At 40.4% G+C, this 546591-nt stretch overlaps 2 protein-coding genes and 1 long non-coding RNA gene across 5 annotated transcripts; 1 reads left to right on the top strand and 2 right to left on the bottom strand.

Annotated features, from left to right (window-relative positions):
* Window positions 1–7498: 7498 nt before the first annotated feature.
* On the bottom strand, window positions 7499–101127 carry gna12a (guanine nucleotide binding protein (G protein) alpha 12a). Of its 2 annotated transcripts, XM_059979477.1 has the most exons (4): window positions 100657–101127; window positions 67359–67574; window positions 23977–24027; window positions 7499–13644 (listed from the first exon to the last, which is right to left on the bottom strand). In XM_059979477.1, exons 1-4 carry the CDS (start codon window positions 100927–100929, stop codon window positions 13075–13077), a joined length of 1110 nt encoding a protein of 369 aa, XP_059835460.1. In that variant the 5' UTR covers window positions 100930–101127; the 3' UTR covers window positions 7499–13074. The 2 variants fall into 2 exon arrangements, with proteins under 2 accessions (XP_059835460.1, XP_059835461.1); XM_059979478.1 differs by lacking the exon at window positions 67359–67574.
* Window positions 55957–73212, top strand: LOC132399261 (uncharacterized). Its single transcript, XR_009513925.1, has 3 exons — window positions 55957–56176; window positions 64781–65877; window positions 71401–73212. It is a non-coding gene; the product is annotated as an uncharacterized LOC132399261 (long non-coding RNA).
* Window positions 101128–160694: 59567 nt separating the features above from the next.
* Window positions 160695–466658, bottom strand: card11 (caspase recruitment domain family, member 11). 2 transcript variants are annotated; one of them, XM_059979481.1, is made up of 24 exons: window positions 466325–466658; window positions 320156–320377; window positions 311149–311286; window positions 308473–308795; window positions 293834–294013; window positions 270977–271129; window positions 270382–270507; window positions 266103–266300; window positions 243370–243558; window positions 239052–239100; window positions 232350–232429; window positions 223975–224087; window positions 218220–218287; window positions 215143–215275; window positions 213500–213701; window positions 207933–208059; window positions 205845–206085; window positions 191004–191100; window positions 189755–189844; window positions 182714–182846; window positions 180905–181084; window positions 174753–174877; window positions 167145–167260; window positions 160695–164478 (listed from the first exon to the last, which is right to left on the bottom strand). In XM_059979481.1, the coding sequence occupies exons 1-24, from the start codon at window positions 466335–466337 to the stop codon at window positions 164271–164273; spliced, it is 3504 nt and encodes a 1167-aa protein (XP_059835464.1). In that variant the 5' UTR covers window positions 466338–466658; the 3' UTR covers window positions 160695–164270. The 2 variants fall into 2 exon arrangements, with proteins under 2 accessions (XP_059835464.1, XP_059835463.1); XM_059979480.1 differs by having other exon boundaries at window positions 308473–308798.
* Between the last annotated feature and the right edge of the window lie 79933 nt (window positions 466659–546591).

A 546591-nucleotide genomic window follows, 5' to 3' on the forward strand; every position in this document is an offset into this window, starting at 1 on the left:
TAGTACTGCAACGCTCGCCCAGTTGCACTCACAGCGACTGTGATGAAGTACTTTGAGAGGCTGATCACAGCCAGAATCAACTCATGCCCAAGCAAGAAGCTGCTGCAAATTTCCTATCGCCACAACAGATCTACAGTGGATGCAACGTCACTGGCTCTCCACTTGGCCTTGGATCACCTGGACAATAGTGATACCTACATCAGGTTGCTGTTTATTGATTACACCTCGGCATTCAACACCATCATACCCTCAGTTCCAATCAGCAAGTTCCAAACCCTGGGCTTCCATCTCCCTCTGCAACTGGATCTTTGACTTCCTCACCAGGAGAACGGTCAAATGGATGCGTGCTTAGCCCACTGCACTACTCTCTCTCTACACCCATGACCATGTGACTAGCAAAGCTTAAATGCCATCTATAAATTTGCCATGACACAACTATTGTTGCCAGATTTTCAGATGATGGGGTGGGGGGGGAAACATATAGGAGTGAGATAGTGTGGTGAACTATGTGCCTGTCTGGACACACCCCCTGCTGACTGCTCCTGTGGCTCCTCCCACAGGCCCCTGTATAAAGGCGATCTGAGGCCTGACGCTCGGCCTCAGTCTCCAGGTCATAGTATGATGGACACTCACTCCTGGTTCCTTCTTCCAGTCAATAAAATTGATGCACCATCAATAACTCACAGCCGATATCTCGCCTTACGTCTCAGTGTGAGTTATTGATGGTGCTTCAGATAGGTCAGCTGGTTGAGTAGTGTCACAACAACCACCTTGCACTCAATAGTAGTAAGACCATGGAATTGATTGTGGACAAGAGGGGGAAGTCATGGGGACATCAACCAGCCTTCATCAAGGGGATCAGAAGAGGAAAGGGTGTTAGCATCTTTGAGATCTTTCTTGGACCCAACATATTGATGCAATTACATAGGAGGCATGACAGCAGCTCTACTAGGAGTTTGAGGAGACCTGGTATACCACCAAAGGTGCTCGCAAATTTCTACAGATGTACTGTGGAGAAGTCCGGTATGGAGGGGCCACTGCACAGAATCAGCAAAACTTGCAGAAGGTTGTAAACTCATCCAGCTCCATCATGAACACGAGCCTTCCCAACATAGAGGTCACCTTCAAAAGGTGATGCCTCGAAAAGGTGCATCCATCATTAAGGAACTCCATCTCCCAGAACCTGCTACCATCAAGCAGGTGGGACACTAGTCTGAAGATACACACAATGTTTCAGGAACAGCTTCTCCACCATCATCAGATTTCTGAATGGACAATGAACCCATGAACACTACTCACTATTTCTTACACTTTGTGCACTGCTTATTTAACTTCTTATATATACAGTGGATTCCAGTTAATTGGGCCATTGTTTAAGTCACTTATTAACAGAGAAAATAGCTGGGATGCCCTTCATTTATTTGGGACACTGTGCAGCTTGGGGAAGGATATTATTGTCGAAGTTTCTAACTAGTGCCAGTCATGTACACTTGTGTGTCCATCAGACATTACACCATACTAAGAGCGATCAGTTTTTAAAATAGTGTCAGTTGTGTGTTTGTATTCAAAAAGCTGGGAATTTTGTCACCGAGTTGGCGAGAAATAAGCAGTATGACAATTTGAAACAGCACTGAGCAAAGTAGTTCTAAGCATTCAGGCTTCTGGTTGCCAGGAACAGCTGGGTGAAAATTAAATGATTTCACTACTTCAAGCTAATCACCTTGAACGTTACAATGAAAATGAAGATTTGGAATGTGCAATCATCTAAAGCATTATTTGAAGACAGTCCATTATCTGCACAAGGCATCAGCGCTGAATTTGTTCATTTACAGTCAATCAACATGGCAAATGAATTCCCCCATCGATGACCATTAGAAACTAACACATTTTTATTGTGGTGTAGTGGTAGTGGTAGTGTTCTAATTTATTCTGCATTTCATTTAAATACATAAATTGTAACTCAGCTAAATGGGGGTGTCTTTTTCAAACCTTTTAACTCTTTCCGTGAAACTTTGGCTAACTGGAGCAGCTGCTTATTCTGGCCAAAATGTGTTGGTATCAACATATCCCAATTAACTGAAATCCACAGTACTTATTGTAATTAAGCCTTTTATTATTATGAATTCTGCCGCAAAATAACACATTTCGTGACATATGCTTCTGATGTTAAACCTGATTCTGATTCCCGCAATGTCAGAGAAGAAAAACCAGTTGTGAAGAGTGAGTGGCATCAAGTTCATGGGTATTAACATTTCAGAGGATCTGTCCAGGCTCCAACACATCAATACAATCACAAAGGCAGCATGCCAGTGGCTCTACGTTGTGAGTTTGAGGAGATTTGGTATGTCTCTGAGATAAGTTTCTTGATGTATGGGTGAAGAGCATTTTAACTGGTTGTATCACAGCCTGGTGTGGAGCTTCCAAAGCACAGAATTGCAAGAGGCAGAGGGTTGTAGACACAGCCAACTCCATCACATATACTATCTTTCCTGCCATCAGGGACACCTTCAAGAGGTGGTGCTTCAGGAATGCAGTATCCGTCATTAATGGACCCTCACCTTCTGGACACACCCTCTTCTAGTTACAACCATCAGGGAGGATGCACAGGAGTCAAAAGATCCACACAATGATTTAGGAACAGTTTCCACCAGATTTCTGCACAGTCCATGAACACTAGGCAAGGTAAGGTCATGTGTAGAGCACTTCTGAAACGCAAGGCAGTTCTAAGTGCTTTATGTAAAACAAGATATAAAAATTAAACATCAAATTTAAGACAATCTAAAAAGAATAAAATCACAACTAAAAATAAAGAAATAAAAGTTACAGTGCAGGAGATTCTAATTAAAAGCTACATTGAAAAGTTTGAAGCCTAGATTGAAGTTGGGGCAGGCTTCAGATCATCTGCAAGGTTATTCCAGATACATGGAGCATAATAACTAAAAGGTGCTTCACCATATTTAGTTTTGACCCTGGGGATGGCAAACAGACCTACCCCAGACAATCTGAAAGCTCAGGAAGGTTCATAATGCAGCAAGAGTTCGGAGATGTATTTTGGCCCGAGATCATTCAGTGCTTTATATACCAGGAGTAGTATTTTGCAGTCAGTCCTCTGATAGACAGGAAGCCAGTGTGGTGATCTGAGAACTGGAGTGATGTGTTCTACTTTCTTGGTCTTAGTGAGGACTCTAGCAGCAGCATTCTGAATGAGCTCCAGCTGTCTGGGGGATTTTTTTAAAAAAAGAGACCTGTGAAAATTGAGTAGTCAAGACTACTAAAAATAAGTGCGTGGTTGTATTTTTCCAGATCTTGCTGAGACTCAAACACTTTAACACTGATTATATTTTTAAGATGGTAGCAGGCTGACTTTGTAATTGCCTTAATGTGGCAGTTAAAATTTAAGTTGGAGCCCATCACAACACCAAGGTTTCCTCACCTGGTTTGTGGACCGTAACGGCTGGGATTCTAAGTTTTCATCGACTTTTAATTGTTCTTTCTTGGCACCAAAAACAATTATTTGTTTTCTCTTTAACTGGAGGAATATTACTACCATATTATTCTTTTTAAAGTTTATTTTTATGTCTTTGCACTGTATTTCTGCTGCAAAGCAACAGATTTCATGCCAAACACGAAATGCTGGAGGAACTCAGGAGGATGCATCTATGGAAAAGAGTACAGTTGACGCTTTGGGCCAATACCTTTCGGCAGGACACAATTGCATGCTATATGCCAATGATGTTAAACCATGTAGTCACTATTTCAGTTTTGGAGAAACTCATCAGACATCCAACTCTATTACATAATCTCCCTCAAGGTCAGGCAACAGCTGATACTCTCCTGGATTTAATGGTTAGGGTAAAGACCAAACTCCCAGATGGTTCAAGGGTAATTAACACACTGGGTGTGGAAGAAAGAGTAAACTTATCAAACTCTATTTTTGTATTTATCTGAATTCTGCTTATGTTCATCCAACATAGAACATAGAATAGCACAGCACATTACAGGCCCTTCGACCCACAATGTTGTGCCGACCCTCAAACCCTGCCTCCCATATAACCCCCCCACCTTAAATTCCCCCATATACCTGTCTAGTAGTCTCTGAAACTTCACTAGTGTATCTGCCTCCACCACTGACTCAGGCAGTGCACTCCACACACCAACCACTCTCTGAGTGAAAAACCTTCCTCTAATATCCCCCTTGAACTTCCCTCCCCTTACTTTAAAGCCATGTCCTCTTGTACTGAGCAGTGGTGCCCTGGGGAAGAGGCACTGGCTGTCCACTCTGTCTATTCCTCTTAATCCATCTCTAAAATTTCACATCCTCAATTTTATCACCAGGACTACCTTTTGCATTGATTCAGTAGCTTCCGATTGTGTTTTTCATACGTGGTGATTAGAATCAGAAAGTCAGAATCGGAGTCAAACAGTACGGAAATAGTCCCTTCAACTCTCCACATCCAATAATCATCTATGTTGAACCCACTCACCAGCACCTTATCTAACTTGCTTGTCTAGATGGTTCTTAGATGTTGTGAGGTATCTACCTCCAGCTATCAGGCAATATAATTCAGGTTCCAACCATCATCTGGGTGGGAACATTCTTTCTCACGACACCTTTAAACTTATTGTTTAACCCTAAACTTGTGCTTTCTAGTTTTAGATAGATCTTCTACAGAGAGAAAAAATATGCAGTATTATGCAAACTATGCCTCTTATAATTTATATTTTTTAAAATCACATGCCATCTCAGCTAACTCCACTCCAATGTAAAAAAAAATGCATCCCAGCCAAAACCCTGGTGAGTCATTTCTGCACCTTCTCTTCATATCCCTCCTACAAGTATGATAACCAGAACTGTACAGTGCTAACCAACATTTTATCAAGTTGTACTATTAACCTCCCCATTCTAATAGAGCCAAAGTTATACAACAGTGAAACAGATCCTTCGGCCCAACTTGCTCATGCTGACCAAGTTGCCTGTTTGCCAGGGTTTGGCACACATACCTCACCTTTCCTATCCATGTACCCCTTTAAATGTCCTTTAAATTTTGTAAATGCATCTGCCTTCACTACTTCCTCCGGCAGCTGACTATTCTGTGCCTTATTAATGAAGGTAAATATCTTTGATGCCTTCATCACTTTACCTGTACTGACACACCACGGTCCCTCTGTTCGCAAATTCTGCCTGTAACACTTACTTACTAGTGATCTACCTATTTTTATTACTGATCAATATCATACTGTAGCCTGCAACTGTCCTCCTCACTCCCAATCTAGGCAATCTTCTATTCAAGCTTCAGTTTTTAAAATTCAAAACTATAAAGAGATTTTCATTTAATTGAACTTAAATGAGAGTGCTAAGAATGTACTTATATTTAGTCAACATTTGAAAGACTTTCTACATTTAATGCTACTACTGGCAGTCCCTAAGACATCAGGCTTTTGTTCTCTGAAATAAGCAAGAGGGGGGTAAAAAAGACAGATGAAAATGTGAAAACCGACCGTCATTTCCCCCTTCTGGCTTGAGATTGAGAGAAATATTCTGAAAGCAGGTGATACTCAGGACAGACCTGAAATCATCTGAAGAAGCTCATACAAGGTTGTCATTGTATCCCAACTTTTACCATCAAAACTTTGAGCCAGCTTTAAATCTACAGTGGGTACACATAAACTTTTTATTATACTGTATTTATACAAGAGTTTATACACTTTCAGAGTACAGATTAGACACTAGTTTCCAGGTTACACTGTACTTGCATAGCATCTTTTATTCAACTGTATAGTTATGATGCATCTTCCAAATCTATATACAAATCAATGTAAAATTCAGTTTTGGTTTTGGACAAAGGTCAGAGTAGGAGTGGAGAGGAGATGAAATAAGGAACTTGAAGGTATGTTACCAACATGAACTCACTGCATTTTATGTGGCAATAGCTTGGCAAATTTGCGTCCCATAACTCAGCACCTGAAAGTGCATAATTATACAAACAGAAGACATTAAATACAAGCAACTACAATTCACACAAAGTACACTTTAATATTTATAAAATCATATATACATAAACATAATAGAAACAATTTGAGTTAAAATACAGTTTGTACAATTAAAGGCAATGTTCATATGTTTTATCACTTCTTTACATTTCTAATTTAAACTCAGCAAGTTTAGTAGTGTAAGTATCAGCTGAGTCCATTACCAAGAATATGAGATGTTAAAAAAAAGTTTTAACTGCATTTATTATGTAGGTTTATTTTCTTCATAACAAAACAAAATTAAAAGATTCTAAAGGACATTAGGCAATAACTGTTAGCCCCATGACTTGGAATGCTTTTTGTTGGAAAACTAACAAATTTTGAGAATGCGGTCACTGAAGGAATCTATAAATCAGCCTCAATACCAAAATAAACAGTACCAAACATAGTCACTGTGTCATGAGACAACAGCAGTTTGCTTTATAATTTTTCCTACTAAACGATTGATGTGGGGTTATTTCAATGTTGCCCAAAATTTTACATTCAACTATGGCAAAGTGTTTTTCATTAGTTGTCATGGAAAAGAGCCTCAAAAACGAAAAGGGAGGAAGCTCTTAATGAGCAACTGCTATAAGCCTTTCAATTTTACTTTCATAGACATTGGCCTGCTATGTACGAGGCCAGAATTAAAGAGAACTTAAGGTTTTAAATTGAATTTCGCCTTGCAAGTGGGGGAAAATAAAAATACAATTAAATAGGAGTAATTGGATCAGTAAATGTTTTGACAAGTCAATATCCAGAAGTTACATTATAGTCATAATGCATAAGGAATCAGTTCATTTATCAGTGCAAGATTCCTTTGTTTTCTTCAGCATCAAAATTGCCTCAAATGGGGAATAACGAAAAATCCAACAAAACATTGCCTTGATTCAATTGGTATCACACTCAAATCAGTCGGCAAGTTCTTGTTTCACTTCAGTACAGCATCATTTAAGCTGCCATCTTTTGAGACCATTACATCTCTCCAGATGGATGCAATAAATCCTATAGCAACATTTGAAGAACAATGAGTTTCTTAAACCCCCCACCCCACCCAGTACGTGGTCAATTATTTCTCTAAAATAATCCTCATCAACAGATAGATTAAACTTCTTATTCATCATTCTGTTGCTTGAAGGACCAGATTGAACATAAAGCAACTGTCATGTTTAAGAACTTTACAACAGCTTAGAAGATGCTTCTTTAGTTGATATTTCAGGGAAATTGTATTATGTTCAGTTAATGACAGTATTTTCTTAATATGCAAATGAGTATTATTTTAAAATTCTGTTCATTTCATTAAAGAATTCTAGAAGTCAAGGCCACTGAATATTACAAGATTAATATTACCCTGAAACCAGAAAAACAGTTTAGACAACTCTATGATTACTTCCTGAGTGAGTACAGAACTTAACACTTGACAGAAGCAAATATACTACTCTTGGGCACATTTACACTACCAGACAGGACAGAACACATACAAAGCAAATCAGGTGCCACCCATTTAATAACAAAAATTGCCATACTTTCTAGATCCACAAACATTACAACATGACATCTGCCCTAGGGCTAATTTTTGTCCAACATACTGGTGTTAAATTGGACTGGATTTTTAAAATGCAGCTTCATCTATAATGCTGGTGTCATTTAATAATTATGCATTTAAAAGGGCTTGTGCAACAGTCTTTATTGCTCTAGGTACAAAGATGGTGAGAATACTTGCACCAAATAGTATTGCCCTAAATGTGACACAATGCACTCAAGCTTCCTAATAAAGGTGACTCTTTCAAAGCTGTTATTTTACCTCCCAACCTACTCTTTTGCTCAATATCCAAACCAAAACAAACACTGCAACACTGCAATCTATTGTACTCCACAAGCATCTTAAATATTCTGCACAAACACTGTAGATTTATCATATCAAAAACAAACGTCACAATAACTTCTAGTTTTGTTTAGTGATGGGAAAGTTCAAAGTAAATTTATTATCAAAGTACATATATGTCACCATATACACTCTGGAGATTCATTTTATTGCAGACAATCACAGTAAATACAACGTGTTGGATCAAATTCTGCAAAACAAGCACAAACTACAGGCCAATGCTCCAATTTCTGAAGTGATGCTCCAGACATTAATCGTTGTGGTTCTTGTCAGCACTTACACACAGAAGATCTCAGCTTTATTTTGGAAGATGAGTAACCAGGTCTTTCCTGTTTATCTGACAACTAAAAATCTCTCAATAACTAAGAACATCAGAGATTATTGTGTGAATTCTACAGTTGGTAGAATTTTGTTGTTGCAGATTATGTGAAAATTATATCCTCTGCTTGAACTATAGTTATTTTGCATGGGAAGATGGAAGGTCATATTCTTGGAGCACAAGCTTCATCTATAAAAACTATTTGTAAGATTGTCTGTAATTAAACTGTTCACCTACACATCAGGGCTTTGCAGGATTAAAAACCTCAAATCTGAACCAGTTTTCCTGGAGATGAAATGATTAATACAGCAAGCCACTATGTAGTTCAGACTTCCATGCATCACACAGCTGTCACATTTCTCTGAACATTCACTGGTAAATGAGATCCCCATGATATTTCAACCACTGTTTTACCAATCATCTTCAAGATACAACATAGCATTACTTTATCAGCACAATTGAATATCTTATTTAGATACTGCCAATCTGCTAAAAAAAAACCTTCTGTCTTGGTCAAAGAACTTGTTCCACTAACACATAAAACCAAGCATTGTGAATTAAAATAAAAATCACTAAAGCGGATACAAAAAGTGACCAATAAGTAGTGGATATGGCATCGTCCATCACAAGTAAAGCCCTTCCCAGCATTGAGCATATCTCCATGGAACGCTCTTGCAGGAAAGCAGCATTCATTATCCAGGCCAAGCTCTCTTCTCATTGCTGCCGTCAGGTGGTACAGGAGCCTCAGGACCTACACCAGCAGGTTCAGGAACAGGCTCTGGAACCAGAGGGAGCAACTTCACTCACCCCATCACTGAACTGAACGCAACCCCATGGATTCACTTTCAAAGTCTCTTCATCTCATGTTCTCGATAGTTATTATCATATTTTTCTTTGTATTTGTTTAGTTTGTCGTCTTTTGCACATTGGTTGTTTATCTATCTTGTCTTTCATTGATTATATTGTGTTTCGTTGTATTTACTGTGAATACCCAGCAGAAAATGAATCTCAGGGTTGTATATAGCACAGTATACAGTTACTTCAAACTTTATGTCCCATTCATTAAAATAATCATTTCTGGTTATTCATAGTGTCACTGTGTATTCAAATTTCAAGTTTAGATGATGTTGGTCTAACATGATAAAGTTTAAATGCAAAAAAACAGATCCTTAGAACTAACAGAGTATGCAACATATAAGTCTGCATTTAAATTTAAAAGTAGCAACTTATTCAAAAGTGTGGCATTAAACAGAACCTGGCAAATTATCGTATAATGCAAACACATTGTAGTTTTTGTGGTTTCAACCCTCGTTCTAACAAAATTACCCACTCTTAGAATCTATTGCTCAGAATGATCATGGAACATTTTACAAGACTGACACCTGAAAACTTACATACAATCTTATTTCCTGCTCTGAAACAGAATAGTTATTGTTCACTTGAAATGGATTTTTAAAGAAATAAAAGTGTTGGGGTGGGAAGGAGCTGAAGAGAAATTGCAAGGAGAACAAATTCCAGCCCCCACAAACCAGTACACACACACAAACACACGCAATGGCCATTTTAAAAACAGCAGAACTGCAAAATTACCTGCATAGGTAACTAATATACCAACTGTGCAACACAACTATTGCATTAGAAAAGGAAATTAGCTCAATTTATTATGGAATGAAAAAGATGATTTATGACAAAGTCCAGCTAAGAAATTTGAAGTTAATAATATCTATCAACCCATCAACTTTTATATTAAACACAAAATATCAAAAGTTTAAGGCATAAACTTCCCTCTCTTGACAGTTTTATGAAAATGCATTTTAAAAAAAACAACCACTACAGTGAAATGACTACAAAAAACACTCCTCTTGGAAATATTGTTCTTCTACCAACAAAGCTGGTCTTTCCGAACAGCTTATACCGAGATAAATTAGAACAGATAACAATTTTATGGTTAGCTAAAGCAATGACTGAGAGATGAGCCAAACAGCATTATTTTAATATTTCTTTCCCAGTATCATTAGATGGGAAGTGCACCTAAAAGAATATTACAAATTGTGTAAACCCGAAACAAAAGCATGCACACCTGGCTCTGTATTAATTCATTCCGGCACATATTAAAATATACTAGCCAAAAACAGTTAAATACAAAACTTATTTAGCACAATTTTGCATTAACTTGCAAGTAGGCCAAGGAGGAAAGTCACATAGGACTACAGAGTAATGGAACAGAAAAATGAAAACCTGGACTGGTGAACATTGCGGGTGTTTTATTAGAACATTCGACAAAGGGCTGGCCAAAGCCTCCACAGGATGGCCACAGTGCCTCTTAATCACATACATGGAGTAATCAATTACACATCAAGCTATCTTTGTATCGTGCTAAATATCTGTTCACTTTGCTTGTGTGCAATTTCCAAATTTTGAGGGTTAAGCAAAAAAACAAAACTCAACCTGAAAATGTCAAAGTGAATTTTGTAAGGTCAGACAATTGTGGAAAGAGTTTTTCAAATGGTTAAGTAATTTATGTGGTTCCCAGGAAAACTATTTGTAACAACTACATTTTAATACTTGTCCATAAAGAACATCCGAGGTGCAGATTAATTCTTCAAGGTAGAAGACAAAAGTAGAAAGGTGGAAAGCAGAACTAAAATGGAAGTTTTTGCCAAAAGTGTCAAAATACTCTAATTATCTTTCTTAATTTTTCCAGAGAATTAATTAATTGAACTTATGAATCTACAGTAAAATCCAAGGTTGGACAGTGAGGGGATGGTAGCTTGAAGCAGAAATTACCAGTAGAAATTCAAATATAACATTGTAAATACGTTTTGTTATCTTAAAATGGCTGGATTTCTCTACAACCATTCCTCTACACTTCACAGTGAAGAGATGAAATAAAATATTGACAACATTGATGTCAGCTGGAAAAAAAACATGCACCAACAAATTGAGAATCACATTGTTTAGGCTGGCAAACTTGCAATATCAAATTTGTTCACCAAAAATCAAAACTATCTACTTGTTTGTCTGTAGGTTAACCCAAATATTCAATAGGTCTCTATCTTTTTGCCAGAATTAAAATATTCCTTCTGAATTAATGCATTTAGGTTAATTTTGCATTCTAAAGGGATACAAAAAATAATGTTGCCCCAAATAAATTTTAATCTCAGGCAAAATCAGGCTGTTCAGGTTAGGAAGTTAACTATATAAATTTATCATTTCTAGTTTCCTTGTTGTGTTAATGCTACATACAACAACCATTGCATCAAAACTCAAAAGTTGTGTCTAAGTTTTGCTTCCATTTCATTGCTGAAGATATTTCTTACTAAATGTGTGAGGCAAATTGGTACAGAAATTAAGTGTAGGATTCAAAGACAATGATTCTTAAGTAGTTATAATGGCCAGAATTAAGATCTGAATTTTTAGAAAAACAGCAACACAGAAGTAGGATTATATCCAAAAGGTTAATTAAGATCTAACCTGCTAAACGTTATAGTGCCAGGGTAAACAAAAACAAAGAAAAGTGCTCAAAACTACAGGTAGGCCAAAAATTTATGAAAAAGAAAGAAACATTTAATACTTTTGAACTGCATTGTTTATCTTTTAAAGAGTGTGACATGATACTGAAATCAGCCCAAATTAGTACTCTGCCTACAGGCTTAGGAGGAAGCGTGTGTGTGCAACTTCCTGCTACATAAAAGGTGAGCTAAGATTTGGATTGTCCAGATCTATAATGAGACCTGAAAGCCTGCTGGGTTACATCTAGTCACCAGTGGTTATAATCAATTGTGCTATATCACTGATAGCATTACTGAAAATGCAACTGGAATCTGGATTGGTTATTTCTATTTTCAGAAGACTCCTGGTGTGTGCTAGGTGGCAGTATATTAGCTACTTCAAAACAGGAACTTGGGCCATTTCATATAAAAATACTTTCCAATACTGCTTTAAGACAGAGCACAGTTTATTTCTAGTAGTTCTTAGTTAAAAAAAATCTTTGATTTGCCAAGAATCTACACTCAAAAACCCTGAACTAAAAGATGGTATATTTCTAATCTGTCTTCTGGCACAAAACTATTAGATTTTAATAGCGGAGGTTTCTATCTGCTCATCAAGGTCAATTAACAATTCATGCAACTCATGAATGTTCAACATAAGTCTGCAAAGGAATTTTATAAAAAATAATAGTTGTAAATAACAAATACACATTCACAATGAAGTTGAATTCCATGCTGTACCAAACAGTAGTTGTACCTGGCTATGGAAGGGTTATAAACTGATTGAACCAAATGACAAGCTCAATCCATTTTACTACAGCTCCAGATATCCAAGTAGTATGGCTGTAATTTGAACCCATTTTTTAATGCAACCCAGTTTTCTCCTTAAAAACCAGCATTTACTTATGCCATTCACTCTGCCAAGAGACTTCATATCTCAGATAGTTTACATTCAGCAACAGTAAATAGCAGAACTCTAGAATGGGACAGAACCCACTGAGTAGCTTGGATAATAACCTACTATTATTGTCCATACAGACTTCCATGTAAAGCACCCTTGGTACAAGCCAATTTGGTACTTGAAACTCAGATTGATCATTGCCCACCTTTTCCATTCAGTACAAAACAGAAAAAGGGGCCCTAGTGCAATGAGTGTCTAGAACTACTGCTCACTATGCTTCTGAGAACTTGTACGGAACTTGAAAAAGGACATTTATAAGCACTTCCATGATGTCAGTATGCTTCCATGTAATATCACTGCAATCTCTCTACACATGGCCAGACTCCAGGCCAGTCTGAACTGAAAGTGCTAGTGGCACAGGGAATACCAAGGAGCAATGCCAAATAGAATTATCTCATTTCTTCACCCTTCACTGCAGCATTACATCTTTCAGATTCTCCTGCAGAATAGTGTCTTTCACAGCATGAAACACAAACCGAATGTTTTCTGTGTCAATGGCCGTTGTGAAGTGGTGAAACAGTGGCTTGCTGCGATCTCGCCGTTTGTTATTGAAGCACTGCACCAAGTATTTTTGTACATCCTCCAGTCTGTGAGGGTTCCATTGAAAGTCTGGGAAGTATTTCTTAATATTAACTGTTTTCACTTTCTCTACAAGCAAGTCCATTTTGTTGAGGAACAAAATAACAGAGACAGAAGTAAATAATTTGTTGTTTACAATAGTCTCAAAAATGTTCATCGATTCTACCAGACGGTTTGTCCGCCTGTCTTCCATGAGAACCTGGTCATATTCGCTGGAGGAAACCATGAACAGAATGGACGTAATCCCATCAAAGCACTGAAACCACTTCTGCCGTTGAGATCGTTGACCACCTACATCTATCATTTTGAAAGGAATGCCTTTTATGATAAAATCATGTTCCACAATTCCTTTGGTGGCCTTTCTTGCAAGGAGAACATCATGTCTGCTAGGAAGGTATCTCTGAAACAAAAGAAACCAAATAGGTATCACAAAATAGGTATCTAGATGAGCATATTTTTTCCTAAAAAGACACCACAGACACAGGAATATGTTATAGTAAATTATATTAATTTCATAATCTAATAGCCATAGATAGTTCAAACTCCAAAATTGAAAGGATACCAACCAGTCAAAACTGAACTGATCATTTGCATTTAGGAGAGGAAGGGAAGGAGAAAGTAAGTTATTTACCAGATGCGTTTATTTTAAGATATGCATGCAATTTTTTCCTGTAATAGCTCCCATGCTACGATGTTGGTGGCATGTTCTATATTTAAAAAGTGGTATGGTTTTGCTGTTTATTTCAAATGACTGAAATTAAATTTGTGAACATACAAAAATTCTCTCAAATTAATGGCTTTTGTTCAGTTCATTGGACACTGAACAATTACAATTTAAAGAAATCCCAAAATTTAACCTAAACAGCACCAGGCATAGACCTAACTTGAAGTTTACAAGCTTCAAACAGACATTTCACATCGCATAATTAGAAAGCATGGTTATCTCCAAGGAGATCAAAAGCCGAGGTTTTGGATTTGCAGAATGCACCAAGATTACTGTCGAGATCACAGCAACAAATTTAAAAAAAAAATTGTATTTGGCATTAATTACAGAAGGTAATATTTCCTCCACCCCACCACACTTACAATCTTAACTTTAAAATGGTGAGAATAGCTTTGCTCATCTTCACTGCTGGTATGATGTTGAATTAGTATAAATTCCACCTTATCTGTGCCCTTTTGGTTGCTCTCTGCTGACTCACTATAATAAATTAGGCAGCAAACTTGTTGCATTACAAGATATGTAAGCACATTATCTGACACTAGTAAGGTGAATAATGAATTTGTAAACTAGAGAATTAATCATATTCTGGATTAGTTCTATGTTTTTCGCAAAAGCTTCAAATTAACGAGCTGCCAATTTCTAAGACATTTATGAATTTCCATGGGATGTGTCAGGAATTTCCCTAATTTTCTTTAAAGGTAGCACCGGCAAGACGCTGTGAAGTTTTTGTGGGCAGATAACAAAACTACTAACTATTCTATTAAATATATTTTTTCTGGACCTTGATCATTGAAATCCACAGCTTGTAATATCCATGAGGATGGCGTGTTTTTGAACACGTCCAAGACCTGGCGCTTTTGCAGCATCTTGAAGGATTTGGAAAACCGGACTCTCAAGAATGTGGATACAGCTGCAGCAACCACTGCTGAAGTGGACTTCGGGCTGCACTGAAGTGGTAAACCCAGGCCCGAGAGTGAAAAGCAGATTGATATTTAGCTGATTTAAGTGCTGAGCCAGATTTAAAAGATTAAGGCATTGATGCCAGGGGAGAAGGACTAATCAGTGTTCAGCACACTACTCTGTAAGGCTTTACTCCCCTCAGCACTGAACTCATTCTGCAGATGTGGCCTGCAGCCACTGGGCTCCTGGACTGGGTGCAGTACTGATCTGGCTATGTGGCTGTGAACTCACTTTTAGGGATTTTGTTGTTCATGCTCTGAACAGATAAAGCATGAAGTGTTGGACACTGTTTTGAATGCGTTGGCATCCAAAATCGTGCATGGAGAGATGTCAGATACGCTGATCTATCCCAGGTCAGCGGACAAAGCTTCGAGCCAACACTTGACCATTCAACACTTTGACAATGCCCTGATGACCAGCATGCAGCTCCTCCAACACTTTCGCTCTCAACTTGCACGGTACAACAACTCTCAATCCCCACACAAGGCAAACTCTAAAGGGCAAATTCATCTTGGCCCAGGCAAAATGGTGGAACTGGAACTCTGTTACATATTCCAGCCATTTCTGCAGGCCATGTACACCTGAGACAGTGCAAGGTCTTTTCTGGTTTCCCTTTGGATCATTTCTGCTGTAATAGGGAGACTTAGAAACATAGAAAACCTAAAGCACAATACAGGCTCTTTGGCCCACAATGCTGTGCTGAACATGTCCCTACCTTAGAACTATCTAGGTTTTACCCATAGCTCTCTATGTTTCTAAGCTCCATGTACCTATCCAGGAGTTTCTTAAAAGATCTTATCGTTTCCACCTCCACCACCGTCGCCAGCAGCTCATTCCACACAATCACCACTCTCTGGTTAAAAAAAAAAATTACCCCCGACTTCTCCTCTGTACCTACTTCCAAGCACCTTAAAACTGTGCCCTCTCCTGTTAGCCACTTCAGTCCTGGGAAAAAGTCTCCGACTATTCACACAATCAATGCCTCCCATTATCTTGTACACCTCTATCAGGTCACCTCTCATCCTCAGTTGCTCCAAGTTCACTCAACCCATTCTCATAAGGCATGTTCCCCAATCCAGGCAACATCTTTGTAAATCTCCTCTGTACCCTTTCTATAGTTTTCACATCCTTCTTATAGTGAAGTGACCAGAACTGAGCACAGTACTCCAAGTGGGGTCTGAACAGGGTTGTGTATAGCTGTAACATTACCTCTCGGCTCCTAAACTCAATCCCATGATTGATGAAGGCCAATGCACCGTATGCCTTCTTAACCAGAGTCAACCTGCATAGGAGCTTTGAGTGTCCTATGGACTCGGACTCCAAGATCTCTGATCCTCCACACTGCCAAGCGTCTTACCATTAATACTGACCAGGTTCATTTATATATATATATAAATAGAAAAACACCTAGTAGAGTTATTGACCCCTTCCTGTTTCTAACTTCCGCGGACAATCCCTCCATGACTTCCTCCTTTTCTGCCGCCGTGACACTATCTCTGATCAACAGTGCCACGCCCCCACCTCTTTTGACTCCCTCCCTGTCCTTTCTGAAACACCTATAGCCTGGCACTCTAAGTAACCACTCCTGCCCCTGAACCTTCCAAGTCTCTGTAATGGCTACAACATTATAGCTCCAAGTTCTGACCCACACTCCGAGCTCATCCGCTTTGTTCATGATGCTTCTTGTATTAAAATAGACACATCTCAAACTATTATTCTGAGTGCATCCCTTCTCTATCACCTGTCGATCCTCTCACTCACAATGTCTCCAAGCTTTCTCCATTTGTGAGCCAACAGTCCCTTCCTCAGTCTCTTCAGTTTGGTTCCCCACCCCCCCCCCCCAGCAATTCTCGTTTAAACTCTCCCTCATAACCTTAGCAAACCTTCCTGCCAGCATACTGGTCCCCCTCAGATTCAAGTGCAACCTGTCCTTTTTGTACAGGTCATGCCTGCCCCAAAACAGGTCCCAATGATCCAGAAATCTGAATCTATCAGCCACACATTTATCCTCCACCTCACTCTATTCCTATACTCAGCAGACAGTAATCCCAAGATTACTACCTTTGAGGTCCTACTTCTCAACTTCCTTCCTAACTCCCTGTAGTCTGTTTTCAGGACCTCCTCCCTTTTCCTACCTATGTTGTTGGTACCAATATGTACCACGGCCTCTGGCTGTTCAGCTTCCCACTTCAGGATATTGTGGACATCCTGGACCCTGGCACCTGGGAGGCAAACTACTTGCATCCACAGAATCGCCTCTCGGACCCCCTAACTATATAGTCCCCTATTATTGCTGCCTTCTTCCTTACCCTACCCTTATGAGCCACAGGGCCAGACTCTATGCCAGAGGTGCAGCCATTGTTGCTTCCCCCATGTGGGCCATTCCCCCCCCCGCCCCAGCAGTACTCAAAAAGAGTACTTATTATTAAGGGGGACAGCCACAGGGGTACTCTCTAGTATCTGCCTCTTGCTCTTCCCTTTCCTGGTTGTTACCCTCTTATCTGTCTCCCGCGGCCCCGGTGTGACTACTTGCCTATAGCTCATGTCACCTCCTCACTTTCCCTGACCAGGGATCATTTGTATTCTGAAGAATATGTCAAGTGGAGTGCCCTCTTTTTAAAATTATTTTATTTTTTTTTAAAAGGTATTTCCTTTTCAAAGGGTAAACAGGACAATCAATCAGCAATTGTAACTATGTCCTTCAAGAAAGAACCCATCTCTTCATTTGTTTGTATATAATTTATGAACAAAGTACATGTGTCTCCACATTTTCTTGCAGGCATTCTCAATAAATGCATTATGGGAGAATTTGAGGCCTCCATCGGTCAGGGTCCACCACGTTGTCTCCCAACTGTCTGGATAAACAAGCCAGGACAGTTAGATTCGGAGAGCAAGCTGTTGCCCATGTAGCAAGCACCCCCTCTCCACGCATCTGTTGAACCCATAGGAACAGCACAGACTGAGACCATTTGGCACCAGCAGCGCTGCAGCAGTGTTGAAATAAATATATGGCTGCCTTAGGGATTCCAGCTTCAGGTTTTTCCTTAGGGTTTACTCCCGAAGCCTTTCCCATGAGTGGGTACAGGCATAAGGCAACGAGGTTTGATATCAGAGTTTTCCTTCTCCTAGATGAACTGCCAACCATGGCTGATGAGCCCCATCTGCCCGAAGCAACTAGTAACCCGCATTTGCCCCTTCTCCTATCTGTAGAAATGGTTCTGCTGGGCTTAGTAGAATAATCAGAATAAAATGAATGAAAGATCACACTACTGGGTGCTCAACCAGTGTGCAAAAGACATACTGTGAAAATACAAAAATTAATAATAATAATAATAAATAGAGCAATAAACAGAGAACATGAGATGAAGAGTCCTTTCAAGTGAGTTCATAGGTTGGGAGAACATTTCAATGATGAGGCAAATAAAGCCGAGTGAAGTCATCTCCTTTGGTTCAAGGCCCTGATGGTTGAGGGTAATAACTGTTGCAGAACTTGATGGTGAGAGTCTCAAGGCTCCTTTACCTTCTTCTTGATGGCAGCAGCTAAAAGAGAACAGGCTTGGTTGGGGGGTCCCTGATGATGGATGATGCTTTCCTGCAATAACACTCAATAAGTGTACTCAATGGTGGGGAGAGTTTTACCCATGATGGACTGGGCTGTATCCATTATTTCTTGTAGCAATTTCCATTCAAGGCATTGGTGTTTCCATACCAGGCTGTGATGCAACCAGACAATATACTCTTCACCACACATCCATAGAAGCTTGATAAAGTTTGGATGTCATGCCAGATCTTCACAAACACCTAAGTAGAGGTGCTACCGTGTTTTCTTTGTAATTGCACTTGCATGCAGAGCCCAGGCCAGACATTCTGAAATAATAATACCAAGGAATTTAAAGTTGTTGACCCTCTCCACCTCTGATCAAGACCAGCTCATAGACCTTTGGTTTCCTCCTACTGAACCAGCTCTTTCATCTTGCTGACACTGAGTAAGAGGTTGTGGCATCACTCAGCCATATTTTTCAACTTTCCTCCTATATGCTGACTCATTACCAACTTTGATTCAGCTTACAGCAGTGATGTTATCAGAAAACTTGAAAATGTCATTGAAGCTGCGCTTAGCCACACAATCACAAGTGTAAAGTGATTTAAGCAGGGGCTAAGCACACAGACTTGTGGTGCACCTGTGCTTATAGAGATTGTGGAGAAAAATTTTGTCAATCCAAACTGACTGGGGAAAATCGAGAATCCAATTGCACAAGGAGGTATTAAGCCAAGGTTTTGAAGCTTATTGATTGGTTTTAAGGGGATGATATCATTGACTACCAAGCTGTAGTCAGCGATGAAGAGCATCCTGATGTATACATCTTTGCTGTCTAGATGTTCCAGGGTGCTGCTGCTGTTAATAGCACAATCTTTTGTGGACTGAAAATGGACACGAATGGTTGATTACCAATAACAAGGGTAAACTATCTCCCATTCAAGTACTGGTTGAAACATTTTCATCCCAAACTGTATTCAAGGCCTCTCTGTCAATCTGTGTGTAATTTTTAAGGGAGTATGATGTAAAGGCAATGGGGTGCTCACTTTGATTACTCATAACATGTGACATGACTTCACCTAAACAATAAGGCAAGGCGTCACAGGAAAGCTTCACTGAACAATCTGAATCAAAGTGTGAATACAGTGTCTGACATTACCGCTCCCTTTGCCTTTTGGAAAGCCACCCCACACTGCTTTTTCCATTACTGTTTCTTCCTGATCAGTAGTAACAAGTTCCAGCAGTGAAGCACAGTAGCCATGTTTGGCAGGAACCTGTTACAGCCATTGACAAATCTTGAAAGGGACCACAAATGCGATGTTCTTTGGCTTTGGGGCATCCACCACTGCTTAAATTTTCTCAACACATATGAGTAAATCTTGTGTGTCAATGGTGTGACCCCAGCAAGTGATGCCTAATTTAAATAACTCAAGAGTTGTTGTGTCAGGCTTTGAGCCTATAATCTAATTATTTACTGCTGTCTTGAGATTTTGGAGAGGTTCCTCGTCATCCTCACCAGTAAGAGTGACGTCATTGAGGTAACGCTCAGTGCCTGGGCAGTCTTGCAGCACCTGATCTATAGCTTTCTGCCAGAGTGCAGGTGTAGATGCTAAAGCTACTCCAAAAATAAACATATATAGTGATAATACCTTTTGTGAGTGTTTATGGACTTTTTCCACCTGCATCGACAGATAGGCCTCAGCTATGTCCACTTTGCTGAAGAGCTTCCCTCCGGAAAGTTATCTTCCATCCTGGGCTGAGGGTATTGCCCTACTTTCATTACAGGATTGATAGTGACATTGAAATTACCACAGATCCCAAAAGACCCATCCTTCTTGGCTACTGGGACAACTGGCATTGCCCGTGGTCTCCACTCAATCTTCGAAAGAATTACTTCAGCCTCCATGTGACCTAGCTCACGTGTTTCTAGAATATTTATGAGATCCTCCCCTCACCCTGCCTCATTCTCCTGAACTCCAGGGAATACAGTCCAAGAGCAGCCAGACATTCCTCATACGGTAACCCTTTCATTCCTGGAATCAATCTCATAGAGTGTTCTCTGAACACTCTCCAATGTTATTATATCCTTTCTAAAATAAGGAGCCCAAAACTGCACACAATACTCCAAGTGTGGTCTCATGAGTCCCTTATAGAGCCTCAACATCACATCCCTGCTCTTATATTCTATACCTCTAGAAATAAATGCCAACATTGCATTCACCTTCTTCACCACTGACTCAATCTGGAGGTTAACCTTTAGGGTATCTCGCACAAGGACTCCCAAGTCCCTTTGCATCTCTGCATTTTGAATTCTCTCCCCATCTGCCCATTTAATTTTTCCAAAGTGCACAACCATACACTTTCCAACATTGTATTTCATTTGCCACTTCTTTGCCCATTCCTCTAAACTCTCTCTGCAGGCTCTCTGTTTCCTCAACACTACCCGCTCCTCCACTTATCTATTAATCCCAAAGTCCAAATCATTGGTATACATTGTAAAAAGCAGCAGTCCGAACACTGACCTCTGTGGAACTCCACTGGTAACTGGCAGCCAGCCAGAATAGGATCCCTTTATTCCCACTGTTTTCTGCCAATCAGCCAATGCTCCATCCACGCTAGTAACTACCCTGTAAATTCAAGTACACCACATCTACTGCATCTCCTTTGTCTACCCTGCTTGTAATTTCCTCAAAAAAATTGCAGCAGGTTAGTCAGGCAGGGTTTTCCTTTCAGGAAACCATGCTGGCTTTGGCCTATCTTGTCATGTGCCTCCAGCTATTCCATAATCTCATCCCGAACAATCAATTCCAACAACTTACCAACCACTGATGTCAGGCTTTCCTTTCTGCTGCCTCCCACCCTTCTTAAATAGTGGAGTATCATTTGCAATTTTCCAGTCATCCGGTACAATGCCAGAATCTATTGATTCTTGAAAGATCATTGTTAATGCCTCCGCAATCTCTCTAGCTACTTCATTCAGAACCTTAGGGTGCATTCTATCAGGTCCAGGAGATTTATCCACCCTCAGATTATTAAGTTTCCTGAGCACCTTTTCAGTCGTAATTTTAACTGCATATACTTCATTTCCCTGACACTCTTGAATGTCCGGTATACTGCAGATGTCTTCCACTGTGAAGACTGATGCAAAATATGCATTCAGTTCCTCTGCCATCTTTGCGTCTCTCATTACAATAACGCCTCCAGCATCATTTTCTAATGGTCCTATATCTACCCTCGACTCGCTTTTACCCTTTACGTCCTTAAAAAAGTCTTTTAGTATCTTCTTTGATATTAGTCACCAGCTTCCTTTCATAATTCACCTTTTCATTCCAAATGACCTTGGTTTCCTTCTGCAAATTTTTAAAAAAGCTTTCCAGTCCTTTATCTTCCCACTAGCTTTGGCTTCCTTGTATGCCCTCTCTTTTGCTTTTACTTTGGTTCTGACTTCACTTGTTATCCATGGCAGTCAGTGTCCTTCTTCCATTTGAAAAGTTCTTCTTATTTGGAATATACCCGTCTTACACTTCCTTCATTTTTCGCAGAAACTGGAGCCATTGCTGCTCTGCTGTCCTTCCTGCTAGTGTCACTTTCCAGCCAACTTTGGCCAGTTTCCCTCTCATGCCATTGTCATTTCCTTTATTCTACTGAAATACATTGGAATTTAGTTTCTCCTCCTCAAATTTCAAAGTGAACACGATCATATTGTGATCATTGTTTCTTAAGGGTTCCTTAACCTTAAGCTCTCTTATCACCTCCGGATAACTGCACATCACCCAATCCAGCACAGCCAATTCCCTAGTGGGCTCAACAACAAGCTGTTCCAAAAAGCCATCCCCTTAGATATTCTACTAATTCTCTCTTGAGGTCCAGTACTGGCCTGGTTTTCTCAATCCACTTTCATGTTAAAATCCTCAACGATTATCATGACATTACCCTTCTGACACACCTTTTCTACCTCCTGCTGTAACTTGTAATCCACATCCCGGCTGCTGTTTGGAGGCCTGTATACAACTGCTATTAGGGTCCTTTTACCCTTGCCATTTCTTAACTCAACCCACAGAGACTCTACACCTTCCGATCTCATATCATTTCTTATACACAGAGCCACACCACCCCCTCTGCTTACTACCCTATCTTTCCGATACACCGTATTTCCTTGGACGTTCAGCTCCCAATGGCAGCCATCCATTAGCCAAGTTTCAGCGATGCTCATAACATCATACTTGCCAATCTGCATCTGAATTTCAAGATCATCCATTTTATTTCTTATGCTGCATGCATTCAAATATAACACTTCCAGTCCAGTATTTGTTGCTTTTTATTGCTCTGACATCCACACAGATCTTGAAGTTGGTGACAACCATGGTGTATTCATTCAGATTTGACGATGAATCCCTGAATATTGTCCAGTCCTCCTTCTGAAAGCAGTCTTGTAAGCACTTCTCCACCTCCCTTGATCCTCACCATGGTGCTGTGGGTCTTTAGTCTCTGGCTATACACCTGGAGTAGAGGTATTAGGACTTTCTAAAGTGCAGGCATGGAATGGCATGTTAACGGTTCTTGAATGTGCTTAACAGTGGCCCAGTCCTGCCGAAGAGTCTTGGCCTAAAATGTTGGCTGTACTTTTTACCCCCATAGATGCTTCCTGGCCTGCTGAGTTCCTCCAGCATTTTGAGAGTTACTTGGATTTCTGGCATTTGTAATTTTTCTCTTGTTAGTGGTTAAGTGTGTCTGTTCCTTTGGGTCCACAGGTGATATATTGGTGGTAGTTGCTGAGAGACTTCATGCTGGCCTGGTTGTAATCTCCCGCAATGATAGGGAAGGCACTTGGATGTGCTATTTCATGACTGCTGATCATGGTGACTGCATGACTACTCAAGCGCTTGCCCGATGTTGGCCTGAGATAAAAAGTACAGAGCTACCAAAATGACGGGGGGGAAACTCACTCAGTAGATAAAATGGACGACACGACCACCAGATGTTCCTAGCAGTTAAGGGATGCCTCTTTCCAAAAATTCCAGGTACTATGTCACAAGGACTAGTTCAGATTCATTCCATGAAAACTTTCATCTATTACTAGAATATATTCATACCATTCTCCTTAAGAACACTTGAGTCTTCAGTAAAGATTCAAATACTAGCAACAAAACCTTACTATGAGCAATTTGGGTGTTAAGTACTCCATCAGAACATCACCGTATAACAAAACTAGTTCAGTGTGCAATGTTTCAGTGCTTTCAAGTGTGGTGCACTGTGGCACACAAGCAAGGCATTACGCATGCAAACAGACAAGAGGAGAGATAAATTTGGCCCAAATTTAGAATCTCATTTTGGCAACAATTAACATCCAGCAGATACATAGTTCATGATTTCCCTTCCACACACCTCCCCCCATCGGTTTTGTACTGTGAACAAAGAAATTATTAAATCCAAGATTAATCTACTTTCCCAATTAGCAAGGGTAAATATCCCAAATTCTAATGTTATAATAGAATAGGATTAACACTCACCAGTTGTCCAATTTGGTCAAGGTTGTCCAGAAAATATTTGACAGATTCACCCTGTGGGCAGGATAAAATAAAAAGAAATCAGTTTCCAATTCCATAAAATTTACTGCAGTTTATTAATAACTGGGCTAAAAGCTCCACTGGCAAAAAAATTTTCTGAGGAGACACTTTGCCCAGACATATGCAGTCTTTTAACTGCGCTTAGAAATCTTTTGCATTAGTGAATTAAAAGTAGCATTGCATCAATGGCTTTTGAAATTGAATGCAAACTAAAACACCATTAATTGTTCAAAGTAAAAGACCATTCTCAGATTTCATTCATTGTCTAAAAATCTCAACCTGCACATTCCCCCCCACCCCCAAATCACCTTTGGCTTTGATTTTACAGTTAAAAAAAACCAATAAGAATAACAGTTTATAGACATTCACCTGTTTCTCTGGTCACAAAGGACTTTAAAATACGGCTATAATGCTTTCTAAAACTGCACATTCTCCACACTCCACATTTTAAATAAACACCTCTATAATCTTTTCCATCATCTGTTTAATAACTTTTCTCCAAAATAATGCATTTCAGATTTAAATTAATATACAAATTAGGAGTGTACAAAAAGTATTTATTCATATAATTAAAAACATGTATACACATCCCATGGCTTCTTACTAAAATAAGATCCATTATCTTATATTCATGACTGTTCAGAAATTTAGAATGTAGGAGACTACTAACTAGCCCATCACGTATAGCACATTCCAAATAAAAATGGAGTTTGGGATAATCCCATTCCCCAGTTCTCAGTCAAAAAGACCAATAGTTTACGGTTCTTGAATTGTCAAAACGCTCTCTATACCCAAGGTTATGTTAAAGAGAATGGATCACTTCTTTTCAGACTATGTACGCATTTCAAATTGATACAATCTAACCAAATCTCCTCAAATGGCATGTATCCCAACAGAAAAATCTTCAAGTACATTAGCAAAGAATGTATAAATCATACAACTATGAGATTTGCTTGCTCAAAGCAAGAAACCCAAAAGAAACCAATCAAAGAAAAGGAATAAAAATAAAAGACCAACACTTGATGTGCAGGAGAAAGAAAAAAAATACAAATCATGCGAACAACAGCATTCCCAAACAAAAATTAGTCCTTGGATCTGAACCCCAGAGTAGTCCTAAAGCTTTGCTTATCATTTATCATATTAGCAGGCACAGAGCACAGCAGCCGAGGCAGTCTTCAGAGCCAGTATCAATTTGTAAGTCCTCAGCACTCAAACATCCAGAAGTCTCATCTGCATTCACACTAGTGCAATTGCGTTGTACTTCTGATAATGATAACTGGAATTGTTTTCTATTACTAGTTGTGACCTAGTGTTTCATAAATTGTATTAGAATTCCTCACTCTTTTATTCTGCACCTCAACCAATGAAAGACAACATCTTTCTTAAGCAACCTTAAACCTTGCTGTTGGCTCCTTTGCACTTCGAGAGTGAGAAGGGTGTAAACTAATCATTTAGCCAAGAGAATAAGAAACATGAGGAGGAACGGACTGGTCAGTGCCTTCAGGCTGCTTCATCATTTGGCAAGGTCACAGGTAACCTAACACTGAGCTCACGAGTTTCCCCCACATGCCCTTGTAGTTAAATAGTCTGTTAATACATTTAATGCACCTCCACAGTACCCGTAAATACATAATTCTGAAAATTCATTACACTAAAAAATTCTCCTTAGCAATATCTGAAATAGGAAATCCCTTATTCCGAACTTCTTACTACAAAGGACATCTCCACAAGGAGAAATATCCCCTCATTGAACTTGTCAATTCCAGTAGTCCCATCTTTCATTCCTCTAAACTTCAATGAGTATAGATCAAACCTATTTAATCTTTCTCATACATTGTGTTGAGGGGTGCAACTCTCTTCAATGTTCACATACCTATTAGAATTAGGTTTAACATCACCAGCATATGTTGTGAAATTTGTTAACTTAACGGCAGCACTACAATGCAATACAATACATGACAAATATAGAAAAATATCAAAGTATATATTTATATTAAATAGTTAAATTAAAAATAGTGCAAAAACAGAAAGTGGGGTGGTGTTCATGAGTTCAATGAACATTTATAAATATGCAATCCTAGTACTTTAGATATGATCTGACCAACACCCCCTAAATGTCACATCAAAACATTCATACTTTTATACGTCATCTCTTTCTGTATGCTAAATTCATGCATGTAGCAGGACCCAACAACCTCAATAGTATTACTTCACTATTTTAAATTATTTGTTTTTCATTCTTTCCAGGGTGTATAACCTCGTATTTCCTCCCCACCCCCAAAACAAGCCTGATGACATTATATGTATGAACAAGTCATCCCTCATTTTACAAAACTCAAAAGGAATCACATTCAAACTATTTTGTCTCATTTGACAGGACAACCTTCTCATCTCAAGAAATGGTCTGGTAAAATCTCCTTTGCACTGCTTCCAATGTTGCTACATCCTTTTGTTCAGGTAAGAGGACCAAAACTATACACAGTATTCAGCAAAACCTTAATGCCCTGTATAGCTATAACAAAAGCTCCCTACAGCCCCTTTGCAATACAGGCCAAAACACATTTTATCTTCTTAACCAGCTACTTGTTGGACCTGCTGCAGCTAGTTTGTTTTCTTTAAAAAAAGATTCAGACACCAGAACACTTGGATCTCTCTGTAATTCACTCATTCAAGTCTCTGGACCAGACCTTATGATTCACAGACTCAAATGGTGCTGACAGTCTCTAAATGCTCCATATTTCAACTCATAGAAAGCAACGTAGACCTCACAGACAACAATCAGATATCAGTGGAATGCTGATACAGAAGTCTAACATTTCAACCCAATTATGTGATGCATGTGCACATACGTAATTGAGACAATTAATTTGGGTGGGACAAAGAATTCAGTAATGACTATTATCAGTGGCAAGTCATGCAGACACACAATACCCAAATGCCTGCCAAACATGCATCTGTAGTTCAGGCTGAATCACAAAAAAAATTTCAAAATGCTTAAAGTCTAAATCAGTATTCTTCCTAAAATGCTGGCAAAACTGTCCGCTTTACCATTTAAACACATCACCACTAACAAAATTATAAAGACAAGAAAATCAGCAGATGCCGGAAATCCGAAGTAACACACAAACAAAATGCCGGAGGGAGTCAGTGGGCCAGGAAGCATCTATGGCAAAGAGTAAACAGTTTACATTTCGGACCGAGGCCCTTTATCAGGACTGGGGAAAAAGATGAGATGTTAGAGCAAGGTAGGGAGAGGGAAAGAAGTCGTACAAGGCAGTGGGTGATAGGTGAATCTGGGAGAGGGGGGGGGGTGAAGTAAATTGCTGGGAAGCTGTTAGGTTGAAGAGATAAAGAACTGGAGAAGGGGGAACCTGATAGGAGAGGGTAGAAGACCATGGAAGATTGGAAAGGGGAGGAGCACCAGAGGGAGGTGATGGGTAGGTAAGGAGAGGAGGTGAGAGAGGGAAACAGTAATGGAAATGGTGGGGGGGGGGGGGCAATTACCAGAGGTTCGAGAAATCGATGCTCATGCCATTGGGTTGGAGGCTACCCAGAGGGTATACGAGGTGTTGCTCCTTCAGCCTAAGTGTGGCCTTGTTGTGACAGTAGAGGCTGCCATGGACTGACATGTTGGAATGGGAATGGGAAGTAGAACTGAAGTGAGTGGCTGCCAGGAGATACCACTTTTTCTGGCAGGCAGAGAGTAGGTGATTGGCAAAACGGTCTCCCAATCTACATCAGGTCTCACCGATATACAAGAGGCCATATCAGGAGCTCCGGATACAGTAGATGACCACAACAGACTCACAGGTGAAGTGTCACCTCAACTGGAAGGACTGTTTGGGACCCTGAATGGTAGGGAGGGAGGTGGTGTCGGGGCAAGCATGGTACTTGTTCCACTTGCAAGGTTCCACCAGGAGGGAGATCAGTGGAGAGGGATGTACAGACATGGGAGTTGTGTAGCGACCACGGAAAGTTGTTTGTGGGGGGCAGGGAGGGAAAGATGCACTTGGTGGTGTGTTCCAGTTAGAGGTGGCAGAAGTAATGGAGAACTATGTTCTGGACGCAGAGGTTACTGGGGTGGTAGGGGAGGACAAGAGGAACCCTGGCGAGTTGCTGGGAGGAGGGCGAGGGCGGACGTGCAAAATGAAAGAGATGTGGGTGAGGGCAGCGTTGATGGTGGAGGGAGGAAAGCCTTTCTTTGAAGGAGAACGACAGCTTAGTTCTGGAACAAAATTACAAGGTGGTTTCAGAAGACCAGTGTTGTTCAAATTCTGGAAAGATTAATAGAAGTTCATCATTGGTCTAATAGTGCCACATTCAGCAAGATATAGTGAAAAACGTTTGCATGTCTTCAAGACATCATTCCATACACAAGTTCACTGCAGTAGAAAAAAAATGAAAATGGAATAGAGAATTTAGTGCTACATTTACAGATAAAATGCAGCGCAGGTAGATAAATAAAGTACAAGCCCATGATAGTGTACACTGAGATATCATTAGTTCATCTTTGTCTGTTCAAGAGTCCTATAAGAGTAGGGTAGAAACTGTCCTCGAGTTTGTTGGTACATGTTCTCAAGCTCTTGAATCTTCTGCTGGTGGGGAGGGGGAGGGAGTAGTGGGATAAAAGTGACAATGACTAGGGTGGGAAGGATCCACAAACAAGTTGGTTCTGACCCCTTTCATTACATCAGTGACTAGATAGTTTGTTCTGCTGATGTTGAGGGAGAGTTTTTTTTAAATCAACTCTAAGCCACTAGACCCTCACAAATAAAACATAATGGAAGAGTTCATGTGACACCATTGTATATCACTGAACGTATTACACACACATTTAAAACAAAACTTAGATTGCACTCTTTACAAAATAATCAATAGTATTTTTGTGTATTGTTTAAATATAATTTACCCTATCTTTTGAGGTCTTGATGCTTTGATTAGCTGCCATAATGCTAGAATAGTTATTTTTGCAGAAGCTCCCCATTACTTGTTTCTCTAACAGTTGTACTTTTCCATTTGTGGTTGGTACTAAAAGTAATCATTTTAATCTCTGTCCGCTGATTTAGTTCAGCTCCAGATCCAATTACTTACTCTTTTCTTTTATTAGCAATAATTAACTAATTCAACAATTGTTCAATAAAATGTTATATTTATTCACATTTACAATCTTAATACTTTACACTTGATCTGCAGCTATGTAAAGAGCACTGCAGTAATTCTTAAAAGGGATAATATCTCTATTTCTGCATGAGTCTACTTACAGGCTTGTCTACTTTAAAAAAATAATCACTTAACAATGAATTGTAATTACTTGAAGCATTTTAAGTACTTTACTGCAACAACTGCTTTTGGATAAAGTAGCTTTGCAGAACAAAATTCCTGTGCAGTAAAAACGTGAACATGTGGGTACTTTGCCATTCTTACTGTTGTTTCCCTCAAAATAAAAGCATTTCGAACAGTAGATCAATAAATCAACAGGCCAAAATCAAGCCAGAATGCTTAGGGTTACACTAGCTACAAGGGGAAATACATCCAGTGAGGCAGGCGTTCCTTAAAAACAGATACACTCGTATTTTACTTAGTACTCAGGGTGCCTTTCCAAGAATGACAGCACTAATGGAATTGGCAATAAAAGAGTTCATTATAATATTGTATAGAGCCAATATTACTGAATAGCAGCGCTGTGCTGGGAATCTGGCACAAACCACTGTGCTCCCATGCCTGTACTGGGAGCCTGGATGCTCAGAATCCAGCAGGACTCCATTCTCCACATGTGCTCATGATAGTGCAAAATGGGATTGAGCAGCAGAGCAGATCAAAGATGGACAGTTGCTACCAAAAAAAAAGAACTCTTCTGGCTGTGCAGCCTAACAAAACGGGGAGATTCATCCAATCAGGTGGCGATGAGACACAAAGGATTGGTACAATCTGACAACGGGTGGAGCAGCAGCAAGAGATCACAGTACTGGCCCACACTCCGCATACCAGTTAGGCTGCAACCCCAAACATCATCTTGGTGCTGAGATCCCCACAAGCAACCTCCCTTCCCCAGATCCAGGGCAATACTTTCCAGCATGCAGTAAAAGGGCAGGAATTTATACCGAGTCCCCAACATAGCAGCCGTAGGGAGGGTAGAAATCCAGTTCATGATTCAATACATTAGCACAATAGTTTGCACACACCATATTTCAGTTACAAATATGAGTATGTGGGACTTGTACATATCAGTGCTTACAATGGAGGACTGAGAGCACTTGAATGACTCCTCCACAGCGTAGCTTTAAGTTGGTTATCAGTGTACTCTTAACATTTTAAACACCAATAAAAGTATCAGGGAGGCTATTGTGATCTGATGCAATTCTACAACTCAACAAACAAATTCCAATGGTCAGTAATCATGTGCACGGAACTGGCTTGAAGGTACAAGCAACATTTACACAAACAAATAAAGGCCATTAACTCTAAAGTAGATATGATGGCATCTCAGAGGCATTTTATAGGCACATGAACAGACAAGGAATGGAGAGATAAAGACCAGGTGATGGCAGATGGGATTAGTTTAGATTAGCATCACGGTCAGTGCAGGCATGTGGGCCTAAGGGGCTATCCCTGTGCTCTACTGTTTTATGTTCACCCCCTCCAATCATTTACCTAGTACAGTACTTGGTCCTGGAGGGCTGAATGAAACAGATCACACAGATAAGATGCAACAATTAAGTCGCCCCAGGCTTACTTGATTGCCACAGGCAAAAATCTTAACTGAATCAAAGCAAGAACATTAGTTTCCAAGAGGGTTCATTTAGTGAACTGCCTTTCCCTTGAATGGGCTACATGCTTTTGTCTCACTACTGTACAAGACTGCTCTGGCCTAGAACATAAAACTCCAAAGCCCACGAACGGCAAAGACTACATAAATTGTTGGAGACAGAACAGTCAGTCCATCACAGTCAAAGACACTGAGCACTGCCACAAGAAAGCATCAAGAAAAATGGTTCCCGTTATGCTGCCACCATCAAGCAGGAAGTACAAAGGATTAAATGCCATACAACCAGGTTCAGGGACAGTTATTACCCTACAAACATCAAGCTCTTGAGTTGGCGTGGATCATTTCATTCACCACAACTGAATTGATTGCTATGACCTACGGATTCCCTTACAAAGACTCTTTACAACTCATGTTCTCAATATCATTTTCATCATCAGTTTTCCTTCTTTTGTACATTAGTTGTTGTCGGCCTTTGTCTGCTTATGTGTATCTTTTTTAAAAAATTCTATTATATTTTGTAAATGCCTGCAAGAAAAGGAATCTCAAGGTAGCTATGTATACATTTCGATAACAAATTTTGAACTTTGTTCTAGATAAATCACAATCAGGAAAGAAAAACTCTAGCCACCTTCCTACCTACCATTGTTCCTGCCACTGAATGGTTAAAATCTGAGCAAAGTTTCAAGTGGTTCCTCTTTATTACTGCTCATGGGCAAACATATCAACCAATCCTAAAGCGTGTTTTGTTTGGACAAAATACTCTCAGTAAACAGGCTGGCAAGGTGTATCAACCAGCAAGAGAAAAGCAGCCCAAATTTTTCCTGCTAGAGGGTTTCAGACCAAAACGCCAACTGTACTCCACCCCCCCCCACCACCCCCGCCAATACATGCTGCCGGGCCTTCCGAGTTCCTCCAACATATTTTGTGTTGCTCGGATTTCCAGCATCAGCAGATTTTCTCTTGTTCCAAATGTTTCCTCTCCATCACAAGGACTTTGGTTATATTTAACCTGCCAAGAGGATCAGGAAGTTATCACATCTCAATGGATTGTAGGGCTGTAGGAAAGATGGTATTTTATTTGATTTTAAGATGCGGACACAAACTTCTACATGATCAGTAAGAGTGACCGATTCTCATTTGCAAGCTTTAACCTCCAAATGACTTCCTGCTACAACACTCTCCCACTCTCAAATACTGGAAACCACCTTGACCAATAGCTGCAGACTGCCAAACTACACCACTGCATGAAAAAAAAACAATGATCCTCATAATCATAGATACCCTGGTTTTAAATACTTCACAAACATTTCCCATTGCTCTGACTACTGGCTCTCATTCAAAACCCTCTAAAATCATGAAGGGTAATGACACAGATAAAAATATACCACAGACACCATGTAGGTCTTTTCCTTTGTACCTAAAATACACATCAAAACAAATATGCCCCAGAGTATTTTTAAAGCATCAAAATGCATGATAATGATTATGTTTAAGTAAACAGGAAAAATATTATTTGTAAACAAACTTCCATTGAAACTTATAAGCAATGATTAGTTTTCAAGTTGCAAGATACAGCTATGTAAAAACCAAAAGGTTGCTCCCTAATAAAATAGTGCATAGCACTGACTCAAGTGCTGGGAACTGATCATTGTTATTTCTAGACTTTAATTGGTTGCTTGACACGCATGTTGATATACACTCAAGTGGCCTCTTTTAGGTAGGTACATTTACTCATTAATGGAAATATCTAATCTGCCAATCATGTGACAGCAAATCAATGCACAAAAGGCATGCAGACAATGTCAAGATGTTGTTCAGACCAAACATCAGAATGGGGAAGAAATGTGATCTAACTAGAATGATTGTTGGTGGCAGACAGAGTGGTTTGAGTATCTCAAAAACTACTGATTTCTGGAGTTTATAGGGAATTGTGCAAAAATAAAAATCCAGTGAGTGGCAGTTCTGTGGGTGAAAATCACCCACAGAGAGGACAAGGGCCAGGTTAGTTCAAGATGACAGGAAGGCGGCAGTAACTCAAATAACCATACATATAACACAGAGGAGGATAACTGAATGCACAACACAAAGAACCTTGAAATGGAAGGGCAACAGCAGCAGAAGATGACAAACATACACTCAGTGGCCACTTTATTAGGTACAGGAGGTAAGCAACTTAGATAACAGGGACAGTGTAATCCTTTACTTTCTCATATACCTCACATCCTCCAGATTCTTCTTCTAAACAGATTTCCAAACCATGTCCCAGCATTACTCAACTTGAGTATCAAACTTTGCAAGGCACGGAAAGACTACATCTTGTGCAGAAGGTCACTAATTTCCTTCATGGGTGCAAAAGCAAAACATATCGGCTCACTTGTTAACACACCTTTGAAATGGATAACAACATTCTGGATTTCTGCATGTACAGCCCCACACTGCAAAGGTTTCTGGAAAATATTGAGACATACCCAGTTCCTTACAAATGAGATCTTATCATGGACTGAGAAACATTGTGACGAGCACAAAAGAATTCATTGTTCAGACATGGATTTGCAAGCTTCTATCTGCTCTTGCAGGGAAAACTGTCTAGATGAAGCCACAATTTTTTCCAGAAATCTTGACTACTGAATTAAAAAAGGTCCAAGCCCCCAGAGAGCTTAACAGCAAGTTAATCATGTTTCTGCATACTAGTTTTTAAAAAAATATTTAGATGTAGGACAGTAAACATTTTAGCTTCCTGGTAAGAGAACAAAAAATAAATTTTCTGCAAATATTTAAATGGTTGACTGTTTTGCCACAAATTATATACAATTAAATATGTACAGCCTGAATTTCTAAGGCTTGTATTTGTAAGTTCTCTCTACTGCAAGTGTCTTGAATGCACCAGGTGAAGTGGGACAAACTGAAAATACTCTCTTGGTGGAGAACACATCAAGGCATGTGACCCGAATTCGACTACCCAGCCTGCTCTTAGTGGTTTCTGAACATCCACAATTTTCATCCACAGGGAGAATACTGGATACGCTGCATCTAAAAGACAGTAAATATCTCTGGCACTATATCCAAAGGCTGCACAACAGACTAACCCAATGGTACACCAGTGGACATAGTCTTTGCTTGGGTAATGAAGGATCTCAGCCTGTAGCATCAACTGTTTATTCCATTCCATAGATGCTGCCTGACTTTGAATTCCTCTATCATTTGTATGAGTCAGTCAGATCAAACCAACTCAAATTTTTGAATGATTTCACATTTATGTTTTTGTATATGTGATACATTACTGAAGGAGGGCTGTGACACCTCCAACTTCCTTTAACAGGTTCAGTGTTTATCATCGTGCATCATGACAGTGTCCTCCTTATTTTAAGTATACATTCCATAAAGGCAAATAAATTATTTGAACCAACGGTAAAGTAGCAGGTTGAATTTTTTTTTAAACTGAAGATTCAATGAAAAAAAAACTGAAATCATGGACTGATTTGGTTCAAGGTATTTCTGCTATATTATTTCAGAGAAGAGGTTTAGTTGAAGATTCCCAATTAACACCATGTTCCCACAGATACTGTTTGATGTGCTGATTTCAGCATTTTGCTATTGTTTCAGATTTCCAACATCTTGTGTTTTTTTTAAAAAAATAGAATTTCACATTCTGCTGCAGGTAACCAATGTTGGATTTCCTTTTGAAAACCAACAATCATGAAAACCATGCTCCTAGCTTAGTCAATTGACAGCAGAAGCTAGACATAGTAACATTTAGAAGATAGCATTGGTTTGGTGGGGGTGTGGGGTTGGTGGAGAAAGAATGATGGTTTTATGACCCCCATAATCTTTGGACATTATTCAGATAATAAACTGAAACCTTCAAATTGCAAGTTACAAAGAAATATAAAGGTGACTTGTATTACGGCTGTGTACGCAAAAGATATTAGCCCGAACAGTATTCACAAGTCACTACTCAGGAATTTTTGATACAGAATAAAATTCACCTTCACAGCATTTCCACCCCCCCCTCCCCCAAGTCACATCATGATGCAGAGGTTCCCTGCAACTTGATATTTTCGGGAAAAAAATATTCCCAATATTGCCACCTCACTCTTGCCAGGTCTGAGCCATAAAATAGTTCAAGCAACATTTTCAAGCTTCAACCAAAACCGACCAGACCACTTAATATTTATAGAACCTCACACTGAAGGTAGAAGTAAATCCAAAACTTTTTTTTTATTGTTTCCCATAATCTGTGTTTAAGTACCTGATTATTACTGTACCACATCAGAAAGAAACAACTGAAGTTTCTATAAAACAGAAAGGGGGATCAGCAATTGTTTCTAAATTCACGATTTAAAGTTTTTTTTACATCGTTGATAGTTGCAATATTTATACTATTACTTGCGAAGTTGTGGCAAATATCCAAAATAAAATGGCAGTACATTTTGTCAGCTCAAACGTGATACCTGGGGAAACGGTATTTTATGTGTTATGATCCCAGCCCCCCTCCTTTGTGAGAATCGCAAGAGCACTAGTTGAGGGGGGGTCAGTAGACCCAGGAAGTGGGAGAGAGAGAGACGTGCTGAATAGACACAGGAAGTGGGGGAGAGAGAGATGTGCAGAGTACTGCGTTCCAGCGGGATGCAAAATAAGGCGACATTGACTATTGTCTCATGGAGACCACGTGTAAAGCCCTCGGGCAAAGTGGGCTGGTTGAGAGAGAGATTGCATCATCCCAACCTGATTGACACCTGCGACCCCGTGAGGAAGTATAAAGGAGGGTCTGGGGGGGGGGGGGGGGAAGCCCCTTCAGACGCACCAAGAAGACACGAGAGTGATCCCACCGTAGCGGGAAGCCATTTTGAAGGAAGCCACGTGCGTTAGGTTCTGGGATTGGAACCTGTGGCTGGAATCATGGAAAACCGCTTTTAACAAACATCGGGGAGGGGGAGCCGCTCCCCTGATTCAACGGATGCTTCATAAAGACCCGGCAAGTTTTTCATTTTCTCACCAATCTCTCTCTCTCTGTCGCCACAAGTGAAACCCAGCGATTCCCAAAAGGCTGAAGCCTGCAGACTTCCGAGTGACTTTTATATTTCCAACGGACAATATATTATCCCCTAGACAACAGTAGAGCTCATTTCTTAATGATGATTATTACTATACCCGCGCTTTAGATTGAGTATTGACGACGTGCATTATCAGAATGTTTGTATTAACCTTACTTTTGTGCCCCTTTATAAATAAAAACGTTTGAAAATAGTGACATCAGACTTCAACGGACCTTTCCATCTTTGCTGGTAAGTTATCCAGTTACGGGATACGTAACATATGCAAGGGGTGAAATGTTACACCTGTTTAACCTAAAATCACATTGCTCCTAAGATTTAAGATTAACTATGCTTGATCACTTTCAGGACTGAGATTGCAGCAATTAAAATTCTAATCTTACTGGTATTCCAGTGCAGAAATTCTTCTGACAAATAGCCACCAATATCTGAATAGCAACATTGTAAACAATGTACAATATAAAACCCAATAGTTTGTTTTAAAAACTTAAACTTACTTTTCACTAAATATATTCCTCCAAATGTTTTATATCCTTCATGTATTAACTTTACTCATACAATCAATAAACTAAACATAGGGGATCATATTGGCCTTACTTTTGAAACCCAGAATATATATAGATTCTATAATTTGGCCCAAAGATAATTATTCTACAATTTATTTTTGAGAAATTCAATACCCCCCAGTTTAAAATGAATTTATATTGTATACTGAAACAGTAAATGATTTAATGAACCTTTATTGGTATTGTTGAATAAAATTATATAGAAACATAAAAAAGTGATACTTGGGACAGAATATTTTTCTAAAAAGTAGTAACCATTTTAGATCTTCTTGGCAGCTACTGAGAGTCATACCCCTCCCCACCCACTTTCCTTGCCCCTCACCTAGCTTCACCTATCAACTTCCAGCTTGCACTCCTTCCCCTTCACCCCCCCCCCCACTTTCTTTTGGCTTCTTGCCCCCTTCCTTTCCAGTCCTGTTAAAGGATCTTGGTCTGAAACAGCAACCATTTATTCCCCTCCATGGTTGCTGCCTGACCTACTGAGTTCCTCCAGCATTTTTTGTGCATTATGCTGGACTTCCACCATCTGCAGAATCTCTTGTGTTTATGATTTCCTGCCCTCTTGTGATAGTTTGCAGATTTCACAATGGCCTCCACAAAGCTCTTAGTGAAATCTGCTTGTTAATGCAAGTTTCTAATCAGCCAATCATGTGGCAGCAAATCAATGCATAAAAGTATGCAGACATGGTCAAGAGGTTCAGTTGCTGTTCTGACCAAACATCAGAATGGCGAAGAAATATGATCTAAGTGACTTTGACAGTGGAATGATTGTTGTTGCCGTATGACCATAAGATACAGAAGCAGAATTAGACCATTTGGCCCATCGAATCTGCTCTGCCAATTCATTGTGCCTGATCCAATTTTCCTCTCAGCCCCAATCTCCTGCCTTCTCTCTGTATCCCTTTATGCACTGACCAATCAAGAATCTATCAACTTCTGCCGGAAATATATCCAATGACTTGGTCTCCACAGATGCCTGTGGCAAAGAATTCCACTGGTTTACTACTTTCTGGCTAAAGAAATTCGTCCTCATCTCCATTCTAAAAGAACACTGCTCTATTCGAAGGCTGTGCTCTGTGGTCTTAGACTCTGCCATCATAGGAAACATCTTCTCCACATCCACTCTTGTGGGTGTTTTGTTTTTAATGAGGTCACTCCTCATTCTTTTGAATTCTAGTGAATACAGGTCCAGAGCCATCAAATGCTCCTCATATGACAAGCCATTCAATTGTGGAATCATTTTCATGAATCTCCTATCAATCCTTTCCAGTTGGGGTTGTTTAATTATCTTAGAAACTGCTGATCTCCTGGGATTTCCACAGAGTCTCTAGAGTTTACAGAGAATGGTATATTAAAAAAAAATTCCAGTGAGCTGCAGTTCTGTGGACTTGGTAATGAGGTCAGAGGACAATGATCAGCTGACAAGAAGACATCTAACTAATAACCATGCATTACAACATGTTGAACATGTTGGATGGACTACAGCTGCAGAAGACTACAAAGATACACACAGTGGGCACTTTATTAGGGACAGGAAGTATCTAATAAAGTAACCACTGAGTGTATGCCAGGAAGCATTAAGACCTTAGGACACAGGAGCAGAGTCTACTCTGCCATTCAATCAGGGCTGGCCTCCATAACTGCCTGTGGTAATATTAAGGTGCTACTCACATGCAGATCCTTATCTGCAACCAAACCTATTTAATAGACAGCAAAATTGCCCTTTACCAATCAATTTTATCCTGAACTGATTTAATAAGCAGCCTTCAACCAACCCTAGGAGATATTTAGTATACAGCACTATTGATCCAAAGCCAGATGAGATAAATTCCTTATAGTTACATCTCAGGAACACTACATTTACTGCTGGAAATTTTGTGCAGTTAAATAAAGTAAGTTGTTATTCCACTTGATAAATAAAACTACTAATATTTATACATTAAAAACCTTTCTATAATTATACACAATACAGAATTTCATATTCAATCTGAAACCAAATACAGGAATTTGTCATGCTATGAATGTTGAGTAGGATTATTCAGCTAACCAGAAGAAACTATATGAATTCTTAAATCTTCAAAACAAAACATTCACAATTGCAATATATCTCAGGAGGTGCCGTTTTAGAAAGGCTTATGCTCTGAATGCACACAAATCAAAAGTGATGTGCTTAGCATGCACAATCATTCCTGGACAAAATAAGGCAATTAAGATTCTGTAACTACCACTTCTGAAATTGGCATTTACACCGTTGCGGATTCATAATAGAATACAAATTACATCTTCACAAGGGATGTTCAGATGTTTGAGTCTAGGAAGATATATTACCTCATTTTCATATCTAGAGTCAAGAGTAGTATGCCTTAACATAGAATGGAACTTTTAAAATCCATCTAGGATAACATTTTGGTGCCAGTGGATAAATTACAGTATTAGGGATGGTCTTAATAGTTCTAATCCTAGGAAATGAAGCTAGACGTGTGTGAGGTGTCGCAATTTAGGAATGGTAACTATACCTCGCTAAGTTCAAGGTGTTTGTGGAAAAGAGGAATAGGCAGTGTGAGAAGGCCAATTTCAATATCAGTAAACGGATCTGGCAAGAGAGAAAGGGAGTAGCTTCTTGCAGGATAATGCATATTCATGTCCAACATTCTAAGAAACCCAATATTGAAGTCTTCCAAAAGAGAAGTAGTGAAAGTCCAAGGCCAACATATACTCGTAAGCATGAAGAGCAAGGAGGCAAGGTCAAGGAACCCTGAATATTAAGAGATATGGAGGATTTTAGTTATTAAAAACACATGGTAACTACAGAGGTATAGAACACTAAAAACAAGGGAAGACCTTCAGGAGTATATAGAATTAGGGAGCTGCTTAGAAAAAAAAATGGGAGAGCAAAGGAGGGCCAGAAAATACAACTGGTGGATTATAGTCAAGTCACTTTTTATTGTCATTTCAACCATAACTGCTGGTACAGTACATAGTAAAAATGAGACTTTTTTCAGGACCACAATGTTACATGACACAGTACGAAAACTAGACTGAACTACATAAAAAACAACACAGGAAAAAAAAACTAGACTACAGACCTACCCAGGACTGCATAAAGTGCACAAAATAGTGCAGGCATTACAATAAATAATAAACAAGACAATAGGGCAGTAAGGTGTCAGTCCAGGCTCTGGGTATTGAGGAGTCTGATAGCTTGGGGGAAGAAACTGTTACATAGTCTGGTAGTGAGAGCTCGAATGCTTCGGAGCCTTTTCCCAGACGGCAAGAGGGAGAAGAGTTTGTTGAAGGGGTGCATGGAGACCTTCATAATGCTGTTTGCTTTGCAGATGCAGTGTGTAATGTAAATGTCCGTAATGGCAGGAAAAGAGACCCCGATGATCTTCTCAGCTGACCTCACTATCTGCTGCAGGGTCTTGCGATCTGAGATGGTGCAATTTCCGAACCAGGCAGTGATGCAGCTGCTCAGGATGCTCTCAATACAACCCCTGTAGAATGCGATGAGGAAGGGGGGGTGGAAGATGGACTTTCCTCAGCCTTCGCGGAAAGTAGAGATGCTGCTGGGCTTTCTTTGCTATGGAGCTGGTATTGAAGGACCAGGTGAGATTCTCCGCCAGGTGAACACCAAGAAATTTGGTGCTCTTAATGATCTCTACCGAGGAGATGTCAATGTTCAGAGGGGAGTGGTCGCTCTGTGCCCTCCTGAAGTCAACAACCATCTCTTCTGTTTTGTTCTCATTCAGAGACAGGTTATTGGCTCTGCACCAGTCCTTTAGCCACTGCACCTCCTTTCTGTAAGCTGATTCGTCGTTTTTGCTGTGATATACCGTGAAATGCCTTGACATTCATCTTAAAAGCAAAAAGCAAGCAGGACAAGAGTGGATGGCCAATTAAGGACAAAGGAGTAATCTGAAAGTGAAGCCAGAGGACATGGGCAAGATCTTATAGGAATACTTTTCATTCATTTTTATTTACAGAAAGATATTATCATTGAAGATTTGAGTTATGTTAATATTAAAAAAAGAGCAATCTGAAGTCTTAGCAGGCATAAAGTTTGATGTATTTCCAGTGTCTGATGCAAGGGTCGGCAACCTGCGGCTCCGGAGCCGCATGCGACTCTTTGATCTCTGTGCTGCGGCTCCCCGTAGTTTGTTAGTTTTTGAAATGTAATTCGAAATTTGAAGATTATGGTGATCTTCTACAATCTAAAAACGTTGTGGCGACCCATTTCCTGGCACATCCGAACCGGCTCACAATTAGCCACCGTTCCGGCTAAGGGAGATAGCCTACGGGGGTTTGTGAGTACGTGTCTTTTGGAGCATTCGCGCCCACGGGAACGGGTTGAGGGAGGCTTTAAATCAAGGCTGTTTAGTTCGAATAAAGTTACCTTTGACTGCTGTGTCTTTATTTTAGCGCTGCGTGTAGCGCTACACCGCTACAACGTGTTTTTTTTAAATCACTATTAATATACATCACCACTGCCAATGCCTGACATCCGCCAGTGCACGCTTTCTTTTAATTCTTCGATCCAAGGTAGGCTACCTATGGAGTAACCTTCAACCCAACGTCTTTTTTTCGGAGTTAAAATGTTTTTGTTGCATGCAGAAATGTAATTTCGTTTTCTCTGCAGGAGTTCATCAATTTCATAAATGCAACACATTATAGTTTGTTTATACATAGCATAAAGGCAAAAAAAACCGTTGTATGCAGTGTTATTTCATTTTAAATGTCAAAAGGGTTTTGTGGCTCCCAGTGTTTTCTTTTCTGTGGGAAATGGGTCCATAATGGCTCTTTCAGTGGTAAACGTTGCTGACCCCTGGTCTGATGAAATGATTAAGGTTGCAATGAGAGGCAGTGGAGAAGATCACTTAAGCTTTCATTGGACACAGGCAAGGTACCATTTGACAAAAAGCCAGCCAATTTTGTATCTTTATTCAAGAAGGGCAACAGAAATTATAGATTAGTTGTTCTAATATCAATGACAGGAAAGCTATTGGAAAAAAATTCTGAGGATTGATCCATACTTGGAAGTACAGGGATTAATCACAAAATAGTTAACAGAGATTTGTTGGTAGGAAATCCTGACTGACTAATTTGATTGAGAATTTTTTTCTGAAAAAGTAAATATATCGAGGGCAACAAAGTTGATGCTGTTTTTATGGATCTGAGCAAGGCTTAACAGGATCCCACTTGGAAGGTGGTTCAAAAGGGACTCAACCCAAGTTGCGAAATTGGAACCAAACTTAGCAGGTAAGAGGGAGCTAGAAAGTGAAAGTGGAGGATTTTTTTTTGTTATTGGAAACCTCTGCACAGCTGTGTATGATAGCTTTCAACACCAAGACCCTTGCCATTTGTTACATACATTAATAGCTTTGGTACAACTGTAGGACACATGATTAATATGTATGCAGATGACAAAAAATGGTGGAGGTGTTCAGAAACACAGATTCTGCAGATACTGTAAATCCACAGCAATATACACAAAATGCTGCAGGAACTCAACAAGTCTCAGCAAGCATCTACAGAGGGGAATAAACATCTGATGTTTCAGTCCAAGATCTTTCATTGGTTGTTGATAGATAGAATGCAGAATGATATGGATCAGCTGGCAAGAATCATTTCACCTAAAAGGTGATTGCAGTTTGGAAGACACTGCCCGAGAAGGTATTTGAGTCAGGCACTCTCACACTTTTAAGTAGCGTCTGAGCCAGCACTTGAATAACCAAAATATAGAAGCTATGGGTCAAGTACATATATGTATGTATGTATATATATTGGATTAGTACAGAAAGGCGAAATGAGAGCTGACCAAAAGGGCCTGCTCCTTTGCTGTATAACTATGAAAATATGTCTTTGTCACAAGCCAACCAAGTTGCTTTGTTATTGAAATCCCCATTATTTGTTCAGAATCTTTTACATAATCTGTACACCACATCAAAATTTTCACAAAAATAGGAAAGTAACCACAAACCTTTGGCCCATCTTTGTAAGCAAACAGTCAAGGAAATTTAAAGAAAAATCCACTGGTCTTTTGGACCCCTGCAGCAAGGGGTCCAAAATGAAACAAAGTCTAACAAACAGAAGCTTCCATTATACTGATGAAATATAATGAACTACAGAATTATATTTTTAAAAAGCCACAAAAATCTATCATCTTTTCCAAATTATTTAGCAAAACTCAAAATCCTGAACAAGATACAACCAGAGTTCAAGAGAGTCTGTCTTTACTGTTGCCTTGCTCATGCTTGAGTGCTCAGTGGCGGGTGCAAAGCTTTTTTTTGCCAGTGGGGGGACAGGGGATCGTTGCTTGTTGCCGCTTATGCGTGGGAGGGAGGGGAGCTGGCGGGCACTTTGTGGTTCTAACACTTAACTGTCGTTCATTCTTTGGGGGTACTCCTCTGTTTTCGTGGATGTTTGCGAAGAAAAAGCATTTCAGGATGTATATTGCATACATTTCTCTGACATTAAATGTACCTTTGAAACCTTTGGAAAAAAAAAATCACTGGGTTGCAACACTTGGGAGTTTGAGCACAATGGCATGAAAATGGTGATCACAGTTGAAAGATATCAACTCAAACCATTCTATTTAATCTATTTTAAGAGCTACTGTTGTGATGGTCAAATGACACCAATTCTTAATATATGACATCTCAAGCAGTTGACAATAAACCTAAATATATTTTAAGATTTATTAGGACTTATAGATTTTAAACTACAGGACATCGCAACAGAATTAGATCATTCAACCCACTGAGTCTAGTCCACCACTCGAACATGGCAGATTTATTTTTCTTTCTTAACACCATTCTCCCATCTTCTCCCTGCAACTTTTGATATTCTTATTAATCAAGAACTTGATAACTATTGGATATTACTCCTAGCAAAAAACACAATACTTCTAGGTGCTGTAGGTGGTATAATACTCTCATGAATTCAGTAAATTTAAAGGGAACAGAGACAGGAGTTTGTGGGGGGGGGGGGGGAGGGAAGAGAATTGGAAATGGGGCTCAGGGAGCTTGGTGCTAAACCACAGTGAATTATTGTTAACTTCCGCTATGAAAGGTATGTTACTGCAAAAATAGTACTTTCCTGTCTACTCTCCACCTCAGTGTTAGCTAGTCAAGGTAAAAGACTTGGAGACATCACCTTAAAAATGGCAGAGGAAATGCTATTCTTGTGTTTAACAGCAGATACACTTACTCATGATGGGAAATGGCAACTCAAAAATAGTCCATAGTATGTTTTACAAAAACAAATTCATTTAACAATAGATAATTGCAAAACAACTATCACTGTAGAACAGGGACACTACAGTTCAAATGACTGAATTCTGTTTTAAGATTCCAAAGTAGAATATCTTCAACAAAAAAGAATCCGGGCCAAACAACAGATGTATGTGTAGGTATGTGTGTGCATATATAAGCACCACTTGATTACATCACATGAACTTGAAATTAATAAATTGAACTGGGAAGGGAAGCAGAATCACAGAAATGCAGCTCAATTGTGCTTGACCCAACTTGGGTGTGGTAACTGCCCTTCTCTACAATCCATACAGTACATTAAACTTTCACAGGTTTCATTCCACCCCACATGAGGCCACCAGGGAGGGAATGATAGCCAGATCTTGTGCAGTGGAAACAGAGGGATTGCTCCAGGATGCTTGGAGAAAAGTTTAAACTGCATTTGTAAATTGCAAACCAATTAATATAAAACAATGAGAACCAATCTTAATGTGAACATACCCTTTTTGAATGAAGCTTGTTGGTCCCTATCAAATTTAGTGTTGATGCAAGTACAAACAAGATGGCATAAAGTACAGGAACCCAAAGCTTGCAGTACAGAACTACTGGAACTATTGGGAGATCAGTGGTGTGGGGGGGGGGGGAGGTAGAGAAGGAATAGTATTTGGAGGGGCTACAGGAAGAACTGATTGAAGTTCACTTTGGAATCACAGTTCAAATGCCATCATTGCTGGAAGAGAGTTTAAACAAGCAATTAAATAAAAAGCCTCTGGTTCATTAAAGTACTTTAGATAAGAAAAATTGTTGCTGTTATCAAACTTCCAAAACGCACTTTCTAAAGTGGTGCAACAAGTTATATAGTTCATGCAGAGATACTTGAATCTTGTAAATTATAATTTTTACTAAAGGAATAGAGCACTGGCCTGTGTTTCTCAGAGAAACATGTAACATTTTGAGGGAACTCTGCAGGTCAAGCAGCATCTATCAAAGGGAGTAAAAAGTCAAAATTTCAGGCCGAGACCCTTCATCGGGACTGGAAGGAAGGGGGAAGAAACTGGAATAAGGTGTGGGGGGAGGGTGGGTTGGGGCGGAAAGGACTTCAATCTGCAAGCTGGAAAATGATAGGTGAAGTCAGGTGAGGGGGAAAGTAGGTGGGTGGGGGGGGAATAGGGGAAATAAAGCTGAGGAGGTGATAGATGGAAGAGTTAAAGGCTAAAGGAAGAAAGAATATGATATAGAGGCAAGCGGATCATGGGAGAAAAGGAATGAGGAGGGGCACCAGAGTGAGTTGATAGGTAGGTGAGAAAGGGCAAGTTGGAGAAACTGATGCTCATGCCATCAGATGGAGGCTACCCAGATGGAACACAAGGTGTTGTCCCTCCAACCCGAGAGTGGCCTTATTGTGATATGTCAGAATGGGAGTGGAATTAAAATGGTTGGCAACCCAGAATTCTCCCCGTTGTGGATGGAGCAAAGTTGATCAACAAAATGGTCCCCCAATCTATGTCAGGTCTCACCAATGTAGAGGAGGCCACACTGGGAGTGCTAAATACAAGAGGTGATCCCAACAAAGTTGAAGGTGAAATGTTGCCTCTCCTGGAAGGGCTGTTTAGAGCCCTGAATGATAGAGAGGGGGGAGGTGAATGTGTAGGCGTAGTACTTGTGCTTCTTGCAGGGATAAGTGCCAGGAGGGATGAATGGACGAAGGGAATCATGTAGGGAGCAGTTCCTGCAAAAAGCAGAGTGGAAGGGGAAAGGTAAAGATACGTTTGGTGGTAGGATCCTTTTGTGGAGAATGATGGTGCTGCTTGCAGAAACTCCTGGAGTGGTAGGGAAGGACAAGTGGAACTCTACCCTAGTTCTGGCAGTAGGAAGATAGGGTGAGGGCACAAGTCTGGGAAATGATAGCGATACGGATGAGGGAAGCATCTTATGGTAGACGAAGGAAAATCCATTATTTGAAGGCGGACATCTCAGATGTTCTGTGAACTGATGTGGTGAAGGCAGAGACAGTGACAAAAGGGAATGGCATTTTTACAAGTGACGGGATGGGAAGAGAGATGTGAGAGTTGTGTTTATATTTACCAAAACAAAAAAAAATCAGTAGATGGTCTGTTTCCAGAAAGGAGGAGTCGGAAAGAACAAGAAAGGGAGGTGTCGTGAATGGACCAAGTGAATTAAGGGCAGGGTAGAAGTTGGAGGCAAAATTGATGAGCTGAGGACAAGGGCATCATTTCTTTCTCAGGGATTGGAACATACTAATGATAGGTAATTTAAAAGGGCCAAACTTCTTATTTTTGTATTGTTTCAGAGACTCTAATTGATAGCAAAGATATTTCCTCTGTCCAATCAGTTCCTCATAATATCTTGAAAATTTCCTTACTCACCCCACTATAGACTACTGTTCACATCAGATCAACATTTGGCTTTGAACTTGTTCCCAACACAGCAGCAAATGATTATAATTGTGGTTATCTTATTTACTTCATTTTTGACCACAAGATTTAAAAAATTAATGTCAATACAAGCTCCTCCACTTCCATAACCTTGTACACAGAATCAAAAAACAAAATGGAATATGTAATATTAAAAGATTAATAATATGAGTAACAATTTTTAAAAAATCAACCAAATGCAGGATGCCTCTTCTCAAATATCTGCCTATTTACCACCACTGAAGTTAATGGTCAGATTCCTAGTACAAGTTGACAAACCCTTGAATTAAGCTGCTCATCAAACCCATAAGAAGTACAATTATGGAAAAGTCTCAGTGAATAACCCACAGAGTCTAGGCTGACTGTAAAAGGACAACAGCAATCTCAAAACAAATTAACGTGCCAAAAGCTGACTCAGACTTAGAATGAGGTTCATTTTAATGATCACAAACTTTGTAAGTGTCACTTGGTGCCTTGAAGAGATGTGTGCCTTTCTACTTCAAACCCCACTGAAAATACTTGAAATGGGAAAACAAGTTCAAAAATGTATTTAAAAGTTCAAACATCTGAAGAAATAGATGTGAGGCAGAGAGAATATTGACTGGCTGTATTACAGCCTGGTCCTACAAAAATCCTACAAAAAGTAGTGGATACAGCCCAGTCCTTCATGGGTCAAGCCCTCCCCATCAACAAGCACATCCACACGCAACATTGGTTCAGGAAAGCAGCATCCATCATCAGCAAACCCCCACCACCCAGATCATGCCCTCTCCTTGCTGCTGCAATCAGGAAACTGGTACAGGAGCCCCAAGACTCACTACCAGATTCAGGAACAGTTATTACCCCTCACCCATTAGGCTCCTGAACCAGAGGGAATAACTTCAATGATCTCATTACTGAACTGTTCCTAAAACATCGGAACTTTTTTTCCAAAGACTCTTCATCTCATGTTCACAATACTTATTGCTTCCCCCTCCCCCTTTTGTATTTAGTTTGTTGTCTGTTGCATGCTGTTTGTCCACCTTGCTGGGTGTGGCCTTCCATTGATTCTATTATGGCGTTTGGATTTACTGAGTATGCCCACAAGTAAACAAATTTCAGATGACATGTGTACTTTGTAACAAATGTGCTTTGAACATTAAGCATCAAATTGAAAACCAATGTAAAATACTTCCCTTGCCCGTCACTACTGTAATCTGCAAAATTTGGTTTCAGTAGTACAAAACCCATGCTGAAGAACATTTATACATAGTTGTACAAGTTTAACAAAAATACTATGCACTTGAAATACTGTTTCTCAAATACGTGATAGGACCCTTCAACCCTTTCAAAATCTGCAGTATGTATCTACCACCAAGTTATCACTCATCAAGAACAAAAATCCAATTACTTGATCTAGTTTACACAAGAACCCTTTGGGTAAAAATCAATTTTTATTTTTAAAAAAATGTTGTAGCCAAGGATTGCATAATATATCTAGGTTAACTGCTCATTTAAAAGTACAAATATGTACTAGATGCACCTGTAAACCTGCTTGATAATGCAAATATCTAATCAGTCAATCATCTGACAGCAAATCAATGTATAAAAGCATGCAGACATGGTCAAGGGTTCAGTTGTTGTTCAGGCCAAACATCAGAAAGGAGAAGAAATGTGACTAAGTGACACTGACCATGAAGTGATAGTTGGTGCCAGATGGGGTGGCTTGAGGATCTCAGAAATTGTTAATCTCCCAAGATGTTCACACACAACAATCTCTAGATTTTAGAGAGAATAGTGCGTGAAACAAAAGATATCCAGTGGGTGGGCAGCAGTTCTGTGGGTAAAAATGCCTTGTTAATGAGAGAGGTCAGATAAAAATTGCCAGATTGGCTCAAACTGATAGGAAGATGACCAACTCAAATAACTATGTGTTACAACAGCAGTGTGCAGAAGAGCATCTCTGAATATATAACATGTCAAATCTTGAAGTGGATGGGCTACCACAGAAGACCAAAAGCATACACTCAGAGGTCACTTTATTAAGTATAGTAGGTACCTAAATGTTACCAATTAATGTATGTGTGGTGAACTATGTGCCTGTCGGGACACGCCCCCTGCTGACTGCTCCTGTGGCTCCTCCCACAGGCCCCTATATAAAGGAGATCTGAGGCCTGACGCTCGGCCTCAGTCTCCAGGACATTGTATGATAGACACTCACTCCTGGTTCCTTCTTCCAGTCAATAAAAGCCGATATCTCGCCTTACGTCTCAGTGTGAGTTATTGATGGTGCATCAGTATGTTAACTTCAGATTACTCAAGTGATGATGCAAAAAAATCTAGTACTATAAGCACCATGTTTATTACTTTGTGAAAAATATTTAAAATGTACAGTACAGATCTGAATGATTAATACTGGTTAAAACCAATTTTTAAAAATTACCTTGAGAAAGCAAGACTGATCAATTTCAAGATTAGTAACTAACCTCATACAAAGCTGAGAACTTTAATGTTCAAAATTTTACTCAAGTTGGGTAACTTTATGAAGTAAACATATTTCAGCTCAACTGCTAGCTCATCTGTGGTGTGCTGGACAATGCTGTTATTAGAGTTGGAAGGTTGTGTGTACAGTTACATTCAACAGATGCTGAGAACGTTCTGCATTGCACACCTTACCATTTTATAACTTGGGCCCTCTGCAGTTCTCAGGTGAATTTAAATGATCTTATGACAACACTTCACTGAGACTGAGAATATCACTAATGTTGTGGCCACTATTTATCCCCATTTGTTTTGCTCCTCTCAAATAAATAAGGGCTGGTTATTTGTACTGCCATCCAACAAGATCTTGCCTGATTTGTAAGCAAAATGCTTAAACTCAATGTAAGAAAACAAAGTTAACATTTCAAATTGATGATCTTTTAAAACCAGAACTGAATATTTCCAGCATTTTCAAGTTTTAATTCAGATCTGCCAAAAAAAATTGCAGTTTGCTTTTCTATAGCTGTCCAGTATGAGCTAATCATAAAATTATCTACTCTTCTGACATGATTCTGTCCGCTCATTTTAAAAAGCTGTACCAGTTAAAATTCTTCATTGAAACACGGTTACTAAAACTCTGATTTAGACATTTTATAGCTGCTAGGGGTCTCCTGCAATCTAGTTTAAATATTCTTCTTTGACGAGTTCGCTTTCATTGTAATTGCCTTCTTAAAATCATTAAGACTACACCATCTTTTCCACCAATTTCTCCTCATTCCTCTAAATTATGACCTGACACATTTAGTTTCCAAATCAATTTGCAGCAATGCTTCAAAAGTGGTTACCAGCACTACACTTCATATTAATATGCAAATTCAATAAATTCACTTCATTTTGGCCATTCACCTCAACTAATATTTCTGTTATTTCTCCCACATGGTTTAATTTCATCTTATATTTTTAGCATTCTCTTTATTTGTAAAACAGAATTTCTGACTATCACATTGTTATAATTTTCGCAGACTCCAGTAATTCTATTTTGCCACTGGAGTCCTCACATACCCAGGACCCCAGGACCACCTTTTTTGCCAGGACTTTGATTTTAGCTTAGTTTTGGTAGATCCTGCACCAACACTGTAGCTCTTTCCTGTCTGTACACTGGTACCTGTGCCCCACTGAACATCCTCAACACTTTCAGCTTCTGTCACTCCTTTATCTGCCTTTCCTAATGCAGTAAGGGGGACTTATACACACATTTGGCACCTTAACCCTATGCAGTAAGTACTACACTGGCCCATGACAGCATGGTTAAAGGATTTAATCATCTACAGGATGAAGTCCTTCACATCAGAATACGTTTGCACTCATTTAATCCAAGCCACTGCAGAATCCGCCCTTACATAAAATAAGCCAACCTGCATATACATATTTCAATACCATCTGCAAAACAAACTTTGATCAGTGGTGAGTATAGGTGTTGCCTTAACAAAACCAGATAATTCAAAATGCTTTGGTCTTCCATAAGAGGTCTCTAGCAAGAAAGTGAACATATTTACATAACTGCAAAGTGATGACTGGCACAAACACTTCCATGTGCAATTTCTCTTAGCCTGGCATAGCTAATGACATTGTAAGTAGCATGGCACAGATTTCCTATACAGTTGGCCAAGACTGGTGGGTAGTTTTTTTTTAAAGTGAGTAGGCTAGGTTAAAGGGGAGTAAGCAGTGAAAATAGCATGGTTAACTTGAAAGGTAATCTAGGAACAGAGCACAATATTTATGAACTAAATGTCGAAGGATCACTACTCCACACATCATTCTTACAGCTCCTTTTTCAACAAGTAGCTTGATATTCAAGAATGCACTGGAAAACCCATACATGATTGGAATCTCTTCTTAAAAGGATTACAACCTGTAAGTTTCCAAGACGTAACCCTTCCCCATTGAACCCATCTTGCAGTGGTTTGGGGCCACTTATGACCAAGGACACAATCAGATAAGCCACAACCCTCTCCTTAAGGCATTTCCATAGTATGGAAACAGAATAGGCCAAGGATTATTTCACATATCATGCAGGCTGTTTCAACACAATTGATGTGCAAAATGTCATGACAACTTTATCATAACAAATTTTGAGATTCACCCCACCTCCAAGGTAGGCACTGAATTAGTGCAGATAAAATTCAGGTAAATTTAGTGTACAAACTCCAATTTCTTCATAATCCAGTGGAACTGAATGACAGCAATATTGCATTGCCTAAATTATACAACAGCTCTTACAAAAGCATACTTCTGAAGGGTCTCGGCCCGAAACGTCGACAGTGCTTCTCCCTATAGATGCTGCCTGGCCTGCTGCGTTCCACCACCATTTTGTGTGTGTTGTTCCTGCTTCATTCTATTCACATGACAACAGTGCAGAAAATGGCAAGCTTTTAGACTTTCATCAGCAGACAGGATCCTAAAGAATACTTCCTTATCAGCAAAATAAAATGTATGCATCATGTAGGAAACAATTTTCAACAAATCATAGACTTTTATATACCCATTAACTGTTCAGTGAAACACTTGCTCTTGTGTTCTCTTACTTGACTGTGCCAGTTTCAACATCAATTCAGTTCTTTATCTTGAAGTCTCAATCCAAAGGGACTTGATCATTTTTCCAAGATTTAAAATTTCTGTTTCAATAAATCCCGTGGACACAAACTATTCTCATAAGTTACTAGGTATTCAGTAAAACAAGTTTTAAAATTAAATTGCTATCAGCTGGCAAGTCACAGGATTTATTATTCAAGTCTTCCATGCACCGCCAACACAAGCTCAACAAGAGATTAATTCAGGAATTCCAGACCCAAGAAAAACAGCTTGAATTATACTGGCGGAAAAAAATTCCAAGTACAAGATCAATGAATACTGCATTGTAGATGCCAAAAAAAATTTACCCAGCAACAAAGAGTCCAAACTTTGAGACCATAAGATACAATCACTATTTGCATCTACTGCACATACATTAAAAGACAACCATTTCAAATCCAGCAGGCTTGAAATGTACTCCATTTTATTTTGGTCCAACTTTTTTATTTAATGTTAGAGACAGATTCAGAAAAATGTAATTCGCATAATGGCTTGCAAGGTATTTAATAATATGGGAGATCAGAATTACAAGGTGCAGAGGCAAGAGATAGAAAATACTGGAATATGTATTGCTGAGATTTTCTGCCTCTGATTATTATCAGATTATTATTTGATTATTATCTGCTTACTGGGGACTTGCTCATAGATGCTAACAAGAATTGTTGTAAAATATGCAAATAGACATCATAAATGGCTTTAAAATTGGGGTGCCAATCCATATTTCAAACAGTGTCCAGAGCCAAATTCTTTTCTACATTGATCTCTAATAAATTCCACATTTACATTATTTAAAAACTCATCTTAAATTATCACTATTCCTTTTCCTTCCAAAACGAAATTCAAGTGATTCTAGCACTTGTTTTAAGTTCCAAAAACATTTAAGCAATTTTAGTTTTGAGAACTGCCTTTTTCCATTTTCTTTTTATACCTCAATTAAGAATATATTTACTAATTTAAAAACTTACTGAGCTTATCAAATTTTACTTCACAATTTCTATAAGATCCTTTCTAATCTCATTAAACTCCACTCTGTCCTGCACAAATATTCTCATCTCCCCGATATCCTGCTACATTTTCCCCCACAATAAATTAAAATTCATTACACAACCACTGCTTTGCTCAGTTACTTATTTAATATTAATCTCCTATGAAGTTAACTGCTTTATTGTTAGACTTGAAACAGACATGAGAAAGGAATTCCCAACTTTAACCACACTCAACTTGATAGCATCTCACTACACCCTATATTTCAAGTTTCTTGTCTGCTAGCCTTTTGTTATATCAATTGGCTCATTAGAAAGCATTCACCACTGCCAGAGCAAGATCAACCACAATCTACCTCAGAGTCTGCTTGGATAAAATACTAACCTCATGGCATAAACAATTAATTCTCCAATGTCATTTAAACATACCCTCAGTTTCTTTCTCTCTCCTCTTGATCCACTCAGGCTCCCCCCCCCCCCCCCCCCCACATTCACATTTATATCCAAACTCCCCAACATTCTTCCCCTCTCCACCTGGTCCAGCCATCACCCACACACCCCATCCCCTATCCTATCCCATCCCTTCATAGTCCCCCTTTAGCCAAGGATCCCATACCACTGATTCCACACCACCTTCCTTTATCAGATACCATAACCCGCAACCCTCTGTCATCCTCACTATCTCCTTCACTCCATGTACCTGGCTCCGACTGCCCATCAACACCATTTCACCTAATGCTCACCAGATCCTGTCTCATCACTTTCTCTTCACCATTTTATGCTGTTGTCTCCACTTACGCTCCTCATTCTGATGCAAGGCCTCAACCTGAAATGTTAACCACTCCTTTCTCTCGACAGATCCGGTCTGACCCGCACAGTTCCTCCAGCACCAGGTCCCAGCATCTCGTGTTCCAATCTCTGACCATTACCTTCTAATTCCAACAGGGCTGTGCACTATTTCTCACTTTCCTACTCCATTCGCATTTCAAAGTAAAATCGAATAAGGCATCTGTTCACACTGGAGCTAGGAACACACCAGTTTATGTTTTGATACACAACACCATCTGTCTTAATGGCTTTTTATTGGCCAAGCACCAAATTACTTCATAATCAAAGCAACCTCCTTCAGGAGAGCCTTTGTAAGAGTCCAAAATATTAAGTTTCCTATCTTACCGAAAATGAAGCAAAACATTTTTTCCCTCCTCAAATGAATTTTTGAGTGCTTTCTGCTCACATGGATATCACTCAAAATTGACTCTGATTTAAATTAATTTTATCCATTCCTTTTTCCTCATATTTCAACATTTCAGCTTTGATGCCTTTAGGCCACTGCTGCTAGACAAGTTTATGGTCTTTGCTTAATTACTTTCCAGCACTCAGATGTCTTTAAAGTTAGTGGAGGTAACAAATCAACCTGGTCTCCAGTCAAAGCTAGAAAATAACTTGGTGATAGGGATACAGTAGTTCAGATAAAAGCCATTAGGCTCCAGCATTTTGCTCTGGTTTTATCACCACCACCTGCTGCATAATCATACAGTGCCATCATCTTCCAACAGCCTAGGACCAGATCGTCAGCAAAAGGTACAATAGATTTTTGAATCATCATCCATATCTTCCTTCTTGGAATTATATTAAACCTCCCTCATACCTCCTTTAGTAGAACCTGCATATTCCCACATCTGCAGCTCTCATAATTTTATTGTATGAATGAGTCTGAAAGATGCGTGTACAGTTGAGCAAAAAAAGTTTCATTGGTTCTGCTTACCATGTTGAAGGGAAGCACTGTTAATCATTTGTTTCTTGATTTTGATTCTTTATGACTCAAGTCTCTTTAGCAAATAAATGTACCCAGAGAGCACATATCATAGGTATCAAAGGAGGAAGTGAATGTTTATGCTGGCTGGAGTGACAATCGTGCAGGATGCAATATTGTATGGTATCAAGCTTTGTGTTTTTGACACTGTGTTCACCCAGTTATGCTCCCAGTGTGTGTTGTGGATAACTGCAAGGCTTTGGGATGGCAGATGGAGGCGAGTCATTTGCTAAACAATACCAAACCTTTGACCTGCTCTGAGAGCCACATTATTTATGCAGCTGACCCAACCAGGTTTCTAATCAACACTGACAAACAGGATGTTTAGCACAAGGATATTCTGCAAATGATAACATGAAATCAAGAAGATGATTATGAATTTAAATAGTAAAAACCTGATTCACTTCGACTTGCTAGTTAGAAACTTGCACCTTTTCTGTGTAACGGTCAAAAGGCAAATTGAAATTGCTGCCACAGAATGAATGACAATTGGGGAGGGGGTTGATGATGTAGTAGCGGTGGATGGAGTTAAGATAATTAGGAAATAGAAGCATTATTGAACCTCAAGATCTGTAAGAGAACAGATGAGAGCTTTCTGAAGGCGGCACAGACAAGACTCACCACTAGTGAAATAATGCTGGTACTGTAAGCCACCCACTCAAAATCAGAAAGTTCAATAGGAACAGGAACAAGGAGGGTTTTTTAAAAAAAACAGTACAACCTTACAGCAGAATAAAGCTGAATACTGATAGATCCCAGCAGTTGTGAAAGCTAGTGGTCCTCTTTGAGCATGTGTGACTGGAAAACAAACATGCATTTGACTAGCTTTACTTACACTAATATTGTTCACCAGTTTATTTAAAGGGTTCAGTTACATCTAGATTTCCTTGCTATTTCAGTCAAAGTAAAGGTTCAAACAAGATAGTACTTGAAATCAAAGAATAGGTCATTTAGGCGAGTGGCCAAGCTGGAAAATTAATTAGAAATCATACTGTAGATGCTGGAAATTCAACAAGGAACAGAAATACTTGGTTGGACAATTAGAGAAGTTAATAAATAGATGATAATACAAGATCACAAGAACCTATAGTGACTATAAATATATAATGATCAACCTGAAACAATTGAGGAATAGTGAAAAATCTGGAATAAAGTGTTAGAAATACTCATTGTATGCTATTGTGCCTGGAAGACTGCAAGATGCCTTGTTGGATGCAGTGTTCCTTAAGCCTGCTTTTAACTTTGTTGAATCTAAATGGAGAAACAAGATGGAGGAAATATTATAATCCACCAATTCACTTTTAAAAACCTTAAGTCAAGATGAAGAAAACCTTTAGTTTTAAGGCAATAATGATTCGTGCATCTAAAAAGATACAATCTCTCTCTACTGCAGCTTGCAGGCACAGTGGTATTTAATAAAAACCAGACCTATAGACCAATGCTTAGAATTGCAAAAGTTCGTGTGAAAATACAGGTACTGAGGAACCACAAGTGCAAAAATGTTGGTATTTTAAGGTTCCTCCATCAGATATGGTCATTCTTGAATATTTAAAATCTTAATCTTCCTTTGCATGCACTGAAAGTATAGCAATTCCTTGTTGTAGTAGATTTTTTTTTCTTAAATGTGCTGCAACATTAGGTCATGTTACAAGACACTTGAACAGAGTGAACTTGAACTGTTAGCAAGCATCATGTTCAGATATTACAGGTTGAGCACCTCTTGTCCAAAAATCCAAAATCAGAAAACCACTGAAATCCCAATGCCATAAATAGAAAATTCCACATGGAGCTGCGAAGGTTTGCAGGTGAGGTGCAGGTACTTGCACACCAGACAGTTCTGAGAAGTGACTTCACATACCCTGAGTGGGGCCCTGTTGGCACCAATTTGTTTAGAGTTATCAGAGTTAGCGCAATATTCAGTGATTACCATGAGTTTTGTGCTGATTCTCCGCTCGGTGTTAAAATATTGTTGTAAACGTCAAAGAGGCCTGCAGCCACCTCCATGGGCAGTAGTGAAAAGAAAATGAAGCACATGTTAATCTTTAACACAGTAAAGCTGTTGGGAAAACTTGACAGCAGTACAAGCATGAAGCACCTGACAGAGCAGTACGATGTTGGAAAAACTACCCTCTAAAAGTAATGAACAGAAGTTAATGAAAAATAGAAAAACACTGCATAAAGCAAGGTAATGTGCAAGCTGTATATGTAATGTAAATTGATTTTGTGTTTAGACTTGGGTCCTATCGCTAAAGTATCTCAATATAAGCTGCAAATATTCCAAAATCCAAAACACTTCCAGCCCCAGGCATTTTGGATATTTTACCCATCTAAAACACTGCTTACCACATTTATTGCTGTCCTTTAAATATTTTTAAGAAGGTATTGGTGAACTAACTGACCTAACTTCACGAACAACTTAGTGTCTCCACATGGAAGTATACTCAATGCATTTTCATAGAACATAGAGAACATACAGCACATTACAGGCCCTTCGGCCCACAATGTTGTGCCGACCCTCAAACCCTGTCTTCAATTCCTCCATAGTCCTGTCTCGTAGTCTCTTAAATTTCACTAGTGTATCTTCCTCCACCACTGACTCAGGCAGTGCATTTCACACACCAACCACTCTGAGTGTAAAACCTTCCTCTAATATCCCCCTTGAACTTCCCACCCTTACCTTAAAGCCATGTCCTCTTGTACTGAGCAGTGGTGCCCTGGGGAAGAGGCGCTGTCCACTCTACCTATTCCTCTTAATATCTTGTACACCTCTATCATGTCTCCTCTCATCCTCCTTCTCTCCAAAGAGAGAAGTCCTAGCTCCCTTAATCTCTGATTATAATCCATACTCTCTAAACCAAGCAGCATCCTGGTAAATCTCCTCTGTACCCTATCCAATGCTTCCACATCCTTCCTATAGTCAGGCGACCAGAACTGGATACAGTATTCCAAGTGTGGCCAGAGTTTTATACAGCTGCATCATTACATCGTGTCTCTTAAACTCTATCCCTCGACTTCTGTAAGCTAACACCCCATAAGCTTTCTTAACTACCCTATCTACCTGTGAGGCAACTTTCAGGGATCTGTGGACATGTACCCCCAGATCCCTCTGCTCCTCCACACTACCAAGTATCCTGCCATTTACTTTGTACTCTGCCTTGGAGTTTGTTCTTCCAAAGTGCACCACCTCACACTTCTCCGGGTTGAACTCCATCTGCCACTTCTCAGCTCACTTCTGCATCCTATCAATGTCTCTCTGCAATCTTCGACAATCCTCTACACTATCTACAACACCACCAACCTTTGTGTCATCGGCAAACTTGCCAACCCACCCTTCTACCCCCACATCCAGGTCATTAATAAAAATCATTAAAAGTAGAGGTCCCAGAACAGATCCTTGTGGGACACCACTAGTCACAACCCTCAAACCTGAATGTACTCCCTCCACCATGACCCTCTGCTGTTTGCAGGCAAGCCAATTCTGAATCCACCTGGCCAAACTTCCCTGGGTTTTCGGGAGTTCCAGGATTCAGAAACCGTCATATTTTGCTGCCTGGGTCTAATTCAGTAAAATGTGCAACTTGGACGATAGGAGAAACGTTCCCATGCATCATAAATTATTGCTGGTAGGGGCTGCAGGTTTTGGAAAAAGTAATGTTGGGATGGCCAGGGTGAGCAACTGCAGAGGATACGTAGAATAATCACTGTATTAGTTACGGAAATGCATGTTTGGCTGAACAAGTGAGGAACCAAATCAAGCAGGGCATCTTATACTGGTTGGCAGACCCTTCTATTTTGTTGAGGTGCGTGAAGAGCATTTCATATCAGGAGGTGAGTCACACAAGACACCAGGCCTCTGACCAGCTCTTGTAGCCGTTGTATACAACGTTGCTAATTCAGCTGAGTTCCTGGTCAATGGCCCTGTGCTATTGAATGCCAAGGTTAAAAAACTCAGACTCTATCATGCAAGAGTATCGCTCTGTGTTACTTTTGTGACACAAATGTAATTTGTTACCTATCGGCCCCTGTCTGGATGTTGTCTAGCTCATGGCATGTGAAGACATTGACTTAAATACCGTGCAGCCAGCACATATGCTCACTTCTAATCTGATGACAGAAGAAAGGTCATTGATGAAGCTGAAGATAACTAGGCTTGAGATTACACTCAAGAACTCCCTGCAGTGATGCTCCTGGTCTGGAATAATCGACTTTCAAATATTACAATCATCTTTATTTGAGATATGACTACAACTATAGAACATAGGACTGTACAGCACAGGTACAGGCCCTTTGGCCACAATGTTGTTTCAAACCAATTAAATTAGCAATCAAATGCCAACTAAACTAATCCTTTCTGCCTATACAATTCCCATTTCCTTTCATTTATCTCAATCAAGTGCCTATCCAAATATCTCTTAAAAAGTTCCTCATGTTTCTGCCTCTACCACCATCCCAGGCTGTGCAGTCCAGGCACCTATCATTCGGTGTGAAAAGAAAGCTTGCCCCTCACATCTCCTTTGAAATTACCCTCTTTTGCCTTAAGTGCACACCCTCTGGTATTAGCAATTTCAACATCAGGAAATGATACTGTCCGTCTACTCTGCCTCAGCCTCTCACAACCTTGTAAACCTCTATCAGATCTCGTCTCAGCTACCGCCACTTGAGAGAAAACCACCCAAGTTTGCTCAACCTCTCATTATAGCAAAATTCAAGATTTGTATCTTACAGGCCAACATAAGAAAAGTAAGCAGATTGTGACTGCAAAAACCCTTCCAGTCCCCTATTAGCAACTCAAGAAATCTACATCCTGGCTTGACTGTTAAAACAGTCAGTGAAAATGTGGATGGGCATATCAAGTACCAATAATTTGAAAAAATCAACCCAATAGCAATTGCTGAGTGAACATTCAGGTAGAGCTGAAGGAAAGCAGATGGAAATCCAAGGAAAAAAGAAAACGAACACCCATTTTATTAAAAGATCATGCTGAACTATTCCGAAGTTCAAATTACATTTAATATCAAAGTACGTATACAGAATACAACTGAGATTAGTCTTTCTGCAGGCAGCCACGAAACAAAGAAACACCACAGAACCAGTTCCTAGAAAAACAATGAATACCTAACACATGGGAAAAGAACAAACATTGGAAACAGCAAGAAGTGAATGAACAAGACATATATTATCATCAAACCAGGAGTATTCAGTTGAGTTCAGTTCAGTGCCATTAGCTGACTGTAACCTGCAGAGCAAGTCTTCAAGGCGCCCATCCTCACCACTCAAAAACAGCAAAAAGAGGGGGAAAAAAAGCAGAAACCAGAATGCACTAACACATGCACCATGAGCCTCAAAGTCCCTCAAAATGAGTCCATAGCCATGAGATTTGGCAATCAATCCTTGCAAAGTAGAACCCAAGACTCCCGCACTTTCCTCTGATAGCAACTCACGAGAAGGAGAGGAAGACCACTGAACACCCTTCTATCCTCCACTATTGTCATCGGCAAATTCAACCCTGCTCAATGCCCCAATTGGAGAGAAGCAACGGAGTCAATCTTGGGGTTGTGCCCTATCTCCATGCTTCCAGGCTGCACACTCTGCTCCTAACTTCAGTGAACTCCCTCAGAAACAGCCAAGTGCCAGATCGCACAATCAGCCCCAAAAATGCACCATCAAATTGCAAATCGTAGGTTCCAAACAGTTTAATAGTAGAATCATATTTGAAAGTAGTAATAAAAGTAGTTTGCGACTGTCTGCAGGATGTCACCATTGGCCATGATGTTCAATTACTCTTCCATGCAGTATTTATAAGCTGCAAGCAAAAGACCACAAGGTCCAAAAGGGATTCCCTCTTAATTTCCTTCATTCCAAAAAATAACCCAAATAAATTACCTAGGAGACAAGATAACATTCTTATTGTCCTTACCAGGTCCAAGAAATTAGTTTGAACTCTAAAGTCATGCAAACAGATTCCAGAGGATCAGTGACCCAGAGGCCAATCACCTGACTTTTGCATGCAATTATATCAGCATCAAGCAAAATCTGTTCAAATTCATCTTTGAGTGTTCAAAGTGTTTATACGTTTATAAGTGTTTATAGCAAAACCCATGCCAGCAAGAAGTTTCATACAATCCTGACAATAGTCTTCCCACAGGTAGCCACAAGACAAAGAAACACCATAGGTTAAAGGAAAACACAACAGAATGAAGACCATGAAACACCCAACGCACGAAAAAGGACAACTTGTGCAAATAGCAGAAAGCAAGCACATAAAAACACAGAACATTAAACATCAAACCACAAAGTCCCCAAAATAGTCCAGGAGCCACAACCACTAAGTTCATCAGTTCACCTCAATCAAATTATGCACGTAGTTAAAAAGAGAGAGTAAGTAAAAACACATGGAACATGAAACGCAGAGTCCCTAAACGTGAGTCCACAGCTGTGTTCAGTATAGAGGACATTAAGCATCAAATCATAATGTCCCCAAAAAAGAATCTACATCTATGGCCATTGAGCTGCCAAGACAATCAAACCTTGCAGCGTAGGACCCAAGGCTCCTGCACCTTCTGCGGGCAGCAGCAAGATGGTCAAACGCAGTCAGACAGCATTGAACACCCATTTGTTTTCTGCTCTCATCCTTGTCAGTTTTAAACTTGTTTGATATTTTAATCAGTACGGAGTAATAGAGCTGACCATGGGTTTGTATTCAGCCATCAAAAAAAACATATCCTTAAAATGGAAATTACAGGCTGCAAGTGATCACATTTCAGGAGAAGTATACTTAAAAGAAGAAGAGTATCATGAGCTGTCGGCAGGATGTTGCTGTTAGTCACTGGCGCCATCTTGTCCTTCACACCAAGAATTAACCTTCTGAAAGCAGCTAATAACCAACTTTGCTAATCAGATGCCAAGTCAATGTTCAGGGGGTGTTACAATAAGATTAGGATTCCCTAAGAATAGCTCTCAAATGACAAAGTTGCAGTGAAGAGACATACACAAATTTGGGTGCTGGATGATTTAAAGGGCTAATTTCAGTTTTGAGGTGATAAGGGAATACAAAAATCTTAGAGAACAGGGTTATAATTTTTAAGTTATAAATACCAGCAGTTACACATGGAATTGATAACATCTCCCTTTGTGGACATCAGGGAGCTCAAAGTTTCGTTCATGGGCAAAAGGAAATAAACAAGTTCCAAACTTCTTATTTACTGCAGCCTTGCTAATCATATTCCACTGCTATACTTCAGAGAATTAGCTGCCCAGGAGGCATACATCCAACAATTCCTCAGTAATTACAGTAGGAATCCGTCGAATGAACTTTAATCAAGTTAACTTGGTGCAGACCTAGTATTAATTCTGATGAAAAATGGATGCAAGAGAGAAAAGCAAATTCAAGTCCTTTGCATTAAGACTTCAATTTTAAAATATTGTTTTCTACTTTACAGCAATTTGTATTTTCAATTCAAAAATCAAACAGTTTTCATTTTAGAAACTTAACTATTTCTACATTTCTGATTGTTTTCATCAAATTTTGACAGTTTTGATCACCCACTGAGACAGAAGAGTGGCCCTTTCTGCATTAAGAGCACGTTCAGGGCCTACCATGCAACACCATGCCCCCCACCCTCCAAAGGGCCCATGCCTATGGAAGCCTCTCCACCAAGCTTGAGCAGTTTCAGTGAGAAAGCTTTTGTGAGATGATTCACTCAAGCCAAGTGCAGATGTCTTGCATGGATGAGTGATAAATGTCAGCTGCTTGGCTGAAACCTGGGTAAAGAGGCTAATAAACTTTTCCTCATTGCAGACACACTTACAAGAGTACATGCTTAAGGGGTTGAAGCTTTAGATGGGATCTGAAGAAGAATTTTTCTTTCCCCACCTCGTGTTTGTCTGGAATAAGCTGCCTCCAGACTGCCCACAGAAATGCACACCATCCTCTTTCTACTATTACCCATATTATATTGCTCTACAAATACTTGATATAATTTTTTTATTTAAATCACCCTTGCACCAGGCATAATTAAACCAATAGTATATACTGTATCCAATTATTAATACCACAGGACTTTAAAATTAATAACAGCTTGTAAAATGCTTCACAAAATTGAACAGGAAAATTTGCATCACATCGGATTTCTGCAAGTCAGATCATCCATAACTTTGTGAGCCTCTGTATATTATGGATGAGTACTTGAATTCCCAATGAACGTTAAACTACAGGCCAAGAACTGGGGAAAAAAAGGATTCATATAGATGGGTTGTTCTTGATAGTGGGTATAGAATCAGTGGCTGAATGGCCAGTTTCCAAGTTGTCTAGAACTCTGGATCTCTCAAGCAAGCCAGTTTTGAAGTATTTTTGTACATTCATATTGCAAAAGGATTGTTATAAGCACTCATGTTAATACAAGTACATCCATGGTACTGCACTTAAGATAACAACCATCAAGATGGGATTCTGTGAAAAATTATTTTCTTCTCATTTTTCAGTGGCGTTTCAGAGGTGAAAATTTCATGGTCTAAAGCTGTGTGCCACAAGAACTTATTCACATGTTGCTCATGTAGAAAACCATTACACTCTTGATTAAACAAAACTTTGTGTAAAGAAATGATTTTCTAAAGGAGAAATAGTTAAAGGTAGAGCACAAAAAACACCCCCCCCCCCAATAAAAGTTTAAACTGCAAAATTTCTCGTCATGTACTAGTAAGCCAAACGCAATCAGGAAAGTCCCAGATTGAAAACTTGATCTGTGCCAAGTTACAAACTAAGTCCCTTGCTTGCTGCAGCACAGCTGGCAAAAATCCTCATAGCTCATCAATGCTTCAACTTAGGACAAGCCACAAGGAGGCATCCTTGGTGTGTGGGAAGAAACTTAGTCTAGACAGTTTCCCTTCCCTCCAAATTTATTAATAGAAGAGACTTAGTGCAAGGATCAGTGAAGACTTGGAATCTAACTTTCGTTGCCAGTCCAGGATCCAACATTCTAGAAGACCACTGCACTTGGCATCATGTACTGCTACAGTCTATTATTCCTTCAATAGTGGCACTTCTGAATTCTAAAGGTTAAAAAAATGTTAACATAATCAAGAATAATACCGTATTAATCAATTGCTTAAATGTAAGCAGAGACCAATAGTATTTGGCAATACTTGGAACTATGAGAATATTCTCCTCTTAACCAAAATGCACGACCGAGTATAATGACAAAACATGACAATAACCAATTCCATCTTAAATTATCTACTAAACCTTCACTAAAAGCAGTTCACATGCAAACCCATCCACTTAACCATCTTTAGCTGCTTTGTAACTCCAAATAAAACTAATTGAAAAGGAAACAGGAGCTGGGAATGCAAGTATAACTTTGTTTTTATTTTCAGCAAGGTGCACACATTTGACGTGGTAGCATAATGATGCATGACATTTACATACCTTTACATATAAACCACAATGTATTATATCCGTGTAAAGAATGCTTAAACAATTTACAATATTACTGAAATATTAAATACACAACATAGCTCCCTGCTTTGGGCACCTTTCTTCTTTTCTCACTGGATCTACATCAATTCTTGATTTTCTCCAGGTCCCAGTTTTTTTTTTTCTAACACCTTTATCTCTCCCCCTCACATTTCTTTTTCTTCTTCTAGTTTCTTGAGCATCTCTAAAATTGCCAATTGAGAAATTAAGTCTTATTTATCCTCTTCCATTCCCATAGCACTTATATGTTATCCTCTTTCTTTTCCATTTTTCTAGGATGTGCATCTTGATCTTGAGGAGGTGTATTTAGTTCGCTGAAGTATTCTTTTATTAATCCTTCTATGGCTCCATTTACAATCTGATATTTCCTTTTGGTTTCATGATCCACGACATTTGACGAATCCCGTTGTCTTATCTCCTTTGGCTTTTTGGCTTTCCATTCATCCAGCTGGACTTTAGTCTTGGTGTCTACTTTTACAAGCAGCTTTTTGTCTCCCACATGCTGTTTAATACACACAGAATAGATTCTGGTTCTTAGATTCTCTCTTCCAGATTAACACCAAGCCTGATTAACATATCAAAAGCTTTCTCAGATATGTCGCCTACAAAAACCGTTGTAGGTAGACCACTGTTTTCATCACTTTTGCAATCCCTCTGATCGTCATGGCCCTATCTTGGTCCAATACGCTTTCCAATCAGAAGTATAGAGGTTGGCACCCACACTTGCTTGCCCTCTGTAGGGCAATGGATCATGGTGTAATGTAAAGGGATAGTTTACTTGCTGGCCGAAAGCCACTTCCACTGTGCCAGTCACTGGATAGTCCATTTGAAGGATGCAGTAGCTCTTTCCCATTGGTTGCATTGTGTGCCATGGTTCCTCAGGAGTACAAGAAAAGCACGTGCAAGAGACTGGCTGTCTTTCCTTTGTCTCCAAGGGCTCATCTTCACCCTGGGGCCACGATCCATGCTGAAGAATCATTGGGAAGGTATGCTGCAGATATAGGAGAGGCCACGTGCACACTTGGCCAAGTATCTATCTTTTGAATGTTTAATTTTGTAGTTGTATAACTTGGGGAGAATTAATGTAGTACCTGTTGAGTTTGAAGTATCACTGAATGTTTAGTGTTGTGGATCTCATGACTTAGTTGGCTTAGACATCTGGTTGAGTGTTTTACTGTTTGTCTCTAAATAAATGGTCAATGTCCTTATTTGTAATCTGTGTCTTCTGTCTCACTTCCAAAACCCATGAACCTGCTTCATAACAAGCAAGCTGATTATTCAATACCTTTCTTAATTCATTTTCTGTGACTTTTGTAGGGATGTGGCACGCAAACAGCAGGTGGATCTCCAATCAAGTTGTAACCGTCTCAGCCAAACGTACCACTACAATGCTGGCCCTCCTGATTTTACCACATACAAGCCCAATGTGGTTTGTTGGTTACTGTATTTCACTTTTAGGAATGTCATTCCCACAGAAATTAGCTTTTCTGCAGTATAATTTCTTAGTTGGAAATCCGCAGTGTTCTGTTCAGTATCTTAAAATTTCTATTCAAACTTATTTTGTGGAATGACTGAAACAGCCAAAACAGTGTTTAATTCCATTTTAATTAATTGGCCGTTCAGTTCTGGTGAGAATGTGAAGAGGGTAAGGGGTACGTGTAGAGGGGTGGGCAAGAGGTAAGTGTAGCAAAATATGTAGACAGGACAAGAGAGAGGTACGTCATTGGGGAAGTAAGTAGGGGTAGCTAAAATAAGGTGCCAGGCCAGACGTGGAGACCACAAGGAAAAGGGAACCTACAACCACAAGACAATGTGCTTGGCAAGATATTTTAAGGAAAACTATTTCAAGTGTCCTGAAGTACGTCAATATTAATTCTAGGTGTTACACTTTAACCTTTGCTAAATTCTGAGAATTTCGCATGCTTAGCTATGCAATAGCCAATCAATTGATGAATTTGAATCAGTAACCATATTTGCAAATGTAGTACCTTGCTTTTGGGTATAAGTATGACCTTTGTAAACCGACAAACTGGGAGTTGGCTACCTTACGCCTGAAGTGCATGGGGCTGCGAACTCCTCTCTGAATAAAAACTGTTTCAGAGGTAATTTCGTGTCTCTGGTGTTTTTCCTCAACTGAGCAGGTAACAGTTACAGGTTGACAATGGTATAAGACATATTGCTTGTTCATTGTTAGTTTTTACATTATAGATCTCAAAGCTACACTGTCCTGTGCAACTCTCACCATTATCAGATTTTCCCTTAATAGCATGCAAATTAGTGCTCTTTTTGAAACTGCATGTTGACTTTTTAATCTTTCTCTTCCCTGCACAGTCCATTTATTTTTGTCTGCCCGATGTGCCAGATTGGTCAAGTGTGAGACCCTGCCACAACAGTATCACAACTTATTTGGCCAGGTAGGCCTTCGTCTAAAAGCCTAGACGATGCAATTTTGCTCATGCTCACTTTTATTCCAGATTGCAACTCAACTATGTCTACCTATTTCCATTGATACGGCTATTACAACTGCCCTTTTAAAATTTGAGTTGTGCTTCAGCTAGGAGCCATTTAAAATGTTTTCTTGTAAGCTTGCAAAACTAAACAATCTCTCAGTGCATCATTAACCTCATTATTGAACTGTCAATGCTCAGATCATTTCTTCAATTCAGCCACACATGCTTAAATGGTCTCCCTTCCTCTTGATTCCACTTATGAAACCCAAAGCATTCTACAATGAACAACAGTTTTGATTCCAATGTTCTTGCATTTCTTTCACAATATCAGCAAAGATCATTTCAGCTGGGTTAGTTGAAGCAATTAAACTTTGAAGCAAACCGTGTGTCTTTAAACCCGATGCACTCAGCAATACTGGTACTTGTTTTTCCATCGGCTATTTCAACTCCTTTAAAATACAGCTCAATCCACTCCATATACAACATCCAGTTATCTTTTGTGTAATCAAACACATCAATCTTTCCAATGTGGTTCTATTTTAATGATTATTATCACCTGGAATTCACTGCTTATGAACCCATGAACTTGACCTGTTTCTTGACCATCCCTGCCTGTTACTGAAGATGCACGTGCCTTGCTGCTTATTTTACTCTAACATTTCTTGCTGCAGTTTAAAAAATTCAAATGTCCTCACTGTGCTTCAACAGGTAGACAGTCATCTCAGGTTTATATCCAAAACACAACTCTAAAACACAAAACTAACTGAAAGGAAAAATAAAAGGAGCTGGGAATGAGAGTCTAGCTTTGCTTTTACTTTAATTAAGGTGCACTTATGCGGCGGTGTAATGACACATGCTATTTATGTTCTTTTACATATAATCCACAATATATTATGTAAACAAAGAATGCTTAAAATCAAAAATAAATTGTATTTAATATTTCAGCATTTGAGTAATGTCGAAGTATTAGCAAACAGAATGTTCAGTTAAAGAAATTGACAAGCAATGAGGCAGAAAAAATTAATAAACAGAAACATAACTTTAATGAAGAAACTCTTTTGACTTTTACTTATTTAGAGATCCAATACGGAACAGGCCCTTCTGCCCAACAGGCCACACCACTCAGCAACCCAACCAATCTAACTCACAGGACAATTTACAATGAGCAATTACTCTTTGGACTATGGGAGGAAAGCAGAGCCTTGCATACAGTACTGGAATTGAACTCTGAAACATCCTGAACTGTAACGCATTGCACTAATTGCTATGCTACTGTGGCACCTGACTTATCTGTCAGTTGATGAACGTATTCTTTTTTTATAGTGAGGATACTGGAAAACCTTTAATCCAACACTAAATAGGAGAGTTTGGGTAAGGTCATTCAACTGATCTCTCTCCCAAATACTGATCTTCAATGCATTTAATCACATTAGGATCGGTCTTACCAGTTGAAATTCTCGCCTTCTGTTGTAAGCTTCCTGGATTCCAGAATCTTGCCAGAGGGCTCTCAGTGCTGGCACATATAACTGAAAAGTGGCTGGTTCCACTGGCATTCCACATTTGTTTTCAAATGCCATAACAAACATTCCGTGCTTTTCATTTTCACTATTTTCCCAAGGAATGCCCAGCTTGTTTCTTGCATCCACCAAGACCTTCATACCCTAAAAAGGACAGGAATAAAAAAAAAATCACCATTGCGCCACAATCAGATATTTTTACCTCCACATTGCTTTTTTAAATTCATGACTAGAATGTCAAATCCCAGGACTTAGTCTTCATTTAACTCTGTCGTTGAAAAGATCACTGAAAGGGACAATCCAATGCTATATTCAACTTCAACTCCCATGCTATACTGGCCCAAGTTCAAAGTTTACAAGTTAGAATACAAGTGCCAATCAATGCAAACATTGGCTTTAAGCACTCATGATTAGCTTCCTATTCTCCTCCCTCCATAACACACAGGCGATTTCAAATTCTGTTGCATATCCCAAATGTGCTCGAAGTCCTGCTTACCCTCACTTAAGCACAAACTCACGCAGCTGTTCACTTTAAAACTTCTGCATGGCCTCAAATTTATAATTTCCAGCCCAAACGCAAAGAATGTATTTATTTCTCTACAACACCACGCCTTCAGTGGTAGCTCAAGGCATCGTGTGAAGAAATATATTGACAAACATCAGATGGAGCCAAGCCTATCTACTCACAGCCCCACTTAACCCCTCTTCCAACCATCAGCTATTGTAAAAGTACTATTTTGTCCCATCATATGCGCACTGAAGAATACTGTTTTAGCAAATCATCCTTCTTCCAACAGGTTATTACATCAATCTTTATAAACCAACCTCACCAAATGTCCATTGAGACCATCTAAAACCTCCAGTAAAGCATCATTTTTCCAATGCCCTGCCCTTGAAAAACAGCTGGTTCCAAATTTGCAGTTTAGTGAACATTGGCGCTCAGTCCTCCAGCAGTGGCGGGATCTCCCGGTGGCCACACACTTCAATTCCACAGACCGCTCCCACTCCAACATGTCTGTCCATGGACTCCTCTACTGTCAAGATGAGGCCACACGCAGGTCGATGGAGCAATACCTTATCTCCCGCCTGGGTAGCCTCCTTCCTGCCGGCATGAACATCCAACTCACTGACCTCCGTTGATACCCCTGCCCCCACCCTTACCCCAATCCCTATCTATTATTTTAGTCTGGTTCTCTTTCTCTCCCTTTTTCTTTTTCCCCCTCACTATAATCTCTCCCCCCAGCCCTACCTTTCTTTCTCTTTTATTTCCCATAATTCTCCACCTTCCTCCAGCCCATCACTTCCCAGCTCTCTACTTTAACTCTCCCCCCTCTTCTTACCCCGCCCCCGACCATCCCATGTTACTTCACCCCTGATGAAGGGTTTCGGCCCGAAACGTCATCACTACCTCCTCCCATAGATGCTGTCTGGCCTGCTGAGTTCTGCCAGCATTTTGTGTTTTTTATTTATTTCCAGCAACTGCAGATTCACTGGTGTAAGTTTTTTTTTAAAACTTGTGTTCAAATCAGAATTCAAAATGAACAATATCTATTGGTATAGTTACAATGATAGGTTATGAGAAAGGGGAAGCATTCTCTGTTTGCAGGTCTTTGTAAGAAAATCTTAATTAAAGCTCCCTAATGAGATATGAGAATTCCATGATGGCACAGCAGCAAAATAACCCAGAGGCCTGGACTAACTATCCAAGGGCCAGTGTTTAAATCTCAGTTGCAAAATACAAATTCAACTCAATCTGAAATTTCAAAAAAAAATTGAAACAAGTGAACAAAAAAAGCAAGGACTGCTGCAATAAGCTCATTTATTCCAGGGCAGGGGAAGAATCTTATCTGGGTCTGCTAACTCAAACCAAGCAAAAATGGCCAATTCTTTAAAAAACACACTACTGCTTTTGAAATGGTCAATGAACACTGGCTTTGTCAGTGATGACATGACCGAGTTCAACAGGGGCCTTTTCTCAGGTTTGAGTTTGGATAGATGAGCCCAAGACTGATATATTAATGTCACAGAGCCTGTATTTTGCATTATCCTCTACTGGCCCAGTCCACACCTGACTATCAGCCATCCATTTACACTAAGCTAACATTTATCCCACAATCCAACATCTCGTTCCAAGTTCTACTGCTCACTTATGCACTCAGAACAATTTAGAGGCCAATTAACCTACCAACCTGAACATCTTTGCATTGTGGGAGGGAACCCAGTTGGCACTGGGAGAATGTGCAAATTCCAAATAGATAGCACCCAAGGTCAGGATTGAACTTGATCTCTAGCACTGTGTCATGAAATATGCTTTGAAACTTAATGGCACACACATACACAAATTATTTAATTAGTATGTATGGATTATTAAAGCAACAGGACCAATTATATTTGACTAATGCACAAATACTTAAAATATATAAAAACTAGCTGCATATTGCTAACAAGTTTTGTTCTAAATAATGGCCAACAATTTGAAAAGCTGGAATCTGAAGGCTATAGACACTTCCTGTATTGAGAAGATCCCCCACTGAATTAACATTTTTAAAATTTATTTTATTTCAATTAGACCAAGTACAAAGTTCAAAATATACTTTAATATTAAAGTGTGTATAGTTTACACAACCTTGAGATCAGTCTCCTTAGAGGCATCCACGAAACAAAGAACCACAACAGAACCCACTAAAAACAAGACTGTCGAAAGGGGTGGGGAATTCACAGAGACAGAATTGTGCAAACATTAAAAGCAAGGAAACAGCATTCAGAACTCAAGTTCACAATGCTAGGCATTACTGCAGCCAATCCAGAAGACTACTAGTTGAAGGCAATAGCCTCAGTCCAGCACAGATGAGCAAACCCCGCAGAGCAGTGAGCCAAACCAGCCCACTTATCACCCCAACCCCAACACTGCAGCTATTTCAATCTGACCCGGTGCTTAAATCACCCAAACCTCACGTGGCCGTTCCAATTCAGCTCGGCTTGTAAATTGAACAAAATCTCAGATCTTTCCTTGCCACTGCCCACTCAAATTGCCTCCAAATCCACTTCAGCCTCGACAGTCTGCAACTGTCTTGCCCCAGCAAGATTCCAGAATTCCAGCCGCACAGCAAAAGCCATATTGCACAGGCAATTAACCTCAACTCCGACAGGGAAACCACAGGCCACTGTCTGCAGCCATCTTAAACCAGATAAATTATTATTGCCCAAGCTGGCTATGAAAGCAACTACATCTTCTGTTGAATTTCCAAAACCAACAAGAACCATTGCAAGTTTCAGATGGTGGCTTGGATGGGTGGAGGGCGAGGAGGGTTACAAATATAGATATTGCTATATTTCACTTCACCATCCTCACCTGCTGCCCTTTAAAACAAAAAAACCCCACAAAAAGCAGCAGTTCTATGAAACTGATGAATGAGAGGAATGGCAATCAATGGGGCCTAATGTCACCTCCATTCTGCAAGATACAGCATTAACTAGGAATACCTCTATCTTATTGCACATGCTGTCTTGCTACAGATTATCAAAAAAGTTGTGTGTTTTTTTCTTTAAAAGTGCAAAGTGATTTATTTCTGCCGGCCAAACAAGGATGTGAATGCATTCATCTTCAATAGCACCAATGGCACCTTGAAAAAGGCTGAAGTAACCTGGGATGAAACTCATTACCAATCTCAAAATTGACTACCATTTGCCACTGTGCACTAGAAAATTTAAAATAGCTGACTCCCCTTATCTGCTTCCTCGTTTTCTCCAACACAGCCCATACAAAAAAAGTATGGAAAATAAATTTTCCTAGACTTGACAGTATGAATGACAGTAATACAGTACAATGGAATTCAACCTCCCAAGTCTTTCCTTTTACAGGAACTATCTTGGAGGCGGAGTTAAGATGCAATGAAATGGTGACTCCTTTGCTTGTATCTTTGGAAACAGCTCTACTTCCATCTTTAATATCTTTGTTTTTCCCATTCAGGGTTCTTTTGAAGACCCTGACCTGAAGTTACACGCAGACTTCGGCTCTTTGAGGGAATGGGACCCGTCCTCAGGGTTTCAGGACCGGCCGTTGTTGTTCAGCACACCAAGGGTTCGGCCTCAGAGTCTGACTCGAAATCGATAGCCTAAGACCTCGGGGCTCTGGAGATGGGTGAATTAGGCTCAGTGTCACGGCAGGAGACTTCTGTGTCGTCGGGGAGGCTGGAAAAAGCTTTCACTGTGCGCCCAAAGACCTGAGATCTTTGGGCACAGAGCTTGTAAAAAGTGATGAAATGGACTTTTTAAACATCATAAACCAGTGGGTTGTTGTTATGCCTCCCGCTCGCTGTGAAAATTGAGGACACCTCCCTCTCGCTTATTAGGGAGAGAGAAAACCTGTGGATTGTCGAATGCCGGATGAAATGCGATAGTCTTTGGGGTAACTGCAAAGTCTGTGTCTTTGCTATCACCTAGCACATGCTTGTACTCGGTAGCGGGTGCACTGTTTTTTTTGTTTGGGGGGGGGAATCATTGCTTGCTGCCGCTTAAGCACAGGAGGGTGAGCTTGGGTGGGGGGTACTTTGGGTTTCTCACATTTAACTGTCGTTCATTCGTTGGAGCACATCTGTTTTCGTGGATGTTTGCGAAGAAAAAGCAGTTGAAGATGTGTATTATATGCATTTTTCTGACATTAAATTGGACCTTTGAACCTTTCCCTCAACCCACATTCACTCTACCACCAAAACGGAATGAATAACGAAGGAGTTAAAAGTTTTTTCCCTCCTCCAGTTCTACTGAAGGGTCTCGGCTTGAAATTTCAACTGTACTCTTTTCTACAAATGCTGCCTGGCACGCAGAGCTCCTCCAGCATTTTGTGTGTTGCTTAGATTTCCAGCATCTGCAGATTTTCTCGTTTGTGATTGAACAATGCTGTGGTACTGCCATCTGCTAATAAATACCTCCCGCAACTGCAGAGAAAGTATGCATGGACTAGAGTTTAACGGAAAAACTGAAAATAAGTCTTGAACAGAATAAAGATACAGAAAATTCAAATGAATCAAGTTGTAAGTTAATATACAAATCAGAACTCATGGTAAGTGAAGCTGAATCAAGAGGTGATCTTGTCTGAGCTTAGAAAAAAAATTAGAAGTACTATTTTCGATTCATCAATTAAATTTGAAGAAACTTGGGGACCGTTCATTCGACACTTTCATATGAATTAATTTGGCCTCTTCCAGACCTTTTCTCTTTTTATTCTTGTTCTGGTATGGAGTTCCGGAGTTTTTGACACTATCATGTATATATAAACTATTATTATTGCCCATGTTAGTTTAGGTTTATTTTTTTTTTAAATATACATTTTTTCTTGCATTTTTATATATTTTTTTCTTTTGATGACTATTCTTATTCTTTTTCATGTATAATCAATATAGGTTTGATTGATTATTGTACGATTTTTTTTGCTGATATTTTAATAAGATATTGTTATCTTAGTACTAATTTAAATTCAAGTCTAGTGTATTTATAACCTATTTAATATAATATTATGTTATGTTTTTTTAATATATGAAATTTAATAAAAAGATTGGAAAAAGAAAGAAGAAGAGGTGAACGCCTGCACAATTCAGTTACCGACACCAACTGGCTCAGCAACTTGAGGCAGTGTCAAACATTTAGAACATCAAACACAAGGACCAAAAAAAAAAATAGATGTCATCCTGTCCACATAATAGTAACAAAAGTATTTAATAGGAAAAACTGATGTTCAGAATGTTCTACAGAACAACTTCTGCTCATTTTAACCAATATTGTTTTGAAGTAGATTTTAAGTCATGGAATTAATTTCCAAATGAAGCCCACTAAAACCAAACACACAAAAGATGATAATTACAACTTTTTTTTTGCAAATTTCTGCTGTAATTGAAGGTAAAGGGTTTTCTTAATCAGCTTTTCTGGATTGGGTGTTGTACAATAAACCAGTATTGATTAGAAAGCTTAAGGTAAAATAAAACCTTTAGGACCAAGTGATCATAATATGATCACATTCACCCTAAAACTCGATTAGCTAAAGTGTATCAGTATTACAATGGAGTAAAGGAAATTGCAGAGGCATGAAAGAGTAGCTGGCCAGAAAGGAATGGAAGAGAACACTGGCAGGGATGACAGTAGAACAGCAATGGTTGGAATTTCTGGAAGCAATTCAGAAGGCACAGGATATATAATCCTAAAAGGAACAATAACACAACCATGGCTAACAAGAGAAGTCAAAGCCAGCATAAAAGCTGGAGCAATTTTATTTATTCCACTGTAATACGATACATCTTACTTTTAGCTTTTCAAATTTCAGGGCAAATTCAATCATATATGATCACTTGCCCTCAAGGGTTCCTTTACCTTAAGCTCTCTGATCAATTCTGGTTTACTGCACACCACCAAAACACTGGTCCCCTATTGGGTTCAACCATGAGCTGCTCGATAAAGCTCTCTCATAGGCATTCTAGAAACTCCCCCTCTTGGGATGCAGCACCAACCGATTTTCTCCAATATTGGAACCTGCATATTGGAATCCCTCATGACTATTGTAACATTGCCCTTTTGGCACTTGTTTTCTATCCCCCATTTCTAATTTGTAGACCCTTACTACTGTTTTTGGGGGGGGGGGGTCTGTATAAGACTCTCATCTGGGTTTTTTTGTATCCTTGCAATTCCTTAGCTTTATCCAAAATGATTCAATGTCTTTTGAACCCATGTCATCGCTCACTAATGATTTGATTTCATTTTTTAAACTAACAGAGCAACTCCATCCCATCTGCCTTCATGCCTGTCCTGTTGATTCAATGTCTATCCTTGGACATTAAGCTCCCAGCTATCACCTTCTTTTAACCATGACTCAGTAATGACTACAACATTATACTTGCCAATCTGTGACTGAGCCACAAGTTCATCCACCTTATCCCTACTGTGCGCATTCAAATATGACACCTCCAGTCTTGTAGTCACCCCTTTCGATTTTGTCCACCTTTTACATTGCAACTCATCTTTTTGAACTGCATTTTTGCCCCATCACACCCCTCCCACCCTGGCTAAATTAGTTTAAACTTTCTCAAATAGCCAACCTGCCCGCAAGGATATAGGACCCTCTTGGGTTCAGGTATAACTTGTCCCTTTTGTAACAAGTTGTACCTTGCTGAGAAGAGATCGGAATGATCCATAAATCTGAACCCGTGTTCTTCAGCCACACATTCACCTGCCAAATCATCCTATTACTGAAATCCCTACGTTCAGTAATTTTCAGTCTGTTTCATCACTTTTGGAAGTTGGGTGACTGCGCTGAAACCGCATTCCACTAAATATGTTGGGAAGGTAATATAGAATACCTTGACCATTCTCCTCAGTGTAGGGTAGTGTCAGAGATTTCTTTCTATACCACCAGTCAAAATATGATTTTTTTGAGCCTCAGCTTCTACTCAATGTCATTCTGTACTAAAGTTCAGTTCTTCCTCTAGCCTTCCTGTTAATTCCTCAATACAATGCTCAAGAATGGATTTATTACCCAATCTGAGATTTAGATTAAAAGATCCTAAAGTCTCTCTGACATGTCTTTATGCAGCTCACCCAGACAGGGGCAGTATTCTTGAAGATAATCATCTGGTATTCTTTCTTCCTCTTCCAACTCAGAGGCTTGGAAATTGGAAAAGGTCGCAACAGCCAATGTTGCACTTAAATAACATTAACTTGAACAAAAACGTGAAGACAACTGATTTGACTTTGATAAGATTCACATTTCCTTACAATTGAAGACTGATTTCATTTAACTTGTGTGAATAATTCTGATCACTAAGCAATGCCATGTCTAATATACTCAAGATAATTACTGAATGAAGCTGTCGCTTCTTCAAAGAATTGTATCACTGTTTCAAAAAGTGCATAAAACCATCTCAGGTAGATTACTTTTGAGAGCCATCGGACATATGTGTGCAATAGCAAGCATTCAAACTGTTCATTACTCTCCATGCAAAGCTCTCGAAATAGTTGTGAATTGAGAGCATGGGACTTGATTCTATTTACCGCTGTGATAACAGTATTTAATGATTTGTGCAGCTGATAACTTTGGTTTTTTTTGAACAAGATGCTGTCTGTGAAATACACAGTGAATAGTAGATAAATTAGGTACAGCTTTTTTCAAGAAAATAATAACCCCACGGCCCAATCATTGATCGTGCCCCATCTGTTGCACAAGCAAGAATGTTGGGGAGTGGAATGCCCTTCTCTTTGAAAAATTGCTTAACAAACTGAAATACTGGCTGCCCCTTTGTATCTGTTTCTAGTCTCCTTGTAAACCACTCTTGAAAAATGGTTTCATCTTTTAAGAAGTGATTCATTGCCTGGCAACTTTGATTAATCCAACTGCAGAGCAAATTCTGTTGTCCTCAGTATACTACACAGTGCACGTTCCACATTCTCAGGTTAAACAACAGCATTAAGTAACGTTACAGAGAAGCCATTTCGTTGAAAAGAGTTGTTGAGCAGAATCGCTTTAATTGTTTGGTCTGGTAACTTATACAAAACCATACCCAGAACCTCCCTTACTGCTACCAGAATCAGTTCTTCTCCAATTGCATGGGGCTTTCCAAATTCCATAATGAACAATGAAATGTATGAAGCATGCAAGCCATCAGTGTTTTGTTCTGAGGTGCTGGAAACACATTTTGAAATGTTTTTCGTTTCTGGAAGTTTTCCCAGGGAAGGAGGGGAGGGGAGGGAATGTTGACTCAAGACCATGAGAGGCCTGCGTCGGGCATTTTCATGCCTTACAAGGCGCAGATTGGAAGTCTGTGTGGGGTGCCACTCCTCGCACAGACACTAGAGCAAAGTGTGATTAAGTGCCTTGCTCAAACACGCTGCCACAGCTGAGGCTCGAACTAGTGACTTTCAGATCACTAGTCAAAGGCCTTAACCACTTGGCCATGTGTCCAACAAGTTTTCACAAAGTGACTGAAAATAAGTCATGTTCTTGTTTGCTTTATGTTAAGTGCATTCTCTTCAAAATGTTCAAGAAGCCTGGCTGATTTCATTGCCTCATCTGAAAAAGTGTTTCACAGAATAGACTACTCTGTGATGGTATAAATCTACATTTCAGATACTCCACAATAAACCACACTTTTTCATTTGGTATATTTCTGCCATTTTTGATATGGATTAGTGAGCATGGCTGATCGCTTATTGTTTAAGTCCAAGCGTTACAATCAATAAAGGGGAAGTTACGACATCGTCATAGATCAGACAAAACCTGACTCTCTGCTTGAAGATACATAAAGTGGGGCTGCGATATCTTGGTTGGACTGTGGGCTAGAGAAATGCAGTCAAGACCACTCAGAAGGGCATATTCTGAATCATCCCACTGAATGCCATTATCCTAATTCAGGAATTATATAGAAGCATGATTAAGAGTATGGGAATCATATCAGCTGTGGACCGGGCCCAAAAATAACACAATTTCTTCAGTCCTGTGTTTGGCATATCATGAGAAATCTGAAGTGTCACGCTGCTTTTCAACAATGATACCGTGCTTCAAGCAAAGTCTAAAAGAGCAGTCAGTTAGCAAGAGAGGAGCTGATTACTTAATCATAGTAATCAATTATGAGGCACTGAGAATCAAATGCTTCTAAGTAGCTCCTCAAATCAAGCCTGTAATCCCCAAGCTGTCCCCTTGCTACCAAGCACTCCCTCACTGCTCCCCTTATCCTTATCACTCCTTCAGAAACTCCCACTGCCTCAGGGGGAGGGGATTATCTTGCCCACTTTAGAAACCACTGTATTAGATCACAAGGCATAGGAGTAGAATTAGGCTATTCGGTTTATTGAGTGGCAAAGTAGACTTAATCATGGCTAATTTATTCCCCCCACCCCCACTCTCCTGCCTTCTTCCCATAACACTTAATACCTTCACTAATTAAAAACCTATCAATGTCTGCTTTAAAGATTTCTCTTGCATCTATAAAATGGATTAAGTTATGCTTTCTATAAGGTGGTAAGTTCCACATTTTCACTCCTTCCTGGTAAAGCTATTTTAAAAATATTCTACCTAGACTTCCTGATGATAAATCTCATTTTCCCTCTTCCCACCCCACCCAAACATATGAGAAACAATCTTGTACTTCTTCAAAACATCTGAATTTTAAGTCTTTTCTACAAGGTTAATCCTCAACTCTCCTTTCTGTAAAACAGATGCTCGCTGGACATTTCATGATAAGATATGGCTATGCTGCTCCAGCTGCAATTCATCCTCCCACCCCCTTTTTTGTACATTTAATATTTCAAAAATACTTGAGTAACCTTGAATATAGTTTAATTAAGCATTCTTGTTTGTTTAGTTAGTTATGGGTTGGATACAAAAATGTTAATTGCACACATCACATGTTATGTACGTGCCTCACTGAAAGTAAGCTGAAAGTTACACCCATATCTTAGACTTCCCACATCTTCCTTGAAATTAGTTCAATGTTTTGAAGTTACAAAACACAACACCTTTCCCTGGTGCTTCTCTGCACGTTTCATAGTAAGCCTTCCAGAATCATTTTTACTCACTGAATTTTATTCCTCCACAAATAAAGCTATTTAAAAGAAAATCAACATTAATAACCACCACTATGGCCACATAATTTGTAATATTCATTCTCTAAATCTACTTTGATTTGTTCAGATTATTTCTCAGTACAATTATCATTTTCTTACACAAATGCTTAACCAACATGCTGAAGTACATATGGCAAATACACGGCTAGTGTGTAAGTATACAAACACTATGCATGTAACTTGCAATTTCTTGCTGTTCCCCCTCAGTTTTGCCTATATTTGGTGGCATTTGTACTTAAGATGTGTTTGGTTCCAAAAATCAAAATTGTCAACATAAATTGTAAACAGTGGTACAAGCATCTACAAATGAGTCTCACTTGCCACTATTCCAAACAGTTCCTTTTGCTCCTGGCCCGACTCTGCTTACAGCTATTTAATAATTTGTCTGACCGTAACTGTGAGCAAGCATTTCAAACTTATTAGCATATGGTGTGACATCTTACTGCAGGCTTTTTAGAACTTGAATAATTGCACGTATATCATTAGCTTGATGACTTGGAGCTCAACCATGTTGAAGTGCATATGCCAACTGCAAACTATTGGCTGAACTCACAGCTTTCAGGCCATTGCGATCAGATACAACATGGAGATGCATTTCTGCATGTAGCCAACATCTGAGGAGGATTCCCAAAGACTTTTTAAAGTGATAGAGCCAGAGACTTTAAAGATTCTTTTTTAAAATACTGCAGACCAAGGTCATTGTTGTTCCCTGCATTTCTAATCAAGTTGACGAATGAAGATCAAGTCTATTTTGTCTCCAGATTACAATTTAGGGAAAACACCAGGATGACAAGCAACTCATGAGAAAAGTACTGACCCAACAGATTCTACACTTAAGGTGCTCTATCAATGTGTCCCCACTAAACTCCTCTTAACAACAGAAGCCTTCAAGATCACGCAAAACATGGACATCATCCCACATCCGAGAGAGATGAATTTCACCCCCTTACTCATTTCAGGAGAAGTGTGTATTTGAAGATTAATACCTCAAGTACCACACGAAGTTCATGGTTTACCAAGCCGAAATGGACACAGTTCCTCCTCTAAACATACGAGACAAGGATAAACGACAGTAGGCACCCCTAAGCATCAAGAGAGGGTTACCCCTAATATCATCTCCCTTCATCCACAGGCCAGATAAGTAAAATAATGTTAGTACACAATCACAGGCCAACTCAGATGGGAAGGCCACATTACCAACACAAGACTCTTATAAAAGACAATTCCAAGATGGAGATTTGAGAATCGTTGAAATTCTGTCCCAGAAGCTGTTGAGGCGAAGATACTGAAATTTCAAAATTTCCGACAGACACTTTAGTTATAAAAGGGAGTTGTGGAAAATATGGGAGGAAGAAAAGGGAAAGGGGGGGAAAAAAAGCAAGAAAGTGGTGCTGAGGCCAGGATTAGAAAAGCTAAACCATTTTGAATGGTCATTTGCCTACTCTTGCTTCTTCGATTCACCACATAAACCATCTATTATCATCTTTGGAATATAACCAATCTCTATCCCCACCTAGGGGTACTGATGCCACACATCTAATTCAAAACTTCGGCAATGTCGTTAAAACAAACTCATCACTCGTCCACTACGCTCTTCAGGAAACTTTTCAAAGCAACATTTACTGGGACACAGCATGGGCTAGGCCTGTCTGGACCTTGGATCCACGTCTCTCCACAACCCCCAATTTAACCCTAGTCTAATCACAGGACAATTTACAAGGACTACTTGACCTACCAGCTGGTACATCCTTGGACCATGGGAGAAAACCAATATACCCAGGGTGTCACAAATAACCATGGGTCAACTGCCTAAACCAGATGGCTTGAGTCGCAAAAATAGATTGAGGTGCTTTTATTTACAAAAATAGTGGAAAAACAAAAACCTGGATGTCCACATCAAAACAAAAAAAAAATGAGAGAGACACCCCCCCCCCCCCCCACCTTGCAACTGTCACCTGTCCGGTTAACAGCCAGCCTCAGACTAAACAGAAAAAAGAAAATTCCAAAGCCTTGGTAACCCAAGGCTTATAACTGCTAAGCCCCTCCCCCTAGACCAGAGGTCGGCAACCTGCGGCTCCGAAGCCACGTGCGGCTCTTTGATCTCTGTGATGCGGCTCCCCGTGGTTTGTTAGCTTTTGAAATGTAATTCGAAATTTGAAGATTATGGGTGATCTTGTACAATCTGAAAACTTTGCGGAGACACCGTTTCCTGGCACATCCGAACCGGCTCACAATTAGCCACCGTTCCGGCTAAGGGAGATAGCCTACGGGGGTTTGTGAGTACGTGTCTTTTGGAGCATCCGCGCCCACGGGGACAGGTTGAGGGAGGCTTTAAAGCAAGGCTGTTTAGTTCGAATAAAGTTACCTTTGACTGCAGTCTTTATTTTAGCGCTGCGTGTAGCACACCGCTACAACGTGTTTTTTTATCGCTATTAATATACATCACCACTGCCAATGCCTGACACCCGCCAGTGCGCGCTTTCTTTTAATTCTTCGATCCAAGGTAGGCTACCTATGGAGTAACCTTCAACCCAACGTCTTTTTTTCGGAGTTCAAAATGTTTTTGTTGCATGCAGAAATGTAATTTCGTTTTCTCTGCAGGAGTTCATCAATTTCATAAATGCAACACATTATAGTTTGTTTATACATAGCATAAAGGCAAAAAAAAAACCCGTTGTATGCAGTGTTATTTCATTTTGTGGCTCCCAGTGTTTTCTTTTCTGTGGGAAATGGGTCCATATTGGCTCTTTCAGTGGTAAACGTTGCCGACCCCTGCCCTAGACCAACCAAAAGCTAATTAACTCAATTATTTTCCGTTTCACACAATCTAAAACTCTACTGCCAGTTCTCACAATAAACACATTACCTCATTATAGGAGTCATCATATTTCCCAGTTAAATGTCTTAAATAAACCCCAAAACCTTACCATAAGACAAGTAATTTGGTAACATAACCCTTGACCCAGTTAACGATGGTATCCTCCACCATCAGCACACCTGTGCAGGTTGCTGCTGCCTCGGTATTAGACAGCTCTCTGCAGCAACTCTGTTTCAGACCCAGTGACTGTGGAGGAGAGAAACGTCAGATTATCATGACACTTCGGCAAAACACTTATTGGAAAGATGAGTACGAATAAATTGACCTGAGATAATTAAACTGAGACAGTGTGTTTTTTTTCCCCCCATACCTATTAGTGCTGGGGAAAAGTAAATTGTAACTGTTTGTTTATTGTGATGCGTGCACTCACCACAATGACAGAGGGAAATAACGTGTGTGGGTGACCCTTTGAGTGTTTTACTGAATGTGCCATGTGCCGTCTGTAATCAGTGACGGGCCTTTGTCACACAGGAAAAACTACATGGTCACAAGGAGATGGAACAATCTCCTTACAGACAGTAGTGGGAATTGAACCCAGGTCACTGGTACTGTAAAGCACTGTGCTAACCACTACGCTAGTGTGCAAGATCTTGTAAAAACAGACAAAAAGCACAGTTAGTTGCTCATCCTAGTTACAACTTCATGCTCATTCAACCAATAAAAGAAACAAACAGTTACACTGTAAGTATAAATGAGGTAGCAATTTTTCCTCTTTTGACTTGTCCAATTAGCAGTACCAACCAGCACAGTTATTTTAGTTTCTAGTGACCATCTGTTGAGTTACCTCGATCAATAGCAGGATTGAGTAAAATCTAATAGCTGAAAGAATCATGTAGCTCAGAATTCTTAGAATTACTCATTTACGTATTCTGGTACTGCAGAATCTACTGTGTGACAGTGAAATTTCTTTAAATAGGTCGACAAATTAAATGCTGGATACCTATTTGCCCAGCTAGTACAGCCAATTGAAATTAAGTGTCTGCTGAGAGTTCTGAAGGGGCAAGTTTAACTCTGTTACATTGTGGCAAATAACTCTTGAGTATTGTAAAAGAAATGCTGGTAACATTAGCAAATACAAATATTTTAGATTCACGGTTAAAATCTGCTGCTTCCTATTCAGGATGCAAGCACATAAAATAGTAATGCATCAGGTAACACGTACAGTCGTCTGTGATCTACACTGCTTTCATGATTCATTCAAAGTGAAACTAGAGATCATGTCGCTGATTTTAAACCACAGGAAGTCTAACTATTAAGCTCCCATTGCTTCTGGTGAACAGCCAAGAGATTAAAACTGGACACCAACTTTAACTCCTCCAACAAGGTGTTCTTGCTAATGAACAAGCTTCCACAATGAACTGAAAAGCTCTTGATGGTAAAGGAACTTAAGTACTATGAATATTTACTGCAAAAACTGCTCTGACATGCCAAACTGAGACTTTCAGTAGTAGGGTGAAAAAACATAGTTGATGTCAATCATACATAAATACTGCTTTGCTTTCTGAAGTTTATATCTCTTGAAATTGTACAAGTTTTCTATTTTGATGTGTAGCAAGTTGAATAACTTGAGGCCCAGGCTGCAAGACTATAAAAAAAACCTGAACAGCAACTATTTTTTGCAACATACTGAAGTGACTCAGCAGTAAGGCATGGTCTGTGGAATAAACAGTTGACCTTTTGGGCCTGGACCCTTCTTCAGGACTTGAAAGGAAGATGCCAGAATAAAATGGTGGTGGGGGTGGGGTTAAAAGGGGAAGGAGGGCAAGCTAGGTGATAGGTGAAGCCAGGTGGATGGGGGAGGGAATGAAGCAAGAAGCTAGAAGGTGATTGGTGGAAAATGAAAAGGGCTGGAGAAGAAGGAATCTGATAGGAGAGAAGAGTGGACCACGGGAGCAACTGTATTTTCCTTTCTCATAACCTGAAAAAACAGCAGCATATTTACTGCTGTCCTGGATAAACTGTTATAACTCTCCTTCCACCAACAATTGAATATGGCATTTATATCACAGTAATCCTCCATGAAAACTTTTCCTATAATCTTTTTCTTTGCTCTTTTGGTAATGAGCTTAGGTGCCCAGCCTTACTCTGAAAGAAGACAGCACCAACAAACAACGTTACTTTGGGTGACATCCTCAAGATGGGTGACAGAAGAACTCAGTTTAGTTCTTTTACATCTTTTAATTTCAGATGTGGTTCTACTACTATTAGAGCCTGTTATCTACATTCTGGCAGTGTGTTCCAGCATTTGGGCAATCTGGTGTTTTGCTGTCTCTGAGTGTTTGATGACCAAAGCATGTGGCATGGAAGCCTGGAGATGGGGCCAGGGACCATTATCAAACTCCATTTCTCACTGATCTCACCAACTAAAGCGCCAAGGATTGGCACTGGCAGGTAAAGAAGTCTACCAGCCTCTTGCTTGCTGCTGCTGGAGGAGGGTGTCTGCATGTGATGATCTATTTCTGTTCACTGTTTTGAGAGGAAGGTCCCTGCATTCGAATGATCTCCTTTTCCCTTTATGCTGCTGGAGGATGGTACAGGAGCAAGGTTTAATCATTGCAGTTTGTGGATTCTAATATATTTTTAGGATGTTTTCTAGGTTTTTTTTCTGGTCACTCCTTTTTCATTGCCAGTTTGGACAATTTTGGATTGGGGCACCCTGCAGATAAAAAACTGAAATACCCAGTAGCTGAACTGAAATATGCCTTTTGATTATGTTTTATATCCTGTATTTCTTTTGTTGCCATTTTCATGATTTGTTTTTGTTTGCGTGTGGGGGAGGGGTTGATTTCTTTCCCCCTCTGAACGGGTACCATGGTTGTTCATTGTTTTGTCACTGTGGGGAAGATGAATCTCAGAAGCTGTACACAGCATGCATAATTTGACAATAAATATATTTTAAATCCTTTAAGTACTAGAATTATTTTTTATTTCATTAAGGATATGGAAGGTGGCGGTTCAATTTTGAAGAACTACTACTGCTTGATCTTGCTTTTTTCTCTATTGAAGGGCATCAATTGCCTTTGGCCTTGTTTCAAAACACTTGAATTCAATAACATTAATTAGCAAAATATTTTCAGAACATTTAGGAAGAGTGTCTAAGAACCATTGAAGACTATATTGTGATTGACTGGGGACAGCAAACTAGATCTAATGGTAAAATGAGGGTTAAAAACATTACCCAATTTCAAGATAATTCAAAACAACATCAATTGCAAATTTCCTTTCTATCAAAACATTGCAATTTAGGTTTAATCCATTGTTTTCTGAAACTATATCTTCAAGCTATGGCCAAAGTACACAATCTGACCCATTTTCAGACTCGCTGAGATATTCCTTCAGGTTAAGTAGAAGCCTCAAGATCCACTTTTCCCTGACATCCAATTTCTGTATTCAGCAGAATGAAAGAACTGAAAAGGGAAAAAAAGAAATGTCTTCATCCTGGCCAAAAATTTCTGCAAGCATTATGGTAAATTTAATTGTGGTAATCTGGTTTCTGTACTACTGGCCTGGCTTGCAAATTACTAGCAAACAAAGAGGTTATTCATTCATTAGTTTTAAAATCATTTGCACAGATTCAAAAATTAAACTGTAAATCAATGGGAAAGCTACTGCACAACTCAAGTTTTTGTATCATTGTCATACTAATCCTGCAACACATACAACGATAAAAAGCATCATGTATTCCTGCATGATCTGAAAGACCAGCTTTCTACAGATCTTGCATTATTTTGCAGCTGTAGACTTTACTCATGTCAATTACAGATTGACGTCAAGAAAGCTATTGTAAACAAGTAGGGTTAGCTCATCTGGTAGCAACCTCCCATTACAATTTGTAGTTTATTAACTGGTTAAGTACATTGTGAATGTCATCTGTTCTCAATTAAAAATAAATCAGTTCAATAGTGAAAAACAAGACATCATTGAAAAATTTAGGATAAACACTTAATACTTTCAAATAGAAATCTGCTTAAAATTTGCTCTGGAAAAAATGACACTGCAGTTTTGCACCAGGCTTTATAAATGCATTCTCCTCTCTCATGTCTCACAGTACAAATGTATCGTCCTGCAAGTCCCATTGTACATTTCACCTTACACAAGTAACTTTATTTTTACCCTGCTGTTCTCAATGAACATGGGTGTGCTGAGAGTCAAGGAGAAAAGCTAGGAGACATTATCTGGGAAGTAGTTTAGGTCAATTCCATTCCAAGCAAATATTAAACATCAGAGAAAAAAAAACTAATGGTAAGTTAATAAATATATAGAAACTACCTAATTGCATAAAATTGTTAACAGTTCAATAGAGAGCAGGAAGGCATGCCAGTAGCAGCACCAAGCAAACCTTCAAATGAGAGGTCAGTCTGGTGAAGCTATAAAACAGGCTTATTATATGCATGCCTAACACTACACACAGCATGCAATAAACAGAGCCAAGTGTTTACCTCATCCAAGCTCTACAGTCACGGAATCATACAGAATGGGAAAAGGCCCTTTGGCCCAATTCAATCCCACCACATGCTTGTCCCATCTGCGCCCCGCCCCACCCTGCCACATCCAGTGGTGAATAATTACACAATGCGCTGAGATGTTGGAGCTTCACAAATACCTTTGTGCTCAATAACGGGTGAGCCGAGCACATTTGTAACGGAAAAAAAACTGAATTGCAAGAATTTCCAGTCAGAGTGGCTGATCCATCTTGGCCTCCTCCAGTGGTACACAGCAAAATAGATATTGTTACTGATGCTGTATAGAATCAAAAAAAAAGACAAAGGCACTGGATACAGCAAAGTCCTGATAACATTCTAACAATGGTACTGAAAACATGCTCCAGAACTTACTGCACTATTTACCAAAGTGTTACATTTCAACTGCAAATTTGGCATCTATGTAATAAGCTGGAAAATTGTAGTTCTGTCCTATCCACAAGGATGACAATCCAACTCAGCCAATTACCACTCCATCTACTCTCAATCAACACAATGGAAGGGACAATCAAAAATGTAGTCAAGCTGAACTAACATAGCACCAACATGCACACAAAAGCCCAGTTCCACTAAAGCCACTCAACTGCTGACCATATAAACTTGACCCAATTATGAATGGAAGTACTAAACTCTACAGATGAGGTGATAGTAACTGCTCTGACATCAAGGCAGCACTTAATCACAGACAGTATCAAGGATCCCTGGATGTACAATGGGCAACAGGGAAAATCCTTTGCTGATGAGAAAGGAAGGTGGTAGGGTGGAGGCCAATCACCTCAGCCATGGGGCTTCCCTGTAGGAGTTCCTCAAGTTGGTGTTCTAGGCCCAAACAAATCACAGGGGCAGAAATACAGATGTGCAATGGTTATTGCAATGTTTACGATTCTGTTCAGGTAATGAAGCCCGCATGAAAATGCAGTGAAATCTGGACAATATTCAGACCGGGCTGATAAGTGGGAAATCACATCCGCAGGTTCATTTTATCATTATCAAAGCATGTATCCATATACAATTCTGAAATTTGTATCTCTCCAGATAGCCATGGAACAAAGAGCAAGCATTTAAGTCATTCAGAGAAACAGTACACCCACCGTCATTCCCCTCCCCAACCCGTACAAAAAACCCAGGAACATCGACCCCCCCCCCCAAAAAAAACCCTCCCTCAACATTAAAACAACAGAACATCAACCTCTGAACACTCTCCCATTGTACAGCAAAATGGAAAAGAAATGAGAGGATAAAAACAGGATATAAAAACCACAAGTCAGAAAGAGTCTCAACTAGAAGCTGCAAATGATCATGAGTACATTCAAGCCGGATATTGATTCATTCAATATCAGGGTATAGTAGATGCTGCTGACTTGAGGAACTGCCTTATGAATATCTCTTCTAATGGGGAGACTAGTGCTCATGATGGATTTGGCTGAGTACACAACCCAGCTTCTTCTGCAGTAGCCCCTCCATACCAGGTGGTGATGTAACCCGTCAGAATGCTCTTCATAGTACATCTGTAGAAATGTTCTGGGGCTCTTTGGTGACAAATCAAATCTCCTTGAGCTCCTAATGAAGCATAGCCTTCTGTGTGCTGCTTTTGCGATTGCATCCTACGTTGGACCCAGGATAGATCCTCTGAGATATTGACATGCAGAAATTTGTAGCTGCTCACTCTTTCCACTGCTGACCACTTGATGAGTGTTCTCCCAGTTCCCTTTCCTGAAGTGCACAATTCATTGGTCTCATTGCCATTGGGTGCATACCACTCAACCAGCTGATCGATTTCACACCTGATTAGAAAATTTGGGTCTATGCTCCTACACCTGTGACATTTGTGAAGGTGATTATTTTAACGTGAGCGAGTGTAACACTTTTGCCATACAATTCTTAGCCCCTCAAATTGTATGTTCTTACCTGTTCATGCTGCCCTTCAAATAAAAGGCGAAGCAGTCAGTTCATGGTGCATATTCCTGGCAAATATACTCTTGCGGAGCATTTCAGATAGCATTTTAGCAATTAAAGTGATGGAGCAGCAATAAATCTTGGCAGTTTACTCTCTGTATTGTGAATTACATTTGTGTTGGCCTAATTTTACCACCACGGATATTTCATATTTTATGGAAAATTTGTATGATACCCATGAGCTGCCTAAGGATGCTGGTATATTAAGTACATACTGTTTTTTAAACTCCCTTTGCTTGTCCCCGAATAACTATGTGATAATAGGCTGGTGCCACGGTAGTAAAATCAATTAGACATTGATAGCACCATGTAATGAATGTTACTGTGGCTTCTGAGATACTGAGAGTTCAGGTCCTAATGTCCAGCTGTTCTGAAGCACAGAGTGAAATGTCACAAACGTGGAAAGAACTGTACAGCCTGAGTTGAGCTCTACCAATTCAAAAAGGTCTTGGGTTGCTTTCTGACCACCATTAGAAGAGATCTTCATAAGGCAGTACCTCAAGGCAGCACATCTACCATGAAGGACCCTCACCATCCAGGACATGCCCTCTTCTCATACTACTTCAGGGAGAAAGCATAGAGCCTTAGACACAAACTGAACATTTCAGTAACAACTTCTTCCTCTCCGCCAGATTTCTGAACAGTCCATGAACACTACACTATTTCACTTTCTTTTTGCATTATTTATATAATTCTTATTGTAACCTGAAGTAACTTACATATTGCACTGTATGGCAAAACATTTCACACAGTATGTGAAAGTAAACCTAAATATGATTCCAAGCAGTCTAAAATAAAAGAAACACTGCAATTTACTAACAACACGTCTTCATGCCAAATATGTTGGCCAAGTTAAAAAACTTCAAAAGGAAATCTTCTTGAGCATTGCTCTGTAAAATTTCCTTGCAATAATTTGAATTTGTACTTTCTCTGCTCAAGTTTAGATGTAATCAAAACCACCAATAACACAAAAAAGTGGCACAATTATAAACTGTTATTTTGTACACAGTGATTTTGTTGATTTTAAGAAACAAATTGAGTTGCAATTTGAATATGTTAAAGAATCCAAGACCTGACCACGTTTTTTTTAAAAAAACTATATTGATTTGAGACAATTTTACAGTAGGAAGTGGCTACATCTGTAATTTATCAGCTGATGCAACAGATAGTAGTCAAAATTTTAATTCCCGTTTCACCTTTTATGAAAAAATGATCTTGTTATTTTAACTTCTTCAAAAGAAAAGCTTTGGTAGATGTTGCTCATGGACTATTAAGAAGGCAATCTTGGCTTGCCAACAGCAAGATTTGCATGCTCAGAATACTCAATTGTGCTGCACGTCAGGTTATTTTTACATGCTCTAAGCAAAACAGTATGCTGGAAATACTTGCCACCAATTGACTGATCATTCCCAGCCAGGAATATTGACTAAAGGACCCATGTAATTCCCAATCTGCATCTTTACTGGAGGTATAGTCCCACATTTGAAAGTACCATTATAGCCCATCACATTTCAGGATTTTTTTTTCAGATAAAGAAAATGTTTCCACATTAAGAATAGTGAAGCTGGGGCCAAAGAGTCTCGTATACTTTATGTAAACAAAGTTGTAGTGAAATGATGAAAATATGATTTACAATGTTGTAATTTTTCTTGAACTGTAAACAAACATGTCTAGAGAAGGCAAAAATATTAATTACTTGTGCCTACACACAGACAGGAAATCTAGACCAATCTAGTAATTGTTACTGTTAGTGTGAAGTAAAACGCACGAGTAACAGTCAAATCATGTTAGGCAATATGCTAATCAACATATTAAGATGTTAACCTAGATTAATGCACCACAAATAGTACCTCCAGAGCCATACCTCCCTTGTTTCAAAGAACAAAAACAATGATTTAGAACATAGTATCAGCAGATATCCAATCCATGTCACATTATGTTTACATATGTAAATACATGAATATATTTACATATTTTTGCTTATAGCTGAATAATTTCAAACTTTAATTACAGAGTTTCTACCCATTTGTGTAATTAAAGGGCCCAAAGTCTTCATATTTCTTCAACTTGTATTATTAAAGCAGTAAAATTAAAGTGTTAGTGATGTCCAACTTTGCCATCACCAATGCATATTCTTTTCTGAATTAGCAGTCTCCATCTGTTACTGATCAATACATGGGCCAACAGTCACAGGCTTCCAAACAACTTCAGATTTAATTAATAAAACTTCAATTGATGCGCTTGGGTTTTACCAAATGTCGAAAAAGAACTATCACTGGAGCATTTGAAATTATAATTTTCCCTAAAAAGGCACAGTAGTCATCGAAGTGTACACTTCAATTTCAAATAAAGAACAAATTTCCATTAGAAATCACCTGTGCCTCAACTGGTAAAAACATACCAGCCACCACATTTTAGTAATTTTGATACTATGATCCTTTCAATGCACATGACTAAAAAGAATGCTACTTTATTTGAATTAACATAGTTCAAATCTTATCAGAATATTTCCTTAATTAAAGTCCGATTACTCAATTACAAGCAAAACTGTGAACTGCAACAGGAAACAATGGTACAATTAGCTGAATATCTTACTTCAGAAAAAAAGAGTTTCCCTTAAAAATGCCAGTCTCATGCTTCATAACCCACTCCCTAAACTGCAATAGGAACATGCTCCCTAGAAAATAAGAACCTGTGATGAATTGGGAGGTTATGAAAATTCCCAAATTCTGGAATAAACATTATTCAAAAGGAAAAAGAATTAATCTTTTATTTTTACCAGATACATAATGTTTTCCAACAATGATGCAGATGGATACAGGAGCAAGTGCAAGAATTTTATTACTCAGGCAAAATAAAATTCCTTTCCTAAAAGAATTACAATTCCATCCCCACATTAATTCTGCTCTGCCTCCTCCAGATGATAAATAAAATTATGTAAAATCTAAACAAGATAAACAATTCTCTAACCCTACGGACATTTTTTTTTAAAAAGAGAAAATTCCAAATAAATAAATTCCTCTCAATATTGTTGAAGTGTATCAGCTACCAATGGTTATGGTGGTGGGACAAACAGTGTCAACTTAATTTGTAAACATAACATTACTTTGAGATGCTGAAGCTTGGACACAGTGGCAAATAATGCTAGCTGTCTTCTGCCTTTGGATCATTCCTGGAAACCAAAGGATCCAGGTCACATGATCTGGAAGCCCATTAATCCAAATGGGATGTTAGAGTCACAGGGACTAGACTGGATTGAAAACCACAGCAAAAAGGATTCTCCAATGCAACATCTTCAAAAGTTGCATCTTTTTGTAGAAAGTACATAACCTATTATACACAGGTTTTTGAAAACGCAAACACGAGGAAATCTGCAGATGCTGGAAATTTAAGCAACACACACAAAATGCTGGTGGAACGCAGCAGGCCAGGCAGCATCTATAGGAAGAAGCACAGTCGACATTTTGGGCCAAGATCCTTCGTCAGGCCGAAACGTTGACTGTGCTTCTTCCTATAGATGCTGCCTGGCCTGCTGCATTCCACCAGCATTTTGTGTGATATGCAGGTATCCATTGTTTCTCCAAGGGGATTATGTTGCGAGAAAATGTATAGTTACATGAAAAAACTGCACATCTTAAACAGTATTTTGTTTGTTTATATTGTTCTAGTTTCAGTGCAAGATGTCAGATTACATTCCATAGCTCACAAATTAGTCAATTTAACAATACATTAAAACAAGTACCTAAAGAGATAAAATATATTAAAACATACTTATCATAACCTTTAGGGCAATTACACTTCACTTTCCAACCCCTCCCTGAGCTTCTGTCTTCTGCCCATTCCCTCATTGTTTCTCTTCGCTTCAACACTCCCCACCAAATACACAGCTCGTTTCATCTCAGTCTCTCCATTTCCCCATCTCCAGAGATAGTCATCTCTTTTCCCCCGCTGAGAAAACTGCCATTTTATCTTCACCCCGATCAATACAAATGTTTGAACTTTTACAAGTGTGAATACTGCTAAGTCAGTGATTCTATTAATAAGGATGAGACAACATTCAAACCCTCCTAGAGAAAAACAAAAAAAAAATGAAATTCGCTGAGATGTATGAAGAAAGTTGGAGCTGAACTGCCTCAAATCACCAATTGCAAGACTTTATTTTTGATTACTGTGCATTTTGTTCGTTTGTGACCTTGTATCCCAAATTTTAAATATATGACATTGGTGAGACACACATGAAGTACCACGCACAGTATTGGCCTATTTAAAAGGATGGAAGCAGTTTCAAAAAGAAATTACACCAGAATGACTCAGCATAAAGGGACTCTTGATAGCAAAGAAACTTTCAGAAGAGTGCAAGAAAACAAGTGAGGTAGCAATTAGATCAGCCATATCTCACTAAAATGGTCTAATTTGTGATAGCTTTCTAATACCATGTGGTACTGTAGAGGGAGGAACTTAGCTGTGCTGATGAATTTGAGCTCGAAGGAGTTGCTATATTGAAGGCCTCTGAATGTTCCTGTACAGCTGTTAAATAAAGTTTAAGAAAAGAGTGTCAATGGACATCTGGATTGCTTTTTCTGAGCTGACTGCTCACTTTGCAGATCCTACTTTCCTGGGACTAGAAACGAGCCATCAGGACCACCAGAGAGGCTGCAGAGCAAGCCTCCAGATGGCTATGGATCAAGAGACCCAACGCTGCTGGGACACAAGCCGGTGCCTTTTCAATCCTGGCTGGGTTTTCTGTGAGAGACTGTCTAATGTTGAAAGATGCAAAACACCCAATGACCTTGGGTTACATCACTGATGGCATGTCCTACTGCATCCTAAGATGCAACCCAGCAAAAGAAAGCTCCTTCTAGCAAAGTATGACACATTCCATCATATGCAAATATCTAATGCTGTGCTTGTTTTCTTTGAAGAAGCCCATCCTCTTGGAAAGCCTCTGTGAAGAGTGTAAATATCAATACAATTCCGGAATAACCAATAGTCAAGTGAATGTCTGAAAATCCAATTATTGAATATTGTTGTCAAAAAAGGGATGTTTATTTTAGTGTTTGTAAAATCAAGAACACATAAGCATAAAAAGGGCAAGAGTTGAAAGGAACTACAGTGAATTCCAGTTAGTTGGGACACGTTATGGCTCAATCGATTAGCTGCTCTAATCAGCAGAAGTGTCAAGGAAATATTTAAAAATGTATTAAGACAAATGACCATTGAACTTAATTTTTAAAATTCTGCATTTAAATGAAATACAGAACAAATTAGAATACTACCAATACTACAGTACAATAAAACTGCATTACTTTCTAATTGTTATGAAAGGAATTCAGCGAGTGTACAGTGCTGTGTTGTTTAGATCACCTGAAAATGAACAAGATTAGCAGATAATGAACTGCCTTCATAGCCTTTCTGCGTCGTCAGTAGCTTAAGTTCAAATGTGCATTCTATTCCCCCCCCCCCCAGCTAGTGTCAAATCTTTTCATGGCATCTTGGCAAGCATCTGAATTTTTAAGTCAGAATACAAAACAAAATGATCAAATATCACCTTCTTTTTGAATCAGCATCCAATGGACCAAATTGATAACCTAACAAGCACACAATTATTTAAGAATGCTCACACTAAGCATGGTGCAGTGTCTAAAAGCCACATAAGTGCATGTGACTGATGCTAGTTAGAAACTGATTAGCAAGTTTTTGTCCCAATTAAACAGCATAGTATCCCAAATAGATGAAGTGAATCCTGGCTATTTTCTCAATGATTTTCTGTTCTTTAAGGGTTGCCCCAAATAAGCAGCTGGTTCAATTAACTGATGGCCCAATTAACTGGGATCCACTGTATGTGCAAGCCAAGAAATAAAAACCGGATATACATCTTGGAAGGAAGAAAGATGGATTTAATTACCCCAGGTGACTAAAATTTAATCCATCAAGACACCTGCTATTAAACCTCCAGCTACAAGATTAAAATTTAGAACCATCAGAATAAGGTTTATCCTTACTGACATTGTCAAACCTCTTTTGCAGCAGCTGTACAGTGCAATATGTAAACTACAAGCTAATATAAATTTACAAAAATAAATAAGTAATGCAAAAAGTGAGGTAATGCTCGTGGTGCCTTCAGAAATCTGATGGTGGGGGGGAAGGCACCATTCCCTATATCAGATGGTGATGCCACTGGTCAGAATGCCCTCCACAGTATATCTACAGAGATTTGCTAGCGTCTTTGCTGCGATACCAAATCTCCTCAAACACCCAATGGAATATCATAGCTGGCATACCTTCTTTGTAACTTTATCAATATGTTGTGATCAATGTAGAACTTCAGAGATGTTGACACCCTTTCTACTGCTGAGCTCTTGATGAGGACTGGTGTGCATTTTTCCAACTTCCTCTTCCTGAAGACACCAATCAATTCTTTGGTCTTACCGATGCGGAGGGCAAGGTGGCTGTCGCAGCACCATTCAAACAGAGAATCCCTCTAATGCTGTACGCCTCATCACCATCTGAGATTCTGTCAGCAACAGTTGTGTCATTGGCAAATTTATAGATGGCATTTGAGCAGTGCCTAGCCACATCGTCATGAATACAGAGATGGTAGAGCAGTGAGCTAAACACACATCCTTGATGTTTGCCAACACTGTTTGCTGCCGAGGAGGTGTTATTATTTCCAATCCACAGACTGCTCTGATGAGGAAGTCAAATATCAGGTTGCATAGGGAAGTACTAGGGCCAGATTTTGGATTGCACTGATTAGTACTGAGGGGATGATGGTGTTGAACGCTGATCTTTAATTAACAGCAGCCAGACACAAGTATTGTTAATGTCCAGGTGGCGCAAGGCTGAGTGGAAAACCGGTTAGAATGCACCTGCTGTAGACCTATTGTGGCAGTAGGCAAATTGCAGAAGGTCCAGGGCTAGGCCATTGCTTAGGCAGCAGTCAGTTCTAGTCATGACCAACCTCTGATGCACTTCATCACTGTAGATATGCATGCTATTGGCTGTAGTCACTGATCCAGGTCACCCCACTTTTCTTGGACACCAGTATGATTTGATGCCCATCTGAAGAATGCAGTAGTGAAAGATTCACAATCAGTTATTATCAGCAGCACATATCGTTAAATTTGTTAACTTAGTGGAGCTGACTAATTTTACAACTTTCTGTAACTTCTTTTGGTTCTGTGCAGTACCACCCCCTCCCCATACCAGACTGTGATGCAGCCTATCAGAATGCTCCCCATGATACATCTATAGAAATTGTCATGTTTTAGGTGACAAACCAGATCTTCTCAAACTCACAATGAAATATAGACACAGTCTTTCCTTCTTTATAGCTACATTGATATGTTTGGACCAGTTTAGGTCCTCAGAAATCTTGACGCCCAGAAACTTGAAATTGTTCACCTCTCTCCACTTCTGATCCCTCTATGAGGATTGGTTTGTGTTCCCTCATCTTAGCCTTCCTGAAGTCCACAAATCAGCTCTTTGGTCTTATTGACATTGAGTTGTTGCTGCAACACCTCTCAACTAGCTGATACATCTCATTCCTGTACACCTTCTGAGATTCTGCCAACAATAGTTGCATCATCATCAAATTTTTAGATGGCATTTGAGCTGCACCTAGTTGCTTGGTCATGGGTGTAGACAGAGTAGTGAGCTAAGCATACATCCCCGAGATGCACCAGGGTTGACTGTTAGCAAGGTGGAGATGTTATTTCAATCCGCACAGATAGTGCTCTTCTGGTTAGAAAGTCAAGGATCCAGTTGGAGACGGAGGTGGAGGCCCAGGCTCTGTAGCTTTTTGATCAGAAGTATAGGAATGGTGCCATTAATTGCTGTGCTATAAATAGTATCCTGCCGTAGATGTCTGAACGGTCCAGGTGATCCAAGACCTCATGGACAGCCAGAGAGAGATCACATCCACCACAGACATACAGTGGTGATAGGCAAATTACAGTGGGTCCTGGTTCTTGCTGAGGCAGGAGTTGATTCTAGCCATGAACAAACCTTCAAAGCACTTCACCATTGTATATGTGAGTGCTACTGGACAACAGTTGTTAAGGCAGCTCCCACTGCTCTTCTTGCCCTTTTGAAGCAGGTGGAAACTTCCGACTGTAGCAGTGAGAGATTGAAAATGAATTTGAATATATTTTTTGGTTTTCAGAGGCCTTATCAAGTATTTCAATGGGCCTGCCTTGCAAAGGCTCAACATCGTCCTGAAAGGCAGCCTAATATCCGCCTCCGAGACAGAGATCATAGGGTCACTGGGTGATGTGGGGATCCTGAGAGAATGTCTTGACATTACAGATGGGCTACCTGTGCCTTAGAATATATTTTGGGGTGCTGTATATTGCAGCACTCAAGTGGGGCACATACAAAAAGTGATATCTAAATCTCCACAAAGGAGTCAGTCCCTAATCTACATGAAACATATATGAAAAAGATTCCCAACTTGAAAATCTGTAGCATTCTACAACATGCCAAAACCCAGCAACTGCAAGCACTGAAATTAATCTGGTTGAAAATTACATGGGAAGCTTACAAAAGAGAATGACAAAAAAATCTAAACAAAGGGGGTTAAAGTGGTCAGAATGAGAGGGACCACATTATTTCATAATCCATTGTGGCAGAAACAATGCACATCATCTTCCTATAGTTGTTACTTTTCAAATAATGGAATAGTCAAGTTTCACACAAACACCTTCCAAATCTGTAAGTGATGAAGGCACCATCCAAGTCAAACAAGAATTGATCACCAGTTGCTTGCTTTGACCAGCACTGTTCAGCTAAGGGACAGGTCTGTATATTGAGCTGTTGCTTTGTAGCTCCAACAACTTTAGTTTAACCCTGACCTCTGGCACTTCTTGCATGCCTTTTCCCCTCCCTGTGAACGTACGGACTTCCCCCAGGTGCCAAATTACCCCTAGTGTACAGGAGTGGCAGGAGAGAATGGAATTTTTAGGATTGCTCCAAGAGCCAGTCTTGACTTGATAGACTGACTGCCTCCACCCACAATACAAAAAATGTGAGGCACATCAGACCACCGACATAACAACCATGGAGATACCAGCCAAGTGCCAGACCACATGTGAAAGCAGGCATTCTAGCAACAGGCTCATTTGGAAAAATAAATGTGGAATGAACAAAACACTGTAGAGCTTTTACAGTAGGGACTTTCCAAATTTTTATACCATGGACCAATACCATTGAGCAAGAGGCCCATGAACCCCAGGGTGGGATCCTCTGCAAACTTGAAGATATATCTTAAGTCATGGAAAATACTTATAATTATTGGAGACCATTAGTGTCCAGTATCAACCTAAGTAAGGTTCAGCTGTACAGACAAATCTTCTGATAATAAATGCAGTCTGCATCTACATCAAGTAATACCCATACTTGAGCAGGCAACAGACAACATGTGTCACACAAGCACCAAGAAACAGTCAGCTCAAACAACAAACCCCAACCATTTTATCATCAAGTTCCCCCAGATCAACAATTTTCTGGAGTTTAAGCTATTCAACTGAAGAGAATGTGACAGCTAAACTGAAGTGAGCCACTATCATCACCAAACGTATACATGCAGACTGGTTTCTGGCTGTTTTTTCACTCCTGAATGAAAGAATATTTGTGTCAAAAAAAAAAGTAAATCTATCCCTGTCCCTCACCTGGATTAGTCAACTCAGAACAGGTATTCAGCACAAGAAAGAACCTACCACGTGTCAATAATTGGCATTATGTCTTAATTGAAAGCGCCTCGGAACTAAATTTAACAAAGTGCCCCACTTGATATTAGATCAAATGCTGTAAGTTTTTGTCAACAAATATCTTAAAAAAGCATGAATAAAAGGTGCTGGTGGAGGGCAGAATTCCAGAACACAACACCAAGAAATATCCAATAATAAAGCAATTGAAAAGAGAGACAAAGACAGAAGCCAAAGATTGCAGAATAGAGATGTGTGAGGAATTTTCAACTGGAGGGAGTCAGAGGGAGGAAAAGATAGAAATAAGAGTTTATAAATGACAGATTTTTTGTAATGACTGTCAGATTTGGAACTAACATGGGTCAGCAAGTACAGATACAATGAAATTGGCATGATGCTAGTTTTTTTTCTTTTATTTAAAAAATGAACTTTGTTCATCATAAAAATATATAAAAACATTGCAAGATAGTCTTACATTTAGGTGATTTGGCCAATGCATTTAGTCATGTTAAACATTTTTTTCATATAAAAGCAGCAGCACCACTGCCACTCAGATAATACACCTTTTCAATGTTTGAGTGGCTTCCCAACCCGACTCAGCCCCTCCGTGATCAGTAGTGGAAGGAGGCCAGACTGTGGTCTCTCCACCATAGCTCTCAGTTTGGTTACACCATGTTTCAGTGCTCCTGCATCCTGGAATGTGCAAGTCAGAAGCAAGTCCTTGCAGACATCTCGCTGCACTGGAATACCATCAAGTTTCAGGCAGACACCTTTCACTGAGTTGATGACTTCCCCATCGCACTTGATGTCATGTCTCCAGAAACAGTCTACAGATCCTTTTGCTTAGTTGCTTGGGATTCACCGAGACAAGGACCCTTACATCCTTCTCCACACCCCCTGAACAAACAAGCATGTGACAATCTCCTCCCCACTGTAGCCATCCCATGGGGGCAGTGGGTGCTGTGGATAGTATGTGGACTATGATATGACTAGGTGGGTTCCGCTCTCCACCAACCAAAGTCTTGGAGCTTTTAGGTGAATGTTAGTTAGGCTACAGGCAACCCAGTTTAGGAGATGCTCGGTGGAGAACCCAAGGTCCGAGGCTAGCTCAAAGAGCATTCAAATAGTTATATCCAGAGGTTACAAAAGAAATGAGGTAATAAAATAGACAAAAAAATTGAAAGCAAGGTCTTTTAAAATAAACACAATGAACAAACTGTACTCCCTCTGGACTTCCTTCACTTTTTATGAGCTCAGCCTCAAGATACCTAGATATTTTGCCTTTGTTCTGGGTGCAGCTGTTTGGCACAGTTAACAATAGATTATTTTTATGTGGTGACATCTTTGCATAAACACAAGATATTGTCATTGAGCAAACCAAGGTTTCTACCCTTTATCTACTGTGTATGTACTTCACAAGTTACTGAAATATTTTGCTAGCCATTATGGCCTCATGTAAATGTTTGCCGAATAACCGCCACTAATACAAGACAAAGGTGCATTGCTTGAACTAACTTCACTCAGGTCACATTTCTACATTTTAGTCTCACCATTGAATTTGAACTAAAAAAGAACTTCCATTTTTACTTTCACAACAAATTCTCCTGCAAAATAAATTGTTCCCTTTCATTATTCTCGTCTTTTTAACAAATTGTCAGAGAGTTACACTACTACTTCATTCATGGAAGGTCTTCTTAAACCTTCTTGGCTAGATAAAAAAATACTAACCTCCAAAGATATACACCATAAGAATATCTTGGCCTTGAAGAAGCAGAGTCTAATAACAGGAATTAGGATCTCTCACCATGTGGTATCAGTACCGACAGTGAGCAGAGAAGAGTAAATAGATTAGCTCCAAAGGATATGCTCTAAGGATCTTGAAGAAACTGGTTGTCCAACTGTAGAAGGATCAGTAGCAATCAATGCAGAAAAGTCTCACTGTATCATTGTGAATAATAAATATATTTGCAAAGAGGCAGAAACCACTAAAATTTGGACTATACCACAAGCACAGCAGAAGCTGATCCGGAAACTTTCAAAAACTAGCCCCATAAAAAGCTGAAGATGTTCCCCCACCTCCCCAGGCTTCGGAGAAAGAGGATGAAAATGGAACCATTGCTGATGCTCTTTGGAGGGACAACAGGGGTACAAAAATAATCAGTGAAAACACTAAACTTCTGTGCTGAATCTTTGCACCAGGCTCATTCATTTATAACTTTCTAAAATTAATTACAATCTGTTAACACCAGTAAAGTCACAGAACCCCACATAGCTTGCACATATTCAATCATCTGACTACAAAAAGGTAACTTTAGTTACAGCATATCCTCTCCAGTTACTTGGTATACATCCTTCGCTGTAACTGAAAAGTTTTTATCACTAATACTAACAACATCACAACTTCACTTCCTTCTAAATCAAAACATACAGCCTTAACTTAATGTTTTTCCAATTTTCACTGTTTTCTTACTTTGTTCCTCCCTCAACACTGATGGTATCTACCTAATGGAGTACAATTTATCAGTAAAGTGCCTTAATTCAATAATAAAAATCTTGGCATTAAAAAGAGTCACTTTAACAAGCAAACAGCATTTTTAACAAGCATATTCAGAGGTCTTATTGATATCAAACACACTACAGGCTTTCAAAAAAACTGAAAATATCACCAAATCAGAGAAGTAATTCAGTTTTGGTCCTTCATGTTTCCAAATATTTTGATACCATAAAAAAAACTACTGAAAATATAAGCTGGAGATTTTCCTCACAATACTTTCATGGTGCGATTTTACTTGGGATTTACTGTTAATTAAATCAACAAAATTTCGAATAGGGATACAGTAGGAACATTCCTGATGTATTTAAAAGTACTTAGTCATCACAAAAGCAAAGGGTTTAAAATTCTAAATGAATCACTCCTTCCTTCAAAAAAAAGCACGACTTATAAAAAAATACTTTTGGCCAATCCTCCCAACATTCGAATATACCAGGCCTTTTGAGATGGAGATTTAATTGCGACCATATAGTATGTATCAAAGAGCACACACAAATAGTATTTTGTCTACAACGCGAAGTATTAACAAACCTGTTCTAGCAGCAACAGAAGCTTGCATTGAACGCATTCATTATAGTTTCAGTCGATATTGAGGCAACTTTGTTAAATAAGCACGGCAAGGAACAGTTTATGATTTTAACTCAGTACACACCCTCGGGAGTGGTATACTACTGACTGATCATCACAAAGAAAGCAAGAGTTAAGATTCCCTCCGGCCGATGACAAAGGAAAACACTGACAGAACCCGATACTGAGAAGATCTAAAAACATTGTGGATTTTAACGAGATACTTCCAATACAAATATTCCAGGAAAGAAAATATAGAGGCACAATATTATGTTTTATTTCGCCCAACTATCAATTAAACAGGTTTTTAATTGTAATATATTTGATGTTTTAAACAGCCTGCTAATAAAAATTAATAACTTAGACAAGCATCTTGTAAAACTCTTCTAAAGCGGGGTGTGAGAGGCATCTTTAAAAAAATCAGTGCTAGATGATAAGCAAGAAACCTGGGCATACAATTCCCACGCCCACTCCCAAGATATACCTTAATAACATTTTCGAAGATGGTGTCCCTGAACTCCTCCAGCGCCTTGCTGTCGAAGTCCTTGCCGTGAATAATCCTCATTTGTTTGAGGAAAGTGCTTTTGCCGCTCTCGCCGGCGCCCAGCAGCAGAATCTTGACCAGCCGCCGCACGTAGCGCCTCTCCCGGGCCAGTAAGGCGTCGATTTCCCGGCTCCTTCTGCGCTGAGCCCGGTCACTCTGACTCGACTGACAGGCCGGGAAACAAGCGCTCAGGCGCTGGACAAACTCAGCCATCGTCGTCACCGCAGCTATGCTTCTGCAACTAATCTTTATCGAATCTCGATGTGGAATAAATCCAGTCTCAAATTCAAAAAAAAAACTAATCTTGTAAGGATGGTTTTAAATGATTAGTCCACTTCACACAAAAACCCAACAACTCTCCATTCATTCACCAACTGACGGACGAAAACTTCACTTATCAAGAGGGCAGAATGTTTCTGGCGACTATCACCCCGTTCATCCCATTTCAATTATTGATTGGTTAATCCGTTTGTCAATCAACATAGATGTCAACACTCATTGAATAGCTGTAATATCCATCAAATAAATAGGTGGACCAATTTCCAGACAGCTAAACTTTTTATTGGCTATTTATGTTCTCAATCATGATTTCTTTTCAGAAAGGTAGGGCTTAAAGGGAGGGAATACCTCTGTAAGATTGGTCAACTCTACCGTCAACCAAGGCTGACTCAGTCAATAATTGGATAGCCTTCTGCCAATCTTCCAAATCTCATTGTACTTTTAAAATGTATCTATGATCATGGCCGTTAAATTTGCTTTTTGAACGTTACTTTATATATTTCAACAACGATAGTTTCTTGTAGGCGCTCACCGAGAATCTGAGTTAGATTTCAACGTGGGTAGCGCCACACCCTTCTTTGAGAGGAAGCACCACCTCAATCACGGCCAGTCTAGTCTGAAGCGATTATTTGTCAAACGTTCGGGATGGCGCAGCCAATAAACGAATCGCTTAATCCATCAATCAAACAGTAATTCTGCTTTCAAATAGAAGTAAGCACTCGCCGGGCATTCAATTTTCCTCCAGTGCTTGAGCAGAAGTTGTACCTGAAGTCGCCCAAACTATACAAAACATAGTGTTTGAGATTCTTGTCATTTCTCACGGAAGGACAAGTGGAGACCGTAAATGCCTATCCTAGATTTTATCTTTTTTTACATTCTGCTTCGTCGCCTTACCCGTGGGACTGGAGGTTTTATGTCCTTAAAAACTTGCATTTATATAACGTACATAATTTTAAAAAAATACAGGCACATCAGCGCATTAGAGGAGGGATGGAGAGTGTGAGGGGCAGATCTTCTGCTACTTTGAGACAATTGGCAGAGGTGCCCCTTTCCAGCATGGTTCAGGGGCATAGCCTTCAGCTGCTAACCCAGCTCCTGCGTTTCTGAGGTGCGTTCGGAGCAGGGGCACCCACAACACACCGTGGGTGGTGTTGGCAGAGGCGTCTTTCCACCTGCAGACTATTTGGTGGTGTTTTCATCAAGGCGAGTAAGAGGCGAGTTAGTGTTACCATTTTTAAAACATATGGAAGTCTCACAAACAAGAGAAAATCTGAAATGCTGTAAATCCAAAGCAACATACACATTGCAGGAGGAACTCAGCAGGCCGGGCAGCACTCATGGAAAAGAGTAAACTAGTCGACATTTCAAGCCGAGACCCTTCATCAAGATGAGAAAGAAACACGGGAAGACAGAGTAAGAGGTGGGGGAGGGGAGGAGGAAGTGCAAGGTGGTAGGTGAAACAGGGAGAGTGAGACGGAGTGAAATAAAGAGCTGGGAAGTTGATGGGTGAAAGATAAAGGGGTGGAGGAGGGGTATCTGATAGGAGAGGATTGAAGAAATGGAAGGGGGAGGAGTACCAGAAGGAGGTGATGGGCACATAGGAAGAGAAGGTGAGAGGGAAACAAGAATGGGGAATGGTAAAGTAGGGCTGAGGGGGCAATTACTGGAATTTCAAGTAATTGATGTTCATACCATCTGGTTGGAGGCTACCCAGACAGAATATATGCTGTTGCTCCTCCAACCTGAATGTGGCCCCATCATGGCAGTAAAGGAGGTCATGGACTGATGCGTTGGAAAGGGAATGGGAAGAAGAATTGAGATGGATGGCTACCGGGAGATGCCACTTTTTCTGGTGGATGGAGCATAGATGCTCGGCCAAGTGGTCTCCCAATCTATATCGAGTGGAGGCCACACTGGGAGCGCCGGATACAGTAGGTGACCCCCCCCCACCCCAACAGGCTCAAGGGACTGTATGAGGCCCTGAATGGTAGTGAGTGATGAGCTGTAGGGGCAGGTGAGCCACTTGTTCCATTTGCAAGGGTCAGTACTGGGAGGGAGGTCAGTGGGGAGGGACAAGTGGATGACGATCCCTGCGGGAAGTGGGGGTAGGGAAAGATGTGCTTGGTGGTGGGATCCCATTGGGTGGAAGTTACTGAGAATTAGATATTGGATGTGGAGCTTAATGGGGTAGTAGGTGAGGATAAGAGGAATCCTATCCCTAGAGTGATGGAGTGAGGGCAGATGTGTGCAAAATGGAAGTCTCAACTTAGACAACAGCAGTGGTTGGTACGACAATGTTTCAAGTCATTTCACATTTTAACCTAAGAGGTATATTAACATCTCTTCACTACATTTTTGTATTAACATAGTTACACTGCGTCCCTCTTGATTACAGTTTTTTGCTTATTGCTGTCATTTCCGTCTGTACAGTGACCACTCCAGGTATTGATACTTCTGTAGAAAGGCTTCATGTACAACTCAATTCACACCCTTTACCACAATTGTTACCTTAATGCAGCGATGTATCTCCATATGTATGCATTTCTACATATCCAGTACATTGTTAATAACAAACTTCACAGAGGCCAATTACACTTGCCAACATCTGCAGAGGTTACAATTATTTATTTCATACATTATTGGATACTATGAACGTAATTACTTTTTGTTGTAGAGGATGGAATTACTCAGCAGGTTTGGCTGTATCTGCAGCATGACAATGAGAGTTCTGATGAAGGATCAAGAGCACGCATTGTTAGTGTTATATTTTTCTTCATAAATGTGTGATCAGCTGGTTACTTCCAGCAATTTTTTTTTGATATGCTGTTTCACATTTTCATGATCTGCAGAATTTTGCTTTTCTGTCCCAATTTTTACATAATTTCATAAAGGTCTCTGTTTTCTTTTGTTGTTCCTTTGCTTTCAATAGTTATATTGCATCATGACTGTACACTCAGGGCCTTTCCTCTTTCCTGCAGACCCTTTAGATGTTATCTCCTATAACCCTCCCCTTCTAGAGTGTTTCCATTGCTCATAATTTAGCCATAACTGCTTTCAGTCAATTGTATCATCCTCTAGCAATATTGAATTGAACGAGTGACATTTCTCAATAGATCTTTGGAGCTTTTGAACAGTTTTCACATTGCAATGCAATGCTCTCTTAACACAACCAACTCAATCTGCTCTCGATCCTTACTGTTCAATAATCTTGTATGCAATAATCCCTCACTTTGGCACATGTAGGAAACAAGGACCCCTTTTCCAGAACGCGTTTTCTGGATTTCATTTTGGCATTCAACACTGTTGTCCCACTGCCCTCAGTGAACAAACTCCTACTCCTTGGTCTAAGTATGGCACTGTGCAATTGGGTGTTGGACTTCTTAACAAAGAGATAGACAGGATGCACAACTGTGCCTCCATCCCCATCATCCGCAATGTGATTGCTTCCTAGACCTGAGTGCTGAGCCATTGCTAGACACTCTGCTCCTACATGACTGCGTGACCAAACACCCAAGCAATCACACTGTCAAGTTCACCAATGACACAACTGTGGTGGGGCTTATCACCAACAATGATGAGATGGCCTACAGAAAGTAGTTCTTAAAATGGACTCAGCTTCTCTCTAGAAGGGGAGGCAACCCATTTTGAGAGTGTCTGTCCAAACTGGCGATAATCTTCTATAAAATTCTCTCATATGCCAAGGTGAATTTGAGCAGAGATTATTATTGATTAAAGAGTTAGTAAAAATAATTGGTGGTTGTCCATCATATCCAACAATGACAGGAGACATGTGTGGCAGAGTTTTTAAGCCAGAATCAGAATCAGGTTTATAATCACCAGTATGTGACGTGAAATTTGCACTGGGGTGGTTCCACTCTCTTCATCTCGGAAGTCTGGGTCTAGCGGTACGAATAGTTGTCAGAAATTGGGTTTTTCCCTGCTCGCTGAAGATAACTGTGATTTCTTCAATTCTTCTGTGTCTGGCCGTACTCTTCACTCTTCATGAGGCATTGCAGAACCATCCCCTTGGCCGTTAGGTCTCACTGTTGATCTCATCCACTCTGTCCACTAGAGCTGACTTTACATGCTGGGACTGTATGTCCCAATGTCAGCAGGGTTTGGGGCACCCGGCTACCTTCACCTGGTTTAGCCCACCTGTCAAAGCAGTGCACTGGGGTGTGGCCGTGGCTGGATACAAATCAGCCAATTGGAGCCACAGGTGAGAGCTGAGTGTCTGGTGAGCTAAGGAGAGTGAGCTGCCTCAGAATTAACACAACAAGCCCCTTCACCAGAGGTGCTATTCCTCCCTGTACTCCCCACACACCCCAGTAACAATAATTAATTGAAAATTATAACATTATTATATTGTAATATAATATTAAAATATAATAATAATTAAACAACAATCATTATGAACTTTTTAAAGAAAGATGAGCCCTGTTGCTTATTTACATGCATTTTTTGTTTACTATTAATAAAAGTATAACAGAAAAAGTTTGAAATAAATTAAGAATTTTATAGAATCAATTCAAAAATTATTAATAACAAATTAATATTAAGGGCTATTGAAAAATAACATAATTTCATCATATATATATAACTTAAGAAATGTGAATGTGAAGCTATAAACTTTAAGGTATGATTTCAGTATTTTATTGTACAAATTTTTATGTCTTGATCCCGTCACTAACTGATTTCTTTCAATATTTTCCAGTTCAGCTCTTATGTCAACAATTTTTTGCATCCAAATTGAGCTGCCTTGTAAATCAATCAATTTCATTTCAAAATTATCCAAATTACTCCACTGAAACATTTCCAAATTCAATTTCTCTGTGAGGGGTGATTGTTAAATTCGTGGCCTAAGGTAGAAAGAGTCAATTTTAGAAAACCTAGCACATTTATTTTTCAACATAGTCCCCTCCTACAGTTACACACTTAGTCCAGCGGTCGTGGAGCATAGGGCTCTTGGACCTCCTTAGACCACAGCAGGAGTGATTGGCAAGTTCATGGCCTAAGGTAGAAGGAGATGAGTTATACAGCTCTCGTTACATGCGCATGTAGTTCAACTCTGCGTGATTATGCAGAAGGTTTGAAGTTAATAACTCATCGGATAATAAATCATCAGGGGTGATTGTGGCCTAAGATAGAAGGAGATGAGTTATTCTCCACTATACATCTATAGAAGTTTGTCAAAATTTCAGATGTCATGCTGAATCTTCACAAACTTCTAAGGAAGTAGATGCTCTGCTATGCTTTCTTCATAATTGCACTGACGTGCTGGACCTAGAACAGGTCCTCCAAAATAATAACACCGAGGAATTTAAAGTTGCTGACCCTTTCCACCTTCCTCCTGAAATCAATAATCAGTTTTTTGGTTTTGCTGACATTGAATAAATGTTGTTGTGGCACCACTCAGCCAGATTTTCAATCTCCCCCTGTATATGCTGATTCATCACCACCTTTGATTTGGCTTATGACAGTGGTGTCATCAGCAAACTTGAACATGGCATTGAAGCTGTGCTCAGCCACACAGTCAAAAGTGTAAAGTGAGTAGAGCAGGGGGGCTAAGCACCCTGCTTAGTCTACACTTCCGTTTCAGAAAATAAGATACAGAATGCTTTATCACATTCACTCTACCTCTTGAAAATTTCTGCTGCTTCTCCCATCATTTGATCATTTTAGTTTCTTTGCTGCAATATCTGACACCCTGAACAAGCTGAAAAAGTTAAACACAACTTAAAAAAATATTTTACCAAAATACTTCAATAACATAGTTTTACTAATATAAATAAAATATGTTTATTATAAAACATAAATATTCAAGGCGGTACTAAGCTACATACTTATTTGCTATTATTATCACTGAATATCCAGTGTTCACTCACAAATGTCAGAAGAAAAAGATATAAGTAGAGAGAAGCCAAAGCCAACTGGCCAAATTAATTACTATCCAAATACTGATATGTACACTAGGTTTGTGAGGATCTCAAAAGGTGGCTCCTAAAGTAACGTGTTCTTACAATTGTCTAGCTGGCATTAAGCTGGTGCGAAACAGTCCCTGTAAAAACAACTCACTTTTCGCAGGTTGTAAAAATCATTCACAGCTTCATTCTACAGTAAAATTATCTTTTCTAGTATGGATGGGGTTTAAAGAGAATGGTTCCTTTAGTGGGGCAGTCTAGGGCCAGAGGGCACAGCTCAGAAAGGCATCCATTTAGAACAGAGATGAGAAGGAATTTCTTTAACCAGAGGGTGGGTGAATCTGTGAAATTTATTGCCACAGGTGGCTGTGGAGGCCAGGTCCCTGGGTGTATTTAAGGTGGAGGCTGATAGGTTCTTGATTAGTCACAGGGAGGTTACAGGGAGAAGGCAGGAAAATGGGGTTGAGAAGGAAAGTGGATCTGCCATGATGATATACCGGAGCAAACTCAATGGGCCAAAAAGCCTAATTCTTTTCCTATCTCTTACGATCTTAAGGAATTGAGGGGTGGCACTGAATGCTGCATGCCAACAAAATAGTTGCATGTGCCATAGGTTCATCACCACTGCCTGGATGTCTCTTCCCAGTCTTACTGCCTGGTTTGATTGTTACTTTGCATTGCATAGTAGTTGCTTAATCTTGTATAGCTTCAACAGATACTTCAGTAATGGGCCCATCCTGTCCTACTATCTTGCTGCAATCATTAACTTGTGGATCTGCAGCTAATTACAAGTCCCCAGCTCTTGCTGGCCATCACTAAACAGTCAGCATTACGTGTGTTTTCAAAATTCTTCTTATGTCATATGAAAGTATAGTCTTGTCAATATTACCAACTTACATTACAAACACACATTTTCTGGTAGTACATTCCATTCTTTCTTGCATTTTCATCCTAGTCTTTGGCTTCTATTATTCAAACTTTTATCTATCTCCTAACTGTATCTGCACCACCTCTAAAGAAAGTGTCATATTTAGCTGCCTAGCTTGCCTTTTTATTGTACTTACATTTCTCCATGTCTAATAGAGCCATAAAATCATCATAAAATATGCCTCATCATTGTATCTGTCCTTGCGCAGCATGCAGCCTATATTGATTGCACCTAATGCAAGGTTTTGACCTCTATATCTACAATTTATTTATTTTCCCTGCTTGACCTGCTGAGTCCTTCCAGCAGATTGTATGTTGCTCCACATTTGGACACTGCAGTCTTTAATGACTTGATGCAAAATGTTTTACCGTGTATAAATTGTACCATAATGCCATTTGAGACATTCTGAGCCTCCTCCCATTTTCACTAATGGAACTTATTGCATACCTGCCTTCTACACTTGCATAACCTACTGTTTCCCACAGAACCAACCTGTGGCATCCATGTGACTAGTTTAATGTAGAAGACCACACAGCTAGTGCTTGCTCTTTGGCTGGCTCCCTGCTTGTATTTCATGCCCGAATTTCACATTTTAAGTGCTATTTCCACACTGTTAGTTATTCTCCACACACTAAATAATTTCACAGCAAACAATCTTAAAAAAAAACTCTTGAAGATGTACCAGTCTTTTGCTTGACTACATATTTTCTATTTCCACTGGCAATTCAAAATTGCTTATGGTGCCGAATTAAAATCCCCATTCCTGGAGTTAATCTGCAGCTTGTAGTGCAAATGTTTCACATTTGTCCAACATTGCCAGCAACAGCAGGTCAGGCAGCACCTAATGAAAGGTTGTCAGCTTAAAATCTTACATCTGCTACACCATCTACAGATTTTACCTGACTGCTGATTATCTTAATGTTGTTTCATTTTTATTTCATAGTTACAGCTTTTGGTTTTTCATCATTTCACGTGTGGCTGCACTGCTCTGCTCTGATTCCTCCCACCAGATAGTCACTAATATATTTGTAACATTTATACTGTTTTTATATAGAGGCAATTACTGAGTCATATATTTCAAGCTCACCAACATACCCACCTTACTTGCCATTGTCAATGCTCTACTTGCACATCTTCACAATTGACTATTGCCTGACTCCTTCCTCATCAGCATCAGAATCGGAATCACGTTTATTATCAGTGACAAACTGTATGTGGTGAAATTTGTTGTTTTGTGGCAGAAGTTATTGTCTCTGCTTACTTTTTTAAATAAAAGTTGGCTCTATCAACAGAACATTCTTTGTTGAAGTCAGTGTGTTTAGTCGTAACAAATAGCCATAGCTTGTATGATGATGTATTAAAATCTAAACTACATTGTATATTCAATTCCTAAAGGTAAATAAACATACATTTACTACTCTGACTGTGAAGCACGTCAATGCTATTGATTATTTGTGAAACAAGGCAGACTCTGAGGACTCCTTCAGCGTGCAACATCGATACCTCAGGCTTAGTTAAAGGATTAGTATACATTCAGAAGTTGCTCACTTGTAGGCTTTTCCACGGAGAGATCTGGGCAGATCAGACTGATGCACCATCAATAACTCACTCTGAGACGTAAAGGCGAGATATCGGCTTTTATTGACTGGAAGAAGGAACAAGCAGTGAGTGACCACCATACTACATCCTGGAGACTGAGAGGCCGGGCTCAGGCCTTGATCGCCTTTATACAGGGGTCTGTGGGAAGAGCCACAGGAGCAGTCAGCAGAGGGGCGTGTCCAGACAGGTATATGTAGTTCACCACAGAGACCGTCACATTTTCTCAGTAAACGTATTAGATCCTATGACACTATTTTGAAGAGAAGTTGGAGAGTTATCTCTGATGTCTCATCCAAAATTAATCACTCAATCATTGCTGAAACAGATTATCAAATCATTATCATATTGAGAGAATGATATACACAAACTGAGTGCTGAGTTTCCTATGTTAAAGCAATGGTCACATTGCAAAAATAGTTTAATTGTAGAAAGCTGTTTCAAGACATTCTGAAGGGAATTTGGTAGGTAGTTGTGCAGAAATCAGAAGTGGACTTTTAAGTCTTTTCTGCCACTGTTCATAAGTTCGTAAGTCAATCAAACAGCATCAAAAGCTGACACTTCTTCACCTGAACTACAACATGTCCTTACTTTCTGAATTGAATTAAAGAAAATTACGTCACACATAGAAATTCCCATTGGAACATTACCATCTTAATTTATCAAGGGATGCGGAAGACAGTAAGATGAGTTTCAATCAGTTTAGATTAATATTGATGATCGTTTCTGCTATTCCAATTTTGAGATTGGGATTGGTCAAGTCAAGTCACTTTTTATTGTCATTTTGACCATAACTGCTGGAAGAGTACACGGTAAAAACGTTTTTCAGGACCATGGTGCTACAAGAAACAGTACAAAAACTACACTGAACTGCGTGAAAACAACATAGAAAAAAAAACTACACTAGACTACAGACCTACCCAGGACTGCATAAAGTGCACAAAACAGTGCTGGTATTATAATAAATAGTAACAAGACAATAGGCACAGTAGAGGGCAGTAAGTTGGTGTTAGTCCAGGCTCTGGGTATTGAGGAGTCTGATAGCTTGGGGTAAGAAACTGTTACATAGTCTGGTGGTGAGAGCCCAAATGCTCTGATGCCTTTTCCCAGATGGCAGGAGGGAGAAGAGTTTGTATGAGGGGTGCGTGGGGTCCTGCATAATGCTGTTTGTCTTGTGGATGCAGCGTGTGGTGTAAATGTCTGTAATGGCAGGAAGAGAGACCCCGATGATCTTCTCAGCTGACCTCACTATCTGCTGCAGGGTCTTGCGGTCCAAGATGGTGCAATTTCCGAAACAGGCAGCGATGCAGCTGCTCAGGATGCTCTCAATACAACCCCTGTAGAATGTGATGAGGATGGGGGGGGGGGGGGAGATGGGCTTTCCTCAGCCTTCACAGAAAGTAGAGACGCTGCTGGGCTTTCTTTGCTATGGAGCTGGTGTTGAGGGATCAGGTAGATTCTCTGTCAGGTGAACACCAAGAAATTTGGTGCTCTTTACGATCTCTACCAAGGAGCCGTCGACGTTCAGTGGGGAGCCAAGGCTAACCTTGAATAAATTACATGCTTATCTGAATGTAACTAAAATCAAGACAAACGAGGTTCCACTGAAAGAATATGAGCAGCTTGATTCAAATTTATAAAGCAGAACCATTAATATAATAATCTCTGGATTGCTATCTGAATCTGGAAAGGGTAAATAAAATTATAGGGTAGGACCATGACACTGAGCACTCCCAAACAGTAATGATCTAAATCAAGAAATTAGAGGTGCATGTAACATGGATAATACAAATCCTGGTCTCTTTATTCCGCATGTGCACTGATAACATTAAGGATGAATTAATTGAGTGTATATTTCTGGATCATCATGTTGGGGAACCAACACTGGACACGATATTTTAAATCTAATGTTGTATAATGTGAAATTGTAAATTGATGATCTAGTAGTTAAGGGGCTTCAAGAGAAAAGTAGTTTCAATATGATAAAGTATAAAAAAAATAATTGGAAGAGATTTAATTCAAACTGAATCAACAGATAATCCAAAATCTGTAGTCTCTTGTGTATTAGTTCAATTGGAAGTTTGAATTAAAGGGTATTGACTAGAAAATAAGCAAATGTCAAAGGTGTGAGGAATAAACTGGCCCTAGCTGATTGGGAATATACATTAAAAAGTGAAACAATGGCCAATGTTTAAAGCTAACATGTAAATTTCATCAACTTAGGGCAAAAAAAAATTCTTGAAAAATTCCCAAACCATGACCATCAAAAGGAATTGAAGGTATTGATCAAAGGGATAGGTACATAATGATTAGAGAAAAAGCAGTCAGTGTGATGATTGGGAAAAGGAGGACGAAAGCATTGGCATGAAAACAAATTGTAAGAGGTACCAAACGTATGTGTAAAGAAAATGCTTAGCTAAATTATTGTGTGTTTCTTGCACACTGAAACATGAGAGATTATATTGGGGAATAAAGATATATAAGAGAAATTAAATAAATGCTCTGTTCACGAAATAAGACACAATATATCTCCTGGAAATAGCAGAGAACTAAAGGTCTACGGTGATACTCTTTTATTTATTTTTCAGCCTCTGAGCATTGCTGGCCAGGTCAGCTTTATTTTCATATCTAATTGCCCTTGAGAAGCTGATGATAATCCACTTTCTTAAGCAATCCACCTTCAAGAGAAGGTACACCTAAGGTGCCCTTGAGTAAGGAGTTTACGGTTTCAACCCAGCGTTGATGAAGTGCCTGTGATATATTTAGCATATGAGATGGATGGGAGCCTGCAGTTGGCCGTGCTTCATTGATTTGCTGTCCTTGAGCTCCATGGTGGACAGGGTCAGTGATTTGGTTGATGCCACATGAGTGGCCTGAGTGTATAATAGGTGGTACAGCAGCCACTCTGTGGTAGTGGTGGAGTGAATGAATATTCAACGTGGTTGATGGGATGCTTTGCCTAGGATGGCATTGAGAGTTGTTGGAGCTCCAGGCAAGTGAAAAGTATTCCATTGTTCTGTGCCTTTTGGATGGTGGAAAAACCTTAGAGTGTGAAGAAGGCAAGTCATTCACTGCAGGATTCTCAGCCTCTGACCTGGTCTTACAGAAATAAGCAGTGTGTTATCATCCACTGGCACCTCTACTTCTGAATTTATGATGATAAGTAGATCATTGATGCAACAACTGAATATGGTGAGGTGTAGAACACTGTCTTGAAGAACTTCTGCAGTGATGTCCTGAGGATTGGATGGTTGATTATGGAATTCCAACAAAAAGCAACAAATAAAAGACAGAGGAGAGAAAGCATTGAACAGAATTGATTTTTTAAAAGAGCAGTGTTTCAAATACCATTAAATAATATATGATTTGGTAAGAACCATTTTTGAATGACAATAGAACAAATATGTGTATAAGTAACCTCTTTCGCTTTGTCAAGAAGTTTCAATATGTTTCCAAGTCAATAGTGTACGCTTGAAGTGCAAGCACTATAATAATGTTTCAATTTGAAGGAACAATGCTGTAAATTTGACTTTCAGCCACATCTTATAAGGGCCAAGTAGATGATTTATTTCAGTGATTTGTGATCACTGAAGAGTTCTTATCACAGAACTCGGCCTTCAGGAACACTTTATAAATCTTTATAAACTCATCTTACGATGCTCTTGTCTTGGTTCATCTACTGCTGAAGTCCTCATCCATAGCTTTGTCATCTACTGATCCAACTGTTTCAAAGAATGTCTAGCAAAACCTCCCATGGTCTACATGGCTGAAAAATAGAGGTATCCAAAATGTTTAATTATTAAGAAAATTAAAGGATATAACTTCAGTGTTGGGCAGTGGCACGGAGGTAAAAGATTGTTCCTGATTTCATTGAATGTTAGAGCAAGTTTGAGTGGTCAAGTAACTTACACTTGCTTCTATTTCTTAAGGTAATGTTATAACTCATAACTTTAACTTACCAAAGTGATAAATTTTGTCTTCTACTCAATGCACTATCTTTATCTTAAACCTCTCATATTCAATTTCACGTTCTCTCAAGGTTTCACCCATTAACTTTTTTTTTGGAATTTCCTCTTGCTCAATCACCCATTTCTAGCCTTTCAAGCATCTCTGTTTTTTGCTGCTCCACAATTCACAGTCAAGTATTCAGCTGCTGATATTCTAAGCTCTGGAATCTTTCTCCATCCTAAACTACTCCAGCTCTTTGACTCCATTTGAGAGATTTCTTCAAACTTACCTTGTTAGCCAAGCATTTGGCCAACTGTTCTCATATTCATAACACCATAAGACTATAAGATATAGGAGCAGAATTAGGTAATTTGGCTCATCGAGTCTGCTGCATCATTTCATCATGGCTGATTCCTTTCCCTCTCAGCCTCAATCTCCTGTCTTCTCCCAGTATCCCTTCATGCCCTGACTAATCAAGAAACTATCAACCTCTGCCTTAAAGATACCAAATGACGGCCTCCACAGCCACATGTGGCAATGAATTTCACAGAATCACCACTCTCTGGCTAAAGAATTTCCTTCTCATCTCTTTTCTAAATAGTCATGCCTCTATTCTGAAGCTGTGGTCTTAGATTCCCCTACCATGAGAAATATCCTCTCCACATCCATTCTTTCAAGGACTTTCAACATTCGATAGGTTTCAATGAGATCTCTCCCCCCCTCCCCCATTCTTCTGAACTCCAGTGAATACAGGCCCAGAGCCATCAAATACTCCTCATGTGATAAGCCATTCAATTCCAGAGTCATTTTCATGAATCACCTTTGAACCCTCTCTGATGTCAGCATATTCTTTCTTAAATGAGGGGCCCAAAACTGCACACAATACTCCTTGAGGCCTCACCAGTGCCTTATAAAGCCTTACCATTATATCCTTGTTTTTATATTCTAGTCCTCTCAAAGTGAATGCTAACATCACATTTGCCTTCCTCATTACAAGGTTCCATCTTTGTGACGTACTGTAAAACTTTGTTTGATGATACTTCTGAAAAGCTACAAGTGACCTTCACTACACAAAAGGTTCTTTGTGAGTTCAAGTTGTTTCTTCTCTGGAGAACTGCAGTTTTTAAACTTGTGTACCCAGTTGTCCATTCCTGCATTCTCCTGTTTATGACTCATTGATTAACAAAAGAAGACTCCTTAACTATATGGCATCGTCGCCAAATAATTTCTATCAGCATATTTTGATTACTAAGCCCCTTTCAGATAGTGGCTGCTTGTTTTTTAACCATTCCATTAAAACCCTTCTTGTTCCTTTAACAAATGAAGATATGCATTGCACAATATGTTTGCCCATTGAAATGAGGTCCCATTGACATTGGTGCAATCAATTTTTTTTAATAAAGTAGAACACCATTGATTCAAGAGATCAGCCTTTGATCTTAAGATCACAAACAAGAGGAAATCTGCAGATGCAGGAAATCCAAGCAACACACACAAAATGCTGGAGCAAAAGACTACAGTCCTGCTGAAGGGTCTCGGCCTGAAATATCAACTGCACTCTTTTCTATAGATGCTGCCTGGCTGCTGAGTTCCTCCAGCATTTTGAGTGTGTGTCTGCTTTGCACTTACTCTTCACCATTATCAGTATTTCACTGATCTTCAATGTTAATTGCATGATGAGGATCAATTTTTTTCCAAAAAAAAGATTGTTACAGTCTTCTGTTCCAAGTCCAGTAGCATTGAAGTTCAAAAGATCTTAATCACCCCTGTAGTGGAAGCTCCATCCCCCATTATGGTGGAAACTGGCTGTAATTTAGGGAACCCATATTTTGTCAGTAGTTCAACAATACTCTGCATTTATTTTTAATCTGAGTTCCAATGCGCTTCACTGGGGTAAAGAGCAAGCAGAATTTGAATGGCCCATTGGAGATATTACTATAGCAGATCAAAAGATTGCTCTAAATTGTAAGCTTCAAGAAGCTTCAAAGATGAATGAGAATGTTAATACATTTGGGAGTGTTGTATTTCCAAAGCTCAAAACCCCTGCCACCAGGGGTTTGATGTTGGGGTTATGGTCAGTGAGGATGTAACAGAGACACAGAGAGCTAAAGCCAAGAAGTATATGGAATAAAAAAAGTGGAGTTTTTAAAAAAAACTGATGTATTGTCAGACTGACAAACAATGCAGGGCAATGTCTTATCTTGGAAGTAAAGAGGTTATGAATAGCACACACAAAACGCTGGAGGAACTCAGCAGGCCAGGCAGCATCTATGGAAAAAGGTACAGTCGACATTTCGGGCATCTGCAGATTTTCTCTTGTTTGTGAGTTTATAAATAAGTGTAGTTGATTTCAATCTTTTCTCGGAGTCAGAGGGGGAGAGTCTGGTGTCAGAGGTCTGTGCTATGAGACTTCTTGTGCAACCTTTCCTCTGAGGGTAATTCGGAGGGAAAGCAGGTAATTAATGTTTATCCAAATTTCCAGATACTGAAGAGACCCAGTTATCCCATAAAAAATTGCTAGAAAATACCCAGTTATCTTAGATGACTAATCTATATGAGACAGACACATAATTTAGTAAATAATGATTAGTAGAACAATTCAGTTTGGGCATAATTTAGATCCTGATGATTATTTTGTTTAACCTTGTTTAAAATTTAGTAGATAATAAAACTGCTGTCCCAATTTACCAGGATATTTCAACATTTCAGACTCTGGTGCAACACACCAAAAATACTGGAGGAACTCAGCTGACCAGGCAGTATCTATGAAAATATATAAAGAGTCAATGTTTTGGGCTGAGACCCTTCTTCAGGACTGGAAAGGAAGAGGGAGTTTTTGTGACCAGCCAATAATGATCAGTGATACAATTGGATTGTTGGAGTTGGAGGGGGGAGGGGTGATGGTGGCAGTTGCCTTTGGATCAATTGAGGGCTGGGGTCAGTTGCTGTGTAGCCTGAAGGAAACTGGCATCAAGGGCTAGGGTTGGGGAAGAGTGGTAAGTTGTGTGCCAGAGTCCATGGGACCATACCTGAGAAGGTCAGTCAAATAGAACCATAGAATACTACAGCACAGTACAGGCCCTTCAGCCCTCCATGTTGTGCCAATCCATATGATCCTTTAAAAAAAGTACTAAACCCACACTACCCCATAACCTTCTCTTTTTCTTTCATCCATGTGCCTGTCCAAGAGGCTCTTAAATACCCCTAATGTTTTAGCCTCCACCACCATCCCTGACAAGTCATTCCAGTCACTCACAACCCTCTGTGTAAAAAATTTACCCCGATGTCTCCCCTAAACTTCCCTCCCTTAATTTTGTACATATGCCCTCTGGTGTTTGCTATTGGTGCCCTGGGAAATAGGTACTGACTATCCACCCTATCTCTGTCTCTCATAATCTTGTAGACCTCTATCAAGTCCCCTCTCATTCTTCTACTCTCCAAAGAGAAAAGACCCAGCTCTGCTAACCTTGCTTCATGTGACTTGTTCTCCAAACCAGACAACATCCTGGTAAATCTCCTCTGCACCCTCTCCATAGCTTCCACATCCTTCCTATAATGAGGTGACCAGAATTGAACACAATTCTCTAAATGAGGTCTCACCAGAGATTTGTAGAGTTGGAACATGACCTCTCTACTCTTGAACTCAATCCCCCTATTAATGAAGCCTAGCATCCCATAGGCCTTCTTAACTACCCTATCAACCTGCGCAGCGACTTTGAGGGATGTATAATTTGAACTCCAAGGTCCCTTTGTTCATCCACACTCTTAAGTAACTGACCATTAATCCTGTACTCAGTCTTCTGGTTTGTCCTTTTTCATTTAAACTGACAGTTTGCCTCCTAGTTTGCTTCAGAGCCAAGTTTAGTGTCCTGGCAAATTTTAATAATGATAATAAATTCAAACCAACAATTGTTGGGAATGTCAAGGCAGGGATATATGATTTCAATGTTGCAATGTAGTCTTGTCAGTGTATTCAGTTATGGATACATGAACTTTAATTTTGACTTGCCAACAATACTACTTGACAAGAACTTTTCTTGTTCTACATTTGGATGCACTAGAATTTTTTAATATTAATGTTCAGAGGAAATGTCTTCACCCCACAGATTTGCATCTCCCACTGTGGGCTTTTTTGTTAAATCAGCAAGTCAGTGATTAACATGCCACTCTTTCCGCTATTAACCATCTCAACAATGCCAGGACTCCATACAGACTGTAGGTAGGGAAAATCCTGTAAACAGTAGAGTCAGTATGCTGGCAAAGGAGGCCAAAACCCAAAATTACATCACATAAAATGTGATTGTTGTGTGGATTAATCAGAGCTTCTGTTGTAATGATTATGCAGCTGGCATTGGCTTGCTTTGATTTGCATCCCAGTTCCAGAATGTATTGGGTAGTGCTGGTGATAGTTGTTGAGCGAAAAGTCTCTTGAGATCTTGGAAAATACTATAATGCATTGAGTCTTTGGAGGACATAGATTGTGAAAAAACTGTAGGAAACTTTCAGATAAAGGAATAATCTTACAGTAAACTAGTCACTTTTTTTTTGCAGCAAGACATTTTACCTTCTCTTTCCCTTTCTTGTCAGTCTGCCGATATGAATCTGGAAAAGGTGATCTGCCTATGTAACATTGTTTCCTGAGAGCCATGGTCAGGTGCTGCTTTCCACCTGGTTTCCTGTGTCTGAAGGGTCTATCCTTGGGAAATCATTGTGTGGGAAGTTATGAATTCTCATTTTTGTCCTGACTCTTCTGCAAGATACTTTTAGACTTACTGGTTACTGCATAATTGTAGCAGCATTTGGAAATGTTAGTCCGATGTTTTTGACTGAAGACAGTCTTTAGAACTGAGTGGCTTTAAACCCAGAATGAGTTAATAAAGGGAGGTGGGGGGTGTGACAGCGGGAAATGGGACAGGAGGTTGTAGGTGGGTAAACACACTGACCATCTTCTTCAGCCACACGGAGGAGTGAACTGTTAATTCACTCACTTAGGTTGTGAATTTGTTTGCCAATAACCCCCTCAGCATCTATATTCTAAAATATGTCTGCATGACTTTCTTCGTGTAGTTTTTTATTTAAAGAAGCTTTGAATATTTCTCATGCTCAAATTATGTCAGTCAATAAATAACTTATGGCTAAACAATAGATCTAGTTTTGTTAAAACAATCCGTAAATCAACAAAAAAGGAATCGTAACCTTACTAAAATGAGCTTTCACATTACTTTGACCTTAGGTAATTAACTATCCAAACCTGCACATTGCTGACTAACTAATCAGCAGCAAGGGTATTTTTAGCTGTAGTCCATATTTATAAATAACTTCACATACAGCCTTCATACATGCTCCACTGGAAAGACTGATGCATGGCCTGGCTTCTTTCCACGAGAAGATAAATTGACATCAAAAGCTGTTCTTCTATTTTATGGAGATGGAATGTGCTGTAAATTTTTAAGCTACTTTGCTTTGTCTTAAAGGATGTTTATCAACTTTTTTTCAACATTTTGTTTGATCCATTGATTACTGATTCCTGGAGGTTTTGAGAACAGGCAAGGCATTATCTTTCTCACGGACATTAATCTGTGGCAGTCAGGAGCCAGTGACTGCACATTGAACGGCATTGTGTGTGTGCGTGCATGCACTGTTCACTTACATTGTTTGTTGGCATTCAACTTGCCCATCTTCTCCAAATTGCATCCAAATTTCAGAATCAGAGTCAGGTTTAATATCACTGGTATAGGTTGTGACATTTGTTGTTATGTGGCAACAGTACATTGCAATGCATAATAAAAACTGTGAATTACAGTATATATATATATTAGTTTAATTAAATAAGTAGTGCAAAAAGAAGTAGTGAGATAGTGTTCATTGGTTCAATGTCTATTCATTCATTGTGACTGACTTTCTAACTGCCAACTGGAAGTCAGTACTCAAAGACATCGCTGAATCATTGAGTGTGACAAGAGGCCTAGGTGAGAATGTAAGGACCCAAGTGCTGGAGTATCTGAGGCTAGAATCAAGGCATGATTTTGAGACTGAATCAAGAACAGTGTTCTTTACTAGATGCTAGACAACAGCCTGACAAGTCTATATGAGAATCCAACCCTAAACCCAATCACAGACTGAACCAGAATTGATCTGATGATTGAGTACCAAATCTGAATTCAGGGGCTCTTTAAATATCCAAACCTTGGCGCTAAAACATGGCCACCAATTAGTGGAGTGGGCCTGAATCTTAAAAGGGGCCATGCCAGTTGTCCATACTGTGAGAATGGGAGCATCTAAACCCCTGGATGCAGGCATGGTTGGGTGAGTACCCTAATAGTTGAGTGTGTGCCTTTTGGCTCCTAACCTCCTTCCTGGAAGTAATGAGAAGAGGGCATATCCTAGGTGATGGGTGTCTTTAATGATAGATGCCAGCTTTTTGAGGCATTGCTCATTGAAGCTGCGGAGGCTAGTGTCCATGATGGAGCTGACTGAGTTCACAACTTTCTGCAGCTTTTTCCGATCCTGTGCAACTTTAAGCATCTTTAATATCCTTTGGATTAGAGCATGACAAAAAGAATTGAAACAGATGGGAATCTGATTGACCTACTCTGAGCTCAAATTGCTAGCCTAGAAATTCAATTGCACAGCAATATTTTCTTTCAGTGTTATGTAATTGAAAATTGACTTTAGCCAGAGTGAACCCAGTTGCGACTTTTTTCAGGTTATTTGCACCACTCTGAAAATTTGACTGAATGCTTCATTGTGTAAGTCATATTTGTGTGCTTGATGAAATTTCAATATGTGGTACACACAGGATGACAGAGATATGACCTTGAGCTTTGCAGGAAAAAATAGTCCAAGTTTTCTGACAGTCTCTTTTCTTCTCTACTTTTCATCTTTGTTTTCCTCTGTATGGCACCAAACCCACAAAGATCATGGGAGAGAGGAAATCAACTTCTCTCTTAAAGGGACATGCAAGTACTAGTCAATTAGATCCATGCCAGGTCTGGAAACTTATAGTTTAAACTCTTTTCGTATGCTAACCATCTACCCTGATCTCTTAGAGTCACAAAATTGGGCAAAAATGCAATTAAAGTAATGCTACAGGATTCATATGTTCCTGTATGCAGACATCTCATCTGCTGTGTGACTGACTTTCTAACTGCTAACTGGAAGTCAGTGCTCAAAGAACTCTCTGCATGGCTGCCACAGTATATAACACTTGCATTCATTGCTCCACTCTGCCGTGATTGCTTCAAGGACAGTAAGGTTCATATTGGGCCTTCTGTCATAATTCCATTTCAGAGTTGGAAATGGAATTGGCTTGTTATTGTCACAGGTTCTGAGATACAGTTAAAAGCTTGTCTTGCATACTGTACAAAGATTCAAAAGATTCAAAGTACATTCATTATCCAAGTATGTATGCAGTATACAACCTGAGATTTGTCTTCCCACAGACAGCCACACAGAAACACCCTGCAGAAATAGCGCAGTGCAGGTAAACAGTAAGTACAAGAGTATATTGATCACAATTGGGCTCACTTTCAATATTTTGACTATATGTTTAAACTAATTTACATGGAAAAGACTGCCATGGAGGCGAGGGAAGATGAGGAGTGGGGCAACGTGATATTTTCCAGTTAGTCTAAGCACTGGACCAATTAGATGAACTTCCATTCAACTGCATCCTACGAGTGCCTCCAAGCCACTCTGAACAATGGGGGTTAGTGATCACTGTGGGCAGCTGAGCAAATTGTGAGATGGTGTGCTGCAACACACTTTAAGCTGTGGTATGTTCATGCTTTGAAGAGCTTAAGATGCTCTTTCTCCACTCCAAGTGGTTATGGTCGAAGTCAAGTTCATTGTTGTCTGTACAAGCACACATATATATATGTGCAATGAAAACACACTTGGAGCAGCATTACAGCCAAAAAGCATTAACATGAAAAACACAAAATAAATGTCAATTAATCACATTTTCCATGAGAGAGAACTCGTCAGTCAAAGTCCATTGTTCTGATAAGTGGCCAAAATGGACAAGGGTTCTCAGGGGTCAGTGTGGATGTTGCATTTCTCTAATGATCTTTGAGAAAATCCTTGAATTTTTTCTCTCTCTGACTAGTAACCATTTCCCTTGATAGAACTCAGAACAGAATGTCTGCTTTGGGGGTCAGATGTTGGAAATGGAGTGCTGGCAGTGGAATCTCTGCCAAGTCACACTCTGCAAGCTTATCTCAGCAGCCAAATGCTGGGGAAGGAAAAAAACAGTGCATTTTGGATGGTTTCCGTGTAGTTTTGGGCACTTCTGCATATATCTAGTCTGGGCTTCAGATGACAGAAGGGGTCAGTTTAAATGACAAGGATCACCACTAAAAAGCACAATGGTCCCCAACTCTACTGGGATTGTTCCATGATGGTGTGGTGTAGAGCTCTGAGCTCCAATCTGGATTGACTTAAATGTGCATAATGTGAGAAATTAAATTACTTGCTGCACACCTATTGCCACGCATGCTAATATAATTAGTAGAAAGAAGCATTCAATCCAATGTTGTGTCTCGTGAAATTTTCATCCAGAAAAGATCTCTAGTCTGTTCTGTGTCAGGCAGTTACAATGAGAAGATATGTAAGTAAAGCAGATACTGGAATTGGGACATACAAAAGTGTCCTTTTGCAGAGTTTCATCAATAATACCTTTCCCTCTCACAGATGCTGCTTCACTTGTAAATAAGGGAATCATGTTTCAGTTCCTGAAGAAGAGAGATGCGTTATAATGTGCCATTTCTCTGCTCCTGTCGAGGAATGACTGTTCATGCATGTTATCTTTCTGGTGACGTCCAGTAGTCCACTGCTCCAGAACTCCTAGCTGGTCATGTTCCTGGAGAACATTAAGCCTTTCTTGAGCACAAATGTCCTTAGTGGCATATCACTGTTCCTTTGAGCTTGAATCTTCTCCTGTGTGGCAGACACCAGATTTCTATACTATATTTAGGTTTACAAAATTATGAGGGGTATAAGACCATGTGATATAGGAACAGAATTAGGTCGTTTGGTCTATCGAGTCTGCTCCACCGTTTCATCATGGCTGATCCATTTTTCCTCTCATCCCAATCTCCTGCCTTCTCCCCATACCCTTCATGCTCTGACCAATCAAGAATCTATCACTCTCTGCCTTAAATATACATAAAGACTTGGCCTCCACAGCTGCCAGTGGGAAAGAATTCCACAGATTCACCACTCTCTGCCTCAAGAAATCCCTCTCATCTCCATTTTAAAATGATGGCCCTCTAATCTGAGGCTGGATCCTCTGGTTGTAGACTCTCCCACCATAGGAAATATCCTCTCCACGTCCACACTATCAAGGCCTTTCACCATTCAATAATTTTCAATGAGGTCACCCCTCATTCCTCTGAGTTCCAGTGAATACAGGACCAGACCAATCAAACGCTCTTCATATGAGAAGCCATACATTTCTGGAGTCATTTTCATGAACCTCCTTTGAATGCTGTCCAGTTTCAGCACATCCTTTCTAAAATAAGGGGCTAAAATCTGCTCACTATACTCCAAGTGAGGCCTCATTAGTGTTCTATAAAATCTCAACATTACATCTTTGCTTTTAATTTGCAACCTGCAAACTAACCTTTGGGGAATCCTGCACAAGGACTCTGAAGTCCTTTTGTGCCTCAGTTTTTTTGTATTTTACCTCCAATTAGAAAATAGTCAACCCATTCATTTCTTCTATGCAAGTGAATAACCATAAACTTCCTGAAACTGTATTCTATTCGCCACTTATTTGCTCATTCCCTTAGACTATCTATGTCCTTCTGTAGCCTCTTCACTTACTCAAAACTACCTGCCCCTCCACCTATCATCATATCATCTGCAAACTTGGCAACAAAGCCATCAATTCCATCATCCATATCATGCTGGTTCTTTCTTCAAAGAATTCCAACAGATTTGTCAAGTGAGATTTTCCCTTGAAGAAACCATGCTGAATATGGCCTATTTTATCATATGCCTCCAAATACACTGAAACCACATCCTTACAATTGACTCCAACATCCTCCCAGCCACTGAGGTCAGACTAATTGGCCTGTAGTTTTCTTTCTTCTGCCCCTCTTCCTTCTTGAAGAAGGGAATGACATTTGCGATTTTCCAGTCTTCCGGAACCATTCCAGAATCATTATCAATGCCTCCAGAATCTTTTCAGCCCCTTCTTTCATAACCCTGGGGTCTACACCATCTGGTACAGGTGAGTTATCTACCTTCAGACCAACACACAAACAGTGCTGGAGGAATTCAGCAGGCCAGAAAGCATCTGTGGAAAAGAGTACAGTTGGTGTTTCAGGCTGAGACCCTTCATCAGGACTGCCTGCTGAATTCCCCCAGCATTGTATGTGTGTTGCTGGGATTTCCAGCATCTAGAGATTTTTCACTGTACTGTTGGTGTCTTTCACAGTGTAGGCAGATGTAAGATACTTATTCAGTTTGTCTGCCATTTCTTTGTTCCCTCTCTTACTACCTCTCCAGCATCATTTTTCAGTGGCACAATATCCACTCTTGCCTCTCATTTACACTTTATGTATTTGAAGAAACTTTTGGTATCCTCTTTCATATTATTGGCTAGCTTGCTTTTGTATTCAATCTTTACCTTCTTAATGTCTTTTTAGTTGCATTCTGTTGGTTTTTAAAACTTCCCAATCCTTTAACTTCCCACTAATTTTTGCTCTATTATATACCCTCTCTTTGGCTTTTATGTTATCTTTGACTTCTCTGGTTAGCCACAGTTGTGTCATTTTGCCTTTAGAACTCTTCTTCCTCTTTAGAATGTATATATCTTCTGAATTGCTTCTGGAAATTCCAGCCATTGCTGCTCCGCTGTCATCTCTGCCAGTGTTCTTTTCCAATAAATTCTGGCCAACTCCTCCCTCAGTCTTCTGATAATTTCCTTAACTGTAATACTGATGCATCTGACTTCAGCTTCTTTCTCAAATTTCAGGGTGAATTCAATCACATTATGATCACTTGGTCCTAAGGGGTTCTTTTATCTTAAGCTCTCTGATCAATTCTGGTTCATTGCACAACACCCAATCCAGAATAGCTGATCTCCTAGTGGGCTCAAGCATGAATTATTCTAAAAATCTAACCCATAGGCATTCTAGAAATCCCCCTTCTTGGAATCCAGCTCCAAACTGATTTTCCCAATCTACCTACATATTGAAATATTTGTAGACCACATCCTTACTCCTGTTTTGGGGTCTGTATACAATTCCCATCAAGGTCTTTTTACCCTTGCAATTCATTAGCTTTATCAACAATGATTCAACACCTTCTGACCCTATGTCACCATCTTCTAATGATCTGATTTCATTTTTTACCAACAGAGAAATGTCACCCCCTCTGCCATTCTGCCTGTTCTTTTTAACAATGTGTGTATCCTTGGACATTAAGCTGATGGCTATAACCTTCTTTCAGCCTGATTCAGTAATGTCTACAACATTATACTTGCCAATCTGCAACTGTGCTGCAAGTTCATCAACCTTATTCAACAAACTGTGTGCATTCATATACAACACCTTCAGTTCTGTATTCACCCTTCTCGATTTTGTCTGCCTTTTGTGTTGCTGCTCTCCCATTGACTTAATTTTGCCCTATCAACAGCCTCTCCTCACTATATGTTGCCTGTTTGTAAGCCAGCTACCTTATCATCCACTTTCTTATGATACTTCTTACATTAACATTTAGGCATCTCTGGACACACCATGATCAACCTTATGATCCCTGACTTTGTCTGAGGTCTTACCAACTTCTGCCTCCACAGTATCTCCACTAATTGCTCTGGCATTCTAGTTCCCACCCCCCTGCAACTCTAGTTTAAACCCCACCATGCTGCATTAACATGCTTTCCCGCAAGGATATTACTCCCCCTGCTGTTTAGGTGCAAACTGTCCCTTCTGTACCGGTCCAACCTTCACTGGAAGAGAGCCCAAAGATCCAAAAATCTTATGTCCTCCCTCCTACACCAATTCCTCAGCTATGTATTAAACTATATAATCTACCTAGCTCTGGCCTCATTGGCACAAGGAACGGGTAGTAATCTTGAGCTCACAGCCCTGGAGGTCATGTCCTTTGAAGTAGCACCTGACTCACTGACCTCCCTATACAGAACCTCATCACTCGTCCTACCCATGTCATTGGTACCAACATGGATCATGACTTCTGACTGTTCACCATCCCAATTAAGAATACTGAGGACTCGATCCACGATATCCTGGACCCTGGCACCTGGGAGGCTACATACCATCTGTGAATCTCATTCTCGCCCACATAACCTCCTGTCTATTCCCCTAACTAATAAATCCCCTATCACCACAGTGTGCCTCTTCTCCCCTTCCCTTCTGAGCCACAGGGACAGACTCAATGCCAGAGACTCGACCACTATTATTTCCCTCTGTTAGGTCATTCCCCCCGACAGTATCCAAAGTAATATACTGTTGTTGAGGGGGATGGCTACAGTCGTACTCTGTACTGGCTCCTTTACCACTTTCCCCTTCCTTACTGTCATCCAGTTTCCTTTGTCCTGCACCTTGGGTGGAAGTACTCTCAATATGTCCTGTCAGTCACCGCCTCAGCCTCCCGAATTATCCTGAGTTCATCCAGATCCAGCCCTAACTCCTAAACGTGGATTGTTAGAAGCTGCAGCTGGATACATATCTCGCAGTTGAAGTCATCAGGGATACTGGGAGGTATCCCTGCCTTCCTACATCCTGCAAGAGGAGTGTTCAACAATCCTGCCTGGCATCTCTGCTGCCCTCGCTGAGCAAATATAAGAAAGGGAAGGAACAAATCTTGAGCTCTCTTTTTTTGCTTTCTCTGACTGAAGCCTCTTTTTGTTGAAACTTTGAAGAGCTAAACCCTCAAGATCACTACTCCAACTCTGTCCACTCAGACGACGGCTGCTGCAATGAGGCCACAGCGCTTGCCCTTGCCTTCCTTTAATTCGTTATTACTAATCAATCCCACACTAATTGGTCACTGGTCAAAGCTCTTCTTTTGTTGTAGCAACCTGCTGCTACCTTTTGTACTTGGGCAGTGGCCCTGATTGAACTCCCCTCTTCTCAAAACTTCTGATGTCCAGATTGGCCGCTGGTCAAAGCTCTATTTAGATAGGGAGCGACTAGAACTAGAGGTCAAGGGTTAAAGGTAAAAGGTGAAATGTTTAAGGGGTATATGAGGAGAAACTTCTTCACGTGAGAGTAATCAGAGAGTGGAATAGGCTGCCAGCAGAAGTGGTGCATGTGGGTTCAGTTTCAACATTTAAGAGAAATTTGGATAGGTACATGGATGCCTGGAGTATGTGGGGCTATTGTCCAGGTGCAGCTCGATGAGACTAGATAGAATAATAGTTTCCCATGGGCTCGATGGGTCAAACGGCCTATTTCTGAGCTGTATTGTCCTAGGACTCTATAAATCTAGCTGGATCAGGATAAGGCCACATCGAGACTGAAATCCTTTGTGTGCCTTCCTTCTATGCCTCCTAAGCAATTGTCACCGGCATCAGTCAGCTCTGTGTTATGAAATTGTTACCAAGCCATTGTAAATTACACATGACTTTTAGAGTGGACCTCATTGTCTCCTGCCTCCACACAGTCTTCGTTGAAGATGGACATGTCTAATTTCCTGATGCCTTTTGCACATGGCCAAGCAGTGGATTTTTCCCTTTCATTGTACGTCATCAACCTTATCACGAAACTATCCAAAAATGTCTTTTTAAAATCTGTGTCCTCTACAAAATTGTGCCTCATATATTTCCTTATTACCCTTATTTCTCCAACCTAATCTGCTCAGTTCTTATGGAGCCTGTCTCTGAGGTGTAACCTGATGACCGTTGAATATAATTATTTACTGTTAAAGTGCCATTATGTATTCACCTTGGTAATACTGAGGTAGCTACCTGTGCCCTTAAGAGAAAACCCTGACGTAATTTTGTACATGTCAAGTTAAAATAAGAGTTACAATGTTCGAGAGAGAACGACGTTCAAGTGCTTTTCCCAGGTCTGGCGAGGAACGGTGAATAATATGTCATAATATCCATGTAAATTCATTTATACTTGTTTGTGAACCTAGAATATTGGTAATTTAACATGTTTTGCATGTGGATGGTTTAGATTTTCACGAGTGAATTGATCAGCGCTGGATTGCGAGATTCGGTGAAGTTCCTTAATCGGCCTACTAGGTTAGTCTTTTTAGTAATTCAACTACAAGGCAATATATTGTAAAAGTTTATTTGTCTTTCTTTATTGTTTCTTGACCAAACGTGAATGTAACAGAGTAATATGAATGTGTTAAACTCTTTTCACATAGAGTGAGTGAGGAGAACTCATTTCACGGTCTAGCTGAAATATGTTTGAAAGTTAAGCACGTGTGTGCCAAATGTGAGTCTATCTCTTAGTTAAGATGAGATATATTTATTCATATTTTTGATGTTGTGTTTGGCAGGTCTCTAACATTGCATTTTGTTTTGAATTGCCACTAGTGTATTGGTTTTGTATATTTTAGTTATTTTCATACTGTATACCTAACAAGGGTGTGGTCTGAAGTTAAACTGAGATTGTAATAGCGGGAACTGTTTTTTAAAATGTATTTTGTTGTTTTTATTTTGATACCCTCTTCTTGCAATAAAACATAAAGGAATTTAAAACCTGGAAAAGTATCGGTTGTCCTGCGTGTGTGTTTTCCCCAGGCTACGAGAGAGGTGGTGCTGTAGGATCTCAATCATAGCACACACTCTGCTCTTTATCAACATCAAGGGCACTCTCTCTTCCTTCCCCACTTATTCTAGTATCTTCTTCTGCTCCTCTGCAAACAGTGATGGTGTTCTGGTGAGAGGGGGGGATGAAGTGATTATCCTTAAATAATGCAAAGCTAAAATAGAAGAGAGTTTCACCTAGAGGTTGTACGTGAAGTAGCTTTGCAGTATTCGGCAGCACAAATTCTAACGGGAAATCTAAAGGGGATATAGTCATTACAACTGAATATTGATATCTGGTAGTTTTCTATTCCTTCTGTTATGAAATAATTTGGGGCTCTTAGGCCTTTCTCCAGCCCAGTGAGGCACTGAGTTTGCAAAGTGCTCTCTCCAATGTGAGTAGCTTTTCACTATTCACTGCTGCCTGAGTCTGAATAGAAGAGAGGATGGATATCGATTCACTTTTTGTTGAATTCTAATGAAAGATCTTCACTAACTTTCTTTTTCCTATGGAGTGGCGAACTGTCTAGCTGAGTTATTCCACTGTATCTGAATTTGTTTCATTATCCTGCCTGTGGAGCTTGATATCATGTCAAATGTAAAATGGTTTTGCTCTCTGCTGAGTGGTGTTACTTTAAGAGCTAATGTCCTTTTATGATAGCTGCAGAACAACAGGTCCCCAGTTGTGCTGAGCAGGGGCCAGTCAGTCAGTAATCCCACTTTATTATTTGATGCTGCATGTCCATATCAGACTAGATTTTGGCCAATTATGTGATTACTTCTCGGGAACTCATTGGACAATAAGATGCGCACAGCCATTTTTTCCATTCTCAAAAAGCTGATGCAATCCAGATTCTAGGCACACAACTGGAAGGAAGGAATAAGAATGTCAAAAAAGAATAAGGTTATGAAATGTCGTAACTTGTGCTCACCTCCACAGAATAATGTCCTTTTTGTGACAACAGGTAAACTTGTCATCACCATAAACTTGGATACCTATTTCAAACAGACTCAGTTAATTTTTGCATACCAGAGCTGCAGGAACCAGTGTGCGGATTCCCCTATTTGACATCTGTATGCACTTACTCATGTTGGCACGTGGCCTAGTGGATAAGGCATTGGTCTAGTGATTTGAAGGTCACTGGTTCAAATGTCAGCTGAGGCGGCGTGTTGTGTCCTTGAGCAAGGCACTTAACAACTCATTGCTCTGCGATGACACTTGCAGCTTGGGAAACTGCCCGTCTCCCATACAACCCTGCCCAGGCCTGTGCCCTGGAAACCTTCCAAGGCGCAAATCCATGGTCTCACGAGACTAACAGATGCCTATTCAAGGCATTTACTCAATGCTGCACCCATCCACCAGAAAATGCATTGAAACTTTCCCTGTAAAATTAATAATTGCAGCATTTATTCAAACATTTAGGCTAATTAGTTCTGATGATAAAAACCTTGTGTTGATTTGAGTCTTTTAGGTAAGATCAATACTCATCCTTTTGACTTTTGTCAATATTCATTGATTATGGTTGCTGCTATCCAGTGATTATGATCATTGATCACACACCATTCTTGTATTCTTCCATGTTAAAAGCTAACTGATACACCCTGGCCAATGGGCCTTGTGTAACTTATAATTGTACCAGCTTTTGCTTGATCAATACTTAGAAATTTGACTGTATACAAACAGTCATCCTCCTCCACAGCGAAATACAAAACCCTACGAAAGAATAGCTAACCAAGATCTATTATCCAGTACCTCCTGCGCAGGACATTTTCCATTTATCTTCACCCTTCACTTTCTATTGTCAAGCTAATAATAAACAGATAGAAGTACACTGAGTTACAGCAGAAATTGAGCTGAAAGACATTTCTGACAAAGTCTCACATTTACATATCAAGCTTGTGCGTGACCTCGCTGTTTAAAGAGCAGCTTGTGAATGAAAAAACAATAGCTCAGTTCATGTCTTGTATGTCTAAGAACAGCCCTGTGTATGAACTCTGCAATCAATAAGCAAAGAACAGTGTTGTTTATGATCTGTCTGTTCTCCTCAACTGAGCAGTGAGTTAAATATATCTAAAGTCTGAGCCAGTCCTTTTGAAATTGTAATATTGAAACGATCATTCCTGTGACCCTTGTGAGAAAATGTGTGATGATTTATAATGCATTGTGATTGAGGTTTCCCATACTGAATGGATGTTTTGCTGGAGAATTTTATCTCCAGCCACTTCACTGTTAATTATCTCGTTCAGCTCTAATGTTAATAATTCAAAGAAAAGCTGCAGAAGGTTTTCCAGACATTGGTCAGTGCTTCTTAATATCCACTATTCAACTAATTTCCAGCAAACTGAAGAATCTTTTGATCATAATGCTGTTCAAAAGTTCTGTTTTTTGCAGAACAACCCAAGAGGTCACTGAATAAAGAGTACACACACAATGCTGGAGTACTTGAGTGGGTCAGGAAGCATCTATGGAGGGGAATAAACAGTTGACTTCTCAGTCTGAAATATTTATTTTATTTTATAAATGGTCAACAATGACTTTCATTTATCGTTGGCCATTTATTTCAACCATGGATCTAAAAATCCTTCAGCATTTTTTGTGTGAGTGTTGCTCAAGATTTCAAGCATCTGCAGAATCGTGTGCTGGTGAATAAAGTGGAACCAGCAGGATTTAGTCAACAAGGCCAGAGCACACAGAATTTGGGGATAACGTACTAGTATTGTTTGGGAATATGTTATCAGACAATAGGCAAAGAATAGAAATAAGTTATTTTTCAGTCTTTGACTAGTAAAATATTGCAGGTACTCTGATAATTCACAGTCTATATCAATGATTTGGCTGAGGGGGGGTTTAAATGTCCTGATTCCTGATTAGTTGGACACAATGTATTGTGAGTGCAAAGGAGGATATAAAGAAGCTTCAGAAAGAATTGGTCAAGTTGACAGAGGGGAAAAGAATGTAGCAATGCGATGTGAAAAAGTATGAACGTGGCATGATAGAGCAGTGGTTAGCACAATTAATTGTTTTACAGCACCATCATTCATCAACTGGGGTTAAATTCCAACTGTAATTTGTGAGGAGTTTGTACGTTCTCCCTGTGACCATGTGGGTTTCCTCTGGGTACACCGGCTTCTCTCCACATTCCAAAGGCACAAGATTAGGGTGAGTAGGTGGTGGGGCTGGAAGCTTGGCAACACTTCGTGGGCTGCGCAGCACAATCCTCACACTGTGTTGGTCAATGACACATCTCCCTGTATGTTTCAATATCTCTACACTAATCTTAACGTTATGCATTTTGGTGCAAAAGCAGGAGAGTTTTAAAAAATGTTGAGAAACTACTTGTGCTTTTATTCAAAGGGTTCTAGTTATAGTTCCACTGAAGTCACACTGAAATCCAATATGAAAATGTGAATAGGAAGACACATTTTAAATGACCTTTATCACAAGTGGAATTGACAAAATTACATCACCTTTGTATTAGACTTTGGAGAGGCCACACATGGAGTGTTATGTACTAGTCTCCTTACATTAGAAAGAATGTACTTATTATCATAGAGGGAGTACAATGAAAATTCAAACTGCATCCAGGCATGATTAGGTTGCCATTAGAGAATGGACTGAATAGGCATTGCCTGTGTTTTATAGAGTATAGAAGAATTTTTATTTTATTTTATTTTTTTTTTGAATCGGGAGCAAGTTACAGCTTGTGATTCAGCTGGGAGCTCAGAGAATTCGACCGTGTAGGTAGGATTTAAGCCTACACAGGTCGCACAGGTCAATACCTGTGGAGGAGGGGGAACTGCGCAGGCGCGAGTGACGTCAGCGTCGAGCGCGCACTTTAAAAGGCAGGACTTCTTGTCAGAGCGGGCAGCGGAGTCCATGGAAGCAGAGTCCTGGGCTTTAGCTAAGTGGGCTTCGGCGTAAGGGGACTTCGGTAAGCTTGTGTGATTGCTCACTGAGGGGAAGAAGGTAAGGTCGCTAGGTGCTTTTTAGACTTATTCTATTAATCCAGTTCAGGTATGGGGGAGACAGTCAGAGCAGTGGTGTGCTCTGTATGCAGTATGTGGGAAGTCAGGGTCAACACAGTTGTCCCTGATGACCACACCTGCAAAAGGTGCGTCCAGCTGCAGCTCCTATCAGACCGAGTTAGGGAGTTGGAGCAGGAGCTGGATGAACTACGGATCATTCGGGAGGTGGAGGCAGAGATAGATAGGAGTTATCAGGAGGTAGTCACACCAAAAAACCAAGAAGTAGGCAGATGGGTGACGGTCCAGAGAGGCAGGGGGAGCAGGCAGAGAGAGCAGAGCATCCCTGCGGCCATTCCCATTAACAATAAGTATACCGTACTGGATACTGTTGATGGGGATGACCTACCAGGAATGAGTTGTAGTGGTCCTGCCTCTGGCACAGAGGTTGAACCCTCAACTAGAAAGGGGAGGAGGGAAGAGAAGAGAGCGATAGTTTTAGGGGACTCTATAGTTAGGGGGGCAGATAGGAGATTTTGTGGGGCAGATCGGGAGTCTCGGATGGTATGTTGCCTCCCTGGTGCCAGGGTCCGGGTGCAGGCTATTCTTGAGAGTGAGGGCATGAACCCAGATGTAGTGGTCCATGTAGGGACCAATGATGTAGGTAAGGTGAGTGAGGAGGTCCTGCTTAGAGAGTTCAGGGAGTTAGGAGTGAAGCTGAAAGGCAGGACCTCCAGGGTGACAATCTCGGGATTGCTACCTGTGCCACGTGCGAGTGAGGCGAAGAATAGAATGATTATGCACATTAATACGAGGCTGAGAGCATGGTGCAGGAAGGAAGGGTTCAGGTTTTTGGATAATTGTTCTTTGTTCCAGGGACATTGGGATCTGTTTCGAAGGGATGGTCTACATCTGAACCGGAGGGGTACTAACATTCTTGCAGGAGTATTTGCCAGTGCTGCTCGGGGAATTTTAAACTAGATGTGCAGGGGGCAGGGATCCAGATCCAGAGGGTTGGTCAGAAGGTGCATGGGGTTAAATGTGCACAAGGTTTGGGTGATCTTGAGAAGGTCATCAAAATTCAGGGTGCAATTTGCCCGATGGAAGTTCAAGGAGCTGGGTTAGGTACAGTAGACAGTGTTTTCAGCAAAGAGAGGAGGAATGGGCTAAGAATTCTATACTTGAATGCGCATAGTGTCAGAAATAAGACAGATGAGCTTGAAGCTCAGATGAAAATGGGGAACTACGATATTGTTGGGATAACAGAGACATGGCTGCAAGGGGATCAGGCCTGGGAATTGAGTGTACCAGGGTATACGTGCTATCGTAGAGACAGAAATAAGGGAAGAGGGGGTGGGGTGGCCCTGTTGGTGAGGAATGAGATTCAGTCCTTAGCAAGAGGTGACTTGGGAACAGGGGAAGTAGAGTCTGTGTGGATTGAGCTGAGGAACAGTAAGGGTAAAAAGACCCTAATGGGTGTTGTGTACAGGCCCCCAAACAGTAGCGTGGATATTGGGTATAAGTTGATTAGGGAGTTAACATTGGCATGTGCTAAAGGTAATGCAGTCGTTATGGGAGATTTCAACATGCAGGTGGACTGGGAGAATCAGGTAGGTGCTGGACCCCAGGATAGGGAGTTTGTGGAGTGTCTAAGGGATGTATTTTTGGAACAGCTTGTGCTTGAGCCAACCAGGAACGAGGCTATTTTGGACTTGGTGATGTGTAATGCACAGGAATTGATAAGTGATCTTGAAGTAAAGGAGCCATTAGGAAGTAGTGATCATAACATGATAAGTTTTTATCTACAATTTGAGAGGGATAAGGGCAGATCAGAGGTGTCAGTGTTGCAATTAAATAAAGGAGACTACGGAGCCATGAGGGAAGAGCTGGCCAAAGTTAAGTGGGCGGATGCCCTGGCAGGAAAGACAGTGGATCAGCAGTGGCAGATATTCTTGGGCATAATACAAAAGATGCAAATGCAGTTCATTCCAATGAGAAGGAAGGATTCAAAGAGGGGGAAGGGGCCACAGTGGTTGACAAAGGAAATCAGAGATTGTATAGCATTAAAGAAAAAGAAGTATGACAGGGCTAAGATGAGTGGGAATACAGATGATTGGGAAAGTTTTAAGGAACAGCAGATCTTAACTAAAAGAGCAATACGGAGAGAAAAAAATCAGGTATGAGCTCAGTCTAGCCAGGAATATAAAAGGGGATAGCAAAAGCTTTTTTAGCTATGTGAAGAGAAAGAAGATAGTTAAGAACAATGTTGGCCCCTTGAAGAATGAATTGGGAGAAATTGTTATGGGAAACAGGGAAATGGCAACAGAATTTAATGCATACTTTAGATCTGTCTTCACCAGGGAGGACACAAGCAATCTCCCAGATGTATGGATGGGCCAGGGTCATAAGATATCAGAGGAATTGAGACAGATTGACATTAGGAAAGAAACTGTGATGAGTAGACTGGTAGGACTGAAGGCTAATAAATCCCCGGGGTCCAGATGGTCTGCATCCGAGGGTTCTAAAAGAGGTGGCTCAGGAAATTGTGGATGCATTGGTAATCATTTTCCAATGTTCCTTAGATTCAGGATCAGTTCCTGAAGATTGGAGAGTGGCTAATGTTGTCCCACTTTTCAAGAAGGGAGGGAAGGAGAAAACGGAGAACTATCGCCCTGTTAGCCTAACGTCAGTCGTGGGGAAGATGCTTGAGTCCATTATTAAGGACGAAATAGTGGCACATCTAGATGGCAGAAATAGGATTAGGCCGAGCCAGCATGGATTTACCAAGGGCAAATCATGCTTGACTAATCTGTTGGAGTTTTTTGAGGGTGTAACAAGGATGTTAGACGAGGGTAAGCCAGTAGATGTTGTGTACCTAGATTTTCAGAAGGCATTCGATAAGGTGCCACATAGGAGATTGGTGAGTAAAATCAGAGCTCATGGCATTGGGGGCAGGGTTTCAACATGGATAGAAAACTGGTTGGCAGATAGAAAGCAAAGGGTAGCAGTGAATGGGTGTTTCTTAGACTGGCTGGAGGTGACTAGTGGGGTACCACAGGGCTCTGTATTGGGACCACAGCTCTTTACGATTTATGTCAATGATTTAGATGAGGGCATTGAAAACTATATCAGCAAGTTTGCTGACGATACTAAACTGGGTGGCAGTGTGACATGCGAAGAGGACGTTAGGAGAATACAGGGAGACTTGGATAGGCTGAGTGAGTGGGCAGATACTTGGCAGATGTCATTCAATGTGAATAAATGTGAAGTTATCCACTTTGGAAGCTGGAACAAGAGGGCAGAGTATTGTCTGAACGGTGTCGAGTTAGGTAAGGGAGAAATGCAAAGAGACCTAGGAGTCCTAGTTCACCAGTCAATGAAGGTGAATGAGCAAGTGCAACAGGCAGTGAAGAGGGCAAATGGAATGTTGGCCTTTGTTACAAGGGGAATTGAATACAAGAGCAAGGATGTTCTTTTGCATATGTACAGGGCCCTGGTGAGACCACACCTGGAATATTGTGTTTTGGTCTCCAGGTTTAAGGAAGGACATTCTGGCAATTGAGGAAGTGCAGCGTAGATTCACTAGGTTGATTCCTGGGATGGCAGGGCTGTCTTACGCAGAGAGATTGGAGAGATTGGGCTTGTATACGCTGGAATTGAGGAGATTGAGAGGGGATCTGATTGAAACGTTTAAGATAATTAAAGGATTTGATAGGATTGAGGCAGGAAATATGTTCCAGATGTTGGGAGAGTCCAGTACCAGAGGGCATGGATTAAGAATAAGAGGTCAGTTATTTAAAACAGAGTTGAGGAAGAGCTTCTTCTCCCAGAGAGTTGTGGAGGTGTGGAATGCACTGCCTCGGAAGACGGTGGAGGCCAATTCTCTGGATGCTTTCAAGAAGGAGCTGGATAGATATCTGATGGATAGGGGAATCAAGGGATATGGGGACAAGGCAGGGACTGGGTATTGATAGTGAATGATCAGCCATGATCTCAGAATGGCGGTGCAGACTCGAGGGACCGAATGGTCTACTTCTGCACCTATTGTCTATTGTCTAATGAGGGGAGATCTCTTTGAAATTTACAATATTCTTGCATGGCTGGATGAAAACAGGACATGCCCTGTCTCTGATGTGATGAGAACCAGAGATCTGAATAAGGGGTAGGCTGTATGTCACTGAGATGAGGAGAAATTTCTGCACTCGAAGGGTGGTGAATCTAGAGTTCTGTCCAATGGAGGTTGGGGAGCAAACACCAACAGGTTTCTGGGATTCAAGGGATATGGAGATAATGCAGGAAGCTAATACTGAGTAGATCAGTCATGTTGATGCATGATGGAGCCGTTTTAAACCCACTTCACCTGGTTATCATGTTCTTATGGTCTAAGCCTTAGACTCTAAGGTACCAAGCATCACTGAACAAGGCCTTTCTTTCTTTCATTCCACTGTTGTAAAGGAAATCACCACAGTTCAAGTCAAATCCATACTCTTTACTCATGGTGGTGGTGGCAGAGGGTGGGGTGATTGAGGGGCAAAGGGAAGGGGTAAGAATTAGGACCAATCAGTAGGCAGCATCAATGAATAAAGATTCATTGGCTGCCGTTGCAGAGATAATATTGCTAGTTGGAGGATATTAGCAAGTCTTTTTTTGGGAAGATCTAGGATTGTAGACAATGCTACTCCTAGTGAGGACAACATGAGTTGGAGGAACTCAGCAGCTCGGCAAGGAGGCGATTTAAACAGTTGAGGTTTTGGGCTGAGACCCTTGCAGCATCTGCAGAAACTCTTGTGTTTATGATGTTACGAACCCCATAACTGGGTCACTTACCAGCAAAGATAGAGAGGTCCGTTGAAGTCTGATGGTACTATTTTTAACAGTATTTAAATAAGATCAATGCAAACATACAGATAATATACGTCATCAATACCAACTCTAAAAGTGCGGGTATAATAATAATCAATAAGAAATAAGCTCTATCATTGTCTAGGGGATAATGTATTGTCTGATGGAAATATCAAAGTCACTTAGTTCATTCGGGCTGCAGTCTTTGGTTGGAGTCAAGAGAGAGACTTTTAAACTTGCCAGCTTTTCCTTTTTATGATGTCGATCCTTCGAGAGTTCCGTTTTTGTAGTCGGTCCTTTAGCTAGGCCGTTCAGTGGAAGCCCGCCAATTCCTAGGCAAAGGAAAAGGATGCATGTGAGCCCCACCGGCTGTCGCTAGTAAACGCTGTCACGGGATTTCTTGCGTTTCTCCTGGTGCGTCTAAAGGGGTTGTTCCCCAGACCCTCTTCTATCCTTACTCACGGGGTCTCAGACGTCAATCAGGTTGGGGTGATGCAATCCCTCAACCAGCCCCCTCTGTTCATTCCCTGAGGGCTTCAATGAATAATACAGTACTTAATACACAATTCCGTCTCCAAGAGACAATGGCCGTTAACCACGGCTTTGTCTTTTGGAGGCCCAGGACACATTCCAAACCTTGAGGATTCTGTGTGTGTCTCTCTCATTTCCCGAATTAATAGCGATCTTGCAATTCTCAAAAAGGAGGGAGCTACTTTGTACCCTTCGGCCCCTCAGAGTTGTGGCACATTCGTAACAATGAGAAGACATAAGCTTGGTTGTTGAGTCTGGAGGTTTTTTTGGTAGTTGACGGTCAAGGTGTGATCATAGGGTACTATTTGTCAATTTCAGGGCATGCTGAAATATCAGTGAGAGTTGGTAATGATGGTTGGGAGAGGGTGTTGGCAGAGCTGGAGGTTGCTCCAGAGGTCGTGGGAAGGGCTTGCACCCATTTGAGAGCAGGTTACATATATTTTAAAGGGGGCTGGAATGAGTCAGATTCATTGTGTTGACCTGAAGTCTGCTCAGGTAGTTCCCATTTAGATCACACAGACAGGAGAACAATGCCATGAGTCTGTTTCATACAAATGGCCCACAGAACCCATGGTTATATGTGTAATTGAAAATTATGGAAGTAACGTCCAGACATTGCTCTTTTAGCAAGGTAGATAAGAAGTGACAATACAAAAGACTAAACAAGTGTCCCTTACCGAAGGCAGTCAACACTAAGCTAACAACAGTAGTTGGTACAGTGGTGCATCAAAAGTCATGCCACATGGTACACTTGAATATACAATACTATTTTCCATTTAAAGCAAGTTTGAGTGTATAATAACATTGTCATCAATTATTTACATACATCTGAAATTATATAAATTATTTATGAAAATACACAGTCAGCAACTATACATCTAACTAACCATAAATCTAAACAGTTTCATAACCTTTCAGCAAAAAATTAACACTTCAAATTTAACATCCCTAACAGTATCTCTGACCAGTACTGATACCTCAAAGGATCACTTCTCCAAAATATTTCATATATATCTCATCTTTCATCCACAATTGGTATTGTTATCATGTCTGCACATAATCATGTTTCATCATGTACAGTACATACATTTCCAAGTATCAGTTGTAATGTTTAGACAAACTAATGTATTCATTCACCATTGCAGTAAATAATATTGCATTTTATTTCTAATATACAGTATACCTGAGAGCCATAAAATTATGAATAGTATGTTCGGATTTGAATATCTTGTAAGATTCCTTACTTTCTTCCCTTGCAGACTCATATCTTGACTTTCCATGGGCACTGGACCATTGCAGTTGATTTATTGTAGTGAGAAAGTTATTACCTCTGACCTCACTCTTTGGATTGTTTCCAGAGCAGGCAACTCAGCCTTTATTGCTTTTAATGTCTCTTGCAACACTTTGTCCATGTTGTATTGAGTGAACATAAGTCAGCCTAGTGTGGTGAACTATGTGCCTGTCGGGACACGCCCCTGCTGACTGTTCCTGTGGCTCCTCCCACAGGCCCCTGTATAAAGGCGATCTGAGGCCTGATGCTCGGCCTCAGTCTCCAGGACGTAGTATGATGGTCACTCACTTCTGGTTCCTTCTTCCAGTCAATAAAAGCCGATATCTCGCCTTACGTCTCAGTGTGAGTTATTGATGGTGCATCACCTAGCCCATGTGTAACATTATTTATGGGATCTTTAAATCACCTTCACATCACAATACAAACTTCCCTCAAGACATCCAGTTCCATTTGAACCTGATTTAAAGTCCATGAAAAATAGGGGCTTTGTAAACACTATATTCAGGATTTGTATAATCTCATCCACCACAGCAGAATCATTTGACCTCCTTTCTGCAGAACTCTGTGCTGAAGTTCTCACATTCTACCTTCTCAGTGGATTTTCTCAATGGTATAGCTGTCCAGTGACTTTGCCGTCTTATCACTCAAACTGCACACAGATTCCTTTTTTGAGCTGTTTGTACTAAGAAATGCATATATTAGAAAATAGCAGATAGTTTTCTAATATTTTCTCAAAAGACAAAATGAGCTTGGGTGACTCAGACTGGACCCATCTGTGGAATATCTTGCCAACTGGCTTGATGCTGTGCTCCACTGATCTTTCCAGCTCATGGAGCAGCTTCCAGATGCTTCCACAATGGATATTCCATGCCAAATATCTCATGACTACTGTCCTGCTGTAGTTATTTTGTTTGCTGTCCTTTGGTGAGGTAAATGTGTGAGAGAGGCACTGCTGTAGGTTTGCTTATCCATGGTGAGACTTTTGGAGGATCTTGCAGGGCTTTTTTTGTGCCTATGCTGCTGATTATTCCAAAGGGATTCAAAACTATTCTTACAATTCTATAGATACCTCAAAATGTATCCTCTGTTAATATTTGACACTCACCCACTGGAATGATACACCATTTGATTTTACCACGATCTTTGGAAATTCATTCCTTTATCTTCTAGTAAGCTCTCCATTGCACAACGTTTACATGCAATGGACTCACTTCTGGGTTACCTGCTACGGGGAAACCCTTTCATTCATCTGTTTCTTTTGCTTTTGGATGCGAAGTTCACATCCCTCTTCAAATTAAATTCCATATGTCATGAAACAGGTGCATTGCTACATGCACCTTTGTCTTCTATTTCCAAGGAAGGATTGCTTACCATTGATGCACCATCAATAACTCACTCTGAGACGTAAGGCGAGATATCAGCTTTTATTGACTGGAAGAAGGAACCAGAAGTGAGTGACCATCATACTACGTCCTGGAGACTGAGGCCGAGCATCAGGCCTCAGATCGCCTTTATACAGGGGCCTGTGGGAGGAGCCACAGGAACAGTCAGCAGGGGGCGTGTCCAGACAGGCACACGTAGTTCACCACAACCTTCACCATATTCTCCTCCCACAGTATACCTTCTTCTTTATGATCAGTTTGCTGAAGCTGCAGCCAGTGCTACTGCGCTGTCATTATCTGTGAACTTCAGACTTCTTAATGATTCTCAACCACCTGACAATGGATTATTTGAGCAGGATTAGTACACACCCATCTGCCCAAGACGTTTACTGGAAACACACTATATCTCAATCCATCTAAATCAATCCAATTGATTGCTGCCACATAGTTCTGGACTGTAAATATGATACATAGCTGGACTCGCTTGTATCTTTTGGCAACTAAACATTTTACCTCCCACACAACTCAAATAATCTTCCATATTTGCCCACCATTAATTTAGTTTGCCTCTGAATAGGAAGTATTTGAGGCCTATTCAATGCAACTCTCAGCCTACAGGTGACCACCTTTTCTGGTATTATCAATACACACACTGATTATAGCATTTCCAATTGATGAAGTGATGACTCATCACATATATTGTCATTGTATTAATAACCTTATCAATTGAGAATGTTCAGCAAATTCTATTCTACCTTCATCTCTTTACTTCCTGATTCACGCCCATAGATGGTGTTTTGTTTCTTTGCATGTGAACAAAATGGACAAGTTTAACACATACATTTAGCCGCAAGTTTAGCCACAAGTTTAACACATACATTTTACATAAACAAGTTTCTTACTGGGTTGATTAGTAAATACTTACACTTGTGGCCATATGATGGAACTCATTCCCAATAGTACAACTATCTTCTCAAAAGAAGAAAAGACCCTTATCATTTTTCGACTTCTAATATGTCACCTCTTAGTCTTCTCACTTAGAGAGAAGACCTTCAGACTGTTCAAACTGTTGACTCTAGCAGGGGAAGGAATTGCTGGAATAATCTGAGCTGAAACGTTCTGTGCCACACAGTTCTTTTCTGAGAATGAACCAGGGAAGTGCTGACATTTATTTATTACTGAGCATGACCAAAAATCCACTGAAGTGATAGCATGCTGCATTTACAACAGAAGATCTAAGAGTTGTTTCTCTGTTACAAATGAGCATGTATAGGGTTAATGTTCTTCCCATGTGGTGGGTTTTTCATCTTAGTGAGAATTATTCTGTGGTTTGCTCAGAGCTTTTGACATTGGTTGATATGTAATTGAAAGGAATGTTTTAATGGAAATGGTTAATCACAATAGGTTGCCAACAGATCATTTCTCAACGTTTTAAAAGAACAATGAAATAAATAATTGGGTAGATTTCACAGTGTAAGAGGAAGCTCTTCAATCAAGAGGAGAAGGCAACTTATTTCACACCATTTTATGTTATGAATGATGTCTTTGCAGTGCTAGAACAATTAATAGCCACACAGAATGAAGTGGACTTTAGCTGAGTTGCCTTTAAGAAACTATAACATTTTAAAAATTAAGAAATAAGATAAAAATATATTGTTTTAAAGATTGGTTTTGGTTGTTTTGTGGAATGGTTACCTAAGATAATTCCACTTTTAAATTTCAGTTACCTCATGGTAAAGAATTTGAGGACCACGGAAGATTCTGGGTTTTCTGAATATTTTTTGCAGAAGCTTTAACATGGCAAAACATGTTGAAGGTGCATCATAGAAACATTATCAAACAAAAAAGTCCAAATAATTTATTAAGGAGAATTACTAAAATTGTAATTTTAAGGAGTATTTTAAAGCAGGAAAGATGGGCAGAGAACAGAGAAGTTTCAGAAGTGAATCCTAGAGCTTAGAGCCTTGATAGCTGAAGGCAGATTTGCTAAATACAGAGAGATTAATTAAGCTTTGAACGCCTCTGTAGATTTAGTTTCTTTCCTTGGTCTCTATAATTCCAATTATTTGATATTTTTTCCATTGAATTTCCCAAATAGTTCATCTAACTTATTTCAAGTACTGCAAATTCAGAAATAAAGTATTGGGGTATGTCTTTTTTTTCATAATTCTTAGTCCCTTTATCATTTTATTTTACACAGTGACCCTGTTTGCTTTTGTTAAAACCCACATTTCAATTTTATTTGCTCATCGTTTCAATGCTTATTGCTTATATTAAGTTGTGGGCAGGCAACTATTCAACTTTTACATTCTCAACTTTGTTTTCACCTGTTCTTTTTTTCATATACCATTCCCAAACTTTCTAATCTCCTCCAGTCTCTATACCCCTTTCTATCTCCACAATCTCCTCCAAATGCCATATCCCTCCTTTTCTCCTGAATCTCTTCCAGCTTGCCCACCAGCTTAACTTGGAAAGTTCTTTATTGTCATTTGGTCCAAATCCTGGAGTTCTGTACACAACACATGGGCAATTAGCCACAAGCAAAATGTAATGACCTTGCCAACAACACCCAACCCCAAACACAAGTGATAATCAAACACCGTAAATGCTGGAAAAACCCAGCAGACCGAGCAGTGTCTGTGGAAAGAGAAAGAGCACTGTGGATTAGTTAGCCTTTGTCAGAAGTGGGAAAAGGAGAAAGGAAAATCAGTTTTCAGTAGCAAAAAAAAGGTGCGGTAAGGATATGTCTGAGTGTCTGTTACAGGTTGAGTCAAAATGGCTTTGTAGGGACAGATATCAACATAGAAAGCTTCTCAGATGGTATAGAAAATTGTTATGATGAATTGTTATAGAAAACTGGTGGAATCTGCCTTTGGGCTAGAGTTCATGTATATAGAATAACAGAAATAGAAAATGGAAAATATGGGATAAACTAAGCAGTGGAAACAGCATCTATGGGACAATGAAATAGTTAATATTTGGATGTGGGATCACTCACCAGAACTGAGAAACCAGGAAACAGAGTAAGTTGGCCTGTGTAGTAGTGAATGCGGATGAATCCAAGGAAATTTCTCTAATAGAGTGAATACATGGCTGATTCAATAAGGTACGATGGCTGCAATTTGTTGCTGATGAGATTCTGGCGTACTGGATATATTCATCTGGCCAAACTATGCACTAAAAGGAAAAGGAAAATATGCAAAAGGTGAAAATGGTTCTTGCATGGACAAGAAGAAAGAGCATGTTATCTAAGGTTAGAAAAATTCAGTACTAAGCCAGAAGGCTGAGATGTGTCCAGACAGAAGTGTTGTTCGTCAAGGCTAAGCTGAGTGTCGTGTCCGAGTCCACAGAGGCAGAGAGATCAGACTGGGAGTGGTATGGTGAATTAGAATATCAGGCAACTGGAAGCTCTAGGTATTCCTGCACACTGAGCACTGGTGCTCCACATTATGGCCATTCAGTGTGTGTTTTGTGTCTTCAAAATTGAGGAAGCCTATTGTGAACACCTAATGCAAATTTTTTCCCCGTTTTGCTTCAGGTTTCTAACATCTGCAGTTTCATTTTACTTAAATGAAAACACTGTAGTGAATGGTACAATGGCATGAGAGTGAAGTAACATATTCGCAAGTTTTGTTGAAGTTCATACACCACAATGTTAGCCAATGTCTTCAGTATAACGGAAAATTCCCGATATATAATCTATTTTAATGTTCATAGACTCTTATTGGGCTTCCAGCTGAGTCCAGGTGTCGATTTTAACTGACTTTTTGAGGCCAAGCTCTGTCATCTTTATCAGAGATGATGCCTAGGCATGACTAGTCGGGCGGTATATATACTCAACTCCCGTCGTCCATCCCTCCTCATTGGTTTGTCCTCAATCAAACAGGATTTTACTGTGCCATCAAAGTCAATCCTGTGATCCTTGCATACGCAATTTCCTCCTACCATCTGTCTTCCCTGTATTTCCATGGTTTCTGGAAGGATCACCAGGATCCTGAAGAAATACTGGATAAATAGCATCCACAAACCTGTAAGGAAGCTCAAATCTCAGCTTATGCAGGTCAAAGATGGACTGGGACTCACGACAGCTGGGCTTACAGGATTCCCTGTGAATGCAGAGCAGCATATATCATGGGGAGCATAAGGAGCATAGGAAGTGTACCCGGAGAAATCGGGGGTTGCAGATACGCAATGATCACAGGATTGACTACTGTGCTACTGTGCGGAACTACTGTGCCGCACCAATGGCCTTTGGGACCACCTGGTGAAGGAAACCATTAAAATTAGACTGGAGAATAAGCATTTCAACAAAGACAAAGGAGTCCCTTTAAGTAAGAACTAGAATATGATTTTAAACACGAGACAGCGAAAATCTGATCGGTTGAGGATTAAGCAATCAAAAGGGAAGGATGACGTGAGTTGATACAGTCTACGTACCTAGGTATCATTCTTGATGAAGATGGTGGAGTTTGTCATCGAAACGTCGGTTAAAATCGACAGCTGGAAGCCTGAGAAGAGTTTGTGTGTAATATATGCTGGGAAAGCACTAGTATGTAAATTCATTTCCTCAATGGATTCATGGGATGCTCTGTGTAGTAACAAAGGCAGTGGAGAGGAATAAAGGTGTCCAGTTCAATTATGTTGTTTTAAAGATTGCACTGTTGCAGTCCCTTAAAAGGCATGAGCTGTGGCCAGCAGCTAACACTCTCACCTCCCATTAGTGTGAGTTCAAGTCCCAGTCTGAAATTAGTTTCTCTCTATCTCCCCTGATAAAATTCTTGTCAGCAGTGACAAACATTTGGTCTATAGTTCTTAATAGCATAAAGACTAATGCAATCAATCTACAATGGGGTTATAATAATGGATGCTTAAAACTGAGTGGATGTCAGTGACTGGTAAATGTATAATTTAACATAAAGTTTTATGTGACAGTTTATATAAAGAATTGCGACATAAGGAATCATTCAGAACTGGGTATTTAATCAAATACACATGGTATGGGAATATACCTGCCCAGATGAGTTTTTAAAAATTTATTGATGAAGACTGATCAATACAACAGTAAAATCAGGGAAGCTGAAAGTCAGTTATTAACTGAAATTAAGCCAACATTTTGGATATGTTTATTGCTCAATTAATTTCAAATAGCATGATAGTGAAAAGGAAAGGGAGGAAGGAATAACGAACTCATTGCCCCGATTTCTCTGCTGCTCTCATGGCTGCAGTGATGCAGCTTCCTGCACCCAAGTGGAACTCATCAATTTCAGCAGCTTCCCTGCCAACTTCCACCCACCTTCAAATTTACTTGGCCCTTCACTGATACCATTTTCCCCTTCCTTGATCTTCCATCTGCATCGCAGGAGACAAATTATCCTCCGACATCTTTTACAAACCTCCCACGGTCTCCTCAACTACACCTCTTCCTACTCTGTCTCTTGCAAGGATGCTATTTTGTTCCCTCAGATCCTCCGCTTCCACTGCATCTGTTCTCATGATGAGGCTTTTTAAATGAGATGTCCCCTTTTTTCAGAAAACAGGAATTCCTCCTCACTATCAATGTAGTCTTCGCCTGTGTCTCTTCTGTTTTCATGTCTGCTTTCACTCCTATTCCTGTTGTGTTTGTAAGTGCAGAAAAGAATTCTGCTTGTTCTCACCTACCACTCTGAGCCTCCACATCCAACATAGCATTCTCCAGAACTTCCGCCTGTCTCCAATGGAAACCCAGACTAGATACATTTTCCCCTCCTCTCCCCTCTCTGCTTTCAGCTCTTTCTGTGACTCCCTTATCTACTTGACCCTTTTCACCAATTACCTTCCAGATACTTGTCCCTCCAACTATGCTAAGTATTACTCCATCCACTGTAACAGCTAGGATCTCCTGGTGACCAACCAATTTCATTCCACTTCCTATTCCTACACCAGCTGGCTAGATGCAGATTAAAGGAGCAACAGCTCATATTTCACGTTGGTAGTCTCCAACCTGACAGCAGGAATGCCGATTTCTCTGACATCTAGTGCCCTCGATCCCCTGCTTGATTTTCCATCATCCCTCTTGCTCCATCTTCCCCTACCTTGCCCCTCCGATCAATAGTGTCTTTTTTAATTACAAGTGACTAAGTCTTCATTTTATGGTTAATGATTCATCATTCCTACATTCCTTCCTCTGGTTCCCCTCTTCAATTTCTTCCCTTCATTCCGTGGTACACTGCCCTGTCCTATCAGACTCCATCTTCTTCAACCCTTCATCACTTTCACCCATCACCTCCCAGCTTCTAGCATCATCTGCACTCTCCCTCGCCCCCATCTGCCCACCCCCCACCCGGATCTTGCATTACCCCATCCTCTACCCTTTTATACCTGTTCCACCGCTCTTTCCAGTCCTGATGAAGGGCCTTGACCTGGAAGACTAAATTTCTGTGCATCTCCATAGATGCTACCTGAGTTCCTCCAGCACTTTTTGTATTGCTACAAACTTGTTTATCTTGTGTTTTTCTCCACAGGGTGTCCTGAGATTCATTGCAGCTAATGAAGTATTGCTGTTGTAATTGAAAAAATTACAAGGTTCAATATAATATTTCAATTATTAGTCATTAACTATAAAATGAACATTGAGTTATTTGCAGTTAGAAAAGGCAATACTGATCTGATACATGCATGGTAGATTTTTAAGGAAATCATTAAAAGATATGATTTCATTGGTCAAGAGTGACAATCTAGAATTTATCTCACTGGAGATCAATACAGTATAGTCTGGTTGGATAAATTGAAAAAGTATTATCATTGCTCACAGAAATTGAGTTTGTGTATATAGTAACAGATATAGCCTTAAGAATGATCATACCCGCTGGTTCTCGCTACTCAATTCCTTAGTTCATTTTGAGTGAAATATTTGGGAAGTATTCCCACTGTAAACCATGTTTTTGAATTGGATGAAGCAGTCTCAAAGGTAATTTTCAAAAGGGAATTGTCTATATTGTTGTCATAGAATAATTTGCAGAATAAAAAAAAAGTCAGGGAAATGAGAATAATTTGACAGTTACTTCACAGTATGAGCCCAGGTCAAATATTCTCTTTCTGTGTCTCTGCTGCCTGTAGTGCTGCAGGTGTTTAGGGCAGCGTTGGAAGGTCCTCCAACTCTGGCAGTGTTCTGGGCTTTCTTCGTCGTCTCAGTAACTGGGTTTTCACTACTGTCAGTCATGCAAGTTCTGGATGGAGACTGTGGAACGCTGCTGCACACAAATGTAGAAGGGTTCTCCATTGCAGCTTCTGCAACAGTTTTGTTTTGCCATTCAGGGGTGCTAGCCTTGAGTTGAACCCTTGAACCTGTGGACCACTCTTAGTTTGGCCTCTACACTTTGACTTGTTTGTCATGGGTGATCCTACCAAGAGCCAAAGCACAAGGCCCTGACTCCAGCCAACACTGCTCTCTGGGTCACTGAGGCACGCAAGCCTCCAAACCACAACGAGGTTGTGGCCATCTTGGAGGCTCTTTCTGTGTAGATACAATCGAATGCCCGAACCAACACATCTGGGGGAGAAAAATGGAAAGAGGTATAAAGAAAAAGAAACACAACAAAAGAGATTGTGCTGGTAGTGTCAGCTACATGACTGATTTATCTGGTAAGCTTTCAGAGAATACAAAATAACATGTGAAATGCTAATTTCATTTAATGTACTTACTGGACAATTAACTGAAAACAACAAAATTGTCATTTAAAAATGATACAAAACTGAGAACAATGATTCAGTAATGAATTAAACAATAGCTATCAAATGGAAATAGGTTTTGGTTTACCTGTGCTTAAAAGACAGTTATTTTATTCCATTTAGACCTGAGGTGTTGGAACAGAATTCATCTTGAAATTTCATGATTTAACCAACAGAGGGCAATAAGTGCACATTCTAGGACCCTGGTGTGTACAGATCTGCAGCATAAAGGCTTTTAAGCTTGATAAACTGATTTATAATTGATTGTGGGCAATTGCAAATGAACTCCTCTTAAAGATATATATTTTAAAGCTAAATAGGGGATATTTTGTCTTTGTTATTCGATTATCTCCAACTATTTCATATCCCTTACAACATAAAGGTCATTGTGGTCATCGAGGCTAAGCCAGCTCACTGTGCAATTGCATTCCCTGCACTAATTTTTATTGTAACCTGTTCTCCCTCCACAGCCCCATGATTCACTTCCAGACCAAAGGCAAATTGCGGTTGCCAGCGTGGTGAACTATGTGCCTGTCTGGACACGCCCCCTGCTGACTGCTCCTGTGGCTCCTCCCACAGGCCCCTGTATAAAGGCGATCTGAGGCTTGACGCTCGGCCTCAGTCTCCAGGTCATAGTATGATGGACACTCACTCCTGGTTCCTTCTTCCAGTCAATAAAAGCCGATATCTCGCCTTAGTTCTCAGTGTGAGTTATTGATGGTGCATCAGCCAGTGAACTACGAATCCACCCATCTGGGAGGATAGCTGAGCACTGGAGGGAAACCCATGTAGTCACAAGAAAAGCGTGCAGACTCCTTACAGAAAAGGCCAAGATTGATTTAGGTCACTGGAGCAGTATAACAGTAGCTCTAGAATTTGCACCACGTTACCACCTGCACAACCAGTACTTGATGCGTCATACGATATTCTGTGTGAAATGTGAGGGAAGCATGGAGCAGATTGTCACTAAGAAAATTCTCTTCTCTATAATGGGACTTCCCTCAAACCACTACCACCCTGAGCAGAACAACAGAAAGCCTCTCTTTGCTTCCATTTGAACATGGCAGTAATCACAATGTGGGTCAACGTCAAGGGCTATTCTGATGAAGAATCTTTGACCTGAGGCATTAACTCTGTTCTCTTTCCCCAAGTACTGTCTGACCTATTGAATGTTCCTTGCATTTTCTGTTTTTTAGTAGATGACCAACTCCACTGATAGCAACTCCTTTGCATGGATAACCATGCCATGTCATGACATAATTTACCAAATTAACATTGTTGGTGAGTGTGCATGGTCTCAATACCCTTACGTAATGTAATGGCTGGTGATTCAGCAGTTGTAATGAAAGTGAGACTGAGAATGTTCATTGTGATACTTGAAGCAACTCCAGAAATACTGCTCATGTTTGAATTAAGCATGGCAGTGCAGAAGCTGCTGTAAATGGCACCCTCCTCTTTTGCATGAAGCATTATCGAATTCCTGGAAACCCTGTTAACTTTACTGAGTAAATATATATTTTACTTTTTAAGTACTATTGAGGAAGATGCTCCTAAAAACAAAACTCATTTTATATATTCCCTCAGAATAAACACTTCAAAATTATTTTATTTTTGAAGTAATTAATAACTGTTTTACTGGTAGTTTGTTCATGATATTTCAATTTCTATTTTAAACTCATGTTTGTCCCAACATTATAGGGAATGTCTTTATTGTATCCCAGCAATAAGGGACAGATTATAAGTTGAGTTCCGACATCTCTACTCTAGGCTCAATAGACATCCAAACAATAGACAAATGAGGTTGGCTTGGATAGATATCTTAGTCAGCACAGAGGAGTTGGGCCAGAGGTTCTGTTCCTATGGTGTAAAATTCATGCTCACTCCAGAAATCACAAACATTAGATGCAATGATCTCAAACAAGGGATAAAGGAAAAGGAAAATATAATCATGGAACTGTCAATTCGCCATTCCTGAAACCTGTTCACAACAAACTGCAAGATGTTTGCCAACATATTCAGATATATACTAAAGGCAACAGGGTGTTCAGAACATCAGCATAAAAGCTATATTAATTTTAAAGAAAGGTGTTCACAATTTACTCTGAGGGCAAAGATAACTCCAGAGTTTGATGGTGCCAGATTTGTTCTTATTGTGGTTAAACAGTACTGGAGCTGCCTCCAGCAGTATTGCAGCTCTGTGAGACGTTAACAGACTTGAACCCACCAATGCTGCACTAAAACGTTATGCAGTATCATAGTTTTATACATTGTAAGACCTGTGCCCACCAATTTGACAACTAGCTCAGACCCAACATGTTACATGTCTCTGGATGCTAGATCCAGTTTGGTCCCAAGGCACTGGGAACTAGGCCTGATATAAGATGGGCCCCAGGCATTGGGCCTGGCATCATCACCTACCTATATCCACAGGCTTCTGGTTACCCATACTAAGCTCCCACTGTAGGTGCTCCCTGGGACCTGAATTATGGAAATCTGATTTTATGCAAATTCTCCAATTAAAATTTTAAAGTCGTTTCAAAGATGGAATAGTTACAGAAATTCAAACATTTTGAAGAACTAACAGAATTAAGAGATTTACTTGGCAAACTGATAAAAAAAAATCTCTATTACCACTCATTTTTTAAAAAAAGTCAAAAATACTGTCCTTTGATACTTAAAGGTCATTGAAACTAGCCATTGAAAGCGAGATATCCTGATTCTTGACAATTGTAATTACATGGGGAAGGATAATAAATGTTCATGTGAATCGACCCTCTTTGAAATAGTGTATTTCAGACTAGCAGGTGAATCAGGTTAGGAACATTTCTCAGGAACTGAACTGCTGCTTAACCCGGGGACTGCCTATAAACTGTAATGATATCATCATCCAGCCATTTCTAAGCGTCTATGTGGAGATTCCTGGCAAATTCAATTTATATTTATGAAAAGTAATACAATAGATAAGCTATGGTAGACATTTAAGCAGATCTATCAAAATTCCCAACAACAGCTACATGGATGTGCAGAGGTGGAGGAATATGGATCAAAGTTCAAAGTAAATTTATTATCATACATGTCACCATGTACAACTAAGATTCGTTTTCTTCTAAGCATACTCAATAAAACCAATGGCCATAAAAGAATCAATGAAAGGCTGCTTAAAGGCTGGGTTTAGTTGAATTTGGGATCTTGGTCAGAAGAGACGTTATGGGCAGAAAGGCTATTCCTGTGCTGCGCTGTGCTGCTCTATGAACTATGTTCTGTATATATGTTATTGAGAAATAAAGATTGCACAAGAAGCCTGATCCATCTGTAACAAACTAAGGAGTTTTTGAGGTGTTAAGGGGTAGCACAGTAGTGTAGTGGTTAGCACAATACTTTACAGAACCAGTGACCCAGTTTCAATTCCCACCACTACCTGTAAGGAGTTTATATGTTTACCTGTGACAGCATGAGTTTTCTCCGGATGCTCTGGTTTCCTCCCACAGTCCAGAGTTGTACTGGTTGGTAGGTTAATTGGTCATTATGAGAATTAAACAGATATGTTTAATGATTGGGCTAAATTGGGAATGGCTGGGTGACATAGCTAGAAGGACTGGAAGGACCGATTCTCCACTTTATGTCAGTAAATAAATTCTATCACTTATGACTTATGGTGTATAAAACTAGTCATTTTTCTTAACGTTAGATGCATAAACAAGTCTTTACACGTCAACTGTACCAATCTCATTTATCTCCCATAAATATCTTTATCATCATCTCGTAGAATTTTATGTCTTACATTTGTACGTTTCAAGGCCTTATGGACCCCATTAATCAAAACCTTATGTTTTACTTAACTTTCTAACTAACGCACCTGCTCATTATGAGCACTCTGAGCAAACAACTCCATGAAAAGTAAAGAGATCTGTTTTTAACCCTCTCATTACAGGCACTATGGTTGTCAACTTTCTGTATCTGAAATGAAAATTGATTGTTCAATATTGCTTGACGTTGGGGAATCAACTTTTCTGAAAAACCAGCAGAAGCACACCACTAATTCAAAATAGGCGAATACAGCACAGGCCCTTTGCCCGACCGTGTCTACACCGACCATGAATTTGATCTAACTAAACCCTCTGACTACATTCTGTGTTCCTCTTTTCCACGTCTGTTCACATATCTGTTTAAATGTCACAGAAGCATTGTGACTGCATCTGATTCTGTCACTTCCCCGGCTACATATTCCAAACACCCACCACTCTGTGGGAGAAGAAAAGAAGATAGGCCTTGCACCTATCCTTAAATATAATCCTCTCTCCTTAAACCTATGCCCTCTAGTATTTAGCAATCATGCTCTAGGGGAAAAAAAAGAGTAGAATTAGGCCATTCAGCCCATCTAGTTTTAGAGTTATTGTTGACCGGTACTTGTAGATTAGCAAAGAAGTCAGACTCCTTGATTATACAAGAGCAAGCTGATCAGACTGCTTCTTGGACTGGGATCAGAATCAGTGCTGAGGACTTGAGATTCTGCAAGCCAGCCGTCATGAATCTGGTGTCCCCAACAAGCAGAGGATTGTGAGAATGTTATTTTATCGACTTCCCTACTGTATTTTCTACTTACTGTTTTATATCACTTATTATACTTCAGTGAAACGCCCTTTACAAGTCTGAAGTGTACTTTCTCCCTTGTTGATTTAAATCCTCAAAACTCTGCCCATTTTCCATTACAGTACCATTTTTTATTTCACTTTCTCAACAATGCTTACAAAATTGCTAATATAGCAATGCTTTTCACTTTCTTGTTTCTACCTAAATTCAACCTGTTGGTTGACATCATTGTTGCCAGCGGTCAGTGGTCAGTGGTCAGAATGAAAATAATATAAGGAAGTGGGAAACACACACACACACACACACACACACACACACAGACAGAGGAACTCAACAGGCCCGGCAGCACCTATGGGAAACATTACAATCAATGTTTCGGGCTGTCTGGCTTGTGGAGTTCCTCCAGCACTTTGTATGTGCTGCTCGGACTTCCAGCATTTCCAAATTTTCCCTTGTTTAGGAAGAGGGGAGCAACTCCACAGTGGTGGTTGGTTATTTGTTGACTAGTTCCATTTGCATGCACTTGGCCCATATCCTTACCTATGTACCTGTCCAAATGTTGTTAGCATTCCTCCTCTCTGGCAAATTGTTCCATAAATGCATCTCCTTCTGCATGAAAAAGTTACTCATCATGTCCCTTTTGCCCCTCTCAGCTTAAACCTATGCCCTCTGGTTTTTGATTCTCTTCCCCTGGGAAAAAGACTGTGTGAATTCACTGTCTTTGCCTCCCCTAATTTCATACAGCTAGATAAAGATTTCCCTTAGTTTTTTTAGACACTGACATAAGAGCATCCTTTAGGAGGGTGAACCTACAGAAAGCATCTGGCCCAGTTGGGGTACCCGGCCAAATATTAAAGACCTGTGCTAATCAACTGGCTAGTGTGTGAACCGATTTCTTTAACTTCTTGCTTTGGCAGTCTGAGGTACCCACTTGCTCCAAGCAGCCTTCAATTATACTCTTGCAATTATAATTTCAAGGAAATCTGCAGATGCTGGAAATTTAAGCAACACACACAAAATGCTGGTGGAACGCAGCAGGCCAGGCAGCATCTGTAGGAAGAAGTACAGTCGACGTTTCGGGCCGAGACCCTTCATCAGGACTAACTGAAAGAAAAGATAATAAGGGATTTGAGAGAGGGAGGGGGAAATCTGAAATGATAGGAGAAGACCGGAGGGGGTGGGATGAAGCTAAGAGCTGGAAAGGTGATTGGCGAAAGGGATACAGAGCTGGAGAAGGGAGAGGATCATGGGACGGGAGGCCTAGGGAGAAAGAAAGGGGGAGGGGACCACCAGAGGGAGATGGAAAACAGGCAAGGAGTGATTGTGAGAGGAGCAGAGAGAGAAAAAAAGAGAGAAGGGGGGAATAATAAGTAAATAAGGGATGGGGTAAGAAGGGAGGAGGGGCATTAACGGAAGTTAGAGAAATTAATGTTGATGGCATCAGGTTGGAGGCTACCCAGACGGAATATAAGGTGTCATTCCTCCAACCCGAGTGTGGCTTCATCTTAACAGTAGATAATCTCTCAGGCACATCTGCTCTCACCCGATCCTCCCACCATCTCACTCGGGATAGGGTTCCCCTTGTCCTCACCTACCACCCCACCAGGGTCCAACATATAGTTCTCCGTAACTTCCGCCTCCTGCAACTGGATCAACTACCAAGCACATCTTTCCCTCCCCCCTTTTCTGCTTTCCACAGGGATCGCGCCCTACACAACTCCCTTGTCCATTCATCCCCCCCATCCCTTCTCACAGATCTCCCTCCTGGCACTTATCCTTGTAAGCAGAACAAGTGCTACACCTGCCCTTAAACTTCCTCCCTCTCCACCATTCAGGGCCCCAGACAGTCCTTCCAGGTGAGGCGACACTTCACCTGTGAGTCGGCTGGTGTGGTATACTGCGTCCGGTGCTCCCTATGCGGCCTTCTATATATTGGTGAGACCCGACGCAGACTGGGAGACCGTTTCACTGAACACCTACGCTCTGTTTGCCAGAGGAAGCAGGATCTCCCAGTGGCCACACATTTTAATTCCACGTCCCATTCCCATTCCGATATGTCTATCCATGGCCTCCTTGTGGTGAACTACATATACCTGTCTGGACATGCCCCCTGACCCCAGCTGACTGCTCCTGTGGCCCCTCCCACTGACTGTGGCTCCTCCCACAGACCCCGGTATAAAGGCGATTGGGGTCTGAGCCCTGCCCTCAGTCTCCAGGATGCAGTGTGGTGGTCAATTGCTGCTTGATCTTTCTTCCAGCCAATAAAAGCCTTTATCTCGCCTCACGTCTCGGAGAGTTATTGATGGCGCATCACTCCTCTACTGTCAAGATGAAGCCACACTCAGGTTGGAGGAACAACACCTTATATTCCGTCTGGGTAGCCTCCAACCTGTTGGCATGAACATTGATTTCTCTAACTTTAGTAGATGCCCCTCCTCCCCTTCTTTCCCCATCCCTGATTTATTTATTTTCCGCCGTCCCTTTTTTTTCCTCTCTCTCTGCCCATCACTTTTTGCCTGTTCTCCATCTCCCTCTGGGGCTCCCCTCCCCCATTCTTTCTCCCTAGGCCTCCCGTCCCTGATCCTTTCCCTTCTCCAGCTCTGTATCCCTTTTGCCAATCATCTTTCCAGCTCTTAGCTTCATCCCTCCCCCTCGTCTTCTATCATTTTGGATTTCCCCCTTCCCCTCTCAAATCTCTATCTTTTCTTTCAGTTAGTCGTGACGAAGGGTCTCGTCCCAAAACGCCGACTGTACTTCTTCCTATAGATGTTGCCTGGCCTGCTGCGTTCCACCAGCATTTTGTGTGTGTTGCTTCAATTATACTCTGTGCCTAAGAGGAATGTGTTAAATGCCTCAGTGAATATCGTCCTGTTGCACTTACTTCAACTGTGATGAAGTGCTTTCAGCGGTCGGTGATGAAACATATCAACTCCTGCCTGAGAAGTGACCTGGATTGCTCCAATTTGCCTACCATCACAACAGGTTGTTATAAGGATCTACCCTTTAGTAACAATGATTAGTGACACAGAGAGAATTGGTAATTATCGACAATACCTTTATTGTCCCAACATAAGACTACGTGAATTTACACAACCAAATATTTGTGTGCATGTCTACTAAGTTTTCCTGAACCTCTGTGAGCAATCGAAGAATAGAAAAGGCAATACCAGTAGACAGAGTCAATGTTGGCCATGTATTCCTTATGGTCCCACTCTGATCTCCATGTGTCCATTGAGTCCTACACATCCTTAATGGTTGATCTCTGGAGAGTTACTGTTTTGTATTTGAAGTTTCTAACTCTTAATGTTTTCCTCAACAGTTTAAATTATGCATTTTCATCCTGTTGTGTCAAGGTCACCCGACTTGTCTGGGTCACTTTCTTATTGGCTCGAGTCCAGGGCTACAACAAATATTGTTCTATGGTCTCTGACCTCAGACTCATGCTTTTGTTCAACTCTAACTGGTTCAAACCAGGTGACTCAGATGCTGAGTCTAATGAGATTACAGATTGCTTCTCCTGCAAGCTGTCACATTACATAATAAATAGCTACTTGTCTGAGAATAATCTCGGGTTTAGCAGGTCATCAGATGAAACTCCTTGTGTCTACATTTAATTGCTCTTATTAGGTTATCCCAGACCAAGAATCAGTTCAAACACTTTACAAAATGGCAGATGCACCAACAGTCTCACAAAATGGCCACCTCCATTCCTACATTCTTTCTGACCAACATCTCCCTCTTCTTAGGATCATTATCCTCCTCTCCTTCTGTTGACTATCCATTGGACTGCCATGGACCCCAGTAGGGGTGCAGTACTTAAATTATACAAATAATGCTAACATTTACTTAGTAAATTCACACATTTTATACTGTCAATAATCTCTGCTGTTCATAAAAATGTCAGACTCTAACCTTTGCATTATTTCAGCCTTCCAACTTCTAAGTTGATAAACATTGAGCGATACAGTTATCAGGGTACATAAAGTTAGTATTACAGCAGCATGTGGTATTATTCTCATCCACAAATGTGCTGGAACATTTGTCCCCAATTCCAAAACTTGTTTCAAAAGTCTGAGTCACTCAGTGTTTCATTTGCGTGTGCTTTAGTTACTTTAGTGTGTTTAGTCCATTGATGGATTCTCTCCCTTGCCTCCTCCATAACAAATGTTCAGTCTGCAGTCAAGTGAGGAATTGGTGGCAACTCAGTATCATCGTAGTCCCCACAGATATTGATCCATATCAATGAGTTGGATCTGTCTCTGTCTCCTGCAGGCTGAGGCAAAGTTTGTCCTCCAGTGGCGAACTGTAAGTTCACATTTCCTCTGGCAAAATGGTATTTTTCCAAACAGCACTGTTTCCATCCCTTGGTATAACTAGTGTCTGCTGCTCCTATAATGTGCCTGTCCCACCAATTCATATTGTAAGAAAGATGGATTATTCATAGCAAAATGGACAACAAACAATTGTCATTAGTACTGAAACCACAATATGCAAGTTTCTGCTTTGTCATTTCTTCCAGACAAGACCAATAGTCTTCCTTTTGATGACATCTTGATAAATCTATCCCATTCCCTTTACTATTCATAGCAATATGTGTTGGTGGGTTACTTAAGGATATCCAAATATTCTCATGATACTTACCTGCATTGTGAACACTCCTCCCCCTTCCCCCAATACAATGTTCCGTGAACAGATAATGATCGAAGCATCCTTTGGAAAAAGCTTGCCAATAACCTCTCCAACAGATATCTTGTGCAAATCACTACCCCACTCACGTTCACAAGAGTGTGATCCCACAGAACTAACCTGGCCGTCATCACCCAAGGGCTGCACAGTAACTGGACCTAAAAACTGAATAGTATTTCCTCAGGGTACTTGATCTGAGCTTTCAGCATTGTGACTGTGTTCTGTGTCTGGAATAATGGTGCATAGATTTCCATTTCCTTAACCCAGAGTTCACATGGCCAGTGTAGAATCCAGCTCTGTCTAAAATCAATTGCATGAACACCAAATAAAGGAACACAAACAAGATTCACCCAGGGATGCCAATTCTATTACAAGGCTCTTCCTACTGATTTGAGAGACATAGAGAGAGTCTGTATTTGCCAACAAGTATCTTTATTGTCTCAACAGAAGAGCTTGTGAATTTACACAACCAAACACCTGTGTGCACACCTACTAACATTTCCTGACTGTCCATGAACAGTCAAAGAATACACAAGGCAAAACCAGTAAAAGGGGTGAATGCTGACCATGCGTACCTTTTAGTCCTGCTCTGATATCCATATGTCCTCCACATTCATGATGGCTGGTCTCCATGATGGAAGCTCTTGTAGTGAACTCTTATTTGAACTGTTCTCATGTTCCTCGTAAATTCAGATGATACATTCTCACCCTGTTGGCTCAAAGTCAACTGACCTACCTGGATAACCTTATTGGCTCTGTTCCAGGACTACAACCAGCATTGTTTTATGGTTTCTGTCCTCAGGCTCATGCTTTTGTTCTCTTCAACTCTTCCTGGTTCAAACCAGTCAAATCAGATGACCCAGACACTGAGTCTAATGAGATTACAGATTGCTTCTCCTGCAAGCCTGCCACTTTACATACTAAATAGCTACTTGTCTGAGAATGGTCTCAGGCTTAGCAAGTCATCAGCTGAAACTCCGCGTCCACATTCAATTGCTTTGATTAAATTATTCCAGAGCAGGAATCAGATCATCAAACACTTAAAAAAACCGCAAACAAATGGACAGTCTCACAAAATGGTCACCTCCATTCCTGCAGTCTTTCTGACCAAGGTCCACATCAGATGCCATATCTGGACAGCAAAGATACATATTTCAGGATGCTCTTTCTTGACTACAACTTGGCATTCAATACCATCACCCACTTAAAACTAATCGATCAGCTTCAAGATCTTCACCTCAATACCTCCTTGTGGAATTGGATCCTTGACTTCCTCACCTCAGTCAATTCAAATTGCCAACAACCTCTTGTCCACAATCACCAACAGCATGTCAGCATACTTATGTCTATGAGGCTCAGCATGAAGAAAGCAACACCCCTCAACAAGGACCCCACCATGCAGGCTATGCTCTCTTCTTGCTGCTTCCATCAGGGAGAAAGAACAGGAGTCTCAGGACCCACACCTCCAGGTGCAGGAACAGTTATTACCTCTCAGCCATCTGGCACTTAAACCAGTGGGGAGAACTTCACATGCTCCATGACTGAACTGTTCCCATGACCTATGAACTCACTTTCAAGAACTCCTCATCTTGTGTTTTGATATTTATTACTTATTTATTATTTCTTTTGCATTTGCAATTTGTTGTCTTTGGCACATTAGTTGTTTGTGCATCTTATCGGGTGCAGTCTGTCACTGATTCTACTGTTTCTTGGATTTATTGCATATGCCCACAAGAAAATGAATCTCAGGGCTGTATATGCTGACAAATATACTTTGATAATAAAGTTACTTTTGTTTGCAAAAATTTTTAAAGCTCTTTGAGGAGATAGATAGCAGGGTGAATTAAGGGGAAGGAATAGATATCACACATGTGCATGAACTATATGAAATGCATGGAGTTATTATGTACGTAGCAAGCCATTAGAATTTTTGCCCTTTATTGCAAAGCGAACTACATAGAAAAGCAGAAAGTCTTTTTATATTTGTGAGACTATCTGCAATACAGTGTGCAGATTATTTATCTCTTTAATGAAGGAGAGATAAATTTACATCAGATGCAGTTTCGAGGTTCATTAGGTTGATCCCTGTGATTTTAAGGTGTTTTCTTTGGGGAGTGATTCAGCAGGTTATGTCTCATTGGAGTTTATCAAATCAGAGATAATCTTCTTAAAAGGAGACCTGACAGGATAAACGCGGAGAGGATGCTATACCTCATGGAAGAATCTAGAACATAGAACGTAGAAGTCTACAGCACATTGCAAGCTCTTTGGCCGACAATGTTTGCTGATCGTGTAACCTACTCGAGAAACTACCTAGAATTTCCCTAGCACGGAGCCCTCTAGTCTTCTAAAGTCCATGTACCTATCCAAGAGGCTCTTAAACAATTTTATTGTATCCGCTTTCATCGGCAGTGCATTACTTACCCCCGACATCCCCTCAGTACCTATTTCAAGCATCTTAAAACTATGCTCCCTCGTGTTTGTCATTTCAGCTCCGGGAAAAAGCCTCTGGCTATCCACATGATCAACACCCCTCATCAGCTTATACACCTCTATCAGGTCACCTCTCATCCTCTGTTGCTCCAAGGAGAAAAGGCCAAGTTCACTCAACCTAGTCTCATAAGGTACGCCCTCCAATCCAGTCAACATCCTTGTAAATCTCCTCTGCACTCTCTTTATAGTATCCATATCCCTCCTGAAGAGAGGTGACCCGAACTGAACACAGTACTCCAAGTGGGGTCTGACTAAGGTCTTATATAGCTGTAACATTACTTCACGGCTCTTGAACTTAATCTCATGGTTGATGAATGCCAACACACCATACGCCTTCTTAACAATACTGCCAACCTGCGCAGCAGCTTTGAGTGTTCTACGTACACGGACCCCAAGATCTCTTAGATCCTCCACATTGCCAAGAGTCTTACCTGTAATATTATATTCTGGGGCATGATTCAAAAATAAAGTGTTGCCCATTTAAGACTCATATGGGAAAAGCATCTTCTCTCAGGAGGTTATGAATCTTTGAAGTTTACCCTAGAGAGGTGTGGAGGCGGTAATTAAATATATGTACCACTGAGATGTGGGAAAAACAACAGAAATGGACGGAGTAAGAGAGTGGAGCTAATGTCTAGGCCAGATTGCCTATTATGGAATGACAGAATATGTTTGAAGAGGCATGAGGCCTACTCATGCTTCTTTTACTTGTTAATTAATGACTAATGAATCATCAGAAGTGCTAATGATAAAATAAACAGCTAATATTGCTGCAATGAGCTCTGCCATTCTCTTTATTTCAGCGAATGGAAAAATCAATAAGTAAACTGAATTTGGGAGAGCTCTGAATAAATTGCTTTTGATTCGCCAAAGGAATGCGAAATACTTGGAGCTAGGTTTTCGAAGTGTTGTGTAGTTGTTTGAAGAATTCTACTTCCGAACCCAAATACTGATGAAAAAAGGAATTGTTCAACAACAGAAGAAAAACACACTGGTAAGTATTTTTGTAATTTTTGTAACCCAGAATTGTCTGCTAGGTCACGGGATGGAAGATTCTGAAAACATTTACTCCAATTGATATGTTCCTTTATCATTTTCTTTATTAACATTAAAGGCATCTCAGTACAGCAAGCATCACTATTAATTCAGACTGTAACTGGCTTCAGAAGATGATATGTAACATAACAGTAAGTTTCTTGGATCCTTTGAGAACTAAACTTTTTGTTAAATTTTTACTTTTTTTTCCAAAAAATGCCTATGAATTGTTAATTGCTTCTACTATATTATAATATTACTAAATATAACAATAGCAACTTGCATTTATATAGTGCCTTTAACACAAATGAATCATTCCAAGACATTTGACAAGAAGCATTATCAAAACAAAATTTGATACTGAGTTATGAATGATCACATCAGGGAAGTTCACTACACAGTCAGAGAGGTAGTTTTTAAGGAGCTTCTTAAAAGTAAAGAGTAGTTGTTAGATTGAAAGGTTTGGGAAAGAACCTCTAGATCTTAGGACGTGGGAAACTAAAAGGACATTTGCCAAAGGTGGATCAATGAAGTTAGGATTTGCAAGAGGCTAAAGTTGGAGGTGCACAGAAATCTTTGAGAGTTGTAAATGGTAGTAAGGATTGCACATCACACAAATTCAGATCTACATTTTTGCTTATTATTTAGCTACTCACAAAAGCAACCTTCAGTTAGAGTAGACTTGCACAGTGGATGCTGAAATCTTATGAACGAAATCCACAAACAATCAAATTGTTTAACATTACAAAGTATTTTCTGAAAATTCCCTCTGCATATTTTCACACTGTTAACACATTCATTTGTTGACATACACATGACAAATAATGCTACAGAAATTAATTGGAATGCGTGCTCTTGCTTACATTCATATTGAAGGGAAAGTTTCACATTGTGTTACACAAAGTATTCTGGGCATGATGGAAAACCAGAGAATTTTCAGCAATCATATTCTTATGATGAGGTGAGTTGTCTCCAAATTAATCATGTTTTCACATTTTCGTGTAAGAGCACTGCTACGAGCATAAAACAGATTTACGGCAATAAATGGAACATGTATGGAATTTTAATGCATTGTCTCATTTAGTATTTCTGTTTTAAAAAGGGCAAAAGAATCAAATCTAATGACACCAGCCAAATGAGAGCAAATGGTGTTGTTGCTAAAATAGCACCCTTGTGTTATGAAAAGCCCTTTATGGTTTCTTCTGAGACAGAATATGACCCATATTCACAGAATGGAGAATGGCGCTCACTGAAAATGGTGAAAATAGATGGTTTTGACAATTGCTGAAACTACATTCATTTTGATGCTGTCGCAACATTAAGATTTACCAAGGAACAGGCAATAATTAGTTATACACACTCTCAGGTCGTTTGTCGTATTGCATTACTTACATAGTACACCCCAAGCTGCACATTTTATACATTCTTCAGTTCATAATCTTAGAACCACTCATACCAAACACATAAAACAATGCTTTGAGTACATATCATTTCAGAAAAATTCATAGGAAGTTAATATCCATCCACAAACAAATTAGTAACTACAATACTTGGGAATTATTAACCAGCACTTAATTAACACACATAAGTTACAAGTACACAGGTTTAAAGTACAAAAGAACACTTACTTATTTGCAAGATACATTAAAAAAAACAATGTATATTATTATGCTTTATTTTAGCATCCCATCACATCAGTCTTTATTTGGCTGGAAGAGGACTTCTTGATATACAGTATATATATATACAGTTGGGTTGAACAAAACATGCATTCATATATATTTTCATAACATCATGCATTCATATTTAAGCAGCATCTGTAGAGAAGATTGCTGAGCTCTGAGAAAATGAATGACGTGTTCATATAGCACCCTTCATGTCCCCTTCAGAATATTCCAAAGTCATTTATAGTCAATGAACTACTTTTGATGTGAAGTTGCATTTGGAATATAAAGAGCTCAATAAATCTAGAGCCCATGAATAGCAAGCGAGAGCATTATCAATCTATTGTGAGAAATGTTGATTGAAGAGTAAACAATGGTCACAACATTGGGGGTTTCTTCCATGATCATCTTCACAATAGTGCTACTGGACTTTTTCCCATTCACTTCACTATAGCATCAGCCTACATTTTTGTACTCAAATTTCTGGAGTGGGATTCAAACCTAGAGCCCTCTAATGCAATTTAGAGAGCACCACCCCAATCCAGTGGCTGATTCATTTAATCTATAGATACCGCCTGATCTGCTAAGCAATTTCAGTGTTCTATGTTTCTACATTGTATTTTAATACCAATTTTGTCAGTATCAATACGGTGTCTTTAATATGTTGGGGCATCTAAAGGCACTTTACAGGAGTGCAATCAAATAAAAATTGTGTCTAAATCAATGAAGGTATTAGAAGAAATAACTGAACGCTTGGTTGTAGAGGTAGGTTTTCGAGAATGAAATGTAGAAAATAGCAGTGATTGAGTTTTAAAAGATCTGGAGTCCGAAACCCAGCTTCAATTCTTAAGGGTTTCTAATCTTACAAAAATTGACGTTGATCTGAGACAGTAGTTGTAGAGTAAGTAAAGTATTTAAGATAAGAAATTAGAGCATACAGTGGGTATTGAAAATGAAGTCTTAGATCTTTTCCGAATTTTATTAAACAATGGATGGATGTTGGACAAGTAGACAGACCATACAAAGGCAGGGAATGGGTCAAAAGAGCTACTTGAAAAGAAGACATTGATGTCCTCACCATACATGGAAGCAGATGTCCAAAGGCAACCTTGGAAAAGTAAGAAGGCAGAAATAATCCTGTGATTCTAGAATTAAAAGTAAATGGGGGTTGAATGAGATGGATATAGAGGGATGGCAAGACAAGCCACTTGTAGAGATACTTGACTATGAATGGACCAAGGGAAAAATCTAGCCAGGCTACTCCCATTCAGCTGATGACGGTTGTTGTTATAGAATGATATGATTAATTAAGTGAACACCACAGATGGGTCAGAAAGAACAAAATGAGAGAATCCACTGTGACAACATATTAATTTTCATAAACACAAGAGATTCTGCAGATGCTGAAAACCCGGAGCAACCTACACAAAATGCTGGAGGAACTCAGCAGGTCAGGCAGCGTCTATGGAAATCAGTAAACAGTCGACATTTTGGGCCCAGGCCCTTCATCAGGACTGGAAAGTGAGGGGAAAGATGCCAGAATAGGAAAATAAGGTGAGGAGGAGGAGGAGAAAAACATAGAATGTGATAGGTGAAGCCAGGTAGGTGCAGGAGGGGGAATAAAGTAAAAAGCTGGGAGGTGATAGGTGGAAAAGGCAAAGGGCTGGAGAAGAAAGAATCAGATAGGAAAGGAAAGTGGACCATGGGAGAAAGGGAAGGAGAAGGGGCACCAGGGGAGGTGACGGGCAGGTGAGGAGGCAACTTGTAAGTTAATATTGTTACGTACACAAGTCCCTGATCTACGTGACCACTGAGATGAATCAACCACTTATTTAAAAAAAGCATTATTTTGTGGCTGGCTGCCCACCTATCACCTCTCAAAGCTTTGATTTTCTGCTTGTAGATCCAGATGTGGTGGGTGCGTTATTACTCGGTCAAGGCCTAGTGGTAGCAGGCTTGTAGTAACTTCAGAGCTGATCCTGATCAATCCAAACTGTCTTCTTTTGCTCTTCAATGATTTTCTCCTTGATGATTTTAATGAGCTCTTTAATGTTGCTCCATGAATCAGTTTCCACTGTGGTGTACAAACAGGGCAGAGCCTCTAGCTCAGTCTCATTTGAACGACAGTTTTTCAATAATTCTTCCTCACCACTATCTGGTTTTGCTGGAAGCCTCCTGCAATGAGAGATATTCATTCCATTTGTGAATGCTTTATGTTTTGTTTTAGGATCAACAGTAAAATATGTCAACATTTCAAATAGAAATAGTATTCAGAGGACTAACTCTCTCCCACTTGGTCTATGCTGCCTCTGCGCAATACCCCACAACAGCCTCCTCCCTATGGACTCTCTATACTTCTCACTGCCTCAGTAAAGCAACCGTCAAATACCCCACCCACCCCAGAAATTTTCTCTTCACCCATCTCCCACCAGGCAGAAGATGCAACACGTACAACATGCTGGAGGAACTCAGCAGGTCGGGCAGCATCCGTAGAAACGAGCAGTCAACGTTTCGGGCCGAGTCCCTTTGTCAGGACTGAGGAGGGAGGGGGCAGGGGCCCTATAAAGAAGGTGGGGGGGGGGGGAAAGTCCACCTCTGGGGAGTTCCTCCGGCTTGTTGTACGTGTTGCTTTGACCCCAGCATCTGCAGTGTACTTTGTGTTCAGGCAGACGATGCAAAAGCCTGGAAGCTTGTACGACCAGGCTCAAGGACAAGTTCTATCCCACTATTATTAGACTCTTGAACTGACCTCTTGTATGACAAGATAGACCCTCGGCCTCACTATTTACCTCATTATGATCTTGCATTTTACTATTTAATTGCACTGCACGTTTTCAGTAGCTTTTGCACTTTATTCTACATTATCGTTTTACTTTATTCTAGCTTAATGCACTATGTAATGATTTGATCTGTCTAAACACTACGCAAGACAAATTTCTCACTGTTTCTTAGTACATGTGATAATAATAAAGCAATACAAATACTGTATGGATCTTATCTTCACCTTATGCTGGTGTATAATTATTAACCAGAAATGAAAAACATACCCTTGGTGGAGAGTTCTTCAAAATTATTCCCCTTTTTGGAGAGTACTTGGCCAAAACTTAATCTCCCAAGCATAAATAGGGCTTCATTCCATGATAGCTCTGAAAATGATCCCCCAGTTTCATTACACTGTCCTTTCCTTTAATACCTTTAAAAAAAATCTATTTAATATTTTGGGTTCTGCCTCCAATATTTACTCTGGTAGAGAATTCTTTTCTATATAACATTTTGCCTCATGAGAATTTCCTTTCTTAATATCATCCTTATTTCTGTGGCTGACATCCATAAATTTATGCCTTCAAGCCTTAGATCAGTGAAGTAGTTCTTATTTTTTTCATCAAAATCTTCTTCATTTTGAATCCTCGATCACTCTGTTCCGGTGAAATGGACCCAGCTTCCTAGGTTTTCCTTCATAGATGAAGCGTGGATATGCCAGCCTCAATTTGCACTCAAACCACACTTCCTAAATCAAAGGCTTGAGTGTTATAATTTATTAAACCCTGAACGCTGATCAATGAATTGGAAAAGTTTATCATTTCCTTTGTTTTTTGTCTCATTTTATGTCCAACTTTATAACATTTGCAATTCCATTACTGTAGACCTAAATCAATTACCAGCTATTTTCATAAATGGCAGCACTTCAACCATTATTACTTTCTGCTCCTTTAATCCTTTCACCATTTCATTATATTTTCTTTCAGTGGGGATCCTTCAGAAGGTTATTTATTCACATTTCATTGCATTAAATTTCATCCCATGCCTCTGCAGACAACCCACTAATCAGTAATACAGTTTTATACCCCTTGAAAATTGGGATACTGTTTTCCCACATGCAATCACTTCCTAAAAATTAAACTTAAAATTTGATAGAGGTATACAATTGTCAGGGGCATAGAGAGGGTAAATCCAAGCAGGTTTTTTCCACTGAGGTTGGGTGAAAAGTTTAGGTTAAGGATAAAAAGTTTAAGGGGAACATGAGGGGGAACTTCTTCACTCAGGGGGTGGTGAGAGTGCAGAATGAGCTGGTAGCAGAAGTGGTCAGTTTCAACATTTAAGAGAAATTTGGATAGAAAGGGTTGCAGATCAGTGGAACCAGGCTGAGTAATAGTTTGGCATGGACTAGATGGGCCAAAGGGCCAGTTTCTGTGTTGTTGTACTCCGTGACTCTATATGAGATGGCATAAGCCAAGTTGTCCAAATCAGAACATGTAAATCCACGCCAGTCTCATACCCAGCAGGAAAATGCCACGCTAGTGTAGCAGTTAGCGCGACTCTATTACAGCTTGGTGTGTCAGAGTTCAGAGTTCAATCTTGGTGTCCTCTGTAAAGAGTTAGTACATTCTCCCTGGAAGTCCATAGACGTACTAGTTAGTAGGTTAATTGGTTACTGTAAATTGTGCTGTGATTAGACTCGGGTTAAATTGGGGGCTTTGGGAGTTGCTGGGCCTGAAGGGCTGATTTTGCACTGTATCACTTTAAAAAAGCCTTGTAGGCCTAGTGATTCAGTGCTATAGAAAATGTTCATAACGTGACTGAGTGAATCACAGACCATGTTTTACTGACAGTGCTTCTGCTTTCCTGTCTGAAACCTGTTGTCAGAACTACTGAAATTGTTCAACTAACCATTGAAATTGAAAATTTAAAGTGAGAATCTCAACCTGGTGTTGTGAAGAACTTTTTTAATAACAGAAGCTCAGTTTCTTTGGATCCTCAGGCAAGTTTAATTCATGAACATTGATTCGAGGTGGCAACTTTAACTAATTAAAGGCAGCAGCATGAAAAGCATGAGACAATACCTGAATCGTTTGATGTTCTTCTCACAGACTTTAATGACAATTATAATTGGATAGATGTCTTTCTTAATTAAATCTCTTGTGCAGCTCAGTCCGGCTTCCAGTAAACAATGTTTATTCTATGTGCAGGAGGAAAGAAAATAAAAAATGAATGTCACACCAGCCTTTCCACAACTTTTCTTCATCAGAAAGTAATCCAAAGTGGGGAGAGGGAAAGGAGTGAGGTACATTCTAGTCACTATTTTAAGCAGCCTGCATGTGCCTGATAATACTGACTGATTGGATTATACTTTGAAGTGATAAACATAAAAGGTCCCTCAAGTACCATGCACTTTCCAATTTCATTCTTTCATGCCCATTTTCTTCTCAGAATTTCTGAAGATTATTGGAAATACTTCATTTGACAACCATCCAAATGGTTGTACGGAATGTATCCATCAAGACAGCAGATGTCACCAGGATATTTGGCAGGGGCCTGGGAGGTGGGACGATAAGACACCATTGTTGAGTGACTGCATCCTTATCCAACGGCCAATAGTAGCCTCATTTCTAATATAGTGTCTTGGAGGTGATCAGCCAACAACAAGGAACATTGAAGGAGACCGGAGTTTGAAACGAGATACTTCGATATGGCTAGATTGTTATCCCTATTATACTTCTTCGTACATAGTTCAGAAACACATTAAGAACTGCATTTGCCTTCCAGCTAAAGTAGATCTGCTAAACAGAAGTATTGTCAGACAGTAAAAGATTTATGATTATGCAATTACTCTCAACCATACTCCATATCTGATTAAAGTAAACAAAATATTTTTTTAATCATTCACCACCATTCCACCAGTTTTATATTTAGAATGCAATGACAGATATACATCTTTGAAATATGTAAACTGGAAATTGAACAGCCGTTCCAACTTGCAGTGTCCATTATGCAATCTAAACATTGGATTAAGGGCACTGCAGATGTTGGACATGCCATGGTTCATGCACTATCTGTATCCTGTGCCCATATTATCCAAAGAGAGAGAATAGCAATTGGAATAACTATGTGTGTAATTTGTTTGTTCAAAAGAGAGAACTAAAGGGACTGGAAATAAAAACAAGGGGTGAAAATTGTCTTTCATGGCAGCCACTCTGCATCCTGCACTAATCTTTTCCCTAAACATATAAATGAGGAAATATGAGAATGCTGAAGCGAGAAGAGATGAACAGAGGGAAAATATTCCATCCGTGGATTACATGGAATAAAACAGAATTTACAGCACTGAAATGCTTTTCTGATCCTGGACCATTGCCAAGGTTTATGCTCCGTATGAGCCCAAGGTAATTTCATCTGAGGCACCAGAGCTACAAGCCAGCATTGGAAAATGTCTGCATTATATTGCTGTAAGTCTGATTACCGTTAAAAGGAAGCACTTCTTTTAATTGAGTGTCTCTTCTTCTCAATGAACTCTGCCTGGTAGGTAAACTTATTTGAGTTTAATTTTCACTGCAACTTTAATGCATTATTTCTTATGGACAAAGACAGGATAATTTATAATGGGGAGATAAGGAGATGGCATTGGAACAAGAACTCTGTTCCTGTGTTGAAAGACAGAAACAAAGAATTTGCTCCAATTTCAGAAAACCCTCCAGAGATACTGGAAAACGAAGAATCCAGTGCAAATGTGGAAGTGAAGATAAACAATGGCATACTAGAGAAGTTTTCAAATCAATAAATCCAAGAACATGATGCTCCACACCCAGACTTTTTGAAAGAGGTTGTCATGGAGACAATACGTTTCAGTTTTCAACTTGCAAAATTCTGTAAATCTTGGAAAGGCATCTATGGATAGCAAACATGACTCTAACTTTAAGAGAAAGCAGTGGGAGAAAATGGGAAACTAGGCACTTGTAGCTGGGAAAATACTGGAATTTAGAACAAAGATTTAATTTCAAGCCAGTTAGAAACTTTTTGATGAAAATCAGTTCGGATTTATGGAAGGTTATGAATTTTAATTGAATCAACTGGAGTTCCTGTTGTGGCATCCTCGACAGACAGTAATCTGCTTTACAAGTTACTGCCTGTTACACTATTGGTGTTTAGGGCAGCAACTGCTTCCATAACTATTTTTTTTGACCAGTCAGGGTTGCTAGCCCTGAGCTGAACCCCAACCATGGAGGACTGATGGCCTCCATCCTTTGACCCATTTGGCATGGGTGGTCCTACTCAGAGTCAACGCACGAGGCCCTGACTCCAGCCAACATGGCTCTCCAGGCTACTGAGGCACGCAAGCCTCCTAACCCTACGACTAGGTTGTGGTCCTCTTGGAGACAGAGTTCCTTGAGCATTTCTTTAGATTAGTGAATGTAGGGTAAATGGATTTTCAGAATGCTTCTGATATGATCCCCACTGGAAGCTTGTTGAACGAGGTTGGAGAATGTGGAATTAAGGATAATATACTCGAATGCATGAAAGTTGTTTAACAGGCAGAAAATAAACAGCACAAATAATTGGGTCCCAGCGGGATATAGACAAGCTGAGAGAGTGGCAACAGTATGGCAGATGTCCTATAATGCAGAAAATTTGAACTTATCCACTTGGGTAGAGAAAACAGAAAAGACGTATTTTTAAATGGTAAGCAATCAAGAAATATTGATGTTGAAAAGACCTACTGCATCCTTAAACATAAGTCATTGAAAGCTAACATAATGGTACAAGCAAGCAATAAGAAAGACTATTTGAAGAATAAAGGTGTTTAACCACAATTACGCTGTATAGGGTCCTTGTGAAACAACATATGGAGTAAGGGCATATGATGTGTAACTTTGGTGTCCTTGCCTGATAACACATATGTTTGCTCGAGAGATAACAGCTACAAGTCACCAGAGTGGTCTCCTGGGGCGGTGGGTCACTCATAAGTAGAGACCAAGTTGGCGGAGCTACCATTAGATTGAGTTCAGAATAATAACAATAAAAGAGCTCAATGAAAGTAAACTTTAAGGGCTTTACAGGGTATATGTAGAGAGGATGTGTACCAGGCTGAGGAATCTAGAACTGGAACTCACAGAGGCAAAAACTGAACATGAAACTAATTTTAAAACTCAATTTCAGAAATGAAAAGATAGTGCTGATAAGACAGGCACCACTCCCCAAAATCTGTTGATTGAGAGTCACGGTAAAGGCAACTATTTTGATAGATATCAGATTGATGTGCTAGGAAATGAAGGCTTATGGCGGATAATGGCTGTTAATTGATTGAAACTGACAACTGATTAATGAGATAAAACCCTTGAGGCCATTTGCTTTGCCTGCTTCGGTTTTCTCATTGTGATCAGAACTGGCTGAAATAAATAGACATCGATTAAAGATTAGGGCAAGTTTGCACTGGCTCACTCCCAAAAGCCCATGGGCACAATGTAAACAACATCCCCAGATTGCTGGCATTACCAGGGAGTCAGTATCACTGTCACTGATCCTCAAAGGGTAAATAGGAAAATCTTGTTCTGTACATTCTGATGACCCAGGATTCTGTTGAATGATGGCATATTTAAACTCCATTAGAATGGAAGTAATGTGAAGCATAAAATTATTACATTCAATATTCTGACAAATTTTCAGCCAGTTCTGCCAAAAGAACAGTAGAACATTATTGCTACATATTATTAGAGCAGAGGGTGGTGGAGTGGGATGTCATGAAAGTAATTTGTGTTGTTACAGACCAATGCTTTCTTTGCACTTCTGTGAGATTTCCCTGTGCTATTTTAATATGTTGTTAATCCACCAGTAACATGTAATTACTGAAGCACATTATATACAATCAATCTCATAATGTAGGCAAATATAGTCATTATTGTGTGTCCAACAGCATCCCACTTAGAACGGTGCGTGAATGATCTATTCAACAGCACAATAGACAATAGGTGCAGAAGTAGACCATTCGGCCCCTCGAGTCTGCACCGCCATTCTGAGATCATGGCTGATCATTCACTATCAATACCCAGTCCCTTCCTTGTCCCCATATCCCTTGATTCCCCTATCCATCAGATATCTATCTAGCTCCTTCTTGAAAGCATCCAGAGAATTGGCCTCCACCGTCTTCCGAGGTAGTGCATTCCACACCTGCACAACTCTCTGGGAGAAGAAGCTCTTCCTCAACTCTGTTTTAAATAACTGACCTCTTATTCTCAATCCATGCCCTCTGGTACTGGACTCTCCCAACATCTGGAACATATTTCCTGCCTCAATCCTATCAAGGGGTGTGTTTTGGCCGAGAGACTAGGACGAATCCTTTCTGTTCTAGGGCACGCCCAAAAGGTACTTCACTCAGATGCAAGTCTTCATACTTTCATTAGCCTGCACCTCCCTATTTCCGTCATTTTCATCTACCCTTTTCTGCATACCCTTTTCCTTTATTAATTAACAAAAAATTGTCGTTTCAGCCCTGGCTCCATGCTCTTAATTCCCTATTTGCTTCTCTAGCAAAGGATATAGGAAGGTTTCGTAGAATGGGCGAGATAATGCAAGATAATATGGGAAAATGGGCACGATTAATTCTTTTGGGAAGAACAGATTTTTTTCAAGTGATGTGAAGCAGTGACACAAAGATTACAGGAATGTTTACTGGGATGTGAAGCTTGTTCTATGAGAAAAGATCGAGTATATCAGCTCTGCTGTTCAGAGTTCAGGGAACATACATTCCAAGAAATCTTGGCAATATAGTTAGCATACTGAACAGAAACAGAATTACAAGCCCTGGTTTCAGTGTAAAGAATAAGCAATTAAGTATTGAAATGAGGAGAAAATTCTTTACTCAGGAATTTGTGTATCTTTGTAATTTGCTCAGATGAAGGCAGAGGATGATTATTCACTTTGGTCTATTTAAATACAAGATCATTAAATTTTTGACTTGGTATGGAATGATCGTAAGAACTAAGATTAGGCACAGCCCTTTTGAGCCTGCTCTGCCTTTCATCAAGATATTGAGATATGCAACATTTGATACAGGGTCGTGGCCCAAAATATTGGCCAATCCTCTGCCTCCACAGATGCTGCTTGACACACTGATTACCTCCTGCAGTTTGTTTTGTCCTGCAATCAATCGATTTCTCTTTCAATGATTAAGTATCTACAGTCCCCTGGAGCAGAGGATTCCCAAGATTCACAACCCTTGACAGAAAAAAGTTCCTCACCTCAGATCTGAACATCCTGCACATTTCCTAAACACGTAAGCCCTACTTCTAGACTCAGTCAGAGGAAATATCCTTGCATCCAACATGTTGAGAACTGTAAGAATTTTTAAAGTTCTAATGAGATCTTTTCTCATTTTTCTAAACTCTGGAGAATATATGCTTGGGTCTTCTTAATCTCTCCTCATAAAGCAATTCACTACCTCTGCAACCAGAGACTTTGCTGCACTTCTGGTAGGGTAAATACATATATTCTGTACACAATTGTCTTGGCAGTATTACTGCATAATTACAGTAAGATGTCTTAGTGCCTGTTCTTAAGTTCTTCTGTATGTAATGTCAATTGCTATTTGCCTTTCTAATTACTTGCTGCACACCTGTATTGGCTTTCAACAAGAATGTCAAAGTCTCTTTAAACAACATTACTCAATGTTCATCATCTATAAAATACTGTGCCGTTTTGATTTATGCGTGTAATATTTCATCTTCTGTGATCTTGTTCACTCACTCAGTTTGTCATCAGTATATCCCCTTTAAGCTTTTTTACATATAAAAGGGCTGTTATGATAGCACCAAGCTCTACAATCAGCCACACTGTCATTGATTGGTAATATAGTTTGAAGCCATCCACAACTATTTTATACTTCTACTGTAAATTAATAAAACTTTTCATTACAAAACAATCAACATTTTAACCTACATTTTTGCCTGTAACCTTAAATTTCTGTCCAATGGTTATTGACTCCAGAATTTGCTTCTCTACATCTACATTATCAGAACTCCCTTAACATTTTTAATTTCTCTACTAAATCTCACCTTATCCTCTATATTCCAAGGAAAGCATTCCCAACTGAAAGTCTTCTTTGAGTTTCTGAGGATTAATGATTCATTCCACAATAATGTGATATTTATAACCTTATGTTCTTTCAAAGGTAGGATTTCCTGCTAACACGAATGCTTCAGTATTCACTGCGGAAAAGGATCTTGGTGATTGTACAGATGACTTAAAGTGGATTGAAAAGATTGAGCATATAGACATTAAGAAAGAGGATGTGCTGGAGCTGTTGGAAAGCATCAAGTTGGATAAGTCTCGGGGACCAGATGAGATGTACCCCAGGCTACTGTGGGAGGCGAGGGAGGAGATTGCTGAGCCTATGGCAATTTGTCTTTGCATCATCAATGAGGACAGGAGAGGTTCCGAAGAATTGGAGGGTTGTAGATGTTCCCTTATTCAAGCAAGGGAGTAGAGATAGCCCAGGAAACTATAGACCAGTGAATCTTTCTTCAGTGGTTGGTAAGTTGATGGAAAAGATTCTGAGAAGCAGAATTTATGAACATTTGGAGAGGCATAATATGATTAAGAATAGTCAGCATGGCTTTGTGAAAGGCAGGTCATGCCTTACAAACCTGATTGAATTTTCTGAGGATGTGACTGAACACATTGATGAAGGTAGAGCCGTAGATGTAGTGTATATGGATTTCCTCAAGGTATCTGATAAGGTACCCCATGCAAAGCTTATTGAGAAAGTAAAGAAGAATGGGATCCAATGGGACCTTGTTTTGTGGATCCAGAATTGGCTTGCTGACAGAAGGCAAAGAGTGGTTGTAGATAGGTCATATTCTGCATGGAGGTTGGTGGCCAGTGCTGTGACTCAGAGATGTGTTCTGGGACCCCTTCTCTTTGTGACTTTCATAAACAACCTGGATGAGGAAGTGGAGGGATGGGTTAGTAAATTTGCTGATGACACAAAGGTTGTGGGTGTTGTGGATAGTCTGGAGGGCTGTCAGAGGTTACAGTGGGACATGGATAGAATGCTAAACTGAGCTGAGAAGTGGCAGATGCAGTTCAACCCAGGTAAGTGTGTGGAATGGGCTGCCGGCAGTGGTGGTGGAGTCAAATACAATAGGGTCTTTTAAGAGACTCCTGGATAAATACATGGAGCTTAGAAAAATAGAGGGCTATTGGTAACCTTAGGTAATTTCTGAAGTAAGTACTATACATTTTCAGCACAGCATTATGGGCCAAAGGGCCTGTATTGAGCTGTAGGGTTTCTTTGCATGAATAATCACGTAGTGCCCATACCAGTAGAGCAATCATGCATTTCCCTGAATTAGAGGGAATTTGTGAAGCAAGATGAGTTTCATTTGATAGTTATTGTAAACACCAGGGGAGTGAAATTAGCACCAGCACATACTGAATAATAATAACTTGGTTGTTACGCAGTTTAACCCCTGCTGATTTCACTACAATGCCTACTGAATCGTTATTTCCCACTGCTCTATCACCTATTCGTACAGTGGAGTGTTGCTCCAAGGGGATCCCTTATTCCAGATATTTATCTTGGAAACATGCTTGGACATGGTGCAACCGAAGTAAAACAAATGCTTTGCAACCCACATTATGTAATAAACAAAACTAAAAGACAGAAAACTTTCCTTTACCTTGGTAGTTACTGCTTTGATGTTGGCAGGCAAGATGCATTCAAAGGCGTTTAAATGTTTTTCTCGGGAGAAAATGATTGGCTCAGATTTCTGTTTCTGTAAATATTCTTCTTTGTTTAAAATATCTGAAGGGCAAATACTGATGTTAATAAAATGGTTAAATATAACATTTTGATATTCTATCCTCCCTTCCCTACATTTTCTCCTTTGTTCTCTCTAGTTAATATTAAAGACTTTGTTAAATATTAGTGTCTTGGCCGTGTGTTGAACCTCTGTCATCAGGCTACTCAACTGTGCAGAAACATTAGAATCCAATCTTATCGCCATAAATATACAGTTCCCAGCAGAGGGCAATAACAGTGATCGGAAATGCAAACATTGGATGATTCGATTCACCAGCATTTACTTTAATAATAAAGATTCAAGGAGTAAATCTTGGCGAGTGCATTATTCTTCTATAGGATTCAGCAAAGTACGATATATATTCATTTCATTTAGAGATACACTGCAGAGTAGGCCCCTTCCAGCCTTTGAGCTACACCACCCCAGCAATCCCCCAACCCTGATTATCCTTAACCTAACCATGGGGCAATTTACAATAACCAATTACCCACCCAGCAGGTCTTTGGACTGTGGGAGGAAACCTGAGCACCCGGACAAAACCCATGCATCTCACAGAGGATCTACAGAGGCAACTGAACACCCTGAACATCGTGCTAACTGCTATGCTACATGACTCATGAAAGGTATTAGGAAGGATCATTTTCTTGTAAATCAATGTATATACTGTACTGACTCAAATTTCACCTATCACATAAAACTACAATTCAGCACAGGCCATTATTCAGGTCAACAATTCAAGCTTTATGCTCCACACACATATTTCCTCATCAGCAACACTTCTTATTCCTTTCTAAAGATTTCATTCGTTTCGCTTTAAAGTGCTAAATTCAAGACAATTATTCTTTATGCTGCATTCGAGATCATCCATATAAATAAATTTCCTTGTTATTTTAAATCATATTGGCATCATATTTTAGGCTTTTCTACAAAAGGAGAGATCCCCTCAATATCTACCATATAAAGTGAACCTTTATATCAGTATAGAAAGTTCAGCATCTGCACTCTCTCATGTCCCCAGCTTAGAAACTCTCCAGTCTGGTCATTCCTTAACTCTTTCTTTACTTGTGAAAAGGGCCTATTCAATTGATGATCAAAGGATTATTTCCATGAATTTGTAATTGTTTATCTAGCTTTTTGCTGTAACAGGATAGAAATTAGTCTTCTGTCACATGCTTAATGCACAATATGTTTGTGTAAGTGCTTTGAATGCTGGTTTTCAGAATAGATTTCATTCAATATAGAGGAGTAAAGTTTCAGATTTAGGATATATGATAGTGAATGGCTTTCTATCCCTATGTGTTTTGTATCTTAATCCAGTTCTGAAAAGTTGCAGTCATGTATCTGTCATACTTACAGAGAGCTGATTTACCACTTTTCTTGTTGACAGATCTGAACCTAATTGCTTCCAAAATCATGGAAACTTTATTCAAGCCGGTTTATATTTTAATCTAGAATTTGTTGACTGTGATATCAAAAAAGGTCTGAAGTTTTGTTTTAGTGCAAATTTTGAAATAACATCAGGCCGTAACATTTCCAGCCTATGTTGCGTGGTCAGAGCCCACCCCAGAATCTGTCACGAACGTGCAAGCTGCAACTCTGATTGAAATTCTCGATTTTTATCAGTTAGTCCAGAAGATCTCAGTCCATTTTGTTGCTTTGTCAAAAAGATCAATAAAACTCCTTCCACCAACAAAGGACAAAATGCAGCAAAGCCATTGTTGAGTCCTGTCACTTGATTCCAAAGTACAAAGTGTATATACAGTTAAAATTTCCATAATGGCCATGCACTTTATTGGGACTTGTATGATCCAACACAAATTCATGATAAAAATGTATTTCCACTGCTCTTCACCTAGCACTCTTGATCTCTTTCAAAGGAACTAAGGGGACAACTATGTTTCTTTCAGAATTCTGGTTGAGATCATAATCACCAAACCTGCTTTCCCAGAGCTGGTACTGATTCTGATGTTACCCTTGAGGTGCTATGGTAGTGTAGCAGTTAGCATAATGCGATTACTGCACTCGCTGTAAGATTGGTGTTCATTTCCTGTTCATTTCCAAACTTCTCCAAGATGGAGAAGTTTGGCTGCCCTAGCAGGTTCATCATGACTGTTCGGCAGTTCCACGATGGCAAGATGGTGAAAGTTTTAGATGATGGTGACGAGTCAGAAGCCTTCCCAGTGACAAACGGTGTGAAGCAAGGATGCGTTCTTGCCCCTACACTCTTTAGCATAGTCTTCTCTGCTATGCTGATTGATGCCTTCCACGATTGTCAGGATGGTATACACGTCAGATACAGGACTGGCGGTGGGCTATTCAACCTCCGGCGTCTTCAGGTGTTACAAAGGTAAAGGAGACTGTCGTCAGAGATCTCTTATTCGCTGATGATTGCGCCCTCAACGCCAGCACAGAGCAGAAGATGCAGCGAGAAATGGACTGCCTCTCACGAGCCTGTGACAACTTTGGACTTACAATCAGCACCAAAAAGACCGAAGTTATGTACCAGCCCGCACCCGGAAAGCCCTACCAGAAACCACACATCACAGTAAAGGGGCAGAAGCTACTGGCAGTCGACAACTTTACTTATCTGGGCTGTACTCTATCACGAGCGGTGAACATTGATGCAGAGATCAGCAACAGAATTGCCAAAGCCAGTGCCGCCTTTGGGAGACTCCGTGAGAATGTACGGGAGCGGAGAGGACTCAGCCTTACCACCAAGCTGAAGGTCTACCGAGCAGTGGTTCTCACCACCCTCCTCTATGTCAGCGAGACCTGGACTGTCTACAGCAGACACGCTAAACAGCTCAACCACTTCCACTTGAGCTGCCTCCGCAGACTTTTCCATGTACGATGGCAGGGCAAAGTCCCAGACATGAAGGTCCTGGAGCGGGCTAGCACCCACAGTGTCTACACCCTCCTACAGAAAGCCCAAGCCAGATGGGCTGGCCATGTCGTCAGGATGTCTGACAGTCGACTACCAAAACAGCTGCTGTATGGAGAGCTGAGCCAGGGCAAGCACTCAGTTGGAGGGCAGAAGAAATGTTTCAAAGTCTGCCTCAAAGTGTCCCTCAAAGACCTCAACATCAATCCCAGTAACTGGGAATCGCTTGCTCTGGACCACCCAACCTAGTGGAGCAGGACCACTAAAGGAGCGTATGCAGCAGAAATCAGACGTACCGCAGAGGCTCAGAGGAAACGCGCCGCGCGCAAGGCTCGAGCTACCTCCACTTCAGCACCTACCCTCATGTGTCCCACATGTGGGCGAGCTTTCAGGACCCGGATTGGCCTCACCAGTCACCTCCAGACCCACAGTCACAAACCTTCTGCCTGACAGAAGTCGTGGTCATCTTCGACTCCGAAGGATGAACAACAACTGATTCAGTTAGCATAATGTGATTACTGCACCCGCTATAAGATTGGTGTTCATTTCCTGTTGCTGTCTGTAAGGAGGTGTAGATTCTCCCCATAATGGTGTGGGTTTCCTTCTACATTCCAAAGACGTATGGTTACGGTTAGCAAATTGTGAGCGTGCTATGTTGGCACTGAAAGCATGGTGGCACGTCTGGGCTGCACAGAACAATTCCTACTGATTTGATTTGATACCAATGATGTCTTTTGTTGTACATGTGACAAATAAAATTAGCTTTTAAATCTACTCCATCCTTTCAGCGACCTACAATTGTTCCCCTTTCCCGCTCACCTTGCCCCACCTCATCTTTATCATTTGCCTGCACCTATCATTGTTAAATCTCTTGCTTCTGATCAAACAGAAAGCCTGCTCCTCTTCTCATGGATACAGTCTAACTCACTGAATATTTTGCAACATTTCTGCTTTCTTTAGTTTCAGATTTCCAGCAACTTGCATCTTTATTTTGCTTTTGTAAGACCAGGTAGACACATAACTTCAGCAGTGATAGGGCAAGAAGATGGAACTCTTGATTCACATCTGAACCCACATTCTGTTCCATTCATTATCCTTCTGAAAGCCGGAGCTGTGATTTGTACATGAAGGTGTATTTGAAGGGAAGGAGCAATCTAGGGAAAAAAAATCAATTAAACAATGCAAAAGCTAAATCTCAACAAGATGATCAAAGGACCATGTTCTTGCAACCTCATACCCATGTGTGACCCTCTAAAAGGCAGTATGGTGATAATGAATAATATATACATGGAAATAGAAGGCTGAAGTTTATTTTTTTGAAAAAAAAATCAGCGTGTCGCATTCTTTCAATTCAGCTACAATGAGTGCCCCTGAGAGAACTGAGAGACTGATGCCTCTAGGTCTGCTAAACAGCCTCCAGGCAATAAACCATCTAAATGGATTGGCTTCTGTCTTCAGGCATGGAAAAATATGAGCCTGCAGGCAATGAACATGGAGAGCGTAGATATTCCTGCCTATGTCACACTGAGTAGCCTCAGGGTACAAACCCCAGAGTAACTAAACTAGTATGCTACAACTAAACATCATGCAAATTGTACTTTGTTTGAGCAAAGAGGGCCAAAAACATGCATCTCTCATCATCGTAGGTCAAGATAAGTTCATTTCATTTCCACAGATGGGTAAATAAGTAAATTATAATCGTGAATGTGTTTCTCACATTTAATCACAGTGAAAATCTGAGTTTTTATAAGAAAGAATGATACACTATCATATACATAGAAACCTACAGCACATTACAGGCCCTTCGGCCCACAATGTAACCTACTCTAGAAGCTGCCCAGAATTTCCTTACTGCATGGAAACGAAGGGTTCCGATGAAGGGTCTCGGCCCGAAATGTTGGCTCCTCTTTTGTCACAGATGCTGCCTGATCTGCTGAGCTCTTCCAGCATTGTGTACGTATCCTCTGCATAGCCCTATATTTTTTCTAAGCTCCATGTACCTATTGAAGAGTCTCTTGAAAGATCTTATTGTATCCATCTCTACCACCGTCGCTGGCAGCGCATTCCACACACCGACCACTCTGTGTGAAAAACTTGCCTCTGACAACCCTTGTACCTACTTCCAAACACCTTAAAACTATGCCCCCTCGTGTCAGCCATTTCAGCGCTGGGAAAAAGCCTCTGGCTATCCACATGATCAATGAATGCCTCTCATCATCTTTTCACCTCTAATAGGGCACCTCTTATCCTCCATCAATCCAAGGAGAAAAGGCCAAGTTCACTCAACCTATCCTCATAAGGCATGCTCTCCAATCCAGACACCATCCTTGTAAATCTCCTCTGCACCCTTTCTAAAATATCCACATCATTCCTGTAGTGAGGTGACCAGAACTGAACACAGTATGGACTATTCTACAGTCAAAGAAACCAATGGATTGACCACTTCTTACAGGACCACACTTCTCCAAAACTCTATTAAACTGTTCCTACTCTATTTCATTCTTCCTCTAGGGAAAGCATTCCTCTTACATTTTACATTGTTCTCATTGAATGAGTAACACAAATCACAGCTACATCTAGACTGGTTGAAACCTTGCTTGGTTCTAAATGGATTTCTGTTGGGGTTTGAGGAAGTATGTTAAGAATATGGAATTCCTTCACCTCCTGGTATTGCAAAATGTTCCATTTCAAGTACATTTCCAATTTCTTTTGAAAAATCTGATTTTGCTATCCTTTCGATCTAGAGCTAGAGTCCACAACACACTATTTTCTTCCACACAAGAGATTCTGCAGATGCAGGGGCCCATGGTAACATACTTGATGTTTTGTGTTGAGAGCCCTCATCAGCAGTTTATTCCTCATGACAGATGTTGAGTGACCTGCTGAGTTCCTCCAGCATTGTGTGAATGTGTGCAAGACTATATTGTTTTTACCTCGTCTCAGATTCTTTCGCTAATTAGATTGACACTCTTCTCTTTAATTGATCTTCTGCCAGAGGAATTTTTTTCTCTTTTTTTTTAACAGTTTGGAACTAGTCAAGTAGAAATGGCCTATCTATAAAGAAAACTCTTAATAATATGATCGAATGAGCAAATTTCACCACCCTGTTTGCCTGAAATCTTTGTGACCAAGAGGTAACTTGCTTTACCTGGTTTGCAGATGTCAAATTCCATGGCTTCTCCGGAATTAAGTAACCTATGCACAAGCATTTTGGCTAGTGGAGTGGGTGAGAACAACACGGGGCGCTTCCGCTGGGTGTGATATGGATGAACCAGGCTGTATGGTACCAGGCTGAAATTCTTTTTGATGTCACTTTCTGCATCTACATCTTAGAAAATAAAAACAAAATTAAAAAGGGGAAGTAGTATTAATCTTAATTTACATACATGAATCTTGCAATTCAATATTTATTTTGCACAAAACAGACTACTTGTGCAATAACTCAATACTGTCTGTCCAGTTTTGTGATATGGACGTCGGCTGTTCCATTCACTACAACAATAGCAGGAATTCGGAAAAAATACACTATTACAATCACAGCACTGGAAATGAATGCCTGGAGTTGTGCATGATCTTTCTTGCGACCACCTATGAGAAGTACTGTCAGGAGCAGCTCCAGACCCTTGCAGTGGCCATGAGGAAATAGAACAGTTTCCTGTGGTGGGGAAGAGGAAAACTGAACCACTTGAAAGACTGCCAGTTAGGAGGTGACAAGATGACGTGAGACCTGAGAGAGCAGGGAGAAGCAACCCTTTTTGTCAGGTCAGTCTTTGGGAAACATCACTGTACTGTTCCGGATTTTGCCCAGATCAACTTTAAATTTCACTGATGGACAAAGATAATAATGATAAACAGATCATTTTAGGAATTACTGAGATCCTGAAATACTTCCCAATTTTTGAGAAAGTAGACATCAGTGAAGAATTTACCAGTGCCTTTACTGCACCAGCACAGTCTTTGGATATTTGAGGAAAAGGATATTTGAAGTTGAAATCCTCAGTATTGAGGCATGAAACTCATTGTCTAATGGACAGCAATGACCCCTGATTTTCTGTAAACTTCTGAGATGTGGAATACCTACAGAAGACACTCAAAGCACTGGGAAGATCCTACCATTGCTATGGAGAACATTACCCATTGAGTCTGCTCCAGTAATCAATTGTGACTGATCTGTTTTCCCTCTCAACCCTATTCTTCTGCCCTCTCCCTGTAACCTTTGAAGCTCTTGTAAAGAACCTATCAAGCTCTACTTAAAATACACCCAATGACTTAGCCTTCACAGCCATCTGTGGCAATGAAATCCACAGATTCACCATGCTCTGGCTAAAGAAATTCCTCCTCATTCTGTTCTGAAAGGACTCCCTTCTATTCTGAGGCTGTGCCCTCTGATCCTAGACTTTCCCAATATTGGAAACATTCTCTCCACATCCGCTCCATCTAGACCTTCAAAATCCTTCTAATTTACTAGAATGAAAAATGAACTAATTTCAGTGTCCTCTCCTGGATATTGAGGCTCTGGGTACACTCAGTGGTGGCATTAAAAAATACCCTACAGCAGGCTTCGTAAACAACCACCTATTCTGAGTTGTCATGGGAAGGGATTACAAGGTGAACAAAGGCAAAGATTCATGGGTGTGCTCAAAGCATTTGGTTAAATGCAACATCCCTAAACTGAGAACCTCTGGCCCATGACCAGACAAAATGGAGAAGCAGCATTCAAGAATGACATTAAGTTCACACAGAAGGAGCACACTGAAGCCCTGTGTGAACAGCAGGAGGAGCATATCACCTCATAAACTGACTCTCACTACTCAGTCTGGTGCTTCCTGCCATATTTGTGGAAGAGTCTGATTCCCACTTCAGCCTCATCAGCCACCCGAGTGGAATTAAGCCACTACTGATCTGAAGAGACTGCCAAAAAAAGAAAGAATTAATGCAATATGTTGCTTTCTTTTACCATCTTGCTTGTCGGCTGCGAATTTCAGAGTTTCAAAAGAGGCTTTCACTGGACCAGATGAGGAGCTGGTGACAATTCGCACACGCTCACTGCTGTTAAGTCTTTTGTACTTGTTATCAGACCTGCTGACAAACTATCAAAAGAAATGGACAAAGTAAGAACATAACTTACAAAGTGGTTACAAGAAAAGCACACCAACAGAACTGGCCCATTAATTTCAAAGAATAGACTGAGATCGTATTGTGCAGGAATGTCTTCAACGTACAGAACCATGCAAAGATTATATTATAGAAAGAACTCACTTCACACATTAAAATGGAAAATGGAATTATAGTTCAGAATCACAATCAGGTTTAATATCACTTACATATGTCAGGAAATTAGTTGTTTTGCGGCAGCATGACATCACCACACATAATAATACTAACTATAAATTACAATACGAAGTATATGTAAAAGATTAAAATAAATAAGTAATGCTAAGACAGAGGAGAGGAACACTGATGTAGTGTTCATGGGTTCATTGCTCATTCAGAAATCTGATGGCGGAGGGGAAGAAGCAGTTCCTGAAACATTGTGTATGCCTTCAGGCTCCTGTACCTCCTCCTTGTTGAGAAGAAAATGTATCCTGGGAGATAGGGGCTGTTAATGATGGATGCCACATTTTAGAGGCATCACCATTTGAAGGTGTCCTGGATGCTGGAGAGGTTAGTGCCCATGATGGATAAGATGACAACTTTCTGCAGCATTTCTGATCCTGTGCAGTGGCCTCTCCACATCAGACGATGATGCAACCAATTTGAATACACTCTACGGTACATCTGTAGAAAATTTCAAGAGTCTTTAGTGGAAGACCAACTCTCCTCAAAACTCCTAATGAAGTATAACTGCTGATGTGACCTCTTTATAATGGCATCAATATAGTGCCAAGGACAAGATTCTCAGAGATATTAACACCTAGGAACTTGAAACTGCTCACCCTTTCCAGATCTGATCTCTTGATGAGGACTGGCTCCCTTGACTTGCTCTTTCTGAAGTCCACAATCAATTCTGTGGTCTTACTGACATTGAGTGCAAGGTTGCTGCTGTGACACCACTTAACCAGCTGATCTATCTTGCTCCTGTATGTCTCCTCGTCACCATCCGAAACTTTGCGGTTAGTTGTGCCTTTGGTAAAGTTATAAATGCTGTTTGAGCTGTACCGAACCACACAGCCATGGGTGTAGAGAGAGTAGAGCAGTATCCCAAGCATGCATCACTGAGGTGTAGCAGTGCTGATTGTCAGTGAGGAGCAGATGCATGGACTGGTCTCCCGATCAAAAAGTCAAGGATCCAGTTGCAGAGGGAGGTACAGAGGCTCTGGTTTTGGAGCTTGTTGATTAGAACTGAGAATATGATTGTGTTGAATAGTGAGCTGCAGTCAAAAATCTGTTCACATTTCCTGCGTTTAGTCACCTGCACTAATTCTTAATCCAAAACAATAAAACCATCATTCTTATTTTTGTGTCCCTTAATGACATCTGTCCCAACCTTTCTAATCTCTCTGGTGTGCAGAGCTGTACCTACTTCAGTAAGTCCTTCACTAGCCTCCATTACTTCACTCTCCTCTTTTGAGAATTGCCTCAAGACCTACTACTTTTACAAAGTTTTGGTTTTATCCTTGTACCCCTCCTCCATCTTCTGTTTCAATATCTTCTGATATGAATCAGTGTAAAATTTTATAGATAAATGAATGAGGAGCAGGATTAGGCTATTCAGCTCTTCAGACCTGCACCTCATTTCATAGGACCATGGTTGAGCAGATTATAACCTTGTTATTTTGTCTGACATTACTCCCATGAGGTGCCTCAAGACTTTTTTTTATTACCTTTGTCGTTTAAATACAAATCATGTTTTTTTTTCCATTGACACTGTAATTATTTCTGGGGCAAAATCTGTAAAATCACATTAGACAGCAACATGGGAATAGGAATAGATTAAAGAGATTCTAGAAAATGGTTCAACATTGCATTCTTAACTGAACTAATTAATGCAACCTGTTCATGGATCTCCCCGCCACACACAGAATGCCAGCAAATGTCAAAACTCTGATGGCCAAACTTTACCATCAACCTGAAGTTCACATACGCACCAGCATGGTTTCACAAAGGAGTTATAAAGAATAGGGGGTGATGATATGAAGGTGGTACCTGCATGTTTATTTAATTACTTGCGGAGATACAGTGCGGAATACACCCTTATCTGCATTGCCCAGCAATCCCCCAATTTAATCTAGCTAATCATGAGACAATTTGCAATGACCAATTAAATGATTAACTGGTACACCTTTGGAATGCGGGAGGAAACTGGAGCACCTGGAGGAAACCCCCACGGTTACGGGGAGGACACACAAGCTCCTTACAGACAGCAGTGGGAATTGACCCAGGTTACTGGTACTGTAAAGCATTGTGCTAACCACTATGCCATTGTGCTGCCCCATCTTCAACATAAAACCAATAATGATGTCATGTTGGGGCATTAGAGCAGAGCTCTTACGCAGACAGTCAGGAAATCTCCCATTTGTGGGCTCTGAGTCAAGTCTGTGTTTAACAGATTCAAGACTCAAGGTTCATTTATTACCAAAGAATGTATAAATTACATAATCCTGAAATTTGCTTGCTCATAGGTAGCCACAGGACAAGAAACCCAAAAGAACTCAATTAAAGAAAAAAGAATAAAAATATAAATCAAAGGCCAACACTCAATGCCCAAGAGAAAGAAAAACAAATCATGCAAACAATTGAAGGGAACAACAATAGCATTCCGAACCAAAACCGAGTCCACAGATCAGAACCCTGGAGCAGCCTGGAGTAGGCCCAAAGCCTCACTTATCAGTTCATCATATTAGTGGGCACGAAGCACAACAGCTGGGGCTGTCTTCATAGCCTCAGCACCATGGAGATGACCAGTAGAGTGTATCTACTGAATTGGAGCAAAATAAATGTTTGGGGGGGGGGGGTCAGTGAGGAGCACAAATGCATCAAAGCCAAAATAGACAATAGACAGTAGGTGCAGGAATAGGCCATTCAGCCCTTCTAGCCAGCACCACCATTCACTGTGATCATGGCTGATCATACACAATCAGTACCCCGTTCCTGCCCTCTCCCCATATCCCTTGACCCCGCTATCTATAAGAGCTCTATCTAACTCTCTCTTGAATGCATCCAGAGACTTGGCCTCCACTGCCTTCTGGGGTAGAGCATTCCACATATCCACCACTCTGGGTGAAAAAGTTTTTCCGCATCTCTGTTCTAAATGGCCTACCCCTTATTCTTAAACTGTGGCCTCTAGTTCTGGACTCGCCCATCAGCGGAAACATGTTTCCTGCCTCCAGTGTGTCCAATCCCTTAATAATCTTATGTGTTTCAATCAGATCCCCTCTCATCCTTCTAAATTCCAGTGTATACAAGCCCAGTTCCTCCAATCTTTCAACATATGACAGTCCCGCCATTCCGGGAATTAACCTTGTGAACCTATGCGGCACTCCCTCAATAGCAAGAATGTCCTTCCTCAAATTTGCAGACCAAAACTGCACACAATACTCCAGGTGGGGTCTCACAAGGGCCCTATACAGCTGTAGAAGGACCTCTTTACTCCTATACTCAATTCCTCTTGTTATAAAAGCCAGCATGCCATTAGCTTTCTTCACTGCCTGCTGTACCTGCATGCTTGCTTTCATTGACTAATGTACAAGAACACCTAGATCTCATTGTACTTCCCCTTTTCCTAACTTGACTCCATTTAGATAGTAATCTGCCTTCCTGTTCTTGCCACCAAAGTGGATAACCTCACATTTATCCACACTAAACTGCATCTGTCATACATTTGCCCATTCACCCAACCTGTCCAAGTCACCCTGCATTCTCATCACATCCTCCTGACATTTCACACTGCCACCCAGCTTTGTGTCATCAGCAAATTTGCTAATGTTACTTTTAATCCCTTCATCTAAATCATTAATATATATTGTAAACAGCTGCGGTCCCAGCACCGGCCCTTGCGGTACCCCACTGGTCACAGCCTGCCATTCCGAAAGGGACCCGTTAATCACTACTCTGTTTCCTGTCAGCCAGCCAATTTTCAATACATGTCAGTACTCTGCCCCCAATACCATGTGCCCTAATTTTGCCCACTAATCTCCTATGTGGGACTTTATCAAAAGCTTTCTGGAAGTCCAGGTACACTACATCCACTGGCTCTCCCTTGTCCATTTTCATAGTTACATCCTCAAAAAACTCCAGAAGATTAGTTAAGCATGATTTTCCCTTCATAAATCCATGCGGACTCGGACTGATCCTTTTACTGTTATCCAAATGTGTCCTAATTTCCTCTTTTACAATTGACTCCAGCATCTTTCCCACCACTAACATCAGGCTAACCAGTCTATAATTCCCTCCTTTCTCTCTCCCTCCTTTCTTGAAAAGTGGGACAACATTAGCTACCCTCCAATCAGCAGGAAATGTTCCTGAATCTATAGAACATTGGAAAATGATTACCAATGCGTCCACGATTTCTAGAGCCACCTCTAAGTACCCTGGGTACTTATGCAGATCTTTTCTGGGTAACGTAGAGTTACCTGAAAAGAAGGCATCCAGCAGGATATACGTGTGTGCTAAAGCACTAAAATGAATCAAATGTTATTTGTTTCTGAAGTGTTTTTCTTCACATCCCTGGAAAGCTAGATTAAATCTCAGCTAATCATAGTTCTCTTGATTAGATATCTTTAGATGCTGGATAGAAATTTATTGAATGATGAGCAACGATCTCTGATGAAAGGAATGTAACATATTGGCCAATTTTCACATGAAAGGCAGAAAGGGAAAGGAAAGCTTTCCATTTTTAGCATCTTGCATAACACACAAGATGCTCCAATGCAATCTGAGGCCAATGAAGTACACTGTGAAGTGCTTTAGTAATATAGGACATAATGTAGACAATTTAAATATAGAAATCTCCCTTAAGCAGCAATAAAATAAATTTCCTTAACTGATTTTGGTCAGGGCATTGGGAGTTAAATAATTTTTCCAATAATAGTCATTTGAGTTTGACTAAGCTTAATCCAGTAGCGAGATATTTGGTAGTCTGTAGGGATCACGTGCTGTTTACAACAGATTAAAAACAATAATGAGGTTTTCTGTTCAACCTCCACATTACCAGATATTGTATTTATAAAAGTTTCTCAGAAGCAAGGGCTCACTAATAAAGGTGGGCTTTCAATGGAAGCAAAACGTGAGAAAAATCTAAACAGGTAATAATGAATAGTCTAATGTTCCTATAATCTGTCCCTGCTTTAGTGATTCTAATGAAAACATCTTTCAAAAACAATGGGCTGCTTTCCATATAAACTCTTTTATTAAATGTGATACAGAAAATCTATTTTCAGATATTCTGTAGGAAGTGACCTTCTTCAAGCAATTACCCATGATTTGATTTGACCTTTCAAATACGATTTACTATTCTGCTGTAATAATTCTTCAATGTAAATAAGCTGTCACTGTGAGACATGTAGCATTGATCTTTGTGATACTGTTCAGCCCTGCGTAGGAATATCTTGCAGGTGTTCAATAGTCGTGCCTTTCTCCATTACTTATGCACGGCTATGTCATATGCCAAAAGGGGAAAGGGCTTCTTTTTTTTAAAACATACTGTTCTGAGATATTATACAGTGAAGAATTAGTTGCTTTGCAATGCTCAATTCATTCATTTATTTATTGTGATACAGCACGGAAAAGGCCCCTCCAGAATTTTGCACTGCGCTGCCCAGCAAATCCCTAGATTTAATCCTCACCTAATCACAGGACAATTTACAATGACCAATTAACATACCAACCAGTTTGTCTTTGGACTGTAGGAGGAAGCCCACATGTCACGGGGAGAACGTACAAACTCCTTACAGGCAGTGGTAGGAAATGAACCCAAGTCGATTGTACTGTTAGGCGTCGTGCTAACCCCAACAGTAAATTTCAGTAATAGGGAACTTGTCAATAAATTGAATGCAGAACTCAGGAAAGGTCTATATGCAGAGAATATTTGAAATGTGAAACTCACAATCATATAGTGTGGCATAGGTGTATTTAAAGATGCATGAGAGAGAAAAACATGAGAAAGATATATCAGTTAACAAAAGAATGCTGAGTCAACCACATCCCTTGAATGAATAAAATGATGATACGTGAGTAAAAAACAGGAAATAGACCTGATCATAAACTAGTGTAAGAACAGTGAGAGGCATTCAAGGAGGAAATAGTAATGATTCAGCTCAAGCATATTCATGTTGATTAATGTTGCGACAACCAAAGTTGGACCTCCATGGATGTCAAAGAGCATGCAGTGTATAATAATGCATAAATATAGAGTTTTTGCCAGATGAAGATCTCAATATCACAGAATGGATGGATAAAATTCAGTCATTAAATTATCAAGGAAATTTGGAAGAAAAAAAGGGCATAAAATATTGGTGAGTAAATCTAGGGAAAGAAACAAAGATACAATATAGATGTGTGGAGAAGGTAGGCAATGGGATGATTTTCTATAGAACAGCAGAGAGAGTTAGTTGACATTGAACTATCTAAGGGGTGAAGAATTTCCCTCAGCAGAGATAATAATGTAGATTTAAGACAATAGGTGAGAGAGTTTAAGGGGGATTGAGGAAAATGTGAATGGGGCAGTCTGGAAGCACAGTGGTGGAGTGATGCATTAAGAACACATTCAAAAGTACATGGATGACAAATTGAGGATAGGTGGCATGAATTAAGAGGTAGGAAGTGGGAATACGCTTGAGCATTTCTTTCTTGGGTTGCACGTACACTTTCGATGGAATAGCTGCCTTCTTTCCTGTAAGCTTTTAATATGGTATGATCACAGCAAGAGAAAAACAATTTTACTTTGATAGGGTGGGAAAAAGTTTTTGTGGAACTGAATGGCCTGTAGTTGTGCTGAACATCACGACCCATAATGTAAAGATTACTATGGTGACCCTGACGCGTGATTTGAAATAATCACCTGTAAAATCTGACCGAGGAAGATACTCGCTCGTGAGAGACGGGGAGCCTTGGGGTCAATAGGAGGCTGTTCTTCAGGCTGGAAGACATTCTGGAAGAGAGAAAAGAAATCACAGGTGTCACTGCCTGGTATCACTACTTGGAACTTGTTAAATTACTACACGTAGTATCTGGCTATCTTCAGGGAGTTCAATGGTTACTCAAATACATTACTATCTCACTTCAGTGGGCAAGTTAAACTGATTTGGCTCTATGTCATTATTTCGATTGTTTGATTTCGTTAGTGCCTTGCAGTTCCCCCCACCAATTAATTATTTTGAATGTATCATTACATGTTTACAGCAGTTGTGAAAACCAATTTTAATTCTGATTTTTGTTTTGTAAAAATCCAATGTGTTCTTTAATCGATTATAGCAAAAATGTAAGTATGTATAGGAGATATAAATGCAGAAAACATCAAAATACAACACATTTGAATGAATCTCACAAAGTGGATACTTACATTAAGAAATCAAATACTGACAGTTATTTCCCATTTCACTTTCATGCTAGTCAGTAGAGTTAAGCAAAATGTTGGGATTATAGGCTTGCTCAGTCTTTCAGCACATCCTTCACTAGTGCCTCTCAGCTGGATCATTGTTCCTTAGTTGAACAAAATCTTACTTGGATTGTCATTGTCACGCTTACTTGTTATTGTCTCAATATCTTTTGCAAAACTTTCCATATCTTGGTGTGTCAGGAATTTATAGCATCAGACAAGTTTGCTTCCACTGGGGAAAATAAAAGATTTAAGGAGGAACTTGACAAATTGCTCTGTATGTCTAGGAACTCGACTGTTGGGGAATAGACAGAATATGTAAATTGAAAATGTTGGAGTTGGCTAGGTGACCAAAATGCTGGAGTAGGGTTATGGAGCTCTCAGTAGCTTTTATTTTCTTTTGACAGCTCACAGCTAAATAGATAACTTCTCAGCATAAGTACAACTGTAGTTTATTTCTGGAAACTGTTTGGATCCACATTCAGCAGTGTTCTTGCCCTTAGACTTAATATTTGGGCAGCAATTATACATTAAAAGATTTCAGTGTATTGCTGCTGTGCGGTCCAAAAGTATTGTACCAAAATATACACAGTTTCTGTAATGTCAACAATTTAGATAAATAGCAGAGTTTTAAGGCAAAATAGGTTATTCACTTAATAGAAATTGATTGTACAAAACAGTATAAATTATTCAGAGTGATAGGAAGACAGACCCATAATCCTCGGAGTGTGCTATATTGATTGTCTGTCTCATCTCTGCTGCCACGGTACATCAATCTCTGAATCTTCACCAAGAGCAGCTGCTGAGCTCTGTAACAGAAAGATGAAGGCCAAGGATTACACTTGTACGACCCTGGTTGAGTACAGGTGATCTCAGCATGTTTCACCTTTAATAATAATGCTGCTGGTTAGATCCCTGTGACAAAACATCATCCTCTTCATTTCTGACAAGCACAATCAAGTCTACAAACTCAGTGATCTCTATCTCCAGTGGCATTTTCTCAGATGTTGTTTTGTTGACCCCCATAGTCCATGAATCATCAGAAATGAAACACCCGCACACACAAAACTTTTTGATTCAGCATTTGCAGCCAGATATTCACCAGACTCTTTCCCAGAGATCAGAGGCTCAGCATTGTGAAGAAGTAGATGGAAATGTTACTCTTGGGACGACAGCAGCTGTTTGCTTGTGCTGCCGATTTTATCACAAAGCTGGCAAAATTCAGTTTGCAATTTATTTTAATGAAAAAACCATTTCAGCTTGATTATGTAGCAGGAGCCAACATTTTTAAGACCCAACCAGACCATGTAATCAATTTGAATGACTTGACTAGGTACCTTTCACCTGTATTTTACCTGAAATATACTGCAGAGCCCAGGATTGCCCTGGAGTCTCAAGAATTACACATTAATCTCCTGGGTACATTAGCAAGAAAATAGAGAGAAAAATCCTAGAGGAGTTCAGAAAAGAAGTGTGCTTTCTTTCCTATTCTTTTGAAAATATCGATCAGCTGAAAAAATATTGCAAATGTTTAAAAAAAGGTGCTTGACTGTCAACTATTGACTCAGGTGACTAACAATGATTTTCAGTCATATTAGGAAAGAGAAAGTGCATGTATATGCAAAACAGTGGGGGAAAAAGCAGTGGGTAAAGGAGTATCCATGGAGGCAAAAGTACAGTCAACGTTTCAGGCTGAGATGCTGACCAAGATGATTTGAGGTGGTTAAATAGAAAAGGCTATCAGAACCGATGGTTGAAGACCATATATTGAAAGTCAGGAATGTATCCAGAACTGGCAACCCTCCCACCACACTTCAGTTTTTCCAGAAACCAAGGTGAAAGAAGGGTAGTAACTACAATCTGTAGAAGCATCAGAGGCAAAGCTGCTCATGCAGCTTACCTGCACAGATTCCAGTGCCTTTCTATGGATAGTTATTTTAATTAGATATTTTAATATGAGGAAAGATTAACACTCTGGCAAATCCTACCTGACAGCATCGATATCAATTTCTCCAACTTCCAGTAATTTCTACCCCGTTCCCCTCTCCCCCTTTCCATTCCCCATTCTGGCTTCCCTTTAACCTCTCCTCCTTACTTGCCCATCACCTCCCTCTGCTGCCTCTCCTTTCCTTTTCTCCCATGGTCCACTCTTTTGTCCTATCAAATCCCTTCTTCTTCTTCTTCTTCTTCTTCTTCTTCTTCTTCAGCCTTTTACTTTTTCCACCTATCACCTTCCAGCTTCTCACTTCATTATCCCACCCCCACCAACCTACCTTCTCCCTTACCCCCCCCCCCCACCCCATTTTCTTGCTCTGGCTGCTTCCTGCTTTTTTCCAGTCATGCTGAAGGGTCTTGGCCCAAAATATTGACTTTTTATTGCTCTCTGAAGGTGCTGCTTCACTTTTGCTGAGTTTCTCCAGCATTTTGTGTGTGTTGCTCTAGACTGCCAGCATCTGCAGAATCTCTTGTGTTTCAAATTGATTGGGGTTCTCTTTGGAATACTGAGTATTAAATTTCTTGTGTTCGCAGGATAACACTGGAATTTTAACTAAAGACATCAATTGGGAATTCTCAGTGCCATCCATCCAAAATATCAATCTAGTGGCAAGGAGCAGGGCAAGAAGAAAATCAGACCATAACTATTATCACTCACATATGACAAGAAGTATGTTGTTTTGTGCAAACTTTAAAAAAGACTAATGAAATTGTTTTCATGCATTAGAAATCTGACAGCAGGAGGAAAAAGCTGTTCTTAAGTCATTGTAGGTGGGTCTTCAGGCTCCCAAACCTCCTCCCTGATGGTAGTAAGAAGAGGGCATGTTCCAGATGGTGGTGGTCCTTAATGATTGATGCCACCTTTCTGAGGCACCACCTCTTGAAGATGTCCATGATGCCACGGAGAGTCCCAGAGGAGGAGGGGGCTCATATTATGTTTTTTATCATTGTCTGAATTGCAGGAGATAGAGGTATACCTCAATAGACCCTGCAAGCAAAACCTGGCCCTCATCTTACTTGGAGTATCATGCCAACCCCATTCCTGCTACTGTGTGTTTTTCCTACTCATCTGATTAAAGGCTATTTATAACTTCCATATCACTTTTGAGTGGTGGGGTGGAGATACATCTCTACCAAAGGAGGTGCAAGGAGCTCCTTCCCTCCACTAGCCTGCAGGCCACCTTTGGGCAAGGTGTAGCACTTGTTTAGCACCTCCCCAATCAGGGTCATGTGAATGGGAGCAGGTGGTGGATGGTCACATGAGCAGCCGGTGCAGATCACAAGTCCTGGTTACGTGACCACTGATGCCAGGCAGACAATCTCTGAAGAGTATTGATAATGGCTGGTGTCACCTGTCTTATAATGACACTGCCCAGAAGAAGGCAAAGGCAAACTACTTATATTGAAAAATTTGCCAAGACCAATTATGGTCATAGACCATGACTACCCATGTTATACGACATGGCACATAACGAAAACAATGACCATTTTAAAGTGATCTTTTATCCTTACTACCCAGATGTTTCTAGTGTTTTAGCACTTTCCTCGTATTTATTAATTCTGATCCTTGGCATCCTGCTGCACTTTCTGATGTCACTTCCATAGTGTTGAAAATGTACAGACCATATTAACTGCCCTCAAACTTTAAACTTCTACCATATCTTCTTTACTGTTTTAGCCCAAGTTAATACTCAAGAGCTTTAAATTGATCATCCATTCACTATCACATTGCCAGCTGCAAGAAATGTTTACAAATGGACTGCTGCATCTTCCAAAGACACTTGCTGGGAACCAGATCATCTGAGATGATGGAAGATGCTATTTAAAGGCAAGATGAAACATTAAAAATGTTTTCTTTTGTGTGACTTCATCTCCCCATACCTGCATACTTCTTTATGGAAATTATGTCCATAAAACTTACACAACGTGCTCCTCTGTTTCTTTCCATTGAGTGTGCATGCATATCATGCTTTCCTCCCAAAAATACATCACCTGACAAATATTCACACAAAATTGAATCTGCCAGCTGTTTGACTAACTTGCCCATGCTGGCCTGAATTATTTAACAGCATTTTTCACAGTTTTTGCTTTAGTGCCATCAGCAAAGTTTGCGATTGCGTTCCCTATTCTTAAGTCCAATTCATCCATCTGTCGAGAACAAAATGGTCCGCGTATTAACCTCAGGATGTAGTCGACATTTCTTCTATCAAACAACATTCATTTGCTTCACTCTTTGTTTCATACTTTACATAGGTACTGCAATTTAGAGCAAATTCAGTGGCCATTAAAGCCCTCAGAACAACTTGAGACCATTAAAGCAGTAAAATAAATGTTTTTCCATTCTCTTCTGTTAAATCCCTTCCCTATCACATTCTCTCAGCAGTCTTAAGATACTGCACAGCATACCATACCCAAGGAAAATGAATTCATGAATGCATTTTCTGAAACTTACTTTAGATTCTTTTACGCTTGTACTTTAAATTGCAGTTTTCCAGTGAGTAGATGCAGGCTGTGAGGGCATTAAGTTGCTGGGAGGTTCTTGCTGTGCAAAGGTAACTGTCTCTCTGAAATATATTTAACTCTATTCAAGCTGACAGCTCAGTGAAGAGGCTGTACTTGCAATATCTCTCAAATATCTCCAGAAAGAAATCAACATATACACAAAACTCTTCACACTATATCCAACACAATAAATGATCTAAATAAAGGAGTTTAAAATAAACAGTGGCTTTCAAATACTACAACAGAGTACTATCTTAGATGTATCTATAAATCCAATTTAAATTTTTCAATAAATTAATGTTCTGACTGGCCACTGTTCAGCTAACTAGATATCAGAAGGCAAACTTGAATCAGTAATTATATGCCGAACCTGTAGATTCATAACACCTCTTTGAAAAGGCAAAATTGCCATATGAGAGAGGCAGAGGGGTTTGGGGAATGGGTATGGGAATGGCGGGGAAATGAAATTGAGAAACAAATAATATTTTTACATCTTTTTCACCTTGTACTTAACTGGAATTTACTTCCGAACCTGTGTTGAGTGTAGAAGTGGGAAGTCATGTTACAGCCACGTAAAGCTCTTGTTAGGCTGCATTAGAAATACTGCGTGCAGTTCTGCTCATCACATTACTGTGAGGACTTTGGACAGGGGGCAAGAGACATTCTCTAGGATGTTGCCTAGATTGGAGTGTATTACCTCTAAGGATAGGTTGGACCAATTGGGATTGTTTTTTTGTAGATATTGGAGGATGAATGGAGACCTGACAGACATACAGAGTATAGTCAGAGACTCTTTAACTTTTTACCCCAGGGTGAAAATGTTAAATACTAGAAAGTATTGGTGGGGGGGGGGAGTTTAAAAGAGATTTATAAGGCAAGCTTTATTCTTATACATAACAAACAGGGAATAGAGGAATATAGACCACATGCAGGCAGACGTGCAATTTAGGATGGCATTATGGTCAGAACAGAAACTATGGACCAAGGAGCCTATTCCTGCCCTATACTGTTCTTTGTTCTACGTTGAAAAATCAAAAATAATTTTCAAAAGTCGTAGTGTACAACCATCCCCAACAAGAAGTAGTCTAACCACATACCCTTGATATTCAAGGGTACCATTACCAAACACCATGCTTTCAACATTTTGAGAGTCACCTCCTAAAATGAATCGGCTAAAATGAATTTGGAAGGGTCTCGGACTGAAACGTCGACAGTGCTTCTCCCTATAGATGCTGCCTGGCCTGCTGTGTTCCACCAGCATTTTGTGTGTGTTGTTGTTTGAACTTTCAGCATCTGCAGATTTCCTCGTGTCGGCTACTATGTGTTGTATTTGCAAGAAGAAATGCAGGGTATCCGGTGGCAAGTGATTTATCTCTTGATATGTCTAAGTCCTTACATCAATTACATTGCACAGGTCAGGGCAATGATGCAACAGTCTCCTACATGTGTGAGTGCAGCTCCAACAATACTCACGCAGACCGACATCAACCAGGACAAGCTAGCCTTCTGGATGGAAACCCGTTTGTCTGCTCTCAGTAGCTGCACTGCGTTGCAAATTGGAATGCACTGCAGGTACTCATCTAAGCCACACCAACAATACCTCCCATGGTCTCCACCAGCAAGAACATGGGCTGCAGGTGTATGAAAGCACTCTATCTGTAGGTTGTGCTCCAAGTTGTACATCATCCTGATATGGAAATCTTTTGGGGTTTTTTCTAAAATTGTTATGGGTCTAAACCCAGATATTCCCTTCCCAACAAAACTCTAGGAACGCCTTCCCTAAATGGATAGCTGCAGTTCAATAAGACACATTACCACCACTCATCCAGGGTATTCAGGGTGATAATAAACGCTGCCCTTGTCAACAATGTCATGTCCAAAATAAGGAAATATGAATAATTGCATAAATACAAAGAAAAATGTAATTGTTGTGCTTTTGGGACAGAGGAGTGGCAGTGAAACCAATTTAAAAAGATCATTTAAAGACCAGCACGGTATATGATGGTCTCGACAGCTTTCTTCTGTGCTGTTTATTTCACTTACTCTGCTCCAAAAATTGTCTGAATGTACCGCATGATGAGATATGGCCACTAGTGCCAAGAAAAATGTTGCCATAAATATAAAACAGATTTCTTCATCTTGCAGGCATGCCAGTTCTGCTGCTAGCATTAGCAACTGGAACAAAATATTAATCTTTGTCCAAATATCAGTCACAGGTGGGGATGTGTGCATCTGCTTCACATGAGATGACAGATATCGAAAGCTCAGTTTTGACAAAGAGGCCTGGAAAAGTTTGTACATTATAGCAGTGTAGGGCATGTGCACCCTCCTCCCAGGGGGCCATGCCAGATTTCATAGGAACCCTTAATGAAATGAAAGGGAAAATATGCTATGCTAGATGATGCAAATAAGGTAGCAGCAACAGAGCTTAGCCTGTGGAGTGAGTGAGTGAGTGAGTGAGTGAGTGAGTGAGTGAGTGAGTGAGTGAGTGAGTGAGTGAGTGAGTGAGTGAGTGAGTGAGTGAGTGAGTGAGTGAGTGAGTGAGTGAGTGAGTGAGTGAGTGAGTGAGTGAGTGTGTGTGTGTGTGTGTGTGTGTGTGTGTGTGTGTGTGTGTGTGTGTGTGTGTGTGTGTGTGTGTGTGTGTGTGTGTGTGTGTGTGTGTGTGTGTGTGTGTGTGTGTGTGTGTGTGGTAGGAGGGTTTGCCACAACAATCGTTACCTCTACTCTTGCTTGACCACGCACAATTCACGGTTCACACCTTGCAGGGCGGTCTGCTGAGATCCACTCCACAGCCATCCCAAATCACAAACTGCAGATTGGGTGGGGCTGTCTGCAGCAAGGTGAACCAGCAAGTATGCAGCAAGAGACTGGTTCTGTTTGCCTTCTGCAGATATGTGCGTGGGATAATATTTATAAAACGTAACATGAAGGCTGCAGTTACTGCAGTGGGGTCATCTGCTAGAAACGGCAAAACTGCAGAGAGGCAAGAATGCTTCCATTAAATCCTTGATACATTATATTTTGAAAGAAAGTTCAATCACTTTTCTTGGTGACTGCATGCCCTTTATTGCCAATTAGAATTTGCATATATAATAGCATTTAAAATATTTGCCTAAAATACTTAAAAATACTGCCTAAAAGGCTAGTTTTATTTTTAGATTTATAACCAATACTGATACTTACTCGCATGAGATTATACTTATAATTATTCAGCACTTACGAATGTTCTGGAGAGCCCACTCACACAATTGTATTGTCGTTACTCTGTGCGTGTGCTTGTTGTTATTTTTTTTTAATATGTTTTGTATATCTGATTACCTATGTCTACTGCAGCATATCGTGCAATGAGCCTATTGCCACTTTCCTTGGGAAACTCAAACTTTTCAGCAGCAATATTGGCAATATTAGAAGTCACAGGTTTATACAATTACCTTGTGTTGGCGTGTGGCCTAGAGGATAAGGCATCGGTCTGGTTATCTGAAGGTCACTGGTTTGAGCCTCAGCTGACGCAGTGTGTTGTGACCTTGAGCAAGGCGCTTAACAACACATTGCTCTGCGACGACACCGGTGCCAAGCTGATTGGGTCGTAGTGCCCTTCCCTTGGACAACATCGGTGGGGTGGCGTGGAGAGGGGAGGGCTTGCAGCTTGGGCAACTGCCGGTCTCCCATACAACCCTTCCCAGGCCTGTGCCCTGGAAACCTTCCAAGGCGCAAATCCATGGTCTCACAAGACTAACGGATGCCTATGCCCATACAATTACCTTCACTGGCCACTCTTAAAATAGAATTGCAAGAGGATGATCTGATTGTGTATCTTGATCAATTGAAACAACTGCTCAACTAATATGGAATTTCAGTCAGAGACCTGCTGGAGATACATCTTCCAGATTGGGTGGTGGATCCATTTGGTGTGAATGTGAATGATGTTGACACGAGAATGTCTTATTGAGCTGCAGAGTGACATAACAGCTCAAAACAAAAATTCAAGCACAGGAAACAAAATTTCTGGATAATTGGTGATATTCAAAATAAATTTCCACAGCTCTGGGAAAAAGCAAAGCCGTTTTAAATTGGATTTCCCAGCTCTTTATCGAGTTGAATGTGGTTTTAGTCAAACTCTTCACCTGCTATCAAAAAGCTCATAATCATCTTTTGTTGTGAAAAGAAGTGATATTTGGTTATCTTTAACCGAGTTGCAACCAGATATTCAAAGAGTCACTAGGTTTCATCAGTTACGAGGATCTCACTAAATCCCCAAAGTAACAATATTGAGTTTTTTTTCTGTTACTGGTTGGAAGAATATTATATCTATTATAAATAACATAAACATATATAACATAAATAGCATATCCTATTCAGCATTTCGAAATTGTTTTCTTTTCATATACACTTGAAACATTATATTTAACATAAAATAATACCTACAGCCTTTTACAACATAAATATTGACTGAATATTAAAATGATTAGTACAGTGGAGACTTTGGAGGGTGGGGGCCACAGAGGTAAATGAAAGTCATAAATGGGCCACGAACAGAAAAAGTTTGAGAACTGCTGTGCTGCAGAACGTCCACTCTGGGTTGCTTTATAATTCTGGCTTCATCTACGAATTGCTGCAGTGTGAGACAGTCAACCCCACTGCAGCTCATGGTGTCTAGTAACAATGCACCAGAAAGGGAAGGTACTGGGACCTATCCATACTTCATCCCAATTCATCTTTCTTAAGTACAATAAACTCTGATGCACTGGAAATGTCCTATTCATTTGTGCTTCTCTGGTGCATGAAAATATTGGTGAGGAAGTTTGCTCTTGATAAGCGCAAAACAGGAAATAAAGAACACATGTTTATATAGTGTCCTGGCCCCAGAATATTCCAAGCAGTTCCACTCAAAGATGCATTTCAGGTGTATTCACTACTGTAACCTGTGGAATGCTGCAGCTGATTACACACTGCGAGGTCCCTCAATCCGACTTCAGATAATGCACATATAACCTGTTTCGAGAAAGCTTGATTAGAGATAAAGAATTGCATTAACATCAGAGATCGCTTTTCCTTGAGCAGGGACAAAGGATATTTTCAGATAAAATGAACTCCTCATTGGTTTAATACTCCATGTAAGAGCCACGCTTCTGTTTTCTATCGCATTGTGTTCTGTGTTTGTGTTTATTTTTTTTATTATGGTAGTTAGTCACGTGGGCGGGGGCATGGTAAAAGCAAAGGGAATAAGTTACATATTCATGCCTTATTCTGGGCAGCTTTAGAGCTGGGGACTGACGGATATCATATCTTTTGTTGACTACTTAACTTCGCTTAATTACATTTAACAGTGCTAAACTACTTAACTTTGATTAGGTACATTTAATATCGCTAGTTTAGCTTCATAAGTTATATTTCTTCAAGATTGTATGTCTTACATAAAGGATTGAATACATTCAATTGACTTTGAGGATCATTATTACTGGATTGGTCGGATGGCGCATTACACGAGGATTACTACCCCCAGTTGGTTGGTTTGGAATTGCCAGCTACACTCCATTTAGACAGCACCTCTGAGATAAAAATACTGTGATGTTTAGTCTAGAATACATGCTCAAGGCTCCAGAATAGGACAAAAATGCACAACTGACCAGATTAGAAGTCAAAATGTTTTCACTCAGCATAGACTGACACTGATACAAAGGGAAATCGAAGCATGCAACTAACTACCTGGAGCAGGGTCACTTGGAATACCTCCTGAAAGAATATTTTAGAAAAAAAGATGAAAGATTTTTATAAAGTGCCTTTCAATTGTTTTTCAAGTGCTTTACAGCCAATAAGTACCTTCAAAATAAAAACAGTAAATACTGGAAAAATACAGCAAAATGCAGAGAACCATGGAGAAAAGAAAAGGCTGCAAGACCCAGTGACGTGGCTTCAACAGTTGCCTGTGGCAATGATTTCCACAGCTTCATCCCCCTCTGGCGAAATAATTTTTTCCTCATCTCTGTTCTAAAGGGACGTCTTCTATTCTAAGGTTGCGTCCCTAGAATCTTGCACTATTGAAAATACCTGCTCCACGTCTACTCTGATCTAGGCATTTCAATATTCAGTAGGTTGCAATGAGATACCCTCCCTCTCATTCTTATAAACTCCAGCAAGTATAGGCCCAGAGCCATCAAACACACTTCATACTGTATGTTAACCCTTTCATTCCTGGGATCTTTCTCCTAAACCTACACTAGATTCTCTCCAATGCCAGCAGATCCTTTCCTAGATATAGGGCCCAAAACTGTTCACGATACTCCAAATGTGCTTTGTAAAAACTCAGCATTACATCCTTGCTTTTATATCCTAATCCTCTCGAAACTAATATTAACATTCTATTTGCTTTCCTTTCTATTGACTCAACCTGCAAGTTAACATTTAGGGAATCCTGCCCTAGGACCCCAATGTCCCTCTGCACTTTCAATTTCTGAATACACTCTCTGTTTAGAAAATATTCTGCACCTTTATTCCTTCTACCAGTGAGTATGACCAAACACTTAACCACACTGTTTCTTTTGCCCATTCTTCTAATGAGAACAAAACCATAGTACAGATTCCCTGTTTCCACAACAGTACCTGCCATTCCATCTACCTTTGTATCAACTGCAAAATGTAAGCCATCACTTCGGTCATACAAATCATTATCTTGTTAGACGGGAAGTAGCGGACTCAACACTGACCCTTGAAGAGCGCCACTAGTCATTAGCAGCTAACCAGAAAGGGCCCTGTTTACTCCCACTCTTTGTCTTCTGCCAGTTAGTCAATTTTCTCTCTACTTTAGTATCTTTCCCATAACACTGTGGACTCTTATCTTCTTTTTGCAGCCTCATTATGCCATCTTGACAAAGGCCTTCTGAAAATCCAAATAAACAACATCCACTGACTCTCCTTTGTCTATCCTGCCTATTATTTCCTCAAGGATTCTGACAGATCCGTCAAGCAAAGTTTCTTCTTAAGGAAACCCTGCTGACTTTGGCCTATTTTATTATGTACCTCTGGTTAGTCAATGTATCAAGTCAATCAAACTGAATTGAAACATTCTGATGAAGGGTCATCAGTTCTTTTAATTTTTCCAGAAATATTTTGCATCCCACTGAGCACTTCTAACATTTTCTACATTTATTTCAGGTTTCAAGCATCTTCAGTATCTTTTGAAACTTTTGAAATTTAGTTGTCAATGTACGGAGGGTAGTGACCATCAATGTGCACAGTACTAGTTCCTGCAATCAACAACATGATAATTATTTATTTGGCTGTTTTAGTGATATTGATTGAGGGATAAATATTGATCAGGGCATTGATGATAATTTCTCTGCTCTTTGTAAACAAACTGCCAAGGGATCTCTCAGATCCTCCTAATAAAACAGTTGGGAGTTTGGTTTCACATCTAATCCAAAGGACAGCCCTTCCAACAGCACAACAGTTGCTTAGTAATGGAAGGTGAGGGTCTGCTTGAATCAATAGCATAGCTCTGAACTGATCTGAAGTCATGTTGCACCCAAAGTCTCCCATCTCGGAGGCAAGGCTGCTACCAACCACTTGAGTGAGTTGGGCTTGGCCTTTTTTATGTCCCTTGGCTTTCAAGAAAAGGTTCAAAAGTAATAATTCAGAATTAAAATGTAGAATATTTTTCCTACTATATCCAGCATACATATATCTACAACCCACAATATTCTCAGCAAAACATAGGCTAAGATCCAAGCAGCAGAGGGATTCAACCTCAACGTTTATCTCACTTTCTTGTCAGAAATCCTATTAACTAGTATTGATTAATAAAAAGCTCTCAAGCCTAAATAATAATTCATTCGCTATGAAGCAGGCCATTTTCTGTGAGCACAGACTATTTTTGTTGTACTTCAAGAATTCTGAAGATAAATGTAAGGAAGGAAATATTTGACATAGCATTGAAGTCAGATTTGAACTGCTGCCCTGCACGTATTTATCCTCTGGGTGGCACTACCTTCCTTTTTAAATGCACAAGCACTTTTTAAACAAGGCAATAATTATATTCAGTACCTTTGAGAGATAACTATTTCTGTGTGGGTTTCATTTGCTTTATGGATAATTATATTTTCTTGACAGTCACCAATTATGTGTCCAATCGTAACTTTCAAAAGCGGATGCATCTGAAAAAATGCTGAAGTGCTCCAGGGAAAGAGAAGAGAGTAAGGGAAGAAACATGACACTTTTACAAAGGGCTAGCACAGGCATTTGTGAGCCAAATGGTCTCCTACTCTACGGCATGACTATAATGGTGCCTCCTTCTAATCTGCCCCCATAGGACGCAACAACTGAACTGTGTTTAAACCATTTTAAGTGGACTGTTGTTTTGATTACCCAATGTGTTCTGATTGGCTGATTCAGTGCTCTTTATCGACGGTCCTTACCCAGATGATGTATCATGCATATAGCAAACATTGGCAGATTGATTTCTTCCAGCTTAAAGGGGAATTAAATTGGCATCTTAGGACCATATGGCTTCTAAAACATTAAAAAAAATGAACTCTGAAGAATTTTCATTTACAATTGTATCCTAATATATGGTGCCCTGTAAAAATATTCATTCTCCAGCCCTTTATTCACATAAATGAGGGAACAAGGATTTTGATCAATTTAACTGAGAACTCTTATTTGTGAATCACATGCTCCTTTTCTTTTTACAGTAGGGCCCAAAAAAACAGGGAAAATTGTAAAGCATGAAAAAATTAAAATTCAAAGACTGAAATGGCAGCAGTTCAGAAGTATTCAACCCTCTTTGCTCAGTCGTTAGTTGAACCACCGGTCACAACCCTTACGGCCAGTAGTCTTTCTGGATAAGTCTCTTAGCTTTGTACAATGTGATGGAGGAAGAGAGATTGTGCCGTAATCTCCAGTCATAGCCATTGTGTTTTGGAGTTCACTCAGAGTGACTGTCGGCATTACATAACCTCTCTTAAAAGTGCCATTCTTCTCCGGCAACTATGCTTCGAAGGAAAGCCTGACCTAGGCAGTATGGCTGTTATTTCATACTTTTTTCCACTTTTTCACAATGGACTGCACTGCGCTCCAAGGTATGTTCGATGTATTTGAGATTGTCTTGTACCCTTTCCCAGATTTGTGCTTCTCTGTTAACATTTCCCTGACTTGCTTTGAATGCTCTTTTGTCTTAAATTTGGTTTGGTCTGTTGAACATCTACCATAAGTGTTGGGCCTTACGGGGTGGGGGGGGGGGTACTTATTCTTATGAATTCATTGAAAACAGGCAATCCTCCAATTTTCTACAGCAACAAATCAGGTGAGTTGGTAAGGTAATACACAGTATTACACTTGAGGAAAATTAGTAATTATGAAGCGGATGAATGCTCATTCAGCTTCACAATTTTAGTTTTTAATATTTAGTAGATTCTTGACAGGCTTTTCCTTTTGATTTGACATGATGCACTATGTTTTGCAGATAAGCTCAAAAATCCTACTTCAATATATTTTAAATTTAGAAAATGAGACAGTGAAATGTGAAACTAGTTGTGGGGGCTGAATACTTTTTCAAGGCACCGTACACCTTTCATTTTTATTATATGCTATTTCCAGGGGAAAATGAAAAAGATTACTTTGAAGTGTTAATCTTCGCTCAGGAATAACACTAACTTCAAAGATCAGATGTTCAGACCCTACTCAAAATACTTAAGCATACTGTTTTCGATTAATATTACAGTCCAGCCCTTTGGGATGCAATGGTACATTGAGGTTGTACCATTCCCTGGCCTAAAAGATCTCAAGGCACAGAAGAGTATGGAAGAGCTACAGTCTGGAGCATCCGAAGTCTGATAGACAGCATCTATTGATTGTAATGCAGGCAAGTGGCCAGCTTAGTGCTGCCAGATCAGCATGCAAAGATTCTTGATCTAGCCAGTGCTAACCATGCTGTTCATTGACAATAATCTCTCAAGATCAGTAAACACAATGTAGAGTGCCACAATTACACCACTAGCCTCAGATTCCAATTAATTCACCACAGCCCTGTCATTCACTTATTATCAGTGAAGACTCACACCTAACTCCATTGTTTCCTTGTTAATTTGGCACTCATATCTAAACTTAACAGCCTGCACAGTTATTTTTGTACAGGAGGTGCCATTTTAGGGCTCCCAAGGCACTCACCATGCCCAATTCCTTGCTGCGAAGCTGTCCAAGTGACATTAGCAGCACTTAACCCTCAGATTACTGTATGCAGATTAGCTGGCAAGTGTCCCTGAAAGGATTGTAAGATACATATTTGGCATCAGGTACTTCCACCGCTTCAACAGTTCCATTAATCACCCATCGGCAAAGGGGGGCCCTTTCAATGTTGTGTGACTGGTACAAATTTTAGCTTGTACGATGTACTGCTTTTGTACACTTAGCCATGCTGTTCAACACAAGGTCCACAAGCAGGCCAAGGATGACATTTCAACAGTTTAGCTCCATAAGGATCACGTCTACAATCTGCAAAGCATTCACCAGTTGAATCATAAACATGACCAAACATCCATGGAACCACATTGTTTTATGACATTAAACATCACTTAATCCCTTTTACACTTCAGTGGCCATTTAACAGGGTAGGAACGTTGCAGGAGCAAGATCTATAATGACCACAGATGACCAACTTCCTCACACAGCTGCTTGAAAATTGAACAAGTCTCATTACCTTCAGTTAAGAGCTTTTCATGAAGAACCATGGGAATCTCATATCTCAGTCATTGTTTATCTCATGTTTAACATGTATCAAAGACAATGTCTTATTATCATTATGTATCTATTATTATCTTAATATCCAAATTGCATCCAATTGAATCAACACTAGCTGATTTACTCTTGCGCAAGAAAGGGTACTTATTGGTTTCAATCATTCACATTCTGTGGATTTGACTTGACCTGAGTCCACTTCAGCTATTCTGTCCTCAAGTTACACAGTTCAAGACATTGACTTAACTGTCTGGCCAAGAATATCTCAGTAATCATGACATTTCAAATATCATTGTAAATCAGATGCATCGAATCAAGCCATAATTACCTGCAGTAACTAGGAATAGTGCCTTTTTCTAGGTCTTTGTCAGTGAACAGATCGACTCGAGCACACAGCCATTCGCATTTGCCCTGGTACATGGTGTCTAAAACATGAATAATCTCATCACATTTCACGCACATCGAGCAGCTGTCTGTCTGTCCAGAGATACTTAGATTGACTCGAACGTAGAAAGAATCACCAGACATGATGGAACCATCTTCCAGATCCTTTTGCAGGCTCTTGTACCCTTCAGAATCAAGCACAAATTTTTTTGTCAGCTTCCAACTGATCGGAATCACTATGACCAAGTGCCTTACACCTGATATTATTTAAACCTCACAAAGTCCAATATTGTTCCTGGTGATTGCTCCACTGATATTTTAATTGTTTCCACTGTCACATTGATGCCCAGCCTAAATGCCTGATGTGTCCCACTTAACAGTACTTCACAGCACCAATAAGTAACGAACCAGCTATTGTGGTACATGCAAGGGGACTACAGAATGGCGTCCCATCAACTCCTTTCAATGTTCTTCCCATTTAGTATTGCATTTGGCTTCCCTCCCTTCCAGTACAGGTAAAATATGATTATCATCTTCATGTGATAAATTGCAAGTGTGATGGGTCAATGTTTTGTGCTGTTGCACCCATCTTCAACTTTATTGCAAATCAATTCAGGTAGTCAATTAAATTCAAGAACCAGCTTTACTTCCATCACCACCTCAGAACTAGAGAATTCTGAAGATTTCCTCTGAATCTACAATTTAAATAGTTCATTTTGGTATCATTAAAGAGAAAGCAACTGAAATACAAAGTAATTCCTTTGGATTTCAAAGGAATACTCTCATTACAGCAACCTCTAATTGGAAATCATATAATTAACCCTCTCAAAGCCCAAAATGAATGTTATGAATTTGGTGTCTGCTGCTGTTTTTGATTTGTCAGATGTCTTTTCTCCACACAAAGCATGACCACAATTCACCGCTGAAAAAGATTTTCATGCTTCAGTGTATGTTATCAAATTCAATACATAGGCTTTAATAAGGAGTTTCACACCTCAGCTTATAACTAAAACTTCATCTATTGTGTTTTACAGGTTAAATTTAAAACTGTATCCATGCTTGAGTAAACAGACAAAACTTTCTGCAGCATTTTTGAAATACTCACGAATAACATTTTGTTTCTTTTGCATAGGTTCCAAGCACGCCATTAAAGAACTGGTGATCAGCAAGAAACATGCACAACAAGCCTTTCAAAACTGAATCAAATTGACTACCTAGTGCCATGATGACAGATACTGTGAGTTTATGTCCAACGTTATACTGACTCTGGGGTTCTGTCTTCTTATATAATCACATTTACATGTTATTGGCATCTTTTTTCAGATACAATATTTTTATCGAAGTTACACATTATCCTCCAAATATCCTTTTGGTTGCCAAGGATGCACTAGGAGTTTAGAAACCTTCTATTGCCTTAATCATACAAGAGCAGAACTTGCTACTTGGGGAAAAAATTCTACTGACAAATAGAAACTAGAAAGAGGATATAGCTAGCTATAAAAAGGCCTGGTGGTGTCCCTAATGGATACTCTCATTCTTGACCCTTCATTTTATGGAAGATGCCTTCTAGACTGCTGTTTCATTTCTTGATATCTTAGTGAAAGATGAAAGCAAGGTTCAACTTGCATCCCACTTTATAGCGCAATATTGTAGTTTACATCATGTTATTTCTCACACTTATTTCATGATCTTGGTCTAGTTCTGAGAAAAAACAGTTTACACGAATGATTTACTGAGTTGGAGACATATTGGTGACTTTCAGCATTTCCCAAGTTGTATTCAGCATTGAAACACTTTCAATAGAGTTGCAACAGTAATAAATGTTTTTTTTTCCCCAGCTTAAGTTTGAATACCCAACTACAGTATTGTGAAAGTTTTCTATCAGACCCTTCTCATGGAAATTAGGTTTTACTTTGGAAGGAAATTTTTGTGGTTAATTGTTATAAGGAGACTGCATGTTCACTCCATTTTTGGCCTTTGGATTTACATACTTTATCCATTAAATACTATAAACTAATTGCTTTAGGCTTACCCTCAAAGTTTGATTTAAAGTGCAGTGTCACTGGTCCGTTGCAACGTTGTAATGTCCAATGGGCTTCTTCTTTCGTAGAGGTCTCCAGTGCAACAGTTTGAATTTCTCCCCTGATGCATCCTTCTAGCTTTAACAAGAAAGTTCTCAATGAGGCCACACTAGAGTTAGCACTCTTGCAAATTTAACAAAAGTACAGTTGTCAAGAAAATACTGTATATTGGGTAGTGCTATGTTTTCATTCGCTACATGATTCAATTTTCATGAAAAAAATTTAACATTATGGAAAATGTTGATGAGTTTAAATGAATTGTACAAAATCTGGGATTTTCATTTTGAAGGTCTACTTCCACCATGCAGCATTGAAAGTCACTGAGCATCATTCCTCCCAATTCTGGATTCTGTGTTCTCATACAGTCACACATGAACAGTAGGTCACTGGCTGCTTTCTTCCAACACAATTTGTTTTTCATGTTATCCTCCACAGATCTTTCTGATTGCTAAGGACACAATTGGTGAATGATTTTCGCTCCAAATCCCCCGAACCTCTAACAGTTTAATGTATGGTGGACTTTCCACATGTTCAGCAGCACCCAGTGACAGATGCTTAGCTACTGTTTCCATAACTTTCTGTTATACCTGCATTGAGCAAAGTAAGCAGGTTTTCACCTTGTCTGTGAAGCATACTTCAATATAGATCTGAGATGACTTTCCTGAGTTGGACCAAGGCCACAGCTGGAACCCCAACTCGGCAAGGTCTCTTAATTATCTTTCATTTCCTCAAGTAACCCACATAGTCTATGCTATAATCTGCCCTCTCCCTACGTGCCCATCTACAGCTGCTTGCTATTTCCCAACCCTACTACAGTTGCTGGCAGTTGACTTTTGTTCCAACCTCACTAAATACTGTTCTAATCCGCAGCCTTTTCCGGGGTGTTTTCCCCACAAGAAAATAACACAACCACGGCCAATTCAGCAGCTAGCAAATTTTAAAACAATATCCCAGAAACAAAAAGAAACATCAGCCCGCACTGCACAATAATGCCTTTGGAATTATTTCTCCATAGATATCTCATTTGAACAATGCTAATGTTTTAAGCACCTTAATCAGATAACTTTGCAATTCTTTAAACTGCAATACAAGCAAGTTTACATTAGCTGATCTAATAACTAAAATGATGTACTCTTGAGCACGGAAGTTGCTTGTTAGTTTATTACAGTGGTCAGGCAGAATAAAGACTATGAATCATGATTTAAGAATACAACTGTAACCAAAATGATCAAAACTTGGATCACACTTAAGACAGAGTAAGATTATAATTACTTAGGGCTGTCATACTTAGTTATAATCCATTTATTTCCCACTTTGGATCTGGCCCTACCAAGGCTAGTATTTATTCATCAATGCCTGGAGAAGATGACGGTGTTGAATTGCTGCTGTCCTTGTGGTAAATGTACAACCCGGGTGTTCTTAAGGAAGGAGCTCCAGAATTTAGAACCAAGACAGGACTGTAACAAGGGGAGGTTGCCTGGCCGGGTTGAACTGAAGAAGTTATGGCAAAGTTCAGTTTTCATTAACCTGTGGACCACCAGGTGAGTCATAGACCAGGTAAACTCTAGCGCAGAGAAGACCAAAGATGAGGATGGGTTGAACAAAATAAAATCTTTACTACAAGATTGGCTTACAGGGAATTCAGACATCACTACACCCAGGACAGGTAAACTCAAGGCTAAGCAAAACAAAACAAACACCATGGGGGGAGCTTAAATAGAGAAAACAAGGCACACGTCCACTGGTAACTGAAACAAGTCACAGGTGGAAATAATTAACTAATTGTCAGGGGAGGAGGAATGTCTGAGCCTGGAAGACTTTGGCATCCTCTGATGATCATTCTGCTGAATTTCAAAGACTTGTGCAATTTGGAGGGGAACCTATAAATGGTGACATCCCCAGTGCTCACTGCCCTTTCTTTTTTGGTGATGGAGGTTGTGAGTTTGACAGGTGTCACCAAAGCTAACTATCTGAGTAACTGGTCAGTGATACACATGTCAGGATTGAATGTATAGGATGGTAGGGGTGGTACTAATCAACCAAAATGGTTTGACTTGTCAGGTGACAAGCTTCTTGAAAGTTACACAGGTTACACTACACTTACACAAGATTCTACGGTCTGGCATCAATGTCCTTCAGGATTTGAGGAGCTTGGCTATTGCTAGTGTTAGCAACCCTCTGTTGGATTGAAAGCCCAGGAAATATTTTGTTCTCTTTCCAGTTTCATGACTTTTTCCAACCCATGGAGGAACACAGGTTCATTGGCTGAGGAGGACAAATGTAGTAATCAGGAGGAGGTCTTCAACCTGAAACACTGTCTGTTTTCCTGCCCATAGATGTGATCTGATATCCTGAATAGTTCCAGCATTTTTTGTTTTTATTTCATTACTTTATGTTTCTTTGACCCTGTTTAACCTGATGCCAATGAGACTGCATGGGCTCTGATTTCAATGTAGAGGACTTCAAGGACCACTCCAAGCTATGTCCTATCTCCAGATGTTTTAAAAGAGGATTTTGCATTGCCAGCTAGGCTGGAAACAGCTTTGCAGGGACTTAATTTTGTGACTCAGTCTATCCTAATGATCTGTTTGGCTTTAAGGCTTTAATTATTCCTCTGCTCATAAGAGTATTGGCACAAGTAAGCAGCATGCTCGGCCATTTTGGCATTAACCACCTGGGAAATATCTGGAGCAGGGGTTCCCAACCATATTATGCCATGGGCTGAGGGGTCGGTCTGTGGACCCCAGGTTGGGAACCCCTGTCCAGAAGAGAATGGCAGAATTCCTCCATGAAGGACATTCGTGAATCAAGATCCTATTAACAAGAATCTAATAAAATGTTTAGGTCATCATTGTTAAGATTAATTGATGTTGCTTTTCCATATGCCGGATTATTCGCTGAATCTAAATTTCATAGTAGTGTACAATGGAATTTGAACTCCAATATTTAGATTGTTGGTCCAGGCCTCTGAAGTACTAATCTGGTAACTTAACTATGGAAAACAAACTGTAACAAACAGCCACAGACATGAAAACTGACATCTGATGGGAACACTGGGATCTTTATTTAACCATACTCAGTTTGTACTTTCCCTCACAAGATACTAAACATTAAACTTGCAACAGCTGTGGATCAGTATTTCTATCACTCCACGCAAAAGGTAAACCCAAGAGAAAGAGATCTGTGAGGAACTAACTCAATTCATTTCCATCATTATGTTTAAGAAAATCGACAGGTCTTTGCAAAGGCAATGTGATCTATTGTTGCTATGGCAATAAATATTAAGGTAGAGTTGCCTTAATTTCTCAAAGGGGCTTTCCCCAGGACTAGCAAACTGTGCAGAAGGATTGAACGGAAAATGAGTTTTAATTCCACAGATAAGACTTTCAGCCTCTTAGAAAAAGAGATATATCACCTACCCTATTTTGAATCCTGTCTTTCAAGATTAATTAAGGCCTCTTTGCAAATTCCTAAGCAATAAAAGTACCTTTGCTAAGAGTTAATTCCCATCTAATTAATAATTATAAAGTGAGCTAGAGATAAAATATTTATACTATTAACAATCTTTCTGAAATATACGTGTTTACTTGGAATGAAAAATGTCATAAATCTCATTGGCATGCACAGGATTTTTAGGGTATGAATGAACATACGACAACTAATTATAAACTCTACAATTAACAGTACAAACTCAAACTTAAAAGAGTGAAAGAGAATTGAAAGATTGTATTTAGCAATTTACGCAAAGGTGCGGGTGGACCAAAATTAGGACCTTAACTAAAATACAGCAGTTCCCAATTCCAATCTGAATTTTGGGAGAAATGTCTTTAATCTCAGTGCTTGGAAAAGTGATGCAGATGTCTTTTTATGGGGAAGGCCAGACTGACAAGCCAAATGAAATATGTATCACATGAATTGGGAATTCCCACCGTAATTAAGACCCAACTTTGAACTTTTCATAGAATACAATCTTTTGCAGTTTCCTACTACTCGTATTGAGACCAGTCGCATGTTCTGTGACTCCATTTAAGAACAGTTCTAAAGGAGAATGATACATTTGAAGTAATCTACTTTTTTTCCCAATTAGAGAGTGTATATAATTTTTTAAAGTGTTTATTGTCTAAAATTTTTACTTCCAATTTGCATTTTTAATATTATCAGGATGAATAATTTTAATTTTTTTTGTATTTTTTTTCCAATGTTTGTGAAGTTTTGACAACTGGTAAAATTAAAGGTGTGTTTAGCCAGCTGTCAAAGTATTTGTTGCCAAATACAGCAGGAGGAAAGGCCTCACCAATCAGGAGACATCTTCAAGGACATGTGTTACGGTTTTGGGCAGGTGCAGTAGTAGCTGTAGTCAGGACAGAAATACTCTTCAGTTTAGGAATGTCTCACGGACCTTACAGTTCACAACATTAAGTGAGAACGTAGAACATTCTACAATAGAGAGTACTTTAAATGAATAACATGGTTGCATTTAAAGAGAATGTAGATAGGAATAGGGGAGGAAGAAATGGAAAATTCTGCCAATGTATTTGGTTGAAAGGATTATTGGGCGATGTAGTGTTGTCATTATGGTTGAGATATTAAAGCCAGCATTGTTTCAGTGAAAGCACTGCAGGACGAAAGTGACTTTGCCATCTACCCATTTACCCAACAAGCTTTTCGTGTCATCAGGATGAACTAGTGCACTTCACATATAACGAATCACTTTAAAAGCATAATCACTGTTGTGAGGTGGGTACATACAGGTAGTGAATTTGTACACAGTAAGGTAAATGTAGCAATGAGATGGTCAATATTGAGGGATGAATATGGGTCATAAATTTCTGAGAGCGCCTGCTGTTCTTTAGAAATATAAGGGTACTCAAGTAGATTTAATCTCAAAAGACTGACCCTCTTGTGTTGTAAAATTCTTTTAGTACCATGTTGAAGAATCGGTCCTGTGTAGCTATTCAAGTAGTTCATTCCACAATGCTCTGACATACAGGAACAATGCGCAAACCTCTGAGCCAGGCAGACACCTCGAAGTTCCCAAAAGTGGGTGAGAATTTGTATTAGTTTTAGAAAAAGGATGATCACAGCTCATTTCAAGTGTTTTCTAGCTGAAATAGCTCGAGCCCACTTTATCCAACTCTCAGCTTTGACAGTTTGCTTGTAATATAAATGGTAGGTTTCAAATTACAGTTGTTTATGAACAGATTGGTATCTGGTACTGGATTATGAATAATATCATATATCCATCAGCAAAGATGTAACAGCACGAGAATAAATATTTCCTTATAGTCTCAGTGAACTCAAGAACATCCAGTCATCTGTATAGTTTTCAAAATGCAGTCATATTTTCCATTTCCAAAGCAATCATTGTTCTAAATACTGACACAGGTGTGAATTAGCATTTCCATTAATAAATTCCTCATGTCTCTGTTTCGGCCACAAGAGCACTGTTGGACTGTGTTAGCAGCACTAGGTTTCAAAGCCCGCCTCTTCTCCAATTGTTCAACATAATGATTCCTACCAAAATCATCTGGTGCCCTTCCTTCAATCCTGCCTTCTCGGCCGTGGAGGCTTGCTGTACAGTCTGGATGAAAAGACCTCTCTCATTTCCGCCAACAAAAGAGATTTCTGACACCAACTTGTCACCGTCGAGCGTTGCATGCAGCATTTGTTTCAGAGGGTTACTGATCTGGGAGGCAGAGGTCACAGATGGACGAAAAGGTCTACAGAGATATATTGTGAAAAAGAGAAAATAACCAATCACTCATTCTTATTAGATTATTTCAAATGTAGTTCATAGATCTGAAATTTCTCAGATCATCACCTCTGGGAACTGCTAAACAGAACACGATCTATTTTTATTAATATTAAATACAATTTCCATCTCTTCTACTGTTTTACATAACAAATTATGGCAGTGATGGCAGGAGCTGGAAAGTTACCTCAAGGCAAAAAATGGACAATGCAGATTGGTAGCCAATTGAACACCTTACCTGACATTTTCCATACTGGCATCTGACTAATTAGCAAGTTTACTGTCTCACTGGAATAATGGCATTTCCAAGAATACACTAACACTTTAAATGATACAACAGTCTTAATCATTTTGACATGGAGAGAGTAAAAGTATTGCCAAATGAGCCTGCCTTATTACATCACATTTGTAGCTTTCTTAGAAGAATTTCTCTGATATATTGGCAATGTGCAATAGCAGAGAATGGGTGAAAACAATTCATTTTGCATCTTCCCCTTCATATTTATGGTGAGCTCAATGTAAGTTAAAATTGAGAGAAACTTGGAAGAGGTTAAAAATTGCTGATTCATGATCATACACAATCACATATTATCCCTACTGTACAAGGTGAAAGTTATTTCTAGTGAATTTAATCAGTTCTCAACCAAGACACAAGGGAGATCTGAATTATTGAACTAGATCTTGCTGGAAAGATAATTATGAATAACTGTCAATCAAACTCTCTAGTTTAGAGGTTCAACAAATTTCCACCGATTTCAGATAATAAGTTATTGTCAGATGCGTTTTTAAAATGTAATTTTTAAATTTTGTTCTTACCTCTGTTGTTTTTCTCTTTCTCTTTCTTTATTTCTCTTTCCGTCCCTTATTTGACGCTAATTCACACTATTTCACTGACATAGGCCTACCCCTTCTCTGAGACTAATTTCTTGCCCGCAACAAAATGAATCTCAGGGTAGTATATGGTGACATACAAGTACATTGACAAGAAATTAACTTTGAACTTTGAACTCCTTTAATATTCTGTTTGGGTGAGGAGATGGACACATCAGCCTATTGCTCATCAAGGCTTGCTGTCTTTAATAACCCATTATCATCATGCAATTCCAGCAAATTATAGTGGAAAGATTTTTGAACTGAGAAGCGCGGAAACATTTCTAACTAATGATGTATGCTGCAAGATGCACTGCACCAGCTAAATCTGGCTGGGAATATATTAGTCTATTAAAGATTGACCAATAATTGGGAGATATTGCCAACAATTGCACAGTGTAAACAGAGCTGCTGCTCTTGCTAAACATGAAAATAAATGGAGAAAATGAAAATGGAAAAAATGTTTATGCCCGAGTGCTGCAGTGTGATGTAGATATGCTCAGATTACTTCTGCAAATATATTATTTGTTCACCCTTACCTTTCCAAGGAGAATTTTCTGAATATGGAGTTGACATGATCCAAATCACATGCATCTAATGCTTCAGACTGATAGGAAGATGATGATGAATGGACAGATGGTGGTCCATGGGAGATCCTCTCCTGATATTCATCTGGTTCACAACAAAAGACCAATTAGTTACTGAAAGCATATGGAAAGATGCTGAGGACATAGTGTAGTCGTCCTGTATTTATTCAAGATTGCTATTGCTACTCACACATATCTTCAGGGATACTGGAATCAGTTGAGGTTTCATTTCCTTGCTTTAAATATTCTGAAATTACTTTTCTTTTCAAGATGGTCCCAGAGCATGGCACCTCGTTGCAATCTGCTCCCTGCAGGTCTACTCATTACTTCTATTAAATAATTGTTCTACTATTTTTAATTTAAATTCTCTGCTGCATTGTTACTGTTTTACCTTATTCTGCCTCAATGCACCGTGTCATGATTTGATCCATATGAACAGTATGCAAGGTAAGTTTTCACAGTACCTTGTACATGTGATAATAACGAATCAAAACCGACACCAATGCATCACTGGAATGTATGTACAGAAGGAGTCATTTAACCTTGAGACCCTGTTTCACATTAAATTATATGATGGCTGATCTGTACTTTAACTCTATCAATGCTTATCCCTAGTTTATCATTCTCAGTTTTAACCTCTCAGATCCTTAACCTCCTGACCAATAGACCACAATCAGTAAAGGTAAGTGACAACACCACCTCCTTAGCACTTATACCCCAGAAGGCCATGTTCACGGATTCTCTACCATACACTCTATGCACTCTCAATTGCAGGACCAGTATTTGCTCCATTTATAGGTTTGCAGACAGTATCATTGTACTGGGCTGGATCTCAAACAACAGGAATGAGAACAGGGAGGAGATAGAAAATCTATTGGCACAGTATCAAGACAGCAACCCTTTCCTTGGTGTCTGCAAAACAAAGGAGCTGGTCAGTGACTTCAGGAAACAGGATGGAGTACACGCCCGTCTGTATCAATGGCGCTGAGATGGTGATGGCTGAGAGCTCCAGGTTTCCGGGTATCAATATCACCAGAATTTATCCTGGTCTAGCCACATTGTACCATGGCCAAAAAAACACATCAATGCCTGTACTTGTTTAGAAGACTAAAGAAATTGACTCTTATCAATTTGTACAGATGCACCAGAGAAAGCATTTTATCCGGACGGGTCACTGCCTGGCATGACAACTGCTCTGCTCAAGACTGTATGAAAGTGCAGTGGAGTGTGAACACAACCCAGTGCATCATCGAGACTCCACTGACTCCAAGCAACAAATACAAAATGCTGGAGGAACTCAGCAGGCCAGACAGCATCTATGGAAAAAAGGACAGTTGACATTTTAGCAGGATTATCGAAGGGTTTTGGCTTAAAACATTGACTGTACTCTTTCCCATAGATGCTGCCCGGCCTGCTGAGTTCATCCAGCATTTTGTGTGTGTTGCTCAGATTTACAGTATCTGCAGATTTTCTCTTGCTTGTGATTTGGTTACTCCACTGACTCCAACTACATTTCCCACTGCTTCGTGAAGTCAGCCAAAATAATCAGGGACCCTCTCCCACCCAGATCATTCTCTCTTCTCCCCTCTCCCTTTGGGAAGAACATATAAATTCTTGAACTCACGTACTCCCAGAGTCAGGGACAGCTTCTACCCGGCTATCAAAATCTTGAAAGGACCTCTCATTTGCTAAATTTGAATTCTTGATCTCCATTCTACCTTATTGTGATTCTTGTACTGTATCTGTTTACCTGAACTGCACTTTCCTCTGTAGCTGCTACACTACAGTCGATTTCTGCTTTCTTCCATGTATGGCATGACCAGCTTGGATGGCATGTAAACAAAGTTTTTCCACATTCTCAAGTCAAGTCAACTTTTATTGACATTTCGACCATAACTGCTGGTATAGTGCATAATAAAAATGAGACAACGTTTTTCAGGACCATGATGTTACATGACACAGTACAAAAACTAGACTGAACTACGTAATAAAACAACACAGAGAAAGCTACACTAGACTACATACCTACACTGGACTGCATAAAGTGCACAAAAACAGTGCAGCAATTACAATAAGTAATAAACAGGACAGTAGGGCAGGGTGTCAGTCCAGCCTTTGGATATTGAGGAGTCTGATAGTTTGGGGGAAGAAACTGTTACATAGTCTGGTCATGAGAGCCCAAATGCTTTGGAGCCTTTTCCCAGACAGCAGGGGGGAGAAGAGATTGTATGAGGGGTGCATGGGGTCCTTCATAATGCTGTTTGCTTTGCGGATGCAGTGTGTAGTGTAAATGCCCATGATGGCGGGAAGAGAGACCCCAATGATCTTCTCAGCTGACCTCACTATCAGCTAATTCTCTCAGTACACGTGACAATAGTAAACCAATGTGCCAGTAAACCTGCTTTGGAGGGAGAGGATCCCACAGTACTGTAATACTTTTTATTAAGAGGTGCTAGCTTCCTCCCACAGTCCAGAGACGTACCAGTTGTATTGTACAAGGTTAATTTATCATGGTAAATTGTCCCATGATTAGGCTCGAGTTAAATACGGGGGTTGCTAAGCAATGCGGTTCAAAGGGCTGAAAAGGCCTGTTCTGCGCTGTATCTCAATAAATAAATATTTTTTTCATATCACCGCTATATCCTGGCTCTAATTTTGAGGCTGCTCTGGACTTCACTATAAGACAAATTAATTTCCTTGTATCTATTTCATTATCTTCCTTAATTATAGTAAGTAACTACATTATATCATCTTTCGGAATTGAGGAAATACAAGATGATTTTATGCATTGGTCTGGGCTATTTTGAAGGCATTATACCTTTTCAGGTATCCAGTAACCATAAGTAAATTTAGCATTTCGTAGGATCTATATGAAGATTTATACAACTGCTACGTAACCTTTATTTAAGCGAAATCCCTCAGTGCATGTAGATCATGTATACTCTTTTCACCTTTAATCAATTAACAATGTTTGCCACTAACAGTCTGTACCTTACTAATCAGGATATTTGGAACCAAACTCAACTCACCATCTGTCTCTGTTTGGTTGGTATCAAAGTTGTAGCAGCAGATGCTATCGTCGTCCTCCTCTGTTATACTGTCAGAAACCCAAATATGGTGATGTGTGAGAAAATAGACAAAACTTAGTGGCATCATTGCTAATACAATATTGACAATATCACAAGAAAACTAAAGTCAAACTTATCAGTTCTCTAGAAATTAACTGGCAGAAACCATTCTTTCTTTAACCCCTCCCTGCATCACACTCCTTCCTCGATTACAAGTCAAATTTAAGGTATGTTACAACGTCTTGTTGGTCCTTTCATCATTAAAGCATTCCCGTCTGAAAGTGGTTTGGGCATCCTTGCCACATTGTGCATGTCAACAGTCGACATCTTGTTATTACACCAACATTAAAGATCTCCCTTACAGAAAATGATCAATCAACATGTCTAGACTGCAGAGACCATCAAGAAACCGAATGAAAGGCCAAATCAAAGATTTCCTTTGGTGTTTAATATTACATAGAATATCCTTGTTATTTCTTTTAGTTTGACCAAAATGCAACATTCCATTTGATTACTAGTTCTTACAGAAACATCTGCAAGAAATGATAAAAATACTAATTATTAAGATAGAGAACATTGGAGCACAGTTACTCAGATCAGATTATAAAATTCGTACATATCTATATCAGGATGACAACTCCTTGAATTTTGCTTTCACAGTTTATGAGATCAGCTAATGCTCTAAGCTGGGTCACTTCCTTACTCTTCTGATGACAGACATCCAGGAATGCATTTATAGCTACACAGCTGAAGCCACCCATTCATATTTTCCTGAGACAGCAGCATTTCAAAGCAGAGATGTCTGCAAAAAATGCCAGCAACGTTGCCTGACAGCTGATTTAATTAAACTATCACAATATTTTGCTAAATGCCTATTATGGAGTAAATGTAAAGAGAACATTGCATATTTACACATTTCTTCCCCAATGACAGTAGTTGTGATGGAGTGACAGACAGGCCATCAATCAGGTTACCATTGGTCAGAAGATGTGACATTTCCAATTATTGTGTTAATTAATGGTTGGGGAATGAGAAAAGCTGGAGGAATATCTTGCTGCCACTCACAGTCAGGGTTAACACATTACTAATGTACAGTGAGAGATACTAGAGTTTGTGCAATGACCATTAGGTTAAGCCTCAGTAAGGAAGGAAAGCAAATAAGGGACCAATAAACACTAGATAAAAACTATCTTTGATATTTTTAAACTGTAATTGAAATATTAAAGGTAGCACTTGTAGAAAATTATACAGCCACAAAACGTAGAATTCACAGCATTGTTTCCTCTATAAAAAATACTTTCATTGCTAAATAACAGTATGAATCAGAAATACAAAATGCATTCTGCTATGTTCCGAGTGTAACTCTCTCAGATAGCATGAGAACACGTGTCTAGTTATTAACCCTGGGGAAAGAACCACCAATTAGGTCTCACATTGTTCATATATTAAGTGGCAGAACCAGTGCTGAAAAATATGGTAATAAATTCAACAATCACCTTGTTAGTGAGCCCTTGAAGGCCATTCTCTACCTTGTCACCCATATTTGGCCTCGAGTTAAGTTATAATCTGCAATTCTGTCCAGTTGTCAGCTTGGCTTTTACATTGGTATGGCTCATTTCCTTCCTTAACACTAGAGATTATGCAGATGCTGAAAATTTTCAGCAATATACACAACATGCTAGAGAAACTCAGCGAGTCAGGCAGCGGAGGAGGAGAATAAACAGCTGATATTTTGGGCTGAAACCATTCAACTGGATGGAAAAGAAGGGGTTGTGGCGAGGCCAGAATAAGATGGTGGTGTGAGGGAAGGAGTGCAAGCTAGCAGGTGATAGGCAAGTCCTGATGAAGGGTCTCAGCCCAAAATATTGACTGTTCATTCACCTCCATAGATGCTGCCTGATTTGCTGAGTTCCTCCAGTATTTTTTGTGTCAGTTTCCTTCTTGCCATTGTTAATTTGTCATATTGTGCCAGACCCCTCTGCAGTCCCACCAATCATTCTCATTCCCCTTCCACCTATCCAAAAGCATGCCAAGCCTCAACTTTCTCACAGCTTAAGCTGCCTGACTAAGTTTACAGGATTTGATGGCCCGAGAGGAAGACTTTGAAATAAGACATGAAAAGCCTAAAGCACTAAGCATTCTTGGTTGGGAACATGGCATGAAAGCAGGAACCCTGCCTTTGGTTGCTAGAGCTAAGCACGTGTGTTATATGAAGAAATCCAGACATTCCACAGATAACAACAGTTCCCAATGACTGTTCAGAACCGGAATTTTTTTTTTGTGTTAAGTCAGAAGTAAACAAAAAATGGTGTGGGAGATGACCGCAGAAGCAGCTGTAATGAGAAAGCAAAAAGTCAAATCCATTCGCATACAATCCAGAAGACATCCAGCACAGTGCTCAATCCACCAATTCCTGCTGAAAGTATTGCCTCCACCTCAGAAACATATGGTCTGACCATTTCCAGATCTTTCAGCTGGCCTCATTCTCACCTCTGAAGCTCTGAAGTGAGGATAGCAAAATCCCCCCCCTTCCCCCTATTTGAGACATTTTTCAGGAGCGTTGTAGACAAAGGGCCTGAAACATTGTCGAGGATCCCTACCACCCATCCCACTAACTCTTTGACCCACTACCATCAGGAAGGAGGTACAGAAGCTTCAAGACTAGGACAACCAGACTGTATAACAGCTTCTCCCCTCAGGCTGTGAGACTAAAGATTACCCTGCTACCACTGAAGTCTCATCACTAGGACAGTGAGCTGTTTCCTGTTTACTGGTGCTGCACACTACATGCATTTTCAATTATATTTTATCAATTTATTTATGGTAATATTTTGGTTAATTAGCTGTGTGTGATATATGTTTTGTGGTCTTTAGGTATGATGTTTCATTTGGTTGTATGTATGTGCAGTCAGATAACAACAAACGTGAATCTGAACTTGAACGTTTATTCAAGGAGTTTGAGGTAACTCTATTAACTTCAAGGAAGTCAAATGTCATGATGTCGATACATCACAATACATTTACGTGCGTATAGTGCTAATGACTCAAAGACAAATTGCTCCCCAGGTGGTGCTTACAAACATTTGTATAGGCATTGCAGAGAACAAAAGCAGGAGAGTGACATGAAAAATTACCTGTCTTTCTTCAAATATGCACTAAGGAGAGCAGAAGGGGGTAAAACTAAAACAACAGATGACTTGATGTTCCCTAAGAATATACAGCATTGACCAGAAACAAAATATCACTGCTGTTTTAAAAGATACGAGGTGGCAGTGATTTGATATATTGTTCTTTTCACCCTGGGGATTTGCTGGCTAGATTCTGTTTGAACAAATTATGAATAGTTCCAGTTTAACTAGGTGCTATTAGGCCCACTAGATATAAGCTAGTATTATCAGACTTTTGCTGCACAAGGGGTGTTATACCACACCAGAGCAGGTAGTACATCTGAGTTTAGAGCTGTAGAGTAATAGAGCTGTAAAGTACACAAGCAGGCCCTTCAGCCCTTCTACCTGTGCCATTATATTATTATGACAAGTCCCATTGACTTGCTCCTGGACCACAGTCACCCATATTCCTCCCATCCATGTTCTTACCCAAATTTCTCTTAAATATGGAATCAAACTTGGATCCACCACTTCTGCTGGCAGCTCATTTCACACTCACACCATCCTCTGAGTGAAGAATTTTCCCCTCAGGTTCCCCTTAAATATTTCACCTTCCATCCTTAATCCATTACTTCCATTTCAAATGTCACTTAACCTCAGCGACAGCCTGTTTCCATTTACCCTATCTATACCCCTCATACTTTTGTATACCTTTATCAAATTTCTTCTGATTCTCTTATACTCCAGGGGGAAAAAAAAGTCCTAACCCAGTCAACCTTTTCCTTTAACTCAAGTCAAGTCCTGGCAATATCCATGTAAATTTTCTCTGTACTCTTTCAAACGTATTGATAACTTTCCCTATAAGTGGGTGACCAGAACTTCACACAATACCCCAAATTTGGACTTACCAATATCATATACAAACTCAACATAACATCCCAACTCCTGCACACAGTACACTGATTTATGAAGATCAATGTGCCAAAACTTCTTTTGACCCCCCCACTTGTGATGCCACTTTCAAAGAATTATAGAGCTGGATTCTCAGATGAAAAATAGATTGCTGGAGTTGAGTTCAGTGACTTTGCACAGTAAAGGTTAACATTTTCCATTTCCAATCACAATATTCATTAAAAAAATAAAGAATACATTGCATCATAAATGAGCAGAAATAACTAACAGATCTAACTATGTTTTTCAATATTATAGAGTTAGCAATCAAATAAACATAACATGGTTAAGAGGTGAGAACAAGACAAAAAATGCATTTAAAAACAGACTTTCCTGACACTGAAATCCAGTTTTCTACCAAGCTCCAGTGAAATGTCCTAGTGCATCAAATTTTAAACAACATCAAACGCCTGCAGTGAACAGGCATTTAGCAATAAGTAAAGAGGTCAATTAAAACACATTTCAAGTGATAAATCTGAGGAAAATGTTACTATTTCTTCTATGGCTTTTAGTTATGACACTTGGTTAATGAGAGTATGAAGCTGAGCCAGAATGAAGGGATGCCAATGCTCCCCTGAAGACCAGTCCTTTGGCAACAACTGCCTGTTAAATCCACTTAGACACTGCTCAAAGATGAGGAAAAATATTCCACACTGCAGGCCAACATTTGCACATTGACTAATACTGTCCAGCCATTTGAAAAGAAGTAATTGAATATGCTTGGATGAAGGATCTTTGTGAACAGTGCACAGCAAAGCTGCAATTAAGAAATTAGAACTAAAGGAATCAAGAAGTCAGCATTATTCTTGAAATTAAAATTCTGGGAAAGTAGGCAGAAAGATTAACAGATCTGAGGGAGTGGAGAGGTAGTTGTGGTGTAGAGGGGAGAGATCCACAATTTATAAAGGATTTCCTTTAGCCAGAGGCTGCGAATCTGTGGAATTCATTGCTACAGAAAGCTGTGGAGGCCAATTAAATAGGTATATTTGAAGCGGCAGTTGATAGGTTCTTGATCAGTAAGGGTGTCAAAGGTTACAGAGAGAAGGCAGGAGAATGAGATTGAGAGGGAAAGTAAATCAGCCATGATCAAATGGCAGAGCAAACTCGACGGACCAAAAGGCCTAATTCTACTCCTATGTCACTTGGTCTGATGGAAGTGGAAGTGTTGAATCTAGGAAGTTGAGAAATTAAATAGATTCAGGAGCCTTGAAAGAGAAAAAAATATGCCCAATGATGTAAGGAAAGAAACAACAGAGGAAAATGAAAGAGTACATAAAGAAAATGAAAACAATTTTAGAAAGAATTGAAAATTTCTTGGAACACCATTATTCCTTTAAGATTTGGCATCCTCTATACAGTGTGTTCATGGTCAGACTCATGTCAATACAAGATGATATAATGTTTTGTCAACATCTGCTTAATCTATATTTAGGAGGTTTTGGTGCATACTCAGTTTGTTCCTGACAGAGATATATGAAGCCCATCTTCGTTGTGTTAAATAGCTTTCCTTCTGAATATATACTAAGGGTTTGAACATGGACTGCAATGTAAATGCTATAGAACAAATGCTCATTTAACAGGGTCTACTTGTACAAAAGAACTATCAATATGTGTCAGTATATCACTTGCAATGTAATTAAACATGGCACATTTCGTACTTTCTGTGTGGCATCTCCCGATCTTCCTCCCTGGTCCTCCGTAGAATTGAATCATTACAAGGTGGTTCAGGGGTAGTTGACATCACACTAGGAAATCGAGGTCTCAAAGTTTGCTGTAACACAAAGGACAGAGTCAGGGAACTCTCAGAAATATTTAATCAAAACAAGGATTACTTCTGAAAATCTGAATTGCCTTATTTATATAAGAAATTGTTAGAGATTGCAGAAGTTAAAGAAAACTGGTTAAAGAGGCTTTTCTTTACAATAAGTGCTTAATTTTGGCCAGGGAGTTATCCAAGTATGACCAACAACAATAATTAGCATTTATTGAAATTCTTTAACATGGGAAAACATCTCTGCAAAAAAGATAGTTAAATTAAATAAACCAAGAAGATTTATGCTTTGATGTGCAGCTGGCTTTTTATCAATGCATTAGCTAACCTTAGACAGGTTACCATGTGAGCATGAAAAATGAACTGGTGTTTCCACAATACAGAGAATAAAAATAATTGGTCAACCCTTCCGGCTGAGGCTGTTATACGTTCACTCTTGAATCAAGGTGGTGTACGGACATCCAGTATGAACAGAATAAGGCTCAGCTCTGATGTTTGTGACTGCCAACACTCCCAAGTAGAGATAGTTAAGTAAGTTGAAATGGCTGAGGTGATGCCAGTGCAGTGAAAATATATTGCAGGGACCCAAAGGTAGAATGTAATCACTGGCTATACACACTGGTAGTTTCTTTAACTGTGATCGCTACTGTACAATCCCTATAAGACCATAGGATCAAAAGACACAGGAGAAGAATCAGGCCATTTGGCCAATTGAGTCTGCTCTATCATTCAATTATGGTCGACTTACTTTTCCTCTCAATTTCATTGTCCCCATAAACCTTTGACACTCTTATTAATCAAGAATCTATCAACCATTTTAATTATACCCAAAAACTTGGCCACCGCAAATTCACCACCCTCTGGCCAAAGAAATACATTTTCATCTCTGTTTTAAAGGGACATCCTTCAATTCTAAGGTTTGTCCTCTCATCCTAGAATCTCCCATTCCTCTCCACATCCACTCTATTCAAGCCTTTCAATATGCAGTAGGTTTTATTGAGATCCGCTCCTAGTCTTCTAAACTCCAGCAAGTACAGGCCCAGAGCTATTAATTGCTCCTCATATATTAACCCCTTCATTCCAGGGGTAATTCTCACATACTTCCTCTAGACCCCCTCCAATGCCAGCACATCCTTTCTTCTATTTGAAGCCCAAAACTGCTCACAATACAGCAAACATGGTCTGACCAATCTTTTATATCCTAGTCCTCTCAAAGTGAATACTAACATTACATTCACCTTCTGTACTACTGACTCAACCTGCAAGTTAACCTTTAGGAAGTCCTGGGCTAGGAATCTTAAAACTGTTTGCACCTCCAATTTCTGAATTCACTGCCCATTTAGAATGCTTTCATTTCTTCTACCTACACTATATTCCATCTGACACTTCTTTGCTCATTATTGTAATATGTCCAAGTTTTTCAGCATTCTCCCTGCATCCTCAACATTACCTGCCCTTCCACCTGTCTTCATATCATCTGCAAACTTGGCCACAAAGCCATCAATTTCATCATCCAAGTCATTAACATATAACTTTGACACTGACCCCTGCAGGACACCACTAATTGCCAACAGCCAACCAGAAAAGGCCCCTTTCGTTCTCACTTTTTGTCGTCTGCCAGTCAGTCAACCTTCTATCCATGCTAGCATCTTTCCCATAATACCAAGGGTTCTTATCTTGTTTTGCAGCCTCATGTGTGACACCTTGTCGAAGGCCATCTGCAAATCCAACAAAACAACATCCACTGACTCTACTTTATCCTGCCTGTTACTTCCTCAAAGAATTTCAACTAATTTGTCAGGCAAGATCCCTCCTTTAGAAAATGATGCTGACTTCGGCCTATTTTGCCGTGTGTTTCCAAATACCTGAAAACCTCACCCTTAATCTCAAGGAACGGTCAGCCCAAATGTGGAAAATGAATTAATGCTGAAATATAATTCTGATCACTTCAAATTCTTGAGAATGTGGGATGCCATCAGTAGGATGTCGAATCTTTCCATAACTATACTGGAACTAAACTATACTGCATTTTCTTACACTCAGTGTTGTGACTAATGATTTATGTGAGCAATAATCATCAGGCAAAGCAGCTGGCTTCCAGTTTAGCTTGCAATTCATGGCTTAGGTAATCAACTGAACAGGAAAAGTGTACTCACACATTTGCCTCTTCCATTCCCTGTACTCATTGAATTGTTTTTTCAACTAGTAGTGCCCCGTCTTTCAAATGATATTTAATATGAATAAAATCACCAGGTAAGACATAAGCATTCACCTCACCAATAAAAGAGGACGTGAGTAACAGCTGTGATTTAAATTTATACACACTGTATTCCTTGGAGTAAATAAAATTGCTTTATTTGCTTTGCTTTGGGTTTTACAAACACAAAATAGATGATCAGATTGGTTGCTGTGTGTTTGGTGAAGTCAGCACCATTTAGTTTTGGTCACCATGACAACAGAAGTGCTTGCATTTTGCCGCTTTTATACAGAAGCTCATCTCTTGATATACTGTCTGCTGATAAAACATCACACAGGTGGAAAGGGGAGTTTGACGACAAAACATAGATTGAACCATGCAAATGAAATATCACTGTGTAGGTGCTATTAATTGCTTGACAGGTTCCATTGTTGCTCGTTTTCATGGATTTCGTAGATGGAAGATGTTTTCTTCTAATTTACATAAAGTGGAACAGAAACTAATAGGTAAGTATTGAAAAAAGTCCCGGGCATGCTTGATTCTTCTGTAGTCTGACCGTGCTCACAGGCATTAGGAAAATAAGGCCAGTAATTTTTGAGTATGGAAAACCATTTTGAAAACATTTCTTTTCCTTTACATCTTAGCTGCTGAGAAACTATAGCACACTCTGGGTAGATGTTATATAAAAATGAATTCATCTATCACCTTTTATTTGCTCACTAGTTCTCTTATTTACAGTTAACAAAGTAACTTTTTGAACCGTGGTTACTGTTGTAAGGTGAAAACCTTTTTCTTATTGATTTCCAACTTCCCTCACTTTGAACATTAAATACCCTTTTCATAAGTGTAGACTGTTGTTATTCATTGTTTGTTCTTTTTGGTTCAATATTATGCTTCACTTATTGATGTTTAATCTGTAACACTTCAGAATGTCCAGTGTAAAAAAGGCTTTAACTTCTTAACTCATTTCAACTTCATCTTTGGCTCATTGAAATGAAACTTGCACAAACTTAGACATTTATTTTAGGAGGAGATTGCCTCAAAAATCTTCTTGATTGCTGGCATATGTTGAGTGAGAGATTGAAGGAAATGTTCCTTCATATGGTATCACTTACATTCTTGCTGTCACTCACGCCAAAATGGAAGGCAAAGCTGAGAATTCTCCCAAGAAAATTTCTGATAAATTAATTCTTTCTGTAGCTTAGAGAAATTTTATCTGATTTCTTGTGCTGCTTCCAGGCTTCCTGGAACACACTTGGTTGACTCTAAATAAGCTGCTGAGGCACAGTCCAAAGGCCTGGGCATTGTGAGAAGATGTGAGCTTATGAAAACACACCAATGACTTCTGGGTAAAAATGTGTATCCACCTTCAGTTCCCCTCCCAAAGTAAATGAGAAAATATTGGGTGGATTTTACTTTAGGGTGGGCAATTGCTTTCTCCTGAAGGCAAAGATAGGGACATCACATGGGATAGCCAAATTAACTTTGCCCATGCAATCAGGGAAAAAACAACTCTGACAATTCAGATTTTTTTAGAATACTACAGCACAGAAACAGAACCTTTGGTCCACCTAGTCTGTGCTGATCCATTAATCTGGCTAGTCCCATTGACCTGCACATGGACCATAACCCTCCATACATCTCCCATCTATGTATCTACACAACTTCTCTATTTCCTGAGGAGACTGAGATCCTTTAACATCTGCCGGACGATGCTGAGCATGTTCTGCGAAGCTGTGGTGGCCAGTGCTATCATGTTTGCAGTTGTGTGCTGGGGCAGCAGGCTGAGGGTAGCAGATACCAACAGAATCAACAAACTCATTCGTAAGGCCAGTGATGTTGTGGGGGTGGAACTGGACTGTCTGATATTGGTGTCTGAAAAGAGGATGATGTCCAAGTTGCATGCCATCTTGGACAATGTCTCCCATCCACTCCATAATGTACTGGTTAGGCACAGGAGTACATTCAACCAGAGACTCATTCCACTGAGATGTAACACTGAGCTTCATAGGAAGTCATTCCTACCTGTGGCCATCAAACTCTACAACTCCTCCCTCGGAGTGTCAGACAATAGGCTGGTCCTGGACTTATTTCCACCTGTCATGATTAACTTATATTATTTAATTATTTATGGTTTTATATTGCTTTATTTCTTCACTATTCTTGGTTGGTGTGGCTGTAACGAAACCCAATTTCCCTCGGGATCAATAAAGTATGTCTGTCTGTCCTGTCTAAATTTATCTTAAATGTTGAAATCGACCCTGGATCCACCGCTTGTGCACCTCATTCCAAACTCTCACCATGCTCTGAGTAAAAAAGCTGCCCCCTCATGTTCCCCTTAAATATTCCACCTTTCACCCTTAACCCTTGACCTAGTTCTAGTCTCATCCAACCTCAAAGGAAAAAGCCTGCTTGATTTACCTATCTATACCCCTCATAATTTTGTATACCCATATCAAAACTCCCTTCAATCTTTTACATTTTAGGAAATAAAGTCCTAACCTATAAAACTTTTCCTTACAACTCAGGTCCTCAAGTCCCAGCAACATCCTTGTGAATTTTCTCTGCACTCTTCGATTTTAATTACATCTTTCCTGTAGGTAGGTGACCAAAACTGCATTCTTATACTCCAAATTAGGCCTCACCTATGTCTTATGCAATTTCAACATTACATCCTAATTCCTTTACTCAGTACATTGCTTTATGAAGGCCAATGTGCCAAGAGCTTTCTTTACGACCCTACCTGGATGTGATGCCACTTTCAAAGAATTATGGATTTGTATTCCCAGACCCTTCTGATCTATCACGCTCCTCAGTGCTCTACTGCTCACTGTGCAAGACATACCCTGGTTGGTTCATGCCCAGCAACTGAATCTTCTTAACCAACCTTTCATGTGGGACCTTGTCAAAGACATTGCTAAAGTCCATGTAGACAACATTCACTCTCTTGCCTTCATCAATGTTCCTCATAATTTTCTCAACAATCTCTATAAGATTGGTTAGACATGATTTAGCAAGCACAAGGCCATGTTGATTATCCCTAGTCAGTCCCAGTCTATCCAAATATTTATATATCCAGTCCTTTAGAATACCTTCCAATAACTCTCCTACTACTGATGTCAGTCTCACTGGTCTATAATACACATGCTTATTCTGAGAGTCTTTCTTAAACAATGGAACAACGTTAGCTATCCTCCAATTCTCTGGGACCTTACCCCTGGGTAAGGATGTTTTAAATATCACTGCTAGGGCTCCTGCAATTACTGCCTTAGCCTCCCACAAGGCTCAAGCAACCCCTTAGGGTGGGGATTTGTCTACCCTAATTGTCCTCAAGGCAGCAAACACCTCCTCTGTAAATCTATATAGGGTCCATGATCTTGCTGCTGCATTGCCTCACATCTATAGACACTATGTCCTTCTCCTGAGTAAATACAGATGCAAGACAATCCATTTAAGATCTCCCTCATCTCTTTCATCTCCATGCATAGATGACCCCTTTGATATTTCAGCAGCCCAATTTTGTCTCTTGCTATCCTTTTGCCATTGATATATCTGTGGAATCACTTGGGATTCTCTTTCACCTTGTCTGCTAGGACAACCTCACGAGTTATTTTAGCCCTCCCGATTTCCTTCTTAAGCGTTCTCTTGCATTTCTTATACTTCAAAGTATCTCATTTGTTCCTGCCTGCCTATACCTGGTATGCAGCTCCATTTTTAACCAGGGCCTCAATATCTCTCAAAAAACCGAAACCTGTTAACACTCACTTTTTATTCTGACAGGAGCATACAGACTCTGTTCTCTCAAAATACTTTGAAGGCCTTCCACTTATCAAGTACCCCTTTGCCAGAAAGTAACCTGTCCCAATCCACACTTGCCAGATCCTTTCTAATACCATCAAAATTGGCCGCTCTCCAATTTAGAATCTCAAACCAAGTACCAGACTTTTCGTTTTCAATAATTACCTTGAAACTAATGGCACTATAATCACTTGGTAGAGTGAGAGAAACAGGCCTTTCAGCCCATCTAGTCCATGCCGAGCTATTTAAACTGCCTACTCCCAATGACCTGCACTGGGACCATCTATCCATCCATATACCTGTTCAAACTTCTCTTAGACATTGAAATTGAGCTCACATGCACCACTTGTGCTGGCAGCTTGTTCCACATTTTCACAACCATCTTATTGAAGAAGTTTCCCCTCATGTTCCCTTTAAACTTTTCATCTTTCACCCTTGACCCATAACCTCTGGCTGTAGTTCCACCCAACCTCAGTGGAAAAAGCCCTGCTTGCATTTATCCTATCTATACTACACTTACTTTTGTATAGCTTCATCAAATCTCCTCTCAGTCTTCTACGTTCCAAGGAATAAAGCTCTAACCTACTCAGTCTTTCATTATAACTCATGTCATTTAGACCTGGCATGGGCTGAATGCAAAATGTTCCCCTACACAAATCTCTGTCACCCTATTGCACTCTCTCAAGTTGGCCCTTCTATGTACTAATTTAGGAAACAATCCTGAACACATTTGTCAAACTCTTTCCTACCCAGCCTATTTACAGAATGGGAGTCCCAGTCAAGACGTGGAAAGTTCAAATCACCTACTATCACAACCATATGTTTCTTGCAATGGTGGTCAATAACATAATCGCATTAATGTGGTCATTCATTTTTCAGTTGTACCCTTAAAGCCTCACTAGTCAAGCTCTCCAGTCTGTCATGACTGCCATGACATTTTCTCTGCCTAGTAATGCCACTCCTCCCACTCTACCACATCTAAAACAACAGAACCCTGGATCATCAAGCTGCCAGAGCTAACCCTCCTGCAACCAAATCTTACTAGTGTTTACAATGTCATAATTCCACGTGCTGCTCCATGCCCTAAGTTCATCTGCCTTTCCTACAATATTCCTTGGATTGAATTATATGTAGCTCAGAACATTAGTCCCACCTTGCTTGACCTTTCAATTTTATATGTACAGTAGGCTTAACAACATCTTTCTCCACAACTACTCAACCATCTGCTCCAGTGCTCTGGCTCCCATTCCCCTGCAACTCTCGTTTAAACCCCTCTCTGCAGCACCTACTCGCTTTACTGTCATGCTTTCATATTTCTAGCTAATGTATATTAATTTTTATAGTACTTCTGAGATATTCAAAAGAAACATTCAAAAATGTGTGTGAACTAAAAGAACATTAAGAAAACTTACAATATTTACAAAGCAAAAGAACTCTTTAAAAAATTCTTAAGCACCAGTTTTTTTAAAAAAATCTTAACTAGCAAAAGATTATAAATTCAAAATATATCCTGGAGGCATTTTTAAAAAAATCTTTTTAAATTAACCAACTATTATTAAAGTCTTATTCAGTTGTTTTTTTCTATTAGAACCAATAGGGAAACACTGCTTGCACCTCCTCAAACCTGGCGCAGATCGTCACATAAAGTCTTAGTAAGTAAAGGGTTATTTACTCAGTTCTCCACTCCCCCATTTAGCACCGTGTTGAATTCAGTATTGAATCACAGCTCATAGACCTTTGGTGAATTACCGACAGCAGCTTTGGGATTTCTGCATTTGAACACACTTGCAAAGGACTCCCGAAGCTGCTCTCAGATTTGCAGCGTAGCAACAGCAAATATCAATCGTTTCACTGTCACTACTCTTCAAAAATCCAATCCCGTGTTTTGCCCTCAATTTTTTTTTGATTATTAAGATGGAAAATTTCTCAATTTATTTTACAGGACCAGAATAATTATGAATGCATTAACACACCAGATGTTAAAGTATGCTCAGAGTGGACATTAAAGAGTTGTGAAACAACAAACAATCTGTTAGAGGAACTCAGTGGTTTGAAGTGTATCTGTTGGAGAAGAAAAGGATTGTCAATGTTTCAGCATCACACAAAATTCAACAATTCCTCCCACCTCCCTCCCACCCCCCACGTAGATGCTGCCTGAATTGCTGAATTCTTCCAGAAGATGTTTTTTGATTCGGATTCTAGCTTCTTCAGTCTCTTGTGCCTTCAAATAGTTGTGAAAGTTGTGAATAGTTGTGCAAGTTGCTTACCACTGAACTCAGAGGATCACAGCCATTAATGGAATTAGGAGTTTCCATCTTGGTACTACTGACATCTGACAAATCTTCATCTAAAAAATATTGGAAGGGGAGGAGTTAATTCAAATATCAGTAAGGTGACTCAATATGTAATAAAGTCATCAGTTAGTTAATATGCAGAGAGCATAATGCATAACATGCTATCTTTCCTTTCATCCCAATGTTATCTCATCACTCTACCGATTTTACCAGATACAAAATAAAAATAAATCATGAGAGGCGTTATACAATTTGGGAAGATATCTTTGCAAGTTAAAGTGATTATCTTCATCTCTGTGGGCAGAACAGCTTTCAGTAAATGGGACTGTTTCCCTCAGGTTATGAAACAAAGCTCATCCACATTCTATTTTCTCTTAATAAAACATTGGAAAAAAAACAGCTTCCTAGAAAAGATGTCCTACATGCTTCAGTGGACTCTCCTTATATTTCAAATCAATTACCATAGGCTGAACAAGATGAAGTACAACCATAACATTATGTTTCCCATATTTTGTCACTGAAGTTTTGTAGAATCTCTAAAACAACGTAGGGAGATTACTATCCTTAAGTATATTTAGAAATGACAAAGGTGAAAGGGGCAGTCTATGATGCTTTAAGAGGGATTTTTCAAATACTTCTTTCAATATAATTAAAATATACTGTAGTATGTCAGCCTACAAATACTAAAAACTGTCTTTTTTCTTCTTGCCAAAACTAATGCCCTATTTCAACAGCCCACTCTATAACTAAAATTACCAGCACTTGCCATTTGTTGCATGGAGCTTCACTGAACAATTTGTACTCATTTATTTTCCCACTTGTCTCAAGGTTCTTTGGAAAAGATTCATCTATTTTGATGCTCTAATCTCTGGCTTGCATTGTTATGACTACCATTTAGAATCAGTATGTAAACATTGATAAATTCCAAAGTAGTACACAGCCATGACTGTTTCGAGATTAAATGTCAGTACTTTAGAAATCTGGGCAGAGGCTACAGCACCCAGCTCACTGAAACTTGGTATCTGTCCTTGCTCACTTCTGCCCCATGCTTCCAGGATCTGAGCGTGTCGCAGCCGGCAGGACTCAACATTGAGCTTTCCAATTTTACATAATGAGCTCTTTCTTTCCATTTGTATCAAGATTGGATATTTCTCCAGCCACCCCCCCCCCCCCCCAATACTCACGACCCTTCTCCATCACAAACTTCTGTCCTATTTTTTCAGTTTTATATTCTGTCTGCTGGGAGACCCCAATGGGCTAAATGTTACAACACTATTATACTATTTAACCAACCTATAAAAGCCACATTGTTTAATCCAATCAAAAAAAGTTCTTTTGTTCCACTTGCTCTCCTCCATCGTTTCTGATATATAGATAAGCTTGTTTTTTACTTTCTCAGTTGTGATGTAAGATTGAGGAAGGCTATTAAGGAATACAGCAGGAAATGTATGTAGGCCTACGTTAGTCTCGATAGACCACGGATTTGTGCCTTGGAATGTTTCCAGGGCGCAAGCAAGCCTGGGCAAGGTTTTTTTTATGGAAGACCGGCAGTTGCCCAAGCTGCAAGTCTCTCCATCTTAGAAGGTCAAATGTAAGAAGGAATACAGTCAATGACAAGATTCTGAGAAGCACTGATGTATAGAGAGATGTTGAGGTGCCACCGATGTTGTCCAAGGGAAGGGCATTAGGACCCTTCATTGCAGAGTCATTGCAGAGCAATGTGTGGTTAAGTACCTTGCTCAAGGACACACACACAGCCTCAGCCAAGGATCGAACAAGCGACCTTCAGATCACTAGACGAACGCCTTAACCACTTGGCCACGTGCCAACACTAGCAGGAATTACAGTCAAAGAAATAGCTGATGAGGTTTAATTTGCACAAGTCTGAGGTGTTGCACCTTAGAAGGTCAAATGTAAGATGGAATACAGTCAATGACAAGATCCTGAGAAGCACTGATGTATAGAGAGATGCTGAGGTGCAAGTACATAACTCTGTGAAAGAGGCAGCACAAGTAAGTAACTTAATAAAGGTGGTGCATGGTATATTTGTCTTCAGAGAGTCAAGAAGTCATGTTACAGTTGCATAAGACCATGGTTAGGCCACATATTGTGTGTAGCTCTTGTCACCATTTCACAGAGATGATGTGGAAGCTTTGGAGAGCATGCAGAAGATGTTCACCAGGAGGCTGCCTGTGTTCAAGAGTATTAGCATCAAGAAGAGGTTGGGCAAACTTGAATATTTCTCTCTGGAGGCTCTGTAGTTGAACGGCAACCTGATAGAAGTTCACAAAATTACAAGACACATAGATAAGATAGATAGTCAGAGTCTTTCTCTTTGGCTGGAAATGTCAAACATCAGAGGGCATAGGTTTACGGTGAGAGGGAAAAGTTCGAAGGAATTTTGCAAGTCAAGTTTATTACATGGAGAGTGTTTGTTGCCTGCAATGCACTGATTGAGGTGGTGGTGGATAACATCTTCTGAGACATAATTAAACAGGTGCACGAACAGATAGGGAATGAAGGGATTTAGATCACATGCAGCCAGATACGGTATGAAATTTAAATTAGCACGATGAACAGCACCAGCATCATGTGCTGAAGGCCTGCATCTGTGCTGTTCTATGTTCCATATTTCGGCCTTGAAACATTAACTATTTCCCTTTCTGCACACGCATCATCCACTGAGTTTTCCAAAAATATTCTGTTTTCACTGGTGTCCAACAGAATCTTTATCTTCAAATGTGTGGCTCACTCCATGTGCCCTGGAGAGGTGTTTGGCTGGCTGCAATAATCATGATGTGAAGATCCTTCCCTTTAACCTGGGTGACTCTCTGAGCCCAAGGCGGCCAGCCTCAAATTTCTCTAAATCTGGCTTTGAGCAACAAAGCAGAAGCACCTTCTTCATTGCTCACTCATTACGGTTTTGGGTGAATGGGTGAGTGTGGGGAGTACATTGCAGTGTATTGGCGTGTTTTGAAGTACGGGCATGTGCTTCAGTATTTGAGGTACTTGTTACAGTATTGCTCCATACTGCATGGAGTTTCATCCTGGTGAAATTGTAGAGAGGTACACTGTACCTTTCTCTCAGGCCAGATTTTAATCATCAGAAACCTTTCTACTGTAAAGTGGGATTTGCATCTTTCCCCGTCCTTCCTCTCTGATATCATGTTATGGTGTGTCAGCATGGAGAAAATCCCCTTAATTACCAAAGCCCTAACATGTAACTGTGCAGCTGAGTGCTAATAGCTGTGTGAAGTATTGTATTCTGTGGCTCCTTTTCATGGTACCTGTACTGTACAGTGATCATAATTTCAGACCACGTGATATACATGGATGAGTCAGTGTGGGAGAGCTGCACTATATTATTTTAATACTCCAAAGCTGTTTGTTCTCAAATTTTCACCTACATTATGGTGAAGCACTATGTACTGTAAATACAGGGATAATTATTTCCCAGTATAGTATAGAAACTTCAAAATTGGTTCAGGTTCTGAACCCTGCATCAGATAAACGGCAAAATTTCTCATGTCTTGAAATTTCATTAAACTTCCATTAAAACAGGTTTCTTCAAAACTTGTATTTCAAGGGAATTGCCTTTGCATAGTTCGTGGTAGGGACTATGGAATAAAAGCAGAAAATGCTGAAAACAATCAGCAGGTCAGTGGAAAGGGAAACAGAGTTCACCTTTCAGCTAAATATCCTTTTTGCCAAAAGAGAAAAAACAAAATCATTTTAAGAATAATAGAAGAAATATCTCTTATCTATTACAAATGAAACATGTAAAACCTGTGAAATGTAGGTCAGAACAATATTAGTGGAAAGAGTAAAACTGAGTTACCGTTCAATAGGTAGATAACACACAGCCACTCTGATTACAATCTAATTTACATCAACTTCTGAAGTTAAAGCAACTCCACCAGTGCCCCAAGTGACTGCATAATCTGTTTCTGAATTCACATGCCTCGCTTAGCTATACATATATCAAGCCTGGTGACCCACAGCTTCTGCAAAACATTAACGCGACTGGATTAAACTTTCAAACAGTTACTTAAGACGGACAACATTTCAAAACTTCAATTTTAAAATATTATGATGAAATTCATTAGATATCTCAGACGAACTTGGAAGATTAATTATTTTTCCTTAATATGTTCTCCACTGAATTTTAATGAAATGCAAACTATGTAAAAACATATTTCAAGCTTATTTCCCTCCCCCACCAAAATCTGTAACAAACAAGGAAAAAAATCTGATTCAGAATTTTATTTCACACTCAACAATAGCTGCTGTATTGTAACTACCCCCGACACTGCCAAGTTATTTTGCAGGTGGCTTAAACAAACGGTTTAAATCCCAGGAATTAATACTGTGGAAAATCCCTTTCCAAAAGTCTCAGACAATTGAACGTGATGCAGGAGATTACAGGGACCAAGTTTTTAATTTGATACATAAGTGCTTGGATTTACAGGCTTTGCATTAATAGAGGCAGTAGACTTTCTCATGTTACTACCAACTTATTCAATTGGTGTAGCCCATCTCTATTACTGACTATGAATCTGAAAGGCCAAAAAAGACCAAAAATCATTGAATCAGGCTATTCAACCCATTGAGTCTGCACTGCCATTCAATCATGGTTAATTTATTTTATTTTCCTATCAACCAATTCCCCTACCTTTGACCTTTGACACACTTACTAATTAAGAACCTATCAGCTTTTGCTTTAAAGATATCCAAGGACTTAGCCTCCACAGATTCACCATCCACCAGTTAAAGAAATTCCTCCTCCTCATTGTCCTAAAGGGTGTCCTTTTATTCCGAGGCTGTGCCTTCTGGTTCTTTAAAATTGTCTTAGCTGGGAGTAGTAGTGGGGATAAGTTCCCACTTCCTATAAAATGCTCCCAATTGTGTGCATCTTAAATGGCCTCTGACAACCAAGTCCATCTCCTGGCCTTCCCATGTGGTGTAGCTACTAAGCCCGGTAGATTCACTTCTACTGATAAAAGAAGGGGAAAAGACAGGTTACTGGCATCTTAAAACCAGTTGCTTCAGCTAGATGGTGATTGTCAGCCAAGGATGGTAGCTTATCTAGGAGAAGGAATATTCTGATCTTATAGCTCAGTGTTTTGTGGTTATACCCATCCACGGGGAAGGCTGTAGGAGAAAATCCTGAGGAAAAATCCAGAACCTGAATCCCTAAGACTGTTGAGTTTAACGCTGACTAGCAACCCCTGCGATGCCGCTGGTGCCAAATTGCATCAGCTTCTCCCGTTCCTTTGGATTTATCAGCTACGTGGAGAGGAGGAACTTGCTGCCCAGGCAACAGCTTGCTCGCCATATTGCACTACCTTTCATACTGGTTAGAGTAGACAGACTGGTCGCAACATCCATGGTCGAGCTTGATCAATGGAGGGCCTCCTATTGGTCCTCTGGGCCCAGACTTCCCCACTAGTGGAAACCTCATCTCCTCATCCACTCTGTCTAGGCCTTTCAATATTTATTCAGCTTCATGAAATCCTCCCTTCATCCTTCTAAATTCCAGAGAATACAGGCCCAGAGTCATCAAACACTCAGATTTCTGAATTCTCTCCCCATTTACTAAATATTCTAAGCCTTTATTCTTTCTACCAAACTGCATGACCATACGCTCCAATACACTGTGTTCCATCTGCCTCTTCATTGCCCATTTTGCCAACTTGTTCTTCTGCAGACTCCCTTCTTCCTCAGTACTAACTACTCCTCCACCTATTTTGGTATCATCCTCATAATTGGTAACAAGATAAATTCCATCATCCAAATCATTAACATGTAACGTGAAAAGCAGCAGACCCAATACCACCCTCAGCAAAAATAAGTTCCTCCTTTTTGCCTTCTGCCAGTCATCCAATCTTCTATCCGTGCTAATATCTTACCTGTAATACCATAGGCTGTTATCTTGCCTAGCTGCACCCTGTCAAAAGCCTTCTGAAAATCAATGTAATATTGCAATATTGTATGCCATCTCCCTATGTTTTTTAATGTTGTCTTTAATTTTCCTTGTCAGACATGGTTGTCTCATCCTTGTTTCATAATGCTTCCTCTTCATTGGTATGAAATGATTCTATATTTTTCAAATTACTCCCAGAAATCTTTTGGCATTGCTGCTCTACTATCACTCCTGCAAGAGACCCCTCCCAATCAACTTCGGCCAGTTCTTCCTTATGACTCTGTACTTATCTTTACTCAACTGTAATACTGATACATTTGGTTTTAGCTTCTCTTTCTCAAACTGCAGGGTGAATTCTACCATATTGTTATTACTGTCTCCTGAGGGTTCCGTCCTTCACCTGAAGCTCCCGAATCAAATCTGGTTCATTGCACAACACAAAATCTATAATTGACTTTCCCCTAGTGGGTTTGACCATAAGCTGCTCTAAAACGCCATTTCATGGGCATTCTGCAAATGCCTTTGCTTGGGATCCAATGACTACCTGAATTTCCCAGTCTACCTGCATATCATAGCCCTCCATGACCACTGCAACATTGCCTTTCTTACATGCCTTTTCTATCACCATTTGTAATTTGTACCTCACATTCTGGCGATTATAAAGCAAATCCGTTCACAATGATGATTGCTGGAAAGGACGTAAAAATAGATTAGCAAGTAGACAAGATTTATTTTTCATTGATTCAACATACCTTGATAATCTTGATATCTAGGAAGGGTGCATGGAGATTTGGGCCTTCCCTAAATATTTGTATAAAATTAAAAAAAAATGTTAACAAGATATAATTCTGAAGAGCTCCACATATACCTTTTACTCAGCTTCATTGCAGTACTTAACATTAAAACTGCTTTAGAATGAGAATCAGATCTCAATACTTTTAGAAGTCTTGCTCAGTCTCATTAATAGGTACCAAATGAAGTAAGTGTTTGACAATTAATTAACAGTTATAGTTTTCTAGCACTCTAATGCACAGAAAATATTTAAAAGATTAATATATTGAGTGAACAGGCAAGAAAAGATCGAAAGAGGCTTGTGAAGGAACGGATTAACAGTATTTTCATTGCTGGCTTTGGAATTCTTTGTGGGAAGTAGAAGAGGGTATACTTTAGGGAGGAAAGATCAACTGATGGTTGCATAGTAATTGAAGAAATGGTCACGAACAGTGGCAAAGTAGGAAATGGAAAATAAAGAGTGGGCCAGTGAAGGATGGGCTTAAAGAGACACAGCAGAAAGAAATCACCAAATTAGGTAGGAGTGAAGGACATTGTCTATGAAGGTGAAATTCATAGACAATCATATCAATCAAGAACAGTACTTACATCAGCAATGAAAAGAAATATCTTAAAATCAATTTTTAGAAAAAATGCAAAGGAAACATAAACATGGCAAGATGCAGAGTGCTCATGTAATGATCAAATGGAAACGAGCAAGGTTGAAAATAATATAAATTTAAGACTAATTAGAAAGACTATAAACCAGAAATTTGAATGCATTTAAGATAGATTGTGTTAATAAAAAGATAGTGCCTTTTTAATAAACTATGAGCAGATACACTTTTTTAAGCACATGTACATAAAATACTTGTGATTTAATGTGATTGTTATCATAAATTTGCTAGGGTAATTTTGGTAGTATAAAACAGCCAAGATCACCTCAGATTCTGATTTTTATATCTACTGAAAGCTAACAATATTACAAACGTTATAATATCATCCAATTAAAATCTCTGTCTGAGAGAGCCTGTGGGATGTCAAAATGTTGGAGTGAACAGTTAGTTTTTGATGGACTGAGGACCGTGGTCACTCTTTGGGGGCTTTGCAGTTGCTTGTATGGTGGGTGGTGGGAATGCTGATGCTCTATGCTAGAATAATTTGAGGGAGGGGGAGGGTGAAAGGTTGATGCAGCTTGCTGCTACTTGTGTGGTGGTGGGGCAGATGGCTTTGGGTTATTAGGTCTTTTCTCTGTCATTGATTCTTTGCGGGTATTTCTTCTGATTCAAGATTGCCCGTAGAGAGCAAGAATTTCATGTCTATATTGTATATATTCTCTGATATTAAATGGAACTATTGAATTAAAATGATCTAAGTCAGTGTAATAGAAGCCTAGATGAATACCAATATGATTTCTGTAGCAACCTTAAAACTAAGAATCTGCTTGGATATCTTCCAATGCTTGTAAGGCAGAGTGTGTGCTCGAATGCATTAATTACCTGGGTACAGAAGTTTTCATTTTAATATTGTGTGGGATGGTGATGTAGAATTAGTGACTTTCCAGCTACAACACCTATAAAATGGCTGAATGTTAAGAAAATGGTTGATCTGAAACTGATTTAGGCTTGCTTGAAATAATGCAATGATTTTCAGTAAATTACTGTGACGGCGAGCACTCGGTAAATGCACTCCATATATACGTGCATTCACACAGACATACAAACTTTGCCTTATCATTCTGCTGTCGTTGAGCGGAGGGTGCACAGTTCAATGCCTTCCACAGTTTATTCTACAATGGGTTGGCTTTATTAAGCTTTTCCCACCATACACGGCAGAAATTTCCACTTCTTTAGTAATGAGGATATATAAATTTGTATATATTGTTTGTATACTGTATTTAAGGTAGATACTCCTGTTTATTTTATAATATGATTGTAACTACATTGTGGGGTGCATCACATTCTGATTCATGTGTAGTCTTAAGTTAACTTTCTGGGTAATTAAAGATGGTTTATCCTGGTGCTTTAAAAAAAAACACGGACTGATTGCTCTCAGTAGGAAAGAAAGAGAGTTCGAACTGCCGGGAGATCACAATGGACAAAGTATAGAGCTCTTGTGTTTTCTGGTCAATATCTTTTGTAAATATTGGCAGTTTTCTTTTTGGCATTTTGCTAGTTTTGTAAGCTTGATTTTTTTTTGATGCATTGCATGAACACCCTTGCATGAAAGTGTTAAGCGACTCCAGCCATCTTTTTCTTCGGTCAAAGCCAACGTGAACATAACAGTTGCATACCAGCAGACTTCCCTTATGGTCAGATGTTTTCATTTTTAAGGGAGATAAGGGAACATTGAACAGTCCAATATCCACAACTTTCCAAAAGAATTTTGGAACCTCTCTATTGGCTGGATTGCAATCAATACTCGGTGACATATCACAATTGAGTCTTGTTGAAGTGCTGGAGTTCTGCAATGACTAAGGACTGGGCGATTAAGAGGTACATAAGCTGTGCTGCTTCCTGCTGATTGTGGACGAGTATTGTTACAAATTGCATGCAATCTTGAGCTTGATTTACCATTGAAGAGTCACATAAAGTTATTTGAGTTGCTGATTTCTTTGTTCTTTTAGTGAGGGCTTAAATTAAGTTACTTGATCGGATGAATAGTTTCTTTTATTGCCAATTCAGTCACTTTGAGTTGAAACAGAAGAAACTAGAGTTCAGCTTTGAGACATTTCTAGAGATTGAATGAATGGAGGAGAACGCTTTTGGTAAGAGACCCTAGGGAATTGGGAGTACTTGCATGCTTGTATTGTTGATGATCCAAGAGTTAATCTCTACCTAAAGGACTTCAACCAAAATAACGTGTAGCTCAAGAAAAGAATTTAGAAAAAAATAGAAAAGCAGTGAGAACAATAAAGAAACAGGCACATACTGCAATGGATGAGATCACACCATTTCATCACCTGAAGATGCCTTTATAGATACAGGTAGTCCCCGAGTTACGAACGTTCAACTTATGGACAATTCATACTTATGAACCAAGGAAGGAGAATGCCGTCTGCCATTTTAAGTTGGATCGCGACGCTGTACGCCATTTTAAGTCATTGCCGTTGACACTATGTTGAGTGTTCAACTTTGTATTTGGCTTAAATTTTTCTTAGTAAGATTCATCCTGACCTTGCGCTTCCCCCCGCCCCCATTCCGGTTGGCTGGTGGCGCAGTGAGGTCAGCGCCAGGCTGGAGAACGGAGATTCCCGAGTTCCATCTAGTGACAGACCGCTCCCGTGCTGGGTTGATGTCGAGCTCGCAACTCGACCTCGTAAAAAAAACCACTGCCACCTCCAGTTTAAATTCCCACGCGGAATATTGTGAATAATCAAATACCCAAACCCAGCACAGCCCCCACTTGACCCATTTAGCCTCAGTGCGGTGGTCCTTAGGACCCAGCGGACCTCGGGAGCCGGCAGAGGTCGGGACCTGTCGCCCGCAGTGTTTCTGTTCCATTGACGGGAAGTGATCGTGATTGAGAATAAAGTGGAAATAATAAAGCATTTGGAAAGAGGTGAAATGCCATCGGTCATTAGAAAAGCGTTAGGCCACAGTCGGTCAACAATCAGAACAATTTTAAAGGATAATGGATAAAGTGAGAATAATGGAGCATTTGAAAGGCTCTGCCCAATGAAAGCTACAATTATCCTAAGCAACGCAGTGGTTTAATTATTGGAATACATATGTATCTTAAGTGATTTATATGCATATAAAGGTAAGATATATACTATATACTAAGACAAACATTTGACTAACTGACGCTAAATAATACCGGATGTATTTGTTCTGACTTACATACAAATCCGACTTAAAGATGGACTCAGGAACGGAACTCGTAAGTAACCCGGGACTGCCTGTACTACAAGACATTAAGCAGTGTATCACAGAGAGGTGTAGATTGTAGATCATTCTTAACTTTTGGTTACAACAGACTTGGAGCCAAAGCTTGCTCTTTGATGGATCTCGAATCAATGCAATTTAGGGTCAATATTAAGCTGTGTGGCCACAATCAGCTAAAATTGATTGGAATTTACTTGTGCTCCATTCAGTTCAGCAATAGATCAAACATATGGGCTACACATTACCTAATACCCCCCATACCACACCTCAAACATGTATTTTGTGGTATATTAATTGAGCTATGAATACTACAATATTCATGTAACATTCTGATTGCATCACAAGGACAAAAATTGTTTGATCATTCTGACAAATTGCTTTCTGTTAATCACGTAAATAAATGGTTACATACAATTCCAAATACTTTAAGGTTTGGTCTCCGTCTTAGTCGGGATTCCTGTACAAAAAATTCATTGTCTTCAGGAGAGTCCTCCGACGTTGATGAACCCTCTGGCTCCTGCTGCTCCCGTCCATTGGTCTTTTGGAAGGAATGGTGGAAATTCTGAGAGATAATGGTGACTGGAATATTCCGTGGCAGACTCTGCACAAGTAGACAAAAAGAAAGAAGCTTCACATTAATCTGTTGCCCTTTTCCCTTTTGGAGTTTTCTCCTCCTAATTTTCTTCCATCATCTCTACTTGGCATTTCCACATTCCCCTTTTTATTCTTACAGTTATGTTGTAATAGAGAACTACATACAGTACAGAAAGAGGCCCTTCAGCCCATCTAGTTTATGCAGACATGATCTTCTAGCCTAGTTTCATCTACCTGCACCCAGACATTATACCTTCCTTCCCATTCATGTACATATGCAAACTTCTCTTAAAATGTTATAAATGAACCCCAGCACAGTGTTCCACACATGCACCACCCTCTGAATGAAGAAGGTTCCTCTCAGATTCTCCTTAAATATTTCATCTTTCACCTTAAACCTATGACCTCTCCTTCCAATCTCATCCTACTTGAAGGGAAAAAGTCTGCATGCATCCACCCTATCTATACCCATGAGTATTTTGTACACCAGGGAATAAAGCCCTAAACTATTCAACCTTCTCCTATAACTCAGGTTCTCAAGTTCCAGAACATCCTCACAAATTTTCACTGCACTCACTCAAAGTTATCGATACTTTTCCTGCAGGCACCAGAACTGCACACAATACTTCAAATTTAACCTCACTGATGTCATCTACAACTTGAGCATAACATACTAATACCCTGATTTATGGAGGCCAACATACCTACCTGTGATCCAATTTTCAAGGAACTATGGATCTATATTGCCAGGACTCTTTGCCCTACCATTCACTGTGGAAGTCTCACTCCAATTTGTCCTCCAAAAGTGCAGCATCTCACACTTGTCTGCATTGAATTCCACCTCCCATTTTTCACTCCACTTTTCTAGCTAGTCAAGTTACAGTGCAAGCTTTGATAGCCTTCCTCACTGTCCACCACACTTCCAATCTTGATGTCATCCACCAATTTGCTGATCCAGTTCACCGTATTACCATTTAAATCATTAATATAAATGATAAGCAACAATACACCCCATATTGATCCCTGTGACAAATCACTAGTCAGAGAGACAATCATCCACTACCACTCAATGCTTTCTCCCACAAACCCAATGTTGAATCCAATTCAACTTAACCTTCTGGATCCAAATCCCATGTGAAACTTTGTCAAAGGCCTTGCTAAAGTCTACGTAAATAACATCCACTACCTTTCCTTCATCAACCTTCTTGGTAACCTCCTCAATAAGCTATAAGATTGATGAGTCACGATCTACCTTGAACAAATCCATGTTAATTATCCGAATATATATACAATGTCAGATTATCTTCCAAAATTTTATCCACCAAATTTACATCAGGGGTACCGGCCTGTAACGTCCCAGTACATTTTTAGAGCCTTTTATCTCTCTGTAAAGGCCCAAATTTTTATCCGGAGAAGAAACTTGCTCCAGAACTAAGGCAGTGTATTGGAAGTGGGGAGGTGGATGAGGTATGAAGCAGCAAGTCCTGTCATGATCTGGTGAGGACATGGGTTGTGAAGAACTGTGGTAAGAGTTAGGTTTTCTGCTTGAAGTATATCTATCAGTCTCTGGTGTGGCATTCCATGGAATAGAATGAAGCATATCGCAGTTTTTATTAAATGTCCTTCATGTTATTTACTAGGGACACATTTTAATGCAACCATAATCTTTGAAGGGAGTAGAATAAATTAAATATTCTTCTCTAATTGGGCAGAAGAGAATTGGAATGTTTTGCAAAAGCTGTTCCAGTACTTGAAGCTGAACAGATTATGAGAAATTCTGTGATATTTTTTGAGTAAGGGAATTTGCATTCTATATAATGGTAAAAGTCTATAAGTTTAGGACAACACTCCTCAACTTTCTACATTACAATAATGACTACATACTAGAAAATTCTTCATTCTCTAACAAGTGCTTTGGGATCTCTCACGTCATGATAATGCAAGTTTTTTTTTAACATTCATAAGCATTCTTGGAACTGTTAGAATTTACTTCTTCCTTTCTCATTCAATCTTTTTCTTCCCCCCCCAGAGATCCCGATTTTTATTTCTAAACCTTGTTATTTGGCATTCAAGTATGGATATTCTTACTTTTTTTTTTACATACAATGTTAGCATTTCTCCCCCAACAAGAGGTACTTTGGTTCCAAAATGTATTTTGGTTCAATCGCAGAAGAAATAGCATCATAGCATTATTCTCTTTCCTGCTGCAACCAGGCTGGAGATTCTCAGAGTCAGACAGTGACTTAGTATTGTGGAAAACAAACTGCTACTGAAACTCAGTGGGTTAAGCAGCATCCGCAGAGGGAATTGGACAGTGGACATTTTGGGACAAGGCACTTCATCTGGTCAGAAAATCCACAGAATCCTTGACTTACTGATTAATAAGCTGCAACGTATAAAGACAGGTAACAACATGTTCTGCAATGTTACCTTCCAACACCACTGTCCTGCAAGGCTGCCTCCCAAGCCCCTTGCTATTCTCTCTGTACACTCATAACTACGTGCCAAATTACACTCACTTAAAATTTTGCGGATGGGCTGGATCTCAAAGCATGATGGAGTAAAGGAAGGAAATAGAAAGCCTAGTTGAATGGTGCTAAGTCAACAATCTTGCCCTCATCATCAGCAAAACAAAGAAGCTAGTCATTGAGTTCAGAAAGTGAAGTGAAGTACACATTCCCATTTGTGTATCTAAGGCAGAGATAGTTAAGTTTCAACTTGTAGTTGTATATGTCACCAACTTGTGTTGCTTCAACTACTTTGATGCTACAGCCAAAAGAGCATATCAATTCCTTTCTTTTTCAGAAGTCGAAGGCAATTTGGTATATTCCCATTGATTCTTACAATGTTTTATGGATGCACCATTGAAAGCCTCAATCCAGACACATCAGAGCTTAGTATGGCAAGAAATTGCAAAGGACCATGAACACAGACCAGTCCACTGTGCAAACCAACCTCCTCTCCATTGACTCCGACTGCATCTCCCACTGCCTCAGAAAAACAGCTAACATAATCAAGGACCCCTTCTACTCCACTGGTTATTTTCTCTTCTTCCCTCCTCCATTGGGCAGAAGATACAAAACCCTCAGATCATGTGCCATCAGACTTGAGGATAGCTTTTATCCTGCTGTCAGTCTAATCTTGGATGGATCTCACACATACTAACAGATGAACTCTTGAAATCTGGATCTCCCCATTCACCTTCGAGGCCTTTACATTTTGTCTACTGCACTGCCTTTTTTCTAACTGTAATGCTATATTCCGTATTCTGTCTTCTTCTTACTACTTTGATGTAATTATTTTGATATGATCTGTCGGGGAAGAATGCAAAGCAGAAGTTTTTTTTCACTGTGCCTCAGTACACGTGACAACAATAAACCAATACCAATATCAGTTCTGTAACTTCCTCTCATAACTATACCAGTCTGGAGATCCCCTGATTATTGTAGAACATAGAAAAAGTACAGCACAGTACAGCCCTTGGCCCATGACATTGTGTTGACCTTTTAATCTACTCTATAATATAAATCTAACCCTTTCCTTCCATATAGTCCTCCAGTTTTCTCTCAATGAAGGATGAAGAGAAAAGATTTTGGAGATAAATAGAAGGTTAAGTGAGTTTATTTTAATTATGTCACTTTAAATTTTGTGTTTTTTTTAGTATTTTAGTTGTTTTTATTAACTTTTATAGTTGTAATTTTGAGGGCATATTTCCATTCTAATAGTTTTGAGAATTTCAGAATCAAGAAACATTAATAAATTAGGCACTAATAAATTCAAAAGGGGGATTATCCCGCCAATTTAGGCAAGGCCGGAGTGTAAGGGCAATGGGTAATGATTTCCAGTGAGATTAGCCCAGATATATTTTGAACAAATGAATCGATAGAATTTCAACTCAAAAGACTTGCATGCACTGTGATATGAAGTTTTGAGTACAGGAGTTAGGATGCTATGTTGAAGTTGTACAAGATATTGGTGATGCCTGTTCTGCAATATTGCGTGCTGCTTTGATCACCTACAGTACGTACAGGAAAAATGTCAATAAGATTGAAAGAATTCAGAGAAAAACTAGCAAGATGTTGCTAGGACATGAGGACCTGTGTTATGGGGAAAGGTTGCATAGTTAGGACTTTATTCCCTGGGACATAGGAGAATAAAGGTAGATTTGATAGAGGTATATAAAATTATGAGGGGTATTGATAGGGTAGCTACAAGCAGGCTTTTTCTACAGATGTTGGGTGAGACAAGAGCAAGAGGTCATGAGTGAAAGGTGAAAAGTGAACTGTTAAAGGGGGAACACAAGGGAGGACCTCTTCACTCAGAGGGTGATGTGAACATGAAACATGCTGCCAGTGGAAGTTGTGGATGCAGGTTTGATTTCAATATTTAAGAGAAATTTGATTGAGTTCGTGGTTGGAAGGGGTACGGAGGGTTATGGTCTGGATGCAGGTCGCTGGGACGAGGTAGATTAATAGTTTGGTACGGACTAGATGGGCTGAAAGGTTCTGCACCGTTCTATGACTGTGACTTTCACAATATAAATAACAACAATATAAGACTAATTTCTTTATGTTTTTAATATTGGTACTGCTTGCATCAATTAAAGATGCCAGCATATAAATCTGTGAATTAATATCATTATACATATATTATCCAATACTATATATGTGTACACAAAGCAATGAACACATAATGTAAACTAATTTTTCTCTTTTATTACAGATATTTAAGAAAGCTGGTTGTAAAATGTGCAAGTTATAATATAGCCATCTATTCCAATGCAGTAATGAAATCTTGTTCTTGCAGTTCTTTGAAAAGCCATATGTGTTATGACTAACAGCTGCAGCAGTTTTGCGTTTTGCATGATTGTGAAGCTGAATCGAAGAGTGGGAGGTAGCTGAGTGAAAACACCAGCAACAAAGTGTAAATACTAGAGATTCCGCAGATGCTGGGAAGCTTGAGCAACACACACAAAATGCTGGAGCAACTCAGCAAGTCAGGCAGCATTTATGAAGGCCAAGACCCTTCCTCCGGACTGGAAAGCCAGAATAAGAAGGTTGGAGGAGGGGGGATGCAGCATAAGCCAGCAGGTGTTAGGTGAAGCCAAGTGAGGTGGGTGGGGGAAGCGGGGTGAAGTAGGAAGTTGGGAGGAGATAGGTAGAAGAGATAAGGATTAGGTTCAAAGAAAATATGGAAAAAGATATATCTGGTCCATGGGTTGCAATTCTAAATTGGAGAAAGGCCAATTTTGATGGTATCCGAAAGGATCTGGCAAGTGTGGATTGGGGCAGGTTACTTTCTGGCATAGGTGCATGTGGTAAGTGGGAGGCCTTCAAAAGTAAAGTTTTGAGAGTACAAAGCTTGTATGTGCCTGTCAGAATAAAAGGTAAAGATAACAGGTGTAGCGAACCTTAGTTTTCAAGAGATAATGACGCCCTGGCTTAGCAAAAAAGATGTATGACAGGTATAGGTAGGTGGGAACAAGTGAGATGTTTATGGATTGTAAGAAATGTAAGAGAACACTTAAGAAAGGAATCAGGAGGCCTAAAAGAAGGCATGAGGTTGCCCCAGCAGACAAGGTGAAGGAGAACCCTAAGGGATTCTGCAGATATGTTAAGAGCAAAAGGATGGCAAGAGACAAAATTGGTCCTCTGAAAGATCAGAATGGTGATTCATGCGTGCAGCCAAAAAGATGGGGAGATCTTAAGTGGATTTTTTTTGCATCTGTATTTACTCAGGAAATGTACACAGAGTCTATAGAAATGAGCCAAAGCAGCATGGGCCTTGTACAGATTACAGAGGAGGAGGTGGTTGCTGAATTGAGGCCAATTAGGGTGGATAAATCCCAGGGTCTGACAAGGTATTTTGTTGGATCCTGTGGGAGGCAAATGCAAAAATTGCAGGGGCTCTAGCGGAGATATTTAAATCATCCTTCATGACAGATGAGGTACCAGAGGATTGGAGGATAGCTCATGTTATTCCACTATGTAAGAAAGGCGCTAAAAATAAACCAGGAATTTAGAGGCTGTTCAGCCTGACATCAGTAGCAGGAAAATTATCGAAAGGTGCTCTGAGAGACTGAAGTTATGATCATTTGGATAGACGTACACTGATTAGGGATAATCAGCATAGCTTTGTGTGTGGTAGGTCATGTTTAAACAATCGTTCAGAGTTTTTCAAGGACGTTACCGGGAAAATTTATTAATGCAAGGCAGTGGAGGTTGTCTATATGAACTTTAGTAAGGCATTTAACAAGGTCCCATATGGGAGGTTGGTCAAGAAGGTTTAGTCACTCAGCATTCAGGATGAGAGAGTAAATTGGATTAGACATTGGCTTTGTGGGAGAAGCCAGAGAGTGGTAGTAGACGGTTGCCTCTACGACTAGAGGTCTGTGACTAGTGGAGTGCCACAGGTATCGACATTGGGCCTGTTGTTGTTTGTCTTCTAGGTCAATGATCTGGATGATAATGTGCTTAACTGGATCAGCAGATTTGCAGGTAACACCAAGATCTGGGCTGCAGTGGACGGTAAGTAAAACTATCAGAGCTTGCAGCAGGATCTAGGCCAGCTGTAAAAACAGCCTGAAAAATGGCGGATGGAATGCAGACAAGTGTGAGGTTTTGCACAGTGAGGTAGAGCATTGAAGAGTGCTGTAGAACAAAGCAATCTGGGAATACAGGCCCATAATTCATTGAAAGTGGTGTCACTGGTAGATAGGCGTTCATAAATCAAAGTATTGAATACAGAAGATGGGATGTTATGTTGAAGATGTATGTTGACGTCTGTGTGGTCTAATTTGGAATATGGTGTGCAGTTTTGGTCATCCACCTACAAGAAAGATGTAAATAAGATTGAAAGAGTACAGAAGCAAAAATTACAAGGATGTCGCCAGGACTGAAGGACCTGAGTTATAAGGAAAGATTGAATTAATTAGGACTTTATTCCTTGGAATATAGAAGATTGAGAGGAGATTTGATAGAGGTATACAAAATTTTGAGGGGGATAGATGGAGTAAGTGCAAGCAGGCTTCTTCCATTGAGGTTGGATGGGGCTACGGCTAGTTATCAGTTAAGGGTGAAAAGTGAAAAGTTCAAAGGGAGCATGAGGGGAAGCTTCTTCACTCAGAGGGTCATGAGAGCGTGGAATGAGCTGCCAGCACAAATGGTGCAGGTGAGCTTGATTTCAACGTTTAAGAGAAGTTTGGATAGAATCGTGGATGGTAGGGGTATGGAGGGCTATGGTGCTCCTGCAGGTGGATGGTATTAGGTAGTTTAATTGATTCAGCATGGACGAGATGGGCTGAAAGGTCTGTTTCTGTACTGTACTTTCTTTATGATTCTATCTGAAAAAGAATTAATCTAATAGGAGAGGTCAGTGGACCATGAAACAAAGGAAAGAGGAGGGGAACCAGAGAGAGGTGACAGGCAGGTGAGAAGTGAAGGTGAGAGGGTAACTAGAATGAGGAATGGAAAAGTAGGGAAAAAGAGAGGGCAGAGAAATTAAAGGATGTTAGATAAAATAAATGTTCATGCAGTCAGGTTGGAGGTGACCCAGACAGATTATGAGGTGTTGCTCCCCCAACCCGAGTTTGGCCTCATCATGGCAGAAGAGGGAGTTTTGGATAGACATGCCAAAATGGGAAATGGAAGTCAATTGAAATGGGTAGCCACCAAGAAACCCTGCTTTTTGCAATCATCAGAGTGATGATATTCGACAATATGGACCCTCAATCTGTGTCGGGTTTTACTGAAGCAGAGGAGGACACACTGGGAGCGCTGGATGCAATAGATGACTAAATATGGCAAGGAAGGAGATGTAGGGCCATGCCCTTGTCATGTTTGCAGGGGTAAGTGCCAGGAGGGAGAAATCATTACATAAAGAAATACTACACCGGACACCTTTGAAGGCATTAAAGACGGTTTGATGGATGACTAATTTTCAATAATTGTTTTGTGCTTTTTTAAAAATCTAATGCTAACAATTCAAGATCTAACATGATAACGTTTGTGGCTATATTAATTTCTTGCTTCCTTTTTAAAATATTCATTATAGGAAAAGCACCAATTTTAAACACTTCAAATGTTAACTGAAATTAAACAGAGCACAGTCCAATTAATTTAAAATATCAAACTTTTTTTTCTAGGTAACTGTCTCATTGACCTTGATCTTAAAGATACATCTTTGATTAAGTACTTTGAGCAATTGTGTTTTGCCTTTACCTACCCATTTCTCATCCTCTGATAAAAATCTTGAGTACACAGTTTAAGTTGTGAACTCGTATAACCATGGTTTTCATATTCCACAGATCTATAAAACAGGACCTGTCAATTCTTGGGATTGCATTAGCTCCCCTCAAGCTTTTTATCTTCCTAGGTTGTCATGTATGTACTGTGCAGGACTATTGCTTGAAAGAGATCACTATTCTTATGCTGTGCATACTTCTGCTCTCTATAATACAAAAAGCATGTAGAGTCACTGAAGAAAGAATTCAAAGGATGACATTATAACTGAGAGATTATAACTATCAGGAAAGACAGAGTATTTTGGGTCTTTGTTCTTCGTAAAAGGACTTAATAGATCTGAAGAGGATCTTTAAAGATTGAGTATAAAGAAAACATTTCTGCATTTTATTGAAGACGAAAGCTAGGAGCCATACTTAGAAGATCTTCATTAATAAACCCAACAGGTAACTGAGGGGAAAAAAATTATTTAGAAAGAGTAACTTCTTGCTATATAGCTTTGATATATTTAAGCACTGAAATATTTATTCTCTAACCTGTTGCATTTCAGGTTCAGGACACCCAGACATTTTATTGTCACTAAATTTCTTGCTTATGGCATAGAATGAGGTTATTCAGCCCATCAAGTCCATGCCAGTTCTGAAAAGGAATCCCAGTCACATTTCCCTCCAATTTATTCTCCCTTGCATAACCATCAGCTTCCATTTTATTCTTCTGCTGCACAACAACATGAGCAGTTATTCCCAGTAGCAAATGCCCGTGTAGTTTTGGGGTGCTGGAAGAAACCAGCAAAAATCAACATGGTCACTAGGAGATCAAGCAAGCTCCGGATGGACAGAACACTGGTCAGAGTTAAACTCAGATCTCTGGAGCTGATGCTGTGTTACGGTGTTCAGCAATTGAACTGTGGTCATGCTGAAAGGAGAAGAAAGCTAATTTGTACATAGTGACCTTCCACGAAATCTGTTTCTGTGCTCCGATTGGAAGGGGTGAATCTTGTCCAGCACATAGTGGTTAATGCCAATTCTCTTGTTAAAATGGCGGCCTTAGGGTGCAGACCCTGCATCAGAACTGGAAAGTAGAGGGGAAGAAGCCAGAATAAAAAGGTGGTGGGAGGGGAAGGAGTACAAACTGGATGGAGATAGATGAAGTCAGGTGGGGGGGGGGTACGTAGCTGGTTAGAGAAGGGGGATGAAGAGAGAAGCTGGGAGGTTATCAAAGGAAAAGGTAAAGGGCTGAAGAAGAAGGAATCTGATAGGAGGTGAGAGTGGGCCATGGGAGATAGGGAAGGAGAAGGGACACCAGTGGGTGGTGATGGGTGGTGGGAAGGAGAAAGGGTAAGAGGGGAGGCAGAATGGGAAATACAACAAAAAGAGAAGGGGGGGGGAATTACAAGAAGTTATGAGAAATTTATGTTCATGCCATCAGATTGGGGTCACAGATGGAATATGAGGTGCTGCTCTTCTAACTTGAGAGTGGCCTCATCATGGCAATCGAGGAGACCATGATCTGACATGTCAGAATGGGAATGGGGAGTAGAATTAAAATGGTTGGCCCCTGGGAAATCCTGTCTGTTGCAGATGGAGTGAAGGAGCTAGACAAAGTGGACCCCAACCTACATCGAGTCTCACCAACATAGTGGAGGTCACACTGGCAAACACCGGATACAATAGGTGACCCCAACAGACTTACAGGTGAAGCACTGCCTGACTGGTAAAGACTTGCGCCCTGAATGGTGTCTCAAAATGTCAAACGTTTAATCCCCTCCATAGATACTGACGAACCTGCTGAGTTCCTTCAGAATTTTGTGTGTGTTAGTCTGGATTTCCAGCATCTGCACAGTCTCTTGAGTTTATGCCTTAAAATCTTACAATTTTTCATGCCAGAACAGAATGGATTTCAGTTTTATATCCTGTCCAGTACTTAGTATCTTCAATCATGCAGCACTCCCATCTGATAGTACAGGATCAAAGAGATTGCTGGACAGATGGGAGGGGTCATTGACAGTGCTAAGGGCCCTGTATATGCAGCACACTTGGTAGTTATTTCAGAAGGATGGAGGTGACACCTCGATAATCTTCTGAGCAGTCCTTGCAATCCTTTGTAGGGTCTAGCAGTCAGATGCCCAGCTATTCCCATTTCAGATGGTGATGTAGCTGGCCAGAACACTCTCAGTGGTACTCCTATAAGAATTAGTTAGTACAGAGGTGGGGAGGGGGTGGTGAGCCTTGCTCACCTCAATCTTCTCAGGAAGTGAAGTTGCTGCTGTTGAGGTACAAGGTGAGAAAGTCCATTTGCACACCCAGAAACTTGGTGCTCCTAACTGTCTCCACAGAGGGGCTGTTTATGTGCTGTGAGAAGTGGTCGGCCTGCACCAGCCTAAAGTTCACAATCATCTCTTTTGTCTTGTCCACATTGAGGCCAAGTTGTTGTGTTTGCATTATTCTACCAGCCATTCTACCTCCTCTCTGTACGCTGTCTCATGATCGTTGTTGACGTGGCCAACCACTGTTGTGTATTACGCAAACTTGATGATTCAGTTTGATCTAGATCTAGCAGTACAGCCATGCGTCAGCAGCATGGACAGCAGTGGGCTGAGCACACAGCACTGGGGGTTGCTGGTGTCAAGCAAGATGGAGCTAGAGATGTTGCTTCCAACACAAACTGACTGTGGCCTTCCTGACTTCAATGATGTAGAGTAGAAGAAGTACTAATGTTGCCTATGGATGAAGAATGTTGATATGGGCCGAGTGGGCAGTTTCTGCATCATAACTTCTTGGTCATTTAATGTAAAGCAACAGGTTACAAAAACATTGGAAGGTCACATTAATCTTTTTCTGTATGGTTAGCATTTGAGAGATTCCCTAAATTCATAGTCAATGAAAATTAGGCAGAGATATCTTAAACTGTGGTGAAAAAAATGCTCTAAAATGATAGGATGTCTCTTGTACCCAATCTGATCACTAACCCTTTAGCATCCACAATTATTCTAATTTTTAATGTTCTCCAAACCCTGGTTACCCGTGTGTGACCCAAATCGGTCAACATCATTCCCATCCATGTACCTATTCAAATGTCCAAGTCTTCAGTTATTTAACTTGGCTTAAATTTGCAGTTTCTAACTATGGTTCCAGTGAGGTTTGGAACAGCAGGAATTCTTCCTGCTCTTGCACAGTACTCGATCTCTCCTTTCCTGCCCCACCTTCTCTGCTTCCTTGACTGAATATTAGAACTATGGCTGGGAAATAAGTCTAATGATCAACTACTTAGATTATGTCCAAAACTTGACCAAACCAATTCTTACTTAACTATTAGACAGCATTCACGTATCATTTTAACAAAACAAGTCTCCAAAATAATGAAAACAAATTACTTGCTGAGATTCCTGCTTCTCCATTATTGACTGGGAACTCCTTAGCAAAAGAAATTTAGACAGGGCAAAATTTGATCAGTGTATCCAAGAGTGTTTCTTAAATCAGTATGTTGATAGTCTAAGTAGAGGAAGGGCCATAATGTACCTAGTATTTTGAGATGAGTCTGGCTAGGTGACTGACCTTTCAGTGGAAGAATGTTCAGGGAACAGTGATCATAGCTCATTAAGTTTTAAGACAGTTATGAATAAGGAAAGGTAGATACAGATTATACAGAGCACAGGACAAGTACGTTACAGTCAGAAGGAAGAAACAGGATGGCAAGGATAGCAAGAGAGGTAGTGCATCGATAGTCAAGAATGAAAAGGGAGAAAATGTAAGTTTTAGGATGTTAAAATCAAACAGAGCCCCTGAGAATTATAAATAAGCCTGAAAAGAACTCTACAGACTTCAGAGGGCAAAAGAAAGCATGATAAGTCCTTGGCAAGTAGGATTAAAGAGAATTGCAAGGCACTTTGAACATACATCAAGAGTAATAGGACAACTTGGGAGAGGGTATGATAAAGGGAGGGAGATGTGCTTGGAGACCAAGGACATAGGCAATATTTTAAATGGGTCGTTTGCATCAGGATTTCCAAAGAAAAGGTCATCGAGGATAGTGATATCAGTGTAGATGGTGCTAATACATTAGGGCACTTGTTGATAAAGATAGAAGTAGCACTGAGTCTCTTGAAGAACATCACAGAGAGAGGCAAGAGATAAGATTGCTGGAGCTTTGACCAAGATCTTCATGCCCTCTATATCCACAGGCAAAATCCTGGAGGATTGCTGAGTAGTTAATGCTGTTCTATTGTTTAAAAATAGGAATAATCCCCAAAACTCACATCATTGGTAAGGAAGATATTTAAGGGAATTCACAGAAATAGAATTTATAAGTTACTGAAAAACTAGGACCCAATTAGGAAAAAGCAGCAAGTTGGGTTAAGTCAGGTCTTACTCACCCGACTGGGTTTTTCAAGAGATGATGAAGATGGTTGATGAAAGTAGAGTATAAATGTTGTCTACATGGATTTTAGTAAGACACCTCACAAGGTCTCTTCTGTAGGCTCATCCAGAAGATGAGTGTGTGATCTATGATGACTTGCTGTTACCTTGCCCACAAAAGACAGAGCGTAGTGGACAATGGTACTTATTCTGGCTGGGGGTCCAATGCTAATGATGTTATGTGGGGATCCATACTTGGACTATTTGTGATATTTAAAAATGACTTACATGAAAACGTGGATGGGTGGGTAAGTAAGTTCACAGACGATATAAACATTGGCGGTGTTGTGGATAGTGTATGAGATTGCCAAAGGTTGCAATGGGATTTAGATCAGTTGCTGATATGGGTGGAGAAATAGGAGGAGTTCAGTGGCCCAGTGTGAGGTGTTACACTTTGGCAATGTAAAGGGACAGTACACAGTTAATGGCAAATGCCATAACAGTGCTGATGTGCAGAGGGATTTTGGAGTCCAAGTCCAAAGCACCATGAAAATGTCTGCACAGTTTATAGGGTGGTAAAGAACGCGTATGGCATGCTTGCCTTTATTAGTCGAGGCATTGAGTTCAGAGTTAAGAAGCCATGTTGCAGTTTTCTAACATTCTGGTTAGGTTGTATCTGGAACACTGCATTCATTTGTGGTTGCCAGTTACAGAAAGCATGTCTAGGCTTTGGAGACTGCGCAGAAGAAGTTGACTGAGATGCTAACTGGATTTAAGAGCGTGTGCTAGAAGAAGAGATTGGATGAATTTGGGTCATTTTCTCTGGAGAGGCTGAGGGATGACCTGATAGAAGTTAATAAATAATTGCAGGCATTGATAGGACAGCCAGTATCTTTTACTTTGAAGGATGTGTATGGGGCAAGTTATTATTTTTTTTTACACATAGAGGGATAGGTGGCTGAAGTGCGTTGGTATGAATAGTGCTGGAGGCAAATATGACAGAGCTGCTTAAGAGAGGCACATGAATTATAAGAAAATAAAGGGATAGAGACATTGTGTGGGTAGAAGGGGTTAGTCTGAATAGGCATTTAATTATTGGTTTAATTAGTCTGACACAACATCAGGGGCTAAAGGGCCTGTTGTGTGCTATAAAGTTCTATGTTCTAACATTGCTTAACAAATCAATAATGTAATCAATTAAAAAAACAAATCCACTGCTATGTACTGTGGAGTATTGTTGCGTATGTAATGTGTACTGTATGCTAATAGACTTTGAGATATAAACAAGCTGGTGGAAATGTGTCAGATGAAATTTATTGCTGAAGTTAGGAAGGGTGAGAAAAAGCAATTTAAACCAATAGGTACAATTCTAAAGATTTAAAAGAATGGAGAGATCAAGGGTACAATTCTCTGAAAGTGGAAGGGCAAGTTGAGAAAGTGGTTAAAAAATCTGTGCAATGGGTCATGATAAACTTGTGTGAGAAACTAATTTAGCACAAACTGAATTTTTACATTCATCTTTGGATGCCAAAATTCAGGAAAAATGTAAAGGCTTCAGTGAAAGTCTTTAGAAAATCAGAAAAATGATTCTAGGCTTGAGGAACTTTAGTTAAGTGGATGGACTGACACTGCTCTGTGTATCAGAGGTGGGTGTGAGGAGATTTGACAGTGATATTTAAAATAGTGATGGGTATAAATAGATCAGATAGGAAGAATTGTTCACAGTGATGAAGAATTAGAAACTGGAGGTACAGATCAAGTGTGATTAACAAAAGAATCAAAAGCACAAAAAAAGGAAAAATGTATTATAAGTAGTGATGTGGTTGTGCTCTTGAATACCCTGCCAGGTTAAGTGATAGTGGTTGAAGGAATTGTAGGTTCTGGGGAGGGTGTGGAGTGATGGGACAAGCTCTAATATACACCTGGTGTAGACTTGATTGGCTGATGCAATCCTACCATGCTGTAATCATTCTGCACACAGCAAACTGATCCTTCTCTCTCAAGCTATTCACTGGAATCAGAATGAAACTCTTATGCCCATCCTTATTCAGGTTGGTCATTTATCTGAAACATTGTTTTGAACTTTTCATTAGTTTCAGCCAATTCAACTAACTGATATACAGAGATAAGAGAAAGTAGTTAGATTTGAGTTTACCTTAAACCACTAAACTGACCACTGCCAAAAATAGAGGCTGCATTTGAAGGCAGAGCTTATGTTATTCCTGACTGCATCACATCCAGATCCTGTCAATTTAACCTGCTTGGGATATCAGATACAGTGCAGCCTCCAAACATCCTTTGTATTTTGGGCTTCTATATATCTGGCAACAACACAACGATTGTTGGCAGAGTTTCAGATGGTGGCGAGAAGGCGTATAGGAGTGAGATAGGTCAGCTGGTTGAGTGGTGTCACAACAACAACCTTTCACTTTAAGTCATTAAGACCAAGGATTTGATGTGGACTTCAGGAAGGGGAAGTTGAGGGAACACACGCATATTAATTGAGGAATCAGTGGTGAGCAGTTTCAAGATCCTGACTGTGAACATCTCTGAATATTTATTCTGGGCGCAACATCTTGACGCAATTACAAAGATGGCACGACAGTGGCTGTATTTCATTAGGAGTTTGAGGAGGCTTGGTATATCGCCAAAGATTCTCATGAACGTCCGCAGCTGTTCCAGGGACAGCATCCTAACCAGTGGCATTAACCATCTGAAACAGAGAGGCTGCCGCATAGCATCAGAAAAAGCTGAAGAAAGTTGCAAACTCAGTCAGCTAAATCACGGGCACTAGGCAAGCCAGCATCGGGAATATCTTCAAAAGGCGATGCTTCAATAAGGTGGCTTCCATCATTAAGGACCCCCATAACCCAGGACTTGCCCACTTTGCATTGCTACCATTAAGAAAGAGGTACAGGAGCCTGAAAACACACACTCAATGCTTCAGTAAGGCTTCATCCCCATGCCATCAGACTTCTGAATGGACAATCAACCCATGTACATCAACTCACTATTTTTTAGCTACTTATTTAATTTAGTTTTTTAATATATTTCTCATTGTGATTTATAGATTTTTAGTGATATATTGCTATGTCCTGCTGCCGCAAATTTTATGACATATGCCAGTGATATTAAACCTGATTCTAGTATTTTGAGGTTAGAATTTAGGTCAGCTTCTAATGCAATCCAAAATTATCCAAGGTAGATAGGTTTTTATTAAAAATAGGTTCTATCTACAAGAACCTTTTAAAATAAGCTATTTTTATAGAGACTGATAATTTTATATAGTGCTTTGATATGTCTAGTTAACAACATATCGAGACCTGTTTTCTCTGCCAGGATATTAATCAGACATCTCCACCTAGCAGGTTCCTTTTGCAGACATCTTTTGTTGCACTTCATTTTGCTATAACACAGCTCTTACGGCTCAGTGGTAAACCGGATCCTGGAGGAAACCCATGACGGAAGATGTGGCCGTGGGGAGAACGTACAAGCTCCTTGCAAGCGGTGGTGGAATTGGACCTGGGTTGCTGGTGCTGTAATAGGGTTACACCAGCTGCCATGCTATTGTGCCCTGACTGGAAAGGGAAGTGGGTGAAGCCAGAATATGGTGGTGGGGGGGGGGGGGAGAGAGGGAAAGAGTACAAGGAAGTAAGTGATAGCTAAGGCCAGGTGAGGGGGAAGATAGGCAGGTGGGTGCGGGAGGGGAGATAGATGGAAGAGGTAGAGGGGTGATGAAGAAGGAATCTAGTAGGAGTGGACAGTGGGCCACAGAATAAACGGAAGGAGGAGAGGAACCAGGGGGAGGTAATCAGCAGATGAGGAAAAGAGAAAGGGTAAAGCGTAAACACGAGGAAATCTGCAGATGCTGGAAATTCAAGCAACACACACAAAATGCTGGTGGAACGCAGCAGGCCAGGCAGCATCTATAGGGAGAAGCACTGTCGACATCTCGGGCCGAGACCCTTCGTCAAGACTAACTGAAAGGAAAGATAGTAAGAGATTTGAAAGTAGGAGGGGGGAAATGCGAAATGATAGGAGAAGACCAGAGGGGGTGGGGTGAAGCTAAGAGCTGGAAAGGTGATTGGCAAAAGTGATACAGAGCTGGAGAAGAGAAAGGATCATGGGACGGGAGGCCTAGGGAGAAAGAAAGGGGGAGGGGAGCACCAGAGGGAGATGGAGAACAGGCAGAGTGATGGACAGAGAGAGAAAGGAAAAAAAGGGAGAGGTAAAAAAGAAACTAAATATATCAGGAATGGGGTAAGAAGGGGAGGAGGGGCATTAACAGAAGTTAGAGGTCAATGTTCATGCCATCAATTTCATGCCCTACTCACTTAACCTCCAAGCAACTGAATGCAAATACATGTGCCCATGTTAACCTAAAGTACTTCTCCTGAATAAGGATTTCTGAAAAAGGTGGATACAGAGAAGAAAATAATTCCTCATGTATTGTGCCATACAACTGCAGCTACATGTGCATCAAGCAGTGCCATTGCTGAACAGGTCCAGCAAACCAGGTTCTATCCTGACTTAGGATGATACATGTGGGTGTTCTTCCTGTGGGAACTGGGTACCCTGGTTTCCCCTACATCCTGAAGGTGGGCTGGTTGGCTGCATAATTCAATCCGATAAATTGCCTCGAATGTATATGGGTGGCAAGAGAGTCAAAGAAGGGTTGATTGGCAAGTGAGAATGTATAAGAAGAGGACAGAGACTGATGGGATTACTTTGAGCACTGTCATGGACTTAACGGGTTCAATAGCCTCCTTCTAGGTTGCAGCTAGCCTTGAGAAACAAGTTTAAGGGTAATGTTTTCACAGTGAGGTCTTGTCACACCCTGACCTTAAACTGAGTTCTGAAAATACCTCAGAAATTTGTCTCTTAATCAGTCAATGCCATTCACATGATATTCTTCAACCATAAAAATAACTACAGGAGCTCTAACCTATAAAAGGTTAAATAAAATACTGCAGAGGATGGCAAAATATAATAAAAATAGTAAGTTCTGTAAATAGCTGGCTGGGAGCCATCTGTGGAAATAGCTAATTTTTAACTTAGTCATTAATCTAAAACATTAGCCCCTTTTATTTCTCCACAGAGCTGTTATTTCTAGCATTTTCTGCTTTTGTTAGAGTGAGAGGCAAAGCAATCTATTTGATTGGGACTAACTCATTGTCTTAAATAAGCACTCCCTCCACCATCTGCGCAGCATCTCTGTGTCCTCTAACTACACGATGTAAAGCAGCAATTCAAATCTTTTGTGAGAATATTTTCCAAACCATAATCTCCAGCAATGTAGTGCCTTAAAAGATTATTATCTCCAAATTACACACTATTTAAGTTTTGGAAGTATGTTGCCATTCCTTATGATTGCTGGGTTCAAGTCTGAGAATTCCCCACCTGACTTCGCTGAGTACCTTGTTATGAATAATGCACTATTTTAAGAAAATGTTCCTTCAGGGGTGGTTTGTAACATCAAACCTCGCCAACTCATCCTTGTGACAATACAAATACATATGTAAATTGAATAAAAGCAATTCTATAAAAACGCAAAATGCCTGACAGGTGTTTTCTCTTGCTCATGTTTTTTTTTGCAATACAGCCAATGAGAGCACAGAACATTTCAAGGTCAGGTAATGCACAAGCATGTATGAAGAATGCTTGAATTAACCTGACAGTGCTTCTGTGCCAAAAATGCTTCTGAAAGTTACTTGCTGCTTGATGAACAAGACCTTTGTTGAACTTGCATAGATTAAGTTTCTGCTTGCCAAAAATGATTATTTGAACTTTGAGCAGAGAAAACAAATCCTCCAATGGAAAAAAAACATGGCTGTGAGAGAAGGGAATAAACCAGTGAGGGAGGGAAATCAGTGTTAAAACAACCACTAAACTAGAAATGTAGCAAATAAAAAGCAAGCAGAGAAGGAAACAATGAAACAGGTTGGAGTAATAGGCAAGACAGCACTTAATATTTCTAATTTTCATTTCAACATGATTACAGGTTACCTGTCTTTAGCTGCGTCTTGCGATATTCACAGCTGCGCCCCGCAATCTAATATTTTTCTTGTAGTTGAATACTATTTAATAAAGTTATTTAAGAACTAGGATGTCAATATCATCTTTCAGGGGAACACAAATCAATTCAGATCTAGCAAATAAATTCCTAGACACTAATGTAATGTTGGGAACAGTAGTTATTTTTTTAGGCAGCAAAGTCAGATAAACAATAACAAGATTTAAAGAAATAATGAAGTAAAGTGTTCCTTTTTGATGTTGATTCATGTTGTCTAGGATACTTTTCCTTTTCTTCTTCAATATGGCATCATGGAACGCTTTAAATCTAGCTAAGAGGCCTGAAGCAACCTTGGTTTAATGCCTTATCTTAAAAGACAGCACCTTGAACAATGACACATCCATGAGTCAAAATATATTCTCTAATGTTTCTGGAGTGGAACTTACAAAAATTTTCTGATTCAAAGACAAGGCTGAGGCCCAATTAAGATACTTACAGAGCTGGCTTAAATATTTCAAGAGGGAAATAAATTATTTTCCTGAAACAGTAATATATTTTACCCTGCACTTACTGAAATTGGTTAAATATTGGAAAATTGCAAAGAAGAGCTTTATTTTAAGCAGATAGTGTTTGTTATTCCCTCAATATGTGGCTATTCTGTTCATTGATAGATAACCAAACAAAATCGTTTTGAAGTGGTATCAACACAAATTTAAGAATGCACCATTTTCTTCCATTTTACTTCAGTTTAATTGCTTATTATTATAGTCTTCTGTGAATGAAGTATCACTGTACAGGTGAGGCCATAACATATTTAAATTGATCAGTCAATCATAACAAAGATTAAGAAGTCCAGTATGGCAGTAAGGAAGGATCAGGGTTATGTATTACACTGACAGCCAACGTCCAATCGCCAACACACCGAAGTTTGAGTGCTTTAGCTCTAGTTGAAGAATTGACACACTGATAGAAAACCTATTCTCTAACTTAATTCAGTGAGCAATTCTCCTGGCGAAGGTTCACCACTTAGCACTAAAGCATGCAACTGGGACCTTTGAATCATCATATGAGCATAGGAGGTTAAAAGCAAGTGTGCAGGCATTTAACATAGAACCAAACAGCCCTTTCCACCTATAATGTATATACCAACCAATTTTAAACTAATCCTATCTACCTGCACGTGGTATAATTCCAACCCCATGCACTTGTCTAAATGCCCCTTAAATATTGTTGATGTGTCTACCTCTCTCACTTCTGTTAGTATTCCTAGCATCCGGGATCAATAAAGTATGTCTGTCTGTCTGTCTATCAATATCTGTGAAAAAGTACTTACTTTTTGTGTTCCCTTCTTGTTGGAAATTAGTTTCTCCCATCCCATAGGTGCCTTTCTTATGTTGTGAACTTTGCTTGAAAGCTGGGATTCACTGTGGCTCATTGCTCTTGAGAGGGCAATTGTGAGCCTTGTCCTTGAACTGTTGTTGTCAGATACGTTAGGAATGGAGCTCCTGCACTTTGGTTTAAATATGGAAAGACATGGCCAAGTATGTGAGTTGAAGGGGAATATGGTACTCCTATGTTTCTGTTCCCTTTGACATTCTGGGCGGAGAACGCCCTGCTGACGTAGGTTTGGCAATCAATAGATCTTGGGAACCAAGGGCAGGAATATGATAGTGAAGGGCGGTGACATGGCATTCAGTGAAGACAACCTCATTTTAATACTGATGGCTAATACAAGGGGGCATAATTTTAAGGTGATTGGAGGCAAGTATAAGGGGAGGATGTCATAGGCAAGAACGGTGGGTGCGTAGAACACCCTGTCAGGGAGAGTGACGGAGGCAGATACACTAGGAGCAATGTAAAAACCCTTAGATAGCTAAACAGATGATAGGCTGAGCAGGACAGGAAGGTTAAAATGATCTTAGAGTAGGTTAAGAGGTTAGCAAAACATTGTGGGCCAAAGTGCCTGTACTGTGCGATAGTGTGCTATGTTCCAGTATATTTACAGCATGCAAGCTTCACCATGAAGTTCATTCACCAGAGTTTACTTAACCATTGAAGTGCCCTTAACACAGCAATATTAACATGCTTGGTTCCGTTCAATATCTGGTCAATCATGACTCTCAGGAGGGTGACAGTGATGGAACTTGGTACCAACATTTATGTAAGCCAAGGGTAAATAGTTAAAGATGGAGACAGTCATTGTTGGTCCCTTGTGTGGCATACAGGTTACTTCTTACTTATTAGCCCACACATAAATGTTCAGAATTTGTCGGCAGGGGCAGTTTCATTTTCTGAGGAGTTGCAAATGGAGCAAAAATTGTGCAATCATCAGTGAACATTAGCTCTTCTGACCTTTTAATGCAGGAAAATTCATTGAAGCCATTAAAAATAGTCACAACTATTCCCTCAAGAAAGTTAAGTTCTTGGGAATGGGGTGATTTAATTCCACTAATCACAGGCATTTTCCGTGCTTGAGATATGACCCCAAAGAGTGGAAACGTTTCACCCTATTTGCCCCTTGCTTCTCATTGACATCAACTCTATTAGTTTCTTCATGCCACAGGCAGTCAAATTCTGACTTGCTGTTGGGGCAACCAGTCTTTCTCAGTTACCATTTCGACAAAGGCTCCAATGAGTTAAGAGCTAAACTGAGCAGCAGCAAACAGAGGAGTGCTCTCTCAGATGATGCAGAGCTCCTTGAATCTTATCGGAGTTGCTCCCAAACAGATAGAAATCATTCGATTTCACTTCTAAGTTTGAGAAGATAAACAACATAGGGGGCAATATTCAGCTTCTGAACTGCTGGTCAGATACACCATTTCAGTTCCTGGATGCTGACAGATTCTAAGATGTTAATAGTGACTATCTGGTAATAGCAATAGCATCAAACGTAGGCATTTATCAATTGTATTGCCAGCAGATCACTTGAACAGCATGGGATGTGGGGGTGGAAGAAAGCAACTCAGAATCTGAGACTGCAGCTAATGAGCGTCCACATATTAAGCACTGAGAATTGGACAACAACTAGTTCCCCAGGACAGAAGAAGAGTCTCTCAAAAAACTGGAAGGCAGCAGAGCCAGCTGAGGTGTTATTTGGCAGGGAAGAATACAGTCGGGATAGTGAGGTTAAGGAAATCAAAATAAGATGATTAGAAAAAGGGCTTGAAAGATTGACATGTAAACCTCAAGCCCTTGGTATAAAATTTCCTGCACAAGTGCATACAGGATTTTGGAGAGTGTTGATTAAAATGTGGTAAATACAAATGGGTATAAATTACTGAGGACAATTTTAGTTTATAGAGATTCTTGAATGAGTTATTTGTAACATCTGTGTTTACAACAAGCTGAGAAAAGCTCCCGACCGTTGAACACAGCGGCATGTGTAAGAAGTGGGGGGCAGGAACCCCAGTACTTTCAATGATGACTTGAAGTAAAGCTAGATGTTAGGTTCCACCTGCATACGCTGCCTTTATAATATCAAGAACACGTGCATGACCTGTAACCCAGCACAAGCTGGAAAATGTATATTGCTGGACAGGAATCTTTCTGATATGATGTTCTTCACATGCCTCTTTGTTCAACAACATCTCCAAAACCCACCATCTCCATCCCCAAGCAGCAACATTCGCAGTAGGGATCACCACCATCATTCCCCCATGAGTCCAACACCACTACTAGCCAAGTCATGTATTGTCAGGCTGCGGAGTCAAATTCCTGGAATTCCCATTTAAAACTACTGTGGGAGTCATTTCACTGCATGGGTTCAGCAGTGTGTAGTGAGGAATGATGACATGCACTACTTCTGCCAACAGCACCCATTTCCAGGGAAAGAATTTTTAAAAAATCTCTTACCACTGGATGATTTGAACCATGAAAAATCTTAGCAGGGTTGTGGAAAGAGGAAAATTATTTAAAAGACAACAAAATTGCTCAAACACTTCACCTGGTCTGCAGAAATGGTATCTTTGGACATACGGCGGAGTTTTGATTCCATGGCTACGATTTTTCCTTCCTTCCGGACAATCTGAATCTGGAGCTCATCATTTTTTTCCTCCAGTTCCCGGATTTGTTTTCGATATTTATCTTTGTCAATCAGACACTGCGAGAATTGTGTCTGGGCTTCATCTCGGGATCTGAATGCCTGGAAGGAGTGCGATGATTAGAATGAGCGAAATATATAATCACACGTACACTGGTGCCACAATACATTTACTTACTCTTGAAGCTGATAAGAGCTTTTGGAAAACGTAATAAAATACTCTTTATGATAGGGCTATCATATGTGAAAAGGAATGCAAGTTTAATCTGTTGGTAACTATTATCTTCAAGCCTGCAGTATACTGTGACTGAGGGAGGTCACAATATATTGTATTGAAAAAGGGGATAGAATATTCTGTAATACCTGTGATATAAAAAGATACCCATTAGCTTGTAATAAAATTTAATAGATTTGGGGTATCTCACTGTTTTTTATTTTTCAATTGACAAGACATTTCCAACCTGTCTCTTTCCACGGGGGGTGGGGGAGGGTGTCACTGGTGTCAATATCTAAAAGTCTGCAAGGTCATGCAAGACTTGATAGTTGTATAGAGATTGCACTAAAGAGTTGAATCACAAAAGCAGATCAGAGGTGTTGTAATCTGCATCAAGTTGAGTCAAAATCCTACAATTATTGGGGAAGGCAGAAATTTAGGAGCTTAATAGAGCACTGTCCACTTGTCTGCATGAGTGCAGTTCCAACACTCAAGAACCTCAACCCTATCTTCTTGTCTGGTGCCCATCCATCATCCTAAACACTCACTCCAAGTACCAATAGAAGACTGTGGTGATGGTAAGGTTGTATTATCTACTAAATGCTTGCCAAGGCTCATTCAACAGCATCTCCCTCTACTGCCAACAAAAACAATGGCAGCAGGGAAATGGAAAACTCCAAGACACACCTCGTCTCTGCATGGAAATAGTGAGTTTAAATCTGTGACCCTCTGCACCCTTTCTGGTGAATTCCCACTGTGGAAATACCCTTCAGCAGAAGGGCTGCAGGGGATCGAGATGTCAGCTCACCTCCACCTGCTCAGGTGAGAAATAAACACTGGCTTGACTAGCCTTATTCACATCCTGCTAATTATAAAGAAAGAAATTCCATAAGGGATGTCTTGAGAGTTGTTGAGGATAAGAGGGCAAGATAGAGTCAAAGGCAGTGAGTTTCCCACACAAAGAAGTGTTCCAATCATTCACATTCTTCTGGTAAGATCACACCCGAGATGGGCAGGCCACATAACCAGGCTCTTGATGAGCCCCTGCCAGAGAAAAACCAGGGAAGAAGGGGAAGCCTCTGAAGGGAACCTCAGTATAAACATTTCAAGTACACCCTCAAATTATTCTTGAAGGAGTTCAACAGTGAATTGGAGTATTGGGACAATACGGCTCAGGATCAGTACAATCCATTTGATAAGTTCTGTTGAAGTTACTGTCTGTGTCAAAGGACTGAGTAAATCATGCAAAAGTATCTGCAGTTAATCATGCACCTCAAAGGGATATTTCTTGACCACTGTGCCACATGTAGCTCAAAGCAGAAACGGGATAGCGAGCTGCTCATGTGCTCAAAGAAACCAAGGCAATTAATGGTGACTAGCCTTCTGTGATCTTGAAAGACAAACAAGCAAGCAATCAGGAGTGGACAGCACCCTCCCCATAAGCGTTGACATGAATGACCGTATCTCCAAGTACACCAAGATGAAGAAACTCAGCCAGCATCGGGCTTCAACTTAGAATTGTGCAGCTCAGCACTAAGTTGGAGCATAATTTTGATAGATAATAGGACCAGAAAGTGTGGGGCTGAAATGGGAAAATCAGTTCCAGTGCACATCAATTGTGATTTAACTGAATGCCAAAGCTACTTTCCTATGCACTTACGCTTTTATTAATCAGTGGAGATCTTAAAGTGCTATTTAAAGTCAGGGAGCATGGAATTCATGCTTTTGAAAATAACTACTTATTTGAATTGTCATTGGCAAAATTGTGCTTCCAACCTTGCAAATGATTACTTCATATTAATTATAATTTGGCTGATATTGAAGCTCACTGTTGTGCCTGTACGATGCACAGAACCGACTCCATTAACTTCACTGGCATTTCATCCTCAGTCAGTATTAGCTTCTTCTGACCCAGTGGCCTTTGGTTCAGTAAGCAAACTTGTCTGAAGCAGCAGTCCTCAGCAAATCAATGGAAGCTTCCAAGGAATAGATGTGAGTTGTATTATTGAAGTATTTCTAAGGGCAACTGAAGATCTGTAATGGCATTTCCCTTTGAGTGAAATTATTCAGTACAATTAGAGCAAGATCCAGCTGCCAGATGAATTCACTAGACTACTTTCCTGCATTTCAAGCACAACAATCCAAGTCTATGTGGCTTTTGCATTTCATATTTCTCTTATTTCAACAATGCTTTATCTTTAAAAGCATTTCATTGGTTGTAAATTATTTTGGGAGGTCAATATGGGTTCTTTTGAAAATTTAAGTTCTTTTCTCTATTTTTTGTTTGAAGGACAATAACAGATGTGTTTGAAAACCAACAGAAGAAAATATAATCTAAAAAAATCTAGCAGGTTATGATGGCACTACCAAACATGTGAGACAACTTTCTAGCAGTCAAAACGCTAAGAAATCCGACCAAAAACATCCCTAAAACTACCTTTTCTGAAATAAATTGTGTTAAATTATCACCGTGGGCAGTGAAAGAGGCAAGCGATGGCGAGGTGAGTTTGGGGGATGAATTGATGCAGAGGGAATTCTGATACGCGTACAACTGGCCCGGGTGTGAGGTTCGATTGCTCTGTGTGCAGTAAGAAATTGGAGCCTGAATAGAGGAAATGCAATTTTTATGCTTGTACAACCAGCTCTTGTGTGAGGTTGGATTACTCTGGGTGCCAAGCTACATTGAAGAGCTTGAGAGTGGCTTTGGGCTGTCTGGTGCAGATCTTGGAAATCTGGATGCAGAGCAAGTCGCTGGACAGAGTGGTCTAGGCCCAGGCCCTTTTGCAGCCGTGGTGCCTGGGTCCTAGTGTGAACTACAATGCGCTGTTTAGACCATTTAAACTCAGGCCCAGATCGGAGGCGAGAGCTGATTTTGCTCGCTCTCCGCGATGTTCACCCTCTCTCCAGGGTGCAGAGCCTTTCGCTGCTCCATCGTTGGGTCAATTTAAATGCTGGCCAGATAGACAAATAAGACAGGTTGTCGGTTGGGACAAGAGCCTATTTCACTCATTCTCCGCGATGGTCATCTCCATGGCACTGTGGATATGAAAACTGCCCCGGCTGCTGTGCTCTGTGCCAACTGATATGATTAACTGATAAGCAAGGCTTTAGGCCTACTCAGGGCTGCTCCAGGGTTCGGATCTAAGGACTTGTATTTGGTTTGGAATGTAGTTGTTCACTTCAATTACTTGCACAACTTGTATTTTTTTCTTTCTCTTGCTTCTCGAGTGTTGATCTTTCATTTTTATTTATTTTCTTTAAATTGGGTTCTTCTGGGTTTCTTGCTTCGTGGGCAAGAAAATCTCAAGGTTGTATAACTTATACATTCTTTGATAATAATTGGACTTAAAACTTGAAAACTTGAGGTACAATAAATAAATGATTATCTTTGCTTGTACATGCACCAGTCTGTTTTACAAGCATTCTGAACTCATGTTGAGCATCTGAGCACCACATTCTACTTTGGCAGCAGTGAGAAAACGGGTGGCAGTGAATCGGTGCTGTTCATTGTACACGCAGCCAAATTTTCCTTCTGTTGAATGACTAACACCTGTTCTGTTATGTTCAGTAGGATCCCTAATGTGTTTGGCACGATGAATTGCATAGAAAGCCAAAAATTAATGTAAATGAGTACAAAACATTCAGATCTTGCATAGCTTCCCCTTACAGGTAAAGGCCACTTCCAACAGGAAGGGGAAGTCAGTACACTGAAATTGTTACTGTGTCACAGAGTTTGGCTAGGAACCTGGAAATTGCAACACCAACTACACTGATTGTACCTTAAAAAAGTACGTTTCATTAACTGTGAATCACTTTGGGTCACACTAGTTTGGAGAAAATTGCTGTATTAATGCCCTGATATATCTTTCAGATGAAATCTCAGTGCAATCAAAATTACATAACCAATTTACATTGAACAAGGCACAATCTATACAAGCGCACTTCATGTGAAAATGAATCGAATCATACCTGATCTCTCTCCTTTTCCACTTCCTCTAGTTGAAACATGATAGTGTTCATACGATGCTTGTACATTTCACAGTCTTTAACCAGTGTTGAGCACTTTAACTCCAAATCCTCTTTTTCCTCCAGGTACTGAAACAGTTCACACATAACTAGTGATAACTCAGTTTTGAGCATTAGAGACAGTATGATTTCATATTAAAAGCATGCTAATGCTTATTATTGGAAATTATGGAATACTGCAGCCAGCAATGAAAACAATCAATTCCAATTAGTAGGGTGTTCAATTTCACTTATCTGATGAGTAATAAGGATTTGCCAAGAAAGAAAACCAGCACCTGGAACAATGCAGTTGTAACAGACTGCTGAAATTAGCAAAGCACTTAATTAAATGGTGTAATTTGCAAATGATCTCTTATTTGTCACCCAAAGGATGCTTATTTCTATGTGGCATGAGAATTGCCATTAAATATTGCTCAAGCTGACTTGGACATGTGCAAGATAGGCCGTATGCCTGATCATTTGGTCTTCCAATTACATTTTATAGTGTCTTTCCTGTGTATCAGCACCTTAGTGTTGAAATCCCTTCAGGAACGTTTACCTTATCCCTGAGTTCTTCTGCTTGTCTGTTTTCTTCCTGTAAGTTGTAAATCTTGTTAACAAGGTCTTGCCTGTCTTCCAAAGCCTCTTTGCGATCATGCTCCAAGATGTCAAGGATTGCCTTTTCGGAGTTGGGCAAACTACGTTTTCCAGCCTGCATCAGGAAAATGCAAAATTAGAATAAATCGTTTAGTGAAGGAAAAGACTGTGACTCAAAGTGAATTCCAGCAGAGAGAAAGAGACAAGCATCTTTTATGGAAATCTTTTATATATAACTGGTCTGGTGTTGCAGTTACTGAAGAGCACATTCATTTGGCAAATTTTGAAGTAATTCAATTTTGCTATTAACTAAAATGTTATTTGAATCTTTTTCATTAACTAGAGCTTTACTTGACTGCTACATGATAGTATATGCAATGCTTCTTCAATTCTGCACATTGATTATTTTTGAATGCCTGATGTCTAGCTTCTTACTTCACCTCCCTTACCCCATCCAACCATCTTCCACCTAAATGGATCTTAGCAGTCACCTGCCAGTTCACACCCCCTCTCCCAACCTTCTTCTCACTTCTGCCCCCATCTCTTCCAGTCCCGATGAAGAGTCTTGGCTCAAAACATCAACCATTTATTCCTCAGTGTGGATGCTGACAGCATTGCTGATCTCCTCCAGCATTTTGTGGTGTGACATAAAGGAACTAGTTCAGAGTAGAATTGGGAAAAATAAGCAACAGCAGCATATTTGAATAGTAATTCACTTCTGTCTGGTTAATCATATTAGCCACTTGATGTCCTCAGTCACAAGACAACAACTTTTTGCCATGAAAAGTTTGTCCAAAATGAGTAATTGTAACTTATGTCATTCAAGTAAAGTGAGAGACATTGTATCTACCTCTCTCATTCCTTTTCACCGCTTGTGAAAGTATGCAGACAGGGATAATGGGTATCTGCTTTAATTAATCATATTGTTCGCTTTAATTAATTAACCCAAATTAGAAATTATCTACCGTTTATTATTCTCAGTCACAAAGGAGAAAAGTTGGGGCCCACTACCAATTCATTTAATTGCCAAAATGAATCTCTTCAGTTTTCTAAGTCTAGGAAAGGCTTTTCTAAGTACAGTATTGTCTGGGAATGCTATGGGAAATCACAAAAGCAGCATATTTATTTACTACTTTCATATTCTCAGTCTCTTGCCAATGTGAGTTGGTTGGAAATGGTCCCAGTGATGCTCTGGAAATTGCATTGGTACTTAGTATCAATCTGTAGTCACATAGGGCTATCAGTAGGCTAAATAAATATTATACTACAATATACAAGATGATCATAACATTATACCCACCAGGCCAGTATATAGCTACTTATATTGTTCCTTTATGTACATACAGGAGAAGCTTAATTACTTTAGACAAAATACATAGTCTGGAACAATTTCAAAGCTATGACCACAGCCGTTCATGTACAATTGTAAATTGCTCAGGGTTTGTTACATTTTAGATGTCACCTGAGCCTTCCCATTATTCTTCAAGAGGCTCACTCCTTAAAGGCCATGACCTGTCATTGGGCACAGATTGTACAGTAGTTTAATAAATACTTTTGAAAGTTGGAGCAGTCTGCTCCACTCATTCCGTTCTGCTTCAGTGGGAAAGATGTCAGGATTTCAGTGTAAATCAATGACAAGGTACACGTTCAACTATTTCACATTAACATACTAAAGTGCATAGTTATCAGAGTATGGCGTCTGAAGAAAATCAAACACAAACAAAAGTGAATTTTAAATTTAAGCTTTATGCAATACAGTAAGGTCATCACATGTGTCACATTTTACGTAAACACAACAGAACACACTGCTTTTCTCTACTCAGGTTTTGGTAGGGGCAAGCTCACTGTCCACTGTTACCTGCAGCTCAGGAGAACCACACAACTGAGAAAAGTGCAGATTCTAAATTATACAACTACTATATTGTTGATCTTGAGAGTTCTGCTGCATGAAAATTGACCATCGTGTCTTCTGCAACACGATACTGACAAAAGTTCTTGATTACAGTCCCCTGAATACTGTACATAAAAAGCACAATCTGAATGCAGATATTTCTTTCTTCATTAATTATATGAGATAATCAGTGATGCACCTTCTGGACTCTAAAGGTTGATCATTTTATGTGGATCCAGATTTTCACAATCAATTTATTTGCATTTGGTATATATTTTAATCATGTATGCTTGAAACAGATTCTTCCACTGACATCAATTAATTCAGCCATATCTATTCCAGCCACTGGTGCACCAGTAGCCCATAGAGTCATTTTATAATGATTAGTTGTAGAATGAGTTCAGCTGAATCATTCTGATTTGATGCCACAATGTTCCAGCAACTTCATAAATTAGAAATATGCTTTATGTCATTACAGCAGACAAATCATTGTCAGATGGGGGAGCTCCACACTGGAGCTCAATATATACAGAAGTATTAAATAAATAACTAACAAAGAAATGTCAAGAATTCCCCAAAGATGATGACAGAATACACACTGTATTCCTTTCATGGATTGAGTTTATGGTTGATGCCAGCAGATCAAAGAGCAAACACAATCAGTAGGTTTGCACTTTGCATTAATATTTAGCTCCATGACCTCACCTACTACAGTTGTGGTAGCAAAGCTAAGTAATATTTCTAATATACTGTATTATCATCCTCATTGCTAACGCTGACTTTACTCAGCCCTGTGCTTCATCTTGAGAATTGTCATGACGTCCCCTTCAAATTCTGCTCTAATTGATCTAGGCCATTATGAATAATAAAACATAAACTTTTGCAGGCATTGTTTGCTAAAATAAGCACAGGCATAACATTTCCTGGCAAAATATCTTTGTTTATTAATCTCCAGAGATCTTCCAATCTTCCCAGGGGCTCCCATACAGAATAACCTATTGGAGATGAGCGGATTAGTGTAACAGGATAATTGGAAAAAGAGGATGGGATAAAGTGAAGGTGCCAAATTCCAGCTATGTTGCAGTACATCACCAGTAGGTCGTTCTTATTGATATGATGAGCCAATGGCAGCCCCACTGATTCTATCGAAGCACAGAATACAGAGCTTACAAAGACAAGCAATTATAACATTTCAGGAAAATCTGGATAAGACATTATGGATAGGAATTTAATATGTATTCAAACATTTAAAATATTGATCTTTTGCATTTTAATCTTGCCAGTTTTTGGTGTGTTTCCATGGAGAGCTGGCTGAAGGATGTTGACACTTCAAGCAAGCTATTTGGGATGGCATGCAAGATAAATTGCAGGGCTTCAGGGAAATAAGGAGAGGGATGATGAGGTTGCTCTGCTAGAAGCCAACATGGACCCAATGGTCAAATGGCCTTTCTGCATGTTGCAAGGAATAAAAAAAGGCTTAAGGAACGATCATGCTAGTAAATTAAACTGAAGAATGGTGTGGATTTAGTCAGAGTGGATAGTCTGACTGTCGTTAAGTAACAACAAGATAGTTACAACGATATTAAAAGAATGTGGTGGTAAAATCCAGCCTGTTGTCTCACCTGGCTCTCAACATTACACTGCCCACAATAACAGAAGTTCATATTGAGATCTGGAATATGTGGACAATTTCTCAAATCTAGGGAGTCACCACTCAGCAAAGACAAGGAAGGATTATAAAATTTACCACTGCCATCAATACATAAACACTGCTTTTGTTTAATAGAGAAAACTAGTATCTGAAGTTCAAATCTCAGTAATGGCACAGCACTTTTGGGGTACTGGGCACAATGATTCCTACTTCCCAGAGCTGGACTATCTACTGTAGGCATTTCAAACCTTTGTTAAAATTCCACCAACACTGTTGCTGCAAAATCCTCCAAATTCACTTGAAGGATAAATGAACCAATGTCTATGTACATTCCTTTGGAAGCAATGGCAAATATCATTAATATTTTTGACTTGTTTTGCCCCATAATTGTCAGATTAAGAACCTAGCAAATAGAGGTAGCTATTTCTTGATTCCCAAGAAACAGCTACTTCTTTCGTTTTCAAAGATTTATCAAAATCAATCAAGAATACACTCAGTGACCATTTTTTTTTAGGCATCTCCTGTATCTTAATAATTTTCTGCTACTATAGTTTGACATGCGTGTTTGGAGTTGCTTTTCTGCACATCACTGTTGTTATGTGTGGTTATTTGAGTTACTGCTGTCTTCCTGTCAGCTTGAATCAGTCAGGCCATTCCCCTCTGATCTCTCTCATTAACATGGCGTCTTCACTTGCAGAACTGCTGTTTGGTGGATTTTATTTGTTTCTTGCACGATTCTCTGTAAACTCTAAGAGACTGTTGTGCATGAACATCCCAGGAGATCAGCAGTTTCTGAGGTACTCAAACAGTGATGTTGTGGGGGTGGAACTGGACTCTCTGACGGTGGTGTCTGAAGTTGCATGCCATCTTGGACAATGTCTTCCATCCACTCCATAATGTATTGGTTAGGCACAAGAGTACATTCAGCCAGAGACTCATTCCACCGAGGTGCAACACTCAGCGTCATAGGAAGTCATTCCTGCCTGTGGCCATCAAACTTTACAACTCCTCCCTCGGAGTGTCAGACACCCTGAGCCAATAGGCTGGTTGGAATAATTTACTTATTATTATTTACTTTTTTATGGTTTTATATTGCTATATTTCTACACTATTCTTAGTTGGTGCGACTGTAATGAAACCCAATTTCCCTTGGGATCAATGAAGTATGTCTGTCTGTCACTCCATCTGTCACCAACAATCATTCCATGATCAAAGTCACTTAGATCACATTTTACCCCCATTCTGATATTTGGTCCGAACAATAACGGAACCTCTCCATCATATCTGCATGCTTTTATACACTGAGTTGTTGCTACATGATTGGCTGATTAGATATTTCTATTAACGTGCAGGTATACCTAATAAAGAGACCACTGAGTGTATACTCAAAGAGTGGGAAAGAAATCAAATATTTTCAACTATTCTCTGCAACTCAAGTTTGGAAAAAGTTTGCCTTTTATTCTAAAATGATGCCCACTTTCATGCAGCTTGATGCTTGACATTCAAAGAAAACAGGTCTTGTACCATACACCCTGTCAACTTATTTCAGAAATTTACACTTTTTCTAAATGATTTCAACTGCGAACCAGCAAATTTACTATATTAACTACCTGATTTTGGTTTTGAATGCTAGTGAGACAAGATGTCAAAAGAAATTACAATGTGCAATTGTTCTTCATGTCTGCTACACTCCTGCAGTGAAATACTAAGAGCACAGCAATATATGAAATAAAGCTACCATTCTAATGACTGATCTTGCTATTATGCATACAATATTCAATTCACAGTATTAGATATTGAGGGGGCCCTTTTGGATGGGTGATCATTAAAGTAGTAATTACTAGAGAAATAGCATAATTGCTAATGTTTTAACAGTCCATGTGGCAGAAATGTTTTTCAAACTCAGTGAACATAATCTTAGTTTACAACTCACGAACTAACATATTCAAGCTTTGTGAAGTGCAGAGGTAGAAGAGGGATTTCTAAAGGTCTAAGCCAGCTTAAAGCCTGGCCATTAAGTTGAAACAGAATAAAGGAGAAACAGAAGAATAGTATGGGGGGGGGGGGGGGGGCAGGAGACGCATTAAACCAGTGTGAGATGAAGGTGCCCAAAAATATAATTTTTTTTGGTGTAATGAAGGAATCACAGCTAGGTTTCAGAAACATGAAACAATCTGTTTCTCAATGAACTTCCTGAGAGATAAATATCATCCAGGATACCAGGATTACTTTAGCAGTGTTTCTCTAATTATTACAATGAGATCTTCATGAGAATCTCCCAGTACTGCATTGGAGTACCAGCCTAGATCAAGTCTTTCAGTAAGTGAAGTGAGATTTGAACTTGCAACCTTCTGAATCAGAGACATAATTGAAAAAAAAACTGGCCAAAATCACTGCAAATCAAGCAGTAGAAGACAGTAAATTAAAGGCTGTGAAGGTAGGGATCAGCCTTTTAGGGAGATGGAAACAAAAATAAAGATTTTGAATCAATGCACTGGAGGGTATGGAAATAAAGACAGCAAAGAATAAAAGTGTGAATCAGACAAGGAGGTGAACAGTAAAGTGCTGACATAGTTGGATTTTTTAAAGAATGGAGCTCAGGAGAGTGTAAGGAAGAAACGACAAGAATCAAAGCTTGATTGCCTTAAGTGTGAAAATAGCATTTTTATACTAACCACATATCAGCAGGTGAGGCACTGTTAATCATCATAATTTAGAACCACAAAGCCATAAGTACAAGTCCTGCCATAGATCTCGAGAAACTGAATAGATCTGGTAAATTGTGAATTGATAAACTCTTGTAAAAGAACCCATTTTCATTTGTTACGAATGTGCCACAACTCTGAGGGGCCAAAGGGTACAAAGTAGCCCCCTCCTTTTTGAGAACTGCAAGATAGCTATTAATTCGGGTCTGGGACACAGGAAATGAGAGGGAGACATCCAGAATACACAGGGATTGGAATGTGTCCTGGCCTCAGCGAGACAAAGCCGTGGATAACGGCCATTGTCTCTTGGAGACGGAATCGTGTATTGAGTACTGTACTATTCATTGAAGCCCTCAGGGAATGAACAGAGGGGGCTGGTTGAGGGATTGCATCATCCCAACCTGATTGACATCTGAGACCCCGTGAGTAAGGATAAAAGAGGGTCTGGGGAACAACTCCTTTAGATGCACCAGGAGAAACGTTAGAAATCCCGTGACAGCGTTTACTAGCGACAGCCGGTGGGGCTCGCATGCGTCCTTTTCCTTTGCCTAGGAATTGGCGGGCTTCCACGGAACGGCTTAGCTAAAAGACCGACTACAAAAACGGAACTCTCAAAGGATCGAAATCATAAAAAGGAAAAGCTGGCAAGTTTCTAAAAATCTCTCTTGACTCCAACCAAAGGCTGTAGCCTGAATGAACTGAGTGACTTTTATATTTCCATCGGACAATACATTATCCCCTAGACAACGATAGAGCTATTTCTTATTGATTATTATTATACCCGCACTTTTAGATTTAGTATTGACGACGTATATTATCTATATGTTTGCATTGATATTATTTTTGTGTATTTTTACTAATAAATACTGTTAAAAATAGTACCATCAGACTTCAACGGACCTCTCTATCTTTGCTGTTAAGTGACCCAGTTACGGGGTTCGTAGCACATTACTGAACTCAACAAAAGACAACTTGTCATTCCCAAACAACCTGACAACTATACAATTCCGGGCTGCCAGATTCTCATTCCTACGTACACATTGTAAAAAGCAATTGTAACAAGGATCACAAATATTCTTTGACAACTGGGAAAGGTGGTGTTGTCAGCTCTGTTTCTCTACATAGAATTGCAAGTAAGACCACAAGTATGCTCCACTGTTTCATATTGGCTGATCCAATTTTGCCTCTCAGCCCCAAGCTCCTGCCTACCCACTTTTGGTGTCCTCTTTAATATCAAACTTTTGGTATCCTCTAACACTTGTATTCCATCTTTATCTTCTTAATGACATTTTTAGTTGCCTTCTGTTGGTTTTTTAAAGCTTCCCAATCCTCTAACTTCCCACTAATATTTACTCTATTATATGCCCTCTCTTTGGCTTTTATGTTGGCTTTGACTTCTCTTGTAAGCCACAATTGTGTCACCTTTCCTTTAGAATACTTCTTCCTCTTTAAGATGTATATATCCTGTACCTTCTGAATTACTTCCAGAAATTCCAACCACCGCTGCTCTGCCATCATCCCTGCCAGTGTTCTATTCATTCAATTCTGGCAACTCCTCTCTCCTGCCTCTGTAATTTCCTTTACTCCACTGTAATACTGATACATCTGACTTTAGCTTCTCCTTCTCAGATTTCAAGGTGAAATCGACCATACTATGATCACTTGCTCCAAGGGGTTCTTTTACCTTAACTTCGCAAATCAACTCTGGTTCATTGCACAACACCCAATCCAGAACTACTGATCTCCTAGTGGGCTCAACCACAAGTTGCTCTAAAAAGCCATCTTGTAGACATTCTAGAAACTCCTTGGAATCGCATACCAATCGGATTTTCCCAATCTACCTGCATATTAAAATCCCCCATGACTATTGTAACATTGCCCTTTTGGCATGCATTTTCTATCTCCCATTGTAATTTGTAGACCACATCCTTTCTACTGTCTGGATACAATTCGTATGGGGGTATCTACCTTTGCAGTTCCTTAGCTTTATCCACAATGATTCAACAGCTTCCTACCCTGTGTCACCTCTTTCTATTGATTTTATTTCTTTTTTTTAAACCAACAGGGCAATGCCACCCCATCTGCATTCCTGCCTGTCCTTTTGAAACAGTGTGTATCCTTGGACGTCCACGATTCAGTGATACCTACATCATACCTGCCAATCTGTAACCGTGCATTCTGCTAAAGAGTGACCTTCTACTAAGAATGGCAGATGTACCATTATAACAGGCAGTGCAATCTGCATCATGCCCAAGACTTAATTCTTTTTGTTAGTCCTCTTACTCAGGTTAATATAGATATACACTAAGGTGGGAGAGCAGTGCTGTTCTCTTCGAGTCATGGTAAATCTACCTTCAGGCCAGCAGCCTGGGAACCTCTTATTGGAATATGGTTTGAAGGGTTGTTTGCCGAACCTGGAGGTTAGGTCGCAAATGTTTCATCACCAGTTGAGGTGACATCATCAGTGCGCATCTGAGTGTAGTTTCTGCCGAATCCACTAGTCAATAATCCCTGGCTATTGGTCATTGTGAGCATTGATTCCTCAGGTGTCCATGGCCCACCCCTCTGCCCTGATCCCACAGACACATAGGTTCATAAACTGCATCCGGTTTGATATGTTTCTTAATAGAGTCTTCCATTGAAACTTCCAAGAATTCTCTTGATTTCTTGTTATGTGCTTCTGACAGGATTTTTGTAGTTTCCCAGACAAACTTGTGTTCTTCTTGGTCTTCATGTACCGAGATGGGTGGCAGAGGATCACGCCTCATGGCTAGCTGATGTTCTTGTAGTCTCGCGGATTTTGAATTGGATGCAATTTATGAACCTATTTGCTTGCGGGATTGGGGCCGCGGACACCCGTGGAACCAATATTCATAATGACCAATAACCAGGTATAGAGGCCAGTGGAGATCATTCAACTATCTGGTTGGCCAGGACCCATTGGAGACTAGCGGCTAGCACAACAGCCAACCAATCAGAACAACGAGTTGGATATTATAAAGGCGAGCATTCAGCAGAAACAACATTCAATTGCACACTGATGATGTCACCTTGGCTGGTGACGAAACATTTGCGACCCAACCTCCTACAAACAAGCAGCAACCCAAGCTACCAATCTTCTCTTTCCTTTCCTAATGTTATGGTGTTTAGACCACCAAGTCAGTTCTAACATGCAGTGAGATAAAAAAAAGATCTGTAGCCTAACTTCATTTATCAATCTTTTCCTCATAACCTTTAATCTTTTGGAAGACAAAAATCTAACAATTTTCTATTTGATATTAATCATTGGCCCAGCATTAATTACAATTTGTGAAGTTACAGTTTGTGAGATCCAAACCTATGTCTTTGCATATCTGGCTCAGATGTAAACCTTCTACATCTTTATCCCACAAACCCCACTGAATTAATGAAGTGCTGGATCCTAGATCAGGTCAAATCTGACCTGAGGTTTGAGAGGCTCAAATGTGGCTTAAGTAGGGCTTGTGTATCAGTAGCAAAACCCACGTTTGTGCAATTTTGTAGATTTAAAAAATAGCATCCTATTAGCCTCTTTGCTTATTGTGGTAATTAATGTACTCAGAATCCCCAGGTTTCTATAAATACATTGCTTCTTGCTTTCACCATTTAGTAAGTACTTGCTATCCTTATTAATTTAAAAGTAAATAGTCTCTGCCTACAGTGAATTCTTGTGGTGTACTTTTACTTATTAATTCATTGATAATATCTATTGATTCTACCGTATCAATTACTTCGGTCAGCTCTTCAGCAAATTTGATCAGATTTGTTCTTATTAAAGATTCCAGGAATTTCTTGATAAGAACCTTTAACTGGTCACTTACCCTCTCCCCAACTCTGGCCTCTTTCTCTGCCTCTAATGAAATTGTTCCCAAATTGAGATGACCTTTCAAAGTTAATGTTCTAAGACTATATGAACAAGAATCCAATAACAACCTACTTCTTTTTTCAATGAGGCATGATTTCAGCCTTCCTGCCCTCCACATACGCCTTGTATTCCCTTTGTGGCAATGATCTGTCAATCTCAACCTTGAATATACTCAATCTTTGTCCTAAATGACCGACTTTTAACTTAGTTCTAGATTCTTCAGCGTGGGGATGTGGCTTCTCAGCATTTACCTTTTCAAGTCTGCTCAGTTTCAACATTTGTCTGTCTGAGTGAAGGAAGCCATGGTAAGAACTGACATACTATATACCCTTGCTGTTAGTTTGATTTGCTGACTGCTTTTCAGTATTTGAGGATGAAAGCAAAAGACATAGAAACAAGTATAGATCACACAAAAGCTCTTTCATGGGTCAACCCTTAATTCCACCGAGGTTATACTGCACAGAATCTATTGCCATCTTCAGAGAGACCAGAACAGCAAACTCTGCCCTGTAAAACTTAATCACAGAAGGTTACTACGCATCTTTCTTCTTGATTATTCGCTTTCTGCATTTGATGCACCAGAGCAACAAGATATATCCACATTGTTCAAAAATTGTTTCTCTATCCTTCTAACCAAATATCGGTTTCCATTTCTCTGCATGACACTTGATCTTTTTCTACTACTTAAATCTGTTTCTACAGAATTACAGACTTGTTGAAACTTCTTCACAGAGCTATCTAGTTTTAATGAGCATCCTTCAAAAACTGTATGATGAAATCATTTAATCCTGGGGACCATTCTGGAGCAGGAGAGAGTTCAGTTCAAGAAGTTTGATTCTGTGTGATTCTGTCAATCATTCTCATATTCTGAAGTCAAGATAAACAACTTATAACATAACTTCCAAACTTTATTTTCCATTTAAGGATTAAGGACATTCTGTTGCAATAACAGAAACCATTATTTTTCATGTAACTCTTCTACCTGATAAAAAAAAATTGAAATAAATAAATACCTACAACATGTGGGACTCAAATAGATTAGATAGAAATGTAAGCACATAAAGTGTTCAAAATGTATAGAGGCTCCCAAAAGCATTACAAAATGTTCAGATAGCTTTGAAATAGCATAGTAAACACATCAATTTACATCACTGTTGCAAAACAGCAGCATGAATAAATGCTTCACCAATGGCACTGGTCTTGACTGCAGATGAAGGTCTGTTTGTGCAGACTTCAAGTCCCTGTTCTATATAGATTGGAGTGGTAAATCTTACTGCACAGTAAACCTATTTTGTTGCTTTAATGTTGGGAAGGAGATCCCAATCACTAGGACCTCTCACTATCCCTATTCTGGATTACAAAATCAGTCTAGAGATGCAAAGCAAACTCTTAGAGTACTTAAGCTGTAAATCTGAAATAAAAGCAAATGCTTTTTGAAATATTCAGCAGGCCTGGAACATTTGAGAAAAGCCAAACATTTGAGGTTAGTCACTCTTTTTCACTGTTTACATATAAATACATAATTATAATACAAATAAACCTAAATAATGGAAAGAAAGCAAAACTACAAATTGTAACAGACAACCACATTCACAATATTGTTGGTGAGTGGATTAACTAAGAACCAAGTTCCTTTTACAATGAAAATTAGAATTCTTTGTTAATGTCATATGCTTATATGGTTAATACTAAGCATTAACCTAAATTTACCATTTTGAGATCCAGTTACCAGCGACACGCCTGAAAATTAACTGCTTTGACCAAATTCTCTTCAAGAGGCACTCCACTTAAGACTATCCTGTATTATTTTTATCATGCGTGTATACACACAAGTTTGATCAGGTACCTGTATATGGTGCTGCAGTTTGTACGTAGACATCAAAGACCACTTGAAATGAGGAGGCAAATGATAACACCAAATGAGAAATAAGTATTGTTACAAATTCCAACACCAGTCTCCCTGCTACAGATTTTTAAGATTAACTAGTTTGGATAACTCAGTATTTTTTAGTTGCTTTTAGATTTGTGCATCATCTCAGACTCTGTAACTGTAACATTACATACTGCATTCTGTTTTTTTTTCTTTTGTGTTATTTTGATGTTTGGAATGATCTCTCTGAGTAGCATACAAAATAAAGCTTTTCACTGTATCTGAGTACATATGATAATAGTAGACCAATTACCAAATAAATGCATTGATTGGCACAAATGAGTCATTGCTGGTGACATATTAATGTGCGTGTAGCAGAGGTCAAATTGATATAATTATCAAGGATTATTTAATGCTGATACGGTGTATGGCTAGCATGAATAACTTAGTCATGCAAGCCAAATGTTGATCTGGAGGGAATCATTCAATGTTAATGGATTTTATGTTAATTCACAGTTATTGGTCCTGTAATTATCATTTACTGATGGTGATGTTTTGCTTTACGTACTTTGATATTAGAGAATGCTTCCTGTCAGGGTTCTCCCAAGAAGAACGTGAAGAAACTAAAACAGTTGACCAGCTATAATATTGGAATTCAAACTAGAAATCCAAGATAAACCAAAAGTGAACCTCCAACAGGAAAAGTTAGCGATGTTTCCTTATGGACGCTACATGCCAGTTTTTAAAAGAACACGGAGCCTGTCGGGACCTGTCTGCAGAGTGGAATATTGCTTGGGGTATTAGTAGCCAATAAAAAGAAGCGAGTTGCAAGTGAGTGGGCCAGGGCAAAAGTGGGAGGTTTTGGTGAGAACAAACAGAGGCTCTAAGAATGTTTTTGATAAGTAATTTATTTTTTCTTTCTTTGCCTATTAGTACATAGCTTGTGCATTCAGAATGCATCCAGGGGTAGCGTATGCTCTTTATGAGAGATGAGGGAGCTCTAGGAGACCTCCAGTCTGCCTAATAACTACAACTGCATGAAGTGCAAGCTGCAGCTCCTGAGGGATAAGTGTCATGGAACTGGAGATACAGCTGGATGACCTTCAGCTCATACAAGAGAATGAGGAGGTGATAGACAGGAGAAACAGGGAGGTAAGTCAACCCAAACATGCAGGGGTCAGGTAGTTGGGTGATTGTCAGGAGAGGGAAAGGGGGGGAGGTAGCCAGTGCAGAGTACCCCTGTGGTCATTCCCCTCAATAATAACTATATTGATTAGGATATTGTTGGGGGGGGGGGGGGACAACCTACCGTGGAAAGCCATGGGTCTCTGGCATTGGGTCTGGCTCTGAGGCTCAGAAGTGAAGTGGGGCCAAGGGAAGTGCAGTAGTTCAAAGTTCAGAGTACATACTGTATAGGTCACCACATACAACCTGTGGGTATACTCTGCAAATCTATGGAATAGTGACTATAACAGAACCAATGAAAATTCAACCAGAGTGCAAAAGACAACAAACTGTGCAAATGCAAATATAAATAAATAGCAATAAATAACCAGAATTTGAAATGACAAGATACAGAGTCCTTAAAGTGAGATCATTGGTTGTGAGAACATCTCAATGCTGGTTAATAAAAAAAATCCTTAGAGGTGACATGGGATTGGAAGATGTAGAATTGTTGTATATGGAGTTAAGAAACTGCAAGGGTAAAAAGACCCTGAATGAGAGTTATATACAGGCCTTTAATTGTAGCCAGGATGTGGGGTACTAATCACAACGGGAGATAGAATAGGAATGTGAAAACATTCCAGGGAAAAAGCAATTCGAGACTGGTTGTTGTGCAATGAACTGATTTGATTAGGGAGCTTAAGTTAAAGTTTGAGAAGCTAAAGTCAGAAGTATCAGTATTACTGTGGAGTAAAGGAAATTACAGAGGCATGAGAAAGGAGCTGGCCAAAGTTGACGGGAAGGGGACACCAGCAGAACAGCAATGGTTGGAGATTCTGGGAGCAATTGGGAAGGTGCCGGATATATACATTCAAAGAAGAAGTGGTATTCTAAAGGGAGGATGAAGCAACTGTGGCTGACAGTGGAATTTAAAGACAGCATAAAAACAAAAGGGAAGGCAGATAATATCACAAAAATTTGTGGGAGGTTTGAGGATTGGGAAAACCAACAGAAGGAAACTAAAAAGGCCATAAAGAGAGGAAAGATGAAATGCATTATGAAGGTAAGCTAACAAATAATATAAAAGAGGATGCAAACATTTTTCAGCTATATGAGGAGTAAAAGAAGCGAGGGTGGGTATCAGAGTGTTAGAAACATTGAGACATAGTAAAACTACAGCACAATACAGGCTGTTCAGCCCACAATGCTGTGCCAAATATGTACCTAGTTTAGAAATTACCTAGGCTTACCCATAGCTTTCTATTTTTCTAAGCTCCATGTACCTATCCAGAAGTCTCTTAAACGACCCTACTGTAACCACCTCCACCATCATCACCGGCAGCCATTCCACGCACTCACCACTCTTTGTATAAAAAACTTTGACACTGAAATCTCCTCTGTACCTACTTCCAAGTACCTTAAACCTGTGTCCTCCTGCGGCAACCATTTCAGCCCTGGGAAAAAACCTCTGACTATCCACATGATCAATGCCTCTCATCATCTTGTACACCTCTATCAGGTTACCTCTCATCCTCCAAGGAGAAAAGGCCAAGTTCACTCAAACTATTCTCGTAAGACATGCTCCTCAATCCAGGCAACATCCTTGTAAATCTCCTCTGCACTCTTTCTACGGCTTCCACATCCTTCCTGTAGTGAGGTGACCAGAACTGAGCACAGTACTGCAAGTGGGGTCTGACTAGGGCTTTATATAGCTGCAGCATTGCCTCTCAGCTCTTAAACTCAATCCCATGGTTGATGAAGGTCAATGCATCATATGCCTTCTTAACCACAGAGTCAACCTTGTGCAGCAGCTTTGAGTCTCCTATGCACTCCGACTCCAGGATCCCTCTGATCCTCCACACTGTCAAGAGTCTTACCATAAATACTATATTCTGCCATCATAATTAACCTACCAGAATGAACCACCTCGCACTTGCATCCTATCACTATCCCGCTGTAACCTCTCACAGCCCTCCACACTATCCACAACACCCTCAAACTTTGTGTCATCAGCAAATTTACTAACCTGTCACTTCACTTCCTCATCCAGGTCATTCATAAAAATCACAAAGAGAAGGGGTCCCAGAACAGATCCCTGAGGCACACCACTGGTCACCGACATTCATGCAGAATATGACCCATCTACAACCACCCTTTGCCTTCTGTGGGCAAACCAGTTCTGGATCCACAAAGCAATATCACCTTGGATCCCATGCCTCGTTACTTTCTCAATAAGCCTTGCATGGGGTACCTTATCAAATGCCTTGGTGAAATCCATATACACTATATCTACTGCTCTACCTTCATCAATGTGTTTAGTCACATCCTCAAAAAATTCAGTCAGGTTTGTAAGGAACGACCTGTCTTTGACAAAGCCATGCTGACTTCTCCTAATCATATCATGTCTCTCCAAATGTTCGTAAATCTGCCTCTCAGGATCTTTTCCATGAATTTACCAACCACTGAAGTAAGACTCACTGGTCTATAATTTCTTGGGCTGTCTCTACTTCCCTTTCTTGAATAAGGGAACAACATCTGCAGCACTCCAATCCTCCTGAACCTCCCCCGTGCCCATTGATGATACAAAGATCATTGCCAGAGGCAATCTCCTCCTTTGCCTCCCAGAGCAGCCTAGGGTACATCTCATCTGTTCGCAGAGACTTGTACAACTTGATGCTTTCCAAAATCTCCAGTACATCCTCTTTCTTAATGTCTATATGCTCAAGCTTTTCAATCCACCAAGGTCCTTTTCTGTCATGAATACTGAAGCAAAGTATTCATTAAGTACCTCTGCTATCTCCTCTGGTTCGATACACACTTCTCCACTGTCACAGTTGATTGGTCCTATTCTCTCACGTCTTATCCTCTTCCTCTTCACATACTTGGAGAATGCCTTGGGGTTTTCTTTAAACCTGCTCGCCAAGGCCTTCTCATGGCTCCTTCTGGCTCTCCTAATTTCATTCTTAAACTCCTTCCTGCGAGCCTTATAATCTTCTAGATCTCTATCACTACCTAGTGTTTTGAACCTTTTGTAAGCTTTTCTTTTCTTCTTGACTAGATTTTCAACAGCCTTTGTGCACCATGGTTCCTGTACCCCACCATCCTTTCCCTGTCTCATTGGAACGTACCTATGCAGAATGCTATGTAAATATCCCCTGAACATTCGCTACATTTCTGTTGTACATTTCCCTGAGAACATCTGTTCCCAATTTATGCTTCCAAGTTGCTGCCTGATATTTCCCCTTACTCCAATTAAATGTTTTCCTAACTTGTCTGTTCCTATCCCTCTCCAATGCTATGGTAAAGGAGACAGAATTGTGATCTCTAAAATGCTCTCCCACTGAGAGATCTGACACCTGACCAGGTTCATTTCCTAATACCAGATCAAGTACAGCCTCTCCTCTTGTAGGCTTATTTACATATTGTGTCAGGAAACCTTCTGGAACACACCTAACAGACCCCATCTAAACCGCTTGCTCTAGGGAGATGCCAATCAATATCTGGGAAATTAAAATCTCCCACCACGACAACCCTGTTATTTTTATACCTTTCCAGAATCTGTCTCCCTATCTGCTCCTCGATGTCCCTGTTACTATTGGGTGGTCTATAAAAAAACACCCAATAGAGTTATTGCCCCGTTCCTGTTTCTAACTTCCACCCACAGAGACTCAGTAGACAATCCCTCCATGACTTCTTCCTTTTCTGCAGATGTGACACTATCTCTGATCAGCAGTTCCATGCCCCCACCTCTTTTCCCTCCCTTCCTGTCCTTTCTGAAACATCTAAAGCCCGGCACTTTAAGTAACCATTCCTGCCCCTGAGCCATCCAAGTCTCTGTAATGGCCACTACATCATAGCTCCAAGTATTGATCCAAGCTCGAAGCTCATCCGCTTTGTTCATGATGCTTCTTGCATTAAAATAGACGTCTCTCAAACCATCAGTCTGAGCGCATCCCTTCTCTATCACCTGTCTGTCTACCCTCTCGCACTGTCTCCAAGCTTTCTCTATATGTGAGCCGACCACCCCTTCCTCCATCTCTTCAGTTTGGTTCCCACCCCCCAGCAATTCTAGTTTGAACTCTTCCCAACAGCTTTAGCAAACCTCCCTGCCAGAATATTGGACCCCTGGGATTCAAGTGCAACCCATCCTTTTTGTACAGGATTCACCTGCCCCAAAAGAGGTCCCAATGATCCAGAAATCTGAATCCCTGCTCTCTGCTTCAATCACTCAGCCACAGATTTATCCTCCACCTCACTCTGTTCCTATACTCACTGTTGTGTGGCACAGGCAGTAATCCCGAGATTACTACCTTTGTGGTCCCGCTTCTCAACTTCCTTCCTATCTCCTTGTTGTCTGCTTTCAGGACCTCCTCCCTTCCCCTACCTATGTTGTTGGTACCAATATGTACCACAACCTCTGGCTGTTCTCCCTCCCACTTCAAGATACTGTGGACGTGATCAGAAACATCCCAGACCCTGGCACCTGGGAGGCAAACTACTACCTGTGCTTCTTTCCTTTCAAGCAGGAGCACTTATTGTTAAGGGGGGCAGCCACAGGGGTACTCTCTAGCATCTGACTCTCGCCTTTCCCTGTCTTGACTATTACCCACTTCTCTGTCTCCCAAGGCCCCGGTGTGAATACTTGCCTACAGCTCCTCTCTATCACCTCCTCATTTTCCCTGACCAGATGAAGGTCATCGAGCTGCATCTCCAGTTCCCTAACCCGGTCCCTAAGGAGCTACAGCTCAATGCACCTGGTGCTGATGTGGACGTCCGGGAGGCTAGGAATCTCCCAGACTTCCCACAACTGACACCCTGTTCACAACACCAGCCTCACAGACATACCTCCTTTTTCTATTCCTCACAGGTAACTTTTCTATTCCTATTCCTCACAGGTAACTTACCTCACCTCGATCCATTATAGGTAAAGCCCTGTCGATGACCACTCCTCTAGGCAGTGTCTCCCTTTTATGCCTGAACTTTCGCTGCTCACGATTTAACTCGCGATTGGTGCTCTGGTTATAGCTGTTGATAGGTCACGTACAATGTTCTAATGCTCACGAAGCTCCCTTTTTAAATTAATGACACTGGAGCGGTTGTAAAGGGGAACAAAGAAATGGCGCGCAAAATTAAGAAGTATTTTGCATCAATCTTCACTGTGGAAGACACTAGCAGTATGCTACAAATTCGAGAGTGTCAAGGAGCAGTGAGTGTAGATGCTATTACTGAGGAGAAAGTGCCTGGGATGCTGACAGGTCTGAAGGTAGGTAAGTCACATGGACCAGATGGTCTACACCCCAGGGTTTTGAAAGAGATAGCTGAAGAGACTGTGGAGGCATCAGCAGTGATCTTTCAAGAAACACTAGATTCTGGAATGGTTCTGGAGGACTGGAAAATTGCAAAAATATCACTACTCTTTAAGCAAAGCAGAAGGCAGAAGAAAGGAAATTATAGGCCAGTTAACCTGACCTCAGCGGTTGGGAAGACATTGGAGTCTGCTATTAAGGATGAGGTTTCGGGGTACTCGGAGGCAAATGATAAAATCTGCCAAAATCAGCATGGTTTCCTTAATTAAAGGGAAATATTGCCTGTAAATATGTTAGAATTCTTTGAGGAAACAACAGGCAGAATAGACAAAGGAGAATCAGTGGATGTTGCTTATTTGGATTTACAGAAGGTCTTTGACAAGGTGCTGCACATGAGGATGCTTAAGCAGTGAAAGGAGCTGCAGAAAGTTGTGAAGTCAGTCAGCTCCATCATGAGCACTACCCTCCGCAGCTTCCTGGACAAGGAGCAATGCCTCAAAAAAGGTGGCACCCATCATTAAGGACCCCCATCACCCAGGACATGCCCTCTCCTCATTGTTACCGACAGCAGCCGGAAAGCTCACACTCAACGATTCAGGAGCAGCTTCTTCCCCTCTGCCAATACATTTCTGAATGGACATTGAACCCATGAACACTAGTTTGCTGCTTTTTTGTACTAGTTATTTAATATAAATATTTTACATTTACTGTAAATCACACTTACTATGTACTGCTGCCACAAAACAGACTAATTTCACCACAAATGTCGGTAATATTAAACATGATTCTGATTCTGAGAGCCCATGGTTTTATAGGAAAGATACTAGCATGGATTGAAGATTGGCTGACTGGCTGGAGGCAAAGGGAGGTAATAAATTCGGCCTTTTCTGGTTGACAGCCCGGGACTAGCAGTGTTTCGCAAGGGTTGGTGTTGGGATTGCTTCTTTTCGAGTCATACGTCAATGATTTGGATGATGAAATTCATGGCTTTGTGGGCAAGTTTGCAGTCAATATGAAGATAGGTGGAGGGGCAGGCAGTCTTGAGCCAATACGGAGTCTGCAGAAGGACTTAGACAGATCAAGAGAATGGGCAAAGTAGCAGCAGAAGGAATGTAGCTAGAAAGTCTTTGGGTATGCACTTTGGTGGAAAAAAATAAAGGGTTGACTGTTTTCTCAACAGGAAGAAAATTTTAAAAATCAGAAGTGCAAAGGGGCTTGGGAATCCTTATGTGCAGGATTCCCTCAAGGTTAACTCTCAGGCTAAGCCGGTGGTAAGGAAGACAAATACAATTTTAGTATTCATTTACAGAGGCTTAGAATATAAAAGCAAGGATGTAATGCTGAGGCTTTGTAAGGCACTGGTCAGACTGCACTTGGTGTACTGTGAGCAGTTTTGGGCCTCTTATCTACGCAAACACGTGCTGGCATTGGAGAGGTCCAGATGAGGAGACGAGGTTCACGAGAACGATTCCTGGAATGAAAGCTCTCAAGTATGAGCTACACTTGCTGACTTTGGAGCTGTACTTGCTGGAGTTCAGAAGATTTGGGGGGGGGGGGAATCTCATTGAAACCAATAGTGGGGGAGTCTAGGTCCAGAGGGCACAGCCTCAGAATAGAAGGATGTCCATTTAGAACAGAGATGGCAAGGAATCTCTTATGCCTGGTGCTGAATTTGTGGAATTTATTACTACAGATGTCTGCAGAAGCCAAGACATTGGGTATATTTAAAGCATAGGTTGCTCTGTTCTTGATTAGTCAGGTTATCCACAGTTACATGGAGAAGCTTGAGGGGGAGTACATGCCACATTATGATGTTTGTTGATGTGATCAAATTCTGTATAATAGATGACTCTGAATGCATTAATGAATTGTCCATTCGTCCCTTTTCGAACCTCTTTATAAAATCGAGGTCAATCGTTGTGGTGCAGTGAAGGAAGCACAATAACATTACAGGAATTACAACACCATCTGATAAACTTGGTAAAAATTTGATCAACTATTGCCACGTATTTATATCTGACCTGAAAATTGCCTGCATTTCCTTATACAGTGAACTCGAGTCATTTGCAAAATTACATCTCTACCCTTTAGGTGTAAGGTACACTTCCCTATGGGGTAACAGTTTTCTTTGCTGTGGGATCAAATAGCATGCAAAGCACACTTGACACCACAATTATTTTCTTTATTTATTGCGAGACAATGTGGAATAGACCCTTCAGGCGTTTTGAGCCATGCTGCACAGCAATCCCCAATTTAATCCTAGATTACGGGACAATTTGCAATGACCAATTAACCTGCTGAGGGAGGGACACATGAGCACCCAGAGGAAACTGACGTGGCCACAGGGAGCACATACAAACTCATTACAGGCAGTGCTGGGAATTGAACCCGTGTCGCCTCTACTGTAGAGTGTTGTGTTAACTACACTACTATGCAGCCCAACTTTGTGCCATCATTAACTATTTCACAAATAGAGCAGACCAAGGCATGTTAATGCAGAATCCAAAGGGCCTGGACCATATCAGCCGTTCCCGACTGGATGGTCATCCTGCAGTAAAAAAACAATTGCTAGAAAGCATCAGGGCACGTGCCCCTCTTTTAAGATCACTAGTCAGAATAGAATGATGCCCACACAAAAATAATAACATATAAGATTATTAAGGGATTGGACAACATAGAGGCAAGAAATATGTTCCAGATGCTGGGAGAGTCCAGTATCAGAGGGCATGGTTTGAGAATAAGGGGTAGGTCATTTAGGACAGAGTTAAGGAAAAACTTCTTCTCCCAGAGAGTTGTGGGGGTCTGGAATGCACTGCCTCAGAAGGCAGTGGAGGACAATTCTCTGGATGCTTTCAAGAAGGAGCTAGATAGGTATCTTATGGATAGGGGAATCAAGGGATATGGGGACAAGGCAGGAACCGGGTATTGATAGTAGGCGATCAGCCATGATCTCAGAATGGCGGTGCAGGCTCGAAGGGCTGAATGGTCTACTTCTGCACCTACTGTCTATTGTTTATAATGCAAATGCATATAAATATAATACAAATAATTATAAGCTACTGAAGTCTTAGAGAATTAAATGTCTATTGATTGCATGCAGCGAAACAATCATATTTGGTTCAAGTAGAATTTCAAAGTTATTTGAAGCATCATTAATGGATGATAACATATTTAAACCAAGCTGCTCAGCTCTGAGTGCAGTTTTAGACATCTCATCCTCAAGAACACATCATGACATTTCAAAAAAGGTCAGAGGTTAAGTCCATGTTATAGACGTAAGGAGAAAATGTTGTAAATTAAACATGCATTTATTGCCAAAAGAAAGATGGAGTGGTACACAGATTAATAAAGAATGTTGAAGAGGAAGAGATTATTCATCACATCAGGCCCAAGGCCATATTCGCACTGCACATGAGCCTCTTCTCGTCTCCTCAGCAAACACCATCAGCATAACCTTAGCCAGCTGCTTCCCTTTCATGTATTTATTTAGCAACCCTTAAAATGCATCTTTGCAATTTGCCTCAAGCGCTCTATGTTGGTAGTTGATTTCACATTGTTATATCAATCGATGGTGATGCTTCCTCGAAATTGCCTGCAGAAGTTATTAGTGATTGTCTTATATTTAAGGCTTCCGGCTTTGTACAAAGGGAAAATAAGGTGCTGCAGGACATGTTTTACCATCTGGAATAAGTGCACCCTTCACAGACAGTTGGAAACATAGACCATGGCTATTCATCATCTTCACCTAGGAGAGGGTGTGATCCAAAGGAGGCGAGATGATATCTACAAAATTTAGCTTTATATATGTTGTTTCATATAAACTGTATCACATTCTTATATTTCATTACTCAGCAATAAAACCTAGCAGCTAATGCTATCAATATTTCTGACATGGCCAAGCAACAGAAATAATTAAGTTATTGTCATTGCCAAAAATGTACCATAAAAGTTGTCCTACTTATGAAAAAATCTGAACTATGCACCATAAGCAGAATGCTTTCAACATGTGAAACATCTATATTGTGTGATGCTATCAAGAACAAATTGGCAAAGGTATGAAAGTGTTCGTTGGAGTACCGGTAAAAGTTTAAAGTGGAATGCGAGTGACTGTTCTGTTTACCAGCTATAGAGTTAACTGTATATCATAGACATTGGAAAATCAAGTAAACAACAAGCCCACAAAGGGATATTTAAATGGTAACATTCTGACTTAAAAGTGGCTACCCTTTGGTTTAAAGAAGCAATGAGAATCTTCATCACCAAGCACAAGTTGCAAATGGAATCAATAACTTTTTAACTTTTTAATCCCTTACTTGTTACAAGTCTTCCAGGTTAACAATGATCATTACCTGAATGACTGATTGTAGTTCTTGGACTTTAGTCTTTAACATTTCATTCTCTCGTTCTAATTCCAGCACTTGCTCTTTTCTCGGCCTTTGCTCAATGTCATTCTTCAGTTTGAGGGACTGGTTGCGTTCCAACTTGCATTCTTCCTCCACCTTGTTTAACCTGTGTTTCAGCTGATCAATCTGTAGCAATGTTGATACAAGAAAGAAAAAAAATTGTTCGTAAACTTTAAATGGATTGCAAAGAAACACAAGTCATCTGACCGTTACATCTGGCCATGTCTGCTCTAATTTCTTATACTGTACCCTTGCACAAAGCTGGTTGTTCAAATAAAGTACTTCCAGATGATGCCACAGTTTCAGTTCCAATCGTCATTTGTGGTAAAATGCCTTTTTATTCACTCAACATTTGAAGGATATCATTTGGGGGCAAGTATTTATAACCTATCCCTAAATGTCTGGGTGGCGTGGTAATGCAGATGTCAGCATAACACTATTACGGTGCCAACAAACTGAGTTTCACGCCACTGTCCAGAAGGAGTTTGTGCATCCTCCCCACGACTGCGTTGACTCCCTCCAGGTGCTCTGCTTTCTTCCCATGGTCCAATGATGTAGGGGTTAGTAGGTTAATTGGTGAGGCTGGGCAGCATGGGCACATTCGGCCAGAAAGGCCTGCTACCATGTTGTAAGTCTCTAAGTCACAGTCCTCGAGAGGATGATAGTGAATCACATTCTTCAACTGCTGCTACCCCTCTGTTGAAAGTACTTTCACTGTGGTTTTAAGCAGCGAACCCACAGGTTCTGATGATGACCTTAAGGCCAGATTCGTGGGTGGTAGCACATTGAAATAAGCACACTTGTTGAAGGCAGTTTTGCCGATATTTTTTGTTGGCAACCACAGAGTGAAAATTTCAACCTGTTTCACAAGAAGGAATGTTTGAGTATACGTCATGTTACTTAGCTGCTTCCCTTATACAATTTGCTCTTAACTGATCTGTGAATTACCTCCCATCGGTTTATCTTGGTGCAATAGTCCTGAGCACTCTGACCTACTAAAAAATGATCAAACTTAAGCTTGAAAATTAAGCTAAATTCAAGCCATAACAGTTCTTGTAGAAAAAGAGTTCTTTTCCTAACCTTAGCTCAACTTTCAAGCTTAAGTTTGATCTATTTTTAGCAGGTCAAGGTGCTCAGGAATGTTGAATCCAGATGAATTGATGAGAGTTAATTCACAGATCAGTTGTATAAGGAATGGTATGATGCATGTTCATTATTCCTGACCAACTCTGATTGAACTTTTAGGTTGTGCCCTCCCAGCCTGCCCTCCCCATGGAAGTAAACCCACTACTTATTGGGTAACTTTTGCATGAGACATCGCAAAGATTTTCAGCAATGTTACAGAAGCTGCTCCTAAAGTGGTTGTCACACTGGTTGTACCAAACTTGGTCTGCGACAGATAATTCTCACACTGATTGCTGTTCAGGAACGTTTTGTAATTTCGTAATGTTATTTTACTCAGAAAATGTGTGACATGAAAAATGGCTAACTGGTTTATCCTTTGGTTGGAGTGATTGTCCAGACAGATCAATGAATGAAGTTTGCTAGGAGGACGGCACTACTTCTCTTCTGTATGTAACACATGTACTGAATTGCTTTCAAAAGCATCCTCCATTTATACAGTACTTCTCATAACCTCACTAAATCCCAAATTGCTCTGGAACCAATTTTGTTCACCATCTAAATAGATAGGAGCTGACAGGAGATATCATGTACTTTCTGTTTACAACAAGGCTATAAAACTATTACTTACCTTGACTTTCCATCAAGTCAATAGTCTGAGAGGCTTTAGATGTGATAGGTCATGAATCTAACAGTATTATTTGAGAATGAGATCAAAGGAACCATTCTGGGTTTTTACCTGTTCACAGTTCCTCCATCGGCTCAAGGCAAAAAATATTATCCGTGAGCCACATATGATAAGAGTATTCTAGTCTGTGTCAGATAATCCAATGTGTAAGTGAGGCCAATTGTCTTCGCCCCTCTGAGTCCAAGAACAGACAAGTAACTAGGTAAGATCCTGTTCTGGATCCATTCACCTGTTACAATGACCTCCTCCAGCTAATAAAGTGGCCACTGAGTGTATGTTTGTGGTCTTTGGCTGCTGTAGCCCGTCCACTACAAGGTGTGACGTGTTGTGCATTCAGAGATGCTCTTCTGCACACCACTGTTGCAACACGTTGTTATGTTGAATTACAGTCACTGTCCTGTCAGCCTGAACCAATCAGGCAATTCTCCTCTGACCTCTCTCATTAAGAAGGCACTTTTGCCCACAGACCTACTGTTCACTGGTTTTTTTTAATCCTTGCACCATTCTCTGTAAACTCGAGAGACAGTTATGTGTAAAATCCTGGGGGATCAGCAGTTTCTGAGATACTCCAACCACCCCATCTGGCACCAAGAATTCCACAGTCAGAGTCATTTAGATCACATTTTTTCTCCACTTTGATGTTTGGTCTGAACAATAACTGAACCTTTTGACCATGTCTGTGTGTTTTTATGTACTGAGTTGCTGCCACAATTGGCTGATTAATTGCATTAAGGAGTACATGAGTGCCTAATAAAGCAGCCACTCATTGTACGTTCTGAATTTTTCTTACAATTCCACTCAGCCCATCAGATCTACAGTATGCCAGCTCCAAACAGAGTAATCTAATCAGTCCTGATCCCCTGTCCTTTTTACCCCTTAAACTACACAGATCATTTCTCTCACATCCCATTAACTCACCTCTGATTCTTTCATCTCTTATTTAGGCTGAAAGGTAATTTACAACAGCCAGCACGTATTCGGGAAGGAGCATGAAACCCAAGAACTGGAAGGAAGCCCATACAGTACGAGGCCAATGTGCAAACTGCACACAGATAGTATCCAAGATCAGGATCAAACTAATATCCCCAGAGACGTCAGACAGCAACACTAGCCACTGCTCTACTGAGAGTAAGGGGGATCCTGGCAAAGATGTAAATGGATTTCCTAGTCCTTAATAATTAGCAAAAACTAAGGGAGGGTTGTAATAAATATCTGCAGTCCTTGCACTTAGGTGGAAATTTCAAGACTTTGACCAAGCAGCAATGAAAGCATAATGATGTTTGTCCAAGACGGGATAATGTGTGACCTAGGAAAACATGCAATGGCATTGTTGCTCTTCAAATTGTTACTCAGCATGGACTAGATGGGCTGAAGGGCTTGTTTCTGTGCTGTATAACTCTATGACTGTATGACCAACATTAGATCACTACTGGAAATAATATGAATTGTTTGCATTTTCCCGGGGAATGACAGCTATTTCTTTGGTGGTGATTTCTTTGGCAGTCTGAGATACCTGTCTGCTTCAAGCAGGCTTTATTCATACCAATACCAAAGAAGAACATGGTAATCCGCCTCAATGACAACCATCCAGTCACACTTCCAACCACTGTGATGAAGTGCTTTGGGAGGTTAGTCATGAAGCATGTCAACTGCTGCCTGAGGAATGACTTGGATTCATTCCAATTTGCCTACTATCACAACATGTCAACAGCAGGTGCCATTTCATTGACTCTTTGCTCAACCCTGGAACACCTGGGCAATGAACGTGCATACTGCAGGATGCTCTTCATTGACTACAGCTCAGCATTCAACAGTATCATCCCCTCAGAACTAACCCCAATAAGCTCCAAGACCTTGGCATCAATATCTCCTTGTGCAAGTGGATCCTCAATTTCATCATTTGCAGACCCCTGTCAGCACCGATTGGCAACATCTCTTCCACAATCACCATCAGCTTAGGTGCACCACAAGGCTGTGTGCTTAGCCTCTGTTCGACCAGCTTTACATTTATGACTATGAGGATAAGCACAGCTCCAATGCCATATACAAATTTCCTGACAACACCGCTGTTGTTGGCCAAATCAAAGGCATATATAGGACAGAGATGAATCAGCATATGGGACGGAGATGGAAAATCTGCCTGAATGATGTCACAGCAACAACCTCTCACTCAACATCAGCGAAAGCAAGGAGACTAGAGGAGAAGAAAGTGAAGGCCTATGAGACAGGCCTCATCAGCGGATCAGAGGTAAGAGTGTCAGTCAACTGAAATTCCTTGGCAGTGTCGTCAGAGGATCTGTCCAGGGCCACACACGTAAATGCCATCACAAAGAAGGCATGACAGTGGTTCTGCTTTCCTGGAAGTTTGTATAGATTTGGTATGTCTTCTCAAACTTTGACAATCTTCTATAAATGCACAATGGAGAGTATCCTGATTGGTTGCACCATAAGACCACAAGTCAAGGGAGCAGAATTAGGCCATTCAGCCAATGAAGTCTGCTCCACCATTCCCTCATGGCTGATCCCAGATCCCAACCAACCCCATACACCTGCCTTTTCACCATATTGTTTGATGCCCTGACAGATCAGGAAACTATCAACTCCTGCCTTAAATATACCCACTGACTTGGCCTCCACCGTAGCCTGTGGCAGAACATTCCACAGATTCACTACTCTCTGTCTAAAAAAATTCCTCCTTGCCTCTATTCTAAAAGGTCGCCCCTCAATTTTCAGGATATGCCCTCTAGTTCTGGATATCCCCGCCATAGAAAACATTCTCTCCAGATCCATCCTATCTAGTCTTTTCAACATCCTGTAGGTTTCAATGAGAACCCCATGTATTCTTCTAAATTCCAGTGAGTATAGGTCCAAAGCTGCCAAACACTCCTCAGATGTTAACCTCACCATTCCCTGCATCATCTTCGTGAACCTCTCCATTGACACCACATCCTTTCTGAGATATGGGGACGAAAACTACTGACAATACTGCAAATGTGGCCTGACTAGTGTCTTATAAAGTCTCAGCATTATCTCCTTGCTTTTATACTCTATTCCCCTTGAAATAAATACCAACATTGCATTTGCCTTCTTTACCACAGACGTAACTGGTAAATTAACCTTCTGGGAGTTTTGCACGAGGACTCTTTCGTCCGTCTGCACCTCTAATGTTTGAACCTTCTCCTCATTTAGATAATAATATGCACTATTGTTCCTTTTACAAAAATGCATTATCATCATTTTCCAGCACTGTATTCCATCTGCCACCTTTTTCCCCATTCTTCCAATTTATCTAAGTCCTGCTTCAATCGCATTGCCTCTTCAGCACTACCACCCCTTCACCTATCTTCATACCATCGGCAAACATTGCCACAAAGCCATCAATTCCATTATCCAAATCACTGACAAACAATGAGACAAGTAGTGATCCCAATACTGATCCCTGAGGAACACCACTAGTCATTGGGAACCAACCAGAAAAGGCCCCTTTTATTCCCATTTGCTGCCACTTGCCTGTCAGCCATTCCTCTATCCATGCCAGTGTCTTTCCTGCAACTCCATAGGATTTTATCTTGTTAAGCAACCTCATTTGTGGCATCTTATCAAATGCCTTCCAAAAATCCAAGTGAATAACATCCACTGCTTCTCCTTTGTCCACCCTGCTTGCTACTTCCTTGAAGAACTCCAACAGATTTGTCAGGCAAGATTCCCCTCTACAGAAACCATGTTACTTTGACTTATTTTATCATTAATCTCCAAGTACCCCAAAACCTCATCCTGCACAGACTCCAACACTTTCCCAACCACTGAGGTTAGGCTAACTGGCCCATATGTTGGATTTTGAAAGGTTCCCAATCATCTAACTTCTCATTTTTGCTACCTTACTTTCCCTTTCCTTTGCTTTTATGCAGTCTTTAATTTTGCTTGTCAGCCACAGTTGCCTGCCATTTGAGAACAATTTCTTCTGTGGGACATACCTATCCTGCGCCTTGTGAACTATTCCCAGAAACACCAGCCATCTCTGCTCTGTCATCATCCCCACCAGTATCCTCCTCTAATCCATCTGGGCAAGCTCCTCTCTAACGTCTCTGCAATTCCCTTTATTCCACTGATACATGTGACTTATGCTCCTCCTTCTCAAACTGCAGTATGAATTCATCATTGTCCCCTAGGGGTTCCTTTACGGTAAGCTCTCTAATAAGATCAGGGTTGTTACACAGCACCAAGTCTAAAGTAGCCTTTCCCTGAGTAGCCTCAAGCACAAACTGCTCTAAAAAGCCATCTCATAGGCATTCAACAAATTCCCTCTCTTGAGATCCAACACCAGCCTGATTTTCCCAATCCCCTTGCATATTGAAGTCCCCCATTACAATTGTGACATCACCCCTATTACATGCCTTTTCCAGTTCCCTTTGTAATCTCAATTCCACATCTTGGATACTATTTGGAGGCATACATATGATTCCTTTAATGGTTTTTTTCACCCTTGCAGTTTCTTAACTCCACGCATAAAGATTCAACATTCTCTGACCCTATTTCACCTCTTTCTAAAGGTGTAATTCCATCTCTTACCAACAGACCCACTCAATAGCCGAAGCCTTCCTGTCTGTCCTTTCAATACAAAGTATATCCTTTGATGTTAAGCTCCCAACTATGGCTTTCTTTCAACCACGACTCAATGATGCCCACAACGTCATACCGACCAACCTCTAATTCCACCATGAGTTCATCCACCTTATTCTGAATGCCACATACACAATCCTTGGCTTGTCTTTCCTTACATTCATATTACAACCATCATCTACTGGCTGGCTCATCCTCAGCTGTATTATACTGGTTCCCATCCCCTTGTCATGTTAGTTTACACTGCACCCAACAGCTTTAGTAAACTTGTCCACAAGAATATTGGTTCCCCTCGGATTCAAATGCAACCCATCCCTTTTGTACAGGTCACTCCTGCCCCAGAAGATGTCCCAATTATCCAGAAATCTGAATCCCTGCCCCCTACTCCAATTCTTCAGTCACGCATTTATCTGCCACCTCATTCTATTCCCATCCTCACTGTCGTGGGGCACAGGCAGCAATCCCGAGATTACTACCCTTGAGGTCCTGCTTCTCAGCTTTCTTCTTAACTCCCTGTACTATGGTTTCAGGACCTCCTCCCTTTTTCTACATACGTCATTGGTACCAACGTGTACCGACTTCTGGCTGCTCACCCTCCCTTTTCAAGGTATTGTGGATGCATTCAGAAACATTGCAGACCCTGGCACCTGCGAGACAAACTACCACCCGTGTTTCTTTTCCGCATCGGCAGAATCGCCTATCTGGTCCCCTATTACTGCTCCCGTCTTCTTAAGTTCCTTCCCTTCCTGAGCCACAGGGCCAGACTTGATGCCAAAGGCACGGCAGCTGTTGCTGGTAGCTCGCTCCCCCCCAACAGTACTCAAAATGGAGTACTTTTTGTTGTGGGGAATTGCCACAGGGCTGCTCTCCACTATCTGATGTTCTCCCTTCCCTCTCCTGACAGCCACCCATCATGGCCTGGTATTGAAACAACAAAGCCCAAGAATGGAAATGCCTGTAGCCCAGTCCACCACAGGAAAAGCCCTGCCCATCGTTCAGCACATGCAGAAGGAGCATTGCCATGAGAAAGCAGCATCCCTCATCAAAGACCCACTCTGTCCAGGCCTTCTCATTGCTGCCATTGTTAGGAGGTACAGGAGCCTTAGGCCTCACCTCACACAGTTCAGGAACAGTTATTACCCTTCAACCATTGGTCTTCTGAGCCAGCGTGGATAACTTCATTTTTCCTCAATACTGAACTGATCACTGAACATAACCAAAGGATTCACTTCCAAAGCAACTCTACAACACATGTTCTCAGTATTATTTATTCATTAATTTATTTTGCATTGTTTTTTATTTGTGTTTGCAGTTTGTCTTCTTTTGCACGTTGGTTAATTGTCAGTCTATGTGTGTAGTGTTTCATTGATTCTATTGCACTTCTTTCAACTGTGAATGCCTGCAAGAAAAAGAATCTCAGGGCAGTATATGGTGACATATATGTCCTTCGAAAATAAATTTACTTCGAACTATGAAAACCATGAATATTATTTCAAGTGCACCTATTTGGACCAGTGGTGAGAATTCCAACACATTTCTAATAAGCCTGGTAGATATTGGAGGAGTGTTGAGCTATGGAGATGAATTACTCATCTCAGAACATCCATCATCAAAATTTCAGTTTCATTTCAGTTCTGTTTCTGACCACTGAAAGCCATCTAGGATATTATCAAGTGAGGCCACCATTTAATTAAGCGGTGGGGCAATCTAATCGGCAGACCTTGCCTTGAATGTTCCTGGCTCCACATTCATACTGAAGCATCTAGATAACAAAGATAACAATGTCAGAGTACTACTTACTTACTATATCTCTGCCTCCATTATCATAACTCTTAGCAAACTTATCCTCAAACTTCTCGACCTTAGACTCAATATTTCTCTTTGTAATTGGATCCTTAACTTTCTGACCAACAAACTGTAAATCAGTAAGGACAAGCTGCAACACCACCAGATTATTCTCAACACTGACACACCACAAGAAGCTTCCTTGGCCCTCTACTCCCTGTATATTCATGACTGTTTGGCTAGATTGTACTCTAATTCCATCTACAAGTTTGCAGATGACAGCATTCTAGTGGGCTAAATCTCAAATAATGACTTGGAGTACAGGAAGAAGTTAGAGAGACTACTTGTAATAGTGTCATAACAGCAACCTTTCCCTCAATGTTAGCAAAAAAAGAGATGGTCATTTATACTTCGGGAAGCAGGACAGATTACACGCTCCTGTTTACATCAGTGATGCTGAGGTGGAGATCCTGGAGAGCATCAAGTTCTGGTCCAGCCATATAGATGCCATTACAAATAAAACAGTGGCTCCAATCCCTCAGGAGACTAAGGAAGTCTGGCAAGTTTCCATTGACACTCAGCAATTTTTATTGATGCACACAGTGAGCATCCTGTCTTTCATGTGTTTGGCAATCATTCTGTCCGTGACTGCCAGGAACTGCAGAAAGTTGTGGACGCATCCCAACACATCATGAAAACCAACCTCCCCACCATGAACTCTATCTACACTTCCTGCTCCTTGGTAAAGCAGCCAGCATAATCACAGACCCCGCCCACCCTGAACATCCCCTTTCATTCCAATACTATCGGGGAGAAGATAACAGAAGCATAAAAACACATACCACGAGGCTCAAGGACAGTTTCTATCCCATGTTATAAGTGTACTGAGCAGATCACCTGCATGATAAGATGGAGTCATGTCCTCACAATGTACCCTGTCATGGCCCTGCATGTTACTGTCTCAGCACTGCACTTTCTCTGTGACTATCATTATCATCTGCATTCTATTACTGCTTGCTGTACTGATGTTGTGAAATAATCTGTATGGATAACTTGCAAAACAAAGATTTTCGATATACCTCGTACGTGTGATAATAATTTTACTAAAATCACCAATTATTTGAAGAAGCATCTTCTGCAAGATTCTATTGGTCTTGGCAGTCACAAGAGTTTGCATCAGAAAACTTTCGCTCTTTCACAACATCAGCGTTGTTTACTTACAAATTGCTTAGCATGTTTCTCACTACATGGCGGTGACTGCACATCAAAAATATTTAATTGGTTCTAAGTATTTTAGGATTCTTTGAATCTACACAGTCTTGGGTTTTCTTTTCACATGTGAGCATAAAAAGGGGAAAAAATGAAGAACATGCCTCAAATTAGGTGTGAGAAATTTCATGCCTGAGACTTTTTAAGTCTCCTGGGTCTCTTACCAAAGTGACATTTGCATGGATTTAAACAGATAAGATGAAAATCCATTGCTTGGGCTAATGATTAATGGAGAGGAATCTCACTCCCTGGCTATTTATATTATTCATAAATGACAGCAGAAAGCATTTGCTAGTAATACAAGCCACAACACCTGGGGATCTAGGTCAAGTCATGGGCTAAGAAATGACAGGTGGCTTCTAGACTGAAAAATTCAATCTGACTCTCACTTCAATGAGAGATCCGAATGCACAAGGGCCACACTCAATAATGGAATGAGTGATTTGGGCTTGGGCTGAAACACTTAAATAAGGCTGGCTCAAGGGAAGGAGTTGCTTGGGTTGTGGTTGTTTGGAATCAGCCGCTCTGGGGAGCTGATGAGGGTGAATCTTTGAACATGCTCAAGACCAAGATAGGCAAGTCTTTGGTCCATTTGGGAATTGAGGGCAGGGAAGAGGAGATGAGGCCAAAATCAGATGTCAATGATCCTATTGAATGACTGAACAGATTTAAGTGGCATTATAGCTTATTTCTAGTACTGTTTCTTCTATTGTTATCTCAGCGTCAGTGAGGGAGCATCTTCAAGAGGCCAAGAAATACTCAAAGTTTTATGTTATGATACAAAAGAGAAGCAACTAATATAACTACATTAATAAAGCAGTGAAGATTGTGAGATACACAATGAATAAATCAAATTTCCTACCAAGCATTTGGCAACAAGCTATTTAATTACTTTTAGTTATTTATAGATTTTATTGTCACATATAGTAATTTGTTTTACCTGCACAGCACTGCTGCCACAAAATTACAAATTTCATGACGTATGTCAGTGCCAATAAATATGATTCTGGTAAGGGCATGGGTCACAGCTCATCCTCTTTTGGGCTGTAAGACACAGAATTTGTGAACCCCTGGATGGATGGCACAAACCAGGAAAGGTACAAACCAACCAGAACATCAATCAGCCTGTCCTTCAGGTGTGATTGCCAACGTCATGCAGAAACAAGATGAATTCTGCTACAGACTTGGAAATGTGAGCAAGAGAAATGAGTTAATATTTTTTTTATTTAGAGACACAGCCCAACAAGCCCAAGCTGTCGAGTTATACCCATGAGACTAATTAACCTACAACCCCTACGTCTTCGCAATGAGGGAGGAAAGCGGGGTGCCCAGAGGAAGGCCACACAGTTGTGGGCATAACGTACAAACTCCTTACACACAGCGGCACAACTGAATCCGGGTCACTGGCAATGCATTCGCATTACCCTCTTAATGCTTGCATGCCACCTCAGTGATAGTAAGTGGAAATAATGAGCTGCGGAAAGTCACAACTTCTTGGATTGCTCTCCAGTCACAGTCATGTACCTTGCTCTGGACTAAATGCATTGCAAAAGACAAGTAGGCTCGGACTAACTAATATATTCATGAGTATAAGTGGAAATGATCACTACCGCCCTCCTAAAATACATTTTTAAAGTACAACAAATTAAAATGATAAGATCAGAGGTTTGAAAACCAAATATTCTACTCAGCTCTCACCTGTCTCTGAAAACTCCATTTGATGAGTAGCAATTCACAAAGTATAATGGAGGAGAGGCTTGACCAGTGAATATATATCGTATATTGAAACTATTCAATTAATGTGAAGCTTATATCAATGAGACTAATCAAGGACAGCCTATTAGAAATTAGTTGATAATAAATTCAAAAGGATTACTTAAACCCGTTCAAGTTTATTGCTAAGCTTTATTTGGAACATTGTGTGAAACTCTTGAGAACCCAATTTTTATTAAATGTAAGAAATAGCTTTCATCGTTAACTTATAAAAAGATGCTTACATATTCTACCCGCTTTCATTGAAGAAATGAAAAATGATTGGGATGTTATCCAGATCTTTATAATGCTGTGAGTTATGAATAATGAAAATACAAGCAAGTAATTTAGTTTAAACAGCGAGTGCAGTATTAGAGAGCACAAGTTCAAAATCAACATGCTTTGAGCATGTCTAATTATTATAAAAAATCTTTATTTTCTCACAGAACCGTAAATATTTGCAAGTGCGGGCCATCAAGATTTGATTAGTTCTTTGAAAAATAACTGGAAGTATATCTGGATGCAAATGGGATCAAAAGGTTATAAGCATAGAGACAGTCAATCATATCACTTACAGAACAGACTGGTTTCCTTGAAGTTGGAATCATGAAACTTTCATTTCAGAAATGCCACTGTTCGTGGCTTGAATAATGTGATGTTAATGTTAGATTCATATACTGAAGTCTAGTTGGCTTCATTGGTCATGGGCATTTTGTGTTCTTAAAATAGAACTCCTTTGGTACAGCTTTGTTGAATAGGGTTGCTCCTTTGCCTAATGAGACTGCTAAGTGGGTATCACAATGAATCTTCTCATTATACCCAATTATCTTAATCATTCCAGCAAGCATACGGCTGTGAATGTGGCTCTATTTTTTTTCTGGGATTTGTGAAGTGCAGTAAAGATAGTTTATTATCTTTGGTAGTTGTATGACAGGATCAAAAAAAAAAGATCAATGATCCAGTGGTTTATAAGTTAATGCAATGATTAATTGATCAATGTTAATAGCTGATAGATTGGCCTTAGTGCTCAATGGCTCAGCATCAGTGATGAATGTATTAATCATAGTAGTTCATGGATCAGTCTTAACAGATCAGTGTTACCATTTTATTTTATGTTTCTTTCAGCACCTTGTTTGGCGCATCAGGCAGCAACAGTGCCGTATCTTTCACTTTTGTCTGTTTTTACGAGGCCGAGTTGCTAGCTCGATGCTCAACCCAGCACGAATGGAAAGCATGTAGGGAGCCAATTAGCAGTTTATGTACGAGTGTTATAAGTTATTAAATCTGCGCTTTGGTTAACAGATCAGCTTTAGCATTGGGGGTTTGATATTAGTGTTTAATCCATCAAAGATGGATGAACTGCAGCTGTGAATGTATAAATATTAATAGTCAATACTGGCAATCAATGGATCAATATTAGCTATTAGTATATCTATGTTATCAGTTAATTGATTAACCTTAACAATTAATACATTAATTTAGCTGTTGGGTCAACCATGATGACAGATAGATCCATGTCAGCAGTTGATTGGAATGGTGTTAGTGGTTAATGGATCGATGTTAGAAGTTAATGATTCAGAATTAGTAACTAATTGATTAAACTTGGCAATTGACAGTTTTGTGGCATTGATTGACACTTTGGAGCTAGTGGCTTCTGAATTAATGTTAGCAGTTCATAGATCAGATTAGTTGTGACTGACCTCCATAATACTTCATAATATTTTCCCTCCGAATACTCTCAATATATTTAATGCCAAGATTTGTTTGGGTGCTTTGCAACACAAATTGTTTTTAAATTGTATTTGCTTTATCGATCATACCCACACAGTTCCATTGTTCTGTTCTACCCATGACATGAGACTGAAACGGGAGTTTGTGCAGAGATATGCACAGATGCCATTACGTGGGGAGTCTGATATATACACAGAATGGAGTTAACTCCAAGGCAGATGCAGGAGACAAAATGATGGCGAAAAGTCATGCCTATTAGAAACCAAGATGTCAGCTTTGGTTATAGTAGCTGCCATTCTCTAAGTCTGCAGGTAATTAGTTCAAACCTCTGTTCAGGGCGCAGGAAAATAATGTCAATCAACGCCGCTGGTGATGGAAACACTAATATCCATTTAATCCTGTTAGAAAATTCTGTTTGACTTCTCAGCTGGACTCCAGAGATTCCATGTAAATACTTGAAGCCAAGATGGCGAATTCCTCCATTGACTTGGCCAAGGTTTGAGTTTGAGAAGTAACAATAGAGTTAAAGTTATTTACCTCTTTTCTGTTTGTGGGACATTTTGATGGTGACATTTATTGTGCAAATTTCTGTCTTTTCCTTTTTTACAACAATGCCACAACTCTAAAAATACTTCTATCATGTGTGAGGGACTTTGGGAGATCCAATGGTGGAAAATACACCATAAAATCAAATATTAGACTGGAACGGCTTGACTGAGGAGGCAGCAATATTCGTATGCCTTTGATAACTGGTTTAATCCATTGCAACATTATGACTGGATGGTAATCTTATGACTATTAAATGATCACACGGAATTAACTTCAACTCAAACCATTTGCAAAAACTGTTACTATGATGCATGTAACTTCAAAGATTTGCTCAGTCTTCAGCAGTTTAGATACTATACATGATCTGAGTCAGCCAGATTTCCTCTTCAATCAGAAGGTGGATTAAAAATAATGATTCATTCTGATAGTGTAGCTAGCTTTGCGAGTAATCTCTAATGTTAATATTCAGTTTTGATGTTGGAGGTTCTAACTGTAAAAAGCAGGCTGGTAGTCTGATTGCTTAATGTCATTTCATGGCAGAGTCTGTGCTTTGGTGTACTCTATTATGAGCAAATGTATGCATAGCTGATTTGGATTTTGGACAAATATTTTGCAGGGAATATATTCTGAAGTACTGTTATTAGGTCTACTCTGCATGACACCAGAAGAGGAGCTAAAACTTTTTCTCACTTTGCAAAACTCTTCAGCATAACTGCCAATTTCATCAGTTTTCTATTCTAGCCTCTTCTCAGATAACACAGTATCTTGCTGAGCTTGGTACCAGCACACAGCAGCATTGCCGAATTGTTACTGATTCTGCTCAGCAGTATTACAACATTGTCACTAATTACTCTCAGTAGAATTTTAACACCGACACTGATAACCCAGCACAAAGAAATTAATAGCAATAATGCTACAACCTCAATCCCAGCAGCATCGCTGGTATCGCTGATTCTGGTGCTGCCACAGAACTGTTCTTAGCAATTTATAAATACATCAACATAAGTCTAGTGACTTATATTAATCAATAACTGGTTAGGCTAAGTTTTCCACATATCTATAGCCTTACCTGCAGTTGCAAATCTCGACTTCTCATCACTGCCATATTCTTCTCCTCACTAAGCTGTGCGTATCTCATGGCCAAATTGTAATTGTCATCCTTGACTTTCATAAGCTCATCGTTGTAGTTGTTTCTTTCCTCCTTCATCTTGTTGTAACGTTCCTGGAACGTGTGAAGCTCTTGGTTCACCAGTTTGAGCTGTTTCTTCTCATCTTCCAGTTGTTTCATCTTAACCTGCATGTCACACCGTGACACTTCCTTTGCCTTTGTCTGTTGCTGGAGTTTTATCACTTCATTCATCAGGAACTGTGTCAGACCCTCATGTCCTTCCTCTACTGGAATTAAGTGCATGATTGTCAATGACAGAAGGTAAGTGCAAGAAAGATATAAACAAAAATTCCTTCACACTTGGGTCACATTTTGTCAAACATCGATAACTACCTGAATTTACTCTCAGGGGAATAAAAAGTGCCTCAAAAGAGTACTATCAAATTTTAATGCTAGCCCAGATATGAAAATATTAGATTGGTGACCAAAATCTTGCTAAAAGATTTGGATTTTAAGAAGAATTAGAGCAATTAAGTTTAGAAACCGTACTTCAACGTCTAGCACCTATTCAGCTTTAGTACAGCAGTAATAAAAAGCAACGATCAGCCTTCTTTAAGATAAAATTACTTGCATTTAAGCATCAGATGGAACTTTAACTGATGCAGAATTAGATCTAGGAATAGCTATATTTTAATTCAAAAATAACCATACTCCCATTTTTGTAGAATGTACAATTTATATTTTTGAACAACATCAAATTTACATTTTTGGTTTTAGTCAACAGCTTCCAAATATCATGGAGGGTTTTCATTCCGAAGGTGCCTCAGAAAAATGAAAAAGGCAATGTTTATTAAGAATGTTAAGAATATTTACTTCCTTCCATTTCTACTGATTGTCACTGTAAATTGTTCTATTTTAACAAAGATAGTTCTTGGGCAAGTGGGTTTGTGGGGCTGCTAAGCCTAACAGAAGGAAGTTGGCTTAACATTGGGGAGATACATTTCAAATTGTGACTCAAGGTTGGGTGAAGTTACTGAGTGTATGCCAGTGTGGGACGGCATCTATCGTCCAGGATACACTCCATCTGGGACAGTCTCTCTTCTTGTTACTACCATCAGAGGCAAAATACAGGAGCTTAAAGACCCATACTCAATCATTTCGGAATGATTTCTTCCCCTCCACCTTTAGATTACTGAACAGTCCATGAACACTACCTCATTATTTTTTTCATGGCTTATTTATCATGAATTTTGTATCTTTGCATTGTACTACTGTTGCAAAATGACACTGTTACATCCGTAGCCCCCTCCTTTGTGAGAATCGCCAGATCACTGTTGGGTTGAGTCAAAAGGGGGGCCCAAGACATGAGGGGGAGACGTGCAGGATGTCACGTTTCTCCCCCCCATAGCGATGTAAAGCTACGGGACATGGCCATTGTGTCTTGGAGACAGATTTGTGGATTGAGATGCTCTGCTACGTGGACGCCCTCAGGCTAAGTGGGCTGGTTGAGGGAGAGATTGCATCACCCCCAACCTGATTGACATTTACGACCCTGCGAGTCAGAATAAAAGAGGGGCTGTAGAGACAACCCCTCAGACACACCAGAAGGAACGTTAAGTGACCACGTAACAGCAGACGGTCATCGGAAACCAAGCCACGTGCGTTCATTTCCGTGGCTGGAATTGGTGGCTGAAACCATGGAAAACGGCTTTTTAGCTAACAACGGGGAAACCCGCTCCCCTGACTCAATGGATTGGCATCATAAAAGACTTGGGCAAGTTTAAACGCCTCCCTCTCTTAAACCCAAAACACTGCAGCCTGAACGAGCTAATGACTTTTATATTTCCATCGGACAATACATTATCCCCTAGACAACGATAGAGTTACATTTTATTGGTTATGATCATACCTGCGCTTTAGATTTAGTATTGATGACATATATTATCTGTATGTTTGCATTAATCTTATTTTTGTGCCCCTTTATCAATAAATACTTTTAAAAACAGTACCATCAGACTTCAACGGACCTCTCTATCTTTGCTGGTAAGTGATCCAGTTACGGGATTACGTAACAACACACTTCACATTATATAAGTCAATGATAATGAACCTGATCTGGAATAAGGTGAAATAGCTAATACAAAGGAAATAACTTAAAATAGTTCACCTGGTTCATTTACATTAATTCAACTTGTTTATATTATTGAAATCACTAAACCTTAACAGCTTCTCTTATTAACAGAGGCCTTTTGGTCTTTTTTCAATCATGCTAGCTCTTGGGTAGATTTATGTTTCTGCTCTTTCCCCTTAACAAGTTCAAAATACTTTGAACACTGAGGTTCCTTTGCATTCAAAACATGACCTTAATTGGGCTTAGCAACAGCTCAGAGTATTGCTCTAATTCCTGAGAGTAGTGCTCAGTTTTTAGGGTAACATTTAGTTTAATCCAGTAATGTCAACAGTTTACTCTTGACCAAATTAAGTATATAAAGGATAGAAAAATAAATTGCTATAGTTAACCTGTAATATGCAACATAAAATATATCCATTTAAGTGCAGTAATCTATTGTTTTAAAAGAGAGTTGCTTTTGTTTGCAAGTGATTAAATTAAAAGTTAAATAAGTATAATCCCTTTACCTACTATCGTAGAGAATCGCCGTGTGGGCTCCTTTCCAGTGACCAACTTGTACAGTTCTGGATAATAGAATTCTAGACTCTCCAGAAAAACAACATATCCTCTCTGCCCTTTAGTTTGAAGGATATCCAGCAAACGACCTTTGGAAAGAAAAATTAAATGAGTCTTGAATTTTATTACTTTCTCACTCACTCAATTTTATTTACTCCCAGAGACAAGAGCTGGGAATTTTCACAGATATATAATATTACAGATCATAGACTTTTCACTTATCAATAAACATAGATCATATCAGATGAATTCGTTCAATCTCCATTGCAGTGTAAGGTGGAATCAGAAGTGGTAAAGCAAGACACCGATAAGTCCCTTTATGGTAATTGTTTTATTGGTGAATTTCTCATCTACTTCAAAGTACAATTAGAGGTGTGTAATACTGTGCACCACAGTGGATTATAGAGACCCAGTTGCTGAGATCATGGAGCCTCAGGGTGCTATACATGACATTTGTTTTTAGAGAAATCCATTGACTTCATCCAGTATCTGAGCCAAAAGAAATTCCACTCCTCCAGTTTTCACCTGGTGGATGACAATAGACAATTAACTAACATGTCCCTGCTTGCAGTCATGATGCCTTCATTTGATGAAAGTGCATGGTACCACTAGCATTGAACCACCAGGTGGCTACAGAGCAACAAAGACGATTCAATGACCCAATGACTCACAACTTCAGTGTGAACCCACAAACACATCTACAGCATAAATATAACTCAAGATATGCTGCAGTATTGAAGCAGTCGTACAATACTTGCAGTGCATGGACTTAATGAAAGAATACTGCAACATCTGGCAGAGGCAGACGTCAAGATCCATGGTGGAGTGTTATGTCCTTTAGTACTTGCCGTGCAGAGGAGAAAATCCTGGATAATGGCTGTACTACAAACCATGCTTCAAGGTGGAAAAGAGTTGCAACAATGAGCATTGCTGCCTCACTGTTACAATGACCTGCATTCGATGCTGACCTCGATGCTATTTGCATCTTTCCCTATGACTTCAGGTTCCCCTGTTTCTTCCAACATGCTAAGACCATCTGGCTGGCAAGTTAATTGGCTACTGCAAATTACTGTAAGTGGGTGGAAGGAGAATTGGCTGAGAGTGGTGGATTGTATTGTATGAGTACAAGTATGTCATGAAGGGGACAGTGGTCCAGGGGCCTGTTTATTTCCCTGACTCTCACAAGTATCTTAGGTGCAAGAGAAAGGGAGGAGGCAACCACACAACCCCTTCTGTCAAGAAGAATCCTCTCAGTGTGTAGCCAATAACTGCAACATCACTTTCATGTTCATAATTGATTTGCTTCCCTCTGCCACTGAACTCCACTTAAAAACTGAAATCTCCACAAAATATACATTCCACAACACCATAAGGTATAAGAGCACAATTAGGCCATTTGGCCCATCAAGTCTGCTCCACCATTTCATTTAATCATGGCTGCTCCATTTTCCCTCTCTGCCCCAATCTCCTGCTTTTTCCCTGTTTCCTTTCATGCCAATCAAGAATTCCAAAACTAATCAAATCACAGCACACTGGACATAAGAATTAGCATTACTAGTGTATTTTTTCAATTTGTATGCAATGTTCCTTTGCCTTTTCAAGTTCTCCCACATGATGATGCACCAGTGGATGTAGCATAAAAGGAAAGCTACAGATGTGGACAGGAGATTGGCTGACCAGCAGAAGCAAAGAGTGGGAATAAAAGGGGCCTTTTGTAGTTGGCTCCCGGTGACTAGTGGTGTCCTCAGGGCTGGTGTTTTGTCCGCTTCTTTTCCAGTTATATGTTAATGCTGTCAATAACAGATTTGATGGCTTTATGGCCATCAAATAGGTGGAGGGGCAGGTAATGTTGAGGAAACAAAGAGTCTGCAGAAAGATTTGGACAGCTTATGAGAAAGGGTAAACGGAATGCAGTGTAAGGAGGATACAGTCGTGCACTTTGTTTGGAGAAGTGAACGCATAAACTGTTTTCCGAAAAGGGGGCGAATTCAGAAACTGCAGATACAAAGGAATTTGGGAGTCAGAGTGCAGGATTCCCTGAAGTCAATCTTTAGGTTACAAGCAAAGATGTAATGCTAAGGCTTTATAAAGATGTGGTCAGACCACACTTCAAAGTTCAAAGTAAATTTATTATCAAAGTACATATATGGCCCCATACATAAACCTGAGATTCACCTTCTTGCAGGCACACACAGCAAATCCAAGAGTGCTGGCTTTTGAGAGGGTCCAAAGACAAGAATGATCTCAGGAATTAAGGGGTTAATGAATGAGGAATAATTGATAGATCTAGGCATGTACTCACTGGAGTTTATAAGAATGGGGAGGGGAATAAATTCCCATTGAAACCTAATGAATATTGAAAAGCCCAGATAATGTGGAGAAAATGTTTCCAGAGTCTAGGACTGGAGGAGTACAGCCTCAATAAAGAAGGATGTTCCTCGAGAACAGGGGTTCCCAACCTTTTTATGCCGGGGGTCTACAGAGGAGTCCATGGACCCCAGGTTGGGAACCCTTACTTTAGCACAAAGGTGAGGATGTATTTCTTTAGCCAGAGAATGGTAAATTAGTGGAATTCATTTACACAGACAGCTGTGGAGGCCAAGTCATTGGGTGTATTTAAAGCAGAGGTTGATAGATTGTTAATTAGTACGGGCTTCGAAGATTATAGAGAGCAGCCATGAGAGTGGGATTGAGAGGGAAAGTAAATCAACCACAACTGGATGGTGGAGCGGACTCAATGGGCCAAATGGCCTGTTTCGGTTCCTATAGTATGTCTTCTGGTCTTACCACTGGAAGAAGGCCATTAGTTCCCATGTAAATGAATTCAGATAGATTTGGGAGATTACCTTAGAGCCCAAAAGACTGTACTGAGTACATTGTAATCCTCAAACAGGAAACAGAACTGTCCTTCCATTGCAGCATGTGTAGATGTCGGGTGTTGGCTGTCTGTGCTCAACCGGAAGAATAACTTTCTAGTTTGGGTACACGTGTTGTAATATTCTTGGCTACAAATTTCACCCTTTAAGGGACTGGCTCCAAGCACTATGGCTAGCCTAATATCAAGCTGTTACTGAATCCAATCTTGCTGACAGGCTTCCCAGTGCAGGCTAAAGTTTATTGTGTGCTCAGTCTGCACCACCTAAATCCCCTTTCGAGTCCTTTGTAGCAGAATACATCAGCAGCCTCGTTCTCCTATAATCTGGCATCTTCAGTACGTTTTTATCCTGCTCTGATTGGCGGCTACTGAAGTCCACTGCGTCTAAATCCCACATCTATGTTTCCATTAAAAATATGCATAGTCAGTATGTGAGGTGGCCAAACCAGCCGGTGCGTGGCTTTGTGCAACTCCTCCACTGCCTGCCTCAGTCCGAGCAAGAAAAACATCGTAGTCAGGAATGAAACTAAGGAATGTGTGTTGGACTGTATACAAACACCAGAAAATCCACGGACCGAGGTGGGGTCAGAATGTGAGAAAAAGGATTCGATATGATGACCCCCAATGCTTTTATTCGCCCACTAACCCTAACCCGAATGGGCCTCTGCCTGATAGTTCGTTGCAACCCAGTCTCCAATCTTCTTCAGCCTCTTAATCACCAGCTCAGGGCCTTGCTCTGACATTATTCACAGGGGATCAGGGCAACAGTAACTCAAATAATCACACTTACAACAGTGCACTCCGGATGCACAACATGTCAAACCTTGAAGCGGATGGGCCATGGAGCAGAAGACCTTGAACATGCACCCAGAGGCCACAGGAGGTACCGGATAAAGTGCTCACTGAGTGGATACCAACATGCAATGACATTCAGTGTTTGCATGAAACTCAGAGTAAACAGTATGCACAGCAATGATCAATACAAACGTAACAAATAAATTATACACCCTGCCCTCTTCCATGTTGTGCCATTCTTCATCATTCCCTTGGCTGGATTCAGTCATAGAATAACTGACAACTGTTCATCAGGCAGAGATCATTCCCTTTAAAATATACAGCTTCACTTTAAGCCCAGCAAGAATCAAAGTGAACCAGTGGAAAAGGGCACCCACATTAGCAGCAATGGTAGTGTTGGCCACGGTGTTGAACTCATTATAGTAAGCAGCACACTAAAAATAATTGATGTTCTGCCTATACTCGAGTCAGTGAGTGGCCATTATATATGCAGAAAAATCTCTGTTTATTTTCAAGGGCAATTGAATTTAGCACCAATAATTTATTTTACAGAAAATATCTTTTTTTTCCAAAGCAAACAGAAACTGTTGTCTATTTAAGCAGTCTCCAGAAATGATTGGACCTACTGCAATCTCCCAACAAAATGCAAAATTATTTCTCCAACAAAATGGAGTGAAATAATAGAAATATATGCATAAGAATTGATGCAATAGAAATTATAAGCATAAACTCAACACTTATAACACTGGATGATTGATTGGTAAAGTACACAGTTGCCTCAGTTCTTGCCACATGTAGTCAGTTCTACAAGTACATTTGCACAGTTTGCTTGAAGGGCAAAACATTCATTTTTTGCCGTGAATCAGGTAATATAGAGAAAGATTGAAAAGAAGTTCAGCTATTTATGTCTTCAGAAGCTGATCTAACCATAAAGGATATCCAGTGGCAGCTAATCCTACAAGTCTGTTAAGAGCCTTTGGAAAGGAAGGCATGCAACGGACAAGCTTCCAGTTGAGGTGAGGCCAGAACTCCTATTTTTTCTTGCTTAAAGTACAGCAAGCCTTTGAATACATGGAGACAGAGAAGAACATTTAGGAAAACTCTGTACTGAAGGAAAATATGACAATAAATACCTGGGGGAAAAAATTAATTGCCAATCAAAAAAGATAGGATTATATTATAATTTACTCGACAGCACTTTGAAAACCTATAACCTCAACACCAAGCACAAGGCAGCAGGTGCATTTGAACATCGTCACTCTGTTTAAATTATAAGATGATAAGACAATAAGATGGAGGAGCAGAATTAGGCCACTCGGCCTATCAAGTCTACTCCTCCATTCCATCATGGCTGATTTATTATCCCTCTCAACCTCATTCTCCTGCCTTCTCCCCACAACCTTTGACATCCTGACCAAACAAGAACCTATCAACCTTCAAATATACTCAATGACTTGACCTGCACAGTCACCTGTGGCAATCAATTCCACAGATTCATTAACCTTTGGCTAAAGAAATTCCTCCTCACCTTTGTTCTTTATGGACATTCCTCTATTCTAAGGTTGTTCCCTCTGGTCCTAGACTCCCCCACTATAGGAAACATGCTCTCTACATCCACTCTGTCTAGGCCTTTCAATATTTGATAGGTTTCAATGAGATAAACCCTAACTTTTCTAAACTCCACAAATACAGGGCCAGAGCCACACTCCCCATATGTTAACCCTTTCATTCTCAGAATCATTCTCCTAAACCTCTTCTGGACACTCTCCGATGCCAGCACATCTTTTCTTAGATAAGGGGCCAAACCTGTTCACAATACTCCAAGATGCCTTATAACAGCCTCGGCATCGCATTCTTACTCTTATATTGTGGTCCTCTCAAAATGAATGCTCACATTAACACTTGCCTTCCTTACCACTGACTCAGCCTGCAAGCTTAACCTTTTTTATGTCACGGATCAACACCATTAAGCCAGGAGTCCATGGATGCCAGGTTGGGAACCCGAGATAGGGAACCTTGAACAAGAGCTCCCAACTCCCTTTGCACCTCTAATGCTTGAATTTTCTCCCCATTTAGAAAACAATCTACACCTTTATTCTTTGACCAAACTGCATGACCATACACTTCCTTGCACTATATACCATCTGCTATTTGTTTGCCCATTCTTCCTTCTGTAGACTCCCTGCTTCCTTAACAGTACCTGCTCCTCCCAATGTCTTTGCATCATCTTCAAACCTGGCCATAAAGCCATCTCTTCCATCATTCAAATCGTTAACACACAGTATAACATGAAAAGAAACAGTCACAATGCCAGCCCCTACGGAACAACACTTGCTACCGGCAGCCAACCAGAATAAGTCCCCTTTATTCTCATGCTTTGCCACCTGCCAATCAGCTAACCTTTTATTCGTACTAGTAACTTTCCTGTAATACCATTGTCTCTTATCTTGTAAAGCAGCCTCATACGCGGCACCTTGTCAAAGACCTTCTGAAAATCCAAGTAAACAACATACACTAACTTTCCTTTGTCTATTCTGCCTGTTATTTCCTCAAAGAATTCCAGCAGATTTGACAGGCAAGATTTCATCTGAAGAAATCTGAAGTCATGCTGACTTTGGTCTACTTTATCATTCACCTCCAAATACCTTCAAACCTCATCGTTAGTAATGAACTCCAACATCTTCCCCACCACTGATGTCAGGATAACTGGCCTATAATTCCTTCCTTATGCCCCACCTCCTCTTGAAGAGCGGAATAACATATGCAATTTTCCAGTCTTTTGAAAGGAAATAACTAATCTCTTCAGGTATCTCTTTCAGAACCCTGGGGTGTAGTCCATCAAGAACAGGTGACTTACCCACCCTCAGACTCTTCAGCTTCCAAGCACCTTCTCCTTAAGTAATAGCAACTACACTCACTTCTGCTCCCTTATGCTCTCAAATTTCTGGCATACTGCCAGTGTCTTCCACAGAGAAGACGGATGAAATTTTTTTATTCAGTCAAGGCAAGTCAAGTCAAATTTATTTATAAAGCACATTTAAAAACAACCCGTATTGACCAAAGTGCTGTACAAACCATAACAGGTAGCTAAAATCACAAATACAAGAAACACAGATATAAACAACAAAGCAATCAGCTCATAGGCACAAAGTAAACAACACATGAGCCCAGGCACAAGCCAAAAATCAGCCACATCAGGAAGATTCAAACGCTAGTGAATAAAGGTAAGTTTTGAGCCTGGACTTAAGAGTCGATGGAGGGGGCAGATCTGAAAGGGAGGGGAATGCTGTTCCACATTCTAGGGGCTGCAACAGCAAAGGCACGGTCACTCCTGAACTTAAATTTAGATCGTGGGACAGCCAGGAGCCCCAAGTCAACTGACCTGAGGAACCAGGAAGTAGAATAAGGGGTTAGAAGGTCGCAATATAGGAGGGGGCCAGCCCAGTTAGGGCTTTATAAACAAACAGGAGAGCCTCAAAATCAATTCTAAACCATACTGGTAGCCAGTGGAGAGAGGCCAGAAAAGGAGTAATATGTTCCCTCTAACAGGAGCCTGGATGCGGAGTTCTGGACCAGTTGCAGGCGGGACAGGGATGACTGACTAATCCCAGTATACAGGGAGCTGGAGTAGTCCAAGTGGGAGGATATAAAGGCATGGATGACTTTCTCGAGATCTTTGAAGGAGAGAAATGGCTTGATTTTGGCAATAGCATGAAGCTGGAAAAAAACTGGCTTTTACTACTACATTAACTTGCTTATCAAACTTAAAGGTGGAATCAAATATCACACCAAGGTTTTTGACATGGGGGTTGACAATGGTGGACAGGTTACCCAGACTGTTGGGTATCACTTTGATGGAGTCGGGGGGCCAAATAGGACAACTTCAGACTTGCCTTCAGCTGTAGGAAGTTCTATGCCATCCAACACTTAATGTCCTCAAGGCAGTTCATGAGGCTGACTAGATTTGACTGGTCGTTTGGTTTCAAGGGGAGATAAAGCTGTGTGTTGTCAGCATAACAATGGAAGGAAATGTCATGTTTTTGAATAATGTGGCCGAGGGGAAGCACGTATATAGAGAAAAGAATGTAACCTAGGATGGAACCTTGTGGGAAGCCACAGGAGAAACTAGCTGGGAAGAGGAACGTTTGCCTATGTTGATGGAGAAGTTCCTCCATCATTTCTTTGTACTCCATTATGACCTCTCCAGTGTCATTTTTCAGCAGTCCAATATCCACTCTCACCTCTCTTTGACTCTTTAAATATTTGAAAAAAATCTTTGGGTATGCTCTTTGATATTTTTAGCCATTTTACCTTTATGTTTAATCTTTTCTCTCCTTATGATTTTTGATTACTTCCCAATCCTCTGTTTGCCCTAATTTTGCTATATTATATGCCCTACCTTCTGCTTTTATACTGTCTTTGATTTCCCTTGTCACCTATAGTTGTCTCACCCTCCCTTTGGAATACTTCCTCACCTTTGGGATGTATCAATCCTGTGCCTTCCGAATTGCCCCCAAAAATTGCTCCAGCCACTGCTGTTCTGTTGTCATCCCTGCTAGTGTCCTTTTTTGAATCAATTTTGGCCAACTCCTCCATCATGCCTCTGTAAATCTGCTGTAATTCTGGTACATCTGACTTTGTCTTCTCCCTCTCAAATTGTACAGTGAAATATATCATAACATGTTCACTGTCTCCCAAGAGTTTCTTTACCTTCAGCTCCCTAATCAAAACTGTTTCAGATTTGCAGAATTGCCTTTTCCCTAATGGGCTCAATTACATGCTGCTCTAAAATGCCATCTTGTAGGTACTCTACAACTGTTGTCTCTTTGGATCCAGCACCAACCTGATTTTCCCAATCTACTTGCATATTGAAATTTTCCCATGACTACTGTAACATTGCCCTTATTGTATGGCTTTTCTATTTCCTTTTGATATTTATATCCCTCATCCTGGCTACTATTTGGGGCCTGTATATAACTCCCATCAGGGTCTTTTTACCCTTGCACAATATCCCAATACAATTCCATTATTTTATGTCTACCTAATAGCACTGTAAAAGCATCTTTACCATAGGGCCTACAGTGGCGAAAGGTTGTTCATCATTGGCTTCTGATAAGCCATAATGTTGGTTTTGCCAGATGTAACAAACCTCAAGAATAAATAAAACAATGCATTTTCTCTCAGTAAAACAGACTGTTCTTATTTGACATAAAGCAATAGGAACATGATACTGTATTTATTGAATAGCACAACTGACAACATTTAGAAAGATAACTGAAAGTACTTACTTGACCTGTTGATTTTGGACTGCAGCATGTGTGAGTTGAGAACCTCATCTTCATCCTGTTCATCAATGACTTTGCACTGTCGAAGGTAAGGTGTTAGCTTGGCTGGATTGATGTATCGGCTGAGGACGTGGCGGTTACACTCGACATTCTCCCACACTGTATCTTCCTCAGTCAGACTACTGAAGTTCTCTGCCTCTGAACTACAGATGTTCATCTCCTGACCTATAAAGCAAGATATTTAAAACTTTTGAAAACATGCCAGATTGATCATCTTCAAGTGTCACACTGGATCTGTTAGTGGGAAACCAAATGGTCAGAAATTGTGACACAATTATCTCAACCATCATCAATTGTACAACTTCAGGTCTTGCTTACAAGCTGATCTTATACAACTCCTTTCTTGAGGAATAGCATCATATCAGTAAAATCCCTGCTGGAGGAATGTTCTAGAAATCAGCTACACTCCAGTAATTACACACACAGTATTGAAGTCAATTTATGTTTTCTTGAAATCCTCTTATTTTGCAAGTAAATTAGCTTCCAGTTATATTTATAATTGAATCTTAGAGCATTAAAGTAATTATATCTACAATGGCTCTTCATATTTGCTATCCAAAATTAATTATGTTGCCCTATTCTATCCTCAGACCCTCTGCTTTTCTTGATACAATTAACTATGTTTTATTTCCTTAAGGACAATATTAGGTATGTTACTTACTTTCAATGTAAAGTTATTATTATAGGAGTCCTGACAATATTTTTTTCTCTCTTTTGACAAAATAAAGCTAAAATAAAAACTGAAACTAAAACATCAGCATAAAAATAATAGTAATTTCACTACTGATTCTTTTTGTAGTTTTTTTTTAAAAGACCTTAGTTATGTTTGTGGATTCTTTCTGAAAGAGTACTCCACTTCTGGTCCCAAGCCTTTGAAATTCCTCTTCCTCATGTACATACATGCTTCATACCTTTCAAAATTATCTCTTTGGTGTCAAGTTCCACTGCCCTTTTTACTTAGAATGTATTAAATACTGAAATTCTCTGATTGAAAAATATTCCTTCATTTTCCATTTTGATCTTTTTCAATGGTTACTATTCTCTCCCTGTGGAAGCATCCATATAAGGAAATACATCTTCTTAATGTATTTGATTAAAACCTCAATTAGGTCATATATCCAGCTCTTCCCTCAGTGATTTTTTTTCTCTCTGAAAAACTCCCCATATCTAAAACCTACAAAATTGGCATGTTCTAAACTGGACATATGCTTAGACTGATATTTTTTTTAAAACTTTAAGGAAGTTGTGATTTCTGTTATTTGTTCCACTACCAAACATACTGAAAGTGTTTAAATAAGGCTTAGAACTCCTCCTATTTCAGCTTTGTGAGCTTATGGATGTTTTATGCCTCATACAAAGATTTGTGCCCTTTCTTGTTCAATTGCATTACAAGACTTTTATTGTTCATGGGTATCTGCCTTTACACTTAATACAAGGAATAGGCTTAATTCAAATTTTTTATAACCATTTGTACCCATGAATTAATGAATGTATATCTTTGGATTGATTGTTGTTGCTCAGTAATGCTGACCAGGAGATTGGCATTGATCCATTAGATCTCATATAACCATGTTTGCAGGCAGACAGGCCTCATCCTAAATACCATATAGCTCTCCCTCAGTATTCTTCTTCAATGTCAACCAACAATATATGTCAAATCTTGGAGAAGAGCTCGAATCCGTGATCTTCTGCCTCAGATGACATCATCAACTCAGACAGGCTGACACAAAATAAGTGGCCCAGCTCTTTGATGAGATATATTTCTTTCTACTATTTCTGCATGATTCCTTCTCTCTTAACAGTTGATGTCACCAGGAAAGCAAAAGTAAAATAGAAAATACTGGAAAAGTTCAACAGACAGTCTGCAACAGTGAAGACAGAAAGAGTTTACTGGATTGGAAAAATACAACCTATTTGCTCAGAGAAAGTTACTGAGAAATTCAAGTGATTAAAAAAAAAGCCATAAAAGTTCAGCAGAACTATTGAGAATGGTTCTTCATGTTTAAAATAAATTGTTTTTCTCTCCACTGATGCTGCTTACATTTCTGACTATTTCCAGCATTTTCAGTTTTTATTTTAGGTTTATTTTGTCAAAAGAGAGAGAAAAATATTGTCAGGACTTCTATAATAATATTAAAAACTGACCATTACCCACTGTCTAAATTTGACCTGGAATCCTATTATGTCAGGAATGGTTTCAGCTGTGAAGTACATTCAGTGATCACTTTATTTGGTACCTCCTGTATCTAATGAATCTGATTGTTCATGGTCTTCTGCTGCTGTGGCCCATCCACTTCAAGGTTTGACATGTTGTGCATTTAGCACACAACTGTCGTAACACATAGGTATTTGAGTCATTGTTGCATTCCTGTTAATGTGAACCTGTCTGGCCATTCTCCTTTGACTTCTCTCATTAGCAAGGCACCTTGACCCACAGAACTGCTGCTCTTTGGATGTTTTGTGCATTTTCTCTGTAAATTCTGGAGACTATTTTGCATGAAAATCCCAACCAATCCATCTGGCACCAGTAAGCATCCCACAGTCAAAGTCACATAGATCGCATTTCTTCCCAATCCTGACATCAGATCTGAACAACCAGAGATAGGGTGAATTCCTGCAGGCTTTTCCCCCTCAGGATGGATGAGAATAGAATTAGAGGTCATAGGTTTAGGGCAAAAGGTGAAATATTTAAGGGGAATCTGAGGAGAAAGATCATCATTCAGAGGATGGAGTGAGTGTGGAACAAGCTGTTAGTGCAAGTGATAACTCAGTAACCAGAGGGGCATAGAGTTAATGCAGGATGTAGAAGGGGGAGAATGCTTTCATCAAATTAAGTAAAGACTCTAGAACTCACTGCCCAAAAAGACGATGGAAGTACAAACACATCACAGGGAAGGATTGAATGTGTAATATATGTGGTGTAAGTTACTTATCTCAGAAACAGTAGAATCAATCTCCAAAGTCTTTTTTAGGTTGACATCACCATGATGGGTCACATTTCTGCAGCACAGTTGACCAGATTAACTGCTTTAGTGATCTCAGTTAGGGAATAATCATTGATTAGAAAGAGAGGAGACTGACTGATTCTGTTCTTCCATAGAGTGCCGTGAGGCCTTCTACATTTACGGAGCAAATTTACAAGGATGTTGCTGGGCCTTGAGGACCTGAGACGGGGAAGGTTGAATAGGTTACACATTAAAGATTAGCTTTATTTGATGCATGGATATTGAAACATACAGTGAAATGAGTTGGTTTGCATCAAAACCAACACAGTCCGTGCTGACATCTGTCTTCCAGCCACGTGTCACCATACTTCCAGCACCAGCGTAGCATGCCCACAACTCCCTAATGCAAACCGTGGTCACAAGGAAAACGTTCAAATTCCTTATAGGCAGTGGTGTGATTCAAATCCTGATCGGTGATAAGCAGTGTTGTATAGTGATTGCGTAAGCCACTACATGCAGGATATTACACCATGGAGCACAGGAGGATAAGGGGTGATCTATAGAGATATACAAAACCGTGAGGGGTAGAGATAGGGTGAATTCCTGCAGGCTTTTCTCCCTCAGGGCAGATGATAATAGAATTAGTGGTCATAGGTTTTGGGCAAAAGGTGAAATATTTAAGGGGAATCTGAGGAGAAAGATCATCATTCAGAGGATGGCGTGAGTGTGGAACAAGCTGTCAGTGCAAGTGATAACTGTGGATTCAATCGTAATATTTTGAAGTTTGGATAGATACATGGATGAGAAGGGTACATGGAATTATGGTCTGGGTATTGATAGATGGGACTAGACAAAGCAGACTATCACAGACTTGTTTCCGTGATGTAGTGCTCTATAACTCCAAGAGTCTAATGCTGGCGAATGAGCCAAGGTAACCAGGAGCAGGTTCTAAAGATCACTCCAATGTTAGAAAACCATAGAGCTCTGCTGGCTGGGAAGGGACACTGAAGTGATTAACAGAAAACGTGTTTGGCTTTCCTCAGCAGTCTGCAATCAGCGCGATGGGGTCGCAGTGCGAGGTTTAGAAAGAGCTGCCAGCTTTCGACTTTTTTTTTACAGTGGGCTGCAATCAACGCAAGAGGTCGTTCGTCGGTGCTGTAGCACGAGGTTTTAAAAGAGCTCCGGTGCTTTTGGCTCTTTTCAGCGGGCAGCAATCAGCACAAGAGGTCATTCATTGGTAATGCAGCGCACGATTTAAAGAGACTTTCAATGCCTCTGGATCTTTTAGGCGGGCTGCAGTCAGCGCGACAAGCTGTTCATTGGCGATGCAGCACGAGATTTAAAAAGAGCTCCAGTGCTTCTGGCTCTTTTCAGCGGGCTGAAGTCAATGCACAGCCAATGAAAAGAACAGAGATGGAACCGGGGTGGCTATTGCTTGGACAGGCATGGACAAGTATAGACGGCGGTTCCAAGAAAGTAAATAAGTTTATGGTAATTGGTTTTCAGTCAGTGCATAGCTAGTGTGCTAAGAATAGGTTTGGAGGTGGTGTTACGTTCTTTGTATGAGATGAGGGATATCTGGGAAGCCTGCAGTCTTAGAGACTGTCTTTAGGAACTGGAGCTGCAGCTGGATGACCTTTGGCCCATACAACAAAATGCGGAGCTGACAGACAGGAGCTCCAGGAGGTAAACATCACAAAGTTACAGGAGGGAGGCAGCTGGGTGACTATCAGCAGAAGGAAAGGGAATAGGAGCCAGTGTGAGTATCTCTCTGGCCGTTCCCCTCAATAATAAGTACACCGCTCGGGATACCGTTGCGGTGGGAATGACCTGCCAGGGAAAACTGCAGCGATAGCTATCTGGCACTGAGTCTGGTTCTGTGGCTCAGAAGGGAAATGGGGAGAAGAGAAGTGCAGAAATGATAACCGATTCCATAACCAGGGGAGCAGAAGGCAGATTCTGTGAACTTGCAACGCCCAAATGCTATGTTGCCTCCCAGATGCCAAGGTCAAGGATTTCTCGTATCGAGTCCACTGCATTCTAAAAAGGGAGGGTGAACAACCTGAAGTCAGGGTACATATCGGTACCAATGACATAGGTAGGAAAAGGGATGAGGTCCTGGAAGAGGGAATATAGGGAGTTAGGCAGAAAGCTGAAAAGCAGGGCCTCCAGGGTAGTAACCTCTGGATTGTTGCCTATGCCACATGCTAGTGTGGGTGAGAATAGGATAATATGGCTGATAATGTGTGGCTGAAGAATTGGTGCATGGGACAGGATTTCAGATTCTGGATCATTGGGATCTCTTCTCGGGAAGGTATTTCCTGCACAAGAAGGATGTGTTACACTTGAATCCACAGAGGGCCAATACCCTTGCAGGCATGTTTGCTAGAACTGCGGGGGAGGGTTTAAAATTGAAAAAAAGTCAGCGTGGTTTTCTAAAGGGGAGTTCTTGCCTGACAAATCTGTTGGAATTCTTTGAAGAAATAACAGGCAGGGTAGACAAAGAGGAGTCGGTGGATGTCATTTGGTTGAATTTTCAGAAGGCCTTGATAAGGTGCTGCACATGTGGCTGCTTAACAAGATAAAAGCCCATGGTATTGCAGGCAAGGTACTAGCATGGATAGAAGATTGGCAAAGAGTGGGAATAAAGGGGTCCTATTCTGGTCAGCTGCCATTGACTCGTGTAATGCTGTTGGAACGGCTTTTTTTCACATTATATGTCAATGACTTGGATGAAGGAATTGATGGCTTGCAGTCAAATTTGTGGTGGAAGTTTCAATATTCAGATGTGCAAACCAAAGGGACATGGGTGTCCTTGTGCAGGATTCCCTAAACATTAACTTGCAGGTTAAGTCAGTGCTAAGGAAGCCAAATGCAACGTTAGCATAAAGAGGACTAGAATGTTGATGTTGAGAGGATGTTTCATATAGTGGGGGATCCTAGGATCTGAGGGCACAGCTTCTGAAATTAGGGACATCCATTTAGAACAGAAATGAGGGAAAATGTCCTTGGCCACAGGGTAGTGAATCTATCTGTTCTTAAGGTTGTCATAGCCAGAGGTGGTAGTGGGGATAAGCCCCCATTCCTATAAAATGCACCAAATGACGTGCATTTCTAACAGCCTCTGATAACCAAGTCCAACTCTTGGCCTTCATGTGTGGCTTAGCTACTAGGCCCAGTGGAACTGTTTCTACTGACAAGAGAAGGGGCAAAGGCGGACCACTGGAGCCTCAAAACCAGTTGCTTAGGGCAGGTGGAGCTCGTCAACCTTGGACGGCAGTCCGCCTAGGAGAAGGAAAACTCTGATTTTAAACCTCTGCTGCCTTGCAGCCATATCCACCCATGGGAAAGGCCTCAGGAGTAATCCCAGAGCCGGGGTCCCTAAGGCAGTTTACAACTTCACCCTGGGAACCTCTGCGATGACACAGGTGCCAAGCTGCATCAATGCTTGCCCTTTCCTTGGACCACATCAGCGATGTGGAGAGGGGAACTCTGCTGCATGGGCAACAGCCGGTTCTTCAAATCTTCCCGCTCAGGTTTGCACCCTGGAGAGGACACAGTCCACCAGAGGCGCGAACCCATGATCTGCCAGTGAATCTATGGAATTCATTGATGCAGAAGGCTATGCAAGCCAAGTCATTGGGTATATTCAAGGTGGAGGTTGATAAGTTCCTGATCAATCAAGGAGTCAAAGGTTATGGGGAGAAGACAGGAGAATGGAGTTGGGAGGAAAAACAAATCAGACATGATGGAATGGCTGAGCAGACACGATGAGCCAAATGGCCCAATTCTGCTCCTATTTCTTATGGTCCTATGTCTGTGTTAATGGATTTGTGTATGCCAAGTGTGTATTGGGTACGAGTGCTTGTATGAGCATGATCTCCAGTTCCTTTATATTTCTTAGTTGGAAGATCAAAACCACACTTGATCAAGCACATGTGATAGTTGGTGCACAAAGGACAATCCAAGTTCAAAGAATTCACAGATAAACACCATAAACTCTAGAGGCCAACCAACCCTGACACCCAAAGGGCTACTTGGAATAGAAGATAACACTAATTCACACAATTTTTGTATTGTTACTTGTGATTTTCTTGAGGAAAAATTTAGACCATTATAATAATGATGAAACTTCAACAATTTGGGATATCTGAGGTTGAGAAAAACTTACTATAAATAGAACTTCTATCTTTCATTTGTTCTTTTTTTCAGTGCTCTTTGATCGTGCACAATGATTAATTAGACAAAATATTAATTTAACTGCCGACCCATGATGTGAATAATTGTTAATGTATGCTGACATAACACTTGCCTGAAGTAATTAATAGGCTTGGGGTGCCATTGGAAGTCTGAACTAATCATATGAAAAGATAAGTAATTTAGTTTTCATATACATACATGTCAGAACTGCGAAGACTGACTGTCATTAGCAACAGTCCCAAGGATAATCAATAATAAAAATAATCGGTGTGTGTAAATTTTACCCATTAAAGGCAGGCAATGGTGATACATGCTAAATTTGCTACTTGGTTCCTGGAACTTCCATCATAAACAGAAAATTGAATGCCACACGATACACTACCAAATGCCATAATAATGATAAAATATTCATAAATCTTCTCTAAATTAATGTTCCGTTCTACTTATGCCTTCAAGTGAGTTTTAGTTGAACATCTAATGTGTGAGTTATACATGCATGTGTTCACAGAATCAAACAGTATAGAAATAGAACATTCAGCCTATTATCCTCGTGCTGCTTCTCTGAAAAAGGTACATATTAGTCCTGTTTTCCCACATTTTCCACCATATTCCTGGATATATTTTCACCGACATTTCTTAAGGACACACAGAAAGGAAACAGAGCTGTAGTTACATTACTAAAGGATGAGATCTTGCAACAATGAGAAATTATATTGACCCTGCACATGATGTAGAATAATTCTGGGTGGACTTTTGAAATAACTGGGGCGTAATGTCACTGATGGAGGTTATCTATATGTCCTCTAACACAGGCTACAATACAGAACTGAATATAACCCCAGAAAAACTGAGGACTTATAAGAAAGGTAAAAAGGGACCACATTAATCTTTAGACAGATTGGACACATTAAATTGCTGAAGGTGGTATTATATACAAATTCATTGATTATGTTAATGTGCAACAAGACAATATGATATTTTTGATCTTATGAGATTAATCAATGTTCAGTTAAGAAAACGTTGATAAGGGATATCATTAACATCTTAGCAATAATAGAATTTCATGTTCAGTCTGAAAGTGTGAAAGTTAAGTGTGAAACTTGTACCTTAAACTTAAAAAAACAATTACAAAAGGTAGGAAGGTGGAGTTGACTGAAGTGAACAAGGGCAACAGATTAAAGTTAAATCAATAGATAACTGAGAAATATTCAAACTTTTTGACAGATATATTCCAGTAAGAAATAAAAGCTTGACAAGAAGGATGACCCATTCATATTTAGTGAAGGAAGTTAAGGATAGTGTGAAATTGAAAGAGAAAACATGCGATATTGCAAAGATTAATGGCTGATTGGAAGGTTGAAAATTTTATGAAAGCAACAAAGGATAAATATAGAAAAGGGAGGAAATAGATTCTGAGACAAAGCTAGCAGGAAATATAAAATCAAAAGTAGGCAGATTGGTAACTGAAGGATGCTCAACAGCTGTGGCAGGCCTTGAATGCTATCACCTCTATCAAGGCAAAACCAGGCAACGTATCTGACCAAAACTTTTCATTCCCAGATGAGCTTAATGCCATTTTTACTTTCATTCACTGCCAGAACATAGAAGCAGCTTCAAGAAATCCCATAGTCCCTGGCGACCCTGTGATTTCAGTCTCTGAGGCCCAGTTACAGGTTGGCATGTATGACATTGTGGGCATCACTGAATCGTGGCTGGAAGAAGATTACAGCTGGAAGCATAATGTCTAAAGATACACATTGGATTACAAGGACAGGCAGTGGAAAAATGAAGTTAAGTCATTTCGACAAGATGACATAGGGTTGGAAGATACTGAATTGCATAAATGGCAGTGATGCTTCACTACCTAATGAGCTCAACGCCATCTATGCCCATTTTGAAAGGGAGAATACAAGTATAGCTGTAAAGATCCTTGCTGCACTTGGTGACCCTGTGATCTCTGCCTCAGAGGCTCATGTCAGGCTGGCTTTAAGGAGGGTAAACCAACTTCTAGTTGGCTAGAATCAACTCCTTCCTCAACAAGGACCTGGACCCACTGGAATTTGCCTTTTGCCACAATAGGTCTACAGTAGACACAATTTCAATGGCTCTTCACATGGCCTTAGATCACCTGAACAACACAAACACCAATGCCAGGATATTGTTCATTAACTACAGCTCAACGTTTAACACCATCGTTCCCGCAATCCTGATAAATAAGTTACAGATCTTGGCCTCTGTGCCTTTCTCTGCAATTGGATCCTCAATTTCCAAACCAAAAAGAATCACAAGCTGTGCAGTTTGGTGATAATATTTCCTCCTCACTGATGATCGACACTGCCGTACCTCTGGCTTCGCCCACTGCTCTATCCCTGCCAGGCATAGCTCAAATACCATCTATAAATTTGCTGATGATACAACCATTGTTGGTAGAATGGAGATGAGAGGGTGTACAGGAGTGAGATATTCCAGCTAGTTAAGTGGCATCGCAGCAACAACCTTGCACTCAATGGCAGTAAGATAAAAGAGCTGATTATGACTTCAGGAAGAGCAAGACGAGGGAACATGAACCAATCCTCATAGAGGGATCAGAAGTGGAGAGAATTTCAAGTTTCTGGGCGTCGTGGATTGGGTCATGTTCCCTACTGAAAGAAACTTCAGTAAGTCATAAAGTTAGTCAGCTCCATCTTGGGTACTAGCCTCCATAGTACCCAAAGCATCTTCAAGGAACCCAGGACATGCCCTCTTCTCAATGTTACCAACAGGAAGGAAGTACAGAAGCCTGACAGCACACACAAAGGGATTCAGTAACAGCTTCTTACCCTCTGCCATACAATTCCCAACTGGACATTGAACCCATGAACATCAGCCACTTTTTAAAAATAGATATTATTTCTATTTTTGCACTATTTTAAATCTATTTAACATACATATATATATTTACTGTAACTTACTTATTTACTCTTCTTTCTATAATATCATGTATTGCATTGAACTGCTGCTAAGTTAAATTTCAGGTCACATGCTGGTGACAATAAACCTGATTCTGAATTGCTAAGAGGAGAGCTAAGAAACTGCAAGGGTGAAAAGATAAACACAAAAATACAACTGCAGATGCTGTGGATCAAAGAATACGTACACAACGCTGGAAGAACTCAGCAGGTCAGGCAGCATCCGTGAGAAAAGAGTAGCCAACATTATGGGCCGAGACCATCATTCCTGATGAAGGGTCTCGGTTCGAAACATTGGCTACTCTTTTCTCACGGATGCTGCCTGACCTGCTGAGTTCTTCCAGCGTTGTGTATGTATTCTAAGGGTAAAAAGATGCCGATGGGGGTTACATACAGGCCCCAAAACAGTAGTAAACATTGGGTCTACAAGTTACAATGGGACACAGAAAATGCATGTCAAAAGGACAATGTATGAGATATCATTTTTAATTTAAATTTCTTTTATGTATTCTGTTATTGCAATTTATAAATTTTACTATTATGTATTGCAATGTACTGCTGCCATAAAACAACAAATTTCACAACATATGCCAGTGATGTTAAACCAAATTCTGATTCTAATTCAAAGAAGGCACAGCAGCGCCTCTACTTTCTGAGAAGTTTACACAGATTCAGCATGGCATCAAAAACTTTGACAAATTCCTTCAGATGCATAGTGGAGAATATATCGACTGGTTGCATCATAGCCCAGTATGGAAGCACCAATCCCCAAGAACAGAAAAGCCTACAAAAATAGTGAATACAGTCAAATCCATCACAGAAGAAATCCTCCCCACCGTTGAGCAAATCTGCAAGGAGTGTTTCCCCAAGAAAGCGTCCATCAAGGATCCTCTCCGTTCAGGTCATGCTCTCGTCTTGCTACTGCCTTTGGGAAGGTGGCACAGGAGACTCTGGTCCACACCATCAGAGTCAGGAATAGTTATTACCCTTTAACCATCAGGCTCCTGAACCAGCATAGATAACTTCACTCACATCAACACTGAACTGATTCCACAACCAATGAACTCACTTTCAAAGATTCTATCATTCATGTTCTTGGTACTGTTTATTTACTTAATATAAGTTTTTTTGTATTTGTAGTGTGTCTTAATTTACAAATTGGTTGTTGTCAGTCTGTATATGTTCTACTGTGAATGCCTGCAAGTAATTAAATTAGGATAGCATATTGTGACATGTATGTACTTTGATAATAAATTTACTTTCAACTTTTGAACTTTGAACTAACAGACATTTTCCCATAGCCTACTACTAATCCTATTTCTTACAGATATCAGAATTAGATTTATTATCACTGACGAGCAGTATATCATAAAATGTGGTGTTTTGCAGCAGCAGCACAGTGCAATACATAAAAATTACAATAAACTACAATTAGAAATATATTTTTAAAAATTGTGCAAAGAGAGCAAAGTAGTGAGGAAGTGTTCAAGGACCATTCAGAAATCTGGTGGTAGAGGGGAAGAAGCTTCCCTGATAGTAAGCAGATGGTACCAAGTAGAAAGACTTAGAGGATAGGGAGATCAGTACCAAGAGTAGAAATAAGCTTGAGCACGTTGAAGTAAAGGAGAATGTTGGGTCTCCGAAAGACCATTAAGGTGGGTCAGTTCCCAGGGCCTGAAGGGATATACTACAGGTTACTGAAAGAGACAAGTGAAGAGATTGCTGGGACTTTGATCAATATCTTTGTGTCCTCGCGAGTCACAGGTGAGATCCCGGAGGACTGGCAAGTAGCAAGTATTTTTCCATTCTTTAAATAAGGGAACCAGGGATAATCCTGGAAACTGTAGACCAGTGAGTCTCATGTCAATGATTGGGAAGTTACTAGAGAGAATTTTTTGGGATAGGATTTATGAGCATTTGGAAAACTACGGCCTAATTAGGGAAAGCCAATATGGATTTATTTGGAGAAACTCATCTTTCACTCACTTGATTGAGTTTCTTTGACGGGGTAACGAGGATGATAGATGAAAGTAGATCTGTGGATGCTGTCTACATAGATTTTAGTAACATGGCTGTCAAGGTCCCTCATGGGAGGCTCATCCAGAAATCTAAGATGCATGGGATCAATGGTGAATTGGCCATTTGGATTCAGAACTGGCCTGCCCAGAGAAGATAGAGGGCAGTGGTCCAAGGGACCCTTTCTAGCTGGAGGACTGTGATCAGTGGTGCTCTGCATGAATCTATATGTTTGTGATACATATGAACAAACTGGAGGAAAATGTAGATGGGTGGCTTAACACACACAAAATGCTGGTGGAATGCAGCAGGCCAGGCAGCATCTATAGGAAGAAGCACAGTCGATGTTTCGGACCGAGAGTTTGCATATGATATGAAAATTGGCTGTGTTGTGGATCGAGTAGATGAATGGCAAAGAATACAGTGGAATATAGATTAGTTGCAGATATGAGCAGAGAGATGGCAGATGGAATTTCATCCAGCCAAATGTGTAGTCAAATGTTAAGAGAAAGTACAGTATTAATTGCAAGACCTTTAACAGTGCTGATGAGAACAGAGTTCTTGGGGTCCAAGTTCATAGTCCCTGAAAGGTTGGATAGGGTGATAGGGTGGTTAAGAAGGCATATGGCATGTTTGCCTTTATTAGTTGAGGCACTGAGTTCAAAAGCCAGAAAGTTAAGTTGCAGCTTTATAAAACTCTGGTTAGGTCACACCTGAAGTAATGAATACAGTTCCTTACTTCACCCCATTATAGGAAGGATGTTGTGGCTTTGGAGAGGTGCAGAAGAAGTTTACCAGGATGCTGCCTGGATTACAGGGCATGTGCTTTAATGAGAGGTTGGACATTTCTGAGTCTCTGGAGCAGTGGAGGCTGAGGGGAGTTCTGGTAGAGATTTATAAGATTACGAGGGGAAAAGATAGAGTAGACAGACAGTATCTTTTTCCAAGGGTTGAAAAGTCCAATACTTGAGGGCATGTATTTAAGGTGAAAGGGGGTAATTTCAAAGGAGATGCAAGGAACAAGTTTCTTTTACACAAAGAGTGGTGGCTGCCTGGAATGTGTTGCCCACGGTAGTGGTAGAGGCTGATATGTTAGGGATTTATAAGAGATGTTTGGGTTGGCACATGAAAGTGAGGAAAATGGAAGGATTTGTACATTATTGTAGGTACAAGGAATTAGTTTAGTTGGCCTTTTGAATGCTGTTTCAGTGCAACATTGCAGGCCGAAAGGCCTGTTCCTGTGCTGTACTGTTCTATGTTCTCTATTCTAAGAAGGCGCATCCTGGATGTTGAGGATCTTTAATGATAGATGCCACCTTCTTGAGGTACGTTATTTTGCAGCATATACCCATACTTATTGAAAGCTATTATTAAATCTGTGAAGTGTTGACTTCCACGCTGAGCATACAATTTCATACTGGATTAATGGAATAGAAATTAAGGCTGTCCTATCTTTTGATGATGTCTTGGCAATTACCTTACATTTGCATCTTTTTGCTACCAGACATTCTGCCAGTGAAATTACTTTATATTTTGATGGCCCACTAGTTTAAAAGCTTATTTTTGTTTTATTATACAATTAAAGTTATTGAATAAAACAGTTACACATAGTTATATATGGGGGATATAAATTAGCTAAACCCCTGAAACATATTAAGAGCGCACATGCACTGGGGCCCCATGGGGAACTATAGTGGCTTCCTTCCTATTTACCCTGTGTACCTCAGACTTTAGATACAAAACTGAGTCACATCATCTGCAGAAATTCTCTGGTGACTCAGCAATTGTTGGATATTTAAAAGTAGGACGGGAAGATGAATACACTGCCCTGGTGGAGGACTTTGTCAAACGGTGCAAGCTGAATCATCTGCAGCTCAACATCAGTAAGACAAAGGAGATGGTGATGGACTTTAGAAAGACTAAGCCTGCACTGCTCCCTGTTATTACTGATGGTGAGGACCTACAAGTACCTGAGGTGCACCTGGATGACAGAGGCTGTGTACAAGAAAGGCCAGTGTAACCTCAACTTCCTGAAGAGACTGAGGTCCTTTGGAGTATGCAGGCCTCTCCTTCACATGTGCTACCAGTCTGTCGTCGCCAGTGCAATCTTCTATGCAGTGGTATGTTGGGGTAATGATGTCAGGGTGAAGTCAACAGGGTCAATACACTGATTAGAAAGGCAGACTCTGTTGTAGGGGTCAAACTGGACATACTGGAGGTTGTGGTAGAACAAAGGACCCTACAGAAAATCCTGGAAATTCCAGACAATGTTTCTCACCCTCTGCAGGCCACCTTGGCTGAACAGAGGAGCACTTTAGTAATAGACTAAGACAACTGTGCTGCTCCAAAGAGTGCAATATGAGGTCATTCTTACCCCCAGCCATGAGACTCAATAATTAGTCAACCTATAGCTGGGGAAATGATGACCACCCCTCCTGTTAGACTGCTGAGGTAACTTATTTTTTATTCTCTCTTCCCTTTCTTCTAATGTGTGTATATCTGTGCACTTGTAATGCTACTGTGACAATGTAATTTATTTTGGGATCAATAAAATATATATTTGTTCATAATGCATTGAATGAGTGAAGCCTGTTGTTTTATATGAATTTTGTGTGCAGATATCATGACTTAAGCTATTAATTGATTCCATACATAAACAGGTGCACTATATCATGAGAGGCTCACATTACCCAAAGGTAAAATGCACTTCTTAAAGGGAAGAGATGTTGTGGCTTCAAGATTGGTTGGAAAACTGTGTAAGACGTAATGGTGGGAATGATGAATGGCATACTGGATTTCTTGGTGGAAAAGAGGCAGAAGAAGTTGCAAAGAAAGGAGAAATATATTGCAGATACACAGAGGCATGAGAGTCAGTGGTAGCAGACATCAATGCTATGGGTTTTGATGCCTGGAGTTCTGCATCCAATCTATAGATGCAGAGCAAAGCTTATTGATCTGACTGAAGTTGACAAGGTGAGTACATCTCCAATTCATATGTTCTGCTAACTGTAGCATCAGCTTTATCCACTGTGTAATACAGTGTACTTGAATCACTCATCAACCAAAATTCTCAGTTGATTAGTATTCATCCCTGCCCTTTATCTCATCTTCACATACTTAGAAGGTGGAAAACTCACACTTAAAATTCATGTCTCATGCACGTTGGCATCTATTCATCCATGACAGCCTTCGCATGCAAATATCACTAACGTGCCTCTTTTCCTTTCAGAGCAATGCGTAACAGATGGCAACAGCGAAGTATGGAGGAGGACAAGCACACACACAACTATGATAACTGGCAAAGTGACAACGGTGGATGATGGGAGCTCCTCTTTCATCTGATTTCCCCGCCATGCCAGCCAGCAGCTCCATTGCTGGAATGTCACATTTTTTCTTTCCTTTCTCCACAAATTGTTCAGTCAGCTGACAAACGTGCAGAGAACAGACTGCCAAGTTAGATCATCAGGAAGTGAGATCTCACAATATCTGTGTCTGGCAAGAGTCAATTCATGACTTTAATACTGCAGACTTCAAAAAAAAAAATGCCTGATATAAATATATAACTTAGAACTGATTTAAGTATACATTATGCAATGGAAAATATGCTGGAAAGCAAAGGCTGAATATCAGGATCTATGAAGGAACCTAGCACCATCTTTAGTAGACAGCCAAAAGGTCTCATCAATGATGGTGGGCAACTCCACTAACATCCCTGCAGAATCCACCGCAATAACCAAACAGCCTTTGAGCATAGAAATAGGCTCTTCAGTGCACAAGGTCTATGCAGACCATCACACATCTACAGCATTTTGAACTCATCCAAACAAAACTCAGTTTATTCTCTCAATATTCCCATCAGCTTTCTCATCCCTCCTCATATTCTATCAACCACCTATACACCAGGAGCAACTTTCAGCAGCCAATTAATCTACCAATCTGCACATCTTTGGGATGTGTGTAGGAGCCGGGGCATCCAGAGAACACACGGTCAGGGGGAAAACATACAGATTCCACAAAACAGCACCCAAGGTCAGGATTGAAACCAGGCTACTGAAGCTAAGAGGCAACAACTCTCCTAGCTCTGTCAGCGCCTACCAGAATAAGAGGAACGCTAACAAGGCTGAAAACATCATCAGGTAGCCAAATAAGAAGCTTCCTTGATATCACAAATAAAATCTTTCTCCATTATAACCTAAAGCATATTGCATAATACCTTATTTTCCATTCATGGATCCAGTTGTAAGTGTCCCATGTTATAGGCTGGGCCACGAGCACATTGTATAACCTCATTCCATTTCCTTCATGTCCTACATCTTCTGGCCAGTTAACTTCCAGGCAGTTGCAATTTTCACATGACTATTAGTCTGTTTGTTCATGATGGAAAGCGACTGTCTAGTTGCAATTCAGTTCAGTGTCATTTCCCAAGACTTTTTGTGTGCATCTTCCTTTCCCATTTCCTTTCACTATAGGATAAATTGACCTTTTAATTCTTATATCCATCAGCATGGATTCTGTTACTGTTTTATAATCAGTTTTTCCAATGTATTTTATTGCATTTGACTTTTTTCATATATTTTCTAAATATGCCCTGCAATGTGCTCATTTTGCCCTCACACTTAAATCTAACACGTTGCAATGAAGTGTTCCAATAAACTGACGGGTAAAATTCAATATTGCCGAAGTGTTGCTGAGAGTTTCATGGTATATTTTTCAGGCACCAAAATAGATTGAATGGTGTTGAAAGAGCTTTGCATTTCACTGGTGTCATACAAGCCATAGCTCATCTCATCAAAAATGAACAGCGAGTTCCCAGCTTGGATCAAACTTGTCATCTCATTATCAGTGACATGTGGGAAACAGCACAGGCTGTTCTTACACAACACAGTGATTATTTTAAGGGATGTTTGAATCTGGATATTCAGGGACTTGAAGATCTTTGGGCAAGGATTTTCAGCACTTACATTTTCTGATCCAATTTTTAAACAAAAGAAAATTGTTCACATGGTCCACCACGAGAATTTTAAATCAGTTTTAAAAATCTGAAAAAAAAATTATAACTAGCCACAAAGCTGCTGACTGTTGTAAATACCCAAGAAGTCTTTTTATGTCCTTCAAGGTAAACATCTGCCCAATTTTAAACTACATGCTTTATGCAGAATAAACGGAAAATTCTGAGTTATAAACTGAGCATGGGCTGTTTTCTCTCTTTTCAACATATCTTTTACAACAAAAAAGAGACACTGGCAACTATACAATTACAGGCTAGCAGGTAGATGGAGAGGGGGAACAGGCAAGCTGACAGGCAATTATAAGGGCTGACAGGAAATCAGTAATGTACAGGAAAACACAGTTAGATACTGATAGTCACAGGCAGAAATAGGTAATTAGACAGGCTTAAAACTAGGTAGGCAGGCATTGCCAATCAGATACAGGCAGCCATATAAAACTCTGACAAGATGCAGAAGGATACAGGCAGTCAGACACTGATAGAAAGATTCAAGAGAAACCAACAGGCAAACTGACATGTGTAGAGACAGAAAATTAGATGCAGACAAGAAAGTAGACAGACACAGGCACCCAAGCACAAACAGAAACTGGGAACCAGGCAAAAAGAGCCAAAGTCAATTAGACACAAATAGACAAGTCGGCAGACGCACTGAGTGAAGTGAGTGAAGTGCAAAAACAGAAAGTCAGACAAGTAGACAGACTATCACAAGTAAGCAGAGACAGACAGGAAGAGTTGAGCAGGCACAGATGCAGGTAGGCAGACAGGCAGAAGCAGGAAAATCTACGTTCACGAAATCTTCTATGAGCACCACTTCTGAATGAAATTTTGGATTTATTAGTGGCTACTTATAGCCCTTTGCTTTCTGTCCTTAACACAATCTCGCCATATAAACATAGAACATACAGTACAAGCAAGAATAGCTCGTATAGCCTCTTGACTCTTTTCTGTTCATTTACTTAGATTAATGCTAACCTGTAGCCTAATTTCATATACCTGGCATTTCCCTTCAACTCATCGAGCACTCAATTAAGACACATTAACTAATGTTAGCTCTAAAATTAACAATTACCTTACTTGTAAATTTTGTAATGGAGTTCCTTTGCATGCAGAGGTGGTTTACAACTTCACTTCTGAAATTCTTCACTCTTGATTCCGTACACATCTCACCCTTTTAAATTCCAGGAAGTAAAATCTTAATCTGTGTAACCTGTCCTAACCTAATACATGGAGTTCAGGTAGTAAACTACCTGATTCACCTTAGTAAATCAGCACTCATACCTAAAAGTCCATTTCATGAAACCATTGCTGGAAGTCAGGGTAAATAAAGACATTTACTGGTTGTAGCATTACTTCTACCCTCTTGTACACCAGTCTGCTAGATTTCAAGGTGTAATTACTTTTCAACATTGGTAGACAGCATCAATAGATGTGATACCATTGCAAATGGTGGAGCTGCAACACAGGATGACTGGCAAGCTGAACAAAATCAGCATGCACAAGATAGAACAAAGTAATCTTACACCCAGCAGATCAAAGCCCTGCAGTTTTACTATAAGTGGTCATGAATGATAGAAGCCAATTACACAGAGATTCCAAAAACATCTCCTTCATCATCTCTGGCAGGTTCCTAAATGTGAGTGCTGAAGAAAATAAAAAACCAACGCATTTATGACCATGTTCAGCCAGAAATGAGAAGGAAATGATCCACCTCAGCTTTCACAGATGCCAGCCTCCAGCCATTTTGATTCACGGCAACCTGACATGAAATGGCTGAGAGCATTGAAAACAGCAAAGGCTATGGGGTCAGACAACATCCCAGCCATAGTATGAAACATACCAGTTTGTTTCTAGTATGTAGCTGCACTTCTAGCCAAGTTGCTCCAATATCAACAGTGGTAACACTTAGTGATTTTAAAAATTCCCCTGACATGTTCCATTCAAAAATGCAGGAAAACACAAGAGCACCAGGTTGAAAAGAAGGTATATGGCAGGCATGCTTGCATTCTTTAGTCAAGGCATCGTGTCTCAAAAATTGCAACCATTTAAAATGTTGCGTAGGCCACATCTGAAGTAGTGTCATCTCTGTTCCCTGCACTAGAGGGAGTGGGAGGGGTGGGGGTTGATGTCAAGTTTTTAGAGAGAATGCAGAAGAGCTCACCAGGATGTATTGGCTTAAAGGAAAGGTTGGACAAACGTGGACTGTTTCCTCTGGAGCATGGAGGCTGAGGGGGTGGGTGACCAGACAGAAGCAAATAAAATTATGAGGCATAAATAGCATAGATAACCTGGGTCATTTTCCCAGGGTGGAAATAACAAACACTGGAAGGATATAGGTTTAAGGTAGGTGCTGCTGGGGGAGGTGGTGGAAGCAGCTGCAACACCAGCTCATAAGATGCATCAACACTAGACATCCCACCTCGGGAGTCTCCTGCATATCGATAGCGGCTCCCTGACGCCCGCAAATTATATACAATATCCCGGAAATCAATTTTTTTGAGACGGAGAGGGAGAGGGTAAGGGAAAGGGAGAGGAAGAGGAAGAATGAGAGGGAGCATGCTGATTGGTCTTTCTTCATGCTAAGTAGACCTACCAGTTTTCTCTGTGGGCGGGCTTTACAGTCGACATCAACAATAATGAGAGAGTTGCTCGCTGCACTGTTTGCAATAGTGACTTTTCTATTGCCCACGGTGGGTTAAAATGCAAAAGACATGTTGAGGTGAGTTTAACAGGTGTCATTCATTCATTGGCATGGCTAATGTTATTTAAACTGGCTGACTAGCTGCTAAGGAGTTACTCTATTGATGTCCTACGTGATGAGGCTAAACTCGCTACAGACTTGCTTCAAGTTGTAATAGAACAAAAAGCGACTCCATGATAATATAAATACATAATTTAATGTCATATTTTCTGCATATACCCAACTTGCTTTACGGATTAGACAAAATCACTAAACAAAGTATTAGTTACGCCCTGAAATTAGTTACGCCCTGAAATTAGTTTTTGCAGGGTGGGATGTCTGTAATACAAAACCATAAACTGACAGGGAATAGAGGGATATTGACTGTGTGCAGGCTTATGGTTTAGGTTGGCATCATAGCCAATGGTGAGCCAAAGGGCTTGTCCTTACATTGCACTGTTCTACTTTCTGAATCTAGAATGACTAATTACCGTGCAGTATGCCTCCCCTCAAAAGTTTACAAGATTGTGTAAGTTGTATCCCTTTTGAGTGCAACAATTCACCTCCCACCATGGTTTCTCGTGCAGCCCACTGACAGTTTGTACCTACGTTTAGTCCTGGGACACAGTCGGAAGCTGGTCCAGCTAGGACAGCCTTCCCTGGATCATCAAGAACGTCGGTGTGGACTCAGAAAAAGGAAGCGGCCTTTCTATAGACTCAGTGATGTGGCAGGAACAGTACAAAATTTAAGAGGCATCAGGACAGATATTTAAATGAGCAAGGCATAGAGGTATACTGTATGAGCAAAGGGGATTTGTACCGCTGACCAGGATGGTCGGTTTTGGGTGCAGTGAGCTGAAGGCATGTTTCTATGCTGTACAAATCTGTGACTCCATTTGACTCAAGAACACTAAAGCCAACATACAAAATAGAGGATCTGTGTTTTTCATTGTTGAAATTCAGATCCAAAAGTAATAATTTCTGATTTTTAAAAATTTTATCATTTGTTATTACAATTGGGTCTGAATACATTCTCATTCGCCCCCCCCCCCACCAAAACATTGCATCCTTCAAAGGTAAGACTGTTGACAATGCCTCAGCAATCAATGTTGCAAATAAAAAACAACCAGGGACCTTACCACTGAGGCAACTGCTGAATGAAAATATCAGCAACAAAAGCTGGAGAAAGCTCTCTCTAACAGTTTTATTTTGTGGATTTTGGAAGGTGTCTGAGCAGCCTATATTGAGTCATGTCGCTGCTCAGTCAAGTCTCCTAATGTAAGAAGTATCGCCTTACATAGCAATAAAGAAAGCAGGGAGCAAAATATGCTTCATTTGAGCTGAAACTGATCCTTAGAAATAGTAGGAGGCAACATTTGCCCCGTAATTTTGTCAGTGAGGAAGTGACCATCAGAGAAATACAGCTTGTATGATTATGGAGATTACCTTTTGCACTAAATGTGAAATTGTACATGGAAATGGCAGATATGATTTTGGTGATGGGCATGAGTTCACTCGAAAATCATGAGTAGAATGATCTACAACAGGTTAAGATATTTTTGTGCATAAGAACAGCTACTAATCAATCCAATTTCTGGGCATTTAAGTTTAGAATTCGATTCAAAAACTTTTTTCTCAAAATAATACTTTAAATTTCTAAAAATAAAGAAATGCACAAAGCAATCAAGAATTGTACAGCCTGCAAATACAAAGCATGTTTTTCAAAACACGCATGTAAAAATCAGCAGTTTTTAAAAAATGTTTATATTAACATTACTATTCTGCAAATGGACAACTCCTCTAAATATTACATCAATAATTTCTGATAGAAATGATCCAGCATTTTCAATCAGCTATCACAAAAACAGAACAATATCTGTTAGGAGAACATTTGCCTTTTATTTCAACAAAACCATGACAATTAAATCCACCTTTGTAGCAAGGTAATTGTGGGACTGAACATTGAACAAACAGTCAAGCCTCATGAAGTTGTGTTGCAATTTGGGGAATGTGTGAGAGAGTAATGAAAATGTGGTTTTCATTTGCACCCATGTGAAACATAACCACACCCAAATTTATCAACACACTTGTTCTAAGTGCAGGCATCTTCATATTCTATATTTTCTTTAATATCTACATGGCAACGACAATTGAAGATGAACAACATATTTTTGCAACTGCTTCATTATCAGCTTTATTTTCTCACAATATGCATGCTCCTTATAATTCGCCAAATCTAAAATACTGTCAATTGCCATCTGTATACCTATCACAACGCTAAATATCTCTAAAGAGCTGCAATTTTTCTTATTTGCTTATTTCCAATTTAAAAGCAATTCTCCAAATAGAGATCAAGAGTCAGGGGAAAGGAAGGGAGAATTAAGGATAAAATCAGAGAGAATGCAGCAGAGATTTACAAGGATGTTGCCTGGATTGGAGGGCGTACCTTATGAGAATAGGTTGAGTGTACTTGGCCTTTTCACCTTGAAGTGACAAAGGATGAGGGGTGACCTGATAGAGGTGTACAAGATGATGAGGAGCATTGATTGTGTGGATAGCCAGAGGCTTTTTCCCTAGGCTGAAATGGCTAACATGAGGGGACATAGTTTAAGGTGCTTGGAAATAGGTACAGAGGGAATGTTAGGGATAAGTTTTTCACAGAGTGGTGAAGAGTGGAATACACTGCTAGGTGGCAGTGGTGGATGTGGATACAATGGGGTCTTTTAAGAGCCTCTAGATATGCACATAGAACTTAGAAAAATAGAGGGCTATGAGCTAGGGAAATTCTAGGCAGTCTCCAGAGTAGGTTACATGGTTGGCAGAACATTGTGGGCCAAAGGGTCTGTAATGTGCTGTAAATTTCTATACAGTTCTTGTTATACACGTTATCCAATGTAATTTTTAAAACTTAAGTTATAGGAATCTAGGAACAGGTCTAAACTATTCATCCTCGTAAGTCCATTTTAACATCAGACCAACTGATTTAACATTAACGGCATTTTGGAGGAGAGAAATCCAGATGTCTAATAACTTTTCTGTGAACAACTGCTTCCCAATGCCTTTCTCAGCATATAGATATATTTATTTATAAAAGTGACAGTTGTCCGTTACCATGATCCCTCTACTGAAAGTCTTCCACAGGGCTGTTGGCCAGGTAGATCCAGGATTTAGAATCAGCAATGGTGACAGACCATGGAGTTATAGATCACAAAACAGAAAAGCAGAGAAACAGGCCATTTGTCCCAGCTAGCCCATGCTGAACCGTTAATGTGCCCAGCCCCATCGACCGGCACCTGGACCATATCCTTTCCATCCACGGACCTATGCAAATTTGTCTCAAATGTTGAAATCAAACCCGCAGCCCCTCTGAGCAAACAAGTTCCCCTCATGTTCCCCTTAAGCATTTCACTTTTCACATTTAACCCATGACCTTCAGTTGTAGTCTCATCCAACCTCAGTGGAAAATGCCTGCTTGCATTTACCCTATCTAAATCCGTCATAATTTTGCATACATCTATCAAATCTCTCCTCAATCTTCTACGTTCCAGGGAATAAAACCCCAACCTATTCAACCTTTCTCTATAACTCAGGTCCTCATGTCACAGCAACATCCTTGTAAATTCTCTCTGCACTCCTTCAATCTTATTTATATCTTTCCTGTAGATAGGTGACCAAAATTGCATACAGTATTCTAAATTAGGCCACAGCAAAGTCTTATACAATTTCAACATAACATCCCAACTCCTCTACTCAATACATTGATCTATAAAGGCCAATATGCCAAAAGCTTTCTTTATGACCCTTTCTAACCAGATTCTGGGACCTCTGCTCTTGGTGTTTTTTATAGATGACCTGGATAAGGAAGTAGAAGGGCGGGTTAGTAAGTTTGTCAATGACACAAAAGTTGGGGGTGTTGTGGATAGTCGGGAGGGTTGTCACAGGTTACAGTGTGACATCAGTAGGATGCAGGACTGAGCTGAGAAGTGGCAGATGGAGTTCAACCCAAATAAGTGTGAAGTAGTTCATTTCAGTAGGTCAAATTTGAAGACAGAATATAATACTAATGATAAGACTCTTGGCAGTATGGAGGATCTGTAAGATCTTGGAATCCGTGTCCATAGGACACTCAAAGTTGCGGCACAGGTTGACAGAAAGCAACCTGTCTCAATCCACATTTGCCAGATCCTTTCTGACACCATCAAAACTGGCCTTTATCCAACTCAGAATCTCAAATAGTAGACCAGACCTATCCTTTTCCATACTTAATAATAACATTATGATCACTGGTTGCAAAGTGTTTCCCAACACAAACTTCTCTCACTTGTCCTGTCAAGTTTCCTAATAGGACATCTAGTATTGCACTCTCTCTGGTTGGAACTTCTGTGTACTGTTTAAGAAACTTTTCTGAACACATTTAACAACTCCCATCCAGTCCTTTTACATCACGGCAGACCCAGTCAGTACATGGGAAGTAAGATCACCTACTATTACAACCTAACGTTCCCTGCAACGGTCTGCAATCTCTCTACAAATTTGCTCTTCTAAACCCTGCAGATTGTTGGGTGGTTTATAGTATAATTCTATTAATGTGGTTATACCATTCTTATTCCTCAGTTCTACCTATAAAGCCTCAACAGATGAACTCTCAAATCTGTCCAGACTGAGCACTGCGGTGATGTTTTCCCCGATTAGTAAGGCCCTCCCCCTTAATCACATCCAAAACAACAGAATCCCAAAACGTTGAGCTGCCAGTCCTGTCCCTCCTGCAACCAAGTTTCACTAGTGGCTACAATGTCATAATTCAACGTGCTGACCAATGCCCTAAGCTCATCTATCTTTCCTACAATATTCCTTGCATTGAAATATGAGCAGCTCAGAACAATAGTCCCACCATGTTCAACCTTTCAATGCTTGACTTTGTATGTCGGCTTAAGAACATCTTTCTCCACAACCACTCCACAATCTGTTCTGGCAGTCTGGTCCCCATCCCCCTGCAACTCTAGTATCAACCTCCCCAGCCCACGCTGCAGTGGCAAATCTACCCACTCTGCTCTCCTCGAGTTCAGGTGCAAACTGTCCCTGCTGTACAGGTCCTACCGGTAACTAGTGAAATATTTCCAAGTTTGGATGGTGAGCAACTTACAGATGGTGCTCCTCACTCTTGGCGATACAGGGTGCAGGTTTTGCTGTTGAAATGTCAGCAAACAGAGTACATATGGTAAATGGCACACAGTGCAATAGATGATTATACTAATGATGATTATACAGGAGGAGGGGGTCACCAGTCGAGTAGGCTGCTTTGTTCTGGATGGTATCGATCTACCTGGATGTTGCAGGAGCCATACTCTCCAGGAGGGTGTATGGGGTGTAGGGAGGGGCAGTACCTCTGGTGGGGGGGGGGGTGCCTGCTGTGCCCTTTTTCAGGGCAGCTCGTCCACCTTTGGTCCCCACCGGGCACTCAGCTCTCACCTGTGGCTCCAAGTAGACCAAGTTGGTCCAATGATCAAGAAGGCAGGCCAGCAGGCATTGGTGGAGCACTAACAGCACAACAAGGCACTTAGACGTCCTGGTCATCCGCTGCAGCAGGAGAGGTCTCCAGCTGTAACAGTCGTCCGTGCCACTGGTTGTCCTGCTGTCTGGGAAAAGGCTCCGAAGCATTCAGGCTCTCACGACCAGACTTTATGCAGTCCAGTGTAGGTCTGTAGTCTAGTGTAGCTTTCTCTGTGTTTTTTTTTTATTATGTAGTTCAGTCTAGTTTCTGTACTGTGTCATGTAACACCATGGTCCTGAAAAACGTTGTCTCATTTTTACTATGCACTGTACCAGCAGTTATGGTCGAAATGACAATATAAGTTGACTTGACTTGGATCAGGGTCTCTTCAGCCGAGAGACTGGGATTGCCCCTGTGCAATGGCTGTTCCATTTAAAACTCTGTCACACATAGGTTTCTGTGGTGCGATTCATCGCAGTCCAAACTCACCTCGTCAAGCCCTGTGGCGAAGCCACAGCTGGAGTTGACCACTGGCAGTTGTAGTCACAAACCTGCACGTAGGTGGCTTTTGGACCAGTGGCCGCTCGTCTCTGTACCCGGTGCAGCAAAGACATCCGGCAGCGTCCAGGGCGACAGGGCAGGACAGCACAGCCTATCCTTGCATGAGGGAGGGGGTTAGAAAAGGTACCCTAAACATTGCCTGCCCCACAACAACATCTGGCTAGCAAACCGTGGCTGGTGGATCACCTCCTTAGTGGTCGACATGCATCAAGAATAACAAATCTTTGGAGCCTGGAAAATCTGCACCTTGCAGGATAGGGACAAGGTGGCAAGGCCTGAAAGACGAAGTTCATAGCGGTCGAACTTCACCGTAATCGCATTGACATCGCTGCACTCAGTGAGACCAGGCTTGCAGATGACGGTTCATTACAAGAAGCAGTGAGTGGATATACGTACTTTTAGAAAGAGAAACCATACACTGACAACAGAATCCATGGGGTAGGTTTTGCAATCAAACCTGCTCTGCTGAAGAACATCCCTACTCTACCCACTGGAATAAATGAATGCATCATGAAGTTTCGCTTTCCTCTCAGCAAGTCCTGGTGTATCACCATTGTCAGTGCCAATGCCCCAACCCTCATGAGTCCAGACAAAGACAAGGAAAGCTTCTACGAGGACCTGGACCAGACAATTCAGACAACCCCTGCCAGCGATAAACTCATCATCTTGGGCGACTTCAACGCTAGGGTGGGGACAGACAGCGACAACTGGGACGGAGTCCTTGGGAGACACGGGGTGGGAAAACTAAACAATAACAGCCTGCCGCCTGTGAGCAAGTGTGCCAAGCGCAACCTGTGCATCACTAACACGATGTTCAGACTTGTAAACAAGTACAAAACCACCTGGATGCATCCTGGGTCCAAACACTGGCACCTACTTGACCATGTCATAGTACGCCAGCGTGACCCTCAAGACGTCACCATCACCCGAGCCATGCGAGGTGCTGAGTGTTGGACAGATCACAGGCTGGTTCAGTCAGTCCTCTACCTGCACGCAGCCCCTTTGCATTGTAAGCAGCCAAAGACTGTCAGAGTGTCATTCAACATCGGCAGATGGCTGGACCCAGGTCAAGTCCAACGTTTTCAAGATGTACTTAATGAAAAACTCTCTGGCAGATCACCGCTTGTGGGGACCTGTTCTGACAAGTGGATGCAGTTCAAAGATGTCATCACGCAGACTGCAACAACTATACTCGGACTGAAAACCCGGGTGCATCAAGACTGGCTTGATGAAAACCACGAGACCATTTCAGCAGCCCTTCAGGCCAGGAGCAAGGCCTATGCAGACAGGCAGAATGACCCATCATCCGTCTCAAAGAAAAATGAGTTTAAACACCTGCAGTTCAAAGTACAGGAGGAACTGCGAGAAATGCAGGATGAGGGGTGGCGGAGAAAGGCTGAGCAGACATGCATGCCACCAGAGAGTTCTTCAACTCCATAAAGTCAGTTTATGGCCCTTCTAAATCAGGATGCTCCCCCTTGCTGTCATCTGATGGGGTGAGCCTGTTCAAAGACCAGGAAGGACTGAAAAACCACTGGGCTGAACACTTTTCCAACCTACTCAATAGGCCGTCCACAGCTGATCCTGATGTCTTACAGCAGATCCTCAGCAGCCAGTCCTGGATGGCCTAGACCTGCCGCCCTCTACTGATGAGATCAAGAAAGCGATCTCGCAGACGAACTCAAATAAAGCAACAGGGCAGAATGGCATTCCCGCCAAGATCTACAAAGCATTAGGCCCAGACGCCTTACAAGCATTCCAAGACATTTTGGAAGAAATCAGGATCACAGAGGAGATGCCTGACAACTTCCGCGATGCCCTCATCATGGCTCTCTACAAAAACAAGGGAAGCAAATCAGACTGCGAAACTACAGGGGTATCTCAATGCTGTCCTTCGCAGGCAAGATTTTTGCCCGCATTCTCCTGAACAGACTTGTCACGGTCTCAGACAGGAACCTCCCAGAGGAGCAGTGTGGCTTTTGGCCAGAACGGAGTACAGTAGACATGATATTTGCTGTGAGGCAAGTCTTCAAGCAGTGCATCAAGCAGAACAAGCTCTTTACTCTGTCTTCGTGACCTGACAAAGGGATTTGACACTGTAAACAGGGAGGCTCTCTGGATCATCCTGAGATGTTACAGATGCCCAAGGAAATCCGTGAAGATGATTCAGCTGCTCGCCAATGGAATGATGGGACAGGTCCTTTGCAGTGGTGATACGTCAGCTGCATTTGCCATGTCCAGTGGGGTGAAGCAGGGCTGTGTACTAGCTCCAGTCCTGTTCAATCTGTTCTTCACCTGCATGTTGTCAGGTGCTGTCCAAGGTCTGAAGGAGGGAGTGTGCATCAGGAACCGATTGGGTGGCTCTCTCTTTGACCTCCGCCGCTTGAACGCACAGACAAAGTGCCTCCATACAGTCATTCAAGAAACAACTCTTTGCTGATGACTGTGCGCTCCTGGCACACAAAGACAGTGATCTACAGTTGATGCTGAACAAATTCTCAGACGCTGCTATGCCCTTTGACGTGACTATCAGCCTGAACAAGACTGAAGTTCTTCACCAGCCCGTGACAAACACCAACCCCATAGAACCAAAAATCACTGTTGACGACATCCAGCTGACAACAGCTTCAAATTCTTGGGAAGCATCTTCTCGAGTGATGGACAAAGAAATTGACTCCAAGATCAGCAAGGCATTCATTGGCAAGACTGTGTCTCCAACCTGGACATCTTGGATCGTGCGGAGTCCACCAGCATTGAGTCCCTGATCATCAGAGCCCAGGTGCAGTGGGTGGGACACGTCATCAGAATGGACGACCACCATATGCCTCGCCAGCTGCTCTATGGTGAACTGGAAACAAGAAAGAGACCTCAAGCTTGTCCATGCAAGTGCTACAAAGACGCTGTGAAGGAAACTCTACGCTACTGTGACACCCAGCCAAGGGAACTAGAAGCTGCGGCTGCTGACAGAACCCGCTGGCGAGCCCTGTGCTATGAAGCCAGTTTTGAAGACAGGCGCTGCCAAAAACTGATGGAAAACCGTGAGCGGCGTCACAGAACGGCAGCCACAATTATCACAACGATGGACTTCTAGTGCCCCCCTTGTGTTAGACCCTGCGCTTCCAGACAGGGACTGCAGAGCCACGTCGGTGTCCACAGATGAACTGCACAACAGCGTGTCTTCTTCAAATCTAAAAGACTACCAAATACTCTCCAGGTGAGTATGCTGCTCCTAGTTTGCATGCATGGAGATGCTAAAAAGACTCTCGGGTGCCAGGATGTGTGTAACTAGCCTCTAGCCTGTTCTTGTAGCTGCTATGTTGTATTGACTGGACTTAGCTGGTCCAGTTTTCTGTGCTTAGGGTGGAGAACTTGGTGAAACTAAAACCCTCCAATGTCTTGGTCAAATGGTTGGACTCCCTCCTGCTGGCTATTGCGTTTCGCCTTTGTGAGACAGATGCTACTTGGCACTTATCAGTCCATGGTAGAATATTTATTAGGTCCTGCTACTCCATTTATTGAGGAGTTACCAATGGATTTGCAGCTTGTGCAATCACGGGCAAAGATCCTTTCTTATGAGAGTGGTGTGAGCTGCCAGTGGGAGTGGTAGATGCAGGTTCAACTATAGCATTTAAGGTAACTTTGGATAGGTGCACAATGAGTAATGTACAGAAGCTATAGTCCAGATGTAGATACATGGGATGAGGACATCACAGACCAGATAAACTGTGGTGCTGGTTGGGTCTAGGACTATCGTGGGGTTGGAAAGACTGACTTAACAACCATCTGCCCTTATCCTAAGTATGATTCAGAATAGTGGAATGGTTTCCCACTGATTGCCACTGGGAGAGTTGACCATTGTTAATTCAGAAATTAGTTATTTGAAAAAAAAACAGCAGACATGCAATATCCAGCATTCACAGAATAATGTATATATTGGAAGAGAAGTCCTTTATGCTCTTAATGCCACAAAACACTCCCCCAAAAGAAAGTGGTTCATCTGTGAATGACAAGAGAAATTAAAGATAGCAATAAATCCAAGGTAGTGGCTTATGAAGTTGCCACAAATAGTAAGAGGCCTGAGGAGTGAAAGCATTTCCAATCTGATAAAGAAGGACATGAAAATGATGAAGAACGGCAAGATAGAAAACAAGAGCAGGCTGTCAAGAAACATAAAATGGACTGCAGAAGCTTCTGTAAGTACGTAATAAGCAAAAGCCTAGCAAGGACAAATGGGGGGCTTTATTGAGAACATAATTTAGCAGATGAATTAAACAATAATTTGTGTCTGACTTGATAAAACAAGCCAGAACATCTGCCAGGAATGCTAAAGAATCAAGGATATAGCAAAAATGAGGAATTGCAAGAAATGTAGTCATCAAAAAATGATACGAGGTAAACTGCTGAGCTTGAAAGCAGTAAATCCCAAAGATCCAGCTAACCAGTTCCCAGAGCTCTGAAAGAGGCAGTGGAAGAAGTATTGAGTACTCTATGGTTCTTTTTTCCTGAAATTCTGTAGTCTCTGGAATTGTTCCTACGAATTGGAAGGTATTAAATGTGACCCCATTATTCAACCAAGAAGTGAGTGAGAAATCAAGAAACTGTGAGCCTAACATTAAAAGCAGGGAAAATTCAAAAATATATAATGAATAGTGTTAAAAATCCATGAAAACAATAGCAGGATTAGACAGAGTCAGCCTGGATTTCTAAAAGAATATTTTATTTTTGGCTAATCTACTGAGGTTGTTGACAGATGTAACAGCAAATGGCCACGGTGAGACCAAATTGCTGCATTGGTACAATTAAAAACTGTACTATTGCACCAATTTGTACAATTAATTATGAAAGGATGCATTTCCCACTGAAGGAGTACAGTGAAGATTCCCTGGACTGGTTCCAGGATTGAATGTTTGCAGCTTGAAGACAGACTGACTGGAGTTACAAAGTTGTGAGAAAATCTCATTGAAACATTCAAAACTCTTTTGGAGCTTGATAGAGTGAATGCAAGGAAAATGTGTTCCCCGACTGAGGAGGCTTGAGCCAGAGTCCCAAACTCAGAATAAGGGGTAATCTCATTAGTATGAGATCAGGAGACATTTCTTCACTGAGAGGGTGGTGAATCATTGGAATTATTTAGCCACGAGGGCTGAAGAGGCTCAGTCAATAAATTCATTCAAAACAGAGATTGATAGATTTCTGTATGTTAAGGGAATCAAGGGCATGGGGTTACTGATGAGGATAATGGAGATACAAAGGCTGAAGATCTGCCATGATCTTGCTGAATTTGAACAGTCTGCTTCTGCTCTCATTTCTTATATTCTTATGTCTGGGGAATTGTTTCATTATGCTGAGTTTTATGTCATGAGTTTTACTACTGAAAGGGTGTGAAAGGAAATTCAGTTGAAACCTTCAGAAGAAAATTTGGTTAGTGCTGAAGAGGAAGAATTTGCTATGTTACATTGAGAAAAGATGGAGGACTACAACAGCAATTGCAAGCACTTTAATGTGCACCTTTAACATACTAGAACATGAAAAAGCATGTCACTGGAGCGTTAGAAATTTGACAGTGACTGCATGGGAAAATAACATAACAGAGAACCAAAACCTTCGTTGAAAGGGAAGGCTTTAAAGAACTTCTTGATGGAGGAAAGATAAGTGGAGAGAGAGGGGTTCAGTGGGAGAATTTCAGAGCTAAAGCTAATGGTGATTTCATTCATCAGATTCATCAGTGGGAAGATGTAATACCAGAAAAGAAAAAATAGTGAAATACAAAAGATGTTCAAACAACATATTAGATAGTTTGGGCTTCACAGCTAAAGAAAATGGCTGACAGTGAGGTTGGCAATGTCCAGAGCAGGTTCAGACGATTGGAAATTCAGGAGAATGCCAAGAATGAAAGGGTTAACATACGAGGAGTGATTGATAGCTCTGGGCATGCACTTGCTTGAATTTAGAAGAATGAGGGAGGAGTCTGATTGCAACCTATCGAATATTGAAAGGGCTAGATATGTGAATGTGGAGAGGATGTTTCTGATAGTGTATGAATCTAGGACCAGAGGGCACAGCCTCAGAACTGAGGGATGTCCATTTAGAACAGAGTTGAGGAAAATTTTCTTTAGTCACAGGGTGATGAATCTGTGGAATTCATTGCCAAAGGCATATGTGCAGGCCATGTCATTGGGTATATTTAAGGCAGACGTTGATAGGTTCTTGATTAATCAGGATGTCAAAGTTACAGGAAGAAAGCAGGAGAATGGGGTTCAGAGGGATAAAAAAAAATCAGCCATGATGGAGAGCAGACTCAATAGACCAAATGGCCTGCAGTAATTCTGCTCCTTTGTCTTATGATCTTATGGTTATTATAAATGATTTGCAAAATGACAATATTGAAAGATAATTTGGAAGTTTATAGGACAGGGATCAGGCCACAGTAGGAATTGAAAATGAAGATAGGAGTTTTGAAATTGAGACATTGCCAGAGCAGGGGACAACATGGGATCAATAATTACATGGACTTTGTGTGTAAAGAGCTTTGCATGGATTAGGATAATGGAGTAATGTTTTAGATGATCTCAAGTCTGTGAAAATGTAGGTAACTGGTCAAAATATCATTGGAAATGGCAAGCTTAGAGATATTGGAAGCATGGATGAGAAATTCAGGAGAAGGTGAGGGGAGGTAGAGTCAGAATTGATACTGATGAATATATTTGTTTGTTGTCAGAAGATCATTTTGGAGTCAAATAAAGGATTATGGTTATCAACCAGTTGCCAAGAAATGCGATGGTGTTCATGGACAGGAATCTGGATTTGTACCAGATCTGAACAAATGCATTAGCCTTTCAGATATCATATAGACGATTGTATTCATCCAGTCCTGGATGTCAGCCAACCAGTTTGACAACTTAAATATACAAATATACAAGAGCAAAACAAATCACAGCGGGCCTTGGTTGTAAGGTTTTGTAAACATCCTCTACTATTCAATAGGTTAATAATTGATCTTCCACATTGTCCACAATTCTGCCTGATTGCCATCCAAAACCCAAACGAGCTCAGCCTTGAATATACTCCTGAGAATAAACTGACTTTTCTGTAGGTATTTTAAAAGGCTTAAAACCTTTTGAATAAAGAAACTTCTCCTCCATCTCAATCCTAAAAGACTGCATCTTAAATCCATGTATCCCAATTGTAGACAGTCATTTCCACTACCCTTACCCTCACCATCCCTCTCATAACCTTATATGGTTCAATGAAGTCACCGCTGCTTCTTCTGAGGTTCAATGAATAGAAACCCATTCTACATAACCACTCAGACACAGTCAGCAGCTTTTAGAAACATTTTGCACAGTCTAAATGGGCTGAATGAGGCAAGACTGTGACACGCAATTATAATTCCTAGATAAAGCAAGATAAACATGATTCAGATTTCCTGTTGTATGAGCTTTCCTTTCCCAAGTACTATATTACCACTGCACGCATAAGCAGTAGTAAACATAGATAAAAACAAAATGGAGCAGCTGTCACACATTATTTATAAGTTAAGGCAGTTAGGGATATGTGAACAAGGCTGAAAGCAGTTTGCATATTTTATATATATTTGGAGAAAATAACAGGGGCTTAGTTACTGAAGCATTGTCACATATTGCCTTATGGATTCTTAGTCTACAGTGAAGAAAAACACAAAGCATTCGAATAACACTTAAGTAAATTAAGAATTCTACCTGGCTCTTTCAGAATTTTTCCGATACCGTGTTCTGTACAAAACAGAACGCATGTGATCAAGTACATCATCTGGCAACATCAGGCCCATTTATAAAACAACAAACGTAGATAACATATTATCGCATTGAAATGAAGAAGCGAGCTGTAATCCTCGCACTCTGCTTCCCAGCATCCTTTCTCCCCACAATCCCAGATTCCCGGTTCAGTCACTTCGGCTCCTTCTTTAGTGGAGAAAGGATGGATCTGGATTATTGAGATTCCAGTTTATTTCATTGCCCAACCACTGTACTTCTGCCACAGTTACTGATGAGAAGTTGATGTGTTAACCCCAAAAGACATTAGGGAGCTCCAAAAGTAATGAGGTGACGAGATTTACAGAATGAGTTGCATTTTGGAAGGTCACTGTAAGAGGAAAGTATACAGTAAAAATCAAGCCCCTTAAAAACATGATACACAGACGGATCTTGGGATACAAGTCCATAGCTCCCTGAAAATGGCAACACATGCAAAGCAGAGGAGGTTGGAGAAGAAGGCATTCCAGCATATTTGCCTTTATCAGCCAGGGGTTTGAATATAAAAATTGGCAAGCCATATTGCAGCTGTTTAAAAGTGGTTAGGCCAGGTTTAGAGTATTCTGTGCACGTCACATCACCACATTACAGGAAGGATGCAGAGGTTTTGGAGAGGGTGCAGAAAAGCTGAATAGGATGACTCCTGAGTGAGAAAATATTATCTGTAAGGAGAGGTTTGACAAACTTGGGTTGCTCCCTGTGGAGTATCAGAGACGGAAGATGACCTGATAGTAGTACACAAAATCATAGAAGAGGTAGAAAGTCAGGAGCTGTTTTTTCTCCAGGTAGGAAATGCCAAATACTAGACACTTAGCTTTAAGACTGGGTGTGTGGGGGTGGAATTTAAGGACATTTATGTTGAAAGTCTTTTTTTTTTAAAAAAAGTGGTAGTTGCCAGGAATGCACCGTCTTTGGAATTGGTAGAAGCAAATATAACAGCAATGCTTACTATACACTTAGACCGCGACATGGCTCGGCATGGAATGGAGGATGGCTCAGATTATTGGCTCAGAATTTGTGAATTCTGCTCAGGCCAATTACCACTATAAGTACCAGGGTCAGCAGTACTAGGAACTTGGAAAAAGTAAGACACAGAGTCCCTCAAGCTAGTCCTACAACCAAACCCTACAGTCCCATAATGAGAAGCTGACTGACCTACACCTTTATTGCATCTATCTAGATTGCTTCTATAACCTTTAATACCCTTGCTTAACAATAATGCTTCAGAGCTTATTCAATCACAGGCTACAGGCAGCATCAGTAAAGGAAAGAACAGAACTCAAGAGATTAATAAAATTACTTCAACTTTTTGAGAATAAATTTGAAGGAACTGCCTGACATCTTTATAAAAATCTATTATTTGCATCCATTTTTCTCTAATGCTGCTTCACTCCTGTTTGTCCATCTCTGGTTATTTTGGTAGCTCTTTGCACATCGATGATAAGAGGGGCTGCTGAAGCTAGGAATCAAGTGAATATTTTAAAACAAACAGAAGGGGTATTTTATTTTGTCATTTACAGGTTAATGGAACTAAGGCAGGGTGAGGGAGAACATGGTTAATACATCAGTAACTAAGTGAATGAACCTCTTTTCCTCCATTCTGAAAATGGAAAAACTGATCAAAGATTGTGAAGGTCTGTTAGAAAAGAAATAGGAATAGATTATTTCCACTAATCACTCAGATTACAAATAAGAATTCAGACTGATCAAGATAAAAAGATGAGGGCAGATTAAAATCTTCACTTGAGGATTGCTGAGAATATGAAATTCTTCATCAGAAATCACTGTTGAGGCACTTTAACAAAAAAGATTAGATAATGCTGGCAAGAAAATTGAAGGCTTTGGGCAGTGAGCAAGAGAGTAGACCAAGCAGGCGTGTATTGCTAATAAACAAATACCTCTATCAATCAGCTGAGATTCCACAATAAAAGAGCAAAAAAATCCATTATCCCCAGTTTTCACATGTTCAATTGATCCCCTACCCTGAAGCTTTTCTCACTATCTCCAGGCAAAAAGCTATATAGAAAATGACAGCAGGCTTGTGTGCAGTGACACATTCATCTTTCGTTGAGAAATCGCGTTGATTTTGCAGCAGCTCATTCACAATATGAGGAGTTCAAGAGAATATGAAATGCAATAAATGTCCTATTCACACAGTAAATATCCTATTCTGTGCTCAAAGTAAGATACAATCGCACGTTGCTATTATTAGACCAACATCGGTCGTATGACATTTCTTGATTTTCATTGTAAATTAAAAGTTGCTAGAACTTCTTTCAAAACCTGCTGATATAGCCAACAAAAAGTCATATTTAATGTAACACTCTTAAAAGAGTGAAACTTTCCACAATGCTTCGTATGATTGTTAGCTGTGGATACCAGGCAAATGGATCATATACTGAAATTTTAGGACAGGAGAATAAACACTGGGTTAAAAATACTGAAGCCGGGCTTTTAAAGGAGGAAAGTGCAGAGGTGACATCTACATCTGGAAGTAGAGTTGTTTCTTGTTCAATGTATGCCTCTTCATTTTTAATAGCACATAAGTCCATGGGCCACTTCTGCAAAAGTAGACCTTCATGGCATTTGAGGTGCCTGCTATGAAAGACTTGGGGGACCTACACGAGCTGCCACTCAGGATTCCGACCCTGTTTCCCCTAGAGAGGATGTCATCACTGAATACCTATATAACTCACAAACCTCTCTCCATTCATCTGTTCTTCTATTAATCTCTCAAGTCTGCCCACAAAGACACCATGTTCTAGCCTCTGATTGCACCTTGGAACTACTCAGCAAATCACTGTACTATCTTCCATAATCCCACGATCTCCCCTCAAAACTAATCATCTCCATCCCCTCTCTCCCCTCCTTCTTACTAATCCTGCTGCTTAATAGCCACCATCAATCCAACCCAGTTTTCTATCTACAACTAATAATCCTACCCATGTCTTCCCTCCAATCATGCTGGTAGTTCACCCACTGGTTGAGGAGGACTTCCAGTAGCTGGTCCAGGAGCAAACTGTTGTTTGACTGTCAAATTCTGACCAAGTTCTAAGTACTAAAGGTTTGGGAAGAGAATTCCAGGTCTTTAAGGTTCAGACAGTTGAAGGAATGGCCACCACTTAATTAACAGGATGCTTCCTATGGTGGGAGAGTCTCAGACCAGAGGACTCAACCTCAGAATAGAGGGGCATCCTTTAGAACGGAGATGAGGAGGAATTTCTTTAGCCAGAGAGTGATGAATCTGTGGAATTCTTTGCCAAAAGCAGCTGTGGAGGCCAAGTCTTTATGTATATTTATGGCAGAGGTTGATAGATTCTTGATTGATCAGGGCATGAGGAGATACAGGGAGAAGGTAAGAGACTGGGGCTGAGAAGAAAATTGGATCAATCATGAAGAAATAGTGGAGCAGACTTGATGGGCCAAATGGCCTAATTCTGCTCCCATATCTTATGGTCTTATAATCTTAAGGAGCAAAGTAAATAAGGCTCGAGTTATATAAATTGAAAATTCTCAGAGGATTGCAGATTTAGAAGATGTCACCATAATAGGAACTTCAGAATTATTTTTAGTAGAAGGAAGTTCTCTCAATATTTAATCAACTCTTCAAATTTACATTTTACATTATACATTCAGTGGCTACATTATTAGTTATCTCCTATACCTAATAAAGTGGCTACAGAGAGGATGTTTGTGATCTTCTGCTGCTCTAGCCCATCTACTTGAAGATTTGATGGGTTAGGAATTCAGGGATGCTTTTCTGCACACCATTCTGGCCATTCCCCTCTAATCTCTCTCATTAACAAGACATTTTTTCCCACAGAACTGCCCCTCATTTGATGCTTTTTTTGTTTTTTTTGCACGATTCTCTGTAAGCTCTAGACACAGTTTTGAGTGAAAATACCAGCAGATCAGCAGTTTCTGAGATACCACCCCATCTGGCACCAACGATCAGTCATTGGTCAAAGTTACTTTGATACAAAGTCACTTTCTTCCCCATTCTGATGTTGGGTTGAACCTCCTGACCACGTCTTCATACATTCATGCATTGAGTTGCTGCCACACAATTGCCTGATTAGATATTTGCATTAATGAGCAGGTGTAGAAGCGTACCTAAGGAAATAGCAACTAAGTATATATATGACAGATTTGTTAGCAGGACAGGATTTTTTGCTCCTAATATAGACCTGTGAAACACATGGTCAAAGAAGTCAGTCAACTTTAGCTATGTTTACCGGAATAAACTGCATGACCAAATAGCTACTGTTCTGAAGGAAATAGAACATTTTTCTAAGAGAAACAATGAATCAGCAGGAAATGAAACATCCACTTCATAGCTGAATTCTCTGAATTTCTCAAACATTATTTCTGCTTAAAGAGTAGGAACTACAAATCTGAGGCTTCCTGGCATAGCATGGAAAATTACCTCTACTGTCACTGTTGACATTATCATTTATTTCTGTGACAGGATTACTGGTGTTCTCCATTTCATTGGCTTCCCCTCTTCTCAACAGCCAAGGTTGATGGCTCTGATATCCACCATCATGAAGTGCTTCAAGAGGCTGCTCATGGTATGCATTAGCTTCAGCCTCCCAGACAACCTTGATCCACTGCAATTTCCTGACTACTGAAACAGGTCTACAGCATCTTCTCCACAATCTCCATCAGCACAGGAGCACCACAGGGATGTGTACTTAGACCCCTGCTCTACTCGCTTTACATTTATGACTGTGTGGCTAAGAACAGCTCCAACAGCGCACACAAGTTTGCTGACAACACCACTGTTGTGGACTGTATCGATGGTGGTGATGAATCAGCATACAGGAGGGAGATTGAAAGCTTGGCTGAGTGGTGTAATAACAACAACCTCTCACTCAATGTCAATAAGACCAAGGAACTGATTGTCAACTTCAGGAGAGGGAAACCAGAGGTCCATGAGCCAGTAATCATCCGAGGATCAGAGGTGGAGAGGGTCAGTAACTTTAAATTCCTGGGTGTCACTCTCCCAGAGGACCTGTCCTGGATCCATCATATAAATATTATTGCAATGAAGCACAACAAAGCCTCTATTTCCTCAAGAGTCTGCAGTGGCTCAGTATGTCATTGAAAACTTTGGCAAACTTCTATAGATATGCAGTGGAAAGTGTTCTGACTGGCTGCATTATAGCCTGGTATGGAAACGACAATGCCTTTGAATAGAAAATCATACAAGAGGTAGTGGATTTGGCCCAGTACATCACGGGTAAAACCTTTAAGCACATCTACAGTAAACGTTGACATAGAAAAGCAGCATCAATCATCAAAGATCCTCACCACCCAGGCCGTGCTCTTTTCTTGCTGCTGCCATCAGGTAGAAGATACAGGTGCCTCAGGACTCACAGCATCAGGTTCAAGAACAGTTACTACCCCTCAACCATCAGGTTCTTGAAAAAAAGGGGATACTCATTTAAGGACTCTGGAATATTGTTTTTTCATGCTAGTCATTTATTACTATTTATTTATATCTGCATTTGCACAGTTTGTTGACAATTTCTGATGTTTACAGTTACTGTTCTATCGATTTGCTAAGTATGCCCACAGATAAAGAACCTCAGAGATCTATGTGGAGACATGGTACGGACTCTGATAATAAGTTTTACTCTGTACTTTGAACAGATGTCATCTCCCTGGCCCTAGACTCATCTCTGGAGTATCATGACAAAAACACCTACGTTAGGATATTATTACTGATTACAACTGCGCCTTCAATACTATAATTCCAAGCAAACCAATCTCCAAATTCTTAGATCTGGAAGTCCCTTTGCAAATGGATCCTTGATTTCCTGACCAAGAGACCACAGTCGGTAAGGATAGGCAACAACACCTCCATTACAATTATCCTCAGTACTGTTGCCCCATTTGGACATGTCCTCATCCTCCTCCTCTGCCCTTTTTACACTCACAAATTTACCTTTACTTCACCTAAAAGTTTCTAGATTCTTCCACAGTCACGAGCCATATCTCAAATAATGCTGAGTCAGAGTACAGCGAAGAGACAGAGGACATAAAGACATGATGTCATGACGACAATCGTTCTCTCAATATCGGCAAAACAGAAGAGACTGTTATGGACTTCAGGAAGCCAGTTGGTACACACACTCCTGTTTACATCAACAGTGCTGAGGTGGAGGAAGTTGAGAGCTTCAAGTTTCTTGGACTGAACAACATTGAGGCTATGGCCGAGAAAGCACCTCTACTTTCACGAGAGGTGAAAGAAATATGGCATAATCATGTTAAACTTCACTAATTTTTAAATTGATGCACTATAGAAATCATCTGATCTGGATGTATCACAGCTTGGTATGATAACTGGTTTATCCAAGTCCACGATCAGAAACAACATCTCCACCTCACTCACTAACAATCAACACTGGCACACATCGAGGATGTGTGCTTAGCCCACTGCTCTACTCTCTCTACACTATTAATAACTGGGTGGCTTGGCACAGCTCAAATGCCATCTAAAATGTTGCTGATGATACAAGCACTGTTGGAAGAGTTTCAGATGGTGACATGAGGGCGTACAGGAGTGAAGTATATCAGCTAGTTGAGTGGTGTCCTAGCAACAACCTTACACTCAACCTGGTCCCAAAATATCAATGCAGTTACAAAGAAGACACAACAGTGGCTATATTTCATTAGGAGCTTGAGATTATTTGATATGTCTCCAAAAACACGTGAAAATTTCTACAGAAGTACTGTGGAGAGCATTCTAACTGTCTGCATCACAGTCTGTTATGAGGGGACGACTGCACAGGATCAAAGTAAGCTGCAGAGAGTTGTAAACTCAGTCAGCTCCATCATGAGCACTAGCCTCTATAGTATCCAGGACATCTTCAAGGAGTGATGCCTCAAAAAGGTGGCATCCATCATTAAGGAGCCCATCACCCAGATCATGACTTGTTCTCATTGCTACCATCAGGGAGGAGTTACAGAAGCCTGAAAGCACCCACTCAGTGATTCAGGAACAGCTTCTTCCCCTCTGCCAGTGATATTAAACCTGATTTTGATTCTGATGTCTGCGAAGAACTGCAGAGTTATGGACACATCATGAAAACTACCTTACCATGCATAGTCACTGTCTGCAATTCTTGCTGCCACAGTAAAGGTGCCAGCACAATCAAAAACCCTACCCACCCCAGATACTTTCCCTTCTCTATCCTTGCATCAGGCAGAAGATGCAACAGCCTGAGATGTACCATCAGGCTCAAGGGTAGATCTATCCCACTGTTACAGGACTATTGAACAGCCCTCTTGCATGAGAAGATGGGCATAACCTCACAACCTACTTCATCCTGAATTTGCACCTTACTGTTCACCTGAACTGTACCTTTCTATAACTAACTCTTTATTCTGCATTCTTTTATTATTTTACCTTGTACTACCTCAATTTATTGTTACTATAAATTGATCTCTATGAATGGTGTACTGATCAAACCTTTCATCGTACTTTGGTATATGTGACAATAATAAACCAAAGATGAGCTAGTTACTTGGGTGAGAGCACGAGATAGAAGCAAGGAGGGAATATGAGGAAGAGATAAATGATAAAACCAAAGCATGGTTCACAACTCGATGACAGCCCATAGATTTTGTCTAACCACCAATTTGGCTAACAAATACCCTAAAGAAAAATAAGTAAAACCACAAACAAAAGCCTTTGTTCTCCACCTTGCATGCATTGTTAGTTATAAAGATCATTATCATGTAAAAAGAGAAACTGTTAGTTTGACTAACAGTTTGGTACTATCATTTGTATTGATTTAACTAGATTTTTAAAATTATACTCAAAGTATCTCCACCTAGCCACAATCAGTCCCCAAAGGTAGTGATTAGAGGGCTAAAATAGAGGGGGATGGGTAAGCCTCGGTAGTTCTAAGGTAGGGTCAAGTTTAGCACAGCATGTGGGCCAAAGGGCCTGTATTGTGCTGTATGTTTTCTATGATTCTACTAGTGGAAGAGGAGATGGGGAGAGAGGGAGAGGAGGAGAAGGGGAGAGAGGGAGGGAGAGAAGGAGGGGGGAGGGGAGACAGAGAAAGCATCCTGATTGGTCTCTCTTTGTGCTAAGTAGACCTATCAGTTTTCTCTGTGGGCGGGCTTTACAGACGACCTCTCTCTCTCTCTCTCTTTCATTGTCCATCAGTTCAGTTTAGTGTCCTGCTGAGCCATGGCAGAGTGTTTCAAAAACAGAAAATATAAAATGTACTTCACCCCAGACTACACTACAGTGTACCCCTGCCTAATAAGGATCAAAAATAATGACAGTGTTGCTTGCTGCACTGTTTGAAGCAGTGACTTTTCTGCTGCCCACGGTGGGTTAAATGACTAAAAGACATGTTGAGGTGAATTTAACCAGTGTCATTTGTTCATTAGCATAGCTAATGTTATTTAAACTAGCTGGCTAGCTGCTAAGGAGTTACTCTATTGATGTCCTACATGATGAGGCCAAACTCCCTGTAGACTTGCTTCAAGTTGTAATAGAATAAAAAATGACTCAATGATAATATAATATAATTACATATTTTAATGTCCTATTTTCTGCATAAAACAATATAGTAAGGGTACACCTTATGCTTATATTTCTTTTAGGGGCCACAACATATTAGGGAGGCTAAGCACAGGGAAGGCTGCTCAAGTATTTCACAGTTCTTTTCAGCAGAAAACCAAAGTCTGACAGAGAAGGTCACTAGAGCTGAGGTGTACTTTACATCTTTCATCGTTGAGCATAACCTGCCATTCCAGGTGTGTAAGCATACAGGCAATCTATTCAGGAAAATGTTTCCTGATTCAGAAATAGCAAAAAATCTTGGAGAAGTTCCCAATGAGAGACCAAATCTTGAAAAATCTGTCAGTGGTCAATACAGAGAGCCAAGATGAGGTGAATCCAGAGAAGATTTTGACTTTGGCAGAAAGATTTCCAAATGTGATCAAGGCAGATGCAAGAGAATAGCTCCACTTGGAAGTCCTGGATTATGTCTCAACTAACCTTGAGGGACTGTTGCCAAACTACAAAAGTTTGCCAGTTGATGAGTTCTGGGGGAGGCTGTCCAAAGTAAAATCTGTGAGCACAGGGCAGTGGAGATTCAAAGAGCTCTGCCAGTTGATGAAGCTGCTTTTGGTGCTGCCAAAGTCTAATTGCGATGTAGAAAGGGCATTCAGCATGGTGCGTCACATTAAGACAGAATTCAGAAGTCAGCTTTCTCACAAAACACTTGTGAATCTGATGTCTTGCAAAATTAACAAATTCATTGACAGAGACTGCTATGAGGTTGCGACTTCCGGCAAAATGGTCAAATCTGCCAAGCAAGCCACATCACAGTACAAGGAAAGTTTAAAAAGAAATAGAAAAGCTATTTGCATTAGCATTTAGCTATTAGCATTGAGATGGCCAACAAAATACTCAACAAGGAATATGTGTGTGTGTGTGTGTGTGTGTGTGTGTGTGTGTGTGTGTGTGTGTGTGTGTGTGTGTGTGTGTGTGTGTGCGCGCACAAATAGTTTCAATATGTGATCAAATAAATTGTTGCGTTCTTTCATAATCAAATGTCCTATACACGTACACCCTTGGAGGTCGACTGGAGGGGGGTTGGATATGTGTTTGGTGGGGCGGGGGTGGTGGTGCTACCTCCCTGAAATGATTTTTTGCAGGGTGGGATGTCTGATAATGAGAACTGCACAGCACCGTACACTGAGTAGCACTTTATCACTAGGTCAAATATTATACATCTGTACTCTTGATGCCGAGGCAATAGCTGCTATTTAAACAAGTAAACAGATATTCAGCCCATTACTTTTTCAAATCTTACCTTGCACTTTCTATTATCTACAATTTCAATACATTACTTTCTGGATCATTGTGAATCTTAATAGCCCTTTGAAAGTCCACTTTCCTTCTATTTTCTACAATATTAGTGCAAGAGCCAATTAATACATCAGGAGGTCATTCCTATATCTATTATGAGGTATTCCTCATTTAAAGAGGCAAAAATGGACAACCTCTGTAAAGTTGAAGTCATTCAAAATTCTCCCATCATGTACTAACTAGTCCTTTCATTCATCAACCCAGTACTGGCAATCCCATGCACCCCTGTTATGCAGTGCTGTGATTTACAATTTTCAAATGTCTTTTCCTTCAGGTTCTTCCGTAGCTGTATTGTTTGATTCCTTCTACAGCAATATTGGACATCCCACAATTTTGATTACCTGTCTGGTAGTGGCCATTCTTTCAGCTTTCAAGTTCTGGAATTCACTCCCTGAGCTTTTCCCTGCTCCAGCTCCCTTCCCTCCCCAAACACTCAAACATGCCCTTATACAGCATGGTGCCGAATTTTGTTTCATGTCCCTCTGATGAGCATCTTGGGATGAATTATAGTGATAGCAAGTGTAATATTATTAAAATTGTTAACATTGCAACTAACTTCATTAAATAGCAGAGGAATGATATGTGATTAAAAAAGCAATTGGCTGAAAAATTCTTTTAACCTCCAGCTCCTTAACTATGAAAGGTTCAGCAACTCAAAATTCAGTTGAGAAGAACAGCAAGGAGCTAAATAAGTGAAATTTTAATATATGTATGTCATTGAGTTAATTAAAATGCATTTGATTGTTTTAAGTGATCTTCAGTGATTTTAAGTTGTATTTAAATTTTGCTTTCATTATTTTTAAATAGATTATCCAATTTTTAATAGTTAATGGATATTTTCCAGTATTGTGGACCAAAGGACCTGCAATGTGCTGTAGATTTCTATATTCCATGTTCTCATAGAGCCACTGGAGGATTTTCTCAGTTGGTTCAGCATTTATGTTAACCCACTGCATGATCATTTTTGTGTGATTGCCAATTGCAATGTCCTCAACCATCTATTTCAAGGGTGGCTTCTTAACACCGAAGACTCGTCCCCAATCAGATACAGTCCAGTGCACCACAGATAAACCTTCCCCACCAGTGAGCACTGCATGGAGTATTGTTGCAGGGAAGCCACAGTCATCATTGAGGACCCCCCTCCACCATCCAGACCATGCTCTCTTCTCACTGCTGCCACCAGGAAGGAGGTACAGGAGTCTCAGGACCCACACCACCAGGTTCAGGAACAATTATTATCCCTCAACCATCAGGCTCTTAAACCAGAGGGGATAACTTCACTCACCCCTTCACTGAACTGTTTCTACAAACTATGCGCTCGCTTTCAAGGACTCTTCATCTCTTGTTCTTGATTTTTATTCTTTATTTATGATTATTATTTTGTTTGGTTTTTTTTTAACTTTGTCTTTGTAAAATTAGGTTTTTTTTTACATTTTGGTTGTTTCTGGGTCATGTGTGCAGTGTTTCAGAATATATTGTGTTTCTTTGAATTTACTGTGAATGCCCTAAGGAAATAAATCTCACCAAATATATGGTGACATATATGTACTTTGATAATAATTTTACTCTGAAATTTCAAATTTTAAATTTGAACAGGGCCAGAGAGTGATGACAACACTGTAGAAATTCAGGCAGTCGCCAAAAAGACAAAAATATGAAACTCCTTAGTACAGCGTGAAATTTTTGAAGTAAATAAAATTCCATCAGTAAACATGTCCTCTGTGCATTTCAGAAGACCTATTGGGCTTTCCATTCAAAGGTCATGAACAGAGGCTGCCAGAAGACATGTGCCACATACTTTGAAACATCTGTGGAGAATTCATCCGTATGCTCATTGCTGCTCCCTAACAGTGAGCACCATTCACACTGGAGTACATTTTAACCAAATGACTGAGGCAATCTTTACCTTGTATTTCCAATTGCATCAACTCAGCTTTCTGTATAATTTTTCTATCACACCCTAAACCCTGGAAAAATTATACGCATTGTATAGAGCTGTCATTTCCTCAGGGTGCACTATACATTCTGATAATATCTTCTTGACCTCAGAAGTTCTTTAGAGAAACAATAAGCTGCTAAGAAAGTCAGTAGAACTGACGCAAGGGTCTGAACCAGAATTATCAACTATCCCTTTGCCTCCACAAATGCTGCCTGACACACTGACTTCTCCCTGGTGTTTAATTTTCCTTTAACTCCAGGTTCCAGCATTCACAATCTCTCATATCTTCATAAGTTCTTTGTCTTAAAAATAAGTTGGTTCTGTTTATTGTTATGCCAAAAATTAAAGGAGTTACAGAAACAAGACATTTGAATTGGGATCCACACTGAAGATTTAGAACACAGAACATCAAATAATACAGCCTTAAACAAGCCATTCAGCCCTGATATTGTGCTGATCTTAATGCCAATTCATATTAAATGTCCTACTCTTTCTATCACCCATATCCCTCTATTCCTTTCATATTCATGTGCCTACCTAAAAGTATCTTAACCTCCACCAAATTTTTGAAAAGCAATGTGACGCTTTTGAATTTCACATATGAGAAATCTGGACTGAAGAAATTATGATGTTTCAAGGCCAGGAATGGGCAATTTTGCCATTCACTACTGGGGTACATTGTTAGCTTGTATGTGAATTACGGTATGGCATTCAATGAGGTAAAGTTCAGAATCTGCCTTTTTGAATGGTCTTGACCGGAATTTCTCTAGCCCATGGCCCAACTGTGATACCGCTGTCCCACTTTATGTACCTTCATGTACAGTGTCAGGTTTTGCCTGTGCTATGATGACATCATTACTTTCCCCTTTATTGATTGGAGCACATGAAGTTGGAGTTAAACAATAAGCAGTTGACCATGGTCATTAGTCCATAATGAAAATGGCAGAAACAGATCAAACAAAAAAGATGTGTAGACAGTATAATGTGCAGAATAACTGAAATAATGGATTCATTCCAGCTTCAAACAGACAAAAGCAGCCAAAGTATCTGTTGTGAGAAAAAGCTGTTTTTAAAAAAATGAGACAATGAAACCATCCAGGTTCCTTTAACATTTGAAGAGAAAACACTGATAAAGTAAACAAGAACTTGGCTTATTTTCAGTCACTTTGTGAAAACTTTAAGAAATGGAAAAAACTTTGCAACGTGTTTGCCAGCACTTCACAACAAAACAGTGATGGTTAATGTGCTTCATACAGCATTTCATTTCTCATTGCTAAATCTGGAAAGATCCACACAATTGGAGAAGAACTGATTCTGTCAGCAAAAAGGGAAGTTCTGAGTACAATTTTGCATAAATCACCAGACTAAATAATTAAAGCAATTCCACACAGCAACAACTCTTTTGAAAGACAAATGGATTAAATGGCTGAGGATGTGGAAAACACATTGTCCAACATACTTAGGATAACAGAATTTTCTTCTTGTTTATGTTTGTTTCATAAAAGAAGAAAGCATGGTTCAGGAGTTGCTATTTGCAAGGGGACTACAAACAAGATAGGAAGGGGGAGGTCAGTGTTTTGGGTTGTTGAGCAATTTTTCAAAGAGAATAACATTCCAGTCACCAACGTTATTGCTTATGCAACAGATGGGGCACCATCAATGATAGGACACCACCTAATGTTATTACTTTCTTGAAAAAAGCTGTACATAACATATTTACCATTCACTGTATAATTCACAGACAACATCTTGTCACAAAAAAAACCTAAGTGATAGGCTGCACAAATCATTAAATATGCTCATTGCAGTGATAAGTAAAATCAAGTCCCATGCATTCAATTCTTGACTGTTTCAAGAGCGTTGTATTGAGAATGATGAAAAGTTTGAACTTTCGCTGTTGCACTCAGAAGTCAGATGGCTCTCAAATGGAAACTGACTGAGACACCTCTACGTACCTTTTAAAACTGTAATAAAATTCTTTGAAGACTCAAATGCTTCATTCAGTAATCAGCTCAAGAATATTAGGCATGACATTTCTTATGTGTCAGAATTATTTGCAAAGTTTAATGCAATCAATCTTTAATTGCAAGGTAATTATTTGAATCTTATCAAAGTCAAATCAGTCCTCTCCGTATTTCTGGCCAAGTTATCCCCATTGAAGTGCAACATTGGCTGTCCTAACCCTTTCCAATTTCTGAGCCTCCCTGAGCTGGAAGAGTAAGAAGAATACCAGTTGATGATCTTCAAGTGTACTGTGTCCACCTGGGTGAGCTGCATAAAGACATGTCAAAGATTTCAGGATCTTCTCTGAATCCAAATTCCAGATTTGGTAATAAATCCATTTCTGAACACTTCTAATGAAGAATTAACAGGAAGGATAGAGAAGGAACGTATCTCACTACAAAATGACTTTGATCTGAAGCTAGGTTAAAAAAAAATCATATCAAGACTTTCGGTTGCAGAAAGAAATCACTGAACACTATCCTGCACTGTGGAAAAACATCAAGATGTTTTTTAAAAATTGTCTTTCCACTATCATATTTAGTGGAGTGCAGTTTCGGTACCATTGCCCAACCTACTTCACACCAAGAAACAGACTGCAATGTGGGGATCTGAGACTCCATCTGAGTGCCATTCACCCTGATGCTGTGAAGTTTATTATATAGGCATCAATCCATTAGTCTCGAGGGACCATGGATTTGCACCTTGAAAGGTTTCCAGGGCAGGCCTGGGCAGGGTTGAATGGGAGACCAGCAATTGCCACCGATGTTGTCCAAGGGAAGGGCACTAGGACCCAAGCAGCTTGGCACTGGTGTCATCGCAGAGCGAAGTGTTGTTAAGTGCTCAAGGACACAACACACTGCCTCAGCTGAGGCTCAAACCAGTGACTTTCAGATCACTAGATCGATGCCTTATCCACTAGGCCACGCGCCAACACGTGCTGTGAAGTTTATATCACTATAACAAGCCCATCTGTCTCATTGAAAGGTGAACAATGAAGTAGCAAATAGTTAAACTGCTAATGTACACTCTGAAATTGTTCATGAGAATTGTTTTACTGTAATTAATGTATAAAAATGTAGCTTTAAATAGACGAATCAATTTTGCAATTCTTTGTCACAGCTTTGAATTTGCAGTTCCTCGTTTCTTTTATTGTGTGTCGTAAATCAAAATTATTTGCAGTTTTACTGTCACGACCGGAAAGGGAGGAGGGCACTGGGAATCGAGGGGGCAGTAACCCAAAAAAGTTTGGGAACCACTGCTCAAAGAACAACAACTCGGGTCTGTCCAGTCTTTCCTTATAGTTCATACCCTCTAAACCAACCTCTTCTGCACTCAACACCCCTCCTAGTGAAAGCAATCACATCGTACACCTTCTTCTCCACCTTATCCACTTGTGTAGCCACTTTCACCAAACTCTACATCTGCACTCCAAGATCTCTCTGTATATCAATGCTTTTAAGAGGTTTACCATTAACTGTATACTTACTTTCATTTGACGTTCTAAAATGCAACAAATCACACTTGCCCAGATTAAATTCCATCTGCCCATATCTGTAACGGATCTACATTACTGTGCTCGGGTACCAAGACTTGTGCACAGCACTGTATAGTTTCTTTCCAGTTACCAAAAAACACTTAATGTTACTGAGCTAATAAAAAGCCAAGTTTCATTTTGGTTTCACAGCCACCTTCCTCTTTTAGCCAATATACAGTATTGTGCAAAACCCTTAGGCATTCTGGCTATATATATATATATATATATATGCCTAAGACTTACAGTATGTACAGTACTGTATATTTCTCTGTATTCCTTGATAATCCATTCTACTGTCCACAACTCCAACAATCTTGGAGTCATCACAAGCTTGGTAATCTACCCATCAACATTTTCTTCTAAATTATTAATATACACAATCAGCATAATTATCACAAGCAATAGGAATCTTGGCAGCACTCCTGAGGAACATCAACGGTCATGGACCTCCAGCTAGTGTAACAGCTTTCTATATCTACTCTGTCTTCTTTGGGCAGATTAATTCCAGATCCAAACTTGCAATACACCCTGATCCCATGCATCATTATCGTCTGAATCCTATGAGGGACCTTATCAAATGCCCACTGCCTTAACTCCAGCAAGCTCTGTTGTCACCTCCTCAATAACCTCGATCAAGTTTGCAATGTACAACCTGCCCTTCAGAAAGCCATGCTGACTGTCTCCAAGTTGGCAATGTGCATAAATCCAATCCCCAGTAACCTCTCTGATCGCTCCCCGACCATTGAGATGAGGGTCACTGGCCTGTACCTGGGTTATCCGCATTTCCTTCCTTGAACAAAGCACAACATTGGCTACAATCCAGTCCTCTACAATACATCCTCACCATTTACTAGTGAGGATACTAAAATCTTTGTCAAAGCCCCAGCAATCTCCTCACTTGTTTCTTTCAATATTCTGTGATATATGTTATCAGACCCTGGGGATGCATCCACGTTGTTGCTTTTCAGAAGACCCAGCACCACTTCCTCAGACTCAGAATGTCCCAACACATTACCATGCCCCACTCTGCCTTCACTATCCTCCAATTTCTTCTACTCAGTAAATACTGTCACAATGTACTCTTTTACTAGCTCTGACACCACACGCAAACTCCCTCTTTTCCCCTTGTGTGGACTTATCCTCTTTTTCTTAATATGAGTATTAAGTGCCCTAGAATTCTCTTTGACCTTGTTCATCAAGGACACTTCATGGCCCCTTTTGGCCTTTCAAACAGCCAGCTTGAGCACTTTCTTGCTACCTTTATATTCTAAAAGGCCCAGTCTGATCTTAGCTTCACAACCAATGCATGGTTAACGTGCCTCAAAACAGCAAGATACCTGATATTCTCGAACTTTTCCCTGTAGCTCCACCTGACCTCCACAATCAAGGACTGTGCTGATACTCAATACAGTTTGTCATCCTGACATATTTGCATTCAAAGCAAAAAAAAATTGTTGACTGCAGTGTGTGTAGGAGAGAGGAATAAGGCCCTTTGTTTGTTAGAAGTATTAGGTCTAATTCTGAAAAGCACTCTCACTTCTTCAGGGTCATAGTCGCAGGTCTCATTTGAGAAACTTGATCTGTGCTGACACTCTGAGGTCGTTTAGTACTGAAAGAATGTGGCACTGTTAGAGGTGATGTTTTCTCGTGCCTTTGCACTGCTTATGAAATGCAGCAAAGGATTCCATTTTTCAAGTGAGTTTGAAGATAAATGAACCTGTACCATTGCAGCAGGGGTCATTGATCCAAATACAACTATTTTTCCTGCCTTTTTTTTGGCAAATTACATATTCGTAGTTTAACCTCTTATTTTTTTTAATGTAATTCTTTATAACTGTTGAATGTTGCATTTTGTTGTGTCTATCTCCATGCCAACACACCACAGCAAGTTCCTAAATGTATGTGGTGAATAAAGGTGATCTTTGATCCTCCATGAAAAACCACCACTTGTACTGCTCATTGCTGTAGACACTCAACGATGCAGCTCTGATAGGAGATTTCCAGCCCTTAAAGAGACTTGTTCAGCTCTCACCTACGACAGCCATAAGTGGTACAAGCCAGAAAATGGAAGAGAGAGAGGTAGGATTGGAAGAGAGAGAGGTAGGAATGGAAGAGAGAGAGGTAGGAATGGAAGAGAGAGAGGTAGGAATGGAATGGGAGAGAAAGAGGTAGGAAGGGAATGGAAGAGAGAGAGAGAGAGGTAGGAAGGGAATGGGAGGGAGAGAGAGAGGTAGGAAGGGAATGGGAGGGAGAGAGAGAGGTAGGAAGGGAATGGAAGAGGGAGAGGTAGGAAGGGAATGGAAGAGAGAGAGGTAGGAAGGGAATGGAAGAGAGAGAGGTAGGAAGGGAATGGAAGAGGGAGAGGTAGGAAGGGAATGGAAAAGGGAGAGGTAGGAAGGGAATGGAAGAGGGAGAGGTAGGAAGGGAATGGAAGAGGGAGAGGTAGGAAGGGAATGGAAGAGAGAGAGGTAGGAAGGGAATGGAAGAGAGAGAGGTAGGAAGGGAATGGAAGAGAGAGAGGTAGGAAGGGAATGGAAGAGGGAGAGGTAGGAAGGGAATGGAAGAGGGAGAGGTAGGAAGGGAATGGAAGAGAGAGAGGTAGGAAGGGAATGGAAGAGGGAGGGGTAGGAAGGGAATGGAAGAGAGAGAGGTAGGAAGGGAATGGAAGAGAGAGAGGTAGGAAGGGAATGGAAGAGGGAGGGGTAGGAAGGGAATGGAAGAGAGAGAGGTAGGAATGGAATGGAAGAGGGAGAGGTAGGAAGGGAATGGAAGAGAGAGAGGTAGGAAGGGAATGGAAGAGAGAGAGGTAGGAAGGGAATGGAAGAGGGAGGGATAGGAAGGGAATGGAAGAGAGAGAGGTAGGAAGGGAATGGAAGAGAGAGAGGTAGGAAGGGAATGGAAGAGAGGTAGGAATGGAAGAGAGAGGTAGGAATGGAAGAGAGAGGTAGGAATGGAAGAGAGAGGTAGGAATGGAAGAGAGGTAGGAAGGGAAGAGAGGTAGGAAGGGAAGAGAGGTAGGAAGGGAAGAGAGAGGTAGGAAGGGAAGAGAGAGGTAGGAAGGGAAGAGAGAGGTAGGAAGGGAAGAGAGAGGTAGGAAGGGAAGAGAGAGGTAGGAAGGGAAGAGAGAGGTAGGAAGGGAAGAGAGAGGTAGGAAGGGAATGGAAGAGAGAGAGGTGGGAAGGGAATGGAAGAGAGAGGTAGGAATGGAATGGAAGAGAGAGAGGTAGGAATGGAATGGAAGAGAGAGAGGTAGGAATGGAATGGAAGAGAGAGAGGTAGGAATGGAATGGAAGAGAGAGAGGTAGGAATGGAATGGAAGAGAGAGAGAGGTAAGAATGGAATGGAAGAGAGAGAGGTAGGAATGGAATGGAAGAGAGAGAGGAATGGAATGGAAGAGAGAGAGGCGGGAAGGGAATGGAAGAGAGAGAGGCGGGAAGGGAATGGAAGAGAATGAGGTAGGAATGAAATGGAAGAGAGAGAGAGGAATGGAATGGAAGAGAGAGAGGTAGGAATGGAATGGAAGAGAGAGAGGCGGGAAGGGAATGGAAGAGAGAGAGGAATGGAATGGAAGAGAGAGAGGCAGGAAGGGAATGGAAGAGAATGAGGTAGGAATGAAATGGAAGAGAATGAGGTAGGAATGAAATGGAAGAGAGAGAGAGGAATGGAATGGAAGAGAGAGAGGTAGGAATGGAATGGAAGAGAGAGAGGTAGGAATGGAATGGAAGAGAGAGAGGTAGGAATGGAATGGAAGAGAGAGAGGTAGGAATGGAATGGAAGAGAGAGAGGTCGGAATGGAAGAGAGAGAGGCGGGAAGGGAATGGAAGAGAGAGGCGGGAAGGGAATGGAAGAGAGAGAGGCGGGAAGGGAATGGAAGAGAGAGAGGCGGGAAGGGAATGGAAGAGAGAGAGGCGGGAAGGGAATGGAAGAGAGAGAGGCGGGAAGGGAATGGAAGAGAGAGAGGCGGGAAGGGAATGGAAGAGAGAGAGGCGGGAAGGGAATGGAAGAGAGAGAGGCGGGAAGGGAATGGAAGAGAGAGAGGCGGGAAGGGAATAGAAGAGAATGAGGCGGGAATGGAATGGAAGAGAGAGAGGTGGGAAGGGAATGGAAGAGAGAGAGGTGGGAAGGGAATGGAAGAGAGAGAGGTGGGAAGGGAATGGAAGAGAGAGAGGTGGGAAGGGAATGGAAGAGAGAGAGGTGGGAAGGGAATGGAAGAGAGAGAGGTGGGAAGGGAATGGAAGAGAGAGAGGTGGGAAGGGAATGGAAGAGAGAGAGGTGGGAAGGGAATGGAAGAGAGAGAGGTGGGAAGGGAATGGAAGAGAGAGAGGTGGGAAGGGAATGGAAGAGGGAGGGATAGGAAGGGAATGGAAGAGAGAGAGGTAGGAAGGGAATGGAAGAGAGAGAGGTAGGAAGGGAATGGAAGAGAGGTAGGAATGGAAGAGAGAGGTAGGAATGGAAGAGAGAGGTAGGAATGGAAGAGAGAGGTAGGAATGGAAGAGAGAGGTAGGAATGGAAGAGAGGTAGGAAGGGAAGAGAGGTAGGAAGGGAAGAGAGAGGTAGGAAGGGAATGGAAGAGGGAGAGGTAGGAAGGGAATGGAAGAGGGAGAGGTAGGAAGGGAATGGAAGAGAGAGAGGTAGGAAGGGAATGGAAGAGGGAGGGGTAGGAAGGGAATGGAAGAGAGAGAGGTAGGAAGGGAATGGAAGAGAGAGAGGTAAGAAGGGAATGGAAGAGGGAGGGGTAGGAAGGGAATGGAAGAGAGAGAGGTAGGAATGGAATGGAAGAGGGAGAGGTAGGAAGGGAATGGAAGAGAGAGAGGTAGGAAGGGAATGGAAGAGAGAGAGGTAGGAAGGGAATGGAAGAGGGAGGGATAGGAAGGGAATGGAAGAGAGAGAGGTAGGAAGGGAATGGAAGAGAGAGAGGTAGGAATGGAAGAGAGAGGTAGGAATGGAAGAGAGAGGTAGGAATGGAAGAGAGAGGTAGGAATGGAAGAGAGGTAGGAAGGGAAGAGAGAGGTAGGAAGGGAAGAGAGAGGTAGGAAGGGAAGAGAGAGGTAGGAAGGGAAGAGAGAGGTAGGAATGGAATGGAAGAGAGAGATAGGAAGGGAAGAGAGAGGTAGGAATGGAATGGAAGAGAGAGAGGTGGGAAGGGAATGGAAGAGAGAGAGGTAGGAATGGAATGGAAGAGAGAGAGGTAGGAATGGAATGGAAGAGAGAGAGGTAGGAATGGAATGGAAGAGAGAGAGGTAGGAATGGAATGGAAGAGAGAGAGGTAGGAATGGAATGGAAGAGAGAGAGGTAGGAATGGAATGGAAGAGAGAGAGAGGTAGGAATGGAATGGAAGAGAGAGAGGTAGGAATGGAATGGAAGAGAGAGAGAGGAATGGAATGGAAGAGAGAGAGGCGGGAAGGGAATGGAAGAGAGAGAGGTGGGAAGGGAATGGAAGAGAATGAGGTAGGAATGAAATGGAAGAGAGAGAGAGGAATGGAATGGAAGAGAGAGAGGTAGGAATGGAATGGAAGAGAGAGAGGCGGGAAGGGAATGGAAGAGAGAGAGGAATGGAATGGAAGAGAGAGGCAGGAAGGGAATGGAAGAGAATGAGGTAGGAATGAAATGGAAGAGAGAGAGAGGAATGGAATGGAAGAGAGAGAGAGGAATGGAATGGAAGAGAGAGAGGCAGGAATGGAATGGAAGAGAGAGAGGCGGGAATGGAATGGAAGAGAGAGAGGCGGGAAGGGAATGGAAGAGAGAGAGGCGGGAAGGGAATGGAAGAGAGAGAGGCGGGAAGGGAATGGAAGAGAGAGAGGCGGGAAGGGAATGGAAGAGAGAGAGGCGGGAAGGGAATGGAAGAGAGAGAGGCGGGAAGGGAATGGAAGAGAGAGAGGCGGGAAGGGAATGGAAGAGAGAGAGGCGGGAAGGGAATGGAAGAGAGAGAGGCGGGAAGGGAATGGAAGAGAGAGAGGCGGGAAGGGAATGGAAGAGAGAGAGGCGGGAAGGGAATGGAAGAGAGAGAGGCGGGAAGGGAATGGAAGAGAGAGAGGCGGGAATGGAATGGAAGAGAGAGAGGCGGGAAGGGAATGGAAGAGAGAGAGGTGGGAAGGGAATGGAAGAGAGAGAGGTGGGAAGGGAATGGAAGAGAGAGAGGTGGGAAGGGAATGGAAGAGAGAGAGGTGGGAAGGGAATGGAAGAGAGAGAGGTGGGAAGGGAATGGAAGAGAGAGGTGGGAAGGGAATGGAAGAGAGAGGTGGGAAGGGAATGGAAGAGAGAGAGGTGGGAAGGGAATGGAAGAGAGAGAGGTGGGAAGGGAATGGAAGAGAGAGAGGTGGGAAGGGAATGGAAGAGAGAGAGGTGGGAAGGGAATGGAAGAGAGAGAGGTGGGAAGGGAATGGAAGAGAGAGAGGTGGGAAGGGAATGGAAGAGAGAGAGGTGGGAAGGGAATGGAAGAGAGAGAGGTGGGAATGGAAGAGAGAGAGGTGGGAATGGAAGAGAGAGAGGTGGGAATGGAAGAGAGAGAGGTCGGAATGGAAGAGAGAGAGGTCGGAATGGAAGAGAGAGAGGTCGGAATGGAAGAGAGAGAGGTCGGAATGGAAGAGAGAGAGGTAGAATGGAAGAGAGAGAGGTGGGAAGGGAATGGAAGAGAGAGAGGTGGGAAGGGAATGGAAGAGAGAGAGGTGGGAAGGGAATGGAAGAGAGAGAGGTGGGAAGGGAATGGAAGAGAGAGACGTGGGAAGGGAATGGAAGAGAGAGAGGTAGGAAGGGAATGGAAGAGAGGTAGGAAGGGAAGAGAGTTGGGACTGTGCCTTCACATTATAGACAAAGACCTTGAAATTGTAATAATGGAAATCCATACATTGAGAAAGGTTCTGTATGCTGGAAGCCGTGGTGAAGCCCACTAAAAAAGACATCCAGTCAGCCTGGTGTCAACTCTTTATTCCTCTCCACCGATTCTGCCTCACCTGCTGAGTTTCACCAGCATATTGTACGTGTTACTCTGGATTTCCAGCATCTGCAGAATCACTTGTGTTTGTAAAGTGAAGCAGCCAGCCAGCCAGCCAGCTTGAGGTAGCAGTGGACCTAATTTCCAGTAGTTTGCTTCCAATATAGTACAATACAGGAAATATCATGAGCTCACAAGATGAGTAAAAGAAAGTTTTAGACTATACATTACCAAGAAATTCTATTTTAAATTGAATTTCTCTGACCACTTCCCCACACTATTTGCTGGCTGTTACAATCACCCTTTCTTCCCTCCCCCACACAAACCATTATCTCCCTCTCTCTACCATTCCTACCGAGAACTTGAGTCACGCACCTATCTCAGCCTCTATTTTATAGGCTGGGGTTGTGAGAAATCAGAACCCAGCTTCCTTATTGGTTCTATGGACTCCCCATTGCACAGTAACACGTTGAACAGGGGACTCAATTGCCTCAAAATGGCGCTCCCAAGCAGGAAGGTAAGGAAATCTTTGTGGGCACTCTCATGGGGGTGACTCCATATTTCATTTTGCTCCAGGGGAATTAGACAAGGACCATGAAAAGAAAGAATTTAGAGGGAAAACTGATGAGGATACAGAGCCTGGTGTCTGATGGATTTTCTGGATTGTTGGACCAAGTACACGTTAACTTGAATAGTGGAGAAGCCGATCTCGTTTATCTTGCTGGAGTTGCATCTAAACCTTGCATGGAGGTTGCTGTGCAACTTCTATTCTGTTCTGGCGATGAAAGGCATTTGTGTATCAGTACAGTGTCAGATCGATTGAGTAATTACTTTCATGGATGTAAAGGCTAAGGCTATTCAAAATCCCAGTGCCACTGTGGAGTTGAAAACTGATCCTTTTGTTAACTCCAAGCCAGGAGCATGCAGTTACAGAGAGAAACCTTACTGAATAATATTGCAGCCATTAGGATCTAAGTAAGCCCGTTGCAGGAGCTGGTCTTTCTCACTGTGGGATAGACTGTTTCTCTCTCACAGATCTGCAGTTCGCCTCCCCAGCCTTGTCAAAGTTCCAACATCACTGCAGAGTTTAAAAGCCATGAACTCCATCAGAATGTCAGGATTACTCCTCCAACCACAAGTTTTCAGGCAGCTTGTCTCTCACATTATGCTCTCTCAGAATATGGCCTCTCCTGGCTGAATGTAGGAGGAAGAAGCCAATCCTCTTACAGTAAGAGTGAGGGTTTCTTCTGGGTGCTCCAGTTTCCTCCCACATTCCAAAGACATATGGATTAGTAGGTTAATTAGTTTCACAGGGTATAATTGGGTAGCATGGGGTCGTTTGGCTGGAAGGACCTGTTAACATGCTAGATCTCTAAATATTTTTTAAAAATTGACATTTTGCACAGAAATCTATCTCCTCAGCATAGAAAATGAGACAGCCTGAAAGAGCATAGTGCTAGAACCCTGGAGCCTATATTAAGGCAAGATTAATAAGTATAAAGGTTTTCCAAGTCAATTGTCCAATAAATTTCATTTTGCTATCATCTTTTTAGTAAATTGATTCAATAGGAAACAGCTTTTACATCGAGGTCTTTGTAAGTCTTATTTATTATTAATGCAGAATAAAATGCTTCTAACAATTTTGAAATTGTGCTTGATAAGGAAGATACTATGGGAATAAATGAATGCCCCTGCTAACTAGAGATAGTACACAGCAGTACCTCATTGTAATCCATAACAGCTGATTTGGTTTTTACAACAAGGCGTGAAATCACAATACACTAAAACACAGATTGCAAATGCCTGAATTCAGCAAAATATAATACAAGGCAGTTGCCCAAGTTAGAGGTTAGTCACTTTGGTCAAAAGGTTTCCACATCCACTTCCTTCTATACAGTCCAATTTCACAATGTTTTACTTCAGGAAGGTTAACGACATCATCAAAGATGCCTGCCACACTGGCCAATCTCTTTTCTCTCTTCTACCTTCCAGAAGATACATGAGCTTGAAAGCCCAGAAGCCCAGAATTAAGAACAGCGTCTTCGCCACAAACAACGAAGTTCTGAACCAATCGCTCCTTTCATATTCCCTTCCCAGTGAAGCTGCTATGCTCTTGTATCTCCTGCATTGTAACTCTACCTCTCTTGGTTATTCCATTACTGTTACTTTAGCATTCCTGTTTGCACTACTTCACGTTGCACCTCAACCATTGCACCATTTGGCTAAGTTGCGCTCATCGTTGTATTTATTAATACCATGTATACTGTTTACTCTGAGTTCCATGCAAACAAGGACTTCCACTACGCCCTAACTCTGTTTCTGTTTTCCTTCTGTGGTTCCAAAGTGCAAACAGATAGGTAGCATGTCTGTAAAGGAAGGTTGATCTTCAAGTTTTTACATCATTATTTCCAAAATTAGTTGATCCAATAACAGTAGTTTAAATTTGGTGGAAACCAGCTTTTGAACATCACATTTCAGCATGCATTATTTCTCATAGAGAACTGACAGCCAAATTGTTACGCATTTTATTGGTTGCAGCTATGCTTGTGAAATTAATTCTGGCCACACATCTATTGAGCTGACTACCAGCCTCTGTGGGTATCATGATTGATTGAAATATTCTAGTCTACTTAAAGGAAGGTATCTGCCTTGTTGACGGTATGAACCTGACTGGAGAGGTAGAACATTTACAGTATGTGCAAAGAGACCAGATTAATATAAGTTTAGCCCTCATTTCAAATCATTATCACAGAAGGAACCAAGGATAAATAACACTACTTTCAGGCAAAGAAGCCTTAAAAATCAAATTGTCATAGAGATCTGCAGCTTGGAAATAGCACCTTGGCCCAGAAGGTCCATACCAACCAACAAGCTTCTATGCTAACCTTTTATTTTGTTGTTCTTTGTGTTTTTTTCTTTATATATTCAGGTTTTGGGATCTGGACATCACTAGCAAGGCCAGCATGTGTTGTCTGTCTCTATTTGCCCTTGGTGATTGAGGAGATATCTGTACTGATACATGAAGTACCACCATCTTGTTACTTTTGAAGAGCTCCAGGTTCTGAGTGAAGACTAATGCATTGCAGGAGGCCATCTCTCCACAGCATGAACCAGCATGTGGTAAACCCATGCATTCCCTTTGCCTTATCTTCTGTATTGAAGGAGAAGTAGTTGGATTCACTTTGTGACTGTATGGTTTTCCTGAGTTCAGTAACGCAGCAGTGAGTAGCGAATTTGAGATGTGACATAGATCAATGGTAGCTGCCTGGAATAACAATGGGGCTAAAAAAAATTGATGGTGGCTATATTCTTGACCTCATGGGGCGGGTGTGTGTGTGTGAGTGTGAGTGTGAGTGTGAGTGTGAGTGTGAGAGTGTGTGTCTGAGAGTGTGTGAGAGCGTGAGAGTGAGTGTGTGTGTATGTGTGAGAGAGAGTGAGAGTGAGTGTGTGTGTGTGTGTGTGAGTGAGAGTGAGAGTGTGTGTGTGTGTATATATATATGGAGGAGAAGACATAGAAGATCACAGATCTATACAGTTGTCATGGTAAAATTTACCCACTGAACCTTGGGAAGATTCAAGAGGGCTGCGAATTGCATGGACACCCTTTGAGGCTTTTCCTTTCATATCACTCATTGACACAGTGGCCTCTCCCCAGCACTTAATCCAGTTTCAAATCTTCCAGCAATACCAGCAGGAGTGGCACACACATGTAGCTTCCAAGTTCCACGATCGTGGTGCAGCTCAATGGTTGGATTAATTTGTTTTAAAATAAACACTCATTCTCCAGATGATCATTGAATCAAGTGGAGAAGTTGTAAATGACAATAGGACTGGCCTTTGAAACTGCACAGCTGCAGGGCAGGTAGCATTATGAAAGGCTGGTTGGTTTACAGAAGGCATCACTGAATTACATCAGGTATGCTGAAAAATGGCATCACTAAAAGAACTAACATCATTCAAAGCCCAGAGTACATCAATTGTTAAGCAGCCATGACACTGAAAGTAGCTAATGACAGACAAAAATCAACTACGGAATAGCCATTACAGTGTTTCATTCTGGCAAAGGTCACTTTTCATTTATGCAAGACAAAAATAAAAATGTCTGAATGCATTTCAAAGCCATCAGTCTAGATAGTACTGATAGCCCGAAGGAATCTGCAGAACCCATCTGTATCCTGTAGAGCACGGGGCAATACATGGCTGAAAAAAAATCATAAGCTTAACATCCAGGGATCCATATTGTATCAAAAGGAGAGGCAGTCAGGCAAAGAAGATGGAATGGCTCTGTTGGTAAAAATGAAATCAAAACCTTTGAAAGAGGTGAAGATATAGAATCCTTGTGGGTAGAGTTAAGAAACTACAAGGGTAAAAACACCAATGGGAGTTATATATGTCCCTCCAAACAGTAGACAGAACGTGGGATACAAATTACAACAGGAGATAAAAAGAGCAATATTGCGATAATCATGAGGGATTTCAATATGCATGTATTTTGCAAAAATTAGTTTGGCTGTGAATACCAAGAGAGGAAATTTGTGGAATGCCAATGAGATAGCTTTTTAGAGCAGCTTGTGGTTGAGCCAACTAGGCAAAAAGGCATTTCTGGATTAGATGTTGGGTAATGAAACAGCTTTGATTAATGAGCTGAAGATAGAAGGAACCATTAGGAGACATTGATCATAATATGATAGAATTCACCCTGCAGTTTGAGAAGAAGTTAAAAATCGGACTTATCAACATTACAGAGGAGTAAAGGGAATTACAGAGGCAAGAGAGAGGAGCTCGCCAAAGTTGATTGGAAGGGGACACTAGCCAGGATGATGGCAGAACAACAATGGCTGGTGTCCTTGGGAAAATCTGGAAGGTGCAGGGAAGATGCATCTCAAAGATGAAGAAGTATTCTGAAGGGAGGATGAGGCCAATGTGGCTGACAAGGGAAGCATAAAAACAAAAGAGAGATCATGTAATATAGCAAAAACAGTGAGCAGAGCATTGGGAACTTTGAAAATCCAAAAGAAGCAACTAAAAAGCCATAGAGAAAAGATAAAATATGAAGGTAAGCTATCCAATTCTATAAAATAGGATGCAAAAAGTTCTTTTCAGATGTATCATAAAAATGAGATGAGAGTAGACATCAGACCCTAGAAAATGACACTGAAATGGTAGTAATGAGAGTCAACAAAATGGTGGACAAACTTAATTAGCAGTTTTCATCACTCTTCACTGCAGAATGCCAGAAGTGTGAGAGTGTCAGGGGAAGAAGTGAATGATTTTGTTATTACTAAGGAGAAGGGGCTTGGGACAGGATTCTGAAAGAGGTAGCCAAAGAGATTGCGCAAGCATTAACAATGATCTTTCAAGAATCACTGGATTCTGGAATGGTTCCCGAGGACTGGAAAGTCGCAAATGTCACTCCACTTTTCAAGAAGGGAGAGTGGCAGAGTAGGGAAATTATCTGCCAGTTAACCTGACTTCAGCAGTTGGAAAGATGTTGGAGTCTATTCTTAAGAATGTGCCCCCAGGTACTTGGAGGCATATGATAAAATAGGCCAGAGTCAGCATGGTTTTCCAAAGGGGAAAACAGGACAAACCTGTTGGAATTTTTTGAGGAAATAATAGACAAGATAGGCAATGGAGAGTCAGTGCATGTGGTTTATTTGGATTTTCATGAGGCTTTTGACAAAGTACCGCACATGAGGCTGCTTAACAAGAAACAGCCTATGGTGTTACAGGAAAGATATTAGCATGCTAGACAATTGGCTGACTGGTAGGAAGCAAAGACTGGGAATAAAGGGAGCCTTTTCAGTTGGCTGCCAGGGACAAGTGATGTTCTGCAGGGGTCAGTTTTGGGACCACTACTTTTCACGTTATACATCATTGATTTGGATGAAGGAATTGATGGCTTTGTGGTCAATACAAAGATAGGTGGAGGGAGGGGCAGGTAGTGTTGAGGAAGCAGGGCATCTGCAGAAGGATTTAGTCAGGGGGATTGGGCTGGTGGCAGGTGGAATATAGTGTAGGGAAATGCATGGTCATGTACTTTGGCAGAAGGAATAAAGGCATGGGCTATTTTCTAAATGGGGAGAAAATTCAAAAATCAGAGAAGCCAAGGGAATTGGAAATCTTCGTGCAAAAGGCTAACTTGCCAGTTGAGTTGGTGGTAGAGAAGGCAAAAGCAAATTTAGCAGTCATTTTGAGAGGACTAGAATACAAAAGTAAGGATATCATGTTGAGGCTTTGTAAGGCATTGGTCAGACTGTACTTGGAGTTTTAGGCCTTCTATCTAAGAAAAGATATGCTGGCATTGTAGGAGGTTCATGAGCATGATTCTAAGAATGAAAGGGTTAACATACTAAGAGTGTTTGATAGCCCTGAGCTTGTACCCACTGGTGTTTAGAAAAAAAGGGGTGGATATCACTGAACCTACTGAATATTGAAAGGCCTAGATTGAGTGGATATTTTCTATGGTGGGGGGAGTCTAGGACCAGAGAGCACTGCCTCAGAATTGAGGGATGTCCATTTACAGTAGGATAGTGGTTAGCACAATGCTTTACTGTCCTGCGACGTGGGTTCAATTCCTGCCACTGTCTGTAAGGAGTTTGTACGTTCTCCTGGTGACTGCACGGGCTTCCTCTGGGCACTCTGGTTTCCTCCTGGTGTCTAAAGACCTACCAGTCACTGTACATTGTCCTATTATTAGGCTAGGATTAAATCAAGGGATTGCTAAGCCATGTGGCTCAAAGGGTCCAAAGGGCTTATTCCACATTGTATCTCAAAAATTAAATTTTAAAAATAAATTAGACAGAGATGAAGAAGATGATGAATCTGTGGAATTCAGTGCCACAGACATCTGTGCAGGCCAATTATTTGGGTATATTCAAGACACAGGTTCACAGGTTCTTGATTAATCAGAGTGTCAACGATTGTGGGGAGAAGGCAAAAGAATTGGGTTGAGAGGGATAATAAATCATCCATGAGCCAGGATGGAACGGCAGAGCAAATTCGATGGGCTGAATGGCCTAACTCTGCTCTTATTCATATAGACTTATGACATTCTGATCTTCTGCCCCCACTCACTGCACTATGCCAGTCAGTGAGACTCAAAATTACATATCCTTTGGATTTGGCCTTCTACTTTATGCCAGTCATATTTGATGCATCTAGCACAACCAACTTTAAAAGACAGGTTTAGGCAGCATCTCTGTCCATTCTTTATTTCAAGGTATATTTATGTTTTTAATTACTGTAATAAATAGTAATTTTATACATTTATGTTAGTAAGATCACAGGGTTTACACAATCACAAAGTTTACTTCAGGTACAGAGTTAGCATGAATATCAATGTCAAAGCATGGACAGGATCAGTTCAGTTTGGCACATTGACTTTTTGTTACTTTATTGCTGTCTGGGTCATGCGTCATTACAATAATAACCTCAACACAAGATTTTTACCAATTACACAAAGCATGGCAAGTCAGGTCATAACATTTAATCAATCATTAATTTATCAATTTTATTATGTCAACCAAGTAGAGGGCTGTGAATTGAATAGCTTGAGATTTAAACAATTGTAATTTCCTCACAATCTAAAGATTGCTGTCGATCTACAAAAATGTTATTCCTTAGAGTTATTGGAACGCACTAGGTTCCTGTCTTTCTTATATGCTGCAAAGCTGATTTGAAAATAGCAAAGCCAATGTTTTTACATTAGACTGAATTAATCAGCCTTTGCAACAAGATATGGTGCAGGACAACATTCTGCAGCAGGCTGTCAGCTCGTAACACATCGAACAGCTCAGCTAACATCACAGACCACTGCTGCAAAACTCCACTGTTTATCAGTGTCATCTCAACCTCAAAATGTCTTATTGCTTTATGGCACATTATCGTCTCTGTCATTCTTTACCAAGTATTTGTGCTTTTGAGTTCTTGATAATTCGTTTAAAAGAACTTAGAACCAAGTGAAGATTTGTGTCACATACAGTCACTCCAACTAAAGGTCATTTTTGCTAATAATCCAGCTCCAATCCTATATCCCATGACAATGAACAAAAGTTTACTTTGGAACGCCTGAGGAGGGTCAATGAAAACTGTCCAGAATTGCCAGGATTTTCCATAGGGTCCTTTATTCTACCACATCCTCCAGTATGTCCAGTTTGACTTCTATAGCAACTCTCAGCAAAGCAGATAGCAGCTATGGCACTATTTCTTCTTTATTATAACAAAGGTGAAGCATTGGTTACCTGCACAATTTAATTCCACACATCTACATAAGTGTGCAAATCTCAGTCCACTGATATCAGCAGATCTTCTTAGGTTTTTGGTTTATGATTCAGCCACACAATGAGACACAGCAATGCTAAGGAGAGTTCTTTTGGACCCAAAGCCACTGCATCCTTGCAGAGCAGAATGAATCATTATTGTTGAACTAAAATCTGCGTTATTAAAGCTGGTGACCCAAGCCCCAGGGAAGAACAGAATCATAGGATTATCGTGAAACAATTTAGAATATAGTGATAATATGGTTCATGGATTGATTTAAAGCAGATTTAATAATAGTTTAATAAAAGAAATTGAATATTATTTGAAGTAGAAATAGCAATGGGGAAAGGCAGGTAACTGGGAAAAAAATGGATAGCTCTCAAGCAGATGGCACAGGTATAACAGACCAAATAGCTTCTTTCTCTATTATATTATTCTGTAACTCAAAGGATAATATTATAGAAAAAGAAGCTTTCTATTCACCAAACACAATTGTTAATGTACCTCTGAAAATTTCTGCTGTATTACAGCAAAACCTTCCAATTGTTCAAAAATAAACATGGAGAAAATCTTCCCAGATGCTTTAATTTTACCTAACAGTAACTGAAGGAGACAAGTAGTACTTCTTAACGTCAGCAGAGTGCATGAAAGAGTACTGTTCCTCTGTACTCATTTCTGTCCATTCAAAGGATACACTGAAAGGATCTTTGGCTGGAGTTGAGCAGGATCTATTCTCCAAATCTTTGTCACTGCACTAATGAAACTTCCAAGATCTAACACAAATAAAATGCTGGAGGAATTCAGCAAGTCAGGCTGCATCTCAAAAGGGAATAAACAGTTAACATTTTGGGCCAAGACCCTTTATCAGGATGAAGTCCTGAGGAAGGGTCTGGATCGGAAACGTTGACTATTTCTTCCCCTGATTAGATGCTGCCTGACCATAAGACAAAGGAGCAGAATTTAGCCATTCTGCCCATCAAGTCTGCTGCACCATTTCATCATAGCTGATTTATTATCCCCTCGCAATCTCATTCTCCTGCCTTCTCCCTTGCTGAACTGAACAGCTGAGCTCCTCCAGCAATTTCATGTTTGTATGGCTCAAGACTTCCAGTGTCTGTGTTCAGAAGTCTAACATGGCTTCTCATGCCCATTGGATAAGCCATCAGGTATGTGAATCAAACAGGAATTTAAATCGATAAAATCAAAGACATAACCACCTCAAGTAGTTCTCATGGCAGCTTCTTTTAAATTAAGATTCTGGTTCCTCCTTAAACTAGGTTTCAAGAACTTGGATATTCAAATGGTTGAAAAAAAAAATCAGTTCATATTCTATTATCTTAATTAACCTGGTCCTCTGCCCTATGCAGTTTTAACCAGCCTGTCCAAATGGATATTCCTCCTGCATGAGTCAAGACGTTAAGTGGCAACAACCTGTTCCAGCACTGGCAGGTTCAAGTTCAAGTTTAACTGTTATACAACCATACTATGGATACCGCCAAATGAGACAGTGCTCCTTTGGGACAAATGTGCAAAGCACAATACCAACAGTTATACGTGGCACAAGGGACAGTTAGCACATATAATTGTGATAGCAGTAAATATACAGTCACACAAAATAACAATTTTGCTGCATAACTATTGCATAAAATAACTATTGGCTGCAGAGGAACTCAGTCCAGCTCGTCTTCCACTGAGCAAACACTGAAGAGCAGCACCGATGGGAGGGGCCAGTCTTCAACCAGGCGTGGACACAGGACACCACATTGCCTCCAGAGTCTCCTCCCTTGGGTGGCTGCAACAAGGATACAGCTCTGGTCCGCGCTATAACTGAGGAGACGCAGCTCCCCAGCCATCGGTCACACCACTGAACCACTAAACTAAACAAGCCCAGCTCCACTGCTGTCAAGCCACTCGCCAGTGGGGTGGACCTGAAGAATCTGAATAATCAGCAGTGTCTTGTGATTGTAAAAAAGATATAAAGGATGAACAATTGCACCTTTGGTTGGACCAGAAAGGCCACTGCAATCGAGCATGCCACCATCTGACCAGTATTGAAACCCATCCTTATTTCACCTTGTAACATTGCACAAATGCATCACCAAGTGACTCGGTGCATTATAGGAGGGAAATTTACATCAACACTCCAGCACTGTCGTATCAAAAGAAAAAAAACATAGCACATGAAGAGAAGGCAGCAGATGTAGAAAAACTCATGCTGGGAGTTTACAATGCGCATCAAGTCTACAGACCAAGGCTGCCAAGGTCCAAGATAAGGGCTGCCCCCAAATGACCCTAGCATAAAAAAACACACCCACACACAAATTCCCCTCTGTCCTAGTGTGCTTCTGGCTTGAAAATATGAAATGACAACAGTGACTGCGGATCTCAACCTCTCAATTGCATTCGACGCTGATTTTTTTTTTTAATTAGTTATGCTGAGCAGGATAGGTCCTGTTGGTAACAGGTCCCTCAGACAAGAATTCAGTGAGTATTGCCCAAAGCTGTGGTAGTAGACATTAACAATGCTTGATACAGTGTCCTGGGATTAGGGACAATGGCTGTCAAAGACTATTGGTGACAAACAAAAGCCTACTTATAGATAAATAGATACTTATATTGATCCCAAAAGAAATTACAGTGTCACAGTAGCATTACAAGTAGACAAATATATAAATATTAGAAGCAACAAAGAATAAAAAATAAGTTACCTCAGTCTAACAGGAGGGGGTCATCATTTCCCCGGCTATTGGTTGACTTATTATAGAGCCTAATGGTCAAGGGTAAGAATGACCTCCTATAGAGCTCTTTGGAGCAGCACAGTTGTCTTAGTCTATTACTTAAAGTGCTCCTCAGTTCAGACAAGATTGCATGCAGATGGTGAGAAACATTGTCCAGAATTGCCAGGATTTTCCTTTGGGTCCCTTATTCTACCACAACCACCAGTACGTCCAGTTTGACTTCTATAACAAAGCCAAACTTTCTTATCAGTTTATTGAGCCTGTAGGCATCACCTGTGTTGATGCCATTGCCCCAGCACACCACTGCTTATGAGATTGTACTGGCGACAATAGACTTGCAGAACATGTGAAGGAGAGGCCTGCATACTCCAAAGGATGTCAGTCTCCTCAGGAAACAGAGGCAACGCCAGCCCTTCTTGCACACAGCCTCTGTGTTGGTGCCCCACTCAAGTCTGTCATCCAGGTGCACCCCCAAGTACTTGTCGGTCCTCACCACATCTACATATTCACCATCAATAGTAACAGGGAGCAGTGCAGGCTCGATCTACCTAAAATCCAACACCATCTCCTTTGAGTTACTAATGTTGAGCTGCAGATAATTCAGCTTGCATTATTTGACAAAGTCCTCCACTAGGGCTCCACATTCATCCTCCCATTATACATTGAAATATTGCTGAGTCATCAGAGAATTTCTGTAGATGACATGACTTAATGTTCTATCTAAAGTCTGAGGTATACAGGGTAAATGTATTTCCCTCTCTCACCTTGTCTTCCTACCTACCCATCACCTCCCTCTGGTGCGCCTCCCCCCCCTTTTCTTTCTTCCATGGCTTCTGTCCTCTCCTGTCAGATTCCCACTTCCCTGGCCCTGTACCTCTTTCACCAATCAACTTCCCAGCTCTTTAGTTCACCTCTCCCACCCCTACCGCCTCAGTTTCACCTATTATCTTACTCCCACCTTCTAACTTTCTAACTCTGGCTGCATCTTTTTTTCTCCAGTCCTGATGAACAGTCTCGGCCCAAAATGTCAGCTGTACTCTTTTCCATGGATGCTGCCTGGCCTGCTGATTTCCTCCAGCATTTTGTGTATGTTGCTTGGATTTCCAGCATCGGTGGATTTTCTCTTTTTGCATTGGAAAATTTCAAATGTCACTCCACTCTTCAAGAAGGGAGAGGCAGAAGAAAGGAAATTATAGGCCAGTTAATCTGACCTCAGTAGTTGGGAAGGTGTTGCAGTCGATTAGTAAGGATGAGATCTCAGGGTACTTGGAGGCACTTGATAAAATAGGCTATAGACAGCATGGTTTCTTCAAGGGAAAATCTTGCTTGACAAATCTATTGGAATTCTTTGAAGAAATAACAAGCAGGATAGATAAGTTTGGATTTTCAGAAGGCCTTTGGCAAGGTACCACACGAGGCTGTTTGACAAGCTCTGAGCCCATTGTATTACAGGAATGATTCTAGCATGGATAAAGCTGACTGGCAGGAGGGAAAGAGTGGGAATAAAGAGTGACTTTTCTGGCTGGCTGCTGGTGACTAGTGGCGTTAAACAGGGGTCTGTGTTGGGAACGATTCTTTGTAAGTTATACGTCAATGATTTGAATGATGGAATAGATGGAATTGCAGACAATAGGAAGATAGGTGGAGGGGCAGGTAGTTTTGGAGATGTAGAGAAGCTACAGAAGGTCTTAGACAGATAAGGAGAATAAGCAAAGTGGCAGATGGAATACGGCATCGGGAAATGTACAGTCATGCACTTTGGTAGAGGAAATGAAAGGATTTATTTCCAAATGGAGAGAAAATACAAAAGAAGAGGTGTAAGGGGACTTGGGGAGTCGTTGTGCAGGATTCCCTGAAGGTTAATTTGCAGGTCGAGTCCATGGTGAAGAAAGCAAGTGCAACGTTAGCATTCATTTCAAGAGGACTAGAATATAAAAGTAAGGATGTAATGTTGTGACTTTAAAGCACTGGTGAGGCCTCACTTAGAGTATTGTGAGCATGTTTGGGCCACTTACCTCAGAAAGGATGCGTTGAAACCGGAGGAGGTTCAAAGGAGGTTCACAAAAATGATTCCAGGATTGAATGGCTTGTCATATGAAGAGCCTTTGGAGGTTCTGGGTCTGTATTCACTAGAATTCAGAAGAATGAGGGGTGACCTCATTGAAAACTATCACATGGTGAAAGGCCTTAATAGAATGGATGTGGAGAGGATGTTTTCTGTGATGGGAGAGTCTTGGACTAAAGGACACAACCTCAGAATAAAACTTGTATATCAGTAGAGGAATTGCTTTAGCCAGAGAGTGGTGAATCTATGGAATTCTTTACCACAGGCAGCTGTGGAGACCAAGTCTTTACATATATTTATAGAAGTTGATAGATTATTGATTGGACAGGGCATGAAGGGATACAGGGGGAGGCAGGGGATTGGTACTAAGATGAAAATTGTATCAGGCATGATGAAATGGCAGAGCAGATCAATAGGCCTAATGGCCTAATTTGGCTCCTATATCTTATGGCCTTACAAAAGCAATGATGTAATGCTGACAGTTTATAAGGCATTGGTTAGACTGTACTTTGAGTGTTGCAAGCAATTTGGGACTCCAATCTAAGAAAGGATGAGCTGACACCAGAGAGAATGATTCTGCAAATGAAAGGCTTGATCATGTGATGGGTGATTGATAGCTCTGGGCCCTTACTGGAATTTAGTTGAATCAAGTCAAGTTACTTTTTATTGTCATTTCGACCATAAACTGCTGGTACAGTACACAGTAAAAACAAAATAACGTTCCTCCAGGTCCATGGTGCTACATGAAACAACACAAAACTATACTAGACTATGTGAGACAACTTAAGGCTGCACTAGACTACGTAAAACATCACAAAAACTACACTAGACTACAGACCTACACAGGACTACACGAAGTGCACAAAATAGTGCAAGGCAGTACAATAATTAATAAACAAGACAATAAGCACAGTAAAGGACAAATTTCAATATAATAATACATGATGTAGACGTAGAATGAGAGGGATCTATTGGAAACCTGTCATATGTTGAAAGGCCCAGATAGAGTGGACATGAAGAGGATATTTCCTATGGTGGGGGATTCTAGGACAACAGGGCACAGCCTTAGAATAGAGGGACGTAGATTTAGAATGGAGAAGAGGAGAAGTTTGTTGAGCCAGAGGGTGTGAATCTGTGGAATTCATTGCCACACATGGCTGTGGAGGCCAAGTCACCGGGTATATTTAAAACGGAGGATGATAGGTTCTTGATTAGTCAGGGTGTCAAAGGTTAAAGGAAAAAGGCAGGAGAATGGGGTTGAGAGGGATAATAAATCAGCCATGAATGGAAATGTGGAGTGGTCTCAATGGGCCAAACGCCCTAATTCTGCTCCTGCGTCTTGTGGTCTGTGTGTGTTGTGGTTTGTGGTCTAAATGGGAAGGGAGCAAATACAGTCCTCTTTGGGGCCCCATGCCTGACACACAGCTCTGAAGTTGCACAGACTGTGGTCTGCCAGTCAGGTAGTCCATTATCCAGGATACAATGGAAGTGCCAACCAGCATTGAACAGGGCAATAAAGCCTTTATGGTATTGAAGGCACTTGAGAAATCAAAAAACATGATCCTCACAGTGCTTCCCTGCTTATCCAAATGAGAACAGGTTCTGTTCAGCAGGTAGACAACAACATCGTCAACTCCAATGAAAAGATTTTGATAAAAATAAAGTCCATAGCACAGGGAGTGTACCTTATCAAAATTTAACAACTTAACCACGATACTGAAGCTCCAAATGGCACTGAGGTTCTTAATACAAGAAAGATAGACCATGAAAATGTGTGAAAAAATAATCTATATTCAGTTTATGAGAAAGTGTATCTGAAAGATTGCCTGTGACTTCCCTATTTGAAAATATATCCAAAAAGTCTCCTGTCTATATTTTGTTGTTCTACCAAAGTGAAAAGCTGTTATTGTTAAAACTTTGGAATTGTATTTATAGACAATAGACAGTAAGTGCAGGAGTAGGCCATTCGGCCCTTCTAGCCAGCACCGCCATTCTCTGTGATCATGGCTGATCATACACAATCAGTACCCCGTTCCTGCCCTCTCCCCATATCCCTTGACCCCACTATCTATAAGAGCTCTATCTAACTCACTCTTGAATGCATCCAGAGACTTGGCCTCCACTGCCTTCTGGGGCAGAGCATTCCACATATCCACCACTCTCTGGGTGAAAAAGTTTTTCCGCATCTCTGTTCTAAATGGCCTACCCCTTATTCTTAAACTGTGGCCTCTAGTTCTGGACTCACCCATCAGTGGGAACATGCTTCCTGCCTCCAGTGTGTCCAATCCCTTAATAATCCAATATGTTTCAGTCAGATCCCCTCTCATCCTTCTAAATTCCAGTGTACACAAGCCCAGTCACTCCAATCTTTCAACATATAACAGTCCCGCCATCCCGGGAATTAACCTTGTGAACCTACGCTGCACTCCCTCAATAGCAAGAATGTCCTTCTACAAATTTGGAGACCAATACTGCACACAATAATCCAGATGGGGTCTCACAAGGGCCCTGTACAGCTGCAGAAGGACCTCTTGACTCCTATACTCAATTCATCTTATTATAAAAGCCAGCATGCCATTAGCTTTCCTCACTGCCTGCTGAACCTGCACGCTTGCTTTCATTGACTGATGTACAAGAACACCTAGATCTCATTGTACTTCCCCTTTTCCTAACTTGTCTCCATTTAGATAGTAATCTGCCTTCCTGTTCTTGCCACCAAAGTGGATAACCTCACATTTATCCACATTAAACTGCATCTGCCATACATTTGCCCATTCACCCAACCTGTCCAAGTCACCCTGCATTCTCATAACATCCTCCTGACATTTTACACTGCCACCCAGCTTTGTGTCATCAGCATATTTGCTAATGTTATGTATAATCCCTTCATCTAAATCATTAATGTATATTGTAAACAGCTGCGGTCCCAGCACCGAACCTTGCGGTACCCCACTGGTCACAGCCTGCCATTCCGAAAGGGACCTGTCAATCACTACTCTTTGTTTCCTGTCAGCCAGCCAATTTTCAATCCATGTCCGTACTCTGCCCCCAATACCATGTGCCCTAATTTTGCCCACTAATCTCCTATGTGGGACTTTATCAAAAGCTTTCTGGAAGTCCAGGTACACTACATCCACTGGCTCTCCCTTGTCCATTTTCATAGTTACATCCTCAAAAAACTCCAGAAGATTAGTCAAGCATGATTTTCCCTTCCTAAATCCATGCTGACTCGGACTGATCCTTCTACTGCTATCCAAATGTGTCGTAATTTCCTCTTTTATAATTGACTCCAGCATCTTTCCCACAACTGTGGGAAACTTCTTTTGTTGTTGAATTCTTTTGTTTATTTCTTGGTGTTTGGACGTGTTTAAAACTGAGAACTTTCTTCAGCTGCTTGCTCTTTAGAGAAAAGATGTCGCTTTAGGTCTAAGTTTTACTGTTTGTTTCTAAAATAAATGATTGACAATATTCTATTCCAGTTACATTTGATGATATTTTTACAATGATCTGAAATATTATGAAGGTGCCTGAAGGAGTAATAAAGAATGCAATATACTGAGTTTTGTTTCTATGCATCTGCCCTTTCTTCTTTTGCTTTCTTTTTGCCCTCCTGTTTCATTTTACATTGTATGTCAGTAAAAATATTAACCCAAATTAAATGTGGAAGACACCTGTGTAACTACAATTCCACAACGGTCTTATGAAAAACTGGTTAATTTTTTTTTAAGTTAAGAGAAGTTCAGACTGTAATACAAGTTTTAATCTTTCCAGCCACCGAACAATCCAAATTTGCATTTTTAGGACAATTAAGGTTCAACAACATACCACTGTTTTTACAAACGGGAAAATTTAAACAAGGTTTTGAAAGTTACCAAGTGTGTGAATTTCTATGCAGTTGACCCCATCCAGCTTGTCAGCAGAGTCATAATATATTTTAATATTTTTTTCAAAATGAGCAACAGTAACCTTTTGGAATCAGATGACGTACAGCAAGAACTAGCCAAGTTATGAATTTGAAAATGAAATGAAAAGGAACATTCACAATGACATTGAGAATCTCAAATCTCTTCACATGGAGCACATGGAGAAATTGTTAAACTTCCATTGGCTCCACTGCAAGGCCCTCCAGACATTAACATACGTAGACATTTTGAGCTGATCTCCAGGCCTCTGTCAATGTGTTTATTGAAATGTAAGAGAAAATGGACCTCACACTAAACATCTAAAAAAAAAACAGAAGTCTATTATTAAAACATTAACTACCTATTTCAGGTGGCTGCTCAACCAAAATTTTGCTTCAAATTGCAACACTACTGTGGAGTTCAATCTGGACAAGTGTGAGGTGATGCATTTTGGAAGGACAAACCAGAGGATTGAGTACAGGATTAATGGTCAGTCACTTAAGAGTGTGGATGAACAAAGGGACCTTGGGGTTCAAATCCATACATCCCCCAATGTCGCTGCGCAGGTTGATAGGGTAGTTAAGAAGGCCTATGGGATGCTAGGTTTCATTAACAGTGGGATTGAGTTCAAGAGTAGAGAGGTCATGTTGCATCTCTACACATCTCTGATGAGACCGCACTGAGAGTATTCTGTTCAATTCTGGTCACCTCATTATTGGAAGAATGCGGAAGCTATGGAGAGGATGGAGATGGTGCAGAGCAGATTTACCAGGATGTTGCCTGGTTTGGAGAACAAGTCATATGAAGCAAGTTCAGCAGAGCTGGGACCTTTCTCTTTGGAGTGTAGAAGAATGAAAGGGCACTTGATAGAGGTCTACAAGATTATGAGAGGCATAGATAGGGTGGATAGTCAGTACCTGTTTCCCAGGGCACCAATACCAAACACCAGAGGGCATATGTACAAAATTAAGGGAGGGAAGTTTAGGGGAGACATCAGGGGTAAGTGTTTTTGCACAGAGGGTTTTGAGTGCTTGGAATGACTTGCCAGGGATGGTGGTGGAAGCTAAAACATTAGGGGTATTTAAGAGCCTCTTGGACAGGTACATGGATGAAAGAAAAATGGAGGGTTTTGGGGTAGTGTGGGTTTAATACTTTTTAAAAAAAGTATTATATGGGTTGGCATAACATGAAGGGCTGAAGGGCCTGTACTGTGCTGTCGTGTTCTATGGTTCTATGGTGCTACAGTCATGCGACTATAGTAATATCTTAGACCATCTTCCATTAGCACAGCTTTTGACTATTTGTATGCCTAAGGCCACCATCAAAGCAAGGAAAGAAAACAAAGGTTCTACTAGATTGCACACTTCCTCAGAGAATTAGGCCACTGACGGCAGGTACTTCAGGATACCATCAGTGGTATTCACAAAACCTTCCAAATTTAGAGATGGCAAGAAAATTATATTAGACTGTTAGCAACACACACAAAATGCTGGAGGAGCTCAGCAGGTCAGGCAGCCTCTATGGAAATGAATAAACAGTCAATGTTTCGAGCCAAGGCCATTCATCAAGACTGAAAAAGAAGATGAGAAGTCAGAGCAAGAAGGTGGGTGGTGGGCCAGAATTATCAGCAGTATATTCATCTCTATAGATGCTCTCAGACCTGCTGAGTCCCTCCAGCATTTTGTGTGTTTTGCCTTGGATTTCCAGCATCTGCATATTTTCTCATGTTTGAGATTAGACCATTAGCATTCTGACCCAGGATATCATCTCAGGCGTTAAGGGTTTAATTATAATTAACACCAAAGTCATATTATTTACACCTTTGAAAACAAACACCTCAAACAGGCATTTTATGTTCCATCTGGGTCTTTGACCTGATTATCAGGAGGACAAAGGAAATTATTTCAAGATGTCATGCACAATGCAAATTCCCAATAACTTGCATAGATCCTTGGTTCAGGAACTCTGAAATGAAAAGGAACACTCACAATGACATTCAGAATCTCAAATCTCTTCACATGGAGCACACTGAAGTGCAGCACACCTCTGCCTACTCAACCCTTTCTTTTCCGTACAAACCTGGAGCTATTACTGCTGTGACTATGAACAAAGTCCCTGGAGAGACACTGAAGCAGATGAGATAGAAGTCTTTATTCAGCACAAGCGGGGCATCATTCTGGAGACACTCTTGGTAGAGGCTCACAAACCCAACATTACACCACATTTTTATATGCTAAAGATCAATAGACAATAGGTGCAGAAGTGGGCCGTTCGGACCTTCAAGCTAGCACCGCCATTCAATGTAATCATAGCTGATCATCCACAATCAGTAGCCCGTTCCTGCCTTCTCCCCATATCCCTTGACTCTGCTATCTTTAAGAGCTCTAGCTAACTCTTACAAAGGTAAGAACAGGACAACTCTATGATTACAATGCATTCATACTGCTTCTTTTGATGTTCACTTAGATCTTCACATCAGCACTCAACACCCAAACTGAATATTAATCACCGTTGTCTCTCAGCTGCATTCATGCATATGCAGACATCTCAGATCAATACGTGTTTCTTAGTTTGCTATCAACCCCAGTCCGCAGAAAGAACACCACTGTTCTGAGCTGCATTTTAAATTTAATATGCAAACCACACTCAGATTTGAAAACTGGTTGCTTTTGAAATTAATGTTGCTATATTCCATAACTCCGGCATACACCCTAACAATCACAACAGCAAAGTGGATAGCTACTAGCAGCTGACCCATTTGCATTATAAACATAGGGCCGAGAAACGTTACTCACATAGTATATCCTAATAGTATACACACATATTACATGCTCACTGGTTGGAACACTTTGCCTGTCAGGGTAACCAATGAATCATGAATCAATTTAACATTTAAAAGAGGAGGATGTCAGTGTTACACTGAGGTATAACAGTCTTTGACTGGCAATTAATGAGGGCCATAGGCTAAATTCAATACTCTGTACAGCTTGACTGCTGCTATATGGACACCACAGTCTTTAAAGGAAACTAAAAAGATATGTTCCTATGTCCAAGAATCAAAATCATGTAATGTTATTTTCGGTACACAGATGTAAAAGAGAACATAATAATTGTTGCGCAGGATCTGATGTGGCACAAAAAGCAGCAAAATAATATTAAGAACACAATAATAAAAAAACACAATACAGTTGGCCCTCCTTATCTGCAGATTCCACATGTGTGGATTCAACCAACCGCTGATTGGGAAAATCCGTAAGTTCTCTCTCCAGCACTCGTTGTTTGAGCATGTACAGACTATTTTATTCTTGTCATTATTCCCTAAACAATACAGTATAACAACTATTTACATAGTATTTACATTGTATTAGATATTATAAGTAATCAAGAAATGACTTAAAAGTACAGACAGTCCCCAGGTTATGAATGAGTTCCATTCCTGAGTCCATCTTTAAGTCGGATTTGAAGTCAGAACAGGTACATCTGGTATTATTTAGCGTCATTGAGTCAAACGTTTTTCTTAGTATATAGTATACATTTTACCTTTCTATGCATATAAAACACTTAAGAAACATACATATTTCAATAATTAAACCACTGCATTGCATAATTGTAGCTTTCATCGGGGCAGGGCCTTTCACACGTTCCATTAAAATTGTTCCAATCATTGACCAACTGTAGCCTAACGCTTTTCCAATGACTGATGGTGTTTCACCTCTTTCCGATTGCTTTATTACTTCCACCTTATTTTCAATTGTGAACATGACTATTTTCGTGAACAGATTCAGAGCTGCACCGCCAGGTCCTGATGTCCACCGCACTGATTCAGGTTAAATAAGGGACTTGAACATCCGCATTTTTTGGTATCCGCAGGGGTTCTCGGAACCAATCCCCCGCGGATGAGGAGTGCCGACTGTCCCTCTGCAAAAACGATGGTAGGTCCCATGCAGTGATTATGGGATGGACTCACAATGTTGATAAATGGTGTTCTAGGATTTAGATCACCGAAGACTTAATTTGTGTTCTTGCCCCCTCAGAATGACTAAAAGCATCCAATTAGATTTAATGCAGACTCAATCAAACACAAGTGCCAACATCTCATGGCTAATGCATAGCTAAGGAAGTTTCTCCACTGCAAAGATGGCTGAAGGCTGAGAAGGCAGTGACTGCCTCACTCAACTGGCCCAAGAACACTTAACCATGCCAACTGTACCACAACAGTGCCAAGGGAAATTCTCACATTCCAGGCTGATTATAAATCAGCGAGACACATTATTAACTAAATAGATAAGCAAACAGCAGCTTTTCATGCAACTGACTAAAAGGTGCAGGAATTAATTTTTGCAACTCAGTTCTTAATCTTACAATAACGTGGAAAGAAGTCATTCAGCCCGTCAGCATCCTGCCAATTCCAAAGGTTAAGTCCCATCAGTCCCACTCCATCTCTCCTTCCCGCCACTACCCATCCCCCACCATTCATATTGGATTCTTTTTTGGCATCACAATTAACATGTAGGCAAAAATTTTGCATGTAGGCAAAAAACTGAAGAATCAGGAAGAAACCAAAATGGTCAAAGAGAGAATTTCTAAATTCCATTTTTCTTAAAGCTATATAAGTCATACCAATTTCTCTTTATGATTACTTTTTCAGATATGATGAACCCAAGGTATTTCATACTTTTTCATGCAATAATAATAACAAAGGAGAAATCACATATGATCCATCAAAATATCATCCTATAACTTGTTTACACACCATATACAGTATAAAATTGCAACATCATGCATCTCACAACTAATCACCACTCATTTAGATAAACACAATATACTTACAGAAGATCAGAAAGGATGACGTAAGGGTATGAAAGGATGTAAAGAGCAACTGATAACAGATACTGTAATTCTAAATTAAGGCCAGCAGCAAAGCAGAAATCTTTCATGTTGTTATTTTGACAACCAAAAAGCATTTGATTCTGTCCCATATTTACGGTTAATACAAGTTCTAATTACACCCAATACTTGCGAAATTCCTACAACATCTGATGAAGCATCAGCGTACTATAATCATCCTATCTATTAACAACCAAAAAGGAACAACCATTATCAAAAGGTATTTTCCCAGGCAACACTTTAAGCCCACTATGGTTGCGTTGAACTTTAAACACACTCTCTAATTTACTGAATCAAATGAAAACAGCTTATCGAATCAGAAACAATCGAATTATACCTCAACACGCCTTCTATATCTGGATGATATGAAATTACACACTAAGTAAAGCTAAAGCAATTTATTCAAATAGTAGAACTATTTTCTAAAGATAGCACATGAACTTAGACTAGATAAGTGTAGAAAATTAAACATTTAAAAAGTTGCAGTGGAGCTAGTAAAATATAAAACAGAGCATCATAATAGAATACTACTGATGAATAAATACGAAACATATAAGTATTTAGGTTATCAAAGGAAATAGATCATAGTGCGATAAAGGAAAAACTTTTGACAGAATTTACTCCAAGGCTTAAGAAAATCTGCTAAACAGAGCTCAATTGTAAAAACATAATAAAGGCAAGAAATAGTTTTGCTATACCCATAGTAATGTATTCTTTTGGCAAAATATCTTGGCCTGAAACCAATCTGGGAAATTTACAAAGACAAATAAGTACAGAAATCACAAATTTTAGAAACACTATGTACACTTGATCACACTTAGATTCACACTACCGACGACAGAAGGTGGGGGGGGGGAAGAGGAATAACAGACAAATAATTTACTTCTAAGGATATATTTTCATCAATGAAATCAGGATTCAGCACTCTACACAAGCATCTGCAATCTGATCCGAAGTACACACCGCTAAACTTAAATGAAAGCAAATCCCAGAAAAGTGAAGAAATTAGCACTACAGAGAAAAAAAGTTAACCAATGGAGCATGACCCTCCATGGAAGACAGCCCCATGATCTGAGCAACAAGGAAGTGTCGAACATCTGGCGCAGAGTTGGAGACCTCTTCCCAGAAACAGAAGAGTTCTTTGTGGCAACACAGGACCAGGTGGTCAACGCAAGAAATTATCAAAAATATATCATGAATAACCAACAAGTTCAAGGTGATAAATACAGGAAATGCCAAGAGTAGCCAGAAACAATCCAACACACTACAGGATCCTGTAGCAGTTTAACTCAATCTGATTACTTACACAGACACAATCAAGCAAACATTAACCAAAATCTTGCTTTCAAATATAAACTCAGAAGAGACTAAACATTACTTAGCTTACCTCATTACTCACCAGACCTTAAATACAAGTCTGATCCAGTTTTAGAGTCAGCGTCCTACAAATGATATTACAACTGAACCATTATTGCAGATAGGACAATCCATAATAACCCTCTGGATATAATATTACAGGATAAACAAAGAACAACTTACTTAATAGATATAGCCATTCCAAGCAATCTTCACTCAGAAATGCCGAGTAGATGATCCAGCTTGGCCTCCTCCAGAAGTCCCCAGCATCCCAGATATCAGTATGTAGCCAATCCAATTCACTCCACATGATATCAATGAACAGCTGAAAGCACTGGACACTGCGAATGTTATGGGCCCAGACAAAATTGCAGCAATAGTCCTGAAGACTTTTGCTCCAGAATTTGCCAAGCCACTAGCCAAGCTGTTCCAGTACAGCTACAACACCAGCATCTGACTGGCAATGCGGAAAATTGCTCAGGTATGTGCTGTACCTAAGAAACAGGACAAGTCCAACCCAGCCAATTACTGCCCTGTCAGCCTACTCTCAATCATCAGCAAAGTAATGGAAGGGGTCATCAACAGTGCTATCATGCAGCACCTACTCCACAATAACCTGCTTATGGATGCCCAGTTTGGGTTCTGTCAAGGCCACTCAACTCCTGACCTCATCACCTCGTTGGTTCAAACATGGACCAAAGAATTAAATCCCAGAGGCGAGAGTGATAGCCCTTGATAAGAAGGCACCATCTGACTGAGTGTGGCATCAAGGTGCCCTAGCTAAAACGGAGTCAATGGGAATTGGGGGAAAACCCTCCACTGGTTGGATCATACCTGGCACAAAGGAAGATGATTGTGGAGATTGGAAGTCAATCGTCTCAGAGCATCACTGCAGGAGTTCCTCAGGGAAGTGTCCTTGGACCAACCATCTTCAGCTGCTTCATCAAAGACCTTCCGTCCATCATAAGGTCAGAAGTGGGGATGTTCACAGATGACTGCACAATGTTCTACACCATTCGTGACTCCTCAGATAATGAAGCAGTTCATACCCAAATGCAGCAGGATGTGGACAATATCCAGGCTTGGGTTGACAAGTGGCAAGTGACATTCGAGCCAGGCAAGTACCAGGCAATGACCATCTCCATCAAGAGAGGCTCCAATCATCGTCCCTGGACATTCAGTAGCATCACCATCACTGAATCCGCTACTATCAATATCCTGGGGGTTACCATTGACAGCAAACTGAACTGGTCTAGACATTTAAACTTTGTGGTTACCAGAGCAGGTCAAAGGCTAGAAATCTTGTGGCATGTAACACACCTCCCCATTCCCCAAAGCCTGTCCACCATCTACAAGGCTCAGGTCAGGAGTGTAATGGAATACTCGCCACTCGCCTGGATGTGTGTAGCTCCATCAACACTCAAGGAACTTGACACCATTCAGTAAAAGGCAGCCCACTTGATTTGTACCCCTTCCACGAGCATCCAATCCCCCCCACCATTGACAAACAGTTGCAGCAGTGTGTACTATCTACAAGATGCACTACAAAAACATACCAAAGTTCCTAAGGTAGCACCTTCTAGACACACAACTATTACCACCTAGAAGGTCAAGAACAGTAGATACCTGGGAATACCACCACCTGGAAATCCCACTCTAAGTCACTCACCATCCTGACGTGGAAACATATCGCTGTTCCTTCATTGTCACTGCATCAAAATCAGGGAATCCCCTCCCTGACAGCACTGTGGGTGTACCAGCACCTCAGGGACTGCAGTGGTTCAAGAAGGCAGCTCATCACCACCTTCTCAAGGGCAACTTGGGATGGGCAATAAATGCTGGCGGAGCTGGCAATGCCCACATCCCGTAAATGAATAAATTTTTTAAAAAACACATAACATATAGAAATCAATTAAGTGAAAACTTCAGAAATAAGCTGAATTAAAAGAGAAAATTGAAAGACTATGGAACATGAATAGTTTATACATTCTCCCAATTGTAATATTTTTAAGTAGTATCGTCCCAAAGTCACTACAAAATAGCATTAAATAATTAGGCCTCACAGCAATATTTATATAAATCTCCAAAAACCAACAATACTAAACACCACTTGCTATTGAGAAATGAGTGTGCTTGGCTATAACTGTACCTCAGGTTTTACCAGATTAAGCTGAGGAAAAAAATACAATAATAATATCATTCACAAAAATAAATGTGAATAAGATAATTAGAGTAATTGTGCCAATTAAGTATGTAATTAAATACAAGATTAACTGAGATTAGAACATTTAATTGTGAAATGAATCATAATTTCTTAATTGTTCAATAATCACCCTGTTGGGTAGAGAGTTCCAGGACTCTCTACAGTGACAATAAGAATAGTTTTATTTTCCTGAATCAGGATTGTATGAGACCAGGTGCTTGTGGTTATCCTAGCTTTTTATGATGGAAGATCATGGGATTTGAGAGATGTCAGAAGTGCCTGGGTGACTGATCGTCGTGCACTTTGTCGATGGTGCACACCACATCAATGCCATACCAGTGGTGCATGAAATGAGTATTTAGCACGGTGGATGGGGCGTTTTGCTTTGAATGATTTTGAGCTTCCTGAATTTGTTAGGGCTGCACAAATACAACAAGGCAGAGAACACTGACTGTACTCATGTTTTGAAATGATCTGCATGGATGGCAAACCAAATAGAGCCTTTTCACTGAGTCTCAGTACCTGTAACAATAATAAATCAATTACCAGTCTGGGTTTGTACTCTTCCTTAAATGGTGAATAGGCTTTGAGCTGTCAGGTGGTGAATCATCACCTGACAAAAGATATCCAATTTCTGGTCTGTGCCTGTAGACAGATTATTTATGGCATTATTTCTTATAAGTAGCAACCCTAGGATACTGATGGCAAAAGCCTCGACCATACTCCCAGCTATGAACTCTCCATTTGTAGCAAAAGTTTTCTATCTAACCCTTCACTGGCATGACTATTGCTTGCCAATTATCAGCTTATGCCCACACATTATTGAGGTTGAAAGGAATTTATCATGACATTAGCAGCAAACATCTTCACTTCTGTCTCTATGATGAAAGGCAGGTTATTAATGAAGCAGATGAAGACATTTAGTCCTATCATCTTCCTCTAAAGAACTCTCTTATCCATAAGAGTATAATTAGGTAATTTAGCCAATTGAGTCTGCTCCACCATTCCATCATGGCTGATTTACTTTTTGCTCTCAACCCCTTTCCCTTGCTTTCTCTCTATAACCTTTGATGCCCTTGCCAAACATCTAGCTACTAACCTCTGCTTTAAATATATACCCAGGGACACGGCCTCCACAGTTGACTGTGGTACTAAATTCCACAAATTCACAACCTTCTGGCTAAAGAAATTCCTCTGCATCTCTGCTCTAAAGAAATATCCATTAATTTTGAGATAATCCCTCTGGTCCTGGACTCTGGAAACGTCCTCTACACATCCACTCTGTCCACATCTTTCAATATTCAGTAGGTTTCAATGAGAATCGCCCTCACCCTTCCAAAATTCAGTGAGTACAGGCCCAGAGCCATGAAATATCACTCATATGTTACTCCTTTCATTCCTGGGATCACTCTCACAAACATCCTCTGGACTCCCTCCAATGCCAGCACATTCTTCCTTAGATACGGGGTTCAAAACTGCTCACAATGCTCCTAATGTGGTTTGATCAACATCTTATGAAGGCTCGGCACTGCACACTTGCCTTTATGTTCTACCGTAGTTCTTTTGAAATAATACCAATGTTGCATCTGCCTTCCTTACTACTGACTCAATGTGCAAGTTAATCTTTAAGTTCTACAAATCTTTCTGCACTTCCATTTTAGAAAGTTCTAGTTCAGGTTTAATTGTTATTCAATCACACATAAATATCAATGAAAGCAGCTGAACAAAGCTCTGGTGGCAAGGTATAAAACACTGTACCAACAGTCATTCACAGCACTAGACACACAGAGCATATGTAAAGCAGCACTAGAGACACACACACACACACACACACACACAGAAATCACTGAGTCCATGAATGTTGCAGCAGTCTACAGTCTGCATTTCCCCCAAAGCCATACCTTCCAATTTCTATCTGTACTTTGTTTCATATATTGCATGCATTCAGATATAACACCTTCCGCCCTGTATTCACTATGCTTCTTCTCAAATCTATCTCAATGTTGTCTGAAGTTAACTTCTTAACCATTTCTAAACATTTTTTTTTATTTTCAAGTCTGTTACCTCTCCTGTACTCACCCTCCTTTTCACTTTATTCACATTTTTCCAATTTGGTGAACCTACCCTCCCACTATTTCGTTAAAAGTCTATCCACGGTCCGAGTTATGCACTTCACCGAGACCCTTGTTCCAGCACGGTTGAGACAGAGTCCATCCCATCGAGCAGCTTCCTCTTTTCACAATGTCCCATAATCCAAACCTAATTCTACCGTCCCAATCTTGGAGCCGTTCATTTATCTCTCTGACTCTTACTCTCTTACTGACTCGGTGCCAAATTTCACATGGCCCAGATAACAATCTAGATACTATTCCCTTTGTAATTTATGCCCTATCTGCTCAATTTTTTTTTTTTAGCAGAATCCATCGTTTTTCTTGTTCTACTTATGTCATTGGTAACCACATGGACCCCAACAACTGGATGTTTCCCGTCTCATTCCAAATTACTCTGCAGGTCAGATGAGATATCTCAAACATGGGCACCAGACACGTAACAAAACTGTCAGGACCGTTGATGCTTGTGACAGAGAACTGTAGCTATTCTCCTGACTGCATAATCCTTAAATTACAACCAAGTTGCATTTCTCTCTCCCCTCTTGAATTGCTTCCTGAACCACAGCACCATAGTTCAGTTGCCCATCTTTCCGAGAGCCCCACTCTCATCTTCACTGGAAGTTAAAATCTCAGATCTGTTGAACAAACTCAAGGGTTAAGGCTCCTCCTGCACCGTCTCTTGGATTCCCCTATCTGCCTCAATTGCGGCCACTCCATCTTGTCCTGGGATTAATCATATACTATGCACATATTGTATCAGATTTCACACTATAGTGTAATAAACACAATGAAATTGCTTCATAGTCCTCTGTACACCTTTAGGAGCTAAATATGGAGATCAATAGGCGGGCAGCAAGCAGTGCATACTTAACATCAACAGTCTGAGACAGGATCAACACTGAAGGACTCATACAGCTATAGGAAAGAAACCATTCTTTCAATACCTAGAATGAACTGACAACCCTAGCTAACAACATTTTGAGTTATTCACCTCTCTATTTTAACCTGTTATATAACTTACAGTTCACTGCTCAAGAAGATGAACTTTCAGCCTCACAATCTATTTCACTGTGACCTTGCAGCTTACTATCTCTCGGCACTTGACCTACTCTGTTTTGCAATATTTTATTCTACACTCTGTAATTGTTTTATTTTGTACTAATTGAATATATCGTTGCAATGAACTTGCATGTTTTCCACTGTACTCAGTAATGTAACATTAATAAAACAATTTACCTATTTTTAAGTATTAGTTTCAGGATACTTCCACTGGGTTAAATTGCACTGCGTTTGATTTTCAGCTGACAACATAGAACACAGAGGGATACATCACTGAATCACAGTTAACAAGTGAGACATCAAAATTGTAACCAATCTCTACCTCACCTTTTCAAGTAAAATTGAGGCTGCAGGATTTGATTGCTCAGCGCCATCCAAGAAGAAGTGTTCAGCTTGATTGGCACTCTGTGCACTATTTGGAACATTCACATTCTTCATTACACTGGCACTGTGGCTGAATACCTAACATCAACAAGATGCAATGCAGCAATTGCCAAGGCTTCATTAACAGGATCTCTCATACCTTTTGCTTCCCCAAACTGGGAAAGACAATAAAGGAGATGATTCCAAAACTGCAATACCTACTGATCCACATCCAAGTAACATTCCATTTTACCTTGGAAATAAATGACCATTTCTTCACGATCCCTCTGTTAAAGTCAAGGAATCTGTATCTCAAAACATTTCAGGACTACTGTCACAATAACACTCAGGATTATTTCTCAACAACAGCTGAGGAACAGCATCAAATGCTGATCTTACTGGTGACACTTATTTCATAGGAGAGGACAAAAAGTTGAAGCCAATTTGGTTTAGGATATTGTCTTGAAAAAGTTTAGCAATGAGGCCCTGGACTAGAAAGTTGATGACTAAAACCACAACAACATTCCTTTGTGAGGTTTCTGAATACAATTATTAGAGTGCTTTCCCCTTGACTTCAGTCTTACCAGTCTCCTGATGGTACACTTGATGAAGTACTACATGCACATCAAGGACAGTCACTATTGCTCACCTCCGAAATGTAGTTCTTCAGACCACAGCTCTGATGAGATGTAAAATCAAGTTCAAACAAGGTATTGGTAAAGTGTTGAGTAAATGCCACTCAGTAACCCTTGATGATACCTTACATCATTTTGTTGATGATTGACAGTAGATATCTCATTATTGAGCTAATGGAATTACAATCATGGAAAAAAAGATTTATTAGTGGCTTTATCTGTGACATTGCTTAGCTCTGTGTACTGCATTGAATGGTTGCATACACATAGTCAGTCCCATGTTGTAATTTTACTAGATTTCCATCTCATTTTAAGTATGCCTGGTGCCTTTCTGCATTCTTGATTGAGCCAAGATTGATCTTCTAGCTTACTAGAAATGGTACAGTAAGGGCTATCCCAGTATGTGAGATTAGAGGGCATACATTTCTGCCATGGCTGATGGTTCATAATAACTCATGGATTTCTAGTTTTGAGCTGTGAAATCTGTTCTGAGTTGTCTCCATTTAGCATGACCATAATGCTGTCCGTATCAATGGAGTGTGCAGTATGAAGATAGGACCTCGTCTTCTGCAGATGCAGGGTGTGATGCTAAGTATTGTGCCACACTTTATATAGTTTTACCTTGAGAGTGAAAATTAACCTTAGTGCTCTTCCTCTTGACAAAACTTTTCTCATTATTACTCGAAATTTATCGTTATTTTGTCCTTGACTTTAATTAGGTAGATAAGCATAATTTCAATATGCTGTAGAAACAATATTGCTTCTTCAGGTAATTTAATGCTGGCTAGCTATAAGCAGTCTTCATGTTACTAGGCATTATCAACACAAATGTTAAGATTAAAATAATATGAACTGAAATTAGGCAATTGAGAGGTTAATCTGTTTGGTTCTGAACTGCGCCTAATCAGAAAGTCAGCTTTGTCTGCATCTTACTGTTAAGGTATTGCTTTTCACATGATACAGAATGAGAGAAATAATTCCTCCATTTCCTGCACTTTCAGGATAGTCAAACAGTGTTTGTGAAGATGTCAGGTGTCTTAGCCCCAGTGGCAAGAGCCAAGTGGTCAACAGATGAACATGGTCCTTCAGCCCATAATGTTGTGCCAACCCTTTAAACTACTCCAAGATCAATCTAACCCATTGCTCCCACATTGCGCACCAATTTTTCTTTCATTCATGTTCCTGTCTAAGAATCTCATAAATGTCGCTAATCTATCAGCCTCTACCGCTGTTCCACCACTCTATGTAAAACACTTATCTTTGAATTTCCCCTATACTTTCCTCCAGTCCATAAAATTCGGCCCATTTGTCTTAGTTAATTCTGCCCTGAGCAAAAGTTGCAGGCTATCCACTCTATCTATGCTTTTTATCATCTTACACCTCCATCAAGTCACCTCTCATCCTCCACTCCAAAGAGAAAAGACTTAGCTTGCTCAACATTTCCTTGTAAGACATGCTCTCTAATATTGGCAGTATCCTAGTAAATCTCCTCTGTACCCTCTAAAGCTTCCACATCCTTCTCATAATGAGGTGTCCATAACTAAACACAATATTCCATGTGTGGTTTAAACAGAGCTACAACATTACCTCATGGATCTTGAACTCATTCCCCTGTTTAATGCAGGCCAATACACACGATATACCTTTGTAATCACCCTATCAACTTGTACCGCAACTATGAGGGATCTATGGACGTGGACCCCAAGATTTCTCTCTGTTCCTCCACACTACTGAGAATCCTGCCATTAACCCTGTGCTCTGCCTTCAAATTCAATCTTCCAAAGTGTATCAATTCACACTCTTCCAGATTGACCTCCATCTACCACTTCTTAACAACTGCTGCATCCTATCAATGTCCCATTGTAACCTACAACAACCTCCTATGCTACCTACAAAACTACAACCCTTCTTGTCACCTGCAACCATATTTACCCATCCTTCCACTTCCACATCCAGGTTATTAATAAAAATCACAAAGAGCAGGGCTTTGGAACAGATCCCCGCAGAACACCACAAGTCACTAACGTCCAGAGAGAATATGCTCCAATTACATTCACCCTCTGCCTTCTGTAAGCGAGCAAATTCCCTGCATCCCATGTCTCCTGACTTTCTGAATGAACCCACCATGGAGAATCTTTCCAAAGGCCTTACTAAAATTCATATACACCACACCCACTGCTCTACCTTTACCAATGAATTTTGTCAGTTCCTCAAATAATTGAAATAGGCTTCTGAGGCACAAATTGCCTCTCACAAAGTTATGCTGACTATTCCTCTCACAAAGCTTACGCTTCTCCAAATGCTTGTAAATCCTATCTCTAAGAATACCCTCCAATACTCTGCCCACCAGTGATATAATACTCCCCAATCTACAATTCCCAATTACCTTTCTTGAACAATGGAATAACATATGCCCTCCAATCCTTTGGCACCACTCCTGTGGACAGTGAGGATACAAAGATCAAAGGAACAGCAAACTCTTCTCTTGCTCTCCTTAGTAACTTGTGGTATATCTCATTTGGACCCAGGGACTTACCTATCAAAATGTCTTTCAAAAGCTGCAGCACATCCTCTTTCTTAATTTTGACATGTTCCAGCATATTAGCTTGTTCTATGCTGACCTCACATTTGTCAAGGTCCCTCGCACTGGCAAATACTGTAGTAAAGTATCTATTAAGGATCTCCACTACGTCCTCCTATATCAGAACATCTTGAAGTTTTCTTTAATCGTACTTGCCACAGCCTTCTCATGTCCCCTTCTAACGTTTCCAAGTCCCTTCTCAGGCTTTTTGCTGGCTACCAAATAACACTTCAGTGCACAGGTTCATCACCCTTTTTTATGCCAATATGTCTTACCAATTACCGAGTGGTCAATGGGAACCCCTGCTATGGAGCCATGTCTGTTCCTTGATTCCTCAACCTTAAGTATGTTTATTTAATTCCTCTTGACTAAGTATTTTGTATCTCTTGTCAACCATGGTTCTTCATCCCTTCCATCTTTTATCTGCCTCAGTGAGATAGACCTATTCAGAATCCCATGCAATTGCTCCCTAAACCTCCACATACCCATTGTACATTTCCCCAAATACAACTGTTCCCAATTTACGCTCCCAAGTTCCAACCTAATAGTCTCATAATTTGTCCTCCCCCAATTAAATACTTCCTCATACCATCTGCTCCTTTCTTTTTCCAAGGCTATGGTAAAGATCAGGGAGTTGTGATTGCTGTCTCCAAGATGTTCACCCGTTTAGCTCTGTCAGCTGACCAGATTCACTGCCTATTACTAGATCCAGTGTGGCCTCTTTAGTCGGCATGTCCACATCCTGGGTCAGAAATCCTTCCTTGATACACAGAAAACAGTAAGCTTGAAATACTGAATATTACACAAGCCTATTATTTATGCAACAAAGCAACCCTGGCAACAATATCCATTAACAGAGGTAGTGTAGGAGACCTGGTCTTTAAGCTAGTTTAAGGATGATGCAGATTATTAGATAAGCAACATTTTCAAACGTTATCATGATATGCATGTAGTATGGAGAAAAATCAATTTTCATTTGATTCTCTCCTGCAGAATTCTTAAACTCATTGTAGCTGGCTGTTTCTCAAGCTACAAAGAATTCATATTCAAGATGATACATTGCTCCCTTGCACGGAATGGAAGCAAAATCTTGCAATCCACTAGTCTTAACAACACTGCTAATCTGCCTTTAAATCATAGCATTAATAATATCAATATTTCACATTTATTTATTAGAGAGAGAAGTAATATTCTCAAGTGGTCTTCAAATGGTTACAATTTTAAAACTATACTGCCATTTTAAGATGTGTGCTATTGAACTTTTGAACTAAGATTGTCTTTTAATGTGATGCAATCCCTTACTGAATGGAATGACTTAATTGGGAAAGTGCCAGCATATCGCAGTAGCAGGCAAAATTAGAATAAAGCACTGATTTCACTGCCAAGGAGAAAAACATATGGATAAAACTATTACCCTTTTAATTGGATCATAAACAAGAAAAGATCTGCAGATGCTGGAAATCCAAGCAACACACACAAAATGCTGGAGGAACTCAGCAGGCCAGGCAGCAGTTTTTTTCCCCATAGATGCTGCTTGGCCTGCTGAGTTCCTCCAACATTTTTTGTGTGTTGCCCTTTTAATTAGAATTTGGTTAAATGATGCGAACTTAAAGATGGGTAAAAATCAAATCCAAAGTAAATTTATCGGCAAAGTACATATATGTACCATGTACAAGCTTGATATTCATTTTTGTGCGGGCATTCACAGTAAATACAAAAAAAAACAAAAACACAAGCAAAATAATAATAGTAAATAAATAAGCAATAAATATCATAAACATGAGCTGAAGAGTGAAATAGTATTTTACTTAGTAGCATAGCAATTACATACAACAGGAGAGGAATCTATGATAAGGAAGAAAAATTATACTTATTTTATTTGCCCAATAAAATTGCTTGTTAGTAAGAGTGTCAGCATGAAAACTGAGTTATTGGTATATATCATAAGATTATCTAATCATTCTCTTAAATTGTATGATGTTTGTTGTAATCACGCAAAGTGAAAACTAAAGGCAGCTGTGGGCCTACATGATGATGGGCTTGAAAATATCACAAGAATTTAACAGCTTAAGCTTGGGAATATTTCCACAAAAGGAGGCCAAAATTTCAAAGTATCTGTGCTTGGTGCAGGACTGGTTCACACATCTGCTATTCATTAAGCTGATAGGCAATTTAGGACCAACTTTTACGGGCAGAGAATGGTGGCAATATGGGAGTTGTAACCATACAGACCGATTGATACAAATAGCAGAAATACATTTCTGTTGAACAAGGTCATATGGTAATATGAACAGTATTGAAGAGGGTCACATCAGTTTTCAATCTGTTGAGCTGAACTGTTTTCCTGTACTGTAGTTCTAACTGTGACAGCGTGCACTGAGAATTTGAAGTAGAAACTTCAAATGAACTGAATTACTGAGCTCAGTAGTTTCAATCTTTAAATCACACCTTGGTAGGGTGTGATTATAACCTACTTTTTCTCTGTGGAATTATAAAATAAAGATTGAGTAAATGTGAACAATTGGAGCAATTGAAGAAAGAAGAGAACTAAACTGAGTTTTAGAACATTTTCAAAGAGTAGTAGATGTGTGGAACAGGTTGCCAAGTCCTGCACCAAAGACAGATTCATTCTATTTCTTCAAAGCACATCTGGAAAGACAATTATTTTGTACCAAAGGTCAAATTCCTTTCTGCATGTCAATGTGTGATCTTCTAGGCCACTTTTGATTACCAAAATGGGAGATACATTTTTGCAGTTTTCTTGTTTTTTTTAAAAAAACAAGAACAGCACAGTGGCACAGCTAGTCGAGGTGCTCACTCAGAGTGCCAGTCATCTAGGTTCAGTGCTAACCTCTGTCACCATGTGTTGAGCTTGAACATTGTCTGGGTGCTCTGGTTTCCTCCCACAACTTCACCTTCAATACTACAATTCTATGCAAACACACCTCCAAACTCCTAAATCTGGAACTCAAAACTTCACTGTGCTAATGGATCCTGGAGTTCCTGACTAAGAGACCAGAATCAGTATGGATAGGCAGTAAAGACCTCTGCCACGATCACCCTCAACACTGGTGCTCCATGAGGCCACATCCTCAGTCCTCAACTCTATTCCCAATGACTGTGTGGCCAGATACCCCTCTAACTCTACCTACAAGTTTATAGATGGTGCCACCACGGCGGACCAGATCACAAATAACAAGCTAGTGCCCAGGAAAGGGATTGCGAGCCTTGCAACATCATGTGATGACAACAACCTTTCTTTCAATGTCAGCAAAACAAAAGAGGTGCTCATTGACTTCCGGAACTTCAGGAAAGCTGCACATACTCCTGATTACATCAAAGGAGCTGAGGTCAAGAGAGTTAAAAGTTTCAAGTTCCGACAACTGAAGGTTACCGACAGCCTGCCCCGATCCAACCATGTTGACGCCACAGCTTGGAAGACACACAGCACTTCTACTTCTTCAGGAAGCGAAGGATATTTGGCATTTGACTCTCACAGATGTTATCAGTGCACTGTAGGAAGCATCCTATATGGATGCATTACAACTTGGTATGGCAACTGCTCTGTCTGTTGTGGACATCATGGAAACCATCTACCTCTCCATGGACTCTGCCTTGCTAAAGTTGCCAGGATAATCAATGATCCCACCCACCCTGGACATTCTCCCTTCTCCTTTCTCAACTCGAACAGAAGATATAAAATCCTATACCGCCAGGCTCAAGGATAGCTTCTATTTTGCAGTTATAAGATTATTGAATGGTTCCCTGGTACAATAAGATGGAGACTTTACCTCACAATCTACCTTGTGACCTTGCATTTTATTGCAGTGCAATTTGTCTGTATTATAACACTTTATTCTGCACACTTTTACTGTTTTGTATACCACCTCAATGTACTGTTGTAATGAATTGATCTGTAAAGACAGTATGCAAGACGAGCTTTTCACTGTACCTCAATAATAAACCAATTTACCAACTACATAGGATGGACAAAATGGTATTTTACTGCCCGAAAGGTAGCTATATAGTTATGTAAATTTAATTATGCTTCAATGCAGTATTTGCAAGCTTTTGATAAAATGTTCTTGACATCATAGACATACATTAAATGGCAAATATCATTTCACAGTCTTTTTGTTCTATACCAATGGAACAGTGGCAACTGTACCACTATGTTCTTTTATGACGGGCACCTCAATGGTAAGAATTAACAGTGAAGATGCCAATAGTTAATGTAAATAAATTATTTCAGATGATTAGCCAAAAATCTGAAAACTGACAGAAGTGTTAAATCCAACTAAGCACAACAAAAACACAAGAGATTCTGCAGATGCAACACACACAAAATGCTGGAGGGACTCAGCGAGTCAAGCAGCATCAATGGAGAGGAATACTTAGCAGATAAACAGAAATAAATAGCATGACGTATTTAAATCAAAAGTATTATGCTTCCTTTTTAAATAAAAGGCAAGGAAATAAATTAATATTTGTTATCCTCTTTTAAGCCTCTTTTGCATAGTAGTTTGGAATGTGTGGGTAGTGCTAACACATTTCCCAAGCTGAAAGATGGTGTAAATTTATAATTAGTAATAAAGCATAAGTTTTAACTTATCCCTGGACATAGAGAATCTGTTAAACATATTCCTTTTTCAATAAATGTCACTAAAACAGAGGATCTACTGTCTTGAAAGATTTCTGGCTGTGGGAGATTGCTGCACACAAATTGATTTTCCATTTCCTTCATTAAAATAGTATCTATATGTTACTAAAGTACTTTGTTAGCTGTAAGAAGCTTTGGAGCATTATAATAATATAAAAAGTGTTACAAAATATTTTTCTTTGATGTTCTAAATGACCTTCAAGAACTTTGATGTTTTTCTAATTATAATTTACCTCTGCTTTTTGCGTTAAAGCACTATATGATTAAAGCCATCCATCTGCAACACCAGTTGTATGTGTAAGTAAATATATTTACAGCAGGTACATTAAATACATCCTTGTGAAAGAAATATATTTATGATAAGTATGGAATCCGGATGGACTTCAGTTATTGGGGAAGATCGTGCCAATGAATAGATATTACTTGACAATTTTATTGTATATAATTCACAGAGAAGGACAAGAGCATTAAAAGAATCTCATTAAGTAATGATATCCTATCTATAATGCATGCAATACATTATATATTAAATTATTTTAAAATAAACAATAATTGAGTTTGAAATATATAGTTCAATGTAATTGCTTACTTGAGAAGAGATGGCCCGATGCACTTCTGTGTTCATTATTAAGGCACTAAATCATTTGGTGACTATGCTCTGTTTAACCAGTAAAGTTTGAGTGTAGCTTATCTTGAGATGCATTACCACACATTTTTTTGGGCAAAATGATTTTTTTGTAGTATTATGTGGCAAACCCTTCTCCAAGGTTGCTTCATACATCTTGTAAGACATGGTGATGATAAGATGTGTATGGTGATGAGTGAGCCAGTAAACATATTGTAAAGGAAAATTGAGGGCAAAAGATTGCTTGCATTTTCTTATGTTTAATATTTTAGAGTTATTTAGAGATACAACGTGGAACAGGCCCTTCTGGCTCAATGAGATACACCGTGCTGCAACCCACTTATTTAACCCTAGCCTAATCTCAGGACAATTTACAATTAACCTACTAACTGGTACATCTTTGGAACATGGGAGGAAACCTGCATACCCAGAGGAAACCCATGCGCTCACGAAGCCTACAAACTTCTTATTGGTGGCGTCAGAATTGAACACCGCTTTCTGAAGCCCCCAAGCTGTGATAGCATCACAATAACAGCTACGCTACCGTGGCACAGAAACTAAAGATAGCATTAGTTGGCAGAGTGGATGGATCTGATAATTTGCTGCAGAATGAAATCAACAGCACTCATATCAAGAGAAGAGACACAAATGAAAAGATTGTCCTTTCAGTGTATGTTGACTGCCTCTCTGTCCACAATATGTTCACACCTGTTCTTTGCTCTTCACAGAGTAACCCCCTTGGGTGTTTGGACTGCCAATGGCCTTGATGGTGCTGAAGAATCTGATCATGTCATGGCTTGCAGTGAGTTTTCAGCCAACATGGGTTCTTGCCACCCATTGTCTGCTGCTTAGGTCGTATATTTTCTGTTTGATGTTGGTCTTCAAGTGCATGCAGAGTGGTTTCTGCTTGAGGTATAGTGGAGTTTCCAAACCCGGAATCAAATGAGTTTGCAGCTTATTAGCTCCTGAATGTCCTGGTTATTCTCTTTCAAGTAGTGCTGATGTTTTCTGTCAGAGGAGCCAAGAGTTTCATCACTAATACACATTATGATGGACTTTGCAATTTAGATGCTGTGAAAATTCTGCAGTTCACATTGTTTGAGATTCACCAGAGTAGAGAGTGGGACAGTCACTATCAAACACACACACACATTTGCAATGAACAAGGAATTCAAATAGTTTTTAAATAGTTGTGCAGAGAGATGGGTTTTTTTAGTTCAGCCATGTACTATAATACATCTTCTAACAGTAATTATATGGATTGAGTATGCACAACAATTTAAAGTATGAAAAATGATCCCTCAGTGAACCCATTACCTAAACAGATATCTGGCTGTTAGAAGATATAAAAGAATTACGAGTGTTGAGAACAAATGTTAAATCTTGTTTTTTTTTTAAACAAAAACAACCAAAATAGTTAGCTGTTGTTATAATAATTGAGATTATTTTTTTATAATTTTGAGTGATTATCACAATTTTTCAAGATCTGCAGCTTCAGACAACTCCTTACCTCCTTCAATTTTCATTTGCCTCCAAATTAGAAACTGAAAGAACTCAGATAATCATTCCGAATTAATTGTCCCTCGACCTACCTCGTCTTCTGTTCAAATCTTTATAAAACTCATGATAATTTGAATTATGAAACTTCAACTACCTTGGTCTGGGTGTCTGGAAGAGGTCCATTTTGTGCTGGACTTAACTCATAGTCCACAATCACTTTTGCAAGTCCCATACTCACTTTTGAGGACTCTGCGGTTCAAGTTCTATGTGTTTTTTGTTTACTTTGTTATTGTTTGTTCTTTCTTTGAGTATTTGATGTTTTTTTGTTGTGCAGGCCTTTTTTAAATGGGTTCTATCATGTTTCTTTTTGTTGTGGCTACCTGAAAGAAGATGAAGCACAAGGTAGTGCACAGGATACATACTTTGATTAATAAATGTACTTCGAACTTTGAGTTTCTTTTACACATCCACATTTAGATGGGCTTGACGCAAAAGACCTCTGTATTACCAGCCCTTTGTAGCCACAAGCCCAGCAGCAAGGACAGGGTGACAATTGAGTTGCAGGTGCTTCCCAGAATATTGTGTACCGACTTCTCCTGCTGTCAAAGCTGAGCATGGATCTTCGTCAGCTGTGAAAATTGCAAGTTATCAAACAGTTTTTAAATGTCTCTGACATTGAGAGTCATTTGATAACTATTAAAACCGAAGTAATCACAATTTTCAAAAGTTGTTTATTTTTAATTTGAATGACACAAGATGCATAAACATAATTAAACACATTAAACTGAGGCCAAATAATTAAAAGAAAATTGCCTTTTTGACCCTGGATCATTGGTAAGCTTGCTATTGAAATAAATTGAGTGTCAAGTTCTGTGCCAGATCTGACCTGGGGCAGGATATGATTGGCAATTCCACAATATAATGTGACAGAGCATGGTGACAGATGCAGCACCATCTGTCATTCAGTAAGTCCCAAACTTCCACACCTAGAAACACACATGCAGAACTTATGGTCTAACTAACCCAGCCAGATTTGATCACTGGTGTTAAATTCCCTTAAATATCCCATGTCATTCCTCATCATTTCTCTGTTATTTTTTGTCCCACATCATTTGCAGAATGCTACTACTTTTTTCATACTTCGCATCAAAATGTCAAAAGGATTCTTAGTTTGAGTTCATCTTCACTTTCATTGCTTTTAGGTATTCATCCAGATGGGTCTAAAGATCTTACATCAATGATCAGGTATCCAACAAAAAAATTAACACTGTAAATCTTCGGGATTTTGATGTGTGTTGTGAACAGAAATACATTTTTCCATGCTCCTTACTGGATTATTTCAAAGTTGGCAACAATATATGTGGCAGTCAATAGAACGTATTAAAGTAGAACTTCAAAAAATAATTTGGAGGATTATAAATCACAAAAGAGGTTCATAGGACAAACAGAAATTATACATTCTCGAAGCTCCATTCTTTACAGTATTCTTCTAATTTGTTCTGACAGAATTGAGCAGAACATATAAACAAACGTTTCTTCTAATACTACTGTTACATGGCTATTCAACTACCTGGAGTAAATATTAGTTTAATTTTCCAAGACGATGTATGCAAGACGGAGTCAGGTCTTGGACAATTGGGGAGATGCAGCTGGGGACGGTTACAGAGATGTGCCCAGGGATACTAGGGAGATGAAGCTAGGGAGATTGGCTCCAGAGCTAGTCCAGAGTTGAGATTGGAAGCAACTGAGAGCTGAAACCAGAGGTTGACATCTGAACACGCTGAGGAAATGAATATGTGTGGTGTAAATTAGATGCATAATATTTTTATGGAATGGGTGCTGCTGGCAAATGATAGAAGGAAAATAATGGCGCTTACCCCATTGGGGTCCAGCCTGGCATACAATTAAAACTACATTGTGCTGAAAGTGTCCAATAACAGGCATGCTCAAGAGAACACGGGAATGAGCACGGAGACAAAATCTCACTTGATGAATGTCTGATATGAAAATCCTAACAAACACAACTCAAGCTGGAAAATGCCAGCAAATTTCCAGAGTAACATAGTTGTCATTGCAAATCCCTCTGTCGTGAATTCAATATTGCAGTAATATTTGAGTAATATTTTAAATATATTGTTTGATTAAGCATTCTTGGCTGTTTACATAATGCATCGGGGTTATATGTAAAAGTACGTGAATGACATACGTCAATATGCCACCACACCATATGTGCTTGTCTTACTTAAAGTAAAAACCAGACCTGTTATTCCCAGCTTTGTGTTTTCCTTTTAATTACTTTAATGTTTTGAAGTTAGAAAATATAGCACCCTCCATGGAATATCCATTACCCTTCACCCAAATAATCTGAACAAATGTAACGAAAGGGCAAATGCAGAAGTATTTAACACACATTGCAAATACGACATTTGGGGAAACTGATTGTTGCCTGCATAATCAATCCAATTGACAAAATGAACTGCAGCCAAATAAACGAAGTCTAAGATATATAAACAACTTGCAAAACACATGCCAGTAGTTAAAAATTAGAGATTGATACCATGTAGGCTGTTTACAGGATCCCACTGAAATCAGTTAGCACCGGCAAAAATCTGACTCCTCCCAGGTTTAATGCAACAAATAGGTTAATGATCTCATCAGTTGAAGGAAGATGTGTAAATCACCCAAATTCTCCCAATCTCCCAAATTATTTCCTTTAATCAGCCCTCCTAACTCTAGTCCAGCTCATTATTGCTCACATTAGCTTCAAGTACACCCATCACCTGGTGTGAACAAAGATGCTTTTTCCCAACAGCACAATCAGCTGTGACATTTGGCTTCATCTTGATGCCAATGGCCACAAATGAAAAGTATAGCAGGCCAATGAATATCTTGCACCATGTACAGGCTGAGTCCTCCTTAACCAAAATGCTGGGGGCCAGAAGTGTTTCAGATTTCAGATGTTTTTGGATTTTGGAATATATAATGAGGTAGCATGGACTCACCATTGTTTCCAAGTCTGAATGTACGTGCTGTCAGTAAGGAGACTTTGTTTCACACTTGTTCATCACACGCATGTGCGTAACAAGTAAAGTTATTTCAGATACGGGATACTCGACCCGTAGTACCTTTGCACTGGCCCTTCTTTCCTTCCTGCCCCAGTAAATCCATGCTAACTCTCAGAGTTATACCGTTTCGTGCCCCTCTTTCCCAACTCATTTCCCTCTAGTCTGTTCTCTCTCATGCGGCAAATCGATTTGAGCTTGATTCTCCCACCACGTTCACTGCAGGTAAATTACAGTAACCAATTAACCCAGCAACCAGCACACCTTTAGCATGTTGGAGAACACCCGAAGAAAACCATGTAGTCACAGAGAGAATGTGTAAGTCCCAAACATATAGCAATGGAGGTCAGGTCTGAACCCTGAAGAAGTGTGGCAACAGCACTAACTGATGTTCCACAACACAAGAAAGGATATGTGCTTCTTACAACTGGGATAGGTCACCATGGAATGGTCATTTAATCCATTAATCAATTAACCTCAAAAAAAAGAGGGATGTATTACAAATAACTGTCCTACTCTCTTAAACTTCTGGTTTAAGATGGCATTAGTGAAGCCCGGTGACTATTTACTAACAGCAAAAAAAAATACAATTAAATACTTTATTACTAACACTTTTTCTTGTAAAATTTATGGTAAACAACCACCGCAAACAGTGGAGAGGTGAGCGAAGGCGAGGCTGGGTCGAGGGTCAAAGCTTGCGCGTGTGAGGCGAAGTTGAGGCATATTTGAGGGCAAAGTCAGAGCTCAGGAGATGCTGATGGAGATTGTGGAGGAGATGTTGTTCTAATCCGAACTGACTGGGATCTGCAAGATAGTAAATTGAGGATCTACTTGCTCAAGGAAGTACTGAGGCCTTGGTCCTGAAGCTTATTGATTAGTTTTGAGGGGATGATAGTATTGAATGCTGAGCTGTAGTCAATGAAGAACATCCTGATGTATGTATCTTCACTGTCCAAATGTTCCAGGGCTGAGTGAAAAGCCAATGAATTGGCATTTGCTGTCAACATTTTATGGTGGTAGGCCAAGTGGAGCAGACCCAAGTAACATTTCTGGCAGAACCTGAGAAGTTTCATCACTAACCTTTCAAAGGACTTCATCACAGTGGTGTAAGTGCTACTGGATGACAGTCATTTGGTAGGTTACCATGCCGTTCTTAGACACAAGCATGCTTGATGCCAGTGAATGCCTCAGACTGCCAAAGAAGAGTGTAAAGATATTAATGGACACTCCGGCCAGTGGATCAGCACAGGTGGTTAGTACTTGGCCAGGTAGCCCATCTGGGCCGGATGCTTTCTGTGCATTCACCCTCCTGAAGGATGCCCTCACATCAGCCCCAGAGACTGAAATCACACGGTCATTGGGGTCTGTGGGAGTTTGTCAAGTTTCCCCATGTTCTGATGGCCAAAGCAAGCATTAAAGGCACTGAGCTCATCGGGGGGTAAAACCTTATCATCACCTATGTCACTTGGTTTATCATTATTTTGGACAGACCCTTCATCTCCCTCTGCCTTGCTATGTCTCCCTTGTATGTCTTGTTTCTATCGCATCCCAGAGGGAAGCATACCTCTGACGGCTTCTCTGATGCTGTGCGGCAAAGTATTTCCAGCTGTGCTGTATGGGTGCGGTCCCACTGGGAAATGCACGGGTGCAGTGTTGCACACCATCTCCAATGTCATGTACTTTTGGCCAACTCGTCAATCTTTTGCAGATAAGACTGTGCCTCAGTAGTGTCTGCTTTTCACATTCAGCACACATAAAACGGATGAGATCCAACTTGTAGTCACATTTTTAATATAACCAAAACAATCACAGTATTCACAAAACTTCACAGAAGCCACGTGATGAAATGCAATCCTCCAGGCAGCCCAGAATGGCCATCTGAGAATATACCAGGCTCCAGCAGAGAACTGAACTTTGGCTTGTCACAGAACAGTGCAACTCCAGCTGGTATTAAATGTATCAGGATCTGCCCTTATCTCTCTGTACCAGAACGGAAACAGACTGCCACATACTCTGTCTACATATTCTGTTAATAGCAAAACCACAAACCACTAAGGAACTTGCAGCATGTAACATCATAAAAGATTCTCTCTTTTTGAGACTTGGTAAAAATATACCAGTTAACTTTCTTTCTCTTATTCACTCTCTCTCTATCTCTCTCTGGATTATCCAGAGTTTTGAATGTTCTTTTTTGATTCCGTGTCAGATTTGAAACTGATTTCCAATAAACATCCATTTAACATGGCTGTTTTATCCTGCTCTGACTCTCTTATCACAAGTACGCTCAAGGGTAAACTACGGTGGCATCGGGAAAGTATATGGAAATCAGTATAAATGTTTAAAGGATGGACCCGCACCTTTCACTGAATTACTTATGAATATGGCAACCCTGCAATGCTCTTTCCCTTATTCAGGAATATAAAGAATGTTGTCACAGTATTTCAAGTGTTATCAGTTCAGACAGATTACACTGGTACAATTGACGGAGGCTTACCCAGTGGCACAGGAATCACAACAAAGACCTCTGAACACACAGCTGCAGAGTTTAGATTTAAGATGCTGGGAGGATGTCTCACTACTTCTCTTTTTTATCATTTTAATATAATCTGTTTCTGAATAAGCTGAGTCTATCAGCACATTATCTTAATCCTTTCAGGCTCACTATATATTGGAATTCATTCAGCGTCCAAAACAATCTATTGTGTTTCCAGAAGACATCCGGATATGGCAGAGAATGGGGGTGTTGCTAGCAGGGCATAAATTTGGGATGTGTAATCATGAAAAATAAAGCTCTTCCTCAAAAATGTACAGATTTGAATATAGCTCTTAAAAAGGTTGCTATATGGTCAACTGAAGCCTAAATTATCAGTAACTATTACAAGAACCAAACAACTTAGATTTATGCTATTTTACTATGGTAAAACCATCCCACAGCAGTATAATCTGATGAAGTTTGACAACAGCTTCAGTAGGGCAGTTCTAAGCCAAAAGATCCCACCAGCAGCATGATCATTCTTCCACTAATTGGAGTCATTCCATACAATATCAAGAAACAGTTGAAGGGCAGGATATTGAGAGGATATAGGACCAGACAACATTGTGACTGCAAAGATGAAGAATTTGCTCAGGAACTAGCTGAGCTGTTTTTAAATCAAGCTGTTGAAATGAAGTTACTAAACTGGTCTGCACTCGACACTGTGGAAGAGCACTTTCAATAAGCAGGGCAAATAAAAAAACCTAATGATCGGTGAACATTCAATCAGTAGCAAACACCCGAGTTAAAGAAATGGAAGAGCTGTAGAAAAGCACAGAGTCTGAGGAAAATAACTCCAGAGCTTAGCGACTAAAGAACAAATGCTGTAAACATTTGATAAGTGCAAAAGGCCAAAATTAAATTTACTTTTCAAGCCAGTTACAGGGAAAATTTGGCACAAGTACTTGGCTGCTAAGATATTAAAATCTTAAGCACCGTAACAGCAAATACCTTACCTCACTTTGAGCTGACTGTGACCTTAATAAACATCCCTGGAAGCTAGGAAAACATAAAACCATGAATGGCAAGAGAAAAGAGTAACCAACTCATTCATGCAGAGTAGCCTTGAAATAAAATATTACTTCATTGTTAATATTACCTTCCAACTGAATAGGTATCCTCTTCTCCAGCCACATGAAAATAGATACGGATCAGCTTTATTCAATACCCCACAACAATCCGAAATGAGAAATGGTAAATGTCTTCATATCACAGAGCTTTAGACCCTTCTGTGAATATTTTAAATATAGTAGTAAAAATAAATTATCCAACATTTTTAAACACTCTTGACATCAAGCTACAGATATTTACATGCCAGAATCTTTTGCCCACTGTATAAACACAATGTGAAAGCAGAACAAAAAAGCTGAAATTTGGGTCATCAAATAAATCAACTTTTGCCTTGTTTATCAATGAAAGTGAAACCACTTGTGTGAAAGTCCTTGTCCATTCTTGGTTGAATATTAAAAGAAATACATCAGATAAGTCTCTTCATTAATTATTATAGTCACAATATGGCAAAGATACATGCCAAAGTGCAATAAAAGGTTCATTGACCTAAAGAATAGTTAAAACCCCAAGAACAGTGACAGATTCCTTCTATTTCTAATCATTTGGACAGAAACTGGTTTAACATTGACACACACTTAATGCAGGAATAACAGCATTCTTTAATCCTTTGAATGAGAAGGTAGAGCTCTGTTTAAGCAGAAGGTTTCTCTGAAGGAAAAGCAAAAGTCAAACATAATATGATGTTGCTGGAAATGTGAAATAAAAATAGAAAATACTGGAAGCACTCTACAGTTCAAACAGCACCTGTGGAAGCAAAATAGTGTTAATGTTTTAGGCTTTCAGAACCGGAACAAGTTATTTTTCTTTCTCTCAAGGCTTTGATTTCAACCTGAAATGTTAACTCTTCATATCTTTATTGATGGTACCTGACTTGCTGAATATTTCTAGAGTTTTATAGTAGGTTTTCTGAAAGGGTTTTCTGTACCAGGACTGAAGGCCAGGGAATTTAAACACCAGGTAAACATAAAGGCAACACAAGGAATTACTTGGCCACTCAAGTCTGCCTTCTCTTATATATGATTGTAGTTGACATATCCTATCTCCCTTTCTGCTGCAGTACCCAGGGTGCTTAATACAGAATCAGGTTTAATATCACCGGCATATTTTGTGAAATTCGTTAACTTTGTGGCAGCAGTACAGTGCAACACATAATAGAGCAAAAAAAACTGTGAATTACATTATAAATATACTCTAATCTTTCAAAAAATTAACTTGTTATTTAAATATCACCAGTGATCTAGCCTCCATAACAATCCAGAATCATGAATCTATGAAAATCTTCGCCATAGGCAGCTGTGGAGGCTCTTTATGTATATTTAAAGCAGAGGTTGATAGATTCTTGATTGATCAGGGCATGAAGGGATACGGGGAGAAGGCAGGAAATTGGGGCTGAGAGGAAAATTGGATCAGCCATGATGAAATGGTGGAGCAGACTCGATGAGCCAAATGGCCTAAGTCTGCTCCTATATATTATGGTCTTATTAAATAGCAGAGGTTCTCCACCCTTTGCAAGAGATTGCTACCTATCTCAGTTTTAAATAACTGCTGCAAAGGTAGTAACTACAACACCTCATTCAAGACTCTCCCACTAATAAATGCACCTAATATGTCCAAACACTCCCATTAAGGATCTTCTCTGTTACAATCAGATCACTCTTTATTCTTTGGAAGCTAAGAAGAATGTAGATCTAACTTCTTCAGTCACTTGTCCAGGACAACACTCTCATCCCAGGAATTTGTCTAGCGAATCTCTTTGGAACTGCCTCCAGTACAAGTACATTCTTTCTTAAAGAAGTGAACAGTACTGTGCACAATACTCCAAAACTCACCAGTGCTCTATATAATTGAAATAAATTTTACCCATTTCTAAATTCCAATCTCTTGCAATAAAGGCCAACATGCCATTAGCCTTCCATTCTACTTGCTGCACCTGCCTGCTTAGTTTTTGCATTCTGTATGCAATAACATGTAATGCCCTCAGCACTTTACTGATCAGCAATCTTTCTCCGTTTAGGTAAAAGTACGTCTTACTGTAAGTTTCCTCCCACTGAAGCATATGATCTCACATTTTCTACATTTACCAGATTCTCGCCCACTCACTCAGACTCCTATATCATGTTGCAGAGACCAAATATCCTCATTGTAATAGGCTCTCCCACATATTTTTGTATCATTGACAAACCTGGTTACCTGATGCTCTGCCTCCTCCTCCAGGTAATTAATGTAGCTTATAAATAATCACAAACAGGGCATCAATGTTTCTTCAACATTTTACCGTGGCGTAACTTGATACAAGTGCAAACATTGAATGGAAATTCCAAACGCATGCTTTGAACTCTGGGGTTATGAATGAATCAATGACACATGCTGATCCTGAATTTCAGTGTTTTGTTCAAACATCTGCAGCCGTTGTGACTACATCTTGCAGCCAATCATGAAGACATTGTGTGTATTTGAAGCTGCTACGGTACCACTTTTAATTAAAGTCTCTACCTAGGGGATTTCCAATAAAACCAAGTAATTACTACAAATTAAGTTGAATTTTACTTCACACAGATGCAGAAATAATAAGGGAACCTTAGGTCTTGTTTACAGCACCTCTGTTTTCATAGGCTAAAAGAAAATGCAGAGTAAAAGGGTTTAACGCAGAAATATTAAATTGGAGGGATATCCTGCCTTCAATCGTCAAAAGAAAGATTTTTTAACATATTGCATGTTTCACTGTCCCTCCCCATTCTCATACATACATATACTAGAACATCACAAAACTATTCATAACCTGTGAGGAACCTTTGGAAGCTTGTCATATTATAGTTAGGAAATATGGAAGTCATCTTGAACACAGCGAACTTCAAAGGTAATCACAGCAATATGATCACGATGAAATCTTCTTTTTATAGTTAGTGTCAAGTAACAGACAAATATTGACAAAGACACCACAGTCCTCTACTCCTTTTAACATCCTTCTGAAGCAACAGGCGTTGCGTTGAGGTAAAGTCCCCAGAGCCTGATTGGATCTATTCCAGTTTATTGAGAGAGTAAAAAAAAAATGATATTGCTAGGCCTTGACAGATCTTTGGAACCTCTTTAGCCCAGGCGATATCCCAGATGACTGGAGAATAGACAGTGTTGTTCCTTTAATTAACAAGGGCAGGAAGGACAAACTAGAAAATTAAAGAACAGTGAGCCTTACATCACCAGTAGGAAAATTACTAAAGAGGATTTTTACAGACAGGATCTACTTACATCTGGAAAAGCATACACTTAACAGCATAGGCCGCATGGCTTTGTGTGAGGGAGGTTACTTATTTCAAATACGATTGCAGTTATTTTATATAGATGATGAAGATAATTGATGAGGGCAGGGCATGGACTTCAGTAAAGCTTTCAACAAGCTTCATCGAGGCAAAATAATCTGGAAGATCAGGCACATGGGATCCGTGGAGATTTAGTAGATTGGATTCAAAATTGTATAGGGGTAGAGAGTGATGGTCTGATTAAATGTCTACAGTCAGTGTTATGGAGAGATAGAGAGCTGAGCAAGTCTAAAGGACTTGAACAGCTATGTGTGCTATCCTCCACCCCTCATTCCCTGCTTTCTCCTACCTCTTCCTCCCACACAGTCTACCTTTGCTCCCCTCCAACCATTCTCTTCCCTCCCCACCTCCCCTCTACCTTATCTTCATGTCCAGACTAAGAGCATGGTTTGAACTGTTGTGTGGGAGCAGCTTTTATTGGAAGTTCCACCAGATAGGATCTATGGGGAAAGAGGGTGGGAGGGAGATGGAAGAGTTGTCCTACACTCTGCTAATGTTCAGAGATCCCACACCTGGTATGCTGCCCTCAGTGGACCAAGCACATCGCCCCCTTTCCCCTGGAAGCCATTGGACCACAGACCTTGGGAGAGATGGTGATGGTGGGTGAGTGGGGGGAGGGAGGGAGTTGGGGGGAAGAGCATCACTTGCCTCAGCCAGGTCTGTGCTCATGAGAGGTCAGAGGGAAATCAGTTTCAGTGGGAAGACAATCTTGTCCAGGGCTCGGCAAGTCCTGGGGCCTGAAGTTCAACGCCCCATGATCAGCAAGTCCTGAGCAATATTCCCTCTAATTTATTTTACAAATGCGCACACCAACCAAAATTCAAAAGTCTAAAGTTCAAAGTAAATGTCATCATATACAACATTGAGATTCATTTTCCTGTGGGCATACTCAGCAAGCCTATAGAATAGTATCTTTAACAGGATCAATGGAAGATCAACCAGAGTGCAGAAGACAACAAACTGTGCAAATGCAACTATAAATAAAATAGCAATAAATAATGAGAACATGAGATGACAAGGTAAAAGAGTCCTTGAAGTGAACTCATTGGTTACGGGAACATCTTAACGGATGGGCAAGTGAGTGTAGTTATTCCCTTTTGTTCAAGAGCCCAACGGTTGGCCATTACCTGCTCAGACCATTGCTCTAAGTGGGAAATTCTTACATGGCCTAAAACCTGCATGACACTTTATATTAAAAGAAAATTCCAGCTATGAGGCAACAAAGGCTACATGTGTGGGAACATTTCAGTTAATGCACCTGCACAGATTAGAGGAAAGAGTCCTGAGGTCAACACCGAGGATCGAAGCCCAAAGGTCAAAGATCGAAGTCAGTGGATCCAGAAGTTGCAGCCCATTGGTCAAAGCCCCCGGCTCAGCCTGTTTGGAAGTCTGCAAGCCCAATGGAATCTAGAGGCGCGGAGGTGGCCTGTCTATGTGTGTGAGTGGGTGAGTGCATGGGTAGGTGGGTGGGTGGAAGAATAGGGATTTGTTGGCTGTTGTTCTTTTATGTTGTTGCAAGTGTTGTTCTGCCAAGGGCATGCTATGTTGGTGTCAAAATGTGAGAGGACACATGCGGGCTGACCCCAGCTCAGCCTTGGGTTGCAGTGGTTGTGAAGCACCATCAATAACTCTCTGAGACATGAGGCGAGATATAGGCTTTTATTGACTGGAAGAAAGAACAAGCAGCAATTGACCACCATGCTACATCCTGGAGACTAAGAGGCAGGGCCCAGGTCCCAATCACCTTTATACCGGGGTCTGTGGGAGGAGCCACAGTCAGTGGGAGGAGCCACAGGAGCAGTCAGTGGGGGGGGGGGGGGGGGCGTGTCCAGACAGGTATATGTAGTTCACCACAGGTTGTTAATGCAAACGGTGCATTTCACTGAGTGTATTGATGTACGGGTGATAAATAAAAGAATCTGAATCCAAAGGGATCATTGCTTAGACTTCATTTGTGACATAATTTGGACAAAAATGTAGATGAGCTGATTAGTATCTTCGCAGACAACACAAAAAAAAGCAAATTTTGGAGAAAGTACTGTATACAATAAATGTCAGGACCCTTAGGAGCACTGATGTACAGAGAGATCTTGGGGTGCAAGTTCATAGCTCTCTGAAAGTGGCAAGATAGGATGGTTGAGAAAGCACATTGCATACTCGCCTTAACTGGTTGTGTGTTGAGTATAAAAGTCAGGAAGTCATGAAGTCAGGAAGTCAGCTGTGTCTAACTTTGGTTAGGCCACGTTTATGTGTAATTCATGCCACTTCTTTACAGAAAGGATGTGAAGGCTTTTGAGAGAATGCAGAAGAGGTTCATCCACCAAGATATCTCCTGGATTACAGTATTAGCGACTGGACAAGCTTGAACTGTACTCTCTGGAGTATCAGAGACTGTGGGGAGACCTGACTGAAGTATAGAAAGTTATGAGAGGGATAAGCAGGCTAGAAAGTCAGTTCCCCCCACCAAGACATAAAAGGCATAAATTTAGGGTGAGAGGGAAAATGTTTAAAGGAGATTTACACTGCAAGCTTTAAAAAAAAACAGTGGTACGCACCTGGAGGAGATGAAGCAAGCAGATATGAAAGCAATTTTAAGATATAGTTATATAGGCATGAACAGGCTTAAATTGAGGGATGTAGATCATGTGCAGTTTAAATTGGAATCATGGTCAACATAGACACGGTCAGCAAAGCACCTGCTTTTATGCTGTGCTGTACTATTCTAAATCTAACATTCAGCATTCAACACTGTGGTGTATGTGGCCTGGTTCCACAACAATGGTTGTAATAAAAATGCTGGAGATGGGAGCTAAGGTTCATGGTTCTTTACCTGCAGAAACCAAACTTGGCACTCACATACAGATGAATACCCGACCAATAGCGCATGCTCAATATCAGCCTAATAGCGCAATCAACGACGTGTTACTAAAACATAATGTAGTCCCTTATTATACTGTAGGCTATACAGTACACTCCTCCCTTTTTATTTTAATAGTGTATCAACTGTTTTTTTTTACTGGGGCACTATGCTAAACAAATATATTTACCCTTAACATACAAATACCTACCATTTGTTTACTTAGTAACTTAATAATATCAAATTATAACAAGCCTTTTTTTTTACTTTTGGTCTAAGACCCATTTATAACTTTTACTTCAATTTTAATACAGGTTTCCATATAAAAGTCATGAGAAGTTGACTTCTGAGCATAGGGAGTTAAGAAGATGTGCACCTCCATCCAGGCTCAACAAGAAGCTCAGAGACATTGGCCTTGACCCTACCTTGTGCAGATGGACCCTGGACCTCCTGTCAGATTGCCAGCAGGTTGTAAGAGTGGGCTCCCTCACCTCCAACAATCTGACTCTCAATACAGAAGCCCCTTAGGGCTGTGTATACCCACGACTGTATCGCCACCCACAGCTCTGATCTGCAAATTGAATTTGCCAATGACACTACATCGATTGGGTTTATCTCAAAACGAGGTGGCCTGCAGGGAAGAAGTCATCTCTCTGACACACTGGTGTCAAGAAAACAACCTCTCCCTCAATGTCACAAAAACAAAGGAGCTGCTTGTGGATTACAGGAGGATTGGAGACAGTCTAACCCCTATTGACATCAATGGATCTGGGGTTGAGAGGGTGAACAGCTTTAAATTCCTTGACATCCACATCACCAAGGACCTCATGTTGTCTGTACACATCAGCGATGTGGTGAAAAAGGCACAACAACACCTCTTTCACCTTAGACGGTTGAGGAAGTTTGGTTTGGGCCCCAAAATCCTAAGAACATTCTACAGGAGCACAATTGAAAGCATCCCAACTGGCTGCATCACTGCCTGGTTTGGGAACTGTACCTCCCTTAATCACATGACTATGCAGAGAGTGGTGTGGACTGCCCAGCTCATCTATGGTTGTGAACTTCCCATGATTCAGGGCAGCTACAAGGATGGTTCTATAAAAAGATCCCGTAGGATCATTGGGGACACAAGTCACCCCAACCACAATCTATTCCAGCTGCCGCCATCTGGGAAACGGTACTGCAGCATAAAAGCCAGGACAAAAGGCTCCGGGACAGCTTCTTCCACCAGGCCATCAGACTGATAAACTCACGCTGATTTGAGTGTACCTTATATTACACTAATTGTTCTATCTATTTATTATAAATTACTATGATTGCACATTGCGCATTTAGATGGAGACGTAACGTAATGATTTCTACTCCTCATGTATGTGAAGGATGTAAGAAATAAAGTCAATTCAATTCAATGTATTATGAAAGGCAGCATTTCTGAGCACATAGCACTCTTATCAGTATTGATTTTAAATAGATGTGAACTCAAAAGATCTATGGTCATTAATTTGGAATATAATACAAGCAATCTTCTGCCTAAAGTACTGAACAATTTATCCCATAAATAATCACCATTGAAAACAATCAAATAATTGCTATTTGTCAATAGCCTCAATTAGCTGCATATTCTCAACAACTTTACATAAATTTTAATTGCTATGCAATATCTTGAGGTTGGTGAGTGGATTCAGCACCCTGTAATTTTCTTTTTGCACTCAAGCTGTTGAGGCTTATCACAAAATGGAGGGAACGTAATTTTTCACAAACACCAAAGGGAAGATCTAAGAGTGAGAATTAATGCATTGATTCAAGACTCATCTGATGCCTTTCATCATTCAAGGCAGCCTAAAGTGTTTTACAACTAACTAGCTCTGTTTGACCTTTGGGGTGGGAGGAAATTTCATTCTGAAGGATGAGAGATCAAAATCATCAAGCCCCAATATCTGACACCCAAAGACACCTTATTAGAGACATAAAAGACCACAGATGCTGGAATCTAGAACAGCAAGAAATCTGCTGGAAGAACTCAGCAGGTTGAGCAGCATTTGGAGGACAAAAGGAATTGTTGGCATGTTGGGTTGAAACCATGCATGAGGCATCTTATTAAGGTTGACTATAACCTTTGGTTGATTCCATTGTGAACAAATGGAGCATTTCAAGCTCTGATATCAACTGAGAGACAAATACCCATCAAAACTCTGAGAAAATCACCGTAATTCCTTGAAGTAGTGTTCTGAAATCTTTAGTATCCAGTTGAGAGAGCAGAGAGTCTTGGTTTAAGACAGTTCTTCAACAGAAAACACCTCTAAATGAGAATCACAAGTGAGACATTTGACATTTCAGGTCAAGGCGCTTCATCAGGACTGGAAAGAAAGAAGTAGAAGCCAGAAAAAATTGAGGGGCAGGAGCACAAGCTGACAGGTGATAGTTGAATCCAGCTTGTGGGTGGGGGGGAGGGAGGTAGGTAGATGGGAGATGATAGGTGGAAGAGGCAAAGAGCTGAGGAAGGTAGAATTTAATAGGAGAGGACAGTAGACAATGACATAAAGGGAAAGAGGTGGGGAACCAGAGGAAGGAAGATATGTTTATATGGGTGGGAGAAGAGAAAGGAGAAGGGGACATAGGCATGAGGAAAAATATGGGGGTGCAGCATGGGAGAGGAAGGGGGAGTAGTTACCAGAAGTTAGAAATGTTAACATGGATGCCATCGTATTGAAGACTACCAAGATGGAATAAATATATGGTGTTGTTCCTCTAAACTGTGTCTGGTCAATTTGGCAGTAGAGGAGCCATGGATAGACACTCCAGTGTGGGACAGGGAAGTAGAGTTAAAATGGTTGGACACTGGGAGATCCTGGCTACTCCCCATCTCATCTGAATTCATCTGTCACCTGCCTGTGCTCTTCGCCACTCCCCCGTCCCTTTTATTCTTACTTGTGCCTTCTTTCTTTCTAATTCTGATGAAGGGTCTCAGCCCGAAATATCAGCCGTCCATTTCCCTTCATAGATGCAGCCTGCTTTACTGAGTTCCTCCAGCATTTTGTGTATATTTCCCTAAATATAGAGTGTTCCTTTGGAGTTACATTGGCATGGCTATCTAAATTTCAAAAAGGTAGAACAGTTCAGCAAGGGAAAAAGCCTTTTAACCCCCAATATCATTCTCGTGTTCTCGATTAGGACAGCCTTCAATCCCAGACAAGCCACATCTGACCAGATTCTCTACTCCTCTGACTAAATAACTAAGCAACTCAAAGATATTCAATTCAATTACTTATTTGTATTTCTGTACTTTCTGCAGGTTATTGCAGACTGCAGAAACCTTACCAAGAAGTAAGTATTGCCAGTTCAGATGCAAAGTAACAAAATGTTTGATCAGTTTTCAGTCAGCAACAACTTTGGCAGTTTTGCTGTGTGTTCATATTTTTCTTTTGCTGCTTGCCACCACATTTCCAGATAAGGAAGTAAATGATAGTGGTATCTAAGTTCCAGAACACACTTCAATTGTCAACAGCATCCAAACAATTAGGCTGCAGCACCACACGTGCATCAAACCATGATTCACATTACCACTGTAAGGACTTCCAAGGTTCTTGGATGATAAGTGCTTGGAGTCATTAAGGGCAAACTAATGAAGGCAAGAGGTAATGCTGGACTCTGATCCAAAATCCGTTGGTTTTAATGTAAATGCATGACCATGGAATCAAATCAGTTTACATGAAAGCTAAAATTATGACCCAATGTTTTACCTATTCAATGCAGAGCATGTTGGCATTTGTAAGTTTTTAAAAACATGTCTTACACTTTTTTACCCCAGATCCAACATCAAAGTAATGTCATCTTACTAAGATTTTCAAGGTTGTTTACAGTCAATATAATAAGATACCTTTCATGTCAGAATCCTGATGCTTTTTCATTTGGATCCACAAATCTACTCACAAATTCCTAGAGAAGTCACAAAACAATTTCTTCACAATGTATTACTAAGAGGCTGAGATCAGAAATTTGGATGAGAAACACTAATATGATAAAGGAGCAGTCAGTCTATCATAGGGGTTCCCAACCAGAGGCCCACAAACCCCTTCATTAACGGTAGGGTCCATAAAAGTTTGGTAACCCCCGGCCTGTCAGATCAATTCCTTTCACAAAATTCCTTGTTTAACCTCAAGCCAAATCATCTCTTGATGAAAAATTTTACCAACTGAATCTGTATTTCACTCCTCATGAGGGTAAAAAAGCCTATACACACACACACACTCATAGGAGGACCATATTTGACTTGTTGTCACACTGTGTTTACTGAACACAAAGTTTTAAACTCAAATTAAGACATTGTCCCCATTGGATATAAAAAGCCACACAAAAAAAATCTCACTAGATCTCCTAATCTTCAAACACTAGTTCACTTCCTTATTTATTCTCCACGGTGAGTTTAGCTGCCAATACCCATAATTCGAGCAGTGGGTCCCCTCTCCCTAACTAAGTAGTTGAAAACACAATTCAATTATTTTCAAAGATACATATTTAAATCCAAGCAACATTCTTTAAACATATTTAAAACTCAGAGGATTTCTACTTTATAAAACACTTCCAAACTACAAAACATTTTCAAAACACAAAATATAAAGGATTTCCAAAACATAAGTACAATTCCTATAAACTAAAAAGACATACTGTACTAATGATGCAGACAAATGAATTGTCCATTGCAGAAATCAAAGCAAGGGGATGGGATTCCAGTTCACCCCATGTTTTGTTCAGGTTTCTATAAGTTCCTTAAACATTCCCAAAAAACCTGAACTGCCCTCTTCATTTATACTGCTACTTGGGTGACTTCACACACATATAGTATTTGCTCAGGATACCTTTTTACACAAACAATCTGAAAGCTTTTTTGGAGTCAGTTTTCAACTTTCCACTATTAATGCTGCAAAGCTAACTTCCTCGAGCACGTAAACCTTCCAACCATAAAAACATCAGTTATTGTTATGCTAAATGATCTGTCGCTGGTCTGCAAGCTTCTTTGAACTAAGAAACTTAATCTGCTTTGTATGTTTTGAAACAAGCCAAATTAAACAACACATCATCTTATACTGCACTCTTGATCAATAATAACCCGTGTTGTAAGCTACATTCTACTTCTCACAGAGCATCTACTGTATGTAGAGCTTGTTTGCAAAGCTGTGTTTTTAAACTTCAAGCTGATTAATACTTCCCACTTACATTTTAAGAACTGAACACTGTCACCCATTTATGTCTAGAAGTTAAACAAAGAAATATTTGATGGAAGTTTACTTACAGCTGTTTAATCTTACAAAAAGGGAGCTGCTGTGTTTAGAAAGCAACCTTAGCAGACATTAACAAGGGGCCCAGGAAAGCAATATTCATCACAGACTAATTGCCTCCCTCTAAGTGACATTAACATTCTTCATAACAACATCAACAAAGTCAATTTTTACAAAACCTCTCTCCTGTCATTGGCCAGAAATTCAGCCAATTTTATTTTTAAAAGTGTTGACCACCACAGCAGGACCATTATCCCTGATCAAGTCACTTACTGCACTGTTGAACTACAATCTGTTTCCTTAAAGACTACCAATATAAACAACCAATTTCCAAATGTTTGCATCATAGATTCTATCAGAACAAAACAAGTATAATTGAGATAAAACATTGTACAAAAAGATTATGTTCATTAAGTATCACTGCTTTCTGGAATTGAATTGAATTGACTGTGTTTTGACTATGCCTTAACAGCTAAATATTGTAAATTGGATAAGCCAAGAGCACTTTATGGTGGCATTACATTTCAGCTTTGGACATCCTGTTGCAAATTTTCTGCCTGATCTTTCATGTGAGTATTGGTATATTAGGAACATTTTTAGATCCAGTGGAATCACCTTCTCTTATTTAATGTGGTCTTCATTTTGCCTGCTGAACAAATGGACAGGAAGTTGTATGCAAGAAGACTGAAATGTGTTTACTGACAAAAAATAGACAACTGAAGATATGAAAGAAATACTACCACTTAGAAGGCAAAAAGCCACATTTGAGAAAATTATACTGCCTTCCTAAACCTGGAACATTTCAAAGGACCATATATCCAATAAAGTACACTTGACCCTCTAGCATTGTAATATTGTAGGCTTCTCAGCACTTTGACTCTGTGATGTTCCTGTTTTCCTGTCCTTTGACCTTGAGATGTCCCAGTTTCTTTGACTTTCTATACTTGTGAGTTTTCATATTTGCTAACCCTTTGATGTTCTAGGTTCTCCAACCCTCCAATGCAAATTCTCTGCCACAACTGTCTCTATCTGGAACTCAATCCTTCTGTAAGATGCTGACTCCCTCCACATCCATTGGCCATTTACCTGTCCCTCATCCAAAAGAAAGGTGCACCTCCTGTAATGTCTGGACAAGCCACTTTGCACAGATTATTTATCATGTTTATTATATATTGTAGAATCTCAGGCGGTGACAAGAGGGTGTACAGGAGTGAGATATGCCAACTAGTGGAGTGGTGCCACAGCAACAACCTGGCACTCAACGTCAGTAAGACGGAAGAGCTGATTGTGAACTTCAGGGAAGGTAAGACAAAGGAACACATACCAATCCTCAAAGAGGGATCAGAAGTGGAGTGGAGAGAGTGAGCAGTTTCAAGTTCCTGGGTATCAAGATCTCTGAGGATCTAACCTGGTCCCAACACATTGATGTAGTCATAAAGAAGGCAAGACAGCGGCTATACTTTATTAGGAGTTTGAAGTGATTTGGCAGGTCAACAAATACACTCAAAAACTTCTATAGATGTACCGTGGAGAGCATTCTGACAGGCTGCATCACTGTCTGGTATGGATGGGCTACTGCACGGGACCGAGAGAAGCTGCAGAAGGTTGTAATCTAGTCAGCTCCATCTTGGGCACTAGCCTACAAAGTACCCAGGACACCTTCAGGAAGCGGTGTCTCAGAAAGGCAGCGTCCATTATTAAGCACCTCCAGCACCCAGGGCATGCCCTTTTCTCACTGTTACCATCAGGTAGGAGCATGAAGGCACACACTCAGTGATTCAGGAACAGCTTCTTCTCCTCTGCCATCCATTTTCTAAATGGACGTTTGAAGCTTTGGACACTACCTCATTTCTTTAATATACAGTATTTCTGTTTTTGCACATTTTAAAATCTATTCAATATATATATAATTGATTTGTTTATTAGTTTTTTATTTTATTCATTATTTTTTCCTCTGCTAGATTATGTATTGGATTGAACTGCTGCTGCTAAGTTAACAAATTTCACGTCACATGATAATAAACCTGATTCTGATTCTGACCTTTGTAACTTTAATCAAAGTAACTGCTCCGGTCACAAGAGAAGTTTTTGTTGAATGGCAACATTGTATGTAACCGCACTGTTCACAATAGTTTCGTCAAGCAGATCAGGTACACTTAGTCCAAAACAGATTTTTAGTATACACTTGTTTGCTTGATATTTAACACTTGCTATGCAGAGCAGAGTTCAAGTTTTATCTCTGCTTGTGGTTTAGCTGCAGCACTTGTGCCACCTTTCTCAGGTGGTTGAGGGTTTAAGATCCATTTGAACACAAAATCCAGTCTGTTGTTATTTCCTCCTTTGTGGCCCAGGGTGCTGAGCACAACAAATGGTATCCTTAGGCCAGCTAACTCAGCCCGAACTGTGATCGAATTTTGAATAAGCTTACTTCTGACAGACTTGCTTCCACACGGGGCCATTGGCAGATTATTTATAACTATACATTAACCCTCAGAAAGCTGAAAAACATTAACAATTTACAGAAGGCATACTCATGAAGTTATTTCCAGAAGGACAATTTTGTAGGTGCACAGCACACGTGCATATTTTGAACTTTAATTTGCAATTCACCTACATGTTGAGTTGATATCAGAATTGTCAAGGATACTGGGCAATACATGCTCACATTGGGAAAGAATGAGGCAAATGTATTATCCAGGACTTTGGCTGAATGTGTAATAGTGAATGGAGATTAAAAAGAGCCTAACTAGGTGCTTTGCACTATCATTCAACCACCTCTGTTCTCAACCCTACCATAAGCTTATTCCTTTTGTTCAACCCATAACATACCTTAATATCTTCCAGAATTTTGCACCATCTTCCTGTTCAAAGTTATTCATGAAAATGTTTACTCCTACTTTTCTTTTTCTGAAAAAGATTGCTGAACTGCAATGTGTTCCCAGAAATTTCGATCTGCTTACATTTAAACAGAGAAGTTGCACATTATTTTAAAAATGTAATAAATGAAAAGAAAGCTATTTCAATACTAAATAATTCTGCAAAAAGAAAGCATCAGTAATTAGGTTAAAAACAGTTGCAATGTTAAGAAGTACGTGGGATTTTTCACAGATGCACAGAAATGTTTAGAACCTAAAGAAAGACTTGCAGTTTTAAATTAATTAATTTAGCACTGAATACTGGGAGTTGTTATTAACACAGTTCCTTTATTGCTTTTTTTCCAAAATGATTAAAAGGTTTTGAAAAAAAAGATTAAATCTCTCACTTAGTCTATAAGAAATCCAGTGCTATGGGTTACAAAGGGAAGTAATCTGTGATAAAATGGAAAGTTTCAAAGAGAATGTCTTATTTCTGGGAAGTCCATAAAAGCAGTACGATATGATACTCTCAGATTCAAATCGTTGCTGTGTTTCATAAACGTCTGTTGCTCCTGCTCAAGTCAGATTTTCCAAAACAGCGAAAGAAAAACAACTTCCCCTTGCCCTGCAGATACTTTCTACTTTCATAGATTGTTGTTTGATTTCACAGCTATTGCCAGCCATGGGTATACAACTAAATTTACAGTTCAGTGTATAAAACCATGCAATGATGCAGTTAGAAATGCTGTGCTTCAGATACAACAGTGAGTGTGAAGGTCACATTTCAAATATTATTTTGGAAGAAGAGTATAATTCTTCCCAGTGTCTTTATGACTCACCCACTATCTTATTATATGGTTGTTATTATATTATTGTTTGTCATAGCTTGCTTGAGCAAATTTCAAAAGTACTACATTTATTGTAAAACAATTTTGGATGTCATGTGGTTGTGAAAGGCACTGTAGAAATACAATTTCTTTTTTATATACAGTGCCTTATAAAAGTATTTAGCCCCCAACCCTTTGTTCACATCATTGAGCAATACAGCTGATTTTAAATAATTTAACTGAGAATTTTTATTTTTAATCGCATGCTCTCCCCCCTCCGCAGCAGATCCCCCTACCAAAAAGGGAAGATTGAAAAGCATGAAAAAATAAAAAGTGAAAAACTGAAATGTCAGTAGTTAGAAAGTATTCATCCCCCTTTGCTCAGTACTTAGTTGAATCACCTCTTACAACTAGTACAGCTAGTAGTCTTTTGAAAAATCTTCTATCAGCTTTGCACAATGTAATGGAGCAAGATTTGCCCATTCTTTATTACAAAAATTGCTCAAGCTGTGCCAGCTTAGTTGGGGAGCAGCAATGGACAGCAATCTTAAGATCTTGTCAGAGATGCTTGTTCAGGTTAAGGTCAGGACTCTGACTGGGCCACTCAAGAATAACAATTTCCTTCATTTGAAGCCACTTTGTGGTTGCTCTGGCAGTGTGCTTTGGAGTCATTGTGCTGCTAAAAAACAAATTTCCTTCACCAGTTTACGCTTTCCAGCAGAGGCTAGCAGGTTTTAATCCAGGATCCAGAATCTCTCTGTAACTAGCAGCACTCATCTTCCCATCAATTCTGACCAGATTTCCAGTCCCTACTGCTGAAAAGCATCCCCAGAGCATGACACCACCTCCACCATACTTTACAGTAGGAATGGTGTTACCTGGCCGATGCACAGTATTAGGTATAAGCCACACATACTGCTTAGTGTTGAAGCCAAAAAGCTCCACTTTAGTCTCATCCAACAACAAGACCTTCTTCCACATCTTCACCGTATCTACTAAGTGATGCTTTGCGAAGTCTTTATGGGAAGGATATGTTTTTTTCCCCAGCCAGGCTTCTTCCTTGCCACTCTTCCATAAATACTCCTTTTATGCAAAACCTCAGAGGTTGTGGACCCATGAACTTCATCTCCAGTTGTATCCACTGACTTCTGCAGCTCAATCAGAATGACTGTTGGTTTCACAGAAGCTTCTTTAAAAGTGCCATTCCTTTCCAGCGACTAAGTTTACCGGGGCGGCCTGACCTCAGCAGCGTGGAAGGGTTCCATACTTTTTTCTACTTTTTCATGACGGACTACACAGAACTGCAAGATATGTTCAGTGGCTTTGAAATGGTCTTGTACCCGTCCCCAGATTTGTGCTTCCCTATTATCATTTCCCTGACTTACCTTGATTATTCTTTTGCCTTCATTTTGGTTTGGTCTGTTCTGTTGAAAATCTACCATACTGTTGAGCCTTACAGAGAGAGCATATTTATTCTTATGAATTCATTGAAAACAGGTGATTCTCCAATTTTCTACATCAACAAATTTGGTCAGTTGGAAAGGAAGTACTGTATATTGCTGAGGGAAGTTAACAAAGTAATTACAAAGGAGTGAATACTTTTTCAGCCTCACAAATTTGATTTTTAATTTTTAGTAAGTTGTTGACAGGATTTGGAATTTTTCTTTAGATCTGACATGATACACAATACTTTGTAGATTAGCTCAAAAATCCTACTTCAAGGTATTCTAAATTTAGAAAGTGAGACAGTAAAATGTGAACATAATTGTGGGGGCTGAATACTTTTTCAAGGCACTGTATATCTTTTCAATTTCAAAGTCCATCACCTCTCAGTTTCCTTCTCCATTCCTGTTGTCCATTATCAGTGAAGTTGAGACATCACAGTAAATCTGTCCAATTAAATTTTCTGTTTTCATCTTAGTAGGGTTTGGAACTGTTCACTGAAAATATCAATGAAGTCTGACTCAGATGGTGTGCTTCTTGCCTGGAAGATCAAAAGGATTCCACTAATGCAGCATTCAGTGAATCAATGCTAAAAAAAAACAGTTTCCCAATGGGAAAAGAAAGAACTAATTGGGATTTTATTTAACTGCAAGTTGGATTTGCAGATTGGTGTGGGGAAGGAAATGGCTTCACGTGTTATAATTTCCTCCTCAAGCAACAGTGAAACTACTGGACTACTTTAAAGTACATGATAAAAATGGCTGAATTCTTTTAATTGAGTCACAGTATAGTTTCCGATTTCCACCATGCTTTGCAGAATCAAATGTTTTCACAGTTAATGCATATTTATTGGCTGTTCAAATCCCCCTCAATCCTACTGCGCATGTCTCATTCCAAAACTAACTGGTTCTACAGTTTTCTGTAAAGTGAATGAATGCTCCTTTAGGCTTTAGGCAAAAGACTGATGGTTGTAAAGGTTTCAAAGGACAACTAGTTTTGCAGAAAATTAATCCTAATATTAAAAGTGTAAAACAGGCATAACAGTTTTGCTGGAGGTATTAGTAAAATATTATGGAAAGTCCATCACAGAGATAATAATAAAGAACTTCAATTCATATGCAGCACACCTCCTGAATGTGTCGCATTCAACACATTACCTTAGAAGTTAAATGTAATAAGATCTTGTAAAGAACAACCCAAAAGTCCATTTATAATGGGCATGTTGGTTGAGAGGGAAATGATATCCAAACCACCAAACGAAAGTCCTTTCTTTGCAAGAAGGGCTCTGGTGTTTTTAATTCTGCCTGAGTGCAGATAAGACCACAGTTCAGCATTTCTTCCGACACTGCTATAGAATCCAGCACACAGTTTGAAAGGCTGTGGAAAGCATTAGGACTGAAACCATGAGAAGATGAATGCATCCTTGTGTCTAATCCTTCTTCTTACATCCTAATTCCCTTGCAACCCATACTCTTTTCTGATTTATAAGCAGCAGATGGAATAAACATGCAACTTCTAATCTTCTCTCTCCACAACTCATCCTGCCGATGTCAATTTTTCATTATGGCTATCCAAAACTTCAAACTAACCAAGAATCGCAGGAATGACAAAATTCTAATGTACACGAGGCTCAAAGTGCCAAATACAATAGAACAGGCATTGAGCATTAAACACACTCACAGACGTTTCTTCCTCCCACTCTTCAACACTGGTCACAAATCCACGTCGCTAGCTGCAAGCTGTGTGGGTGGAGGCAGAATTACCAAGGGCTTTGTGAACAATATTAGGGATACAAGCACAAGAAATAAATGGAGAACAGACAGTTGCCAACACCATTCCTAATATTATGAGTTGCATCAGCAAACAGACATATCATAGCAACTCAACACCCATGTATCACGATCTATAGACATTTGCTCCAAATCTTTGAATTTGACAGTGGATTTAGGGTGACACTGTGCTAAACCGCTGTGGTGAAAGGAGTACAAGTATATTTAAAGCTAATTTTAAAAGAATACTCAACCAATTCTAACAGAAGCATTAGTATTACAATAAACAATGGGTACCACTGTAGTGTAGCAGTTAGCACAGCACTAATCCTGCTCAGGGCATCAGAGTTCAGAGTTCAATCCTGGCGTCTTCTGCAAGCAGTTTGTACGTCCTCCTAGTGGAACGTGCGGGTTTTCTCCAGGTCCTCTAGTTTCCTCCCACAGTCCAAAGACATACCAGGTTGGTGAATTGGTCACTGTAAATTATCCCATGATTAGGTTGGGGTTAAATTGGGGTTGTCGGGGGTTGCTGGGTAGTGCAGCTTGAAGGACCTATTCTGAGCTGCGTCACGAAATTAAAGAAATAAAGTAAAACATAAGAACCAATTTGAAAACAGAAATGCCACAAACAGATCAGACAAGACGTCTGGAAAAAAAGGAGCTAACATTTCAAGTGAAATATCATTCATCAGCACTGGGTAAATAAGAAAACAAATTATTTTGAAGTTGCAGACAGGGGGTGGTAGGTATGTATAGGTCAAAGAGAGTCTTTCTGATAGGGTGAGACTGCAATGATTGACATAGCTCTGCCTTTCAGAAAGCTATCTGATTGATAGATTAATGGGAGATATTAGAAAGAGAAAACAAAGAAAGGGACACAAACTGTGAAATGTGGGTCAGAGTTGTTGCTAAGACCTGAAACCAAAAGAAGAATTTTGGATACCAGCAGATCAAAAAGCATCTGAAGAGAGAGATAACTGAATTAGTATTATGGATATATCACCTTACAGCAGAAATGGCCAGTTGTAATGCAAACTATCCAAAATTACTTAATCTGATATTGAATATGATCTTGCAGGCACAGATGGAAAATGAGGCACTGTTCCTCTTAGCCAACCTTGGGCATTGTTGGAAGAGTGAAGGAACACACAGGTACATAGATCGTAGCAGAAGTGTGATGGATAAACTACAGTGACAGGCAAATGGAAACTCAGGATTGCCCTTGCAGATCAGTGGGGCAATCAACAAGGCAATTACCCAATCATCTGCATTAGACTTCTTTAATGTAGAGGAGACCACGCTGCAACTCTGTATGCATTACACTGGACTGGAGGAAGTGCAACTGGATCAGTGTTTCACCTGAAAGGACTACTTGGGTCTATGGATGCTGGAATGGATGAGAGAAAAGAGCGACTGTTGCATTGACTATTTTCCTTTAGCTGATGATAAAGTGTCTCTTTTTTGAGTAGTGCCTTGGTATTTTTAGCTGGTAGCAAACAAAATATCGTTATTTCATCCCCCATTACAGATTCCATTATTTCCTCTACTCCAGATGTTAGATTAACTGCTCAATAGTTTGCTGGCTTCCTCCACTCCCCTTTCTTAAGCAATAGGGTCACATTTGCCACCTTCCACTTCACAGGATCAACTCCAGAATATATAACAATTTAGAAGACATTAACCAGACTCTTCACAACCTCAATTGTAACCCTTTTGAAAACACTGGCAATATAAATCATTGCCTTTTAGTCTCACTAACTTGTTAAATTCTTTTTCTGCCCATCCCCACTAATACTTACTTAATTTTGTTCCTTATTCTTGCTAGACTTAGTTCATTTATATCTCTGGCAGATTTTTGAGCGCTTGTTACATGACAGTGAACATACTTCCTCTGCCATTTCCTCATTACAAATTCTCCTCTCTGCCTGCAAGAGGCCCACATTTAAACTTGCTAATCTTTTCTTTTTTACATGCCTATAGAAGTTCTTCTGCCTGCTTGGTGTTTCTTCCAATACCCTCTCAGATCTTTGTGCATTTATCACTCTTAATCCTCCAATGCAAAGTTCTAAAAATGCTCACAATCCTCAGGCATAATGCTATTTCCAGTAATCTTCTGAGTTTCTTCCTTAGATTCAAAACTGTATTTTATTTCACCTGTCAGCCATAGATGGACCATGTTTTCTTTTGGGGTTTTGTGTCTTAAAAGGAGTATTTTTTTTTTTTGCAAATTGTACATCAATTCTTGAGATGCTCCAAATTAACGATCTCCTGCCATATGTTTCTATGTATTTTCTGAATTATCCTCTTATACATTCATAGTTTGCTTTGTTTAGATTTAAGACCTCAGTTTTAGATTGAACAATATCACTTTCAAACTCCATGCAAAATTCTAATATATTATAGTCTCATATCCCTGAAATTCCCATAAGTTCATTAGGAAACCCAAGTCCACTTAACTAAAATAGTCTATTTTATACTGGATTCATCGATCTTATATATATTCCATGAATTAATCTTCCTCCTGACAACTGAATTGAGCCGTCCAGTCTATATGTAGATTAAAGTGCACCATCATACTGTATTCTCCCAGTTACAAGCACCTCTAATTTCCTGATTTATGCTGTGTCCAATATTGCAATTATTTGGAGGCCTACAAACAACCCCTATCAATGTTTTTGTCTCTTTTTTTGTTTCTTTGTTCAAATTAATCTGATTCTAAATCTGTATCATGATCTAACTTGCTAAGTTAATTTCTCACATCGCCCTGACCTTCCGATAAATTAATCACACTCCACCACTTCTTTTTCTCTTTTCATCCATCCTTTCTGAATGACCACCCTGCAATCATAATAATGACCGTAAGTGGCATTTCTATTTGTTTTGTTAATTCATGCACCTTTGTTGTGAATGACATGAGTCTTCAGATATAACATCTTTAATTTTACCATTTGAACATCTTTCTGTATAATTTGTTACATGCCTTTTTTTTCATTTAGCTACCAATTTATTTTGGTTATGAATTTTATAAACCACATCCTGCATTACTTCCCTCCTCAATGAGTCCCCTTTGAAGGCATCCTTCTGCTATGCTTGGTTAAACTTTCCCCATGGTTCTAGCAAATCCTCTCATATGGATATTGGTACTAGTCCTGCTGTGGTAAAACCGGTCCTCTTGGTACAGGTTCCTCCTGCCTCAGAAACCTAAAGCCATCTCTCCAGGCATGTATTCATTTGCTTTATTTGCCATCTTGCCTGCCTTCCTAATTGCTTGTTGTAACTACATGTTTACCTTCGGGATCTCCTGAGCCAGTTCATCAAGATCTTTCTGTATACAAAAACTTGCTATTTTCCCAGCATATAAAAATGCTTCAACATCAACCAGCTCATAAACTGAATGCATCTTATATCTCCTCACTCAGACGGACTACATCCGTTTGCAGCTTTTTTCACAGTTCACTTTCTCACCACGTTCTATAACAACATTGAACCTTAATACTGTATGTTACTTTCTATCTATTCATCTGTCATTTATACAAATTGCAGCCAGCTAAGAGTCCAATGCAAATCCCTATGGCACCATCCAGTTACAGGAAAAATCAACTAACTGCTTCTATTCCGTTTTCTTTTCTTTAACTAGTCTTTCATTCATCCTAATATTTAACCTCAAACCTGCAAATCTTTATCTTATATAATAACCTTATCAAATGCTTTTGAAAAGCCAGAGATATCAGATCTATTGATTCTTTATTATTAACCCTGCTCATTACATTCTCAGAAATATTCTATTAAATCTATGCTTCACGAAATTTCCACTCCGGAATGTTTGAACCCAATATTAATCTGATTGCTAGCAATAACGCAAGCGTATTGGTCATCCATTAAGCTTCATTCCTGATTTTAAATGAGACTGCATATAGAGAAGGTATATGAAGAATATGTGTTAGTAAGCAAAGGTAAATTTTCATCCACCTTGCTCTTGTGCCCTCTTAAATGGTCCAGGAAAAAAAGCAATTATTTTGTACTAACATCTGCTCTGCGATGGATTATGCCAGTGATGACCTCATTTTGTACACTAATGAAAGACATATTACAAAAATGTTGCATGATAGTTTAAATGAGGGGAATGGGGACAGATTACACCTGGGACTTGCAAGGAAGCAGAAATGTTCGATTGAATGAAAACTAAATAGGAGAAATGTGTAACAATTGAGTGAATTAAAATCACCTAAGTTGACGAATCACCAAAATACACAGTGACACACAGTACACACAGTGACAAACTAGATCTTCTGTGTTGGAGACCAAGCTAAGCATTAAGAACTGCCTTCCAGACAATGACTGGAATGCAAAACACTATGGGGAGCTGGATAAACATCTGGTGGAGAAAGGAATAGACGATTATGTGGACAGGGCAAGATGAAGAAGGATGGTAAGAAAATAATATGGAGGTTACTGCAGGTAATGATACAGATGAGTTTGGCAAAGTGAGTGGATCCTATGCTGAAAAAACAATACCATTCTTCTCAGGTGTTCCACTGTGTGCAGGATGAATAAAGAAAATTGTGGTTATCTGAACCAATAACCTATGACTGGGAAGCTGCTCTTTGCCACAGGTAATCTTTCAAATGACGGAATGCATCATTTAGTAGTGATTAAAATGATGCCTAGTATTATAGTTGAGGTTTGCTTTAACTTGTGCTTATAGCAACATAGTTGTTACCACAAATAAGCCATCTGGCATCAACTAATACCTGTAAATCTGGTTCTTTGCAAGAAATCAAATATATTACGGGGTCAATATCTGGAGTTTTGCAACTGACCCAAGGAAGTCTTGTGAATGACAGTGACTAATGTAATTTTCTCCAGCCCACCATTCCCAAACAGGAACAAGATTTATTGTCATCCTCCTATATTCTCTAATTAATAACATAATACACTTCAAGAGCATTGATTATCACTGCATGTCTGATAGAGAAAATAAGTCAGACACTCAAGGGTGGATTACTCTGGGAAGTGGCTGGCTGAATCCATGGAGTGAAGCCAAGATACCCAGAAGCATTCACTATCCTATTTTAATTATCTAATTCTGAAAAATATATTGTCTTCAGATATAGAAGATAGAAAAGTACAGCACAGTACTTCAGCCCACAATGCTTTTCCGTCCTTTCAACTTACTCTAAAATCATTGTAAACCTTCTTTCCCAGAAAGGCAAATGGATGAAAAGAAAATGAAAAATGCAGAGCTCTCTCGGAGTCTCTTAAATATCCATGCCTCTGCACCACAATGGTAGCTCATTCCATGCACCCACCATTCTGTGTAAAAACCTATCTCTGACAACTGCTATACTATCTTTCAAACACCTTAAAATTATGCTCCCTCGTACTCATCATCTACCTATTAGAGGCATTAGCTGTCTGACCCTTTAATTATCTTATACAACTCCATAAAGTCACCTCTCATTCTACTTCATTCCAAAGAGAAAGATCCCAGCTTGCTCAATGTATCCTCAGAGGACATGCTCTCTAATCCAGGCAGTATACTGGTAGATCTTCTCTACACCGCACCCTGTCTAAAGCTTCTACAACCTTCCTATGATGAGAAGACCAGAACTGAACCTAACAGTCTAAGTGTGGTCTAAACAGAGTTTTATAGAGCTGCAACATTACCTCATGACTCTGCTTAAAACAGAGAAGCAGAGAAATTTCTTCAGAGGGTGGTGAATTTGTGGAAACTGTTACCATAGGCAGCCGAGGAGGCCAGGTTATTGGGTGTATTTATGGCGGAGATTGATATTTTCTTTATTGGGCATTGCATCAAAGGTTACAGGGAGAAGGCTGCAGAGCCGGGCTGAGCAGGGGAAAACAGGATCAGCCATAATTGAATGTTGGAGCAGGCTCAATGGGCCGAAATGGCCTAATTCTGCTCCAATGTCTTTTGGTCTTAATTTACTTCATCACTTCCTCAAAAAATGCAATCAGGACTATGAGGCTTGAGCTGCCCCTCACAAAGCCATGCTGACTATGCTCTTCAAATGCACATAAATCCTGTCTCTCCTAAGATTCCTCTGCAAAAGTTTATCCACCATTGACATAAGACTCATTGGCCTACCATTCCTCGGGTTATTTCTATTACCTTTCTTGAACAAAGGAATAATATTTGCCCTCCAATCTCATGGAGGTACAGTGGTCTCACATCCTGTAATAATTTGGGGTGCATCCCATCAACTCCCAGGGACTAATCTATCTAATCAAAAGTTCTAGTACATCCTCTTTCTTAATGTCAGCTCATTCTAACACACTTTGCAAAATCCCTCTCACTGGAAAGTATAGATTAAAGACCCCCCCCCAACCTTTTCTGACTCCAGATTCACTTTATTTCTAATGGTTCTATCCTTATTATCCTTATTGTAGTCATCCTCCTGCTCTTCAGATATACGTAGAATGCCTAAGGGTTTCTCTTAATTCTACTCACCAAAGCCTTCTTATATCCCCTTCTTGCTCTCCTAAGATCACTTCTGGCTACCTGGTAAGTCTGTAGAACTCTGTCTGATCCTTGCTCCTTAAACCTTAAATATGCTTCTTTCTTCCTCTTGACTAGATTGTCATAGTTCCTTCACCGTACTGTTGTGCATTTCCCTCAGTACATCTGTTCCAAATTTACACTCCCAAGTTCCTGTCTGATGCCATAATACACCCTTCTCCAATTGAACATGATCAAACAACATATCTGCAATATTACTGAAATATTGAATACACAAGTCTTGCCAGCTTAGCTATAAACTTCAACTTGATATAGACCAGAACTCAACTCAAATATGTGAACACGAACACACACACACACACACACACACACACACCCACCCCTCCTCCCCCGGAAGTTTTTATGTTTTATTATTTTATGACATTGAATCACAGTGGAGTTAATTTGGCTATTTGGCTTTTTTAACACTGATCAACAGAAAAGACTCTTGTGTCAAAGTGAAAACAAATGTCAACAAATTGGTCTGAATTTATTACAATAATTACTCACTCCCTTCAAGTCAGTATTTTGTAGATGCACCTTTGGCAGCAATTATAGCCTTGAATCTGTATGGTAGCTATCAGTCTCCATAAGGTTTGCACATCTTTTGTCCCCATTCTTCTTTACAAACCTGCTCAAGCTCTGTCAGATTGCATGGGGATCGTGAGTTAACAGCCTTTTCCAAGTCCAGCGACAAATGCTCAATTGGATTGAGGTCTAGACTCTGATCTGGCCACTCCAGGACATTAATTTTGTTGTTTTTAAGACATTCCTGTGTAGCTTTGGCCTGAGGTTTGGGGTCATTGTCATGCTGGAAAACAAATCTCCCAGGTCGCAGTCATCTTCTGGACTACATCAGGTTTTCCTCCAGGATTTCCCTGTATTTGCTGCATTCATTTTACCCTCTATCTTCACAGCTTTCCAGGGCCTGCTGCAGTGAAGCATCCCCCCAGCATGATGCAGCCACCACCATGCTTTATGTGTATACTTCACCACACACAATATACTATTTAATACAACCACAGCAGAGTAAATTTTCAATTGTCCTATTTAGGTCTAAAGGTGTAATTTCTGTGGAGGATTTCTTTCTCTTGTGGGAATACATCTTACCTGACAGTGGGGTGGGGTCGGTGAGGCTTGTGTCTGTGAAACAATCTCAGGTTCTGAGGCCTCCTCCGTGGTGGTTGTCGGAGTTGATTACGGGTCCGCGGGAAGTGGTTCTGGCAGCTTTAGGCACCTTTCTTCTCTAACAATTGACCCTGCTCTTAAAAGATCAGCATGCCATCTGCAGATGACATCAGACACAATCTCCACTGGAGAGTGGTCCAGTTCTGCTCTTAATCTTTCCAAGTACCCTCTTTTGATCTGCTCTGGAGTCCCTCACCAGGATTGCTTATCCAGGAGTGAAACATCAAACTGTTTTGTTTGAGAAGCCCTCAGTCTGTCTCAGCCCTTTGTCCTGTATAGTCCTGGGACTAGGTTTGAGCAGATCCAAGCGTGAGCACAAGGGACAACCCAGGAACAGCATAGCTGGTGAGACTTGTGGCTTTCCTTCTGAACAATATCTCAATCAAAATAAAAATTCTCAGAGAAATCACAAACTTTCTAATAAAACTGCAGTAGTCAAGTGTCATCAGTAATTATGATGTATCCAGCTTGCAAGGTAGAAAGCACATAATAATAAAAACACAAAATGCTGGCCAGACAGCATCTATGGGAGGAGGCAGGGACAACGTTTTGGGCTGAAACCCTTCATCAGGAGTCAGTCTGGCCTGCTGAGTTCTGCCAGCATTTCGTGTTTTTATTTATTTCCAGCATCTGCAGATTCACTCGTGGTGCCTTTGAGCACACAATAATACCCGTTATAATAAAGTCAGTATAGTCAACTCTATTCGATTAAATTAATTGTATTGTCACATGTACATTGAAGCATACAGTAAAATGTGTCTTTTGTAACAAAGACCAACACACTCAGGATGCCCTGAAGGCAGCCCACAAATGTCACCATGCTTTCTTTGCCAACATAGTATGCCTACAACTTACTAAGCTTAACCTGTATGTCTTTGCAGTGTGGGAGAAAACTGGAGCACACAAGAAATGCACACAGTCACGGGGAGGACATATAACCTCCTTATAGACAATGGCAGGAATTGAATTATGATCTTACAGCTAACGCTGTAAAACACTATGCTTATCACTTCACTACTGCGCTGCCCCAAAGATTATTCTCTGGTACTCTTATGGTTACCAGCACACCAGAACATCCACTGTCTATCGTGTACTGTGTCTACACATACCTAATTTATGTTATTTAGCTACTATATTTTCCACTGGAGTCAAAGCCATTCCATGAGGGCCCTGGGGTCAGTAACCCAAAAAGGTTTGGGAACCACTGCCCCAGGTCAGGGTTTGGCTCAGAGTTACAGTCTGATTAGAAAACCATGAGTTCAATGTTCCACTCTAAAGACTTGCACATAATCACCACTGACAACAATATAAAATTGGAAAATGTCATTAAAGCATTACCAAAAACAATGGAATTCTGTCACTTTTACACAAGGCATGAGCTTGAGGGGGGGTCTTAATGGGGAGAAGCAGTAATGGATATGATAGCTACCTTATTTAGGCTACATTTCTTACTTAGATTTGTCCTTAGTTTTCTAATACTGTTATCAGCTACCTGAAGGAAGCTATCCAACACTGATCAAAAGTGGAATGGCCAAGATGAGGATGTTTTACTCATTAGCTCAATCACAGGGAACCTAGCAGAGCAGAGAAAGAAGGAAAACTATAAGGATACGAGTTAGAAAAATGAGACGGTTACCGAACCATCGCAAAGTATGTAATTTGTCCCTTCCCTCAATACCCACTTTGTAGAAGTGAACTGATTCTGTTAACACAACATGTCACTCCCAAGATTACAAGTAAGATTACAAGATTGGATATATCTGTCATTCACACACATTCAAGAAACCAATTAACCTTTGAGAACAGAGTTAGCTTTTCTTTACTGAGAACAAATACAAAATGTGACCATCTTTTAGAAATACTTTTTAATCTAATAATACCATGTACCATTTTCCCAATGACAGAGGAGATGGCCATTTGGCCCATTGAGTCCATGATGCATCTCAGAGAGATCTCTTTGCCCACTAAATTTCCCTGCAAACGGTTCTCCTCACATTTCCATCAACTATCCCCAGATTTTACCTCAAACTGTCTTAGCGGAAATTTATAATCCCCTATTAACCTATTGTCCCCAATTTTCCCACATTTTTGTGAGCTCTTGGGGGAAACTAACATACACAAGGGGAAATGTGCAAATTCCACATCGACGGTAATGGTGGTCAGGATCAAATCCAGGTCATCAAAGCTGTGGAGCAGCAACTCAACTAGTGTTGTTTCAGAGGCCCTTCCTTAATGCCTTCATTGTATGGGTTTCTTCATGCCCTTCTGTAACATTAATAAGGAATCCAATGCACTCAATGGTATAGAAGACTTAATATCCTTTGCCATCAAAATGGCAATATACATATCTTTATTTATCATCTAGAACCTTTACTAGAGATTCGCCGTATCAGTTATAATTCCGTATGTGTCACCCTTCCCTCGAAGCCAGAAAACTGTGCAATCAACTCAGCCAATGGAACAGTGGATGGCTTGGGATAAGAGGCAGAATCATCATTCCATTTGCCCCCATTCATGACGTGGACACAATACTTGAAGGAGAGCAAAGGAACACTCTCTGTACTTTAGCCATCCCTCAATATACTCACTAAAAGAAACCAGCTAACCATTTTGAGAACTGTGCTGTGGGCACAAACCAATTCCTACAGCAGTGATTTATACTTCCACATTTTGAGAAATGAAGTAGCATCACAATTCTATATGGTAGTTCATTAAACTCAACTGTTTGGCCGGTTAGCTAATTCCGCTCCAAACACACAGAACTATTTATTAAGTGGACATATCACTTCTCAAGGATTAGGACATAAGAATAGAATTAAACCATTCAGCCTATCGAGTCTGCTCCACCATTTCATCATGGCTGATCCATTTCCCACTCAACCCCATTCTCCTGCCTTCTCCTCATAACCTTTCACACCTTAACAATCAAGAACCTATCAACCTATATGTTAAATACACCCAATAACCTGGCCTCTACACCCACCTGTAGCAACAAATTCCACAGATTCTCCATTCTATGACTAAAGAAATTCCTCATTTCCATTCTAAATGGGGCTGTGTGCTGTTGTCCTAGATGGCCCCACCACAGGAAACATCCACTCCACATCCACTCTATTGAGGCCTTTCAACACTGGGAAAGTTTCAATGAGATTAGCCTTCATTCTTCCAAATTTCAGTAAGGAAAGGCCCTGAGCCATCAATCGCTCCTCATATGATAAGTCATTCATACCTGAATCATTCTTGTGAACCTCCTTGGAACCCTCTCCAATGTCACTACATCCCTTCTTAAATAAGGGGGCCAAAACTGCTCACAATACTCCAACTGAAGCCTCACCAGTGCCTTATAAAGACTCTGCATTACATCTTTGTTTTCATATTCCAGTCCTATCAAAATTAATGCTAACATTGCTGTGTGCTCAGTCCACTGCTGTTCACTCTGCTGACCCATGACTGTGCAGCAATACACAGCTCAAACCACATCATCAAGTTCACCGATGACACGACCGTGCTGGGTCTCATCAGCAAGAACGACAAGTGAGCATATGGAGAGGAGATGGAGTGGCTAACAAACTGGTGCAGAACCAGCAAACTGTCTCTGAATGTGAACAAAAGAGATGGTTGTTGACTTCAGGAGGGCACGGAGTGACCACTCTCCACTGAAAATTGATGGCTCCTCTGTTGAGATTGTTAAGAGCACCAAATTTCTTGGTTTTCACCTAGTAGAGAATCTCACTTGGTCCCTCAATACTAGCTCCATAGCCAAGAAAGTCTAGCAGCGCCTCTACTTTCTGCAAAGGATGAGAAAAGTCTATCTCCCACCCCACCACCCCCCATCCTCATCACATTCTACAGATGATGTGTCAAGAACATCCTGAGCAGCTGCATCGTTGCCTGGTTTGGAAATTGAACCATCTCGGATCGCAAGAGCCTGCAGCGGATAGTGAGGTCAGTTGAGAAGATCATCGAGGTCTCTCTTCCCCCTATTACAGACATTTACATGACAAGCTGCACCTGCAAAGCAAACAGCATTGTGAAGGACGCCACGCACTCCTCACACAAACTCTTTTCCCTCCTGCCATCTGGCAATAGGCAATCTGGCATTCGGGTTCTCACTACCAGACTGTGCAACAGTTTCTTCCCCCAAGCTATCAGACTCTTCAATACTCAGAGTCTAGACTGACATTGTAATGTGTCCTTTCCTGTGCCTATTGTCTTGTTTATTAATTATTGTACTGCCCTGCACTGTTTTGTGCACTTTATGTAGCCTGTGCAGGTCCGTAGTCTGGTACAGTTTTTATGTTGTTTTACATAGTCTAGTGTAGCCTTGTGCTGTCTCACATAGTCTAGTGTAGTTTTGTGTTGTTTCATGTAGCACCAGGGTCTTGGAGGAACGTTGTTTCATTTTTACTGTGTACTGTACCAGCAGTTTATAGTCAAAATGACAATGAAAGCAACTTGAACTTGACTTGAACTTGAACTTCATTTGCATTCCTCAACCTGCAAATTGCTCTTTAAAGAATCCTGCACAAACACTCCCAAGTCCCTTTGCAGGTTGGATTTTTTAATTTTCTCCCCATTTAAAAAAAAAGTCTATGCTTTTATTCCTTCTACCAAAGTGCATGACCATACACTTTCTGACATGATATTCCATCTGCCACTTCTTTTGCCCATTTTCTTAATCTGTTCATCCTTCTGCCTCCTCCCTGCTTCCTCAACACTGCCTGCCCCTTCACCTATCTTTGTTGTCTGCAAATCTAGGCACAAACCATCAATTCATTCTTGCAAATCATTTGACATACAACGTAACAAGAAATGGTCCCAAAAACAACCCAGCACTAGAAACCAGCAGCCAATCAGAAAAGGCTCCCTTTACTCCCACTCTTTGCCTCTTGTCAATCAGCCAATGCTCTATCCATGCGAGTATCTTTCCTGTAATACAATGGGCTCTTATCTTGTTAAGCAGACTCAAGTGCGGCACCTTATCAAAGTCCTTCTGAAAATCCAAGTAAGCAACATGCACCAATTCTCCTTTGACTATAATGCTCATTTCCACAAAGAATTCTAACAAAATTGTCAGGCAAGACTTTGACCTGTTTTATCCTGTGCCTCCAAATACCCCAAAACCACATCCTTGACTCCTTTTCAGCTATTTACCTAGTTCCCTAAATTCTCTCTTCAGGACCTCTCCACTTTTCCTACCTATGTCAGTGGTGCCAATATGTACCAAAACTTCTGACTGCTCACCTTCCCCCTTTAAAATGTCATAAACCCTGATCCTGGCACCTGGGAGGCAACATGCCATCCAGATGACTATCATATCCACCGAATCTCACATCTACTCCTCTAACTATGGAGTCCCTTGTCACTACCGCAGCCCTCTTCTCCCCTCTCCCCTACTGAGCCACAGTGCCAGACTCAGTTGCAGAGACCCAGTTGCTACGACACTCCCCTGGTAGGCAATCCCCTTCAAAAGTATCCAAAACAGTATACTTATTGTTGAGGGGAATGGCCACAGGGATACTCTGTACTCGGTGCCCATTTCCCTTCCCTCTCCTTACAGTCACTCATTTCCCCACCTCCTACCACTTTGGGGTGACTACCTCCCTGTAGCTCATATTAATCATCTCCTCAGTTTCCTGTTTGAGCCAACAGCCATCAAGCTGCAGTTTCAGTTCCTTAACACGTTCTCTGAGGAGCAGCAACTTCGTGCACCTAGTGCAGATGTAGTTGCCTGGGAGGCTGGAGTTCTCCCCAATTTCTCACATCTCACACAAAGAACAGTCCTTGAAGCCATTCTCACTACTCTAACTGTAGTAGGCCTCCGTTAGTCTTGATAGACCATGGATTTGCACCTTGGAAAGTTTCCAGGCAAGGTTTTTTTTAAAATGTTAGACCGGCAGTAGCCCAAGCTGCAAGTCTCCCCTCTCCATGATGTTGTCCAAGGGAAGGGCATTAGGATCCATACAGCTTGGCACCGGTGTCGTCACAGAGCAATGTGTGGTTAAGTGCCTTGCTCTAGGACGCACACACAGCCTCAGCCAAGGCTCGAACTAGCGACCTTCAAATCACTAGACGAATGGCTTAACCTCTTGGCCACATGCCAACACTACTCTAACTATTTACTAACAGACAAAGAATGAAGAATGAATAAGAAGAAACTTATCAGATACGTACCTCACCCAAGCCTGGTGAGCCAAAGAAAGAGTGGAAAACACCTTCTTCACTACCCTGTCTACCAGTGTCACCTCCTTCAGCTTTCTGTTCTACACCATCGAGGGCCTTGCCAATTACTGAGCAAGTCCCACCCTGTTTAGTACTACCAAAATGCAACATTAAACATTTGTTCTTTTTTTTATTAGTTTTTTAATACATTTTCTACATAGCTACAGATAAAAAACCCCAGATCAAAATGAAGAACATTGATACAGTGCAAAAATAAACATACAATAATAATATGATACAAAGAAAGATAACTGAGAAAGCACCCAAATTGAAGGCATGTAAAATTAGTATCCTCCCCAAGCCCTGCAACAAAAAAAAAGAACTCCAGACCAACCACAACACAATATAGAGAATATAAATCAGGACAATCAAACCCCCAAAACTGTAAATACACTTAGCAACAGAAGATATTAATGCCTACTACCAAAAAAAAGGAGCTGAAAGCAAGGGACCAAAAAAAAATCTTAGTTAAGAGGAAGGTTATGAAAGTACTCAATAAAAGGTCCCCAGACCTTATGGAACTTTAAATCCGAATTAAGAACTGAATAATGAATTTTTTCAAGGTCTAACCAGGCCATAATATCGTTAAGCCATTGAGCATGCGTGGGCGGGGCAACATCTCTCCATCTAAGGAGGATTAAACATCTAGCCAGGAGAGGGGCAAAAGATAATATTCGACACTTAGTCGAACTCAGACGTAAATCTGTCTCACCTCAGAAACAGAACAAAGCAATTAAAGGGTTAGGTTCTAGGTGGTGATTCAGAATATACGATAACATTATGAAGACATCTTTCCAAAATTTCTCCAAGCTAGGACAAAACCAGTACATATGAATGATTGAGGCCTCGCCCCTTTTGCATTTATCACAAAGCGGACTAATGTTAGGGTAAAATCGAGATAATTTAGATTTAGACATATGGGCTCTATGAACAATCTTAAACTGTAAAAGGCAATGATGAGCACAAAGAGAGGTTGAATTAACTGATTTGAGAATCGAGTCCCAAGTCTCATCAGATAAGGAGGTATTTAAATCATGCTCCCATGCCATTTTAATTTTATCCACAGGGGCACGTCGAAAGGCTGCTAATTTATCACGAATAAGTGATATTAAACCTTTACCTAGTGGATTAATAGAAAGAAATAAGTCCATAACATTTTTCTCAGGCATTTCAGGAAAGTTAGGAATTAAAGGAATAAATAAAGTGTCTAATTTGGAGATATCTAAAAAAATGAGCATTGGGCAGATTGAACTTCGCAGAGAGCTGTTGAAAAGAAGCGAAGCGATTATCAATAAAAAGATCTTCAAAATGCCCTTCCTATACCAATCATGGATTGCTGAGTCATACGTAGTAGGTTAAAAAAAAAGGTGATTATGTAAGATAGGGCTAGAAAAGGAAAAACCATGGAAACCATAAAATTTCCTAAACTGAGCCCATATATGCAAAGTGTGTCTAACAAGAGGATTAGCTATTAATCTGGACAAGCTACTAGGGAGTGCAGAGCCAAGAAGTGCAGAGATAGATAATTCTTTAGTGGAGCTCAACTCCATTGCCACCCATTCGGGTGGCATTCGGGTTGGCCATGGAAAAAAGACCAAAAGGTAGCACAACGTATATTGGCTGCCCAATAATATAAACGAAAGTTAGGTAAAGCCATGCCACCCTCTTTTTTAGATTCTTGGAGATAAACTTTATTAATTCTAGAGCGCGTATTCTTCCACAGATATGACAAAATAATATAGTCTAAGGAATCAAAAAAAGATTTAGGAATAAAAATTGGGATTGATTGAAATAAATATAAAAGTTTAGGGAGAACATACATTTTAACAACATTAATACAACCTACCAAAGACATAGATAGAGGTGACCATTGTACCAGACTCTGTTTAATAGTTTATGAAAGATTGGCAAAATTTTCACGAAAGAGATCTTTAAACTTCCTTGTGACTGTAATCCCAAGATAAGTAAGTTGATTATGAACTACTTTAAAAGGGAGATCACGAAATGTTAATTCTTGTGCTTCTTTATTAATTGGGAAAAGTTCGCTCTTATGTAAATTAAGTTTATATTCAGAGATCTGGCTAAACTGATCAAGAAGTGAAAACATTAGAGGTAAGGATGTAGACGGATTTGAAAGTAATAAGTCATCAGCATAAAGAGAAACTTTATGCTCAACACCCCCTCTCCAAATCCCAGTCAATTCAGGACAATTTCGAAATGCTGTCGCCAAAGGTTCCATAGCCAAATCAAAGAGAAAGGGACTTAAAGGGCATCCCTGACGGGTGCCACGTTTGAGGTTAAATAACAAGGATTTCTGAAAATTAGTTAAAACAGAGGCAGTAGGACACAAATACAGCAATTTGAATTACACACTTGTTCAATGTCATTTGTTGTTCCCTGGCCCACCTTACCAGTTGATCTAAAACCAGTTCCAACCTTATTCACTGACCACTATATCACCAGTTTGGTGTCACTCACAAACTTGCTAACAATGCCTAGTACATTTCAATCAAATTATTAAAATGTATGAAGAGCAATAGCAGGCAGCATCCAACTGGTTCCAGGCCCTGAATCTGAAAGACAGCCTGTTGTTATTATTCTCCAACTCCTGCTGCCAATCTAACTTTGAATCCAGTTAGCCAGCTTGCCCTGGATCCTATTCTGGACTCTCTCAAGCTCCCTGCAATGTTTTCTTACCTTTCCACAATGTCCCAGATGATAAATCCCAAGGATTTTTATGTGATTTAAAATTTCTTTTATACTGTTGTTATGTTCCAAGATATCAATATGGTCTTCCTTGATTTCTTTAGCCTCCATGACCTTCACAATAAGTGCAGATGAGATGTGTTCAGTTAAAACTTCTACAATCTCCCCTGGTTCCACAAATGCATTACTACATTGATGCTCAAAGGGTTCTATTCTCCTCATGGTTACCTTACACATATTTTGGGTCTGATAAAGTCCTGTTTTGAACTTGCTACTTCAATCAGCATTTCTTCAACCAGATTTCATTCTTGAATAGCTAGGGTTGAAATGTGAATGTGATTTTACAGGGTCTAATCACGAGAGACTGGAGAAGCTGGAAATGTGGGTCAACACACCCAAAATTGAGTTCCTACTGGAGGAACTCAGCAGGTCTCGCAGTATCTATGGAGGGAAGTGAACAGTCTGCACGTCAGACCAAGACCCTTCAGCCATTAACCACTCTCTTTCACCTCCCCCACCCCCATGATCTGCCCATCGGCTTTACCTTCCTCCCTGTATTTCCCTATCTCCTTCCCTTTATTCCATGGGCTACTGTCTTCTCCCATTGGATTCTTTCTTCAGTCCTTTGTCTTCCCCAACTATCACTTCACAGCTTCTCACATTATTTCCTTTACCCCATCCCGCACTCACCTACCTCCCCACTCTCACCTGGATCCACCTATCACCTGCCAGCTCCTGCTCGACCCCTACCCTTACCCTTCTATTCTGGCTTCTGCCCTTTCCAATCCGATGAATGGTCTCAGTCTAAACGTCAACTGTTCACTTTCCTCCATAGACGCTGCCCAGCAGGGTCCAGAGTTGGAATTGAAGATTTCACATAGTATTTCCTTGATTGTAAATCACTGTGCTTCTCCTTAATTAAGTAATTAACGGTGTGTCTTTGCTGATCAACTTCATATTCTCATAACGGGATAAGAGCGAATGTCAGAGACACATCTTTCGGTTTTGAACTAAGGTATGCAGACATCATTAGTGGAGGACTAACACGAGTTATTTATCATGTTCTGATGTTTTGCCAGGAAATGGGTGTCATCAACACTACATTTTCAGAAGCAGAAGTTATCTAGATAGACCTTTTCCTTGGGATATTTAATGAGCAAGGTAGGAACCATGATATGGTAAGCTCATGATGTGCAGAAGGCAGCCTCACGTGACCAATTGTTTTTTCTTTATACACTCCTTTTGTAAGCCAGCCAATGACTACTCCTCTTCTGGAAATGTTTCTTGAGTGCCCCTTGTAACAATAAATCTTGGCCTGATAACAAGCAATATGGGGCATGGGTCATACAAAGCACTGTCTCATTATCCAATATTCAAACAACACAGAATCTCCAAACTAAAAGGAGGCTCCTTCATTCTTTGTTCCTGTTGCTAGTTCTTTGAAAGAGCTTTCTAAAATAATTCTTTCCCTGTATTATCTTTCCCTTCAATTACCTTTCTTTCGTTACTGTTGAATATGTTTTCACAATCCTTTCAGACAATGTTTCCAAATCATAAAAACTCATTATGATAATTTTTCTCTACACCTCATCTCTTCCTGAGTTGTTTATTATATAGATAAACTCTTCTTGAGCTTCCACCCACGTACAGGTATTGATTTTGATAATCTTCATCAGGAATGATGCGTGGGCAAGTCTAGTGAAGTAATATTTATACCCCCATTGTCCATCTCTCCTGATTGGTTAGTCCTCATCCAAATCATGTTTCTGCTGTCCCACCTTGTTTACAATCAAACTCCAGTTTTTACTTTGTCTCTGTTAAAATTCTTTTCCTCTAGTTTTATTTCAATGGCTTCCTTCACCAGGCAGTCCCAAAAGCCATTGGCGCGGCACAGTGGTTTTGTGCTGTCAAAGTCAATCCTATGGCCATTGCAAATGTAATGTTCTGCCAGTGCCACTTTCACTGGGTAACCCAATGGATACACCTTCTGTGCTCCTTGATGGGAACTTCCACTGTGCATTTCCTCTGGTTGATATATGCTGCTCTGCATTCACAGGGAATCTTGTAAATGCCAGCTGTGCAGAGTACCAAGTCATCTTTGACCCATATAAGCTTTGAGAAGGTATCGCTCTAAGTAAGAACCGGCAAAAAGGTGGGAGAGCAGAACCTGATTGGATGAGAGCTATCCAATCAAGAGGTTTGGACAACAGGGTATAATTACCACCAGACTAGATGTGCCCTGATGAACATGGTAGAGTTTGTCATTGAAACGTTGGTTAAAATCGATACCTGTACCCAGCTGGAAGCCTGAGAAGAGTTCATTTGTCATATATGCCAGGAAGGTACTAGATCTTTTTTCTCTCTTCATTACAGATTTCTAACTTATTGTTGTTGACCATTCTGCCAATGGAATAGGTTTCTTACTTACTATCATAAAACTCTCCTTTGATAACCTGTAAGATCGCATCTTAAAGTCAACACTCAGCTTACTGCCAACTGCAGGTTTGTGTGATCTTGCTACCCTCAGAGATAAATTAGTGAGAATATACAGTAGCTCCTGACAGTACCATTTAAAATCAAGTGAAGGGCAAAATGAAATGAGTTACCTCTATATCAATGGGTATTCAATTCTACTAATTCTGAATAGAAATACTTTAATAATGAAATAGTCCTTCCAACCAAAGATGCCCAATAGCTTAAGACATAAAAGGAGGGGGGGAAATCAAAGCAAATACCGAGCCACGGAAGGACAACTGAGAGGGATGATCAATCTTTATGTAAAAGATGCGTTTGGATTTTTTTTTTGAAGATGGACAAGGAAGTGATGAGTGGAAGTGTTAAGGAGGTTGTTGCTTGGAGTGGGAATCTTAGCAAGTACTGTAATAATGGGATGAAGGGTCAACATTATAGCCTGTACTTTACTCAACAAGCTTTTATCGGCAGCACAGTTGCAGGCGAATCAACACAAGAGGCCACATGCAGTAGCAAGGGCAAATAAAAATAAGGCAGGGACAAGTGGCATGGCCATTATTGGATTAGGCCAGTGTTAGGACATCATGTTACAACTAAACAAACGTTGGTGCAACCACACTGGGAGTGCAATTTTGACGATCTTGCTCTGGGAAGGATGCCATTACATTTGAAAAGATGCAGAAAGGATTCACAAAAATATTCCCAGGACTGGAGGGCTCAAGTTATAAGAAAGACTGGATAAGCTGGAACATCTTTTCCCCTCGAGCATTCTTATTTTCACAAAATATCTTTATTTAGCCACACTTGACAAATAGAAACTTCATAACAGAAGTTGATTTAGATTCACTAATCCATGATGATCAGAAACTTAAATCTATAGCCCTCTCTTTTCCCCGTATTCAAAGATTCAAAGTACATTATCAATGTATGTATGCAGTATACAACCCTGATATTCATCTTCCCACAGACAGCTATGAAACAAAGAACACCATGCATGGAACCCGTTCAAAGAAAACATCAAACACCAAAGGCGCCATGAAGAGAACAAATCATGGAAATGGCAAGAAACAAATTATTATCACACAGAATATTAAACATCTAACTGCAGAGTCCGTGAAACAGTCCAGGAATGTCCAGTTTAGTTCAGATCAGTTCAATACAACGCTATGTAATTCATTGACGGCAGGCCTCAGACCAGTTACCCCAATCAAAATTGCAATTAAACAAGTAACCAGAAATACATAAAACATGAACTGCAGAGTACTTTTAAAAAGGAGTCCTGATCGTACTGATCAAACCTTGCCCGGGACCCAAGACTCCTGCACGTTCCTCTGACCGCAGCGGGTGTGAGGGAGAGGAAGGCTGGCGAACAGAGGTTCAAAGATTCTGACAGTGCTGAACACCAGCTCGCCTTCCACTCTTCCCCGTAGATTTCAATCTTGCCCGACACTTAAATCAGTGAGTTGGTCAAGAATAAGAGCAAATCATGGGTTAATGCTCTGCCAGTATGCACATTCTGTTCTCAATCTCGCTTTTACCATACTGAATTCCCTCGGACACAATGAAAGCACAGATTACTCAGCTGGCCAAAAAACACATATTTTAAAACGTAAATTACACGCTCCAATATTTAAAAGAAGAAGGAGAATAAGAAGTGACTTTGTTGACAGTCTGCAGGACGTCACCATTAGTTTCATTGGCTGCTGGTGCCATCTTGCTCACAGGATGCCTTGATAAATTTAGTTTTTGTTTCCATCGAGGAATATAGTGAAAAGAGAAGTGTGGATTTAGATCTCTTTCAGATTTAATATTAAAATTTGCCAAGCATTGGCTGCCATTTGTAGAAAATTTCTACCTTCTCCTTGCAAGTAGAAGTATTCAAACTTTACAGCATGTCAAATTGTCAAACAGCAAGGAAGTTGGATAAATTCACACTGTGAAATTCATGCTTATTATCAAGTATCCTGTTTATGATCTCATCTTGTTTTCTCTGCATTCCCATCAACTCTTCCAAAATTCTACACACCAATTAAGAGTGGTCAATTGCATGCCATTTGGTAGAAAACCCGTCCTCTTAAGAGGATCACATGTAATCACAGGAAAAGATGTACAAACTCCACACGCAATGCCGAAGGTCAGGATTGAACCTGGGTCACTGGAGCTGTGAAGTAACACTTCTACTCATCGTGCCACATGCTGGCTGCTAAACCTCCTAATCCACAAACGAGGTTGTTCTCTCTCTATGCTGTATTATTTTGAAAGCATCAATCTCATCACCGCTTGAACTTTGAAATGCGAAGAAGGACAAGCTTAGTTTGTGCTGATGAAGGAGCTTTATTTCTATGGCCCCTTGGTGATGCAATCATTTCACAAGATAATGAGCAGGAAAAGTACTTTATTTTCAATAGAGTGGGCCAGCTTATGAGAATGGTCACTGGTGCCAAAATCAAAAGTCTATCTGTCCCAGACATGAAACTTGTAACACTTCCCCATGTTGCCAAAGTAAAAAGGAGAAATTTCAGTTGCATCTTCTCTCACAGTTAACGTTTTGACATGTTTATTTGTAACAGAAACCTTGAAATCCACACATGACTCTGATCAATCTACAATGCTTTGGCCTCATTTCTCTCACCTTTTTCATAATGGAAACCGGCTCAAACAATGATCAGTGTGTTTCTGCAGAATTTTATTACTTGAGCACTTATAACACTAGATGATTCATATTGCTTCAATTTTAGTCATATTTTATACAGTTACTCAGTTGCATGAGCAACTCTCTCCTGTTTTATAGTTTAAACTGCTGGAGAAATCTGTAAAAAAAAATGCTAAATGTCACTAACATTGCAAACCATTCAAAAAACATGAGTAATCAATCCTATATGAATGCTCTGGAAAATGTTGAAACATAAAACATCAGTTAAAATTAAATTATTTTCAACAAATTAAGACATTAATGTATACACAACTAATTTTAAAAATGGAAATAATCCTGTACATAGTTACTATAAGGAGAGGTTGGATAGGCTGGGACTGATTTTCCGGGAGCAAAGGAGGATGAAGGTGACCTTAGAGAGGTTTACAAAATCATAAAGTGGGTAGATTAAGGTAGATGGTCAGTCTTTTTCCAAAAAGTAGAGGAGTCTAAAACTAGCAGTCTTAGATTTAAGACGCAGGAAGAAACAGTGAAAGGGGATGCAAAGAGCAAGTTTTTCCCATACAGAGGGTGGTAGATATATGGAATGAGCTGCCAAAGGAAGTGGTGGAGTTTGGTACAATTGCAATATTTTAAGAGATATTTGGACAGGTTCATGGATGGGAAAAGTTTAAAGGGACATGGCCCAAATGCAAGCAAATGACACTAGCCCAGGAAGGTAATTTGGTCAGCACACATGGGATGAGCCAAATGCTTTATTGCTGTATGACTTAACCTCATAATTCACAGCTGTTTGTGGCCTTTCAAAAGGATAGGCTAACTGTTCATGGCAAAACTTAGTCAGCAAGCACTGGGGAATTCAGCAAATTCATGCACTACGATTAGATTACACATGGAGGCCAATATTGGAATGCAGCCAGGAAGTAATCAGCAGAACTCAACTCAGGACTTCAGTGCTCACTTGCAAGCCACAAACTTGCTGACATCCACAAGGGTAAACAATGGTAATTCACCGTAGAACTGCCAACACTTCCGAACAAGCTCAGGCCCAATGTTGCAGTAGATGATCTAAACTAGTATCATTCATTCCAGAAGCAAAACATTCATCATAAACTTTCGCTATTGGTTCTCAAGTGCTAGCAATTGCTGTTCTTCCAACCATTCATTGATCCGAGCTGGCTGATTCATTTGACCAGGTCAAAAACATCAACAAGTGAACATTTAATTGAGTTTACCATCATCAAAAAATAATCATCATATCTGAGAAATTATCCACTAACAGTGCCAGTACTCACTTTAATAACGATAACAGTATTCCAAACTTCATATCCATCCTAAGCCTTATGTCAGTGTACAATCTAAATGGTGGGCATGTAATCAAAAGTCCAAACTTCTGAAAATATAGTCCTGTAACTAAATAATAAGAAGCTAGGTAGACAAAGGTGGACTCACTTATTTTACTTCCTCACTGTGTGTGTAGTGAACTAATTCCCTTTGGGTCCTAATGAAACCAGCTTAGCTCAAAGCAGAACAAATACATTGCCTTGGTCATGTTATGGAACTGAACTGTCCATTTGTTAGATTATATAATTATCATTGGGATTACCACATGAAACTATTATCCAAAATGCACTGACACTCAGAAGCTAAGATTTAAGTAAGGTCCCAATGTAGCAATTTGTCATTGGGGCAAATAGGTAAATGTTTCATAGAAATCTGAGATCTCAAATGATCTGTTTTAAAAAGTTGTGGATGCTGGGACAATTGACTTCTTGAGCCTCAATGACAGATTAATTTGTTTAGGTGTACAACTCAGAAGGAGCTGAGGCCCATTAAAGTAGCTGAGGTATAGCTCAGCAGGTTCCAGCTACTTGGCAGAGCAGGCATGTGAGATGTAATGGCCTATTCCTATCCTGTATACATAACTTAATAGGCATTGTTGTTTATCCTGGTAAATATTTGTTAAAATGTATTAAGTATATGCTTCCTCACATATGAATTTATTTTAAAGCCAGAAGTAAAAGTTTATACTAAGTTAATTTGTAATAATATCGAGAAATATGTAAATAGCAGAAGAAAGTAAAACTTGAAAAATTAGGTGGAGTTATGCCTTAATTCCAAGCTGTGTCACTGTCCATGTCTTCATGTGAGGATTTGAAGAAATTCATCAGCCTCTTTCATTCAACATACCACATTCCAGCAACAATGTATTTTGCTCAGCACTGTATATCCAAGGGTTTCCAGTTGGAATTTGCTCACAGCTTAATTATTTTTCTCTAATTTGACCCTTAAGCTTCATTGACAGATATTGGACTGGGTTTATCATTTATAAGGTTCACCAGCATGGTCACTGATTAGTACAACTTTTTAAAAAAAATGTTACAATATTTAATCTAGGCTGTACGCAAGATTTACTTTTAAAGTGCAATCTAATTTAAAAAGCTTCACCATTTTTTTTGCTCAAAGTGAACAGTACTATTCTGTTGATATCAGTTACAGGAACTTTGCAACATGTTAATTTCAGAATGGACAACCAAAGAGCCTGATTCTTTGTGAGGTACGGTTCAAAACTAATATATGCTCAGTAACCGAAAGTAAATAAAATGCACACAAAGGCCTAAAACTGCTTGTCTTGGTAGATTTATTATCAAGATTTATTAAACAGGACACAAATTTGTAGAGGGCAAGCAAAAAGCATTATTTATGATGAATTCTATGATAAAACTATTCTGAACTGTATTTTGCTTGCTGAAGTCGTAACCACTGTTCTCCGTTCCATATACTTTACTATTAAGGAAGCAAGCTTACTATTTCTGACTCTCTAGCAAAGAAAGGAAAAATGGAAGGAGGAAGAGGAAGAAAAAGACATATATTGTTTGTTTCTAGTAAAGACATGATGATATCCAATATTATATAAATCTTGTATGTCACAAACAGTACAGAGTTACCTGATCTCAGGTTAATTCACATCCTGTATTTAAGAAAGAAAAAGTCAAGATCCCAAAACTGGGATCCAATGATTCCTAAAAAAACCTGTGGGTGATGGGGGTGAGGACACAATGGCATCCAGTCAAGCTTCTTTCAACCATGTAATACTTTGTCAACACTCATATAATAAGCTTGTGCACTAAGATTACTATTTGGAAGAATTATTGAAGTGAAACCTGAAAATTTAAGAATTACAGTTGACAATTCAAGCCCTTGAGGAGTCACAAGAAAATGGTGGAAGCATCCATGCTCAAAGGGACAATGAGCAATAAAAGGGAACTCTCAGTTAAAAGCCAAATAAACATTGCACACACAAATAGAATTCACTGTTATTTTGTTACAAATCTTAATTTGTGTCAGCTGTGGCTGAGTGGGAAGTACTTTCACCTCAGAGATTTTAGCTCAAGAGTGATGGTTCCTGCACAATACCAAAGCACTTCTGGAATTGCCATCTTTAAAAAATTAAAACAAGCCCCAGCATACGCTCCTGTCAACGGCACTACTTTGAAGATCAAATGGGTTATTTATGGATAAATTTGTCCCTCAGTCAACATGCACTGATAACCCAAATAACTAATAATACTACATTGCTGAGTGCTCAGTGGGCACAAATTAGCCGTTTCATATCCTGACTTACAAAAGTGACTGCAATGGTAGCTAATTGACTGTAGATCACTTTGGGATGTTCTGAGGGTATGAAAGCTGCACTGTAAGTTCAACTGTTTCCTAAGTCTCCTGAGACATTGCAGCTTTAAAAGGAGCCATTAATGGCATATAAATCAGATCTACAGTTGTTATATCCACGAAGTACTTGAAAAACAGATGCCCAACATCATATAGTCCCAGTGCAGCAGAGCTTTAATACACTTATGCAAGAAGCAGCTCATAAAAGCAAACTATTCCTACTCACAGATTAGCTCTATTAGTCAAAAGCAGTGTGCAATTATTGTAGATATCATACTAAATTTCAACTGGCTGATTCAAGCTTTTATTCCAACTTAATTCCAAACCTAACCTATTTCTATTAAGGCAAATATATATATAATATAGTATCACAGGTACCAATTAAAGCGTGTTTCAATCTTTGAGAAAAAAATGTATTTACCACCACACAGTTCATTTCACTCAGCAAGTTTTTCATATTTTTAAACCAAACTATTCCCTATTGAGCTTTTCGAAAGAAGAACCATTTTGCACGGATGACCTCTGATAAACCCCCTTCTCTCGCTGAGTGAGTGAAATTACTCGCTCCCAAGATGAAGTGCACAACTCCTCCAAGGGCTCATTCTCGAAACAAAGTTTGAGCGCAGTCGAAGACATGACACACTGCGTTTACTTTTCGAGCGGTAAAGTTGAAACAACCGATATAAACTAACTTCACGTGATTGTATTTAGTTAATCATGGTCCATACCTAAATACCTGATGCCGACACAAATATTGCATAAAGAGCGTAGACTCACCTTTCAGAGTCATGTTCACTAACTTCTCACTTCTCAACTGCTCCGCGGCTTGGTCTTCATGCTTGCTTCGATCACAGCAGGTGAAGGAGCCCAGTTGTTTGAGTCGAGTGCTTCAGGCTGATCGGGTTGGAGCTCCGGGCTTTGACGAAATAAAACCCACATTGCTTCAGAGCTGCTATCGGGCTTGTGGGCGGAGAATTGTAAAACCGCACTGACACACATTAAAATACAGAGGAACCCATGCGAGCTGAGAATTTCCGTGTGCAGAGCTGTAGGACCCCTTGATCAGAGACTTTGCAGACAACAACTCGGGCTGCATTAAGTAAACTACGGTGCCTTTTATGTGCCGTTCAAAGTCCGGCCGCTGCCTCCGCGGCTGCAGTCTGACTGCTCCCGGGGAGTTTGTACAGTTCTCCATCACGAGAAGCTGTAGTAGTAGATGGGACGGCTTCATAGCGTTGCCCTTGGCCTATTTAAAGGGTGGCCTCGGGTGTCTAGCTGTGTGGGGGAGGGGGAGGGGTAAAGTGCACTCCTGGGAAACTTTATTGAAAGTCAGTAATGCCCCAAACCTGCAGAATATCCCGGGGAACTGGTGCAGTAAATCCTGTGACTAACTCCACTCAGACATGGCAGACCCTGTGCTTTCTGAGTACATGAGGAGTGTATGAATATGTGTGTGTTGCTCCTGGAGGATTCAGGTGAGTTCCGGCAATGTCTCATCGCTTCTGATGCAGAGAAGCAATTGGCGTGGGCGCAACACGGCTCTCTTCTTGTGCAGCATCCCTGGCTCCTGGAGAACCAGAGTAACAGTGTCTCTGTAACCACCAACATCCAACAGCTCAATGAGGTGATCCACTCTCTCTCTCTGCTCCAGCAGCTCATCCAGCTGTTTCCTGATCACATTTCGCAGTTCCTCAAGGGATCAAGATGGCTTCCACAGTACTGACCAAATCTTCAGCTGGAGCAGTGTAAGATTGTATAGAAGCAGAACGAGTACGAGACTGTAAGATATAGGAGCTGAGTCTGCTCCGACAGTCATTATCCTTCCCAACCCTATTCTCCTGCCTTCTCCTGGTAATCTTTGACATCCTTATGAATTAAGAATCTAATGATTTCTGCTTTAAGCAAAAAGTGACAGTGGACATTTTGGGCCCAAACCCTTCTGCAGGGCTTGGGCCCAAAACATCAACTGTACTCTTTTCCACAGATGCTGCCTGGCCTGCTGAGTTCCTCCAGCGTTTTGCGTGTGTTGCTCAGATTTCCAGCATCTGCAGATCTTTCTCTTGTTTGTGATTTGAACTTCTGCTTTAAGTATACCCAGCAACCTGGCCTCCACAGCCATCTGTGGCAAAGCTGTGCCTCCACAGCAGCTGTGTGTAACCAGTGTGGTGAGGCCATTGCCAGCCATCAGCGAAGATGTGCGCTTCTAAAGTGCAAGAGCATGGATGTGTGCTTCATGTTTCTAATTACCTCTTGCAGCTAATGAGGCAAGCTTGGTAATCCAATAACCATCCAACTGTCACTCTGCACCAGTCTAACCCTAACAGCATTCCAATTAAGGACTGATCTGGGTCCTTTAGGGCAGTATGGATGTGCAGATTCCCACTTATCTAACATGCTCACCCTTCACAGAGTCAGTCTCGGAGATGCTGTGTGAGGTGTGAGACAATGACATACTGTGGTTTTCATCTGCATTATCCCCCTCCTATTAAATTCCATTTGTTGCCCCTCTCATGCTTCTGTGCCTTCTGAGAAGGGGCGACACTGACAGCCTCTCTGAACCCTGCAAACACAAAATAGAAGACAACTGCATGTAAGTTTTGGCCAAAACACTTTCGTGGTGAGACAGCAGTACAAGGAATAGTGAGAGTGATTTTTTTTTTAAATAGCAGATGTGGGAAATCTGGAAAATAGACTTGGAAATAGACACAAAATGCTGTAGGAACACTTCCCATCTTGGAGTTCAGAAAAGCAAAGTTTTTGCTTCAGGAGTCTGATGTTGGGTGTGTGGACAATGTGGCCAACCCGTTCAAAGGGTGATGGGAGATTCAGTGCATAAATGCTGGCCTTGCAGAGACCTGGCATCGCTTTGCTTTGCTGAATATAATGTTTTATGCAGACAGCATTGATCCCTGCATTCATCCCATGTACCTTTCTAAGAGTCTCTTAAAAGACCCGATTGTATCTGACTCCACCACCATCACTGGCAGTGCATTTCAGCCCAGGGAAAAGGCCTCTGGTTACCCAAATGATCAATGCCTCTCATCATCTTATACACCTCTATCAAGTCACCTCTCATCTTCTGTCACTCAAAGGAGAAAAGGCCAAGTTCACTCAAACTATTCTCATAAGGTACACTCTCCAATCCAGGTAACATCCTTGTAAATCTCCTCTGCACTCTCTCTATAGTATCCACATCATTCCTGTAGTCAGGTGACCAGAACTGAACACAGTACTTCAAGTGGGATCTGACTAAAATCTTATATAGCTGTAACATTACCTCCTGGCTCTTGAACTCAATCCCACAGTGATGAATGCCAACACACTATACATCTTTTTAACAACACTGCCAAGCTGCGCAGCAGCTTTGAGTGTCCTATGGATATGGACTGTAAGATCTCTCTGATCCTCCACACTGTCAAGAGACTTACCTTTAATACTATACTATAATCTGCCTCCAAATTTGACCTACCAAAATGAATAACTTCACACTTATCAAGGCTGAACTCCATCTGCCACTTCTCAGCCCAGTTCTGCATTCTATCTGACAACCTTCCAGACTAACCACAACACCACAGACTATCCACAATTCCTTCAACCTTTGTGTCATCAGCAAACTTACTAACCCACCCTTCTACTTCTTCATCCAGGTTATTTATGAAAAATCACAAAGAGGAGGGGTCCAAGAACAGATCCCTGTGGAACACCACTGGTCACTGACCTCCATGTGGATTAAGAACCATCTACAACCACCGTTTGCCTTCTGTGGGCAAGCTAATTCTGGATCCACAAAGCAAGGTCTCCTTGGATCCCATGCCTCCTTAATTTCTAAATGAACCTTGCATGAGGAACCTTATCAAATGCCTTACTGAAATCAATATAAGTTACATCCACAGCTCTACCTTCATCAATGTGTTTTGTTACATCCTCAAAGAATTTAATCAGGCTCGTAAGGAATGACCTGCCCTTGATGAAGCCATGCTGACTATCCCTAATCAGATTATGTCTCTCCAAATGCTCATAAATACTGCCTCTCAGGATCTTCTCCAACAACTTGCCCACTACTGAAGTAAGACTCACTGGTCTATAATTTCCTGGATTATCTCTACTCCCTTTTTTTGAACAAGGGAACAACATTTGCAACCCTCCAATCCTCCAGTACTTCTCCCGTCCCCATTGATGATGCAAGGATCATTGCCAGAGGCTCAGCAATCTCCTCCCTGTAGCCTGGGGTATAAATCATCCCAGTCCCGGTGATTTAACTAACTTAATGTTTTTTTTTAAATTCCAGCAAATCCAGCAGTTAATGTTGAGATGCTCAAGTGTTTCAGCCTACTTTAAGTCATATCCACAATTGCAAAGGTCCTTTTCCCTGGTGAATACTAGAGCTCTAATGATACTTAGTTTCTTGAACCTTTCATAAACTTGTCTTTTCTTCTTAATTTGATATTCCACATCCTTTGTTCTTTTACCCTACCATCCTTTCCCCGCCTCAATGGAACATACCTATACAGAATGCCATGCAGATGTTCCCTGAACATTTGCCGCATTTCTGCCGTGCATTTCCCTGAGAACATCTGTTCCTAATTTATGCTCCCAAGTTCCTGGCTAATAGCATCATATTTCCCCCTACCCAATTAAACGTTTTTCCAAATTGTCTGCTCCTGTCCCTCTCCAGCACTACCTCCAAGATGCTCTCCCACTGAGAGATCTGACACCTGACCAGGCTCATTTCCCTATACCAAATCAAATACAGCCTCTCCTCTAGTTTGCATATCTACATATAGTATCGGGAAACCTTCCTGTACACAGCTAACAAACTCCATCTTAACCCCTTGCTCTGAGGAGATGCCAGTCAATATTAGGAAAGTTAAAATCACCATCACAACAACCATATTAGTTTTGCACTGTTCTAGATTCTGCCTCCCTATCTGCTCCTTGACATCCCTGTTACTGTTGGGGGGGTTTATAAAAAGTGCCCAGTAGAATTATTGCTGCCTTCCTATTTCTGCCTTCCACCCAGACTGACTCAATAGATAACCCCTCCATGACTTCCTCCTTTTCAGCAGACATGACTCGATCCCTGCTAAGCAATGCTATACCCCACCACCCCACCTCTTTTGCCTTCCCCCTTGTACTTTTCGACTCTGAACAGCCATTCCTGCCCCTGAGACATCCAAGTCTCTGTAATGGCCACAACATCATAGTTCCACATATTGACCCATGCTCTAAGTCCATCTGTCTTGTTTATGATACTCCTTACATTAAAATAGACACATCTCAAAGCTTTGCTCAATCATCTGCCTATCCTTCCTCACAAACTCCCTACAAGCTGTCTCTACTTGTGCACTACTGCCCCATCCTCTGCCTCTTCTCTTTGGTCCCCACCCCTCCTGCAAATCTAGTTTAAACCCTCCCCAATAGCATTAGCAAACCTCCCCACCAGGATATTGGTCCCCTTCGGAATTAAGTGCAACCTGACCCTTTTGTATAGTTAACACCTGGCCCAGAAGAGGTCCCAATGATCCAGAAATCTGAATCCCTGCCCCCTGCTCCAATCCTTCAGCCACACATTTATTCTCAACCTCATTCTATTCCTATACTCACTGTCACGTGGCACAGGCAACAATTCTGAGATTACTGCTCATGATCCTGCTTCTCAGCTTCCTTCCTAACTCTGCTTTCAGGACCTCCTCCCTCTTTCTACCCATGTCATTGGTACCAATATGTACCACAACTTCTGGCTGCTCACCCTCCCATTTCAGGATATTGTGGATGCATCCAGAAACATCATGAACCCTGGCACCCGAGAGGCAAACTACCATCCATGTTTGTTTTTCACGCCCACAGAATCACCAGTCTGCCCTCCTAACTATAGAGTCCCCTGTTACTGCTGCTATCTTCTTCCATTCCCTACCCTTCTGAGCCACAGGGCCAGACTCTGTGCAAGAAGCGCAGCTGCTTTTGCTTTCCCCCAAGTAGGTCAACCTCCCAACAGCACTCAAAATGGAGTACTTACTGTTAAGGGAGATGGCCACAGGGCTGCTGTCCACTACCTGAAGTTCTCCCTTCCCTGTCCTGATGGTCACCCTCCTATCGATCATCTCCTTACTCCCCCTAACAAGCCATAGGTCATCGAGCTGGAGCCCCATTTCCCTAACTTGGTCTCTGAGAAGCTGAAGCTCAATGCGCCCGGCACAGATGTGGCCAAGGCTGGAAGTTCCCCGAATATCCCACATCGGATACCCAGAGCAGAAAATGGGCCTTGCGGTCATACCGACTATTCTTAAGTTAGAGGGAAAAAGAGATATGAAAGTGTCTTACCTTGCCTAGCCCCATCCTCGCCAAAGCCCCAATGAGCCAAAACACTACTACTCTGTCTCACACAACTCCGACGACCGCTTCACTGGGCAGTGTCTCCTTTTTATCCTGGAACCTTCTCAGTGGCCTTGTGCGATGACGAATTACTGCTCTTTTTGGAGCATCCAGGAAGCTTGGGTTCATTGTAGGGTCCTCCTTGGGGAGCAATGGGGCAATGAAGCACTTTAAAGGGTGATGTACCTGTAGCAGAGGAAAAATGTAGATTGTGGGACAACTTGGCCCAGAGGAGATGCTTCTTCCAAGCAGAAGAGTTAGAGGCAGCAAAGCATTGAAGAACATTCTCCACTTGCTGAATGGCTCTTTATGAAAGTCCATTGGTCTGCCGATGAAAGACAGAGGACAAGCTCAAGGCATGGAGGAGGGAGCAGAAGGCTTGCTAGAAGTGGGAGACAAATTGTGGTATCCAATCCCACACAATATCCTGTGGAAAGCCATAGAGGTGAACTACAAATGGGAGAACCAAGTCCACAGTCTCAGTGCCTGATGGAAGCTTGGGGAGGACAATGATGTGGGCCATCAGAGAGAATCATAGCCCCACAAACCTGTAAGAAAATATCTGGCAGTGTGGGATCATGGACATCCAGACCAGTAGGGGCCGCAGGAGCCCAGAAGGCCACTACTTAATGGAATTGGACAGTGTGTACTGAGAGCAGGCTGTAATGAACTAATGTATATCTGCAATCATGTTGGACCAGAAGAGGTGTTGCAGAAAATCCAGAGTCCATCATGTGACTAGATGGCCAGATAGGGACGAGGAGTGAGTCTACTGGGGGGCCTCAGAGCAAACAGTTGCCAGCACGTACATGTAATTGTCAGATGTTTCGGCCAGAGCAGGCTTATGACATAAGGCCTGGCGGATCTGGTTCTCAAGGTCCCAGACAATCAGAGTGAGGATGTGGAAGGGTGGAACGATGGGCTGAGGGTCAGTCTCCATTTCAGCATGGTTGAACTGTTGTGACAGGACAGCCACCTTTTTGTTCTTGAAACTGGATGGCAGACCAGGTTATCTGGGAGGTAGGTAACTTGGTGAGGGAGGTGAGAGGAGCAACAATTTGGTGGTAGTTTCTGATCAAACAGCAGTAGAAGTTGTAGGAGACCAGGAAGCCATGTAGCTATTTGAGGTAGCATGGTTGTGGCCATTCAACAATGGGGTGCACTGTCTTTTGGCCATGCTTATGGCTTGGGGTGAAGATGTAACTCAGGAAGGAAATGACTGGGCTGCTGAATTGGCATTTTTCTAATTTGCAGTACTGTACAGTTGGTTTTTGAGGAGACATTGAAGGACTGATTGGATGTTGCATATTTGATCTTGGGGGTCCCTGCAGAAGATGAAAATGTTGTCAAGGTAGTTGAACAGAACCCTGTGCAGCATATCTCAAAAGATCTTGGTAATGAAGGTTTGGGAGCTTGGAAAATGGCAGGACTGCTGGAAAGTACAAAAGGCATCACCAGGTATTAATATTGGCCGTGGGTGTTAGGAAGACAGTTAGGAAGACTGTCTTCCACTTATCCCCCTGGCAGATGCAGATCAAGTTGTATGCATTCCGTTGATCCAGGTTTGTGGAAATCTGCACCATGCAGACTGTTTCACTATCCATTAAGGGGAGAGGGTAGTGATTCTTAATGGTGATTGTGTTGAGTCCACAACTGTCAATGCAAGGACAAAGACCCCATCTTTCTTTTTGATAAAGAAGAATCATGCACCAGCAAGTTGAATGAAGGGAAGGGTGAATTAAGCCATGCTGCAGCGCTTCAGTGATGTAGTCATTTAGGGCTTAGATCTCAGGAAGAGAGATTGAGAACAGACAGCCTTGGGGAGGGGTGGTGCCCAGAAGGAAGTCGATTGTGCAGTCATGTGGTCTGTGAGGTGACAGAGAGCTGGCTTCTCTTTTACTGAAAGCGCTGGCTAAGTTGTGATACTCTTGTGGGACTTTGGTGAGGTTGAGGAATTCCTCTGTCTCCAATTATTTGCAGGGTGAAGTTGACTGAGGTTGCAGACAGGTGGGACTCACCTCAGCAGTGAACTGGTTGACCAGGCAAAGCAAGAGTCATGAATGGAGAGCCAGGAGTAACCCAGAATGAGAGGAGTGTTAGGTGAATGGAGCAGGAGGAACTAGGTGGCCTGGCAGTGCTCGCCAATGCTCATGTACCCAGGCTGTGTGCATGCTCTGACTGTCCCAGATCCCTGTTGAAGGGGAGAGCATTAAGTTCAATAGGACCCTGAACAGCACACAGAGAATCCAATCCAGGAAATTGTCTGCTGTGCCAGAGTCCGCCAGAGCCTCCTGTGCACGTAGAGCCAACGGAGTGTGGAGTAGAGAGAGAGTGAGACAGACTATGGTGCTACAGTTAGAGGCCTGGAAGAGCTTGTCAGATAAGAGGCAACTCATCTCTCTCTGGGGACGTGGTTTCCCAGACGCAGTGCACATTTGCTGTGTTGATGGTCAGCTGCTCTGCGGTACACGTTTCTCCACCAACGCTCCTGCTCTTGGCTCTCAGGGGTGTGGTGTTAAGGGAGTTCTCTCTAGCTGCTTTGGTTCTGGAGATGTTGGTGAGGAGGGCCCTGCAGCCTGAAATGGTTCTGGGAATGGAAGCAGGGCGTCTGGCTGATGATCTGGGGGGTGGGGAGGTCGTTCCATCAGATGCTTGTCGATATGGAGAATCAGAGTAATGAGGCTTTCGAGGTCGGTGGGCATCTCCTGGTTAGACAGCTCAGCTTTCAAGTTCTTCAAGAGGCCGTGATGGTGATGGGCCAGCAGTGCTTCCACATTCCAGCTGCTCTCCGCTGCGAGGCTGCTGAACCTTGATGTGCTGCCCCCCCCCTTCCACTTCCTGGGTGGTCGAGGGCCTGGCACAACTCAGCAGTGAAATCCTCACATTCGGTGCAAACGGGCATTTTATTGTCCCAGTTAGCTGTGGATGAGGTCAGAGCTTGCCCGGTCAAGAGGGAGATGAAGGTGGCGATCTGGGCCCTGTCCATAGAATACAGAGACAGCCGGGACTCGAAGTATAAGATGCTCTGGGACAGAAAGTTGCAGTGTCAGGTTAAAGGTCCATCGAGGGGCTCGGGCACGGGAATGCAGAGGGGAGGAAGGAGGAGGTTGACTGGTGCGGAGATGCTCTACTGAGGCAGTGAGTTAGAAGAGAGTGGTGAGCAGTTGGTCAGTAATTCCCTGCTGCTTCTGGATTGTGTATTCGTATCGGTGGACAACTTCCTTTCGGACAGCATACTCCGCTGGGTCAATCGATGGTCTACTCATCTTGTCAGGGGATGTAGATGAGACTTGACCCAAAAGCAGAGCAGCAGAGGGAATTCAGCAGTAACCGATAACTTCCATACCAGACAGCAAAATAGTAAGACATGACAGGCAACAAACCAAGAGAGAACAGAAACTTAACACAACAGCCAAATGGTTGGGGTCAGCTGACTTGATGCATGAATGAGGACTGTGGGTAAGTGCTGGAGTTAAATAGGCTGTAAGTGATGAGTCTGGACTGAGCAGCAGGTCAATCCTATTAGCAGCATAGAGACTGGGAGCTGCCTAAAAGAACAGGCCTGACTGTAAGTTGATATTTCAAGTTGACGCCCTGCATCAAGACTGAGAGCGAACAGGAAAGATTGCCAATATATCAGCAGTACAATGAGGGTGGATTTGAGGCTGGTAGTTGATAGGTGGGAATAAAAAGGCAGGAGATGAATGCAGATTGAACCAATGGGGTTGTGGGGTGTGGTGGGGAGGGGAGGGGATAGGATGGGAGGGATGAGAGGGGAGGGGGTGGATGGATGGATGGATGGATAACGCAGAGGCTGGTAGGTAATAAATTGAGTCATATTGTGAGAGAATGAGAGAGATGCACAAAGAAAAGTTAACTAGGTACATACTTCAAACATCATCTTGGTATTAGAGAACAGCTTGATTATTCCACTAAATAATTTTTAAAATTGCATAGTACTGGTTATCTCAACAAATAACAGATGCAAAATTTGAATTCAAACAGCTGCAGAAATTTTAGGACTTAAATGATAGTGAAGGATACTTTATTTCCAGTTTCCATGATAAGTGCAGACTCCATAATTACAGCTATCTTTAAACAAAGACTTAATACATTCACTAATGTATGCTTAACTCTCTTGACACTGATAACCAAAGAAAAAGAACAGTTGACATATTTCTTGATCTTCTGAAGATATTTTATCCAGTTTGTACTGTCTTATTTTCAAATAAATGTTCACATTTTAATTAAATCACTTTTTATTTTTCTGCATTCCTTTCATATGTCAAATATTTCTTCATTTCTTTTTTTAGAGTAATTCCCATATTTTGGCCTTGTTTGCAAAAATTTCTTCTCACTACAATTGTATTTATACACTTGAAAACCATACTATATTATGGTTTCTGTTAAAGCTTGTAACTATTACAAATTAAAATATTTAATTAAGGAAATGAAGAGCAACAAACAAATTAAGAAAGTAGTAGTCCAGTGCAGACCTTTCCAAGCTTTATTTTTGGGTACCTCCTCTTATATTTACCAGCTTCTGCTAGTGAGGCCACAGCAATGATGACAGATCAAAGCGAAGGTTGGGATGCCAGGCAGATCAGCAGAGAGACACGATGCAAACTATCAAACTATCCAACTATCCAAACTAAGCAGGAGGCACACAGGCCTTACCCTTCAGAAGCAAAGACAGGTGGATCACCCAGAGGATCAACCACCCAGACCTGCCACCACCAGGCCCAGAGTGAGGGGCAGCCACCGTGCTCTCCTGCTCCACCTGATGACAGTGCACCTAACTGGGGCTCAAGCTGTGTAACCCTTTGTTCTCAAAAGCCCTTCCCTGCTGTGTTGGAGCACTATGCCCACAAGCCAAGGAGGTGCCCGAAGTCTGACTTCTGCCTCTGCCACTCAGTTCTTCAGCCCAATCCTGACACTAAGGACCAATAGCTGCAGCTGGGTGACCATGCTAGTAAGTGCAAATTAGAGTCAAAGAGACAGCAGGAAATAGCCTTCCAGCCCACTGTGTCTGTGCCAACCATCAACCACCCATTTACAACAATTCTACACTAACCTCCTATTAATTCCCAGTTTTATCAACTTCCACCAGATTCTACAACTTGCCTATGCACTAGGGGCAATTTATAGCAGGCAATTAACTTACCAAGTTGTGTGTCTTCGGAATGCAGGAGGAAACCAGAGTGCCCAGAGGAAACCCGTATGTTTACAGGGAGAATATGCAAACTCCATATAGTGTAGATAACATCCAAGGTCAGGATTGAACTTGAGAATCTTAGTGCTGTGATGTAATCACTCCACCGATTAGACTTTGCCCAATCGGTGAACAGGAGCATGAGAAGAAGCATTGATTTTACTCTGGAGACCTTCAGCCTCCCTGATAGCCATATCTGCACCAGGAGGACCAAGCTGCGGCCCCTCAGGAAACATGTTAAGGAACTGGAGCTGCAGCTCAATGACCTTCATCTCATATGGGAAACTGAGGAGGTGATAGATAGAAGCCACAGGGAGGTAGCTACCCCTAGGATACAAGAGGCATGCAACTGGGTGACTGTTAGGAGATGAAAGGGGAAGTACCCCTGTGTCCGTTTCCCTCAATAATAAATATAACATTTTGGCTCCTGTTGAGGGGGACAACCTACCAGGGGAAAGCCATAGCAAACTGGTCTCTGGCACTGCGGCTCAGAGAAGAGACATGAAGAGGACTGCAGTAGTGATAGGAGAATCCATAATTAGAGGAACAGAGATGAGATCCTGTGGACGTGATAGAAATGGCATGTTACTTCTCAGGTGCCAGGGTCTTGGATTGGATCAATGGTATTCTAAAGGGAGAGAGTGAGCAACCAGAAGTCTTGGTACATATTGGCATCAAAGACACAGGTTGGAAAACTGAGGAGGTCCTGAAGAGTGATTTTAGGGAGCTAGGTAGAAAGCTGAAAAACAGGACCTCCAGGGTAGTAATCTCCAGACTGATGCCAGTGAAGGTAAAAACAAGATTTGACAGACGAATGCTGAGGAACCGGTGCAGGGGGATGGGGTTTAGACTTCTGGATCATTCTAGAGAAGATATGACCCATACAAAATGGATGGGTTACACCTGAACCCAAGAGAGATCAATATCTTCATTTTCAATCTTTTCTTATTGTTTTTAAAAAATAAGAATAAATACAAATCAGAGAAGTTATATCAAATTAATATTTCAATAAAATCACAAACAAAGAAAGGAATATACACTGCCAAAATCATGTATATTATAGTATTGAGCTAATATACAAAAGGAACCATAACTCCTCTTAACAACTCATTAAAAAAAGACTCAAAATTTTTATTATTGAGAAGAAAAAACCCCCACTAAACTAACCTAAAACGGAAAAATATATATCTGGGCAGTCCATTTGAGGATATAATTACAAAAAAAGGGGAAAAAAACCTTCTTGTCAAATCAGAAACATCACGGAGAAGAAGAAAAAGGATTACCTAAAAAAGTAAAAAAAAAGGAAAATTTAAATCATATGAAAATATTGAATGAAAGGTCGCCATGTTTGCTCAAATTTAAAAGATATATCCAACGTCCGACTTTCTCCAAACTTAAACACAACATAATGGAGGAGAGCCAAAAAAACAATAGGTGGATTAGAATATTTCCAATACAACAAAATAGCTCTCCTAGCCAATAACGTTGAAAAAGCTATAATACGTTAAGCGGAAGCAGGAACATTTCCTGCTTCCTTCGGAGTGCTCCCAAAGATTGCCGTAAGTGAATTACGTTGTAGGTCCAAACCTATGACTGGATAACATTCCAAAAACATCTCTCCAAAAATTATTTAACTTTATACAAGACCAAAACATATGAGTTAAGGTAGCCACCTCAGCATTACATCTATCACAGGTGGGATTTATATTAGAAAAAAATATGCACTAGTTTATCTTTGAAATATGAAAGGGAGATCAATATCTTGGTGGACAGGCTTGCTAGAGTTGTTGGGGAGGATTTAAACTAATTTGGTAGGGGAGAGGGAAACTCGCTGCTAGGGATGAGGTTAGAGTAGTTAGTTTACAAACAGAAGCAGTATGCAGTGATGCTGCTAGCAAAGGGGGGGCTGATGATCGGGCAGAATTGTAAAGAGTGATGAATACAGGGCTGAAGGTATTATATTTGAATGTATGCAGTATATGGAATAAGGTAGATGAACTGGTAGCACAGTTTCAGATTGGCATGTATGATGTTGTGGGCAACATTGAATTGTGGCTGAAAGAAGATTATAGCTGAGAGCTTAACATGCAAGGATACACATTGCATCAAAAGGACAGGCAGGTAGGAAGATGTAGTGGGGTGGCTTTTTGTTAAAATATGAAATCTAATCATTAGAAACAGGTGACGTTGGATCAGAAGGTATAAAATCATTATAGGTAGAGCAGCTTGTGATTGGGTCCACTAGGGGATTAGTTATTCTGGACTGGGTGTTGTGTAATGAGAGCTTAAGGTAAAGGAACCCTTAAGAGAAGGTGATCATAATATGATATAATTCATCCTGATATAATTTGAGAAGGAGATGCTAAAGTCAGATGTATCAGTATAGCAGTGGAGTAAAGGGAATTGCAGAGGCATGAGAAAGGAGCTGGCCAGAATTGATTGGAAGGGAACACTAGCAGGGATGATGGCAGAGCAGCCATGGTTGTAGTTTCTGGAAGCACAGGATAGATACATTCCAAAGAAGAAAAAGTATTCTAAGGGCATGATGATGCATCTGTGGCTGATAACAGGAGTGAAAGCTAACATAAAAGCCAAATAAAGGGCACATAATGGAGCAAAAACTAGTGGGAATTTAAAAGATTGGGAAGCTTTTAAAAAAACCAACAGAAGACAACAAAATCAGTCATAAAGAATGAAAAGATGGAATACAAAGATATAAGATGGGAAATAATATTGAAGAGGATACCAAAACTTTCTTCAGATATATAAAGTGTAAAAGAGAGTTGAGAGCAGATATTGGAACACTAGAAAATGATGCTGAAGATGTAGTAATGGGGGACAAGGAAATGGCAGATAAACTGAATTAATGTTTTGCAACTATCTTTCTGGTGGAAGATATTAGCAGTGTGGTGGAAGTTATAGAGTATCAGGGGCAGAAGTGATTGGAGGTGCCATTACAAGGGAGAAGGTGCTTGGGCAACTGAAAGGTTTGAAGGTAGATAAATCATCTGGACCAAATAGCTACACTCCAGTGTTTGGAAGGATGTGGCTGAAGAGATAGTGAAGGCATTAGTAATGATCTTTCAAGAATCAATAGATTCTGGCATGGTTCCAGAGAACTTGAAATTTGCCAATGTTATTCCACTCTTCAAGAAGGGAACAAGGCAAAAGAAAGTAAATTATACACCAGTTAGTCTGACCTCTGGTTGGGAAGATGTTGGAGTCAATTGTTAAGGATCTGATTTGAAGTACTTGGAAACACCTGATAAAATAGGCCACAGTCAGTATAGTTTCCTAAAGGCAAAATCTTGCTTGACAAATCTGTTAGAATTCTTTGAAGAAATAACAAGTAGGATAAACAAAGGAGAATTGGAAGATGTTGTGTACTTGGATTTTCAGAAAGTTTTTGTCAAACTGCCACACGAGGCTGATAACAAGTTAAGAGCCTATGGTATTACTGGAAAGATATGAGTATTGATAGAGCATTGGCTGACTGGCAGGAGATAGCGAATGGGAATAAAGAAAGCCTTTTCTGATTGGCTGCCATCACTAGTGGTGTTCCACAGGGGTCTATGTTGGGACAGCTTCTTTTTACGTTATACATCAATGATTCAGATGATGGAATTTATGGCTTTGTGGCCAAGTTTGCAGACGTTTGAAGATAGGTGGAGGAGTAGATTGTGTTGAGGAAGTAGAGAGACTACAGAACTACTTAGACAGTTTGGGAGAATGGGCAGAGAAGTGACAGATGGAATACAGTATCAGCAAGTATATGATCATGCGCTTTAGTAGAAGAAATAAAAGCATAGACTATCTTCTAAATGAAGAGAACATACAAAAATCTGAGGTGCAAAGGGACTTGTGAGCCCTCATGCAGGATTCCCTAAAGGTTAATTTGCAAGTTAAGTTGGTGGTGAGGAAGGCAAATGTCAGCTTTCATTTTGAGAGGACTAGAATATAAAAGCAAGGATGTAATGTTGAGGCTTTATCAGGCACTGGTGAGGCCTCACTTAGAGTATTGTGAGCAGTTTTGGGCACCCAATCTGAGAAATGATGTGCTGACATTGGAGAGAGTTCAAAGGGGGTTCACAAGAATGACTCTGGGATTGAAAGGCTTATCATATGAGGAATGTTTGATGTCTCTGGGCCAGTACTCACTGGCATTTAGAAGAATGAGAAGGCATCTTGTTGAAATCTACCAAAAGATAAAAGGCCTTGATAGAGTGGATGTGGAGAGGATGTTTCCTATGGTAGGGGAGTCTAAGACCTAAGGACACAGCCTCAGTTTAGAGGGACGCCCATAAAGAACAGAGATGAGGAATTCCTTTAGACAGGGAATCGTGAATTTGTGTAATTCATTGCCACAGGTGGCTGTGGAGGCCAAGTTATTGGGTATAGGTTGATAAGCTGGGTATAGGCTGAGGTTGATAAATTCTTGATTCGTCAGAACATGAATGAATACAGGGTGAAGGCAAGAGATTGGGGCTGAGAGGGAAATGGATCAGCCATGGTGAAATAGCGGAGCAGACTCAATGGGCCAAATGGCCTAAATCTGCTCCTGTATCTTATGGTCTTATAATTGCACCATTGTGCTGCCTTCAGTATCTCTTTCTACACATATCCCCCACATGTAGCTTGTAAATTCCTGAGGATACAGATATTGAATTTCGGGAACATCTTATGATCATACGTATGGAAATGGGAAATGATTAAGCAAAATTACATCACTTTAGATTAGCCTTCAGTAATCAGGATTTGAAATTAATTTACTGTAAGAAAGTTTGACATTTATTCTTGTACTTATTGGCGCAGTTAGCTATCAAATTTGACACAAATGTCTTGAAGAAAAATGGTTTTATTTTCAGCTTTGTATGTTTTTTGGTAAAGATCTATGAGGCAATCAGGCCTTATTCAAATCGCAGGTGTAAAGCAATATAAAAGGGTCTCAGTAGTCAAAGAATTAATTTAAAATGTGGTAATATGAACACAGCTTTCTGTTCTTAATGGTGGGTTTGTGTCATTGGCAGAAATTGGTCATTTCTCTTTTTGGGAAGAGAGATGAAGAAATTTCAGTTTGTTTTTGCAGATGAACATTTGCAGGCTGAGGTATTTCACAGCCATTGGACAACACCTGAATTTGATTTCTTGGATTAGTTATTTGTCAAATTTATGCTAAGCTAAGATAAATAATCTTTTACTCTCAGGCTCTGTAGATTTACACTGAACAAACACAGAAATATGAAACTTTAAACCTCAGGAATGACTGGGTTTTCAGTGATGAGAGAATCAGATCTGCCAACAATGACATCAGGTTGGAAACAACATGTGAACCCACTGGCCAGATTTAATTTCAGGCTGCGATTCAGAAAATTAAATACAAAATGCAATCATTAAAATGAACCCTTAGCAGCTGTTTGTGAATTTAAGGCATGCATGTGGTTTTCCTGAGCTTCTCAGAATTCCCGAGAGAAACAAAATCACAAAAACATAGCGAGGACCTGAGGAGCTGACAGGCAAATATGGTAATGAATGCTCCTGTCTCCCTGCTCTTAGACTTACTGATTCCATATACATCTTTCTTTGGTTCTGTTGAGATGGTCCTTTCCCAAAAAAAAGGATAAAAGTTTTCATAGGATTTGTGCTTACCTTGTCAGTTTTGATGTTCAGTTTGGCTATTTTGGAACTTACCCATCACTTCTTTGCAGATGTTAGTAGATCAACTCAGAGGCAACAAGATGGGAGTTCATCATTCTGTGGGATCCAGAAGCAAAGCAGAAGGATAAATTTTAGGCATGTCAAGAGGTGTTAACAGAGGGACAGCATGGTATTATTGTATGGTGGCCTTACAACGTCAGCAACACTAACCCTCCCACTGTCTTTAAGGACTTCGTACGTTCTCCCCATAACTGTGTGGGTTTCCTCCACATGTTTCGGTTTCCTTCCAGATTTGAAAGGCGTACAGGTTATGATCATGATTAGTGAGTTATGGGCATGCTAAGTTGGTGTCAGAAGCGTGCCAACACTTGTGGCTGAACCCAGCACTATCCTGGCTGATTCGATTTGACGCAAATGATGCAGTTCACCGTATGTTTTGCTGTTTCAATGTGTGTGTGACAATGAAGCTAATCTCAGAAGTTGTAAGAAGCCTTACCAAGATGCAACAACACATGAGAGCAGGACGACAAGTGTACAGATCATAAGAGACTATAACTTGTGGACATCACCTGTTTACAGAGGCTGAGTTTGGCTATTATAGAAGATGCTAACTATCGGTAAATACAGCCATTTAGTCCTCAAGTCTCTTCTACCATTCAACAAGAGTATGGATGATCATCTACCAAGTAGAAGTCAAGAAGGCAAAATGAAGAAAATGGCAATAGATATACAGTGGATTCCAGTTAATTGGGCGACAGGGGGGGGATCAGTCCATTTTCGCCAAATTAAACGACTGCTCCAATTAGCAGAAGTTTCATGGAAATAGTTAAAAAGGTATATAAAAGGTAAAACTACTGTAAAACTGAGTAATAAATTAAATGAATAACAGAATAAATTAGAACACTCCCAAAACTACTGCAGTACTATAAAACTGTGTTTAAGTTCCTGATAGTTATCAATGGAGAAATTAATTGAGTGTGCACTGAAGTGTTCTTTTGATTAACTGTAAATGAACAAAATCAGCACAGACACCTATTGCAGATAATGGACGACCTTCAAATAGTTCTTCCAACAATCGCATCCTCCAAATCTTCCTTTTTCCTTTTAATTGTAATATTCAAGATGATTTTCGACGCCTTCAAGTTCTTCATAGTTCCTAACTTACTGAAGAAGTGAAATCATTTCATTTTCACTCCCAGCCATTTCTGGCATCTTTAAGCCTGAGTGCTTGAAACCGCAGTGAGCAAGACAGCTCTCAATTGTCTTGCTGTTTATTACTCACCAACTATCAGTGCAAGAAAAACCCTAGCTTTTTGAACACAGACAGGCAAGTGACACTTTTTAAAAACTGTTTGCTATAAGCACAACATAGTGTCAAACAACCACATGACTTGCACGCGATTGACACTGTTTGGAAAACGTTTGGCAGCAGTCTCCTACCCCAGTTCAGCAGCAGAGTGTTCCAACTATTTTCTTGATTTGTTTCCGTTTGTTAAGTGTTGTCCCAAATAAGTGGATGCCCTGATTAACTGATGGCCCAATTAACCAGAATTCAATGTATTAGGATGGAGGCAAATATGCTCACCATTCCTGATTGAAGAAACACATTCTTGCTATAGTCTTCTGCAAGCACACTTTCTCGGTGTGTCATGTTAACTTCCTCATCCTAACGCACTGTGAGCTTTACAACCTCCAACTTCCAGCATAATCCAGCGTCATAGTCAGCGTTTATATTCTCTTAATTTCATATCGTGTGTGTATGTAGTCTTTCAGCATGGTTTTAAATAATTGAGCTGAAGCTGAATCGTCCATGTTATCATAATAATAAGCAGAAAGCTCATGAAATGATGTGTTAATCCTATGGCTGAATTAAAGTAGCTTAAAAAGATACACAGACAAAAAAAAAAGTTCTCTCACTGCCAGTGTGTCAGAAAAATTAAATTTTAATCAGTGTTTGAGCAGAATTGCTAATCAGCTGCTAATCTTGATGTCAGCGCATTTAGTATGTGGAAAATGAAAATAAATTGGCCTAAAACATTATCTAGGGACCCTTGTTAAATGTGTTTGTCTGTGGAGATCAGTTAGAGACTACATTAGCTCAGGTGAGATGAAGCCTCTCAATAATCATTGTTTGAATTCATGTATTAAAAAAAGGACGAGGTGCTGTGAGACATCTTGCATTAAAAGAAGCTTCAGAGAGTACCTTAAAAAAAGAAGAGGACAAAATAAGATTATAAAGTTCAGTAGATTCTAAAAATATGGAACAAAAACAGGAAAAAATAGCAGAAAATATCCAATAGGTCAAGGAGCATCTCCAGAGAGACAGGAAAAATCAGAATCAGATATAATATCACCGACATATATCGTGAAATTTGTTAACCTAACGGCAGCAGTACAATGCAATACATGATAAATATAGAGAAAAAATAAAGAAATGAATAAATTACAGTAAGCATATATATTATTATTAAATAGTTAAATTAAAAATAGTGCAGAAACCAATATAATAAAGTGAGGTAGTGTTCATGGATTCAATGTCCATTTAGGAATCAGATGGCAGAGGGGATGAAGTTCTTCCTGAATCACTGAGTGTGTGTCTTCAGGCTTCTGTACCTCCTTCCTGATGGTAACAATGAGAAGAGGGCATGTCCTGGGTGCTTTTCTGAGGCACTACTCCTTGAAGATGACTTGAGTACCACGGAGGCAGTTATCCATGATGGAGCTGACTAATTTTACAACTTTATGCAGCTTCTTTCGATCCTGTGCAGTAGCATCCCCCCTCCCCACCCCAATACCAGACAGTGATGCAGCCCGTCAGAATGCTTTCCATGGTACATCTGTAGAAGTTTTTCAAGTGTCTTAGGTGACAAACCAAATCTCATCAAACTCCTAATGAAATGTAGCCGCTGTCTTTCCTTCTTTAGAGCTGCATCGATATTTTGGCTCCAGATTAGATCCTCAGAGATCTTGACACCCAGGAACTCGAAATTGCTCACCCTCTCCACTTCGTTTTTTTTTGTAATTTATTTTTTTATTGAAGTTCATCAAACAAACTTTTCCATAAGATATATTTCAGACATTGTACATATACATCATATATATCACAAATCTCCACAAAGTATTTATCTGAGGTATACATTTATAGAAAAGAGTGGAAAGAAAAAACAAGCAAAAGGAAAGAACTATGTACAAGTAGGGAGTGATCTTTTTTTTTTACAACAGATTCATTGATTTGTGAGAATAAAATCAGGCCTATGAGGCATTATGTAGTTAAACAATTTTTCTAGTATGAATCAAATTGTTCCAGCTTATGATTAACAGATGCTGTTATCTTCTCCATTTTGTAAATGTCCATTGTAATTTCCATCCATGCATTTAAAATTGGGCTCTCCTGTGATAACCATTTTCTAGTAAGAGTCTTTTTACCAGCCACCAACAGTATATTCATTAAATATTTATCTCTTTTCAACCATTCTTGAGGTATATATCCAAAATATATGGTCTTTCTCTCTAAGGGTATTTCACATATTTAAAGATGTCTTGTAGGGCATTGTGTATCCCCCTCCAATAGTTTTTGATAACAGGGCAATCCCAAAAAATATGATAATGATTTGCATTTTGATTTCCACAATTTCTCTAGCAAACAGGGAGGTTACTATCATAATGGGATTTCTGAGAGGGTGTAATAAAATATCTTATTTAGTTTTTCCATCCAAACTCACTCCATTTCTGTGAATTGGTACACTTCTATTGATATCTCCATATTGTTGTCCATTCTTCCTCAGATATAATTATCCCTCCTTCCTTCTCCCATTTTGTTTTAATGTATGAAGTTGAATGTGTTTTAAGATTTGACAACCCCTTATGCATGCTTGAAATGATTCTACTACCATTATCTGAATTATATGTTTTTCTAAAGAGCTCTATCAAGCATGTATTTGCCTTGGTTACATTTTTAAGCATCTTATTAACATATTGTCACATCTGTAAGTACCAATAAAAATCTTGTTTTTCTAATAAGTGTTTCTCTTTAAGCATTTCAAAACTGAACAGTGTTCCTTCTTTCATTATGTTGCAAAGAACTGTTATTCTTTTAGCTGTCCAGTCCTTAAATCTAGCATCCAATTTCTTTGGTGTAAAATCAGAGTCATATGCACACCATTTAAGAATTGCAATATCTCCCTCTAGATTATATTCTTTTATAGTGGTTTTCCATATTTTAAGAGTCAATTTCACCCATGGGTTATCAATAGTATTTATGTACCTTTGCAGGTTGTTATCAGCCAAAATTGCTTGTATGGGGATGGGAAGTACCCGCTCCTCAATGTTTTGCCATTGAGCGTCATATGATGGGTTGCACCAACATATCACAGCTCTCAACTGTGCTGCAAAATAATAATCTCTAAGAGAAGGCAAGTCCCATCCCCCCCTTTCCTTTGCTAATTGCAACGTTTTGAGACAAATTCTAGGCCTTTTACCCTGCCAAATATACCTTGATAGCATCTTGTTCCATTCATTGAATTGATTTTGATTAATCTCTATTGGTAGGGTCTGAAAGAGATATAACAGTCTGGGCAGTATATTCATTTTAATAGACTCAATCCTTGAACTGACACTGAGAAAAGGAATCAGGCTCCATCTTGCCACATCTTCCTTAATTTTTTTATATAAAGGCTGATAATTACATTCTGATAATTTTGCCAAATCTTTTGGCATAATAATGTGTAAATATTTGAAAGACTCTGTGTGCCATGCCCAGGGGTATCGACTTTCAATTTCTCTTGGTGGGCTATAGTAATATGAAAGTAATTGGGTTTTATCTATGTTGATCTTATATCCTGATAATTGACCATATTGTTCAAAGGATTGCCTCAAATTAGGTAAAGAGTATGTTGGTTGCCCTAGATAGATCAAAATGTCATCTGCATAACAAAACAAGCCAATTTATGCTCTGTCCCTTTAATAGTAATTCCCCTGATATCTTCATTTTGTCTGATGTATTGAGCTAATGGTTCCAGATATCACGCGAAGAGTAGTGGTGACCATGCACAACCCTGTCTCGTGCCCCTTTCTAGGGTAAGACTATTTGATAAATATCCATTGATTTTAATCCTAGTAGTAGGATTGTCATATAGTGTCTGTATAGTTTTAATAATTGTGTCTTGGAAACCAAATCTATGTAAAACTCTGTAAAGAAAATTCCAATTAACCAAATCAAGTGCTTTTTCAGCGTCTACGCTTATCACTATTACTTCGATTTTATTTTTTTGTATATGATCCATAATGTGAAGTGTCCTTTGTATATTGTCTTGAGTCTGGCGTTGTCATATAAAACCTGTCTGATCATTACATATCAGTATGGGTAGAAACGCCTCTAATCGTTTGGCCATGATGGAGGTAAATAACCTATAATCTACATTAAGAACGGATATTGGTCTAAATGACCCGCATTCCATTTTATCCTTGTCTTCTTTTGGTATAGCTGAGATTATTGCTTCCTTCCAACTGGGTGGCCTTTGTGCCTTTTTTAGAGCCCAGTTCAGTGTGGGGAGTAAAACAGGAATTAACTCATTTTTAAATTCTTTGTACCACTCTGCCGTATACCCATCTGATCCTGGTAACTTGCTTAATTTAAGCCTACTAATTGCAGCTTTTAATTCAACTTCAGTTATGTCAGCAGTCATCCTTCTATTTTGTTCTTCGCTTAAAGTGGGTAACTCTAGAGAATTCAAGAAGGTGTCAATTTGGGTTATGCTTCCCCCTGGAACTTTGGAATATAGTGTTTTGTAAAACACTTCAAAAGATTCTTGAATTTCACTTAGCTTACTTTTTATCATTTTCGTTCTTGGGTCCCTAATTCTATGAATTGTATTTTCTGCTATCTTCTTTTTCAGTTTCCACGCCAGTATTTTCATAGATTTTGATTCACTTTCATAATGTCTCTGTTTCAGAAACATTAAGACTTTCCTGATTTCTTGCATAGCCAAATTATTTATTTCATTCCTAATTCTTTTAATTTCCCCTAATGTATCCTGTGCCAAATTCAATTTGTTTTTTTATCTAGTTCCTTCAGTCTATTTTGTGATTCTTCTAATGTTTTATTCCTTATTTTTTACTTATATGAAGATATCGCTATAATTTTCCCTCTTAAGACCGCCTTCAGAGTATCCCATAAAATGGGAGTTGAAATCTCTCCATTATCATTAAATTCTAAGTAGAGACCAATTTCTTTTTTAATTTGTTCCTTAAAGTATGGATCATTGAGTAGACTTGAATTTAGTTTCCATATAGTATTCTTTAGTTGTAGGTCAAAATCAATAGATAAATATAGAGGTGCATGGTCACTTACATCCATTGCCCCAATTCCACAGGTGTTTATTTTGTCTTTGTCTTTTCCAAATATTATGAAATAGTCTATTCTTGTATATACAGAATGTGGAGCAGAATAATGAGTGTAATCCCTTCTGTTAGGGAAAAGATCCCTCCATATATCAATTAAACCAACATCCTCAAAAAGTGTATTAACTTTCTTATATAAAGATTTTGTTTCATAGGTTTTTCTATTGGAAGAGTCTAAGTTTGGTTGTAATTGTAAATTTACGTCTCCCCCACATATCAGGAGACCTTCTGTTTCCGTTACCATAATATCAGTAATTTTCTGAAAGAAACCAATATCACTTCCCAGGGGTGCGTATATATTCAATAGAGTAACTGAATTGCCATCTATATTCCCCCTTACCAGAATATATCTGCCTTCTTTATCTCCCATTTCGAATATTTTTTCAAAATGTAGCTTACTTGAGATAAGAATAGCAACTCCTCTCCTGATTTATATGAAGAGAAAAACAGATTAGTGAAGCCCATTCTCTTTAGTTTTTTATGCTCATTATCACTTAAATGAGCTTCCTGTAAATATACTACATGGGCTTGTTCTTTTTTCATTTTGGATAAAATTCTCCTACGTTAGATTGGATTTAATAGCCCGTTTACATTAAAAGAAGTGAATTTTACCTTGTCCTTAGCCATCTGTATTTATCTGTCAATGTACCATTGAAATTAGAGTAAAACTTAATCAATCTACTCCCTGAACAAATAAGAACCAAGAAACTCAAATAATAACAAAAATGGCAATGAACGTGTGATCCCAAGGCTGAGGTCTCTAGTAAATGACCCTGCATTGAGCTCGAGGAAATGTCTAGCTGTGGGGGATAACCCCTCCTATTTGTGAGTTAAGGGCCCCCTTTGCAGTATTCATAAAAGTCAGTGAACAAATGCATTACACAGGAAAAATTTCCCTGTGAGCGAATAAAGAATAACAAATAAGTAATATAAAATCCACATTATAATAAGTATTTCTTGAGATAAGTACATCACCATGTACTTTTGCTTCTGTTTAACTTCTCAGCATTTTTAAAGTTAGCCAAACCTTATGGCTCTTCTGAAGGGGGTGAGGACTGTCTTTGGGAAACTCCCTGGTCTCTTCCTGATATGTTTCTTTCAGCTTCCTCCTGTCTTCTGCCTTCTCGATTCTCGCACTATTTCCCAAGCCGAGCGAGACAATTCCTCAGCCAGGCTTTCTTTCATTTTGATCACACTGATGGGAAACCCTCTGGCCTTCATGTCTGTAGTCGCCTCTTCAACTGTCTGGTACAACTGCATCCCGTTGTCATAAAACACTCATTTAGCAGGGTATGGAGTTTGAAATCTAATCTTATTTTGCTTTAGTACTCGCTTTACTTCTGAATATTCTTTGCATTTCTGGAGGACCGTGGGGAGGTAATCTTGGTCGAAATATATTAATTTATCCTCTAAAAACACTTTCTTCTTACCCCAAGCCCTTTGTAGAATTTCCGCCTTGGTGCTGTACCAAAGGAATTTAATTACAATTGATCGTGTCTTTCTATCCCCAGTAGGTTTTGGAACGAGCATGCGGTGCGCTCTTTTGACTTCCAGCTTCATAGCTGGGGGAAACTCCAGCGCATCCCACAGTAACTTTCCGACAAACTCCGTCATAGACGGGCCCTCCGCTCCTTCGTGAACGTTGTAGATTCTGATACTTTTCCGCCGTGATCTTCCCTCCGGGTCAAGCAGTTTACCTTCTTGGTGATGATTTTTATTGTCTTGCTCAGTATCCGTTCCACGTTTCGAATGCGGTCTTCCACCTTCTCAAAGCAAGTCTCTGCCACCGCTATTTTTTGATTAACGCTGGCGAGCTCTGCCTTAATATCACAGAGCTGCTGCTTTATATCTTTCTGGACCTCCATTACTTCTTTCAGGATTTCGAACATATTCGCTGCTTCGTCCGAACGAGGCCCAGCAGCCGCCTTGCTCGCACGCGGTCAGGTAGGAGAGCCGTTCTCTGCACTCTTCTCAGATGCAGGCTCCGCAGTGTCGCTTTTTTAATTTCCGTTCTTTTTCCCCATTCTTGCCCCTCTTTTCAGTTCAAATATTTTTCGAAAAATACTATATTTGATGGGTTAATGGAGCTTAATACGCGTTTTTCCGGAGGAGCTAGTGACTTAAGCTGCCATTCTCAACGATGAACCAGAAACCCGCTCTCTCCACTTCTGGTGCCTCTATGAGAAATGGTTCTCATTTTTCATAAGTCTAAGGTAAATTAAAACTTGTGAATATTGCAAGTATTAGAGTAACAGAAAAAAAATGCTGTGTAAACCCAACAGATCTGTTGTGCAAACTGAGTTTTATTTCTAATGGTCTTATTTCTCGTGGTGATGAGACAGCCTGCAGAGGAGAGGTTAACACCCTGACACAGTGGTGTCAAATAACATCCTCTCCCTCAATATCCAAAAAACAAGAGAACTGATCATGGATTACAGGAGGAACAGAGACATACTCTCCCCGATCAACATCAGTGTGACTGCAGTTGTAAGGGTGAGTAGTTTTAAGTTCCTCAGTATACACATCACCAAAGATCTCACCTGGACTGTACACACCAGTTCTGTAGCAGGAAAAGCACAAAAACATCTCTTCCACCTCACGCGACTGAAGAACTTTGACATGAGGCCCCAAGTACTTGAGAGCATCCTGACCAGGTATATCATCGCCTGGTATGGGAAATGCACCTTGAACGATGGGCACTGCAGAGAGTGAAATGGACAGCCCAGCACATCTATGGATGTGAACTTCCATCCATTGAGGACATTTACAGCAGCAGGTGCGTAAAGAATGCCTGAAGATCATCAGGGGACACCCATCACCCCAACCATAAACTGTTTCAGCTGCTCTGTCTGGCAAATGGTACTGCAGCATTAAGGCTAGGACCAACAGGCTGAGGGACAGCTTCTTTCTACAAGCCATTAGACTTACAAATTCATATATCTATACATTGCAACAGAGTTAAGGCACAAAGATTTTTACTCCGTCACATCATGGGATGGGTGTAAGATTTAAATAAATTCAAATTAAAATTCAAGGTCAATGACTTTCTGTAGGAGCCAAAATGTTAACTCTGTTTCTTTCGCTAAGTATGCTGTCCAACTTGCTCCCAGCATTTTAAGCTTCCATTTCAAATTTACAGCAAGTGCAGTTTACTTGTTCAGTTTTTGTGAGAAATAGTGATGCTTAGGTGAGCAGAGGCAGAGAAACTGCTTTCAGGGCAGACAGAGAGAAAAGAGAAAAACTAATTGTCAACGAAGTCGCAGGGGCTGGAGCGATAAAGCAATGAAGTAGGTGATGATGCAAAGTAAAATCCAATGGTAAAAGGGAATAATAATTTTAAAAATCGAAGAATGGTCTGGAGGAGGTTTTAATTCTGATACTAGGCCATTATGTTCATCTGATTGTGGAGGATTGTTCAGATGATAGGCATCAACTTCAAGCACCAATTCATTTTCTCCTCCCATATACATACATACCGGCCAAGCATTTTCAAGAGAATCTGTCTTACTTCATTATCAGCACCTAATGTCTGGAAAAAATAGGAGCTACAACAATCAATTGATATGAAATTGGGTCTGGAACTGCAAAATAGTGATGTAGACCAAAATGAATGCTTGAGTGGTAACCAGCAGGGCTTGAGTAATTTAGAAACTCCATATTGACCTTCAGCTTGAGGCTAAGTAAGTCACTATAAAATTAGGCTATTATTACCCACCAGACTCTCACTTAACCAGATTTTTCTCGTACTTGCTGTGTCTGTGTTTCATAAGAATGAGGCTTGTTAAATGGAGCATTGGTCATGACCGGATAGGTTTTATTGCTCACACTTCAAAGATATCACTTCAAATATAAGGCAACTACTAGAAAAGACAAATTTGACTTTGTTCCGATTTGCCAAGTCCCCAGCATTCATCTTGTAGATTTTTATATTAAAAGATCAAGTGCAGATGCACATGAGAACAATTAAAGCAGGATTTAGAATATGTTTTTTAACATTGTGATTGAACATATATTTACAAATTACAATTAAAATTAGTTCAAGGAGGGCGGTGCTAGCTGGACGTTATGGCTGAAGGTGGGAAATATTTCAGAGTGTGAGCAACTAGAGTTAATAGCACCACCTATGCAAGTTGAAGTAAACACTGCAAGGAGGAAGTGGTACAGGCAAATTCAGAAAGGAACTATAACAAAGAGAAACCAAAGTGGCTGAACTCTGCAACACAGAAACGCTAGTAAGTAGCAATAACAACTCTTCTGAAACTAAAATGGTGCTTGCACAAAACAACTGTACAGTGAGTCACCAAATAATGAATGGGTTTATGAAAAGGAGGGGGGAGTAGCAACAAAACTTACAGAAGCTGTATTGCGAACCCTGTGCAGAGTATTCTGACTCCTTGTCACGTAAGAGCACGTGTAAAACCTCAAATAAACCAAGGGAGCACTTTCTACCACTGTTCACATCTCTCTTTTACCAACAATACAAAACAGAGCTAGTGAGAGTGAGAATCTACTATAAAGCCTAGTGAAATGAAGATGTTCACTGAGTGAACCTCCATGGCCCGAATTCAGAGAAAAAAGTGACATCACAAACAAGAACAAAATCTGCGGATGCTGGGAATCCAAAGCAACACACACAAAATGCCGGAGGAGCTCAGCAGGTCAGGCAGCATCTGTGGTAAACAACAGTCAAGGTTACGGGCCGAGACCCTTCATCAGGACTGGAGAATAAAAAGATGAAGAGTAAGAGTTATAAGGTGGGGAGAGGGAAGAGAGGAACACAAGGTGATAGGTGAAACCAGGAGGGGGGAGGGGTGAAGTAAAGAGCTGGGAAACTGATTGGTGAAAGCGATACAGAGCTGGAGAAGGGGGGAATCTGAAAGGAGAGGACAGAAGACCATGGCAGAAAGACAAGGGGACGATGATGGGCAGGTAAGGAGATAAGGTGAGAGAAGGAAATGGGAATGGGGAATGGTGAAGGAGGGTGGGGGGAATTCCCAGAAGTTCAAGAAATCGATGTTCATGCCATCAGGTTGAAGGCTACCCACACCAAATATAAGGTGTTGCTCCTCCAACCTGAGTGTGGCTTCATCACGACTGTGGAGGAGGCCATGGGCTGACATGTCGGAATGGGAATAAGAAGTGGAATTAAAATGGTGGCCGCCAGGAGATCCTGCTTTTTCTGACAGACAGAGCATGGGTGCTCGGCGAAGCAGTCTCCCAATCTACATTGAGTCTCACTGATACTGATACTGGGAGCTCCAGATACAGTAGATGACACCAACAGACTCTCAGGTGAAGTGTTGCCTCACCTGGAAGGACTGTTTGGGGCCCTGAATGGTGGTGAGGGAGGAGGTGTAGGGGCAGGTGTAGCACTTTTACCGCTTGTAAGGATGAGTGCCAGGAGGGAGATCAGTGGGGAGGGATGAATGGACAAGGGAGTCACATAGGGAGTGATCCCTGTGGAAAGCCAAAAGTGGGGGGCAGGGAAAGATGTGCTAAGTTGTGGGATCCTATTGGAGATGATGGAAGTTACGGAGGATCATGAACTGGATGTGAAGGCTGGTGGGGTGGTAGGTGAGGACAAGTGAACCCTAACCTTGGTGGGGTGGCGGGAGAATGGGGTAAGAGCAGACATGCATGAAATGGAAGAGACGCAGTTGAGGGCAGCATTGATGGTGAAGGAAGGGATGCCCATTTCTGTGAAGAAGGAGGACATCTCATTTATTCTGGAATAAAAAGCCTCACCCTGAGAGCAGATGCAGCAGAGATGGAGGAATTGAGAGAAAGGGATGGCATTTTTACAACTAACAGGTTGGGAAGAGGTATAGTTCAGGTCACTGTGAGAGTCAGTGGGTTTATAATAGACACCAGTAGATAAGCTGTCTCCAGAGATAAAGTAATATTTCTGTTTGCATTTAGTTTTCTTCGTATTCACTCTTTATTATTGGCATTCACATTTTAAAAAATAATACAAGTCTACAGAAACACGTGTCATTCTAACCTCATAAAACCTTCATCTCCCTTAATCAGTAAACAAATAACATGAACTTAATGTGCAAAATAAGAACATACCAAAATAATAAGGAGCCTTCTGAATTGCAAAGCCCTTGTTTTTCCACACATTTTATAATGCACTGTGCTCAACATTTTTAATTCTTCCGAGGAATAAGTAGTTGCAACTAACATTTGCAAGTAAGATAGGCAAACTGCATGATTTCTTGTTCCATTTTCAACCCAAGTAGTAACACAATCTGGTGACTATTTGTAATCTATAAAGACATTCGGTACTTTTCAAAAACTGAAGATGTCCCAAAGAGCTTTTCAACAAATGAAGTGCAGAGTCCACATTGTAGCTGTTGACAGATTCACAGTACTTGTCCGTTCCATGTGATGGAATTGAGCAGAATGTTCTGCATATTAAAAATATATTTGCATCACAATTGGACAGTCAGCTTCTGCAGAGTGAGAAATAGAATTAATGGTTCAGGTTGATTGATAGAAAGGATTATCCTTTCTATTAAGTACTGCGAACCTGTCAACAGCTACAATACAGATCATATACGTTACTGGTTGAAAAGCTCTTTGGAAATCCTCAGTTTGTGAAAAGTACCAAGCACCTTTATTTATAGTATTACAAAAAGTCACCAGGTTGCGTTACTACTTGGATTGAAAGGGGAACAAGAAATCATGCAGTTACCTATCTTGCTTGCAAATGTTAGTTGCAATTGCTTATTTCTCAGGAGACTTACAGTACTTAATGGCTATAAAATGTATGATAAACAAGGGCTTTGCAACCCAAAAGGCTCCTTATTATCTTGGGATTTTCTTATCTTACACATTAAAGTCATGTTATGTGTTTAAGGAAGGTGGTATGAAGGAAGACAAACAGACTTTATGTTATTGAATAACTGCTGGCTTCATCGGTGTTTTAATATTTTAGTCTCTTCTTGTGGGAAGTTTTTAGAAAAAATATAATCAGGAAAATATTAACAGCCATTTGGAGACATATGGATGTTAAAGGAAAACTGGTATGGATTTGTTAAAAGCAAATAATTTGATTTTTTCATATAAAGTCCAAGAAATTTTATGACAGAGAAGGAGTCGATTCAGCTCATTGTGTCTGGACCGGTAAAAAAAAAGAGCTATTCAATCTAATCATATTTATCCAGCTTCGTTCTGACTTGCAGCATTGGGTATTTAGCCATGCAGATTATAGTGCTTTGCATTGCTTTTAAGTGTGGTGACAATTTCTGCCGCCAACACCCTTTCAAGCTGGATGTTCCAGAGCCCTGCCACTCTCAAGGATAAGAACCTTTTTCTCATCTCTTGTCTAAACCTTTTACTTTGACTGGAGTGGCAGAGTAGTGCAGCAAGTCTCCGGAGCTGTCTCCTTTGAGCTTGTACATTCTTCTTGTGACTTTTTAGATTTCCCCCAGGTACTCTGGTTTCCTCTCACATCCCAGACACGTACCGGGTAATTGGATACTTTAAGTTAGTCCTCATATAGTTAGATAATAGGAGAATCCGGCTGGAGTTAATGGGCATGTGAGAGAAATTAGGTTGGAAGGGGAGCAATGATGTTGATCTGAGGCTAAGCGCAGATGATTGGCCAAATATGCCTCTTTGTTTTTGAACTCTCTATTAGGAGCAAACATGGCTGTCCTCTTTATCCTATCTAAGGCTACGTCCACACTAGACTGGATAAATCCATAACTGAAGCTTTTTTCTCTTCTTTTTGACCCTCCATCCACACTGAAATGGACTTTTCCTCCCACAAAAACAGAGCTTTTCTAAAACGCCCTCCAGAGTGTGTAAATTTGAAAATGCCGATAGGGCAGAGTGGTGTGGACAGGGTAACCAGAGATTTTTTAAAAAGCTGTCATGATGTGCCAGAACAGATGGTGGTGGCAGTGTGACATTTCATTGTTTTCTTGAATACAACCCCCCCCCACCCACCACACACAACCTAACAATTTCAGAAAAAAACAACAATGGGGCTGAAGCCAGAAGAGTTAGAAATGTACTCACCAAATACTTTGATCATAACTTACTAAAAAAATAAGTATACTCACTTTGCCCTGTTTTCTGTCCTCGCTTGTATGAAGGTGGTTTACCTATTTATGCAAGTAATTCTCTGACAATAGATGTGTAACAGCCAAATGTAACATTGTATGGAAATACAAGATAACACTGATTCAGACATGTTTTACACATTTAACAAGGTGCTCTATTAATGCAACGGAGTTAGTCAGTTTTTCAATGTTCTTCATCAGCCGGGTCATACTGTCCGTGAACTCCCTGTTGGTTGCCTCCATACACTCCAGTATTTGTGTTTTTTTTAGTTTTAAGTCCTCCTGCGTGAGAGCCAAAAGCTGTCTGTCATTTGGCAATTTCCTTTTAAGTTTTTCTAGTCTGTAACTGCATAAAATGCACACTTTCACAGTGAGATTTGACACAAAACATTCTACTTGTTTCCTGTAGATGAGTCCTGCGCATACCCAGTAGGAGGAGATTCGCCCGTTTTAATGTGGACGGAGGTATTTTGAAAAACACCCTGGTGTGGACGCCTATCGTTTTTATGTGAAACCAGCATTTTCAAAAGTATCCAGTCTAGTGTGGACGTAGCATAAGTTTAAATGATTTTATACACGTCAACCTACAAGTCAGCCTCTTCATTTCCAAATAAAAAACAGCTCCATTTTATCCAACATTTCTCCATAGTTTCAATTTCTTTTGTCCTGATAACATCTTTAGTAATTTCCTCTGTATGAGATCACATCTTTCCTGTTGTATCCAGAACAATCCTTCAGCAGTGGCCTAACTAGTAGAGCACACATTTCTTACATAACACCGGACTCTCATTTCTGAGGTGACCCTATCTGCAAGGCTCTGGATTTAATGTTAGGTTAAGTAGCTCTTTTTGGAATAAGGCGCGAGAGACAAGATTATAGAATGCTGAAGGAATGTGGGTTAGGCCGCATCTGTACAGAGAAAGAGACAGTGATGTTTTGGGTTGAGACCCTTCATCTGGACTGTTAGGAGACAGAAACATACAGTTTGGGGTTGGGGAATTATGAAGCTGGAGAGCCAGCCCAGATGAAAGATTTCAGACCCAAATGTCAACAGTCCATTTCCCTCCAGAGAAGCTGTCTGACCCATTAAGTTTCTCCAATATTTTGTTTGTTGCCCTTTCTGGGTTGGCCTGGCTAAGCCATCACTTTCTTCTGAAAGACTTTCTAGGATTGTTTTATTAAATGTTTAAGTTCATGGAAGACTCAGCACAAAGCCATGGCTGACACCCATGCTTTTCCTCCAACTTGTAACATTATAATCTACATTGTAATGATATGAATGAAAAAGAAAATCTATCAAGAAGGTCCTCTTTGATAAGTGGGTTAATGGCAGCTTCCTTTTTCCCCCTGCAATGAAGTTTCCTTTGACTTTTCTCACCATGAATAATTTATCAATAAACAAAGGGATCTTGGAAATAGATCTACATGAGCACTTTTGATATGAAAAAATATATAACTTAATTGGGATTTTATCCAAATGATAGAAAATGCATTGTTTATAGTTTTACATTATTTTATCAGTTTATTCTACTCATGGGAAATGAGAATTAATGTTTACGAGAACATTTGGAGCTGTAGCAGATTGATCTGGAAAAGATATTACAAATTTTATTAAACTGGGCTCTAGTCCAACAGAAGTCTGTTTAAGATAAAGTAAATGAGACACTTCAGCCTGTTATTTTACTCAGTTTAAAGCAAAGTGATTGGGAGGGACATGCCTTCAAATGTTTTCAGAGATTATTCTTAGCTTTAACCTCCTAACTTCTTTGCTTACCTATGTTTATTACAGAACCTCCCAAAATTATGCTATTAATCACTCATGACTGACATTATGTCGTTAATTTATTCCTGTGCACAGGCATTTGATATAAATAATATTTAAACATCAAAAGGAAATTTCATGTTGTTTCCTCTCACACTTCAAAGCCACCCAGTTTAGTTTAGAAAACTTCTTGTTGGGAGATAAAGAGAAATTTGACTATCAACCCTCAGTGCTTCAAAAAGTCCAACAATCACCTGCTTTCAAACCTGGGAAAATATCCATCAGGAAATCCCATGGTACATTGTTTTGGGCTACTACCTCAAAGTGCGCCTGTTCTATCAGATGTCAACGATGAACTAGGAAGTGAATCCCAGATACTAATAGCGCTATTTGTGAAGGAACAGGCAAACTGAGAACCTGTTGTCAGGACTACTATATATTATATATTAAATAAACAACAATGGTCAGAATTAAATTTGTTTATAGCACTAGAAATGGTTCACTTCCAAAATTGTACTACTTCCAGTGATGATCTCTGGATTCAGACCTACATTGCATAACTTTCAAAGGCATAGATATAGAATAAAGCATCAGCGTGTCAGAGGGGATCTGTACAAGAATCTTTTCATCCAGAAGGAGGCTAGAATCTGGAATGCATTCCCTGAAAGAGTGCAGGTGGAGGAAGATATTCTCACAAAACTTAAGAAGTACCTAGAATTGAATCTTGTATTGCTAAGGCACAGAGACAATGATCCAAGTGCTAGTAAATGGGATTAGAATGGATGAGAACTTAATGGTCTGCAGGGACACAATTAGATGAGCAATCTTTTTCAGTGTGGTATGACAATGACCGTGATATCCAGACCAAATATGTTCCACATTATTGAAGCAAGCATGGTTATTATCACCTGTTATAGTCAGAGTCACAGTTATCCGTCACCTGACAATTGTCTCAGTCGTAAAATCTTACTAATTTTGAGCTATCGCTAGTGACCCACATTTCAGAAAAGTTTCCATTCAATTTCTATCAGATAAATAATGGGAAAACATTGGTGAAAGTACAAGAGGTGATTGATAAGTTCATGGCCCAAGGTAGAAGCAGTCAATTTTAGAAAACCTAGCTCATTTATTTTTCAACATAGTCTCCTCCTACATTTACACACTTAGTCCAGCGGTCATGGAACATACGGATACTTCTTTGTAGAAGTCAGCGTCTTGGACCTCCAGAAGTGGTCCACAGCAGGGTTGATTGATAAGTTTGTGGCCTAAGGTAGAAGGAGATGAGTTATTAACTTCAAACTTTCTGCATAATCACTCAAAGAGTTGAACTGCACAAGCCTGTAATGAGAGCTGTATAACTCATCTCCTTCTACCTTAGGTCATGGGATCCATATGCTCCCTGTGAAAACTGTGGAAAGCAGAAAGTTGGGGGGTGGGGGAGGAAGATGTGCATGTGGTGGGATCCAGTTGGAGATGGTGGAACAACATGGGGGATTTCAACATACAGGTAGATTGAGAAAAATCATATTGGTGCTGACTTTGACTCCCAAGGGAGAATTTGTAGAATGCCTACGAGTTGGCTTTTTAGAGCAGCTAATGGTTGAGCCCACTGGGGGATCTGCTATTCTGGTTTGGGTGTTGTGGAATGAACCGAATTTGATTAGAGAGCTTAAGATAAAGGAACCCCTAGGAGAGAGTCATCATAATATGATAGAGTTTACCATGTAATTTGAGAGGGAGAAGCTAAAGTCAAATGTATCAGCATTAGAGTAGAGCAAGGATTCCTAACCTCTTTTATCTTGTGGACCAATACCATTAAGCAAGAGGTCTTTAGACACCAGGTTGGGAACTCCTGCAGTAGAGTAAAGGAATTACAAATGTATAAGAGAGGAACTGACCAAAGTTGATTGGAAGGGAACACTAGCAGGGATGACAGTAGAGCAGCAATGGCAGGAGATTCTGGGAGCAATTCAAAAGGCACAGGATAGGTACATCCCAAAGAAGAAGAAGGGGTATTCCAAAGGCAGAATGATGCAACTGTACCTGACAAGAAGTCAATGCCAGCATTAAAGCACGGGAAAGTGCATATAATAGAGCAAAAATTAGTGGGAAGTTAGAGGATTGGGAAGCTTTCAAAAACCAACAGATGTTGGGACTACTTTTTACAATGTATTTCAATGATTTGCAAAACAAGTTGACGTTTCTTTGGCCAAGTTTGCAGAAAAACAAAGATAGGTGGAAGGACAGATAGTGTTGAAGAAATTAGGAGGCTCCAGAAGAGTTTAGACAGATTAGGAGAATTTGCAAAGAAGTGGCAGATGGAGTACAAAGTATGGTTATGCACTTTGGTAGAAGGGAAAAAAAAACAATCAAAATGGGAAGAAAATTCAAACTCTCAGATGCAAAGGTACCTGCAAGTCCTCATGCAAGACTCCTTAAAGGTTAACTTGAAGGTTGAGTCAGTGGTGAGGAAGGCAAATGCAATACTAACATTCATTTTGGGATGATTAGAATATTTTTTTTAAAAGGATATAAGGCATTGGTGAGGCCTCATCTGGAGTATTGTGAGCAGCTTTGGTCCACTTATCTAAGAAAGGATGTACTGACATTGAAGAAGATTCAAAGAAAAAATGATTCCAAGGAATGAAAGGCTTATCATACGAGAAGTGTTTGCCTGTACTCACTGGAATTTAGAAGAATGAGCGGAGATCTCATTGAAACCTCTCTAATGTTAAAAGGCCCAAATCCAGTGGATGTGGAGAGGTTTTTTCCTATAGTTGGGGAGTCTAGCACCAGAGGGCACAAACTCAGAATCGAGGGATGTCCATTTTGAACGGAGGTGAAGAGGAATTTCTTTAGCCATAGAATGATGAACCTGGAGAACAGGTCATTGGGTGTATTTAAGGCAGAGGTTGATAGATTCTCGTTAAGTCAGAGTGTGAAAGGTTACAGGGAGAAGGCAGGAGAATGGAGTTGAGAGGGAAATGGATCAGCTGTGATCAAATGGTGGAGCAGGCTTGATGGGCTGAATGGTCTAATTCTGCTCTTATGTCTAATGGCCTTAAGGTCTCTGGTCTTAAGCCCATCATCCCTACTGGGACATATGCCACCAACAGCAGCTCATCAGAGTCCTCTGCCCTGGGTCAGTCTTTCAAATTGCCCCAGGTGTAGCCCATCTTCCAGGTGAAGTTCCTTCCTCTCTCAGGGATGAGGTCTTTGGAGCTTCTGTCATCATTTCTGTAGCTCTAGGTTTTTACACAATGGAAGTCAAACCCATACCTGACCCTTCTCCTTTCACAGCCAGTCTTGGGATATTTGTGTTACTATTTAAATGACTGGGGTGAAAAAGTGGATGGGTGGGTTAGTAAGTTTGAAAATGATACAAAGGTTGATGGGGCTGTGGGTAGTGTAAAAGATTACCAAAAGATAGAGCAAGATATAGATCAGTTGATGATATGAGTGGAAAATTACTTAGTTTAATCTGAGTAAGTGTGAAGTGTTGGACTTTGGAAGTTCAAATTCAATACAGGATGTATTTAACTGCAGGACACCTTAACAACACTGACATGTAGAGAGATCTTGGGGTCAGGTCCATAGCTCACTGAAAGTGGCTGCACAGATTGATAGAGTGGTAAAGAAGGTGTATCGAATGCTTCATTTCTTAGTTGAGACATTGGATTCAAGAGTCAGGAAGTTACATTGCAGCTTGATAAAACACCAGTTAAGCCACACCTGGAGTATTACAATAAAGGAAGGATGTGGGGGCATTTGAGAGGGTGCAAAGATGTTGCCTTAGAGGACATCTGCTATGGGAAGAGCTTGCATAGACTTGGACTGTTTTCTCTGGAGCCACAGAAGCTGAGAGGAGACCTCTTTGTTTATAGAATTACGATAGGCATGGATAGAGCAGGTAGGCAGAATATTTTGTTCCAGTGTCAGAGTGTCTAACATCAGAGGGCAGGCATTTAAGGTGAGAGAAGTTAAGCTAAAAGAAGGTGCACAGAAACGGTTTTTTACCCTGAGTGGTGGGTATCTGGAATGCGCAGTCAGAGGAGGCAAATACTACAGATGTGTTTGAGAGGCTCTCAGATGGACACTTGAATGTGCAGGAACAGAGGGATATAAACATTGTGAAGGCAGAATTAGTTTAGTTGGGGATTTAGTTACTTGTTCAATTAGATCAGTATAACACTGTGAATCGAAGGACTTGTTCCAATGCAGTATTGTTCTGTATTCCACGTTCCACCTTCCGATCACAAAACCTCATTGATATTGTTTGATAACCTTGATTTCTTTCAATGTGGCCTTCTGTAATATCACCGGCATTTTCCATATTATACTTCGTCTGCAGTGTCCTGCTTTCTGTCTTCCACTCCTTTTGAAGAAGAGTTCCATTTGCTCTTTTACAGTCTTGTGAAACCTCCCCCAAATATCTGAAACAAATGTGCAGAAGCTACCTGATAGTGAGTATTTATAAAGGCTTTAAAGCGTGCGCTAAATAATTCAAGGAGTAGGTAAAATTAATATCTTCCAGGCTATCATGACCTGATGTTATAGAAACTTGTTTTTATACCAAATTGATTGCCCTTGCAACTGACAAAAAGGACTTGAGAATGCTTGATAATTTTTTTAAAAGCTCAACTAATGAAACAGCAAATGTACCTTTAGGCACAAAAAGGCTGGGTATCTAGTCCAAATGGTAGATGAGAAATGACTGCAATCTATGAAAGAGAAGATGGCAGTGATATCAAATACTCACAGACCAAAAAACTTCACAGAAGACAGGGACTTCATCTGCATGTTAAAATTTTACAGCAGGTTTTACCACAACATCAATATTCCACTGATTACTGATGAGAGACAAAGCCTATCATCACGATGAAGAGTAACAGCAAGTGCAGCATAAATGTATAGCAGGTCACTCCTGGTCTGCAATGGCATGAAAAATTTTTTCTTAAAATTCCTCTACTTATGGTTGGGTCTGCTGTCATTCAGGTTGTGGTTAGATGTTACATGCAACCTATGATGTACAATGCCCATAAAAAAAAATTCATTTCCTTCCTCTTCCCCCCTCCCCCGGAAGATCTCAGGTTTTGTTTTACAACATTGAATCACAATGGATTTAATCTGGCTTTTCTGACACTGATCAACAGAAAGGACTCTTTCATTTCAAAGTGAAAATAAATATCTACAAATTGGTCTAAATTTATTACAATCATTAAACACAAAATAATTGATTACTCACATCCTTCAAGTCATTATTTAGTAGATGCAACTTTGGCAGCAATTACATCCTTCAGTCTGTGTGGACAGATCTCTATCAACTTTGCATATCTAGACTCTCCAACCTTTTCCATTCTTCTTTACTAAACTGCTCAAGCTCTGTCAGATTACATGGGGATCATGAGTGAACAGCCCTTTGCAAGTCCAGCCACAAATTCTCAATTGGATTGAGGTCTGGACTCTGATTTGGCCACTCCAGGATATTAATTTTGTTGTTTTTAAGACATTCCTGTGTAGCTTTGGCTTTGTACTTGGGGTCATTGTCTCGCTGGAAAGCAAGTCTTCTTCTAAGTCGCAGTTCTCTTGCAGACGACATCAGGTTTTCCTCCAGGATTTCCTTGTATTTACTGCATTCATTTTACCCTCTGCCTTCATAAGCCTCCCAGGGCCTGCTGCAGTGATGCATCCCCACAGCATGATGCAGCCACCACCACGCTTCACGGCAGCAATAGTGCATCTTTGGTGCCAAATATAGTGTTTAGTCTGATGGCCAAAAAGATCAAATTTGATTTTGTCAGACCATAGAACCTTCTTCCAGCTGACTTCAGAGCCTCCCACATGCCTTCTGGCAAATTCTAGCCGAAATTCTATGTTAAATTTTTTCAACAATGGCTTTCTCTTTGCCACTCTCTCATAAAGCTGCAACTGGTGAAGCACCCAGGCAATAGTTGTCGTCTGTGCAGTCTCTCCCATCTCAGCCACTGAAGCTTGTAACTCCACCAGAGTTGTCATAGGTCCCTTGGTGGCCTCCCTCACTAGGCCCCTTTTTGCATGGCCACTCAGTTTTTGAGGACTGCCTGCTCTAGCCAGATTTACAGCTGTGCCATATTCTTTCCTGTTCTTGATGATTGACTGTACTCCAAGGAATATACAGTGACTTGGAAATTTTCTTGTATCAATCTCTTTGACTTGTGCTTTTCAATAACCTTTTCATGGAGTTGATTCAAGTGTTCTTTTGTGTTCATGATGTAGTTTTTGCCAGGATACTGACTCACCAGTAGTTGGACCTTCCAGATACAGGTGTATTTTTACTACAGTCAATTGAAACACCTTGACTGCACACAGGTTTATATATAGCCAGGATACCTTAACTAATTATGTGACTTCAAAAACCAATTGGCTGCACCAGTGATGATTTGGTGTGTCATATTTAAAGGTGATGAATAGTTATGCAATCAATTATTTTGTGTTTTATATTTGTAATTAATTTAGATCACGTTGTAAAGAGCTGTTTTTACTTTGACACGAAAGAAATTTTTTTCTGTTGATCAGTGTCAAAAAAATAACCAAACAAATGCACTGTGATTTAACGTTGCAAAACAATAAAATATGAAAACTTCCAAGGGGAGGGGTATATATTTTTATAGGCACTGTATACACTCCTTGCCTGGTGACAGAAAATGGTAAGACTAATACACTCATGAAAATGATGTCATTACTAATCTCTGTCATCCTGACTTGTTTTTGCAAATCCCACATAGAAATCACGGTAGAAGACCACAATCTTGTTGTTCGTTTTCAGACTGAAGTTAGCCATCTCTATGATGGAACATCAAGTCGACAAAGATGGAGATATTATTCTTTAATTAATGCTATAATCTCGCTTATTGCACTGCAAGACAGATTACCATTGCAGAAAAAAATTCCAGTGTTTGAAATCTGAAATAAATACAGAAAACCCTGCCTATACTCAACAGAAAGGCTGAATGTTTTTTAAGTATATGTAAAACAGTCATGTTCTGCATTTGATGAAGTGTCATTGATCTGAAATATTAACTCTGCTTCTCTTTATTTACCCAGATGCTACATGATATTTTCAGCACTTTCTCTTTCAGTGCAGATGGTTTCTGAAGTCTCTTACAGGGAAGGCCAGAGTGAATTTCAAACAGAAAATGTTATGCAACATTTTGTTGATACCAATTTCCAGTTTAGGGCTGAAGAAATTGGAAAAATCATTCCAAAAAGTGTCATACTAATATAGGTAGATGAATATACGCTTACTGGGTCTAATAAATCTGAAGGCATTGTCTAATATTCAGATATAAATTACTAACAGATCAGGAGTGTGTTCGATGAGACAATGAGTGATTATTTTTGGAGAACTTCAAGGGTGAATTTTAGGGGGGCTCTATGCTTGTCAGCTTGTTATGGCTTATAGAAGGATACAAAGATGGAGGCCTATAGGTTTTGTTTATTCGCCTGGATGTAGATTTAGTTGTCCAATATTGTGTAGCACAGCTTCCAAGGACCAGCCTGTGAAACTATTAAAAGGGTTCTCTTTGACTGTTTGCAGATGAGATCCACATTTTAAAATGGGGCCACTCTGTGGATGTTCACCATGGTAGAAAGATGTCAATCTTCATGACTCATGAGGTGTCAGAAGAACTAGCATCAGACAATGCTCTATTTTTTCTGTTCCAGATATTTTATTTGTAGCAGTGGAACAATTAGAGTCAGATCCGTTCATTCAGCATGTGGGGGGGTTTTAAAGAAACAACTGATGAATAATGAATTGAACAGTTCTGTGCAGCAGAGAGTTGCGTTCTTCTTTTGACAGCAACCTATCCACCATTGGGTATGGCCTGGCTGGGGTGCTCGGCACGGGATGGACAGTTGTTTGCAATTTCATTGCAGGAATTACATGGTATTTCTTCACAGCGTACTTTACATTCAATCACTCAATGGACATGTCACCCTAGCTGCATAGGAAGTCACGTTCTCGCCAGCTTCTTACACATAGACTCCAGACTTTTGCCATTATTGGTGCCATTAAATGCTAATCAGGGAATGATCACCCAAAGCAGATATTCTGCAACATTCTTCCAAGTCTCTTTGCTGAATTGGTTCATTCTTTTCACCTACGTGCTGAGATGACCAAGGAGAGCAAGGACTCAGAAATGAAGGTGGCCACACACAACAATGTGGGGCCACTGACCATCCTGCCCCTGTGCTAAATCATGCAGCACCTTGTAACTGCAGCCTATGCACTGAAACTGTGTCAGGATCAACAGAAGACTTTTGTCAGCTTTGAGACTCGAAGAAGCATTGTTCCATATCTTTTTAATCTACTGTGCTGTGATATTAGAAGGGATGGGGAAAAAACGCATCGATTCTGAAACTGAGAATGCTCCGTGGGCAGCTTAATGGTTCCCATTGCTAAATAAATGTCCACTTTACTTCCACTTCCATCTGAAACAAATATTGATGGTTAGAATTGAAACATGCAGAAAGCCCAAGGAAATAGATTCCCTTATGTCCCCCAGAAAGTTATTTTCCGACTAGCCATTTTGTTGGATATCTCTTCACCATCTCCATTTCCACCATATAAGCATTATTTATTGCAACCATTTACTGCAAATCCCTTCTGAATCATTAATTTCTTTTGCTAACTAAATTGCATACTTGTGGCATATGCACTAAATGCTCAGGGTATTAGTGAATGGTTTAGGAAATCTCACTTCCAGCAATTTAATGTGTTCGTTCAGTCAGGCCAGTAGAAAAGGACATGTGTTTCTGCAATATTTTTCACCATTCCAGGACACTCCAAAGCACTTTATGCTCCATGAGGTATTCTTTCAAGCCTACTTTCTGTGGTCTTGTGTGGAAGTACAGTAGCAAATCTGTGCATATCAAGTGGATGTAATGTTTCCTGAACAGTTCTTTCTTAAAAGTGTCCACAAATAGAACTTGAATCGTAGAAGCATTAAGCAACCTTCACTTCATTATTGGTAAGTGAATATTTGGCAATGACTAATTTTTTTTGGGTAGAAACATCTAAGATTTACCAGGGAATGAGGAAGCAAGTGAAGCAGCAGGTGAATTGTTGAGTGTTGAAAGAATAGAAGAGGAAATTCATGATAATGATTCTGGGAATGAAAGGATTAACGAATGAAGAGTGTTTGATGATTCTGGCCCTGTACTCGCTGGTATTTAAATGAATAAGAAGAGATCTCATTGAAACTTATCGAATATTGAAAAGCCTAGATAGAGTGGGTGTGGAGAAGATGTTTACTATAGTGGGGGAGTCTAGGACCAGAGGGAACAGACTCAGAATACAAAGACGACCCTGTAGAACAAAAATGAGAAGGAATTTCTTTAGTCAGAAGGGATGAATCTGTGCAATTTATCACCACAAATAGTTTGATAGGTTCTTGATTAGTAAGGGCATCAAAGGTTACGGGCAGAAGGTAGCAGAATGGGGCTGAGAGGGGTAATAAATCAACCATGGTGGAATGACTAAACAGACTTGATGGGCTGAGTGGCCTAATTTTGTTTCTATGTCTTATAGTCTTTTGGCGTCTTTGACGGGGATTGCAGACCATCATCATTCACAATGAGTTAATATTTCCACCATTTCTATTTGTTCTTGCCTTCTATTAGTTCGATCTCTGATTCATTGTTGCAATGGATCTGTCAGGATGGATGGAAGAAGCTGAAAGTGAGTGGTTAAATCATCAGCACAAAAGGAGAAAATGGTAGCAAAGAAGTTGCGCACGGAAGGTTAGTTAGGAAGGTTCAATCTTTAGGTATTAATATTGAAGTAGTAAAATGGATTCAACAGTGGCTGGATGGGAGATGCCAGAGAGTAGTGGTGGATAACTGTTTGTCAGGTTGGAGCCCAGTGACTAGTGGTGTGCCTCAGGGATTTGTACTGGGTACAATGGTGTTTCTCATATACATTAATGACCTGGATGACGGGGTGGTAAATTGGATTAGTAAGTATGCAGATGATACTAAGATAGGTGGCGTTGTGGATAATGAAGTAGGTTTTCAAAGCTTGCAGAGAGATTTAGGCCAGTTAGAAGATGGCAGATGGAGTTTAATGCTGATAAGTGTGAGGTGCTACATTTTGGTAGGAATAATCAAAATAGGACATACATGGTAAATGGTAGGGCGTTGAAGAATGCAGTAGAACAGAGTGATCTAGGAATAATGGTGCATAGTTCCCTGAAGGTGGAATCTCATGTGGATAGGGTGGTGAAGAAAGCTTTTGGTATGTTGGCCTTTATAAATCAGAGCATTGAGTATAGGAGTTGGGATGTAATGTTAAAATTGTACAAGGCATTGGTGAGGCCAAATTTGGAGTATTGTGTACTGTTCTGGTCACCAAATTATAGAAAAGATGTCAACAAAATAGAGAGAGTACAGAGGAGATTTACTAGAATGTTAACTGGGTTTCAGCACCTGTTACAGGAAAAGGTTGAACAAGTTAGGTCTTTATTCTTTGGAGCATAGAAGGTTGAGGGGGGACTTGATAGAGGTATTTAAAATTATGAGGGGGCCAGATAGAGTTGACGTGGATAGGCTTTTTCCATTGAGAGTAGGGGAGATTCAAACAAGAGGACATGATTTGAGAGTTAGGTGGCAAAAGTTCAGGGGTAACACGAGTGGGAACTTCTTTACTCATTGAGTGGTAGCTGTGTGGAATGAGTTTCCAGTAGAAGTGCTAGAGGCAGGTTCAGTATTGTCATTTAAAGTAAAATTGGATAGGTATATGGACAGGAAAGGAATGGAGGGTTATGGGCTGAGTGCAGGTCTGTGGGACTAGGTGAGAGTAAGCATTCGGCATGGACTAGAAGGGCCGAGATGGCCTGTTTCCGTGCTGTAATTGTTATATGGTTATATATGTGCAAATGGAAGCAAAGAAGCTGGCACTAGAATGTGTGATGACACTTGCAGGCTGCCCCCAGCACACCCTTGGTTGTGTTGGCTATTAATGCAAACAGTGTTTTTCACTGTCTGTATTGATTTACACATGATAAATAAACTTGAATGTTCAATCTTGAATATTTTATGTCAGAAAGACCAATGAATGTCCAGCATTATTATGATGCCAGCTTCACTATAGCTAAAAGACAGATGTGCTCTCCAAGGAGTACCATGGGCTGCCAGATCAGAATGGATCCAAAGGTGAGGATATACCCTCATTTGCCCTGCCTTTGACAGACACTGAGCATCAATTTCTCCTGACTGACAAGTTCAAGGCTTGGCATGGAGAGCATGTGCCAAATAATCAGGAAGGACTGGTGCAAGAAATATCAGATTATTATCCTTTTAAAGAAGAAAAGATTGTTTTAGGTTGTGTTTGTGACAGCAATACATGACCGCAGTACAAGAAATCCATTGATCAGAACATTTGGTCAAAGTACTCTTTAACAGATGAAGGTGTCGCAGGCATCACTCTGCAAAAAGAAGAAAAGATAAAAGCAGCGTGTCACATTGCTGTTCTTACTGATATTGTTAATCTTCTTGGGGCAAGAAAGTTGATACACAATACCTGTGCCACCTCCCACCCACATGCAACATTGCAAATACCATTCATTCACTCTGAATTCCAGTGTATTTATTTCTTGCAGATGTAAGCTTTCACATAACATGCTTCAAATAAATTGGAAATGTGATAACCTCAAGTTTCAGAGAAGGCAGCCGTAATATATATCTTTTCACAAGTAATGTTTTTTAGTGAAATGCATTCTGTATGATCTTCACAATCCACAATGAAATGATGAAATGCATATGGGTCAAAAATCAATTAGCTAGCCAATTCATCAACAAGAGACTTTTAAAATATGTGAAGTAATAAGGTTAGTATGGATCATGCACAATCTGTAGAAGCAGTTGAATATATCTCTATATCTAAATTTTTGTAAAACAAGTCAGAGACAATTAACCAGGATGGAATGAAGGGGTTGCTGTTTGGGGAACAATTGAGCTGGATTGGCCTATTTTTGCTGGAGTTTTGGAGAATAAGAACTGATCTCATTCAGACGTATTGGATTATGAGTGGGCTTGTTAGATTAGATGCGTGGTTTCACAATTGGAAGGTTGGCCATTTAAGGGCAAAAACACAAAAAGCTGGAGGAACTCCATAGGTCAGGCAGGATCTATGGAGAGGAATAAACAGTCGACACTTCAGCCGACCTTTTATCAGAGCTGGAAAGGAAGGGAATAGAATCCAGAATAGCTGAGCAAAAGGAAGAAGTACAAGCTGGCAAGTGATAGGTGAAACCAAGTGAGGGAGAAGGTAGGAGGATGGGTCATTTAAGGAATCCTTTCTCTCAAAGATTAGGATTTTCAAGCCAAGACTATCATCAACTGATTTAGGTTAGGCATTTCACTATATAACTCCTAATTAATCAAACCTTGCATTTTATTGTCTCTGCACAAACTCCAAGATAACAATGTTGACCCTGGACCAACAACTTAAAATGTGAATTCTGCTGTTCCCTCTGTACCAACACTCACTCAGACACTGAAATTTATAACACTGAAATAGGGGATGTCCCATTGGCCAAACAATTGATTCTTTTTCTCCCAGTCTCAGGCATGTGGGTGTTCCTTGCAATAGTTAAATTCCATATTCTCACTGCTTGCATTCAAAGCCCTTCATTCTTATATTCTTCCTTTCTCAGTTCAAATGTTGTGCTTCAATTTTGTTAGCTCAGGCCTGTCTGATTAATATGTGTCAATTACCCATTTGTTTTAGTTCAAGCTAACATCTCTTTATTGCTCCTCTGACAAGTAACAACTTGTAATTAATGTCTCTTTGTTCTGAATCAGAGCAGACGAGCCAGTTACTAGTCTTGGGTTACTCAGGTCAGACGGACTCCTCTATTCATAAACATGCAAGTTCTATCATACCAAGAAATGCCTGATAAATAACTTATTCTTTGAAAATGATCTTGAGTTCAGCAGATTATCAACACCATCCACTTTAAAGTACTTTGGTACAGCTGTTTCTAAGCAAAACCATTTCATGACAGATCACAAAATGGAGGTTACAGAGCAGCTTCACAAAATGGCAGCCTCCATTCCTTCACCCACAAGACAATGGTTTATTTTCTTCCACTGTCCCCCTCGATGTTTTCTAAATTTTATGTTTACTTCCATATCTCAATTTCTTCATGGTCGACAAGAAAAATATGGAAATGTTGATGAATATACGGAGCTGAGTCAATCCTGTCACACAGCTCTAGTAGATTCTGATGGTAACTACTATGCACGCATATATAAAGGCCACCTGATATCTTTCTAACTCTATGAAATATCAGCTGGATCCCACCTGAAGTTTGACTTCTGGTTGATGAAATCTGTAGTTTGAATCTTTTCAGGGAAAAGTGACCTGCTACCAAGTGAGCAATGAGATGCCACTTGTGAGCAGAGCTGTTCTCAGTGCACACAAAGATACAACTCATGACTTGTTCGCTGTTCTATGGGAGCAAAGGGAGGCTGTTAATGAACAGCTCCTATGGAACAGCTACAAAGAGTTCCTGCATTTACTCTGCTGTTAAGAGCAAAGGAAATGCCACAAGTGATCAGCTTGCTCTCATACTGAAACAACAATATGGCATACAATGCCAAATGCTGAAGCAGAGACATATGCCACAGAACTTACTCTCAAAGGCAGACTTCTGCTCAGACTGTATAGAGCAGGACTGCAAAAAGAGGAATGAACGTGGTAAGGTCCAGATATTTGTAATGTGAGAAGTAATATAGTGTGCTGACTGAGGACATGGTTGCCTCATGTCACTCAGGCATCAAGTCACCTCCCTTCATGGGTTCAAAGGAAATAAGAAGGGTAACAGGATTTTCTCTGGGAACTAGCAAAGACTTACTGGGCTCAGAAATATGAGATGAAGTCAGGACCCTTAATGTGTGTTCCACAATTCTTGATGTGTATACAAAAGCTGCCATATAATTTAAGTTAATGAAGGAAAAAGACCTGTTATTTATTTACTTATGTATTTATTTACAGACACAGCATTGAACAAACCCTTCTGACCCAACAAGCCATGCCACCCAGCAACCCACCTATTTAACCCTAGCCTAATCACAGGACAATTTACAGTGATCAACTAACCTACTAACCGGCATGACTTTGGACTATGGGAGGAAACTGGAGGACTGCAGGAAACCCACGAGCGCATGGGAAGATGATTCTTAGAAATATCTCTTGCTTGGTGTGGTCTTCGAGCTCTTTTAATGGAACTGTCCAAAGGAGGCAATGAGATGGTGAAGAACATGAACGAGGTAGCATAGTGAGATGAAATATCCATCCAGTGCTGCTTATTCTCTCTATCTGCAGGATTAAAACCTACACGTACAAGTAATTTAGCATTAGCCAGAATCGATTTATTGAGCAGGATGGTGTGACAATGCAGTATTCCTATCTGATTGGTTTGAACAGAGTGAGACACAGTCCTTCTTCTAGTTTCCCGTTATTCATCTTGAATTGACCAAGTATTTCAATACGGTTTAAACAAAACTCACATCTCAAAGTGAAATGTACAAAGAAATTGACTTCAAGAAACCAGTGTGGATTTCATTGTTTTGAAATGTTCACCCCACAATGCATCTTCCTCTCTATTGTATCCAAGGCTGTTCAATACACTATATATTGTTGTTTGTTAACCATCAGCTTCATTAGTGAATATTTGCTCATGATGTTGAAGAGCAGACTCAAGTGTTAAAAATTTACAACCATTGTTATAACATATAACTCAAGCTGCTCTGAGTATAGAATTCAGAGTACTTAAAGTAAGGTGCCAGTCATCAGGAAACGGAGAGATATCAAGTAAAGATACTTAGTAATGGGGGAAGTAATGCTGTAATTTCTATCTACAGCACTTGGGGAAATTGTTTATTTGTGAAGGAAATAAATGGAATGTAGAGAAAGTTATCCATCTATTTTGCAAGGAAACAAAGATTGTGTAAGGTGTCCTGTGAATTTTCTCATGATAAGGGATTTTTTTTTGATTGCACGTCCAGACATTGTTTCCTTCCTGAAGCATAATAACTCAGTTCGAGGCTACCAACCTTTTCACGCTGGTTATCCACTTGTTTCTCAGGCTCAGGGTGTTCTGGCTGGTCTTCCTCCGGCACACATCAGCTAGGCCGTGCACCATGCATGAAGGATACAGCTCGGCGTGCACTGCATCATGGTCCCAAGCTGCTGAGAACACCAGATACTTTAAGAGTTTGGTGGAAATCCTCACCATTCTCCCTGCAGTTCCCTGGCTGTTGTTGCACTGATGGTTAGCTGGAGTACAGGGAGTGTGTACGAGTACCAAAATGCACTGGAGTCTTTCAGCAAGAATCCATTTCTTGTAGCATTGGCAACAGAAACTGCTAGGTAGTACAGATCCACTAAGCATGAAGGAGTCATGTAAACTCATTGCACTCACCAAGAGACAATTTTTCTATGATTAGCAACCTGCACCCTCACAAAATAAGAAACTCTTTCCATTCATGAAGATATCCAGGTTCACCAAGGGAACCCATAAAGAAACCCTTATAGAAATATGAGTGCTTTTCATAGCAACCTTCAGTTATGGGAAATCAATCATGCTGGCACATCTTAGTGCAGGCAATGCCACCTGCTGCTCACTAAAATCCACATAAATAAAGTCAAACTTTTTTAATAAAGAAACTGGGTGTCAGCTCTGATGAAGTAATATGGAGCAAACTGAACTAAATGCAAGAGATTAGCAGTGGTTGCGTGGAACCTTGAAATGTTCATGAAGGATTTTACTCTCATTATTCTTGACAATATAATGAAACACCAAGAGACAAAGAGAGCTGCTAAAGCATGTGCATCTTGGTTATTCCATTCACTCGAATTACTTTGAGCATATGCTCCTCAACATTCATGTATATCCCACATTTACATACAGTAGAATTACAGAAAGTGTATGTACATAGGAGGCTATTAGCCCAGCTGGCCTACAGTTTTCAATAAAGGGCTAAACAGTATTATCCAAACCTTCAGCATTAAGTCTACAGCCTGGCAGGTGAAGACACTTCAATGTAGCTTTCATATATTTACAAGTAATGTGGGATTCTTCCTCCACTAGCATTACATTTAATAAATGTTCTGCACTCCCATACCTCTTATGAAAAGTCTTTTTTTGATTTTTTTCATTTTGGAGTGTAAACTACATTTTGAGGGGTATAGAGGGGGTAAATACAAGCAGATTTTTTTCCACTGTTGTTAGAGACTAGAACTTAAGGTCATAGGTTAAGAGTGAAAGGTGAACAGGAGGGGCACTTCTTCACTCAGATGTTGATGAGAGCGTGGAATGAACTGCCTGTGAAAGAGATGGACGTGGATTCGACTCTGACATTTAAGAGCAGTTTGGATAAGTATATGGACTGGAGTGGCATGAAGGGTGATGGTCCAGGTGGGGTGGATAGGACTAAGCAGAATAACAGTTTTGCACACACTAGAGGGGTCAAAGGGTTTGTTTCTTTACTATAGTGCTCCATGCCTCTATGTCTTTTCAATAACCTTTTCGCTGAGTTGCTTGGAGTGTTCTTTTGTCTTCCTGCTGTATTTTTTGCCAGGATACTGACTCATCTCTTCAATCCACCCACTTATTATGTTAATTTAGCTCTCATGGTTTTTAATCCTCTCTAAAAGAAAAGGAATCCTTCTTATTCACCCCGTCTAAGCCCCCAGAATCTAACACACTTCAATGGAATGCCCAAAGAAAACAACTGGAGCTTGTCCAATCTTTCATCATAAGTACATTTCTCCTTTGAACCATCTCCAGTGCAATCACACCTATCCTGCAATTTTGAGTTAACAACTGTTCATCAGTTTTCAAGCTGTGGTCTAACAAAGGTTGATTGCAGTTCTATTACATCCTCCCTTTACTTACTTCCTCAGTTAATAAGGAAAAATATCACTTTATTGATTTGTCCTGCTACCTTTAAGATTTGTGAAAGTATACGCTAACGTCCCTGCTTCTCCACACCACTTAATTATTGTATAGGTCCTTGAATCATTGCAAATCTCCAATGGTAATCTTGCCTTTCTCAGAATTAAATTCCATTTACCAATTCCCAGTCAAACTGACCAGACCATCTATTATCTCACTGCTGTCGATAGCTCTCCTCATTGTCACTCATGTACACCATTTTGTATTATTTCCAGACTTCTTTATTATACCCTCTGTAATTAAGTCCATATTCTTTATGTATATGTATATAACCTAAAGTAAGGGACTGAATACTGATTTCTGTGGAATCTAGCTAGTTTCAGCCTTGCTAAGATGTTAAGAAAAATTGCCACCTATTAACTTGTGCTTCCGATCATGAAGCCAATGTTGGATCATTTTGTTACTCTCCCTTGGAGACCATGGGAAACTTGAATGCCTTGCTAAAATGCACTCTCCTCATAGACCCATCTCTCCGCCCGTGCTTCCAGTTAAATCCTCAAAACAAAATCAATCAGGTTTGTCAGACTCAGCCTTCCCTTGAGAAATCCATGCTGATAATCCAAGCTGAGCTTTCTCTTTTTGAAAGAATGATTCATGCATTTTTATTATTGAGACTTAACCTTTGCAAACTTTTTTTAGCAACTTTGACCTTCTTAAAATGTGCCATTGGCATTGTAACCACTACCTTAGAAGGTATCTTTTTCTGATTTTATTCCTCTCCATCTTTATTGGTTTAGCTTAAGGATTACATTAATGATCATGAATTTTTGATATTCTCCTGCATATCTCTGGCAAGAAGTAAGTGACTTACAGAGACACGTGGGCATTACACGGACTTCTATTTCTTATTTTCACATGTTAATTCTATGTATTGCATTCCAAAATCCTACTTCAAATGTCAGTTTTGTTAGGTGTTGTTCAATATGTTCCTCTGTACGGCACAAGACATAATCTTGGTCCTGTTCTTCTTCTTCTTCTTTCTGCTTCTCTTCTTCTTTCCCTTCAAGATTTAACTGATCTAAACAAATTGTGTTCTGACCTTGTGCTTGGGCTGTGGCCTTATTCAGTTGTTTAGCCATAATGCCTCTTTGTTTAACTTAGACACCTTTGTGACGGATGATTTTCAGATGCTTCTCTGACAACGCTCATTTATACCTATATCCTCCCTACTGATTTCTCTAAGCTACCCTCAAACTGCTGCTCTTCATGGCAGTGGGTTCCCGTTCGTGGAGCTCACTGACCGGCTGTTTTTAATATCTCCAAGAGTGCCATACAAGATGTGTGCAGTGTGGTCAAATGATTCCTTGCCAGTGTCACAAACGGAAGTGTCACGGGAGAGCAGAACACTGAGGCAGCGGGTCAGAGGCCTCTGCACTCGAGTGATCATTCTCTCTCTTGATGCTGGGGATGGAGAGTCTGCTGGTTCTCAATTCAGGTGAACCTGAATAAGTGTCACTGCAGACAGTAACATTGAAACAGCAAGCTGTTGGTCTCACCTCTCACTGTCTCGTTGTGGAAGGGGTGATATAGCTCGTGTGTGTGTGTGTGAGAGAGAGAGAGAGAGAGAGAGAGAGAGAGATCCTGTGGTAAGTTCTAGTTTTTGCTACTGCTTGCAGCTATAAACTGTTGGTACAAATTAGAATTGTCAATAAAAGCTCTTAAAAACATCCATTATATGAGATTGAATTCTTTATTACCCCTCAAAGTTATATCCACAGATGTTACAATTTTGCATGAGTTGTGAAATTCTAATAATTCAATAACTTCGATTGAATTAGCCCAAGACTAAGAAAGTGCTGACATTCCTTTGCCAACACTTCAAGAAAACTTAAAAAGATCTTCAAGAAAACTATATGACAGTTTTACCTTTTTGCAGAGTCCCACTTACAAATTTAAAGCTTTCCACAACTTCCGAAAGTTTGGCATTGCAAAGAAGTTGATACTCTGACATCAATTCACTGGATGAAATAATTCTTGCTTTTTATATAGTGTTAAGTATTTGCCAGCTTTCAATACATTACTGAACTCAATTCAACTAACATAATAATTTTCTTGTGCTCTTGCATAGCTATATATTGTGACTGCAGTTTCTCATGATTACGATTCATTTCCACTGTACTATTTGTCCAAAAACACTTCCATACTTTCCGTGAATTAACTGAAAGGTTCATGCACCCAATCATGTACACTAGGGTTTCTGCAAGGCCGTGTCTGAGCAGCCATATCATTTCCTTTTCTAATGTGATCCTTGACAAAATCATAACTTCACACTAAATGTTCTCACTGTTTTAATGTGTATTTAGTTTATTAACCTTTACTTTTGTCTCATTAACTGCAAGTCATTTATAAATTTGCCAAGGAATTGCTTGTGGACTTCAGGAAGGGGAAGTTGAGGGAACACACACCAATCCTTGTTGAGGGTCCAGCAGTAGAAAGGGTGAGCAGTTTCATGTTCCTGGGGGTCAGCATCTCTGAAGATCTAGCCTGGGCCCAACATATTGATGCAATTGCAAAGAAATCACCACAGCAGGAGCTTAAAGAGACTTGGTAACTCACCAAAGGCACTTGGAAATTTCTACAGATATACAGTAGAGAGCATTCCAATTTGTTGCAAAGGGGCCTTCTTCCTGATATAGTCATGGACGTTCTCCATTTCTTCCCGAGTGTGGCCTTGACACTTCTGAGTCCCTGTCCTCCTTTACGGCAGCTGTGGATGGAAGAGTATACAATGTATTTCACCACAGATCCATGCCCACAAAATCTTTAGAGATGTCGTGATACTGCTCATTCAGGGTTAACCATAGAAACCATAGAACCATAGAACACTACAGCACAGTACAGGCCCTTCAGCCCTCCATCTTGTGCCGACCCATATAATCCTTAAAAAAAAGTACGAAACCCACACTACCCCATAACCCTCCATTTTTCTTTCATCCATGTGCCTGTTCAAGAGGCTCTTAAATGCCCCTAATATTTTAGCCTCCACCACCACCCCTGGCAAGCCATTCCAGGCACTCACAACCCTCTGTGCAAAAAAACTTACCCCTGATGTCTCCCCTAAACTTCCCTCATTTAATTTTGTACATATGCCCTCTGGTGTTTGCTATTGGTGCCCTGGGAAACAGGTACTGACTATCCACCCTATCTATGCCTCTTATAGTCTTGTAGACCTCTATCAAGTCCCTTCTCATTCTTCTGCACTCCAAGGAGAAAAGTCCCAGCTCTGTGAACCTTGCTTCATATGACTTGTTCTCCAAACCAGGCAACATCCTGGTAAATCTCCTCTGCACCCTCTCCATAGCTTCCATATCCTTCCTATAATGAGGTGACCAGAAATGAACACAATACTCTAAGTGCAGTCTTACCAGAGATGTGTAGAGTTGCAACATGACCTCTCTACTCTTGAACTCAATCCCCCTGTTAACAAAGCCTAGCATCCCATAGGCCTTTTTAACTACCCTATCAACCGGGTCAGCGATCTTGAGGGATGTATAGATTTGAACCCCAAGGTCCCTTTGTTCATCCACACTCTTAAGTAACTGACCATTAATCCTGTACTCAGTCCTCTGGTTTGTCCTTTCAAAATGCATCAACTCACGCTTGTCCAGATTGAACTCCATCTGCCATTTTGCTCCCCAACTCTGCAGCCTGTCTCTATCCTCTTGTAACCTTCGACAACCTACAGCTCCATCCACAACTCCTCCAATCTTCGTGTCATCTGCAAACTTACTCACCCATCCTTCCACCTGTACATCTAGGTCATTTATAAAAATTACAAATAGCAGCGGTCCCAGGACAGATCCCTGCGACTCTCCCCTAGTCACTGACCTCCAGGCAGAATACTTTCCTTTCACAACTACCCCCTGCTTTCTTCCTTTAAGCCAATTTTTTTATATCCAAACAGCCAAGGCTCCACTTCTCCCATGTCTCATGACTTTCTGGATGAGTCTCTTGTGAGGGACTTTGTCAAATGCCTTGCTAAAGTCCATGTAGACCACATCCACTGCCCTACCCTCATCAATTTCTTTTGTTACCTCTTTAAAAAACTCAATCAGGCTCATGAGGCACGATCTTCCCTTCACAAAGCCATGTTGACTATCCATGAATAGAATGTACTTCTCCAAATGCTCATAGTTCCTATCCTTAAGAATCCTTTCCAGTAGTTTGCATACCACCGACGTAAGACTCACCAATCTATAGTTCCCAGGTTTCTCCCTATTACCTTTTTTAAACAAGGGAACTACATTTGCCATTCTCCAGTCCTCCAGCACTTCCCCTGCAGCCAAAGAGGATTCAAAGATCATAGCTAATGCTCCTGCAATCTCTTCTCTCGATTCCCACAACAACCTGGGGTGTATCATATCCGGCCCTGGGGATTTATCAATCTTAATGTTTTTAAGAAGATCCAGCATTTCTTCTTCTTTAATCTCCACATTGTCCAGCACACAGGCCCGCTCTACTTCGACCTCATCCTGATCAAGATCCTTTTCCCTTGTGAATACTGAAGCAAAGTATTCAGTTAGGACCTCCCCAACCTCCTCCGCTTCCAGGCACATGTTGCCCTCTTTATCCTTTAGCAGTCCCACCTTCATTCTCATCATCCTCCTATTCTTCACATACACATAGAATGCCTTGGGGTTCTCCTTAATCCTACATGCCAAGGCCTTCTCATGCCCCCTTTGAGCTCTCCTATGTCCTTTCTTTAGCTCCTTCCTGGCTACCCTATATTTCTCATAAGCCCCTCCTACTTCCTGCTTCTTATATCTAATATAGGCTTCCTTTTCCCTCTTGACAAGTTGCCTCACACATTTTGTCAGTCACGGTTCCCTTTTCCTACCATTTTTTCCTTGCCTCAGTGGGACCCAGCTGAAGTGGTCCCTAAACTTCTCCCACATTACTTCTGTGCTCTCCCCTTTGAAAATCTGTTTCCAATTTACTCTCACTAGTTCCTGCCTCATCCCTTCAAAGTTAGCCCTTCCCCAGTTAAGCACTATACCATTTTGTCTGATTTTATCCCTTTCCATAGCTATGCTGAAGCTAAGGGAGTTGTGGTCACTCTCACCAAAATGCTCCCCCACCAAGAGGTTTGTCACCTGACCAGGTTCATTACCCAGAACTAGAACTAGGCTGGTGCTGCTATGTGCAACAATAGTGCTGTGGTCATGTGCCATAATATCTTCTTATGTAGTTTGGTGTAAAGTTTTGTATGAAAGCACTTATTGATTTCACTGATTACAGCATATTTAAAACTAGTACCAACAACATCAATGAAATCACCGACGTACGCAGTTACCACCTACTTCAGTTTTTGTAAAGATGCTTGCAACCCCACTAAAGGGCATATGCCCCTTTCTCACTAGGTAGGAAGTGCAGAAGCCTGAAGGCACATGCTCAGTGATTCATCTTCTTCCCCTCTGCCATCCGATTCCCAAATGGATATTGAACTCGCGAACACTACCTCACTTTTTTAATATATATTAGTTCTGTATTTTGCATGTTTTTTAGTCTACTCAATATACATATATTGTAATCGATCTATTTATTTATTTATTAATATTATATATATTTTTTCTTCTTCTATATTGTGTATTGCATTGAACTGATGCTGCTAAGTTAACAAAGCTCAAGACACATGCTGGTGTTAATAAACCTGATTCTGAACTCTGAATTATCACTGGCTTCAGCAATACTAAACCCTGGTTCAATGTGGAGCTTAGAATGCTGTGCTTGGAGAATGAGGAAGGAACCAGGAATGGAGATAATGGGGAGCTCAGAAAAGCCAAGTACAAACTGGAGACAACAATCAGAGCTGCCAAATACCAATATTCAGTCAAGATAGAAAATCAATTTTCTACAACTGACTGGAAAGGCCTCCAGGCCATTACCACCTACAATGATTACCTCCTCCAAAAATGATTAAATGAGTTCCACTAAAGATTTGACTCACAGATCACACTTCAAAGACACCCACTCATCTGACCATCACCAATGCCCCACAACCTTTGTTGTCAAAGAAGAGGAGGCAAAGAAGCTGTTTAGGAAGCAAAATATCAAGAAGGTTGCTAGCTCTGTCTCTGTCTCCCCTGCCATCCTTAAACACTGCAATAACCAGCTGAATACAGTCTTTACAGAGATTTTCAATCTGTCTCTTGAACTATGCATTGTTCCAGGAAATCTATTATTATTATCTCAGTCCCAAGAAATGAAAGAGCACTGTACACAATGACTACAGGCAAGTTATACTCACATCAGTCATAATAAAGAATTTACAAAGGCTGGTCTAGTCATTTTTCAAATCGATAACTCAAGTTGTTCCAGATGCCCTGCAGTTCGCCTGCAGAACTAATGTATCTGTGGATGATGCAGTTAACATTGGCTTGGGCTTCATACCACGGCACCTCGATATACTGTATGCCAGAAGTTTCCAAACGTAACCTGAGCGCGTAGTGGCTAGCACAGTAACTTGACCCAGAATCAGCTCCTGCCACTGTCTGTAAGGAGTTTGTACGTTCTCCCCATGACCGCGTGAGTTTCCTCCGGGTGCTCCGGTTTCCTCCCACAGTCCAAAGATGTACCGGTTAGTAGGCTAATTGATTATTGTTAATTGTACCGTGATTCGGCTAGGGTTAAATCATGGGTTGCTGGGTGGTGCAGCTTCAATGGCTAGACAGGCCTACAGCATGCTGTATCTCAATGAATAAAATTAATAATAATTAATTCAAATGCATTTTGAATGTATTGTTCCTCTGTGATTCTATAGATGTGAAAACTTGTGCTTCAGATTTTGCCATGCCTCTCACTAAGCTCAAAATTGTCATTTATCTGACCAGACAGAAAATTGTCTGGACACTAAAAAGCAAGACAAATACAAAGTTTACTCTCTATCTCCTGCAGAGTGAATAAATTGGGCTTTGGTGGTGCTAGTTAATAAGATTGTCAACACTCTGTTTTGGCTCCAGACTTCAAATACAAAAAAACATGGACCATTGAATTTGCAAGTCAGAAACCAAGTTAGTCTGCGCTTACATGCTACACGGTCTGAATAATAATCAGGAATGGACTGTGGATAAAGGACACTGACTGTCAACGGGATCCAGGAGTCCATCCATCTAACCTTGTTATTCAAATGTATTAAAAGTAACAAGAAACACTCGCCATTGCTGTTCTGCCATCATCCCTGCTAGTGTCCCCTTCCAATCAACTTTGGCCAGCTCCGCCCTCATGCCTCTGTAATTCCCTTTACTCCACTGTAATACTGATATATCTTATTTTAGCTTCTCCTTCACAAACTGCATGGTCCTTTATCCATGCTTTCTAATCAAATCTGAGTCATTACACAACACCCAATCCAGAATTGCTGTTTCTGTGGAGAGCTCAATCACAAGCTGCTCTAAAAAGCCAACTTGTAGACATTCTACAAACTCCCCCTCTTGGTATCCAGCACCAACTGATTTTCCCAATCTGCTTATATCAAAATCCCCCATTATTAATGCAACATTGTCCTTTTTATATTTCTTTTCTATCTTCCTTTGTAATTTGTAGCCCACACACTGGCTACTGTTCGGAGGCTTATATATACTGTAACTCCCATCAGGGCCTTTTTATCCTTGCAGTTTCTAAACTCTACCAGCAAGGACTCTATATTTTCCAATCCTTATATCTGTTAGGTCAAAGAGGCACGCAGAAAGAATCATTGCAACCACTACCCACCCTGAAAACTGCCTTTTCCCAAAGCTCCCTTCTGGGAAGCACAATAGGGCTATTAAAACAAGAAAAATTCTGATATTTTAAAAGTTTCTTTCCCCAGGCATCTAATCTGATCAACCAGTCAGGTTAGCTCCCCTTCCCCACGCTATCTATAACTCGCTTCACTGCACTGCACTGGAAACACTTTAAACCACATTTCATAATGTTGTTTGTATTCTAAATATATGCTGGTATTTATATATTTATCCATATTTTATTCCATACAGCATTAATCTTTAAATTTATTTTTATATACCGTAGTCCTTTATTCTTTATAGTTCTTGAAAGTTGTTATTTTTCATTGGATGTCGAGCACTGACCAACACATCACAGCAAATTCCCAATACAGGCAGCTTTGGTTATTTGGGACACATCAGAACCAGTACACTTTGCACCATTTTGTGGCTGCCCCGGTGGTGCCCGTGCAATTACATAGCAATTAAGTAAAGACATACATGCAGAGATTATTTTAACTGATGGTTTCATATTGCAAGATGAGCGAGAGAGCGAGAGAGATGGAGATGTGCATGGGTAAGTTATCAGTTTATAAGTGGTGCTTAGGGTAGTCATTGCTTTAAAAGAAATAGATAGGATTACACTTCCTCTCCCTTTAGATTAATGTAACATACAACTGTACATGTAACAAAACATTCAATTTCCCTTTAGTAAACCATATTCAAATAAACATGCTTTAACAATAACCGTCCAAAACTAACTTCACCATCCTAAAGATTCAGTCTTTTGGGTGGTGCTCTTTTTCTTTCAGAATAGCCCCTTTGAGCCTATGGAGAGGCATCAGGTTTGGCAGGTGTCTTGTCAAATACAGCTTTCTCTGTTGCAGGTGTCACATTGCTGTTAATGACATGATCGTCAGAGAAGTAAGTCCGGTGGCTGTAAAGTGTCCGTCTTGCTGGATGCAATTGACTCAGGTGCATTCTTCAGCTGAGCATCTAGTATCTGGTCCACATGACATCTCCATGTCTGATCTTCAACATCCACTGTGAACATCAGTGTTCCAGTTCTTGTAGCTATCCTACCGGGTGTCCACTTGTCTTCTCAGAAATCATGCATTAGGACTTCCTGTCCATTCTCGAAGCTCCTTGCTGATTCACTTGGTAACTGGCTGAACTGTGTATTCTGCACTTTCCTCCATAGATCTGGTTTCAGGAGGTCTATGTGAGATCTCAAATTCCTGCTCATGAACAGCATTGCAGGTGTTTGATTTGTCATCTTATGAATGGAGTTCAGATACACATAAAGGAAGTTGTCCTCAGTGTATTGTAGAGAAATGTCCTCCTTGTCCATAGCTTTTACCGATTTCTTGAAGGTTTGATAAACATTTCAGCTAATCCCTTTGTTGCTGGGTGGTGAGGAGCTGACTTGAAATGTTTGATGCCATTTCTCTTCATGGAATCTTTGAACTCTTCTGACATGTATTGTGGTCCGTTGTCACTCACTATTTGCTCTGATAAGCTGTTTCTGGAGAAGACGGTCCTCAGAGCAGAAACAGCCCTTACTAATGTGGTTGACTTCATTGGTGTGACCTCAGCTCACTTCAGATGAGCGTCTACAGCAATCAGAAACATGGAGCCAGTGAGCGGCCCAGCAGAGCCAATATGCACTCTTCCCCATTGCCATTGGGTATGCATTTCGAACTTCATGGAACCCTGGACAGATTTTGGTCAAGTCTTCAATCTGTTTATCTATTCCTGGCCACTACATGTAGCTCTGGGCAAGACTCTTCATCTTCGCTGATCCAGGTGTCCTTCATAGAGATTTTCTAACACACGGGTGTGCAGTTTAGAAGGAATCACCACACATCAGCGTTCTTTGTCATACAGACAGTTAGTCTTGCTCACTGAGAACTCTGGAAACACAGGATTACCATGAGCTGGCCATCCTTGCGTGGTGTTCCCGTAGACTTTGACAATGTCGGGTCATTCCTCGTTTCTCTTTGTATTTCAGAAATTGTTACTGGCAATTGGTCTGCCAGTGCTGTGTGGAATACCTCTGCAGGATCACAGAATGAAGAATTTTCTTCATTTGATAACAGTGGAAGCTGTGACAAGATGTCAGAGTTGTTGTGTTGTTTGGTACCCTTGAACTCTATGTCATAAGAGTAGACGCCAAAGTGAAGTGCCCAATGTTGCAACCAGGTAGCAGTCATCACTAAGATTCCCTTCCTCGGACTGAAAGTGGACCCAAGGAGTTGGTGGTCTGTCACCAGAGTAAACTTTGTCCGTAGAAGTTGTGGCGGAATTTCTTTCTTCCCCATACTAGACTAAGGGCCTCTTGGTGGGTTTGTGCACAGTGCATTCTGCGCTCATCAGAGATCTTGAAGCAAATGAAATCAGACGTTCAGATCCATCTTCCATAGTGTGTAACAAAACAGCTTCAATGTCATAAGGGGACACATCGCACGCCAGTCTGATGGGCAGAGGTGGGTCATAATGGGTCAGCGGTTCATCTCTTGTTATTAGTCTCTTTGCTTCCTTGAATACTCTTTTACCTCTTTCTGACCATTCCCACTTTGCCCCCGTCTGCAACAGTGTGTTCAATGGCTACAACACTGTAGCAATGTGATGCACCATCAGTAACTCACTCTGAGACGTAAGGCGAGATATTGGCTTTTATTGACTGGAAGAAGGAACCAGCAGTGAGTGACCATCATACTACATCCTGGAGAATGAGGCAGAGAATCAGACCTCGATCGCCTTTATACAGGGGCCTGTGGGAGGAGCCACAGGAGCAGTCAGCAGGGGGCGTGTCCAGACAGGCACATAGTTCACCACATTCACCCCCCCTTTGTTTAAAAGAGTCCCCAGGTGGCGAAGTTTCTTACAGGTCAAGTCTAGCAGGTGGTCGAATCCGTCGCTGCGATCTATGTAGCACCGGCTGTGATTGCACCGATGCCGGCGACATTGGTGATTGCACAGGAGACGGAGGTTGTGCTGGTTCCAGCTCATGCATGTGCGAGGCACCTGGTATACAAGTGTCATGAGGAGTCCATGTAGGGCCCGGTGAGCGCGGTGTCACCTCGGGTACAGGGTTCATAGTTACCGGAGAGTGTTCAAGGTAGTGGTCTGCTGCACCTGCGGGCGCCAGGTCGGGGATGGAGACCATGTCCTCCCACCCATCAGGTAAGACCACGTAAGCATACTGGGGGTTCCCATGCAGAAGGTGAACCCTCTCGACCAGCGGGGAGTATTTATTGCTCCTCACATGTTTCCGGAGCAGCACTGGCCCCGGGGACATCAGCCAAACTGGTAGAGTGACAGACTTCCTGGGAAAAGAGAATAGGAGTTCGTGGGGGGGGGGGGGCGCCATCCGACCACCTGGGCCCTCCAAGGGCTTGTGCTTGGCTCAATGATCCCCTCCCTGAGCAGCCACTGCACCTCTGACTGAATGAAGGCCCTGTCCCCCGCGCTGTACCTCCTGCTTTTAGTCGCCACAGGTTTACAGTCGGGGGTCAGGTTGGCAAACAGCGGCGGGGAGGGACCTTGAGAGTGGAGAGACTGCAAGTGGTGTCGGTAGCGCAGCTGTTGTGCTGGATGGGATGTGTGGGCCGGTGTGTGTGTGTGGTCAGTAGCGGAGTATATGGCGAAGTCCCACAGAACTGAGGATTCCAGACAGTGAGTGGTGGGAGGGGCCCGTCATATACCATAGTCACACTTTCGAGGTGGCTCTGGAAGTCCAGCACCAATAGCACAGGCGCGCACAGTTGAGGCATGACCAGTAGCGCTAAGTTCCGATATTCTGTGCCTTGCACCACCAATGTCGCTACACAACCCGCCCAGATGTCTGTGGAATGCGACCCAGAAGCCAAATGGATCTTCTGACTTACTGGCCGTGTTGCGAGCCCATGTCAAACAGGCATCTAGTCCTGTGCCCCTCCACCCGGATGTCCATCATGGACCTTGCAAGCTGGTGTGGGGCGCTTTGGTCGAGGGTCACAGTGGCCAGAGATGAGCCGTCTTGGTGCCCGGTCAGCATCGGAGGGCCGGGGGCGGGGCATGCTGACGCCGACAAAGATGGCCGCCCACATCCGGGGTACCCGGTAAGCATCGGAGGGTTGGGGGCGGGGCATGCTGAAGCCGACAAAGATGGCCGCCCACATCCGGGGTATCCAGTAAGCATCGGTGGGTCGGGGGCGGGGCATGCTGACTCCGACAAAGATGGCCGCCCACATCCGGGCATGCAAGATGGCGGCCCCCACGTCTCACCCGCAGCGCTGCACTCCGCTCACAGTTTAGACTTACAAACCTTGGCAAAATGGCCCCGCTTTCCACAGCTAGAGCAGGTCGCTTCTCGCGCTGGACAGCATTTTCGGGGGTGCTTTTTGAGGCCGCAGAAATAACAAAGCACGGGCTTCTGATGGGCCACTGCTGTGGTTGGGTTCAGGGAGCTTGTGGAATCGCGACTGGCAGCGGCGAATTCACTCACGGGAGCCGGCGGTGGCGGGGTCTGAGGTATCCACGGAACCGGCGGGGAATCATGCGACTGGACAGAGTCAGCGTCATGCAGAGCAGCTTCCAGAACGTTGGCCGTCTCGATCGCCGAGCGTAAGGTAAGATCGGAGTGCTCCAGCAGTCGCTGGCGCACGTCCACTGACCTCAGTCCCGTCACAAAGGCGTCTCGCACTAGCAGCTCCGCATGTTGTTCTGCCGTGAGCGTCTTGCAGTCACAAGCTCGGATGAGTGTCTGTAGTGCTCGGAGAAACTCGGTGCTCGATTCTCCAGGCCGCTGTCGCCGGGTAGCTAAACAATGTCTTGCATAGACGGTGTTCACCGGCCGCAGTTACTGTCTTTTGAGGGCGTCCAGAGCCCCATCGTAGGTCGGCAGGTCCCGGATAATGGAATAAACTTTTGGGGTGACCCTCGAGAGGAGAATTCTGTACATAACGGCAGGGTCAGTCGCACGAAGCTCCGCCAAGTATGATTGGAAGCATGCAAGCCAGAGTTCAAAAGCAAGAGCTGCTTCAGGGTCTTGAGGGTCCAAATCCAACCTTTCCAGACGTAAAACGGTTTCCATGTTTTAAAACTTCCAGTCAATAAAATTGATGCACCATCAATAACTCACTCTGAGACGTAAGGCAAGATATCGGCTTTTATTGACTGGAAGAAGGAACCAGCAGTGAGTGACCACCATACTACATCCTGGAGAAAGAGGCAGAGAATCAGACCTCGATCTCCTTTATGCAGGGGCCTGTGGGAGGAGCCACAGGAGCAGTCAGAAGGGGGCGTGTCCAGACAGGCACATAGTTCACCACACAGTGTTTGGGAGAAACTGGTGGTAGTAGTTTACAAGGGCCAAGTGTGACCCAAGTTGTGATACATTTTCCGGTTTGGGTGCCTGTAGCAGTGCTTCAGTCTTGTGATTATGTAAGCCATGCTTGCCAATGATATGTCCACAAAATGAGATTTCATTCATGTAAACTCACGTTCCTCTCTCTTTGTGCACAGAGTATACTCACTCAGCCTGTTTCTGGAGGTGCTTTTCATCATTCTCGCCAGTCACAATGATGTCATCAAGGTACCATCGTGTTCATGCACTATCTTGGAGCACTTGGTCCAGTGGTTTTTGCCAAATTGCTGGAGCTGATGTGAAGCCCAAGATGATATGATTATACTAAAACAGTCCCTGGTGAGAGGTGATTGTCAGGAACTACCTGCTTGACTCCTTGATCTTCATTTGCAGATAGGCTTGTGACAAGTCAATCTTTGAAAACCTCTCCTCACCTGCCAAAAATGCAAACAATGCCTTCTGTTCATGGCAGAAGATAATGCACAGTATGTTGATGCTCACTTTGTAGTCCCCATGTATGCAAATGGTCTGCCCTTCCCTTTCTTGATCACTGGGACAATTGGCATGGTCCAATCGCTCCACTCAACCTTGGAGCGAATGCCAGACACCTCCAAGTTCCAACGTTCAGCATCCTCTTTAGGACATAGTGTGTAAGGCATGGGATGCGTTTTCTGGAATCTTGGTATTGTTGCTTTAACCAGTTCAATTCTGGCCTTCATGCCTTTGAGTTTACCAATCCCCTTCTCAAACACCTTCTTATTAGCATTAAGCAGCTGTGAGTCTCTGGTAAGTGCTACCATTTGTGCTGCAGTTGCCTGTTGATGACCTATTGAGAGCTTTGATTGTGTGCCAGTCCAGCTGGATTTTTCTCCAACATTGATGCCCAGAAAGTACTGGCCCTCCACTTCCCACTTTTCAGCACATGAAGCTCTGACTGCTGTGTTTGGCCTCCATACATCACATTCACTTTCAGTTTGCCTTTGGGAGACACTTTTTTGTCTGTGTAGGTCTTTAGAATTACTGAGGTCTTTTCTAATTGTAGCTTAGAAAACAGTCTGCCGTATCGGCCTCTGAAACTATAGACAAAGCTAACCTCATGTCCTGTTCCATTTTCAGTTTTACACCAGACCATCTATTGTGATCCATCTGATTTTGTGATCTGTTTCAGTAATACTATGCAGTTCTAGGCATGACAGCTCACCTTTGCCAGACTCTGGGTTGTCTGTTTCACTTTTGATCATTTGCTTAGTTTTGTGCTTGAAACTTTTTTCTCTCTGTGTGGTTTTTCTTACTGGTTGCGCTTTTTGTCTGCCTTGCATACTCTCTCTATGTGACCTTATCTGAAACACTTTCTGCAGACTTTTCTTTGAATTGATAGTTATTTGCATCATGGGAGGATTTGCCACATTGATAACATTTTTGGCTTTTTGCACCATTCATGGACGTGTGTATTTCACGTTCTAAACTATTTTTCTATAGTTCTGATGCCTCTTTATCTGCAGTCTCTAACAATATTGCAATAGTCAATGCCGATTCTAAGGTTAGGTCTTTTTCGGACACAAGTCTCTTTTGAGTGCTTTGACACATACACTGCAAGCTTGTCCCTTAATGCATCAGAAAGTCCATCTCTAAAGTTACAGTATTGAGAAAGCTTGTGCAGTTTTACAATGTATTCAGAAACTGAGGAATCCATCTGTGTTCTTTTGATTGATGGTATATAAGCAAAATCTAATCAGATACCTGGTGCAGATAATGGATTTCCTTCTTACAACGCTTCAGATGTTTGCATTCTCAAAATCTTCATTTTCATTGTAACATTCTCGATGATTAACTTATTGAAGTAATGAAATAGTTTCATTTTTACTTCTGGCTGTTTCTGCCTCTCTTGGCCTGAATGTTTGAAACTGTAGCAAGCAAAACAGATCTGAATAGTCTTATTTCTAGCTATTAGTGACAAGAATCACTGCTTTTTTAAAAAAAAACACTAACACACAAAAAAGACACTATTTAAAAACTGTTCTCTCCAAGCTCGACGTAATGTCTAATGGCCTTGCCAGTGTATGTGACTGACACTAGCTAGAAACTGTTTGGCAACAGTCTCCTGTCCCAAATAAGTGGTATAGTATCCCAAATAAATTTGAAGGGAATCCCAGCTGTTCTCTTAAATTTTACTTCTGTTCTTTACGAGTTGTCCCATATAAACAGCCGCCCTGATTAACTGATGGTCCAATTAACTGGAATCTACTCTACATCTAAACGTATATGATGAATAAAGTTGATGCTAATACTTGATCCTTAAAGATCCTTTTCAAGCATAAGAGAGAAATCTGTAAAAGATCGGGCATCTTAGAAGTATTAAATTTATTTAAAAACCGCACACTAACAAAGCTTCAAAGTGATTTTGTTTTTGTCAATGTACTTTCATTTCTCTTAGGTTTCATTACAGACAAAGAGGTGACCAAACACTTGTTAAGAATTATTTCTTATGACAAATTTGATTTCAACTGAATTCCATGAACTGCACCAGGTTACCACTCAAACAGCTGGCAGCCTGAATGTAGAGGCAGTAAACAGGTTTAAATGTATGAAGGAGTGCTTCACAGCTCTCTTCAAGAAAGAGAGATGATGCAAGAATTGACTTTGAAGGAAAAAGATATGAAGACGATAACTAAAAATCAGTCCGATGTAGGTTTTGGTCAAATCGTTACCAAGACTTCAGAAGAATGGAATAAGCATGTGTTTAGAGAACTGCTCATTAACATTGGGCAGTGTGTCCAACAATTTAATTTTTCTGAGATGACAATGAGCAATCATTGTTGTCCATGAGTCAAGAATAATCTCTACCGCAGATTTGCATAAAGGTACCGAGATGACTTTGGAGCCCAATCATGAAACCACAATCCTACCCACACATTGCAGACATTTCCTGACAGGTCATCTGCCTACTTTCTGGGAGTTCAGTCCTCTACCTCCATCCTCTCTCAAACAGCTTCAGAGCCAAAGCTCTTTTCCTCTATCACTTAGAGGAAGAATGAATCACCAATGAGGCTTTTTCCTTCAGTATCTACATCAACTTTCCTGAGGTACACTTTCAGCATGAATTTGTAGCAGTTCTTCAGACCACCTGGGCTGGGCATGGAGGGTTGCTTGGACAGATGAGAATCTGGTATCTGCATACAAGTCTCATTCATGGAATATAATCATTGCCTGAGCACTGGTGATGATAGGCTTTGTTGACAATGCTGATGTTAATCTGGCGAACCTCTTACTTTTTGCAAATGACTTTCTGGAGCCACTGGTAACTTCGCAGATTCTTGAGGCGCGATTGGTAGGTCGCCAAAATTTCTCAGCCATAGATGACTGGGATGATAACCTGTATTATGACGTTCTCCTCTTGGTAATGATCAGTGAATACACAGTATACTGGACCTGTTTCACAAAGGTGGCATTTGCGCACTGGATACCATGCTGAATTTTTCAGCTGTTAGTGATATTTACAGATAAAAAGCTTCCAAGGTAACAGTTGCATTCACCTTTTTCTTCATGATAATTGTGGGGGGTGATATTCATGGCATGGCTATTATGCATGTTGATCTTCTCAATGTTAGGTGAGTGTACCGGTCCCAACCATTAATTCCTCATAATCTTCTAATTCCCTTTCCCCGTGTTCTCCCAGGCTCCTTGATTGTGGCACACCTGATTTTCATCTAAATCTGCAGCATAAATACCCCGGCATTGCATCCACTCATCGCCAGGTCGTTGTTTCAGCCAGTGTGGTAATTCATGTTCCTGGCCACTTCGGATTGTGTATTCTAAGTTTCACGTCAGTACCTAGGTTTGCCTGTGTAACTCTGTCTCTCCGTGTCAGGATAAGTATTGCCTGCCGCCTGTCTGTCTGCTTGCCGTTCAGCTCCAGCAATGCTCAGTGTCAAGATAAAGGATTGCTGGCCGCCTGCCTTTCCGTTCATCCTCCCACCTGCTGTTCTCCTCCAGCAACACTCTCACCCTTGTCTGCATCCCTGCTCTGCCTCGTCCCGCTGCCTGCCTGCGCTCTCCGTGGGCTCAGTGGTTAAATGCCGCACTCTCACCGCAGCGACCTAGATTCACTCACTCCTGTGCTCTCCTTGGCCTAAACCCTCACTCCCCTGCCTTTCCTGCAACCATTAATAAACACTCTTCAGATTACTCTACCTCCGTGTCAGTGTCCTGCGTTTGGGTTCACCCGTTCCCCGTAACAGAATGATCTGGCCACATGGACCCAGCAGACACAAACACCATCCAACAAGCCCTCACCAGCCAGGGTTCCCTACTGGGATAGCATGACCGACTTCTCCGGGAGCTCATGGAGAACGCCCGATCCCTGTCTGCTCACATCACACAGACTGTGTCTCCACTCATATCACTCAACCCACACCTGGAACCCCACCCAGGGAGCCTCATGTACCAGAGCCCGAGCACTATGCTGGCGACCTGGGGAAGTGCTGGGGTTTCCTCCTTCAATGCTCGCTGGTGTTTGAGCAGCAGCCATTGACCTACTCTACAAATAATCCTAAAGTCGGTACCATCATTGGGTTGCTAAGGGGAATCCCATTAGCATGGGCCACAGCAGTTTGGGACAACCAGCCTGGTGTCTACTCCTCTTCGCCAGTTTCAATCACCCAGGCTGAGGTAAAGACACCGTTAAGTGCCTACTCACTCTCCGGCAGGGCTCCCGCAGTGTTGCAAGGTGGAACAATGAGTCACTCCAGGGGTATTTGGGGGTGGACTTAGTGACCTGGTGAGAGATGATTCCAACAGCCTGGATTCCCTGATCTCCCTGGCCACCAGATTGGACAATCGCCTCCGAGAACACTGTAGAGAGAGAACTGGTCATCCACCATTTCTGGACACTTCTCACCTCTCTTTACCTCTCTTCTCCTTCTGCTCCCCGAGTAGCCCTCAGCCCTGGGATTTCCACCGCCCCGGGAGAGGAACCATGCAGCTGGGACAGAACCGCCTTTCTCCCGCTGAATGTCTCGCTGGGGACCCTGGTGAGCCAGACAACCTTCTCTTTCGTCCCCGACCCCGGATGCAGCTTCAAGCCACTCAGTGTCATGATCAACCGTCCTTGCCTCTGCTGGTGCTAGTGGACTCTGGCGCAGAGGGAAACTTCATGGACGAAAACCTATCCCTCCAAGCTGGTATTTCTCTTGAGCCTCTGTGTACCGCCCCCCTCCCCCCAACACTACTGCACTAGACAGAAGACTCCTGGCCCGAGTCATACAATGCACGGAACCCCAGCTTCTCCTTCTCTCCGGAAACCATCGGGAACAGATACAGTTCAATCTAATCTCCTCTCCTCGGGCCCCTTTAGTTCTTGGCTACCCATGGCTAAGCGGTCATAACCCCCACATCGACTGGCCCACCAGGAAGATGGTCAGCTGGAGCTCGTTCTGCCATTCCTCTCGCCTGCAATCAGCCCTTCCCCCGTGGAGGTCTCTGCTACCTCGTCAGATTCTGAGCCCCCTGACTTGTCCACCGTTCCCATAGAATATCATCTCAGAGAGGTGTTTGGTAAGCAAGGAGCTCTTTCTCTGCCTCCACATTGCCTTTACGATTGCGCAATGACCTTCTCCCCGGAGCCTCCAGTCACCGTATAGCCACCAGTCGCTGTATAGCCTGTCCCATCCAGAAAGCATGCAAGCAAAGTCCCAAGATAAAGCACAAGGTGGTGAGAAAGAATCTGAAGTGGGTAATTTTGAAACAACTCAGTCATGTTCTAAGGATAAAGTGCCAGATCTGCTTTGTAATGAGAAATTAGGAGAAAAAGTAATCAAGTTGCCAGCTGTTTTATCCAAGCCTAAAACAGATCACGAAGGCAAACAAAGCGGAGACAAGAGTAATAAGCCGAAAAATGTGGCAGAGAATGTGGAGGAGGTGGGAATGACCAAAAGTAATAAAATGCAAGGGAGTCATAAAATGGAGAATGATCAGTCCAGGTCCAAAGCTGACCTGCATACAGATGTTCAAAATGAGGAAATTGTAGAAGGGAGAAAAGATATTGTACATTTCGAGTTAAAGGAATGGCATTTAGGAGAAAATGAAAGAAATAGTACAGAAGAAAAATCTGAAAATACATTCTCAAAGTCAAGTGAAAAATTTGAAAATCATCAGTCTAATAATGAAGGAACTGATATAGAAAATTCCCAGTTGCATTTAAAAGAAAGCAGACTGGATACTAAGGAAATTGCACACACTTCTCTAGGAAACCTGGTGCAAATTGAAAATTTGATAAAATCAGAAGACAAATTAGAGGAGAAATCTGCTGTAGTGGATGAACCTGTTGAAGCCATACCAGTTCATGCACAAGAGGAGGAAGGTCCAACAGAATCGGAAGAAAAGACTACAAAGGTTGAAGAGACAAAGCAAGAGATCTGACCAATGATGTAAGTAGCCAGAATAAAGCAAGCATTCGTGCAGCTCAGAACGTAAGCAGTCCTGAGCACTTGTCCGTAACTGAGCAAGAAAAGCGTTCACTGACTTCCACAAAAGAGAAACCAACAACTGATTTAAAGTCGGGAAAATCTCCAGCTCCGGTATCAGTTACAAGATCAAGAAATTAGCCATCTCCTGTGATTAAAAAAGGGCACAGAAAAGAAGCAAGTCCAGAATGCAAAAGACAACAACATAAAACTCAAGCTACCCAGATCCATGCACGTTAATGCTATGTTTTATGTCTCCCAACTGAAACCTGTGTTTGTCAGCCCGTTGTGCCCTCCTGCCGAAACTCTTCCACCTGCCTGGGTCATCGACAATCCGGGCAAGCCTGGTGAGTCGCCTGGAGGCTCTCATTGGGGTGGGGGTGTACTGTCACGGTCCCGACCGTTAATTCCTTGTATTCTTCTAATTCCCTTTCCCCGTGTTCTCCCAGGCTCCTTGATTGTGGCACACCTGATTTTCATCTAAATCTGCAGCATAAATACCCCGGCTTTGCATCCACTCATCGCCAGGTCGTTGTTTCAGCCAGTGTGGTCATTCATGTTCCCGGCCGCTTTGGATTGTGTTTTCTAAGTTTTACTTCAGTTCTGAGGTTTATTCTGTCACTCCGTGTCAAGATAAAGGATTGCCAGCCGCCTGCCTTTCCGCTCATCCTCCTGCCTGCCGCTTTCTTCCAGCAACACTCTCACCCTTGTCTGCATCCCTGCTCTGCCTCGCTCCACCGCCCACCCGCACACTCCGCTAGCTCAGCGGTTAAACGCCGCATTCTCACCGCAGCAACACAAGCCTGACCTCTGGTCAAGCTTTGCTCATGCCTCTGCTCTCCTCGGCCTAAACCCTCACTCCCCTGCCTTTCCTGCAACCATTAATAAACACTCTTCGGATTACTCTACCTCCGTGTCAGTGTCCTGCGTTTGGGTTCAGCCGTCCTCCGTAACAGAGAAAATTCTGAATTTTCTTTTAAAAGTATGGACTCAAGGTTATTCTCTCTGTGCAGAAGAATGACATTCCACAAAATCATTGTAGACAAGTGTGTTCCCACAAGATCATTCATTCTTCCCCAAACAGGATGAACCATGGTTTCAATCTGCTGAGGGCCAGATCACAGGCATTCAAGTCTGGTGACCTAGGGAGTTACAAGAGGTCCAGGTAGAATATTCCGAAAGCCACCTCATGGGCAAAGTGGCAAGTCTGGATCAAACTTGAATCAGTGAAGGATGCTTGACAACTGTGGCAGGGTTTGAATACCATCACCTCTTACAAAGTTAAATCAAGCGACATAGGTGAAAACAGCGCTTCGCTTCCAGATGAGCTCAATGCCTTCTATGCTCACTTTCACCGTCAAAATATGAAGGAGCCATCATGATGATTCTATAATTTCAGTCTCAGAAGCTGGCATGCGAGCAGCCTTCAGGAGTTTGAACCCACAGAAGTATCCAGCCAAAATGGGGTATGTGGCCAAGTACGAAAAAGCTGTGCTGATCAACAGGCTGCAGTGTTCACTGAGATCTTTAACCTCCCACTTCAGCAGATTCAACTACCCACCTGCTTCAAGCAGACTTCAATTATACCGTTGTCTAAGAAAAATGTGGTAACCTGCCTCAATGACTACCATCCAGTAGCACTTACATCCACCGTGATGAAGTGTTTTGAGAGGTTAGTGATGAAATTTATCAACTCCTGCCTGAGGAGCAACTTGGAACTGCTCCAATTTGCCTACTGGAGCAACAGGTCCACAGCAGATGCCATCTCATTAACTTTTCACTCAACCCTGGAACATCTGGACAGCAAAGATGCATACATCAGGATGCTCTTTATTGACTGCAGCTTGGAATTCAACACTATCATCCCCTCAAAATTAATCAATACTCTTGAAGACCTTGGCCTCAATATCTCCTTGGGCAATTGTATCCTCAATTTCCTCACTTGCAGATCTCAGTCAGTTCAGATCAGCTACAACATCTCCTCCACAATCTCCATTAACACAGATGCACTGCAAGGCTCTGTGCTTAACCCCCTGCTCTACTTGCTTTACACTTATGACTGTGTGGTTAAGCACAGCTCCAATGCCAAATTCAAGTTTACTGACAACACCACTGTCATAGGCCAAATCAAAGGTAGTGACGAATCAGCAAATAGGAAGGAGATTGAAAATCTGGTTGAGAAGGATCATTATAACAACCTTTTACTCAATGTCAGCAAGACCAAGGAGCTGAGAATTGACTTCAGGAGGAGAAAAGCAGAGGTCCATGAGCTTGTCCTTGTTGGAGGATTAGGAGTGGAGAGTTTAGCAATTTTAAATTCCTTGGTGTTATCATTCCAGAGGAGCTGATCTGGGCCCTGAACATAAGTTCAATTATGAAGAAAGCATGGCAGTGTCTCTATTTCCTTAGGAGTTTGTGAAACTTGGCATGACATCTAAAGCTTTGACAAACTCCTATATATGTGTAGTGGAGAATATATTGACTGACTGCATCACAGCCTGGTATGGAAACACCAATGCCCTTGAATGAAAATCCAACAAAAAGCAGTGGATATGGCCCAGTCCATCACAGGATAGCTGGTGACATATACTGTGTATACTTTGATAATAAATCTACTTTGAAGTTCTTCTTAGCAAATCAAATATCAGTGCTGAATATAACCATATAAACCATATAACAATTACAGCATGGAAACAGGCCATCTTGGCCCTTCTAGTCTGTGCCGAATGCTTACTCTCACCTAGTTCCACCGAACTGCATTCAGCCCATAACCCTCCATTCCTTTCTTGTCCATATACGTATCTAATTTTACTTTAAATGACAATATCGAACCTGCCTCTACCACTTCTACTGGAAGCTCATTCCACACAGCTACCACTCTCTGAGTAAAGTAATTCCCCCTCCTGTTACCCCTGAACTTTTGCCCCCTAAATCTCAAATCATGTCCTCTTGTTTGAATCTCCCCTACTCTCAATGGAAAAAGCCTATCCACGTCAACTCTATCTACCCCCTCATAATTTTAATTACCTCTATCAAGTCCCCCCTCAACCTTCTATACTCCAAAGAATAAAGACCTAACTTGTTCAACCTTTCTCTGTAACTTAGGTGCTGAAACCCAGGTAACATTCTAGTAAATCTCCTCTGTACTCTCTCTATTTTGTTGACAGCTTTCCTATAATTCGGCGACCGGAACTGTACACAATACTCCAAATTTGGCTTTACCAATGCCTTGTACAATTTTAACATTACATCCCAACTCCTATACTCAATGCTCTGATTTATAAAGGCCAGCATACCAAAAGCTTTTTTCACCACCCTATCCACATGAGATTCCACCTTCAGGGAACTATGAACCATTATTCCTAGATCACTCTGTTCTACTGCATTCTTCAATGCCCTACCATTTACCATGTATGTCCTATTTTGATTATTCCTACCAAAATGTAGCACCTCACACTTATCAGCATTAAACTCCATCTGCCATCTTTCAGCCCACTCTTCTAACTGGCCTAAATCTCTCTGCAAACTTTGAAAACCTACTTCATTATCCACAGCACCACCTATCTTAGTATCATCTGCATACTTACTAATCCAATTTAGCACCCCACCATCCAGATCATTAAAGTATATGACAAACAACATTGAACCCAGTATGGATCCCTGAGGCACACCACTAGTTATCGGCCTCCAACCTGACAAACAGTTATCCACCACTACTCTCTGGTAACTCCCATCCAGCCACTGTTGAATCCATTTTACTACTTCAATATTAATACCTAAAGATTGAACCTTCCTAACAACCTTCCATGTGGAACCTTGTCAAAGGCCTTACTGAAGTCCATATAGACAACATCCACTGCTTTACCCTCGTCAACTTTCCTAGTAACCTCTTCAAAAATTTCAATAAGATTTGTCAAACATGACCTTCCACACACAAATTCATGTTGACTCTTCCTAATCAGACCCTGGCTATCCAGATAATTATATATACCATCTCTAAGAATACTTTCCATTAATTTACCCATCACTGACGTCAAACTTACAGGCCTATAATTGCTAGGTTTACTCTTAGAATCCTTTTTAAACAATGGAACTACATGAGCAATACACCAATCCTCCGGCACCATCCGCGTTTCTAACGACATTTGAAATATTTCTGTCAGAGCCCCTGCTATTTCTACACTAACTTCCCTCAAGATCCTAGGGAATATCCTGTCAGGATCCGGAGACTTATCCACTTTTATCTTCCTTAGAAGCGCCAGTACTTCCTTATCTTTAATTGTCATAGTTTCCATAACTTCCCTACTTGTTTCCCTTGCCTTACACAATTCAATATCCTTCTCCTTAGTGAATAACAAAGAAAAGAAATTGTTCAAAATCTCCCCCATCTCTTTTGGCTCCACAAATAGCTGTCCACTCTGATTCTCTAAGGGACCAATTTTATCCCTCACTATCCTTTTGTTATTAATATAACTGTAAACACTTTGGATTTATTTTCACCTTACTTGCCAAAGCAACTTTGTATCTTCTTTTACCTTTTCTAATTTCTTTCTTTTTATATTCTTTTTATTCCATTATAATATTATTCAAATATTCCATTATTCAATTCTTTTTACATTCTTTATATTCCTCGAGCACCACATTTACTCCATGCTGCCTATATTTATTGTAAACAGCATCATAGAATGCTGTGGACACTCTAGTTTGAACTTAAGATGGTGACAATGGAGAGTCATCCATTCTTTCTGAATTTGGTGTCAACTGTACTGGGGAAACACCTTTACAAGATTGGGGTGATGGCACATTCTGGCTCAAGCCCAGTTTGGATGACAAATTAATCCAGGGCTTTACTGAGAATGGCAATCATCTAATTGTGAAGAAGCACTTAATAAATTTTGGATGGCAGCCAGATATGTCCAGCACCTTACAATGGGTTTCATGTATGATGAGTTAAGGCCTTTGTCAATTCAGCAAAAACTATGTTCATGTCCTAATTTCCTAATTTTGCTTCTGGGACAATTCCTGAATCTAGTGGGAATGAAGATCATAACAGCATGTTCTAAATTCTGCACTGAAATGCCAGCAGGATTTCCTCAATAAAGAGAAATAATTGATTTAAAAATGTGTCAGGATATTTCTGCTGTAACGAGGAAGGCAATGCCATAAATTCCACTGTTTGACTTGCTTTCTAAAGTACTTACATTTTGTGTCCTCAGGAATCTTCTCATTATTCCTGTTCTGAATTGATTCTGTAAGAATTCTTTACCTTCAGCCTTGCAAACTTGAACTAGTTTACCATCCGACCATGTAGTCTCTTTGCTTTTGATTTACACGAAATTATGTCATACTGCTTTAGGAATGGTGTAGTGATTAGAAATGTTTTATTAGGAACTGGTGGTATCGGTGAAAAATATCAGTTCAGTGCAGTGAGAATGGACTTAGTCGTGGCATTTTTGAAAACTGGCTCATGACTCATAAATCTTGAAGTGGTCCTTCTAAGACATGTCAACCTGTCTCAGGCACCGAGTAGTGTCAGACTGAAGCAACTTAAACTACAAGTGGTTCTTAAACCTTGAAGAAGCTCATGTTATATTTCTGATATAAATCTCAATCTCATTGGCTTTTTCTGTCCGCCACTCATTTCTGATGACATAGATCATCATTCGGGCATCAGCCTTGAGCTGCTAGAATGATTACTTCTTCTGCTGGTATTATCCTGTATGCACTGATTCCATCACCAGGATCGGTTTAATGAAAATAATGCTAAAATGTCATGCCTTCATTACATAAACCTACATCATATGATTGAACAAGAGTAGAACACTTGATGTATTATGCAATATAAATTCCAACAGGCTCAAGAAAGCCAATGCAATCAAGTTAAAGTAGAAAGTTAGATTAAAATTTTGTTACGTGACAATAAAAAAGTACCATTTGACAGGAATTTAAGGGACAAGAGAGATGCTTGATGTTTGGGTGTTCACCGAGCTTGGCAATTAGCTTGCAGATGTTTCATCACCAGTCAAGGTGACTTTCTCAGTGGGGAGTGTTTGGTTTTTCTCTCTGGGAGTGTTCGCGTATATATAGGCCCCCATCAGTCCTGATAGGCTATCTCTTCAGTTGACCTTTGAATTCTATTAACTTGTGTTTTCTTGGCACTTACAGGCTCGTAGATAGCGTCTATTGTGATATGTTTGCTTATGGAGTTATCAGAAGAGAACCACGCTTCTAAAACTTCTTGTGCCCGCTTTGTGTTTGCCTGCGCTGGTTAAAGGGTGTACCTTCACGTACCAAGATCATCAGCAGTAGATCATGTCTCCATATCGCCGGTTTGTAAGAGAGGTGTATACAATTCACCACAGCTCAGAATTAGGTTATTTTCTTTTAGCTTTTTGTTTAATTAAACTGAAACGAATAAGTCACAATTCCTGAGTTTGCCAGTTACATCATTTCTGAGGGAGAGAAATCTGGGTTTGGAGAACAGGGGGGCACAAAAATAATAAAGCAGAATTCAGTCCAGAGAAGTGCAAGGTAACTTGCACTGAAGAGCAAACAAAGCAAGAAAATACATGATAAGAAACATACTGTTGAAGAAAAAAGGGATCTTGGAGATCATGTCCACATAATCCCTGAAGACAGCACTGCAAGAAGAAAAGCTAATTCAGAGGGTAAAGAGAATATTTGCTTTATTTGCAGAAGCATAAAATACAAGAGGGAAGTCATATAAGAACTGAATAAAATATTAATTGGGCCATAACTTCTGCATAAAGTTCTGTTCATCAAACTATGAGAGATAAGATAGCAATAAGAATTTGTAGGGATTTACAAAAATTTTGTGACAATGAGAAAATAGCATGGGTGGTTTTTTTCTTTGGAACAAAAGAAATAGAGGATATATTTAGTTCAGTATATCAAATTACTGTATGTGAGGACTAGACAGTGGAAACTGAAAGGAGTAATTCTTCTGAACAGAGATATCTGTAACTATAGGACACTTATTTAAGCTAATGGGTAACAGAATCAGAGGAAAGCTGAAAACAAATGAAAAATGTAATGCTTCCAGTGGAAATCATTGAAAGGAAGGTAGAGAAAGTAATTCTCAGCTCATAGCTGGATAAACATTTAAATAGCCAGGAACTGATAAATGAAGTTTTTCAGAAGTCCAATTTAGATTAGAATGGAGATCATCATTAACATCAGGTGCCTTGCCCAGTTTGAGCTTTGACTGCCATGGCCCACACACTCCTGTTTCGGGTCAAGTGGATCAATTCATTGGTATTCATTTCCAGTTCTCTGGCTGCTGTCTCCATCATCATTTGTCTTTGCCTTCCTCTCGCTTTCTTCCCTTCAATCTTTTCCATAATTACCCTGCATTCTAACTCCTCTTTTCTAATCACATGTCCAATGAAGTTACGTTGCCTTTCAGGATCTCATACATTATTTCTCTTCTTGTGCTTGTTCTGTTCATGACATCCTTGTTAGATATTTGTTTCATCCATGATATTCTTTGCATTCTCCTCAAAAACCATATCTCTGCTGCTTCAATTCATTTCCTCATGTTTCTAGATATTGTCCAACATTCTGAGCCATATAACATAACTGGATAAAGGTAACATTTCAGTGCTCTGAGGTGGGTTGTCATGCCTAGTTTAGTATTGGTCAGTATACTCATCATTCTCATAAATGTTACAGGAAACTCTAGATCTCGATTCGAAATACCTCCACCTAATCAGAAATCTGTACAGGGAACAAATGGCCGCTGTAAGAATAGACGGAGAAGTGAGACAGTTTATGAAAATCAAGAGAAGTGTTAGACGAGGGGGTGTTTTCTCCTTTTATTTGTTTAATGTGTACAATGAAACAATATTACAAAGATTAAGAGGCATCTTGGGAAGAGGCATCAAGTTGATAGTGAAAACATCAATAATTTCAGATATGCAGGTGACACTGTGTTAATTGCAAGTACGGAGGAAGAACTACAAAACTTAATTGATATAGTTGTTGAAGAAAGTGCAAAAATAGGTCTATCTATCAAATGCAAAGAGACAGAATGTATGGTGATATCCAAAAAAAGGAGTATCCTATCTGCAGGCTGAGAATAAATGGGGAGGACATAAAACAAGTACAGAAATTCTGCTACCTAGGAAGCTGGGTGGCATCAGATGGCAGGTGCGACATGGACATCAAAAGAAGAATAGGGATGGCAAAAAAATAATGGAGATACTGGGCTGAATGACCACATTCTTCATAGAAAATGAATCTCAAGTTAGTATATGGTGACATATACTTTGATAACAAATTTACTTTTCTGTGCAAAACAAAATCTTTAATGTTCAACTAACATTTTCAAGAAAAATAATTATAATATAATCATTGTCACTTTCTTGCCTCCAAAACTGTAACTTTGCTTCAAGCTAAGCATTTTAAAAATGTTTTTACTGATGTAATGCCTAGGATAAAGATGAAGGAAATAAAATTTGAAATGACTGTTCTAACACAACTTCATATCAAAACTGACCTTGGGAGTCTTTTGTGATTTTGGGAAATACTGGGCCACCTAACATGCAATGATGCATTTCTTAAGTAGAATGTTGCAATGCTGGAAGTCCAGCAGCCAATTTGTGCATAGTAAATTCTCACATATCACTAAATCATTTATTTTAATAATGTTTCCAGAGAAATATTTATAAACCAGAACATCAGAGATGATATCACCATTCTTCTATAACACAGTGTCAAGGGAGCCTTTATCCCTTGCCTGAATTGCCTGAAGACTTAAACATAAGAAATAATGGATACTGTTGTAGTTGTTGTTGTCACTTTGCATTAAAATCTAGTCATGCAACAAATAGCTAAACAACAATCACAAATCAAACTCTCTTTCAATGTTTACACATTCAAGAACTATTAAGGAAAGGTTCAATGCAAACTATTTATGTACAGCATATTATTTCCTATCCCATCTATATTATTTTCAATTTGTATTTTTTATTTTCATTGTTCTACGGCAAGCTATTTGACTGTAGCAAGAAACCACAGGTGTGCAAGATATGAATATAGTGGAAAGCTGTTAAATGCAAAAGAATAAAATTGCCTGCAGGACTATTTAGTTTTACAAGGGACGATGTCTTCTACAATCATTGGTCCTTCCTTTCAAGAAAAATTATTTTCCTTGCAATTTTTTTGTTGTGTACTTTTCTCACCTCATTCCTTCCCTAAAGGAACTGACTCATAGAATCACTGCAAATTTACAATGCCTACTCAGGCCATTCAGGTCCATGTCATCTTAAGCTTCCTCCCACCCTTCCTCAATCAGTCCTGTTATCGTATTCATTCCTTTGTCCATCATACATTTAATTAGTATCAATTTAAATGTGTTCATGCCATGTGATTTAGCACCCTGTATTGTTACCTCTGTCTCAGTAAGGAAGAAGTTCCAGAATTTATTAGTGATTCACTTGCATTCACATTCGATTAAATAAACATTTAACACAGATTAAGACAATTCAGCCCAACTTGCTCATCCTGGTTGTATATCTGAAAACTGCCCCACGTTGATAGTCTCTTTTCCCCAAGTTATTGTTTGTTCAGAGATCCAGATGTGAAGATCACACTGGTAAAACCAGCATTATCAGCTGCGTGCCATTCAGAAGGTGACGGAGAATCACTGGAAGCAATCTTTCTGTATCAACTCGGTTAAATCCATTTATCAGTTCAAAACACTCCATTGGAGCATTCAAAAGGAGTTCATCCTCCCGATATGTATATTTTACATTTATATATCATTTTTATGAATCTTCTCTGTTCCCTTTGCAGTGGCTCAACAACACTTCCATAATATGGTGTACAGTATTTCATAAGTTCAAAGCTCTAAGTAAATTTATTCTCAAAGTACATATATGTCACCATATACAACCCTGAGACTCATTTTCTGTGGGCATATGCAATGCATCCATAGTAGAAACAATGAAAGACCACACCAACTGGGTGTTCAACCACTGTGCAAAAGACAATAAACTGTGCAAATGCAAAATAAAGAAATAATAACTATAATAATAATTAAGCAATAAATATCGAGAACATGAGACGAAGAGTCCTTGAAAATGAGTCCATAGATTGTGGGAATATTTCAGAGATGGGGCAAATGTAGTTAATTGAACTTATCCCCTTTGGTTCAAGAGCCTGATGGTTGAGGGGTAATAACTGTTCCTGATCCTGGTGTTGTGAGTTGTGCAGCTCCTGTACTTCCTTCCTGATGGCAGCAGTGTGACATGGGTGCATAGGGGTCCCTGCTGATGGATGCTGCTTTCCTGCAATAATGCTCCATATGGATGTACTGAATGGTGGGGAATGCTTTGCCCATGATGTACTGGGCGATATCCACTACTTTTTGTAGAATTTTCCATTCAAGGGCAGAATTTATGCAGGCTCCATATAGTTGAACCAAGATTGTATACAAATTTAGCATTATTTTTTCCAATTCTATCCCTCTGTGAGTAAATTCTACCATTTGGCTTGTTTTCTACATGGACATTGTAACCAGCTGCACACATTCTACTGATATTTATGGCCCCTAAATTTGATCTCCAGTAAATGGAAACAATTTTTCCACATTAACTCGATTTAACAGCTACACTTCCTTGGTGGCCCTCAGATCACCCCTCAGCCTCGTCTTTTCTAGACAAAAAAACAACCTGACTGGGTCATTACAGATTGCAATAGTTATTTGTTTCTGCTATTATTCTGGTGCATTTGTTTCAGACCTTATCAGATACCTCAGTATTTTATTAATATTGTCTGAGAATTTGCAGCCAGAGACAAAACATCCACAAAGATATTGCGATGTTTATGACATGAGCTTCCTTTTTCGATGTCAGGTGGCATCAGGCCAAAAGCAACAAAGCATTACACAGAGCCTTGAATATGCATAAATATATAGAGATATAAAGAAAATGAAAATCCTTATATATTTAAATATTTATGAAAGATTATAATAAACACAGATAATATTAGATTTTAAGGACTGATAGACTGTTAACTAGTATTTTTTAATGTGTT

The sequence above is a fragment of the Hypanus sabinus genome, chromosome 9, assembly GCF_030144855.1.
Source record: "Hypanus sabinus isolate sHypSab1 chromosome 9, sHypSab1.hap1, whole genome shotgun sequence".
Lineage (NCBI taxonomy): Eukaryota > Metazoa > Chordata > Chondrichthyes > Myliobatiformes > Dasyatidae > Hypanus > Hypanus sabinus.

What these genes read in the sequence shown, in the direction of transcription:
- gna12a (XM_059979477.1), bottom strand. Translation starts at nt 100,929, where the DNA reads ATGGCTGAGTTTGTCCAGCGCCTGAGCGCTTGTTTCCCGGCCTGTCAG. An exon ending in TCTTCGAAAATGTTATTAAG is followed by an intron (nt 67,575 to 100,656) that starts GTATATCTTGGG and finishes TGTCCTTTTTAG; the next exon opens with GGTATGAAGGTCTTGGTGGA. An exon ending in GAAGGCGAGAATTTCAACTG is followed by an intron (nt 24,028 to 67,358) that starts GTAAGACCGATC and finishes TCCTGCCCACAG; the next exon opens with GGTGAATCTGTCAAATATTT.
- card11 (XM_059979480.1), bottom strand. An exon ending in ACCTTAAAGTATTTGGAATT is followed by an intron (nt 239,101 to 243,369) that starts GTATGTAACCAT and finishes ACAAATATTTAG; the next exon opens with GGAAGGCCCAAATCTCCATG. An exon ending in AAGGGCACCAGATGATTTTG is followed by an intron (nt 208,060 to 213,499) that starts GTAGGAATCATT and finishes TTCTTGTTAAAG; the next exon opens with CTAGAAGGATGCATCAGGGG.